The sequence below is a fragment of the Erythrolamprus reginae genome, chromosome 1 (genome assembly GCF_031021105.1).
Source record: "Erythrolamprus reginae isolate rEryReg1 chromosome 1, rEryReg1.hap1, whole genome shotgun sequence".
NCBI lineage: Eukaryota > Metazoa > Chordata > Lepidosauria > Squamata > Dipsadidae > Erythrolamprus > Erythrolamprus reginae.
Window position 1 is genome coordinate 263817461 of NC_091950.1, and position 576716 is coordinate 264394176.

Below are 576716 nucleotides of genomic sequence, written 5' to 3' on the forward strand. Positions count from 1 at the left end.
GATAATCATGCCAAGCATGGAATTTGCTTTTTTATTGCTGCTGCGCAGTGTGTAAACACTGCTGGTCAAAATTGTAATTGTGTGGCCATGTAAATGTTAAACCAGCAACTTCTGGGTCTCAGTTCCATTCTATAAGTTCTTTTTATAGACAGTAGATAAGGGTAGTATTCAGACAAGGGCTCCTGTTGCCACTGCTACTGGTGCATGCGTAGGAAGCCAAATATCACGCAGGTCACACGGAGCTGCGCGCACAGCTCCATTTTCCCTCCTGGAATGCCACCTCCCACCATCCCCCCACAGGAACCAAATACTGGCAGTATTTAGAAAAGGTTAGACTGGATGGTGTTAGCAACACCTGCCATTTGGATTCCTAATAATGTTTCTGTTACTGTCTATGTATTTCACCACTGCAACTCATGGTGTGATTAAATGATCTGAAATAATGTATCATGACTCCAACTTAAAAAACGTGACCTGTTTATTGTAAATGAAAAGCATTCATAACAGTGCAAACAATTCTTTGGTAGATTTATTAAGTACAAATTTTATTTTTGGTAGGAATTTTAACAAAGTAAATAAATATGGAACAATTGCCACCAACAAAATACTGAGAAAAATGATCATTCAGCCATTGGCCACTGTCTCAAAAATGCTACATGAATTTTTAATTGGCAAAAAATGTAAAAAAAAATATCATCTTATAATATTTGATTTACATGATAATTATAGAATTAGGTCTATTTCCTAATCTGGTTTAACACCAAACATTTCCTGCTATTTGTTTAGCTATAAATGCTGGAAGTTACATCATTTTACATACTATTTGAACAATATTGATTATAGTGTTAACAGAAATGGCCTGCAAACCTTTTCTTTAATGACTCACTGGATTTTTTTCATGGAGATCTGATAGTGTACTGATCAAATATTTGTTTTATTGCAATATAGAAAGCCATAGTTCTTTGGTTATGGATTCTTGGAAAAGATACTCTTCAGTAATCATGGTGCAATCCTATATCTCTTTATTTGGGTATAGATACCCGCCACACAGAGACATTTAATATGATTTACTTTCAATAGATTTGCAGAGGGCTGTATTGCAAAATACCTGAGCAGGTTTTTGTTGTTGTTGTTTTGTTATAGTGTAGCTGCAGCACTAAAATTAATGGCCTTGGGTAATTTGTTAAGATTTTAACTTTATACCTACAGAAACATGCTTCAGTTATGATTATCTATCATATTTTTTGTTAATTTGCCCAAATATGAAACAATTCTAGAGGAATCCCCTACAGGAAAAATGTGATCTGGATTGTGAAAATACAGAATTTACTGAGGTACTGTAAGCCCTAAGAGGTAATCCTTAAAATAAAGTACAATTTTTAAAGTATGTCTTCACTTTGTGGGCATCAAAGTCAAATCTTTATCTAAGAATTTGCTTTCAAGTTCCACCTTGCACCTTACATGGTTATAAATCCTAGTATGTTTGGGCTTATTTTTAAGTAAATATGTTTAAGAGAGTACTCTTTAAACAGTTCTGAAAAATTTGTTTGTCAATTACTATGTATTCTCAAAATATTTTTCTAAAGCAGCTACTAACAGATACTGGTAGAGTATTTACTAAACAAATCCCATGGTTAGTTTCTCTGTATGATATTGCTTACACCCCTGAAAACTGATTAATGTCACTTCAGAAGATAGCTAAATTCTACAAATTAATGATCTGCATCATGAATTGAAGAACCAGTTGTGAAGCCAAACACATTGGTCAAATGAGGTATGAGAGCTTTTCTTCTCTGACTGTAATAATACATGCTGGTTATAAAAATAGGCAATATTGAAAACGGAAGTAAACAGTGGTATATTTAATGTAGACATAGTAACAACAGTCCTTAAAACACATATCTGGGCATACAGATTCACAAACAGTAATGTTTAACATGATTTTTACATAAGTACTAAGTAGGGAAAACAGGTGCCATGTAACCAAAAACTTTGAAATGTTCTTTCATACCAAGGGATTTTGTTTCAAAATCATGCAACAATCCATCTAGGATCAATAGAGTGCTGTTCTATGCACACTGCATTAGTACAACTCATTTATTCACGAAGTATTTTAGAGGAGCTTTAGCAGCATTTTTATTAAAGGTTGGTGCCTTTTATCTATGATCCTATATAATGTCATGATGAATGCATGACATTTGTTTTCAGGCTACACAATAATTCAGGTCAGAAGGTGGATGTAATTTTGAGGATGCCTTTTCCTGGAAAACTGTACACTTGACCAGTGTGATGTTTGTATCCCTAGCGAATCATCTTTTCCTGAAACCCTCATCTATTGGGACTTTTATGTTCACATTTTCAAGGTATTTTCTGAGTTAGCAATTATGGGGAAAAGCACATTGCGGAATCATTGTTTAAACCTTTCTGGTATTCAGGTCAAAAATGCTGTTATCTACATCTATAGCTCTATCTGTACCTAAAACTGTAAGAACCAGGTGATACAAACAGCAATTTTGTTGAACCTGACATGTTAACATGTGTGTCACTCATGCCTTGCTGGGGAATTCTGCAGTCCACACATCCTAAATTTGCCAAGTTTGAAAAACTATCTTGGAGCCTTTTCTAAGAGGACATGAGCATATTTAACGCTACCAGATCTGGGATGCTAGAATCTAGATAATCACTAAATGGCAACAAAGAAATGCTAATCTATCAGGAGAAATGGATTCTGGGAGGCCAGAATGCACTCAACAGTGAAAGTATGTTAAATTTCAGAAAGGTGCTAGAAGAGACAATAGATTTTTAAAAATATTGTGATATATGTAAACACAGTATACCCAAAATGGTTCTTAATTCCTGTTCGATTAATTTTTCTATTACTATATATTTTCCAGAAAAGCCAAATGCCTCCAACTCCTTTAGCCATTCATTCTGTGCCTAAGGTTTATCATGATAAATGAGTCTTCAATGTGGTTTATTTCTCAGCAGAAATATGAGTTATTTGGCATTACTAAGATATAAAGTAGGAAAATCAAAGTCCATATATGCTTGTTAGCAAATGAATAATGAATGCCTAAAACATATTTATGGGAGCCAAAATTAATATGGAATAGGAGTCACCAAGAAGCAACCCTCACATCCTTTTTCAAAAGGTCGCTCAGCCTTGGAAGATATGATAATAATGGGCAAGGTCAAATATTATCATTGAATGAATACAGACAATATCCATATCATAAGAATTAGAATTCCCAAACAGATTTGAATTCTGGGATTATTTCACATCTATAAATTAAGTTCTAATGTGGCAGATTTCTTGGATCACTTCAGCAAGTCTGCGGTTCTATATGTAAGAAAGATGAATTTAGGTAGTAAATGGAAGTACAAACAGTCTAAACATCTCAACTAAGACAAGAATCACAATAAGCTGGGAAACATAACACAAGTGAGAAATGTAAAGCAGCTGTGCAATTGCCCTTTAAACCAAGAAGTACATATTTTTTTCAAAAGGCTAAAAGTGCGAGAATTTGATATGATTTTTATTTTCTATCAGTATCTTTTCTCCTCATGCATATATAGACTTGTGAATTATGTTGTTGATGCTTTATGTTACAGCCATTCCCCTAGTAAGGCATGGTGGGGAGTCAGAAGCTTGATGTACCACAAACTTATGAATATTTTATCTGAATTTTCCAAGCCTATCAACTTCCATTGGTCTGGACTTCCTCTCCAAGAATGATATGTAAAGGCCTATCTGGCCAAGGAATTTCAGCTCTGAAATTTGTAAAAACATGGAAGTTTGCAAACTTGGAAAACATTGTATTACACTGGAAGTTAATTGGATAGGGAAAGATTTAATACTACAGGAATGTAAAAACCAGATGCCAAAATTAAGGGTTTTTAAAAAATTCTTGGACTCAGTTAGAATTAATACTGCAAGATAAAGTATGGTTGTGTTACTGTGGTAATGTATCCTGGCATGATAAGCTTTTTAAATCAAATATCTGTATCTTTCAGGTCTGACCTAGTGTTTGTATCATATTAAAACATTTGCTTTGGTTTGTTTAGTTCTGGTCACTGAATTCTGGTCACTGAATCACCAGCCACCCTGGTCTTTGAAAAACTTTGTTTATATTATTCAGTGCCACAAAACGAATCCAAAAATCCAAATATTAGTTTTTCATACATCCTTTGCTGTCATGTAATGGTATTCCAGAGTTCTGCAGCCCAGGCACGGCAGACCTAACGTTATCTGAATTCAGCTATTTGTGGTTTATTCAGTATGACATGGTCAAGTATCAATTGAATGATATATGAATGCAGGCAATATTTGTGTCTGTATATTGCACTAAGTCATGATTTTACCATGATGCATTCACTAAGCTATATACCTAGCACTAAGTAAATACACCTAGCACTAAGCCATGGTTAACAGAACCACATAATACAGTATATAAACCCAGGCATTATGTTACATGGACTTTATTTCTTCCAATGGCACCTGATTTCCCACCAGTGTACACAGAAAGAAAAATCAACCTGGGAGCCTAAAAAAACCTAAACAAATGCTTTAAAAAAAAAAAATAGCACCAGTTTTTAGTCTCTTGAACCTGAGAAGTTTCAACATAAAATTACCTTGACTAACACTGTGTATTCCCTTTCAATACTTTCACCTTGTGGTTTTCCAATAGATAAGAAAGTAAAACAGATTTTCTTTGTTGCCCCATCATCTGAATGCTATTCTTCTTTAACATCTTGGTTCTCTATTGTGGTTTAAAGCCTACTGTTACCTGTATTTGCCATGGGCAGATATCAATATGACTTGACATGTGACAATTGGGACTTAGGGTGCGTTTCCCTTGCTAACAGTTTGTTTTAGGCACACCGGACAGCAAATGCCCTTCAGCTTCACAGGTGTAGCACAATCAAGTGATGGACACGATTCCACATAACAGGTGACCTGACCAACCTGCATTTGAAAAGATAGAGTGACAGTTTAGTTACTTTTTAAAAAAAAGAACAAAAAGAAAATATAAAGATGAACATATACATTCCTGAAGAATGTACATTTGGGATTTCGGCCTGTATTGTTGATATAGTACAGACTATCTAGATATTTTAACATTAATTTGCTTGCTGAATTCTGAAAGAAAGTCAGTGGACAAACAAAGAGTGGAGAAAATTTCATATTGCTTGATAAATTGGGAAACATTTTTGCATGTAGTAATTGTTTGTAACTAGTATTAGTCACTGTTTCCTTGAAATTAATCAATTTTTTAATTAAACAGAATCTCTAAAGACAAAGAGATCTTACTCCATTTATACTGTATATCATGGAGACCTCCAGTTCCTTAGTTGCCATTATCCAGGAAGATACGTTATAAACTGGAGTAACAATGATGATCAAACTGTAACACTAATATATATTATTAAGTAAGCTTGTTCAATGCGTGCTGACCATCTCTTGACAAGACAGGCAGATAATCTTGTAGAGCCTTTTTCCATTGGGTACTTCATGGTTTTACAAAAGTCAGGAATCTGTTAAAAACACATTTTGCACTTTAGTCTGAGGACTTTCATGCTCTTATGCTTGGATTTTTTTTAGTGCCTTTGGTAGGCTGCTGTGAGAGACAAAATATTTAAATCCATGGGCCTCTGCTCTGAACCAGTGAGAACTGGACATGGAACCACTGATTGGTGTCAAAAATGGGAAAGTAGTCCAGCAAGGCTGTATATTGTCAGCCCTGCTATCTGTCTGTCTGTCTGTCTAAGAGAAGTCAAAAATAAATGTTAAAACTATTAAAAAAACAATTAAAAAACCCCCAAGTCAATTCGATCAAACAATATGCATACCAATCAAACACAACTTGGCCGTGATAGATATTGCATTCACTGCCCCCAGGCCCACCCGAAAAGCCAGGTCTTCACAGCCTTTTGGAAGGCCAGTAGAGTGGGAGCAGTATGAACATTAGGGAAAAGTATGTTCCATAGAGCCAGGGCAGCCACAGAGAAGGCCCTCCCCCACAGTCCGGCCAACCTACATTGTTTAGTCAACAGGACCTGGAGAAGCCCGAATCTGTGTGATCTTATTGATCTCTGGAAGGTATGTGGCAGGAGATGGTCCCGTAGATAGTCAGGCCCTAAGGCATGTAGGGCTTTATAGGTGATAACCAACACCTTGAATTGTGACCGGAGACTAATCAGTAGCCAATGCAGCACACAGCGTTGGGGTTGTATTTAATTTATTTATATGCAGAGCACATCAGGAGTAAAGTAAGACTTACCTTTCTTACCGGCTCTCTAATGTATATGCGCCATGCATGCATTCATTATGCTCGCGCAGTCATCTGCACATGGTTCAATCATGCACACACCATTGTCTGCACATGTGCAGAGTCTTTTGCACATGCATAGAGGGTCAAAATGGGGGAGGGTGTGTGACAACATCCTGGTTTGGGGGAGCACAGCTTCAGCCACCAGCACTACTGGCTCTCCAAACTACATGCTGCCGGCCCCACCAGCTCTCGCAAGCTGGTTAGGGCACCTGCATTTCACCTCTGATGGGGCTAAATGAATCAAAAGTTGGAATTAAGAGTGCGTGGAGAAATATCAACAACCTCAGATATGCAGATGATACCACTATAATGGCAGAAAATGAAAAGGAACTAAAGAGACTCTTGATGCTGGTGAAGAAGGAGAGTACAAAAGTTGGCTTGAAACTCAACATTAAGAAAAAGCTAAGATCATGGCATCCATCCCTCTTATTTCCTGGAAAATAGATGGGGAAGAAATGGAGGTAATGACAGATTTTATTTCCCTGAGCTCCAAGATCCCCAAAGATGGGGACTGCAGACAAAAAATTAAAAGACACTTGCTCCTGGGGAGGAAAGTTATGGCAAATCTAGACAGCATACTAAAAAAGCAAAGACATCACTCTGCCAACAAAATTGTGTATAGTCCAGATGATGGTTTTCCCAGTTGCAATGTATGGCTGTGAAAGTTGGGCCATAAGAAAGGCTGAGTGCCAAAGAATTGAGGCCTTTGAACGATGATGCTGGAGAAGATTCCAGCGAGTCCCTTGGACTGCAAGGCGATCAAACCAGTCAGTCCTAAGAGGAGATCAACCCTGACTGCTCTTTAGAAGGCCATATTCTAAAGATGAAACTCAAATACTTTGGCCACTTAATGAGAAGGAAGGACTGACAGGAGAAGAGCCTAATTGTGGGAAAGATTGAGGGCAAAAGAAGAAGGGAACGGCAGAGAATGAGGTGGCTGGCAGTGACTGATGTCACTGAAGAAATAGGTGTCAGATTAGGTTAATAAAGAACAGGAAGGCCTGGTGAAGCATTGTCTATGGGGTTGCAATGACATGATTTTGCAATTAACAACAACAAATTACTCTGAATCAGGAGGGTTTTTCTAAATTTTCAATAATTTGCATGAATGGAAGCACCAAGCACCAAGTGCTGCATGATGAAATTCTGAACATGTACATATTTTGCAGCTCCCCACCAAAACAAAACGAACATTAATCTCCTAAATTGAAATATTTCATCCAGAACCACCTTCTACTGCATGAATCCCAGCGGCCGATAAGGTCCCACAGAGTTGGCCTTCTCCGGGTCCCGTTGACCAAACAATGTTGTTTGGCGGGCCCCAGGGGAAGAGCCTTCTCTGTGGCAGCCCCGGCCCTCTGGAACCAACTCCCCCCATAGATTAGAACAGCCCCCACCCTCCGTGTCTTTCGCAAATTACTTAAGACCCACCTTTGTCACCAGGCATGGGGGAGTTAAGTTATCCTTTTCCCCTTAGGCTATTACAAGTTATGCATGGTATGTTTGTTTGTATGTTTGGTTTTTTATAATAAGGGTTTTTTAGTTGTTTTTACTAATTGGATTGTTCATGTTGTTTTACCACTGTTGTTAGCTGCCCCGAGTCTGCGGAGAGGGGCGGCATACAAATCCAATAAATAATAAATAAATAATAATTTATATTATTATGTCCTAGATATAACACTATGTTATTAAATGTTCTTGATGTCAGGGCTGCATAAAGTTTTCAGGGACTAATTTCTTGCAACAGCACATACGCTACTATGCCTCCAAGGTGTAAGGCATTTTAAAAACTAGAAACAAATTTCACAATGTGTAAATTTTTATGGCTCAAGCTCTCACTAAACACACAGAGAAGGGAGTTTTATATAGGCCACAGCTGGATTGTCTCAAACTTTCAAATACGACTATGCAATAGCAGACAAACAGTGCATTGTTACCGAGATCTTCTTAAAAGTGAGTCATGCCAGGTTTGATGAGACTTACTTCCAAGTCGTTCTGAGCAGGATTGCAATCTTAAGAGATTTCCCCTTCAAATGAACAAACTCAAGTGGGTACAGAAAAGACAGAGGTAGTAAATTGGAATTTATTTGTCTTTGGAGATTGGTTAAATTTAATAGGGTAAAAGTTCTGCAAACTGCCCAACTTCATTCTGATTAACACCATTTATTTTGGGTTTACTCATCACTGAAAGGACAAGAGAAAATTCAAGCACTGAAGTGTGTGGCAACCCCAGGCCAGAAGAGAATATTGTAAACTAAACTACTCTTTGTTGGATGGTGTGTGTATGCGTGAAAGATTAGCTTCATAGCCAAATGGGCTAGAAACCTGCTTTTGTTTTCTAAAAACAAATTTAAAAAGTAGCAGCAGTTGAGATTGTTCAGGAAGCCCAATTTGCCAATTTTACATTCTCTGGCAGCAATCCCTTTGGCAAGGAGACAATATAGTCAGTTGAATAGCAGCAGCTTGTTTCCTTGGCAGTCAAAGCGGCAGAGGCCAAACACTGTGAAACTATGATAACAATAACATTTTCAAACAAGCAAAAAAGAAGCTCCTGAGGAATAATGTAGAAAGTTGCAGCCCTCTACAAATTTATCAGGAAGATTCACTAAACTCCAGAAGACAAATGGACAAGAAGACATGCATACATGTTAAACTCACCTTGCATTCACATGTGGTGCAGGGGTCTTTTTTCCATGTGTCATTACTGGAATAAGATTTGCCATTTTCATCAGTACATTCGGTTCTACTGAGCCGTGACTCAAGTTTCTTTATCTGGATAAGAGACACGTTGTTTATCCATCAGTGCCAAAAGGATTTCTGTTTCCTTTTATGTGCAATGCAATAAAGTCATAGAACACCCTTCAAAATTCTCATGATATGTCAGGTTCATTTAACTGGGAAATTCTGTACTAAGATGGCAACGTATGATACTTTACTTTGCATAATGATAAATAAGATAGGCGAGGCATTCAGCAACTAAAAAGTCACAGGCTCCCTTGGGAATTTATTTGACATTTTGTGCATTAAAATAACCCCCTACATCTGTTCCTTGCCTGAGGAAAAATGGAGTTTCACCACTCCATCCTTTAAAACAAAGAAATAACAGACTCAAACCAGGCTGATTTGGGAAGAATTTTGCTTCTCCGTTAATTAAACAAAGAGTTAGAGGAGAACCAGAAGGATGTGATGGAGACACACAGTGATAACTCAGTCATAAATACGTTTAATCATGTGAGAACTATTGGCCAGATTCAGTTCTGCATGTCACACATGGATCTTGGATTCAAAATGTAAGGAGATTATAGAACAGAAACATACAAGAAAGAAAAGACAAAGATTTCCTTGGATGTTTTTTCTTCTCCTTTTTAGTGCAATTTGTTCCTCAACTTTATCTTTACAGATTTGTTTGGAAGGCAACTGATCTAAGGTCAGTCACAGAGCTTTACAAAACTAATATGAACCTGGATTTTCTTGGTTCAAAACAAATGATCATTTCTGCAACACAGTAATGGGTTTTCAAGATTTATATGACATGTCTCTCTTAGGAATTCAAGCCATCTTATATATAATAGTCCTTCCTCCAATTGTTCCCCACACAACCCTGTAGGCTAGAGTGCATTATGAGAGAGTGAGCTTTCATGAGTGAGGTAAATCTGAACCTGAGAATCCCAAATCCTAATCTAGGATAACATTTGACCTCAATGCATTTCAAAATAATACCTTGCTTGAATGGAAACATTAATCAATTGTCTATTACACAAATATGTTTTCCTAAAGGATAAAAATTATAATCGGAAGTCATTCATGAAGAGATGGTGATTTAACAGACATTTCTACTGATTTTCCACACTTCTACACCTTTAAGGATCCATTATGTCCACAAATTGCCCAAAGCATGTTTTGGTGGCATGCTTTGGGGAAATAACATATTTTTCGGAGTATAAGATGCACCTTTTTACCCCCCAAAAGAGTGTGAAAACTTGGGTGTGTTTTATACACTGAATGTAGCCCCACCCAGCCACCCTCAACAAGTAATTTACCTCCTTGCAGCAATTTAGCCCCTTGAAGCAAGCAGCAGCAGAGCCTGCTTAGCACAAGCCACTGATTATCTGGCAAGCCATGCTAAAATGAAAGTGAAACTAAAACTGTACAGAAACAAATTACAGTGGTACCTGTACTTAAGAACACCTCTACTTAAGAACTTTTCTAGATAAGAACCGGGTGTTAAAGATTTTTTTGCCTCTACTTAAGAACCATTTTCTACTTAAGAACCCAAGCCTGGAAAAATTTCCCAGGAAATTTGAGAGTGGCATGAAGGCCCAGCCAGTTTCCTGCCATTTCCCCTTTAATCCTGGCCATCTCAGGCTGCCAGAGGAGCCTTTCAGTGGCGCTTAAGGAGGCTTTGGCAGTCCAGAGCGAACGAAGCATTTTCCTTTCTCTGGGCGCTTGGATAGGGAATAAACCTCTGCCAGCGCCCAGAGAAAAGAAATGCTCCCTTTGCTCTGGGCAGCCAAGGAGTCACCACAGCGAAGGAAAGGTGCTGGCTACAAAGTGAGCAAGCAAGAAGAGAGGGGAGCCCTTCAGCATGGGAAGGCAGCAGGTAGCAGCAGTCAGTGTATGGGAGGTAGCCTCGTGCCCGTTGTATGGGAGGCGTGTGCTCCTCCTCGTTTCTCAGAATCCCTCTTTTTTTAAAAAAAAAAGCCTTAAAGTTTTGGATATTTTTGATTCACCTCACCTTCTTCCTTCGGCAGCGACTGTCCTCCTCCTCTTCTTCCTCCTCCTCCTCCCACCCAGATTCTGAGCTTTTATTTCTTTCCTAATGGATCTGCATGCATTATTTCCTTTTACATTAATTCCTATGGGAAAAATTGCTTCTACGTAAGAACGTTTCTACTTAAGAACCTGGTCATGGAACAAATTAAGCTCTTATGTAGAGGTATCACTGTATTGCAGGGAGAGAGGCAAAGGCTGAAACTGGCTGTTTGTTTTTTGCTGCAAGAAGGTAAGTGAATAACTATAAATGACTATAGAATGTTCAAATTATTACTTATTTTTTAAAGACTGCTTTATTATTGTTCTAGACAATTTAACAAAATGAAGAAGCTTTTTAAAGTAAATGCTTGATCTGAAGAGGCCAGTTCTATTGCATCTTCTTTTAATAGCAGAGAATACTTCCAGAAAGCCATATCAATTTTAAAGATCTGTAAAAATATAATCTGAAATGTCCTGTTTTAGTATTAAGTATTAGTATTAAAATAAGGCAGCTGAGTTAAATCCTGACTTAGTCATGTTTAAATAATTGGAAGGAGTAAATGTGATTACATTTCAGAAAACTTTCTGGGATTAATATATTGCCATAATGTACATTTCTCCAATTCTTTGCTATTTCTATGGTTCAGATAGATATGCACATAAATACACAGCAAACAGTATATATCATCTGTGCTGTTTGTTGTTTGGCAAATCACTAGGAGGAAGAGGCTTTTTTCCCTTGTTTTCTTCCCCCAAAATTAAGGTGTATCCTATACTCTGAAAAATATGGTAAGTGAAAGTTGCATTCCTCCTACTCTGTCTGGACTAACCCTTCAACACTTAAATTGACTGCAAAAATATTTTAGCATTCAATGTTATTTGAAGAATCTTTCACACTCACCTGTTTTCTGAGGTCTGTAATTGTTTTTTGCATATCACCAACAAATTCTTTGAAATCATTCATTATGGGGGATTTCTTGTGCTCATTAAAGGATGTAGTGTTGTTAAAGAATGTATTCCCTCTTGCAAAACTGGAACAAGAAGAGAAAAAAAAGTGACATGTTGCTCAAAAGATGTATCGTTGATTTAAAAAATCCAGTTGTCTAGCTTGTTATCAAATTGGCTATCTTTAATGCATTATCTAACCCAATTTGCTAGTTGAGAAATTTGTGTACAAGCATAGTTAAAATCATTGCGATAGAGGTTGCAGAAAATTATGACTATTTTCTTAATCAGGATTAATGAAGTACATCAAAGTTCTTTAAATTATTAGAAAGAACTCAAATGTTTTGTCTTAGAATACTTCACTGCTTCTGAGACGCTATCTCCATCTCTATCCTCCATTGTGCAGGATGAATACTTCTGGAGGAGAGACTTTACCAGTCTAAAGATATAGTGGTTTCTATGCAGTTCAAATGGCCTTGTCCCTTTCTTTTATTATAGAAACATAGAAACATAGAAGACTGATGGCAGAAAAAGACCTCATTGTCCATCTAGTCTGCCCTTATAATTATAGGTTTGGCCATCTCAAAATCTTTTCTGGAGAATTCTGATCATTTTTTTTGGAATAAATTTAGAAATGATGAAGAATTCTATGCTTGGTTAGGAAGCTGGGTTGCAAGAAAGCTGTTAATGCCGTGTTGAATTTTACTAATTTAATAACTGCAGTGATTCACGTAACAGTTGCGGCAAGAAAGCTTATAAAATGGGAGCAAAAACCATTTAACAACTATCTTGCCTAGCGATAGAAATTTTGAGCTTTGTGGTCATAAACTGAGGACTACCTGTATACCAACTTTGAAGTGACTTAACTCAGTGATGGCAAAACCTTTTCAGTTCGGGTGCCAAAAAGGTGTGTTCATGAGCAGGCGCATGGCCACACCCATAATGCAATGCCCGGTGCATGCACACAACCCCCCCTGCTGCCCCCCCGTGCATGTGCACAGGCCTCACTGAAATCTGCTGACTTCCAGATGGCCCATTGGGCTGTTTTTTGCACTCCCCAGGGCTCAGGAAAGCCTCCTGAAGCCTGGGGACGGTGAAAAATGGCTCAACAGGCCAATTAGAAGTTCAGAAATGAAAGGAAGTGGAGATGCCCTACTACCTATCTTCAGATAGTTGCAACCAGGACTCACACACTGCAGTCCATTTCTTCTGCAATAGGGAAGGCTTTCCTGAAGGCCTCTGCAGCTGATAACAGAGCTTTGGATTGATCCAGAGCTCTGCTATCGGCTGCAGAGGCCTTCAAGTAAGCCTTGCCGGTTGCAGAAGAAATGGGCCAACATATGCAAGGCCTGGTTGCAACTGTCCAAAGCAGAAGAAGTTCCTGAAGACTTCTGACAGTGAAAAAGGAAGCTGAGAAGGAGCATACAATACAAGGCTGTTGGGGTCTGGATGGGTGTCAACAGGCTCAAACTCAACCCTGACAAGACGGAGTGGTTGTGGGTTTTGCCTCCCAAGGACAATTTGATCTGTCTGTCCATTACCCTGGGGGGGGGGGATTATTAACAACCTCATAGAGGGTTCGCAACTTGGGCATCCTCCTCGATCCATAGCTAACATTAGAGCACCATCTTTCGGGTGTGGCAAGGAGGGCGTTTGCTCAGATTTGCCTGGTGCACCAGTTGTGGCCCTATTTGGACCAGAAGTCACTGCTCACAGTCACTCATGCCCTCATCACCTCGAGGTTTGACTACTGTAATGCTCTCTACTTCAGATCGTGCAGAATGCGGCTGTGAGAACAATCATGGGCCTCCCCAGATATGCCCATGTTTCATCAACACTCCGCAGCCTGCATTGGTTGCCAATCACTTTCCGGTCACAATTTAAAGTGTTGGTTATGACCTATAAAGCCCTACATGGCATCGGACCAGAATACCTTCGGGACTGCCTTCTGCCGCATGAATCCCAGTGACCGGTTAGGTCCCAGAGTTGGCCTTCTCTGGTCCCATCGACTAAGCAATGCCGTCTGGCGGGACCAAGGGAGAGAGCCTTCTCTGTGGCAGCCCCGTCCCTCTAGAATCAACTCCCCCCGGAGATTAGAACTGCCTCCAACCTCCTTGCCTTTCACAAGCTCCTAAAAACCCACCTATGTCGCCAGGCTTGGGGAAGTTGATATGCCCCTTAGCTACTATGCTTTATGTATGGTTTGCTTGGGTTGCGTGATTAATATTTTATTATAAGGGTTTTAATCTGTTTTTTAATATTGGATTTGTACCTTGTGTATTATGTTGTGAGCCGCCCCAAGTCTTCGGAGAGGGGCAGCATACAAATCTAATAAATTATTATTAAATTAATTATTATAATTATTATACAAGTGAACCTTTGGTTGGCTGTTGGGTCGTTTTCGCCGTGGGGAAGGAAAACGGCTGAAAATAAGGCTGAAAATCACCTGGCCAGTGCACATATGGAACAATGTGGGTTCCTTTCCTTCACTCCAATTCCTATCAGAGACATGAAAGGAACCCCCACATGGGCGTCCCCCAGGCTATGGCAATGTCGCCTGCCAATCCTTTCAACCTGGAAGTGCCTCAGTGCCTCTGACACTGATGCAATGCAATCAGTGAAATCATCAAAGTAAACAACCCCATGTGATGCAGCCATAACCAGGTCACAACCCTGAGTGGATAATGATATCCATACCCCCTCCCACATAACAGTGGAGTTACAAGATCACAACTCCTACTGAATCTGATGTATTGAGTTAATTAGGAAAAGTGACATGCAGGGGTGGGCTGCTGCCCGGGGGGACGGGACGAAGTGGGGTAGCAAAAATGGAGCTCCGCCCCAGAATATCCAATTTGCACTGGAAGATATTGGAAGAAAATGCAGGGTGTGCTGTATAAGCCACACCCACAATGTGGTAGTAAAAAATTTGGTAGCCCTTCACTGGTGACGGGTCAACCCTGGACTGCTGAATCCAAATCTAGCCCTAATTCTAAATGGATTCAAATTAATACTAAGGGAATAATTAATAGAACCTGGGGCTGTGCTGCATTCGGGGAGCAAACCCTGTTTGTGCATTGTGAAATAAATAATAGCCAAAACGTGCTTTTTAATTTTGTGGAGTTTTAAAATTAGAGTGATGAATGCCAGAATAGGAGATTCTAAAATGTAGCCACAACCTTTGTTCACCCTTTTTCTAAAAGGGCTGTAGGCAGTTTTTAAAATTACTCCTTGGAATTTCTTATTGGCATCTTGAAAATTCTTTGGGTTCTGTGCTCAAAGCCACTAAATCCTAAGCAGGACAATAAAATTTTAAAAGTAACAAGTCAAGAAATTGGGATATGTACCTTGATGCTCTTGGAATTTTTAGATATTTTGAAGGTTTATCTTCCCGAAAACTGTAATCAAGAGAGCGCCTTCCTCGAAAGTGGTATGAAAATGCATTGAATTGTCCTCTAGTTCTACAGTCTGAAATTAAACAGAAGATCCCAAACTTCGTTAAGACATGAACAAGTGAAACTTCATGCATCTTTGAGCTGAATAGACATCATCAACTAGTCTTGATAACATATATATTGCATTTCTTTTTATAGCTTCGCAAGCCGAAATATTTACTGATCCTGGAAAGGAAGGTTGGAAGAAAATTATGGGTTCAGAGTATGGTAAATACATTATTGAATGAGGAACAGGTATTAGACAGCTTGTAGTAGATGATAGCATAGGATTCTTTACAAAACATTTTCTGGATCCCTTTGATATTAATAATGTCTGAACAAACATCAAGGATGTCTAACTAGGTAAATCTGTGAATAGTTAGACATCCTTGATGTTGAGCGGAAAATACAAGAGTACTTGTCAGTGGTCATAGACAAATTAAGACAAAGCTGAAAATACTAACCAACTATCACACAGTGAAATAGACCATTTTCTGGTTTTATTATTATGGAGAAGAAAAGTTTCTCTGTGTGTGTTGGTCTCTGTGTTGCTATGATTAAGCTGGCACTTGCTTAAATGTTCCAAAGACATTTTTTTTTAAAGCATACTTTAATACTGAACCTGGAAAAATATTTAAGAGTAAAGAAACAGGAAATAATAAAAACAGATATCGTCTACTTTACAAAAACAAGCATAATAACTGAATATCTGTGGAATTTGAATTATACCAAACTAAGAAGTATTAGTATTGTAGTATATTTTCACACATAAATAATCTAGTTGGCAATTTTCACCACAAATTTATTGTTCCAATAAAGATAAAGATATATAGGTATTAGATAGTATGGCTATAGATACACAGAAAAGTGTCCCTGTCAAACTAAGTGCTGGTCATTACACAACTATCTGTACATTTGCTTCATATCATAATGGAGAGTCGTTTTTACTGATCGCTCAAGAACAAACCAAAGCCACCAGAGACAGATGTTGCTAGCAAATTGCACTCTAAAACTTTCCCAGTTCAAGGAACCTGGATGCTTTTTAAACTGAGTTCATACCTCTTCTAATCAAGACTTTGTTCAAAAGGGGGAATATCTTTACCTGTGCTATAATTCTGCTACATTTCCCATAATTTTATCCCACCCAGAGAACATCAAAACATAGCTCCCATAATTATGGGGAAAGCTTGCTAAAGATGAAGTAAGCAAAAACATTGGTCAATTTTTTTCTAGAAAATGATGCTCTTGAGAAATGTTGAGAAGTTGTGGAATCACGTGGGATTTAAAATCTGTTCTACCTCAGAAACCAGAGAGGAAGAAAATAGACAATTTTTGTGCATATTAACTACCATTTTTGAATCAAGAACTTCATTTATCTGTTAATAAAGAGCCATAGTCTACTCCCTGAAGCTTAAAGAGCAAGACGATGAGAACTAACATGTTGCCTCAGATTGAAATGGTGTTGTCATCTGGCGGGACCCAGAGGAAAGCCTTCTCTGTGGCAGCCCCGACCCTCTGGAACCAGCTCCCCCTGGAGATTAGAATTGCCCCCACCCTCCTTGTCTTTCGTAAACTTCTTAAAATCCACATCTGCTGCCAGGCATGGGGGAACTGAGACATCTCCCCCGGGCCTATACAATTTATGCATGGTATGTTGTGTATATGTTTTCTTTTAATAAGGGGTTTTTAGTGACTTTTAATTATTAGATTTGTTATATACTGTGTTATTACTGTTGTGAGCCGCCCCAAGTCAATGGAGAGGGGTGGCATACAAATCTAATAAACTGAATTGAATTGAATTGAATTATGCACAATGCCTAGAAACATCTACATCATACAATGAGTAGTTTACATAGGAATTGTAATACATCATCCAGGAGATCCCCCAGGGACCTTCAAGGGAGATGTTCCTGTCTTAAAGGAGACAGGATGTTCCTTTAAGACAGGAACATTCAATTAGATCTGTGCATGGAGAGTAGAAGCCTGACAGTAAATGGGAAGAACAATTTTATAAGTAACTTTATCAGACTTGTCTACACAGGATGTTTAAGTACAGGTAGTGCTGAACTTACGACCACAATTGAGCCCAAAATTTCTGTTGTTAAGCAAGACATTTGTTAAATAAGTTTTGCCTCATTTTACAACATTTCTGGCCACAGTTGTTTAGTGAATCACTGCAGTTGTTAAGTCAGTAATACGGTTGTTAAGTGAATCTGGCTTTCCCATTGACTTTGCTTGTCAGAAAGTCGCAAAAGGGGATCACCATGACCACCAGGACACTGGAACCCTCATAAATATGGGTCAGTTGCCAAGAATCTGAATTTTGATATGGTTGTGTGAAATGGCTACGAGTCACTTTTTTTGTGTGCCATTGTAACTTGGAACGGTGATTAAATAAACTGTGGTAAGTCGAGGACTTCATGCATTTCATGATTTCATTTTATTTGAAACCTGTGAGCTTCGCTTTTTCAAAGAAGAAAAAAAGAGAAAGCGGTGGCATATATATCGCCATACCTTCGCAGCAGTCTTGCCACATCCTGAGATCCACTTTAGGAACTTCAGCACAGCTTCCATAACCATGTGGGAACTCGGCCACTCTAAAAACATCACGTTGCACTCTGGTTATGTTGTCCCCATTCTCACAGAGAACTCTTGCAAGGGACGACTGCTTGATTTGAGTCAACTGAGCTGGAGTAAACACACCTGGGTTCTCATACCACAACCTGTAGTCTCACATGAAGTAAGAATAAATTCTTAGTCAGTATTCAGGGAAACAGAAAAGGAAGGAATATATTCACATTAACAGAACATTTAAAGTACGGTTATATTTAATGGCAGAATTGCTCATTATACTGACTTTTTCTCTCTATCATTATACTGTTTCTGATAGTTCTTAAGAAAGTGTTCCATTTAAAAAACAACAACACCATACCTGTACCTATATTTCTAGTCCAGGCATGCTTTTTTGCATTATCTGAATAAAACTAAACACATCATAGATAACTCAAATGAGCTGCAAAGCCTTACTATGCCTTCTATCATGCTTTCGTAAATAAAGGTCCACAATGACAGTATAATGCCATATAACAAGGAATCCTTGACAAAAGCAGTTTTGCATGCAAAAACTTTCTTATAATCCTAAATCCTGCACATACAATGTGGTGTCACATAGTTAGAATCAGTGGCGGCTTGCTCATGGTTCGGACCAGTTGTTAGAACCAGTAGTTTGCCCACCAGCCCAGGAAGCTTCTGCACATGTTGCGTGTGCACACAAGTGCACGTGCGAACCAGTGGCAAAATTATTTACAACCCACTACTGGTTAGAATGCAGTATTGCAGGCTAATTCTGCTCATTACTAGGAGTTTGATCCTGACTGGCTCAAGTTTGAGTCAGCCTTCCACCCTTCCAAAGTTAAATGAGGACTCAGGGGAGCAATAGGTTGATTCTGTAAATAACTTAGAGATTGCTGTAAAGCACTTTGAGGCACTCTATGAGTATATACTTCTAAACATTAAGACTTCTCTGCTACCGATTCCTTTGGAATACTTGTGACGAAATGGCCCTTCACAAATTTATTCTTTTATTTATTGGATTTATATGCTGCCCCTTTCCTAGGTAGAATGAGTTGCAAAGGGAAGGATTGCTCACTGTTGCTCCATGTTTGGTTCTAGGTTGTTATCTTCTGACTGGAACTCTTCAAAGTCTAGTATGACTAGTTAAATACCAAACTTACCTGTCTCCATCTCGGAGACGTTTAAACTGTGTGCTCAAGAGACACATCAGTGTAGGTCCCAACCTGCTTCCAGGAACTAGATCTTCTAGTATAAGAGCAGGAAATAAATCTATGTTCAGTGGTGAACCATATAATCTATACAAGAAAAATAAATGGTTGCAGATGACCCAAAGTAGGAATTCAGTGTTATATTGAATTTTAAAATCCACAACTAAAAGATACTATTCTGGATTTGTTATATCTTTTTCCTCAATTTGCCATATTACTATGTGTTAATTTGAAAAAAAGTGTTCACTAGATTTAGTTCTGAATCTACAAAGTTCAAAACAAGCAGTCAGTATTTTCTGCACGTGTTACAGAAAGACTATATTTGAACCTGTATAGAATGCAACTGTCTTCAAAGAAAGAGAATAACTGCATACTGGTAGAAAAAATAGTAGGCTCTCTAGCTTTTAAAAAATGTTTTTAAAAAGGTAAAGAAGCACTAATCTTATACAGTACAGTGATACCTCATCTTACAAACGCCTCGTCATACAAACTTTTCGAGATACAAACCCGGGGTTTAAGATTTTTTTGCCTCTTCTTACAAACTATTTTCACCTTACAAACCCACCTCTGCCGCTGGGATGCCCTGCCTCCGGACTTCCGTTGCCAGTGAAGCACCCGTTTTTGTGCTACTGTGATTCCCCTGCGGCTCCCCTCCATGGGAAACCCCACCTCCAGACATCTGTGTTTTTGTGATGCTGCAGGGGAATCCCACAGCGCAAAAATGGGCGCTTTGCTGGCAACAGAAGTGGGGTTTCCCAGTGAGGGGAGCCTTAGTGAAATCGCAGCATCGCAAAAACACGGAAGTCCGGAGGTGGGGTTTCCTGTGGAGGGGAGTCTCAGGGGAATCACAGCAGCGCAAAAACAGGCGCTTTGGCTGGCAAAAGGGGTGAATTTTGGGCTTGCACACATTAATCGCTTTTCCATTGATTCCTATGGGAAACATTGTTTCGTCTTACAAACTTTTCACCTTAAGAACCTCATCCCGGAACCAATTAAGTTTGTAAGACAAGGTATCACTGTATAAGCTGATTTCCAAAATATGGTTCTGTTACATCTGAACTGCTGATACAGAATAAGATATCCAACATAATAAACTTTGGTTGGTTCAAGAATCTTTCTCTGTAGATAGCTTACTTCGTTCAGGAAAACATCTGGCAAAATCTGTACATTACCATTTTCCATATTTAAAGCTTGTATACTATACAGCCATCCAAATGTGAACACACTAGAAACTGCATACTATTTTCCATTTAGAATGTCAGGAAATTGTTTGATTTTAAAAAAAACTTTAAAAAATGATTTTACAATAACATATGGATGTGAGAAGTCTTCAAGTATCAGACAATAAGTAACAAAAATACTCTACTTTGGCATAAAAACCAAATTCCTTAAACTCCAGGGAATAATTATGAAAACTAGAGAAAAGAGCTACAATGAAGAATGAGTTCATTATCTACATCTCCCATTGACCATGAATTAAGGCCCTTAATTTTAGGGTAAACTTCTGTTATGTGAAATTTAGTTCTTACATGTTTAAAAGTTAACGATTGGATGTCTAGATGTTGTTGTTACCGAAACAAAAAATCAGTTATCTCCAAAAGAGACGAGAGTCTTCTTCAAATATGATTAAAATAAGATAAATGTCACATAATCCTATGCACAGAGTGGAGGAGGAGGAGAAACAGGCACAAGGAATTTGACCATTCCTTATATGAACCACACTTGCACTGGACATGTGGCAGTTATTAGCATTTTTTCATTATGACTTCTTAGCTGTTCAGTAATAAATTCTACTTAACATAACTTCATGGATTTCTGTGTGACTTAAATGTTTGTATTCAGACTTCTGACAGCTTGCAGACAGAGATATTTATATTCACAGCCCTCCAATTGCAAATGTTAATATTTCCTAGATCTCTTAGAAAGGTCAAGGACATGCTGGGATGGTGGGGGAGGAAGCCAGCAACGCAGCCTTTTCTTCAGGAATTGCAAGGTTTACTTATTTATCTGTCCAATTTCTGGACCACCCAACTCCCAAAAAGACTCTGAATAGCTTCATTAAACTCCAAACAGGAAAAACATTATATAAGAAGGAAAATTGTCCAAGGGAACAGTGAAACTAGCAATCCTCCCTCCCCATATCACCCCCAACTTAGAGGATGCACCAGACATGTTACTCAAGACCTGATGAAATGGACATGTTTTTAATGTTAACTTGAAGAAGAACCGCGTGGGGACTAAACTAATCTTTGGATAGTGAAGCTGTTTAGGGGACAGATATTGCAGACCTGCTCCCAGGGTCCCTTCTAGGTCAGGGGTCACCAACCTTTTGTACCTCAGGGACCACTAAATTCATAATTTACAATCATTAGTGACTGACATTTACCATGGTACTGAAAAAAGTAATTTTTCACACTTACAACCATTACGACATCCCAATGGTCACGTGATCAAAATTCGGCCTTTTGGAAACTAGCAGGTATTTATGATGATTGCAGTGTCCCAAGGTCATGTAATCTTTTGTGACAGGGTAGTTTCCGCCTGGTTTGGACCAGATCGCCTGAACCAGTAGCGACTCGCTGATGACGATGGCATCACGGATTTGGTTCGCTCTGTGCCAATCCGTGTCCACTGCAATGTTTTTTGGGGAATTTTTGGTAAATTTTTCTGTGTTTGGATGGCTTCTCCTCTTCTGCTGCTTGAAAAAGGGCCCTCCTGGCCACCCTCGGGCTAATACTGACCATTATTTATTTGCCCGAAGCATAGCTGATCAGCTTCTCAGCTGTGTTTCCTTCTGCTGAGCATACGCAGAAGCCAAATTGCACGAGGGGATGAAAACGCAAGAGCATTTGCGTGAAATATTGCAATGTGAACCAGTGGTGACAGTTAAGTGCAACCCAACCCTGTTATGTGACTTTCTGGCAAGCAAAGTCAGTAGCGAGTCTGCTTCAGGTAAAAACTGTGCTACTAACTTAACAACTGCAGTGATTTGCTTAATAACTGTTGGAAGAAATGTCATAAAAATGGGGCAAAACTCACTGAACAACTGTCTTGCTTAGCAATGGAAATTTTGGGCTCAGAAGTGGTCATAAGGTCAAGGACAATCTGTACATGAGAACAGTACATGTACCCAATGTAATGAAATAACAGTACCCAATATAATAAAACAAATAATAAATATAATAAAAATGGGAAGTTTTACGTATACATCATACAGTTCTGGAATGAGTTGCTTCTCCTTTCTGTGGGAACACCTCAATAACTTACCAATAAAAATATCATTGACATTGGAAGCTTACCGTTTGAGTTTTTCTCTGATTTCAGGGTCCTTTATTTCATTTTTTAGATCTTCAAATGTGTGTGTGGAAGACAGATTGCAGAAAACTCTAAATTCGTGGTATGGTGCGATTCCATGATCTCTCCCTCTCTGAATATTCATCGCAGCCAAATCTAGAGCTACTGCTCGTGCCATGGAGAAAAGTCTCTCCGTCAGTTCAGTGTTCAACAACTGAGAAGTCACACGCATCTTACCAGCGGTGCCAAATAACCCTCGAAGGAGCGGATCGATGCCTCCTTCGTTTACAATCCGGAATGGGGAGAAGAAAGCTTTATGGAGAGAGATGTGGCCCTGGGGAATAGTTTCAAAATTCTCATCCAACCGATAGAGGACAGGGTTGATCAATGTGTGTCCAAATCTAAAAGCTGCTGTTGCAAATTCATTTGTTATGCCGGAATTAACATTGGGATCATAACCTTTATATTCACCGAGCATCTTCAGGCCTACCACTCCCAGGATTTTCGGCAGCCAGTGGCTGTAGGTTATATGCTGCATCTCCGCACCAACAATTTTACGTGTTTCGTGATATATTGTATCGCCATCCCAGTGTGGGTTCAGCTTCAGCAATTCAGTAGCAATCCTGTTGTGTTCCCGAAACCACAGTGTGTGCATACTGGTGAGTCCCAGCTGTTCATTAGCTCGATGGTCTCCAGCTAAGAAGCAGGGAATTGGGCTCTCGTTCTCATCCCTCATACACTCTGTTGGAGGGCCAGTCGCAAATGGAAGGAGAGGTTTTCCGGATCTCTGCACAATACCCTGCCTCAGAAGACCCCTGTGGCTCGCCAAGTCCCTGACCTCTTGAGCTTCGTGCTCTGAACTGCCGTATACATTGGATGCATCAATGTACGAGGTCAACTGATTGATCTGCTCTCGTGGGTAGACGGAGTTCATGAGAAGAGAGGTCATGCCACTTCCACACACGGGACTGGAACGTACAAAAAACATGCACCGTGCTCCATTTCTGACTCGAGGATCATTAGGTGGAATCATGATAGAGAAACATGGAGGGTCATTGGTACAAACTGAACTGCAATGCTGACCATCTGAAAATCTGGCTTCACTTAGGGCAGCCACTGTAGAGTCAAGGTCATGATCCAGGAATTGGCCCCACTGCATTAGCATGTGACTGAACTGGTCATCTGGAGTTATTGTTTCAGTCCCTATTAACGTAGTTGATACCAAACGTGGCATTGGGAGAGTATATCCATTGTAATGTCGATTAGGTCCGATGCCCCTTGGCAAATTAAAACCATTTTCATAGACTGATTTCAGCATTCGTTCAAAGGCTGTTAGAGAAGCTCCCCACATTGGATGCTGAAGATTATTGCATGTGCCATCGTGCGTTCTGTATTTCTGATGGTAGCACATGTCTGAACAGTTATTCACACGCCTATGGGCAGTGCAGCCTGACAGGTTAGCGATCAGATTCAAGTACTGCGGGGATACCAGATCATTATAGTGATAGCCTGAAACAGATAAGAGAGAGAGAGAAATAAGTTACTCACGAAGTAATAAAGTTAGAATAAAAATCAAATCAATCAAGAAATGCTATTTAAAAGTCTCAAATACAGACAGAATGACTGGCTAAAGATCACATTGAATAGGCATTCTGTATTTTAACGACTTTTTGTCCTATAGATTATACAATAACAGGAAATGAGAAGAAAAATTAAAAATATTTGTAACTTAAGTATAGAAGCCAGTATGAAAATGCTGAAGTTTTTTTTAAAAAAAATTATTGGTTTTTAAAATGTTACACACAGAGACTGCACCCACCACCTAACAACATACATACCCCACCACCAATTTGGAGGGTCTGTACAAACATCTTTGACATTCTTCTAAGCCTGGATCTGCATTTTATTTACATATCAAAGAGTGATTCTAATTTATTCTTTATGGCTAGATCACAAATCCTACTTGTCATATAACCTCTCACCATGTCCCATCGATCCATCAGTTTCTTCAATTTATTTTCATTGTACATACTGAAGTTGAATTTCTACTTGCAATGATATCCCGAAAGGCATTATTTAATGTAATCCATTTATTGGTTCAAAGACTATGGCTGATCAATCAAAATTATTTAACTAGCTGACAATCAAAGTAAAAATGGTGTCCTACAAAATTGCTACTCTGCTAAGATATGAAATTGGCCAGAAAGGAGGGATTAAAAATACTTTTGCAGAGAAGATTAATTTATTGATTGTTAAGTAAATTACTAGAAGAATGTGTTAGGAAATGTTGCAAATGCGAAGACTCCTGGACAGAATGCTGCCTCTCCCCACCCCACTTTGTAAAAGTAGACAAGATTTTACTGATTCACAGCTTTATTTATATGTAAAGGATTTCTGCCTGGAGTTAATAACCCTATTGCCAAACAAACTTAGTTATGAGGCTCCTTATACTAGGCTTGGATACACATAATGGGTTTGATGAAGACTAAACAGGAATTTAAAATCTAGCAATTGTGAGGTAATAATTAAACCTGAAATTAGTTTTTAACCAGGATTGCTTGTGTATTATCTTTTAGCACATATTAACATCAATAATGGTTAGTGATTATTTAATAAGAAAATTGCATTAATTTATATATTTTTTTAAAAAACATGATGAATAGCACTGCTACAGATGCATTTATTTTGTTTTAACAAGTCAAATATATTCTAACAATTTGGCTTTGGTATTTGTAAATGCAACCATGTGATAAATAGCTATATAAATGATCTGTTCAGCTGCAGACATCTTTGGGAACCTTATGTTACCCAATCTGGTGATGTTCCAAATTGACAGAGCAGATGCTCACAAATCTTGCACATTTCATAATCTGGAATCTTAAGTTAAGTTTTTAAGTTGTAGAAACAGTCAAAACACAAGAAATGTGCTAAGCAAAAGATACTTCTTTTCACATGTTAAATCTGGTTAATAATACTAGACTGTTTATTAAATCCCTTTCATTTAGCTTCTCTAACATTTTAGTCCAAATCAAATTCTTTGCAACTTATCTCAGAAATATAGATAACAACCAGGTAATGGAAGAATGACCAAATAATTGCTTTTGAATTAGAACTTCTGCTGCTTCTAGAATTAAGCAGAAAAATCCAAATTAGGCTTATCCTAGAGATTCTATCGGACATATAATATAGCAAGGCTTAGTTTTTGAAACACTGGATGGCTGTACATGACACCAAGTCAAAAACAAAAATATTGCTTTTATAGATACCAAAGCATCTGTTTTTATTTGGGATTTCCCAATAAAATGGCATGACAGATTTAAGAAATATCAATTGCTTTTCTTTCATTTGAAATTAATGCCATTATCAATTGTGTGAACATAATCTTGAAGACCACAATCCTTGCTTCCGGTTATTTTCTGTAGTTTCATCTTGTTCTGCCTCCCTTGTGTTTCTGATTGCAATGGTATGTATAATTTAATCCCCCAGTTTTAAGGAAACTGAAAGCAGCTGGCACCTTCTTTTTATACTTTACAGAGTGGTTTCAATCACAGAAAATCTATGATTCACTCAATTTTTTAGAAATCTATTTTGACTTTTAGTTATTTTACAGAACAATTCTGTACTCAAGATCTACTGTCTGACATTAGAGATAAGGTGCAGATGCAATGGAACATGAAACAGAAAATAGTTATTTGGCAGATACAACTGACTGGATATGTTACAAAAAGTTAAACATGACACAGTAAACTCAACAGATACAAAAATGAGAAGAGACAAGAATGGAAAAGGAAAGAGTTGCTTATGTATCCCATTCCCTTGTGACTGTGCATTTGATGGCAGAATTTTATACAAAAACCACTGCTGGATAACCTATTTTACTCACTGTATTTAGTAGGGAGGAGAAAAGAAAAAATTAAATTACACACATAACCCATTGTCCCACAATAGGCCATAGAATACATTGCAATCAGGCTCTGATCACAGGAAATCAAACCTTGTATATACATTCACAACAGAGAAGGAACAATTCAGAAGGAGAAGAAAGGTGGTAAGAGGTTAAAATACTCTGCCCATATAATAATAATAATAATTTATTAGATTTGTATGCCGCCCCTCTCCGAAGACTCGGGGCGGCTCACAACAACGATAAAAACAATATTATACAGGCACAAATCTAATATTTAAAAAAAACAACCAAAAACTAAAAACTCTATCATAATTAAAAACCAAACAGCACATACATACCAAACATAAATTATAATAAGCCTGGGGGAAAGGTGTCTGAGATCCCCCATGCCTGGCGGTATAGGTGGGTCTTAAGTAGTTTACGGAAGACAAGGAGGGTGGGAGCAGTTCTAATCTCCGGGGGGAATTGATTCCAGAGGGCCGGGGCCGCCACAGAGAAGGCTCTTCTCTGTGTCATGCACTCTTACAGTATACAAAAGAAAAACACTCACTTGTTCCATTAAGATCAACCAATAAACCATCTTGTACATGTTCCTGAATTAATTGTAGTGTCCTTTCAAATATTTCTCCAGCTCTTGCTTGTTCAATAGTGTAAGGATCTCTTGGGTATCGAAATAGAGCTAGTAAATCATTTGGAGATCGAGGGCGACTAATAAATGAATAAGAAAAAGACAAAAAATAATGTCCAGAAGCATAAGATTAATTTAACTCTAGTTTTAATCCTAATAGCATTTAGATTTATATACCGTTTCACAATGCTTTACAGCCCTCTCTAAGTAGTTTACAGAGAGTAAGCATATTGCCCCCCAACAATCTGGGTCCTCATTTTACCGACCTTGGAAGGATGGAAGGCTGAGTCAACCTTGAGCCTGGTGAGATTCGATCTGCCAAACTGCTGGCAGCCGGTGATCAGCATAATGCTATTCAAGATTAATAATGATGCTTATATCAAACATCTCTAAACAATTTACAAGTACATACCTCAAGTAATTATCCAGTACTGCCAGCCAGTAAAAAAAAGATTTTAAAAAATTAGCATTTGACAGCTGCTAAGAGAAATCTTTTCTCTTAATATTAATATTAAACTTAATATTAAGTTTCAGTAACTTTCATTTCCAACCTTTAGCAGCCTTCACTTTAAATTGGTCTCCCCTTCAATTGGTATGACCTAATGGCAATACCTAACTGGTGTGTTTGTGAAAGGATAGTAAACTGGGGGTGAAACCAACTAAACTTATTATAAAATTAGGGTATTGCAATGCCAGGTCAATATCAAGTAAAGTAATCAAGTAATGAAAAGACAGACCCTATATTATTGTCATGTAAACAAATGCTTCCAATTATATATACAATACCTATCAAACAAATGTGTGCGTGTGGAGTTTATTGCTCTGTCAACAGTAGCAATAGCTTCAACAATTGAGCTTGCTACAAATGGATCTCCATTTCGACTCACATCAGGAACTAAAAAGAAGGAAAGGGTCCATTAAAGATTTTTTCAGAGTTACACAGATAAGCAAAGTCTAGACATAACATTATTTTGGTATTAAAAATAAAATTCCATTTACAATTTTCTGTAAAAATTACTCATCTGATGGGAATGTTATAAAACTACAAAATTATTCTTTCACAACCAAAAGTACAGTTTTCATTTTTTTTCCCCAGAAAAAAATATTCAGAACAATCAAAGTGAGTGAATAAGCTCTCTAACTACAGGATACACAATGGGGAGAATTGGGGCTGGAATGCCCTGCAGAAGATAATTGATCAGGTGTGCTGAACAGGACTGCTCATTTTAGGTACAAGTATAAACAACAGTCTTTTGTTGCATGGCAATATTATTACCTGATATACTATTAAATATTAAATAACATATAATATATATTATTCAATAGCATAACATCCTTGCTTTCCTCCCTCTTTGTAATTTGCTGCCACTATTAAAAAAGAAAAATAATTGCAGCCATTATCCCCATTATGCCCCTAATTGTTGTGGTTAGCTCTGGCCCTGCTCCTGCCCCAAGGACTGTGGATGTGGGGGAGACATCCACATGCTGCAGGCCTGTTTTTCCCCATGGAATCTGCTGATGAAGGCTCCTCTGACCAAGAAGACATGAGTGACAGGGAGGAGGAGAGTGTGGCAGACAGCTTAGAAGGAGATCAATTATCTAGCTCCTCCTTGGATTCAGAACAAGAGTTAATGATACAGCCACGCATGAGGAGAGCGATGCATAGGCAACAACAATGGAGAGATTATTATCAAAGAAAATGAGGCCACCTGTGGTTGGGTGGGGCTATGGTAATTAGTGAGGCTGCTATAAATAGCAGCCTGTGGGTTTGGCCATTGTGGAGGATTATCTGATCGTTGTGTTTCATGACTGCTTTACTGACTTTGACTTTTTGTGTGCTGATTTCCCCCCGCTTTGAAACTAAACCGGAGCAAAGTGTGTGTCACTTTGTGAAAGAAGAAGGACTGTGAATTACCTCACAGCTGCAAGATAAGTATCACAGAACTGATAAGGGACTTGTACAAATTACCAGTTTGTTAGAAGATGAGTGCTCTTTGCTATACCAAAAGAGGGCTTGGTTTAAGTGAATTTTCATTATAAAGAACATTGTTTTGACTTTTCAAACGTGTGTGTGTCTGAAATTTGTACCTGTGAATTTTTGGGAGGATTCTACCAGGGAGCCCGACAGAACACTACTATGAGAAGTACTTAAAGATTTTATGTCTAGAAAAACTTTTTGCATCATGCCACCTCTGAGCGTCTGATTAAACCCACCAATCCATTCTCATAAACTATATATACAAAAACATAAAATAAAATACATTGACCTATATTGAAACTAATTATTCTTAAATAAAATGATCAAAATATAAAAATTAATAAACATGCAATATAGCAATATATGTGGGGTATTTAAAAAAATATCCTTGACATAAGTAACAATACAAACTAAATTTCAGATAGTGAAGTAGTGAAAATAAAGCTGGGACATTTTTCCCATTCATGTTCATGGATTCCATGAAATAAATGCATGGAGTTTAATAACCCCTTGTTCTAGACCAGGAGTGTCAAAATGGTGGCCCATGGGCTGGATGTGTTACATGCAGGCAAGGCCCACCCAGCTCTGCAAAGGCAAAAAATGTTGCAGTACATCACATGACATCAATGTGATGTGGTGAATTTGATAGCCATGCTCTAGACAAAGAAAGTACAAAAAAAGTGGAAAAGATAAAGGAATACTGTATGATGAAAATGAGACTTTTTCTGCCAACAGATCTCCTCTTTGTATTTTTGTGTCCATTGGTAATAATTTCCCTCAAAGGTTTTGAAATAAAATATTACACTGGACGTTAAATAATTCTCCATTAAACAATTATTTAAGTTTTAGACTATCTATCCTTGATTTAAATTCACAACCAACAAACATGTTACTCAGTGTCACTTTATAAGTTTTATTAAATAAACGTTACTAAAGGAGGGGTGATTATTAAAGTAAAATTTAATAATTTCTCCAAAATACTTATGCATTACATTGATAACTTTTTATAATTCTATTCAATGCACGCAATACTTAATATGCAGTTGTCTATTCTCATGTATAAATCTTACCGTTCACAGTTAGCACCATGCTAACTGAGGAATAGCCAATCGTATTCCTTGCTACACATTCATAACGGCCTTGATCTGCTGGGCCAACATCTCGAATAGTAAGAAATCCTTCAGAGCTAACATGGAATTTCCCACTTTCTGTCACCTGAACACCGTCCTGTAACAATCAAAAGGCAAAGATATTCCATAACTTGGGCAATGTTTTAGAATAACTCAATCCCCTCTGTGCACAGAAATGAAATCCTTAGGGGCCAAGGAAGAATTCCAGCTTCACTCCATCCTTTCTGCTTCTAAGGTCCCTGGCAACAAATCATAAATGTAAGCTAGTTGCCAAGCAACCAAAATGTAACTATGGGGAGGGGGGAATGTATATGTTTTTGGCAGCTGGGAGCACCCTTTCCAAGGCTATCATAACCCAGGACTATCTGTATATAATTTGAAAGGCATATGTGCTTTGTGTAGAAAAACAATGCCTTCCACCACATTCACCATAGAATAAAAACTGTATTTTAATGTTCTATTTATTTGAACAGGGTTCTTTTTAAAATTTATTTTATTTATTATTTATTAATTGGACTTATATGGTGCCCCTCTCCCCCGCCGATTTGGGGTGGCTTACAACATTTTGGTAAAAAGATACAATAAATAAAACATTTCTAGGCCAATTAATAGAATAATTAATTTTAAAATTATCTTAAAAACTAAACATTTAAAATCAAAAAGTCACATACATACTTTTTCACATCTACCTGGGAGTTCACACAGTATTTCTTAATGTTTTACTGAAATTTAACAGAATTGTGTTTATCCTGTGTTTATAGGCAAAACTTGACTTACAACCATTCATTGGTGACTGTCTATAGCAGTGATGGCGAACCTATGGCACGTGTGCCATAGGTCACATGCTGAACCCTATCTGAGGGCATGCAAAGCATTGCTCTATGTCAGCTCCAGCATGCATATATGCACTGGCCAGCCTCCAGACTTCCGGTAGGCCTGTTGGGCTGTTTTTCGCTCTCCCCAAATTTCAGAAAAGCTGCCTGAAGCCTGGGGGCATCAAAAAATGGTCAAACGATCGAACCAGAAGTTTGTTTCATAACTTCCAGTTGGCCTATTGGCTTCAGGGAGCTTCAGGGGGCTTTTCTGAACTTTGGGGAGAGCAAAAAACAGCCCAGAGGGCCTACCAGAAGTCCGTAGGCTTCAGTGAGGCTTCTGCGCATGGGCGGAGGAACAGTGCAGGGTGGTTGTGCACATGTGCAGGGAGCAGTGGAGGATTTGTGCGTATGCACAGGGGAAGGCATTGTATTATGGATGTGGGCATGTGCATGCACTCTTTTGTCACCCAAGCCAAAAAAAGTTCATCATCACTGATCTATAGATACAACAGCTCTTAAAAAATGACTTATGATAGTTTTTCACACAACAGTTGCAGCATCTCCATGGTCATGTGATCAAAATCTGGATGCTTGGTAATTGGCTCATATGTATGACCCCAGGGTCATGTGATCAATCTGTGTGTTAACACCCCAAATAGCGTCTGAGAAATAAATCAGAATCCACTCCACTTCTCACACAAAAGGTTTGATTTGTTAGCAGAGCCATGTTGGTTATGTTTTGTCCATTCTGATACTAATTTCTCTCCAGTACTCCACTCAGGTTAAGGTATATCTCACATCCCCACACCCACAAGTGCAATCACGTGAACCAGTCTAGTGCAGGGATTCACCTACTTCCTCTTTCATACAGTTGACGCAGAACAAAAGATGACCTTGGACTCTGAGAAAGGAATTTGTTGTGGCTAGAACTTCTCTTCTACCCCTCCCAATTTCCTTATGCTGTGTTACTGTGGCAGGCCAAAGCCGTTAACTCCACATATTGGCTTTCGGACTGACACCGACTTTTTGACAAGAAAAGTCAATGGGGAAGTCAGATTCACTTTAAAAACCGTGCTACTAACTTTGGTGCAATGATTCACTTAACAATTATGGCAAGGTAGGTTTTAAATGGGGTAAAACTCACTTAACAATTGTCTAACTTAGCAAGAGAAATTTTGGGCTCAATTGTAGTCATAGTTGAGGATTACCTGGAATTGGAAGGAATTAAGACTACCTGGAATTGGAAGGAATTAAGAATTAAGTTATGAAATATGAAACTGGCATGCAGTACCTTATTCCATGTTATTACTGGCTCTGGCTCTCCTTGAGAACTGCATGGAACCTGTACATTTGTACCCACTTCCACTGTCATGTCACTTGGAACATTAGCAAACACAGGAGTTACTAAAATAAAGATTCCCAGAAGGAAATATCAAGCTGATAATTTTTTTTAAACAAACCATTTTTATTCAAATCATAATCTCCTAGTTTTCAGTCTAGCATCATCCTACTATTAATAAATACTCCAGACTATAATTTATCTAAAATGAAGGATTGAATAAATTCTTTTCAGCTCTATTGACTAACTAAAAATTATATTTTATAATTAATGAACCTGAGCTCATTCCAAAGACTTGATTCAGGATAGGGATGTCTTAATTTAGTTTCTTAGCCATTTTTTAAAAAAAATCTTCATGCTAACATTTTTTTCCTAGTACAGGGACTAATGCATCCTTATGCTTTAACAGCTATGAAGTTCCTATTTTTCCCACATATAATTCTTCTCTGTTCCTCAGCTCTCTATCCACTCAATAATAGCTGCATTTTGGATTTCAGCTAAATTTTATTTAAACATGCAATTAGTAAAAATACCATTACTGTATTCAAAAGGAAGCTTGGGGACTTGGCTCAGATCAGAGTACTAAGAAATTTATGGGATGAGATATTCATCCTCTTATTTCCGCTCCACGATTGTCCTCATCCATTTTAGAGTATCCATTCTTAGAGCATATTTCATTTCAGTAAACAAAATACTGATTTTTGTTTGTAAGTAAACAATGAATAGAATAGAATTCTTTATTGGCCAAGTGTGATATGACACACAAGGAATTTATCTTCAGTGCATAAACTCTCAGTGTATATAAAAGTTATAAGTGATTAATCATGATCATAGTCATCATAAAATACATTCATCATAAATCATAAAATACAACACAGCGGTTGTCATGGGCTATTAAGTCTAATTCTAATTCTATTAAGTCTAATGTATGGTTTTGTTTGGGTTGTGTGATGAACTTTTTTATGATAAGGATTTTTATCTGTTTTTAATATTGGATTTGTATATTGTGTATTGTGTTGTGAGCCGCCCCGAGTCTTCGGAGAGGGACGACATACAAATCTAATATATTATTATTATTATTATTATTATTATTATTATTATTATTATTAATTCAGGGGCGGGTTCTAACTTACTTCGCCACCAGTTCGCTTCTTTCCGCACCACATGGGTATGTGCGCAGTGCTGAATACTAGGCTTCTGCACATGCACAGAAGCAAAAACCAAGATGGTGGCTCCTATGTCGCCCCTAAAGGAGCCAGTTTGGGGCATGGCCAGCTGGCCATTGGTCACAGTTCAGGGAGTGGGAGGAAATTCCCGCTACATTCCTGCTGCAGGTTCTATAGTACCGGCCAACCTGGGAGTAACCCACCTCTGGCCGAGTTGTACACTACAGTCTAGTTGTATAACAAATTTAAGAAAAAGTAATGTGCTATATCTTTGAAGCAACTGTACCACCACACAATTAACATAGTTACAGTATGCCAACTATAAGTACCTAAAGAAAGTAAAGATTAAAAGTACTTTTAAAAACAGAATTACATCACTGCCCTAGCAAAAGAGGAGGAAACATTTAAAAACAATTTAAAATTTAAATATTCAAAAATGTAAAGAAATAATTGCATGCAAATTGGTTTATGCAAGCTTACCTCTTGGCTGAACACTCAGATGGACAGCAACTCTTTGAGATCCTACAATGTTGACAGCTTGACATTCATATTGTCCTTGATCATGTAAAGCCACAGTGGAAATCCTCAGAGTTCCAGAAGACAAAACTAAGTGCCGTCTATCTACAGACAGCTGACTACCTGAAAGAAGAATTTTTAAAATGAAATCATGAACTGCACATTCAACAGACAGACAAATTCGTATTCGTATTCTTTTGTTTACAACAAAGAAAGAGGAAGAAGGAAAACAATGAAGAGATAATGGGGGAAAGTTCTATTAATATTCACAAGACTTTAAGTTTTCTGCAAGGATATTGGAGGAAAACATCATACCTAGTAACATTCAATTACTTTCTGAGAAAGGTGCCAGCGATGATATCACTGGAGAAATCAACCTGGGATCATGTCCTCTTATTCCCATGCCCCATTGAATACTGTTCAATACCAAACCTAATACCATCAATAAAGATCACTTACCAGGCAGAAGGCAACTAATTCCCCTAAAACCTGTTAAATTTTAAGCAGGAAGTTATGGATTTGAGAACAATAAGTTAGCTTCCTAATGGCCTGAAGCAGTGATGGCAAATATTTTTGGGTTCGAATGCCAAAAGGGGCTGTGTGGGTGTGCTAGCATGTGTGCACATGCCCACACCCCTCCCAACCTCCCCACGCATACACACACACACACACACCTGTACTGCCCCTGCACATGCGCACAATCCCCCCATCCCTGCACATGCACACAGGCCTCACCGAAGCCTGAGACAGTGAAAAAACAGGCAAACTGGAAGGTCAGAAAATGCACTTCCAGTTTGCCCGCTGTGCTGTTTTTTGCACTCCGGAGGGTTCAGGGAAGTGTTTCCCGAACTTCCAGTTTGCCCATTGGGCAGTTTTTGGCACTCCGGAGCCTTTAGGGAACCTGTGCTGTAGGTTCGCCATCATGGGCCTAAAGGATTCTCCTTACTTTCAGACAATTTATCTCACTAATGCTGCAGCAAGAGGAAGTTTTCTTGGCCAACTTCTTTATTACTTCTAAATACGTTTTTAAACCTTCATAACTCCTGCTACAAGACAGAGCAGATAGAGAATCCTGCCAAGTGGAGATTCCTGACCTTGTAAATAGCCAAACCTTAATCTCAGTGCTCCAAGGACAGAAGGATTTTCCCCACATTCCATTTGAGATAAGTAAGAAGCTTGTGAAGGTTGGCCTACAAATCCCTCTCTTTATCTCAATTGGAAGAGATGCACACAGAGAGGAACTGCTGTTCATCTCAAGGACTTTCCATGGTTTTATTTGTGACACAATGTCTTTCTCTTTACACTTAAAGGTACTTATGGGTCCTTTGGAATCTAGATTTTCTATTCATATTTTTACCCCAAACCATAATTTGGGATTTTTTTAAAATAGGGCAGGAGATTTTTCCTACCCAGGATTACAGATTTGTGTTCTTCTGAGCTAGACAAGAGTATCATCTGCCTAAGAGACAATGAGTATCCTCTAGTTTCCCAACTTGTGAGCATGAAATTCAGGTTTGTTGAAAATTGATACCATCAAATGAATAACATGGAAATATTGCTAAGAATCCATGCAAAATAAGCAATACATGCAGTACTTAAATAAAATCTATTTCACATTCAGCAAAATGTAGCATGTAAATGTTAGTAAACTGAGACACCATAAAAAGCTGTATGTATTCGTTTTTCTTCCATTAATTTCAAAAATTGTCATGGTTAATGTGAAGATAGGAACAAAATGTGTAATAAAGAGAACATGTGGAATAATCTTGGAGAAAACCAGTTCATCTCATAAAGTAAATGTAGTGGGGCAGTAATATTTTCCTGAGCAAATCATGGGACTCCAAAGATTCTTCAAGACTTCAAAAGAGATGTGAACCTCTGAATCTCCCTTACTAATCAATCTCTCACTTACTCACTGATAGTAATAGTGAATATTTTGGTTAGATTCAGTCACACCAAACTAATAGCAATATCAGAGAAAATAAATATTCACAACTGTGCTCTATCAGAGGAATCACTTCAATGTTTCCATGCTGTGATAAGCTACTCTGTAGTTTTTTTGAACCTTGTGTTTTATTGTAATCTAAATTCTGACCTCCTTTAGTCCATGCAATGACTGGTTGTGGATATCCTTGTGCCTCACAAGGGAAATCGACAGTCTGTCCTTCAATCACACTTCTGTCTTGAGGGGTCACAGTAAAATGAGGTACAGCTGTGTGAAAGGGAGACAAATAAGTCTACGGAGAGGGGCGGCATACAAATCTAATAAATAATAATAATAATAATAATAATAATAATATAATAATAATAATAATAATAATTAAAGCAGTTTCGACTATATATACACACATCACAAACATATTTCATTTTGTATTCTTTGAACTATGGAGTGAAAACCACTTCCATTACAGATCTTTGGTACCTGGCTAAACTCATGCAGACTAGCAACCAGCGTTCCGCGGGAGCGCGCTCCCCATCCCCCTGCCAGCCCACAGGGGGCGGGGCGGGGAAGTGCCGGCAGTAGAAGGAAAGGGAGCCGCAGCCGCCCCTGCCTCTCCACGGTGCCTCCGGCCCCCTCGCGCCCCTGGCCTCTCGGCCCTGCCCCCCACCCGCCCCCGATGCGCCCGCTCTCCTTCTCCGCCGCCTTCTGCCTTGGGGCGCGACATCTCCCGCGGCGGTGGCGGCTGTGGCTTCTCGGGACGAAAGTGCTCCCAGCCAGGAGGCTGCGAGAGAGGGCTTTCTCCGTGCGCTTCGGGAATGCCCGCCCCGCCCCTCTCGCAGCCCCTTCGCTGGGAGCACTTTCGTCCCAGACTTCCAGCAAGGGGGCTGCAGTAGAGGCAGGGCGTTCCCGAAGTGCTCGGAGAAAGCGCTCTCGCAGCCCCCTCGCCGTCGGTGCCTCCGTTCCGGAGCTTCGCCTCACAGCTGATCACCCTGCCGCCGCCCCACGGCTACTGCCCAATGCTGCTGCTGAGAGAAAGAGAGAAAGGGGGGAGAGAGAGATAGCAAGAGAGAGAATCTTTAAGCAATAGAGAGAGAGAAAGAAAACAAGAGAGAAAGAGAGAGAGAGATGAAAGGGGGAGAGAGAGATAGCAAGAGAGAGAAGGGAAAGAAAGAAAGAGAGATAGAAAGAGTGAGAGAGAAAGAAAGCAATAGAGAGAAAGAAAACAAGAGAGAGAGAGAGAGATGAAAGGGGAGAGAGAGAGCAAGAGAGAGAAGAGAAAGAAAGCAAGAGAGATAGAAAGAGTGAGAGAAAAAGAAAGCAATAGAGAGAGAGAAAGAAAATGAGAGAGAGAGCAAGAGAGAGAGAGCAAGAGTGGGAGAGAGAAAGAGAGAGAAATGACTCTTGATTTAAAGCATATGGTAAAAAGCACCCAAATAATAACAGAGGAAAAAACCCCCAGCCGTTTGTGTGTGTGTGTAAACTCTTGAACCATTTCCAATAGCTCACCTGTTATTGGTAATGGTTCAAGAGTTCACACAAACACACACACACACACACACACACACAAGGGGGGAGGAGACAGGGATGGAAAAAAAGAAGATAGTAATAAAATAGATTTTGGTTTTGTTTTATTATTATTTTCTTTAATAAAAAAAGAAGGGAATTTTTTTCTTATTTATTTATTTATTTATTTATTTATTTATTTATTTATTCATTCATTCATTCATTCATTCATTCATTCATTCTTCTATGCCGCCCAGTCCCAAAGGGACTGTCGCTCAGACACTATACTTTTCCGCCCACACCGAAAAAAATTAGAGGGAACATTGCTAGCAACCATCAATGATTATTAGACCACTTGGGACTTTGGATGAAAAACAAATGAAAACAAAAATCCAAAGTAAAGGTGTGACTCAACAGAGTAGAACCCTTTGGATTCATAACACCTCGCTTTCTTTCCTTTTTTAAAAGACAAATTAACTTATGAAGAAAACAACATAATCACAACCAGCTTGACAGCCCACACTGATAATATACAAAATATATTTGAAAGATAATAACAATGATATGTGAAATACTTATCAAACACTCAAAGAAGCATTAGCACATTATCAAAGCTGTCAATATGTAGTTCTGCTTTCTAAATATTAGCTGATTAACATGGGATTACATTGGAAATACGAACTCCATTTTGGGAAAATCCTGTTTGTATCCTTTTAAAATTTTAAATGATCTACAGATTGGAATAAACTTCAAATTCAGACCACATTTTAAAGTATTGCCTACCTTGCACAATAATGAAGGCAGTTGCATGGATGCTATCTAGACTGTTGGTTGCAAAGCAGGTATATTCGCCACCCTCTTCCTGCTCCACGTTCTGGATATAAAGTCCTCCTGATGGAGTGATGGTGATCCGTGGATCATTTGGCAGAGGTGTTCTGTCACCTTTTGTCCATGAGATGCGTGGTTGGGGGTGCCCAGTTGCACTACATTCCAGGGTGACACTTTCTCCAACCAGAACCTCTGTGTTTTGTGGATGAATCACAAAACTCGGGCGAGCTGTTTAAAATGAGAACATATCTATAATATTTTCCATTGATATAGTAATTCTCAAATTTGGGATGGCTGGGGAATTCTGAGAGCTGGAAGTCCACACTTCTTAAAATTTCCAAGGTTAGGAAATTCTGCACAAGTACAATTATTTTTGTCACATTAAACAGAACATCAAAAAAATGTTTTTTAAAATAACGACTGCATGTGTTACAATATTATGGAATGCATATTAAGTTTGCTTATCATGTACAAAGAACTCAGCAGTGTGATATACTTAGGCAGAAGAGATAAGATGATATCTTACTTCTATTACAACTTTCTCTAAAAGTATTCATTTGTAGCTAACTCAAATCCAGTAAAAGTAATACAACAGTAAAAAGAAAATGAGAACTTATCTCACAATTAAAGCAAAGGTATATGTTTCTCCTTGTATCTTATTTAATTGGTTTTAAGTATTATATGGGTTTTATGATTCATAAGAATATTACAATAAAATATATTTTTTGCTGGCATTTTGACAGTTTATCTATAGGCCTATTATACTAGCACATACAATACCAGGATAGTGTAGTATCGAAGGTGCTTTAGATAGAAATTGGGGGTCTGAGTTCCAATCTTCCCTTGGGCATGAAAGCCATCTGGCTGACTCAGGACAATTACTTTCTCCCTGCATAATCCAACCCCACAATTTATTATGTGAGAGGAAATATGTACACTGCCAGAAGTTGACCAAACATTTTTTTTAAAAGAAAAATTTAAATAAATGCAGAAAAATTTAAATAAATGCAGAAGTAGCAAATAGCTCTCTTGAACAGGAAACAAATATTTTATTTTTATTTTTTTAAAAGTTTTGCATTACTAAATATTCCTACCTGGCGAACCAAAGTAACGTAGAGTTACTTCTTGAGTTTTAACTTCTCCAGCTATATTTTTTGCCATGCATTGGTAAATGCCTTGATCTGTCTCTTGCGTATTCTGAATCATCAAAGTCCCATCATCAAGCAAGTTTAATCGAGAATCTGCTTTCATACTGAGTTCATTACTATAGAGAAAGAAGCATAAAAGTAGCATTACCACTTTTCAATAACGAATATGTTCAAAACAGAGGGAAGAAAATGAAAAGAGTTTTGTCCAGAAGGCGCTGTGCAAATACAGTATTAGAATCATTATTTTACACAGGTTTTTAAAAAACAATCTTACTTGTTGCGAAGCCAAATTATTTCTGGTTTGGGATTTCCTTCAGCTCTGCAAGTGAAGTAGACGGTATTCCCTGAGATTACGTCCACATCCTGAGGCTCTGATGTAATTCTTGGCCTCTCTGGATTTGTTAACAAAGCATATGAAAAGAAAGCTCTATAAAATTGGAATTTAAAAACAGTTTAGTTCTTAATTTTAAAGTAGGATATAAAGCACTGTTTCTCATTGGTGTGATAATTAATATAAACAGTGGATTATGCCAGTTTATACAATTCCATAGAAAAGTGCCCAATTTCAGATTTTCTGTAATCTTTGAATATTATCAGAGCTTTTGACCTGAGATGAGTACCGCATTTTTCGGTGCATAAGACACACCTTTTCCCTCCCTAAAAGAGGCTGATAATTGGGGTGTGTCTTATATTCTGAATGTAGCTTTTTTTTCCCAACACTAACTACCTGCTAAAGATCTTACCATCTCTTACCTTGCAGGCTCTTTCATTGTTTCTCTCTGCGAATAATGTTTTCCAAGCCCTAAATCTTTACAGGGCTTTTTCCATTGCTCTAACTTGCTCTGAGTAAGTTTTTTTCCAGCCCTAATCACCCTCTTACCCGCTTGCAAGCTCTTTCATTGTTACTCTCTGCTAAGAATATTTTCTAAACCATGTCTTTGATTTTTTTCATTGCTTTACTTGTTCCAAATGTTTCTTTCCAGCCCTAACCAGGTGCTAACAATGTTCCCAGCTCTTACCGGCTTGCAAGCTCTTTCATTGTTACTCTCTGCAAAGAAGAATGTTTTCCAAGCCCTAAGTCTTTGCAGGGTTTTTTCCCAATGCTCTACTTGCTCAGACTGTTTCTTTCCAGGTGCTAATGATGTTCCCAGCTCTTACTGGCTTGCAAGCTCTTTCACTGCTACTCTCTCAGAAAAAAAAAATTAAGCCCCTAACCAGGGGATAAAATAATGGGCTGAAGCTGATCAGACTAAGGATGCTAGCCAGATGATACCTGGTAAGCAGATTCTTTTCCCTATTTTCCTCCCCTAAAACTAAAGTGTGTCTTATATTCTGGTGCATCTTATACTTTGAAAAATATAGTACTTAGCATTATAGAATAAATTATAATTGGATGATTAAAATAACAAAGGGAATTATAATATAACTGTATATGATAACACTTGCACAATTTCTTTAGGATCCCCCTTTTTTTGACTAGCCTCATCACATCACACATTGTAACATGTTTATTTTCAGTTTTAAGGGTGGGAAATAGAACAACTCAACAATTCTCGATTTTTCATTACAACAACAACAACAACAGCAACAACAATAATATGTTAGATTTATGTGTCGCTCCTCTCCGAAGACATCTTTAATGATATCGTTGTTGAGAAGAAGCTTTTGTACAAGACACAATGGGATATTTTCATAATATAAAAGCACTGTTCAGAAGTTAAAAGAGAAAGAGAAAACATCACTCTTTTATTACCAAATTCCAAAAGCAACCGCTTAATACAAAAGTGACAACCTATCGTGCTTGGAATTTTCTCTACCCTAAGTACTTCGGAATTATTATAACTCCTGCCCTCAAAACAATGCTACAAAGCACTGTACAATAAAACATCTAGACATAAGTAGAGTTTTCTCCTGAACACCATTGCTGTGCTAAACAAATAATTCCCTCACCACTGTTGAACTATTCACTAAGGCTACATTACTATTACCATTAGTCTTCTCATCATTCCTATCACCCATCTCCTCCCACTTATGACTGCATGACTATAACTTGTTGCTTGTATCCTTACAATTTATATTAATTTTTTTTCCTGATTATCTGTACCCTGTGACAATCATTAAGTGTTGCACCTCATGATTCTTGACAAAAGTATCTTTTCTTTTATGTCCACTGAGAGCATATGCACCGAAGACAAATTCCTTGTGTGTCCAATCACACTTGGCCAATAAAATTCTATTCTATTCTATTCTATTCCATTCCATTCCATTTAATGTTAAACGCTGCTATTACAGTTGTAAAATGTAGTGTCGTAAACAGATTAAAACACAACCAGCAAACCTCTTCTAGAAAAATTATTTCCTCTCTAGTATAGCCGTTATAATGGTAGTCCTCACTTACCAACTACTGTGATCATTCAAAGTGTAAAAAAAAACACCAAGCTTTGCACCCACTCCTTGCATATATGGCTGCTACAGTGTCATGTAGACTCAGGATTACAACTGTTTACTTCAAAAGCAGCTTCTGAGAAGCATAGTCAATAGAGAAGTTGGTAGTAAAATTGTGATCATGTGATGTCTCACTTAATGGCTGTGGGATTTGTTTAACAACTGAATAGAAAGTGATGTTGTAAGCCCATCATGGTCCACTTAGCAACAGAGCTGCTGGTCTCAATTGTGGTCACTAAGCAAGGACGTTACCTTGCCCAAAAGACATTCAGTAGTCTTCTCAACTTTTGTATAAAAAAACCTTAATTACTTATTGATTTTTATATTTATTTATTCACACGCATAAATGTTATACTACATTTACTCTACATGTTATGTATGTAGTCTACGGAGAGGGGTGGCATACAAAATAAATAAATAAATGAATGAATGAATGAATGAATGAATGAATGAATGAATGAATGTATAATTTGCATTTTACAGTAAAGACGGGGTCTAAAACAATGGTCTCCAACCATGGCAACTTTAAGACTTGTGGACTTCAGCTCCCAGAATTCCTGGCTTAAATGTCTTAAATGTCATTTAAAGTCTTAAATGTTGTCAAGGTTGCAGATCTCTGCTCAAAAATATATAATCTCTCTCCTAAAATATGGAGAAAGCATATGCATAACTTTAAAGCAATCTCACCACAGTTAAGTTCTTCTGGTGTTATTGTGGCCACAGATCTTCCCTGGATCCTCCTTGGATATTCGCATGTGGCTGCAGCCTGCGCATGGCCAGATTCGGCATATGTTTTTAACAGCTCTGCCAGCCATAATATTTCACAGTCACAGTGAAGTGCGTTGGAATCCAGACGTCTGGATAAAACAAGAAATCATTACTGTTTCTACTTACAAGATTCAGCACTGCACATGTTTGTTCTATGACTCTTGTTTAGAAAACTATGAAATGCGGTCATATTATTAACCACATTACAATACCTCCTAGTCACTGAAGAACAGAAAAACTCAAAAGCCAGGATGTAAAAAATATGTAGTTACTTTACTGTGTTTGTATGCTGCCAAGTCCCAAAAGACTTACGTCAGCTTACAAAACAGATGCATGTGAAAATGGAATCTAATTCTTTCTTTTCTGAATTAGGAATTTGGGATATTAAAAAGCAACGCCTGTGCCATATTAAAATATGTGTGTAGGTGGTAAATGCCACTCCAAGGAAAATTTCGGTCACTTTCTAAACTTCAGTAAAGGAGAGAAAGAACTTAGGAGGTGTGCCATCTCTGTTGTGGCACATGCCTTCTGGAATAAAGATCCCTCTGGAGACCATCTGGCTCTCATCAGGATGATGTTCCAGAAGGCTTTGAAGAGGTTTTTGCAACTTTCTGAAATCCATGGTTTTATATTAGGATGAATGGACATTGTGGTGGATGTACTAGACCCGTGATAGCGAACCTATGGCACGTGTGCACAAGTGGCATGCAGAGGCCTCTCTGCCAGCATGCAAGACATCACCCAGCTGAGCTCCACCGTGCATGCCTGCGCGTGCCCCCCGCTGGTCAGCTGATTTGGAGGTCTCTGCAGCAATGTTGTTAATCAAAATGCAGTTAAAACACTATAGAAGCCATCGAGAATATAACTACATCCAACAGGAAAAGCAAGTGCCTCATAGGAGCAGATAGAGGTAAATCCTAGAAAGGCAGAAAATGCATCACTGAACAATGGAGATGAATGCTAGAGAGGAATGAAGGTACATAGAAGGATGATATAACACCTGTAACAGAATAGATATTTGCAGGAGATAGGGCGGAGGGGTGCTGCTCCCCCTGTGCTCCAAGAGGCTTCTGCGGAAGCCTGCTAGGCCAAAAATGGGGCATGGGGGGAGGTATACACACATGTGCAGGGGGGGGAATGGGACGTGCAGTGTATTGTGGGCGTGGGCAAGTGCACTGTCCTGCACGCACGCATGCAAACTTTTGGCACGCAAGGATACAGCTATCACTGTACTAGGCATATGGCTTGATGCCATGTTTCCAGATCTTCTTTTGTTTATTCGTCTTTTTAATATCTGTTTATTGTGAGCTTCCCAAAGTCTGTCGGGAATCAGGCAATACCTAAATTGAATCGAATCGTACTGAAAATAAATAAATAAATAAAATAATCTCATCCCTACCATTTACATTTTATGATCAATCCTACTGAGGCTGAAACATTCCACCATACTCAAACCTGACCATTTTTATCACTGTTTCATGACCAGTTTTATTGTAAAATCAAAACAAAACAAATTTGGAATAAAACTGAAACGTTCCTTCCATTTTTGGAAGACTTCCAGCAAGTTAAAACACTATACAAGATATACTATATAGAGCCAAGTTATACTATATAGATCCCGGGTGGCGTAGCAGGTAGAGTGCAGTACTGCAGGCCACTGAAGCTGACTGTAGATCTATAGGTCAGCGGTTCAAATCTCATCACTGGCTCAAGGTTGACTCAGCCTTCCATCCTTCCGAGGTGGGTAAAATGAGGCCCTGGATTGTGGGAGCAATAGGCTGGCTCTGTTAAAAAGTGCTATTGCTAACATGCTGTAAGCCTCCCTGAGTCTAAGGAGAAGGGCGGCATAAAAATTGAAAAAATAAATAAATATGTAAGTAAGTAAGTAAGTAAGTAAGTAAGTAAGTAAGTAAGTAAGTAAGTAAATAAGTAAGTTCAAAATAAGGTTTCAAAGTTGAAAATGTCTTCTTTGTTCAAATATTTTTAAACATTATCATCCTAAACAAAAAAAAGGAGAATATGCATCTATGTTATAAACAAATGTTGGAAACATGTTTATAGCTGTGATGTTTCTGTTAAATCCAACTAGTTTAAATATGTGTAATTGTAACCTCCAGAAGAAGCTGCTTGTTTAGAGGCAATAGAATAAACACAACCAATTCCAAAATTATCAGGAAGTTTGACTGAATAATAAATGATAAGGAAAGGAAAATGTGATGTTTCATAAAACAAATGTTTAAGATACCAAGTGTAAAGTTTAAATATTTTTGTTTACTCACAGTCGTTTCATGGATTCCAAATTACTAAATGTCCCAGGAATTAAATGAGAGATTCTGTTGTTATGTAAAAATCTGTTGAAAAAAAAATTAAAGTAAAGATTATAATTAAAGAATACTTACACGACTTACCCTTACAGAATGAAGTAAAAATATTTTAACATTGAACACACTGAAAGATATTTTAGAAGTTAATTTTAATAGTATCTGCCTCTATGGAGAGACTGTGTCTTAAAGATATTATGAAAGAGGAACAAGTTCTGCCTGACAAGATTGAAATGGAATTCAAAGCGAAATTAAAAATGATAGGCTACAAAAATGACATGGAAAACCATGTTATACTAGACATACAAAAGAAACCAGCTGATGTCTTTATAATTAAAAGGGATACACAAACTACAAACCAAGAATATTCTAAATAATTGTTAAAGTTTTGCAGAATTTTGTGAGAAGGGATAAAAAAATAGCAAGTTCTATAACATTATATTGATTATTTATGTAAACTAAAATACAGTACCAGAAATTTACTGGTGAGACTATATTAAAACTACAAATGGTCTTTGATAAAAATTAACAAGGGCTTTGAAAGAAAGCAAATGTTAGAATTCTATGGTATGGAGTTTAATGATCACTGGGTAGAAGAAAAAAAATTGAACAGTGTTTTATTATGGTTAATAGATAGTTTCTTCTGGTGTGAAATTTAATACATATTTTGACTGATTGGGTATGATGGTTTAATCTACAATATCTATTTTATTATTTTTTGCATATAAATAAAAGATTCTAATAATATAACCAGAACTGAGAACTGCTCCCATGCTTTTGGCCTCCTGGAAAGGTATTAAAACGTGGTTTTACTGTGGGATTCTGAGGGGCATTTACCACTGGAAGTGTTTGACCAGCTGAGGAAGCATCATCCTTTTGCTGTCCATCTCTTTCTTTCTTTCTTTCTTTCTTTCTTTCTTTCCTTCCTTCCTTCCTTCCTTCTTTCTTTCTTTTTAATTGGATTTGTATGCCACCCTTCTCCAAAGACTTGGGGAGGCTCACAACATAATAAAAAAATAGTATACAATATCAAAAACCTAAAATCCAATTAATATAACTAACTACTGTAAAAATCCTAGAACATTAAAAATCATTCATTCACATTCAGACAACAAGCATGTATCACATTAGTTAGTCCTGTTTTATTGTTCAGGGTCAAAATTTTGCAGAGTCCTATTTTAATTGCTTTTCTATTTATTTTTTATCATCTGTAAACTGTAAACTGTGCAGAGGATGGCATACATTTTTAATAAATAAGAGATTAAGATTGTTCAAAATAAAAAAAGGACTATACAATTGATGAATTTGGTCAAGGCTAAAATGATAATGCAGGACTAGTTTATACATAAGAAATGGGATATGGGAAGAAGAGATCAATTGCTATATTTTAATAGAAGATGATAAGTTACTAAAATTGGTTACACTTGTGACGAAGGGAGAAATCATTTTTATATATTTCCTTTTTTTAAACTTATTCTTTTTCTTTCTTTTCTTGTTCTCTAGTTTCTTTCTTTTCCATATCTTCAACTTTTTCTTTTTATTAATCTAAGTTTTCAGTTTCTATAAGTTTTTATTTTTCTAACTGTAATCTTTAATAAAATTACTATTAAAAATAGATCTGCATAAATCCTAAAAAGCTTAGATCTAAGCCAAGTTTGAGCAGAAATTTAAATGATGCTTCTAAGTGTTATATGGAAATACTGTACTGTTACTTCATAGGCTTAAAAAAGGTAACATATGAGTGAAAGAAAAACACTTACAATCTTTCAAGTTTGGGAAGATGGGTGAATGATTCTGGCTCCAATGTTTCAATCTGGTTAAAGTGCAGATAACTGTTAAAAGGTTAGAGAGAGAGAGAATAAGAGTATATAGAAAAAGAAATAACATGATGATGATAATAATAATTCAAACTAAAATCTATTTTTAAAATGTTCAAATAAAGCTAGATCCTAACCTCAGCTTTTGCCTGAAAATTAGTGATAACATATAGATTACCTCATATTTATGTAATTCCGCACAAATTTATTATAATTAACAGCTTGAGAATTAAGCTTACACACTAAAAATAATGGTAAAAGTTAACATATACAGTATTATCAATACTTTATATATTATGTATGAATAATTTTAATGGTTGATAAATATATTCTGCCCATTGAGATTTCTTTCTCCAGCTTTTTTTAAAAAAGATAAACAAGTAAGAAATGTAATTGTATGACTGGGATTTCATATCATATTGTCCTTGTTTGCTTAATTATTACTGAATAAACTCCAATTGGTAAGTTAATGCAACAGGCTAAGCCATGAAACCATGATTTTCAAATGATAACTGTCTGTCTTCCCACAAAGTGCTAAGCCAAAACCAACTAGGGTTTAGCATTGTTAACCAGGTGTACATTTCTTCTTTAGTCACAAAGCTTCAGTTTAAATATGATTAGATATTTAAACCCAATTCTTCATTACATAGAACATGAATTATACATAAGAATGGTTTATAAATTCAAAACAAGAAAAAGTAATAAAGTATAGGCAATTAATACAAGCCATGGGGCACAATGATTAGAATGCAGTACTGCAAATTGCCCATGGCCAGGAGTTCAATCCTGACCAGCTCAAAGTTGGTTCAGCCTTCCATCCTTCCGAAGTCAATAAAATGAGGACTGAGGTTGGGGGCAATAGGCTGCCATTGTAAACTGCTCAGAGAGCACATTAAAGTACTATGTGGTGGTATATAAGTCTAAGTGCTCTTGCTATGCTATTGCTATAAAGCAGAATATGGAATATAAGCTGTCAATTGCAGTTCAGCTCTATGGGATGAAGAGCTGTGTTCCTATTATGGTGACTATGATGTCCATTTTAGATATTATACCCAAAAAGGATGGGAAAATATGTGAAAAAAGCATGGAAGGGGATAGACAATCACTTGTCTCACCCCAAAATGTTTTAAGCTCTGTATTTCTTATTCCCAATTTCACTAGGTTGAACACTAATGTCTAAAAGGCAATTGTGCTCACAATTGCCTTTTAGACATTAGTTTCTTAGCTAGTAGGAACGAAAATAGCTAATAATTTCTTAGCTAGTAGGAACTAAAATCCCCTTAGAATTCTTCTTGCATTTAAACAGTCAGAAATAAAATCCTAACTCTTTCTGTTCATGCAAGAAAGTCCAAATATTTAGGAAAAGAAGCTAAAATGAATATATCACATCCATGGAACACCTGAACAGGTAAAAGAGGAGCATTATTTTCCTAGTATTGCCACTTAAGTGATACCGGTTGCAAGTTTGGTAGATATTGGTTTTCTCTTCTCAGAAGAGAATCCAAAGTAGAAAAATATAATGAAAATTTGCTGACAGTAAGGAAAGAAGATATGCAAACGAGTAAACTAGTTATCCACAGCAAGTATCTATTTCCAAATCTGTGAGATTGAAATAACAAGAATTCAGGGATGCTTACAGAAGCAAAGTCTAGAAAGAATGCTTAATTACTTGCATTCAATCTTCATATCAATACTAGCAGTTACCATATTTTTTGGTGTATAAGACACACCTAGATGTTAGAGGAGGAAAACAAGGAAAAAAGCATTCTGAACCAAATGGTGTAATATTATATTGTTTAATAAAATACCAGTGTAGCAGAATACTTTTTTACAACCATGTATACCTTTAAAAACCAAGTATACTTTTAAAAACCATGTACACGTTTTACAAACTTCAAACTTGACAGCTTCAGGACTTGTGGACTTCAGTTCCCAGAATTCTTCCACCAGTCATCCTAGCTCAGAAATGGGAGTTGAAATCCACAAGCCTTAAACTTGCCAGGTTTGAAGACCCTTGCACTCCTAACCTCTAACTCAGGTGTCTTCAAACTTGACAGGTTTAAGACTTGTGGACTTCAACTCCCAGAATTCCTCCACCAGTCATGCTAGCTCAGAAATGGGAGTTAAAGTCCACAAACCTTAAACTTGCCAGGTTTGAAGATCCTTGCATTCCTAACCTCTAACGTGGGGTCTTCCAACTTGCAGCTTTAAGACTTGTGGACTTTAACTCCCAGAATTCCTCCATCAGTCATGCCAGACTCGGCTCTCCTCCTGGTTCTCTCCCCCGCATACCCACCCACTCCATGGTTCAGATTCACACCCCCTTCTGCTCTAGCTGGACTTAAAGCTGGCATTGCTTGCAACTGCATGACAACTCCAGGGTCTGAAGACATAGCAGCCATGAGTGGGAAGCCAAGCCCAGCTGAGGAAAATCTAATGAAGGTTATGGGATTGGCTGTAGTGTGAGTTTGGCTGGGGGTGACTAGCTTTCCACAGTGTAATTCTGTCTTTCTTTCTGTCTTTCTGTCTTTGTATTGCAATTGATGGTAGATACACATTTCTTTCTCTGGAGAAGCTTGTTATTCACCCACCCCCTTCTCTCTCGCTCTCTCTTTAAAAGAAAAGAACCAGGTGGAAAGCTAGCCATTGCCATCTGAACTCACACCCCAGCAGATAGCTTCCTCAGAGCTCCCTTGCATTGCAAGTAGAGCAATGAAAAAAACCCTGCAAAGATTTAGGGCTTGGAAAACATTCTTCTTTGCCGAGAGTAACAGTGAAAGAGCTGAAAGAAACTTACTCAGAGCAAGTTAGAGTAATGAAACAAACCCTGCAAAGACTTAGGGCTTGAAAACATTCTTCACAGAGAGTAACAATGAAAGAGCTTGGGTACATTAATAGCACCTGGTTAGGGCTGGAAAGAAATATCTGGAGCAAGTAAATGAAAAAAAACCCTACAAAGACAGGTTTTGGAATACATTCTTGGCCGAAATGAACAATGAAAGAGCTTGCAAGTGGTAAGACCTGGGAACATCCTTAGCACCTGGTTAGGGCTAGAAAGAAACATTTGTAGCAAATAGAGAATGAAAAAAAATCAAAGGCAGGGTTTGGAATACATTTTTGGCAGAAATTAACAATGAAAGAGCTTGCAAGTGGTAAGAGCTGGGAACATTGTTACCACCTGGTTAGGGCTAGAAAGAAACTTACTCAGAGTAAGTTAGAGTAATGAAACACACCCTACAAAGACTTAGGGCTTGGAAAACATTCTTCACAGAGAGAAACAATATGAGAGGCTGCAAGGTAAAAACTGGGAAGATCCTTAGCAGCTAGTTAGGGCTGGGGGGAAAAGCTACATTCAGTGTATAAGACACACCCTAATTATCAGCTTATTTGGGGGAGGAAAAAGGTATGTCTAATACACCGAAAAATACGGTAATCCTTTCTCTTCAGGGCTTGCTACTGATGGAGAATTTGCAAGCGTCCACAGGGGATATGGAAAAGTTAGCTCGCAGTTCCCCTCTGCCTGTCATATCCTGCCTCAACTATTATAAGAGATATTGTACATCTCAGCCTATGTCTTTGGAAAAACATCAGGCTGCAAGTAAAAGCTCCACAACAGAACCACCTTCTGTTTTAATAAAAATGCATACACAGTGAAGTAGATGTTGTGGGGTGGTATAACCTTAATAAAGTCCTCTATGCAGCACAACTTTTGTCATCTCTATACTAATTCTGCAAACTAGATTTAGATTTACCATGGTTGGTTTTTTTTACTAGTTTCCTTATTCTACCATAGCTACGCCACCATAGCTACACCTTAAGTGTAGAAGATGTAAAGGGAAATTAAGGGTTTATTAAAGAGGCCCTAAAATCAGAAACCACAACCTGAGGTACATGTTAGGATAGAAATATTTGCATGCTTCCGAACTGAAGATGAAATTCAAAATGTCTCATTGAATTCATGTTACCATATAAAGGTGCTGTGACAGAGGGGAAGAAAAGTGGTATATTAATTTCAATTTGGCTTCTTCATTCATATCTTCTTGAAAATTGTAGGAGGGGCAGAAGGATGAAGAGGTCAAAATAAGCAGCAACTTTCTTATGGTAAAGTTTTTGAATTCAGACACTTTGAAAACAAAAGATTCATGAAGAACATTTGCCTTTCCAATCAACCTCATTTATGCATTTACTTCATTTATTCCATATTAAATGAAAGTGAATAAACTCAGGAAGGAAGTTTTGCAATAATTGAGAACAATGAATACCGGCAGTAAATATTCAACATAATAAAATCAGATTCTATTGAACGCTGTTTCTGACTTTTTTATTAAGCACTTACATGCAATATAAAGTACTATCATGCATATCTAATAATAATTGCATTATTATTTTTCAAACCCTGAAAAAAATCCAAATGGGAAAAAAAAGGGATTTGCTTTGAGTAACAAGCATATTTTACAAGTTTGGCAGAAGTCATAAGCTGTTTTTTCTTTTAAACTAAGTATCAAATAGTCCATGCCAGAATTAAGCGTCTGGGATTCTATTACTAAGAAAATAAGGCTGGTGGATCTGAGATCAACTTCATGAGAATGTTTCTGGTGTTAAACCACTCATGCTCAAAAACGTATTCACAGCCAATCTGTTAACTATTAACAATATATTTTTATATCAATGAAGTATATCAAACTTAGGAAGACTTTAATGCTGGAATATTTCTTCAATTTACATAGTGTGATGTCTTTGCATGCGGTTTTACAAAGAATCATTCTTATTTGGCTCTTTTTGCAAACACACACGGAAAAGGAAATTGTTTGCTTCAACGCATGCCAAGCCCTGCTTTGTGGCTCCCCAAAAGCCAGGGTTTGTCAGCAGTGGATAATCCTATGATTCTAGCTTGCAAAGAGAGTTTAAAAGGATGCTAAGATAGGCTAATATATTAAACAATAGACAGTTTATTGATCATGCCACTAGATGCATCCAAGCAAGAAAAAATAGAATGTCTGCACCATAATAGAGTTCATTAAAATGCACATAAGTTCTATGTAAACTATACAATTATTTGAAATACATATACTATTTTGACAATGACAATGATGAAAGCAACAATCCTATTTTGTGCAAATGTAGGCTACACATGTTTTAAGAAATACAGTACCAGTAATGTAAAAAAATATGCCCCCAAAATGGCTTTAAGTTTAATTTCCAAATAAAATATCCTGGTTTAGCAATCAGAAGATGGAAGGTAGAGAGAAAACCTGGGAATGTGCTTGCTTATTTTCAGAGTGATTGGGATGGATCAGAATGAAATGTCGTCAGTTTTATGATATTCAAATTCTGACCATCCATTGCTCTTACTATGTCAGAATAATCAAAATTAGGTCCCGATCAATGTAAATGGAACCATTTTAAAATACAGATAATTTGGTACAATATATTCAACAGGTTGTAAAATGTTTTTTTTTAAAAAAATGGTGTGATGACTTGCTCAAAAGTGTTATGATGTTAATGATGTCACTGTAGCTTTTACTAGACACCTAGAATGATAGTTTGCTTTTTTTAAAAATAAAAGCCAATAAATATATGGTGGTTTGCTTATACCCACTAATATGGAGGTTTCAAAGTCTTCCTTGAAGCCGCAGTTCATTTAAGCAAGTATCATCATATATACCATGTACAGTATTATTAAGTGAAATACTTTTTATTGGGATGGCACTAAATGACAGAAATCAGCAATGTGGAATCAAGTCCTTTTAATGAACTCTAAAGAATGAACTCTCAACTGCCATTTCTATTATCTCTGATTATTTGAGGTAGGAAGGTAATATAGTGGGCCTTTTTAAAAGCTAATTATTTGCAATATTATGATTGAATTTATCATCAAATATAAAAATTACAGGGTATAATTTAAACACTACTCCCTCGATATCCAGAAACAGTTCAACCATTTGAATGACTAATGGAATAAGCTGAATATGTAAGCTGTAGACAGTGGAATATTTGTCTGGATTTTGGTTATTACTCTATGTATCTATTCTCTATTTTTCAAAACTATAAATTGTTTGTAGAAATAGGAGCACTAATTCTTATGCTTATGCTATGTTTGGTGCTAAAATTATGCTTGTCCTTAGAAACTGTCAGATGATTGTCTTGAAATACAAATGATATATAAAATTAAATGCAAACACAGAAATGACATACTTGACAAATATGCTTTCTGCATGCCAGTGATTGCAACCACACTGGACCATAAACCCCTTCCGTGCAATCATGCAAGAAGGCATGCAGACAAGAAATACTGGAAAACGTGCACTTTTTCTCTGAGGCAACCAAACAGATGACAGCACAGTAGAGAAAAGGCACTTACAGTTGTTCTAGAGAGGCAAGTCCTTTAAATGCTTGCCTGTCAATTGACTGGATTTCATTCTTGTACAAATAGCTGAAACAAGAAATAATCAGTAATATTAGTATACACAAACAAGTGTTACATTGATGCGTGAAGGAATTAAGTTGAAATGTGAGGACAGTTTTTCAAATACACAATGGAAAGCACAACAAAACAAGACATGTGTACACAACAGAACACTTTTTATTTGAGAGTGTTGGTCAGAAGCTTTAGCATACAAACAGAAAACTGCTGGACTTCAAGTGTAATCAACAAATAGCTTTCAATTCTATTTGAGAAGACAGCTTCAGAAGAGGCCTGGGAATGTATATTGACATAGATCTAAAATAATGATGACTAAAGTTTCCATCTTGATTACAGAAGTACATACAAAAATTTATAGGACTAAGGTAATTTATGTTAATCTCTTGTAACTATGTTTTTAGTACTGTTCAATATGGAGAATGAGCTTTCCTGAACTAATGGATTATTAGTTGTTTTTCTTCAAAACATTAATAATTTGAAATTTTCAAATAAATACATTATCGGATATATAGCATAACAATTCTATCAAAATAAACTTTTAATCTTAGTTAAAGAAGCCACAGAACAAAAAATGTCATTGAGAAGAATTTAGGAAGTCAACTAACAAATGTAACTGTACAAGAGTTTGATTATTAACAAAGTACAACTTCATTACAGGAATGCATAAAAAGCTCTGACATGATATAAAATATGATAATACAAATGAAAAATAAAATATCACAAGCACAGTGAAATGGTTAATGGTTAATGGTTGGTACAATTGCAATCCTTTTGTATTTATTAACTAAATTGATTGTTTAATCATATCAATAAAATAATTTACAGATAATTTAATGCTAAATAAATATAGCAGCACAGTGCTTTCCAGAAATGAAAGATTTATTTGTTATCAAGTCTAGCTTCTTTAATGTTTTAAAACATGTTGGTAATTATGTTTTGGGTGGATTTTTCCATAGAATTGTAAAAAAAAAAATGTCCTGCTGATAGAATATTAAATTGGGATAGTATTAAAATATTTCCATCTCAACATAGTTAATTACATACTGAGGCTGTTCTACTGTCTGAAAAACTGAATTCCAAGTTTTTATAAATACATTTATCTAAAAGATTCATTACAGTATTTTATGATTTTTGCAGACTATAGAATTTTCTTAAATATTAGTACCATCAGGACAATGATATATAAAAGGGTCTCCTGTTAGATCAGGTGATTGCAAAGTCCCCTCCAACTCTGTACATTATGGCAGTATATTAATGTCAGAAAGTTTCCTTAAATGTAGTCACACTAACTCCTCCAAACATGACTAAGTCAGGGTCTAACTCAGCTGCCTTATCTTAATACTACAACAGGACACTTGTTACATCTCAGACTATACTTGTACAGATACTGTTAAAATTGATCTCTCTTCAGATCAAGCATTTATTTTAAAAAGCTTCTTCATTTTGTTGAGTTGTCTAGAACAATAATAAATCAGTCTTTTAAAAATAAGTCTAATAATTTGACTTACCTCCTTGCAGCAAACAACATACTGCCTGTTTCCGCACAGCCTGATTATTACAAGAAAATAATAATCTGCCTCTACCTCCCAGCAATTTGCTTCCTTGCAGTTTTAGTTTCACTTTCAGTTTTAGCACAAACAGCAAATAGTTTCAGACTGCAGGGATTGCCATACCCTGTTGCCACTTATTTGTAACCTGAATCACTGATGGTTGGGAGGCCGATAATCAGTTCCTTCTGGTAAATAGGCTCTTTGCCTCTTTTTTCCTTATTTTCCTCTCCGAAAACTAAGATGCATCTTATACTCTGTTGCGCCTTATACTCCAAAAAATAAAGGAGTTGAATAAATGTATATGTGGGAAGTAGTTTTTTTCAGAAATGCCTAAATAAAAGACAGATACAGGCTCTGCCTTTCCCCAGTCCCCAGGAGCTCTCTGCAGGCTTCCCAAATTCTTTATCTACCCCATTTTTGTGGAAAAAATGGCCGAAATATGGCCCATTTTTTGCCATCCCCCAGTACCCAGGGACTCTGCAGGCTTCCCAGACCCTCTGTCCAAAAATGGGATGTGGGGAGGGGGCGGCTTTGGCACAGCCAAAATGCATGAAGCTCATTGCCTTGAAGCTCATTCAGAAAACAGTGTAGATGGTACATCTAAAAGTGAAGAGGTATTGCTTTGCAAACTTTCCTCAATATCCCAATATCCCAATATCCCAATGCCACCCTGAGTCTACGGAGAGGGGCGGCATACAAATCTAATAAATAATAATAATAATAATAATAATAATAATAATAATAATAATAATAATAATAATAATAAATCTGTATTCAGTGTATAAGACGCACCGACATTTCCACCCTCTTTTGGGGGGGTACGTCTTATACTCCAATAAATATGGTACATTCAAATGTAAGATTAGTTTTCTTTCATAATTCTGGCCACAAGAGCCTATTTTTAATTCTCATCTTTGCAATTATATCATTGTAGGAGAATAAACTACTCACACTCCCTAACTGAAAAAACATAAATAGGAAACTCAGAAACCCACATAACACAGTTTGGGATTGCTATGATGTCATACTAACATTAATATTAATATGTATGTTTATCTATTAATTTTTACTATGATGTTAATTAAGCTTTTACCGTGCCTTGAAAATACTATGCTACAAACATTATTTTAAGAACCTTAAGAAATACAGTGGTCCCTCGATCATCGCGAGGGTTCCGTTCCAGGACCCCTTGCGATAATCGATTTTTCGCGAAGTAGCGGTGCGGAAGTAAAAACACCATCTGCGCATGCGCAGATGGTGTTTTTACTTCCACCGCCGCCCGCCCTTCGCCCGCCCACCCTGTTGCTCGCGCCTGGGGTTTCCCCGTGCGCGTGCCGCCCGCCCGCCCACGCCGTTGCTGGGGCCGCTTCCCAGCTGGGAAGCAGAGCTGGGATGTCCCCAAGTGCACGTGCGTTGCTGGGGCGGCTTCCCAGCTGGGAAGCGGAGCTGGGGTTTCCCTAAGCGCGCGCGCACCGCCTGCCTGCCCACGCCGCCGCTGGGGTCTTACCGGGGCAAGAGGGGGAAGACCCAGGGAAGCCGCCCAGCAGCTTATCTGCCCGGCGGGAAACTCCACCATCTACGCATGCGTGGCCATAGAAAAAAGGCACGCATGCGCAGATGGTGTTGTTTACTTCCGGGTTGAAAACTCGCGATATAGCGTTTAGCGAAACTCGAGATCGCGAAACTCGAGGGATCACTGTAATACTAAATACTAATCTTTATTAATAGAAAAAATTGCAGAAACGTTAAGAAAAATCTATAGTAATCCCAGCTCTTTTTTGTCATCTAAAGTTATTTAGGGTTTTCAAATTGTGTAATTGAGCTGTGAAAATTCTAAAGTGTGTTTTGTTTTAGTGAAGGTTTGGGCGAACTTCTGCCTTGAAGCTCATTCAGAAAACAATGTAGATGGTACTTCTAAAAGTATGAAGAGGTATTGCTTTGCAAACTTTCCTCAATATCCCAATAAGCTTCAAAAGCCAAGAGACTTTGGATGTACACAGCTCTTACATAGAAGCTTCCTACAGCTAGGGAAAATGTTTATAAGTGCTAAGAAGAAGTTGCCATCTGTAATACTTCTGGCTACAGCAAAGACAAGGGGGAGGCTTAAAAGAAACCAAAGAATCCTTGATTAAGGAAACAATAGTCAACGTGCACAGACCTAGTGCACAACACACACTTTATATCAAAATATGTCTGAGAATATGTTTGCACTTACAGATATTTTAGATTTTCAAGGTCTTCAAATGCTCCAGTTGGTATTCTTTTAATGTGATTATTGTTGAGGAGTCTAGGATATAAAATAAAAAGAAGTATTTTTCCACAGATGAATTATAACAATTAATTACAAAATAACAATAACAGGGTTTTCTCAAAATCACATTGAAAATGAAGTATGGGCCAGATTCTTTATTCCAAAACATTAATCTGAACACCTCTTTTTCAGGAAGATAACTAGAGTAAGTACAACATTCAAAATATGCTTTTACATTCAATGGCAAAATCACTACTATTGCTCTCTGACTATTATTAGCATCTGATGGGAAGAACGTGCTCAGTTATTAGTAACAATTTGGTTGGTTGCCCCCGCTTTGTATTTTGGCCTTTGTGATTTCTATTAATACTGCCTACTGTAGCTGTAATGTATATGGTGGCTTGAACTTCAAATAGCTGCTGCCCCACCAACTCTGGAGGGCAACAGTTAAAGAAAGCTGAAACAAAATCTATCAATACAGTAATCCTTGACTTATGACCAATATTGATCCCAAAAAATTCTGTTGCTAAGTGAGACATTTGTTGAGTGAGTTTTGCACTGCAGTTGTTAAATCAGTTAATACCATTGTTAAGTGAATCTGGTATATCTCATTGACTTTTCTTGTCAGAAATTTACAAAAGATGAACACATGACTCCCAAGACACTGCAACCCACATAAATATGAGTCAGTTGCCAAGTGTCTGAATTTTGATCATATGACCAGGGGAATGCTATAATGATTTTAAGTGTGAAAAATGGTCGGAAAAAAAGGCTTTGCGCATGCGTCCAGAGTAGACGCTCCCACGGAACGCTCTCCAGATGTGATTAGAGAAAACAAATCTTAACCCTCAACAGCCCTCTCAAGCTAAGTGAAAGTGAATTAAGAGATAGAGAACTTGAAAGAGACTTGGAAAACCTGCTTGGATCAGCTAAAAAGAGGAGTTACAGACCAGAACTTCACTGTTAAAAAAAGTGAGTAAAACGACAAAGGGAAATGGCAACCATCCCAGATCTAGGGGGGGGAAATGGATACACTCCTCCAGGCATTTGGTAACGTAGGGCAACAACTTAAAGAAATGCAATCAGCCATGAAAGAAATGACAAATGGCATGAATGAACTGAAAGTTCAATCCAAAGAGCAGGAGATAAGGATCTTGAGACTGGAGGCTGATAGGAAAAAACAAGAGCAGCGTATAAACAATTTAGAGGACTGGCAGAGGAGATCAAACTTACGATTGAGGGGTTTTAAGCAGGATTTTAGTGAAAATAAGAAATTAATCCAATTGATTTACCAATGGTTCCTGGAAAGTAAAATTACAGTGGACTTGGATGAAATTGAAAGAGTCCATTGGGTTTACGGTCCTCGGAATTTACCCAATCAAAAAGATATTGTGATAAGATTTGCCTTGGAGCGGAGAGCAGTGGAAGTTTTTACACAGCTCAAACAGACTCCAAATCTTCATTATAAAGGCTCTCTTGCCCATGTCTTGAAAGATTTGTCTGCTCAGACGCTGCTGGCAAGAAATCAGATGAGACCAGCAACGAATATGCTCCATCAGAATAATCAGCGTAACACATGGAAATTTCCAGCCACGATCCTGATCTTCAAAGATGCCAAGACTTATTTTGCGAGTTCCCTGGAAGAAGGAAAGCAAATGCTTCGACAGCTGGGAATAAATTTGGATATAAATCAGCACGCAATGTCAACAAAAGACACAATTAAAGCTGAAGGGGGAGAAGCAACGGGAGAAGCAATTCCTCTGTTATCTACAGGAGATCCCAGCAGCCAAGAGAAGGAGGAAAGAATCATCGCATTAGAAAAGGAACTAGCTTTACTCTGAGAGAAGGGAAAGAAGGAGGAGGGGCGTGTCACACGCCAAAAGAAGAAATAAGAAATAAGTATTGTATTGTATAACTGGTGTTGTTGTTCCCAGCTGACTAACTTTTTGGGTATTCTTTTCCCTTCAATATTTAAAGGAAGGAATAGGGGAGCGGATTGAGGGTTACTATTTGACTCTTAAAGGAGTATTTTTGTTAGAGCGTACTAGAGGGATAGCAAAGCCATGGGTGCCTCTCGGAGCCAATGGAGATTTTTTCCATTGATTCCCCCCTGGGGGAATGTTGAGGGAGGGGCACTTGGATGGGGGTTTAAGATTATAAATGAAGAATCTTCCAATATGCTTCGCTTTACAGAGGAGAGAAACATAATTAAAAGGAATGGGTGAAAAAGTTTTGATGTCATTAAATGTGAACGGCTTGTCGTCACAGATTAAATGTTATAGAATCATGAAACTGGCTACGGATAAAAAAGTAGACTTTCTATTTTTATCAGAAGCACATAAAGGGAGAAAAAGAGATGATAAATTAACGAACTGTAAGGATTGGGGAGGGATATATGAGTCCAGAAGCAATAATAATAAAAGTAAAGGAGTGGCAATTTTAATAAATAAAAGAGTTCCCTTTGAATTGACCCAGACTAAAAGGGACAAGGAGGGAAGGATGTTACTTGTTAAAGGAAAAATGAATAATAAGGTAATAACATTAGCAGTAATTTATGCCCCAAATGTAAACACAAAGCAATTCATATTAAATACAAAGCGTAAATTGAATAACTTTGCAGAAGGTACAGTGATTTTGGCAGGTGATTTCAATATTGAACTGATAGCAGGGAAACAGGGAAAAAATAATTTGCCATTAAATAAATTAGGTATGATGGATCTTCATGCCGAAGTGACAAATAGAGCCACGTTTTATTCAGCTAGGCATAAGTTTAGCTGCATCGACTATATATTAATGAACAAAACCGGGAATGCATATCTTAAAAGAGCTGAAACTGAAAGCATATGGTTATCAGACCACGCCCCATTATTAGCAGTAATTGTATTTGACTCAAACAATAAACAAAAAATATGGAGATACAATCCTATTGTGTCAGGAAGAGAAGAAAATAAATTGAAACTCCAAAAAGAATTGATTGAATATTTTAAAATAAATGATACGGGAAATATGAAGCAATCAACAATTTGGGATGCACATAAGGCCTTTATGAGAGGGAATTGTATCAGTACCGAAATTTATATTAAAAAAAAAGTGAGACAGAAAGGAAAAAATTAATTAAAGATATTGAGTTAACTCAAGAAAGATTGAAAAGTACAAGAAATAGGGAGTGGAATAATTTACTAAAAATTTAAAAAAAACAACTGAGACTTATGGATCAACAAATATGGAATAATATGAGAATGATTGTAAAGCAGAAAATTTTGGGATGGGGCAATAAATCAATGAAACAAATGGCAAATTATTTTAAAAAAAGAAAAGAAAAATCTTGTATAGTTGCATTAAGGGACAAAAAAGGTGTTATAAAACGTAGTAATGATGAATTGCAAAAAATAATGAAAGAGTTTTATGAAGAGTTATATAAAAAAGATCAGATTATTCTGCAAAAGATAGAGACTAAGGAGAAACTAACTGATGAAGATAAACAAATGTTAAACGGAACAATAACAAATGATGAAATTATTAGAGTTGTTAATGGATTGAAACCTGCCAAAGCACCAGGCCCAGACGGACTTACGGGGGAATATTATAAGACTTTTGGGACACAATTATTACCTCATTTGGTGAAACTATTTAATAACATACTTCAAACCTTTAATATTCCACAGTTATGGAAGACATCCGAGATCATCACTATTCCAAAACCAGATCGTGATTTGTTAAACCCGGGATCCCATCGCCCCATCAGTTTACTAAACCAGGACTATAAAATATTTATGAAAATTATAGCAAATAGGATAGAGAGTATCTTACCAAAAATAATTGGTGAAGACCAATATGGATTTGTTAAAGGAAGAAAGATTCACGAACCAATTAGAAATGTTGTTAATGTGTTACACCATGCTACCACTACCAAAAAGAAATTATGTGTTTTGAAGTTAGATGTGTACAAAGCATTCAACAAAGTTAATCATAATTACCTGTTTCAACTTTGTAAGGAATTAAATATGGGAGGAAATTTCTGTCAAATTATAAAATAAATTTATAAGGATAATATGGCCTATATTAGGGTAAATGGAAATAGAACAGAGAAAATTAATATCCAAAATGGAACTAAGCAGGGGTGTCCACTTTCCCCCATCTTGTTTGCAATGGCAACTGAGGTTCTAGCAAATAAAATTAGAGATGATAAGGATTGGAAGGGTTACCGAATTGGGAAACTTGAATTGAAATTAAATCTCTTTGCAGACGATGCCATAATATTGTCTAAAACCCCCATTGAAATGATGCAAAAATTAATGGTGGTACTTCAGGAATTTAAAGACCAATCAGGTCTTTCAATTAATATTGAGAAATCAGAAATATTCTGTTTGAATACAGGTCCCAAAGAGCAAATTGAGATACGAAAAATCTCAGGATTGAAATTAGGATGTAAAAAAATGAAATATTTAGGAATTTGGTTATTTAAAAACCCAAACAAAATTGCTGAGGCAAATTATAATTTAATATGGGAAAAAATGCAAAAGCAAATTAAAAAGTGGAAAGATAAAAGTTTGAGAAAAATGGCCAAAATAAGAGCTCTTAAAATGATGATTATTCCAAAAATGATGTACTTATTCCAAGTTTTACCAGGTACCTTCCCAGGAGTAAAACTAAGGGAATGGGACACTAAAATGAACTATTGGATTGAAGGAAATAAAAAACCTAAAACAAGGAAACGATGGCTGATTGCCAGAGAAAAAGATGGAGGATGGGGGTACCCAAATTTAGAATTATATAGAGATGCATTTCAAATAGAAAGACTAATGGAATTACAATTATTGACAGAAAAGAAGTGGGTGAAACTTGAAAAGGAGATTAACAATGTCAAAAACAGAGATTTTATTTAAAAAATGGAGTAAAATAGAAATTAATAGATTAGCCGATCCTTTGAAAGCAGCTGTAGATATTTGGTCAAAATGGCAAGGGAAATTAGCAAATAGGAACTCAAAACTATCAACATTGCATGTTTTGAACATAAATAATGACGTTAATCTAGATAGAGTTATAAAGGAATTAAATGATAAAGGCATAATGAGAATAGAACAATTATATGAAACAGATGGAAGAGTTAACAGAACTTGCCTCGAATGGTGGTTGGGCCAACAAAAATGGTTGCAGATTAATGCAATATGCAAATATTTGAATAAAACTGAGATTAAAGAAGCATTTTTGAGAGAAGAAAACTGTCTAGAGAAAATACTGAAAGAAAAGATTAACAATTCAAAAGGACAGGCTAGTAAGATTTATAGTATGTTATTACAAGTGGAAGAGGAAGTGATCAAAGGCCTAACAAGATACTGGCAAAACGAATTACAGATCAATAAAAACGAGATGGAAGAAGTAGTAGAAAATATATATAAGATAAAGAACACAAGAATTAGAGAGATGAGAAGGAAAAATTTACATAAATGGTACTTCACGCCAGTAAAACTAGCACACTTCCAGAGGAAAGGAAAAGGAAACTGTTGGCATGGTTGCCAAATAAAAGGAGTTTTTATGCATATGCTCTGGGAATGTGTTGAAGTTCAAAAATTTTGGAAGGAAGTACAGAATGAAATTAACAATATGCTAAACATTAATTGGATAATCACGAAAGAATTAGCAACACTAGTTAAACATGGGGAATTACGAGAATTTAGAGAAATCAAAACAGCAGCTTTGGAAAGTGCACAAGCAGTAGTGGTATTAGGGTGGAAGGACAGCAATAAATGGACAATCCAGAATTGGTACTGGTACATGGTGGACCACATTCATTTCGAAATTACGGAATTAAGATTAATTAACTGTGATGAAAATAAATTGGAGAAGCTGATGGCACGATGGAATAAGGTGAAAGATTTTATCTTACGTAGAATACATGACGACAATGTGAAAAATAAACTCCAATCACTCTTTGTATGTAAAGAAATGTAAACCGGAGCTAAGGAAGAAATTGAAATTTACTGTAAATAACTGAACCCCCTAAATGGTGGAGGGGTTATTGGTGTTGGGCACTTTTTCTTTAAGTTTTTTTGTTTGTTTTTTGTGATAAAATTTAATTAAAAAACTTATTTAAAAAAAAGTGTGAAAAATGGTCATAAATCACTTTTTTCAGTGTCATTGTAACTTCAAACAGTCACTAAATGAACTTTGGAAGTTGAGGATTACCTGTACTATGAATTACATGAGCAAGTTCTGATAAACCTTTATGGAACTAACAATAGGAATGAGAATATAAACTATTTCTGCCATCTTTAGAAAGGCCTATGTGGAAACATTCCATTAATATTTTCAAAAATTCAAAAATATATTGCAAGTTTTGGTTTACGTAAAAGTGCCAAGAGATGGATAGATTATGGTGTATCCCTACCATATCTGTTGGTGGACCAGTGGCTGTCAATTCTTTAACATGATTTCATATTAGATAAATGTATTTGGAAGTCAACAAAAATTACAGATGGCTAGATTCGTTATGTTCTTTCATGTGGTTTCCACAAAACACTGACTAAATTTAAAATCTTTAAAACTCTAGTCAGAAATCCACACAAGGAATGTACAGTGAAACAAGTGTTACTAGTCTCAATGAGACAAAATACAACGGAGATACAAATAAAAATGGTTAACAGTTTAGAAAAAAAAAGTTGTAATGGGGATAAAACTTACAATGTGTTCAAATTTTTAAGCCTTCTGAATGCACCAAGCTGGATTTCTTTAATTCGATTGAACCGAAGATCTCTGTTAGGGAAGAGAGAGAAAAAAAAATCTTGATTACTGTCATATCTTTTATGGTTAATATTTCAACAAGTTGAAAATAAACATTGGGTAATAACTTCTCAATGGCATTTCTCTCTAATTAAAGCCCCCCTCCAAAAGGGGAGGATGTGGTATCAAAAAAAAAAATTATCTGGAATTCCAGATTATTCTATTTTTTCTTCCATATGCCCTGTTCCGAGGGAAGTCCAATGTTTTTTGTGGTTCTTGGTGCCAACCCATTGAAGGGGTTTCTATCATGCATAGACTATTTAACATATACATTGTTGGGGGGGCAGGGAAATAAATGGAGCCTTAGAGTTTGTTTACCATCTAATGACACCTAATTCTACATCTCTTTTTCATCTATTTTTTTAATACTCCAGTCTAAAGCAATGTAATTGAGAGAAACAGTGCAAAGATCACAAAAGTATTCCTGATTGACAATTGATAGATTAGACAATTGGAATGCAACCCGCCTCGGATGGGATTATACAGCTTTTTGAACACCCAGTTTTCCAGGCTCTGTGTGGTCTTTCATCTATTCCTAAATCCGTATGGCTTGCAAAAATTTGCACAGCTAAGATGTTGGTCTTTTCCATAATTCAATGCCTGGGAAGGGCAAAAAATGCTTCCCCCCCCCAAGGCCCTCTAGAAGCCGGAAACAGCCTGTTTCCCAACTTCTAGTGGGCCCAGTGGGCTCATGTTTCTCCCTCTTCAGGCTCCAAAGGCTTCCCTGGAGCCGGGAGAGAGTAAAAATGCCCTCCCCCATCCCCCTGGAAGTTCTTTGGAAGCCAAAACCTCCCTCCCGGAGCCTCTGTGTGAGCCAAAAATCAACTGGCCAGCACACACATGCACGTTGGAGCTGAGCTCCAACGGCTCACATGTCAGCAGATATGACTCCGCATGCCACCTGTGGCACTCGTGTCGTAGGTTCGCCATCACTGGTATATACCTTGCAAAGAGTTCCATTAATATTTTCCTACCTAAACACATAAATACACTTGAATATAGTGAACCTGGGATTCTAAAATGTGAGTTGTATACATATGCTTCTCAATATGTTTTAAAAGGAGTTATTTCACACATATCTGGCTGAAAGCAATCATCTCTTGGTAGATGGAAAACAATGTGGTTTTTAGGTAAATAGAGCAAAACAAAGATTGGGAGAAACAAAGTTAAGAATTACATGTAATTATTTACAAAATTTATATGCCACTTCCCCCGGTCTTACTATCCAAAGTTACTCTGGACAGCTTACAATGGCATAAAAACATAAACAAATAACAAATAAAAGCATTAAAATTAACCATTAAGATAAAGGTTGAAAAACAAAATCACGGTAAGGGAATGAATTTTTCTCTCTTACTCAACAATACCCCTCTAGAATCATCTGAGCCCCAAAAGGTTTGAAATAACTCTCACCTCTGACTGAAAGATGTTGCAGAGGGCAGGACAAAGCTCTTCTCTTCAACCCCAATAACTCTATTCCTTGACTGGATGGAATGGGCCAAACCCACAGGACAAGACCATTCCTCAAATTACCTGGCCCATTGGCACAAAGGGTTTATAACCAATACCTTGAATAGGTCATGAAAGCAATCTGGGTGAGATCATTCGATGACATGGGGTGAGGTATCATCAGTACGCTGATGATACCCTGTTATACATCTCCACCCCATGCCAATTCAGTGAAGCGATTGATTTGATGTGCCAGTGCCTGGAAGCTGTAAGGGTCTGGATGGGAGCCAACAGACTCAAACTCAACCCACACAAGACCAAGTGGCTTTGGGCATTTCCTCCAAAAGACTATTCCATCTGTCCATTCCATCCATCCTGAGGGGGGGGGGGCACTTTGACTCAGACAAGATCCGCAACTTAGTGTCCTCCTGGATCCACAGCTGAGCCTTGATTACCATTTCTTGGCTTTGACCAGGGGGACCTTTGCCCAGGTTTGCCTGGAATACGGATATGGTTGTCATAGAGCCTGTCTGGGGTAGTGAACCCCATCCAAGACCAAAGGTGATAAACTCCATGGATCCACAGCTACTCCATCTTCCCAGTAGCTTCCACAGCTACTTCATCTGAAGTCTGTTGTCCCCTATCCAATCACAGAGAGAGAGAGAGAGAGAGAGAGAGAGAGAGAGAGAGAGAGAGAGCGCCTTCAGGCACAGCAAAAAGGCAGCCACAGCAACGCTTGAATCACCTGGGATGGAGATGCAGAGTTGAGTATCAACAATATATTGATGACACCTCACTCTGTGTTGTCAGATGATCTCACCTAGTGACTTTATGTAATATATTAAAAAGGAACAAAATGAGAAAGTACTGAGTCCTGTGGTATAAACAGCAGTCATGGGGTGGACGTCTCACTCCCTAACACCACCAATTGGGACCAGCCTTGGAGAAAGGAACCAAACCAGCACAAAACTGGCCACCCAGTCCCAAATCTTATAGTTGGTCCCAACAGATATAATAGTCAATGATATCAAAAACTACCAAGAGGTCAGTAAGGGTTAAGAAGGATGCATTACCCCCATCGCACTCTTCCCAGAGTTTATCTACCAAAGATGTTTTTTTCCCATAACTTGGTTTGAAAGCCAACTGAAAGAGTTCCAAGTAATCTGTTTCATCCTGGGCTCTCTTGTGCTGCATCACAACCATATTTTCCATCACCTTTTTTCATTATACATGAAATTTTTACATATTTCTATCAGTGTAAGAGTAACAATAAATACCAATAAACACGTGTTGCTTTTGGCAATAATAGCTGGAATACACCAACATATTTTCCAGATAATGGTATCTCCAAATCTTGGAAATGAATAAATCAAGGTTCTTATCCCCCCCCTCCCAAATATTCTTTGTTCTTCCAATAAAGAAAATGCCTGGGGGACAAACTTTTCTCCAAGCTTATGCCAAGTTTCAGGCATGATATAGAATCACTTGTTTTAGTTATTCTTCTATTCCTGGCAGGTCAGAACAAAAGCAATTCAGAATAATTTACTAACTTTACTGAGAGTAAATTTTAAGACCAACTCTTATAACATTTATTACTTTAAAGTGGACTGAATCCAGGATACTTTTTTCAAGAGTCACAGTAGCATGAACAAAGCTTCCTTCAAAAGAAAAAAAAAGCAAAATCTCTGTACATAACTGAAATTAAATAAAGGTAATTAAGGCATTTTAAATATAGGCTCTTGATATCTATCCAATCTACTATCACATTAACAAGATTTGTTGAGAAAGGCTAATTTAATCTACACCAGGGCTGTCAAACTCCAGGTCCATGGACCAGATGTATCACGTGCTGGCCATGCCCATGTGAAGTGGGAGGGAAGCCCCAATATGTCACATGATGCCACCATGACGATGTGAGTTTGACCCACCTGATCTACACTATACTGTGGTTACAAACAAAATCTCTTGCCTCTTTAACCTTCTTCATTTCCCATATTAGTTTCATAAAACTATAGTTAGATTCAAACCCTATTTGGAAGAATACGCTCCTTTTTATTGGGTGGAGATGGCATCCAGAAATGGGTTAACATCATCTGCTACCTGAATGGACTGAGCCTGGAAGTTGTGATGACACACCTCCTCAGCTTGCTTCCCCAGCTTTTGATGAAAGCTTAGTGGCAAACTGAAAGGTTGTTCTGGAATCAGTGCCCATTTATAAATCAAGGACCACTGTATACAGGGTGAGCCTGGATGTTATCTCAACCCAACGAGAAGGAGTGTATCAGGAAGACCAACACCCCTTCTCCATAGTGGTAGAGCTAGCATCCAGGAACAGGACATACCAAAGCTGGTTGTCCTTACAATGGGCAGCCACCCAGTCTGAAATTCCTTGCTGCTCTTGTACCTTCTGAAGAACCTGCCTGCTAAATGCGACCTCAGCTGAGGTGAACATGTCCAGTATATAGTGGCAGATGAAAAAGGATGGAGAGGCCCAGGTTGCTGCATGACAGATTTCCTCTATAGAGACTTGTGTTGCCCACGCTGCAGTCATGGCCACACTCCTAGTAGAATGGGTAGTAATTTCTGCAGCAACAGAAGGGCCTGGAACTTGGTAATATACACCCTAATCCACTGTCCCACCATTGGGGACAAAAGAGGGGGCCAATCTCAGAACCACCCTATCTAAATGGAACACACAAAGGCCCTTCCTTACACATAGGGCCTCTAACTACGACACTTGCCGGGCCAATGTAATGGTCATCAGAAAGGCTACCGTCAATGTAAGAAAGCATAGGCTAGTTCCTCTCAATGGTTCAAAGGGGGACCCAGTAAGAGAGTTCAACACCTTGGATAAGTCCCATGTAGGGTACTTGTGCATCACTGGGGAACTCAGGTTGGTCACTCCCCTGATGATCCTGATGACCGTGGGATGTTGGGCAAGAGAGTCCAGTATTCCACACGCCGATACTGAGGGCAGGGCTGCCTCCTGTCCCCTGATGGTATTGGGAGATAGCCCATTATCCAGTCCTTCCTGGAGGAACTCCAGGACCTAGGTAATGGAAACATCCGTAGGAATCAGTTTCACTTTGGCGCATCAACTGAAGTAAGTCTTCCATGTGGCATTGTAAAACTGGTTAGTCAAGGCCTCCTAGAGACCTGGATCATCCTGATCACCCTGGAGGAAAGACTGTCCCCTCTCAGAGTGTTCTGCTCAAGTGCCAGGAGATCAGCCTGTTGTGGTGCGCCAGCAACCCATGCAGCTGGTAGCAGGTCCCATCCGAGAAGAAGCCAATGTGATGGTGCACCAGTGACATGTGCAACTGAGTCAGACAGAGAGGAGGCTGACAAAGACTCGGTGTCAGTGGCAGAGGTTCAGCCAGGGCCTTTGGAACCCCCAGCACCTCACATCAGTGATGAGAAAGAGGCCCCTCCTCTTCTTATTACACAGGCGTGCAGAGCTGCCAAAAGCCAGGAATGGTTCCTCAGAAGGAGGTCTCCTCAGGAGTAAGGCTTGGGGCTAATTGGCCACTCTCCTAGCCTACTTAAGGGATCATGAGAGCAAAAACTCTGCAGGAAATGTTTGTTTATTCCAGTGTCTCTGTGGTCTGAAAACGTCTGCTCAGCTTATCTGTTTTGACTTTTTTTTTCTAGGCATTTTGCCAACCCTTGTAAGCTTCTTGAAATATCCAGGACTAATTGCTTAGACTTAATTTATGAGTTTATGGACTTCTGCTAGCTATTAATGCCATTGGGGTAAAAGTTGCCTCAATGGAGGAAACATTTTGCCTTAAAGGCTGCTCCCAGGCAGTCCCTGCAGAAAGTGGCTCTGGTAGTGAACTGAAATAAAACTCACTGTTGCTGGGCACATTAGAGGCAGAAGTGGATAGCTGTTCTCCAGTGCCATCTGGAGCCTATGCTTGTGTCTGCAGGCTTTCAGAAATTCCAGGCAGTTCCCAGGCTTTCAGGAATCCCAGGCTGCAAGGCAAAAGGGCGGGAACAGGCCAGCTCTACTGCTTGCAGTTTGTTCTCTGCTAGTCAGCCTCTCTTTGAGCATTGGTAACCTCGTGCTCAATGGCTCTCTGGAGCCCCTTAGCCTCTCGTGGAGCTTTGCTGTGGTCCTCTTCCCTGCAAGTCTCGGTCTTGAGGACCTTACAGTGTCACCAATGTCCTGGGAAGAGAGTTGCAGGTTTCCCAAATACAGCTGCCATCTTTGATCTCTCTCCAAGCACACTCATTCGCCTTGGTCCCTGCTGCTTAAAATGTATTAAATGCCTCATGCTAGTGAGCACGCCTATGAACTGGGCAGGGCTTGGAATGCCTCTGGAGATAGTCGGGGCTGAGGGTTTGATGTTAGGGGAATTCGGCCACAGGGAGCCCTTTCTAATGGTCCCTGACTCACCTGACTGCTGTTTGCCCCCTTGGCTCCAACAGAATCAAACAGCACATAAAGCAGCACTCGGGCCAGCTTTTCCCCAAGCCCTAGGTCAGGGATGCAGATCAAGGCTCGTGTGCACTGCCTGTCAGTGTTGCCTCCAGGCAACCTGAATCACCACCATGCGGCCCCCAAAGGGATTGAGCTAAAATCTCTTGTTGGTATCTTGCCAGTGGCTCTACCATCTGAGACCAGGAGCTGGCTGGATTCAAATTGCTAATTCCCTTTGTTTGGTGGAAGAATCCAGAAATGGAGAAACAACTATAAAACCCACCTGTCCTAGCTGAGACTGAGTCTAAAGCTGGGAAAGCAAGCGGGGAGGGGGTGGGTGTCATCACAACTTGCAAACTCAGTCCAATCAGCTAGCAGACAGTTATCCATTCCTGGATGTTATCTCCATCATTATGGAGAATAGTCAATGAATAAATCTCTCAAACTTCATCCTTAAAAAAAAACCAGGTTTATACTGTATTACCAGGGAAAAGAAACAACGCTTTTATCTTTATCCCCAGAGGAACGCCATTTCTACATCAATTTAATCTTGCACATAGAAATTTTACAGAAGGCTGGAATCTTGCAATACAGTACTGTACAGCCTCTTGCTTCTCTTCCTGCTTTAAATCAAAATAAATTGCAGCACGTGGACAAAACCCTCGGAAACTTTCTAAGCTGGGCAGAATGCCCTGCGACAGTGGAGCAGCATACCTGGAGAACATAGCAAGGCAGAAAATTACCACGTGCATACTAAGAACACTAAGAAGGCATAAACCCACACAAAGACAGATTTTCATCCTCACCTACAAAAAGATATTGACAAAATTGAACGGGTCCAAAGACGGGCTACAAGAATGGTGGAAGGTCTTAAGCATAAAACGTATTAGGAAAGACTTAATGAACTCAATCTGTATAGTCTGGAGGACAGAAGGAAAAGGGGGGACATGATCGAAACATTTAAATATGTTAAAGGGTTAAATAGGGTTCAGGAGGGAAGTGTTTTTAATAGGAAAGTGAACACAAGAACAAGGGGACACAATCTGAAGTTAGTTGGGGGAAAGATCAAAAGCAACGTGAGAAAATATTATTTTACTGAAAGAGTAGTAGATCCTTGGAACAAACTTCCAGCAGACGTAGTTGGTAAATCCACAGTAACTGAATTTAAACATGCCTGGGATAAAATTGTAAGATAAAATACAGGAAATAGTATAAGGGCAGACTAGATGGACCATGAGGTCTTTTTCTGCTGTCAGTCTTCTATGTTTCTATGTTTCTATTTGAAAGATATAGTAACTACCTGTAGCAAGGTATGGTTACAGGTAGCAGTTCCTTCAGCCCTGCCTGAAGATGCCAGGGATTCAACTTCAGACCCTCTGTGTCAGAGGTGTATGCTTTACTAATGTGTGACGCCTCTCCAAGATACGTCAGAAATATATTCAGCTCAGCATGTTTGCCTGACTGCAAAATAGCACTGTGGAGTACAGTGATCCCTCTATTATCGCAAGGGTTCCGTTCCAAGACCCCTCGCGATAATCTATTTTTTGCGATGTAGGGTTGCGGAAGTAAAAACACCATCTGCGCAGGCGCGCCCTTTTTTTTCTATGGCCGCGCATGCGTAGATGGTGGAGTTTGCGTTCCCCGCCGCCCACGCAAAGGGGAAACCCCGATTCGGCTCCTCGCTGCTGCTGCACTACCGAGCAGATCAGCTGCTGGGCGGCCGAAGGAACCTTCCCTGGGTCTTCCCCCTCTTGCTGGCTGGCGGGCGAGCGGCGGGCATCAGCGAGGAGCCGGGGTTTCCCCTTTGCATGGGCGGCCGGGAAGACCCAGGTTGGGAGTTCGGGGGGGTGCTGGGAAGCCCCACAGGCCGGTTGCAACCTTTTAAAACAGCCGCGCCGCTTCCCAGCTGAGTCCTGAAGCCAAACGCGGAAGTTCGCCTTTGGCGTTTGGCTTCAGGACTCAGCTGGGAAGCGGCGCGGCTGTTTTAAAAGGTCGCAGCCGGCCTGGGGGGCTTCCCAGCACCCCACCGAACCCAGGTTGGGGGTTCGGGGGGGTGCTGGGAAGCCCCCCAGGCTGGCTGCAACCTTTTAAAACAGCCATGCCGCTTCCCAGTGACTCCTGAAGCCAAACGCGGAAGTGGGGGTTTTTTTAATTAATATTTTTTAAAAAATCGCGATATAGCGTTTCGCGAAGATCGAGGTCGCGAAACTCGAGGGATCACTGTACTTTTAAGTTAAAGGGGAAAAAATGCTTTGGGAAGTATACGGGCAACTCCTTTAACCAATTCGTCCACTTCTCCCACACCTCTGTGCTACAGTCATAGAAGGCACTTGTGTGGTCCCAGAAAAATCAACAGCTGTTTAAAGAAGCTGCTGACAGATATTACTCCAATTGTTTTCCTTTGAATCTGAAGCATATGGAAGCTCTAATGCCTAATTCCATTTCTCTCTGCAGGAAATAGTTGCTATGGCTGAATTAGAGCAGTCCTCCTCAAGCTGGTGCCTTCCTGATGTATGACTTCATCTTCCAGAATTCACCAGATAACATGATCCTTGTTAAGGATATTAAGAGTTGAAATCTGCAAGTTGTCCAAATTAGGTAAGGTTCCATGGAGTTTGTACCCAGTTACGTCTGTTATATGTCACCAGACTGAAAGGTTTCCCCTCCCAGTTGCAAGATACAAAAGAGCTAAGACTAGGTTTGCAATTCCTACTTCTTACTTCAGAATAATTTTTAAAAGCCATCTGTTTTCCCTTCTCTTTTATTCTTAATGCTATACCATCTAAAGCTATTTCTCTTGCTTCCTGTCAAAAATGTGGTATCAGGGCAAGGAGGACTGAGTCAATGAGAAGAGAAACCCAGCAGTAGTTCTTGAACAAAGCTCTAGCATCACATACAGTACTATCATTGCTTCCAGCACAGCATAATGGTGTTTGCTGGTCTGTGGCTGAATAAAGATTCATATGAGGATGAGGATGATAATGATGATGATGGTGATGATGATGGTGATGATGTATTTAATGGTGAAATGAAGGAGATGGAGGTCAATAGGGATTATGCTGTGTTGTGGTTAGCTCTGGCCCAGCTCCTGCCCCAAGGACTGTGGATGTGGGGGAGACATCCATATGCTGCAGGCCTGTTTTGCCCCCAGTGGAATCTGCTGATGAAGGCTCCTCTGACCAAGAAGACATGAGTGACAGAGAGGAGGAGAGTGTGGCAGACAGCTCGGAAGGAGATCAATCATCTAGCTCCTCCTTGGATTCAGAACAAGAGTTAATGATACAGCCACGCATGAGGAGAGCGATGCATAGGCAACAACAACTGAGAGATTATTATCAAAGAAAATGAGGCCACCTGTGGTTGGGTGGGGCTGTGGTAATTAGTGAGGCTGCTATAAAGAGCAGCCTGTGGGTTTGGCCATTGTGGAGGAATATCTGATCGTTGTGTTTCGTGACTGCTTTACTGACTTTGACCTTTTGTGTGCTGATTTTTCCCTGCTTTGAAACTAAACCCGAGCAAAGTGTGTTTCACTTTGTGAAAGAAGAAGGACTGTGAATTGTCTCACAGCTGCAAGCTAAGTATCACAGAACTGATAAGGGACTTGTACAAATTACCAGTTTGGTTGGAGACGAGTGCTCTTTGCTATACCAAAAGAGGGCTTAGTTTAAGTGAATTTTCATTATAAAGAACATTGTTTTGAATTTTCAAACGTGTGTGTGTCTGAAATTTGTACCTGTGAATTTTTGGGAGGATTCTACCAGAGAGCCCGACAGAACATGCTGTAATAAATATTTTGATCATAAGACATAGTACCACATTCTTACATTATAATAAGATATGAGGTGCTAAATCATAAAAGTTGACAAACCCAATTGATACATGTGCTTCTTTTGTCTCTGTCTTTGCAATCCTACTTCACAACAGGCAACCAACCTGTCAGGACTGACTGTCCCTTAATTCTTTCCCATGGTGTACTCTTGAGTTCACAGCTCTGGGGATTCCTGACAGCAAACTCCAAAATTTCGAAATAATATGTAATAGAAGATTAATCAAATCTTGACTTTCCAGCAGGGTTTCATTTACCGGAGGACCAGTTCAGGGGCCTGGCCATCCGACCATCGCTGCCGATTTGGTGAGCAGGGACAAATTTCCGCCACTGGTTGACATGAACTGATCCTAACCAGCTGCAACCCACCACTGCTTTCCACTGCATTTAATTAAGGATACTTCAACGATTATCAGTTATCAGAACAGAACAACAACATTTTACACAGAGACTAGGAACACATATTCCACTCAGAAGTCTGGGAAGTCAAATACAGATTGTCCTTACAACTTACAACACTTCATTTAGTGACCGTTCAAAATTACAATGGCACTGAAAAATGTGAGTTTTCATATTTTCACATTTTCAGTTACAACCTTTGTATCATCTCTATGTTCATGTGATCAAAATTCAGAAGTTTGGCAATTGAGTCATAGTTATGACAGTTGCAGTGTCCCAAGGTCACATGATACAATTCTGCGACCTTCTGAGAAACAAACTCTCTGGGGAAACCAGATTCGCTTAACAACAGGATTACTAACTTATCAACTACAGTGATTCACTTAACAATTGTGGTAAGAAAAGTCGTAAAATAGGGCAAAGCTCATTTAACAAATGTTTCCCTTAACAACAGAAATGTTGGGGTCAACTGTGGTTGTAATTTAACGACCACCTGCATAGAAGTCATTTACTTAGCCAATCTTTTGAGAAAATTGTTTGCTGCTGGAAACTGCTTTGCATAACTGTGAAGCAGGCATGTAAACACTCCTGCTAACCAGGCACTGTGTATAAAGCAGAGGCACTTATTTCAAATATCAAGACTGACGATATCCCTTCAACAAACTTCCTCCCACTATAAATTTAACAAATATTAAATCTGCACATGCACACAAATACGCTTTCCCCAAATGTTTATTTGTTCCAAGGTCCCCAAATTAATTCTTCATAACAAGGCAGAACGAATTAGAACCGCAATTCATTTCAAAAATAGTTATTCAGCTAATATTTTCATTATTCTCTATTTTCATGCTACTGAATTATTCTTTAATACAGTATGCTTTTAACATTTCTAACTACTTTGGTTACTTTGATTTGTTACTCATTAGTTAAAATAGCTTGTGTTCAATGCCTTAAAACTGTGCCAAACAACTGTAAAGCTGATGTCAGGATATTGGTTGCAAATTTCACTGAAAGGGCATTTTTGACATTCCTAGCTTTTCGTACCAAAAAAGAAGACACTATCTTTTAATCAAAATATTCTATTTAAAAATGCCAATCCCCCCTATATTAAAAATGTCAATTTGTCACTCCCTCTCTCTCATATAAACCAACACACAAATAGTTTTATCTGGAAAAATTTGAAACAGTATCCTAAAATAATAACACTGCATGTTTCAAAGGTTAGAACAAGGACAAAAACAGCAGCCTGAAGATGATGAGTGGGACCTTGTCCAAACATTGCCAGAAATCTCTGAAACTTACACGGGAAGAAACTCGAATATGCCAAGACCTTCATACCTGTACCCGTGAAAATCTGCAAAAACAAACAAATATATATGTGTGTGTGTATATGTGTGTTTCACATGTTTTCACTGAATTTTTAAATCCCAGTAAGGGTAGGGCTAGCTGATGAGGCCAGAACAAGGCCGAAATAGTGCTATCCTAGTCTCCCTTAATTTTAAAAATTCAGCAAAAACATGTGATACATACAGAATATAGTTTGTCGGCTATGAATAAATTAACTGCCTTGAAACAGCCCTGGGTTGGGCCTAGAGGCAAAAAGGAACTGTGATGTTCCTTCAATATACCAGGGTGATCTGACAGAAAATATATATACAGTGGTCCCTTGACTTTTGTAGGTCCGACTTTCGCGAAAAGTCTATACCACGGGTTTTCAATAAATAAATAAATTATTATTATTTTTTAAACCCATGGTATTTTTTTAATTTTTAAAATTTAAAATTTATATTTTAAAACCTCCGCTTTTGCCCCAGCCTCCCGATCCCTCCCCTTTAATTTTCGGAGTGTTGGTACACTCCACTTGAAGCCGAGCCATGCGGGCTGACAAGACCACCCTAACTCACCCGATGGGGGAGGAGCTGAGGGCATTGTTGGGTCAGGGGGCCACACTGCCTCTTTTTCTGCCGCCATCGCTTACTGCCGCCCACCGCCGCCACCTCTTCTTCCCCCACCCACCTAAGCCGATCGACCTCCCAGCTGACCGGCCTGGAATCCTGGCTGGATCCCTCTTACCTTGAGCTTCCTCTTCCCCTGCCCCAACCATGAGCACCAGTGCTGCCACCACCACCATGGAAGATGCCAGCAGCAAGCACAGCAAAGCCCCCAGCTTGCCGCCCCATTGCCCCTGCAGGCTCTGGGGGTAAGTAAAATCAGGAATGGAGGAGGGAGGGGGAGGAAGGAAGGAAGGGAGGGAGTGTCTCTACTTCACGGAAATTTGACTTTCGCAGGTGGTCTTGGAAAGTATCCCCCACAAAAGTCAAGGGACCACTCTCTATATATTTTTTCTGTCAAACTATATGTGTGTGTATGTGTGTGTGTGTGTGCGTGTGTGTATACATATACATATATGTAGATTGTTCTGAGTTTGGGTTTTGCCCCGTGTAATATTTTGCATGTCTATGCGACGTTTCGGTGAAATCACATTCACCATCATCAGGCTGAAGTTGTAAGCTTCGTGCTGCTGTAAATGATGGTGAATGTGATTTCACCGAAACGTTGCATAGACATGCAAAATATTACACGGGGAAAACCCAAACTCAGAACAATCTACATACACATACCCGTGAAAATCTACGAAAACAAATATACATACATATATATACTGTATATATATACACATACATACAGATTATTTAATCTTTTTCCCTAGGAAGGCTATACTGTAAGACAAGGTTCGACAAACCCAGGCGCCTGGTCGCCAGTGGCGCCTAGAAAATGTTGTCTGGCGCCTAGAAAATGTTGCCTGCTGTACTGTATGTCAGCGTTTCCCAACCGGTGTGCCGCCTGGGCAGGGCGCTGCGGTGCCTCTGACCTCTCCGCTCCTGCCCGATGCCGCGGTTTCTGGCGCTCTCCTGCTGGGTCCCAAAGAAGGCAGGCAGGAAGGAGAGCTCCATTCTTCGCGCCTTTTTCCCGCCTTCCGTCTTTGGGGCCCAGCAGGAGAGCGCCAGAAACCGCGGCATCGAGCAGGAACCGGGAGGTCGGAAACACCGGCACGGCAGCGCCCGCCCAGCTGAAGGTTCCCTGTCGTCATCGGCAAGTGTCCTTTGGGGCCCGGCGGGAGGGCACTGGCGGTGGGAGCGGGGGGGGCCGCGGCTGCAGCGGCATAGGCAATCGCGGGGAGATGGCGGGGGGAGCGGGGGGCGGCTAAAGCGGCCCCGGGCACCGTTCCCTGTACGCTTTTCCAGGGGCGCGCAGGGAGCCGCGGCCACCCGCCCGCCTACCGGATTTCCCTCCGCGCGGCTGGGGAGGTGGATTCGCCGCCCCCGCCAGCCCGATCTCCCTCCAGTGGCTGGTGACGTAGTTCTACCGCCCTCGCCAGCCTGATCTCCCTCCGTGGGGGGGTGGGGGGTGACAAAACGACGACCGGGGGCTGTCCGTCCGTGTTGGGTGGTGCAGGGCAGGCACAGGCAGCCCCAGGGGAGAACAAGGGAGGGAGAGAAAGGAAAGAGAGAGTAAGGGAGGGAGAGAAAATTGAATGAAGGAGGGAGAGAAAGAAAGAGTAAGAAGCAGAAAGGATAGAGAAAAAGGAAGAGAAAGGGAGGGGGAGAAAGGAAAGAGGGAGGAAGGGCGGGAGAGAAAATTGAATGAAGGAGGGAGAGAAAGAAAGAGTAAGAAGTAGAAAGGATAGAGAAAAAGGAAGAGAAAGGGAGGGAGAGAAAGGAAAGAGAGAGAAAGGGAGAGAAAGGGAGGGAGAGAAAATTGAATGAAGGAGGGAGAGAAAGAAAGAGTAAGAAGTAGAAAGGATAGAGATAAAGGAAGAGAAAGAGGGGGAGAAAGGAAAGAGGGAGGGAGGCGGGAGAGAAAATTGAATGAAGGAGGGAGAGAAAGAAAGAGTAAGAAGTAGAAAGGATAGAGAAAAAGGAAGAGAAAGGGAGGGAGAGAAAGGAAAGAGAGAGAAAGGGAGAGAAAGGGAGGGAGAGAAAATTGAATGAAGGAGGGAGAGAAAGAAAGAGTAAGAAGTAGAAAGGATAGAGAAAAAGGAAGAGAAAGGGAGGGGGAGAAAGAAAAGAGGGAGGAAGGGGGAGAGAAAGAAGATATGAAGGAGGGAGAAAAAGAAAGAGAGATAGAAAGGAAAGAGGGAGAGAAAGGAATGAGAGAGAAAGGGAGGGAGAGAAAGGGAATGAAAGAGGGAGAAGGGGTGAGAGATAGAAAGGATAGACAGAAAGGGAGAGAAAGGAAAGAGAGAAAGGGAGGGAGAGGAAGGAAAGAGATGAGAGAGGAAGGAGGAGACAGAAAGAGAGGAAGGAAGGAAGAGAGAAAGAAAGAGGGATGGAGAGAGAAAGGAAGGAAGAGAGAGAAAGAGGGAGGGAGAGAGAAATAGAGCGAAAGGGAGGAAGAGAGATGTCAGGTGGAGACTCGGCAAAAAACCAAGTTTGCTTAAAAAAAATTCTGGCTCCTAAATTTTTTGGCTGGCTCCTAGATTCTGAACAACTTTGTCGACCCCTGCTGTAAGATACAATATCACTATATATATAGCTAAAAACATTTGATAGATATATAATGGCTATACTGACTATACTGTAAGATACAATATTACTGTCTTTCTATATATATATAGAGAGAGAGAGAGAAAGAGAGTGATATTGTATCTTACAGTATAGCCTTCTTAGGGAGAAAGATTAAATAATCTGCCATTTGTGGGAGTTAACGGAAAGAAAAAAAACAACTAAAAATAATGTCAACATGAAAAGGGTTTTTTTTCCTCCTTCCAATGTACTCACTATCTTTGCTCTGTTTCTGCAGTGAATGATAAAAGATCTCCAGCTCCCAGCAAATCTACTTTGCTTATATATGCTTATTCTTTTATTCAAGGACATTGAGGCAGGAAATGAAAAACAGACATCAGGATAGTAAAAAACAAGACTCAGAACACTACATGTAAAACCAGACAAAGAAAGTTATACAACCGAGTCAGCATAACTACATGATGTCAATAATACAATGCTGGATTTGGCTAACTACTTTGAAAGTATATGTTAAAGTAGTTTTAAATAATGTTAACAAGATTTACAGTTTCTAATACATATATACACACGCATGCACATACACACAAACACATTTTAAATACCAGTAATATAAAACCTTAGAATGTTCTATTTTTGTTAAAAGTCAAGCCAGGTCTTCATTTTAGTCATTGGTCAGCATAAATTGTTCTGTGCCAATATGAATGTATAATGTTGTGTATACATAGATTTTGATAGCTTTGAGGGGTCCTTGTTGCCCTGTGAGCTTGCTTGTTTTCTTGCAGATATTTCATTCCCAAACTAAGTATCATCAGTGTTGGTAATTTCCTTACCAGCACTAATTTGGGTAATGAAACTTCTGCAAGATAACAAAACAAGCTCAGAGAGCACCAAGGACCCCTCAGATCAACCTTGAGCAGTGATGGGTTGCTACTGGTGCGGTAGGTGACTATGCACCATAGCAGCTGCCAGATTCTTCAATTTGCGCATGACTGCTCCGGTGCGCATGACTGCTTTGGGCGCCACCATCTTTTTTCTTTTATTTTTAGTATTTTTGCTTGGTGAACATGAGCAGAAGCAAAATCTCATGATGGGACACTTACACGTGTAAGATTTCAGTGACTATTTGCTTCCGCGCATACGCGGAAACTAAAAAAATCACCAAAATCTCACGCATGCATATGTCCCCTTGCAAGATTTTGGCGTATTTTTGCTTCCTGTGCATGCACGGAAGCATATTCACATTGGGGATCTGTGCATGCACATATATGTAGCATGCACGCATACGCGAGAATCCTCATGCTGTGCATGCAACACACCAGTAGTAGCAGATAAGAGGAATCCACCCCTGACCTTGAGCTACAAATTTTGTCTTTTATTTGATAGCTTTATAGCTTCGTTGCCAACTTTATAGCTTCGTTGCCAACGATAGAACTTGCATTCTGCATTTAAAAAAGATATAATCATTTCTGATGGTCTGAAAAATTATACATTTCAACCAGTATTCTAACAGCTCAGCTCTTTGGTTTTGCCTTTTTCCTAGGCCTAGTACATATATCCAAGTTTTTTGCCCATTAAAGTAACCTGCCCAACCTTGCTAAACTACTTCTTCAGTCCTTGAATTGCACTACTTTTGATTCGTAATGCAAGCAATTTTGATTAGTCAGTATATTCATCAAGAAAGATGAACTTAACCCTAGTTGGGTTCTAACTCCGGTTTCTAAGCCTGTGTTCAGTTTATTTCATATATTCCTTCTAAAAGTTTGTTTTAACATGTTACTGTACTACATTCAAGAAACTACACATAATGTTTGCACAGATTATTCACATATTAAATTTTCCAGCAAATGGAAATATTATTAAATTTATGGACTTGAGTTTTTGTGGCTTCACACAAAACTACAGTAATTCAATAGGGAGGCCTATATAATACGGTAGCACTTAGCCAACCTGGGCTGCTCTCAAATACTAAATAGTCAGAGGTGGTTAATAGTTGGATGGAAGATTGCCTAAATCAGAAGTGGGGAACTATGACCATCATGGCTCAGGAATTCTGGGAGTTGAAGTCCACAAGTCATTAAAGGGTCATTGTTTCCCACCCCTGGGCTAGGTGTTCCAAGGCTATCGAATGGATACCAGTCAAAAATCAATAGCAGACAATGGCAATAATATAACGCTTCTGCAATGCTGCTAGAAAAGTACAGATGCAGTCATTAACAGAAACAGACTTGGACTCAAGAGTGCCTTTACCTTTTATTTGAAACATAATTAATCTAGAACTCTTTTAGCAAATAAATCCTTAAAATATACCTAGAATTTATATAATGTTAATTTAGCTTACACCTGCTTCTATTAGCTTTCCTGTTCTGAATAATTTTCTCCAATTCCAAGCTACATTTACAAAGCATCACAACACAGTAGTTCCACAAGCACTCTGGGAGACACTTAAAAGAAGTATTTAACAAACAAAAGGTTGTGGATGGGATCTAGGAATTCTTCTGAGATGAATTTTTAGGGCTTTAAGAGGTCAGCTGTTCTGACCTGGCATCCTTATGTGCCTTAAATTCCTATTCCTAAGGGTCCTTCCTCTTATTTTGTCTCACTGATTACAGTTACAGTATTTTTCGGAGTATAAAACGCACCTTTTTCCTCCCTAAAAGAGGCTGATAATTTGGGTGCTTCTTATATTCTGAATGTAGCTTTCCCCCCCCCCCCCCAGCCATAACTAGCTGCTAACGATTTTCCCAGCTCTTACCATGCAGGCTCTTTCTTGTTTCTCTCTGCGAAGAATGTTTTCCAAGCCCTAAGTCTTTGCAGGGTTTTTTCATTGCTCTAACTTGCTCCAAATAAGTTTTTTCCAGCCCTAACCAAGTGCTAACAATGTTCCCAGCTCTTACCGGCTTGCAAGCTCTTTCACTGTTACTCTCTGCAAAGAATGTTTTCCAAGCCTTAAGTCTTTCCAGGGTTTTTTCCATTGCTCTAACTTGCTCCAAATGTTTCTTTCTAGGTGCTAATGATGTTCTTACTGGCTTGCATGCTCTTTCACTGTTACTCTCTCCAAATAAAGTTTTTTAAAGCCCTAACCAGGGGATAAAATAATATGCTGAATCTTACCAGACTAAGGACACTAGCCAGATGAATACCTGGTAGGCAGATTCTTTTCCTTACTTTCGTCCCTAAAAACTATGGTGCGTCTAATACTCCGGTGCATCTTATACTCTGAAAAATATGGTATTTTCCCTTTACAATAATAAGGAACAATAACAAGGAACTTCTCCCACATATCCAATATATGCAAGACTTTTTCAGCTGTCGACATTTCCCTACAATAACGTAAATGTAAACTGCTCTTCTAGTACAATAATTCTACATAGAAATATTCCCTCTGTCAGTAGTATTGATGCTTCAATTCATTTTATTCTAATTTAATTTTAAGAAAAGTGAGAAAAAAGCTGTATAGGCTAGGTGATTCATTATTGGATCACACATACATCTCACAAAATAAAGTTAACAAAAATAAAAGATTATTCTGGGCAACAATGCACCAAATGCTCAGGGGAAGGGGAAAGAATGTAATTCTTGTCAACAGTCTCTCTTTTTTAACTGTTATGGAAACAGGACACAGGTGCAGAAAAATAAATATATGCCTATAAAAATTGAGGCAACATAGATTTGGTGCATAAGAGAAACGTGGACAATAGGGTGAACAATCATAATGGTTCTGCAACCCAGCAAGACAGATACAGACTTCAGAGGATAATTAGAACAATTGCTACCAACCTGCCTTCCATTGAGGACCTGTATACCGCACGAGTCAAAAAGAGGACTGTGAATATATTTATAGAAACTTTACATCCTTGGCACAAACTGTTGCAACTCCTATCCTCAACGCGACGCTATAGAGCACTGCACACCAGAACAACTAGACCCAAGAACAGTTTTTTCCCCAAATCTGGGAAAAAACAATCTTGCTAAACAAATAATTCCCTCAACACTGCCAAACTATTTTCTAACTCTGCACTACTATTAATCTTCATCATTCCCATCACCCATCTCCTCCCACAAATGACTGCATGACTGTAACTTTGTTGCTTACATGTTTACAATTTATATTGATTGGTTCCTAATATGATTTGATTGCTTATATGTGCCCGGACTATCATTAAGTGTTGTAACATATGATTCTTGACAAACATATCTTTTCTTTTATGTACACTGAGAGCATATGTACCAACACAACTTCCTTGTGTATCCAATCACACTTGGCCAATAAAATTCTATTCTATTCTACTGTATAAATCACCATATCAGCATATGCCAAAGGAGTTTAGATCTAGTCTACAACTATTTATTTATTTGTTCAATCATTCTTTTCTAAACATTGCACAAAGGTTTGTCAGTACAGTAAATTTGGAAAAGATTTAATTGGCTCCTTTAAAACATTTATACTGTATTCCACATTTTGCCATAAGTGGTCAATACTAAAACATCAATGGGATAATGAACAAAGAACATGACTATAAAATTCAAATTTTTCATATTACTACTAAACACTACTAACATTCTGGGAAAATTAAATAAATTTTAAATTATTAAGCAAGCCAATGATGTAATTTCTAAAGGGTCCATAAATGTAAAAGTGTATTATGGATCAGGGGTCTCCAACCTTGGCAACTTTAAGACTTGTGGACATCAACTCTCAGAATTCCTCAGCCAGCAAAGCTGGCTGGGGAATTCTGGGAGTTGACTACAAGTCTTAAAGTTGCCAAGATTGAAGACCCCAGTTACAGATGGCTGTAGTTAACAACTGCCTATTTAGCAACCATCTGAAGTTACAATGATGCTGAAAAAATACCTTTGCAGCTACTGCTCGCACTTATGATCATGTAATCGAGATTCAGGACTTCCCAACCATTAGGCATTTATAACTTTTCCAGTGGACCATATTCACATGTTTGTCATTTGCATGCTTCACATATGATTTCTGCTAAGGATAGTCAATGAAGACAGTAAAATCACAAGCTGCACTCCCGTGATGATGTCTCAACAATCCACAGTTATTCACTTAATGACCATGGCAGAAATGAGGCTGTTTTGTGTTATCTCACTTAACTGTTGTGTCATGTACTGACAAAGTTGCCAGTCTTAATTGAGGTTGTTAAGTAAGGACTACCTGTACTTGTTCCTAGAAGTCCCTAAAATTATAATGAAAGAGACATTAAAGAAGGACCATGGAAGCACAGAAATATGTTTGTACTCCAGTAGAGATTATTATTTATTATTTATTAATTGGATTTGTATGCCACCCCTCTCCGAGGACTCATCACAGCATCTAGCCTAGCTGTGTTGATATCAAATTAAATAAGCTTAGATCAACTTGGAACATTACCAGGAAATGCTAAATCCCTCGCCTGTAAAGTTGAAAAATATGTCAGAAGAAGTCAATTAGAAACCATTTCCATATTGTTGCCAATAAGATCATATAAATCTCTATGGAGAACAGAAATCAAACTCAGTTTGGAGGACTTTATTTGTTGGGGGCAATATGCCCATTCTGTAAATTGTTTAGAGGGCTGTATATAATCTAAATGCTATTGCTATTGTTGATTCACTGATAGTCCAATATTGCAGAATATAGCCTCATGCTACATAACTAAGATCCATTTCATGCTGAATGAACTAAATTATTAAATAGAAAACTGTCTTTATAGATTTTTTTTACTCCAAAAGCATTTTATTAAAATAAATCTGTCAAAAATCTGTTTTAAATTAAAAAAAAAATCTATTTTAATTTTTTAAAATATGTTTTTTAAAATAAATAAATAAAAAAAATAAAAATCAATTTTTATCCACCCTGGGCAGCTGTGTTATTTTTCCAGGCACAAAACAAGTTTCCCTCATCTGGTTCCCTCCATCACCAACTTATGCCCTTAGCTAATGGAGAAAAGAAAACTCAAGGACCAAAATAAATTTTATCTAACCCAAGTATACATCATCTGGAAATGGATATCCCCAAGAAAAGTTTCCACATCAATGTAATTTCTAGCCCCTGAATATGTGAAATAAAGCTGAGTACCATCCAAGCTTAAATTGTTGTCAAGCATTGCAGTCCCGAAAGAATCAAACAAAGTAGAGTTAATCACATTCCTATGTTCAAATTGGAAACCAAAGGGAGAATACATTAATCAGTGTAACATTTTTTCTCTCTCTCATGCATGAAAACATAACATGTTTCTCTTGCACACATACCATGAACCATGAATAATTATAATCACCAACATCTGTCAGGAACATCTACTCACAACTATTTATTTTTCACTAACCTCAAGACCAAGAATCTTTGTTAGTCTAGCATTGTCTAATCTAGCTAGTAGGTCTTATACTGAGCAAAAGACCACTATTTATCCTTTGAAAAATCACACTCAGAAACATTCTGCCTCTGCGCCTACTGTTAATTTTGCCTGATATCAAAAGCTCCAGATTAATCTGAAAAGTTATCTTGTGGAGTCTGAGAATAATCTTCTTCCATTGTTCCTCCTCTCTGACATTTTGGGTAATCACCGCTGGATTCTGCAGACAGGCAACAAGATTAGCAGAAACCTCCAAGAATCTTGTATCCATACTTTTACTAGATTATGTACCTCAAGTATTCGGAAACCCATTTGAAAATACAACCATTTGAAAATATAATCTTTGTCTTTTTCACTGGACTTTTCCAAGCAAGTGTACCCATATGTTTATTTCTTCAAGAAAATCTATGGGATCGCAAGGAGATGAAAAATACTTTTTGGTACACATCAAACAATAATCAATTAATCAGTCAATCCATCCATTCATTCATCCATCTGCCCACTCATCCATTAAATAATTACTGATAATCAAAAGACTCTTGGTAGGCTACAATTTCATCGAATTATAAAATCAATCAAAGTAAGAAATAAAGTTCTGCCAAAGTACAAGTCATCTCTAAAAGACAAACAGACACCAGTAAGTTAAGAAATATAGTTATTTTAGTTCCAGAATTTAAAGAAACCAGTCAAAATCTTTATAGAGAAGTGTTAATAATTCTCAATTTAATTTTGTATCAATTTAGTAAGTGATAAACATATGTTTAGCCTTAATTCAATACAGTGTCTCCTTTGAATGAACAGTACCAGAGAGTATATTTGCTTTATATCTTCTAGTGAGATGGATAATTTAAAAAAAAATCAAGATAAACCCTTTTTTTATTTCTAGGACAGTATTTTGCTGTGGTATTCAGATAGAATTTAAGGCGAATGCTCAGTTTTTTAAAAAAATTAGAATATTTGTAACTGATTTATATAAAAAGCTTCAAATCATTTTAATGTACTGTATTGTTAACATAAACATGGCTAGTCTATGTAAAGACATTATTAAAGATGGCTGGAGGGTCATTTAATTGGAGCATTTTGACGGAATATAATGTAGATCAAATTTCCCTCATTTTAAATATCCCATTTTTATTAGAACTATAAGTAATGAGCAATTCAGTGCTACACAAAGCCTCTTCTTTATCATTACTTTCTCAATCTGCCCAGAATATTCTCCCCCAGAAAAAGCCAGAGGGAAAATATGACTCCTGCAAATTCCACAGCTGTGTCTGCCATTTCCAAGATTGTTTTCTTAGTCTCATATATGTTTGTTAGCAGCCTGGGCCTATTAATCCACTGTGGCTGAGTGCAAATTAGAACATGCAACTCCACAGTACAACTTGTGTCCTGGCAACAATTAACAAGGTCAAAAACAGATGCAAACATTCAGCATTCTAAAATTGGAACTAAATGCAAATATGCAAGTTGCTAATTTTGTGGAATAGAAGAATACTTGATATATCAGAGTGATGCAGCTGCTTCACCAGACATAAACGGTAGAGTTGATTGAATGGTTGTTACAGAAAAAGGAAAGTGGAAGATAAAACTAAAGCTTCTGGCTATAAAGAAAATAAAATTCAAGTGAGTCCAAGGGCTGGAGGAAATAACTCTCTCTAGATTTTATTGCTTGCAATAATGTAAGGAATACAATGAAAGTGGTATTGTTTATGGAAAGGCTACATCATGTTGTATGTAATGATAGTTTAGAGATGATAATGTATCTTTGGACTCAAACAGTAAAGGAATTGCAAATGTTCACAAACAATATAGCAAATTACAGAATTAACTCACAATGCTCAATATTTATCCATTTCCCCAGATGATAAAAGTTGGTTTAGGTCTAATGCACATCAAAATTGTGAACATAAATATGGCTAATCTTATCTAAACATATTGAGATGTATAATATAAACTACTTCAGCTAACTGCTAGATGTAGTTCAGCAGTTCAAATGTCACCACCAGCTCAGGGTTGACTCAGCCTTCCATCCTTCCTTAGGTGGATAAAACGAGGACCCAGATTGTTGGGGACAATATGCTGATTCTGTAAACTGCTTAAAGAGGGCTATCAAAGCACTATGAAGCTGTATATAAGTCTAAATGCTAAGTGCTATAAAGTAGGTAAATGCTGCTACCTTATAAACATTTTAGGATTTTTAACTTTGCATTAACTTTAAGATCCAAAATCCCTAAAATCTTTCTCCGATGCCAAAAACCTAACTGCTGCAACATGGTAGCAGACAAGCCGGGAGAACATATGATATGTAAAATCTTAAAATTATTTTTGAATTATCAGTCTACCGGTAATTTCATTTGGAAGAGGAACATCTGAAGAGAACCAATGAAGATGAAGTAGATAACTACAGTGTTTCCCCGAAAATAAGACGTACCCGGAAAGTAAGGCATGTCAGAGGTTTTGCAGAATTTGCTAATATAAGGCACCCCCCGAAAATAAGGCATAGTCAAGTCGAGCTTCTTGCCATTCGTGGGGGGGGGGGGCGCTGACCAGGGGCTGCCAAAAGGCAAGCGGCGAGCTTCTTGCCGTCCGGGGGGGCGCCGATGCTAAATGCTTTCCGTCCACGGTGGGGGATGCAGGGCAGGCACAGGCAGCCCCAGGAGAGAAAGAGGGAGGGAGAGAAAGTAAAGAGAGAGAAAGGGAGAGAAAGAGGGAATGAAGGAGGGAGAAAGAAAGAGTGTGAGATAGAAAGGAGAGAAAGAGGGAAGGAGAAAAAGGAAAGAGAGAGAAAGAGAGAATGAAGGAGGGAGAGAAAGAAAGAGTGAGAGATAGAAATGATAGAAAGAAAGAGGGAGAGAATAAATAAATGTGAATTTGTCTTATTTGAGAAATATAAGGCACCCCCCGAAAATAAGACGTAGCACAACTTTTGGAGTAAAAATTAATATAAGACAGTATCTTATTTTCAGGGAAACAGGGTATGTAGAAGATAGTTCTTGAATTACCTGCATTTTGCTCCTTCACTGAAGGTTTTCAAAAACAGACTGGAAACCATTTGACCATGTCTCCTGCCTTGAACAGGGAATGGGCTACAAGACCTCCAAGGTCCCTTCCAGTTGTATGATTCTATATTCTAGTTATGACTGCTTACCCTTGTTCCTACTTCCACTTTAAATACTTCAGTATGGTCAGCACTATGGGTTGTGAATGATCATTAAGTGGCAATAAAGAGTTTTCAGCATTTTTTTGCTATTATCTTGTGGTGATCTGGAAGTCTGCAACCCATACCTAATAGCTCTTCTATTGGATTTCAAAGATCATCACCAGCATGATAAAGATATAGGCATTACTTTTATTATTTGTTTGTTGTTAGATTTCTATCATACCTGTCAAACACAGCATTCCTTCCTCCATTTCCCCCCACAATTCTTGTGAAATTGGTTGTGTTGAGAGGAGGTGAGTTGGCCAAAATCATCTGGGAAACTTCAATAGCTGAGAATGGACTTGAACTCACAGTCTAATCCTTTAAACACTGCAGCACACTGATTCTACATAACTATCGTATTCATAATTCTAAGACAGATATTCACAACTAAAATAATTCAATTAGTCAGGATACAGTAATCAAGAATGAGTAGAAATACCAAATTAACAAAGCCAGAGTCACTAGTGTGGTACCAAGACTAATGACCTGGCTTAGAGGGTAAATCAGTGTTTTTCAACCAGGGTTCTGCGGAACCCAAGAGTTCCTCAACGGTCATCCAGGGGTTCCATGACTTAATGATGAAAAAAATCAACCAGGACCGTATCACCCAGAAGCAGCAACCTTCACCCCCCCCTCCGCCTCAGGTCTGGACTTTCATTGCCCCCGCCGGTTCATTTCTCCACAGTCCCTTCTCCGCCTCTTTTTCCTCCTCCTTTTTTGCCAGGGCTTTCCTCAGCAGGCAACGGTTAATGGAAGCCCCCCGGCAACTGAGTCAGAGGAGAGACTCCTCTCCAGCCAGAACGAAGAAAGAGAGACAGACCCAATGCCCACATTTCCACCACCACCACCACCACCACTCCACTTTTGGGCTTCGCCTCCTCCCAGCACGTTTATTCAGGGACTGTGTTGAAGTTGCAGCCCCGTTCACGCATTATGGATGCCAGTGACTGAACGCCCCCCTCCCCCACACGTGCAGCATCAAAGGGTTCCCCTGAAGAAAAAAGGTTGAAAAATTGTGAAAATGCATCATTATATTTCTACCTTAAATCCATTCAAATACATCATCAATTATTTATAACCAATACCCTGAATGCTATTTTTTTTCTCTCTCTCTCAGGCTCTGACAGGACTTTATTTGCTTATAGACAGACCCCTAATTGAAAAGTTCATTGGCTAGCAACAGGACATATCACAGATACACATATACAGGTACAGAAACTGAATCATTGCACTATATTTACTCTAGCAATCTACTACAGGATCAAAGGGACTCATCTATAACATCAGGTATTCAGTACATTTCAGTTCAAATGGAAGTCAAACATGTCAATCTCTTTGGAAAAAAAAATGGGGTGGAAAGACATCAGATACTGCAATATTAAAAATCAAATGAGCGAACATTTTAACTCACTCCGAGACATTTTACATCTGAATATAAAGATGCCGTTCTTGTACAAAGGAATTTGGAGGGAGTTCATCAAGACTTATAGTTCTACCATTTAAGCCTTAAACTTTGAAAAATGTTTCTTAGCATGCACTGTATTAATTAGTTTAGCAGGGACAGGGTATGTAACAATTATGACCTATAAAGCCCTTCATGGCACCGGACCAGTTTACCTCAGGGACCGCCTTCTGCCGCATGAATCCCAGCGGCCAGTTAGGTCCCACAGAGTGGGTCTTCTCCGGGTCCCGTCAACTAAACAATGCCACTTGGCGGGACCCAGGGGAAGAGCCTTCTCTGTGGCGGCCCCGGCCCTCTGGAACCAACTCCCCCCAGAGATTAGAATTGCCCCCACCCTCCCTGCCTTTCGTAAGCTACTTAAAACCCACCTCTGTCGCCAGGCATGGGGGAATTAAGACTTCTTCTCCCCCTAGGCCGTTACAACTGTATACATGATATGTTTGTATGTATGTTTGGTTTTTATATATTAAGGGGTTTTAATTTGCTTTTAGTATTGGATTTTATTGTATATTGTTCATGATTGTTGTTAGCCGCCCCGAGTTTTCGGAGAGGGGCGGCATATAAATCCAATAAAACTTGAAACTTGAAAACTGAGCTAATATCCTTCACAAACCTGTACACAAACTCCTATTTCTGTTGTTTAATATAGTTTTCCCCCTCCATAGCTACGCAGAGGGTGGTAACAAAAATAGGAAGAGAGGATGTACCCATCTGGAATGATACCCTGTAACTGTGTTCCAATGGTCTTCTGAACATTGTTTTGTCTTGTAAAAGTAAGAAAAAATGTAAAGTCAGGAAACAGGAAGTGATAGCTTCCCCATTTCTTTCAGGCAGCTGGAGAGTTTTTTTAAAAAATGACTAACATAAGACACACCAAACATCCTAAGTTGCATGCTGCTATTATACAAAAACTCAATATCCTGACTGGAAGAAGGGATGGCTGACTTTTCTACGTCGTGCCAACATAGCCTTCATATATTTGATAAAGTGAAGTAGAGTTCTTAAAAGCTAGTGTCATAATAAACATTTTAGTCCTTAAAGTCACCAGCTATTTACAGTATGTTGAAAATGCAGTTTTCTTCTTCAGAGTTACAATATATAGCTGTTGATCTGCGACTGTGCTGCTTGGTTTACTGCCAGTAGTCAAATACTGTGCTGCCCTTCCACATTTATTAAGTTACCCTTCCTACAACTGGGACTCTTCAATGAAAAGAGAAGATAACAAGTAAAACAATCCTTACAGCACACACCAAGCCAAAAATGATAGCAATGTCTCCAGTTTATAAAAAGTTTCTTAATGGATTTCAAACAAAGCAGTCTGGGGTGACCACTCAAAGTTATAACGGCACTGGAGAGAGAGACTTACGACCATTTTTCACAGTTACAACCTTTCACAATTACAACCTTTTCACAGTTACAACCAGCATCCCCATATCATGTGATCATCCTAGGCAACTAATATTTATGATGGTTGCAGTGTCCTGGGGTCACATGATCCCATTTTGCGACCTTTTGACAAAGCAAAGTCAATGGGGAAGCCAGATTCACTTAACAACTGGGGTGATTCGCTTAACAACTGAGGCAAGAAAAGTCATAAAATAGGGCAAAACTCCCTTAACAACATACATTTTGAGCTCAATTGTGACCATAAATTGAGGACTACCTGTCCTCAACTTATAACCTGAGACACTAATAATCTGAGTTGCTAATAGTACATCTTCTTAACTTTTAATTGTACCACCATTACAATTTTGAAATTAACCATGCAGGTTAATTCTAGAATGAAAAAAAGGAATGGATACAAAGTGGCATTTACAAATAATGTAAAGGAGTCCCTAGGTTAGCTTCATAAAAGACCTTCCATTGTTTTCCTTACTCCCCTTTCCCTATGCTGACAACAGAGTCACGGTAAATCTGAAGATTTCATCAACAAAGGGGTGAAAGAATCCATTCTTTGGCAGATGAAGTTCAGTCAGCAGATAGGTACTGTTGATATTACTCACTGTATTTTAGCAATGAAGCTTAACAAATAGATCTGGCAATAGAAGGTTATTAACAGATCTCATCAGTAAGTTAAGGCTATAATCAGAAGTTGTTTAGGCAAGCAGATGGCAAACTGTAGTAGCATTATGTTTTTTTTAATTCTAGATTTAATGGCCATGTGGGGGATTTACCACATTATTGTGGTAAGTGATCTCTGACACATATACTGGAGCCCATGTACTGCTCCTTCTGCAGTATGAAGCTCACCTCTGCTTCTTGCTCCTCTCCTGATAGCATCATTTATTCATATATGAACTGAATAAACAAATTCTCACAGCCAACCCACATTCAGTAAAAGACCTTGAAATACTAATATCAAACGACCTAAGTGCTAAAGCCCACTGCAACAATATTGCCAAAAAGGCTTGCAGAGTTGTTAACCTGATCCTACGTAGCTTCTGCTCCGGCAATCTCACACTACTGACTAGAGCCTACAAAACTTATGCCAGACCCATTATCAAACACAGCTCATCTGTCTGGAACCCACACCACATCTCGGACATCAACACTCTTGAAAACGTCCAAAGATATTTCACCAGAAGAGCCCTTCACTCCTCCACTCGAAACAGAATACCCTATGAAAATAGACTAACTATCCTGGGTCTTGAAAGCTTAGAACTGCGGCGTCTAAAATATGATTTAAGTATTGTCCACAAGATCATATGCTGCAACGTCCTTCCGGTCAACGACTACATCAGTTTCAACCGCAACAACACAAGAGCACGCAACAGATTCAAACTTAATATTAATGGCTCTAAACTTGACTGTAAAAAACATGACTTTAACAATCGAGTTGTCGAAGCGTGGAACTCATTACCGGACTCAATAGTGTCAACTCCCAACCCCCAACATTTCTCCCTTAGACTCTCCACGATTGACCTCTCCAGGTTCCTAAGAGGCCAGTAAGGGGCGTACATAAGTGCACTGGTGTGCCTTTCGTCCCCTGTCCAATTGACTTTCCTTATCTCATATATCATATATTTCTCTCCCTCTCATATAATTCTCTTCTTTTTTACTTACTATCTTTATATATATTACTTAATGTCTATTCTCTTCCATATGTATTGTATATTGGACAAAGAATAAACAAACAAACAAACAAACAAACTAGGTCTGCATACACATAAGTGAGGCTTATGTAATAGGCCTAAGTGACTCTTTCTACAGCACTATTTCTAACATGACAGGTGGCAAATTTCCCCCCAAAACTTTACATTTCAAAGCATGCTATCCTAACATAGGAATTATGCTCAATAACCTAAATAGGTTATTTGCCCTGAAACCTAACAGCAGTCCTTCAATATAAGGTTGATGCACTGCAGCTGGCCCTTTAATACTATTTCCCCCTACCTTTCAACACAATACAATTCACTTCCATTCTAGGCTTTCTAACAGTTATATATGCTAAATGCACTGCTTGATGAAAAATAACTTTCCCTCAAATTAGAAGAATGTTAGTGGAAGATAAATAGGTGCCTGCAACAACTGTACTGTGGCAGCTGTCCAAATGAAAGGAAGTCTGCAAGCTTTCTGCATCTCTCCAGTTGGGTCTTAAGACCTTCATTTTTCTCAGCTCTCTTTTGAAAGGAATCAACAGCTCCCAGCAACAAAAGCCCCAGAACAACAAGAATCCAAAGTTGGTAACCTACAAGGAGCCTTCTTCCCCAACATCTGACACATTCCATTCCTGCTGAGCCAGAATTCATTTAGCTCAGTGGTTCTCAACCTTTCTAATGCCGTGACCCCTTAATATAGTTCCTCATGTTGTGGTGACCCCCAACCATAAGTCTAGTGCCAATTCTCCCAACAGATCTTTAAGCTGATTGGCAGGAAAGTCAAAGGGTCACTTCCATTGTAAACGCCTGATTGGTCAGATTGTAAAAATATGTTCCAAGCAATGTTCCAGATTGTAAAAATATGTTCCAAGCAATGTTCCAGATTGTAAAAATATGTTCCAAGCCTTGGAAAAGGGTGCGCAAGGGGGTTGTCTTTGGGCGCACGGCCGCGCACCTTAGGGGGTACATTGGTTCCAAGGTGCCAGAATAGAAGCTTTAGTTCCTAACACCAGGGGAAATTTGTCTTTTCCCATAGTCTTAAGCAACCCCTGTGAAATGGTAGTTTGACCCCCAAAGGGGTCCCGACCCCCAGGTTCAGAACCACTGATTTAGCTTTTGCTTGAAACCACCTTGAAATTTATGACCATCACGACATTGTTCCCACTTTCTCTTATGTCTAACTGAAACCATGATAACGGAAACCATGATAATGGAGGCCTCTGCTACAGCGATGCATATAGCATCGTATTTGTGCACATTGATTGGCACAGCTTTTTAGTTTGCATCAAGAGATGCCTCACACTCGCCCAGAAATGTTCAATTGACCACATAAGGTGAGGAAACAGTATATGACTATCGTTTGTGAACATACACCTTTGTAAGAGCACAGTGAATAGTGGGAACCCTCAATCCTCCTTTCTCCCCAAATAATCTGGTTTTACACATTTTGGCTCTGCCTTTTTCCCCGTGTACCTGATATTTACTGCTGCCATTACTTATCTTGTCAAGGGATGTCTTTATCTGGTGTCCTTCCACTAACACCAGAATGTCAAACAAATAAGAGTCCCACAACCCATAGCTTTAGGAACAAGTATCCACCCTCCAAAAAAATTGATTAAAATAAAATAAAGTTTATTTCATTTTCATGGGGAAAACAGCCCCCTTTCTTTGGGAAATAGAGCAATCTCACAAGCAATAAATAAAATTACTTCATAAAAAAAAAAAAAGGCAAGAAAATCCCTTCTCATTGTAGTCAAAGGCAAAATATCCGGTAGTAAGGGAAATAAAAATACATGGCTGTTAAAATCACAGCCAGAGTCTCAATGGAATCTTCCACAAAAAACTACCAAGGAGAAGATAACATTCTTGGCAGGCAGAAGATGATAGATCGGCCAATAAAAAAGGCTGATAAAACAGGGTGCCAAAGTGTAAAACAATCACACCATTTACTGAGCATGTGCAGAGACACAAATATAAGGGACAACAGACATCAGAGATCATCAGACCTAGGTTAACACACATTAAAGAATAAAAATAATCGTATGGCATATTGCTAACTAAACGTGTTTTACCAATCTTTCCTGAGGTAAATGTTGCCTGGAAACCGATAATTTCTGAAGCTTCTCCTAGCCTTGGATCCTGACTAGACTTTGCCTTTTTCTCTTTCACTCTGAAGTTTACATTTTAAAACAATAAGCTATACATCTATAGACAGAAACAGATATAGCTAAATAGCAATTGTTAACACTGAATTCAAAGGAAACAAAAACATGAATAAATTCATTATTTATGCAGAAAATCCTTGGGTTATAAGTGCAGTTGGGACATGGATTGTACATGGTCATAAAAAAAACCGACATCACATGACCACATTGCTTAGTAACAGCTAATCGTGCTTGCTGTTGTAAGACATATAAGTCATTAAATGAGAAGAGGTGGTAGTCCCAGATAAAGAATGGGGGGTGGGAAGAGCCACTGAGGAGGCAAGGGAGGGCTTGGGGGTCTGGTTCGACTATGCAAGTCAAAAGGACTGGATGCAGGCTGCAGTTGAGTTGCGGAAGGTCTGGGAGGGCCTGGGAAGATTGTTTGGGGGAAGGGGGATGCTGCAGGAAGGAGCAACTTTGCTTCCAGCTTCCCCACTCCTTGTGATGATATTGAGAGCCAGGTACCCAAATAACAGAGAAAATTATGTGATTCCACATTAGAAAACTCTAACATAAAGCTAAACACATCTTTCGCTTATTATCAAATTCCACCCTGATAAATGTACTCTAACTTTGCAGACTATTGTAGGAATACTTAACTTTAGGTCTGTAATGAGTAGCACCACTCATATATGTGAGACTATGATAAATTCCACTTTCTATTTATCTAAGTGGGGTAGGGGGGAATGAAAAATTATGCCAAAAATGATTTTTTTAAAATTTGCAATAAAAACACAGTGCAGACACAAAATCAAATTTTATTTAAATATAGGTTAGTTAGAAAGTCCTCTGCAGATAATCAAATAGTGTGTGAATTAGTGTGCATACTTTATTAATATATGAGTATGCGCGCGCGCGTGCGCACACACACACACACACACACAGTGTTTTCCCAAAAATAAGACCCTGGCTTATATTTTTTGAAACCTGGAATAAGCGTTTGGCCTTATTTCCACACACTCAGAAGCCCGATTGGGCTTATTATCAGGGAATGTCTTATTTTGTGGGAAACAGAGTATAAATAATCTCAATCTCACGTGTGTGTGTGTATTATTATTATATATGGATATAATCACATATAACGTGGATGTATAGTGGATCCATTACCAATATCTCTCAGACAGGATCTATCTATGTATATACAATAGATATAATGAATAGTGTTCATGTAAACTAGAATTGATTATTTTTTTCTTAACTACTAAATTTATATACCCCACTCTTCATCCAGGAATTTATTTGATCTATACAATGAGCTCCCTGCGAAATCAGAAATACATGTAACATGAAGGATAAGAATCAGGAAAAAATAGCAAAAACCTACTGATAAGATATATAGCCAACTTCTTTTCAGCAGTTATGAATAAGCAGCATCTAGAAAATTGCATTTACAATGCTGAAAAGAAGTTGGGTTATAGCAGTGATGGCGAACCTTTTTTTCCCTTGGGTGCTAAAAGCATGTGTGTACACGCTACCACACATGTGAGTGCCCACACCCATAATTCAATGCCTGGAGAGGGCAAAAATGGCCTCCCCCACCTTTCCGGAGGCCCTCCGGATGCCCTCTGGAGGCCCTCTGGAGGCCAGAAACAGACCATTCACCAACTTCTGGTGGGCCCAGTAGGCCCATTTTTCACCCTCCCAAGGCTCCAGGGACTTTCCTGGAGCTTGGGGAGAACAAAAATCAGCTGGCTTGTACACAATTGCATGCTGGAGATGATCTAGAGCAACAGCTCGCATGCCAACAGATATGGCTCTGCGTGTCACCTTTGGTACATGTGCCATAGGTTCGCCATCACTGGGATATAGCATTAGATCCATCTTCATATTCCTATAATACTAAATAATGTGCCTCCCAATTCAACACCAGGAAAAGCACAGTCATGTTTTTGAAACAGGTAAGACAAAACCCCCCCTTAGATTTGAAGGAGAAACCTACTTATAAATTTAGAATCCTATGTCTATGGTAGGTAGACCTTCTGCATACAGTACATATGGTTTAAATCTTGTTGGCAATAAAGCATCTTGCCCATGCCTATGAATTTCTGTTGTTAGCAAGTTCCAGAATATAGGGAGAAGTGCCTGCACAATAAAGTATTTACTACCATGCCTACGATGAGGTCTGGTATTGATGAACCCTAGACCAATACATAAACAAGAGCACGCTCCTTTTTTTAACTGTATGAGGAAAAAGTTTTGCACAGCACATGACAAGCTCTGTCCCTTAGATCTGTTTGCTCAGCGGTCCGAGGATTTGATTGAATAGAGAAAGAATAGAGAAAGATGCAGAAGCAGCATTGTTAGTTACTGAAAAGATCCAGGGCACAGACTCATAGAATACAAATGTGTGGGAATGCATTTATTTATCAAATGTACAAACCTGGAAGTTGATATGGAAGCCTGGTACAGAAATGTACATACTTGACATAATGTAAACAGGACTCTATATAAATGAAAGCCTCAACATTCCCATTTTCAAAAATTAAACATTGGTCACACTTGTTCTGAATCAGTTACATCAGGATCTTGTGATTCTGTTCCCCTCCAATAATTGTTTCGCCTCTTTTCTTTCCTAACTTTTTTTTGGTGGGGGGGGGGGCTATCTTCAACCTGGGTTTCTCTTAACCTGGGTACAACAACCCATCTAACATCTCCTCACACATACCTATACACAGCGGTGAGCTATGAGCCGAAATGCTAAACTGCGCTCGCCGCTGCAGCTTATACATTTTTGTGGGACCAGCACGATTTTGCTGCTGTACCTGTGGAGGAAGCAAAATCCACAGGTGTGCCTGTGTATCAGTATGCGTGGAAGCAAAATAACCTCACCGAAACACGGGCACACCTGCGGTTCCATGCGCGATTTTGCTTCCTCCACAGGTGCAGCAGCAAAATCGTGCTGGTCCCGCAAGAACCTACGAGCTGCGGTGGCGAGTGCAATTTAGTGTTCCGGCTCGTAGCCCACCGCTGCCTATACAGATAACCTTTTCTGTAAAACAAGGTAGTTCTCTTTATCTGAAAAGGAAAACAGGCCACTCCTTTTGGTTGCTCTATGTTTGCTTGGCCAACTCTTCATTTAGTAAAGGAGTTTTTTGTTTTTTTAAATATCTGCTCTCTATCAACATTTGAACAAATCCCTCTTTGACAGAAGAGCAAGAAAGAAAACTTGGCCAATTTAGCCAAACTACTCTGAGGAGCTTGATTTTTATTCTATTATTTTCATTATTTTAAAATTTCAAATTGCATGCCATGTTTTTATTGAACTTTTATTGAACTTTATTCAATCTCACCCAGGAACTTCATGTAGTTATTAAACAGAAGTGAGGAGAAGGTGGAGTGTGTGGAATCCAGCAAAGATCTTTCCTCCTGCACAGACAGCCTGGAAGCAATCCTGGAGAAAGGAAGACCACAAAAATGTGCCTCCCACTCCCCTAATTTGATCCAGAAGGATAGCACTCTGACTGGTACTGCTTATATTATTATCCTAGCAATTGAAACAACCAAAAAGATGCTTATACTGTATATATACAGATATCAGCAGATGAAAAAATCAAATTTAAGCTAAAGTTTCCAGGATATGATCTTAACCACACAACTATCATTTCAAAGAGAAGATTACAAATCAGCCTGAAGTCCTGAACCTTGCTGATCAGAAACAAGAAGAACTGTGGAATGAACCTAAGGAAGTCATCAAGGACAAATATCAAAAGACTTTGCCAAAGATGAAAAAATAGAAGAAAGTTGTCAGAACAAACTGTGGAAATTGATAAAAGAAAACAATAATTTCTACTGCAAACTAGTCGCTACCATTGATCTGACAATAATAAGCAAAGTGCAAACTTTACTAGAAAGACCAATTTACTTACAGAGAAAATTCAGAGGGACCAAATACATAAAGTTGGGTTTTTTCGTTTTGGGGGGGTTTGTTCTGTCTCAATGAGAATGCTGCAAATTGTAATGAAATTAGAAGCTTTGAAACCAGAACTCAACTTTGGCATTTTTCTTAACGCCTGTTAAGATGTCCACAAATGTTTAGTGATATCTGGGGGTGTAGTAGAAAACCGAAGCAATTCAGAATTTTGAAAACCTCAGCACACCCATCACTCCTTCGTGTTTCTTTGGAAAAATGTGGGACTTGGGGATTTTCAATCACAGAGACTAAAATAATAGAAAGAGGAGGAATCTTTCAGCATAAAATTCACTCAAACTGCAGAAAGTTACAGAAATATTTTACTCCTTTGATTTACAAGATTTACAAGATTGCCAGACCGATGGCACAATTTTATACCAATCTAGTTTTAAAACCAAGAATTTCCTACTTTTATTTTGTAAGACCGTTTCCACACATAACACTTCATTTAACAAGCCATGAATTGCTGTTCCAACATCCTGTAAACCAGTGACATAAAGTACAGTGGTTTTGTTGATAGAATACACTCTGCTGGGATGCTTACAATGCTTAATTCCTATCTCAGTCATAGCAATTTGCCTTCAAACTATGACATCTAATATCATGAACAAGCTTTAGATAGAACAAAAAACAAATAAAATTTATTCTGTTCAATGTAATATGGAAACGAGGAAACCTGATTATTTTACATCTAGTTTACCACATTCATTTATTTTAAATCTGGTGATAATTTAATACTGAAAATAAATGTGTTCATAATATAATTAAAATTTAGACACTTTGAGAAGTTAACATGGAAAATAACGGAATGGTGTTTCAGGTTTATTGGACAGATGTGCATACAAATCCAGCTTATTTATTATTCAACAAATGGTGCCTCTGTATCATGAGTAAGCAATATGATGCCCTCCGAATATTTTGCATTATAACTCCCACAAATCTCAACCAGCATGAACTATAATCTAGGATTATATTGGTTATTGTCCAGAGTATCTATATAATACCACCAGATTGTCAATTTTTGATCTACAGAATATGGCATAAGACTCACATTGAGACTTTAATACAATGATTTACAGCCAAAACTCCGGGGTTAATTGGGGTCACAAGTCAAGGACTATCTGTATGAGTACTTGTATAAATCAACTATTATTCATACATCTATTTAAATCTTCTGACTTGACAGAAATTTTCAACATAAAGCCTCATTCATTTGCAAAAGGGAATGACAGGAAATGTCATAAAGAATGCTTCAAGCAATACAAAAGTTATTTGTAAGTGTAGTTTTTCAATGTAATGCAAGAAACACTAAGCACCCATTTTCCACATTAGTCAGTTATTTAACAACTTTTATAGAATTTGAAGAACACCCAATGAAAAGATCATGTATTAAGCCAAGGCTTAATTAATGGCAAAATAGTACTTTTTATTTTTTGGTTTTATGAAACAAAAGAAAATATTCTTAGAGGAATTTAAACATCTCGAAAGCAATTTTTCATTAGGATTTATAAGATGTTACAATATAGTTAATTATTAAAACGTTCACAGGTAAACAGAGCTCCAAGCATATTTATCTGGAAAAGTCATCCTAAAACAAGGATTTATTTCTGAATAAAGAAAGAAAAAGTAATTGCCTTACAGGAATACTTCTGAAAAGTAAAGTTGAATATTGGAGTCTTGCAGTTTGTTACTGTACAAGAATATGAATATTACAATTTTAAAAATCAACGATTTTGTATATATTGTATATATATTTTTTAAAAGAGAAAGAATTGAAAAATACTTAAAAAAGAAAATGCCAAAAAACAATTACTGTATTCAAAAATCTCAGACACCTGGCTGCCAGAAAATTTAAAATATTTATATAGCAACCTATAAGGAATTGGCTCTCGCAGACTTTATCTCCTGTGAATTTGAAGCAATTCTCCATATGGAGTACACAAATACCTTCTCAATTGTTGTCCAAATATGCTGGGATATACTTGGACAACATAGTTTAAATTCCCAGCCAATATAACTGGGTGCCGGAAATGTTGGGAGTTACAGTCCATCCCATTTGGAACTAGGGAAAGTCAATTCAGGCTATGCCTTTTTGTGAGAGTATTACCACAATATGAAAATATGAAAAATATGAAAAAGCAGATGTCGTTCCCTGTTGTTTTCAGGGAAACAACAAAAGAGACTTAGAGAAGGCAGTGATCAGTCATTTCTATACTGCTGCCAAGTTAACCAAATGAATGGGTTTCCTAAGTGACTAGGATTTAGGTTAGAGCACTTGTAGCAAACGTGGAACTATCTTGTTCATATCTATACAATATATAAGTATAAAGGTAAGTGGAAGGTGGTTTATGCATCTTTTTCTGAAACGGACACAGATGTATCTCAGTATTTTGAGACTACAAGATCACTTCCAGATAATTACATACAAACAAATGTGATCCCAAACAGTGAAATCAAGCACTATAACAGAATTCTACATCATTTTTAACTGTTCGCATAGGCTTGTGTTGTATACAAGATGCTTTTAAACACACACACACACAGAGACAGAGAGAGAGAGAGAAATCTTACTCATGTCAATGGAGTATTCCCCTTAGTTATTTTCCCCTCTCATGAAAAATACCATACTTAAAGCCACTGATAAGATTAATGTTTTAAAACATCTCATAACTGGTTATAACCAGGAGGCAAAATTAAAATTCCTATACAAATATTCATGTCTGGCTGTTTTGTTTACAAAAACTTTGAAGGCACACATGAAACTCCCATCTCCTTGGCTCACTCAAATACAAACCATGTATGCAAAGGTCACATTCCCATTATGAGAATACCTATGCTACAACAGTGCCCAGTTTTAAGATTTTTAGGTTATCCCCAACCTAAACCTTTTACAAATATTCTGAATTCAAGGTAAATGGAAAGCTACTACTGTACAATGAAGACTTTTCAAAGACTTTTGGAAAAGATTCACAAGCATGTATTCGTGATGAAACGCCTAAAAAAGATAAAAGCTCTTTTAAGTTACAGGTCAAACAATTCAGAAAAGAAAGCCTAAACCAAAGGACTTCGAAAATCCCAAATCACATCAGGCTTTTTTTCTGTTAAAGTGGGTTGCCGTGAAAAGCCCACAAGGGATTCAGCTGGAGCCCCTGCCATTATTGAAACACAGTGGGAACAACAATAGAATAGAATAGAATTCTTTAATGGCCAAGTGTGATTGGACACACAAGGAATTTGTCTTTGGTGCAGATGCTCTCAGTGTACATTAAAGAAAATACACATTTGTCAAGAATCATGAGGTTCAACACTTAATGAAAGTCACAGGGGTCAGATAAGCAATGAAGATACAATCAATATTAATGAAAAATCTTAGGATACAAGCAACAAGTTACAATCCAGGCAAGTCACAAACATGGTTAACTTTTCAAAACACTGCATTTGTTATCCGGAAAGTCGCTCCCTCTCGAATCCTTTCCGAGTTTCCCACAGCTTAAAAAAACCCAAACCCCTCCCGTTTAAAGGCCACTTCGCGTCGCCGGGTCGCGGCTCTCTCTCTCCGCCCCCGCCCCCCCCCCCCGCGAGTCTTGGAGCTGGTGGATGGCGGCCAAAGAACCCTCGAACGACTAAAGTTTGCTGCCGGAGCAAACAAAAGAAAGCCCACCGCAGCTGAGCTCCCCTCTCTCCTTGGCCTCTCCCTCCCCAACCCGTAAGAGCCCCCTCGGGCGGCAAACAAAGGGCCGAACCGAGGACGACCCCGGCTTCGGCGGCGCCCTTCTTCCCCCCTCGCCGCACTCCCACTTACAGGATGGTGGTCTGCGGGGCCACGGCCGGGACGCTCTCCAGCATGAGATGCATGCAGCGCACGGTGGTGCGGAAGCAGAGGCAGCGGCTGGGGCACCACACGCTCCCTCGCTGGATCGGCGCCGCCGGAGGCTGCTGCGGGGAAGCCAGCGGGGAAAGGAGCAGCAGCAGCAGCGGCAGCCCGCCGCACAGTCTCGGGAGGCTCCCCGCCATGCCGCCGGAGAGACTGCCAGGAGGGGGCGAGGAGGGGCGCGGCGCCGGCAAACCTCGCGCTGTGTCCGTGTGTCCGACTAACCCCGCTCGCAGCGCTTGGGCTGGGCGAGCCGCGGGGCTGAGAAGCTGGGGCTGCGGATGCGAGCACTTCTCCAGCGCCCGGGCCGAAGAGGGAGGAGGAGGAGGAAGAGATGGTGGGGGGTGTGGGCGGCTGCTGAAGCGACCGCCCCGCCGGCTAGCCTGGCCTTTGGAGTGGATTCCCCTCCGTTCCTCTCCCTCCCTCCCTCTCTCTCTCCCTTCCTTAAGGGGAGCCGGCCTTGCTTGCGGGCCCGTCTCTCTGTCCCTCGGGAAGGCACGGAAGAGCCTGGCCGGCCGCCACCCACCCACCCTTGCTACTCCTTTCCCGCCAGCTGTGAGGAAGAGGGGAGGCGACGCAAAGCGACTCCCCCTTCCCTCACTGCAGCTTGAGGCGAGGACCGCTGAGGCGAAGAACTGATATTCAGAGGGCTTGGAAGGGACATTGGACCTCTTCTACTCCAACCCCCCTCCCTCTCTCTCTCTCTCACACACACACATACACCGCTCAAGGCAGAAAACCTTAGATACTATCCCGGTCAAATGGTTGCCCGGGCTATTTTTCAAAACCTCCAGAAGGGAAGCTGTTCCCTTGAGCTTTCCCTGCCCTGCTCTTGCCTTGAGGATTAAAGAGGAGATGTGTGAAAGTCTCTCAAGTTCACGTTGAATGGAAGAGAGTTTGTGTGCGTGTGGGCTTGTCCTTATGGCAAGCTATTTATGTATATTTAATATAAATAAATACATGTAATTATTTTTATTGATTTATTAGAAAATGTATATTGCCGCCTTGCAAAAGGAAAATTCATTGGGTTACAATCCTCATGTGCCAGTGTCCCAAGAGACTCCTCACATTGTAAAAATGCCTCCAAGCCTCTTGGTGAGATGATTTCAGTCCATGTTTCCAACCTTGGCAACTTTAAGATTTTGTGGATTTCAACTCACAGTCACTCATCACCTCGAGGTTCGACTACTGTAATGCTCTCTACATGGGGCTACCTTTGAAAAGTGTTCGGAAACTTCAGATCGTGCAGAATGCAGCTGCGAGAGCAGTCATGGGCTTACCTAGGTATGCCCATGTTTCACCAACACTCCGCAGTCTGCATTGGTTGCCGATCAATTTCCGGTCACAATTCAAAGTGTTGGTTATGACCTTTAAAGCCCTTCATGGCATTGGACCAGAATATCTCCGAGACCGCCTTCTGCCGCACGAATCCCAGCGACCGATTAGGTCCCACAGAGTGGGCCTTCTCTGGGTCCTGTCAACTAAACTATGTCGGTTGGCGGGCCCCAGGGGAAGAGCCTTCTCTGTGGTGGCCCCGACTCTCTGGAACCAACTCCCCCCAGAGATTAGAACTGCTCCTAGTCTCCTTTCCTTTCGTAAGCTCCTTAAAACCCACCTTTGTCATCAGGCATGGGGGAACTGAGACATCTCCCCCGGGCATATACAATTTATGCATGGTATGTTTGTATGTATGTTTGCTTAGTAAATGATTTTTTTTAATATTTTAAACTATAATTTAGATTTGTCATGAATTGTTTTATTTTGTTGTGAGCCGCCCCGAGTCTGCGGAGAGGGGCGGCATACAAATCTAAATAATAAATAAAATAAATAAATAAATAAACTCCCAGAATTCCTCAGCCAGCAAAGCTGAACAAAAGCAAAGCAAAGCTGGCTGAAGAATTATGGGAGTTGAAGTCCACAAATCTTAAAGTTGCCAAGGTTGGAGGCCCCTGCCCTAAAGAGCCTTCCTTGGGAAACTTTTTATCAGTGCTTAGAACTTTGGAGTTGGAATGAAAATAGATGCAGAAGAGACATCACAGACTTTGGCTCCTACTTACAAAGTAGGCTTAAGGAGGCCTCCTTGCTTGATGCTTCCATTACTAGAAATAAAAGCTGTGGCTGCAGAGAATCAAAGCTCCCTTGACATATGAAACAAGTCTACCTGTCAATGTTATTCTCATTTTTCCAGTTGGTATGCCCAGGATCCTGCAGGAATCAACTCCTGGCTCCTAAGTGGTGGAGAAAGTGAAGGATTGCAAGAGTGGCTGGGAAACTGTCATGGTAGGTTGAAAATAAAGATCACATGACACCAGCAGCAGTCCAACAAAGCAGCCAGTAGCATTGAGGCAGCCACAACATTTCCAAACTTCATTCAATCAGGAAACACGGATTCCAGACTTTAAACACATTCTATAAGTTAGCCCATTTGAAATACCTGATGCACTGATTCACCCTGTTAAAAATCAGGACAATGAGGGTTTAATAGTACAGTGGAACCTCGACATACGAGCAGCTCTACTTACGAGCTACTCGAGATAAGAGCTGGGAGGGGAGCGACATTTTTGTTCGCCTCCCGAGCTCACATTCGGGATACGAGCGCCAAGGAGCTGTCTCCTGAAGCCGAACACTAACTTCCGCTTTCGGCTTCAGGAGACAGCTCCTTGGCGCTCGTATCCCGCGTGTTTTAAAAGGTTGCAGCCGGCCTGGGGGGCTCGGCTTCCCCCCGAGCCCCCCAGGCCGGCTGCAACCTTTTAAAACATGTGCGCCGCTTCGCAGCTCTCTGCTGAATCCGGAACGCTAACTTCCGCGTTCGGATTCAGCAGACAGCTGCGAAGCAGCGCGCGTGTTTTAAAACGTGGCAGCCGGCCTGGGGGGCTCGGGGGGAAGCCCCCGAGCCCCCCAGGCCGGCTGCAACCTTTTAAAACACGCGCGCCGCTTCGCAGCTCTCTGCTGAATCCGGAACGCTAACTTCCGCGTTCGGATTCAGCAGACAGCTGCGAAGCAGCGCGCGTGTTTTAAAACGTGGAAGCCGGCCTGGGGGCTCGGGGGGAAGCCCCCGAGCCCCCCAGGCTGGCTGCGACCTTTTAAAACGCGCGCCGCTTCGCAGCTCTCTGCTGAATCCGGAACGCTAACTTCCGCGTTCGGATTCAGCAGACAGCTGCGAAGCAGCGCGCGTGTTTTAAAACGTGGCAGCCGGCCTGGGGGGCTCGGGGGGAAGCCCCCGAGCCCCCCAGGCCGGCTGTGACGTTTTAAAACACGCGCGCTGCTTCGTAGCTCTCTGCTGAATCCGGAACGCTAACTTCCGCGTTCGGATTCAGCAGACAGCTGCGAAGCAGCGCGCGTGTTTTAAAAGGTTGCAGCCGGCCTGGGGGGCTCGGGGGCTTCCCCCCGAGCCCCCCAGGCCGGCTGCCACGTTTTAAAACACGTGCGCTGCTTCGCAGCTGTCTCTGAACGCTAACTTCCGCGTTCGGCGGCAGCGGTTCTTTTTGTTGTTGCACGGATTAATTGACTTTACATTGTTTCCTATGGGAAACAATGTTTCGTCATACGAGCGTTCCGACTTACGAGCCTCCTTCCGGAACCAATTAGTCTCGTTAGTCGGGGTTCTACTGTATATAGATTGTTCAAAGAGCTGACAGTTTCCCATTTAACAAACAACAAAACTAGGTTTTGTCTACTTGTCAAATGTGTGTGTGTGGGGGGGAACCCAGTTTCTTATTCCGTCTTTAAACAATTGTAAATTTGTTCTTGTCTACAAATGTTTGTTTATTAACAGGAGGATCATAACTAAATACAGGTAGTCCTTGAGTTATGAATGGAATGGAGCTTGCCCATTCCATTTGTAACCTGAGTATTCATGAGAGTGAATCTCATACCTTGAATGGGATCACTCTGTCCTTTCACCCATGCATTTGCTAATCAAATGTGAGGCTTGCTAAGTGCACAAGAGGTATTTCAGGGTGGGGAAGGCCACGGGGTCCTATTGATGGAACAGGCCACCTGTCTAAGACCACCCAAGGCCTCACTGAAATACTTCATGCTTCCCACAATTGCTTCCTCCCCCAATCTGCCATGTCAGGTCACTTACCTTGTGAAGATCTAATGAGCAGTCTCCTCTCCACCTTATCAGTCGCATGTGCCCCTCTGCAGTTCTGTTCAGGTGTCCGCAGGCCTCACCCGGCAGGTTGCCAGCTGAATTGGAGTTTCTGAGCGGCAAATCTGGCCCTCCAAAATTCTGTTTTGCCTTCCCCCAGCCTGTTGTTGGCCAAAATGGAGCCTCTGGGGTAAGGGTGTGTTTCAATTTATTAAAATACCGCTCTGTGGTTGTGGCTTATTTTGTGGCCATAGCTTGATGGTCATGTGACAACGGGCATGGTTTAGTGGTCATGTGACTGGATGGGAGTGGCTTGGCAGTCATGTGACTGGGCATTGTTTGGTGGTCATGTGACTGAGTGGGCATGGCCAACTTGAGGTCACTCATGTCAAGGCCTCTCGTTGCCTAAAAGGCCTGAATGAGATACAATTTCCCTGTCTATTTACTACTATTGGAATATCCAAAATATACTATTTAATCCTATGTATATATGTCATATGTGTACATACATATTACACACAGGCACACCGAAAGATACATTATCTATTATATACAGTGGTACCTCGTGATACAAACCCCTCGTGATACGAACATCTCAAGATATGAACCCAGGGTTCGGAAATTTTTTGCCTCTTATTACGAACTTTTTCCGGCTTACGAACCCACCGCAGATCGCAAAATGGCACTCCGCTGAAACGTGGCCTCCTGGAAGGACGTCTTCGTGACATCAAAGCTCTGCCCATGGAATTCCCTATTGGGATTCCCCACCTCTGTTTCAGCCTCCAGATCGGCCGAAAATGCCGCTGCTGATTGCAAAAAAGGCGCTCCGTCGGGCGGCGGCACCCGGCTGTAACCTTCTGAAACAGCCGGGCGCTTCTCGGTGGCCTCCGGAACCCGAACTCGAACTTTTGCCGAACTTCCGGGTTTGGCATTCGGGAGAACGCCGAGAAGCCCCCCCGGCTGTTTCAGAAGGTGACAGCCGGGTGGCGGCGCTTCTCGGCGGCCTCCCGAACCCGAACCTGAAAAGTTCAGGTTTGGGTTCGGGTTCAGGAGAACGCCGAGAAAATCCCCCCGGCTGTTTTAAAAGGTGACAGCCGGGCGAGCGGCGCCAGCGGAGTGCCATTTTGCGATTTCCCCCCCCCCTTGCACGCATTAATAGCTTTTACATTGTTTCCTATGGGAAACATTGTTTCATCTTACGAACTTTTTGCCTTACGAACCACCTTCCGGCACCAATTAAGTTCATAAGATGAGGTATTACTGTATACTGCATATGTAGAGCGCTCTTCGAAAACTACATATTCAATCTCACCACATTTGGAAAAACACACCCAGAGTCCACTTTCTGCCAGATATTTAACCATAACGTTTGTACATTAGAACATTACACATGCCTTCAGATGTTCTTTCCTAGCTTGCACATCACTGTTAGAGCCAGGAAATGTCATGGATTAAGTAAAATGTGTTGAAACTCACAACAATGCTCTTGCTTAGCAACCAAAATTTTGTGTTTAATTGTGGTCATAAGTCTATGATCACAATCTATCTCTGCCTTCCTCTGCATGGCAGCCTTGTCCTAGTAAACTGATTCTCCTTTCTGGCAATTTTCCCCTCTGTTAGAGGCACCAAAATAATCTAGACAATGTAAGGTTTCCCACTGCAGCAGGGGGTTGGACTAGACGACCTTTGAGATTTCTCCAGTCCTAAATTGCTGTGCTGTTTCAAAGTGTCTTTTGAAGCGACGTCTAATGTCAGGGTTTGTGGTGATTCCTTCCTCCTACCTCCCCCCGCCCCCTTCCTTCCTCTTTTCTTTCTTTCTTTCTTTCTTTTTCTTTCTTTCTTTTTCTTTCTTGTCTCTCTTCCTCCCTTCCTTTTTCTTTCTCCCTCTCTCTCTCTCTTTCTTAATAACCTATATAAGCCCTACATTTTATTCATATGTATCTTCATATGATCTGCTACCTCTCCTATAAGGAGTATGCCATCAAAGGATTTAGAAGTCTTGGATATCTTGACAATTTTGGTTAATATCATGGAGGTAATAAAAATTATGCAAGAGGCACGTTAAATCATTTGTTGTGGTTGTTTGTTAGTTTAGGTCAGGAATTAGCAACCTTAAACACTCATAGAGCCATTTTATTTTCCACAGGAAACAAAACACTGAGAGCCACAAAACCTGGTTGGGCATGGCCAACCCGATGTCAGAACCTCCAATAGCATCTGAGAAATAAATCAGATTCCAGTCCAATTCTCTCATCCAAGGTTCAATTTATTATTATAGCCATGTTGGTCATACTGTTGCCATCCTGATACTAACTTTCTTCCAGTACCCCACCCAGGTTAAGGTTTATCCCCCATCCCCACATCCACAAGTTCATCACGAGGACTAGTCTGAGTGCAGGGATTTCACCGACCATCCACTGGTGCAGAACAAAGGATGACCTTAGACTCTAAGAAAGGAATTTGTTGTGGCTAGTAACTTTCCCTCGCATGCAATTACCCCCCACACCCAGTTCCCATAATACTGTGGCAGGCCAAAATCTCTAACTCCAAATAATGGTTTCAGCCTGACACTCGACATCACAAACTCCCACTCAGTCACATGAACCCTCTTCACATCCTTATTCTTTCTTTTCTTCCCTCCCTCCTGATTTTACCTTCCTTGCCACTCCTTCCTTCCCTCCTCCGCTGATTTTACCTTCCTTCCTCCTTCCCTCACATCCTTATTCCTTCCTCCCTCCCATCCATCCTCCCTCCTGATTTCACCTCCCTCCCTCCTTTCTCTCCTTCTTCCCTCCCCCCTCCTTTTTCTCCCTCCCGCCTTTTTTCTCTCTCTCTCTCTCTCCCTTCCTTCCTTTTTTTTCTCCCTTCCTCTTTTTTTTCTTTCTTTCTTTCTTTCTTTCTCTCTCCCTTCCTCTCTCCCTCCCTCCCTCTCTCTCACACACACACATACACACACTTATCTGGTCTGGGCACAAAATACCTGTTGTTACAGAAGTTTTCATTTCTCTCTATAATACACCTGATACTAACTAATACCCTATCTCTCAACTATGTAAAGCTTATACATATTTACTTGGCAGTAAGGCTACTCTCTTTCAGTGGGATTTACTCCTAATAGATACATGATTGCAGCCAGGCAGTTAGCCCTGTTGTTCAATACGCTCTAAGTAAAATTTCTAGATTAACAAAATTTATACCTAAACAACAGAATATAGGAACAAAAATCATAGGAATATCTCAGTTATCATTCCCCCTCCACTTGCTTCCTTTTGCTTTCAGGGTAGGAGAGTAAGGGGTGTGCCTTGTATCTACCATCCCTGTTCTACCGTCCTAATTTACCTGTACATACCTTGCTAATGTTTATACTGCTGTTTTGTACATGTTTGACAAACAAATAAATAAATAAAATAAATAAATAAATAAATATACAAACAAATAAAACCAAATAAAAATGGGACGGACAGAAAATGGTGCCTGGCTGCAAAATAGGAGAAGGGCATTTTCTCCTATTTAGCAGCCATGGGACTGAAAAGTTGAGGGATACCCAAACAGGGATGGGTTCCAACTTACCTTGCTGCCAGTTTGCTTCCTCAAGATGGCGGCCACATGCACAGTGCCGTAAACTCGGCTTCTGCACATGCTCAGAACAAAAATAAAATTAAAAATAATTAAATTTTTAAAAAGAGCTGAAAACAAGATGGTGACTGCATGCACAGTGCCAGAATTTGGCTTCTGCATATGCTCAGAAGAAGAAGAAAAAATTGAGATTTTTTAAAAAATCATTTAAAAAAAAAAGATGGCCAGTGCCCATGGACTGGCACTGACTGATCAGGTTTGGTGACATCATTGTGACCTCACTAGCAGGTTGCTACTGGTTCCAGCAAACTGATTTGAATTGCTCCAGGGGCTGGGGATCCAGCCCTTGGAAGGTCCATTTTGGCCAGCAGCAGGCTAGGGGAGGCCTCCGGACACTCGAATGGAGCATTCAAGGACTGGATCTGGCCTCCAAAAGCTCCGTTTTGACCTGCAACAGGCTGTGGGAAGCCACAGAGTGCTGAACAGAGCCTTGGAGGGCCGGATCTGGCCCTCGGAAGTTCTGTTGTGGCTGGCAAGAGGCTGGGGGAGGCCTCTGGAAGCTCAAACATAGCTTCTGAGAGGTGGATCTGCTTCGTTCGGCAATATGCAGGATAAATGTTGAAGAGCCTCTGTGGCCATTAATAAGGCAAACAACTGCTGTGGTGGTGCAAGATTTGTAGTTCCGGGCCTTGTTTGCAAATGGTAGGGGCACTTATCACTTTGAATGGTCACTAAGGGAACACTCATAACCCGAGGATTATGTGTAAAAGGATTTCTGTTTCTTAGCTCATATTTGAGGGGCAAGTTGGTAGTGGTAGCTTTTGAGCTATTGAAGAGTTTCCTCAGGATTCCTCAGGAGCAAGATTAGGTAGTCAGGTGCTGTTGGCAGAACTGCACTATTAGATGCTTCCCTTGACTTATGCCAGAAAATGCAAAGCATCAGCTTCTATCATAGGGTTTATTTTCAGAAAGAGAGTTGGATATCTCTACATTGGTATAGAAAACATCCTAGTTTTGAAACAGCCCAGTCTGTGAAGGTAGCTGTAAAGCAGGTATTCTGGAAATAAATAGGCAAAGACTCCCGTGGCAATACTGTCAACCATTGCATGCTTTCCAAATCCCATCTGTGCAAAAGAAAAATGCTTATTCATGCTTTACATTTATGCATTAATAAATTGGATTTGCTGGTTTCCTTACACCAGCGGTCCCCAAACTATGGCCTGGGGGCCCCATGCGGCCCGCTGAGGCCATTTGTCCGGCCCGCGGGTGGCTAACAGGAGCACAGGATGCATCTGTATCCTGTGCTCCTGACCACTGTTCCCTCTAGCCTGTGCAGTCAAACCCCGGCGTCAGAGTCGGGGCGGGGAGCGGCAAGGAAAGTGCATGGAAGTCTTGCACCAGAGAAGGTTTGCACCTGTGCACGCAAGCTCCCCATTCCACTGCCAGCCCGCCATGCGCCTGGGTTGGTGGGGAGGCTGAGCACTCCACCATAAACTTCAAAGAGGCTCAGCACTGGGCCATCCGTGGCGGGTGATGATGGGGGAGACAGCGGCTCCCTCTCCTTCCCCACTGTCTGTGTCTATTGCTGGCACCTCCCACCAAGGTAGGGATTGCGCCCGGAAGAGGCAGTGAGTCTCTGTGCCTGCTCGCTGAAGCAACTCCGCATCCGAAGCTGGAGCAACAGCGACGAGAACATCCCCCTCGATCTCATCTCACTCGAGGTAAAGGAAGGCCTGCTAAAAGCCAGGCTGGGCACAACACACACACATACACGCACACCCCCGCCTCGTCCACCTCTTTGAGTTGCCGGCTCCCATTTTCTGAATGGGGATTGAATGGGAGTCCGGGGTTGGAGGGTGGAGGCTTGTCAGGCGAGTCCTCCGTGGGGAGAGAAAGAAAAAAAGGAAAGAGAAGAGAAAAAGAGGGAGGGAAAAAGAAGTGGATAGGATGGAAAGAGGGAGGGAAGGAAGGAGGAGAAAGAGAGGGAGAGAGAAAGGGAGGGAGGGAGGAAAAGAGATAGCAAGAGAGAGAGAGTGAGAAAGAGAGAGAGAGCAAGAGAGTGAGAAAGAGAGAGAGAGCAAGAGAGAGAAAGAAACCAAGAGAGAAAGAATGCAATAGAGAGAAAGAAAGCAAGAGAGAGAGAGAAAGCAGAGAGAGAGAAAGCAAGAGAGGGAGAGAAAAGTAGAGGAAGGAAGGAGGGAGGGAGGGAAGGAAGGAAGGAGAAATGGAGGGAAAAGGAAGGAAGAAGGAAGGAAGAAGAAATGGAGGGAACAAGGAAGGAAGGAAGGAAGGAAGGAAGGAAGAATGAAATGAATAGAGGGACAGAGGAAGAAAGGAACTTTTTTTGTGGGGGCAGGGATGTAATTTTTTTAAAAAAACTCTCTCAACATACATTCGAACAATACAGTGTACCATCTAATTTTCCATGAATAAAATGCGGTATTTTGTTAGTAACTAATATCAATCATCAAAAAAGTTGCAAAAGTTTTTTTTCTAATGTTGTCATCCAGGTATATACTTTTCTTTTAATTAAATTCCCTCCTTAATGTTCCTTCAAAAAGTACACCACCAATTATATTTCTAACATTAACCATTATGCCAAAGTGCTTCCTTCTTTCTTTATACATTTTTCTATAAACCAAGAAAACCTTGTATAGCCAATCAGATGTTAACAAAAGAAAATTAAAAACAAAACATAAACAGATATGAATTTCAGATTTCTTCCCCCCCTCTAAATAGTACGTTCCCATTTTGTTTTTTACTTTAAAATAAGGTATGTGCAGTGTACATAGGGATTTGTTCATAGTTTTTTTTATAGTCTGGCCCTCCAACAGTCCGAGGGACAATGAACTGGTCCCCTGTGTAAAACGTTTGGGGACCCCTGCCTTACACTATTCACCCAGCTTTTTCTTAAGCCCGGCTCTAGCAATGAGTATTACTGCGGATTGAGAAGGAATACATGTTGCAAGGTACATGACATATTCATTTGCTAAGTTTCTTTCATATATTCAGCTTAGGGGAAATCCAATATGAAATATATGGCAAAATAACCAGAGAAGTGATGTTTCAAGAAAGTGTTGAATTGGAAGTCCTATGTATATGAACAAGATTGAGTTTGTATATTTTTCTCAGCATCTATACTCTGCACAAGTGTTTGCACTGCATTATTTGTTCTGTTAAAAAAAACATCTATAGGTAGTCCTCGACTTACAACAGTTCATTTGGTGACTGTTCAAAATTACAGCAACACTGAAAAAAAGTGTCATAACCATTTTTCACACTTGCAATCATTGCAGCATCCTCGTGGTCACATGATTTGCATTCAGACGCTTAACAACTGATTCATATTTATGACTGTCACAGTGTCCCAGGTTGATGTGATCCCCTTTTGTGAACTTCTGATGAGAAAAGTCAATGGGGAAGCCAGATTCACTTAACAACCATGTGACTGATTTTACAGCTGCAGTGATTCATTTAACAACTGTGACAAATTTCTCACTTAGCAACATAAATTCTGGGCTCATTTGTGGTTGCAAGTATTTTATGAGGTTTGATCAATACATGCAAAGAAACTGAAAGTTCTAATATACAAACAAAAATGATGTTTATTGGAATTTTGGAAATGAATAAAATACTGCACAATGTTTTATTCAGCAATAAAATACTGTGCAGTTATTACTTCGCATTTCACTTTTTAGAGCAATTACCTGAAAAAGGAACACTATACAAGTTTGAAACAGCTAAAGTTTTCTGAAGTAGACTTTTCCTTCACAAAATAACCTGCCAGATAACCTCTGGCAATAGCAAAGCTTCTCTTCCAACTATCCATCTAATTATGGATGTCTACAGTAGAAAACATAAGGAAAGGGATGGCATATTTTATACAATTTACATTTAGTGGCTTAAAATTATCCATAGTATCCCATGAGAAACATGAATTCACTCCCTGAGGTAAGGAAGGAGTGGAGATGGTTTATCATAATTTATTTTATTTATTAAACAAATTTATATAGCACCCACCTCACAGTCGATGACTCCAGGCAGCCTATAATCTTTTTTAAAAATTTGAAGCTATGAATGCAAATCATGTTGACACAGAGAATATATGCACCATATATAGGGCTTCACTGAAGAAGGAAAATGTGGAAACCACTTAAACAATCACCATTTACTTGGCTGCTTTAGAAACCTTCACATGGAATAAAGATCCATCTTTGAGTATTCAATTTGATAAGCAATACTTATCAAGATTCAGAAAACAAGAGAACCTCTGGTCATGAACACTTCTGACCATGACCAAATTGGGTTCCAACCAAAAAATTCACTTTCTCCTCTGCCCACAATTTCCTCTTCCGTGCCATTTATTTTGAGTTCTCGGAGAGGGGTGGCATACAAATCTAATAAATTATTATTAAATTAAATTATTATTATTTGAAAGCACCAAATTTCCAAAATTACATTCAGATTTTGACCAAATTGGGTTGAGACCAAAGTTATAGAATGAATTACGGTCGTGACCAGAGGTTCTACTGTTGTAGGAAGGTTTGTGAGTATTTTCACAGACATTCAGTGATGTATACTAAGACTAGAGCTGCCGTTGCAAGGTAAGGTTGAAAGCTGTGTTTGTACATGTGTATCTGTGGCTGTTTCAGTCCCATTTATCTTCCAAAACAACGTCTTAATCCAGTTTAGATGACATTTCATTCATTCATCAGAAAATACTGTATTATGCACAAAATAGCATAAAGTCTAATACTGTTACTGGGTCAATGTGAACTTTATCTTTTGATGACTGTACAATAAGCAGGGTTGCCAATAGTGCTATTTGTAAGCACACTAAATAAATCTTAGCAGATGTTATAGTTTTACATTTACTTTATATAATCTGCTGGCAGTGGACAAGGGGAAGTTGCCTCCTGTTTTCTGTGGGAGTAAGAAGCAACATGATATATTTTTATGCTGAATAATCTTAAATAATAATACTGGAAAGCGCCAATTTACAACTGGAGTTGTATTTATACTATCTTGAGCCTAAAACAGAATGTCCTGAATTAATAAAATTTATGAGAACATTACAAAATGTTTGAGTTACTGTAAGCACTCTGCCTTTCCACTAATTATTGAGCTATACTAATGAGCAATGAATTAAGGAAAATAACTAAATTTTTTGGGAACAAAATTTAATACTATGTAGAAAAATAGCTGTTTTCCAGACATTGTCCAAGATATTCTAGAAGTTGTTGCAATTGTCTAGAGTTGTATCCAGAAGAAGAAATGGAGCAGACATGTTTTGGGCTAAAAAGATTAATTACTATTACTCAAAGACATTGGTAGAAATCAGCAAAGAGCGTGACAAAAGGATGATTCTTCTGCTTTCAGATAATCTTTTATCATATTATTTTTCATCACTATCACTGCTGTCTTCAAGTTTAGGCAAGTTACAGCCATCGTAGATCAGGCATACAAAGCAGAAATACAACTTTTTTTTTGTCTAAGCAAAAGTCTTGGATCCTATAATTAAGTATAAAAATATCAAAAATGATCAATCAGCAGTGTTAAATACATTCACATGGTGAATTTTTAATGTAACTAGGGTAACAGCTAGTTATATATTTTGCAATGTGAGCATTGGTGGGAAAAAATCTCTAATTATTATGTTATAATCAAATGTATAGAATAAAAAAGATTTTTTTGAAAAATCTGCCCTTGTAAATAGCAATCCTCAAAAGCAGAGTGCTTTGCTTCTTGACCAAAACATGTTCCTTACTTTGTATCACAAAACAGTAGAATCATGTTCATGCTAATTAGTGCTTCCTCTTGGTTTCTTAGTCTGTGGTTTTTAAAATTAAAACAAATAAACTATATGTAAGGCCTCTGAGCAGTAAAAATGCATTTTTGACAAATAAAAACCTATTCTTGCTTTCCTTATACTACCTACAAGTGAAACCTCTTTTTTCTGCTCTTCATCTTGATTTTTGTCAAATACTGCCACTTGCTGGTATTCTTCATTCAATACTTCTGTTTTTATGAAAACATCTAAATGAAAATCAAGGTTATGGAAAGTTTAATTTCATAAGGAATATGACCACCAGATATAAAGCACATGGGTACAAATTTGTTTCAGGTTGATCCTGACAACAAAGTGCATTTCCTCAAGCCATTCCAAAGTTAGGTTAATAAGCATTTTAAATTCTCGTAGTTTTCTGATTTTTCTTATAAATTACAGTATTAGAATATTGTTGTCTTTCCCAATATACATAGTCATTTATTTCCAGAAGTTTACGTTTCCTGAGAGAGAATGCTTCTTGTAAACAAGGTTTAAAATTCTCTTAGTAGCACAAATACAGGTAGTTGTCCATTTAAGATCACAACTGGATTTAGAATTTTCATTGTAAATCAAGGCAGGCATAAAACAAATAATCACGTGTCCAGATCTGATTTTTCAACCATTTTTCCATGATTAAGTGAATCTTTGCAGTTGTTGTTAGCTACATAGTAAGCAAATCCAGCTTTCCCAATGGATTCCCCCCCTCCCCGAAACAGATAAAAAGTCAGAAATTGCAATTATGTGATCACAGGATACTGCATCCAATAGCAAATGCAAGGCAGTTTCTAGGTGCCCAAATTACAAACATGTGACTATCAGTTTTGTATGATAGTCGTGTGTAAAAGTACAGGTCATTAAACACTTTTTCTAAGGCTGTCATAACTTTGAATCATTTTTTAAATAAATAGTTGCAAGTCAAGGTTTACCTATAAATACATGTTTATCCTATAACTTCAAGGGCAAAAAGATGGTGTAGGAATTGTCGGAACCTTCCTAACTTCATTTTAACTCATTGTAGCATGTTGTATGAATGTACCCTAAATGCCCTATTTAACAGTAATACTGTACTTCCTATTTATAATCTCTCTCTGATCGCTAACATGATTATTAGTAGTTGTGGTATTCTGTTAGAGTATTGGGGATATTGTTAACATCCCTGGTCTGAGTTTCTGGATTTACCTTCTGAATTCAGTATTTACCTTTGAACAAATCTGATAACCCCTAAATGGGTTGTACAAAACTTCAAAGAAGTGTTACAATTTCACAAAGTTGATTCAGACTATTTATCAAAAGATGCTTGATCAACATTGCTTCTCTTCACTTCGTACCCAGCGAAATCCTTTTTTGAATGGGGAAGAACAACAACAACAAAAACAACAACTTTGTAATCTATGGCTTCAGCCTGATCCTCCAGACTGAAATAGTAAACGTAGTTGAAATCCAAGCTGGAGCAACCGGAACAGAAGTTTGTTCCAGAGGGCCACCCCAGTCAACCACAGAGCCATCCTCCAGCAAAACATGGCGCTATTGGGAGAAAAAGAGCAGCGAGTGTCTCGTCCACCCATACCAACAGGCTCTTCTCTTCTCCGGATGGCAGCTGTGGCGGGGAGGCAGAAAAGCTTGCTCAGCCTTTGACAGAAGAGGTGAGCCAGACGCTGTGAGAGGGCAGGAGGGTGAGTCAGCACCTTCTCTGCTTTGCAACTTCCCGCCTAGCAGGGGGTTGGACCCCTTCACCCTTATACATACACACACACAGGCTCACGTGCACAGCAGCTTCCCGATTCCTTTGCATGGGGAGAAAACCCAGCATCAGCAGCAAAGGCACCGGGCTACTCCTTTCTACTTGGCAAAAATGGGGAGAAAAAAAGATGCCTTGGCAAGTGAGGGGAGAGGAGGAGAATGGCCAGGAGCATGGCAGCTCTACAGTGATAGAAACGCATCAGTAAAGGAGAGAGAGAGGAAGGAAAAGTGCAATGGCTTCCCCATCCTTTTTTTCCTTTTCTTTTCAATAATTTATTTAGAGTTTCCTTTTCTCCTCCTTCTCCCTCTTTTAATGAGCCTAAACCATCCAGCAGAATCTCAGCTGTCAGCATCCTGCTTATTTTATTCTGAGTGGTGGGGCCAGGATCTGGGTCACTTTCTGATCTGCTGCCCTGATAACCTTAGGGAAAAACGTGCATGTCTGCTCTGCCCCATTCACCATGCAGCTGCTGTCGTGTTGAGATACTGTAAGCGGAGCAGAGCAGAACTTCAGGAGCAGACAGTGACCGGAGAGAAGGGAAGGGATGGGGGGAAGAAATTGGAAGGCCAGGCTTGATTGTTTCACGGTGGCCTACCCCCAGGTTGCCTGAATCTGGAAATTTATTTTTTATTTATTTTTATTTATGTATTTATTTGTTTTGTCCAATACACAATAATACACTATGAGGGTTATAGAGGATATAATCAGGTAGAATGTATTAAAGGGGGAATGGAGGAGAAAATAAAGGAGTGAAATATAACTATGAGAGAATAGCAGAAAAAGATATAGGTATAGAAGATATAGGAGATATAGGAGAGACAATAGGAAAGGGGACGGTAGGCACTCTGGTGCACTTATGTAATCCAAGATGGAAAGCAGGTTTGGCGAAAGTGACAAATTAACGGTGATGAGAAAGTATTTGTGGCCCTTTTCCCAAGTCCGCCTCTCTTTGCTTTCCATGCAGAGCACGGAAAGTTATTTTTGTTTGGGGTGGGTTTTTCCCCCCGGGCATCTGCCGGCTTCTTGAATGGGATGTCAAGATGACCAAAGTTCAGCTAAGGAAAGCAGCTTCAGATGTATTTAAAAAAAAAACTAACAAAAGGAGGACAGGGCAAAAATCAACTGGCCAGCACACGCATGTGTACTAGATCTGAAACCTAGCAAAGTCTAACGTGCCCTCCGATATGGCTCCACATGCCACCTGGGGCACATGTGCCATAGGTTCGCCATCACGGGCTTAGGCTATAAGAAGATTGCCAAGACCCTGAAATTGAGCTGCACCATAACAGGACAGATTCCACTCAGACAGGCCTTGCCATAGTCAACCAAAGAAGTTGAGTGCCCGTGCTCAGTGTCATATCCAGAGGCAAGCTTTTGGAAACAGACATATGAGTGCTGCCAGCATTGCAGGGGTGGGGTTGGGGGCATGGGGGCATCAGTCTGTTAGTGCTCAGACCATACGCAGCACACTGCATCAGATTGGTCTGCAGGGTTGTCAGCCCAGAAGGAAGCCTCTTCTAAAAATGACGCACAAGAAAGCCCACAAATGCAGACAAGCAGACTAAGGACATGGATTTCTGGAACCATGTCCTATGGACCGATGAGACCAAGATAAACGTATTTGGTTCAGATGGTGTCAGCAACCAGGTGAGGAGTACAAAGACACATGTGTCTTGCCTATAGTCAAACATGGTAGTGGGAATGTCATGGTCTGGGGCTGCATGAGTGCTGTCGGCACTGGGCAGCTACAGTTCATTGACAGAACCATGAATGCTAACATGTACTGTGACATACTGGATGACCTCAAACACCCCCCCAAAACAACCACTGCCTTGCTAAAGAAGCTGAGGATAAAGGTGATGGACTAGCAAAGGATGTCTCCAGACCTAAACCCTACTGAGCATCTGTGGGGCATCCTGAAATGGAAGGTGGAGGTGCATAAGGTCTGTTAACATCAACCACCTTTGTGACCACCTTTGTGACGTTGTCATGGAGGAATGGAAGAGGACTCCAGTAGCAACCTGTGAAGCTTTGGTGAACTCTATGCCCAAAAGGGTTAAGGCAGTACTGGAAAACAATGGTAGCTACACAAAATATTGACACTTGGGCCCCATTTTAACATTATCACTTAGGAGTGTACTCACTTTTGTTGCCAGCAGTTTAGACATTAATGGCTGTGTGTTGCGTTATTTTGAGGGGACAACACATTTACACTGTTATACAAGCTGTATATTCACTATTTTACATTGTAGCCAAGTATCATTTCTTCAGTGTTCTTCAATGTTTAAGATATACTTAAATATTTACAAAATGTGAGGGGGCATACTCATTTCTGTGACATACTCACAGATGACCTGCTACCAGACCGGTCAGGTGCTAGGCTCTGGTAGAAATTGTCAGGATGTGCACACAGCTGCACATCCCTGACGTGTACATGTGTGCAAGATTTAGCTGCTGCACATTTGCAACAAGTGAAGTCTTGCATGAAGACTTGTACATGAGTGAGATTTCAGTGATTTTCGCCAGTTTTTTGCTTCTGCACATGCGCGGAAGCAGAAATATCAGCGAAAGTCGCCAAAATCTCTCTCTCGCGTCTTCATGCATGATTTCACTTGCTGCACATGCGCAGAAGCGAAATCTTGCACTGATGGGTGCATGCGTGCCGGACGCGCATGAAACGGCCTGGGAGGGTGCACTGGTAGTGCCGAAGACATCAGTCCTTCGCTGGACATACTGTATATCAATAGGTGAACAAAAGGCTAAAACCTGTCTAAACTGGCTGACTGTGCAAAAAACCATAATATATCAATAATGCACAGAGTTGGAAAATAGTAACAAATACCATTTGAGATACGTGATATAGTGCAAATACTTATTTAGAAGATGTAACTAGTTATGCACAGGACAGCATATCAGCCATTCTTAAATTCTTTTGCACAGTGAAAGCTCTTTTTTCCCCTGTGTTCAGGCACAACTACTTTATAACTCCTAAGTATATGATTTTTAAAGCATTTGAAAAGAGCCATTCTAAACTTCGGAGGGATATCTTATTAGTATTACCTGAACACAGCTTGATAATTGGAAATGGGATTATATATGAATGAGACAAGAGCAAATTCTGGATCAAATTACTGCTAGGTGGGACCCCTGTGACACTCAGGATAATCATTATCTACTTTGAGCCAAATAGACATGCCATATTATCTAGGACCCCAAAATCTGAGGGGCATTTGGGCCTCACCGTATGGAATACATAGAAGTCAAATTTGTATTATTGTTGAAAGGAAATGGAAGAGCTCAATTATAGCCACAGCCAGGCTATATATAAATCATAGCCAGGTCCTGGCAATGGAACTGTTCATGAACTGCTCAAGTGCAACATCCAAAGTAAGCTAATGAAGAAGACAAAAGCAAGCTGGATGTCAGAATACACCACGCAAACTTCCAAGAAAAGAAGAGAAGCCAAAACTGAAAAAGATATATATGTCAGGAAGGAACTTAATGTCAGAGAGCTGTTGGAAAAGAAACAGTATAGCACCACCTGTAAAGACACTGAAGATGAAAGCAGACGTGTAAAAATAAGAGAAGTCTTCTGAAAAATCTCTGAACTTAGAATTGAGTTTGATTAACTCAATTAAATTGATATGTTACAATGAATAAGTGGTTGCCGATTGAAAGATCAAAGATGGAAAGTCTATACTGACTGAAATAGTGCATAATAGATACCAATGTCCACAGTATCTTAGAATATATTTCTAATTTATAACAACCTCTGGTCCTGGAAGATGAAATTAGATCAGTACTTCAGACTGATCTAAGTTGGAAAGCCACAGGAACCAATGAACTACCCACAGGAACACAGCAAACATAATAAGAGTTAGTAAGGATTTGAACCAAGCTCTGCCAGCAAATCTGAAGAATGACCCAGTGGCCAACAGATTGGATAAAGACAGTCTGCATACCAATACCAAGAAATGAGACTTAACAAAGGGGCAAACTATATTATACATTATCATTTTTATTTTACACATTAGCAAAACATCCAACACAGATTAGAACCTTTTAAGGAAAAAGAGATGCCAATGTTCAAGCTAGCTATGGAAAAGTCCCAAAAGGTACATTATTGCTGATGCATACTAGGTAATTGAGACAGCTGAACAATACTGTAATATATCAATATGTACTTTATTGATTATAAAAGTTTTTTTACTGTATAAACCAATTAAACTGTGGAATTATACCTAGGAAAATGAGAATCCTAGTACATCTCATTGCCCTTATGAGAAACATATGAACAGATCAGGAAAGCACAGTAAAAGACAGATCCTAGAAATATAGACCAGCTCTTAGAATCTGCATGACAGTAGAATATGTAACTAGCATATAAATTAATGGAAGTATGGTGCTTCCATGACAGTTACATCAAACTTATTGTATAAGAAAAGAATGTTCACTTATTTCAGTATACTGTACTTGCATCAGCCTTGTTGGATGGAGGTTCCGAATATTGTGAGGGAATGGAAGCTATTGTACTATTGAGGTACTATTGTCTGCATATATTGTAAAAGATAAAGACTTCCTCAACTCAATTTGACTCCTGGTAACTGTGCAGACATGATCATACAACTTTCTTGCAAGCAGTCCAGCGGTAGTTTATCATTGCTTTCTTGAACTTTCGTCTCTTAATTTAGCCTAAAGTTTTGGCATTTCCTGAATGTATCTTGTCTATCTTAGGAAATGTTACATCTTTTAGTTTTTTAAAAAACCAACAGGACCAGAGAATATTATGTATAATTCTTGATCAAAACACAATAAGAAAGGAGAATGTAGAAAACAAATATCTGCTACTGGTTTTTTCCTGCATCAATCAAAAGTATGAATAACTTAATACTTACTATATCCCCCCCTTACATTAATTAGTAGCCTTGATAAGATTTGTAAACAGATGTTCAATTTTAAGACGTTGAATATTAATTTAAATTATTTAAAATATTTATTTGACAATATATTGTAATTATTACTTGGAAAGTCATTTATTAAGAGATCACAGGAAAATGATGAAAATTTTACAAGATGTATCTTGGCATTTGTGTTAATGCCAAGTTAAGGACAATCTGTATATTGGGTTAGGGTTGTGTTATGTTGAGGTATCGTTGCTTTTATCAGCTAATATATATTATACCTATTATACCACTTGACACTGAAACCAATACAGTATATTAAAAAGGATCCTATATATGACCCATGTTAATATTTCTAAAATAGTTTATTCACATGGACAATTATATCATTAAAATGTTTTGTAAACCATTAGAGAAATTAGAGATTGGCATTGTGTAGTAATTGAGAATGATGGCATACATTAATCCTTCCATAGATTAAATTACTTTTTAAAAATTCATTAAAAAAAGAACCTAAAATCTTGCGGAGTTGACATATTTTGACCTTGTTGCCCAAGTCTGACACTATTGGCCAAGAGAGCGCGACTGGTCCAAAGTTACCCAATGGCTTTCCTGGCTAAGGCTGGACTAGAACTCACAGTCTCCTGGTTTTCCAGTCTGGTTTTGAATCTGGTGCTTTAACCATCAGACCAAACCTCAATAAATAAATTGGAATAAACAATAATAAAAAACAAAAATAAACAAATAAATTGGAAAATATACAACAAAATTCAGCACAATAAATATTGATTAGTAATATACAGGCTATAAGTACAATGAAAAAGTACTATTAAATTACATGTATATTAATTGTAGTGTACTGCATATTGTTGCAATGAACAGTGCATCTAGAGACTTATGCACTAAAATGGTCCCTCATTGGGACTGCCCCATCATTTTCAATGGTAGGCACCATATAGGCAAATTAATATGAGTACTATAAGATTAGCCTTAGGAAGATTGAAATGATTTTAAAAACTATGGCAAAAAGTAACTGTACATGTGAACAATTTGACTTAAAGCAACTTAAAATTTGAAAATGTCAGTTTTATTGACTAAAAGGGTGGTTCTTAATGGCCTTAAAAAAGCAGTTATGAAGAATTTGATTAAACAATTTTTTAAAAAATCATTTCAGTCATGAAAATGAAAAAAGGGCCATGGCATATTACAGACATTGCTATTTTATGAAGAATATATGAAAGATAACAATTAACCAGAGAACAGCTGTGCTACAAATGTGGCAACACATTTTATTTATTTATTTAGAGTAAGATGTGTTCACATCCAGCATGACAAAATTTGTACAAATTTCACAATTTAAAAATGAAGTTATCACAGCAACTTGTGATTTCACACATTTATAGCAAAATTAAAATGTCAACAAACCCATGCTGTGTAGTACAAAAATAAATCAAACCTCAGTTCCACAGAGAGCACAATAAGTAGTTTATACAAAATTCTGTCTTAATAAATGATCACTTAAATTAAACTTAGAAATGAAATTGAACAATAAGTTAGAATAAATAAACTCTGATGACTCACAATAATTTCAGATGAAATGTCAGCATTCTAATATGTGACACTTTTGTGATCCCTATATAATAGTCACAGATAACTTTTGATTTGATATTATGTACCAACATTAGATGAGGAGCGCGGATTTGTGCTTAAAATCCCTTTTCCATTGTACATAGGTGATAACAATAAGAATCCAAAACTGATACTATCTATTACTCTACGGAAAGCATTACTATATTGGCAAAGAAGCTGCAGACACAATGCAGTGGAAAAATGCATATGCCATTATGAACAATGAGAGCCCTCCAAGGAGGCCAGGGCCAAAGGACAATAGATATGGCAGGAGGTGAATCTCAAGCACCTTGCTTCAGCTCTCAAAAAGGCAATTCTGAGCGTGGCAGCTACAACTAATAGCACAACAGAAAGGAGGGCACTGTACAGAGAAGATACTGCAGAGCCCCAAAGTAATTACATCATCTTCTCCCAGCTAGTTATTAAAGTCCTCGTGGAAAACTGTAAGCTTTTTGTACAGTGTATAGTATAAAGTGCCGCTGGGATATACATATATTTATACATATATATATACCGAGGTTGAGTATTGTATCAGAATATTTGTTGTGAGATCCCTGTAGTCTCCCCTTAGCAATAATATTGGATTAGCCACACTGGCTTCCATTCTAATTTGTTCAAATTTAGTGTCACAAACCTAATGACACAAGAAATTGCACACCTCCGTATGGATATATAGGGCAAGGTAAGTGCAAATAGTCAACTGGCACATTGTGGGGACAATGACCCTGTAAGTCCTGTTCTGCTAAAAATATTTTATTTTATTATTATTATTTTTTTACAAAACCCATCTTTTTTTCATAACAAAATTTTTTTTTAAAGTACTCTTGTACTTTTCTGCATAACATCAAGACATGGAAGGAAAAGATATGCTATTAAATTGAAATTAATTTAACATCCGACAAACACAACACACCATCTGAATTACTACTATTAAATGATAAACAAAAATGTCTCAAAAAAGTGGTCTTATGCATACATTTAGTGCAGTTATTTTGAAGAAATAACAATCAAATTTAAAAAGTACAATACGTTTTTAGCTTGAAATGATGCAATTTAAAGCAAAAAAGTGCCAAAGTATATTTAGTTATATTAATTTTTTTTGATTGCATTCGTTTTTTGCAATAGGTAACAGTAGAACAAATAGATAGCATATGGAAATGCTACAATTATGAATGATTGTACGCCAACCAAAAAGCAGAACGTAAACAGTAAAAAGGGAAGAAAGTGAAACAATCAGATTTGCTGAATTGCATTCCATTTCCTAGGTAAAGTAGCAATGAATCCTGGTCAGCAATTGCTGTAATGGCAATAATTGGGAATTAGTTCCCAAATGAAAACATTTTCCTTTTTACAGGCAATCTTTCTTTTAAACAATTGTGTTTTGCCTGAAAAAGGAAAGAGTGAAGTTATGAAATGACGAACTACATTGCTTTAACAGATAACGCAGATGGACACTTTTAAGAGTTCTGGAGAGATAAAGGATGTTGACTCCAAAGTGAGTTTGAAAAGTAAAGACGAAATCTTCCCGTAGTCCACCTCTGATCAGAGTTCCTGTCATTGTGGAAGTTATATTCATACCAAGTAATGCTTAGAAGTTAATTAAAAAGTGCTGTTTAAGCTGCTTTGAATCTTCTGTCAAATTTCCATGGCTTGATGTTGTCTTACAATAAATTGCTCCTTTTACATTTCACATCTAATTCATGCCCTTTTTAAAATTTTAAAACCCCCCATTTTTATTGCCCCCACCACATACCATCCTCTGAAAACAAAAGTCACACAATATTTTCAGGCATTGTTAAAAAATAAAGCATTTTTTGCAACCAATTCTTGCTATGAAACAATATGCACACAAAATGTATTTCTTAAATCCCATAAAATATTCCAGCAATGGGATAAATGAGTGTTTAAAAAGTGGCTGGAGACTGCAACATTGTCATTCAAAGCATTTCCCCCCCTTTTTTTCTTTTTGTCCATTTCAGTTCAAAATACTAAAACATTAATCACTAAAGCATTAAAAAGAATTTACACTCTTTATTTTGATCAGCTTACCTCTTCAGAAATATATTTACCCCAAAAATGTGCATACATTAGCAGCTATAAACATTACATGGCATATCACACTATGTCAGCTTATATGAAAACGTACAAAATGTGAATGTATTCAAAAAACTATTCTGCAATTACTATTTTCAAAGCAAGACATAAAATTATTATGAAGTCTTGTGAGCATAACACTGTTTTAAACAGAAAGAAATATATAACACTTTCTGGTAAATTACAGCAGCAAAAAACAAGAGGCATCTGTTTTTTTAAAAAGTACGATTTTTCACCACTATAGCAGCTGTTCACACCTGAATTCCTCTCACAGCCTGCTTTATATTTTCCAGTAGAGCTTTATTTTCTGGACTCTGATAACGATCTTGATTTGTATACATGTCCGTCAAAGTAGTCACGTAAGCATCAAAATTTTGTTCATTGATTGGTTCCTACGAGATATTAAATAGTAGTTCATATACAACTTCTAATTGCTTTTTTTTTGTATATTCATATATGCAAAATAAACTATCACAGCACAATGACATATTTTCTTAATACATTTAAAAAGGCCTAGTTTAAAGCTTACTTAATTTTACAGGAGACATCGGATTTGGCCCACCATTTCTTTTTAAGCAGTTAAATTTATCTTTATGGTTTCAGGGATGATATCGCAAATCTCCATCTGCTTGAGGAGTCATAAACATAAAAACAAAAAGACATCTACTGTATGAGGTGAAGAAGACTGCCTAATTCCTTATTTGAGCCTTCAATCACTTACCATATGTGGTAGCTGGATATTAGCTAGACTATGAATTAAAGATTGGCTCAAATTGGCCAATTCATGAAGGAGAGACTCATTTTGTTGTTCAATTACTTTGTTTTCTTCTTCTATAGTCTTCAGGTTGCTTTCCATTGTGGTAATCTAAAAGAACATATGATTGCACAATGTAAAACATGACAATTTAAAAGCAAATAATTATTTTAGCTCAATAATTTTAGGTTGTATCCAAAGTAATTCTAATGGATTCAGTCATGAAACCAGGAGTAGGTTCCTCTCAGTTCGGACTGGATGGCCGGAACTGATAGTGACCCTATGGTGACCTCACAATGGCATTGCAGATCTGGTTCTGTCAGTGCAGTCCATGGGCGCCACCAATTTTTTTACATTTTCCCCCTGAATATTTTTGTTATTCATGCACAAGGGGGACATGCATGCATGAAATATTGCAATGCGAACAGGTGACAAAGGTAAGTGGAACCCACCCCTGCATGAGACTCAGTCATGCTCCCACTGAAAAAAGAGGGAGAAATGATATTTGGCAAGTAAGTTTAGAAGCATATTCCCAATCTGGAAAGCTTTTCAGGGGGCTACAGGGTAAGATGCAAACAGTTGCATCTTTTCTGCAGGATCATTCCATTTATGCACGTGTCTGGTGTGTGAGGTATGGATGAGTGTCTGTTGTATGTTTGTGTGCACATATCTGTCTGAATTTAAGGCTCAATTTAAGGCTTTATAAAACTGTTACCTGAGTTCGAAGTTTAATCATATCAGCTTCCATCTGGGAGTTGGATTCATTTAGCTCTTTTATTTCTTCATCTAACTGTTTAATTTCTTCGTCATTTTCTATTCCTGTTTAAGTAAAAGGATAAAATCAAAGTGAGAAGTTTATGGAAATAAAACAGATTAAGCCGGTAGGAAACCATGACACCTGGAATGTCACAGAATACTAAGAAAGTAGCAGGACAATTGTACTCTACAAGTGTTGGAGACGGTATGAATTCCTTGTGCCTATGAGTTGTTTAGGGTAAAGTTAAGGATCTTCACAGATGCTATGGTGTCTGTTTTTCACTTAGCCAAGTGAAAAACAGAAGAGACTGCTGGGCTTCCCTCAGATAGCTGCTAGGGAAAGCCCAACAGTAAGGATACAGTAAGGATAGCAGAACCCAAGTTTAAGTAAGAAATTGTTAGATTTACAGTTATTTTTAGTCTGTGTTGTCCCAGGCCATGTTTTGCAAGACATTTCCTCTCAGAGCAATCTGGGGCTGGGACATGCATGTGTAGGCCTTGCCAGGTCTGTGTGATTCACTCCCACCTACTGAACTACCAAAGCATTTCCCACTAAATGGAACTATTTGATGTTCTTAGTGGCTTTTAAAATGACAAGCCTGAAATGAACACCTTGTAATCATTGACAATAAAGTATTTGTGAGTCATTTAGCAGAAATATGTTGAATAAACAACTTCAAGGGACAAATAAAACTCTTGTTGATGCAATGGTGAAGATAGTTGGATTCATTACATTTGTAGAGTTATGTCAAAAACATATTTTTGACAAAATATGACATATTTTTCCTTCTTTTATTTTTCTCTTTCACGGATGCCATATTCTTTGGAACTTGTTTAAACCAAGTTAATGGCCTTTTATGCTTTAAATAAAAATTATGCTTATCTATACTCATGTATGAATAACAATAATTCTATACAAAGAATTGATACTTAAATCAAACTCAAATCATTATATTTAAAGATTATTCTATTTACAATATATTCATGCTACTAGATTCCAATCAATTCTGATTCCTCATGGAGTCTAGGCAGTGCAGGAATATAGAAATATTATTCTAGAACAGTGGTTCTCAACCTGGGGGTCGGGACTCCTTTGTGGATCAAACGCCCGTTTCATAGGGGTGGCCTAAGACATTGGAAAAGACAAATTTTCTATGGTTTTAAATTGTTTTAGATGTCTTTTAAATATTTCAGGATATGAAATATTGAGTGGCCTTTGGAAAAATATAAATAGCAAATTACATAATTTAGTGATGTGCCGATGCCTGGAGGCTGTTGGAGTCTGGATGGGTGCCAACAGACTCAAACTCAACCCGGATAAGACGGAGTGGCTGTGGGTTCTGCCTCCCAAGGACAATCCCATCTGTCCGTCCATAACCCTGGGGGGGGGGGAAATTATTGACCCCCTCAGAGAGAGTCCGCAACTTGGACGTCCTCCTCGATCCACAGCTCACATTAGAGAACCATCTTTCAGCTGTGGCGAGGGGGACGTTTGCCCAGGTTCACCTGGTGCACCAGTTGTGGCCCTATCTGGACCGGGACTCACTGCTCACAGTCACTCATGCCCTCATCACCTCGAGATTCGACTACTCTAATGCTCTCTACATGGGGCTACCTTTGAAAAGTGTTCGGAAACTTCAGATCGTGCAGAATGCAGCTGCGAGAGCAAACATGGGCTTTCCTAAATATGCCCATGTCACACCAACACTCTGCAGACTGCATTGGTTGCTGATCAATTTCCGGTCACAATTCAAAGTGTTGGTTATGACCTATAAAGCCCTTCATGGCATCGGACCAGAGTATCTCCGGGACCGCCTTCTGCCGCGCAAATCCCAGCGACCGATTAGGTCCCACAGAGTTGGCTTTCTCCGGGTCCCGTCAACTAAACAATGTCGTTTGGCAGGTCCCAGGAGAAAAGCCTTCTCTGTGGCGGCCCCGACTCTCTGGAACCAGCTCCCCCCGGAGATTAGAACTGCCTCCACCCTCCTTGCCTTCCATAAACTCCTTAAAACCCACCTTTGTCGCCAAGCATGGGGGAATTGAGATATCTCCCCCGGGCCTATACAATTTATGTATGGTATGTTTGTATGTATGTCTGATTAATAATGGGGGTTTTAAAATGTTTTTAAATTATTAGATTTGTTATGAATTGTTCTATTGCTGTTGTGAGCCGCCCCGAGTCTACGGAGATGGGCGGCATACAAATCTAATAAATAAATAAATAAATAATAAAATTGCTATGGCAATTAAATATACTATCAAACTAAATAGAGATGAAGTTAATGCCTATTATTAGCCTAAAGAATTTAGAATGAAATACATGACTGTTTTTATATAATTTCTTGGACCTAGTAAGAGTTGCTTCTGAAGAAAATGTAGCTAGAACAGCCTTCTGTTGAGAGTTTATTTTACTACTTCAATCCATACCAGAAGAGGAACACGGAATAGTGCGGATGAAATTGTCACAGCAACAGTAGATTCATACACTGTACTCTGATGACTTCTTGAGAAGGATTCAAAAACTGTGTTAAAAGAACTCTACATTATCATAATGAGTAAATTAATCTCATCATCCTGAAATAAGGTTTCAATGTCATTTAATTTCAGAAGCATTTACTATTTACCATTACTAGCCCGCTGCTTTATTGTAAGCATTTGTTCTCCCGACAGCTTTGCTCTCTTCATTGCTGATGTAGCTCTGGGGCATCCTGATAGACTGTAGACAATAAGCAAGGAAAGAACTATTAATTGGCCTTTGATTGTAAATCTGTCAGCTAAAGCTACCATGGAAACAGCATTAGAAGAAAATCTCTCCCAACTACCACTAAGAAGATACTGCTTTTTGAAAAGGAACTATTCTCAGAGAAGTTCAATCTTTTATGTTTAATATTCTATAGTTCATATTTGCATGTACAAACAAGAGATACATTCACGATAATATAAACATTAACTGGGAAAATACATATATTTTGTAATATACATACAAAATGTATATTAGCTAAGAAAAAATATTTAGTTTTGTTCAGAGTCATTAATATGTTGTCTTATAGTATCTGATACACTATTTTTATACTCTTCACTACATGCAAGCTAATTTGCAGGTATTCTAGGATATCAAAAATGAAATATTAAAACTGAAATATTGAAGTTAATGTAATTTTGCCATAAAAATGTATTTGATACTTAGAACAACAGTTATTGTTATGGGGGGGGGATGCCTTATTTTCAAGCAGTGAAATGTTATAACAGCAGCCAGGTTCGTTATCAACATTCTGAGATGAGATAAATCTAGTCTAAATAAAAATGAAAACATGAAGCATCTATGAAATCACTCTCAACTTCTGGGTTTTTTTTTTGCAATGACATGGAAACAGATTACTATTTTTTCTGGGATATACAATTTTTGAAAAACTCTTTGTTCTCCCTGTAGGCTCCCAATCATCAATTGGTTGAATCCTGATTAGCTTTTCTAGGATCAAAGTAACATATAGTTTACCGTGACAATAATTAGAAAAATATTTGCCATAAAAGTAAAACTAATAAATAGTAGGTTTTATATTTCCAAAGCATATGAATTAATAGCTTGATCTTTTCTTAAAGAAGTGATATGTATAATTCATACTTATTTTCCTCAATTGATTATAAATTGATTTTACTTCTTTAATACTGTCAGACCAATTAACTGGTTTAAATGCAGAGACCTAAAGTCTGCCGCTTTCGACACCGGATTGGTTCTGAAAAGAACCGTTGAACCTACTTGAACGGTCTTCTCGATGCACTGCAAGGAGAGTCCAATGTGGGTAATTCTCTAGTCTGATTTGAAGGAACTGAGTTCAATTTAAATATTAGGAAGGTACCGCCCCCTGGCCCTCCACTCAAAAAGAAATGAAGGAGCAATAAACCATGATTTTTTTTTTATTGAACAACTGGAAAGCCAAAGATAACGTTAAACTCATCAACCAGAAAAAGTAGCAGTGGTCCTGGTCCAAAGCCAGGTGGGTTTGGACTCTCCTTGCAGTGCATTGAGAAGACCGTTCAGGTAGGTTCAACGGTTCTTTTCCAATGCACTCGCAAGGAGAGTCCAATGTGGGATATACCCAAGTTTAAGTTTAGGGAGGGAGAAGGCTGGACCAGGGGCGCTGGAGTTGAGCACACACTTTGTAACACTCGCCTCCCAAAGGCCACCTCCGAGGAGGCAAATGAGTCAATATGGTAGTGCTTTACGAAAGTGGACGGAGTCGCCCAAGTGGCTGCCCTGAAAATATCTTTGAGGGGTGCCTGCATAGCCCATGCTGCTGATGTAGCCGAGCTACAAGTTGAATGTCCAGTTATCCCCTGCAGGATCCGATAGCCTCTTGCCTTATATGCTTCCGCAATACAGTCACGCAGCCATCGACTGATGGTTTGAGACGAAACCTTGGAGCCCATGGCCTGAGATGAAAATGACACAAACAAGGTTTCGGTAGTTCTGAACGGTTGCATTCTGCGAACATAGATCTTTAAAGCTCGACACACATCTAATTTGGGCCACCTCAGTTCCAAGGGGTGCGTGCCGTGCGTACAAAAGTCTGGCAAAACCACTTCCTGTGCCCTGTGGAACCAGGACTTTACCTTTGGCAGAAATGCTGGGTCATCGTAATATGACCCTGCCCGGGTGAAATTGACAAAGATCAGGTCGCACCGACAAGGCTGATATCTCTGACACGCACCTGGCTGAGGTCATTGCGACCAAGAATACAGTTTTGATTGATATCAAACGTAAGGAAATTGTTCGGATTGGTTCAAATGGCGGCCCCGTTAAGGCTTGTAATACCAAAGACAGATCTGAAGACGGGTATCTATGTACCGTCATTGGCCGGATATTAGAGGTCCCTCATAAGAAATCCTTAATCCATGGGTGATGAGTCAGGGGATGGTAGTAATCTTGAACTAGTATAGTAGATAAAGCTGCTACATCTCTTCGCAAAGTATTGGGAGTGAGACCTTTATCTAGTCCTGTCTGAAGGAAAGTTAGAACTATCTCAGTTGAAGCCGTCTGAGGATCCACTTCTTGAAGTTTGCAAAAGCCATAAAAGGCCGACCATGTGGCTTGATAAATACATTTAGTGGATGGTCTGTGCGCTGCTTGCATAGTGGCAATGACCATGTCTTGCAGATGGTGACGCCTTAGGCGATCCCCCTCAAGTGCCACACAGTCAGTTGCCACCACTGTGGTTCCGGGTGAAGGATGTCCCCCTGTATGAGAGAGACCAGGTGATCTGGAAACCTCCAGCATGGTGAGAGAGATAGTTCTTTCAGTTCTGCGAACCAAGCCCGGCATGGCCAATATGGGACTATCAGCAGTATTTCGGCCTGTTCCTCTAAGATCTTTCGAATCACCCTCTGGATGATTCGAGTTGGTGGAAAGGCATAAAGTAGGCCTGTTGGCCACAGTTGACGTAGAGCATCCACTCCTTCTGCTCCCGGAGAGGGGAAGCAGGAGAATAATCGAGGAAGTTGCGTGTTCTGGTCCATGGCAAAAAGGTCTATTACCAGGGTACCAAACTGATTGCATATTTCCCGAAACAATCTGGGTTCCAGACGCCATTCTGCTGGATCCACTGTCCTGTGGCTTAGCCAATCTGCCCAGACATTCTCCTGTCCAGAAATGTGTTCTGCCGTGAGCGAGGCTAGGTTGGATTCTGCCCAACGGAATAGAGCCTCCGATTCCCTCATCAATCTTTGGGATCCTGGTGATTGATGTGGGCATGTGTGGTGACATTGTTTGTTCATATTAAAATGTGTTGACCCCGAACTAGTTGAGTAAAGCTGCTAAGAGCTAACGATACTGCTTTGAGTTCTAGAAAGTTGATGTTTACTTCCTGCAGGTCTTGAGGCTCCCAGAGACCCTGGGACATATGGGATGAAATATGGGCCCCCCACCCCATCAGACTGGCGTCGGTTGTTATAGTCAGTGGGACTGGGTTCTGGGAGGACGAGCCTTGCTGTATCATTGGTGATGTCTACCATTGTAAGGACCTCCTGAGCTTTGGGCTGAGAGTTACCTTCCGCTGTGTGTGGCTGGATCTTCTTTGAAAGGGTAGAAGTAGCCATCGTAGTGGACGCAGGTGGTGTCGAGCCCATGGCACAATATCTGTACATGATACCAGAGTGCCCAAAAGCTTTGACAGAAAGGCCAGTGAAGGTCTCCTGAATGTTCGTCTATCTTCCCTGGGACAGAAAGACCATACACACCTTCGTGTCGATGATCGTTCCCAGGTGCGTAGCCGCGTTGTTGGGGTCAGGTGACTCTTGTCCCAATTTATCGTAAATCTGTGTGATTGAAGAGTTCTTATGGTGAATAACACATCTCGACGTGCCTGTGTTGTAGATTTTGACAACACTATTATGTCATCGAGATACGCCATCAGGCGCAACGACTGGTGTCTGAGTTTTGCCGTGAGGATATCTAGTAATTTTGTAAACATCCTTGGCGCCGAGGATAGTCCAAACGGCATTTCTCTGAATTGGAAATGAGATCCATCAAGACAGAATCGTAGGAACTGTCTGTGTCCCGGATGGACAGGCACATGAAGATATGCTTCTTTGAGGTCTATTGATGTAAGTAAGTCCTTGTGTCGCACTGCTGAGAGAATGGAACGAAGTGAATGCATTTTGAACTTTCTGTATAGAACATAGAGGTTCAACTGGCGGAGGTTCAGAATTAGGCGATATCCTTCCGAGGCCTTGGGAACCACGAATACAACTGAGTAAAATCCTTGCCTCATTGTGAATTGTGAACCTGCTCAATCGCCTCTATTTGCAGGAGATGAGTAATTTCCTGGTACAGTAACTTTTTCTTCTGTGTGTCGGTTACTGAAGGACACAGCAGAAAACAGTTTGGGGGAAGCTGAGTGAATTCGATCCGCAAGCCCTGTGTCACCGTTGCGATCGCCCAGGCGTCTGAGGATGTGATCTCCTAGGCACTTGCAAAATTCCGCAACCTGCCCCCAAGAGGGTGGAGGTCTGCTGAGTCACTTGTTATGTTTAAACCCTTTATTATTGTTTCCCCTAAAGGGTCGGCGTCCTTGCTGATATGATCTGTTGCGATCTCCATACGCACTGTCTGAACGGTAATTGCCCTGATTGAAGGAGCCCTGGAAATATGGCCTCGAACCTTGGGTGACAGTTGAGGAGGGTTCAAGCCGAAAGGGCTGTTGCCTATTAAAAGGGGTGAAGTGCCATTCCGGTCTCTCGTTTGTTCTTGGCATCACCTTCTTTTTATCTTTGTCTTCGATGAGTACTCCCTCTAATGCATCCCCAAAACGTTTTTCACCCTGAAAAGGTGAAGTTGCCAAGCACCACTTGGATTTTACATCTGCCTGCCAGCTGCGTAGCCATATCATCTATGTGAGGCCACTGAAGAAGCCATTGCTCTGGAAGCAAATTTTGCTGCATTCACCGTGGCATCTGCTGAAAATTCAGTGGCAGCCAGAAGCTTGTTAAGATCCTGGCGAAGATGTTCATCCCTCAGATCCACTCTAGATTGTATATCTTGGATCCATAAGATAGTGGCTCGATTGAAGAATGAAGGGCCCATGCTGCCATTTGGTGAGCTTTACTGGTGGGGCATATTGTTGTACCCCTGCTGCTACGCCCTGAGAGTAAGCACTGGCTATAAGATCTTATAAGGATGGGGGCATGTTCTGCCATGTCTCTTGAGAACTCCGAAAGCCTGCAGCTGAAGGTGTAAAGGTTGCAGTTGCAGTAGGCATCTACCCATATTGTGGTAATTGGGTCATCTGGATGCTTGGAGAATAGCTAGGCCAAGCTGGGGTCTGCCTTATTGTGTCATATGATTCTACTCTTAAGGCAGGTGCTTGATTTGAGGACCGGTCTGGGGACCAATCCTTATCTGTAGCCAAGCCTACTACCCCTTCATAGTTCATGGGGGAGGCCAGTGGTGATGCAGGCACTGGAATTGTGGCAGCAGCTGGCAGTAGTTGTTTTTGTGTTGCCTCTAATTGTTTCTCCAGTGCTCTTATATTTTTCTCAGCCTCTCTGAGTGAAGACATCTGAGAGGACTTGGACTTTCCCTTATCAGATAAGGCCTTTCCCTTTGGGGCACTGGGTTTATTAGTGGTAGATCCATCTACCACAAGCACTGTAAGATCTGCCATGGTTTTTTAATCTTAGTCACCACTCACGATTGTAGACACCAGGCTCAAAATCTGTCTCACAGCCGATCTCTTTCTCTCAGAGCAGTGAAATGACAGACCGGCTCTTACCTGCACATTGCTAAGGCAAATTGTGACTCATCTGTGTCACAAAATGGCGTCCCATGACAACCCTTGAAACGCCGAAAAAAACACCCGGGTTAAATGGCGGCTTCCGTTGCCTAGGCAACCCTCAGGTGGCTGAGGCACTGCTTGGGGTTCCCGCCTGATCTGAGGCCCAACGAATCCTCTTGGGAGGAAGGCCCCTCCCACCGGCATCAGTATCAGCCTTTGGAAATTCTTCATTTCACTGCCAGATCCTTGCCATAAATTCCGGCGCCGGTATGTTCCTCGGAGGGGGCGGACCCCTCCGAAGTCAACCGTTCTTAAAAGGAATTCTCCGAGCATGACCGCGGAGGTCAGCAACCCGGTTGCTCTCTCCCACTCTCTAGTGTTCTTTTCTCTCCTCAGGAGGATTGAGAGTTTTGTGGGGGAGGAGCGGCAGCCGAGAGGGTGACATCCGCGGAGGGTGTCTGCCGTATGCTATTTTTATTTTGCTTGAAGAACTCTTACCTGTTAATAAAAGGAAGAGAAAATTTATTTGTGATGTTAAAAATTGATGAAATTGTGATTTAAATTTACAAATTTTAGAAGAGAAGAAAACTCAAAGTCCCTTTACTGCGACTGAGTTTTTTTGACTGGAGGGCCAGGGGGCGGTACCTTCCTAATATTTAAATTGAACTCAGTCCCTTCCAATCAGACTAGAGAATTACCCACATTGGACTCTCCTTGCGTGTGCATTGGAGAATGACTAGTTCATTTTTGGACCAATACAACAGAAATTTACATTTTAACTAGTAAACAAAGGCATATTGTTTAGTAAATATGGAACACTATTTGTTGTGTCTATTTGCTTAGAAAAAGATCTGTATACACATGAATATAAATGCTAAAAGATTAAGAGAATTAATCAAGATATAAATGTGATGAGAGGTTTAGAATGTGGAATAGACTATTTACTGGTAATTTTAAGGTGGATATTGGTTAAAACTGAACATGGAAGAAAACTGAAAGAAACAAATCTGAAAGTAGGTTGACTATAGGAAAGGAAACAAGGCATATATTTTATTTATTTATTTTTATTCCAGCTTTATTATTTTTATAAATAACTCACAATAGAAAGCATACTTAATATACTTTCCTCCTCCTATTTTCCCATCAGTGACCCTGTGATGTGGGTTGGGCTGAGAGAGAAAGTAATTAGCCCAAAATTAGATAGCTGGCCTTTACATCCAACATGGAACTAGCTTGATTCCTTAATCACTGAGCCAAAAGTAATAGATTAATCTCCAGACTTAATGACTGGGAAATGGCTGAAGGGAAGAATGGGATGGATATTGGAACAGAGTTTGTATGCCGCCCCGAGTCTTCGGAGAGGGGCGGCATACAAATCTAATAAATTATTATTATTATCCTATAGATTGTCACAGAAAGATGTGGAGTTGCAACTAATAGGACATGTGGGAAAAGATGCTTGGTTGAAAGAGATTATGGATGAGGAAAAAAATTGTATATACAAAAACGCTGCAAAAAATGAAGATAAGGGAAAAATATATTGTGACCTATATACAGTGATGGGCTCCTATGTGTACGGCCAGGTACACAGTACCAGTAGCAAAATTTGGAGCTCCAACCAAGAGCAACCAATTTGCACTGAAAGATGTTGAAACAAAATGCATAAGTCACGCCCACAGTGTGGTAGTAAAACTTTTGGTAGCTCATCACTGCCTATATAGATAGAGCAAATGATAAATACTTAAGAATAAAAGTAGCAGAATAAATGCAGATTACTTTTTGTTATGTCCAGGCAACAACTGAGCATCTTTGTGTGTTCCTTTTCCCCAGTGGGAAATCCCTAAGTTCTCATTGGCTGGCAGAGTCTGGCAGCGGGACATATATATATCGCTGCCAGGTGTAGCCAGCATTGTTCAGGATTAAGTGTAGAAGTTGTTGGTTGCCAAGTTCTTCTCTTGTGTTCAATAAAGCTGTTCCATTCTGTGGTAGCCGGCCTCATCATTACCTGGATTTAACACTGGCAACGAGGCTTCAGCCTGACCCATGCTGTCTGCAGAGTCGCAGTACCATTTTGTTTAATTTCTGTCTGTCTGAGAAATATTTTCTGGCCAGTCTCTGTTGCCGCCGCTCCTGCCTCTCTCCCTTCCAGCTACCGCTCCCCAACCACCCACCCTCTTTCCTCTCGCCACTGCCACAGTTGCAGTTTATTTTTTTCACTATTGCCGCTGCCCTCTGAGGTCGCTGTTTTTCTCTGCTGCCGCCACTGTGTCATTAATTCTGCTGTCAAAAAACTGCTGCCTTCCACGTGACTATCAGGGATTCCCAGGCCGTCACCGATCTTCTCTGCCATCGCCTCCGAGCCGCTCTTTCTGCCGCCGAACAGCTGCTGCCTCCCATGTGACCACCAGGGATCCCCAGGCCATTATCACATGACCTCCAGGGATTCCCCGGCTGTTTCCCCTCTCATTCACAGGGAATTCCCCAGGGTTTCCCCTGCTGTCTGCTGCTTTCACAGTTATCCTGCAGCCTCCACTCCCTGTTCCGGTTTTTTTTTAGTTCTCTGCACAATTTCCAGTACCACCCAGTCAACTCAATCTCCTTGAACTGTCAGTTGGCCTGCGTTTGCCTACCCATTGCTCGGATAGCGAAATTGCCTGTTCACTTTCTTTTTTACTTGCTATGCCTTTGTTCTTTTCTCCCTCTCTTGCCTGCTTGTTTACTTCTTGAGAATGTCTCACCAAGGCATGTTTCCTGCCTATTTTGATCCCTTTGACCACACCTCTGATACGTGGGACAATTTTTGACAACATTTCAAATGCTTCCTCCAAGCAAATGATCTAACGTAACTATTGGGAGCCTGCTGGAAAGCGTGTTTTTTGAATGCTTGTGGAAACTCCATATTCTCCATGGCATGAGCACTTGAGGCTACCCAAGTGGTCTATGAGGTGCCCCGGGATGAGCTGATGGCCAAGCTAAAGAAGCATTATGCTCACACTCTATCTTTTATTTCACGCCGTTTCAACTTTAGACGACATATCCAGGGGCTGAGGATGAGTCAATCAACCAATACATGGCTGCCCTTCGAGATGCCACATGTGACTGCGAGTTCGAGAACCTAGAACACTCCCTGCTGTAACAGTTTGTCTGTGGCGTCCGAGACCTGTATCTTCAGCGCTGCCTCCTGGCCCGTTCCAACTTTACCCTAGCTGTTGCCATCGATGAGGCTTGTGCCGCTGGGTCTTCCTTTAATTCATTCGCTGACATCCAATGCTGCCTCCCAGTGGCCAACCATCTTTTCTACCTAGCGTCCATTCGGAGACCTGCTTACCTGCTGACAGCAGCAGCCCGAGAGAGGGACAGTCAGCCACCTCCACTCTACCACCTCTCGGTTTCATACACTGGTCCATCAGGGTGCTCAATGGAACACGCCCACACAATGACCCACCCTATCTCAGTTGTGGAGACCTGCATCCTCAACCTCCTGCCGTTTTCGCACTGCAACCTGTCATCGCTGTGGAAGATTGGGCCACCGGTCAATAGTCTGACATTATGGGCCCAATCAAGGCGCCAGCCGCCCTGCACCTGTACGCTGTGGTCCTGAACAACTGGTGGAATGCCACACCAACTGTTTCACCACCAACCCTGACCAGGAGCTGTTGGATGGAGAGGAAGAAGTCTTCTTAGCCACTGGGGGTAGGCCCACAAAACTTTCGGTATCTGTAACTTTTGAAGGGGCACTTCTGAAAATGGAAGTGGACATGGGTTCTTCCAGGAGGCTAGTGTCTTGGGATACCTTACACAGCTACTATCTGACCCTTCAAAGGTCAAATTGCACCCTGCCAGTGTAAAACTGAGGGACTATCAGGGAAATAAGATTCCCACCAAGGGGGAAGGGAGATTTTTTGTACAGAAAGGGAAATTCTCTGGTTTCCTTTCCTTAATTGTTGTGTCCAACCCATTGCCATCTCTTCTGGGGTTGAACTGATTCGCTAGTTTGGGATTGTCAGTATCGGGCATTTATTCTGTGGTTCCTGATTTATACTCTTGTTTTTTTGACAAGTTTTCTGATGTGTTTAGTGAAACACTGCGGTGTTATGTGGGAACCCCAATATCTTTAAGCCTAGACCACAAAGTGGCCCCTTTTAAGCTGAAACAAAGGTGGGTCCACTTCGCACTGTGAAAAATAGTTGATGCTGAGCTGGATAAGCTCATTGAACAAGGGGTTCTAAAAGCCACAAACTCTACCAAATGGGAAATGCCTCTAGTGATTCCCGTCAAACCTGATGGGTCTTTTCACCAAGGCAATACTAAACCATGCCCTAAGCTCCAACCCCTCTCCAGTACCCATCGTGCAACATTACTACATTCCTTAGGCCAGGGGTCAATTTTTGCCAAGCTGACATGGCGCAGGCATACCAGCAACGTCCGGTGGAGGATGCCACCGCGGAAGCCCAATGCTTGTTATCCACTTGGGGACATTCTGCTACTGGCGCCTCCAGGTTGGCGTGAGTGTGGCCCCTGGCCTCTTCCAAAACATCTTTGAGCACCCTGGTGTAAACCCCTATTTTGATGATATACTCATATCTGCTGCCTCCAACCAATAACTACTTATGCATGTCTGGGTTTTTTCCCCCCTCTTTCCAACAGGCAGGCCTCAGATTAAAAAGGAGCAAGTGCAGGATAGGGGTTCCCCGCATTGATTTTCTGGGATATACCATTGACTCCACAGGAATCCATCCCACTCAGCCAAAGGTGTCAGCCATTAAAAGGGTACCTGCCCCCTCCAACAAATCCAAGTTACAGGCCTTTTGGGGGTTGCTCAACTTTTACAATGATTTCCTGCCCCATAAGGCTACATTGGCAGAACCCTTGCATCGCCTATTAGACAATGACAGACCCTGGACTTGAGGGGAGGTGGAACAGGCCTCTTTCACAGCAGTCAAGGACTTGCTGTCTTCTGATGCAGTCCTCATCCAATACAATGATCACTGGCCATTGGTGCAGGCTGCAGACACCTCCCTTTATGGCATAGGGGCTGTACTCAGCCACCAACTAACAAACGGCTCCCAGGCCCCTATAGCATATTTCTCTCACACCTTGTCTAACACTGAGAGGAATTATAGTCAGACGGACAAGGAGGCTTTAGCCCTTGTTGCATCAGTCAAGAGGTTCCTTGACTACCTCTATGGCAGACCTTTTGTATTGCAAACTGACCACAAATCCTTATTGGGTATCCTCTCAGGCACCAAACAATCCCCACAGTTCATCTCTCCTAGAATGACTAGGTGGATGGAGTTCCTTTCCACCTATCAGTTGCAATATCATGTGGGGAAGAACATGGCCCAGGTGCACGCCATTAGCCGCTGTCCCCTACCTGTTCCAATAGTGGACCCATCACATACATCCCAGGTTCTACTTGTGGAAGAACTTAGTAACGCTTGTCTACTTCTGACATAACTGTCCACTCATCCTCAGACAGCACCATCTCTCAGGTCATCGATTGGGTTAAAAGGGGGTGGCCTACATGTCCCTTGTCCAGCACCTTCATCCCATACAAAGCTCGCTAGTGCGAGCTCTCGACTCATAGAGGGTACCTATTATGGGGATCAAGAGGAGTCGTCCCGCTCTCCCTCCAGGACACAGTTTTGTGTCTTTTGCACGAATGCCACCTGGGCATCGTACGCATGATGACCTTGGCCCAGAGTTATGTCTGGTGGCCAGGATTAGACCATCGAGACCTGGGTAAACCTCTGCCTGTACTGCCAAAATTCCAGACCCATGCCACCTGAAACATCCCCAAGGACATGGAAGATTCCCAGAGGACCAGGGTCTAGGGTCCACATCGACCTAGCAGGCCACTTTCTTGGCCACCAGTTTATGGTATTAGTAGACGCCTACTCGGGTTGGGTTGGGCTAGATTTCCTCAGGTCCATTGCTTTGGAGTGCATTATCAATATCTTGTCTAGGCACTTTTCGACCCACAGACTCCCCGACACATTAGTGAGCAACAACGGCCCACAATTTACGTCCTCTCAATTCCAATTATTTTTGGCATCCCTAGGCGTCAGACAAATATTAACAGCCCCTTGGCACCCCAGTAGCAACGGACGGGCAGAAAGAGCAGTGAGGTCAGCCAAAGAGGCTCTAGGCTATCTAAAAGGGCTAGATTGGAAAAGTAAAGTCAACCTCTATTTGCTCACCCAACACTCAACTCTCTGCCCAAGTACAAACAAAAGCCCTGGGAAGGCTCTTATGAGCTGATGTCTCTGCACAAGGCTAGACTGCATACACCCCACATACACACCTAGTCTTGAAGCAGAAAACTCCAACCCCATACGATGTTTTGCTGAGGGTGATATGGTCTATGCCCAGAATTACAGAGGGGGGGGGGGGACACTTACGTTGGGAACCGGGCTAGATCTCTGAGATAACGGGACCTTGTTCTTATAGGGTCCAGTAAAACGATGGACGGACCTGGTGCCGGCATGTGGACCGATTCTGCCACCGAACACTTGATTCTTCCATGCCAATGTTACAGACACCATTCATCCCATTGCCCAGAGCCATACTGTTGAGTTACCCACCAGACGCCCCATTGCCAGATACCCTCGACTCAAGACTGGTTCTGCAAATTCCACACCAGGAGCCAGTAACACCAGGAGAGGGGAATTTTTCCACAGGACCAAATTCGGAAGAGCATCATCAACCATCCTCCCATGAAACCCTAACACCGCTCCAAACACCACCAATGCTGCCAGAAACCAAACCACGCCATTCCACAAGGCTGCAAAGATGTGTTAATGAGAATAGATGACTTAAGAGATGTATATGATAAAGAAAAAAGGGATAAAATCAAACATTTGGACACTGCATGTATGAATCTTGAGTACAAAAAAAGAATGGTTAGTACAAAATAAGGATATTAAGGAGGGTTTGGGTCAAGAGGAAAGGGAAGACTGGGAAAGCTAAAACTGAATCAAGAAATGATGATTAGAAAACAAAATGCAATAAAGGGCAGGATGAATCAAGAATGGTTTGCAATGTTAGAAAATATTTAGAAGTATAATGAATAATAGTGGTAAAAACTAGATTTATTTTATGTTTCTCTTGTTTTGTCTACTTTGTCTAAAAAAATTATTTTTTCTGCTTATTACTGCATTATTATTATTATTATTATTATTATTATTATTATTATTATTATTGCAATTTAAATAATGTTGTTTACTGTAAGAACATAGCATAATGGAAACATATACTGTAAACACTGTATTGTTTATTTTATATTGGTAGGCTTTTTTCTATAAAATTTAGAATGCAGAACAAAGTACTAATAATTATGATTTACAATGATCGACAAGCTGCTGCCCATTCACTCCAGATTATCCTAGAAATAACTTATGCTCCTTTAAAAAAAAGAAAAGAAAAATGTTAATAATTTTCCAAGCCTGAGCATCTTCCTAAACATGGGGATTCTTAAATATCCTATTCTTTTGTTCAGCGATTAAATTTGAAAAGATTGGGGCAAAATCACATTCCACAGCAGATTTTCTTGCTTCTGTTATCCAGAAGCAGCTTTACAAAGAAGATAGGTAGGACTTTCAATTCAAAATAGAGAAGAATATAGATATTATTGTTCATAAATCTGGATCTTAGTTGAAGTGAATGGGATCTTAGTACACATTAGAGTTCTCTGTGCTCTACGGATGTATCAGATGAAAAGTTTACAATATGGCATTTTATTGTCAGATTGTTATAAGTAAGCAACACCAAAGGTAGGATATTGTTATATGATCGATTCAGCATCATATTCAGCAGGTTTGAAGTTGTGCAATTTTTATCAACTTATCTGGAAGAACTATGCCTCACAAAATAACAAGTATTAAAACATTATTATAATGCATGCATACTATAGCCAACAGGATTTATGCTTAGTAAAAATTCACTTAGGAACAATAGATGTATGGATGATGGATGGCTAAAAAGACAGACAGACTGATATATAATGCCATTACTCACCTCCTATGTGTAAGAAAGCTACCACTGACATGTCCAGAGCCATCACATCCTGGTGTTGGACACGACATACCTTCCGTCTTCACTGACTTCCAAGAAAACTGGGAACCATTCAGATACCCATCCTTTTGCCTTTTAGTAGCAAGAGGGCACCCTGATGCACTACGATGAGATGCATATTTCCCAGTTATGTGACCCTGACCATCACAACCAGGAACTGGACATCTGGATAGCAGATAGATGAAATTAACTTTACTGTCTTGCCATCATATACCTGGCAGCCTCTACAACAAAGTCAAAATAAATCTCACATAAAAAAAAGAACAATCATGCTTTATGGTTTAAAAACAAAACAAAACAATAAGAACACCAACCAAGAAATGCAACGCAAATGTAAAAGATGTTTATGGAATTAAGAAATAACCTTAATATACTAGCAATGTACATATACTGGAATGTTGCACCACCAATCTGAGAAAGATCTGTTACACTGGAAGCAAATTTGCTCCTTTCTGAATAATAGACAATAAAGGTAGAGCCCTTCTGTGAAGAAAATGGATGGTTTATAAATTTGATTTTTTTAAAAAAAATCATGCTAGTGTAGTTAGTAGTAATATCCAGTTTTTTCACTTACAGCAAATATAGATTTATTTTTATTTTTATTTTTTGGGTATTCAATAGGGAATGTCAAGTCTATAACTGATTTTCTAAATAAGCAGACAACAAATATAATATTTATGAATCAGCACTCCATTAGCATGGATAGCTCCTTGCTTGTACAAGGAGTACTCAGTCCATAATGAGACTGTACCCTTAGCATAGAAAATGACAATCTGAGTTAGCTTGTCCCTATAAATATATGACTTTGGAAAATTACTTGGGAAATATATAGTTTCATGGTTACTATTCATGTATTTCTTTCTTTTCTCTAACTTTGCCTGAGAAAGTGACTGGGTCAAAACACTAGTGGAAGATTGATTCTGGTTAGACTGGTCCACTGGCAAAAATAAACCCTGCTGCTTTTTAGACTCCACCTGCTTCCAGCAGATAGTACATGACTGTGCAAACCTATAAGCTCCAAGTATCCATAAAGAGATGGAATAGATTGACTGATTGTAGAATAAAGAAGAATGAGAGAGATGGCATGCTTCCCCATAATTCCTTTTTGACACATTGCTGGCCAATCCTTTAGATGGCAGGAATCTCCAAAGTCAGATAGCCAATCTTAATCTGAGTAAAACATGAGCTAGCTTTAGCATAACCCCCCCCCCCCAATTTTAATACTTTGCTTGTTTAAAGACCTTCTTCTGTGTTTTTGCAGATTCCATTAGCCATTGCCTGCAAAATCTGAATAACAATTATCCTTGTCCTGTTTATCTCTGTCTTTATTTTTTTTTATCATTCCTCCAGCAGTGTCCAAGCAGTAGGTGATGTCTCAAAAACTCTAGGGAAATTATGAAGGAAGAAACTAAACTGATATTTCATCATAGCACTCGTATTGTGACCATATGCTCAGAAACTATGCAGCATTGTTAATAATGTTTTGGATGTCAAGTTCTTTCCATCTATTCTTTACCAAATGGTTTTTATGGGAGCAGTGCTAAAAATGAAACTACTATACTGTAGAAATGAATGAAATGAATGGAAGCTGAATAAGAGAAGAAAACATTGCTGCAGTAGCTTTCCATTCTGAAAGCATCATTCACCTAAGTGCCCATATGGTTGAAGAGCCATCATCACATTTCAGTTATTCTTCTCCCTTTCATAACTCATGAAGAACATTTTGGCACAGCGTGTTCCTTTTTTTCAGCTTACCCAATTGTACTCTGCTAAGAAATGGAGGGAAAATAGACAGCAGCAATTCCCATGTTCCACTATGATATAACTTTCTAGGTACTTAATGCTGATGTTTATACATTTATTGATTCAGAGTATTTCATTGTTTTGCATTCCCACATTAGAAGTAGGAGAGTCAAAACCTTCAAGCAGTACCCCGTAACAAGCACTGGAAAATGTAGGCAGAAACTGGGCAAAGAAATTCAGTGAAACTTTTAAGACCTCCCCCCCCAATTTTAGTTAAATTAAATAATTAATTATATTATTGTTGCTTGGCCAGGATTACTGTAGCGAAGTCATATAAAGATCCTGGTACATTTTAAATAGAGGAAAGTTAAGCAGCAATGAAATACAACTTCCCTTGAAAAGAATGTATTCTACTGAGGAGGTAGGCTGACACTAAGACACATACGTGTAATACGGCAGCCAAATAGACTGGGCATAGGCAAACCAGACAGGAGGAAGCCGCTATTGAGAAGAACATAACTCTTGATCTTGTCAAAATAACCCATTTAACAGAACAAAAATGGAATTCAAAGGAATACTGGGTGGAAAAAATGAGAAGACACATCAACCCTGGCTCTAGAGTGGTGATTGGCTGATGCTCACTGTGAAAGGTTGGAAAAGTTGGGTAGTAAGAAGTTAACCCTTAGGAAAACCAAGTGAAACACTAGATTTAGAGCAAAAATCCATGACAGAATCATTAATCTTTTGCTGCAAACACTAACTACAACTTCTTCCACTGTTGCCAGAGAAGAAGTATTCTTCCTTCTGTTGAAATCATTATTGGACTAAGGATAATTGGTGACAGGACCATTATTTCTGTTTTTGCAACTTTCTGGATTCTGGATTCCTAGCCAGGACAAATAAACATAGCTTTTCTTTGCAATAAGAGTCAGACATTCCCTTAGGATATTAGCAGGTGTATTATAAATGATGCAGGACAGAAATAAAGTATAAGGCAACTGAAAAAAAAGTAGTGAGGTGACATTCCCTATTAAATATGGCATGGTGGGACAACATTGCTTAGGGACTGAAAAAAGACATGAGAAGAGACATAACTAATAAGGCATTACATTTATTTGTACAATTAAAAGAAGCTTATGTAGCACAATAAATTACTTATTGATAGAGAAGGACTAACTAAACTGAGAAATTATATGTACATATTTAACTTTTTATAGATGCCTATCTCAAATTTAGCATCCATGTTGAAATAAGATAAAAGAAATGAAAGATATAGAACAAACAAATTGACTGAATTAGGTTCAAAGAAACATGGGAAAAGATGAAGAATTCTAAAAAAAGCATATCTGAACTACTAATGAAATTGGATAGCAACGATACGCACATATTTATTTCCCTAGAGTTCAACTGGGTAATCCATCATCTAATGCACTGATTTGAAGGTAGAATAATGAACCCAGTCATCAAGGTCTATTTTACTGTACCTATTTTCCCCGTGTGCGCACATGACATCCTGCTTTTTCCAGGTTGACTTCTTGAACTTCAAATTGGGGTTTATGTGATGTTCTTTAGAATAATTTCGATAATAAGAGGTCTTGTTTCTGGTAAGTGAAAAGATGCTCCAAGAATGTGATGCTGAATGTTATTTGGGATCACATTCAGGATTCATTCTGAATCAAAGCATTGCCCTAATTATTTGGATTACTTTGAAAATTACAGTATCAATGTAATTGTAATTTTCACTATTGTCCCCTGGAGAGACTACTAAAAAACAAAACAAGAAACATCGTCCTATTTTCAATATTTCTCTTTTCCACTCTATTTTTAATGGGTTTTTTGTAATTGCTGCTTTATAAAAAATCCTTCTTAGACAAATAAAAATGTTATATGTGTGTGGTGATGGTGATGTCAACAAATGATATGCAAACGTTTGTACATAAAAAGAAAATGGCTTTGATCCAATATAATTTCTTGCTGTTGCCTTTGACAAGAGAAAGCTTTCTTCATATTCCATCTAATGACCCGGCATGAAAAATATGCGAATACATTGTGTTACTGGATAATATTCCAATATGTTACCCTTCTTTACCAAAACAAGATTCCTCTAGCTTGTACTGGGTAACTCTCTTGTTTATTATTTGATAGAACTATATGATAAGAAATTGAACAAGATAACCCTAATTATATAGATACATAAGCTTAAAAATGACCAAAATTTATACATATGGGAGAGCATTATCATTCAACTATAAGAAGAAAACCGAAAGAGTTGATTAAATCATATATAGTGATCCATACTTACCTAATTGGCTCTTGATCTTCCTTGTCTTCTTTACTTTGTACTATTCTAATCCCACTTTTCTTTGCTCGTGGACAACCAGAAAGGCTGAATAAATAAAATCAATGTAATTATTTATTTCTAAACATAATCAACTAATCTAAAAAAAAATCCACATTGAATAAAAATGACATGCAGGTTAAGTTCTTTCTATCTTTGATTTCAATTTTTTTACTCTTTTGAAATGAAAGAACAATAGCAAGAATTAACCACAAGAGGGAACTCATCCTGCATTAAATGTGAATATAGGTTCAGGTTTAAGAGTAATAAGAAAAGAATAGCTATTTTTAATGAAATCTCAAATGAGAACAATGCTGATTTTCAGAGAACTTTGAATCATGAAAATCAGAAAGTTATATACAGTTTACAGTTAGTATAATTGAATCATACTTTTCTAGGGTTGTGAAGTATTCTTCCTTTGCCAATCACTTCATCTCTAAACCATAAAGTAAAAAAAAAAACCACTGTAAATGTATTACTTTTTCATTAATGCCAACCTTTATTTACTTGTAAGTGAATATTTACTTGTAAGTGAATATTCATCACCACTATAAATTCAAAATTTATTCCTAGTACTTGTTTTTTTTCTTCACATTGAAGTTAAATTGGGCTTCTCTGTATTATCTATATCAAACTCTTCCATATGAAGGAATGCAAGGATTTCATAGCAATCCAAATAAACCCTTTCAACATGCCACTTCACCCAATTTCTGCACATTGACTCTGCCTGAGTAATTCTATTGAGCTTGTGGGTATAATTTAATTCCAAGCAAAATGCAGATTCTCATAGTCCATAAACATACTGTATAAACTTCTTACAGGCATAATCAATAAATTTTGTGGAGATTCTAGTGGAGACAGCAAGTATAATTTAAGTAGCTGTCCACATATGTCTTAAGAAAATATAAAAAGCCTACTGTTTATAAAATGAGTAAATAAATTAAAAAGGTACCACATGTGAAATGAACCAGAAATTAACTGGGAAAAAGAGCATCTGGGTTTAGCTCTTCCATGTCTAGGAATGCAGATCCTTTCTGAGACATTTGCACAATATTAGTTATTCCACTCTAATCAGCAAATGATGCTGAAAAGAGATAAATATATTATCTGATCCAGAAACATTGTTTTTATTCCATGATAGCCTGTGATACATAAAAATATATAGTCTTAGCTAATTAGAGGTCCTTGATTTTAAACATAATAATCAAAATTTATTTTATTTATTTATTTATTTATTATTTGGATTTGTATGCCGCCCCTCTCCGAAAACTCGGGGCGGCTCACAACAAGTGAAAAGACAATCCAATACATAATCCAATTAATTAAAATTCCTAAAGGCTTGCCCCTCACCTAATCACTAATGAATGAGTTTAGCAAATAATATTTAAGAATTGGTATAAATAAGGCAGATCTATACATTCATATTTAGCTTTTTCACAAATGTGGTCAAGAAAAAATATATAGCAAGCCAGATATATTTAATGAAATTGTTGGAATATAAGTCAATTGGTAGAAGCTTTCTTTAATCCTTTTTTAAATACAAAAAAATATAAGAACAGAAATGCCAAATCACTGTTTTCTTTAGTGGCCAGCCTGAAGCTCTGGGGTGCTCATAAACAAAAGATTGATTGATTGATTGATTGATTGATTGGTTGGTTGGTTTGTATGCCGCCCCTCTCTGAGGACTCGGGGCAGCTCACAAGATATATAAAAAACATAATAATACATCTAAAATCCAATTAATACAATTAAAAACCCTAAAAATCCTAATATAATTTAAAACATTCATTATCATTCACTATATATAGCTTTTTTGCTGCCATTGTCCTCCTAGAGAAAAAAATTAACTCCCGAGAATTATAGATATGTTTTCCTTGGAATTATTCAATCTCCCTTTAAAGAGTCCAAGTTAGTGGCTATCAATTTATCTAATGAATTTCAGAGATAAATTATACATTAGATACATGGGGAAAGATTGTTCTTCCCAGTCAACTTCATTAGATGGCTGAATTTCCTCATGTTTTAAGGAAGTATAAAACCTTTTTCTGTTCTCTATCTCTGTGCCCTTAAACATGTCATTCTTTGTTGCTTTTTTTCTAAGCTATGTACTACAGATAGTCATCAATTTACAAGTTAGTTTAGTGACCATTCAAAGTTACAATGGCATTGAAAAATATGACTTATGTCTCCTTTTTCATAGTTATGACTTTTGCAACATCTGCATGATCATGTGATCAAAATTCAGATGCTTGGCAAATGGTTCATATTTATGACCTTTGTTGTGTTTCAGGACCATGTGATCACCTTTTGTGACCTTCTGACAAGCAAAGTCAATGGGGAATGCAGATTCACTTAAAATAAGGTTACGAACTTATCAGCCAAAGTGATTCAGTTAACAACTGTGGCAAGAAAAGTAGTAACATTGGACAAAACTCACTTAACCAATGTCTCAACATACATTAATAGCTGAAAATTTTGGGTCAATTGTGGTCCTAAGCTGAGGACTACCTGTAGACTTTTGTCATAAAGCAAGTGGTTGAGAAATGTAGCAACCAGAATTGATATGGTATTCTATATGCAGATGCAATATATATTTGTATAACACTGTTACAAGGTTTGCAGTTTCATTTCAATCTTAATGACCCCTAGCACTGAATTGGTCTTTTACCACTGCTACACAATGAATGAACATCTTTTTCTGATTTTTCACTATACCCCTAACAATTTTTTCCAGATTCTATCCCTATCCCTATCCTATCTCCTGGGACAGGGTGGGGAGCTTCCAATCTGTATCACTTTGTATATATATAATTGAACAACATTTTTGTTTAGTTGACCATTCATCCAGTATTAAAGTGATTTTTCTAAAGCTCTTCACAATCATGTTTGGTTTCCATTTCCCCAATTAATTTACTATTATCTGCAAATATATCCATCCTTCTCCTTAGATTCAGGCCGGCTTACAACATGTTAGCAATAGCACGTTTAACAGAGCTAGGCTATTGCCCCCACAATCCGGGTCCTCATTTTACCCACCGCGGAAGGATGGAAGGCTGAGTCAACCTTGAGCCGGTGATGAGATTTGAACCGCTGACCTTCAGATCTACAGTCAGCTTCAGTGGCCTGCAGTACAGGACTCTACCTGCTGCGCCACCCCGGCTATCTCTCTCTATATGTATGTATGAATGTACACACACACACACACACACACACACAGACATTCTCTCAATTAATTTTTAATCCATATTCACCTATACATTTCCATATTGGTATTTATATGAAAAATGATTTCTATATTCTATACTTGACATTCTATAAAACAGGCAGAAGATTATTTGTTTATTTGTTTGTTTGTCTTGGATGCCACCTAATCTTGCAGGACTCAGGGCGGATCGCAACAATAAAAAAAAACTATAAATAAAAAGTCAAATTCAAACAATTAATAATGGTAAAAACTACTCAATATAACCCCATTAATAAAGACTAAAATCCTATAACAATTAATAACAATAAAAACCCCTGAATTCAATCAATATTTTTATAGCATCATGCATACCAGTCAGATGATGTTGGCCAGAGAGAGCTGTTAATTTTCACAGCCTCGAGGCCTGTCGGCAGAGCCAGATCTTCAACACTTTTCTGAAGGCTAGTAGGGTAGGGGTAGTGTGGACCTCAGGGGGTAGTTGGTTCCAAAGAGCCAGGGCTGCCACAGAGAAAGCACTCCCTGGCAGGCCCGTCAACCAACATTGTTTAGTCAACAGGATCTAGAGAAGGTCAACCCTGTGGGATCTAATTGGTCTCTGGGAGGTGTGTGGCAGGAGGCAGTCCCATAAATAGTCTGGTCCTATACCATGTAATGGCTTTCTGGTGATAACCAACACCTTGAATTATGACTGGAGACAAACTGATAAGCACTGCAGGCCGTGGAGTGTTGGTGTTTCTAGGTGTAACTAGGTACACCCACAACAGCTTGCGTGGTCGCATTCTGGATTAACTGCAATCTCTGAACACTTTTTAAGGGTAGCCACCATGTAGAGTGCATTGCAATAATCAAGATGTCAGGTGATGAGGGCATGAGTGACCATGAGCAGAGCTTCCTGATCCAGATACAGCCATAACTGGTGGACCAGACAAACCTGGGCAAAGATCCCCTGGCCACAGCCGAGAGATGATAGTCAAGCTTCAGCTGTGGATCCAGGAGGATATCCAGATTACAGACCCTATCTGAGGGGGTTAAGGTCCCCCCCCCCAGGACAATGGATGGTCAGATGTTATGGTCCTTCGGAGGAAATGCCCAGAGTCACTCAGGCTTGTCGGAGTTGAGTTTGAGCCTGTTGGCTCCCATCCAGACCCTTACAACTTCCAGGCACCAGCACATCATATCAACTTCTTCACTGAATTGGCACAGGGTGGAGATGTAGAATTGAGTATCATCAGCATACTGTTGATACCTCACCCCGCGCCAGCAGATGATCTCACCCAGTGGCTTCATGTAAATGTTAAATAGTAGGGAGGAGAGGACTGACTCCCATGGCACCTCATAAAGTAGGGGACTAGGAGTGGACTTCTGCCCCTCCACTAACACCAACTGTGAATAACCAAAGAGGTAGAAAGGGAACCACCATAAAATGGTGCCTCCTACTCCCAACTCCTCAAGCTGTCACAGAAGGATACCATGGTCAATGGTATCAAAGGCTGCTGAGCGGTCAAGACACACCAGATATAGGAATGATCCCTATCCCAGGCCCACCAGAGATCATCCATCAGAATGATCAAAGCACTTTCTGTGCTGTAACCGGGTCTGAAACCAGACTGCAAAGGGTCTAGATAAACAGCTTCATCCAAGGACCACTAGACACGGAATGCCAATACCTTCTCAACAACCTTACCCAAGAAGGGAAGGTTGGAGACTGGCCTAAAGTTCTTCAACTTAGCTGGATCCAGGGATGGTTTCTTGAGGAGGGGTATCCTTCTTCTTTCATCATTTGTAGAAAGGACCCCTTGCTCAAGGAAGCATTAATCAACGTCTGGATCCAGCTGTGTGTCATCTCTTTACTGGCTAAAACCAGACAGGTGGGGCACGGGTCCAGCAAACAGGTGGAGGAACGTACAGCTCCCATGGCCTTGCGCACTTCATCAGAAGTCACTAGGTCAAACTCCTCCCATACAACGGGATTAAGACTGCCTCAGTCACCTTGGTTTGAATTGCCCAATTGGACTTCCATGTTCAGAAGGGAATTAAACAGGGTGCCTGGGCAAGATTCTTCAGATGCAATAAAGGCAGAAAGATGCACACATTTTGCTGCCCATATCGCCACAAGCTCTTACCTATATTTGGTCTGATTCAGAGTTACTGGTTCTCCACCGTTGCTCCAGGCATCTCTTACGATGTTTCATCCACTGGAATTCCTCGGTAAAGCAAGAGCATTCCAGGACCTTTTGTCATGGACAGGCTACAAAGGCGCAATCTGGTCCAGAGCCCCTGATGCAGCCTTATTCCAGGCAGCCACCAGGGACTCAGCTGGGTTGCAGACAAAGAAATTGTGTATTTCCCCAAGTTCCCACTAAAACCCTTCCAGGACCATTGGGTGCCTAGGGCAGAACCACCTAATCGGTTCCACCTCCCTGCAGTGGGAGTTTGGTCCGTCAAAGTCCAGCCCCAGCAGGGAGTGATCTGACCATGACAAGGTTGTGATTTATTTATTTATTTATTATTTGGATTTGTATGCCGCCCCTCTCCGAAGACCCAGTTAATACCAGATCTTTGTTCCACTGCCCTGAGAGAAACACCAAGTTGAGTGTGTGTCTCCCCCTATGAGTTGGACCCTGAATTACTTGGGTCAGGTCCACAGTTGACATGGAAGCCATAAACTCCTGCACTGCATCAGAGGTTTTGCCGAGCTACAGCAAGTTGAAGTCCCCCAAAGATCATGAGCCTAGGGAATTCCACCGCCAGCCCAGCTACTGCCTCGAGTAGTGCAGGCAGGACTGTTGCAACACAGCTGGAAGGCAGGTATGTTAGCATCAAGCCCAACTAAACCCCTGAGTCCAATATCAAAAGGAGAGATTCACTCCTTACAATTTCAGGGGCAGGGATCCTGCGAGGGCTTAGCGTCTTCTGGACGATGACTTCCACTCCCCCACCCCTTCCCTGGTGTTGTGGCTGATGCAAGAACAGAAACCTGTCTGACACATTTTCGAGAGAGGAACTCCTCCCTCGGGTCCCAGCCAGGTTTCAGTCAAGATTATTTATTGATATATAATTATAGTGGAAACGTTTATCTTATCTATTCCAGATTCCAACACTTTAGAATCTATGCTGCATTTCAATTGGTTGTTGCTATTTTCTTTTCTGTATCTGATGTGGGAATATGTAACATTTAAGAACCTATTACAATGGCATGTTAATTTATTTTGCTAGTAATATTTGCTAAGTAAGTAAATTATTTGTGATTTTGTTTTAGTACTATGTTAGACCTTAATTGTTATAATATAATTAATTGTTTGGAACTGAATGCTGAATTGTTTTGGAGATTTAATCATTGTTATGATGACCTTAATTGCTATTTTGTATCTGCTATGAATTTATATTAAATACAGCAACTGTAGGAAAGTAATATTATAACTTGAAATCACTTGCTGATAATTTTTCATGAAAATAGCTGTCACAAAGAATTTCACTTTTGTACATACCTTCGATGTGAAGCATAATTCCCCGTAATGTGTCCAGAGCCATCACAACCAGGAGTTGGACATCTAAAATAAAGAAGTAACAACAACAATATTAATTGAACAATTTTCTCTAGAAAAATAAAAATCTTACATATCAAATATTTGTTATTATTTTAATTTTAATATTGCAAATATATTTGCTCACTTGTTGGAGAAAATTGTTATTAATTAAAATGTAAAAAGTTTCATTTTTAAATCGGTCATCCATTACTGACTATATATTTATATACCCCATTAGGAGCATATTCTCAGTGGGCCTATCTCGCATTTGCCGCATGTTATTTTCCATTGGCTTGCATCTTCTTCTGTGCTAAGCCCTGATGCTACATTATTGTTGACTTCACAGCTCAAACCTCTGAAACTAAAAGAAACAATCCACAAAATGTTATAGAAGCATACAAATGTATTTATAATTAAATATGGTATCTTGTAGATCAAGAGTGTCAAATCTGATTTTGTTATAAGCTGGATCGTGACATATCATTATGTTTTTTGCCTTTGTGCAGCTGGGTGGGTGTGCCCTGCATGTGACATATCTGGCCCATGGGCCACCACTTTGACAGGTCTGTAAATGTAAATGATTACATCAAAATAATGAATGCTAGAAATTAAGTAAGATAATTCATGTTAGCCACAGGAAATATATTAATAAATTGATAGTAATACTCATGAAGTAAAGTGTATCTACAATACAGATACTGCCCTCTTGTGATAAAAGCCAAAGCTTGCATTTAGTCTACAGGATTTAAAAATTAGAGTTTACCTCTCAATCTGTCATATATTTTTATAGTATTGAAAATATCTAGAAATTAACCCATTGTATATAGTATCTCACTCTAGAGTTTTATAATCAAGGATAAAACTAAAATCTAAATACAGTGGTACTTACGAACGCCTCTTCTAACGAACTTTTCAAGATATGAACCCGGTGTTTAAGATTTTTTTGCCTCTTCTTCCGAACTATTTTCACCTTACGAACCCAAGCCGCTGCTGCTAAGATGAAGGGGTTTCTTCCCCCCCCTTTTTTTAAGAAAGAAAAGGGAGGGATGGCTTGGAGTGGGGAAAAGACTCCATTTAATTAACTAGAACGGCGTGTTTGCAAGCACTGAGGAGGGTGTCTTTTTAAGAAAGAAAACGGAGGGGTGGCTTGGAGTGGGGAAAAGACTCCATTTAATTAACTAGGAGAACGGCGTGTTTGCAAGCACTGAGGGGGGGGGTCTTTTTAAGAAAGAAAAGGGAGGGGTGCCCCCCTTGCCTTTCTTCCTTCCCACTCACCCTTTAGCCTAGCCTTGCTTCTTCCACCCTTCCCCTTTAGCTGCTCCTCCTTGCCCTCTGTTCGCCTCCCTTCTAAAGTTTGGGATTTTCCTGAAGGATTTGCACGCATTATTTGCTTTTACATTGATTCCTATGGGAAACATTGTTTCATCTTACGAACTTTTCACTTTACGAACCTCCTCCTGGAACCAATTAAGTTCGTATCATGAGGTACCACTGTATTTTAAGACAGTTCAAATGTACTCATCTCGCACGCTTAGCAAATCATATTTTTATCCTCTTCTTGATAAATCACAAACTTCAGAGTTCAGAGTCTATTTAGCTGGACTTTCAGCAAAACCGATTGATTGATTGATTGATTGGTTAATTGGATTTATATGCCGCTCCTCTCTGGTCTCCCATACATATTCACACATGATAGATCCACAAACTCTGATAGTTATACTGTCTCATGTTTAAAAAATCTTAAATGATCAATACCCCTTTGCCAAGGAATACACAATTCTTTCTGTGGAATGGAGGTGAGAGAAAGTGCCCATGCTATTCATGTAATACCATGACATTACATGATCATGCATTGTCAGTTGGGCTTAGATCAAAATAAATTAGAATATTAAATTTTCTATCCTCGTTTCTCTTTCACTGTAAGTTTCATAGTAGTAGATAATGCAATTTATATAGCATGAATTTTCACACATTCTGATAAGATCCTTCTTACTTTAGAAGAAAACCCTGTAGGCCAGACTATAGATAGGTTGCCATGGTGATACCACTCCTCTGCCTCCCGTTTAACTCTATATTTTCCTCCCTCCAATGCTATATTACTAAGATTTGATTGGTAGGCATTTTCAGCTTTTTTTTTTTTTAAAAAAAAGCTTTGTAAGATTGTAAGGTTTGTAACAGAAATCCTGAAATACTTTGGGGGAGGGGAAATAATTATTTTCATATTTATTGGTTCATTTTTTAAAAATGCACAAAAATAGTGAGTTATAACAGTTCGCCAATAGTGATGGGCGAACCCAGCGGTGTTTGGGTTCGGCAAGTTTGGACGAATTTTATGTAAAATTTGGCTGAACCCGAACCTGAACCCGAATCCGAACGGGGAATCCCTCCCACAAAGAGATTCCAGGGGCGGAGCTTTGACATCACCGGCAGGTTGCTAAGGATGCCAAGGTGATCACTTCCTGGATTCCATGGAATCCAGGAAGTGATCACCTTGGCCTCCTTAGCAACCTGCCGGTGATGTCAAAGCTCCGAACGCCGAACACAACCCCAAACTTTGCCCGAAGTTTGAAAAAATTTTGTGTTCAGCATACCGAACACCGCAAAATTCAGTATGGACCCGAATTGTGCGGGTTCGGTTCACCCATCACTATTCACCAATTAAAATGTTTGAGGAATTATTGAGGAATTATTGAGTCTGTTAACTGCACCTCTATAACTATTTGGTTCAGTTCTGCAACCCAACAAGATAGACACAGACTTCAGAGGATAATCAGAACTGTAAAAAAAAACCCAATTACTGCCAACCTGCCTTCCATTGAGGACCTGCATACTGCATGAGTCAAAAAGAGGGCAGTGAAAATATTTGCAGGCACCTCATGTCCTGGACACAAACTGCGTCAACTCCTACCCTCAAAATGACATTAAACAGTACTGCACACTGGAACAATCAAACTGGACTAATAAAATTCAATTCAATTCAAATCTATGTGTCTGAAAGGAACTGAGGGGGGGTTGGTTGATGCATTGAAATATTAATGGGAAAGTATCACTATTGAAAAATTAGATAAACAATATAGTCATGTAGAAATGTGATACTAAATCTCTGATGTATCATCATCAATAAATACAAATATAGTGCTTAGCCAATGGAAAGAGAAATTGAATATGAAGTAGGAAAATCAAAAGCAATTTCTACCTGTACATTTCATTATCTTTTAATTTATCCCAGATGGAAAAAGAGTTGGCATGATCACAATGTTTGTCTAGTCTGAAACCACAGTTATGGCAGGTAGTGATTGGTCTGTTTTTCTAGCACAATTTATTTATTTACTTATTGTCTAAGAATAAAGTTTTGGGGGTTAGGTGATGATACTCCAGAGTCTGGTAATGAGTTCAATGCATCAACTACTTGGTTATTAAAGTCATATTTCCTGCAGTCGAATTTGGTGCGGTTTATTTTAAGTTTGTATCTTTTGTGTACTTGTGTGTTGTTGTGGTTGAAGCTGAAGTAGTCGTTGACAGGAAGGACATTGTAGCAGATGATTTTATGGGCTGTGCTTAGGTCATGTTTAAGGCGACATAGTTCTAAGCTTTCTAAACCTAGGATTGTAAGTGTAGTTACAGAGGGTATTCTGTTGCGAGTAGAGGAGTGGAGGACTCTTCTAGTAAAGTATCTCTGGACATTTTCTAGAGTGTTTATGTCTGAAATGCGGTTTGGGTTCCAGACAGATGAACTGTATTTAAGGATTGGTCTAGCAAAACTTTGTATGCTCTGGTTAGTAGTGTGAGATTACCGGAGCAGAGGCAGAAGCCTGTGGTAACTTTCTAATTGCTGAAAAAAATCACAATTGGCCTCAGATCTGAATTTGAAATAAGATCATATGGGGAAAAGCCTCAAATGGGAAAGAATCATGGTCCTAACTCTGCAATCTGTGATCCAGATAGGAGAGAAAATGGGACATACAAGGCAAATGAATCTAAAACACAAAGTTCCTACTTTGATGCTAGCAGCTTTCCTTTATTGTCACACATGGAGTTCATATTGAAATAGAATTTGAATATCAACAATTGACCAATTAGTTGTTCCTAAATTCTTTTTCCTTTCTTTCTAATGCTTCCAGAAAATTGTGCACAGAGATATTTATTCTGACAAATGCCCAAGATAAGTTGGATTGGAGGCTTGAAGGAAAAGTAAAACAAAACCCCTACTTATAGTTTGTAAAGGAAGTCTGTTGAAAAAAGTCTTGTGCAACCTTCTGGCAATATACTTAATGTGCAATACATTTTAAGCAAATGTAACTGTTCTCCATCAGCAATACATAGGTACTAACATCATGTTGGTTCATATGAATTGCTTGACTTGTTCAAAACAGCCTCTCTGAACTGATTCTGATTAAGTAAGATTGAAGAGATAAAATATTACTCTATAATTACTCTGGGATGCCTAATGAAAGGAGAAATAGTTTTATAGTTAGGTAGTGCTATGTATAAACATGATTACTATAAAGAAAATGAAGGTACATTTATAAAGATAAAAAAATAAAGATATATTCAAGAATGATTTGCTGGTTACATGGGAATAACATGGAGCCTCATAATACACAGACCACTAAATACTTTTTAAATCCAGTTTTTGTTATATGTGTGTGTATGTGTGTAAGTGTGTGTGTGTGTGTGTGTGTGTGTATGTATGTATGTATGTATGTATATATATGTATATGTCTACGGAGAGGGGCGGCATACAAATCTAATAAATAAATAAATAAATAAAAATATGTACATGTATATACAGTGATCCCCCGCTCTTTGCGAGGGTTCCGTTCCAGGACCCCCCGCAACGAGCGGGTTTTCGCGAAGTAGCGCTGCGGAAGTAAAAACACCATCTGCGCATGTGCAGATGGTGTTTTTACTTCCGCAGCGCTAGCGAGGAGCCGAAGATTGGGGGCGGCGCGGGTGTTTTAAAACGTCCCCGCCGACATGGGGGGCTCGCTAGCACCCCCCTAACCCGGGTTGGGGGTTCGGGGGTGTGCTAGCGAGCCCCCCATGTCGGCGGGGATGTTTTAAAACACCCGCGCGACTTTCCAATGAGTCCCGAAGACAACGCGTTTGTCTTCGGGACTCATTGGAAAGTCGCGCGGGTGTTTTAAAACATCCCCGCCGACATGGGGGGCTCGCTAGCACACCCCCGAACCCCCAACCCAGGTTTGGGGGTGTGCTAGCGAGCCCCCCATGTCGGCGGGGATGTTTTAAAACACCCGCGTGACTTTCCAATGAGTCCCGAAGACAAACGCGTTGTCTTCGGGACTCATTGGAAAGTCGCGCGGGTGTTTTAAAACATCCCCGCCGACATGGGGGGCTCGCTAGCACACCCCCGACCCCCCAACCCGGGTTTGGGGGTGTGCTAGCGAGCCCCCCATGTCGGCGGGGATGTTTTAAAACACCCGCGCGACTTTCCAATGAGTCCCGAAGACAACGCGTTTGTCTTCGGGACTCATTGGAAAGTCGCGTGGGTGTTTTAAAACATCCCCGCCGACATGGGGGGTTCGCTAGCACACCCCCGAACCCCCAACCCGGGTTTGGGGGTGTGCTAGCGAGCCCCCCATGTCGGCGGGGATGTTTTAAAACACCCGCGCGACTTTCCAATGAGTCCCGAAGACAAACGCGTTGTCTTCGGGACTCATTGGAAAGTCGCGCGGGTGTTTTAAAACATCCCCGCCGACATGGGGGGCTCGCTAGCACACCCCCGACCCCCCAACCCAGGTTTGGGGGTGTGCTAGCGAGCCCCCCATGTCGGCGGGGATGTTTTAAAACACCCGCGCGACTTTCCAATGAGTCCCGAAGACAACGCGTTTGTCTTCGGGACTCATTGGAAAGTCGCGTGGGTGTTTTAAAACATCCCCGCCGACATGGGGGGCTCGCTAGCACACCCCCGAACCCCCAACCCGGGTTTGGGGGTGTGCTAGTGAGCCCCCCATGTCGGCGGGGATGTTTTAAAACACCCGCGCGACTTTCCAATGAGTCCCGAAGACAAACGCGTTGTCTTCGGGACTCATTGGAAAGTCGCGCGGGTGTTTTAAAACGTCCCCGCCGGCATGGGGGGCTTCCTAGCAGCCCCCCAAACCCGGGTTGGGGGTCCGGGGGGTGCTGGCAAGCCCCCCCATGCCGGTGGCGACGTTTTAAAACAGCCGCGCCGCCCCCAATCTTCGGCTCCTCGCTAGCGGGCAGGCAGGCGGCTCCTCGCTAGCGGGCAGGCAGGCGAGAGCTAGCGCCAGCGAACGGCTTGTCCGCGCTCGCTCTGGCCGCGAGAATGAACGGTGTGGGCGGGCGAAGGGCGGGCGGCAGCGAGGAGTTTGCGTGGGCGGTGGGGAAACTCCTTGCTGATGCCCGCTGCTCGCCCTCCCGCCAGCAAGAGGGGGAAGACCCAGGGAAGCCGCCCAGCAGCTGATCTGCCGGGCACCATCTACGCATGCGTGCCCATAGAAAAAAGGGCACGCATGGGCAGATGGTGTTTTGACTTCCGGGTTGAAAAATCGCGAATTACCCTGTTCACAATGGTCGGGGACGCAATAACCGGGGGATCACTGTATATCTTCAAATATTCCAGTTTGAAATGTACTAAAAATAGGAAGCAAATTAAGAAAAAAATGATCTTGATAATTGTAAGCATTTCATTCATGTAATATGATTTTTTAAAATTCTTGAAATGGAATAAATTAGATATAACCAAAATGTTATAGAGTGGTAAATTTAAATACAAATGCAGAAAAAAACAACCCAAGAATAGTAGTGCCCTATAGTAATTGCAATAGATATATTTTTTTAAAAAGATAAAGCTCAGTTTCCTTTGGTTGTTTTGATTAAGCTTAATTAAGCTTAAGCAATTTACTAAGGCACAATTTGCAACGCTTTCTCACAAAAGGGCAAAAGGTCTTTTCATAATTTCTTCTGACCACAATGTTTAAAACTTTAAAAAAAATACATTATTGCAAAGTCTAAAAATAGGCACATCACAATTAAGAAATAAACCTCTTCTCACATTACTCACTCCTGAAACTCAGTCCTACTTATATGTGTCACATACTCCCAGTGAAGGGCTACCAAAATTTTTACTACCTCACTGTGGGCGTGGCTTATGCAGGACGCCCTGCATTTTCTTTCAACTTTCAGTGCAAATCGGGTGCTCTGGGGTGGAGCTCCATTTTCGCTACCCCACTGCACCCCCCCCTCCCCCGGTCCGGGCAGGAGCCCATCCCTGTCCCAGCTACTTGGTGCCTTTGTCCTCTGATCTTCATTAAGTGAGTAATAAATATAAATAAGTAAACTAGATTCTCATTATAAAGTTTGAAATATTTTCATTCTAGCAATTACACTATGTTTACTCTTTAATTGAATGCTATTAATCTGTTTTCTGTTGTTGCCTTTTAAATCAGTTCTCTTTCCTTCTAAAATCATAGGAAATAAAAAATAAAATTTAGAATACAGATTTTAAAAAACAAAAAAATTACATGATTTGTTAATGGAAAATTTAAGTTGTGAATTTAAAATAAAACTTTAACTATAGAAAAGTGTCTTCTAAAAAATAGATGATTTATGATTATTAACCTTTATTTTATTATTCCCTTTGTACTAAGCAAAAAGTGGTTAAGGGCAGAGACAATTTCCATATATAACCCAAATATTTTCTATTCTCCTCTCTCCATTGGTTACATTATAGTCTGAGTAACTGAATCTATCTTGTTCTTTCAGTATCTAATACATACATTGTAGTCATACCTAGGTTTAAAATTAGGATAAAGGATCCTTTATGGTATGACTTAAGCTTCCAAAACAGAAAAGAATTAAATGACTTAAGCTTCCAAAACAGAAAAGAAATACAGTAATACCTCATGATACGAACTTAATTGGTGCAAGGAGGAGGTTCGTAAGACGAAAGGTTCGTAAGACGAAACATTGTTTCCCATAGGAAACAATGTAAAGTCAATTAATCCGTGCAACCAACCCCCCCCCCCCCGCAAAAAAACGGCTTTCAGCAACTGCTGGGAAGGCACGCGGCTGTTTTAAAAGGTGACAGCCGGCCTGTGGGGCTTCCCAGCACCCCCCGAACCTGGGTTTGGGGTTCGGGGGGTGCTGGAAGCCCCCCAGGCCGGCTGCGACCTTTTAAAAGAGCCGCGCCGCTTCCCAGCTGTCTCCTGAAGCCGAACGGCAAAGCCGAACTTCCGCGTTCGGCTTCAGGAGACAGCTGGGAAGCGGCGCGGCTCTTTTAAAAGGTCGCAGCCGGCCTGGGGGGCTTCCCAGCACCCCCCAAACCCCAAACCCGGGGTTCAGAAAAATTTTGCCTCTTCTTACGAACTTTGTTCGAGTTACGAACCGGCGTTCGGGAGGATTCTGGGAAGCCCCGCCGCCCGGCTGTCACCTTTTAAAACAGCCGTGCGGCTTCCCAGCAGTCTCTGAACGCCAGTTCGTAACTCGAAAAAAGTTCGTAAGAAGAGGCAAAATTTTTCTGAACCCCGGGTTCGTATCACGAGTTGTTCGTAAGACGAGGGGTTCGTATCTTGAGGTACCACTGTGTTATAAGGCACATGACTAAAATCAGGTTTAGCTCATGTCCCAATGTAACACAATCATTTCAATCAACATTTTGTGCAGAGGTTTACATACACCCACGTACACATGTATCTATTCAGATAAAGGTTGTATGATTCAAGTACAGTATAAGTCACATTCAGTTCATGGTTCTGGATTCACAGTTAAATTCTTGTACAGACTTGGAAGGACAAGATTATTGGTTTTTGTAGCATTCCTTCATTTAAAGAGTCTATATTTTTTTATAGAGTTGACCTTAAAAGACACTATGATAAGATGGTGCAGAAATATTGGCAAGGAAATAGACATAGACACATGGGAGAAAGTTTGGATTAATAACTGGAAAATGACTAAATCAGTCTCATTAAAAGAAAATCAAATTAAAATGTTCTACAGGTGGCATCTCCCACCAAATAGGATAGCAAAAATGTTTCCCAAAACATCCCCACTATGTTGGAAATGCAAGAATGAAAAAGGAACCTACTACCATCAATGGTGGACATGTGGTAAAGCTAAAATATACTGGAAGATGATAGAGAAAATAATAAAAGAAATAGTAAAGCAAGATATAGAAAATACCCCGGAATTTTACCTATTAGGAATTACCAACCAGACTTATAAGAAAGAAATTCTTTATTTAATTATACACATACTAACTGCGGCTAGAATAATATATGCGCAAAATTGGAAGGGGGAAGAAATCCCCAAGGAAGAAGAAGTTATAGCCAAAATATTAGATTGCGCTGAAATGGATATGACGACAAGACGATTAAATGATCAAGAAGATACTAAATTCTATGAAACATGGAACAATGTTTATAAATGGATAGACAAGAAAAAATAAGATATACAAATTTATTTTTAGTTAATCTTTTGTATTTGTTTTTACCTAGGTGATAACAATGTTAATATTAGTTTAAATGTACTTTTTGATGATTATGGTATAGTAGTTTATGTACAAGTAACATATTAAGAATTTTGGTTTATATACGTATAGTAGTTAAAACTAGTTTAAATGTATTGTTTGATGATTATGGTATATTAGTTTATGTATAAGCAACATATAAAGAATTTTGGTTTATACACGTATAGTAGTAAAAATTAGATTAAATGTATTGTTTGATGATTATGGTATATTAGTTTATGTTTAAGCAACATATTAAGAATTTTAGTTTATATATGCATAGTACTTAAGATTTTGAAAATTCTAACCTAAATTTACTAGACTTTTTAATATTCAACATATATTCAATTATGTATTCTTTTTCTGTATTTGAATTCATACTTTCAAGAGAAGCGGGGGAAATGCACCCCCACTCTATGTTTAATGTTTGTATGTGTGTCTGTTTATTTTAAGAAAAATTAATTTTAAAAAATTTAAAAAAAATAAAAATAAAGAGTCTATATTTTTATACATTATCTGTTGGGAAATATAGATACACATAAAGTACTGTTGCACTTTCAATAAAGGTTAGTTGTACTGATTATACATATGGTCTGTATACCCGCATTCACTTGAAATATTATAAAATATTATGTCTGGCTAGTTGTCTATCTCAGTGATTTTCAACCTTTTTTGAGCCGAGGCACATTTTTTACATTTACACAATCCTGGGGCACACCACCAACCAAAATGACACAAAATGACACTTTAAGATACTCTCCTCTCTTTTTCCATCCCTGTCTCCCCCCCCCCTTGTGTGTGTGTGTGTGTGTGTGTGTGTGTACACATTCTTGAACCATTTCCAAAAACAGGTGAGGGCTGGGGGGTTTTTCTCTCTTATTCTTTTCAAAAACAGGTGAGGGCTGGGGTTTTTTCTCTCTTATTCTTTGGGTACTTTTTCTCATATGCTTTAAATCAAGAGTCACTTCTCTCTCTCTCTTTTGTTTCTCTCTCTTTCCTCTCATTCTCTGCCTCAATCATTTTCTCATTTCTCTTTTTTCTCCCCTTTTTTCTCTCATTTTTCTCTCTCCCTTCCTCTCCTTTTCTCTCTCTCTCTCTCTCTTTCTTTCTCTCACTCTTGCTTTCTTTCTCTCTCCCCCTCTCTCTCTTTCTCTCTGTGTCTCGCTCTCTCTTTCTTCCTCTCTTGCTCTCTCTCTCTTGCTCTTTCTCTCTTGCTATCTCTCTCTTTCTTTCTTGCACACCACGCTGGCAACAGCGGCATCAGGCAGTAGCCGTGGGCAATGTTCCCTCTAATTTTTTTCCGATGGGGGCTGAAAAGTATAGTGTCTGAGCGGCAGTCCCCTTGGGACTGGGCGTCATAGAAAAATAAATGAATAAATGAATAAATAAATAAATAAGAATAAATAAATAAATAAATAAGAAAAAAATTCCTTTTTTATTAAAAGAAATTAATATTTTAAAAAAACCAAAATCTATTACTATTAAAATTAAAACAACCAGCAAAACCAAAAACATAACTATTAATAAAAACAGGTGAGGGCTGGGGTTTTTTTTCTCTGTTATTATTTAAGTGCTTTTACCATATGCTTTAAATCAAGAGTCACTTCTCTCTCTGTTTCTCTCTTTCCTGTCATTCTCTGCCTCAATCATTTTCTCATTTCTCTTTTTTTCCTCCCCTTTTTTCTATCATTTCTCTCTCTCTCTTCCTTCCACTCTTCCCTCTCTCTTGCTTCCTCTGTCTCTCTCTCTCTTGCTTTCTTCCTCTCTCTCACTCTCTCTCACTCTCCTCCTTACTCTCTCATCTCTCTCTCTCTCTCTTGCTTTCTCTTGCTTGCTTTCTTTCTCTCTCCCCCCCTTTCTCTCTCTTTTTCTCACTTTCTCTCTCTTGTTTTCTTTCTCTCTCTCTCTTTTGTTTTCTCTCTCTCTCTCTCTCTTGTTCTCTCTCTCTTGCTATCTCTCTTTCTCTCCCTCCCTCTTGCTCACTTTCTCTACATCTTGCTCTGTCTGTTGCTCTCACTCTCTCTTGTTCTCTCTCCGTTCTTCTCACAGCGGAGACCGGCGACGGTAATTTTCAATGTCGGGCGTGCGTGCGGGCTCTCCCCATCCCCCTGCCAGCCCGCCCGGAACATTCATTTGTTATGGATTTGTTATTATGTACTGTTTTATTGTTGTTGTGAGCCGCCCCGAGTTTGCGGAGAGGGGCGGCATATAAATCCAATAAATCTAAAATCTAATCTAATTTTTCTTATTTTGAATGTTCCGGGCAGGCTGGCAGGGGGATGGGGAGCACGCACGCCCACAGGCCCAACATTAAAAATCACCTTCGCCAGCCTCCGCTGTGAGAACGCCTGCCCCGCCTCTCCTGCAGCCCCCTCGCTGACAGCCTGGGACAAAAGCGCTCTCAGAGAAGGGACTGCAAGAGGGGCGTGGCGGGCGTTCCCAAAGCACTCGGAGCAGCTAGCAGCTAGCAGCTGGATGAGGGGGACGAGAAACCGCAGCCACAGCTGCCGCTGCAGGAGGAGCCATGCCCCAAGGCGGGAAGCAGAGGAGAAAGAGAGGCGGATTGGGTGGGGGCAGTGGTGAGAAGCCAGGGGCGCAAGGGGGCTGGAGGCACTGGGGGGGCAGGGGCGGCCGCGGCTCCTTGTGCACCCTTGGAAAAGGGTGGGCGGGAGGTGTTTTGGGGTGCGCACATGCACACGTGCACAGCTTAGAGGGTACAGTGGCCATGGGGTGGCAGCAGGGTAGTCAGCTGTGAGCGGGAGCTCCAGGGCAGAGGAACTGGCGGCAGCTGGACATGTTGCTGGACACTGTACATGCTGGCGCTGCACTGGGCATGGGCACGGGGCTGGCACCTCCATCTCGGCCCAGCCAGCGGGCCAGTGCTAGCCCCGCAGCGCCAGTATGTATGGCATCCAGCAACACGTCCAGCCGCCACCGGTGCCTCCGCCCTGATGTTCCCGCTCACAGCCGATCATCCTGCCGCCGTCTTGTGGCTACTGCCCAATGCCGCTGTTGCCGGCATGGTGTATGCTGTTGCTGACCGCTCGCAGCCACTGCCCCGCGGCTACTGCCTAGTGCCACTGCTGCTGGTGCCCTCCCACTCCTGCTGCTGGTGCCCTCCCACCGGGCCCCAAAGCTCACCAGGGTAGCTCCAGCTGGGCGAGGCACTGCAGCTGCTGAAAAACTTGTAAGGCACAAAGAAGGAAGCTCAGCTTCCGGTCTCGCAACTTTTTGCTCTTTGCATCCTCTGCAAAAAGTTACGAGATTGGAACCTGAGCTTCCTTCTTCACAGCACACCTGACCATGTCTTGTGGCACACTAGTGTGCCACCACACACTGGTTGAAAAACACTGATCTATCTGACTTATTACTTCCTACAACTGCAGGCAGAGCATTCAGGCTTTCCCATACATGTTACTTTATACTTTTCTAATTGGAGTAATTGTGAATGAAACTGGGGACCTTTTACATGCAAATCATCTTCTCTGCTAATGTACTATAGCCCAAATTTTTCCCATTTATGTCATATTATATGGCTACAGTCTTTCTTATTTATTTGTTTGTTTGTTTGTTTGTTTGTTTGTTTGTCTTCTATGCCACCCAATCCCAAAGGACTCGGGCCGGCTTACAAAGCAGTATAAGTACAATAAGAATAAATACAAAACAGTAAAAGAAATCGAACAGTTAACAGAGGTTAAAACATAACAAACTAAAAAAAAACCCTATAAAAGTTATTATAAAAAGAAAATCACACTCATATACATACACACCATTTTTACAGTTGGCCATCAAGCTGTGAATTTACAGTTGGCCATCAAGCCCCCAGGCCTGTCGGCAAAGCCCGGTCTTCGTAGCTTTGCAAAATGCCAGCAGGATGGGAGCAGTTTGGATATCGGGGGGGGGGGGATTTGGTTCCATAGAGCCAGGGCAGTCACAGAGAAGGCTCTCCCCCAAGGTCCCACCAAACTGCATTGCTTAGTCGACAGGACCCAGAGGAGGCCAACTGTTTGAGCTCTTATTGGTCTCTGGGCGGTATGCAGCAGGAGAAGGTCCCATAAATAGTCTGGCCCTGAGTCATGTAGGGCTTTATAGGTAATAACCAACACCTTGAATTGTGCTCAGAGACTAATAGGAAGCCAGTACAGCTCGCGGAGCGCATTGCAATAATCAACACGGGAGGTGATGAAGGCCTGAGTGACTGCGCAGAGAGCCTCTTGGTCCAAGTAGGGCAACAACTGATATACCAGGTGAACCTGGGCAAAGGTCCCCCTGGCCACAGCTGAAATGTGATGGTCAAAACTCAGCCATGGGTCCAGGGTGACACCTAAGTTGTGGACCCTATCTGAGGGGGACAATATCCCCTCCCCCCAGAGCAATAGAAGGAAAGATTGAAAAGTCCTTAGGAAGGAAAGCCCACAGCCACTCGGTCTTGTCTGGGTTGAGTCTGAGCCTGTTGGCCCCCATCGAGATCCTCACAGCTTCCAGGCACTGGCATATCACATCCATCGCTTTGCTTCGCTAAATTATTATTATTATTATTTATTAAATTTGTATGCCGCCCCTCTCCGCAGACTCAGCATGGGGTGAATTGGCATGGGGTGGAGATAAATAACTGGGTATCATCAGCATACTGATGATACCTCACCCCATGTCCTCGGATGATCTCACCCAGCAGCTTCATGTAGATATTAAATAGCAAGGGGGAGAGGACCGACCCCTGAGGCACCCCACAAGGGAGAGACCTAGAGGTCGACCGTTGCCCCCCCACTAACACTGACTGCGACCAACCGGAGAGGTAGGAGGAGAACCACTGAAGAACAGTGCTTCCCACTCGCAACCCCTCCAGCTGGCGCAGAAGGATACCATGGTCGATGGTATTGAAAGCCGCTGAAAGGTTGAGAAGCACCAGGACAGAGGATAAACCCCTGTCCCAGGCCCATCAGAGATCATCCATCAACACGACCAAAGCAGTTTCCGTGCTGTAGCCGGGGCTGAATCCTGACTGCTGAGGGCCTAGATAATTGGCTTCTTCCAAGGACCACTTGAGCTGGAGCGCCACCACCTTCTCAACAACCTTCCCATAAAGGGAAGGTTGGAGACTGGATGATAGTTGTTGAGAATGGCTGGGTCCAGGGAAGGTTTCTTGAGGAGGGGGCACACTAGTGCCTCCTTGTAGGGAGCCGGAAAGGACTCCCTCCCCAAAGAAGCATTGACAATCTCCTGGATCCAGCTCCGTGTCACCTCCCTGCTGGCCGAAACCAGCCAGGAGGGACACGGATCCAATAAGCAGGTGACGGAACTCTCAGCTCCAATGGCCTTGTCCACTTCATCAGGTGTCACCAGATCAAACTCTTCCCAGACAGATGGACAAGTATGGGCTTCAGTCACCTCGACTGACTCATTGTCATTGTCTGTTATCCAATTGGAGTCGAGGTCCGCCCGGATTCGAGTGACTTTATCAGCGAAAAATGTGTTAAAATCCTCGGCTCTATTTTGCAAGGGCTCGCCAACTCCCCTCTGGTTAAGAAGGAAGTGGGTCACCCTAAACAGAGCGGCCGGGCAAGATTCCGCTGATGCAATCAAGGCGGCATGATACGCGCATCTTGCCGCCTTGAGCGCCACTTTGTAAGTCTTAATATGAGCTCTTACAAGTGTTCGATCAGATTCGGACTTACTCTTCCTCCATCGCTTCTCTAGACATTTCTTCTGGCGTTTCAATTCTCGGAGCTCCATGGTAAACCAAGGGGCTCTCCGGGGTCTAGTGCCGCGTAGAGGTCACAACGGTGCAATCCGGTCAAGAGCCTCTGTTGCAGCCTTGTTCCAGGCTACAGCAAGAAATTCCACCGAACTGTGGACGAGTGCATCTGGAATAACCCCAAGCACCCTCTGAAAGCCTTCTGGGTCCATCAGGCATCTGGGGCGGAAACACCGAGTCGGCTCCGCCTCACTGCGGGGAAGGATTGGAGCCAGGAAGTTAAGCCGCAGTAGAAAATGGTCTGACCATGACAAAGGCAACACTTCTAAGCCCTTTAGTCTCAGACCATTGCCCAATTGCTCAGAGAGGAATACCATGCTGGGTGCATGACCCCCCTCATGAGTCAGACCCTGTAATACTTGAGTCAGATCCATGGCTGTCATGGTGGCCATGAACTCCTGCGCTAGCCCAGAGGTTTCACCGAGCGACGGTAGGTTAAAGTCCCCCAAGACAATAAGTCTCGGGAACCCCACCGCCAGCCCGCTATCTACTCGAGCATCATAGGCAAGGCTGTTGACACACAGCTGGGAGACAGGTACGTGAGCAACAACCTTAACCCCTAAATCCAACTTCACCAGGAGGGACTCACAACCCGCAATCTCTGGAGCAACGAGTCTACGCAGGCAAAGGCTCTCCCTGACAATAATAGCCACTCTTCCCTCCCTTCCCTGGGGTCGAGGCTGGTGCTATATCTGAAACCCAGCTGGGCAGATTTCAGAGAGAGGAACTCCTCCCTCTGGGCCCAGCCAGGTTTCAGTCATACATGCCAGGTCGGCCTCCTCATCCAGGATCAAATCCCAGATGAGGAGAGCTTTATTTACCACCGACCTGGCATTAAGTAGCAGCAGCCTGAGCCCAGGGCCAGAATTACACTCATCACCAGTACCCTGGGTTAAGTTCACGGAGCCAGAAGGAGGGATTGATATTAAGCAGAGATCTCTCCTTCCCCTGGAATGGCTAGCTCCGTGGCTCCCACCATATCTACCTTTCCCCAGCAAGACCGTGATATTCTGACCCTCTGCCACCTCAGAGATAGGTGCCCCCTCCCCTCCTGCCTCTCCAACATCAGGTGTGCAAAGTATATCATTCATACCATACCCATTCACCTCATCCACACTATCATTTTGTGCAATGGTCAAGTTTGTCAAGATCCTTTTATATTTTGAGCCTGTCATCTAAGGTGTTAGCTATTCCTGCCAGTTTAGTATCATCTGCAAATTTGGTAATTTCCCCTTCTATTCCCTCATCTAACTCTTTATGAAGATTTTGAAGAGTACTGGGCCTAAAACAGAGCCTTGATGTACTCCATTGCATACCTGTCGTTCTATTTAGCACTACACGTTTTGGATCCATCTGGTGGTGCTGCTGTCTAACACATATTTTTCTATATCAAGTAGGTTATGATCTAGTTTATCAAATGCCTTACTGAAGTCCAACTAAACTACATCGGCAACATTAATGGGGATATCTTAACGAGGGTCATTCCAAATCACATGGAAAATCTTTTTCTACTGGAATAATGCTACAACTTGGTTGTAGTCCTGCTTTTGACAAAAAATATCCAGTGGCTGAAAACCCTCATCTAAGTGTTCAGGATGAGGTCATTTGAATAAGTGACAGTGAATTGGTCTGTTAAGTCCTGATAGATGGGTTCAACAATCACTCTAAGCCAAATCCAAGCCCATCATGGTTTTGCATGGTATGTGAATCAAGAAGTAAGAATCTGACAATTTTCTATGTTTTTGTCTATCAATTTATCGTAATGCTGCATAACGCTGCAAATTATTTCTTAGCACACATATTGTTAGCCACTTGGACTAATACACAATGCTTTGGGCAGAAATTCACTTTAGTCCCTCTCTCTACAGTTGACCTCACTCCATTCCTAAGAGGTCTATACAAGGCTTGCATAAGCCTACCATCCCTGTCTTACTGTCCTATTGTCCTAAATTACCTATATCAACTTTGCTAATATTTTTGTTTACACCAATACCTGCTATCTTCTACATGTTTGATAAACAAATAAAATAAAATAAAATATTACTGTGAACTAATGAAGATGAGAAGATCTTAAATAGTGCAAGGTAAACAAATTGAGTCCATTTCCCTATTAATGACAAGTAATATAAGCCATCCCTGTAGATACAGAAAAAGAGAGCAATGGAAAACTGAGTTCCCAAAATGGATTAGAAAAATAAAAGTTACAATGGTTGCAGTACTTTTATATTGTTATTTATTAAACAAATTTATATAACCACTCAGCTCAGATATATTTGACACCCGGTGATTTTTTTTTAATGCCGCGACACTGAGTCAGGTTATTTGACTGTTAAAACCTTTTTTCTGGAAAATTAACATACTTTGTGATTTATATTCTTAAGATATTTTAAGGGAAATAAACAGTTTTAGCTGCAAGTATACTTCAGCATCTGCAGGACTGCAGAAAGTTAAGAAAGAAGAGTTGTATCCTCTTTAGCTAGTTTGGCTACATTAAAGTGTACTCTTCAGAAAGGAGGAAGCCTACTCAGCTTGATAGTGGCCTTTTTGGACCAAACAATATAACACACCAAAATGTTAAGCAAATGTCATGGATGTAATTGTGATTTCATTCTTTTGAATTGGCTAGTTTGCTGGAAACCAGTAAAAAAAAGTGCTGCAAACCAGCAAGAAACATGGCAAGTAGTATTTATAAAACTATGGGCTGCTGTAACAGGTTGTAAAAGTGAACCGTGGGAAGAGTGGCATAATATTTTACTATTACCAGAAGTGTTTTATGGATTATAGGGCACTCATTCCATGCCTGCCATCATTTCAAATGGTTGTTAGGTGACCAATTGTAGGTCAAGGATAATAGTAAGAAGTTGATAAGTTTAAGAAAATATAAGCAATTATATATGAAAACATTCTACTTTGTCATCAATTATATTTTCTGCATGGATTTTTCCTATAAGTTTTTAAAAAACAGAAGTCATAACTTATGAGAGACCATTAGTCTAAGGAAGTCTTCTAAAAAGACAAACTGTACATATTCTAATAAATACACCAATAATTTGTTACAAATGGCAGAGAAGAGGAACTAAAGAGACCCTTGATGTGGGTGAAGAAGGAGAGTGCAAACATGGGCTTGAAATGCAACAAGATACACGTATCATGCCGCCTTGATTGCATCAGCGGAATCTCGCCCGGTCACTATTTAGGGTGACATGCTCCCTTCCTAACCAGGGGGGAGTTGGGGAGCCCTTGCAGAGCAGTGTTGAGGATTTTAACACATTTTTCGCTGATAAAATCGCTCAGATCCGGGCAGACCTGAACTCCGATTGTATAACAGAGTCGACTGACAATGAGTCAGTCGAGGTGACTGAGGCTCATCCTTGTCCATCTTTCTGGGAAGAGTTTGATCTGGTGACACCTGATGAAGTGGATAAGGCCATTGGAGCTGTGAGTTCCTCCACCTGTTTGCTGGATCCATGTCCCTCCTGGCTGGTTTCGACCAGCAGGGAGGTGACACGGAGTTGGGTCCAGGAGATTGTCAATGTTTCTTTGGGGAGGAGGTCTTTCTGGCTTCCTACAAGGAGGCATTGTGCACCCTCTCCTCAAGAAGCCTTCCCTGGACCCAGCCATTCTCAACAACTATCGTCCAGTCTCCAACCTTCCCTTTATGGGGAAGGTTGTTGAGAAGGTGGTGGCACTCCAGCAGTCCTTGGAAGAAGCTGATCTAGGCCCTCAACAGTTGGGTTTCAAGCCCAGCTACAGCATGAAAACTGCTTTGGTTGTGTTGATGGATGATCTCTGGCGGGCCTGGGACAGGGGTTTATCCTCTATCCTAGTGTTTCTTGACCTCTCAGGGGCTTTCGATACCATCGACCATGTTATCCTTCTGCGCCGGCTGGAGGGGTTGCGAGCGGGAGGCACTGTCCTTCAGTGGTTCTCCTCCCACCTCTCCGGTCGGTCGCAGTCGATGTTAATGGGGGGTCAGAGGTCGACCTCTAGGTCTCTCCCTTGTGGGGTGCCTCAGGGGTCGGTCCTCTACCCCCTGCTATTTAATATCTACATGAAACCGCTGGGCGAGATCATCCAGGGGCATGGGGGTTAGGTATCATCAGTATGCTGATGATACCCAGTTATACATCTCCACCCTGTGTCCAGTCAATAAAGCAGTGGAAGTGATGTGCCGGTGCCAGGAGGCTGTTAGGGTCTGGATGGGTGTCAACAGACTCAAACTCAACCCTGACAAGATCGAGTCACTGTGAGTTTTGCCTCCCAAGGACAATTCCATCTGTCCGTCCATTACCCTGGGGGGGGGACTACTGACCCCCTCAGAGAGGGTCCGCAACTTGGCTGTCGTCATCAATCCATTTTATGTATGGTATGTATGGTTTATTTGGGATGTATGACTGTTTTTATATTAAGGGTTTTAACCGTTTTAATCATTGGATTTGTACTGTGCTTTGCTATTGTGAGCCGCTCCGAGTCTTCAGAGAGGGGCAGCATACAAATCTAATTAATAATAATAATAATAATAATAATAATAATAATAAGAACAACAACAACAACAACAACAACATTACAAAAACTAAGATTATGGCATCAAGCCCTCTCAATTCCTGGCAAATAAGAAAGAAATGGAGGTAGCGACAGATTTTATTTTCCTGGCTCTAAGATCATCACAGATGGGGACTGCAGCCAATAAATTAAAAGATGCTTGCTCCTGGGGAGGAAAGCTATGGCAAATCTAGACAGCATACTAAAAAGCAGAGACATCACCCTGCCAACAAAAGTGCATATAGTCAAGGCTATGGTTTTCCCAGTTGCAATGTATGGCTGTGAAAGGTGGGCCATAAGAAAGGCTGAGTGCCAAAGAATTGAGGCCTTTGAACTGGAAAAGACTCCTGCAAGACTCCTTGGACTGCAAGGCGGTCAAACCAGTCAGTCCTAAGAGGAGATCAATCCTGACTGCTGTTTAAAAGGCCAGATCCTGAAAATGAAACTGAAATACTTTGGCCACCTAATGAGAAGGAAGGACTCACTAGAGATGAGCTGGGAAAGATTGGGACGGCAGAGAATGAGGTGGCTGAATGGAGTCACTGAAGCAGTAGGCGTCAACTTAAATGGACTCTAGAGGCCTAGAAGAACATTGTTCATGGGGTTGCGATGAGTCAGACATGACTTCACAGCTAATAACAAATGTTACAAATATAGTGAACTGTACATAGAATGATTAGAACTGCAAAAAATTCAATTTATTTGTTTGTTTGTTTGTTTTATATGCCACCCCTCTGAGGACTCCGAGGACTAATGTTTAATTTGTGTGAAAACAATGGGTCCAGGCCTTACTATCTTAATTTAGAATTATTACACTTTTCTTTCTGTTAGCAAAAGGTTTATATAATCTCAAAGGATTAGATTTAGCACATGCTTCACAATTTTCGCCTAACAATTAGAACATTGTGAAATCTTACCACCTTGTCTGAAAGACAGTGATTGACATTTCTTCGCCATCCCCTAAAGCTTGGGAAGAGCAAAAACGCCCAAATGGTCCAAATGGAAGTTCAAAAGTGAAGTTCCGATTGGCCTGTTGGGTTGTTTTTCACTATCCCCAGGGTTCAGGAAAGCCTCCTAAATCCCTGGGAATGGTGAAAAATGGGCCAACAGGAAATTTGTTTCTGAACCTCCAGTTGGGCCGTTGGGCCATTTTTCACCATCCTGAGGCTTTAGGAAGCTTTCCTGAAGCCCGGAGAGAGCAAAAACGACCGAAAAGGCCAAAATTCAACTTGCCAGTGCCTCATGCATGTTGGAGCTAACATACGGCAACAGCTTGTGTGTCCTCAGATATGGCTCCATGTGCCATATTAGAGGATTCATAATCACTGCATTATGATATATAATACATTTTCTAGTATCTATAAATTTATTCAGAAATCAAACAAAAATTTTGTTTTACAAAATGTTTTGGCAAGATTGTTATTTTTTTCATCCTAGATCCTTCACACTTTATAATTCAAGGAAGACATAAAGTATATTTTAAAAATTGTATGCATTTGAATCTATATATCTGTTTCAGATACTGAAAATTAACCTTGATGTCAGTAATGTTCTTTTGGAGATAACAAACTTAACCACAAATAACTGAAAAAAAGATTAAAACTATTGAGTTTTAGCAATCAAGCATTATATACTTGGGAAAACATCAAAAATACCTTACAAGTTTTGTATGTAAATGCAAATATGAAAATTACAGTAGGGGTGGGAGAATCTCATTCCAAAGAGCAAGCACCATAACAGACAAGACTTCCTGGATCCTCACAGATTCCTTTTATCTAAAGGTCTTGGAAAGCTATCAGTCTACTGGCAGAAACTATAGGAGTTAGGCAATGCCTCAAATAACTTGTCTTTATTGGGGAAGGGAAGTGCAAAAAGAAAAAAAATCCATATGTTCACTTGGAAATAGAAAAACAATATCCTCCATATTGTTCTTGTGGTAAGTTCTATATTTAAAAAAAAAAAAAAACTCAATTGCTTCCACCCAATTTTTATAAATTAATAGGAATGTATCACATTTGTATATTAAAGGGGGAAAAAGGACAGAAATACTGCTAGGAAGCAAAAATAGTCAGAAATATTGCTATTATAACTAACAGGCAAGGGCCACGTGGGAGACAGGAGAATTTTAGAAAGGATTAAATAATATTCTTGTTTCTGCTTCAACTAGCACCCCCCAAAATGGCTTGCTTTGATTCTCAGATATCTATAAACCTAAAACCTCTCTTAATGTTTCTGGCAAACTGATGGATGTTCCATGTAAAATAACCAATGTTAATCTTTCTATTTTTAAAGCTTTTCTGGAATAACCATCAGTTTTAAAATGAGCTGTCATTCATTTCACTGTGAATTTCCTATAAATAAACAACCCAAATTTATTATGAATAGGAGCCATATCAAAATTATTTTATATTTCTACATTTTCATGCTTTACAGTTTTTTCTAGGCGCGCCCACCTCGAGCTCTGATGTGATAAATTAAATAAAGGGGAAAATTCTCCCTCAAAACATCATAAATCTTTCTTGAAGAAAAGCAGAGGTGTAGAGCATTCACAGAAGTTCAAAGAGAATCTAAGATTTGAGGTTTTAAGGGAAGATGGGCCTTCTTTCACTATCACGAAGTGAGTATAATAAATCTCAATAAAATGGCTGAAGGGGCTGACCCTAGCCTCGGGAAAATTGAAACGAAACTGGATCAACTGCTTCAAATTGTTACTGGCTTTGAACAAAGATTTCTGAGAGTGGAATCTGTATTGGAAAATCTTTCCTTAGATATTAAAACAGTTAAAAAAAGGAGCAGATGTGTCAGCTGAAAAAAATCAGAAATTAGAGCATCAAGTTAAAAGTCAGGATGAGATTTGTAAACAATTGAATTACAGAATTGCCAATTTGGAAGACCGAAAAAGGAGAAGGAATTTAGGTCTGATTGGTTTTAGACCAGATTTTGCTCCAGGCTTGAAATTAACTGATGCAATCCTTGGTTGGATGAAAGCGCAGGGTACCCAGGTTGTTTTTGATTGCATTTTATGTGTCCATTGGGGCTTCCCATGTAGAAATCGGGAGAAGCAAAGAGACATTGTTATGGCCCTGGCCAGTGAGAAAAAAGCTGATATTATCTACAAGTATTTGAAAAGTTGTGCTTGCCTTAAGCAAGATGGAAACGAGATAAGACTTCTTAGAGATATCTTCTGGGAAACTTTGAGAGCGAGAGCTGCTTTACGCCCAATTTCAAGCCGTCTATATCACAGCTTACCTGGGGTTTCCATATGCCATCTTGGTGTTCCAAGAAAATAAGATGTTTAGAGCACGATCATTGGAAGAGGGAAAGGCACTGTTGAATCAACTGGGTATTGAGTTTGGAAAAAGCAAAGCACAAGAAGCAGAAGGAGGGGAGAGCGAAGCAGTTGGAGAGCCAAAAGGAGCAGAAGGAGGAGAAGATTATTTCAGCAGTCACAGTACCCTAGACGAGGAGGAAAGGCAAAGGGAGGAGCAGCTGAAGGAGTTAACGGGGCAGGTGGAGGCCATCAGAAGGGAGCAGAGAAAAACAAGAGCCCAGCATGAGAAGAAAGTGAAAAAGTGAAGAGTTGAAACTGATTCTGTCACTCCACCCCCCTTGGAGATGTTTCTGGAATTTAGTGTTAATTTTGATTCTTGTTGGGGGGAGAAAGGAAAAAGGGAAAAGAAGTAAAAAAGTAAAAGAAGGTATTATTCAAATAGATAAGGGAGGGTGGGAGGGGAATTTTTCTCTCTAATTATATTAAAAAGTGGTTGCAAGTGGAGCTCAGCAGCGTGGGAACACAATCAGGAGAAGTGCCTCATGACTGGACAAGGGTTTTTCTTGTCCTCCCCCTTTTTGGTGGGGGGAGCACGGGGGGAGGCACTTTGGTGGGGGTGACTTGGGTGAGGAAGGGGAAAATAAGTAAACCAAGAGCAAAACAAGAGGGGGGAAAGGATTATTATTGTATATTATGAGTGAGTGTACTATAATGGTTTTAAATGTGAATGGTTTGGGATCAGATTTGAAATGTTACAGGATATTGAGGATGGCTAAGCAAAAGAAGGTGGGTATTATGATTTTGACAGAAACACATAAAAGACAGGGAGGAATGGATAAATTGGATAGATAGAATTTAGTGATAGAAATTGGAAATGGGTATATGAATCTCGAGGAACGCAAAATAGTAGAGGTACGGCGATTCTTATTCATCAGAGGGTTTTATTTGAAGAGGTTGGAGTTCAGAAAGATAGAGAAGGGAGGTGGTCGTTTGTTAAAGGGAAAATTAATCAAAAGAAATTGACACTGGCAGCAATTTATGCCACGAATGCAAAACCAAAACTATTTATAATAAATACAAAGAGGAAGTTGGATAACATTATGGAGGGCACCACGGTTTTGGCAGGAGATTTCAATATGCAATTAATGAATGGGATCGGAAATAGTAGGATGTTACATTTAAATAGACTTAATATGGTGGATCTCCATGCAGATATACCAAATAGAGGCACTTACTATTCAGCAAGATATCATACATTTAGTTGCATTGACTATATATTAATGAACAGGGTGGGCAATATACAAGTTTAAAAAGTAGATATTAAAAGTACTTGGTTGTCAGATCATGCCCCACTACTGGCAGAATTGGAAATAGGTCAGGAATGTATTCAAAGAATTTGGAGATATAATGCAGTTGTAACTTCTAGTGAACAAGATAAAGATAAATTGCAGGCAGAGTTATGTGAATATTTTAGAATTAATTATGTGGGTGATATTAAACAATCAATTGTGTGGGATGCATGTAAGGCTTATATGAGAGGACAATGTATATGTATGGAAATAGATATCAGAAAGAGGTGTGGTAGAGAAAGGGAAATGAAGATAAGGGTAATAGATTTGACACAAGAGCAGCTGTGATTAACTAAGAGTAGGGATTGGAATAGTTTATTGAAATTGAAAAAGAAATAATTGATGGTGTGTGGTGAGATCCAATGGTATAAGATGAGAATGATGATGCGACAAAAAATATTGAGCTGGGGTGTTATGTCCAGAGGAAAGTTAGGTCTTGTACCCGCCCCATATTCTTTGGGCGGGAAAATACTACAAGGGGATTGGTTGGCTCAGCCTGGCAGCCCGACATATATATAGCTGCCAGGCACGGCCATGTTGTCTTTTGTTCTAGTTCTGTAACCGTTACTCCTTGTTAATAAAGAACCATTACTTACCACAAGAGTGCAGTCCTTCATTCCAGCAAGGACTTAACATTTGGCGATGAGGAAATGGGCACCAGAGAGAAGGCAACCAGGGACTTCCCTCAGCCACCGCTGCTGTTCCCCTCAGTCATTTCGTGGCACCACACTGAGCCACGCAGAACTGAAGGAAAACCCCACCGAATTTTCCTTGCTGCAACGTCCTGCCGGATTCCCCTCCACCCCCCACACTGCAGCCGCATCGCCGGTGAGCCCTCAGATGCTCGGCGGCCGAGGGAAACCCCCCTGGGCTTTCCCGACGCCCACACTGTTGCCGCGCCACCACCAAGCTCATCAACTGCTCAGCGGGAGTGCAGTCCTTCATTCCAGCAAGGACTTAACATGGGGGACAAAATCAATGCAACAAATGGCAAGATATTTGAAGAAGAGGAAAGAAAAATCATGTATATTAGCACTGAGAGACCCTAGTGGAGAGGTTAGATATGGTAAAGAGCAGCTAGAGAAGATAATGAGAAAATATTATGAGGATTTGTATAAAGAGGAGCAGGTAAATATAGGAGTCCTTAACGTTGGGAAAATAATAAGTGAAGAAGATAAAACAAATATTGAATGCAGAAATTACACAAGATGAAATTGCTAGAGTAATTAAAGGGTTAAAACAAGCCAAAGCACCAGGCCCAGATGGGTTTACAGGAGAATTTTATAAAACTTATAAAAAATGAACTGCTGCCGCATTTGGGGAAATTGTTTAATAATATATTGTTAACTCATGATATCCCGCAGACATGAAAGCTTTCAGAGATTGTTCCCATCCTGAAGATTGATCGAGATTTAAGAGAGCCTGGGTCCTATCGTCCTATTAGTTTGGCAAATCAAGATTATAAAATATTTATGAAGATATTGGCAAACAGACTCGAAAATATTTTAACAAAAATAATTGAAGAGGATCAATATGGATTTGTGAAGGGTAGAAAGATAAGTGAACCAATTAGAAATGTAATAAATGTGATGCACCATGTTACCATTACTTAAAGAAAATTGGGAAATATTCTCATTTATTATATCATTTTTCCACGAGATTCTCTAAAGACTAGACTATGCTGTTGAAGTAATTAGCTCTAAAATCTTCATTAGAAATTTCTTTCCTACTTATATTGTTACAGGAAATGTAAATAAAGATTTTGGTAGACAGTTGCATTCTATCCTTTCTGTTTAATATTCTTGATTGTAGTGACAAATTTGATTTGAAATATCACAATCCTGCTGAGTCATTTGACCAAGCAACTCCATGATTTATGAGTATGAAAGAACCAGTATTTGCCCTTGTGTTTAGTTTGCACGTATAGGAAATGTAAGCAAATAACAGCAGGAAAGGCAAATAGAGTTCCACTTGGGATTATGGGCTTTGTAGATAGACACTATGGCTATCTATATTTCTTTCTGTGTTGGTTTTCTGAGGTAGGAGAGGCAATATGAGAATTCTAAAAAAAACGTGAATAATTAAAAATGAAATAAGAGAAATGAAGAAAGTGGCTTGGGATGCAGCAAGAATAAATCATTTGGTTCCACACGGGAACAACACATCAATTTGCTGTTGATGTGTGGAATGATTGTATGGAGGTTCAGTGCTATGTAAGCCAAGGCAGATCGCCTTGCTCCAATTTCACATTTATAAATTTGCAATAGAAATAAAACAAAATGCAGTTTTCTAGTATTAAATTAATAGTGCTTCCAACTGCTTTGCTTAAAATCAAGCAAACTTTATTTTATTTTTGTTTGTTAATAAAGAGCAATGTTTGATAGTGAGGAGTTCATTTAAAAAGAATGAATTACCTAAAATGCTGCATTCAATTTCATAAGTAAGCATTGCAACTGAATTTCCCCTCTATGGATCCCTGTGTGCTCCAAAGAATCCCTCAAACTTCAGAGAAGACCTGGAAGTTAAACTGCTGAGTTCAGGAAGCAAAAGGGTTCAGTTTTATTTTTCATTCTTATTTTTTAGAGTGCCTGATAGAGCGCCTGGCAAGATAAATTAGAATGTAAAAACACAACCCTGTGCTGCCTTGATTTCAGACTATTTAGGGCAACTTTTTGAACTATAGCAGCCCTTGCTTCCTTGCACATTTTTATTTGCAAGTCAATTCAGTTTATACCTGCAGTCTGGAGTCTAGATTAAACAAAAGATGTCAAACTCATTAGTGGATTGCCTCAACTGAGATTACATGGCATTCAACAAAGTAGACCACAATCTACTTCTTGGTAAACTAGAAAAAAAGTGAGGTAGATAGCATCACCACAGATGACTTTGTTACTGGCTGACAAACCATACTCAATGAGTAGTCCTTAATTGGTCTACGTCTGCATGGAAGTAAGTAAGCAGTGGGGTACCACAAGGTTCTGTCATAGGCCCAGTACTCTTCAATGTCTTCATAAATTACTTAGATGAGGGAATAAAAGGGGAAATTACCAAATTTGCAGATGATACTAAACTGGCAGGAATAGCCAACAAATGGATCTTGACATCTTGAACATTGGGCTCTATTTAACAAAATGAAATTCAATGCAGAGAAAAGTAAAGTGTTACACTTAGGGAAGAAAAACAAAAGTCCATATATAGACTGGGTGAAACCTAGCTTAATGGCAATAACTGTGAGAGTCTTGGAGCCTTAATGGACAACCAGTTCAATATGAGCCAGCAGTGTGCGACAGCAGCCAAAAGAACCAATGCAATCCTAAATTGCATTATTTATTTGTTTATTTGTTTATTTGTTTATTTGTTTATTTGTTTATTTGTTTATTTGTTTGATTGATTTTTATGCCGCCCTTCTCCTTAGACTCAGGGCGGCTACAACATGTTAGCAATAGCACTTTTTAACAGAGCCAAAATATTGCCCCTACAATCCTGGTTCTCATTTCACCCACCTTGGAAGGATGGAAGGCTGAGTCAACCTTGAGCCAGTGATGAAATTTGAACCGCTGACCTACAGATCTACAGTCAGCTTCAGTGGCCTGCAGTACAGCACTCTACATGCTGCGCCACACCGGCTCATTAACAGAGGGATGCAATCAAGACCAAGTGAGGTACTAATACCACTCTATAAAGCCTTAGTAAGACAACACCTAGACTATTGGATCCAGTTTTGGTCACCACCAAAACTCTAAATGATGTTGAGACTCTAAAAAAAGTGCAGAGAAGAGCAACCAGGATGATTAGGGGACTGGAGACTAAAACATATGAATGGGCATAGCTAGTCTAGTGAATAGAAGGACCAGGAGAGACATGATAGCAGTATTCCAATATTTGAGGGGCTGCCACAGACAGCAAGTAGTCAAGCTATTTTCCAAGGCAGCCAAAGGGAATAATGGATGGAAACTGATCAAGGAGTGATTCAACCTAGAAATAATAATAATAATAATAATAATAATAATAATAATAATAATAATAATAATAATAATAAAAAATAATAATAATTATTATTATTATTATTATTATTATTATTATTATTATTATTATTTATTAGATTTGTATGCCGCCCCTCTCCAAAGACTTGGGGCGGCGCACAACATAATAGCAATACAATATAAATATAAATATAATGTTAAAAAATTTAAAAAAATAATTTAAGATACATTGCTATAAAAACCTATCTGCTACACAATCATAAACCCTCAGTCCGGCTGAACATAAACATAATAAAGGTCAGCGAAAAAAGGAGGGGGGAGATTAATCCCCCCATGCCTGGCGGCAAAGGTCGGTCTTTAGCATTTTGTGGAAGGCGAGGAGGGTAGGGGCATTTCGAATCTCCGGGGGGAGTTGATTCCCCTGGGGCCTGCCAGACAGCATTGTTTTGTTGACGGGACCTGGAGAAGGCCAACTCTGCGGGCCCTAATCGGCCGCTGGGATTCGTGCGGCAGAAGGCAGTCTCGTAGGTCCAATGCCATGTAGGGCTTTATAGGTTATTGCCAATACTTTAAATTGTGACCGGAAATTGATTGGCAGCCAGTGCAAGCCACGGAGTGTTGATGAAACAGGGGCATATCTGGGAAAGCCCTCATAGCTCTCATGGCCGCATTCTGCATGATCTGAAGTTTCTGAACACTTTTCAAAGGTACCCCCATGTAGAGAGCGTTGCAGTAGTCGAACCTCGAGGTGATGAGTGCATGAATGACTGTGAGCAGAGGCTCCCTGTCCAAATAGGGCTGCAACTGGTGCACCGGGCGAACCTGGACAAACGCCCTCCTCACCACAGCTGAAAGATGGTGCTCTAATTTTAGCAGTGGATCAAGGAGGATGCCCAAGTTGCGGACCCTCTCTGAGGGGGTCAATAATCCCCCCCAGGGTAATGGACGGACAGATGGAATTGTCCTTGGAAGGCAAAACCCACAGCCACTCCATCTTGTCAGCCTGTTGACACCCACCCAGACCCCAATAGCCTCTAGGAACCGGCACATCACTTCCACTGCTTCGCTGACTGGACATAGGGTGGAGATGTATAACTGGGTATCATCAGCATACTGATGATACCTCAACCCATGCCCTTGGATGATCTCACCCAGCAGTTTCATGTAGATATTAAACAGCGGGGGGGGGAGGACTGACCCCTGAGGTACCCCACGAGGGAGAGACCTAGAGTTTGACCTCTGACCCCCCCACTAACACTGACTGCGACATGTAGAACAGTGTAGAACAGTGCCTCCCACTCCCAACCCCTCCAGTTGGCACAGAAGGATACCGTGGTCGATGGTATCAAAATCCACTAAGAGGTCAAGAAGCACCAGGACACAGGATAAACCCCTGTCCCGGGCCCACCAGAGATCATCCATCAATAATAAGGATATCCATCAAAATAAGGATATTTGAGGGGCTGTCACAGAGAGGAAGGGGTCAAGCTATTTTCCAAGGCAACTGAAGGCCAGGCAAGGAATAATGGATGGAAGTTGATTAATGAGAGATTCAACCTAGAAATAAGGAGAAATTTCCTGACAGTGAGAACAATCAACCCATGAAACAGCTTGCCTTTGGAAGTTTTGGGAGCTTCGTCATTTGAGGCTTTCAAGAAGAGATTGGACTGCCATTTTTCAGAAATGGTGCAGCGTGGGGAGACTTCTGGTGGTGACGTTGGGTGAAGCAGCTGTAAGGAGGGTTCTCTCCTCCCCAGGCTGTTTGTTTTCTTTTGATCCCAGAGATCTTTCGGGACACAGATCATCTGAAGGGTGACATGGATGAAGAGGGAATAACCAGGCACTAGTTGGTAGAAAGTGTTTGCCATCTGGTGCGAAGGGAACCCTCCCTATTGGGGTCAAAAGTGCCTGCCTTTGCTGCTTGCAGCATGGCGGGACTGAAGCCATAACGAGCCACACAAGAGGGAAGCAAGTGAGATAATACAGATAGCTCCCAAGAGTAAGTTGCAATACATAGACTGAACTTTTCTTAAAAGAAAGACTCTAATAATAAGAGTGTTTGCTAGAAAAAAATTATAAGATCCAAAAAGGAGATAAAGGAGAAGGAACTCACAAATTATAGAAGTGGCAAAGGTGAGATCGAGAGAAAAGGACTAACCCCATCCGAAATTGATACTTGATAGGTCTTTTTGAACTCCTAAGTAGGATCTTCAAAGTATAAGCTCCGATACTGTTATTTAATTCCCGATCGAGCCCGATTTCACTGACTAATTGACAATGAACTGTTTGGTGGTTCAGCATGGAGCGGAGATCGGGGTTCACAGACAGAGCAAGGAGATGGATTCTAAGTGCAAGAGCTGTGAGGGAATTTGGAGGACCCAAAATTCAATATCAAGGACTGAGAAGTTGCTGACTTTATAGTGCTTAAATCTTTGTTTGAAATATCTTCATCGGGATTTCAAGAGACTGGGAGAAAGCCAAGAAAGCTGAGGGGGTTGGAGAGTGGTTTAAATGACACCAGATAATTGGAGCTTTTGAGGATTGAAAATAAAAGAATGTTTGGTGATCTAAAATAATAGAAACAAACAGAGGACTGTGGATCTAGGATATAGAACTGTGAACTGTAGATATTATTTGTTGATCTGGTGAGAAGGTGCCTTTCATGTAGCTTGCATAGAATCGGCATAGAAAACAAACACAGAAGTTGTTGTACATACTCCTGGTCAGTTGAAGGATGATGAAGAACTTGAGGACTCTGATACAGATAGTGTTTATGAATTAGTGGTGGACCCGGGGTTACAGGTAGTAGAACAAGTGGGAGGCCAGCCACAGGATGTTGCTATGAGTCTAGAATCTAGCGAGGAAGAATCAGACGTTCGCTGGGTCGATCCTAAATTCAGAAGGGTCCAAAAACGTAAGGAACAAGTGTTTGGAAGAAGATATTAAGGGGAGGAATGTGTTAAATACTGGAGTGATGTATTTGGTACGTCAGGGGGTCAGTGGGGAAGAAGGTTGGAGTTTCAATGTTGTAACCTATATTTTAGGAATCTAACTATTCTTTTTGAGGAATTTTTCTTTTTTCTTTACCAGTCCCTGGTAGCTATCAATGGTAATTTTATATTTATGCCACAATCTATTTAATTCTTTCTAATATTGTATTAATACTATTTAATCCTGTTTTGTTTAGTGTCTGCAATAATGTCATTTATTATATCCCCATCTTTTCCAAGTCATAGAGCCATATTTGATGTCTGTTCGAGGCAACACAATTCAAGGCACAATCAGAATCAGCAAAGTTTCTATCATTCCAATTCTTCCTACAAATTATACAGGATGCTGAAGTTTATTTTTGAATCATAAAGGGATATTTCTATTCCATTCCAAGTCAACAAAACCCCTCAGATTATTTCACTGCTTGGTTTTTATATCTTTATTTTTTTTTTATTCTAAAATTTGAACTTCATTCAAAGAGTCAGCTTTTTTTGTACTTAGTTTTAGACATTTACAATAGGAACTTCTAATCAAGCTAGCATTATAGCATGATATTATAATTTCAAATGTCATTCTGTAACTATAACACTTAACAACTGAGGGAAAAAATCATGCTATGATTCAAAATGTGTCACAGTTGAGGGTTTCTTTGGTCACCTTTCTTCATTCCGATTGAAAATGCTATAATGGACCAGCTACTGTTTATCTGGTTGATGATTCTTTATAAGCTTAAGAAATTCTCAAATGGTTTGGTTCAACAAAGTGGTAATCATAACCCCTGAATCCTAGTTAGTAGTTTTATCACTTCATTTCAAAGATTGCAAAATACCCAGGAATCTTTATCTATCTTATCTTTACTGTGATTTGCTACTTAATGGTGTCCTTTTGTAAACTAGAATAGTTTGTCTGTAAATACTGTACTAAGATTTTTTTTTTTAAGGAATGGCTGTCATCATATCTTACTTGAGTTCCTGTGAGCTTGTGGCCAGCATACTTCGAATACTTTTATCAGCCAGTGGGCAGCCAGACAGACTGTAAAACAGGTCAGGACAGTCAAGTAAGTTGATATTCGTTTAAGCCAAGTTTTTCCAAACAAACACAACGCTTAAAAATTAAATTAAAAAATTATAATGCAGAAAAGCGATGGGGCGGGCAAGTGCTGCAATATTACATTTTGTAATATAGGTTAACCCTCTGAATATGTTTAACTATAAAATGGGAAGAATTTTTGTTAAAAGGACAAGATAATATCTATAAAAAGTATTAGTGATCCATGGGTTAATTATTTTAAAAAGTTAAGAATTTCAAAATTGCAGTTGTTTTAAAAGAAACAAGACGTTTATACAACACACAAATTAGCATGCTCTTAAGATCAACATTTATTACTCAAAGGGTTAACACATAGTTCAACATTTTTACTTTGACAGCATTGTTGAGGTAAGCTGAAAACAATAAATTGAAAAGACAGAATCCACCATGAAAAAAATGAAGTCACACCTTCTATGTGAGGCGTAATTACCAGTCACATGACCACTCCCATCACACCCTGGTGTTGGACATCTGCCACCAAACAAAAACAAAAAACAGCCAAAATAGTAAGTATGTTTTAAAAAACTTTGAAAAGTTTCATTGTTTCCAGTTTAGCTGCAATGTCTGCAAGGGGGACTTAAGCATCCTATCAGAAAAGCTGCAAAATGAACAAAATTTAATGAAATAGCGTTTCAGTACAATATAGCATCATTAGGGACAAGCAGCTTCATCACTTAAACTTAACTGACTGAAACATTTATATGCTGCAAATGCTGCATGCTCATACTGCAAGGCATATATGTACTTGTTTATTCAGATAAGACAACAAGAGAAAAATAAGGTTAAAAAGGAATAAAAAATAATTTCACCTCACATTATGCTTACGTTATTAAATCCTTTTTATTCTCTTTGCATTGAGGATATTTGGGTTTAGGACTTGGGATGGTGACTTCCCCAGGATATCTTCTTTCTTCTAATGCCTCTTGGAAAGGATCTAAATCTTCTGGCTATAATGAAGGGTAAGGAACAAACCATAAATAAATGAGATGCTATTGTGTTTACCGCTAAAATTTCCAATGAAGGCAAGGACCTTCCTATTTATTCCTCTGGAGAGAAAAAGTCCACAAATAACAACTTTGAAATGTTTGCAGTGCAGATAGCATCCTATATTGTATTGAAACCAGTGGTCTATATGAACCAACACTCTATATAATTCTCATGGCTTTTTATTCAGTACATAAAGCATTAAGTGTTGCTCCAAATTCATACCTCTTGTTAAGAGCATTATGTCATTACCAGGACTCTTATAATACTGTGCACAATATAGAACTGTGAGGGTGAACCTATGGCACACGTGCCGCAAGTGGCATGCAGACATATCTGAGGGCACCTAAGGCGTTGCCCTATGTCAGCTCCAGACAGATGATTTTTGGCCTTCTGGAGGGTGGGGGAAGGCTGTTTTCATCCTCCCCGGGCTTCAAGAAAGCCGCCAGAACCTGTGGATGGTGAAAAATGGAGCCAATGGGCCTACCAGAAGTTTGGAAACAAACTTCTGGTAGGCCTGTTGAGCTGTTTTTCACCCTCCTCAGGCTTTAAGAAAGCCACCAAAGCCTTGGGAGGACAAAAGATAGTCCAATGGGCCTACCAAAAATCCGGAGGCTTCAGTGAGGCATGCATACATGCACAGGAGAGGCAGCAGGGTGGTTGTGTTCGCATTCACGGGGTGCATTATGGGTGCATTGCATTATGGGTGTGAGCACATGCATGCATGCTATTGTGCACATGTGTGCCCTTTTGGCACACAAGGAAAAAAACGGATTGCCATCACTGATATAGAATAATGCTGCTATATTGGAAGCTTTTGTGTTGAGCAAATACAACTGGCACAAGGTCAGCCACCTGGATTTCATGGTTAAGGCGGGCCTAGAACTCACGCTCTCCCATTTTTAGCCTGGTGCCTTAACCTCTAGACGATTTAACCACTAGACCAAACTCAAGTCTGCCTGCAGGCAAGGAAAGTTAAAGTCTCCCTGCCATCAAAGTTGGGAGTTCTCTGCCATCCTCCTGAAGCCCAACTACACAAACTCAGCTAGCTACACCCACAGAATCTCCAGCTTATTTGTGCAATCCAACCAGCCATATAGGCATTCACATCTGACTAGCACAAGAATGGAGTCTTTGTCTCTTGTAATCAGCGCCAACTCTCTTTCCTATCATTGGCATGTTGCTGAAGGACTGCTGAAACCCAACTAGGCAGATTTCTGAGAGGATGACCTTAACGCATTTACTCAGACAAGTTTTAGAACAGGTAATTCTCAACCTACAACCATAACTGAGACCAAAGTTTATGTGGCTTTTTAAGCAAGACAGTTTTAAGCAAGACAGTGCCACTATAACTTTGAATGCTTACTAAATAAATTGTTGTAAGTCAAGAACTACTTGTAAAGTTTTTGTCTGCTCCTTGCCTCATCCAACACCAAATACTAGTGAAGATGGCCTTGTGGCAAACAGATCTGGCATTAAATATCAGCATCTTTGTTCTGCCGGGCTCTATGGTATGAGTCTCCCAAATATTCAAGGGTACAAATTTCAAACATACACACACTTGAAAGTTCAAAAACAATGTTCTTTATCACAAAAATTCAAAAGAAACAAAGCACCCTTTTTGTATTTCAAAGAGCACTCGTTCCAAAACAACCTGGTAGTCTGTACAATCCCATTAATCAGTCCTTAAGTACTTAGCTAGCAGCTGTGAAGGAACGTCACAGCCCTCCTTCTTACACTTTGCTCTGATTTGGTTTCAAAGTCGTGAAAAATCAACAAACAAAGTCTGGAAACAGCAAGGCACGGTCCTGAAGAACAACGATCAGATAATCTTCCACAATGGCCAAGCTCTAATTACTGGAGCCCAACCCAAACACAGGTGGCCTCTCTTATCTCCTGTAATATTTCTTCAATTGGTCTGTTCTGTGCATAATTCTGCGCATGCATGGGTCTAATACTTCCTCATCCGAATCGACCGAAGATAATAGAGATTGACTTCCTGGGCTGTCTGCCAAACTCCCCTCTTCCAATTCACTCCCACCTGCTTCTTCGTCCAAGGAAACTGCACTACCTGACTCTGTCGGCAATAAAACAGGCCTATGACATGTTGATGTTTCCCCTGCATCCACCTCCACATTCCTTGGGGCAGGAGCTGGGCCAGAGCCAACCACAACTAGTTACCTATAATAGTAATAGGAGGAAACATCCATATCTCAATTTTTTTCTTACTGATTACGTAAAGATAAACTCTAACATTTAACAGGGCACTTTTTCTGTCTTTATGATTTTTTAGTTTTGTAGTTATTGCAGCAGCATGAACAAAGAGTTACTGTAATTCTATTTTTTTCCCCTTTGTTCATATAACAGATTTCCCCAATATATGAGAAGAGAAAATATATGTATGAAGTATGGCTTCTATATTTCACTAAATAATTCTTCCATAAACAAGAATCAAATGTCCTTGTATTCAATAGGCTACCAGTGAATTGTGACATTACAAGATAAACGAAAGTGCCAACTCTGAAAAAGTAAAGTATACCCTGACCAACCACATTCCTACTATAAATACATAATGAAATGCTTTAATCAATATATATTTAAAAATAATGTACTGTACTTTAATAATAAGTAATCTTTAACATAATAATCTTTGCTGAAGCTATTGTTACTAATGCATTCCACCTGGTCAGTGTTTAGAAATATAATAGCTTGAAAGCAATGCCAGGGAATTTGATAAAATAGACCTACATTAATTTCCTTGGAATCATCTTCATCTATCGTGTCAGGCTTCATTTTGGTGTAGTCCACAGGTAAATCCCAGCAGTCGCTCTCATTCAGCTGGTAACACCTGTTATTCATCACAGCCTGTTGTTGTGGTGACATTGGTTCCAGCGGCGTCAAAATGGCGCAGCAGCCCTCTCGTGGCCGTTGTTTGTTTAAACTCAAGTCTAATGTCCCATTTTCATCCACCTCCATATCAGGATTCTGGGTAAAACACACACACAGCATATACACCAAAGAAGACAATTCAGCTCATCACTATCAAGATTTCTTCAGTAAAATGAACTATTGTACCCACAAACAGTTTTAGTCCTTGGCAACATTAAAACATTTTAAAAGAAATATTTGAAAAATGATTTCCTGGAACTAATTTCACCATTTTGATTTGCTCAGTTCTTTGTATTACATCTATATCATCCTGGATTGATTTGGAGTGCTTCTTAAAGGCAAGCACTAAGAAAGAGTTGCTGAAATGTATCAATTTTAAAGGTCAAAAGAACAGCAAACCCATCTTAAATTCCAAATTATAGCATGAAGAAAGAAGAAACTTTTCCAAGACTTTGATGCAAATGGCACAAACCGAGCAATAAAAAGCACCGAAATGGAGATGTACACTGCACAAAGTTGTTTAGGGACTTCTTTCAGGGTGTAAGCAGAAATATATATTATTTACCACAGCAAGAAGAAAAGTAGGGATAGTTAAACTGATTGCTTGATTCCAATAAAAGAATATATCTATTTTAGTTTCCATTTGGAAACCGCTTTTAAATTTTGTGGTTGTCATTGATAAAATTAAATTGTGGTTTTAGTTTTCCTGATTAGATAGGTTCGTTGTTGTAAAAATGGCTAGTATATATTATTGTGTAAAAATATAAAGTTGAGGTTGTAATGTTATAAAAAAAGTGTCAGAAGTCAATGCCTCCCCCCTTCTACCACACTTTCTCCTTTTTCCATTTTTAACCCTTAATTTCCCCTTATTTTAATTTTTATTTTATTTTATATTTTGACAAACTAATAAAAATAATTTAAATACGTAAGAAAGATGAAACGTAAATATGATTAAAGTTCACTTTTCAATTTCTTCTACCATCAGTGCCTTCTCCTCTCTCTTTGCCCTTTTTTAGTGGAGTAAAAATATTTCCAACAAAGCTTCTTTCCCAAGGGATATCTCCCCAAATACCCAGAGATGGGTATTAAAGCCAAAGTACTTATAGCAACCAAAAAGAAAGAAAGACCCTATCACAGTAATCTTGTTTCAAGCCTAAAGGGAAAGAATTTCCACCCATTTCCCTCATTACACCAAAGGATGCTCCCACAAAAAACCCCCTCTTCCCAGTCTTATTACTAAATGAGAACCATTTGGTGTAGTTGGGAAAGGGCTTGCCTAGAAACTAAGAGAAGGTGAGTTCTAGTCCTGCCTTTGGGCCAGTTGCTCTCTCTCTCTCAGCCCAATCCACCTCACAAGGCTGTTGTTAGGTGGAAAATAGGAGGGGAAAGGAAGACTAGGTATGTTCACCGCCTTTGAGTTATTTGTTAAAAATAATAAATATGGGATAAAATCTAATAAATAATAAAAATAAATGAACCATAGATCATTTATTCTATCAGAACATCTTTCCTAATCAATTCAATTGGATAATTCCTTCATGAGGATTGAAGGTGTCATTAACTGCCTCCAGAATATCATTTTGATTTTAAAAAGGGACCCCTTTTTCTTTTAAAATAATCTAATCTCATTTTTCATTTCCTAGATAGGTTTAATGCTACTAACGGGGGGGGGGGGACACACGCCACCCAAAAGCCAACCCCACTTTTTAAAGGTTAATAAAATGGCTTGAGGGAAAAACTGAACATTAAAAGATCCTCGATTGGACTCTTATAGATTCTTATATATCCTTCCACAGTTACATAATTCACGTACGTTCACTTTAGGAAGCGGGAGAGATAAAAAATTAAAAATTAAAACCCCTTTCTTTGTTTCTGAAAGAGCAAAGGGTGTTTTTTAGGCCTAGCATTACAGGTCAGGGCCTAGTTTGCCTTCTAACAGCTTGTTTGCGCAGCCCTCTAGTGGCTGCATGAAGGAAGCACAGTTTCACCAGGCTTTTATACCAGCATTACAAGACCTTAAAAATAACTCCTCCCCCATAGTGAATTAAACTTTAAATGTGTTTTCTTTTTCAATCCCAATAAATGATCTTTTTAAAATGTAAACTTTATTTTAAAAATTCCCGTTTCTTCTTTTTTTTCAAAATAATTCCATTCATCTGCCAAGTGATTATTAAGAGACTACTGTAATTTTTAAAGTAGTGTAAGCCAAAATGGCACTATTATAGCAAGGGAAAGCCATAAGCTATGGCTGCAAAGCTTCCAGGGTAGAATCAATACTTTGGTGATAATATCAGTATAAAATTTAAATTTATTCAATCAGAATTGTATCAGTTGTTATTTTCATATGTGAATACAATTGTTCTTTCAGAGGATCAAGTTGGAGCAATTTTTATAATTTGATCTCAGCATATAAACATGACTTGTGAGCCCATCAGCCCTAGCTTATTTTATTTGTGGTAGGAAAAGGCATCCCTTTTCCTACTCCAACTAGTAATAGGGAAGGGCTAGTGAGGCCTCTTCATGATCCTTAGTAAACGACAAGATTATCTGCCACCTTAGGGAAGTACATAAAATGAGAGGGGATCCTTTACAAAGCTAACGAAAAAATATGGAAAATATGTATTCTGTTTTATCATAAGCTCGCCTTTTATTTACAGATATAATAATAATAATAATAATAATAATAATAATAATAATAATAATAATAATAATAATAATAAGCATTTAAAAGGCATCTTTTAAGGTTGCCTATTCTAATTTTCATCTACTAAACACATTAGCAATTTTAAAATGTTTCCAAAACCTTTGGAAATCTTAACCTTTATCTTTGTCTCTACAACGTATTGAAGATGTGTATACATAAAACTTACATAAATCATACAAATAACATACAACATCTGTTATTCCATATGCTAAACTGCACTGATGTTTACTACAGGTGTTTCGGGGGCACATTTATGGATTTTAGTGTGTTTTTAGTGTGGTTATTTGGGAAAAAAATAACAAAAATCAGAAACTCATCCAAGTTTCCTATGCTAATGTACCAAAAGTGAATGATCTTTGGGCAAACACACACACACAGTTTTAAAGGATTTAACATGTTGTATTGTGTCAAGTATTTCAGCAATTAAGAACCCTGTTGGTCCATACAATATTTTAACAAATATTGTTGCTGTAAATATTGTCATCTTATAGTTAATATTTATCTCTTATTTAAAAATGTATCGCCACTGTCAGTCGGCTATCTAAAATTAATATTTCTGCTGCTATCCAATTTTTCCAAATCACCATCTTTTTTTCCTATATTTAAAGTTGGGTTTCTTCATAAAATCAAGGAGAGATTCAAAATATTATTTCATGTGTGTGTTTCTGTTTGTTTGTTGAATTTACATGCCGCTCCTCTCCGAGGACTCTGAGAGTATGTATGTATGCATGTATGTATACATACATACATACATATACACATACACACACACACACACACTGTATATGTCACATATTTTTGCTGAATTTGAAAATTAAGGGAGACTAGGATAGATCTATTTCAGCCTTGTTCTGGCCTCATCAGCTAGCCATACTCTCTCTGGGATTTACTTATATACAAACATACAGTCTTAAAAAAATTCTAAACAATGAATTTATTTTCTAAATTTGTTTTCTGGATATATATGTTTGTATGTATGTATATATGTATGTATGTATGTATGTATGTACGTATGTACATACGGCCCAGGTCTCCGGAGAGGGGCGACATGCAAGTCTAATAAATAATAATAATAATAATAATAATAATAATAATAATAATAATAATAATAATAATAATAATATATGTATGTATATATACTAGAATTCGTCCCACAATCTAAATTAATCTGGGAACAATATTTATTTTGAAAGTGTTCACTTTTCCCCAAAGAGTTTTAATTATTCCTATTCCCTGAAGAAACCTCTCTCTATTTGATTTGTATTAAGAAATCTCTTTCTCTATTTGATTTATATTACATACTACTAAGTTATACATTTTAGTATGCAAATACTTAAATATTTAGTGGATTCAGAATAAATATGTAACTGATATCCTTTAAATGGACAAGTACCCAAATTTCTATCGATTGCTATCAATTCTGATTTGGACCAGTTAATAGAATATACTATTTTGCTACTGATAGCTATCATGTTGGATAATATTGGAATAGTAATATGAGGGTTAGAATAAAACAGAATAGTCTGTGCAAATAAAAATAATTCGTGTTCAACAATTGTGTATCCTGTAAATCTCTGTATTATGTAATAGTGCAAACCAAAGGTTCCACTCATATATGAAAAAGCAAGTGTGAAAGTAGACATTCTTTGAATGGCAATAAAATGGGAGTAAACATGTTATCAATCTTTACTTCAGATGTGGGAGACATATACTTTCAATTTGTTTACAGGAATGCATGATTGGACTCTGCTACATTTGTATAGCAAAAGTCTGTGAAAACACAGCATTTTGTGGGAGATGTAGTAAGAATACACAAAGATGTATACAGATATGCAAATGTATTACCCTAGAACAAAGATCCTGAGGTTTTGTGGAGAGGTTCTGAGGCATTTCTCTGCAGCGAGTGGAAAGATTCAAGATAGCCGTGGCAGCCATGTGTGCTGCTTCCATGTCGTGGGTATAGTCAAAGCTGCTCTTGCTGCAGGTGCTGCTGGCGCTGCTGCCTCCTCCACAGCTCATATTGCTGCTGCTGCTAGGCGCATAGCTGCTGGTTGTGCTGCTGGTTGGGCTCGAATTCTTACAGTAATGTTTAGCTGTGCAAAGGAAAGAAGACAAGAATGACTCCAAAGAAGTCTATGGACAGTCATGAAGAAGTAACACAATCTGTTATACTCTAAAGGAGCTGCATGCTTCCATGAAGGTTTTATAATATCTCTGTGTGTCTTCTTGGGACAGGAAACCCAGATGCAGTGTCAAAAAAGCAAAGTAATAATCAACCAAGTATCCCATTGTGTCATAGAGATGAAATTGGGTGGAGGGGGGGGATGACTTTGAGGACTTGGGTTTCCTTCATTTTTTGCACTTCGGAATGCCCTGCAGTGAAAGGGATAAAAATGCTACAAACAGGCACTCAAATGAATGCATTTTATTCAAAAGCAGAATCCCCCCCCCCATTTGCCCTCCAGGTCATCCTTCTATTGTGTGTACAGTCTAACTTATCCAGAAGTACAAGAAAGAAATCTGTTAGTAAATGTTGACATCATTACACAAACATCTGGTTGGTTAGGAGTAAGGAAAGTACAAACACTTGAATGCGGATTACCTACCAATCCAATTATATGAGCACAAAACAATGTGCCCCCTCCTTCTAATTTTCCCCAGCAACTCTTTCAAAGCTGATTTCCTTTTCTTCTATCTGCTGACTTTTTGCCAGTCATTCTCTATTTGATTCTGATTAATCTCTAAATATGCATTAGAATGACTAAGCCTTTTAATGAATGAGTATATTATGGAATTTGAATATATAACAAGAAGCAATAAATATTTCAGGAAGCTGTTAGCAGTACATATAAATTTATATTTGAGTCAACCTAAACTAAAGTGCACTTTCTTGATCACTTCTTTAGGCATCTACACCAAAGCAAGTCTGCATCAAAATAACAACATGCAATGGTGATGTCATGAACTCATGTAACCACGATTTACAATATTTTTTCCAGAAACCAGTTTCCAGCAAAAAAATGTCCCATAGTGAAAAATGTTCATTTACTGACTGCTGCAAAAAAAGGTAATAAAGTCGAAAATAATCACATGGTGACTCATTTTATGGCCATCATGACTTATGACAAAAGTTACTAGTTCAATTTTACTTGTAGGTGGAGGACTATCGGTACCAGTGTGTGACTGCTAAGAACTGATACACATAATCAATCATACATTGATTAACACATAATCAATCAAATGGACACAGCGCCAGCATGTTTGATTTGGGAATAATCAGCTGTAAGGGATACCCAGATGAAAATAATAGGATGGGGGGGAAGGCATATACAAACAGAATTTGTTCTGCCATTTTATTTTCAATTTTATGTTAACTATGAGAAAATAAATTAAACAGATCACGGACAGCTATCACGGTGGTAAACTCCCAAATATAGGGCTTCAAAGATAGCTCATGAATATTTATGTAGTTTATAAAATCTTCTTCACTAGAAACAAATAAGGGAAAGTATCAATTTGAAGTGCATTGAAATCTGTATACATTCATATTCTTCACATTCTGTGGAGTTATTTATCTTGCACAATAGCATATACCGGGGTAGCAAACTGGTGGCCCATGGGCGGAATGCATCACACACAGACCACAGGCACCCCAGCTCTATGAAGGGGGAAAAAATGTTTTGATACGTCACATGACGGCAACGTGACGCCACAAGTTTGGAGGAAGCAGCAGCAGATAACTTTAGAGTCAATTGATGTAATGTATTTTAGAACTGCTATTATAATTTTAATAAAATAAATTCAGCAATATATGAGCACACCACCACTCAATCAAGGAAGGAAAAAAGGATTCATGTATCTCCTTGTCTACTTCCAAACCTGTAGGAAACTAATATGGCAAATTAAACCAGCTAGCCACAGGTGTTTCATTAAAAATCACAACCATATTTATTTTGTAATGCATTAAAAATATGCATCTCATACCATCATATCCTTTGGGGGATATATCTCTGGATTGTACTTTAGGTGCTATGGCTCTCTTTCCATATGCATGGTTGTCATAACTGTTATATTCAAATGTGGTCTTAGAGTATTTCTCTAGTTCCTTGGCCAAGTTGGAGCGGGGTGTTGTGGTAGGAACATTGTTTCTGTAGCCATACTGAGGAATTTCCAACTGCTTAACAAAACACATGGGCCTAGAAAATGAGAAAGAAAAAAAGGGGGGGGAATCCATGTCTTATTAAAAGCATAAACCACAATTGATAAAAATGATAAAACTTTTTTACTTATTGTATTCAGATGGTATCAGTGTCTTATACTTTTGGACATCGCTCTGTTGAACAAAAATTGGGAGCAAATGAATTGCAACCACAAGACATGTTTAACAATATAGAAATAGGAAAAAAGTCCTCTTTAAATAGCCCAAGTTTAAATACAGTATTTTTAAACTTAGGCAATATATTGCCTAAGTTTAAAAATACTGTATTTGTAATATATCAAGATAATTGCTAATATATATATACATTTTAGCAATTATCTTGATATATTACAAATTCCAGAATGGTATCTCAATCTAGATTAATAGATTCTTGGCATGGGAAATATATGATTTGATAGCAAGTTTATTTACAGACTCCCCAATGCTCAATGATTAAACTGTGCTAATCCTACTTTCTACCGCAGATCTTGAAACTCACCCAGTTCAGTTCAGAACCCAAGTTGCTGGGAGACTTATACATCTCATATCTACTTTTTCTTCCTTTTACAGGAACCATTTAGATTAGAACAATTCTATACTGGAACATGACTATGGATTTTTTGAAGGACATTGTTATTTGATAATTTCAGCTATTTTTGTCCCCTTTTTTTGCAGATATCAATTCAGCTATTTTTGTCCCCCTTTTTTTGCAGATATCAATGATATTACTGCAAATATTTTTTTTATCCTTTGGATAGCTCCATAATTCTTGGTTTTTTTAAACATGCTATAATAAAAGATGAAGAGTGTCAAGCATTTTACTTCCTTGCTTCATAAGTACAGTGGAACCCCGACATAAGAGCTGCTCTACTTAAGAGCAACTCGAGATAAGAGCTGGGAGGGGAGAGATATTTTTGTTCTACTTACAAGCCCAAATTCGAGATACAAGCGCCAAGGAGCTGTCTCCTGAAGCCAAACGCTAACTTCCGCGTTCGGCTTCAGGAGACAGCTGCGAAGCGGCACGCGTGTTTTAAAAGGTTGCAGCCGGCCTGGGGGGCTCGGGGGGGTGCTTGCAGCTTTCTTTCTTGCTCTTTTTCTTTCTCTCTTTTACCTTCCCTTCCTCTATTTCTTCTTTTCTTTCTCCTTCCCACCTTCTTCCCTCCCTCCCTCCCTTCACTCATTCCTCTCTTACTCTTCCCTTTCATAAGTTTCCTTGCTTCCTTCCTCTGTTCCTGTCCCTTCCCCCTTTCTTTCTTTCTTTCTTGCTCTTTTTCTTTCTCTCTTTTACCTTCCCTTCCTCTATTTCTTCTTTTCTTTCTCCTTCCCACCTTCTTCCCTCCCTCCCTCCCTTCACTCATTCCTCTCTTACTCTCCCTTTTCATAAGTTTCCTTGCTTCCTTCCTCTGTTCCTGTCCCTTCCCTCTTTCCTTCCTTCCCACCCTCCGTCCATTCATTCACCCATTCCTCTCTTGATCGCTTAAAGCCGGTCCCTGGTGCAAAAAGGGTTGGGGACCTCTGTCCTACAGGATTGGGTGGCAGAGAAGTTGAACATATGTAAATTTAAAAGTTTAAGAAAGTTTACAAGTTAAGTGAAAGAAACTTCATTATTCATTTATATGTACATGTACATTTCTTCATTAAAAACATGTCTTTCTGCATAATTTAGACTAACTTTGTGAGTTTTTTGAGGGCTGGAACCAATTAAAATTATTTACATTAATTCCTATGGGGAAAAGTCGTTCGAGATAAGAGCTGCTCGACTTAAGAGCCCAGGTCCGGAACGAATTAAACTTGTATCTCGAGGTACCACTGTATATGAGACCGTGGGTTCTAAATGTATAACAACTGAACAATCTCTGACGGTAACCCAACATTAGTTTATACATTCTGATCAATAAATTCAGATTGTGCCCGCAAGGAAATAATAATTGCTCAGTATATAATTTTATTAAATTAAATATTTATGCATAAATGAAGTAAAATAATTACTTCTACCTTTCAATTTTCATGTTTAAAATGAATCAAAATTGTTTGGGCCAGTACATTTATAAGCATGAGATTTGAGACTGGTAAGGTCAGAAATAATAACCCTACGACCAGACACAAGCAGCAAGTGTCATCCAGGTTTATATGTATCCAAGTTTATAGCAAATATCCAAGTTTATAGCAAAACATTGGATGCTATATAACATTTTAGCCACTGAGTGCCTAAACTGCATGTGTGTGCAGGCCCAAACTGAAAGGTGCCCGTGCGAATGTGCACATGCATGGACATGTGTGTGCATGCACAGCAGAGACCCAAAGACCAGTTGGCCGGTGGGAAGTGGGGCATTCCAACACTGGCAGCGCAGCAAGAGGTAAGATCTTTTTCTTTTATGAGCTTCTGTTTCCCTGCAAACGACGAAATGAGCTTCTGTTTCATCATTTGCAGGGAAACAGAAGCTCATGAAAGAAATGCCATGCAGATCTGACCTGGGGCAATGGCATGTGTGCCAGCAGACTGGGCTCTGCGTGCCACCTCTGGCTCGCATGCCATAGGATTGCCATCACAACTATATAAGACTGGCAGAAAAAGATATAGACTGAAACCCTGGTTCCGGCATATACATATAGGCTAGATTCCTGGATTCGGCAGTAGCTGACATTTCTTTTGCACTTGTATTTAAAATAACTACCTAATCTATCTTAGTCTCTTCATGTATGTATTTCTAAAGAGAGATTTATTGCCTGCTAAAGCTCTAGATCAATTAATATGTCAATTAATATGAACAGAAATAAATTAAAGCTACTCTTTGACTGCAACAAATTCTGTTTTTATTCTAGATTGCAATTTCATTTTTTTTTAAAAAAAATGTAGCCTATTGTACTCATAGTGTAAAAAGATATTTTCTCAGAAACCACTATCTGTATTGGAAATGGTAAAAAATCTTGTAGTAGTTACTGATATTAGTCAAGACAATTTTCTTTTAGCAGATAATATAAAAATGAAGCAGTACAATTTCCAAAATAGTTTTAAATTCCCTTTATACCAAAGGTGCAGGTTTTATATGAATTGCTTATGAGTTACTCTGTTTTAAATAAAAAAGAGGGGAAAGAGCAACAAACTATGCTTAGTAAACATAAATAGTACAGGGTAAATGTCAAAATATTCACTTTAAATACCTGTACAAGATAAAAGCTATGAAAAAGTCATATATATGAGGATAACTCAGATTACTTATAATCTGAGAACACGACAATGTTAAAGGCAAAAGTAAAATTGTCAGAATATTGATTTGAGGCATCAGCATTCAGATGCTGCTTTAAGCAAGTTTCCTTTACATGGCATCTGATTCCTCATTAAGGAAAACATTGATTGGTTGATTGATTGGTTGGTTGGTTGGTTGGTTGGTTGGTTGGTTGTCCATGTTACCATAGGGTAACTCTGGGCGGCTTACAGTTACATCTTAATTAAAACATAAAATATTAAAAATCAAACCTTACAACCAAAGACACATGGGGAAGGCGGGGATGGAGTGGGGGGAAGTGGGATCTCTTATTTGTCAATCAACCAACTCCATTGCACTGATCCTCCACTGGGACCCCTGAGCCACATCTTTAGGCCCTTATGAAAAGTTAGGAGGATTGGGGCCAATCTCACATTGGGTTTTAGCACAATATAGTTTTAATAAACCATATTTATTAATAATAAAACTAGACTAGCATTTTTCTCCCAGTAAAAAGGATAGAAAATAATTATGGTTGTTTAAAAAAATGTTTCTGAAAATGGAAAAACTAAATGGAACAAACCTTTCACCTAAAAACTAAAACATCCCCAATGTTCTTGAGCATAATCAAAAGCACATTACCCATTTAAAAAATAATCTTAATTTTTCTCAGGAAAATGGCATGGAGAAAAACCCACACTAAAAATAATAGAATGCATACATCTAACTTTATTTCTGTCTCTATACTACATTACAAAATATGCCATAAAATATTTATGAAATTTGAAAATCCCTCCTTTGTACTAGTCACATAATTTGGTATGTTTCTCATACTCATACTTTATAATTTTTCAATTATAAAAAATGGAGAGACTTGGTTAGTTTCAAGGCAATATTAGTATCAGTAAGTAACATGAATTTAAAATATTAGGTACAAAATATGTCTCAATATTTATTCTAAATGTATTTTTGACAATAAGAATTCTTATTACACATGATATCTGAAGATCCCCCAAACTAACTCTAAATAACATTTTTCCCAGATAGTTTTTAATCCTATGATATTCTACTACATTCCACTTTAGAGGGTGATATACTGCTATTTGGATAGAAAGAACTACTGATTAGCTCATTAAAGGAGTCCATCCCAAAAAGACTGCTGAATTTTCAAATCTGACTCAAAGAACATGTTGCATATGAAGAGTTCTTGAATAGAATATTTTCTTAAGGTTCAATTAACATTAGAACAATCCCTATGATGTATATGAGTAATATCTAAATATATACGGTAGCTTCCAGTTTGGACATACTGTAATTTCTAATTTTTATAATTAATTATTTCCATCAAACATAAATCTTTAGGAAGAAGAGTAAGGGGAAATCAGATAAATTCTGCTCTTTCAGCTTAAACATGTATTATTTTCCATTTAAACTAGTAAATATGATAGCAGAAGCTTTCCACTCTATGTGAGTAATGAATGAATATCTTTTTAACAAGTCTGACTTACAAATCCCTCAGGAATCATAACTTTCTTGCCTGCATTAAGAAAATGAACTCTGTAGCCTACATTCCTTAGGAATGTTTCATGAATTATCGGAACCAATAAAAATATAAGCTAGATCAGTGTTTCCCAACCTTGGCAACTTGAAGATATCTGGACTTCAACTCCCAGAATTTCCCAGCCAGCATTTGCTGGCTGGGGAATTCTGGGAATTGAAGTCCAGATATCTTCAAGTTGCCAAGGTTGGGAAACACTGAGCTAGATAAATAGGTACATCAGACAGTCTTCTTTTTCTTCTTTTTCTTTTTGTTCTTGTTCTTCTTGTTGTTCTTCTTTTTTTTTGGGGGGGGGGGAGGGGGGAGATATCAAGCCAGCCAAAACTTGTTATAAAATTATAAAGCCAGCCAGTCTTCTTATAAAATCTTTTAAACCTAACAAATGATACATTTTTTAAAATGATAATTTTAAACTTGTAAATTAAATGTTGAAAGTAGGGCTTCTGGTTTTCATTTAAACTGATATTTACTAGTAAACGCCTGCTGGAAAAAACAAGACTTACCGGTAAATATTAGTTTATTTCCCAAAGATATCAACTTTTTTCACACTGTTCATAGATTCAGAACTCCAGCAGGCAGCTTTCCCCAAACAATGCCTAAGACAAAAATGAGCTTTTCAGCTTTATTGATATTTGCCAAAAAAAGAGAGAGAGAGAAACATTACCCACCCTCCCCCAGGGTATATTGGTAGGCATTAAAAGGCTGAAAACAGGATCCAGAAGCCCTAGTTCTAAACACTGGTTCGAGGGTGACATATTTTTAGTGCTAAGATTAACTTCTTATTCAATTAATCTTGAATGCACTGTTAAGTGTTAAAGCAACTCTGTATACCTCAAGACACGATCTGATGCCTGGTTTGATTTGGATGCATCACAGCTCTGATGCTTCTCTTGAGCTTTGGCCAGTTTCTCTGCTGCAGCAATAGGACATCCGGAGAGGCTGCAATTACAGAAAGAAAATGTAATTGTCCCATCCAGAATTGCTTCACTGAGCTCTTTTTTTTTGGTGGCAAACATAAAGGAGAAGCTGGCTGAATGGGTAAGGGAAGGAACTGTCTTGATGCCCAACATTCATCCTATAGAATGCAAATTTCTGCTTTTAAAATCACAGGGTTGCCATAAATGATTAACTCCTTTTCCACTATATATGACTATATATAACTCCTGTTCCACTATATATGACTAATTCTACTGATCTTGTGACCTACCAAGCCAGATAAAATCTCCCAACTGTATATTATGACAGTCCAGGTGCTTGATTATCATTGTTTCTGCCTTCCCACTGTTTTTACAAAAACAAAGCTTAATGAGCTGGTGATTAGCCACCAAGAAGCTGGTGAGCTGCATTCAACTCGATAAGCCACAAATTATGCTTTAGTTTAGTGTTGTAAATGTTCAGGAGAACATTGCTGCCAGACAAACTGAATATAGATTTAAATATGCAATACTATTGGCAGAATTTCCTATATGTCTGCCAAACATATTGTCTACTGTTGCTGCTACTGTTGCTATTGTTGCTATTTAAAAAATGGAGAAGAATATGGCTTGCTTATTTGAAAACTGAATTCAGCAAGTTTTATTTTCAGTGAAACTAGTTAGGGCAGAGTTTTAAATAACCTTGTGCTGATTAGAATTTGGGGGAAAAGTGTAACCAAAAAAAGAAGACAAAAATTCACTTGCTGTTGAAATTGATAGACATTCTCTTGGGAGAATCTGGGCATCAATCCATAAGGACATAGCAGATAGAAAATGAAATTAAATATAAAGGAAAAAAACCACATAACTATCAAATATTTTCTGAGACAAATTTAACTAAATCAACTCCTGGTGTCTCTTCAGGATCATAAATCCAAAGAGTTTCAGGGAAACTACTGTACAAAAAGTTGAGAATATTGCCTAAGCATAGCCTAGAAGTCCTAAGAGTGCAATGTATGGATTACATTCAGCCCATCTACATCCTTCTATGCTTCACCGAATCCAACTTTGGTGGGACCAAAGTTGTCCTGTTAGCAAAAACATTGTGTTTATCAGGTATCATTCATTCCTAAAGTAGTTCTTTCTAAGAGCCAGGACAAAAAGCAAATAAACAAAAATAATACCAACCATCATGTCTTAATCTCTTCAAAGACACAAATCACCTGAGATAGAGACTTCTAAGAATCCTGTATTCAGAATTGAATTCAGAATTCAAAACTTCTGAAAAGCACATCATTTTAAATTCTAAAACATTTTTTGGTGTCATGACCCTGTCTGAGGGCTCATCTTCAGATGACATGCAGGACCAATGATAAGGCTCTAAAGAAAACCAGATATGAAATGCCAGACCAAAACCAAAGAAAAGAAAAGAAAGGGGGGGGGGAGCATCAGGCTTCATTAAACCAGATCCAAGCTCAGTTGATTCAGATCCAATCTCACAGTGAAGGAGAAAACTACTAAAAAGCTAGAAAAATGACGAAAACATGTATATGCTAGCTAGTATATCAGAAGTAGACTGATACGAATGAATCAGTCTGATTTGTGGAGTTGAAGGGTGGAATAGGGCTCCATTTCAGCTCATCCAAACATATCTCCTATCTAGCACCTAGCCATGCATCCTTCTTGAAACACTAATTCTTGTCTGACATCATCTCCTCACTACTGGTGAGAATTTCTACTTCCTTGAATGTGCATAATAACACCATCTATGGTGGTCTGATGAATTTACAGCTTGACTTGTTTGCTATGTACCTCTAGCTAAAATATTCTGACAACCCATTATATCATCAGCTCCATAATCATTCAACAGGGCAAAAAATTTTAGAGCCTTATATAGCTTCTCCTTGGCAACCAGTTTTGTATTTGGTAAAAACTGTCAAAAAAGTTAATGTTTTAGGATTTCATATTAACCGAATGGGATTTATTTAAAGTCTACCTCAGTGTTTCTTCATGGAAGTGTAGGATCTATCAGTCTATAAAAAATGTAATGTGTTTTATACTACTTGCTTTATTTATAAGCATTTTTCTTTGGAAATCCATATAAATCCACTAGTGTGTAAATCTTATATACAAATGGTCTTTGCCCATTATGGGTATAATCAATCAGCATAATATAATTTTTATGAAATCATAAATTTAACAAAATTTCACCAATGGGCAAAAAGAGCCAAACAAGATTTCAGAAGCAAAGAGATCAACATTCACAGAAAAGTTGAGTCATGACTTCAATATTTTTAATAAGCTATAAAAAAGATCATTTGTTGCAGCAACATCATTTTGTAAAAAATACCAAAATGCCTGTGAAATATTGAAGCACAATATGGAAGCTTAATCACAGATTAAGATTATAGTGTGCGAAAATGTGGCTGATTCTGCTTTCTAGAGGGTTCTGAAGGAAATTAGAAAGTCCAAGTGCATTCAATCAGTTTTGAAATTTGGCTTAGTCCTGAACTAATTAACAATGTCTCAAAGTTACCATCAAACATCAGACAGCAATTGGTCCTTTCTTTTCAAGATAAGCTCCCAAACATTTTGATGTTCCCCACCCCACAGGGAACAAAAAGTGCTGAAACATTAAATCTGCCTATTTCAGGGAGCTGGATCTTACCTTCGATGAGAATTCCTGTTGCTATTTACGTGGCCCCGGCCTGTGCAGCCTGGTGTAGGACACTTAAGAACGTTTTCATGCATGGCAAGAACTTGACAAGAAGAAGGAGGAAAGGAAACAGTGGAGTGTGGAAACAACAACAAGAAGAAAAAGATTTCAAGTCCAAGTTTATAGGAAGCTATTTTAGTACAAAGCAAGATTCATTAACGATTAGCATTTCTGAAAACAGACATGGGATAGATAGCGCCAATCAAGCCTGGGAAGGGAAAGAGGGCTTGCAGTGTATTTATTAACGCAGGATGATGTTAAAACATTCAGGGTTATGAAGGGAAGGAAACCTAACGGTTAATGCGTCTCTGGTGTGACAGTTAAGCAAAAGACTGCATACACAAGCAGTGAGCGAAAGTACTGAGGAGCACAGTGGCCAGTTGGAGCCCTTTTAAGAAATATATACGGAAGAATGAACTGATTTATGTACACAGAATAGGCATCCAGTATCTGGAGTCAATATAGCATAACATGTAAGCCGGTTCAACTCAGGGCAGCCAGAAGTGGGTAGGAAAGACGTTGGTTCTGAGGTCTACCAAAGGCTTAGTATGCAGAACTATTGCTTCTTAAAAGTTCAGTGGCAGTTGGAATCCCATGGCTATCAGAACGATGATTTTCCGCTACCTATACTTAATGGGGATGGAGCAGGAAAAGGAGGACCACGAGGAACAAAGAAGATGGGCAAGAAAGAGTTTTGAAGAAGTGTGGGCAGGTTGTGCACACCAGAGCCAGGAAGTTTGGCTTATTATGCAAACAGGCTTGTAATTCTCTATGGTCAACCAAATACTGGACAGTGGTTGCATTTGGGTAATGGAGGATCCAATTCTATTGTTCTTTTTCCTGGATCTCAAATTCTCGGGGTTCAAGATTGCAAGATATTTCACAGTTCAAAACATACGTGGACTGACTCATGAAGGAACAGTAAATTTGAGGGGGTGGGGATAGGGGATGCCTCTGAGCCCATCTTGACTGCTTGTAGTTACCTGGACTAGTCTGCAGTATTTTTGGCAATTTATTTTTTGCAGGGGGAGTGGTTTGACCTTGCCTTTTACCTAGAGCTGGGAGAAAGGGCCTGGCCCAGTCACCCCAGTAGCTTAATGCCTCAGGCAAGACTAAAACTCACAAATCTCCCAGTTTTAGCTCAATGCCTTAATCCTACACCGAGCTGGCTCACAAACATATTTTACCCAAAATAAAAGCTTTAAATGCTAAACCAGAAAGTCATCCATTGGGGGGGAGAGGTTTTTTAAAGGGGAGGGAAGGAAGAAAATGTATTGTGACATTGGAACACAAGCTCCACCCTTTTTATACTTGCATGCAACATTGTGTTGCCAGTACAAAAGAGTAGAACTTGCATTGTGAGGTCACAATGCACATTTCAGGAATTTGATACCATTACGGTTCGAAGTGGATGCCTATATAAACCAGCCTTTTTGCAACAAATGTCCTCCAGCTATGCTGAAACCCTAATGACCCTTCATTTTGATCATGCTGGCTTGGAATCCTGCGAGTTACAGTCCCAACATATCTGGAAGGCACTGTGTCAAGGAGGTTGTACTAAATTGTTTTGCGTTTTATTTGTTTTCAGCATATTTGATGAAATCAGTCAGCGACCAGTTTGTGTGCAACATGAAAAAAAAATGCTTTGAATTCATATCACCATTACATGATGACTTATGCAAAATTATACTACATTTCAAAAACAAAAACCAATCTTGAAATCATGTTCAATGCTTACATGAAAGCCAAGGACATCAGAAATAGAACCTGTACATATTGATTTAAAGAATAGTCACAACCACCATAATTCATCACCATCACCACACCACTAGCAGTGTACTAAAGATGTGAAAGCTTCACTCTGGAATTCCTGCTATTCAAAGCTGTTCTTGAAACATGCTTTACAAGCCCAGCACTGCAGGAGTCAGGGAAAAAAAAGAAAGAAAAGAAGAAAAAAAGATGATCTCACCTTTTTCACTTTTATCACTACTGAACATGCAAACTGTTTAAAGCTATATTCTTCTTTGATCGGAAATATTTCCTAAATGTGTTTGTGTTTACCATTTACCAGGGAGGAAAAGATGAAATGCTCTGAGCAACTGTGTAAACATTTGAGTTTGAGAAAATTATTGGTCTTGCTAAACTGGCAACTGAATTTCTTTGATCAGTGAAATTCACACACTAGCTGAGAAATTTTATTTTATTTTTTAAAAAATGTAAGTATTTTCCTGAGCTTTTTCTATATAAAAAATGAAAGCCTTCTATACAAAGAATTATACCCATTTGACTCAAAGCCTTTAAATCGCATAAAGTTTTAGAAGTCTGTGTTAATCATTCTATATATTTATGTTTGTAAATTCATCTATTATTGGAACCATGTTTGTTGAAAACCGTTTTGTTCTGGAGGCAAAACAATTTGATTTGTCATTTAACCCTGCTGTTCTGTTCGAAAAAACTCCCTAATCTTATGTTCCCGAGTCTATTTGACCCAGACTGCAAATTGATCATTTTAGGTACTTATATTTGGTCTTTTTGAAAGCTTTTTTCACCTGGAAACAGGTTTGAACATTTCTGCACACAATGGAATGAAAATTGAACTGAAAAAAATTAATCCTTATTGGTTTATTTTGCACATAAATGTCCCCCCCCCCCCGTTTTTGTGAAAGTTTTTTCAATTTATGGATAGTTTTGCTTGCAAAATCCATTCTATTTTACTAAAGTTGGTGTGGGATTGGTAGCTTGAACATTTCTGCACACAATGATATGAAAATCGAACTGGAAAAATTGATGCATATTGGTTTATTTTGCACATAAATGGGCCCCCATGCTTATACTCAAATAGGCTTATACTCGAGTAGGCTTATACTCGAGTATAAGACAATATGGTTTTATATTCAAAAATAAACCAATAAGAATCATTTTTTTCAGTTCATTTCTATTTTTCTTATGTTCAGGATTGTTTCAAAAGGATATTCCAAATATTTCTAGCCAAATATGTATAAAAAGTGACAATAATGGCACACAGCAAGGCCGAGGGGGGAGTGGCCCTTTTGTGGCAAAAATAAACCAATAAGAACCATTTTTTTCAGTTCATTTATATTTTTCTTATATTCAGAAATGTTCAAGCTACCAATCCCACACCAACTTCAGTAAAATAGAATGCATTTTGCAAGCAAAACTATCCATAAATTGAAAAAACTTTCACAAAAACGGGGGGGGGCATGGATTATTGCAGCAAAATAAACCAATAAGATTTACTTTTTTCATTTCAATTTTCATATCATTGTGTGCAGAAATGTTCAGACTACTTTCCAAGTGAAAAAAGCTTTCAAAAAGACTAAACATAAGCACTGCAAATGAAGAGTTTTCGCTCCGGGTCAGGGTGACCCGGGAACAGAAGAAGTGTAACTTTTTTTGCCCAGCAAAAATTAAGCCCCCCACCCCCCAAAAAAAATTCTCATAGAGAGAACCCCTGAAATGATGAAAAGTCATGAAATTTCAAGTTTCAGATATGCAGGGAAAATTTTTTACAGGGACTCAAACTTGGCTTCGGGTCACATACGACCCGAACAGAACAGCAGGGTTAAAAATGAGAGAATAAATTAATGTATTAATCCATTTTACCACCTTGTACTATCATATCCTGAATAAAAGTCCAGGGGTAGGCAAAGTTGGCTCTTCTATGACTTGTGGACTTCAACTCCCAGAATCCCTGAGCCAATCATGTTAACTCTGGGGTTTGAAGTCCACATATCATAGAAGAGCCAACTTTGCCTACTCATGAGTTAGTCTAAAATACGATACATTATAGAGAAAGGGGAATGAAATTTATATAGCAATCCTATATCACGATATGATTGCCATATACAGTAGCAATATGCCATTTAGCATTCCTATTTTGGATATATTATCAATTTTATTTGTTTAGTTTAATACATTTTGTACTGTTATAGAGATAATAAATACCCAGATTTTAGAAAGCTATCATCTGATACTGAGGATATTTTAATAACAGTTTAAACTAATGTTAAAAGTTTTGCTCATAATCATACAGTAAGTTGGTTTGTTGGTTTGTTTAGATTTCTTAAGAGATGTATGAAGAATTTCTTATAATTTAAGACAGCTGCAATTTTTAAAATCATACTTCTTCCTCCTTTATCCCTTATATACAGCCACAATATGTTTATGCTAACATCACAAGTTGAATTGTTATAAATCAATCAAATTTTTCAAGGTCAAATATTTTATCTAATTACATTTTTTTTAGTATATAAACATTTCAGTGGTTCAGCTGTACATTTTCAAACTGAAAGGTACGTTTACTTCATTCAGTCAACAGAAATCCTTTTCAAGGAGTAGGTACAATTACTCAAAATTAAATTAATATAGTTTGGTCTGAAATATACTTCTGCGTGCAAGAAAGCAATTGCTTAGAGATATCCCAGTACTCTCAAGATCAAAGAATACAGCTTTAAAACATCTTCATTCAAGCATAAGTTAGTAAAGATGTGAAAATGATGAAATAAGAATATATATATATGTAACATAAAACAAATTGCTAAACTGAGACATATACTAGAAAAATGGGAGGAATGAAAGAGCAATCAAAATAAAAAGCTTCTCAAGGCATGCTAGAAAAGTTTGTGTGGAATTTTATCCCCCGTTTCCATGAAACAATGTGGACTTACTTTCTGGAGGGACCCTATCTTTGTGTGGGCATCCTGACAAACTGCGGTGATGGGGGTATAGCCCCGTTACATGGCCTGTTCCATCACACCCAGGGGTTGGACATTTGCTCTCTTTCTTTTCTGTTCTTGAGGGATCTATAATTTACAACAAACGTGTCAAGTGAATGATGTTTTTCAGATTTCCAAATGGATGTAGGTTCAGTTAATGAAATCAGTAACTCTTTGGAAAATGTTCTTAAAGAACATTGGAAGAAAACAAGCCAGGCTCTGTTTTAAACAATGTTATGCCCTGCCTCTTATTTTCAACCAAAAGGCATTACAATTACAAGCATCCCCAGACATGGAGGGTCCTAGGTGGTGACTTATTTCCAGCAAAGCCACCCTTGTCATTTAATATAATTCTATAAAACATTTATGTAGGCTGCTCTTTGCTCTCATTTTTAGCACTCACATATTGATGTTAATAAATTTATGGTGGGAGAAGTATGGAGAGCCCATGAGAGGGGACCCTCCCCCCAAATATTGCAAGTTATTCTTATAGTGGTGTTTTAAAGAGGATTAAAATCGACTTACCAAAACATTGTTAAAGAATATTAGAACTTAAACAAAAGTGTGTTTATTTCCAATGAGTAATTAGTAGAGGTTAAAACAGTTAATATTTTCTTTTAATTTGGCCCAAGAGTCACTTACTTACAATGTTTGAATACTTATGACATTTAAACAAAACGTTTGTTGCTTTAATTAATGATATTCTCAGGAAAAAACAACCCTATTCTAAGAAACAGTTCCTGCCTGGAAATCGACAGGATTAGTGTAGATCTTTTTTTGGATTTAGAAATGCGGTTCCAATGCTCCCAGCCCTCATTTTTACTAAAATATTGCTCATCGATCTTTTTACACAATCAGTTATCCAAAGAGAAAAAAAATCCAAACAGTTAAATTCAGTGTCTGATTTGTATGTATATTCAAGAAAATTGAGCAGAAGAATAAGAACAAATGATATAATTCTCTGAGGATTTTTTATTTGGAGGGGGGGGAGAGAGGGACCGTGATTGTAAGTCTCAATTCCTTGAAATGTCCCATCTCACTCTGCTCCATCCTCCTGTTCTATATCCGCTTCAGTGGAGGCGTAAGATATTTTCAAATGCCTGGAAAATGAACTTTGCTTTGAATTCTTAAATCACAATTTTAAAACAAATGATAGAAAAGAGAAAGAAAGAGGTTCCAAATCTCCTCAAAGAGAAATCCTGAACTCTTCCAATCTTCTTCTCTGATAAGCACTATAGTGTAGAAGAATAAGTGCTAGTGTGCATGGATAAAAGAAATAATCTCCACAACCCAAATTACCCCCAAAATAATATTTCAACTCCTTTTTTTGGTCCTGTGATTATATCCATGCAAATCAGAGGCTGAAGTCAACTGAAAGAGAACTAAGAATCCCAACAAGGTAAATAAATCAAGGTTTTGTTCTTTGATAAAATATTGAGTAGACAACAGGATTATTATTTCAGGTGCATTTCACAAAATTATGGTGCATATGCAATCATCCCATTTCCCTGATGATTTACACATTTGTCAAATTCACACTTTTCATTTTCAAAACCTGTTTTTGCACCAATTTTAGACAATTGTAAGCACTGCTGAAATAATTCATAGAGTCGATAAGAGAAATTATCTCAAGATAACTGCTTAGAAGTAATACATTCTGAATGTTAGTTCTGTACAGAAACTCTAATATTTTGATTAATATGTAGCCAGCTTTTAAACAGATACATGCAATATGGCACATAAGATTCAAATGCACATAGGTTTCAAATATAAATTAAAAAGTCAACTTTGATCATTGAATAAATTTATCCTGCTTACAGCAAATGAAAAAAACCTGTTATCAGCACTCTATATTTTGTCCTGGTGGTGTGATTTTATTTGCCATAGATTAACAGAGTGTTTAAAAGTTATTATTTTTTAAAAAACTTCATTTTCTCATATATCCTAAGTTTCGGTTCAAATTAAAGCTTATTTGCATGACAGCTAAGAATGTTGACAAATTTAAGACATTTGCTTTTTATATTTAAACACAGATTAAATCAATAAATTATATCTCACAATTGGATCATTTCTAATTATTTCTGTGATGCAGGCTAACACAGTATACAAAGCTAATGTATTGTATAGACAGAGCAGAATACTGTATATCATCTTTGCTTTATAGTTGAGTACTATTTTATTGTGAGTTCACAGAAGTGAAATAAGGTCATATTCTAAACTACACTGTTAACTTTTATTATCCATGGTCTCTGTGGCTAACCTTTGATTTTGGACCTAGCTCACATATAAATTCAAACAGCCATCAAGCAGTTTTATATGTTCTCTGTGCTTCCACTCCATGAAAGTTCTCATCTAAAAGTAAACAACCTGATAGTAGATCAGGGCATTTACCAAAATAAGGAACAGATGGAAATTCTGCCTCTTATCAAAGGAGATGAAAGAAATTTGCACACTGGTTGTTATAAACAGAGCTCACATTTGATACCTAGCAGTCACTGGAATATTTTGTAATGACTTCATAGAGAAACCTATTTATCTGAGCCTTTGTTTCTTGGGAAATGTATTCTTGCAATAGTATGCCTAGTCGGCCAAAAGATGCCTGACAAAAACCTTCTAACAAAATATAGTATATTAATTAAATATTCAGTCACATTATTATAAGATTAATAAATCTGCAAAAATAAGAAGATGAGCAAACAACTGGCAGCCCATAATACATGGTAGGAAAGTTGCTTTGATCATAAATTGTGTGGGACAAATTGTTTGGGAAGCTTCAAAAGAAATATTTTAGCAATATTTTTAATATTGTATGCCGCCCCGAGTCTGCGGAGAGGGGCGGCATACAAATCTAAATAAAGATAAAGATAATAAAATAGTAATTTGTATGCCACCCTCAGTCATTTGAAAAGGGTGGCATATAAATCTGATAAATAAATAAATACATAAATAAATACATTCTTACAAATAGACCAAATATGTGTCTTCTCTTTGAACCATGTAATATAAATTATACATCTCAGAATAATTAATAATATTCCCTTAAACTCAGCAAATGAACAAATGTTCTAGTAACTCTTAATAGTAACTAGGACTTTGATAAGCTAAGGCTAATCACTAACCATAAGTCTATAGAAGTTGAGAATAAAATATCACTGTGTGTATCTCCAAGATTACCCCTTGGGAGCTCTCTATGGCATCTGTATACAGAATTTTTATGTAAGTCTTACAAATAGCTTTTTGAGACATATTTGAGACATGTCTAAAAAATAAATTAATAAATCCAGTCAATATTAATTTTATATTGTGGTCATGCTATTTCATGTATTCAGTATTCCAGGGCAACAATGAAGATAATAGTTAACAAGAAACATGTACCATACATAATGTAAATCTTTAGACAATTGGAATTAATACTGGAAATAAATGCATAAACTTCCATTAATACTATTGACATAGTATCAGTTAATGAGCTGAAATTCCTAGAATAAGATTTTTTTATAATTCAGATCATACTCATAGGTTATTTGAACAATAGCAAACACTAATTTAATTAGCCAACCACAAATGCAGAATAAAAATGTTTTTATATGGCCTATATGGAACTTCCAGTGCATTTTTCTGCTCCAAACATTGAATAAGAGAAATACCTTGGTTATTTTGAAAATAATAATAATAATTTAATAATGATTTTTATAATCACTGAACCAGGTGACAGGAAAGTGGGGCTTCCTCCCATATGCTTGTCTAGCCACTACTGTTGTATAAAGAGTTGATATAAATCTGTACGGTTGAAATGAAAGTCAGAAAGATGTGCAGAAGTGTTCTAACACCAAATGAACATATAAACCAAAAAAGGATATTTTTCTCTCATTGATTTTAGAAACCCATCTCAGATGAGTTTGGGAATATAACATAAAATTATTGTGCACTCCTTTTGGTGCTTCAGGTTTTCTAGACTGAAGTGTAAATGTGTGTGCTGATATTCGTATCATCATCTTATCCAAGAGTTTTTGATTTCAGATTTAGGGTTTATATATATTTGATGGTGATTGACATTGGGACATAACTTTTATATATTATTTTTAAATCTAGGAGGGAGAAAAGGGAATGGTAAAGGGTATGTGATGCTTCTGGTTCAAAAGCCAAAGAAGTGCTTGACAGTACCCCTTTGCAGCTTTTTAAAGCAGCTGTGTTTTATCCATCAAATGAGATATTAAATTTGCCTACAATTCCCCTTTCAGACCAAGGTACAGTTTTTGACCTCAATTTCACATGCTGTTGTGCATATTCAACTTTGTACAGAACAAAGTATTCAATGAGAATATTTCATTCATTCAGATCTAGGATGTGTTATTTGAGAGTTCCTTTTATTTTTTTGAGCAGTATGTATATATATAAATAATGAAACTCAATTAGACCCCTTGTTTCATTCAAATAATTAATATTTAAGAAAATGTATTTGAAATACTAATGTAATTTAAGATTTGTTGCATGCGTTCATTGTATTGCTTATTGATGGAAAGATTTCTGGTAACCTTCGGAATTTACAAAGTCAAATCTGTGTATAAATCAAATTAGCAGCAGTTCCTATAACTTAGATAATTTCTCATTAATACTTTTTTAAAATCATGCAAGATGAAGCTGCCTTTATTCAAAGTTTCAGTGTAGTACATTTTGCTTACTCATGCAAGTATGTGTTCAAGATTAATTGCATGTACAGAAAATGTACAATCAGAATTGGTTCAAATATAGTAACTTCAATACTGTGCAATGCAATACTGGTTAGAAATTCATACATCTTAGAGTTTTAAATCCTTGCTTTTGTTTTATAAACTTTACTTAGGGAAATTTTTTTTGCAGAATTTATAAAATGTTTTAATCTCATAACCTATGTCACAATTCTATTATTTTAATATAAAAGCTTCATCATAACAATTTAACATTATGCTTTGAACAATATAATATTATCTAAATCCATCTGTATTGATCACACATTCCCCTAATAATGTTGTTTCTTCCAATTTTATTAAAGCTAATGGAAATCAAAAGTACTCTGCAGCATTGGAGATATTAAACATTTGTAAGAATGTGGATTCAGAAAAAATATTTATATTTATATACTGTATACCAATGAATAAAAATCATTATTCAGTAATTACACTTAGACTTTTTCTTGCATGTTGTGTCATAATTATTTATTAAGGTAGTAATTTAACTATTTCCATGAATGCATGAAACTAGTGAGGTAGAATGCCTATAAAAAATTACTATTGATCTCAGACTAGGACATAGCATGCCTTCTGTTGCAAATGGTTTACATTATCTTACTATTTAAGATAATTAATGTGCAGTCATTGCTTCTATGTTATATTATTAGTTCAATTTCTATCAAGAATTCCCATATTTTATGCAGGAAAGTGTTAATCAATAACTACCACTTCATGATAATTTTATAAATCAGGATGTCCCCCATCGTCAAGTCTGTAAATACTTCTATTTTACAGCTGGCTGATTTGATTGTCCTGCACCCAGCCTCAAAATGTAAGTGAATTAATACAAGGTATTTCTACACCTTTGTTTTCATGGGATAATGATATGATGTAGGAGAAGAGCAGGCAAAACAGGGACAGAGTTAAATGATTTATCAACTTAGAAGTTTTACATTGCCACAAACGATCCAAGTCCAGCCCACTCTTGAATTGCTTTGACCTTTATCTAGTGCCAATTTAGTGCTGACCACTGGTTAACTAAATTCTTGAACAAATCTTTTGTGCTGCAACTTAATATATGGTCCTGATGCTTTGTACCTGATACTAATCTAGTCAACTAATTCAGATTAATGTCAGGGACAAAGAATCAGGACTATATGTTAAGTTGCAGCACAGATTTGTTCAAGCCTGTATGCAAGAATCTAGTTAACTAGTGGTCAGCACTAAAATGGCACTACTTAAAGGTAAAAAGAAATTCAAGGATATCTGGACTTGGATCATTTGTGGCAAGAACTCTAAGCTGATGACTCATTTAACTCCAACTGCCCCAACCGCTGCCCAAAATCTCCCTGCTATTTTCCTATTTCTGGTCTGCATTTCATGATAATCATTGCTTACTTTTTCAGTAATTTTTTTTTCTTGTGAAATTGTATTTTTTTTTACAGAAACAAAAATAATATTAGTTTGGATTTTATAAAGATTTGTTAAAACTTCAAACAACACCATCATACACACAGAGAGAGACACACAAAATTTATCTCTATTTTATCATAAGACAACATGCTTTAGATAGAAATATTACCTTTACCATAATATGACTTTTTCATATGGCCATCACTAGATTTAGATTTCCGCTCATCTCCAGAAAGCTGTCTTGGAGAATGTTCTTCATACGATCTCATATTATCCCTCCGTCCAGCTTCCATTGCCATTTTTTCCCTCATGGCTTTTGCTCTTTCTGTTTCTAAAGCAATTGCTTTCTCAAGTAGTGTTAAGTTTCCTTTTGTCATATCAAACACCTCTTCAGATCTATCTGAGGTAATGGAAGTGGTGTCATCATCTCTTTCATGACATCCATCCTCTTTTGCACAACTAGAAAAAGTTCTAGATCTTGGGCTCAACTGTTCTTCAAGCCTCATTAAATTCATCATATCAGAATAATTCCTATCAGGTGTCCTTCCTTGGAAGTCATCTTCTTGCCGGATATGTTGACGAGAAATCATGTTTTGCTGTTGATTTCTTTCCTGTGGGTTTGTCTCACTGAGTTTGCGGGCCAAATCAAAACATTGGTTTCTCAAACATTCCAAGCTGCTGAGACATACCTCCTCATCACTCTCTTCCACCATTTTTTCAGGAAGCCCATTGTTTGCAGGTTTCCCTAGCATCCCGTAGTTCATATTCCTATTTTCTTGCTGAGACATATCTGCATAATTTCTATCGTTAACATTTTCTGAAAGCACAACACCATGTCCTTGTGCTAACAATTTCAGTGAGTCCACAGTTTCCCTAACAACGTCACTGTCTAAGTCTAAACTCAGCTCATTCTTCCGGCCAACGTTTTCATTTTTGTCACTATCATCTTCCAAGCTATTAGACGTATTGCTATTCATTTCTGATTCTGTCCTGGCTCTGTATGCTGCATCCTCTGCAATTTTGCCAAGATTTAACAATGACTTGGCCACCAGTTCATCATAATTATCATATTCATCATTATTGTTATCGTCTTTTTCTGTATCTTGCATTCGAGCATTGTGACAATTCATTTGATGATCTTCTGCATAGAAGAAAAAGAAAAGATTAAAGAAATGGGGGGAAAAGGAAAGGAAAAAATGGCTGGAATTGGGATATCATGAACAGTCACAAATTGTCTTTTTTTTTTTTTTCATACAGCAGTTATAAGCCCTAAAACAGTATTATTTTGAACTAGAATTAAATAAATTGACTATATTCAAGTCCATGTTTTTTTAAGCTGATATCAGTGTGGTATTAGTATTAGTCATAGGAAGTATATTTCTTACAAATTATTTACCATTATTTGTACTCTAGAATAATTAGCAAACTGTTATATACACTTTCTCTCTCATTTACAGTTTTACTATAAATATATTATTTGCACCATTTTATTTGTAAGGATTATTTAAATAGCCAAATCCAATTTTGTTTAATACAGCAGATGGAAGAGAAATTAACACAATGGATTTTTAAAAAGTCCTATACCATAAACACAATTTTTTTGGATTAGATTCATTTTTTAGACATATTTAGGACAGAGCTATTGAAATTAATTGTTCTACTATCAAATCTAGTCCCAATGTATTCTATGCAAAACAATAACATTTTCCTGGAGGTAATGGATGAAAAATGTAGTCGACAGGTGTTTTAAACAATTAAAAATTGGATATTGCAGTTCACTGCATATATCAATATTTATGTTTACAACACAATTATGTGAAAACATGCCCATATGTTATAAACAATAGTTTAAAGTTTATAACTAAATCAATCAAATATATGTGGAATCATGAAAATAACTAAATAAATTAAGTATACTATATGTGGAATCATGAAAAGAAATACTGCCTTTTCCAATAGCAATGTTTACTTCATTATTGTATGATGTTTTATGTGCGGGGCCCATAACAGAGATTTAGTCTATCATGGTCTTAGGACCATTCAAGTACTTTTCTCAATATTTTTAAGCTTACTAACCAATCCATAATTGTTACTATAGTACAAAAATACTCTTAAATATATTTTACAAATTTTTAGCTATTGTAAATCAAAAGAAGAATAGAACCACACTGATCAGTACCAGTAGGAGAGGTAGTTAGCGATATCAGAACAAATTGTTTTGCAGAAGATTAAATACGAAATATCTTAAAGTTCTTATTGAGCCTGAAAAGGACATAATTAAGAAAAGAAGAATATGGGTGAAGAAGAATATGGGTGGGGTTTGAATGTATTTGTGCTTTGGGAGAGGTATGTCAAGATTATTCAATAAGTACATCAAATGCTCAGCATACAGTATGTATAATTTGTTAACAAAATAGCGCCGGCGGACTTACCCGCCGGTGCCTTTTGCAGCAAGGGCTCGGGCAGACAGGGACACATGGCGTAGCCGCCATGTTGTTTTTGGCCGAAGTCTCGCGAGATCGCGAGACTTCAGCCAATGATCAGGCCAGAATGGCCTGATCAGTGATGTGTTCGGGCAGGGCTTGCCAGCCTATAAAAGGGCGTGCAGGCCCGGGCTCAGCCTTTTCACCCGGACATCGCCATGAGCAGACACTCAGCTGGGTGTCTGCTCTGTCGCCTCCATTTTGAGGCTGCCTCGTGTCGCGGCCGCCATTTTGGGTGCCTCATCGGAGGCTCGTGGAGAGGCATTTTGCTTGAGCGGGTCTGGCGGGAAGGCCGTAGGCAGCAGTTTGTGCAGCTTGGGCCACTTCTGCTGCGGTGTTGCTCCCCCGCGGGATCGGGGGGGATCGCTTTGGGGGGCCGTTGGGGGGCGGAGGCTCGCTGCTTGGCACGGGGGGAGGGGAAGACCGCCTTTTCCTCGGGACCGAGGAGAAGGATCTGGGCAGTGAGTGCCCCTGTGCAGTGGGCGGTTGGGCCCCATTTCAGCCCCTGTCTGGCCCTGGTCAATTGGCGACGTCCCCTTAGCGGTCAGCCTCAGTGGAGGCATTTCTGGTAGAGTAGGGGGGTGGGACTAAGGCCACTGGCACCCCCCATTGTAGGTGCTGGGCCATTGTTAGTTGGCCTTGCTGGAAGTTAAAAAAAAACAAAACAGAAACAAATATATAACAATAATAAATAAAAAACTAAATAAAAAAACTAGAAATAACTTATACATAAGTTAATTACACCTTCTACTGTAGAGCATAGTCTGTCAGGCGTATGGCTCCCAAGAAGAGACAGGCTCGGGCCCCCCCCAGCCCAACCAGTGGTGCGGCCAAGGCGGGCTTTGAGGCCTTCAGCCCGGGCGCGGGCTAATCAGGAGGGGGTCCCTGGCGGGGCCCCGGTGGAGGGAGCTGGGTTTGTGCCTCCAGTGGCTCAGCAGGACTTGTCTCCCTCTCTTTCCTAGGTCAGGGTCCTCGAGCATTTAGACGAGCTCGAACGATGGAGGTCCGGTTCCGGCACGGGAGGAGCCCCCATGTCTGCGCAGGCTGCCCTGGGAAGGGACCCCGAAGAAGCAGCAGCCCAGTATGGGCAGAGGGCCCAGCCAGGGCTGATGGCGGTGTTGCCAGGCCCCGGGAGGCCGGGGCCATCCTGGATGTCTTCAACCCCCTTTGGGGCAGGTGAGGTTACACCACACATGCCATCTACTTCACTCCTCCCTTTGCCCGGTCAGGCCTTTGTCCCGCCGGGTTTTGGGAGTGGGGCTGGTTTCCTGGGGTCACCGGTAGGCACCTGTAGCCAGGTTTGGTCCCCGCCAGCTCCTGCGGCAGTGGCACAGGCCCCTGGGGCAGCTTTTCCTCTGGGGCCCGGGGTGTTGGGGGCGGGGGGTTGGACCCCACCGGCACCGGCCATAATGCCTCCGCCACCTTTGATGACTTACCCGTCGGGGATGGGAGTGCTGGGAATGGGGGCCACCATGGTGTGGGACCCGTTTGCTAGTCTGAAGGCAGGGCCTATACCATGCGGGTTGCCAGCTACTCCCCTGGGGTTCCACCTTCACCCATCGGTGAAGGAGGCTATATGGAGAGGGGAGTATGTGGACCTTTTTTCCCTTTTAAATCGGGAGGTCCCTAAACAGGATAAAGAGGTAGTGCCGGGGGAGAAGCCCCAAAAACCTAAGGTCAGTAAGTGTTTCAGCTCTTGGCTGTACGCTTTTCTGACCTACACCACTGTTGTAATCCAAAGGCAGCCGACCAGGGCCGCGGCCTTGATTAAGTATATAGACCTCATTGCCAGGGCCCACTTTGAATATAAGGGCACCATATGGAGACATTATGATAAGGGGTTCAGGATGCGGGTAGCATTTGACCTCACGCTACCTTGGGACATAGTGGTGCCTGACCTTTGGTTCCAGGTGACCTACATGTCAGGGAAGGAGGGGTGTGATAGGACGGATAGTGGGCACTACATGGAGGAGGAGCCCACAGCTTCCACCCCTGCCAAGGCTGCCACGGGGGTGCGGGGAAGGGTGCCTCCCCGCATGTCATGAATTTGCGGCAAAAGGGGCTTGTTTTCGTCCCTTTTGTAAGTACAGACATGTGTGCGGGAATTGCGGGGGTTCCCATGCCGCTTCTGCGTGCCCCTGCCCCAAGAAGGGGACAGATAAGAAGGGAGGGGGCCCAGCGAAGCAACTCCCACCTGCTGGGGGAAAAGGGGCCCAGCCCAATTGATCTTCAGGCACTCGAGGGTTGGTTGAAGGACTACCCCCCTCGATCGAGAGTGGCTGCTCTCTTAGTAGGTTTTTCCGAGGGATTTAGGATCCCTTATATGGGGGTTAGGAAAGCCTTCATGTCCGACAACCTTAGATTGGTTGTGGGACATGAAGACATCGTTAGGGCTAAGATACGGAAGGAGGTGGCCGAGGGCAGGGTCCTTGGGCCTTTCCCGGAGCTGCCCTTCCCGAATCTTAGGGTGTCCCCATTAGGGGTGGTCCCTAAAAAGGCGAGTGGTGAATTTAGGTTGATTCACCATTTGTCTTTTCTGAAAGGGGAGTCAGTGAATGACTTCATTCCTGACGAACTTTGTTCAGTCCGGTACGCATCCTTTGATGCGGCCGTGGCCGTGGTTAGGAAGTGTGGGGTTGGAGCCCTTATGGGTAAATGCGACATTAAGTCGGCATTCCGGCTCCTCCCTATTCACCCAGACGACTTCGAGCTCTTGGGCTTCCACTTTGAGGGTGGTTTTTATGTAGACAGGGCTTTACCTATAGGTTGCTCTGTCTCATGCTCTCCTTTTGAGAGCTTTAGCACCTTCTTGGAGTGGGCGCTCAGGAGGCGCAGTGGTCTGGGTTCGGTCATTCACTACCTTGATGATTTTTTAATGGCGGGGCCTGCGCGTTCAGAGCAATGTTTTGCTCTGATGCAGGACTTCGAAGCCCTTTGTGCTCAGTTGGGGGTGCCTCTAGCCCCTGAGAAGACCGAGGGCCCTGCCACCAAGATTACCTTTCTTGGTATTGAATTGGACTCAGAGGAGCAATCTTCTAGATTGCCCCTAGACAAATTAGTCAAGATTCGGGGTAAGCTTGATCTGGTTTTGGGCTGCAGGAAGGTCACTCTTAGACAGCTGCAGGGATTAGCGGGGATTCTTAACTTTGCCTGCCGGGTCGTTGTGCCTGGCCGGGCTTTTTCCCGGAGGTTGTACAGTGCGATGAAGGGGCTCCGTTTGCCCCATCATCGTACCCGCCTATGCGCTGGGGTCAGGGCTGACCTCTGTGTATGGCGGGAGTTCTTAGAACGGTTTAATGGGTTGTCATTTTGGAGGCACGAGCTTCTTTTGGAAGCTGAGTTGCAGTTGTGTTCCGATGCTGCGGGGACTTGTGGCTTTGGGGTTGTGTTAGGTGACCAGTGGTGCTGGTCTGCTTGGCCTCTGGAATGGAGGGCCTCCCCCCTGGTTAAGGACTTGACCTTTTTAGAGCTCTTTCCCTTGGTAGTGGCCTTAGAGCTTTGGGGGGAGCAGTTTAGGGACCAGACTGTGCACTTTTGGTGCGACAACCTGGCGGTTGTCCATGTTGTGAATGCCCTGTCCTCTAAGAGTGACAGGGTCATGCGGCTTGTCCGCCATTTTGTGCACAGGTCCTTGTCCCTGAATGCCTTGTTTTTGGCTAGACATGTCCCCGGGTTAGATAACGGGATTGCTGACGCCTTGTCCCATGGTCAGTTGTCCAGGTTTTGGAGCCTGGCCCCGTGGGCCCGAGCATCACCAGAGGTTTTCCCGACCACCTTTGGAGCCTGGGCGGGGTCCCGAGCAGTGGAGAGAAGAGGCCTGCAGGGCTATGGCCCTCTCAGTGGCACCAGGCACCCTGAGGGCTTACCAGCATGCAAGTAAGGAGTTTGGGGATTTCAGGCAGGATAGGGGTTACCCCCATAGTTGGCCTGCTCCAGTGGAACACCTGGCAGAATTTTGTGTCCAGCTTAGGCAGCGTGGCCTTTCAGTTAGGACAATAAGGTCCAAGTTACCCGGCCTCGCCTTTCCGTCCAAGGCGGGGGGGGGGGGGTTAGGGACTTTTCTGGTGACTTCCATATTCGGAAGATGTTGGAGGGCTGGGCGAGGGAGCGACTGGGGACCCCTTCTGATACTTGTCAGGCCCTGACGGTGGAGCAGCTGTCGCTTATTAATCAAGCTTTGGATAGTCTGTGTCCCTCTCTGTACGAGGCCCGTCTTTTTAGGGCAGCGACTTGTGTCATGTTTTTTGGGGCCCTACGGGTCAGTGAGGCTATGGCCTCCTCGCAGGCTGACACGTCGCTCCGTGCCTTCCAGTATTCTGATCTGGCCTTTAGGCAGGGGGGTGTCTCCCTGTTGGTGAGACACTCCAAGACAGATCAGCTGCACAGAGGGGTTAGGTTAGAGCTCAGTGCGGCCACCGACCAGTCTGTGTGCCCGGTGGCTGCTCTCCAGCACTTTTGTAGCTTAAGGGGGTCAGGGCAAGGGTACCTTTTTAAACACCAGGACGGTACGCCTTTGACCCGTTATCAATTCTGGGTTTTAGTGTCCAGAGCTATAGCTAAGGTAGGCATTGATCCCGCCGGCTATGGAACGCATTCGTTCCGGCTATGGAACGCATTCGGCGCCACTAGCGCGGCACTTTCAGGTTTCCCGGCCCAGAGGATTCGGGAGATCGGCCGCTGGCGGTCAGCGGCATATTTGGGTTATGTTAGGCCTGCTGAGGATCTAGGTCAGGGTCTTAGGCTGGGTAACCTCTCTGTGTCCTCTTCCAGGTAGCCATGCCAGTACGAAGCCGACGGCGTTGCTGTGCGGCCATAGTATGGTTTTTTGGGCCGGCCGCTCAGCAGCCAGAAGCCCCGTGGGGACCCAGCTGTCATTGGGCTGGTGGGTCAATATCGTATGGATGGGGAGAAGCGGTATGCGGTGGGAGGGTCTCCTGCCGACGTTGCTGGGAGGGCAGCATCACAGTGCTGCGCCCAGAGGTACTGGGAGGGCGGCTTCTCATGGCTGCGCCCAGGTTGGACTGGGAGGGCGGCATCCCATGGCTGCACCCAGATGGCTGGTCTTGCACCTCGGTGGCAATGACCTGTGCCTGCTTGGAGGTCTGCCCCTGATCTGCCAGGCTCGCGAAGACCTGCGGAGGCTTCGCACTGTGTAGCCTACCACGCAAGTGGTGTGGTCCGAGATCCTCCCGAGGGTCACGTGGAGGGACGCCATTTCCCTTAGGGCCATTCACCGGGTTAGACGGAGAGTCAATAAGGCCCTGGGTAAAATAGTTAGGGAATTAGGTGGGGTTGTAGTGGCCCATCCCCTCATCACTGTAGACCGGCCGTGGCTTTACCGGGCCGACCGTGTTCACCTGTCAGAACAGGGGAACACCATTTTCTTACAGGACCTGCAGCGGTCTCTGCGCGAGCTGGTGCAGTTAGAGGGGGGAGTCGGGGGGCCAAGATAGAGATCTGACCCCCGCTCCGTGGCAGGTTAGGGGCGGAAAATTGGGTGGTGGTTTAGCAACTGCGTGTTCTCCGTTGGGTATCTTTGGGGATGATTGACAGGTTCTATCCAATCTTGTGGTGGTGACAACCTGAGCAGTTGGGGGGAACCTGTCTTTGGGTCCCGGACATTTAAGTCCCCTGTTAGGGGTTAGCCGGTGGGACCTCCCACATGCAAGTGCATGGCAGAGTCTCAGGTGAGGGAGGGGTCCCTCACCTGGACTAGCATGGAGCTACGCCCATTTAGTTGCCCCGAAAGTTTATTCTACGTCATTTTCCGCCCCGGAAGCAATTGTTTGACCCTGCAGGTCCATTGTTGGGTCATAGTTAGTTATGTTAATTATGCTAATTTAAATTAAATAAATTATGCAAATTTATTTTAATAAAAATGACCCAGTTTTAAATCCAGCTCTTGTGTCCGTGTCGTTACTCCGTCTCTTCTGCAAATGAATACACTTATGACTGGTTGCTTAGCAACCACTCAAAGTGATGGCAGACCTCCCCAAACTTACTTATGACTCGATTTCTAACTTATGAAGGCTGTGCAAGTACACTTCCATAGTCATGTGATCACATTTTGGTCACCTGGCAACCAGGTCACCTTTCCAGCTTTTTGTAGCATCCCATGGACACGTAATATTTTACATTTTTGCCAGTTTCTGGGATTTGCTTTCAGTTTCTGGCAATCACTTAATCACTATTATAAAGATGCTTTTAAAATTGGGTCTAGTCATATAATGCCTCAACATATGATCACAATAATTTACGAACATAATTCTAAAGTCACTTATGGTTATAAGGACTATCTTGTATATAAAATTGTATTCATTAGAATAAACATAATGAAAATCAATGGCAATTCAGAACTTCTCCTCTCATTACTATAGGTAGAAATGAGGTAGTCCTCAACTTACAACAGTTCACTTATTGACTGTTCAAAGTTACAATGGCACTACATAAAGTGACTTACGACCCTTTTTCATAGTTACAACCTTTGCCGCATTCCCCTGGTCATGTGATCAAAATTCAGATGCTTGGCAACTGGTCCATATTTATGATGTTTACTGTGTTATGTGATCATTTTTTCCAATTTTCTGACAAGCAAAGTCAGAAAGCCAGATTAACTTAAGAACTGGATTGCTAACTTAATAACTGCAATGATTCATTTAACAACTGTGGCAAAAATGTCATAAAATGGGGCAAAACTCACTTAACAAATGTTTCACTTAATAACAGAAATTTTGGACTCAATCATTTATTTATTATTTAGATTTGTATGCCGCCCCTCTCCGAAGACTCATGGTCCTAAGACAAGGACTACCAGTACACTAGAAGTTGAATAAAGTTACAAAAACTTCAGAAACGATTACAAGGATGTGAGTTAGTATAAAAAGAAACCAAACAATTTATAGAAGTTGATTTGAAGCTGCAGTTTTCATCTAGCTTTAAGATGCACAGCATTATGTTTGAAAATATTTCTTCTTTTTTCCCTCCTTTTCAAAGATGAGTGAACACTATCACTTCTGTATGACACTGATCCACACATTTAGGCTATTGTACTTGTGCAAGTAAAAGCAAGCCTGGTATGAATTAAGCAATGTGGCTCTCCAGATAATTATTGTTGCCACTTGACCAATGGCATTAAAGATGCTGATACTTCATGGATAGTAATACCATAAATACCACCTGAGTGAAAATGTAACTACGTTTATTTTAATAACTACTTGTTAACTAATAATTACTTTTTAAATAAGAGAAGGAAGAGAGAGAACAGGAAACAGAAATAAAAAAATTATCTTTCCCTTCATTCTTATAGCAACTGGTCTATGCTGCAACTGGTCCATTGTAGCAATAGTTCACTATCTAATATTATATATCAATTTAGCTGCATCTTACAAATAGGCATACATATATACTTCATTTTCATTTTTATATATTGAAAATAAAGGAAATCATTCTAGGTTTGATAGTATTGTGGGGACCACTTTGGATGTGATGGTATTCTGAAATAATTATTCCACTTACTTTAAAGTACTTTAGAAACACCTGCTTAAATTGTGTGTGTGTGTGCATTTAAAACATGTCTGTGTAACTGAGCCTGGGACTCTGCATGTATTAAAGACCCAATTTCTTGGCTTTATGGTTAGTACGTTGCTGTATACCATTATTTGTAGATGTTTCTACTGTTTTTAGTTGTCCTGTTTTATAGTTTTAAAATTGTAGGCTGTTCAGAGCCCCTGAGATACCGAGATGGGCAGCTATCAAAACTGAATGAATGAATGAATGAATGAATGAATGAATGAATGAATGAATGAATGAATCAGTGAATGAATGAATGAATGATATTCAAAACAAAGCAGCTGGGCATGTACATGCATGCATAAGACCTTTGAGAATAGCTTGTGAAGAAGTCATGGAGCTGGGGAAAATTGACTGCTTTAAGCATACAGAGAGAAGTCCTTTGTCTGGCAGATTTAGAAATCTACCTTTTTCAAAAGATTTACACTATCTTATTTTGTAGGTGAGGTCTCCAGAACTGAACACAGTATTCCAAATGTGGTCTCACCAGCACTCTATACAGCAGGATTACAATCTCCCTCTTCCCACTTGTTATACCTCTAGCTATGCAGCCAAGCATTCTACTTGCTTTCCCTACTGCCTGACTGCACTATTCACCCATTTTGAGACTGTCAGAAATCACTATCCCTAAATCCTTCTCTTCTGACGTTTTTGCTAACACAGAACTGTCAATACAATATTCAGATTGAGGATTCATTTTGCCCAAGTGAATCATTTTACATTTGGAAACATTAAACTGCAGTTTCCACTGCTTTGACCACTTATCTAGTAAAACTAAATAATTTGCCATATTACAGACACCTCCAGGAATATCAACCCTATTGCACACTTTAGAGTCACCGGCAAATAGGCAAACCTTCCCCTATGTCACTCACAAAGATATTAAAAAGAATAGGGCCCAGAACAGACCCTTGTGGCACACTGCTTGTAACCAGGCTCTGCTCAGAATACTCACCATTAACCCAAACTCTCTGATATCTACACTTCAGCCAGCTGCAAATCCACTGAACTATCCAGGGATTAAGTCCAATCTTCACTAATTTATCTATCAGCTCTTTATATGGAACCGTATCAAAGGTTTTGCTGAAGTCCAGATAGGCAATATCCATGGCACCACCTTCATCCAACATCTTTGTGACGTAGTCAAAGAAATCAATGAGATTAGTCTGACATGATTTGCCCTCAATAAAGCCATGCTGGTTTGGGTCCAATAAGTTATTGGTTTTTAGGTGCTGATTTATCTTTTTTTTAGTAGAGTCTCCATCATTTTAACTATAACATGTCAAGCTAACTGGCCTGTAGTTACTAGATTCTTCTCTACTGCCCTTCTTGTGGATAGGCACAACACTGGCCATTCTCCAATCATCAGGAATATCTGTTAAAAGGGATTGGTTAAACAAATCAGTCAGGGGGTTAGCAATCACATATCTGAGTTCTTTAAGAACTCTGGGGTGGATGCCATCTGGATCCATTGCCTTATTTGTCTTTAATCGTTCACGTTCTTCTAAGACATTGGCCTCTGAGATCACTGGAACTGAATCCCTACAGCTGGAAGCAATGCTATATCCACCCATAGTATTATATTGTAAGCTGCCTTCTGAGCAAGCTGAACAGAAGTAGCTATTCAAATGGCCAGCAACCTCCTTATTCCCATCAATGTATGTATTAACTCAAGTACTAAGCTTTGTGATGCTGCAGTTTTTCTTCTTCCGATCACTAATATATCTCAACAAATGTAACTGAATTGTACATTCATTCACACTTCAGCACAAGTTAAATAATCACATATAAAAATTATTCTTTGCACACGAGGTATGTTATTGGTAAAAAGAATGATGAACATGTATAAATTAGTTTTTCTAGTTTAATAGGAAAATCTCCTATTAAAGACATTGCCCAGATTTGCTTGTGCCCAGGAACATGCATGTATGTTTGTATTTATTTATTTATTTATGAAATTTATAGGTTGCCTATCATAGGCTTGAAGTATTATAGAAGAAATATTGAAGTATTAGAATTTGAAGTAACATAGAAGAAAATTCTGTATGGATCCCTTTATGCTCCTGATTATATCATGGGGTGAGAGGTGAGTGATGAAAGCTAAAATTTGGACTTACCCTTAGAAAAAAGTGAACAAAATAATTTGATTTTCTGCACCAAATTCTAGATACTAAAATAAAAATATTTTTTTAAAAATTCTGAGAGCCTGAAATAGAACTTGGCTGAAGTTTGGACATCCAGTTATTTAAATATAAGTTGTCAATCAATTTAGAATTCCTTAAATAAGTGGCATAAAAGCAACATCTAATAATATTTGTTATTAGACTCATTTTTGCACTATTATCTTAAAAGTATAGATTACAAAGTCATTTTTCATTCATCTTTACTTAGTTAGAATGGTTGAAAAAGAGCCTGAGTAGCAGAAACAACTTAAGGAAATGTCTAAAATTTGAAAGCTAGAATGAAGAAAAATTATTTGCTGACAGCAACATCACAATCATAGCAATAAAGTTTACTATATTTCTAAATCTGTCTTAGTACTTACAAAATTCATGAACTCAGGCACACCATTTTGGTAGTCTTACACTAAAATATTGATAAATGCTTTCGTATCACAGTTGGTTAATTCATTTGATATATGAAATAGTCCTAAAATATCCACATTTCCAAATGTAGGGCAGCTTCCACCAATAAATAATACACAATAGATAATTGCCCTTTACAAAATCAAACTCATAGTATGAGTAATTTTAATGAAATCATTATTTATCAAAAATATCAATATTTTAGAGGTGTCAATGATAGCATAATATCAAAATATTATGGAGGTGGGGATAGATAATACATGCAAACAGCTCACTCTACAAATTTAGTCTCCATGCCAGTGCCAGTCTTGGCCAATAAATAAACAGACCCAGTAAGGTAAAAAGCACATTCCGAGCCATTGACATTCACTGTGCCTTCTGTTCGGAATAATGTTGAAGGAAGTATTTCTTCCCTCAGATGCTGTAATTATAATTGAAACAGAACCCATTTCCCCAAACAAAACTTTGCAATTCTCTTCTGCCTTGATATGATTCAGTACAGTAGTATATCTAGTGTGTTAAATATTTTATTTTTGTAAGCCACCAGGAGTCACCAAAGAGTCAGGTGGCCATGTAATTTTTAAATATAAATAAAACATCCAGAGCTGACTAGGAGGAGGAGGATTCAAACTGGTCCAACCATACCACCGCCAGTCTACCCTGATCTATCTCCATTATTGTCCTGCACCATTTATTGCCAAATAGTCGACTGGCACACCAGCAGCAGTAACTTGACTCCATACACACTTCTGACCCTCCAGATAACCTCCTTATCATCTTAAGCAGGTAACAGGTTCTTAGCAGGTTCCCAAGTTGTTCCCAAGTTGCCAAAGGACCAATAAGTCAGTTTGGCTTTTAAATTCTCTACAGACAATGCATCCCTCTGCCTTCTCTGATACGTCACTGATACATTGTTTGCTAAAGACTAAGCATGATTTTTCATAACAAATTGCTCCTAGTTTATAATAGAAAATATTCTAATTCAGATGTGATCTGAACTACACCCCCTGTTTTGCTACTAAATCCTCATTTCATGTTATATTTTTAATCTGATCAGTGGTGTGAGTTGCATATGCTTATAAAAAGTAGCTTTGGTGTAATTTGTACCCTTTAAATTTATATGCAATCTGGAACACCATGTAGTTAACTCAAAAGTGATGTGCAAAATAGCTTCAGTTGGGAGAAAAACATCTAAAAAAACCATACCATTTTTAAAACAAATTTTTATATACATGAAAACACAATATAATGGACTTGAAGTTGGAAAAGTGAAGAACACTATCAATAGATTTGCTCATCTCAATTAGCACAGGGCAATAAAGCAATCTGTGCAGGCACTGCTGAATAATGTATCTTCTATTTATTCTTTCTGTTGCTTTCTTCTGTGACATTAACAGATAAACACTTCAGCCATTCCCAGCATTCTTATTAAAACTGTTGTGAATGGAGGTCGAAAGGAGTGAGCTACAGCTTTTAAGCGAGGGCTAAAATGTTTTGCATATAAAGGTTTATGCCAGTTTAAAATAATACATTTGTTTGTTTGTTTGTTTGTTAAAATGTATACAAGATAATAGATATGGTATAAACATAAACAAAAGCAAAGTAGGTATAGGTAAATTTGGACAATAGGACAGTAGGACAAGGACAGTAGACACGATGGTGTGCTTATGCTTATCAGCAACAGGTAAGATTTGTGTTTTATATTTCCTGTTATGGAATGGCTTAATGTAGATATATTCAGATTTGAAAATCTAATTTACAGAAATGAAGTTTCATAGGCATCAGGACGTAAAAAAAAAGTGGAGACTGGAAAGCTGTGTCCAAAAATTCCACTCTTATGGTCACAGATTTTATTTTGATGAAGAGACAAATTAGGTAGCCTCTTAAAACGTAGCAAGCCTTTAACCAATCAATTATTATCTGAAAGACCTCCTAAATTTTAAGAGTTACTTTTAGGCTTCTCTCCTAATTATTCATTGCAGGGGTTTTTGATTGTCTTCATTATGCCTTACTATGTTTCAGGCTTTGCCTCTTTCCCACCATGCTAAAAAAGATTGGTGGTAGATAATATCATTCTATTGGTTTTGAATCTGAGACATTCTGCAACGTCAATGAATATGGGAAATGATTCTGTATTGTGGCTAATATGAATAAAATCCCTTTACAGCCAAGACATGCCTACTAAACCTGAAATATGCTAATAACCAAGAACCACAGTCAGTAAGAGACTCCTGACCTTTAGAACACTTCTCACTAATTGCTATTTTTTTATCCCGTCTTGCCTAGCTAATTCTGGTTTTGGAAGATGATGCTTGCAATTATGGCTTGAATTATTAATTTCAAGCAAACTTTTTAAAAAAGAAATCTGTCATAGTAAATGAAAAATCAGAATGGGGAGAATAACAAAGGAAACTGCACAGACATTCCAAAGTATTGATATTATATTATATTATATCATATCCTGTAGCCATTTTTGTTTTCGGCTATTAATATCTATGTATATACAGCTCTCTGCTTCACACAATTTAAAAAGAAACAGGTCTCGTGCAATTTCCCCCCCAGCTGATACCAATATAGATTGCAACACATGAAATTTCCATACTGGGTATGTATACAAATATTCACATTGAATAACAGAGTTAAAGGTATCAGTTTGGAAGGATTGGACTAATGATATTTTCTTAGGTGCAACTAAGATGTAGCTTTCTGATATCTGAACCAGACAAACATATTCACTAAAAGGAGAGTGGAGTATCAAATTGCACATGTTTCTAACTTTGAATAGAGTTCCTATGCCTATTGGTCATAAATAGTTCAGATATACTCCATTTCTTCTATTTGAGTTCTTACTCAGTGATAATTATGATAGTGAATTGCCTTTCAGTTTGTACTGTATCAGGATTACCCTCTACACCTGATACTGAATAAGCCTCAAGCCCACTTGAGCTAAATTAAATAGTTTTCTTGGACTCAACAAAGTTTAATTGTAAATTTCTAAACAATGAATGTAATAATTATGATTTATGTAACCAAATTCTGCCAACTGCTGTTGGCATTTGTGTAAATTCCATTGTGTGTGTCACTCACTGGCATACAGTTTTCAAATATGAGAGTATTTCAGGCAGCCATGAACTACAACTTCATATTCACTATTCGTATTGTGCATCACCTAAAGAGATTACAGCAAGAGGTATATGCTAAGCTAGAGCAATAAGGAGGTTCAGACCCTGACAGTGCCATTAGGAATGAGTCTTAATGTATGTCTCTGACCTTTTCTTCTTCTGCTGCAATAAATAATTTATTACTTAGTTTTTGGGAAGGCAAAAGTATGATTTTGCCAGTGCCTTCCCTCCTGCCTAGTTATAAATGGATAAAAGAGAATCAATAAAGCTATCAGCTTCATCAGGTAGACCCGACCGCAGAGGTGGGTTCCTCCCAGTTTGTCTGAAACAGTAGCAACCCACTGGTGATGTCACAATGATGTCATGGACCAGGTCTGTCGGTGCCTCTCCATGGACACTGCCATCTTTTGGGGGGAATTTTAGGAGGAATTTTATTTTTATTTTTTCTGGGATTTCTTTTCTTCTGCACATGCACAGAAACTGAGTTTCTGGCACTATTATTATTATTATTATTATTATTATTATTATTATTATTATTATTTAAATTTGTATGCCACCCCTCTCTGAAGATTCGGAGCAGCTCATAACAATAAAACAGTACAAATCTAATAGTTAAAAACAATTTAAAACTCTTTAATATAAAAAACAGTCATACATCTCAGACAAACATACATAAAATGGAAATGGCCCAGGGGAATCAATTTCCCCATACCTGACAGCAGAAGTGGGTTTTAAGGAGTTTGCGAAAGTCAAGGAGGGTGGGGGCAATCCTAATCGCCAGGGGGAGTTGATTCCAGAGGGTCAGGGAAGCCACAGAGAAGGCTCTTCCCCTGGGTCCCGCCAGATGACATTGTTTCATATGCATTCATCAACATCTTGTTTGGGGCATTTTTTTGTCTTTTGTTTATTTTTCAGCACTTCACATGCATATGCACATGAAGCATGCATGTGCCCATAAGGCATGCCCACATGGCCCAGGAAGAAGGGAACCATCAGCGAGGTCTGTTAGAACCCACTCCTGCCTGATAGAAACACAAGGTTTTGTGAAAGTCAGAAATTTTGCAGAAAGCCACACCAAATGCTCTTCCGTAAATCTACTTCCCTCTTGTTTGGATGTATCTACTTTTCTTTTTGTACCTAGCCTTTGCCAATTTCAGTTGATCCTTTAATAGACTTTGGACTGCTTGCCTCTTGTGTAGCAAGTTTGAGGCACATGTAATTGTACTTTCTTGCCTGGTTGCTGGTAAAACCCGTAGGTAGAATCTGTAAGTTGCATGGAATAGGGACATACCAATGAGAAGTGTATTGCATTATTGTAAATAAATTCAGTGAGAGGCATGAAATCAGCCCAGTTGTCTTGCTGGTATGAAACATAGCATCAGAAATATTGCTTATAACAGTTAGTTAATCTTCTCTGAGTCTACACTGGTTTCTGGATCATAAGAGAAAGATGAATTAATTTTAATAATAATTGCAAGAAGGATTTCAAAAATTTGAAAGTGAACTGGCTTCTTCTGTCTGAGATCATATGATTGATCTCTATACTTCTATATCATGATTGATTCCACTATATCTCAAGACATGTTTCAAAGAATTGAGCTGTTTGCTAGGCCATTGAGGGACCCTTGCAAAGAATACAATGAGAAATAAATTCATAACTATAAGTATGCTAGTATATCCCTCAATTGGGGCAAGATCAGTAATAAAATATAGTGAAGCAGGCTGTGAAGGGGTTTTTGAAGCTGCAGTAACTAGCCAAATAACCAGGGATGGGGGTTTTTTTCTCTATGACAGATATGACAAGAGGAAACTTTTTTATGTTGACCCAGACAAAAAGTTGATGTTAGGTTTTAAATACCCTCCATGTTCTGCTGTTTTGTTGTCATGGCACAGTACCTTTAGATACTTCAGCTATACCTTCACTATGAAAGGCACAACAGTACCTTTTTGGTCTCCCTAAAAATCATCCACTTGGGTCTTGGCATGTGCATCCTGCTGTTGTTGTGCCATAATCTAATGAAATAGATCACATTGCTCCTTTCAGATTTTCATCTTGGTCTGATTATGGTGCAACTAAAAGTTGCACGTCTAGAGCATTGTTGCTGGATGGGATTTTGTAGAGATTCTGTAGCATAAATTGTCTAAGGTCAGATGTACATTTTTGTGGTTGGACAAAGACCTTACTGTACTGTAATTTTTGCAATACATTTCTGACATGGTTACATGCAAGAAAAAGGATGTTCAGAATAAACTGATATGTCATCTAAGTATAACAATTTCATAATGGTCTAGAATTTCTGAAAATAAGTTGTTAATTAACCAATGTCCATTTAACCAAGCCAAAAGGCATCGCTGTGCATTGCTCTACTTGTGTCCTTTTTTCATTATGATTAGATTGCAAACACTTCTCAAGTCTAATTTTGTAAAGATATGTACCTTTTTTGTAGCCAGCTAATAGACATGAGACTAGTGGGATTGGATAGTCATCTCTAAATGCCATTCTTTTTAGGTCTTTGTAGTCATCAACTTTATGCATTGGGACTCCCTCCTTTCTTTGCAGAGTGACTGCTGCTTCGCCTTGTTTTGGAAGAACATAAAATGTGGTTTTTGAGTTGGAAGAGTGATGATTCCTTTTATGATGTTGATATCCAAACACTCATTGAAACTATCTAATGAATAGACGTAGGTTAGTGTCTCTTTCCTGAGATTTGGATTCTGGGTACCAAAGTAACTCAGCTGCCTCTTCCTCTCCAAACACATCTGCAAAATGTGCATATTTTTCTGGCAGTGCTGATTCTCCTATATTCTGCATTGGAATAGGCGAGGTAAGTTTTCACTGCTTGAAAGAGATGTTGCTGGCATTTAGGAATGGGGAATTAGAGCATCCGTTGCATCCAACTTATTATACTTGGATCATGCAGCTAAAGCCATGTTATTCCCAAGATGATACATACCATGTTATGAATTTGATGTGATCTTGGATTGTCAACTGCAAAGGAGCCAATGTGCTGCAGAACCAACCCTACTCTTAGTAAAGTCAATTATCTTGACTTCATTGGGCTTTCTACAAGTTTGAATGTGCAATTTTAGTTTCTGTACTTTTTTATGTCTATGAAATCAGTGATTGCTCCAAGGTCAGAAAATTCTACCCTCTTGCTGGAAACTAAGGTTAACAATAACAACATAAGTTTGCTTTCCTGCTATCAGCTGACAGATTCTCCTCAAATGGTGGCAAGCCCCCCCTTCAGAGTTTGGAGGGGGGAGTGCAGCAAAGTTTCCCTGGTGTGCTGCTTCAAAGCAAATTGGGCACTTGCTGTCCATGAGCTCTGTTGATTTACAAGGTTTGCATTTCATTTGTGTGTCAGATACCAAGGCACACTGTGGCTATGTGCCCTGCGGCCCCAAGATAAAATCATAGTCTTTTTCTTTACTTTTCTTCTGATGATAGGCAACTCTTAAATGCTCTGATTTGCATATGTTCTCCCACACTGGATTTTGAGCAGGCCATTGTGATGGAGTAAGACAGACCCCATACCATTCCTTTCCTGCCTTAGTTCTCCTAGTCAGCCATTTATTATTATGCAATACTGATATAGCTCTTCCGGAGTATTTGAGGTGTCTTTCTTACCAGCACATCTCTCAGGCCTTTGTTGAACCAGTTAGTCATTCCATCCGATACAGCCAGCAAGCAATTTAAAGCGTGAAATATATGACTTTGCTCCATGTTTGAGCTTCCAGATCCCTTGACTAGCAGTGATATTCTGATGAGATCCTCAAAGTGCCCTTTGAGTTTACACATGAAGTCCTGATAGTTGTCCAACATTGGATTGTTTCCTTCAATTCATGGTTTTGCCCATTTACCCATTGCTTCCTTCAGCAAACTCAGCACAAAAGTCATTTGATGAGATCAGTGGAAACTCTACCAGCTTGAATGGCACATAAACATTTCGCACTGAATGATGAATGTTGAGAAGTGATCCTGGTTCTCTCCAAATTTCTCTGACAAGGTATCTCGGAAATGCAGGAGCATATATTGAGTCATCATCTGTAGTGCTGCTGAGGGTTGGAGCAAAATATGACCCAGCCTATTCAGTGTTCCCTCTAATTTTTTTTTTTTGGGGGGGGGGCGGAAAAGTATAGTGTCTGAGCGGCAGTCCCTTCGGGACTGGGCGGCACAGAAATAATAAATAAATAAATAAACAAACCAACAAAAAACAAACAAACAAATAAATAAAAAACCCACCCTGTTTTGCCTCAGAGAATTTCAAAATAAAATACTGTACTGTGTGTCTATAACAGTGAGCTCATAATAGGGCAACTCTATCAATATCAAAATGCCACTTAAATAGTTGAGCTAGTTTCAAACTAGATTTTAATTTTCTTTCTCTCTTCCTTACTCCCATTCTTTTTCTTTTTCTTTTCTTTCCTCTCTTTTTTCTATCTGTTTCTCTCTCTTCCTCTCTTCCTCGCTCTCTCCTTCCCTCTCACTCTTTCCCTCTCGGCTTCTGGGCAGGTTTGGAAAACTCTGAGTTGATGATGATTTTCAAGTGAGCGATTGCTCACTGCTCAGCTTAGAGGGAACTATGAGCCTATTGTGTCGCTTGTATCATGGATTTCTGCATATTGGTCATCAGGGCATCTACTTCTTACTGGTGTTGCAACAACGCTGCTTCCAATTGCCTGGCAGATCAGGATCGGAGGCCATCCTGAATTTTCTCATTTTGGAAGAGATATAGAGATTGAAGTCAGCCTTATTATGTAGATCCCTACAAGGAGTCACTTGTGCGCCCTCTCCTCAAGAAGCCTTCCCTGGACCCAGCCATTCTTAACAACTATCGGCCAGTCTCCAACCTTCCCTTTATGGGGAAAGTTGTTGAGAAGGTGGTGGCGCTCCAGCGATCCTTGGAAGAAGCTGATTATCTAGGCCCTCAGCAGTCAGGATTCAGGCCCAGCTACAGCACGGAAACTGCTTTGGTCGCGTTGATGGATGATCTCTGGCGGGCCCGGGACAGGGGTTTATCCTCTGTCCTGGTGCTTCTTGACCTCTCAGTGGCTTTCAATACCATCAACCATGGTATTCTTCTGCGCCGGCTGGAGGGGTTGGGAGTAGGAGGTGGTTCTCTTCCCACCTCTCCGGTCAGTTGCAGTCGGTGTTAGTGGGGGGTCAGACGTCAACCTCTAGGTCTCTCCCTTGTGGGGTGCCTCAGGAGTCAGTCCTCTCCCCCCTGCTATTTAATATCTACATGAAACCATTGGGCGAGATCATCCAAGGGCATGGGGTGAGGTATCATCAGTATGCAGATGATACCCAGTTGTACATCTCCACCCCATGTCCAGTCAACGAAGCAGTAGATGTGATGTGCCGGTGCCTGGAGGCTGTTGGGGTCTGGATGGGTGTCAACAGACTCAAACTCAACCCTGATAAGACGGAGTGGCTGTGGGTATTGCCTCCCAGGGACAATTCCATCTGTCTGTCCATCACCCTGGGGGGGAATCATTGACCCCCTCAGAGAGGGTCCACAACTTGGGCATCCTCCTCGATCCACAGCTCACATTAGAGAAACATCTTTCAGCTGTGGTGAGGGGGGCGTTTGCCCAGGTTCGCCTGGTGCACCAGTTGCGGCCCTATTTGGACTGGGAGTCACTGCTCACAGTCACTCATGCCCTCATCACCTCGGGGCTCGACTACTGTAACGCTCTCTACATGGAGCTACCTTTGAAGAGTGTTTGGAAACTTCAGATCGTGCAAAATGCAGCTGCGAGAGCAATTATGGGCTTCCCTAGGTATGCCCATGTCACTCCGCAGTCTGCATTGGTTGCCAATCAGTTTCCGGTCACAATTCAAAGTGTTGGTTATGACCTATAAAACCCTTCATGGCATCGGACCAGAATATCTACGGGACCGCCTTCTGCCGCACGAATCCCAGCGACCAGTTAGGTCCCACAGAGTTGGTCTTCTCCGGGCCCCTTCGACTAAACAATGTCATTTGGCGGGACCCAGGTGAAGAGCCTTCTCTGTGGTGGCCCCGACCCTCTGGAATCAGCTCCCCCCAGAGATCAGAATTGCCCCCACTCTCCTTGCCTTTTGTAAGCTCCTCAAAACCCACCTCTATCATCAGGCATGGGAGAATTGAGATATTCATTCCCCCCAGGCCTATACAATTTATGCATGGTATATTTGTGTGTATGTTTGGTTTTTAATAGGGGTTTTTAGTTATTTTAAATATTAGATTTGTTATATGTTGTTTTATTACTGTTGTTAGCCGTCCCGAGTCTATGGAGAGGGGCGGCATACAAATCAAATCAAATCAAATCAAATAAAAAATAGAGGAGACAGGAAGTACAACCAGGTACTAACTTTTTTAATTGCAAGAGTATTGTCAGGTCGAAGCCAAATGCTTGGAGGCTTTGGCCACATTATACTATGTTATTTTGGAATGTTACTTGCTGCAGGAACTGGGGGGTGGGTGGCTGCATGCCATGACCCATTCCTTTTAGGTTCTCAAGGTCAGCCTTTGTTCAGCATCTGTCCGGAAGCTGCTGCGAGTTGCATGATACACTGGCAGAAGATGTATGGGTCATGTGATGGGCTTGTAGGAGGAGATGCAAGGAAATGAACTCTAACCCAGGTGGAGATACCCTCCTAACTTTAGATTCGGGTTTCCCTAGTTGTGCTAAATGGCCCTTTTAATAAATTGGAACTTTGAAGAAGGTGAAGCCTTGGACTCGGATTTATTTCTCAGATGCGATTTGAAATGCTGACAAGTATATTAATAGAATCTTACTAGTCCGAAACTATACGTCTTCCATCATTTCCTTACAGCCTAGGGAGTTTCTATTGAATTTTTTGCCCTATCCACTATCCAGATGTAGACTGTGCTGTCTCTTATCTGACCGTTTCCTAAGTAGCATCTCTGAGCCCAACCTCCCATTCCCATATACTGTTACAAATGCACTGGACATATTGATGTAGCTTGTCTCTATGCTTCTTTAAATCTATAGGAGTATCTATTTATTGCTTGCTGAGGAGCCAAAGGAAAGCTTGTACAATATGTATTAGTTACCTCTCATTAAGATTCAGAACACATGAAAACATGAAGCTGAGTGGATTTCAGCATTCTGACTGGAAATTCTGGGAGTTGGAAGTCGACATAGTTTCCAGCTGCCAAAGTTGAGAAACACTGCTTTAAGGAATTCATTCATTCATTAAAATGAATGAATATGAACTACATAACTCCTAACAGAGAAGTTCCATTAAAGAGGAAAGGTGTGACTAACTGGCAGAATACAGGAAAACATAAAAAGCTCATGAAACCAAAGTCTTATCAAATGACAAATAAGAAAAGGAACCCAAATTTTGGCAAAAGTATAAGCTGACTGAGAGGGATAGAGAGTCTTTAAGATATTAAAGATAATTATTTTAAAACTAGTAAGGTTTATTTAAATCTATAAGATGAAGGAAAATTGGCAATTGAGCTAGCAATGAGAACTTTCAATGTCAAAGATGTGGAAGGTGTAGAAAAGCATATATTTTTGGCTTCTTTTTGGTCTTCTTTTACATAACAATCACTCATGCTTAAATGATTGTCCACCAGGACACCAGTTACTGCTATTAAGCCAGGTACCAGCTATTCTATACCCATGCATTTGGTCAGCCAGATGTTTAAACTCAGTTTTCTATTTTTGCCCACGTATCAAGTCTTCCTAAGGATCTGGACTATTTTTTATTTTACAATACGAAACATCTGTTAGATCAGTTCTAAGAGAGCTCCTAGAACAGATATGGAAGGGAGGAACTAGAATATTTGGGGAAGACAGAAAGTACCAATGAGCTCTATATGATACCTAAAGTTCCCTCTCCCTGTATTAAAGGCATAAGGGAAATGCCAGTGAGGAAAAAAAATAAAAAAATATTTTTTCAGCTGCTTAACAACACTATAGTATTTCTCAATTCGAGCTCACACACACATATTTATTATTATAAAAGCATTATTTTTGGGGGGGAGTGGCCTTTCTTATAGGTAACACTACCAGTGCATCGAAAGCCTCCCTAGAATGCAATTTAGGTTTTACTATAAAATTGGTAGGTATGGCTTCAATGATCAGCACTTTTGGAAGCTGGTTGTCTACCAGAAGTCTCACTAACTTTTTTTTTTTTTTGGGGGGGGGGGGAGGCAAGCAGATTTCATTCTACTAGCAAGGGAAAAAATGTTGATTGTGCCAGCAATTCAAGCAGATGGTACTCACCATTTCACTGCTCCCTACAACTATCTGAAGCCAAACCAGACTCTGAAAATCAAGGACATCTTCAGCTTTACCTGACAAGATAGATATTTTTGCAGAAAGGCCATGTTATTATAACCATTATTACAGGGTTGCCCTAACTTTCATTGCTTCAAAGAAAGTGTTGCTATCTATCTCTATCTCTATCTCTCTATCCATCTATTCATCTATCTATCTATCTATCTATCTATCTATCTATCTATCTATCTATCTATCTATCCACCTATCTTTCTATCTGTCTGTCTGTCTGTCTGTCTGTCTGTCTGTCTGTCTGTCTGTCTATCTATCTACAGGCTTTAGGATGTATTACAAATCCTCTGGAAAGTTACTGTAACTGACCAAGTTATATTAAACACTTTGCACAGCATTGCTACTCTGTCTAGCTCATGAAAATAAATTCCTTGAACTATACAAGTGCTTGCTACTGAAGGCAGAAAATGCATTGGAGCTTTATCTATGTGTCACAATATTCATTTTAATAAGTCAGCTTTCACTTTCAAGGTGCTTCCTCTAAGGATAAGTGCATTGTTGCATGGTTTATTCCTGCTGTACCATAGTAGGAAAAGAAGAAGGGAGAAAACTGAGCAGTGATTTAGTGGAGGTAGAAGGAAAGCTTAGGGATTATATCTAACCCAAGATTGTCCAAAGCGTCTTATAGTAAAAAGAATTCTTCTTGTTCCTCAAAGCTACCCTATTGATTATGATGTAAGCTTTTGAGGCTTTCACTTTATCTCATTATGAAAGTTGGTTTCATTTTCCCGTATATTCCTAATTTATGTTTTAAGTAGGGACCAGGCTTTCCCATTGTTATGAAATGTCCGTATACTGGGAATGTCATCTCTACAGTGTAAAATATAGATGGTTTGTGAAGAAAATGCGTCTGATTGAGCAATCAGAAAATCTGTCTTTCAGTTTCAAATATACAACAGAAAAATGGGCAATCAAACAAATCAACCCAGAGTTCACACTTGAAGCACAAATGAACAGGCTCAATATATCATACTTCATGCACATTGTGGGAAGACCTAGCTCTCTAGAATAGTCTGCGAAGATGAGAAAGGTAGAAGGAAAGAAAATAAGAGGATGATAAACAGCAAAGTGGATTGACTCAATTATGCTGGCAATGAATGCACCACTGGAAGATCTAAAAATGATCAGATTGGGGATAGATCATCCTGAAGAAAATCTATCACTGTTGTTGCTAAGAGTCAACATACGTAGGCTTGATGGCACATAATGAATCCCTGATTTACTTTTGGGTATCGGCAATTTACAAAGAAAAATGCATTGAGCAATAAAGAGATCTTGTTCTCAGTTTTGAATATATGCATGTCTTAGTTGGAAAGGGCTTGAAAAGTATAATAGTATAAATTAGTATAAGTCATTTTTTAAAAAGAGTAGGAAGGAACTGCTTTGCAGAAGTAATACATGTGGTGTTGTTTTGTTAACAGCTTATTGCAAAACAAAAATAAAGGCTATAACCATTTTAGCACGATTCATATCAAAAGATAAAATTATACCACTAGAAAACATGATATTGTGGTTCATTGACCAGCCTCTATTAAGGTGCCTTTTTAATATGAAGGGATGTCAGAATAAAATATAGCAGCACAACAATTCTCTATCTTTTTGAACATATCAACTTGATATTAAATTTGTGCTGAATTTTAACACTTGTTTATCTTTTCATCATTCAGACAATTGGTGGAAGAACAGTGTTTGAAAAACATTGAGGTCTAAAACATATGAAAAAAATGTTTCCCCCCATCTAAAACCCAGATTTAATAACCATTAACCATTCTGTTAACATAGTTTGATAATAGGATGCTATAGGTGGATCAGGGTTTACATCATGAGTATTCATTACTGAGAGTTCTAATTCTTCCTAATCCTGAGGGATTGTGAAATACCTGGTGCATAAGCCATCTTGAATGTCTTCATATGATAAAGGCTAAACGGTGCCTTAGAACATCTGTTCCTGGAGGTTCTCCACCGGAGATTTCTTTCTATAATAGAAAAGCTTTGTGAAACAGTCTTTGGGAACCGTCTATGTGATGTGAACTCCTCTCAGAAGGAGGAGGGGAAAAAAATCTGTGAGTCTGGCTCTCCAAACCAAATGGGACACATACCTATTAAGCAATAACCACAATAAAGAAAGGCCTTTAACACAATGATCAAAGTTGCTGTGTTGCACAATGTTTATAGGGTAGGGGAGAGGTTACATTATCTCTTTGGGGAGATGCGAAAGAAAGTGAAAAATCAGTTGCCAACACAAAGCAGTTAACAAACTAGCCCTTTGTAGAATAAAAGTCTATACAGTGATCCCTCGATTATCGCGAGGGTTCCGTTCCAAGACCCCTCGCAATAATCGATTTTTCGCGATATAGTGGTGCGGAAGTAAAAACACCATCTGCGCATGCGCACCCTTTTTTTCCATGGCTGCGCATGTGCAGATGGTGTTTTTACTTCCGCACCTAGGAAGACCCAGGGAAGGTTCCTTCGGCCGCCCAGCAGCTGATCTGCTCGGCAGCGCCGCAGCAGCGAGGAGCCAAAGATCGGGGTTTCCCCTTTGCGTGGGCGGCGGGGAAGACCCAGGGAAGGTTCCTTCGGCCGCCCAGCAGCTGATCTGCTCGGCAGCGCCGCAGCAGAGAGGAGCCGAAGATCCGGGTTTCCCCGCCGCCCACGCAAAGGGGAAACCCAGATCTTCGGCTCCTCGCTGCTGCGGCGCTGCCGAGCAGATCAGCTGCTGGACGGCCGAAGGAACCTTCCCTGGGTCTTCCCCGCCACCCACGCGCCGCTCGAGAGCAAGAGGGGGAGAGATAGAGAAAGAGAGAGAAGGAAAGAAAGAGATGAGAGAGGGAGGAAGAGAGTGTGAGAGAGGAAGAAGCAAGATAGAGAAAGAGAGAGAGAAAGAAAGATGAGAAAGGAAGAGAGTGACGTCATCGGGTGGGAAAATATTTTTAATTAATATTTTTTGAAAAATCGCAATATAGCGTTTCGCGAAGATCGAGATCGCGAAAATCGAGGGATCACTGTACATTGAAAATATACCAAGTTGGTCTGGTGCAGGTTGATAGATAGATTTTTATTTTTACTTCCTAGTCTACGGCTGTGTGTGAATGTGTTCCACAAATTCCATCCCTAAAGGTGGTCTAGAACTTAGGTTTTCCTTTCAAATTCAGTACCTTAATCATTATACATATATGAGTCATAGTCTATCTTGAATATATCTTTGATTTATTCTATTAATGTAATATAATGAATACATTCCATCATGTATATTCAATATGTTTAATAGGACAAAAAGGGACTTTTTTAAATGTTGAAAGAAATATGAGGGATACAATATTTATTTCAGTATTGATCTAATATCTGCCTTCAAAAGTATTTGGTTCTCTTTGATTGGTATTTTGAGATTTGTAAGAGTGTTGCTTTAGTATGCTTTGTATAGTTTAATCAAGGATTAGAAGAGGAATTTTCATAAGGGTTTTATTTCCTTTGAAATGCACATCCTATACAATGTCATCAGAATTCTAATAGGTCATATGAAAATTCATATGCCCTGATGGAAAATTCATAAAATTAGATAAGAGTCTTCACTAGAAGATGGCATAAAATGAATTTCCAAATAAATATCTGTGCTATGGGCTACAATCATTCTCTGCAATGTCTGAAGATCTTCATAAAGTTGTACTCTGTATCCCTAAAAGATTGTCACACAAATCTGAAGAGGCCTTTTTACAATAGCCTTAATACAGCAGGAAAAGCTGCAGAGATGTAAACACAAACACACATACACACCCACACACCCACACACATACACAGACACTTTTTGAAGTAATAATGTAGTCCTTATTTGGTCCTAATCTTATCTGATGCTAAACAACCCTGATACTTTATAAGTATATATTTGTTCATTATTCTGCTCCTACAGTGATTTCAGAACAAACTTGTGCAAACTAACAATAACTTTTAAAACATTACTCAAAATATTTATCTTAAGGGGTTTCAAGATATTTATGTTATAAATCTTGATGCCTCAGTTTAATTCAGATCTAATAACGCGGGCCACTGCATTTAGAACAATCTTCCCCAAATTATGAAACTCTGCTCATAGCTTTGTTGGAAATCAATTCCAGTCCAAAAAGTTTTAGTTGAGAGCATATGCACCAAGACAAATTCCTTGTGTGTCCAATCACACTTGGCCAATAAAAATTCTATTCTATTCTATTCTATTCTATTCTTAAGCACTTCTGAGTGACACTAATTTAAGAAAGACTGATTTACAAATGAGAATATTTATTTCCCTCTTTTTCTTACTGTTTTCTCGTACTGTTTATTAATATTACATACATTTAAATAATTAGTTTAGAATCCTGTTTAATTGTGGCTAGGGATAAAGAGCCTGGTCAATGAAAAACTACCGTATATACTCGAGTATAAGCCGAGTTTTTCAGGCCCAAAAATGGGCTGAAAAACCCGACCTCGGCTTATACTCGGGTCACCACAAGAGGGCGCCGGATCACCACAAGAGGGTGCACCGCGGGAGCCTGTCAGACATTGCTGGCTTGGGCGGGTGTGGGAAAGGGCAAAGTGCGGCGGCAAAGGGCGCTCCAACCGAAGCGGCTGTGGCAAGAGTGGGGCAGTTGCCTCCTCCCCAGCTCTAGCAAAGACGCCAGCCCTTTGCCTTTGCTCTTAGAGCTGGAGCTTCAGTCTTCTTGCAGGTGCCTTCCCTTCCCTGGCTCCAGCAAAGGCGCCAGCCAACTGCTCCGATGGCGTGCGAGTGGGGGAAAAGGCGATGGTGAGGTCGGGGGGTGGATTCCTGCTTCACGAGTCCCCCCCCCACCTTGCCGGCTTCCCCTCGCCTTTTCCCCCTCGCACGCCATCGGGGCAGTCGCGGGGAAGAAGAGAGAGAGGGTGCAGCCCCACTCGGAACCGCGGCTGGCGGCGGCGGAGGAAGGCTCTCTTTCGCCCAGCGCTGCTTTGGAAGGCGCAACGGGAAAGCGCTCCGGTGTTGTCCGGGCTTCTCCCGCCACGCGCAGCCCAGCAGCGGCGGAGGAAGGCGAATGCGGTTTGGAAGCTGGGAGGGGAGCGGAAGCTTGCCACCAGGCTCGGCTGGGGGGGGCTTGGCTTCTACGTGGGGGGGGGGGCGGCGGCCGGGTCCGGCTCCCGCCGCTGACGCGCCCCTCTGACGCACCAGACCTCTTGTCTGCCCGGCCCGAGGCACGAAATCGCTGCTTATGCCAGGCGGCATTGCTTGTGTTCCAGGCGAGCCGCCCGGCATAAACAGCGGTTTCGTGCCTCGGGCCGGGCAGACAAGAGGTATGGCGCTCCCACGGGGAAGCCGCCAAACGCCGTCAGAGGGGCGCGTCAGCGGCGGGAGCCGGACCCGGCCGCCGCCCCCCCCCCACGTAGAAGCCAAGCCCCCCCCCAGCCGAGCCTGGTGGCAAGCTCGCCCCCAACTCCCGGAGATCGAGCGCACGAAGAGGCATCTCTCACCTTCTGCCGCGGCGGAGGAAGGCGAATGCGGCTTGGAAGCTCTTCCGTCCCAGCTTCCAAGCCGCATTCGCCTTCCTCCGCCGCGGCAGAAGGCGAGAGATGCCTCTTCGTGCGCTCGATCTCCGGGGGTTGGGGGCGAGCTTGCCACCAGGCTCGGCTGGGGGGGGCTTGGCTTCTACGTGGGGGGGGGGCGGCGGCCGGGTCCCGCTGCTGACGCGCCCCTCTGATGCACCAGACCTCTTGTCTGCCCGGCCCGAGGCACGAAATCGCTGCTTATGCCAGGCGGCATTGCTTGTGTTCCAGGCGAGCCGCCTGGCATAAGCAGCGATTTCGTGCCTCGGGCCGGGCAGACAAGAGGTCTGGTGCTCCCACGGGGAAAAGACGGCGGCTTAAGCCCTTCCCTGTGCTCCGGAAGCCGCTGACGCGCCCCTCTGACGACATTGAAAAGGCGCGATGCCGGAGAAGCGAGCGATAGTTTTGCGCGAAAACGGCAGCAGGGAAAAATCAGCCGGGCTAACGGCCGCGGCTCAAAAAAGGTTGGGAAACACTGAGATAGAGAGAAAGTGAGAAAGAGAGAGTGAGAGAAAGAGTGGGAGAGAAAGAGAAAGAGGGATAGAAAGAGAGAGAGAGTGAGAGATGCTCAGTGAGCCTTTCTTTGAAGTTGCCTTTCTTTCTTTCTTTCTTTCTTGCTCTTTTTCTTTCTCTCTTTTACCTTCCCTTCCTCTATTTCTTCTTTTCTTTCTCCTTCCCACCTTCTTCCCTCCCTCCCTTCACTCATTCCTCTCTTACTCTCCCCTTTCATAGGTTTCCTTGCTTCCTTCCTCTGTTCCTGTCCCTTCCCCCTTTCTTTCTTTCTTTCTTTCTTTCTTTCTCTTTTTCTTTCTCTCTTTTACCTTCCCTTCCTCTATTTCTTCTTTTCTTTCTCCTTCCCACCTTCTTCCCTCCCTCCCTTCACTCATTCCTCTCTTACTCTCCCCTTTCATAGGTTTCCTTGCTTCCTTCCTCTGTTCCTGTCCCTTCCCCCTTTCTTTCTTTCTTTCTTTCTTTCTTTCTCTTTTTCTTTCTCTCTTTTACCTTCCCTTCCTCTATTTCTTCTTTTCTTTCTCCTTCCCACCTTCTTCCCTCCCTCCCTTCACTCATTCCTCTTACTTTCCCCTTTCATAGGTTTCCTTGCTTCCTTCCTCTGTTCCTGTCCCTTCCCCCTTTCTTTCTTTCTTTCTCTTTTTCTTTCTCTCTTTTACCTTCCCTTCCTCTATTTCTTCTTTTCTTTCTCCTTCCCACCTTCTTCCCTCCCTCCCTCCCTTCACTCATTCCTCTCTTACTCTCCCCTTTCATAGGTTTCCTTGCTTCCTTCCTCTGTTCCTGTCCCTTCCCCCTTTCTTTCTTTCTTTCTTTCTCTTTTTCTTTCTCTCTTTTACCTTCCCTTCCTCTATTTCTTCTTTTCTTTCTCCTTCCCACCTTCTTCCCTCCCTTCACTTATTCCTCTCTTACTCTCCCCTTTCATAAGTTTCCTTGCTTCCTTCCTCTGTTCCTGTCCCTTCCCCCTTTCTTTCTTTCTTTCTTTCTTTCTCTTTTTCTTTCTCTCTTTTACCTTCCCTTCCTCTATTTCTTCTTCTCTTTCTCCTTCCCACCTTCTTCCCTCCCTCCCTCCCTTCACTCATTCCTCTCTTACTCTCCCCTTTCATAAGTTTCCTTGCTTCCTTCCTCTGTTCCTGTCCCTTCCCTCTTTCCTTCCTTCCTTCCCACCCTCCGTCCATTCATTCACCCATTCATCTCTTGATCGCTTAAAGCTAGTTTACTGGTTTTCTTTAAAATAAATATTCTAAAACATGTCTCAATTAATGTAATTTTATTGGTTTCTATTTTTATAAGTTACCAGTAGCCACTGCATTTTCTAACCTCGGCTTATACTCGGGTCAATAAGTTTTCACAGTTTTTGTGGCAAAAATTGGTGCCTCGGCTTATACTCGGGTCGGCTTATACTCGAGTATATACGGTATGTCATCTACAATTAGTCAGGCTGTGGTAGAGTGTTAGGCCTACAACCTGCATTCTCATAATTACATATGCTGTCAGATTTTGAGGGAAAATATGAAACAAATTATAACATGCCTAACTGCATTTCTCAGGAGCTTATTTGTATCTTATATAAAATTATTAAAACCTTCCCAAACCTTGAGTTAAAGAAAAGGAAGTTTGTAGTTTAGTCATTTATCCATTTTTGGAATACCATTTTATATAGTGCATTCTGTCTCTATCTGCATAAACTTATTGCATAAAGCACAGTAAGGAAAATCTATTAGTAATTATTACTAAGTGAATCTCTTTTTCTTAAAGAATTTCTCTCAGTATTCAGAGTCCTATTTATTACCAGTTAACATTAATTCAACTTCCTGTTTCTAGTAGAAATCATCTATGCATAAAATATTTTTTTGTTGTTGATTCAGGTCACTTCATTGTGTAGTGGTGAATTAGTAAAAGTAAGTAGTGATGGGCGAACCGAACCCGCACAATTCGGGTTTGTACCGAATTTTGCGGTGTTCGGTATGCCGAACACGAAGCCAGATTTTTTTGAAACTTTGGGCAAAGTTCAGGGTTGCGTTCGGCGTTCAGAGCTTTGACGTCACCGGCAGGTTGCTAAGGAATCCAGGAGTGATCACCTTGGCATCTTTAGCAACCTGCCAGTGACGTCAAGGCTCCGCCCCCAAAATCTCTTTGTGGGAGGGATTCCCCAGCTCCTTCAAAGGGAGGTCTTCACGTAAAAATAAACATTGTTATTTTTACGTGAAAGGACACCGCAGCGGCGCTGCAACCAAAGGGCAGTCCTTTCACGTAAAAATAAACATGGAATCCAGGAAGTGATCACCTTGGCATCCTTAGCAACCTGCCGGTATACGTGACGTCAAAGCTCCGCCCCCAGAATCTCTTGGTGGGATTTCCCGTTCAAGTTCGGGTTCGGCCGAATTTTGCGTAAAGTTCGTCCGAACTTGCCGAACCAGAACACCGTTGGGTTCGCTCATCACTAAAAGTAAGGTATTCCTTTATGTAGAATGAGCAGCAACTTTATTACATAAAATCTCTGCAATTTAAATTTTTGATTCTCATATTGTATTCAATAGCATAGATTTCTTTTCAGTTAAAGCTCCAGGCAGGCATTTATTTGCCCGCAGAAGAAAAACAGATAATATTTCAGCTAATTTACCCCAAATATTCCTAAGTCCTTGATGTTCCACAGGTACATCTGAAAGAGGTTCTGTACATAGGCACAGCTGAGAATGCTTTCTGAAAGTCCTCAAGTGTCTTTAGTGGCATTCAATTGCAGATTTTTTTTAAAAAAACTTTTATATTGAATTCATGAGTATTCAAAAGAGAATCAAGTGTAGAGGGACTTGGGGCCAGAGTTTTGTAGCATGCCTAACATAGTTAAGTTTATCTGTATGCAAATGAATATTAGCACTGCACTTTCTTACCTATGCATGTATGCTCAGAAGTAAACTTCACTCCAATTTTTTAGCATTATATTATAGCTAAGAATGCAAACCCCCAAATTATTGAGACATAACTTTATCATCCTATTTGTATAGTTAACCTTTGATAAATGATTAAAGACATCCCTCCTTTTCATACACACTAAATTAACAGAATATAAAATATCCCTTTCCTGCTGTTTGGCAAAAAGCTTCATTATCTTCTTTTTCTTCAGAATTTGGAGAAGTGAATTAGTTTTGCTTTTATAAAGCATTTCTGTCTCTCTCTTTTTTAGTTCTTGCCTAATAAAATTCTACAAAAACAAAAATCAGACAACTTTCATACCTGGCTCCTAAGAGGAATCCGACTGAGGAGTGCTGAAACTTTTCTTATATTTTTATTGCTTAGAAAGGTGAATCTACCCAATCAAAAACGTGTTCCCTGGAAATGGGAACAAAATATTTTTTAGATAGCTCATTAATTTTTGCATGTATGTTAATTTTCATGGCATTATCTCATGATCTAGTTATTGCAGGGTTTCTTAAGTTAAACAGTCAGAAACTAGTGCTTGCAATGTTTGGAAACACCAGTTATCTTTAGAATCCATAATAACATGAAAACATTTTTTTAAATCCCCTGGCTTAATTGCAGTGGCAATATGTTACCTTAACAATTAATGAATGTCTACTTGTCACTGAGTGCATACATAAAAGTTTTAAAATAGGGGTTCTACGTATATCAATCTCCATCATTTTTAAAGTCAGCTAAAGTACACAACATCCAAGTCTCAAAGAACCAAAGTATGTTTAATTTGCCCCTTCTCTAAACCTAGCTATCTGCTTGAATTTTCCAAAGGGAAGTTTCATATTGCAATGCCAAGTATACCTGCAGACATATGAACATATACTTATCAGAAGCAAATAACTGCTTTATAGAAGACCACTGTAGCAAACAGTTGTCTACAAAAATAGTTAATATAGGTATGTCCATATGTAATCATTTACTTCCACATCTCTTTTGTTATTATTCTGGAATGGATAACTATAGACATCAGCATAGTCCCACATCTCTGCAGGAATGTTTGGCACATCTCATCACTAAGCTATTCACTCTGAAAGCTGATCCAAGAGCTGAGTCAAGAGCTATTTCTAAGGCAGTAGTCTCAGGTTATTATTCAGAGAACACGGTGCTAATGGTTGTCAGCATGGAGCAGGGAGATTAAGCACAAAAATGCTTTCTCTTAGTTGTAATGAAAGATACACTGTTAAATCTCACCGTTCCATCCTGGAAGATTAACACAAAATGCACATGGAATGTTTTTTTATTAATTACACTGTTCATTACCACTTTCTTCTTCCTCATCCTCTTCTTCTTCATCTTCATCTTCCTCCTCCTCAACTTCATCTGCTTCTTCCTCCTCCTCTTCCTCTTCTTCCTCCTCTTCTTCCCTATCTACTTCTTCATCCTCCTCTTCCTCATCACCTTGTTCTTCATTATCATCAGAATAGTCCTCTTCCTCCTCCTCCTCCTCCTCCTCCTCTTCTTCTTTATCATCCATTTCTTCAGTTCCATCTGTTTCATAACATTCATCTACTGAAGAGTTGTCCGTTTTCATCACAAATGGTTTTCTTTTTGGAGCAGGCTCTTGGGGTTGTTTCTCTTGGGTTTTTCTTTTTTTTGCCAAAGGACAGCCATAAACACTGTTCAGAAAGAATTAATACATGTGTTATTATACTCTCTACCAGATCACCAGTCAAAAGGGGGGAAAAGCTTTGAAGCAATTTGCTATATATATTTTCTTCCATAAAAACCGTGGGAGAGATTAAAATGTTTGGCCATATACCTGAAATTAACATTGAACAGCAATTATAGAAATTCTTATTAACCTTTCATTTTATTGCCTTTTTAACTAGAATCAATGCAAAATCTTTTACAGAATAGATATCATTATCCAGGGGGCTTCCTGCTTTTCTCAATCATTAATTAATATTACTATTTCTAATGTGTTCTCTCAAATATACAAATCTGGTATTGAAGAGACCCTGATCGAAGTTGCAAATCACTAAAAGAGAAGCAAACCAGTATGTTCATTATAAAGCTGCAATCATTCAACCAAACTCTTCAAGTTTTTGCATGAAGACTATATGTGGTTCAGTATAACTTTTCAGCAAACCAAGACACCCAGTTTCCATCCAATGTATCCATTCATGCAGAGAGTTCTAAGAAGAATCTCTTATTCAGTCACCTAATTACATATTACTCCTGAGCTATAAATAGTAGCACAATCCTATATAAGAAATTCTGTTAAGTAGCATGCTCAGAAATAAGCTTTGCTGAGATTAATGAGACTTATTTCCATGCCTGCAAGATTGCAGACTTTGTCATCATTCTGCTAGCTGGATGATAAAGAGGTTCTTTAAAAAAAAAAATTAACAACAGGTGTACACAGGCTGTAGAGAACCAATTTCAGCAACAAACTAAAGGTTTAGTGCTTAATAACAATAGATCACTTGATAAAAAGTGTAGGGGTTGTGCAGGGGTTAAAAGAACAGTCATTTATCGCCTCGCAACCTGTGTCGTTCTGTGTGCTGACGGATTTGAGGCCTTTCTGCTGCAACACCAGCTCCATTCCCTAGGGTTGTATTTATAAACATATTTTAGTATATAATTTTACTATTTTAATCATATTTTATAACTCATAAATTAATTTTTTATATTGGGGTGAGGAGTGGATCGGGGGGGGGGGGGGGGTTGGGATGGAGAGAGTTGGTTTAGAGTGGCTGACGGAGCTGGGGGCAAAGAAGAGAGTCCCCTCTGCTGAGTGTGCAAACAGAAGCAGATGGTACACAGATATGACCCCCAGCTTTATGTGAGTTTGCCTGCTGGGGAGGAGGGAGGTCGATGGGGTAGGGTGGAGATCTCCAGGACATTGGAGAGCTGGAGTATCACAGTTATGACTGGGAGAGGTAGGTATGGAAGCCATGTGTGTGTGTGTTGGAAGGCCGCTCTTGGGGAACCAGGATTCGCTGTCTTAGAGCGATTACTTGTTCCAGCCCCTCTGATTCTGGTTCATTGGGTTTGCCTCGTATATCTGGGGACATGGGATATCAGGGCCCTGGCCTCGGGCTGCTATTGTTTAATGTTGTTAACAAGGCACGCCTCATTCGAGAATTACTCCTGGAGGAGGGGGCAGACCTGGCATGCATAACCGACACCTGACTGAGCCATGAGGGGGGTGATCCCCTCTCGGAGATGTACCCTGAGGAGTTTCAGGTATTACATCAGCTGTAACTCCAGGAAAGGGGTGGAGGAGTGGCAATTTTTGTCCAGGTTATTATTGTCTTTGCCCTTGCAGGATCCCTGCCCCAGAGTTTGTTGGGTGCAAATCTCTCCTCCTGGGGTTGGACTCAGGGGTTCAGTTGGGTTTGTTGTTGATGCACCTGCCTCTCAGCTGTGTTGCAACAACCCTGCCTACACTGCTAGAGTGGTAGCCAGGCTGGCAGTGGAGTTCCCTAGGCTTATGATGCTAGGGGACTTCAACTTACCATCACTCGGCTAATCATTGGACACAGCTCAGGAGTTCATGGCTTCCATGACAACCATGGACCTGTCCAAAGTAATTCATGGTCCAACCCATGGGGGGGGATGGGACACCTGACCTAGTGTTCCTCTCAGGGTAGTAGAGACATGATCTGGATTTAAGCAGTATAGATGCTTCTCCCTTGTCATCGTAATATCATTTCCTGCTGAGGTTAGACTTTAAGGCACCATTCCCCCATTGCAAGGAGGCAAAACTGATTAAGTGATTCCACCCCAGACTTCTAATGGACCCTGTAGGGTTCCAGAAGGAGCTTGGGGAAATACCTGGCTCTCATGTCCACAATCTGGCTGAGTCCCTGGTGGTAGCCTGGAACAGAGCATCATCAGGAGCATTGGATCAGATTGTGCCTTTGCAATCCCTCTGTGGCACTGGTCTTCTCCAGGTCCTGTCAGCTAAAGAGTGTCGGCTGGTGCGTCTGCAGAAGGCCTTTTCTGTGACTGCTCCAACTATCTGGAACCAGTTACCTTCTGAGATCCAGACTACCCCCACTCTACTGGCTTTCTGGAAAGCATTAAAGACCTGGCTTTTCTGGCAGGCCTGGGGCCATTGATCTGATGATGGTAACCATCGAGATCCGGCCATAAATAGTATGCACGGATTTCACAGTTTTATTTTAATTGTTTTTAAATTGGTTTATAGGTTTTTAGTACTACAGTATTTGGGTGTTATATTTTTGGTTGTAAGCCGCCCAGAGTCTCTAGGGAGTTGGGTGGCATAAAAATTGAATGAATGAATGAATGAATGAATGAATGAATGAATGAATAATTATTTTTTAAAAATGTTTTATATATATATATAAATCAGATAATAGAAGAAAAAAAGCCTTGGTCTTTTTTGTGGCAACTTTCTTTAAATGCTTGGTACATCTTTTCTGCTAGTAAAATAGAACCTGCACTGTTTATGAATTAGAGTGGAAAGACACTCTTGCATTGCTATATATTTCACACCAATAATAGAGTTATGAGCTCCCTGTTCTTTCGGTTCTTTCAGTAAGACGCTTTGGGGTATGTGCTTACTATGCAAATACCTTCAATGATTTCAGAAGATGGAAGTTAACGGTGAAATTATATTTGTGTTCTTAAAAATAGAAGCTCAAATGAGATTTATTTCAGAGTACAGTATATAGGACCACAGCTTAAAAGGATGACAAGCCGCCCCGAGTCCGCGGAGAGGGGCGGCATACAAATCTGATTAAACTAAACTAAACTAAACTAAACTTTTGTGGTCTCCCCAAGTGAGACTTCAAACCGGTTTTATCTTTCTATTCCATTCAGTTCAATTACTTATAAGGAGGGGAAAAAACAGAAATATCCTGGCACCTGAAGGAAATCCATTCAATTGTGTGACCAGTTTTCTATTTCACCTATTCTTTCTACTAGTAACATTAGAAGGAGGTTCAGACCTACAGTCTTCATGAGCACATCATAATGATCACAAAGAAACCCCACCACCACTAACTTTAGGTTAGGAACATTATGTTAATGTTGGGTGCATTCAGTTTAGTAAGCATTCCTGACAACAGGAAGAAGGTCCTACGTGGAGAAAATTCTTGTACACAGCAGTTCCAATTCAATTTGAAGAGCAACATTATTAAATTGGAGAGGCTGACTCTGCAGCGAGAAAACCCAACTTTCTTGCTCTTATCCCAAGGAATTTCTGTAGGGCAGGTTTCCATGTCCTATTAACTAATTTATGCAGATATACACCTTCACGGCATTGCAACATTGTCATTGATCTGAGACTAGGAGGAAAGGATTTAGTTATGAATGGTTCTAAAAGTAGCCATGCTATTTCTTAGTCCTTCCAAATCTGGTGAGAGCCAGTGCCTTCTTTACACTGTTATGACTGTTTTGACATTGCTGGAATTTAAATACAAGGTAATCAATTAGCTTAAATTTGCCTTTAAAAATGTGTTTTTTAAATGGGATTCACCTGCAAAACACAACTCCTAATGAAAATATTGTCTGGAAAGTTATTCTTATTGGAGAAAAATAAGTGCTCCAAAAATATGGGAACAGCTGGTTGTAGATTGGCTTTGAAAATAAACTGCTTTCCTGCGATTAGTAAGAGAGCACTTCAACCTGTAAAATAATGTGAGAAGAGGCCTTGAGTGTTTCAATATCTATGGACACATTCATTTCCTGACCCATGTAGTGATAGCAAAATAAACACTTGCACCAACTCAGCAATCTATTTATTTATTTATTTATTTATTTATTTATTTATTTATTTATTTATTTATTTATTTATTTATTTATTTATTTATTTATTTATTTATTTATTTATTTATTTATTTATTATTTGGATTTGTATGCCGCCCCTCTCCGAAGATTCGGGGCGGCTCACAACAAGTGAAACAAATCATAAATAATCCAATTAATTAAAATATTTAAAGATTAAAAAAAACCCATATACTAGCAGACACACACACAAGCATACCATGTATGAATTAAATGTGCCCAGGGGGAGATGTTTCAATTCCCCCATGCCTGACGGCAAAGGTGGGTTTTAAGGAGTTTACGGAAGGCAGGAAGAGTAGGGGCAGTTCTAATCTCTGGGGGGAGTTGGTTCCAGAGAGCCGGTGCCGCCACAGAGAAGGCTCTTCCCCTGGGGCCCGCCAATCGACATTGTTTAGTTGACGGGACCCGGAGAAGGCCCACTCTGTGGGACCTAATCGGTCGCTGGGATTCGTGCGGCAGGAGGCGGTCTATGATCTATGATCTCTGTCGCACAGAAACATTCATTCTTTTTAGGTGGAATCTAAAGAGAAGCCATGAAAATAATTTGGGCCCATTGACTTATCACAACTGAAAAATTATAAATCTGATTACCAACAATTGAAAGATTAAAAATCTGGACTGTTCCTTAGATAACTATGATACATACTGTGCTGCTGATTAACTTAATGATCAGAATCAGGCAATGAGGTGAAGCAGAAAATCAAATTAATTCTGGCAACAGATAAAAAAAATTAAACACGACACACAGTAGCAAAAGGAGGAATAGGCTCATTATGAATATTTGGTATATCATAAACATAGCATAATATAACAACTTTTTGATATTAACTATGTTTAATAAAATATTAACCAAATTTCACACGATATTGTGATACACCTGGTGGGCAAATATTTGCTGGCAATTAATATTTTGTGGGAAAATTTTATAGAGGTGGAATGATTACACTAATTATTCTTATTCTATTATTGTTATTTAAATTTATTGGCCACTTATTTCCAGGGAGGTTTGAGCAGAACACAAACTAATCTGTATCAACAGTAGAGACCTTCAAATTTCTAGGTCCCATCATAGCTCAAGACGTAAAATGGTCACCTAACATCAAAAACATCATCAAACAAGCACAACAAAGAATGTTCTTACAACTCAGGAAGCTCAAATTGCCCAAGGAGCTGCTGATACAGTTCTGCAGAGGAATCATTAAGTCTGCAACCCAACAAAACCAACACAGACTTCAGAGGATAATCAGAACTGCAGAAAAAACAATTGCTGCCAACCTGCCTTCTGGTGAGGACCTGTATACTGCACGAGTCAAAAAGAGGGCTGTAAAAATATTTACTGACCCCTCGCATCTTGGACATAAACTGTTTCAACTCCTACCTTCAAAACGCCACTACAGAGCACTGCACACCAAGACAACTAGACACAAGTACAGTTTTCTGCCGAACACTATCACTCTGCTAAACAAATAATTCCCTCAACACTGTCAAAAGATTTACTAAGTCTGCACTACTATTACTACTAGTTTTTTTCTCATCAGTGCTATCACCCATTTCCTCCCACTTAGGACTGTATGACTGTAACTGTTGCCTGTATCCTTAAGATTTTTACTAATATTGATTGTTCCCTCATTGCTTATTTGACCCTATGACAATCATTAAGTGTTGTACAACTCATGATTCTTGACAAATGCATATTTTTATTTTATATACACTGAGAGCATATGCACCAAAGATAAATTCCTTGTGTGTGCAATCACACTTGGACAATAAAGAATTATATTCTATAATATCCATATAATAACCCATTCTGTATTGCAGAAATTCTATTGAGACCAATTTTAGTTGTTTTTATTTATTTTTATAGAATAGAATAGAATAGAATAGAATTCTATTAGTAATTAGTACATTCAGTCTTAATTTGGTGACATAAATTTTTATAATGGCTTTTAAAATCTGAAACATATCCTGTTTTGTTTTTACACCAAAGAAGTCTTTTTTTAAAAAAATTGAAGCTTTCTTATTTTTATGGGTAATTTATTTTTCTTGGTTTTAGTGGAAATTAGAGCTACATATAATTTAATGGTTCTTTGGATTTCACGTAAAAATGTATTGTAATAGTTTTCAGTTGTGATACAGCCAGAGAATATAGCATGCCAATCAAGAGATGAAAGGTATGCATCAATGATATCATAGCTGACCTTTTTAAAGTTGTAATTGGTTGTCACTTTGTTAAGGTGGTTTCTAAAAGGACGTAAGTTAAGACAGAATTCTATTGTGTTATGGTCGCTGTTGGAAAAAGGTTCTTTTGTTTGTAGTCTCTAAATTGAGTGTAAACTGTTGCAGAAGATGAGGTCTAGACAAATGTTGAGTCTTCTATTATCAGTAACAAGTTGATCTAGTCCTAGACTAATAATAGGGTTGAATGTATGGATTCAGCTATACATTCGTTTAGGGCCCAATTTATATGTGGTAGGTTTAGGTCACCAACAAATATAAGAGGATGTGAGTAGGAGGCTGCCCAAGTTAGTAATGAGGTTAGCTTGTTTACATGTGAGATGTCATAATCAGGCACTCTATAACATAAAAGGAAGTGAACTGTGGTGCCTAAGGTCAATTCACAGATGATAGTTTCAGGAAGTTGAAGTTCATGTTTAACTTGTACTATATTTAGGTTCAGAGATTTCTTATAGAAGATAGCAACATTGGGTAACACCTCGTGTGCCTTTTCATATGGTTCTATGTGCCATTTGTGGCACGTGTGCCATAGGTTCACCTTCACTGACATAGCACTTCTATGCACTGATGAACAGTGCATTTGACTAGTCCAGGTTACCTGTGAGATTTGTCTCAACCATGTGTCTCTAAAGCAGAAGTTTGAATCTTCACAAATCTGAACTATTTCACAAGAATCAGAGGTGAGATACAATGGAAATGTGTTCATTCTTCCTTAGGCATTATCTGTAATTACATTGATTACAAATTCTGTCATATATTCCTTTCCTTTAGTTTGTGAGCTTCTTCATCATTTTGCCTGCCTGCATTTTACAAGAAAATGAAATAAAGCTCAGCATGATTTCACATACTTCTCAATTTGCTGTCAGTATTCAAAGACTATTTTCAATCAATCTGTATTGCACTATATTTTCCAGAAAATAATGATACACAGAGAAATATAATCTCTGCATGCTCTTAGATTCTGCTATTAGAATGGTTTATTTCTCCCAAAGTTCACTTGCAAAGCAAGAAGAGCAGATACAAAGTGAGGAATTTACTCTGTTGGGACACACCTGCTATTTACTATTTTTTCCTTAAGAATTCTATAACTATATTAGTGTTAACCATAAATATTTCAAAACAGAAATTGCTAGTTATGACCAAGGCCAATCTGATCACTATATTTCCACTAGCTTTGTAACATCAAATATATGTTCATTTTACTATGTAATTGAAGAACTGAATGCATCCAAATTATATTGCAATTGGGAAATAATTTTGGTTTTAAGTACATGCATGCACGTGTGTCTGTATGTATTTTTAGGATCCAAGAATGCAAATGGCTAAGTGGAGGAATTCACGAATAATCCGGTTTTAAACCCAAAGTAGGACTTCTCCAGAACTACCTATCTCATTTCTCATCAGATAATATGGCAATAGTAAGCCTTGAAGATTTTTGAGTAATTTCCAGCAAGACTTACAAAATTCCAACAGTTTAATTATACTGTAGTTTTATTTTTAAATGCTATAAATTATTACATTGAAATGAAGAAAGTTTTATTGCAGAAATTATTGGAATTCATTCAGCTCCATTAGGCACCAAAGGTGGATCATTTTAATTAATTCATTTATCTTAGAAGTCCTGCAATCAGTCTCAATTTAAAAGAGACTATCGAGTTTTGAATTGTACCTGGAAGCCTATTATGAATCAAAATGGAATGGAATGGAATGGAATTGGACACACAAGGAATTTGTCTTTAGTACATATGCTCTCAGTGTACATAAAAAGACAAGATACATTCACCAAGAATCACAAGGTATAACATTTAATGATAGTAATCAACAATAAGCAATCAAATCATACTAGGAAAGAGTATCAATATAAATAATCAAGATACTACAAGCAACAGGATTACAGTCATGCATAAGTGGGAGGAGATGGGTGATAGGAACGATGAGAAAGCTAATAGTAATAGTAATGCAGCCTTAGTGAATAGTTTGACAGTGTTGAGGGAATTATTGGTTTAGCAGAGTGATGGTGTTCGGGGAAAAGTGATTTTCTGCCTAGTTGCAGCTCATGTAACAGAAATGGGAGCATTGTAGTGTGTTCCAAACTGCATGTTTCATTGATTCTGGATCAGTTATAGCTTCCAAATGCTTTTCAGCCCCAGGTAGAGTACGTAGCAATAGCCCCAAAGGAAAATAACCAAGGTTTGAATGACCATGAACTGAGTCTCCTGATCTAAAAGTAGTGCAACAGGAACATGAGATGGAATTGGATAAAGATCTTCCTGTTGCCACTTGCTTTTCAAACAAAAGCCAGGGGGCCATCAGCATTCCAAAATTATTTATTCCTTTAGATAATTTTTATAGCTGTCTACTCACTCACAATGACTCTGGGGGGGCTTACAAAAGTGAACATTATACAGCAACTATGTCTGGGAAGATGGAGTTAAGAATGTAAGATGGAGGACTTCTGGTTGATGTTACGGCATTTTCAAACACAGAGGAACAGGTGTCCGCATTCCCTGTGCTGCATAATTCTTGTTTGTTGGTTCCAGATGGAGCCAAAGTCACCTTGTAAGGGCAGTGAAGCAAAGAGGGGGACCCTGTGAGGTTGAGTAGAGTCAAAGCTCTCCTGTCTGGCCCAGGGTTCTTTTACCCTTTCAGCCACGGCAAGAAGTGGCAGCTATAGATGACTGCCATGAAGTTGGGACAACTGAAGAATAACAGCTAAGACTGGTGCTGGAGTGAAGTAGGTTAGCTGTACTGGAACTGGGGTAGATGATTTTTTATTTTGCTTTAACCCTGCTGTTCTGTTCGGGTCGTATGTGACCCGAAGCCAAGTTTGAGTCCCTGTAAAAAATTTTCCCTGCATATCTGAAACTTGAAATTTCATGACTTTTCATCATTTCAGGGGTTCTCTCTATGAGAATTTTTTTGGGGGGGTGGGGGGCTTAGTTTTTGCTGAGCAAAAAAAGTTCCTAATGTTATGTTCGGGTCACATACGACCCGGACCGAAAACACTTCATTTGAAGTGCTTATGTTTGGTCAATTTGAAAACTTTTTTCACTTGGAAAGTAGTCTGAACATTTCTGCACACAATGATATGAAAATTGAAATGAAAAAATTAATCCTTATTGGTTTATTTTGCACATAAATGTGCCGCCCCCCCCGTTTTTGTGATTTTTTTTCAATTTATGGATAGTTTTGCTTGCAAAATCCATTCTATTTTACTGGAGTTGGTGTGGGATTGGTAGCTTGAACATTTCTGAATATAAGAAAAATATAAAGGAACTGAAAAAAATGATTCTTACTGGTTTTTTAACATCAGAAATAAGGCCTCCCCCCCCCCTCGGCTGCTTGCAATCATTTTCACTTTTTATTTTTTTATGCTCCAAATCCGAAATATTCTTTAAAATCTTAGGCATTCATTTACTCAATTTAACAATGCTGGTCATCAAAAAATATTTTTGGGGTGGTGGCTAATTGTTTTCTGGGCAAAAAAAAATCATAACTTAAAATCTGTTTCTGTTCGTATATGACAGGACCAAAAATATTTTTTTTAGGTACTTGAATTTAATCTTTTTGAAAACTTTTTCAACTGGAAAACTAGTTTGAACATTTATGAACATAATGATATGAAAATTGAACTGGAAAAATTGAGACTTATATTTTTATTTTCATCAAAAAGCCCCTCCCCCCATCCTTTCTGAATTTCGTGTCAATTTATATTTTTTAAGGCTACAAATCCCTAAGGAATTTTCCCCCAAAAGGTTTGATATACTAAATTGAACATTTCTGAACATGAGAAAAATATAAATGAACTGAAAAAAATGGTTCTTATTGGTTTATTTTTGCCACAAAAGGGCCACCCCCCCCCGGCCTTGCTGTGTGCCATTATTGTCACTGTTTATACATATTTGTCTATAAATATTTGGAATATCCTTTTGAAAATCAACCACATTGTAGCCAGATAACTAATTTTATGAAAGAAATCCATTTTACTAAAAAAAAGTATGTAAGTTTGAAATTAACAGCATAATTTTTATATAAATTGAAATAAATTTATATGCAAAGTAAACCAATATGCATCAATTTTTCCAGTTCAATTTTCATATCATTATGTTCAGAAATGTTCAAGCTACAAATCCCACACCAACTTTAGCAAAATAGAATGCATTCTGCTAGCAAAACTATCCATAAAGTAAAGACTATTTCACAAAAACGGGGGGAGGCACATTTATGTGCAAAATAAACCAATAAGGATTAATTTTTTCAGTTCAATTTTCATATCATTGTGTGCAGTAATGTTCAAGCTACCAATCCCACACCAACTTTAGTAAAATAGAATGCATTTTGCAAGCAAAACTATCCATAAATTGAAAAAAAATCACAAAAACGGGGGGGGCGGCACATTTATGTGCAAAATAAACCAATAAGGATTAATTTTTTCATTTCAATTTTCATATCATTGTGTGCAGAAATGTTCAGACTACTTTCCAAGTGAAAAAAGTTTTCAAATTGACCAAACATAAGCACTTCAAATGAAGTGTTTTCTGTCCGGGTCGTATGTGACCCGAACATATCACTAGGAACTTTTTTCGAACAGCATACAAGGGTTAAATGTAACTCCAAGAAACAACCTAGAACTATCTGCTCAGAACTATGTGTTAAAGCAGCATCTAAGCATTTTGGGGTATTCTGAGGAAATATCTGACCAAAATTGAAGGCTCAGGAGAGTGAAATAATAGATTTTGAAATAAATAGGAAATTTGATTCCTAAATTGGAAAGATGTGGTACAGGAAAGACATTTTAAATGCTGTAATTATTTACTTATAAAACCTATTCTGCTTTTACAACTGTTTTTTAACCAAAATGATGATGGACTAGTGGTCTGAAATTTAAGTGAAGAATGCTACCTGCTGACAAAAGGGAAATACAAGTCTTCTATCTATATGAAGCACAGTGAAAACATTCATTGGATTATGTTTAGCTACCCTATGACATTATATATATAATGACATTATATATATATATGTATAAATCTTATACAGTAGTACCTTTAGATACGAGCTGCTCCACATGCGAGTATTCCAAGTTACGAGCCAAGACGCGAGCAAAATTTCTGTTCGACACCCGAGCTCAAATTCGGGATACGAGCCGAGCTTCCACTAGGTGGCGCAAGAATTCCATGCTTCCAGTTATCTCGGCGCGGAAAAACAAAGTCTAAAGGCATTCGTTCGAGATGCGAGTTGATCGACATACGAGCTCGGGTCTGGAACGAGTTAGACTCGTATGTCGAGGTACCACTGTATATATATATAAGATTTATAGGCCACCCTTCTCCTCACAAACTCAGGGCAGCTCACAAGAATAAAAATAGATACAATGTCAATAAATACTATTAAAAATTCTAAAAATACTAAATTATATTCTTAAAAATACTAAAACCCCAAAATAAAACAGACAATCATTCCTTTTTCATACAAGTGGGCAAAGTGAAGCTGCTCATGGTCCCTAGGCCTGCTGGTATAGATGTGTTTAATGCCTTTCAAAAGGAAAGGAGAGTGGAGGAAGTGCAGATCTCCAGGGGGAGTTGGTTCCAGAGGGCCGGGGCTACAACAGAGAAAGCTCTCCGCCATGGACCCACCAGTCAACATTGTATGTGTGTGTGAGAGAGAGAGAGATTGAATTTGAAAATTAAGGGAGACTAGGATAAATCTATTTCAGCCTTGTTCTGGCCTCATCAGCTAGCCATATCTTCACTGGGGTTTGAACTTGAAGTCTAGGCTTAGTTACCCCTAAACACAGAGTCACTCAGTCTTGGACCCAGAATCTTGCAGCTTCCAGGTACTGGGAAAGATGGCATCATTTGGACAACTAGAAGAAGATATGATCTTGATAATATATAGTAATATTCCATAACGACAAATGGCCTCATGAGCTTAGCAACTTCATGAATATGTTGCAAAGAAGTAGGGAGTAGAGAAAAAAATGAAGCCTTAAACAGAAGCTTAACACTCAGTTTCTTCCACTCCCCCAGCAACTTCAACCAACCACAGAGGAAGGGGGAGAATCAGCAGTGGGCTACGAGCCGGAATGCTAAATTGTGCTTGCTGCTGTGGCTTGTAAGTTCTTGTGGTGCAGCAGCACGATTTTGCTGCTGCACCTGTCGAGTAGCAAAATTGTGCACGGAACTGCAGGTGCGCCCATGTTTTGGCATGCACAGAAGCAAAAAACCCCTCATGGGTGCACCCACAGCTCCGTGCATGATTTTGCTATCTCCACAGGTGCAGCAGCAAAATCGTGCTGGCCCCGCAAGAACTTACGAGCTGCGGCGGTGAGTGCAATTTAGCGTTCCGGCTTGTAGCCCACCGCTGGGGAGACTCCAGTGCAATGCTATGTCCCATCCCAATTCTCAATCTCCTAAGCAGGGTACTATTATAAATAGTATCAAACACCACCAAGAGGGCTGGGATGGATGTACCACCCTGTTCTGAGCTTGTCAAAGGTCATCCAAGGCATGATCAATGACATGGCAATAGTATAATCCAGGATGAAATTCAACTATAATAGGCTAAAATAATCTGTTCCCTTTAAGAATTTTTGAGCTGTAAACCCACCCTTCACAACAACCTTCTGTAAAAGCGAAAGTTGGAGAGTGTATGAAAATTGACCTATTTTGTTACATCCAATGATGTCCTATTGAAAAAAAAGTAAACCGTAACCTCCTTCAAAGTAAGCAGAACCATTGCTTGCCACCATATGGCATTCATCATCACTTGGATCCAACCACAAGTAGGATCTCCTGGAAGGCCTTAACCAACCAGACATGATTCGAAAACATAGGTGGCAGAGCTCAAAGTCCAAGGATCCTACCTAGTTCTTCAGAACTAACAGGCTCAAATTCTACCCAGATAACCAGGAAGATGATGTCTCAGTCAATTCCATAGAGTCTGACCAGCCAGAATCTGAAAAACTTTATCTGGCAGATTCTTAGAATAGCTGTCAAAATAACCCTGCTCTGGTCCTTCTTTATCAGAAGGGGCAGAATCACTTGATAATCCAGATTATTCTATTTTCTTTGATAAACCATGGCTAAACTGAGTTAGTATGACATGTGAAGAAGCAGGCCACCGGATTTCTCTTGTTAAAAGATAGATACATAATTCTTCTGGGGAAAAAATTATTTCTATTTGAAATATAAACTACCTCCCTATTTGTCAAACATGTACAGCGTTAAATGCTTTAGGGAAAAAGTGTGAAACATTTTTGAAGTCAATCACAATAACCTGAATTTGGTGGCTTGAAATAAAGATTAAGAAAATATATTTTGTGGAAAAGAAGAGTTAATATAGTTCAGGATGTATATCCGCATGATCCTATTAGCCACATGCGCTTTATAAAAGTATGATATGAATATAGGCCAAATTTATTATTAGGTTTTGCTAAGCATTCCATCTTGGACTACTACATTAAAGAAGAACTTGAATATATAATTGCTTATGCTACACTAATAGTATTATCTATTAGTTTCTAGATTAATCTCCTTTGGGGAATAGAACTATGATCCCAGGAGTGCAGAAATTCCCATTGTGTACTGCATGAGAATTGTGTAATGGAAATAGCAATTTCTTCTAAAGCCAGAAAATTTCATGGGCCTGAACCTCTGTGAAAAAAGACTGTAGCTTTTTACCATTTTTACTATCAAAAAGAAAGCAAAATAAAAAACCTTGATTAAGAACATTAAAAAAGTATGCTGGAAAGAAGCACTCTTGAATACACAAAACCCCCAAGAGTTGGTGTGCTATAGAGGTTGTGATCCCAGGCTAGAACTCAGAGACCCAGGTGCAAAACCACTCTGAAATATGGAAACCCACAGAGTTAATTGGAGTAAGTTATGAGTTCTGCTCATTCAGTACTACTTCCCAAAATTGTTATGGAGGGGAAATTGCAATAACAATTGTATGGGTGCTGCTTTGAGTTCCTGAAAGAATACTGAATATAATTGAATCAATGGAAGCAGGAGGAGTAAAACAGGGGAAGGGGGGATATCATTTGCATTGCTTCGATCTGTTTAATGATTAATTTTCAATCAGCCAGGAAATAAATAAAATAAATGTTGTTCTGCCTATACGATGCAATATACTTGTGAATTAATTGAAAGGGAAGAGATTCCAACTATACATGCTGTGATGTTTCTCAAATCTAAAGGCCTGTCAAAGATAGGCATATCAGACTATAAAAATATTTTCAGCTCCTGAATTTTCACAACCACTTCTTACTGCAGCAGTCATAGTTTGAATCACCGCTGTGCACAGTGCTGCATACTTATAAATCTGTGCATTTCAAAATACTCATAAGCACCAGACCCATTTAGGACTCAATATTCACTGTTTGAATACAATTAACGGGCATATTTTTGATACACAAATAGAGATTATTTATGTGATAAAATTGTACATATTAATTATATGTATGCAAATGACATCTTATACAACTTGACATTTAAATATTTATTTATTTATTTATTATTTATTACTTAGATTTGTATGCCGCCCCTCTCCGAAGTTTCTGCTTCCTTATCAGGGATGTTGCCCCCAGTTCATCTGTTTTGCTTTAATTTAAGGTCCTGGCATCAAGAACCGGGACAAAAGAATCAACTGCTCCATTGTACAAAACCCAAATCCAGACTGGACTAACAGAAAAAACACAGTATGACCAATCTTGCCCATGTTCAATCACTGTTGAAAGAGAACTGTGCGCTATAATAGCAGTAGAAATGGTACTGCCCAGAATAAATCAGTATTGGTGGGGAAGGGCTTAAGACTGTTATGACCAGGGTTGGTCTCATCAATATAGGTGACAAGGGAAGCCACTAGAACAGAGTTCCCCAACCATTCTGGCTTTGCGGACTGGTGGTGGGGAAGGGATGGTTCTGTGTGAAGGGCAGGCAAGTGCTTGTGGATGCAGTTAAGTGTATGTGCAGCTCCATTTGTGCGAGCGATGGGCACATGCGCCTGCTGCTCATGCAAATGGAGCACGCATGGACATACTTGCCTGCTACATCATTGCTCCAGTTCCAAAAGATTCACGGCCCAGTAGTGGACTGCAGCCCAGGAGTTGGGGACCCCTGCACTAGACTATAAACTGAGAGCAAATCCCTCTCCTTAATAGCAATGATGATGTTGCCAATTTTGGTAATGAAACATCTGAAGAAAACAACCAAGCTCAATGAGCATGAAAGGCCCCTCACTTCAAACCTAAGTTATATATATTCTCTTTTATGGTTCAAGCAATTGCAGTACAGTGGTACCTCTATCTAAAAACGCCTTTACTTACGAACTTTTCTAGATAAGAACCGGGTGTTCAAGATTTTTTTGCCTCTTCTCAAGAATCATTTTCCACTTACAAACCCGAGCCTCCAAAACTGTAACCAGAAAAGGCAGGGCGAAGCCTCTGTGGGGCCTCTCTAGGAATCTCCTGGGAGGAAACAGAGCCATCAAAGGTGGGGAGAAGCCTCCATTGGGCCTCTCTAGGAATCTCCTGGGAGGAAACAGGGCCAGAAAAGGTGGGGAGAAGCCTCCGTGGGGCCTCTCTAGGAATCTCCTGGGAGGAAACAGGGCCGGAAAAGGAGGGGAGAAGCCTCCATGGGGCCTCTCTAGGAATCTCCTAGGAGGAAACAAGGCCGGAAAAGGAGGGAGAAGCCTCCATGGGCCTCTCTAGGAATCTCCTGGGAGGAAACAGGGCCTCCACCCTTCCTGTGGTTTCCCCATTAATTCCTATAGGAAAAAAATGCTTCTTCTTACAAATCTTTCTACTTAAGAACCAGGTCGCAGAATGAATTAAGTTCACAAGTAGAGGTACCACCGTATACTTAACTTGCATTAATATGATATTCTATTCTATTTTGTATCTCACACACACAGCACTCCTTTAAGAGTCAGGGAAATATTTATAACAGATGAATGGTTATGAATGAAAGCTCCAGACTAAATACATGCCTAATAACACAGCTTCAATTTTACAAAGATTTTTCTTTCAATTACAGAATCGCAGCCAACATCTTGATGTCCCTTGGACGCCTCTTTAAAAACTGTGTTTTCAAATGTGTCATAGGCATAAGTCTTCAGTTCCTTTAGTTTACAAAAAGAAACAACCTTTAAAAAGTCTTATCCATAAGTCTTTGAAGTGACCAGCTACACATTATGTTAAGCCACAATGTTGCTTGATTTTGATTATGGTTTGTTCTATGAGCACAATATTGGTAGTTACAAACTCTTTCGGACTGATATCAATGTCGGAATGATGTATTGGGTGCCATAGCCCAACAACTATAATAAGAATGTATTAAATTAAACACAACCACCCACCCATGCTTCCCCCACATTTCATCCCAGGATTTCCATGAGCTTTCAGTATAGTTTAAGAGAGTACATCAGAGTCGTCCGCCTTTTAGCTCACCTGGAAGGCTGCATAGCCAAATCTTTCTTTAAAATTACTATTAAAATATGTATATCCTGCCTTCTGATTTATAATATCATTGACAAATAGTAAAAAATACGGGCAAGTCATAAACTTTATGGATGGAGCGATGGCATGCACAATGATGTCTCATAAATAATAGGGAGGGAGGTGATAGTTATTTATCTGTGTGGACTCCAGAACATACAGAATCGACTGCCTGCGTGCCCAGAATTTTTCATAAATATCCCACCGCGCATTACGTTATACAGCCGCCATACATTAATTAGAACATCCGACAGACACTGCAATGTGTTACACTCACCCAAGTGGAATCTTCATTTTTCACATGCAGGGCCTTACTAATTAAAATCAGCTTTGCAATTAAATGTGGAAAATTGTGTTAAACTTTCAAGCATGGTGTTAAGGAGGTGGGATGGAGAGCGGGTGGAGGGGGGAGGCAAAATCAAGAGGAAGGAAATCATTTTTTAGGGGAGGGGGAAATCACTTCTTTATTTTCATGCAAATGAATCCCTCTTTTCTCTCTCTCCAGATTCCCATCAAATGAAGAACTGGTGAAAAAGAAGGTATGAGGATTTTCCCCTCCCCCGTTGCTTTCTTCCCCACCCCTCTATTATACATGCTTCTTTCTGTTGCAAAGGCAATGTTCCGCTATCTTCCTGCCAGTCCTTGGCCCAGTTCCAATGCTTTTAGTGAGTGCTATGTGTCAAGGCATGAATAATACAGCCTCTAGGCTGTCGGCAGAATCCAAATGAGGCATACATCAGGAAGCAAGCACTCGACTTTAGCTCCAGAACATGCTCCTGTGAAGACAGGCAATTATTCACCCACGGCTGCAGTCATGGCAATCAAACCAGTGGGTGAAAAGGTATAAGAAGCAAAGGGGGAGGGGGAGGGGGAAGAGGAATAGGCACAACAGCAGAGAGAACTCCGCAGTTCTCGAATAAGAAAGGATTTTCTCATCAGAGAGATACATTCAGCTAACACTTAAGAGGATGCTACTGCAAACAGAGCCATTCTATTTCACTCCATTCTTTATTCAGAGAGTTAAACCCAGGGGAGAAAAGCAACTGCTTCGGCCTGATTCAGGCGTACTGGTAGCAGTGGCCGTCAGTGGTTTGGACAACCAGGAGTGGCATCAACACAACGCTGTGCCCACCTACCTGGACGTCACCATTTTCTTGTTTTTAACCCTCCGTGCATGCGCAAAGTATTCTGTGCATGCGCAGAGGGTGAAAAAGGATGCACAAGGGTGGTGCACTTAAACCAGTAGGGAAAGTAAGAAGATTTCACAGCTAGTTAAACTTAAATGGATCAGTATTTACTTTTAAAAATCAGTTTTCATTATTTATTCTTCCACTTTCCTACCCTCTTTTGTAAAAAGCCTAAATAGAAGGAAAGAGAGAGAGAGAGAGAGAAACTGGGTTGGTTAAATGAAACATTTGGTTTTTGACTAGTTAGTAAGGTGATTATGTTGATTAAAAAGTGTGAAATGTGCCACAAAATGAATTTCCAAAGTGGCAAAGAAAAGGAATGGTTGCTTTGCCGCAATGTTCCCCCTCTTTTTCTCATTTTTTAAAAAGTCTAGATGTGAACACCAGGTAGAGAGTAGATGGGTTATTTCTTAAAATAGAGATCCCTCATTTTAACTGTAGTATTGCAATTAATATACTTTAAAAAAACAGAAATAATTGCATAGCCTCTTTTTAAAAAAAAATTAGGAAAAATCTTTTTAAAAGATGATGATTTGGGGCAGCAAAAATTATCCCACAAGCATTATACTTTGGTACGGTAATGGGTTCGAAAACTCTTTACTACCTGTTTGTACGTGCATTCGTGCATGTGATGCTTCTGAAAGGTTCAGCCTCCTATTGCTGGCACTACCAATTCTTAGAATCGGGCTGAACTAAGAGCAACCCACAGCTGCTTTGATGCCCTATGCCAGTAATGTCAAACCTATGGCACAGGTGCCACAGGTAGTATATGGAGCCATTTTTGCTGGCATGTGAGCCAATACCCATGTGAGCTCAGCTCCAACATGCTTGTGTGTGCCAGCCAGTTGGTTTTTGTCTTGCACAGAGGCTCTGGGAGGGCATTTTTGCTTCCAGAGAGCCTCCAGAGGAATGGAGGAGGGTGTTTTTACCTTCCCCTGGCTCTAGAGAAACCTTTGGAGCCTGGAGAGGCCAAAATATGAGCCTACTGGGCCCACCAGAAGTTGGGAAACAGGCTGTTTCCAGCCTCCAGAAGGCCTCCAGGGGGAGCTGTTTTCGCCCTCCCCAGGCATTGAATTATGGGTGTGGGCATGTGCGACAGTGCATGCAACTCTCTTTCGTCTCCTGAGTGAAAAAAGGTTTGCCATCATTGCTCTATGCACATGAATTCTTCAATGTACTGTAGTTCAAATTAATAGTGAAAGTAGATTTACACATGGGAGAAGAGATACATATTTTCACCATCAGCACCACTGGTGGTTTCAGTTTGTTCAGAGAAAACAAGCCTCCCCTAAAATGAAAATATGAGATTGGATAAAATTATTGAAATGAACCTCAAATCTTTTAAGGCCTAAGTTCCATAATAACTTCAATATATATTTTGCCCATTTTGTGCAATCAGCTAAAAGGCCCAGTGTCTGTTCCATCACTAGGAGAAGTTTGGCTAATGGTGGCAAACAGCAGGACCTTCCTAATTTATTGCCCCAGGGAACAGATAATATTTTGGGGAAGTTTATTCTTTCTTTTAGTTATAATCCCAGGACAGATATATCATTAGGCCTGGAAAAAACTGACACCCAGAGATTTATTTTCCCTTCCTCATAAATGTACAGCTTCACTGGAATGGCCTGGCCACCCAAATTTTACTCCATGTAGTGGAGTAAAGCATGACACTGGCCTTTCCTTATCTCCAGGCAAGGATCTATGGAGTCTGATCTTCAGTCTCTAATGAGTAACCACAAAAATCAGGAAGGCAAAATTAGGAAAGACGATATGTCATTCCATCCGGACTGTCACACTTGCAATCTTTAATCTTGTCTTTATTGGTTTTATTTTCATTTGTTGTGATTTGCCCAGTCTCATTGAGACTCAGATGGGGTCCAAGTTTAATAAACAATAATAATTTCACCAGTCACTGTTTTTATCGTTAGGGCAAAACTAGTTTCAACCAAGGGCTGATTCAGTGGAAATGTTCCTTAGTGGCTTTGTTGTAAGCTCCTTGGCAGCGAATGGGTAACAGCAGTAGTAATAGCAGCAATAGTTTTAACTTTTTAATAGGAGCGTTGGCAACTTTCACAAACTTTCTCCATGAGCGCCTTGACTTGAAAAGAAGCTACATTCAGGTAAGGTGGCATAGACCTGCCTATATATCACCTTACTCTTTAGATGTTTTGCTTGAGCACCTCCCAAGATACTACCAAGGAAGCAGTAGGAAATCTCTTATACTAAAATAATATTTAATTTGGCAAGACATGTAATTTGTTTATTTAATTTTATTATTTATAAAATTTTACTTATAAAATGTATAGTCCGCCAATCTTACTTCAAGATAACACTCAATGATTATGGCTTATTGTTATTTGTGACTGGACATTATATTTGATGGTTTAAGGTATCATCTAATGCACTTTGTGAAAATTTACATTTTAATACATTTGTCAGCAATCTCCCTAATTCAGGTTAATCCATCATGGGAATATTATTTCATTGTGAAGTTAAAGAAGACATTCTTCCTTCCATGTGTAAAAAGTTGGAATATCAAGGAAGTAGCAGTTTTGGTTAAAGTTCCTTCCTCATTCTTTTTTGCTTTTACCAACAAGAGAAAAATAAAGAAGACTCAGTTCATCTGAATTGATCAAAGGTTTCCCTGTTCCGCAATACTTCTCTATTTACAGCAGAATAAAAGTAAGAATATCAGAAAACAAAGAGAGGGATTTATTTCATTTATAGATGTACAGGGCCACCCATATTACCTTAGTGAGAAGGGAGAGTGAAGAACATATAGAAGTAGAGTTTTTTTAAAAAACATAGAAATCCCAAGAACAATAGGAGGAAATCCTAATATAGGACATTAAAAATGGAATAGAATAGAATAGAATTCTTTATTTGCCATTAAAAATATTATTTAAAACAAATATTATATTAAAAATTGTAACTGAGAACTACTTTTTGTAATAATATTAATAAGGGGTCTGATCTATACACATAACTGATCATTAGAATTTGTTAACAGCCAGGTCCACCAAATTCCCCCATTGGTCCTTCTCCAAATAGTCTGATGAAATGTCCACAAATTTCATTTAATTGACAATGAATTAACAAATAACTTCATTATTATTTTCCTTGAAATCTGTTCATGCACTGATGTAACAGGATTGTGTCAAAAAAAGGAAATTCACATCTGCAAATGAACATAATCTCTATTACAAAACACTTACATGGAAAATAGTTGTACACTCAAATTGCTTTTCCATCTTCTGCAACCATATGTTATATTTTCAAATCTTTAGAAACCTCACTTTAAATGAAAAAATATCACTTAATTTTAAGAATACTTCAAATTCTTCAAAAATTCACATGGTAATTAATTCAACCTATAGCTTGATTTTAGAGTTTGTCAGCAGTAAGATTTAATTGTAAAAATCAATTATCTTTATAGTGGTTGCGAGCTGACAAAAATATAGTCAGCAAAAACAGAATTAAGTAAATGTATGTCTTAACTTTAATTAATGAATCAGTTTTTGATACTATACTTACCTATAAAATGAAAAACAAATAAATAAACAATTTTCCTTTCAGATTGTGTTTGGAAAAGCAGTCTTCAAGATGGAGTATAATTTTTTTAAAAGATGAATAAATAATAGGGTATGGTTTAAAATTATACATGGTTTTTAAAAACTCCCAGGCTATTGAAAAAAAATGCAGACTGGAATTCTAAATCATTGTACTGTTCACAAATATTATATATTATTTAGGAGATGCATCTTTATTTCAGCATTACCCTTAATAGTTTAGTTTAGTTTAGTTTAATCAGATTTGCATGCCGCCCCTCTCCACAGACTCGGGGCGGCTCACAGCAATAACAATACAATGTAAAACAAATCTAATATTTAAGTTAATTTAAAAAAACACCACAAATTAAAACCAATCATACATACTAGCGTACCATGCATAAATTTTATAAGCCTAGGGGGAGGGAACATGTCAATTCCCCCATGCCTGACGACAGAGGTGGGTTTTAAGGAGCTTACGAAAGGCTAGCAGGGTGGGGGCAACTCTGATATCTGGGGGGAGTTGGTTCCAAAGGGTCGGGGCCGCCACAGAGAAGGCTCTTCCCCTGGGTCCCGCCAAACCACATTGTTTAGTTGACGGAACCCGGAGAAGGCCAACTCTGTGGGACCTAACTGGTCGCTGGGATTCGTGCGATCATCAAATCCCAGAAATGGATATCAAGACTACACTAGCACAGAAACAGAAAAAAAAGAGTTTCAGAAGAAGGACTCTGTGCAAAAAAAGTTGCATCTTCTAAGCCTGGAGCTCTGAGGCAAAACCATTCCATTTTTTCCCCACAAACATATTGACAGTGTCTAAAAAGACATTCCTTTCCATTCCATAATTCTAATTGTATGAAATCATTTATACCATAAAGGATTTATATCACTTGCCCTCAGTGATATCAAATGGGATTGGCCTAGAACTATTGTATCATAGTTAGACTGCATGGTTATCATGTCTGAACAGAACTGAGTTATATGCATAAGAAGCATGGAATCGGAGCACCGCTACTCTTTCCAATTTCCTTGCAAGCACTGACTCTAAATCTCATGCTGAGCAACAATATCTTCAGGTCTTTTTCTTGCATACACTTGAAAATGAATTAAAAACTGTCATGCAACAAAGAAAATAGTTTGCCTGTCTACAGAATTTGTTTGGATTTTGGATTACTGTGTCTTTCTAGGCCATGATTCACAGTATAAAAAATAAATATCAGTTTACTTTATTCAACTTATTCTTGGTGCTCCAAGGGGTAAATTTATTTATCTGCCTATAACTTATAACTATGCTCGCATTGTATGTCTTAACTAGGGTAGTTGTCTTAAAATCTTTGCACTGCCTTTGTAGGACTGGATTATGTGTCATGATAGTTAATTCAGAACAATTTGTGGTTAAAGATGTACAATCGTTAAAGTTTGTATTGCTTTCTTTATTCATTCCATCCTTCCATCCCAATTCCTGAAATTTTGTTGAAGTTAGAGATTTAAACATGAGTTCATTAATGTAGTTTATTACAGGATTGGGGTTTTATTGATTCCTTTAATACAATATGCATATAGATATTAGAAACTGATGAACATTTGCCACTCTGAGTCCTCGGATAGGGGCGGCATACAAATCTAATAAATTATTATTATTCTCAGCGGACATTTGAAAACCATTGGAATCGACAAAATCTCCATCTGTCAATTGCAAAAGGCCACTTTACTGGGATCGGCAAACATAATTCGCCGCTACATCACGCAGCCCTAGGTGCTTGGGAAGCGCCCTACTCGTGATGAAATATGAATTATTATTATTATTATTATTATTATTATTATTATTATTATTATTATTATTATTATTATGGGTACTACATATAAATATTGTGCATGAATTATGAATTATTATTATTATTATTATTATTATTATTATTATTATTATTATTATTGGTACTACATATAAATATTGTGCATGACAAAAATAATTTTGATTTTATCCTCAAATCAGTATACTCTTTTCAGTGCTTTTTTTTTTGCAAAAATATGGAAGCTGAGAGACATTATATACCCAAATTACGTATGCATGACTCCTCTGTTCAGCATTTAGACACAAAAATCAAACCAATGTAAGATGCATAGCAAAATTCCATAGGCATCCTTTCTGGCAACTTTACTCACTTGCAATGACTTGATAATGGAGAAATTATATTCCCTAAATTTATTTTTAATTGCTCTAACTGCAAGACTATGAAATATAGCTTGAAAGAAATGGTACCAAGACCTGATGCACTGAGGAGTTAGTAATATCCGTGAATCGAAGTAAAATGGTTCCTACTACTTTGTTTATGAGCCAACCTGTGTTAGAAGTATTTTTTTACCCATTAATATCCATATATCTAAACTTCATATTCAGTAGAGCTGCCAGTTTTTGTCTTTATAATTTGGTCCTTTGAAAGATTTGAAGGCAGCTTTCAATATTATAGGATTAGGGTTTGGCACTTCTGTGATAAGCAGGTAGCATAAATGAGAATTTGGAATGTGAATTAGGCATACTGTATATCAAAACCATTCTCTTGACATCATCAACACTCCTTCACTTAAAATACAGAAATAAAAACGTTGCTGTGCGAACATACAAATAATATAAACAGCTGTATAAAGCATGGCAAAACTATAACATGAATAACAATCACAAATTTGTAATTCACAATTATATTAGTTGTATATATTTCTTAGTACTAATTCTGATGAAATCTGTGGCATTCCCTAGATATTTTCATTTCAATGTAAACCTACCCCTGAACTGTATGTTCTGAAAAGCCTGTGTTGTTATATATTTTAGGAATCAGATTAAATGACGGTAGTCAGGCTGACTGAGAAAAAAATGGCACTAGCCATATTGTAATTTACTATATAAGTTTGCTAGAACTGCGTACCCTAATGGTAGAGAAGTAGGAATGTCTTCAAATAAAGAATATTTTATGGTGCTGAAATCCAGGAATTGCCAGTATAATTAATATGACTAACCAGAAATACATTTGATCAAAAAGTCTGAATTGCATTTCCTTCTTTGATCATATTGTAAGATCTCAATTTCTGGGAGAGAAAGTAAATGATTAGAGCAATAGAATAAAATGAGACCGCAGTTAAGTTAAAATAGGCAGGGGCAGAATGCAAGTGCAAAACAATTTCTTGACTATACTATCGGTTTCCAGCCACTACGACTAGGTCATTAAGGCAGTCAAGTCAGGTAACTTGCTTATTAGATGCATTCAGTTTAATCCATCACTAGCACACAATCTCACACATACACACGGATATTACCTTCTGTGTCTTGCATATTTGCCACTAACATGACCGCTGCCATCACAGCCAGGAGTAGGGCAGCTATAAAAAAAAATGAATTAATTATAAAGGTTTCCACATGCTGCATAGAAATTGTATTAAATGCAGGCAATAGGTGTTACGGATATGGAGGGCAACAAAGAGAGAGAAAGAGAAATCAAATAACTGAAGGGAAAAAGGAGGAGGGAATGCTTTTTATTAGCAAATCCCAGGGGAATTAATTTCATCAGTGCAGCAGGGCATGAGCAAGCCACCAATGAACTTGAAAGTGCATTATACCCATTAAAAGACATGAATTTTCTAAATTGCTAATGGGGATACATTTTACACTCAGCATACTAACCTGAACAGCTCTTGTATGGCTGGTTCCACGGGAACTGCAGAGAGATGGAAGATATATAAAAATTTATCACCTATTACAAATACTCCCCCCTCCTGCTGAAAATTGCCCAAAAAGGCTTTAAAAAAGCAAGGGTCATCATGCATCATGCAAAGAGATTCTGGAGGATGAAGGTCACCCTGAGCAGGGGCCTTGAGTGATTTACTGAAGCAAGAGACGTACCTCGAACACCTTTGGACCGTGTGCGATGGCGCTTCTCGTCTGCCTCCACCTCCATCTGGGAATAGATTAGCAGGCAGTCAATGCTCTTATCCTGCATGCACAGACTATCAATGCACAGACAGATACAGGCTCTCATACACAATTTATTGACAATATTTTAATTCCATTTTATCCTGCAAGTAAACAGCCTGCACTGAAGGGGATTTTTTTTTCTCCAAAAAAGCTCTCAATATTTGTTTGAGAACAAAAACCCACAGGCTAATTTCTTACAATAACTGTGTGTACTCCCCTTTCACAACTCTTTTATGCATTTTTTAAAAAAAGAACAGTAGATTCCTTCATTCCCACTTTCTTAAATGGCAACCCAACATTGGCAGAAATTAACTGATTTATTTATTTATTTATTGCAATGTGAAACTGAGGTCGTTTCTCTGTCCTACTCTACTGGGAGACTTTCAAACATTTTTTTTAAATTTTTGCCAAAGAAGAAAAGAGAACACACAATGAGATTTAATATAGCATCTGGGTTTTTACTACAGGAAAAAGAATCTATCTGCTATAAATATCTAAATAAATTATTCTTATATATCTACTGTATGCATTATAAGTAATTTTAAAGTAATTTTTTTCCATTTTAAATTTATAGAAAAACTAAGGGTTTCCCTTTCTGTTTAGAAATTCCACTTATCACAAATATCAGTTCACATTCTATTTTTATCAGCATAAACGTACAACTGGGTTGTCTTTAAAGCACATAGCAGATTAAAGATTACTGTATATAGATGATCAACCTTTTGAAAGAAAATACTCATTATAGCTTATGTTTGACCACTTTAAAATTATTTTAAATACCAGACTTAATAATTCAGCATCAGAGAGGCTATTTTGAAGGCATTTACTGTAGCAGTTGGCTGTTATGCTATATTACTTATAATTATGTGTCAATGGTGGTATTCAAATTTCTTTACTACTGGTTCTGTGGGCATGACTTGCTGGACGTAGAATGGCTTGAAGGGCATGGCAAAGGAAGGATACTGTAAAATCTCCATTCCCACCCTACTCCAGTGGAAAGTTACTGCTGACATTGGAACATCATCTTTCGGCTGTGGCGAGGAGGGCGTTTGCCCAGGTTCGCCTGGTCCACCAGTTGTGGCCCTATTTGGACAGGGAGTCATTGCTCATAGTCGCTCATGCCCTCATCACCTCGAGGTTCGATTACTGCAACGCTCTCTACATGGGGCTACCTTTGAAAAGTGTTCAGAAACTTCAGATTGTGCAGAATGCGGCCACGAGAGCCATCGTGGGGCTCCCTAGATTCGCCCACATTTCTGCAACACTCCGCGGCCTGCACTGGCTGCCGAACGGTTTCCGGTCACAATTCAAAGTGTTAGTAATGACCTTTAAAGCCCTACATGGCATTGGGCCAGAATACATCCGGAACCGCCTTCTACCGCATGAATCCCAGCGGCCGATGAGGTCCCACAGAGTTGGCCTTCTCCAGGTCCCGTCAACCAAACAATGTCATTTGGCGGGCCCCAGGGGAAGAGCCTTCTCTATGGTGGCCCCGGCCCTCTGGAATCAACTCCCCCCAGAGATTAGAATGGCCCCCACCCTCCTTGTCTTTCGCAAATTACTCAAGACCCACCTTTGTCGCCAGGCATGGGGGAGTTAGGATATTCCTTCCCCTAGGCCATTACAAGTTATGTATGGTATGTTTGTGTGTATGTTTGGTTTTTATAATAAGGGTTTTTATTAAATTGGATTGTTACATGTTGTTTTTTATCATTGTTGTTAGCCGCCCCGAGTCTGCGGAGAGGGGCGGCATACGAATCCAATAAATAAATAAAATAAATAAATAAAATTCCTATTTCCTTCCTATCAGCTGGGACTCGGGAGTCAGAGAATAGATGAGGGTGGGGTCAGTCACAGGTGGTATTTACCAATTCTCGAACTACTCAAAATTTCTGCTACTGCTTCCCCAGAACTGGTCAAAATCTGTTGAATCCCACTTCTGATTATGTATTACAATTATATTAGTTTTATGCAAAACTTTGAGAGGCTGCTTTGATTTGAAAAGCATTGGTCAAATTCCGCTGGAACAGGTTTCTACGCTAAAATATAGTGCTTTGTACGATTTTGAAACATTTTGGAGATTTGATGGCTTTTCCATTGTTTTAGGAATTGTTACAATGCTTCAGTTAAACTAATACCTATGGTTAATGTAGAATGGTATGGTGGATTTCTTGACATTTATTAAAGCAGCCTGACAATGAGATTTAAATTATGACTTGTTAAACTCTAAACTTATCAACAGATGACAAGGCTAACCTTGATTTGGGTTCTCAGAACTCAGCATATCTTGATTGTAAGAAGCTATAATGGTTGAATTTTGCTTTGCTACTGAAATGTTTTGCTACTGAAATGTTTTGTTTTTGTGATGGTCCTACCAATACAACTAAGAGTTCACCTCACTTTCAGCTGTCTTAATAAAGGCTACAGGATTGAGAGAGATTTAAATCTCTCCTTGGGAAGTTAATGGGCACAAGAGTCATCCTTAAAGGCACTTCCCAAACAAACTTTTACAAGAGGGATAGTTCAGTTACAGGCACTTCCCAAACTTTTACAAGAGGGATATGTCAATCTTTTTGTCTGTTCTTGCCTTTCTTTATGGAATTGCAACCCAGCACTTTGAAAAGCAACAAAAATAAACATGTACAGATAATCCTTTACTTACAACTATTCATTTAGTGTCCACTCAAAGTTACAATAACACTGAAAAAAATAGTGGCATGGCCATTTTCAAACTTATGACTGTTGCAGCGTTCCCATGGTCATGTGATCCAAATTTGAGCACTTGGCAACTATTACATATTTAAGACAGTTGCACTGTCCAAAGGTCATGTGATTGCCATTTCTAACCTTCCCAGCCGGCATCTGAAAAGCAAAGTCAATGGGGAAAGCCAGATTCAATTAACAACCATGTTACTTATTTAACAATTGCAGTGATTCATTTAACAACTGTGGCAAGAAATGTTGTAAAATGAGGTGCAATTCACTTAACAACTGCCTCGCTTAGCAATAGAAATTTTGGGCTCAGTAAATCAAAGATTATCTGTATCTTTCAAGAGTATTAAAAGTGCTTTGTCCCAGGGTTTAATAACTTAGCATTTGTCTGCTATGCTGGTTTAATAGTTAAAACCTGATGTCTTAAACATCCAGCCTTATTTTCTGTATTTCTTTTTTTGTTCTCTCTACCTGATTTTTTACATCTAACCTGGTTATATGCCCTGGACAATTTAAAAACTTTCACAATTTATAAGAGTTTTATAGGTCCTGAAAAATACATAATTTATTATTTTGCATGGATTGATTGCTTATTTGTGCCCAGACTATCATTAAGTGTTCTACCTTATGATTCTTAACAAACCTATCTTTTCTTTTATGCATACTGAGAGCATATGCACCAAAGACAAACTCCTTGTGTGTCCAGTCACACTTGGCCAATAAAGAATTCTATTCTGTTCTGTTCTATTCTATACTATTCACAGTTTTTTCTACAATGATCAAGATTATATTTTCTAAGGAAAATAAGAGCTGAACAATTCTGTAATTCTCAACATCTTACAAACTCCTCTAAAGCTGGAATTAATTGCCAAAGTTGGCACAGTCTTAAGAACACCACCTTCTGCTTTGTAACTCTGAGAACATTATTTACAAACATTGGGAAGGAGAATATCAGATCTAAAATGCAAAAAAAAAAAGGTGTTTCCTTCTGCTGTAAAACCAACAATGTAGGTGTAATTTTTCAGTGGTTTGCTATGCCTTAACTCATTGAGAGCAAGCTTCTTGTAGGATAATATTACTCCATATTCCTACTTTTTGATAGCTTCTCTCAATTTTCATACCTTCAGCGCTGCTTTTGTTAACAGAAGCAAGGGACTCTTCTCGTGACAGTTCCTAATATTTCAAAAATGCTGGCATAGAAAGAGCTCAAGCTGTCCTGATCAGGAACTGGTGATAAATCAGAGACCTTCAGACTGTACATCACAAAACTTTATGGACTAGGACTTAACAGCAGTCTTAGAATCACAACTCAACGAAATACAAATATAAATTGCAAGGAAGAATGGAGCTAAACAAAAGTATTGATTGTCCATTATTATGATGAACCTTTTACAATTGCAGTAATTCAAATGCATAGTTTTGCTTCTTTCCTCTCTTCCCATGAATTCATGGATGATTTTTCTTGCTGCTTGAATATGAAATCTTGTTGAGTTTTTACATAATTAGGACTCTGACCTGAGAACACTCTTGGCTTAGTCCTTGTCTCTACAACTTACTGTTTTCTCCTTGTATATTTGGATATACTCAGTGAGTATTTTTCCTTCTTACATCCTGATTTCAAACTCTTTGTGTAGTTAATTCAGTATTTGGGGCAGAATTTATCTAAACCATGAGCTGCACGGCACATTCCGGGAGTGGGGGGAGATGCAGGACCAGTACCCTAACTTTCAATGTTCCAGGTTTATGGTGGACTAAGGTGGTGTTCATTCTTAGTTTTGAAACTAACAAGCAGATGTCAATGACCCTTTACTAGATAGCTATCACAATTTTATATAAAAGATCAGAGCTGCCTTTGACAATTCCACCAGGAAAGCAATTGATAATCAGGGGAAAACATGAGTATTCAGCAGTATTTTTCAGTTGTATATCAGGGATATGTATTGGATTGATTTTGCCCTGATCGACCAGTTTTAGGAAGGCTTTTCTGATGAACCTGGGGAATGAATTAGTGTGACAAGACTCATCAAAAACCTTGAGAGAGTCATTCAATGTTGCATGATGATTAATGGCAGGCTAGAGAAGTTGAGGGGCAAAGGAAATAACCGAAGATGATTTCACAGTCTTTCTTCTGTCTTCTCCCCACCTCATTGCCTCCTTGCACAACAGTGGCATTCAATCCACAAAAAGGAGACAATGAAAATATCCCTATGTTCAGCAGAGAAACAACAAAGATGGCACTTGAGGATGTGTTTTTATTGTGGTGTACGTGGCCACTTAGCATTGCCTTGCCTTGCTAAACTTCCTTGCTCTGAATCAGCTGGAAAGTTGCATATCTGAACAGATCTAGGACACCTAGTGAGTAAACATCTAAACCACTTCAACATGCTGAGTTTGGGATAGTTCACAGGAGCTCAGCAGCCCCACTCAGTTAATTAAGAAGACTTTGGACTTCCAATAGCAGGCAATATCATTTTATAATCCCTATTAGCCTTTATGCCTCCATAGGCAGAGTTGGGCTGCTGAGGGTTTGCAAGAGTTTGGGAGAATCTCTAGCTATGATTCTGTGCAGTTCAGAGAATCTGCAAATCCCACTGCTGACTGGTCCCACCCTTTTCACCCTGTCCATCCCAGGAGTCCCCACATGGCCTATTTTGGACACAGATAAGTTCAGGTCACATGTGGAGGCTCAGGGAAGGCCACAAACAGGCCTACTGGAAGTTGGGGAATGCCGGAAATGGGCCTTTTTGTGGCCTGCAGAGGGCCCCCAGAGCCTGGGGAGGGTGTTTTCACCCTCCTGGAGGTTGGAGAAAGCCTCTGGAGCCTGGGAGGACAAAAATGCCCCCCCCCCATGATGCAGAGGCTGGCTAGGCCATGCCCACCATGGCCACACCCAGCCAGCAACTGGGCAGAAAACCCCTTGCTAACATTTTTGAAGCCCACCCGTCTTAGGCATGGAAGTCTGATTATTACTTCTTTGGGATGATTACTAATTTCATAGATAGGATTATTGTATAGCAGCTGGGTTTGTACACACAACTGTTAGGCAATTGGAGATAGTCAATGGCAGAACAGAAAGAAGTCATATACAATCATACATCACACATCCCATATTAGGGCTGAGAATAACTATCCAACTATATTTGATTACTCTTTGCAACTATATTTGATTACTCTCCTGCATTCTTCAATTGTTTTGGACAAAGATTAGCTACAAAGACATTATTCTGATACTATATATATTGGAACCAGTGACCCTTTATCTTCCTTGACAAAAGGCCAATAGCAGTTGCAGGTATTTAACAGTTTCATACCCTCGTCTGCACTGCTCTATACTTCCTTCCTTGCCAGGAAAGTGTGTAAAATTTGCCAAGATGAAGCTGTGATTTTTGCCTGCACCTCAAGCATAACTTGACTTTGCTATCAAGTGGTTGCCTGAAGCCCAGCTCTAACCCAAAAGGTGATATCCTAAGTCTGCTCAAAAGTAGCACCTTTAAAAAAAAATAGACAGCTTGAAGAAAATATTTCTTCATCTTCCACATCTGCAGAATAGTTCTTTTTCGAAAACAATGACATCAGTTATCCACCCTGTTGTGTATACTCCTTTGCAGCCTGAGGATTGTTCAGATTCAGAGGAGGAGGGTGATTTAGAGATCGTAAATTTACCTGATTTAGTGACAGATGGCAATGTTAGTGATGACCACAGAGCTAATGACATACACATGAGTTCGGATGAATCAAATGGGGGAGATGATGGACGGATGCCCATTTTAAATGCTATCAGAGACGCTTAGAAGAAAGAGGGAGGAGATATTAGAGAGTGAGGAATTAATTAATCAATTACCTCACATCCAGGTGTGAACGGAAGAAGAAGCTGATTCCGTTCAATCTTGTAATCCCAAAATGGACACATCCAGGACACGCTCCGGAGCGTAAGTTAAAGAATGTGTGATTTTTTACTTGCTTTTACGTCTCCTGGCTAGCACTGATTAGCCCATAAATTTTATCATGATTTGTAGAATGTTTTTATGTTACTACCAAGATAATTTACTTAAGTACTAAAGATATAGATGAGAAAAGAAGGCACTGCGTGCAAAGTTGGTGTATGAATGAGAGAACAAGGAGAAATAAAGAAGATGTTGTGTTTTTACAAAGAGATGCATTGAGCAATCATTGTATTCCAATTATCTAAATTAGCCTAAAACCAGAACACACCCAACCAGACCACCGGACAATTCAATAGTCAGATCAATTCCATCAATTCCAATTCCATATTTAAAAATAGAACAAAAAGTAAAATAAAAATAGAACAAATTGTCAACTACACCTCACAAATAAATGCATTATTAATAAGCTACAGCTTACACCTGACAATGATTTCTTAGACACTGGGTGGCAGGCTCCCATTTACATGCAGACACCACCTAAAGTAGATTTTCACAAGCCACAAAATACAATGTAAGGGTCTTGTTAATGTGGCAATTAAATACTGCAACAAACGCAAATGTCTACTTTGCTCTTACATTTACATCAATAACACCATCACAGCCCCAATAATTTTAGATTAGAAGCCCCTGTTTTTGTAATGTGATATATGCCATTGTCTGCATCAATGCACATCTGCACAATTGATTGAACAAATAGGACAAACTTTGTACAAAAGAATTACTGGACACAAATTTGACATCATGACTTTAAACAAAATAATAATAATATCAAAGCCTTTTACAAATTTCAAATTAGCCCTTTTAAATAAAATAAAATAAACTTCATCAGAGGAATTGTATGAAATGGTTCCAGGCTATCCTAAGAACCTCAACATGCAGAAAGGGTTTTAAATAAGAGGTTTTGTCAGTTATTTAAATTTGTCTCACATATAAACTTCTGTATAATTACTTTGCCTCATCACAATTTTAATTCTATATGATTTAGCTACTCCATGTATCTCTTAAAGTGAGCTGCAATTCGTGATATCTGATGCTTTTTAATAAAATTTGTTAATCTGAAAAGATTAATACATTTAATTTTTGGCTACTGTTGTGGTTGGCTCTGGGCCAGCTCCTGCAACAGGGAATTTGGACGTTGGTTTAGGGGAATCCTCAGGGTCACAGAGACTTGTATTATTGCCAGCAGCTTCTGATAGTGAAGATTCATTGCCAAGGTCAGACGGTGGGGAAGCAGAATCAGCCAGGGAGATGGGTGTGGCCAGCCCATTAGTTAATGACCCCATTAGTGAGTCATCAGACTCAGAGGAGAATCGGTGGATAGATGCCCCAATGCGCAGGCTCCTGGCTAGAAGGGACCAACTGCGCAGGTATTGTCGGAGATAAGGGAGAACACCTGTTGCTGAGGCAATTAGGTTAATGGGGTTGATGATAAATTACGGGCGTTGGGGAGTGCACATGTGGGCATTTATTTGTTTGGAGAAGGATCATTGCCAAGGTTTGGACTATTCCAGGATTTCTGTTGACTCTTTGGACAATTCACAGTTAACTCTTGTGGACTTAAAGAAGGGGGAGTTGTGAGGAATCACAGCTGCCTTAATTTGTTCTCTTTTGTTCCTGCTTTTGACCACATTCCAGGACAGTAATCTGACTCTGCTTAAACGTATGTGCTTTTAACACTGTTTCAGATAAACTACTTTTATTTCTTCTGGCCTGGCCATGTGTGTGTGTTTGACTTTGCAGTCCTCTCTCACTGGGGGCTATTAACGAGAAGCCTGGCATAACAGCTACTGTAAACTGAGATGGTTCTTTTCTAACAATAAAAAAGATCATTTTTATTTATCACTTATTCATAACTAAAAACGTCTCAGTATAGTAACAGTTCAAGATCACTATCCACTGTCTCTTATTTGCATCTGCTAGATTGCCTTCAGAGAGTACGTACTTTCACTAAATTAGTTATGAAAGCAGTTTAAAATATAATTTAGATTAAAATGGATCTCTGACACATGGGAAACTAGCCTTAATACATAGCAACTCCCCCCACCCACCCAATACTTCACCAGAATATATCTTTTTTTGTTGTTGTTCTGAGTAAATATATTCAGCAATTAGTCTCTCTCTCTCACATGTGCATCATAACTCTGGAGAATTAGGGGTCTCCCAACACAGTGGCAGATAGCCCTTGACAAATTGCCTCAGAAGAATGCAACTTCTGACAACTACCCCAGAGGCACTCTCTACCCTCATGCTCTCTAGAGAGGAAACAAATCATCATAGCCAAACTTTTTAACCTTTTCCTAATAACATCAGTGAAACAGATATAAACTAACTTGACTTCAAAATGTCTCTTTTTCCGGAAAAGACTTAGGTTTTAGTTTTCAAAACAGAAACCACTTTAACGGCACAGATTAGGTTTGTTGACCTCTGATCTGCATCTACACATAAAACAAAAATCTTGTAACTCCTTTCTCGTTTATGAAAAGTTGACATATTTACCTCCCCCCACCATCTGCGCATGCACGCCCTTTTTTTCATGGCCGTGCATGCGCAGATGGTGGAGTTTGCGTGGGCGTCGGGGAAGACCCAGGGAAGGTTCCTTTGGCCGCCCAGCAGCTGATTTGCTCAGTAGCGCAGCAGCAGCGAGCAGACGAAGATCGGGGTTTCCCCTTTGCGTGGGCGGCGGGGAAACCCCGATCTTTGTCTGCTCGCTGCTGCTGCGGCTGCCCAGCAGCTGATCTGCTCGGCAGCGCGGTAGCAGCGAGCAGACGAAGATCGGGGTTTCCCCGCCGCCCATGCAAAGGGGAAACCCCGATTCGGCTCCTCGCTGCTACCGCGCTGCCGAGCAGATCAGCTGCTGGGCGGCCGCAGCAGCAGCGAGCAGACGAAGATCGGGGTTTCCCCGCCGCCCACACAAAGGGGAAACCCCGATTCAGCTCCTCGCTGCTACCGTGCTGCCGAGCAGATCAGCTGCTGGGCAGCCGCAGCAGCAGCGACGAAGATCGGGGTTTCCCCGCCGCCCACGCAAAGGGGAAACCCCGATTCGGCTCCTCGCTGCTACCGCGCTGCCGAGCAGATCAGCTGCTGGGCGGCCGAAGGAACTTTCCCTGGGTCTTCCTCGCTGATGCCCCCACTCGCCCGCCCGCCCGCCCGCCGCCCGCCAGCAAGAGGGGGAGAGATAGAGAAAGAGAGAGAAGGAAAGAAAGAGATGAGAGAGGGAGGAAGAGAGTGTGAGAGAGGAAGAAGCAAGAGAGAGAAAGAGAGAGAGAAAGAAAGATGAGAAAGGAAGAGAGTGACGTCATCGGGTGGGAAAAATTGCGATATAGCATTTCGCGAAGAACGAGATTGCGAAAATCGAGGGATCACTGTACTTCTTTAATGTAAAAAATCTGGAAATGCTGCTTTCCCAAGATATTGCATTTAATACTCACTGGTTTACACCAATTAGATTATCATTACTTATGGGCTCACAAAGGAGTCAGATTATTATTAATGTTTATCGTGTGGAAACCCCAGATAATCCCCATTCTCCATCCTTCAATTTTATTCCAATGATGGTTTGAGGTTGGTACTACATTTTTTTCCATATAAATTATCAAAATGTCACAAATGAGAACAAGGAAGGAGTTACTGAAAGTCAGCCCACCTAACTCCAACTGTTCTAGATGGTATAATGCTTGAATAAAGTTCATATGGATCCTAATTTCTATGAGGAGGTCATTATTTAAAAAAATAATAGAAGTCCTGAGATTTTCAGGCTTTTTTGCAGTCATACTAATTGTGTGAGATGCACATATCCTTACTGCCCCATATCTGCTTGACCCAGTATCAGTGATGGGCTTCTATGGGTATGGTCAGATATGCAGAACCGGTAGAAAAAAAATGATTTTTTTTCTTTTTTTCCCCTTCTGGGCCCTGGATATGTTTTTCCTATCACAGTAAATGAGGTTAAATGTATATAATTTTAGAAGAGTTCTCTCTCTCTCTCTCTCTCTCTCTCTCTGTGTACATACACATACAGTTTATATAGTAGATAATGTATATCTTTGTGTGCCTGTGTGTAATATGTATGTACACATATGGCATATATACATAGAATAAATGGCATATTTTGGATGTTCAGTAATAATAAATAGATAGGGAAATTGTATCTCTTTGAGGCGAGAAGAGGCCAGGAACGCTAACCCAAACCCTTGACATGAGTGATGTCAAGTTGGCCACTTTTAGACCAGTCACATGACTTTTAAGCCACCCCCTGATCACATGATCATCAAGCCACTTCCCCCTCGTCACATGGCCAGCAAGCCACACCCACAAAATAAACCATAGTGTGGTAGTAAATTTTTTTGCAGCCCTTCACTGTCCAGTATATACATGCGATTAATAATACAGTGATACCTCGTCTTAGGAACCCCTCGTCATACGAACATTTTGAGATAAGAACCTGGGGTTTAAGATTTCTTTGCCTCATCTTAAAAACCCTTTCCGTCTTACGAACCTGAGCCTGGGTTCGAGGGCTCTCTTACTGCGTGTGCGCTTTTACTGACAGAGGGATTCCCCTGCCTTGTGACTGCCCCTGATGGGATTTTCCATTCATTTCTGTGCCCGCCGGGATTCCCCGCCTCCCAACTGCCAGCCAAAGCACCTAGTCCAGATGCCCCCCTTCCTCATCCATCTGCACGGCGGGAGGTGAAGCACTGTAGGGGAGGCATCAGGCCGGCCCTCCTGCCTCCCCCCCCAGCCAAAACCCCAAATCCTCACCACTGCCGCAGCTGCTGCAGGAGGTGTAAGCCTCCCGCTCCTCCCCGCTCCTTGCCTGTGGCCAGCAGAACTGCCTCCCGAGCACTCTTGCCGGGCAGGAGGCGAAGTGCTGGGGTGGGGGTGTCAGGCCGGCCCTCCTGCCTCCCCCCCAGCCAAAAACCCCAAGCCTCACTGCCACCGCAGCTGCTGCAGGAGGCTTAAGCATCCCGATCCTCCCCGCCCCTCGCCCATGGTCGGCAGAACTGCCTCCTGAGCACTCTTGCCCAGCGGGAGGCAAAGCGCTGGGGTGGGGGGGTGTCAGGCCGGCTAAGGAGACAGTTCTGCCGGCCTACTATGGGGGATCCTTCCAGAGGAGAGCGATGTGTGGGAGGGTCAGGAAGGAGTGGGATGCTCAATCCTCCTTCAGTAGCAAGGTCCCGGCTTCCGGGTTTCTGAGTTTTGGGCTTGCACGCATTATTTGCTTTTACATTGATTCCTATGGGAAACATTGTTTCATCTTACAAACTTTTCACCTTATGAACTTCGTCCTGGAATCAATTAAGTTTGTAAGACAAGGTATTACTGTACTTTATACAGTTTAATGCAGTGCTTCCTCACTATTTATTTCAAAAAATATAGATTAATTGATTGAAGTATCAGTGTTCACAAATCTCAAGACCTGTCATTGTATAACTTTGTATGAAATTTACCTTATTTTATTTATTTATTTATTTATTATTTAGATTTGTATGCCGCCCCTCTCCGTGAACTGGAAATCAGTGACAATGAACACTAAGGGATCCCTCAGCTGTTCTCAAAATACTCAGCCTATGAACTCTTATCCAAAGGTGACTCTGTAATTTTGTTCCCTTGGATGTTGAACTATATATTGGCTTGTTCTCAGTACAGAGTTTGTTTGCCAAGATCCAATTTGGGCAGACCTCAGCAGTATTGGGACAATTCCACAATTAGAATTCAGTGTGTATTCTGTGTATTTTCCAGCATGAAATCTATGTAGAGCAGATATCATCAATTGACCTTTATAGGTCTATCAAGTACAATTCCAGATTGGATGATGAGAAAAATAATGTCACAATAAATTATACTTTCAAACATCTTTTTCAGTGACCAAATAAGTAAAAACAATGATCTTTATAAAATGGTTAACATTTTATTTTTCTGTTCTTCTCAAGAATGCAAGGATATTTTTTCTATTCTTGTCTTTATGTAAATTATCTTATTTTTTAAGAAGATATTTTTATTTCAATAATTTATATTAACTGCAGTTTCACACATTGAACAAGTTTCATATATGGTACATTTTTACTACCTACATTTTTATGATTATCTTAGCAAATGATATAATGGGGGCATTGTGTAATGTATATCATATACATAGATAGGTGAACATTTTAGGTGCAAAAATAAACTTAATAATTGGCTTTGTCTTATCCATGGATAAATGGAAGGATGGATGGATGGATGGATTTGTCTGTCTGTTTGTCCATACGTCCATACGTCCATCTACCTACCTACCTACCTATCTATCTATCAGATTTCTATGCTGCCCTTCTCCTGGGATTCAGGGCGGATCACAACAAAGAATGCAATGCATGAAGAAATCTAATATTTAAATATTTAAAAGTACTAAAAAGTCACTACTATAAACATAAAAATCTAATTTACATTACGGTAATTCTAAAAACCCCTACACATTTAAGAAACAAACATCCACATTCATCTTCATTATTCCTTATCCATTAGTATGTACTGTAATAATTTTAAAAATATTTCTGATATATACTTGCATAAAAGCTCATCAGTGGATAAACCAATTCTTGAATTTTCTTGAATTTTCAACTTGAATAGCGTGAAAAATGAAAATCTTTCTATGCTGGTGGCACATTTTTCAGGGTGTTTTGAGTAAAAATTCAAGGGATGGATTATCTACTTGATAAACTATCTAAATTTTAAAAAACATCAGAGTCAGAATGTTAAGAAAAACAACTAACAATAGTACAGCTGTAAAAATTTCAGAAACTAGATTCCATTCAAATGGTCTTCATTTGGTAACAAGCAACACCTAAAATTTGAAAGAAATCTTTGAGACAATTGAGACAAGATTGAAATAAGTCATTGAGACAAAGAAATCTTTGAAAGAATTAAGTTGAAACTTAAGACTTCCATGAGCCCACTCTCCAAATCAGAAGAAGGGGAAGGGCTGGTGTGTCCCTTCTCTGTCTTGCTTCTCATAATAGAGAAACAACAACTGAAACAACTTTATACAAATGTGATGCAAGCTAGGCATAACTTGATAGATCTCAATCATACCTCATTGTTTTCCCCTCTAAACTAAATATCTAACATGTGTAAATACCTTCATTAAGGCAACCCTTCTACATCTGAATAACTCTTTCATTTTAAAATAACAGTAATATCTCAGAGAAACCAGATCCCCCTCATCTTTCCTTATAAGATCATTCTGAGTTTGTTGGAATAAGATAATAAGCAACACACACATACAAAAAACAAATTTTAATAAAGGGAAGGTCTTCCTTCCCTGCTTCTCACCAAAAGATAGAAAAAATTTCAAAGGGAAATTTTTTAAAAAGAAAATATTAAAGAAAAACAAAAGCAAGACTTCCTTTAATATTTTATGTCAATAAATTTTTAGATTAGATTAATAAGTATAGGAATATGAATATATGACTGGGTGAGTATCAACATTCATAGAAGCGCTGCTTGTAAAATTTAATCAGCTTTAAAATAATTTCTTTCTGGTGTTTTAAAGTTACTTTTTCTTAATAATTATGTTATAAATCTTATGATATTTGAGATTGTCAAATAATTTTTAAAAACAATTTAATGCAGTTTAAACTAGTAGGCTGAAATTTAAAAAAAGAGAATAGATCCTCTCCACACCATTCCCCTTTTGGTTTTCTTATCAGAATGATAAAATCAACATTGCACCACTGCACAGAAAGCTCTGACCCTTTTGGGTATATGTGTAACACATGTGTAACATCATGACACATGTAGAAAAGAAGGAATAGTCTCTATGATCATAATTTCCATGCAAGTAGCTGATTTTACAAACTTTTTTTTTTGCCAGAGTGGATAAATGAATCAGGATGGTTGGGAATTATACAGTAATTAAGCAAATTTGGATGTCTCTACCCGCTCCCCATACCCATTGACCTTCCTTGTTGGAAGCCAGCTGGGAAGATTTCAAATGGCAACCATTTGACCCCAAGATGTTCCAACTGCTTGTAAGCACATGTCAGTTGCCAAATTCCCAAATTCTGATCACATGGCTGAGGGGATACTGCAACAGTTATTAGTGTGAGGAATGGTTGTAAATTATTATTTTTTAACCCTGTTGTAACTTTGAACAATGCAAAATAAACAATTGTAAGTTGAGGACTATCTACATATTCTTGATTGGAGGCATTTGTCTTTGGCTGCTGTGGTTTTTCCTCATTTTGCTTTGATTTAACAGCTAGTAACTGTGAGATATGAGCTATAATAAGTGAATAAAATATATTCAGAGCACATTTTTCATATTTCTAAAAGTATTTTATTATTTTTGAGGGACTAATACATTAAGTGATTACAACACTGTGGGTGCATATTTCTTTGTTACCAATATCTAATTATCAGTCATGATTTTTTTTCCCTATCAGTCATGCCTAATCCTCCATAAAATTTACAGTGCTGGCAATTATGGATGGTAAAACTTTATACAGTAAAATCCAGAAAAAGTAAAGAAAGATGTATTTCCTTAAAAACTCAAAACAGCAGTTAATATAGAGAAGGAATGAATACATATTACAATGTTGTCTTATATGATTATAAAACATACTATTTATTTTACATTTAGGAGAAAAGTTTCTTTGCAAGTTTAAATATTTTGTATGCTCCTTTGCTTCGAGATTCAAGGTAGAATAACTTCAGCCGGATCAGTTGTAACGGAGTCTTTCAAAAAGTATTTGTCCATCTAAATCGACATAATATGTTATTTTTCAGAAACTACCATGAAACTCTTTTTGTGAAAGTCTCACCCAGATTTGTATCATACTTGAAACTATTCACTATGATAGTTAATAAAATATCTCCAGTAATTGTTAACAGGAGATATCTTAGGCAAGACTGAGCACAAAAAAGTACAAGGAGCAAATCGTATCCACAGAGAGCCAAAAATTAGACTAAAAATGCTGAAGTGATCATTAAGGACTAATATAATACTATCCTTTTGAGTACTATATTATAACCTCTTTTTAATCCAATTACAGCCATTATAACTCTTCTCTAAAAGTAGAGGAATTATCTTGAAGAAGGAAGGTACCAGCCATTAGGGAAAAAAAAGAAGTAGTTCTCTTGGAAAGGGGAATATTGCTATCATATCACCTTCCTTTCATTAAGTTAGACATACCCAATTCCCTCAACCATATGTTTTAGATCTCAATCCCTAATCATCCTTGTTGCTCTTCTCTGCACACTTTCTATAGTCTCAATATCTTTTTTATATCATTGTGACCAAAACTGGATACAATGTTCCAAAGTGTGGTCTTACCAAGGCATTATAAATGATCTTACATTGTTTAGTTTAAGAAAAAGGGAGAGCCAGCTATATCATTACATTTTCAAGATTCCTTTGTAGCATTTTATTTTTTTATAACAATAAAACAGAGTAGTTGTGATGGTTCTGTTTTCCTGATCTGGTATAACCCAAAATATTGAAACTAAAGTCACTTTTTATTAATTTAAATTATTAAGAATTTTTTTACCCTGAAATAAAATGTGAGTTTCAAGCTTAAAGAAACCAATGCTATATGCATTTTTCCCCAGGCAGAGCTGAAAAAGAGCACCTAGGATTGCGTGATGTAGCGACGAATTATGTGTGCCGATCCCAGTAAAGCGGCTTTTTGCAATTGACAGATGGAGATTTTGTCAATTGGTGTTGTTGTTGTTATTATTGTTGTTGTTGTTATTATTGTTGTTGTTGTTATTATTATTATTATTTCTAGATACAATGTTATTTCTAGATACAATACTATTATTTCTAGATACAATGCTAACCAAGGCTCATTCAGTTGTATATTTTCCAATGTCATACATGTCATTAGCCCTCCAAAATGCCCTTCTGCTGTTCACATTAGATAAGCTGAACTGTCTATAGTAAGATAATGAACATAAATCATATATTAAAATGGCAACCAAAAGAAACCAGAGGGAAATGTTTTGCTATTGTGGTGGGAATTAGTGATGACTTAAACAGCTTTTGACATAAAAATGTCAATATTCCTGTAATCTCTGTTTTTAATATATTTTCTGTGACCTAGTTTCCCCCTCGGCTTTGGTTATGAAGAGGCTATTTAACATAAATACTATATTAGTAGCAATTTCTAATCCTGAGGATATTATGTAAGCAACTGCTGTTTCAGCATTCGAAAAGGACTATAACACCCTGATTAAGTGAACAGACCAAGTTTAGAACTAATAATCTGATGAAATCTGGTTTTATGAATAATGAATGTACGGCTGATTCATACCTATTTAAAATGCTTTTTATATGCCTCAGTTAAAAAAAATACACTAAAGGCGCATAACACACTTATAAATGAGACAAGTATAATTGTAGAAAACATTATTAAAAATATTTGGAAGATAGGAGAACTGAAATGTTATATGGCATATTATGAACCATTAGCTAACCCTTCCCAAGATCTTGAAGTGTTTCAGAATTCCACACAAACAGTCCTTGGTTTACAACCATTCAGTTATAATGACAGTTCAAAATTATGGAGGCCTTAGAAAAGAATGACTTACAACCTGCCTTCCAAGTTACAGCCATTGTACCATCCCTGCAGTCATGTGATTGAAAGTCATAAAACTGAGTCTATTCATGTGATGACTCAATGACCAAAATGTTGAGCAGCTGAAATTCCAGTATCAGTTGTGATAGGCTGAGAACTACCTGTATTTGATTCACTTTAATGGTATTGTAAAAGTATATGCATCGTGTAATGGCAAGAAGATTTAGATGTCCCACTTAATATTTTCCTGTATTATATGACTTCTCCTCTGCACTCTTGGGTATATTGTGTGCAAGTAAGATCCTTGATTTTTTTTCAAGAGAAAAACTGAAAAATGAATGCACAGGGTATTTTTCTCCTTATGATTGTTATTTTGTAAAGAATCAATATAAAAGTGATAGTATCAAGGTAATATTTGCTATTTGTATGGAAGTTATGTATTTTCTATTTGTTTAAAACCTGTTTTAATTAATTAATTTTATTTATTTATAAAATTTATTTGCCACCCATCTCATATTCAATGATCTGGGCAGCTTACAACAATTAATTTATTCACTTCTCTGCATACAAGTAATAGATAATATTATTAATAATAAATAATAAATAATAAATAATATTATTTCTCTACAGAGAAATAATAGAAAACATTAACTATACAAAACATGCATATAAATATTTCTACTATGAATAAAAGGGAAAAGAAAACACACATACTGTATGTTTCAAATTTGTCTATACACACAAAGCAAAACATGTCCAAATCCTTTTGGATATGAAAGCAAATTCTGTATCCAATTGTTACTTTGTAACAGACCTCCTAAAGTACTCAAGGCATTTGCAAATAAGTATTTCTAAAGTTGCAGCAATATACTGCAAGCGAATTAAGAATGTCAGGGTTGAGATTAGATTCTGAGCTTCAGAAATCAAGCAAAAAAAAAAAAAGTACTCATGTGTAGAACACCCTGATCTGTAGGATGCTAAAGAAATCTATTAAAGTTTTCGTTTCATGACATGTCAGTTGGAATTTACTGCTAACCATCAGTCTGTCCTATACATCTGTAAACATCAGTATATATTTTGGAAACCATTGGATGAAATCTTTGTTTTTTACGAAAATATTACTAAAGAGAGAAGTTAGAGTTATTTGCACTTTAAATGACTATTATACAGTTACCTAGAAAAAGAATGAAAAATAGTGTATTGATATACAGAAAGTCTTACATAGAATACATTATATAAGTACATTTTAACCCTGCTGTTCTGTTCGGGTCGTATGTGACCCGAAAGCCATGTTTGAGTTCCTGTAAAAAAATTTCCCTGCATATCTGAAACTTGAAATTTCATGACTTTTCATCATTTCAGGGGTTCTCTCTATGAGAATTTTTTTTGGGGGGTGGGGGGCTTAGTTTTTGCTGGGCAAAAAAAGTCACACTTCTTCTGTTCCCGGGTCACCCTGACCCGGACCGAAAACTCTTCATTTGCAGTGCTTATGTTTGGTCTTTTTGAAAGCTTTTTTCACTTGGAAAGTAGTCTGAACATTTCTGCACACAATGATATGAAAATTGAAATGAAAAAAGTAAATCTTATTGGTTTATTTTGCTGATATAATGCATGCCCCCCTCGTTTTTGTGAATTCTTTTTCAATTTATGGATAGTTTTGCTTGCAAAATGCATTCTATTTTACTGAAGTTGGTGTGGGATTGGTAGCTTGAACATTTCTGAATATAAGAAAAATATAAAGGAACTGAAAAAAATGATTCTTACTGGTTTTTTAACATCAGAAATAAGGCCTCCCCCCCCCCTCGGCTGCTTGCAATCATTTTCACTTTATATTTACGCAGGCTTCAAATCCAAAATATTTTTAATATCTTATGTATTCATTTACTCATTTTAACATGGCTGATCATCATAAAAATATTTGTGGGGGTGGGGAAAAAACATTTCTGGGCAAAAAAAAAATCACGTTGACTGTTTCGGGTCATATAGACCCGGACCAAAATGATTTTTTTTAGGTACTTGAATTTGGTCTTTTTGAAAACTTTTTCCACTGGAAAACTAGTTTGAACATTTATGAACATAATGATATGAAAAGTGAACTGAAAAAATTGAGGCTTATATTTTTATTTTGATCAAAAAGCCCCTCCCCCCATGCTTTCTGAATTTTTTGTCAATTTATATTTTTTTAGGCTACAAATCTCTAAGGAATATTCCCCCAAAAGTTTTGATATACTAAATTGAACAATCCTAAACATAAGAAAAATAGAAATGAACTGAAAAAAATGGTTCTTATTGGTTTATTTTTGAATATAAGACCATATTGTTTTATACTCGAGTATAAGCCTATTTGAGTATAAGCATGGGGGCCCATTTATGAGAAAAATAAACCAATAAGGATCATTTTTTCTCAGTTCAATTTTCATATCATTATGTTCAGAAAGGTTCAAGCTACCAATCCCACACCAACTTTAGTAAAATAGAATGCATTTTGCAGGCAAAATTATCAATAAACCCAAAAGTTTTGATATACTAAATTGAACAATCCTAAACATAAGACAAATAGAAATGAACTGAAAAAAATGATTCTTATTGGTTTATTTTTGAATATAAGACCATATCGTTTTATACTCGAGTATAAGCCTACTCGAGTATAAGCCTATTTGAGTATAAGCATGGGGGCCCATTTATGAGCAAAATAAACCAATAAGGATCATTTTTTTCAGTTCAATTTTCATATCATTATGTTCAGAAAGGTTCAAGCTACCAATCCCACACCATCTTTAGTAAAATAGAATGCATTTTGCAGGCAAAATTATCAATAAACCTAAAAAAAATTCACAAAAATGGGGGGGTAGGCACATTTATGTGCAAAATAAACCAATAAGGATTAATTTTTTCAGTTCAATTTTCATTCCATTGTGTGCAGAAATTTTCAAACTTGTTTCCAGGTGAAAAAAGCTTTCAAAAAGACCAAATATAAGTACCTAAAATGATCAATTTGCAGTCCGGGTCAAATAGACCTGGGAACATAAGATTAGGGAGTTTTTTTCGAACAGAACAGCAGGGTTAAAAAAATCATTTTGAAAAGATATATGTATACTATATATCTACAATCCATACATCAATAACTGCAAAATTTTCCATTTAAAATTCTCTTTGAAATGTGACAAACTGAATACAGGAGGCAATCGCACAGACCTGATTTAGACTGATTAGAAGATTTCTACAGTGTAGTTTAATAATTTCACCCATTGCTTCTTTTGCTTCCACAAACTTTGTTTTCCTTTCCTCTCTACCTGCCACCTGATAAACAGTCTGACATTTTCATTGCTGGGAAGTTGTGCCTTGAGGATTCAATCTGCTTTGATAGTTTCCCCCCTCCTCCTCCCTCTGGATTTCCCCTTTGTTGCTTAGAAGCTGCAGTATTATGAGTATACCTATGCTCTATTTTGAAGTAGATAGATAACTGCTACTGTCATCAATTTCCCCAGGTAATTCACAATTCACTATGTTATCCGATTATTTTTAAATCCCATGAATGAATTATTTTAGTTCCTTTAAAAAAATATTTGACAAAGAGTACAACAATGCCACTGTTGTAATATTTATTGATCTTGATATGCTAAGATTGGAGAGAGGCAAAGGGGAAGAGACCCCTGTGTACACTAAAATAATTGGAAGATATTAGATTTTGCTCAAATTATGTTTGTTTCATCAGTTATATTTCATGGACCAAAGAGAGGTGATGACCCTTCCTGTTAAAACACAGTTCTCTTACTTCCCACTTTCAACCACAATCACCTGTACATGTTTGAATATATAGTATGTTCAAACATAAGGATCAAGAAATCTATTCTTACAATGTGCACTTAGGCAGTATCTTCAAATGAAATAAAAACCAATTAGATTTTGGAGATGGAGATTCATCTATATAGATGCTGTTGATAAGTTCTCATTTGCATAAATCCCTACTTGATCTTTCAAAGAACTCTTCTAAACTTGGTTTGCCATGCCTTAACCCATTGAGAACAAGCTTCTTGTAGGATATGCTACTTTTTAATAGCTTCTCTCAATTGCCATGCCTTCAGCGCTGCATTTATTAACAGAAGCAAGGAACTCTTCTGGCGACAGTTCCTAATGTTTCAAAAATGATGGCATAGAAAGAGCTCAAGCTGTCCTAATCAGGAACTAGTGATAAATCAGAGATCTTCAGACTGTACTTCACAAAACTTTATGCTTGATGGTGGACTAGGACTTAACTACAGTATTAGAATCACAACTCAACTAAACACAAATATAAATTGCTTCAGAACCTATTACTTTTTAAAGGTTTCCTGGAAACAACAAGCAAACAAAAATCCTTAATGTTTTATGATGTATATTTCCTCTCTTTCTGGAAACAGGAAGATGGGAAAGATTTGCCAGAATCAGGAAAGGCTCTGACAATCTCCAATAAAGTTAATAAAAAACTGTCCTAAATATGTTTGGAATCCTATTTTAGGGGATGAACAGATTTATTTGTTTTACAGACTGAATTGGATAGACAAATTGAGCAATGTTTGCAGTCATCTCCTTATACAGGCCAGGTGACATACATAGAAATTTCACAGATTTCTTCGGAACATGACCCAAAAGCATCATTTCTAGTTAAGGATAAGTCAGCAATTATCTTCAGCCAGTAAGCAACATTGCCAAATACCTCCAAAAGAAAACAATGACCTGTTGTTTTTTAATGAGAAGTTAAACAAGGGGAATGTTTCTGGAATGGGGCAACTATATTTTATTTCCTTTGTAATTCATTGATAGCATCAGTTTCATTCCAGTCTGATTAGCTTTTATTTTAAATTAAAGTAACAGTTGGTGGATTTACCCATTAGTAAATCTAGGGGGGAAAACACTAGTCAACCCCTAAGCAAATTTGAAAAGGAATTGTCTTTATTGTACCATTTCCATAATGTCTTAAATATTATTTGAGATTTGACAGATTTTTTAATTTAAAAAATTGTCACAAAAACTTTGTCAAATTATATCATTTACTTTTTTGTAAATCTGAGCCAATCTAAAACCAGTCAAACTGCAGGTTTTGAGGTGTATTAAGCTGGTTCAATTTTGCCCTATTAATAAGGATTTGGTCTATTTTAATAACTTCTTATACTCATTCAAACATGTTGTTGAATTTAAGCCTCCTAACCATAGAATTGTTGAAGGACCCTGGTTTAACAAAACATCAGTAGAAAAAACAACACAACTCAGAGAACACCAAACACCTACCATTGGAATAACTAGGAAAGCAAAACAATCTTTTCTAAATGAATGGATACTATGTTAATGCTTCCTTTAAAAGCCAAGCATTTTAATTTTCTAAGAAAAATATAATCCAGCAGCCCGAAATCATACTACTGAAAATTATAAGCGAGGAAAACTGGAGACAAAGAAAGAGGTGATGTCCCCTTTTTACATCATCTGCTGACAGCCAGAGACATGATTCCTACTTTGCCTCTTGCCATTTGCTCTTAGATCACTTGAACACTTAATTTATTATTTGCAAATAGCATGTGTGCAGTTGCTGACCATGAGTGTGTAGAATTCCTCCTGGCATCTTAAAGAGGGCTCTGTGTGGATCCTGTGGAGAGATTCAAGTATACTGTATTGTTGCTGCTTCTTCCATGCAATTATAGTATGCCATTTGGTGCTTCCCCACACCCCTTATTTACATATTTATATATTTATAAGTACCAGGGCATGATGGCTCATCAGTTAAAGACACTGGATTTGTGAGCTGGAAAGTTGACAGCCCAGGTTCAAGGTTCAAGTGCTTCACAATGGGTGAGCAATCGAAACTTGACCCAACTGCTGTCCACCTAGCAGCTGGAAAGAATGCAAATGCGAGTAGAGAGTAGCACTTCAGTATGAAGGTAACAGTCAGAGGTGGATTGCTTCCAGCTCAGACTGGTTTTTAGAACTGGTAGTGTTGGCAGTGGGAGGCAGTGCTGGTAGTGGTACCCGGGACATGCTTCTTTCATGCATGAACCAATGACAAAATATTTTACAACCCACCATTGGTAACAGTGTTACATAAGCCTTTGGTGTACAGTAATACCTTGTCTTAAGAACTTAATTGGTTCCCGGAGGAGGTTTGTAAGGCAAAAAGTTCATAAGATGAAACATTGTGTCCCATAGGAAACAATGTAAAACGAATTAATGCGTACAAGAAAAAAAAATGCCGCAGCCCGGCTGTCACCTTTTGAAACAGCTGGCTGCTACTCATACCCCCAGCTGTTTCAAAAGGCAACAGCTGGGCGGCGGGGCTTCTCGGCAGCCTCCCGAACGCTGAACCTGGAAGTTCGGCAAAAGTTCGGCTTTGGGAGGACGCCGAGAAGCCCTCCGGCTGTTTCAAAAAGTGATAGCTGGGCGGTGGGGCTTCTTGGCGGCCACCGGAACCCGAACTTTTGCTGAACTTCCGGGTTCGGTGTTCAGGCGGCGGGTTCGTAAGTTCGGAAGAAGAGGCAAAATATTTCCGGGTTTGTATCTCGGATTGTTCGTATGGCGAGGGGTTCATATCACGAGGTATACTCGTGTATAGTCATGCTGGCCACATGACCATGGAAAATGTCTTCAGGCAATGCTGGCTCCCTCAGTCAAGAAAAAGAGATGAACACTGTGCCCTAGAGTCAGACACAGCTGGACAGGGAAACCTGTGCCTTTACTTTATGTTTATAAGTATATTCTTGTTTTCTATGTGACTTTCAGTTATTCTCATAGATAAGTAAAGAACATTCTCAAAGGACAGATAGAAGATTAGGGCATCTGCAAAATAAAGTGTTTCTTTTATATCATTTTACTAACTGCCTATGCTCATGCCTTAATCTAAGCAGGTCAGAGTATGAGTTTAGCAGAAGCATGCATGCAACATGCTGAGCTTGGATTGAGACAAGAGACAATCCTGATAACGGGAAGAGGCAATGTAACTAGATTCAGATAGCTTATTCTTCTTTTCCCAACATTTTTAGCTGATACAAAAGTTCACCTTCAAACAAAATTCAATAAAAGAAATTATCAGAGTGAGGAAGCAAGACCAACATTCCACTCAAAATGTTTGGCAGCAAGGAGAAGACACGACAAACTACTCCTCCACTCGAAATAGAATACCCTACGAGACTAGACTTTCAATCCTGGGCCTAGAAAGTTTAGAACTAAGACGCCTTAAACAAGATCGAAGTATTGCCCACAAGATCATATGCTGCAACGTCCTGCCTGTCGGCGACTACTTCAGCTTCAACCACAACAACACAAGAGCACACAACAGATTTAAACTTAATATTAACCGCTCCAAACTTGACTGTAAAAAATATGACTTCAGTAACCGAGTTGTCGAAGCGTGGAACTCATTACCGGACTCCATAGTGTCATCCCCAAACCCCCAACACTTTACCCTTAGATTATCTACGGTTGACCTATCCAGATTCCTAAGAGGTCAGTAAGGGGCAAGTACAAGTGCACTAGAGTGCCTTCCGTCCCCTGTCCTATTGCTCTCCTATATCTCCTATACCTTTCCTCTATTCCTATATCTCTTCTTCTATTCTTTCATTGATATGTTCTATTACTTTATCTTCTTTTCTATTATTTCTTAGATATATTTTACTATGAGTATCTCCTCTATAACCTTCATCATGTATTTTACTATGTGTATATAGATATATACCCACTAAAACCCTCATTGTGTATTGGACAAAATAAATAAATAAATTAAAATAAAATAAAATAAATATTCAATGACTTCTTCTCTTACCAGCTTTATGTTATCTCCTGTAATCTCCCATAGGAATGTCAAGAGAGCCAGCTTAGTGTATCTGGTATACTATGAAGGCTTACTGAGAATTGGAAAGAGCACACTGGCCTACAAGAAACATCAAATGAAGAATAGGAAAGAAACATGGCATGGCAAAGTATTACAAGGCCAATACATTAAAAAAGTAGGCAAAGCAGATAACAATAAGACCTAGCAATGGTTAACAGCAGAAAAACTGAAGAAAGAGATAGAAGGGCTAATTCTGACTGCGTAAGACAGAGCCTTAAGAACAAGTGCATACAAAGTGAGGATTCAGAAGACAACAAATGCTGCCTCTATATAGAAGCTGAAGAAACGGGATCACCTAGTTATATGGTGCAAGAAAATTACATAGATTGACAACAAACAACGGTGTGACAAAGTAGCAACAATGGTGCATTAGAAGATCTTTATTAAATATTATATGCCTGTAAGCAGGAATTGGTAGAATCACAAAATAAACTAAGTAATAGAAAATGAAAAGGCTACAGAGCTTTGGGATGTCAAATAGAAAAGCTCTTACCACATAACACTCCAGACTCAATAAGTGTTAACAAGAAAGACAAAAAAGGCAATGCTTCTGTTGTATGTCTAAGGAACACAATCTTATATCTTAGGAACAAGACCATGGGTTTTGGTATTTTTTTGCATGAGACTGGCATTTTCATCCGGTTTCCAGAAAAAAATGCCTATTGGGTTCCTTTAATGACTGTTTAATGACTGTAGTGTTCTCTATGGCATCTTCCTGAGAGGCCAGGATTAGGCCAGTTGGGTTTTCCATAGGACTCTACAGGATCAGCCTTGGAGACTGTTCTGTCAGGCTCTCTGGTAGACTTCTCCCAAAAATTCACAGTCCTTCTTTCACAAAGTGAAACACACTTTGCTCTGGTTTAGTTTCAAAGCGGGGAAAAATCAGCACACAAAAGGTCAAACACAGCAAAGCAGTCACGAAACACAATGATCAGATAATCCTCCTCAATGGCCAAACCCACAGGCTGCTATTTATAGCAGCCTCACTAATTACCACAGCCCCACCCAACCACAGGTGGCCTCATTTTCTTTGATAATAATCTCTCAGTTGTTGTTGCCTATGCATCGCTCTCCGCATGCATGGCTGTATCATTAACTCTTGTTCTGAATCCAAGGAGGAGCTAGGTAATTGATCTCCTTCTGAGCTGTCTGCCACACTCTCCTCCTCCCTGTCACTCATGTCTTCTTGGTCAGAGGAGCCTTCATCAGCAGATTCCACCAGGGGAGCAAAACAGGCCTGCAGCATGTCTCCCCCACATCCACAGTCCTTGGGGCAGGAATTGGGCCAGAGCTAACCACAAAAGAGACCGAGGATGGTATTGTGGCATTGGTGGGCACAGGTGATATTCAGACTTCACAGATTCTGGAATACTTTGGATGTCGCATCAGCTTCGTTTTAGACTGGACCATTGGCAAGGAGGCAGTCCTAAATGTTATAACTCAGTCATAGAGCTGGAGGACTAGAGCTACACATCCTGGCCTCTCCTTCAGATCACCATGAGAAAGGGTGTATTAGGTAAGACCAACACCCCTTCACTTAACAGTTACAATGTTCGTTTAATGAGTTCTGCAAAAAAGGTCACAAAATAGGGCAAGGTGCTGACTTGCTTAACAATCACCATGATCTATAACCAATTTCAAGGTTTAATTATGATTGTAAAGCTATGACTATCTCTGGTTATTTATTATAAAGTGTTTTAAACATCTACAAGGATGTCAATAATAAAAATATTGTTCCTACAGAATTTTATATGGCTAGTAAAGAAATCAGCTGCTCATGTGGCATACTTGAAATTAAAAGTGATAGTTACAAGACATCTGTGAGCCTAAGAATAGAAACACTCATACAGAGATGTGCCATTTGTCAAAATCAGTGCCTCCATGTGGGATTCTTAACGTGATAGTGTTAAGAACCCTATCAGCACATGAGGATCTCCCACATGGAGCTGGTTGTCTCATACACAAGTGTTGTTGGCCTATAACCTAGCAGCAGCCCTACATGCCCATGCTCAAATGGGAATTATGTTATTTCAAAAGTGGGTCTGCAATAGTAGCCTTAATGCTTTCCTCTAATTTATTAAGGAAGTAGTTAGGCTAATGGCTCTGTGATGTGAATCGGTAAGTTTCATTAAGCAATTTAGCCTGATCCATAGCTTAGAATGGTTCCACTGGGAAATACACGCAGCCACCTCTGGCTTAGGTATTTGGGTCATGGAAGATATTAGCCACATGCAGTCATGGAATACATTTTATGCTACCACTGCATGGTGCCTTGGATGTCAGAAAAGAGGTTACATTTGACTTTTCACCAAAAAAAGGGTAAAACATTGCCAAGTATAAAACACCTCAGCATGTATGGCAGAGCTAATAAGGCATATTGCGTGGTCTCTTACTGAAGGTAGATGAAAAATAAGTTCCCAACCACACTGTTCAGCAAGGAGTGAATCTCTGAATCCAATAAGGCAGTTTTAATGTAATAGACTTCTATGGTCTTTCATTACACTTTAAAACCAAAATTGAGCTGAAGCATTTTTTAAAAAAACATGCTGGAAGTAGTCAGACTGTAAGACTCTATTATCAAACAGATTGCTGAGTGTTTTTGAATATTCTACAAAATTAGGAATAGGTAAGGGCAGGGATGGGCTACTGCCCGGATGGGGGGAACGCAGTGGGGTAGTGAAAATGGAGCTCCATCCCAGAGCACCCAATTTGCACTGAAAGATGTTGAAAGAAAATGCAGGGCGTCCTGCATAAGCCACGCCCACAGTGTGGTAGTAAAAGTTTTGGTAGTCCTTCACTGGGTAAGGAGAATACCAAAATTGGCAGCTGCATAGAAATGGAGAGAACAGAATGGTAAACTTAATATGCCTGATTAATCTACACATGGAACTCCAGTTTAAACACAGGGACTCTTTAGAATCCTTATGAATTACTCTCCCTTCCCTGAGTTCATGGAGAAGGGTGGCTTAGAAATCCAAATAAATAAGTAAGTAAGTAAGTAAGTAAGTAAGTAAGTAAGTAAGTAAGTAAGTAAGTAAGTAAGTAAATAATAAGTACTGGTAAGTAAATAAGCAAGCAAGCAAGCCAGTTAGTCAGTCAGTCTCCTTATATTTAATGGAAATGATTCCTCCCCATATCATTTACTCTTAAAACAAGAAAATCAACTTAATTTTGCAGCGAATGTAATACACTTTTTCCAATTTAATAATCCTTTTCGTGGTGAGGGTTATTTGCTTGATCATAAATACAGTGAAAATTTTCCTTAAATACAACTTATGTAGATTTAGACAGGGGGATTCATAACCTATAGTGTGAATTCTAAATGTTCATTTATCTTGCCTTACTATATTTGTTCGTATCTTAACATAGGTTACACTGACTCAATTTCTGGCAAAAAACGACACCCTTCAGACAAAATTTAGTTGAGCTAATTATTATACCTACACAAATCCTGGATTAAATCAATACCTGTTGTTAGAACAAATATTTTGTTATTACTTTTAACCTTTAGAGATGCCCCAGGTGACTCATGTTATTTGTCTTGTCAAAGAAGAAATGCCACCCAGAATCATTGCAAGCCAGTTATGTAAGCCTGTATGTGGGGACCATCATGAAATAGCTATTGTATAAAAGATGGTCCCACACAGTCCAAATACCTATTTAGCTCAGAAATGTGAGCGAAGGCATGTTGACTATCTATCTATCTATCTATCTATCTATCTATCTATCTATCTATCTATCTATCTATCTATCTATCTATCTATCTATCTATTTTTTCCAATACACAATGAGGGTTTTAGTGGGTATATATCTATATACACATAATAAAATACGTGATGAAGGTTATAGAGGAGATACTCATAGTAAAATATATCTAAGAAAGAATAGAAAAGAAGATAAAGTAATAGAACATATCAATGAAAGAATAGAAGAAGAGATATAGGAATAGAAGAAAGATATAGGAGATATAGGAGAGCAATAGGACAGGGGACGGAGGGCACTCTAGTGCACTTGTACTCGCCCCTTACTGACCTCTTAGGAATCTGGATAGATCAACCGTAGATAATCTAAGGGTAAAGTGTTGGGGGTTTGGGGATAATAATAATAATAATAATAATAATAATAATAATAATAATAATAATAACAACCACAAGTTATTATTCTATTAAATGATGGTAGAGTGATGCTTAGTTTTTCACTTCTTTTAGTGGATTGAGCAGTTAAAATCTAAATTGCAGGAAGCTATTTTATTTTGACAATAAAAAAGGGTAAGTGATATAGATTACGGTAATAATTTTTTATATTAAATTATTAATGAATTAATAAACAAATGTTAGCCATTTCTCCATCCTGTTCTTTATTACAGTGGTACTGTCCACTTAAAAGATAGACTGATCTAAAAAAATATAGAGACCTAAAGCTACTTTTATCAGAATGGCTGCAGGAAAAGAATCTTGCAAATCTGAAGATACTTTTCTTCCTCACTCTTTTATCTTCGTAAGAATTTAAGAGGAGGAACTGGTCTGAGGTAGCGTATTTTGGTTAACCACCTAGGCTTAAAATCTTTTTAATCTAATCATTGCCTTTGTAGTAGATCTTCCATCTGTCCTTCAAGGCCATCCTTTTCACTCATTGAAAATGCCAAGATCATACAGCAACATCTGGCTGATTTTGGCTGATTGTAAAGAAAAGAAAAGAAAGCTAACTAAAACACTGCTTCAATATTTAAACTGCAGATTACTAGGAAATTCCAGAGCTGTATTTTGGCCAAAAATTATATGAATTGTTGGAGCGTAATTCATGGAATATTTACTCTTACTCTCTCTTTTTATGTGTTATATTATGTATTTATTGTATCAATGCACCAGAAAGCAGATGGGGTAGCACATTTTGAGCACTGAGAGACAAAGGAATAGATATCTTGCTCTAATGGCACTCAGTGAGCTTAAAAGAACATTAGGTTTTCATACTTTCTTCTCTTCTATTCTTCTATTCCTTTCCCCTCCCCATTGTGTCCTACTGTTTGCTTTTGCATTTTTATATTTTATTTCTAATCTAATAAAATGTTACAAAAATGTGAAAAAAATAAACTCTATGCAGTTTTTTTCACAGCTTGCAGCTCTATCAAATTTTACTTCCTAAAGTTGTTTTGAAAAAAACCAGGGAATCACACAGGGAGTGGATACATGGGTACAATCCATCGCAAGACAATTATTGCTCTCACATCCCAAGGTTGAGGAAGGCTTCCTCAAACTATGCATCACACCTCAGAAGTAACTCAAAGGTGCTTCTGAAATACCACAAGTCCATTATGCACCAGAGCATACTAATCAACTAGGTCCATAGAGCAACAATGGAGGTCTATCCTTTCTTCAGATTGGGGGCAACCTAACAAGAAGCTGCTTCCTCCTCCTCTCATTTGTACAGAGAGAGTAAGCATCTTCTCTTCTGATGCCTCAGTCCATCAAAAGGATTCCACATAATCCCTACAGCTAATGGTTTTCCAACCAAAAACCAAATAGGAACAGATCATTCAAACAGCGAGCATTACTCTCTGAGTCCCATGAACATATGTGGGAAGCAAGATGGCTACTGCCTGGAGTGATGGGCTCCATAATAGGTGCAAAATTCAGGCCAAGCCTCAGGGCAATATCTGCCTGATCCCAGTCTTGCTAATTGTTGGCACTCAGCTGCCCAGGCGCTCCGAAGGATCAAAGCTCAGCACTGCAAGATTACTGGCATTGCCACCATCCACTTCTGAACTTGGGCCTGCTGCCACAGCCTGCAGGCTCAGGAACATTGTCAGTTTCTCCACAGCTCTTGTTGTGTTGCCAATTCTTCCACAGATGATGATCAGCCTCTCTCACACACCACTGAGTTCCTCCAGTGCCACCAAAAAATAACTGTGATGACCACAAATCTGTTGTTAGTTCTTTAGTGCCCTGGTCAGTTGTTTCAATCCTCTCTTACTCTTTGGCTAGGTCTCCATCATTTTCTTACCAAGCAACTCTGGAGGGTCAAAAGAGTGTCATCTCCAGCAATCACTAGGAAGCCCTATTACATCAACCTGCAATTTGAACAGTAGTCCTCTACAGTTTCAAGAAACCCACTGCTATATCACCTACTGTCTTCAATAGAATGAAGTAGGGCAAAGAGGCAGGGAGGCTTACTAAGAGTTCAACACAGAGCTAGAGAATTGATATGTTTGTTTGTTTGTTTGTTTGTTTGTTTGTTTGTTTGTTTGTTTGTTTGTTTATTTATTTATTTATTTATTTATTTATTTATTTATTTATTTATTTATTTATTTATTTATTTATTTATTTATTGGATTTGTATGCCGCCCCTCTCCGCAGACTCAGGACGGCTAACAACAGCAATAAAACAGCATATAATAATAATCCAATACTAAAACAGTTTAAAACCCTTCTCTGTGGCGGCCCCAGCCTTCTGGAACCAACTCCCCCCAGAGATTAGAACGGCCCCCACCCTCCTTGCCTTTCGTAAACAACTTAAAACCCACCTCTGCCACCAGGCATGTGGGAATTGAGATCCTCTTTCCCCCTAGGCCTTTACAATTCTATGCATGGTATGTATGTATGTATGTATGTTTGGTTTTTATATTAATTGATTTTTAATCATCAATACCAAATTACTATTGTACACTGTTTTATTGTCGCTGTTAGCCGCCCCGAGTCTCTGGAGAGGGGCGGCATACAAATCTAATAAATAAATAAATAAATAAATAAATAAATAAATAAATAAATAAATAAATAAATAAATAAATAAATAAATAAATAAATAAATAAATAAATAAATAAATAAATAAATAAATAAATAAATAAATAAATAAATAAATAAATAAATAAATAAATAAATAAATAAATAAATAAATAAATAAATAAATAAATAAATAAATAAATAAATAAAAACATACGTACAGACATATCATGCATAAAATTGTAAAGGCCTAGGGGGAAAGAGTATCTCAATTCCCCCATGCCTGGCTGCAGAGGTGGGTTTTAAGCAGCTTACGAAAGGCAAGGAAGGTGGGGGGAGTTGGTTCCTAATCTTTTGGGGGAGTTGGTTCCAGAGGGCCGGGGCCACCACAGAGAAGGCTCTTCCCCTGGGTCCCGCCAAGTGACATTGTTTAGTTGACGGGACCCGGAGAAGACCCACTCTGTGGGACCTAACTGGTCGCTGGGATTCGTGCAGCAGAAGGCGGTCCCTGAGGTCATCTGGTCCGGTGCCATGAAGGGCTTTATACCAAGTGAGCCTTCCCCCTTTTGTCTTTTAGGACAGAAAGCGAGGTGGGAATTGATCAGCCTGGTGCATCCCACGTTAGATTGCAGGCCACATTTGACGTGAGGTTAGTTTAGTGTCATGCCATCTCATTTTTATGCTACCTGTCTGTGGAAAGACCTTGGGAGGGTAGGGGCAAGAGACACTGCCTAGACTAGAGAACAGTCATATAAGAGACTGCACAGCCAGCAACTGGATAGTAGGTAGGGAAAGAGGCTGAAAAGAAACCTGCCCTAGTTTCTTAGGCTGCAAAGGAGACAGCAGGAAAATGTACTTCCAGACTTTCAAGATTCTGCCACCGTAGCTTTGCAAAAAAAGTAAAAATAGTTAATTTGGTGCAGTTTCCTGACTGATTTATCTATTAAAGCTGACATCATTCTAGACCCTCCCCCCATCTCCTTTACTGCCCAAGTAACTAGAGAGAGTCTTTTCTGAGCTCTTGCCCTGCTCATTATCCAGTTATGGGCTATGCAGTTTCTTATCTGACTATTCCTTAGGCCATGCCTCTTAGTTCTGTCTCCCAAGGTATTTCCCACATATCATTAAACTGTCCTTATTGGGTCAGGAAAGCATGTTTTTCTTTTAAAGTTTATTTATTAAGGAATAAACAACCACGGAGCAAAAGAAAAATGAAGTTAAAATGCAAAATATCCAGCATAGTCACAGCTGAAACCTAACAGGCCTAGACTATATTCAGCTTCAATGACTTCTTTTCGCCATAGCTGAAGCACAGAATCAGAAGTATGGAAATTAACAACAGATGTTCATACAGTGTTCCAGATTGTGGGGTAATTGTAACATTCATCCAAATATTCCTTCAATCTCTCTTTAAATCTTATGTGCAACAAAGAAAGATTGCATCATGAGGCAGCATGTACATTCCCTTTTGAAAGCCTGACTATCTCTTTCCCATTCGAGCAAATGAATGTCTGAAGCTAACTAAATGTGACTGATGATTATATTACCATAATCTACATTAATGACCTATATCAGCGGATTGAAAATTGAAAGGCATAGAAGTCTTACTGGGATTTGGCAGAGACAAAACCTAAAGGTCTTCTCCCCCTTTATCATATTATAAACCCCACATTTTTGTGTGCTAAACAAAAATTAGTCTTCCCTAATTTTCCATGCATTCTATTCAGAATGAAAATAGAGGAGGAAGACAGGAGGGGTAGTGCAGCCGCCCCGAGTCTGCAGAGAGGGGCGGCATACAAATCTAATAAATGATAATAATAATAATAATAATAATAATAATAATAATAATAATAATAATAATGCAACAGATTTGGAAAGATCCAGATTGGAAAAATTACAGTAAAAGAGTTAAAACAATCCTGTTTGATTCTCAAGGATCTTTTTAACTTTTAAAACTTTCTTTTTACTGTTTGACTTTCCTTTTTGTTAAGGTAGAATCCAGAAAAGTTCTGTTCTCTTTCATTAGAGGATTTCTTTAAAAATAGTTACTTTGTCTCACCTCTGATCTCTGCATGCATTTTTAATAATGGCAGCGAGTTACAGTGTAATGACTATAAGAAAGTAAATTTTCCTTATTGTAGTGCAGGGCTACACACTACTCCTAGTGCAGATCACACAACTTGGTTGCTACTTTAGGCAGGCAGTTAAAATAATTGCCTGTTTTGCAATTCTTATGCTAAGTAGAAGGGAATGTTTTTATCTCATCTGCTGACATAGGAACTTTATGCAAGTGGAAGTTAGATTTTTATACACACACACACAATAGACTAGACCAGTGATGCCGAACCTATAGCACAGGTGCCACAAGTGGCACGCAGTGCCATATCTCAGGGCACGCAGCCCTATGTCAGCTCCAGCCTGCATATGCGCTCTGGTCAGGTGATTTTCTGCCTTCTGATCGTCCATTTTCGCTCTACTCAAGCTTCAGGAAACCCTCCTGAACGCTGGGGATGGTGAAAAATGGCCCAACAGGCCTACCAGAAGTCCAGAGGCTTCAGTAAGGCCTGTGTGCATGAATGGGGGAGGGGCAGTGCAGGGGTTGTATGCATGGGCATGGGGAGGACATTGCATTATGGGTGTGGGCACCCATGTGCATGCTATTGTATGCACGCATACATTCTTTTGGCACCCAAGTCAAAAATGGTTCTCCATCACTGGACTATGCTTTATTTTTGTTTATAGGCCACCACAAAGTATAATTATCCTGTTCAAAAACTAGGAATATTTCTTGTCAACTGGTCAACTACTGGTGATTAAGCTCTTAAAAGAGTTAATGAAGCAAAAAAAAAATCATATAGAAGGTAATCAAAATTCTGGTTTTCATTCATGCAGTAATGATAACAACTGGCAACAAAAATGGTAATTCATGGTTATTGTGCCCATCCAAGCACCTAAAATGCAGTCATGTGACCATGGGGGGTGCATGTTGTCACTGGAACTCTGGAACTAAGTTCTAAGCCTGTTTTGGAAGGTCTGTCATAACTGAATGACCACCTGTTAACCAAGAACTATTTGAACTGTGAAAATAATAATGATATCAATGGTAGCAGCATATTTTAGAGTAAACTAATTAAGAATGATCAGAGGGAAAAAAGTTTAATGCTAAAATGAATTTACAACAAAGAAGCATCTTCACTACTTGTCAATTATTAATTTGTGGGTAGCGTGTTTTGGAAGGGGGGAAAATGGCTTTTTCTTTTACTTTGAGGCTATTCCTTATTGGAAATACAATACATCTTTCTAAAAAAATCTTTAGAAATAGAAATAAAATAACAGAGTTGGAAGGGACTTTGGAGATCTTTTAGTCCAGCCCCCTGCTTAGGCAGGAAACTGTACATCACTTGGGACAAATGGTTATCCAATATCATCTTAAAAACGTCCAACGTTGGAGCATTCACAACTTCTGGAGGCAAGCTGTTCCACTGATTAATTGTTCTAACTGTCAAGAAATTTCTCATTAGTTCTAAGTTGTTTCTTTCCTTGATTAGTTTCCACCCATTGCTTCTTGTCCTACCCTTAGGTGCTTTGGAGAATAGCCTAACTCCCTCTTCTTTGTGGTAACACCTGAGATATTGGAACACTGCTATCATGTCTCCCCAGGCCTTTTCATTAAATTAGACATACCAAGCTCCTGCAACCGTTCTTCATATGTTTTAGCCTCCAGTCCCTAATCATCTTTGCTGCTCTTCTCTGCACTCTTTCTAGAATCTCAACATCCTTTTTATATTGTAGTGACCAAAAGCATAACAAACAAACAAAAAAACCAAACAAAAGAATAACTAGAAAACATGTGGCAGATGCAGGTGGCAGAAAAGGCAATAAATTAGAATTACCTTTTGGGCTATACTCTGTCCTGATGCAATGAAATTGAATGTTTGATGGTCTATTTCAGCAATGTTCCAAAACTATACCATTGCACAATATGCATATTGTATACAATTCATTGAAATCACTTCTCCTTTTCCAAGGTGGGCAAAACACAAACAGGTAAGCCAATGTATTTATAAAGGAAACTTCTTGAAAAGGAAATTTGGCAGACCTCAAGGAATCCTGCCAGATTGTCTATGAAAACTATTGAGTAATGCTAGATGTATACCGTTCTACAGAAATGAAAGCCAAGGGATGCCAATATGATTATTGGATAAGTAATACCAAATGTTTGACAATGCTGTTAATATTCATGTAACTTCTACAGGCATGGAGCCACTGCCAAAGATCTAAATGAGATACAATTATGTTTTTATAAATTACATTATACAAATAATGTATGAATTTGCCAGCATACATAGCTTTTCTAAAATAATAGCTGAAATTTAATTCTGACTGAGTTTAGAGAAAGAAGAAAGTTAGTCTGGACAAACAAAGATCCAAAGTACATCAATTCATACCAAATATCTAAGTAATACTTAGATGCAGCAGAAAAACCTACATTTCCACTCTATGAACTAGGGGCATGGTAGCACTGTCTATTTTATGATAGAAGTTGCACTTTGTATACTAAGAACCCCAGATTTCATTTTTGACATATTTAATTATATCTGGGGAGACTGAAAGACTGCTCTGTGAACAGCAGATGAAGAACCAGAGATAAAAGTGGTCAATTCAGTAAAACAAATGCTAATGGCTAAATCTTTCAAGGTAAGTAACCATTTGTCCCAACAAGTATGAGAGAAGGATTGGGCATCTTTTTTTACCAGCCACACCAGAGTATCACATTTACAAGCAGGAATAACAAGGATTCTAAGATGGAGTCACAACTTGGGTTGTGGTTACAATTGAGCAAATAACTACAACGTTTTGGCCAAAGTACGTACCAGATTTTCATGGCAATTTGTCCATATTGTTCCTTGTCTGGCAGTCTTGCCTTTTATGTTTAATTCTTTTTATAGTTGTTTATAGTGATGTCTAATGAGTTGGAGGGCTATATAAAAATTACACACAGACACACACAATGTTAATGACAGCTCATTGTGAACGAGTTGCAGTTTCTGGATTATTAGACCAACTACCTTTCAAACTCCTTTGAATTACCACACTGGCAAATGATTTTTTAAAATGTTATTGGTTTTAGTTTACAGTATACCAAAATGCAGAATAAAACTATTATTATACACTAAAATGAGACAACTATTAGCATATTGGTACCTTATTCCAAGAGAAATATAGAAGAGCTAAAAAAAATGCATGGCCACTAAGTGCTGGATATTCCGATACTTCTTTCAAGGAAGACTAGAGCATGCTAATGTGAACAGAATCATGGGAAAAATATAAAATTCAGAGGTCCCATCATTATATTCTGTAAATGGTGTTTGTTTTGTATATATAACTAAGCACAGATTTGTAGGAGTGTTTTCCCTAGGAATTTTTCCTTATGATATGTCCAAAATATAAATATTCCATTACTCCTTGTGAGTAATTAGTTATAAAGATAATTGCTTAATTAATGATTATAAGGATTAAGCTATCAATACTTCCCAAGGCCAGTAGAGTGACAATCAAACCTCATTCATCTTAATGGCTTAATTGCTTTCCATTTCCAGAAAAATCCATGGTAGCTTTGCATTTCCATTATCAAAATAATATCCTAAAGATGCTTTTTCAAAAGGCTATTGGATTTTCTTTGTTTTTACTTGAAGCACCTAAAGCACCCTTGGGACAACCATGACTTAGATAACTGAGAATCTCCATAGACATTTATCAAAATCATAATGTCTATTTGTATTACTTTTTAAGGTTGTCATAGTTTATCTTTAGTATGTTGGCTGTATAAAATATATTTTAATATACAATAGTAAGCCAAATTGTTGATGTGTAACTATTAATTAATAAAATATTAGATATTCCAGCTTTTCATACAGTACTATAAAACACCCAAAATGGTGGGAAGTTAACCTCAAAATGTAACAAAATGAACAAATTTCTTACCCTCAGACTCTGGGGAAAAGTTTGCATTGTTATATATAACATTATTAATTGGAAGGAAGAACAGCAGCATATCAAATTCAAAGACCAACTCTTTCCCTATTATGGGTGGAGCCAGTATTCCGGATGAAACCTACCAAAGCCTAAAGTCCCCCAGGTGGGCATAATTCTGATTCAGTAAGACTCCTCGTGGAACCTCTGCAGGACCATACGGCCAAAGGCCGTGTCTGCTGATGCGAACATGTCGATCATGTAGTGACAGATGAACTGAGAAGGATAAATCCAAATATCTCCTTTTGGTGGTGGGGGGGATAAATACAAATTGGGAAAATAGCATTATATAATTGATACATAAAAGAATATATTAAAATTAGAATGAGCATATTAAGGTTAGAAGTTGGAAAATAAAAACTATGTGTATGTAACTGTATTATTATTGGTTTAAAATATCAAATGGTACCTCTGTGTAAGTAGGAACAAAATGTAAGATGAGGCAAAACTGGGTTCATTTAAACAAAAAAGCTTAAACTATTACAGCTGTATTTAGGAAATAAATATATTATAAAATCATCTTCTACCATCCCATAAGGATTCATTTAAATGTTCTTATATTACTACTATCTTATCTCTTATTTATAATTTTACTTTAAAATAATCTCATTTAAATATTACTTGTTAACAGTTAATTGCTTTATTTTTTTTATTTACAATTAGTAATTATAGGTAATTTTTTACTCTCTGCAATTGTCAAGTTCCTCTCTTCTGTGTCTTCAATTTTTCACTACAATTTGCCTTCATTATAAGACACTTCTCATTTAACACTACTATTTTATTATAGGAGAAATCAGATGTCTTATTTTCTGGGGCAGAAAAGTTTTATCTTTACAAAGCTATCATCAGATGCAACTGGTTGACAAGTGTTGATGCCAAAAGTCAATCTAAAATCCTTTGCTACCTGTTTGCAAAAGGATGGGTGGGCAGAGTCTCCCACACTGATGTTACCAGTTCACAGAACCAGGCCGAACCAGGTGCAACCCACTGCTGTATAAAGTATGGTCAGTCAGAAATCAGGTCTGGATTATTATGGGCAAGTGATTATACACTGCACAGGATTATTACAAATTTATTCCTCCAATAACTCTGCCAGTACAGACAAATTTGTTCTACTAACCTATATGCCAAGAAAATAATGCTATTGTGATAGAATTCTAAAACTGTCTTTGAATTTGCTGAGGGTTAGTAAATGACTGAGCTAATGCACTATTATTCAACTGCTCGCAATGCAATGGATATTCCATAAATCAATGTTTTTCAATCTTGGCAACTTTAAGATGTGTGGATGGTGGCTGGGGAATTCTGGGAGTTGAAGTCTACATATCTTAAAGTTGCCAAGTTTGAAAAGCATTGCTGTAAACACTCTTTCCCAGCTATACAAGTTCTTGGCACTATTGCTAAGAAATCATATATATGCATGAGATATTTAATTGTAGTCCACTGATGGGTTGCTGCTCCCATTGGGATGTGTGGGGGGGAGGAACACAATGGGGGTAGTAGGTTTATGCACTGTTTATTGAATACTTAATAGTTTTTTTTATTGTCCTTCCTTCTCTAGAACCTTAGTATGATCCTTAATTACTTTTAAAATAGGAAATAATTAAATAGTATGTTTTTACCCATAAATGCTTTAATCATTTTAGTCCTTATTGAGAACTGAACTTTTATAGCAATTAAAGAAATTGAGCTACTTGCCTAATCTGTTATCATACTGAACCTTCTGGGTTCAATTCAAAACCTTAAAATGTTACTGTGCTCCTCAACATATAATGCTATCATTTGTCCTATTTGTGGCTATTCAAATAATGTGACTTAATCAACTGAACAAGAGTCCAAGCACCTATTTGAAAAATTATCTTGTCTGCTAAGCCACTCCCCCCAGTCACATGACCTTTAAACCACCCCCAGTCACATGATTGTCAATCCATTCTCACCCAGTCACATGACCATCAAGCCACACCTACAAAATAAGCTGTGCCCACAGTGTGGTAATAAATTTTTTTTGCAGCCCTTCACTGTTGTCGTCGCTTCTGTTCCAGGGGTAAGTGGAATTTTAAAAGAAAGATAAAAAGATAAGAAGTTAAACCTTAATATTTGAAAATAAAGTTAAAAGAACAGTTTATGGCAGTGATGGCGAACCTATGACATGGGTGCCACAGGTGACATGTGAAGCCATATCTGCTGGCACGCGAGCTGTTGCCCTAGCTCAATTCCAACATCCATGTGTGTGCTGGCCAGCTGATTTTTGGCTTACAGAGGCTCTGGGAGGGCATTTTTGGCTTCCAGAGAGCCTCCAGGGAGATGGGGGAAGGGGCTTTTACCTTCCCCTGGCTCCGGAGAAACCTTTTGTAGCCTGGGGAGGGCAAAACATGAGCCTACTGGGCCTACCAAAGGTTGGTAGATTATTTCCAGCCTGTGGAGGGCCTCCGGGGTGGGTGGGTGGAGGAAGCTGTTTTCACCCTCCCCAGGCATTGAATTAAGGGTGTGGGCACTCACACATACACAATAGCATGCATGCACACTCTTTTGGCACCCGAGGAAAAAAAGGTTTGCCATCACTGGTTTATGGAAAGGAATGCAAGCCACTTCTGCAAATTTTCTGCAAATCTTGCCAAGAAAAGCAAAGAGTTGTGCAGCCCTTTGTGTCACCAAGGATATGCATAGGGGTGCACACAGTGATGGACTCCTATGGGAATGGTCAGGAACGCAGTTCCGGTAGCAAAATTTGGAGCTTGTTCTGTCTGGGTCCCCCCAGACGCCAACACCAACTAAAAAGAGTATCCAGACACACTGGTAAAAAGCAAAGGCAGTTTATATATTTGAAAGCAAACACAGGTAACAAAAACTGTTCTTACAGACAGGAACGTTATGAAGCTTCACAGAGGTTTCACGACGGCCAGGCAATAAAACAGGATTCTTGCTGGCAAAAACAACACTGGAGGTAATAAAACCCACGCCTCCCCCAAGTCTTCAGCCTTCGAAGCCACAAGCCAGGATCAGAGATGCCAAGAATCGAAGCAAGGTCACAGGACTCCCATTTGATAACTCTCCACAATACAGTAAGGGCGGGCCTGCCTTTTCAACCCTGCTGAGGAGAACCACACCCAAACCCAGCTGTTACCAATTCAGGGATGGAAATACCTTGCTAATTGGCCCCTTCTTTGGGCTGTCCGTCTCTGCCTCATATCTATGATAGCCTGGGTGTCTTCATCTAATGAATCCAGGCTACTCGCTGGGGAGAGCCCCCCGGGGGGTCTCAGGCTGCTCTCCCTCCTCCTCTTCCTCTTCTGCTTGGTCCTCTCCCTCCTGTTCATCGTCCTCCCCCTCTGAGCATGGATCCGGCGGAGTTCCAGCCGTTCCCTAAGGAGCCTCAGGCTGAATCACAACAGAGCTCCACTCCAGAGCACCCAATTTGCAATGAAAGATGTTGAAACAAAATGCATAAGCCATGCCCACAGTGTGGTAGTAAAAATTTTGGTAGTCCATCATTGGGTGCACAAAAACATACAAAAGCTATAATAATACACTGCAGTATTTTTTTTTTAAAGAAAAACATAGGAATTGCTACTATTGGCTCTTTTCAAAATAATCTATAGTATAATAACTTTTAAAATAAAATAAGAAATAAAAAAGCCACTCTGATGCTTGTCAGGTGAGAAAATATGGGAGACAAAAAGTGGTGATCATTGTATCTTATAGGATGGGGAAGAGTCATTATTTTTTGTAAGAGTTTATTATTTTCTTTGTAATTTATTGCAAAGATAGATTAAGCAATATGGGCTGAGGAAATTGGTAAGTCAGAAAAATTGAAAAGTGAGATCTTAAAATATTTCTCTGGAAGCTATAAGTTTTGCTTTGAGTGAGAAAGTGATATGAATTCTTCTACTCTGACACAGGTAATTAGGTTAGGTTTTAAACACAAATGAAGATAAAGAATGCCAGACCCAAGAGCTATGCATTGAAAACAGGGATTCAATGGTCTTCTATCTGTGACAGATCTCAAATGGCCAGAGACCTTTGAGTAATCTCTCAGTCAGCCCTGAAAATGACAGCGCTGGACTTACCCGGCAGGCAGGCTTTGCTGGAGGGACCGGGAGACATCGGACCCTCTGGCGGCCGCCATTTTGGATCCCGAGTGAAGTCTCGCGAGGCGATACTTCGCTCGGGATTTCGGGCCTGTTTGGCCCGGCTGCTGATTGGTCCGGGCGGGGCCTGCTTGCCCTATATAAGGGCGAGCAGGCCCGAGGCTCAGCCTTCTCGCCCGAACAGCAGCCTCGAGCAGACACATGGCTGTCTGCTCGTGGAGTCCTTTTGGCAGCCGCGTGGGCGGCCGCTGCTTGTGGAAGCCTCGTCGGAGGCTTGAGGAGGCTGCAGCTCAGCCCTTCCGAGGCCTGCGGTCTTCTCTTCGCAGGCTAGGCTGGAGTCCGGCGTGAGCCCCCCCCCCCGCTTCGTAAAAGGCGGCCGCGTGTTGCGGCCACCATCTTGAGAGCCTCATCGGAGGCTCGTGGAGCGGTACGGGGCTTCGGGTCCGGCGGGGAGGCTGGGCCTGTGCCGTTTTCGGCTGTTGGCCTCTCTATTTCGTCCGGGGGGGATCGTTCCAGTCGCCCCCTCGGGAACGGGGGGATCGGGCGGAGGGCTCGCGTGTGCGCCTCCCCCCCCCCCATTCGTGGCCCCTGTTCAGAGGGCAGTTAGGCCCTTGGCGGCAGCTTCTTGCTGCTGCGCTGCCTGTTTGGGCAGAAGCCATTTGCTGCCCTCTTTTGGGGGCCTGGGCGGCCCCGGTTTCATTATTGTTAAAATAAGAACCATGGTGTGAAACAAAACATACATAATATTAATAATTATGTTTATTAAGGGCTATAGTCAATGAAAAAAAGGCTGCCTATAGGAGGTATAAAGAGTCTGAAGTATAGCTGATAGAGAGGTGTATAAAATGAGACAGAAGGAGGCGAAACAGATAATATATGCTGCTAAAGCCTCAAAAGAGGAAGAAATAGCAAAATCTGTAAAGAAGGGGGATAAAACCTTCTTCAGATATATTAGTGATAGGAAGAAGAAAAACTGCAGCATCACAAAGCTTAGTACCGGGAATAATACATGCATTGATGGGAATAAGGAGATCGCTGACCATTTCTATAGCTACTTCTGTTCAGTTTTCTCAAAAGACACCTTACAAAATAATACTATAGAGGGATATAGCATTGCTTCCAGCTGTACGGATTCAGCTCCAGTGATCTTAGAAGCCGATGTCTTAGAAGAACTTGAAAGATTAAAGATAAATAAGGCAATGGGTCCAGATGGCATCCATCCCAGAGTTCTTAAAGAACTCAGATCTGTCATTGCTACCCCCCTGACTGATTTGTTTAACCAATCCCTGTTAACAGGAGATGTTCCTGAGGATTGGAGAATGGCCAGTGTTGTGCCTATCCACAAGAAGGGCAGTAGAGAAGAAGCTGGAAACTACAGGCCAGTTAGCTTGACATCAGTTGTAGTTAAAATGATGGAGACTCTACTCAAAAAGAGGATAAATCAGCATCTAAAAAACAATAACTTATTGGACCCAAATCAGCATGGCTTTACTGAAGGCAAATCGTGTCAGACTAATCTCATTGAGTTCTTTGACTATGTCACAAAGGTGTTGGATCAAGGTGGTGCCGTGGATATTGCCTATCTGGACTTCAGCAAAGCCTTTGATACGGTTCCACATAAAGAGCCGATAGATAAATTAGTGAAGATTGGACTTAATCCCTGGATAGTTCAGTGGATTTCAAGCTGTCTGAAGCATAGACATCAGAGAGTTATTGTTAATGGCGAGTATTCTGAGCAGAGACAGGTTACAAGCGGTGTGCCACAAGGGTCTGTTCTGGGTCCTATTCTTTTTAATATGTTTGTGAGTGACATAGGGGAAGGTTTGGTAGGGAAGGTTTGCCTATTTGCCGATGACTCTAAAGTGTGCAATAGGGTTGATATTCCTGGAGGGGTCTGTAATATGGTAAATGATTTAGCGTTACTAGATAAATGGTCAAAGCAATGGAAACTGCAGTTTAATGTTTCCAAATGTAAAATAATGCACTTGGGGAAAAGGAATCCTAAATCTGAGTATTGCATTGGCAGTTCTGTGATAGCAAAAACTTCAGAAGAGAAGGATTTAGGGGTAGTGATTTCTGACAGTCTCAAAATGGGTGAGCAGTGTGGTCGGGCGGTAGGAAAGGCAAGTAGGATGCTTGGCTGCATAGCTAGAGGTATAACAAGCAGGAAGAGGGAGATTGTGATCCCCTTATATAGAGCGCTGGTGAGACCACATTTGGAGTACTGTGTTCAGTTCTGGAGACCTCACCTACAAAAAGATATTGACAAAATTGAACGGGTCCAAAGACGGGCTACAAGAATGGTGGAAGGTCTTAAGTATAAAACGTATCAGGAAAGACTTAATGAACTCAATCTGTATAGTCTGGAAGACAGAAGGAAAAGGGGGGACATGATCGAAACATTTAAATATGTTAAAGGGTTAAATAGGGTTCAGGAGGGAAGTGTTTTTAACAGGAAAGTGAAAACAAGAACAAGGGGACACAATCTGAAGTTAGTTGGGGGAAAGATCAAAGGCAACATGAGAAAGTATTATTTTACTGAAAGAGTAGTAGATCCTTGGAACAAACTTCCAGCAGACGTGGTTGGTAAATCCACAGTAACCGAATTTAAACATGCCTGGGATAAACATATATCCATTGTAAGATAAAATACAGGAAATAGTAAAAGGGCAGACTAGATGGACTATGGGGTCTTTTTCTGCCGTCAGTCTTCTATGTTTCTATGTTTCTATAATACTGATATTTATAGTTAATATTATTTATTTAATTATTTATAGAAACACAGAAGTCAGGAAAGACCTATTGGTCCCTCTAGTCTGCCCTTATAATATTTCCTGTATTTTATCTCAGGATGGCTATATGTTTATCCCAAACATGTCTGCTGGAAGTTTGTTCCAAGGATCTACTACTTTTTCAGTAAAGTCGTAGTCAAACTTCAGTACAACAGTTATAGCCAAACATTAATTATTTAAATATTTGGTAGCCTAGGAAGGTGATGAGGCCCTTGGCCAGGGTAGCTAGGAAGGGGCCCCCCGGTGGGTCCTGCTGGGGGGATTACGGTTGGTGGCCACCCGGTCCAGGGTTTCTTGGGGGTTTTCGGGGGGGGCACCTGTAATCGGGTTTGGCCCCCCGCTGGCCCCTACTGCGGGGGCACGGGCCCCTGGGGCAGCTTTTTGCTATGGCCTGGTGTCAGGGGCGGGGGGTTCAGACCCCGCCAACGCAGGCTGTAGTGCCTCCGCCCCTTTTGTCCGCCCCTAAAAGGGGACGGTTGCGAGGGGAGGGGGTCCAGGGAACAAACCCCATCTACTGGGGGAAAATGGGCCCTGCCCAAGTATGTAAGCACGCTCGAGGGTTGGTTGAGGACTACCACCCTCGCTCGAGAGCGGCTGCTCTCTTGCTAGGTTTCTTACAGGGATTCAGGATCCCTTGCATGGGAGGGGTCCCCTTTAGGGGTGGTCCCCTGAAAGGCAAGTGGTGAATTTCAGTTGATTCACCACTTGTCTTTTTCTAAAGGGGAGTCAGTGAATGATTTCATTCCTGACGAACTTTGTTCGGTGCGGTACGCATCCTTTGATGCGGCCATGACCATGGTTAGGAAGTGTGGGGTTGGAGCCCTTATGGGAAAATGCGACATTGAGTCGGCATTCCGGCTCCTCCCCATACACCCAGACGGATTCGGGCTTCTGGGCTTCCATTGCGAAGGTGGTTTTTTTGTGGACAGGGCACTGCCAATGGGCTGCTCTGTCTCATGCTCTCTTTTTGAGAGTTTTAGCACCTTCTTGGAGTGGTCGCTCAGGAGGCACAGCGGTCTGGGATCGGTCGTTCACTACCTTGATGGATTCTTGTTGGCGGGGCCTGCACGTTCAGAGCAATACTTTGCTCTAATGCTGGACTTCGAAGCCCTTTGCGCTCTGTTGGGGGGGCCTTTAGCCTCTGAGGGGACCGAGGGCCCCGCCACCAAGATTACCTTCCTCGGTATTGAATTGGACTCGGAGGTGCAATCTTCCAGATTGCCCCTAGAGAAGTTGCTTAAGAGCAGAAGAAAGCTGATGAGGTGCTGGGCTGCCGGAAGGTTACCCTACGGCAGCTTCAGGAATTGGCAGGCATTCTTAATTTTGCCTGTCGGGTGGCTGTTCCTGGTAGGGTTCTTTCCAGGAGGTTGTATGACGCGATGAAGGGGCTCCGTTTGCCCCATCATCGTACCCGCCTTTGCGCTGGGGTCAGGGCTGACCTCGGCGTGTGGTGGGATTTCTTGGTCAGGTTTAATGGTTTGTCTTTTTGGAGGCACGAGCTTCTTTTGGAAGCCGAGTTGCAGCTCTGTTCTGATGCCGTGGGGACTTGTGGTTTCGGGGTAGTTTTAGGTGACCAGTGGTGCTGGTTGGCATGGCCTCCGGAATGGAGTGCCTCTTAGTTGGTTCAGGACCTTATGTTCTTAGAGCTCTTCCCCTTAGTAGTGGCCTTAGAGCTTTGGGGGGAGCAGTTTAGGGACAAGACCGTGCACTTTTGGTGACAACCTAGCGGTTGTCCATGTGGTGAATGCCCTGTCCTCTAAGAGCGACAGGGTCATGCGGCTTGTCCGCCATTTTGTGCACAGGTCCTTGTCCCTAAACGTGTTGTTTTTGGCTAGGCATGTCCCCGGGGTGGATAACGGGGTCGTTGATGCCTTGTCCCGTGGTCAGTGTCCAGGTTTCGGACCCTGGCCCCGTGGGCCCGGGAGTCGCCAGAGGCGTTCCCCGGCCACCTTTGGAGTCTGGGGGGGCTCCCAGGCATAGGAGAGTAAGGGTCTGCTGGGCTATGGCCCTCTCTGTGGTGCCTGGCACTCTGGGGGATTCGCAGCAGACGGGTGCAGAGTTCGGGGAGTTCAGGCAGGATACGGGTTATACCTATAGCTGGCCTGCCCCAGTTGTGTACCTGGCCATATTTGTGTCCAGTTTAGGCAGTGTGGCCTTTCAGTTAGGACTTTGAGGTCCAGGTGGCCGGCCTCGCCTTTTGTCTAAGGCGGGGTTGGTTTGTGGATTTATGGTGAGTTCCGCATAGTGAAGATGCGGGACGACTGGCCAGGGCCTTATCGCTGGTTGCTAGGTCCTTTTGGCCTTCCATCTCATTGCCTTAGTCGGGCGGGTTTTGGAGTACAGGGTTTGGCTAGGCCAAGCGTGGATCCCGCCGCTTGTGGGAACGCTCGTTCCGCAGTGGCGCCGCCTCTAGTGTGGTGACGGTGTTCTCGATACTGAGGATTCGGGGATGCTGACCGCTGGCGGTCGACGGCCTGTTTTAGGCTACGAACGGCCAGTTGAGGGTCCGGGGTAAGATCTTAGGCCAGGGCTCCCTTTGGTCCCCTTCTATTCAACCCCGCCAGGACGGACCGACGGTGTTGCTTTGGGTCATGAGCGCTCCGAGACCACTCAGCAACACGGTACCATCGGGGGTGGGGACCCTGCCATCGTGGCGGCTGGGTCCTTGTTGTCTGGCGGGGGAGACGGGGTGTGCGGTGGGACGGGTGTTTCTACCGCTATGCTGGGTGGGCGGCATCCCATTGCTGCGCCCAGTCGGTCCTGGGAGGGCGGCATCCCATTGCTGCGCCCAGTTGGTCCTGGGAGGGCGGCATCCCATTGCTGCGCCCAGTTGGTCCTGGGAGGGCGGCATCCCATTGCTGCACCCAGTTGGTCCTGGGAGGGCGGCATCCCATTGCTGCGCCCAGTTGGTCCTGGGAGGGCGGCATCCCATTGTTGCGCCCAGGTGGTGCTGGGAGGGCGGCATCCCATTGCTGCACCCAGGTGGTCCTGGGAGGGCGGCATCCCATTGCTGCACCCAGTTGGTCCTGGGATGGCGGCATCCCATTGCTGCGCCCAGGTGGTGCTGGGAGGGCAGCATCCCATTGCTGCACCCAGTTGGTCCTGGGAGGGCGGCATCCCATTGCTGCGCCCAGTTGGTCCTGGGAGGGCGGCATCCCATTGCTGCGCCCAGTTGGTCCGGGGAGGGCGGCATCCCATTGCTGCGCCCAGTTGGTCCGGGGAGGGCGGCATCCCATTGCTGCGCCCAGTTGGTCCTGGGAGGGCAGCATACCATTGCTGCACCCAGGAGGTGCTGGGAGGGCGGCATCCCGTTGCTGCGCCCAGATTGGTCCTGGGAGGGCGGCATCCCATTGCTGCGCCCAGGTGGTGCTGGGAGGGCGGCATCCCATTGCTGCGCCCAGTAGTGCTGGGAGGGCGGCATCCCATTGCTGCGCCCAGTTGGTGCCGGGGCAGCATTCCATTGCTGCGCCTGGATGTGTGCTGGGAGGGCGGGATCCCATTGCTGCGCCCAGTTGGTGCCAGGGGCGGCATTCTATTGCTGCGCCTGGATGTGTGCTGGGAGGGCGGCATCCCATTGCTGCGCCCAGGTGGTGCTGGGAGGGCGGCATCCTGTTGCTGCACCCAGGTGGTGCTGGGAGGGCGGCATGCCATTGCTGCGCCCCGGCGGTGCTGGGCGGGTCGCATCCCATGGCTACGCCCAGTTGTTCGGGGAGGGCGGCATCCCATTGCTGCGCCCCGGTCGCTGGTCTTGCTCTTGGGGCAAGGACCGGTACAGCTTGGGGGTCGGTTGGGGGACCCACCAGGCTTGCGGAAGCCTGCGGTGGCTTCACGCTGTGTGGCCCGCCACGTATGTGGTGCGGTCTTCGATCCCCTGGGGATCTTTGTGGGTCGCCCTTTCCCTTAGGGCCATTCACCGGGTCAGGTGTAGAGGCAATAAGGTCCTGGGAAGGGTAGTCAGGGAATTTAGGTGGGGTTGTAGTGGCCCATCCCCTCATCACTGTAGATCGGCCGTGGCTTTACCGGGCCGATGGCGTTCACCTGTCAGTACAGGGGAACGCCATTTTCTTACAGGACCTGCAGCGGTCTCTGCGTGAGCTGGCGCAGCTAGAGGGGGGAGTCGGGGGGCCAAGATAGAGATCTGACCCCCGCTCCGTGGCAGGTTAGGGGCGGAAAATTGGGGGGTGGTTTAGCAACCGGGCGTTCTCCCTTGGGCATCTTTGGGGATGATTGACAGGTTCTCTGCAAGCTCATGGAGGGAGCGACTGCCTGAGCGGCTGGGGGGAACCTGTCTTTGGGTCCTGCACCTTTAAATTCCCGGATTCGGGTTAGCCGGTGGGACCCCCCTCATGCAAAGCATGGCAGGGTCGCAGGTGATGGAGTGGTCCCTCACCTGGACTTGCATCGAGATACGCCCATGAGTTGCCCAGGAAGTTTTGCCCTAACGTCATTTCCGCCCCGGAAGTGTTTGTTTGACCCTGCAGGTCCATTTCCGGGTCATAGTTGATTATGCTAATATATGCAAATTTAATGAATAAATTATGCAAATTTATGTTAATAAAAATGACCCAGTTTAAATCCAGCTCTTGTGTCCGTGTCGTTACTCCGTCTCTCCAGCAATGACAGCGCTGGACTTTCCCGGCAGGCAGGCTTTGCTGGAGGGACCGGGAGACATCGGACCCTCTGGCGGCCACCATTTTGGATCCCGAGTGAAGTCTCGCGAGGCGAGACTTCGCTCGGGATTTCGGGCCTGTTTGGCCCGGCTGCTGATTGGTCCGGGCGGGGCCTGCTTGCCCTATATAAGGGCGAGCAGGCCCGAGGCTCAGCCTTCTCGCCCGGACAGCAGCCTCGAGCAGACACCCGCCCGCCCTCCCTATTTTGCAGTGTGCTTAGGGGTCGCCCTTAGGGGGCCGAATAGGAATTTTTTGCAGTTCTGCCTCTTAGCCGGGCTGTTTTTTCGCCCATTCCACACTGAGGAGATGGATGTGCGGTTAGGGGGTGCCTGTATTTTATTAGATTAATTGGCTTACCTTTGGTCATTTGGGTAGGCAGGTTAGGGGCGGAAAATTGGGGGGTGGTTTAGCAACCGCGCGTTCTCCCTTGGGCATCTTTGGGGATGATTGACAGGTTCTCTGCAAGCTCATGGAGGGAGCAACTGCCTGAGCGGCTGGGGGGAACCTGTCTTTGGGTCCTGCACCTTTAAATTCCCGGATTCGGGTTAGCCGGTGGGACCCCCCTCATGCAAAGCATGGCAGGGTCGCAGGTGATGGAGTGGTCCCTCACCTGGACTTGCATCGAGATACGCCCATGAGTTGCCCAGGAAGTTTTGCCCTAACGTCATTTCCGCCCCGGAAGTGTTTGTTTGACCCTGCAGGTCCATTTCCGGGTCATAGTTGATTATGCTAATATATGCAAATTTAATGAATAAATTATGCAAATTTATGTTAATAAAAATGACCCAGTTTAAATCCAGCTCTTCTGTCCGTGTCGTTACTCCGTCTCTCCAGCAATTGTATTTTGGAATGTTCCAATCTTATATGAGATACAAGCAGATTAGAATTTGATGTAATATAATAATAAATACTGTATATCATTAACATAGGGCAACCTGATACATTAAACAAAGGATCTTGATGTAGTTCATGGACCTTTGTGCTTTGAGGAAGGTAAGAGTGATGCCAGAGGTTCAATGGTATTGGACAGGTCTCATAAAACGACCAAAGTACTGTATATCTCCCATGAGCAATATGATAAAACATAATTTACAGAAGTCATACCAGATCCATTGTTGCTCAGGTCAACAAGGACCACACTAGATTATTGGAGTCCCTGGATATCTAATCACAAATAGGTACTAGATATCTGGTCACAAATGAGCTACTTGATTAAAGAGATTATTTGTAGCTCAGAATTGAACTGTTGTGTCTTTGTTGCTCTCTGAGTGTTAGCGAACCAAATAGCTTGAGAAATAAATCAGTTCCATGCCTGTGCTTCTCGCTGGGTAAGATTTATTAACAGCCATGTCTGGATTCGACTGGAATCATTCCGACTCTGAGTCCCTTAGATTACATCCAGGTCAAAACCCCATTTCACATCCCCACACCCACAAGGACCAATGCAGGATTCCTGGTTCCTTCCTGTGTTTGTTACTATGGCATCTGCAGAAAGGAATGTGTGGTGGCATATCTATCTCTCTCACCCCCAAACTGTGTCAGGCCCACCTTGGACTTCGCATAATGATTTTGGGCCTGACACTGAGCTTTGTTGTTTTCCTGTAGAGGTTTCATTAACAAACTAGGTAACATCAATACTGCAATTAGTTTCAAGACTTAGGACTGTTGGCTGTGTAATCAAGTCTAACAGCCACCAAACTACTGGAAGATAAGTTGTGTTTACTCATTGCAAATATACAAAGACTGAAAACAAGGAAATAATTATCTGTTTTTTACAAATCAAGTCCAGGAAGAAGAGGTATCTCAAAAGTATGCACCAGTGCAAGGAAGGAAAAACATCCAGGATCAGAAATAACAGTGCGGAGACTAGGAGACCAATACTGATTTATAATATATACGAAGCAAAGGATGCACCGAAGCATCCTGGAACAACTGTAAAGTTCTACCCAAGCAAAGAAATCAAAGCCTTGCCAGAAATGACTCAACCTGTAGAAGCAAACCAACCCAGCATTGCTATTGAATCATTTACGCTCCTGGTCTAAGCACCCTCTCCTCAATCTTCTCCTCCGAAAGAAAAAAGCCTCTAATTAAAAAACATAGGAATTTAAACAAAGAATAACTAAATATCTAGAATAACATAAAAGTAACAGAATAAGGATGTCTGCATTGAAACTTGTTCCAAAGAAATAAGTAAGTTAGGTCAATGATATATTTTATACTATTTTAGGGTTGTCTTTGTTTTAACTGAATCTTTTCTGTGTATTAGCCAATAAAATTTGTAGTGATCCAGGACATAAAACAAAGACCCATTAGTTTAGGCTGAGATTCATTTTCACATGCTGGTTAAGTTTATAGGTTCCGTATATATTTCTCATGCCATTTATTGGTGCAGACCCACTTATATTTATCATCATCATATCTAGCCAATATGGGCAATTGTAGTAATGTATGAGGGGAAAACTGCGAGCAATATAACCAGTGATGGGCTCCTATGGGAACGGTCAGGAACACAGTTCTGGTAGCAAAATTTGGAGCTCCACCCCAGAGTACCCAATTTGCACTGAAAGATGTTGAAACAAAATGTATAAGCCATGCTCACAGTGTGGTAGTAAAAATTTTGGTAGCCCATCACTGAATATAACCCATCATATAAAACAAACATAATCATAGAAACAACATTATCTGAAACTGCAGTAGATCCCTAGAGAAGGCAACAGTTATACAATATTCCTTTGGACTGATAGACTACAATAAAATACTATTTAAATAATTCATATGTAACATAAGGGTGTTACTGATATTTTCATTTGTTAAAAAAATAGGTTTATTTTGACAAACATTATTGTTTTTCCCAACATCAGTTTTGTCTAACATAGTCACCATGCATTGGTAATTCAAGTAACAAATTTACAAACTAATTGGTTGTGCTGTTGGGAAATTCTGGGAATAATGAACCCAACATATCTGGAGAACACTAAATAAATGGTTAGTTATATAAAGAGGAAAATATTTTCAAGAAGGTAAAGGTCTACACCATTCTTTCTTGCTATGTTGCTTCTAAATAAATTATAAATAGTAGGCTAAAGACCGCAGGATTTTTTTTTTTAATCAGTAGCATTGATGCATAGAGTTTAGAAGACTTATTTACATACACTCTGCATTCCTTGGTTGGCTACTCAAATGCCTGCAGCTGAACTCTGCATAAACATTGTATAGTTAATTGGCTTCTGCATGTTAGTTCATCTCTTGCTGCCATAGCTATGAAGCCAATCTTCAGTTTTGCAGTTTTGCAGCAGTGTCAACACTCTTATATATTTAATAAGGGTTTTTTTGAAGATGTCCTCAAAGCTTAAAGATTTGATCAAATAATTGTTCTGGACATAGTATACTATATATGCTGGTCAAATCTGGCACAGCAGTTGAAATAGAATTTGATGAAGGGGGTTCTTGGTGCTCATTTAGCTTGGTTGTTTTCTTTCAGACATTTCATTACTCAAACTAGGTTACATTATCAGTGCTAGTGGAATTTGCTATCAGTTTATAATATGGTGGCTTGCCCTGATCTGTTGATGGGAGTGGTATTAGATGTTCTTTGATTAGATTGTTTACCATTGGCTTGTTCTTTGATTGGGGTATGGTTTCCTTGATGGTGTGATGTTAATCTTGGATTTAATCTCTGCTCATCCGGGTGCTGATTGCTAGTGGGGAAGGGTTTGGATCTTTTTGCATAGTATGTAGATACTGTTTGTGTCGATGGGCCTATTGATGGCACATTTCTCAGAATGCCAGGCTTTTAGAAATCCTCTAGCATTTTGGGGACTTGGCTCGGTCTAGGACAGTATCAGGTTCCTACCCGGTACGGCAACACTGCACACCGGTAGTAAAATGCGCATGCGCAGCTTTGGGTGTCCAACGTGCACGAACATGCGTCCCAATGAGATTTTGCTTCTGCGCATGCATAGGAGGCAAATCTCTTGATGCCTCCTATGCATCAGAGATTTCAGTGATTTTTTTGCTTTCATGCATGCATGGAAGCAAAAAAAAAAATCGCCAAAATCTCAACATGCGTATGTGTCCTCTCACGAGATTTTGCTTCCTGTGTATGCACAGAAGTAAAATCTCACTGGGACATGCATAGGCACACACTAGATACCTGAAGCTGCATGCGCAGCGTACTGGGAGCGGCGGGAGCAACAACACCCACCTGGTATAGGAGTGTCATAGTTTCCCAACTGAAACTATATTATCAAAATTGTAAAATTAATGCATGACATGAATCTTCAGAATCAATAATAAAGTCAAACTTATTGATCACCTCTTCAACTTGACTACAAATTTGAGCTCTTTGTTATGCCTATAAATGACAGGTTTTACACACACACACACAACACACACACACACACACACAACACGCACACACATTTTACAAAGCAACAAAGAAGATAATTTTTTCAACTAAAAATTCTACCCCATGCTTCTAAATTCTGTCTGAATTTTCAGACAGCTAACAACAGATAAAATATCAGTCAATGTCATATAATAAATAATTTCAAGGTGACATTAAGAGAGCATAAGGAAGGGGCATATCCTTCTCTAACCCATAAGTAGTCTTCAAAGGCAGATTATAGACAATCCATGTTAATTTGAGTGTGCTTAATATTTTTATATTCTTATTTTTATTGTGTTGTAAGTCATCCAGACTAGATTCAATAGTGAGATGGTCAGCATATAAATTTAATAAATAAATCATTTATTACAGACATTCGGAAAATGTATTAGCATGGGTTTAAATAATCTGTTCAAAAATTGCAAGGCTGTAGTGTTCATCATTCCAGCTGGCAGGGTGATTAAAATTTCTGTTTCAGTGTTCTGAGTTCGTCCAGCGTTTGTGCGTGCCTTGAAAACAAATTCATATCCCCATCTACATTGTAAGGTCTCTCCCTGTCTCTCAGGCATTATGGCTCAGCAAGCCTACATGTAAAGTGACAAGGATGCTCCTGGTGCTAAATATAACAGACCTTTTGGCCTATTTACAAAAACTGACAGTCAATTGGAAGATGGGGGTGACAGACTGCTATTAAAGAAACAAGCCCTGCTCTTAGTTTTAAATGTAAACTTCCAGTTTGCAGTTTTAAATTTATTTATTGGATTTGTATGCCGCCCCTCTCTAAATTACATTTAGGACTCTAAATTACATTTAGAATTTAAAATGTTAGAGATACTCAAAGTTATCCAAATAGATTTCTGCTCACACTGTCCGAGACTTGCTTTCATTCTTCATTACCTATATCTCTTCCTCATTTCCCACTACCCAATATTCTCCAGCAGACTCCCCAATCTAAATGTTCCACTAAAAGAGTAATATCAGTTGGTTCAGGGGTCGGTTCTAACTTACCCTGTTGCCAGTTCGCTTCCTCTGGTGCCGCATAGCTCTGTGCAGTGGCAAAAACTTGGCTTCTGCGCATGCGCAGTGGCAAAAAACAAGCAAAAAGAGCACCCCCCCCCTAATAAAAATAAGTTGACTGTGCATGCAAAAAACCAGTTTTCTTTTTTAAAAAATCCCCAAAAGTATGGCGGTGGTGGCCACGGACTGGCACCAATGGAACTGGTTACTGCCAGTTCTATAGAACCAGTGCGAATGGGGACAAACCCACCTCTGCGTTGGTATAATTCCTAGCTGCTACAAAAGTGTGTGTATGCATGTTATTTAATTTATATCCCACCTTTATTTTGTAAGTAGCTCAAGGTGCTAAACATACCTAAAATCCTTCCTCCTCCTGTTTCCCCACAACAGCCCTGTGAGGAGAATTAAGCTGAGAGAGTGCCTGGCTCAGTTTTTCATGGCTAAGGCATGACTGAAATTCACAGATTCCTGATTTCTTGCCTGACATCTTAACCACTAGACCAAATATATTTATTTTTGGTATATTCTTGGAGGAGTGCCATATACTCAGTGAGTAAAGAGACACAAAACCCTGAAATATATGTAAATACCTTACATTAAATATAACCTCTTACATATAGGAATCAGCTTACATGATCCTGTTTGAATTGGTGACTCAATGCCTTATACCAGTGATGGCGCCCAGAGCCATATCTGCTGACACACAAGCCATTGCCTTAACTCAGCTACAGTGCAGACCAGCTGATTTTCGGCTTGCCTGGAGGCTCTAAGAGGGCGTTTCTGACCTCTAGAGGTCTCTAGGGTGCAGGGGGAGCTGTTTTTGCCTTCCCCAGGCTCCAAGAAAACCTCTGGAACCTGGAAAGGGGTTTTCCCAGGTCTACCGGGCCCACCTGAAATCAGAAAATGGGGGAGTGGGGAATCGTGCATGCATATATGTGGCACAGGACAGCACATGGCATCATATGTGCATGCGCGAGGGGCAGTAAATTCTTGGTGTGGGCACTTGCATGTGCACAATAGTGTGCGTGCATATGCTCTTGGCATCTGAGGAAAAAATGGTTCACCGTCACTGCCTTATACCAATTTAGTAGCCAATGGTCATTAGACAAAATTCATACAAAAAACATACATTACACGCAACATCACTCTGAAGATTTTGTTCAGTTCTGTAGTGTGTATACATGGCAGCGAAAGTGTATAAATTTAACTACAGCGGTACCTCTACTTACAAACTTAATTTGTTCTGTGACCAGGTTCTTAAGTAGAAACATTTGTAAGAAGAAGCAATTTTTCCCATAGGAATCAATGTAAAAGCAAATAATGCATGTGATTGGGGAAACCACAGGGAGGGTGGAGGCCCTGTTTCCTCCCAGGAGATTCCTAGAGAGGCCCCATGGAGGCTTCTCCCCACTTTTCCCGCCCTGTTTCCTCCCAGGAGATTCCTAGAGAGGCCCCATGAAGGCTTCTCCCCACCTTTTCTGGCCCTGTTTCCTCTCAGGAAATTCCTAGAGAAGCCCCACAGAGGCTTCTCCCTGCCTTTTCTGGCCCTGTTTCCTCCTAGGAGATTCCTAGAGAGGCCCCACGGAGGCTTCTCCTTGTCTTTTCCGGTTACAGTTTCGGAGACTCGGGTTTGTAAGTGGCAAATGGTTCTTGAGAAGAGGCAAGAAAATCTTGAACACCCATTTCCTATCTAGAAAAGTTCGTAAGTAGAGGCGTTCGTAGGTAGAGGTAAAACTGTATCTCAATTATTCAGTCATCCAACTTGGATCCCTTAGCAATGAAAGAACAATGGGTGCAGAAACCACTAAATCCAGTAAAAGATAACTTTAATATCAAAATAAGACCGCTCAACGTTTTGTCTGGGCAGAACTTCAATTTACTAACTGTATTTTAATCTGCCTCTGTCTCCATGTTGATAACACCTACAAAGACTTTGGACTATTTCCCACAGTCGTTTGTTCTAAATCGAGCATTATTGGCTGGGAAATAGGAACTGCAGTTTGAGCATAACTTCAGAACCCCAGGGTGAGAAAAGCTCCTCTCGATGAAAGGTAGAAACCGGCAGAGCTTCCAATGAAAAAATGTCCAGATTGAGACACATTATTTCCACTTTCTAGGATGTGTCTCACCATATTTCCAATTTCCAGTCCATGTCAATTCAGAAGGATACCGTGAAGATTGATACAGAAAGTGGCTGACATGGTCCTATAGATGAACAGTCAGTATTCATGTTTTTTCCCCAGTTTCAGTCTGAGTGAAACTAAATTTACTAAATATTTTATTATCTACAAACAGCGACACAGCATAGTCAATATATACTTAATGTCCTTTTCAAAGTAAGGCATTGGATGGTACTTAAATAGAGCCAGTGGAAACATCAATATATTTCAGTAGAGGCCTTATTGCTTATTTCTAAAAACTGTCTCAGCTGGAAACAGTTTTTTTAAAAAAAATGGCTGATATTTCCAAAAAGTCCATTAAAGTGTGTAAATAGATGCAAGCATCCATGCAAATACAATCCGCCAACTGATTGCCACATTTTTATATACTTTATAAATATAAAAAATTCTATAAAATATATATATATTTATTTATATATATTTACAGTACAATTTTTGCATAATACATTAAATGTGCTAATCAAATAGGATAATTGTTTGAATGCAAGAAAGTAGAGCAACTCCATGAAAAGGCTCCTTTATTGTCGTTCATCTACTGTATTTTATAAGAATCTTGCCAGACTAATTTTGAAAACAGAATTTAGGAGCTTCACTAGTCTGGCCTTTGTCATTTCCTCCCACAGGGGGACTTCATACTGCAATTCCCCTCTGCTTTGGGTAGTAATTCTTTGGACTTGGGCTTCAGGTCCTTCCTTTGAACCATGCAAAATTCTTTTCAATTAATTTGAATTATAGATTTAAAGCAGCCTTACTCCTAAAATAACGTATACGACATTAACTGGGTGATTTTTAAGGGGGATGGAAAAACAGTTATATTCTTCCCCTCCATCCATTTCCTACCCAACAAATATAATTGGATTATTTTTTTACATTAAAAAAATGAAGATTTTTATTGAATACAAAACATGTAACCAATGCAAATCAAAATCAAGATGAGATTTGGCCACAATAGACCAACAGAAAACAAAAATAATACACAGAATACATCTACACACAGAACTGAATGCTAATCAAGTGTGGAAATTAGAAAGTGCTGGCTTGATTGATAACTGAAAATTCTATAGGAAATTCCAGTATGGCACTTCTCTCTACACTTTATCTAATAGGTACCGTACACTGTTTTGCAATATAGATTACTTGTTTATTTCACACTAAAACACTTTTGGCTGATAAAGTACAATCTGAAGATGACAAACAAAATAGTGCCATTTTGACATTTAAAACAGTAATGGCCTAGACCTGTGATGGTGAACTTAACAATTATTATTATTATTATTATTATTATTATTATTATTATTATTATTATTATTATTTATTCGATTTGTATGCCGCCCCTCTCCGAAGACTCGGGGCGGCTCACAACATGTAACAACAAATCATAAATAATCCAACAATTTTTAAAAAGTTTAAAGATTTAAAAGACCCCATATACTAACAGACATACACACACGCATACCATATATAAATTAAACATGCCCAGGGGGAGATGTTTCAATTCCCCCATGCCTGATGACAAAGGTGGGTTTTAAGGAGTTTACGGAAGGCAGGAAGAGTAGGGGCAATCCTAATCTCCGGGGGGAGTTGGTTCCAGAGGGCCGGTGCCGCCACAGAGAAGGCTCTTCCCCTGGGGCCCGCCAACCGACATTGTTTAGTTGACAGGACCCGGAGAAGGCCCACTCTGTGGGACCTAATCGGTCGCTGGGATTCGTGCGGCAGTAGGCGGTCTCGGAGATATTCTGGTCCAGTGCCATGAAGGGCTTTAAAGGTCATAACCAACACTTTGAATTGTGACCGGAAATTGATCGGCAGCCAATGCAGACTGCGGAGTGATGGAGAAACATGGGCATACCTAGGTAAGCCCATGACTGCTCTCGCAGCTGCATTCTGCACGATCTGAAGTTTCCGAACACTTTTCAAGGGTAGCCCCATGTAGAGAGCATTACAGTAGTCGAACCTCGAGGTGATGAGGGCATGAGTGACTGTGAACAGTGAGTCCCGGTCCAGATAGGGCCGCAACTGGTGCACCAGGCGAACCTGGGCAAACGCTCCCCTCGCCACAGCTGAGAGATGTTTTTCTAATGTGAGCTGTGGATCGAGGAGGACGCCCAAGTAGCGGACCCTCTCTGAGGGGGTCAATAATTCCCCCCCCAGGGTAATGGACGGACAGATGGAATTGTCCTTGGGAGGCAAAACCCACAGCCACTCCGTCTTATCCGGGTTGAGCTTGAGTCTGTTGACACCCATCCAGGCCCCAACAGCCTCCAGGCCCCGGCACATCACTTCCGCCGCTTCGTTGACTGGGCATTAACAATTTAGATCTCATTAACTTCAGTTATGTTCGTTGTTACTTGTACTCAAGAAATTTATGAAGACTGCAGTTCCACAGTGAATAAAGATTCTGATTTTGAAGCTATAACAGTATTATTATTAGCATTATTTTTTAAAAAAGTTTTTCTGAAGGATTTTATTCATTCATTCATTCATTCATTCATTCATTCATTCATTCATTCATTCATTTGATTTTTATGCCGCCCTTCTCCTTAGACTCAGGGCGGCTTACAACATGTTAGCAATAGCACTTTTTAACAGAACCAGCCTATTGCCCGCACAATCTGGGTCCTCATTTTACCCACCTCGGAAGGATGGAAGGCTGAGTCAACCTTGAGCCAGTGATGAGATTTGAACCACTGACCTGCAGATCTATAGTCAGCTTCGGTGGCCTGCAGTACAGCACTCGACCTGCTGCACCACCCCAGCTCCAGAACAACAAATGCATAATAATCCATCTGAAATACTGGAACTATGAGGCATCATGATAAAGATAGTTATACCGCTGTGCCCTGTGTTGTCATTGTTTTATTACATTTTCTTTTCTTCCTATTTACTATGGATGGAAAAGATGATGAAATAAAATGGGTAATAATTATAGAAGGGGAATACAGTAATCCCTCGCGACTTCATGGTTTATCTTTTCTGAATTCACTATTTCATTGATTGCCGCTATATCACGGATAATAAAGGAAAATCCCCGAAAACCATGAAAGTTGAATATCCAAAAAAAAAAAAATTCACCACCATCAGATGCAGTAGTGTAAAGTGCATTGTAACAGAGGCTGTGATTGGTGAGAAAATGACGAATCATAGACTCCCATTTTGTATCTGGCCTGTGATTGTTATTGTTAATTGGTGGTTGTATTTACTGTGCGCAGTGTGTTTTTTGCATTTCTTTGCGATTTTGACCCTCTGCAATGCCTCCCTAGCATGCTTGTTTATCCAAAGCTGGTAATGAGGCTAAATGCAAATGAAAAATGATAGCGATTGCTGAGAAGATTCAACTTTTAGATATGTTGAAGGGAGGGAGAAGCTGCACAGCCATGGGATGCCATTTTGGGGTTAATGAATCCACCGTAGGCTCCATCAAGAAGTGTGAGGCTAACATCACGAAGATAGCTTCTCTCTCCTTTAATAAGATGGCAAAGAGGGTGGTTATGGCTTGTAATAAAACCATCATCCATATGTAAGCTGCTTTGGCTGTATGGATAAATGACTACCAAAAGAAAGGCATCAGCCAAACCAAGGCTAGGAGCCTGTATGAGAGTTTGGTGGGTGGTGAGCCTGAAGAGATCGATGACAACAAAGAGGAAGAAGACGATGTACCGCAACCAGGAACATCCAGCGAGTCTCAATCTAGTCGTAAAAAATCTTTTACAGCTAGCAAAGGGTGGTTTGCAAAGTTTCAGGAACACTATGGCCTGAAAAATGTTTCCTTGTATGGAGAGGCTTCCTCTGCTGACAAGGAAGCTGCTGAAGCATACATGAATGAAAAGTTCAAGAAGATTATATCAGATGGTGATTATAAGTCCGAACAAGTTTTTAATATGGACAAGACTGGCTTATTTTGGAAAAGAATGCCGTCAAGAACTTTCCTGTTTAAAGAAGAAGCAAAAGCATCTGGCTTTAAAGCCTTTAAAGATTGTGTAACCCTCGTGATGTGCGGCAATGCTGCGGGATATTTGTTAAAGCCAGCACTTATTTACAGGTCTAGAAACCCAAGGGCCTTGAAGAATAAAAACAAGAATTTGCTACCTGTACATTGGATGTACAATTCCAAGGCGTGGATAATGAAGATGCTGACCTCAGACTGGTTCCACCAGTGTTTTGTACCACAAGTGAAGGTTTATCTATTAGAGAAGGGTTTGCCTTTCAAAGTTCTTCTCCTTATGGATAATGCTGGTGGCCACGCTACTGATTTACAGTATGATGGTGTACAGATTGAGTTTCTGCTGCCCAACACTACATGGCTTATTCAGCCAATGGATCAGGGGGTTATCAGGGCATTCAAGGCCTTAAATACAAGGAATGCCATGGACAACATTGTTGCCTATGTTGATGCCGCTCAAGAAAATAAGGAAAAGGAAGAGGAAAACTTCAAAGTCAAGACATACTGGTGGCAGTACACAATTGCTATATGCCTTCAAAATATCCAGAAGGCATCAAAAGACATGAAGCTTGCTAACATTAATGCGAGCTGGAAGAAGATGTGGCCAGATATCATTTATGACGACAAGGGCTTTACACCTGCCAAAATCCAACACTCTACCATTCAGAAAGCTGTGCAGTTGGCCACTTATATTGGAGGTGACGGATTTTCAGACATGAAAACACAAGACCTTGATGAGTTGTTGGACTGCCATTTCCAACCACTAACTGATGTAGAACTCAAAGAATTGACAAGTCAGGCAGCGAGGAAGAAGAAGAAGAGCAGCAAGAGACCAAAGTTGTCGAGCAACCCGGCTTGACATTACAGAGACTCTCCAAGATCTTCAGTCACATTCAAAGAGTAAAAGTGGCTAGCTAGGAATGGGAAGATGATATGACTCATTCATTGCAATTTTGTAACAAGCTTGATGAGGTCTTGCAACCTTATAAGATGCTCTTTGAGTACAAAAAGCGACAACAACTTCTGATCACAATGTTTTTCCATCCTTGCAAACAAATTTTTTTTAATGTTATGTGGCTTAGACTAAAGTTTTTTATGGTGCGTAAATGAAAAGTGGTTTTTTTTTTTTGTTACTGTAAATAAAAACAGTTTTTTCTTATGAGGTGTAAATTAAAAGTATTTTTTTTATTTTTTATTATTTGCATGTTTTAGACTAGGCCTGTAGGTGAAAAAATATATCATTTACAAGTATTTCTTATATACAATACATGTTTTAAGGGGTTTTAAAAGTCCAAATACTCATTAAATACATTAAAAACACATTAAAATATATTTCCTGTACTTCATGGAAATTTGTTTTTCGCGGGTGGTCTTGGAACGCATCCCCTGCGAAAAATGATGGATTGCTATAAATAAATCTTCTTAGATTTATTGTTTTGTGAGAGACAAAATGAGACATAATCCCTCTGTCTAGTCTCCCCACCCCATCAGTGAAGGGCTGCAAAAAAAAATATTACTACACTGTAGGCATGGCTTAGTTTGTGAGTGTGGCTTGCTGGCCATGTGACCAGGTGGGAGTGGCTTGATGATCATGTGACTGGTGGGTGGCTTAAAGGTCATGTGACTGGCTTAAAGGTGGTCAACCTGATGTCACTTGACATTTGGGTTAGGGTACTTGGCCTCTCCTTGCCTCAAAGAGATACAATTTCCCTTACTATTACTGAATATCCAAAGTATACTATTTAATTCTATGTATATATGCCATATGTGTACATATGTATTACACACAGGTATACAAAAATATTCATTACCTACTATATAAAGTGTATGTACACACACGCACGCACAACTCTTCTAAAATTATACACATTCAACCTCATTTACCGTGATAGGAAAAGGCCAGAAAGGAAAAAAAGAAAAAAATTCAAAAACTCTCCAATTTAATTTACTTTTGGGATTGTAGTTTTAATATCAACCCTCTTAAACCATTCAGCTTTGCACTCAGTACAGAGTTCTTAAATATTTGAGATTTTAAATAATCTCTTTTTAAAAGATTTTTTAAAAGCATATTTAAAGATACATTTTCCTTTTTTTGAATAAAATAAAACATGTGTCAATTTATATCCATTTTCCATACATTGAGCATATTATCTTAATATTTTTCTTAAAATGTATCAGGAATAATGAATGGAATAATGCCTTTTGGATCTTCTTTTGCAGTTTTATTGTATACATCAAGCATTTTGATGTGAAGGGAAGGAAGACTACTTGTATTTAAATACTCTCACATATATTTATATAATTTTATTTATAATCAGTAGAGAAATCAAAGTTTGTATTTAGGTAAACACAGAGAAAAATACGCAATGCAAGTTGCATGGTCTAACTATTTTAGTTGAAAGTTTAATTAAAAGTTTTAATTTTAAAAATGCATCTAGTAGTCCTTATGAATAGTTTTATTTACAGCATTATTATTTAATTATGCAACTCTAGAAAATGTCATTGCAATTATAAATGTACTTATTGGAATTATTTAAATACATCTGACCATATGCAGATGTAGGAACGTATACACATCAATACTTATTTCACATCTGAGCTTTCTTTGATTAAAAAAAATGAAGAGTATAAACACTGGAACTCCCCAGTTTTTTGGAATATAAACTCCAGAGATAGTACATTATATACAAATATCTATCAGATTTAATTGGGACAATAGAAATAAATATACTAATCCTTAAAAGGAGCAAGTTTTTTTTTTAAAAAAATGTTCAATCAATTGTTGATTTTAATTAAATATTATCTATTTAGAATATAGTTTTTCAAGTATGCAAACAAAAAGACATTCTCTACAGTCACTTGGAAATAGCCAGTTCTTTTGTGGCTCATAAAGCCAGCATTGTATTTCTTTCTCTTTTAACTTCGAATTGCCTGGCTAGTTTTCTTCTGCTTTGGGATTTTAGTAAATACTTTCAAAAACACTATAAAGAGGATTGCATTCCAACAAAGTTCTTTCAGATGTATGATAAACCATATTCATGACAACAAAGGTGGTCTGAGCCCTGACATGGTTGGAACACAGACAGAAACTAATGATGCAAGGCTCATGTTCAGTCTGCCAAGGAGGACAACTGTTGTGGCAGCCATATGACCCAGAAGGGCTAATCAATTTGGCAGTTGTGCAGCTTTGATTATGGCTGACATCGGCTAGAGAAACAAGATGCACAGACCAGTCGTCTGGATTCCAGAAAGATAATGATGAACAGCAAAGGTGAGAAAAGAGTTCTTGCTTACAGAGACCACATTGAAATGGGCACATCGAAGTGCTTTGCTTTAGTCTCTGAGTGGCAGAAAAGCAAACAGGCACAAGTTGCACTCCTCTGTTTGCCAGTCCATATTCTGCCTAAGTAATGATGCCAGGAGAGGGAAGTGTTGTCCTTTCTATTACAATGTGGGATTATTTAAGGAAAGAAAATGGTAAATTTGTCTGGTTCATTTCTCTTCCTGCCAAGGATTACCTGTTGGAGGGGGGGGGATAACTGCTAACCGCTGGAGATGCTCTGGGTCTATGATCCACTAGTCAGGCTATGGGTGAATGTGTATCTAACATTCTTATTTTAAAAATGGCTTGGCCTGTAGAAAGGTAGAGGAAGGATGAAGTGGGAGGAAGCAAATGATCAGGAGTAAACTGTTCTTCTCTATGGCTGCAAGACACCAAGTGACTACAGATAATAAAATGGTATTTGAGTAGGCAACATAGCCCCAGACTATGCAAAGTGGAGTTTTACTGCCAAAGCAGTAATGAAGTCAATGAAAATTATACCCTTATCAGCAGAAGCACTGCAAAACCTATGCTATGTTATTTGGAGGCAGAAACAATAATACACAGCTCTCTTTAAATGAATCTTCTTCTTAAAAACAATAACAGCAAACAGATTTGGAGCTTTATTTACATATTCATCAGCATCATTTTAACATGGTCAATGTTCAGGAACTCTTGGGTGTTTACAGAATTATATCAAGCTGTGAAAGATTCCATTTATAGCCTCCCATCCTTAATAATCCTTGTCATCCTTTTGAAGAAAAAATGCATTTATGGGGCTGATGATTACAAAAGAGACATTCTTGAAAGAAGGAAATTATGATATAATCATAGAGAGAGAGAGGATGAAATATAAATGCATTTATAACTAATGTTAAAAAAAAGATCAGAAGCTGCTTCTTGCAATATTTATTTTACTCTTTCTCTTTTTTTCATGTCTTTTTCTTATTTCCTTTCTAGCTATTCAATATTTTGTTTACTCCTTTCCTATAAATTATATTTTTATCTAGTTAAAATTTATTTAATAACAAAATATTTAAAAAATCACAACTAGATTGAGGTGGCTTGCCAACTATACCATAATAGGCATCCAATTAATGCTGGTTTGAGGTAAGTAGATAAAATGAAGGTCAATTTGTCTGAATCAATGAAAAATAGCTGAACCAGTGATGTAATTATGGACTTCAGATAGAGATTTTCTCAACAGTAGAACAAGGGCCCATGAAGGAATGAGTTGATAAACTTGAAATAACAGGACTGCAAATAATCCTGGTAGGTTTAGGGATTTTAATTCAATAAGAAAGGTTCCATTTAATGATAATAAACAGTACTGAGCTGCTTCCTGACATCAATAATCCCTTACCAAGCATTCATGAAAATAGGATCCAAAGAAAAGGCTGAACTCAGGGCCGTAGAGTAATTGTGATTCTGTAAAAAATATGCATGAGACTGATATGTTCAGTAATGAGAAAGCCAAGGAAGTATCCAATCTTTGCAAGAGAGATGGATCTCAAGAGCAAACAATGATAGTTATAATAGAGGGGAGATAGAAATGAAAGGCACTGGGGAACATCAGTGAGAGGAAGGACCTCCAGCTGGTTACAAAGTTCATGTGTTCTGTCCTCTTATCGCATTGTTGACCCTTAATGCTTGCAATCTATAGTTTATCTCACAAAAACCCCACATTCATATTGAATTACAAACAGGCAGGTTGATTTCTGTGATTCATTCCAAAATATTAGATCAAGTGCCAAAGGAATAGCTGAATATTTGGGAACCGTAGAATTATTCCAAAAATTGGATCACTTGTGAAGGGAAATTTATACACTTCTGGGTGTGCTTCAAGATAAGCCAATGAATAGAAATGCTTCCTCTGAAAAAAGAATTGAAACGAATTATTATGATTGATGTTTGGCTTCACATAAAGGATCAGGAGTAAGTCCCAGATCTTTGGATGCATAAACCTTAGTTCAGCTTCTTATCCGATTTGGCAGAAGACTCATAGTCATGATTCAGCTAAATTAGAATTACTATTGCTCATAAAAATTACGTTTCACATTCAACAGTAGAGGGATGGCAGAGATTCCAATGGTTTCTTAATTAAGGATAATTCCTTCCTTCCATTAATTCTAGTCTTCCCATTAATGAATACGTACTTGGCACCTCTTTTGTTATCTTGGGTGGTTGTGATGTGTTTACATGAGGGTTACCTCTAGCCTGGCAACTTCTACTTCCCATCTCATCAGCCTCACTCCATATGCCTGGTGTGTTTGGAGAACTTATGAAAATTAGGCAAATACCTAATTTACAATACCACGTCTCAAAGGCAGAAATGACACCTGGAATGCCTGTCGGCTGAAGTTCCCCCACACTCAAATTTAAAGCATATCCTGAACTGAATGGTCATAAGCTATCCAAAAATATAACAGGAAGTCTCATCATTAACATTGCTGACCATAAGTTTCCCCCCCCCTTTTGTTTCTAAAAACAAGAACTAAAGCAGTTGACAAGAAAACGGATTAAAAATAAATTCTTCTTTCACCTACACTACAGAACATTGAAAAAGACATGATCATGCTGCTGCTATAGCAATGCAATCAAAAGAAAGGAACTACACATAGGGCCCTGTGCACTACACACACACTTCCCATTAAATTCTCTTCAGTTTTTCAAGGTTCTTAGCGGTGACATTTCAGGGCCACGAAGAAGTGTTGTGCTAATTATCAGCTTCCATTGATAATTGAGAGGCCTTATTTAATACCTGATATCTAGCTGCTCTGTTCTACATTGAACTCTTCTTGTCCTCACTCAATTGTTCCATTTCTTTACAAAACAGGCAATCAACTATTTCTCCATTGCCTATTTCTGGAACTAAAAATTGAACCCAGGGATATTGAGCATTTATTTCCATAGGTGGAAAGGAAGGTGTGTTGTTTTCCTAAGATTGCCTAACAGGAAATACACACCTGCCTTTATATTGACAAGCCAACTATTGTCACCTTGTGCAGACAATTGAGATGGCCTGCAAATCTGGAAGAAAGACTCAACCAAGTAAAATTCTATAGGGGCCTGATACCACTCTATCAAAGGCCAAGGGCAGTGATGGGATTCAATTTTTTTACTAGTAGTTCTGTGAGCATGGCTTGGTGAGCATTAGATAACTATTAGAAATCTACTAATATTACAACCTATGATTAAATTTTACCAAGAAAAACAATAAATATAATCCATCTAAGTCGTCACAACCCAAACGCCTGCTTGCTTGCAGGTACTACCTCTCATCTTGCTATCTCTCTCTTCTTTCTCTCTTCTCTCTTTTCTTTTTCTCCCTTTTCTCCCTTTCTACCCTTTCTTTTCCCACATTACTGTTGGGATTACAGCTATAAGATATTTAAATAAGAACTCTGAATATGAAATATTTACACATGGACAACTACCCGAAATGTATATACAATAATATATATAAGCTGTGATATAACAATATTGTTTACCCCACTCCCCTCTCACTTTTCTTTTCTGTACTCCCATCCCCCTTTCCCCCTGTTTTATTCCTTTTTGTATAAATTAATAAAGTATATTTTTAAAAAATAGATTATTATAGGTTATATTATTGCTACACATTTAATTGCTTCCACATTGAAATTTAAAATGAAAGTGTGAAGATATCATAGCCTATCTTTCCACGATGTCACTCAAATACTGAAATAATTAGATTTGGCACTAGGATTTGCACATGCAAGGATCAAAGCCTACCCGAGAACGCATACTTTCACTGTTGGGTGAGCACTATTGTTCTTTTCCTTCCAGGTAACGTTGGCAATCAAAAACAAAAGGTTGATTTTTAAAGTTAGTTCTTCAGCTGTAGCCACCTTCCTAATTCTGCAGCAGCAATGTTTGTCAATAGGTTTGTCACTGGCGGTCCCTCCTTCACAAGGTCAGAGAAGGTGAGGGGAAGTAATTAGAGCCATGACCTGCCCTTGATTGCCCAAGAAATAGATATCCTTTTCTAGTTCTAGGAGATCCGTTACTGCTGATGGGACATCATGACCTCTGCCACCATGGGATTGGGGACTTCACAGATGTTAAGGCCCTCATCAAGGAGAGATCCTAACAGACTTGAGAAAATGATACCAGCTCTGACTGTAATTGATAAAGCTATCTCGAGCACACAACAGATACAAACTTAAAGTAAACCACTCTAAAGTCGACTGCAGGAAATACGACCTTAGTAACCGAATAGTTGATGCATGGAACTCACTACCAGACTCTGCTAACCCTCAAAACCTTACCCTTAGACTATCCACTGTTGATATCTCCTGATTTCAAAGAGGTCAGTAAGGGATATGGATAAGTGCACCAGAGTGCCTTCAATCCCATCCTAATGTTTCTCTTTTACTGGTATCATATATATACATATTATTATATCTTTGTATACCACAAGTAATGTATGTACTTGACAAAACAAACAATAAATAAACAAATAAATAAATAAAATAAATCTCAGTATTTATATGAAAAAAAATCAATTGCTTAAATTGTTATATGGATTTTATTTCTATCCTACATTTTTAGATCAAGATTTCTTTCTTTAGTGATTTTTCTTAATGTATTCAATTTGTATGCCTCCATACCATCCACACCATCAAAGGATTCCTGTAGATTGACCACGACATGTAACAATAAACATTTCAAAATGTTCATGGTAAGGCATAAAATAATTTAACTCATAACTATGAACAATGAACACAAATAATAATTGCAGATAGCATCCTGCCACTTCATTCCTCAAAAGCCTTCTGGAAATAAGAATCTCTTCCTCCAATTAAAGCAGTATTAAAAAATTAGGAAAGATTCTCCTGACTATAATTTCCATTTGTCCCCCAAGCAGTATATGTAGTCAAGGAAAACCTCAGTCATGGACCTGCTCCCTTGAATAGTGTCTCTTCATCAAGAGACAATACCAGAGTACAGAACAATTCAGGATAAAAAAAATAGCAACTGCAATTTATTTAGATTTTACTTTAGGTTGTTTGGTTAGGGTTAGGGATACAGTCTCTAAACACCAAGGTAAGACTCTGAAAACATCTCTGCCCTAGCAATGTACAGCTGGGTATTTTCAGCAAATATACTCCATTTCAAACTGACAGATATTCTTTCACAGCACTTGACCTAAGTGCCAAAGCCCACTGCAACAACATCGCCAAAAAGACTTCAAGAGTTGTTAACCTAATCCTACATAGCTTCTGCTCTGGTAATCTGACACTACTAACCAGAGCATACAAAACTTTCGCCAGACCAATCCTTGAACACAGATCATCTGTCTGGAATCCACACCACATTTTGGACATAAATACTCTAGAAAATGTCCAGGGATACTTTACTAGAAGAGCCCTCCACTTCTCTACAGAATACCCTATGCAATTAGACTTACAATCCTAGGTTAGAAAGCTTAGAATTACGCCACCTTAAACACGGCCTAAACATAGCCCATAAAATCATCTGCCACAATGTCTTTCCTGTCAATGACTACTTCAGCTTCAACCACAACAACACTTGAACACACAACAGATACAAACTTAAAGTAAACCGCTCTAAACTTAACTGGAGGAAATACGACTTTAGTAACCGAGTAGTTGATGCATGGAACTCACTACCAGACTCTGTAGTATCATCACATAACCCCCAAAATCTTATCCTTAGACTATCCACTGTTGAGCTCTCCCGATTCCTAAGAGGTCAATAAGGGTAGTGTATAACTGCACCAGAGTGCCTTTCGTCCCCTGTCCTAATGTTTCTCTTTTACTAGTATCATGTATAAAAATATTATTTTATCTTTGTATACCACCAATATGTACTTGACAAAACAAATAAATAAATAAATAAATATAGACTGTAAGGAGAAAGGGAAAGAGAACCAAGTCATTTGGTGCCACATGTTATCATGGCTACTTACCTGATCTCCTCTCTCCACAACCCAATAAGGAAAGATTAGTACACTTTTAAAACACTACTTCTAATCCCTAAACTTTGCTCCTAGATGCTTTGGTTGACAGGGTTGGAAATTACCAAGAAGTTTAATAGGAGGAAGGGTGTCCTACTCCATCCAGGTCCTGATAAAAGTCAACCACCTGAGCAACCATTGCCATTTCTACTCCCTTCCATTCCCATCTCTGAATCTTGACATTTGCTTCATTTTGTACAACCAAAAATGAATTACAGTATACATAAAATGACACTGAGCTTTCTTTCTTTCCTTTCTTTCTTTTTCTTCTCTTTCTCTCTCTCTCTTTCTTTCTTCTTCCCCTTCCTCATCTCTCGTCTCTTCCTCCTCCTACCTCCTCCAGGTGTCAAGGAAGATAGATATGACTGAGTAAAATAGTTAATGCAGCTAAAATATTTAAAACTATTATATTTAAGGTCTTAAATGTTATCAATTATGTTAGCTCCCTTATTTCACTAGTTAGGGTATGCCAAGCCTAGGGACAACTAGGGAAAGTGAATCCTTGAAATATTGCCAGACACACCAACCAAATTTGTGTGCAGACCTTAATAGATGCCTTTAAAAAAATTAGGTGTAAAACATAAGGTATTTTATATAATTTTGACATGACAAGGGACTGGGAAAAATGTTTTAATCATTCATTCATTGAGTAAAACTCATGCATACCAAACTTCATAGATATCAATTTGGAAAGCAAGAATATTGTTTCACTGCTTGATAACTAGGTGCAAAGAGCTTTGTTAGAAAAATATGAAGTTCTTTGAATTACATGGTCACGCTCACTAATCTCAGTACATTTTTTTTTACAAATGCTTGTAAACTGAAAATCATTCCGTATAAGTTATTTCTGTGTCTGTAGCAAGAAGCAAGTACAACACATTGTGTTGTGGTTGGCTCTGGCCCAGCTCCTGCCCCAAGGAATGTGGAGGTGGATGCAGGGGAAACATCAATATGTCATAGGCCTGTTTTATTGCCGACAGAGTCAGGTAGTGCAGTTTCCTCGGATGAAGAAGAAGGTGGGGGAGACTCGGAAGAAGGGGGCTTGGCACATAGCCCAGTAAGCCAATCTCCATTATCTTTGGTTGTTTCAGATGAGGAAGTGTTAGACCCACGCTTGTGCAGACTTATGCATAGAGAGACCAATTGAGGAAATATTACAGGAGATAAGAGAGGCCACCTGTGTTTGGGTGGGGCTCTAGTAATTAGAGCTGCTGATATAAATAGCAGCATGCTGGCTTGGGCTGTTGTGGAAGATTATCTGATCGTTGTTCTTCAGGACTGTGCCTTGCTGTTTCCGGACTTTGTTGATTTTTCATGACTTTGAAACCAAAGCAGAGCAAAGTGTGTGTGTCTCACTTTGTGGAAGAAGGAAGGCTGTGACGTTTCTTCACAGCTGCTAGCTAAGTACTTAAGGACTGATTAAGGGGATTGTACACACTACCAGGTTGTTTTGGGACGAGTGCTCTTTGCAATACAAAAAGGGTGCTTTGTTTCTTTTGAATTTTTGTGATAAAGAACATTGTTTTTGAACTTTCAATTTGTACCCTTGAATTTTTTGGAGACTCGTACCATAGAGCCCGACAGAACAACATTATTATTATTATTATTATTATTATTATTATTATTATTATTATTTATTGGATTTGTATGCCGCCCCTCTCCGCAGACTCAGGGCGGCTAACAACAATGGTAAAAACAACATGTAACAATCCAATTTAATAAAACAACTTTGTATGTATGAAAATACATACATTGTATGTATTTTCCAACTAAAGAATCACAGCTGTTTATTTACTTAACAAAAAGCTGGTCTGCCCTCCACAATATTGCAATCTATAACCAATTCCTAAACAGGAAAGAATTCCCCTGTGTGATTAGCAAAAAAAAAAAAAAAAGTGCATGCAAATAAGCAAAGAGACATGTGCTGCATTGTAAACATCTCCAGCAAAGCACAACTGATTCAATCTGCATAAAAGGAGGTTAAAACCAAATTGGTTGTAATGTAATTTAATTTCATTTTCTGCCATTTCTATTTACTTGATACAACAATCATATATGAACTGGGAAGGGCCAGACAAACCACGAACATTCCACAATTGTATTGCAGACAGGAAAATGAATGCGACCAGCCGTTTGCTTGCTACCCACAAGAAAGTTTATGAAGCTTATCAGATATTGCTCATTCATTTGCAAGTCAATATTAATCTTCTTACAGGAAGAGAAGAAAACAAGATAAACCAATGATTCTTAAGCATGACAGGTAGATTTATAGGTGGCCTTGATAGGTGCCATATAAAATTAAATAAATCAATAGGGCCTGAGATAATGTTTGGAAAAGTATTATGTTCTTGTTTTGTAAGGAAAGATTCAGTGCTTCCTATGTAATAACAGACAGATTTTAATTATTTGTTTGGGAGGTGGGGGAAAGATTAATAAGTATTAAGAGAATGTAGATAATAAGTGGCACTCGTTTTCCTTTTAGCAGACAGTAAATGAGATGAGAGGTATATAAAGAAAGTACTAAGTTGGCAGAAACATTTTTCAGCAAGTTTGCATTTGCTATATGGTGATGCTTATCATTATTCATGCTGCTTTTATATTAATAAAATAAAATTGCAATTTGAACATAAGAGAAAGAAAAGTTGATCTAGTTATGCTTTTTGTTCTGCTGGGCTCTATGGTAAGAGTCTCTTGAAAATTCAAGGGTACAAATTTCACACACACACACACACTTGAAAATTCAAAACAATGTTCTTTATCACAAAATTCAAAAGAAACAAAGCATCCTTTTTGTATTGCAAAGGGCATTCGTCCCAAAACAACCTTGCAGGCTGTACAATTCCCTTAATCAATCCTTAAGTACTTAGCTAGCAGCTGTGAAGAAATGTCACAGCCCTCCTTCTTCCAACGAAGTGAGACACACACACTTTGCTCTGCTTTGGTTTCAAAGGCGTGAAAAATCAATAAACAAAGTCCGGAAAACAGCAAGGCGCGGTCCTGAAGAACTGCGATCAGATAATCTTCCACAATGGCCAAACCAACACACTGCTATTTGTATCAGCAGCTCTAATTACTAGAGCCCCACCCAAACACAGGTGGCCTCTCTTATCTCCTGTAATATGTCCTCAATTGGTCTCTTCTACGCATAACTCTGGGCCTGCGTGGGTCCAAGACTTCCACATCCGAATTGACCAAAGATAATGGAGATTGGCTTCCTGGGCTGTGTGCCAAGCCCCCCTCTTCCAATCACTCCCACCTTCTTCTTCGTCCGAGAAAACTGCACTACCTGACTCTGTCGGCAATAAAACATGTTGATGTTTCCCTTGCATCTACCTCCACATTCCTTGGAGCAGGAGCTGGGCCAGAGCCAACCACAACAGCTTTTATTACTTTTATAATTAGGTTTTGATTAAACCTACCTTTATATTTTATTCAAAAAGAGAAGAAAATAGGATAGAAAAAGGAAGAGAGGAGAGAAATAAAACAAAGTAAAAAAAAAAAACTAAACCGGGGAATTAACCTATAAGTATACAGAACTAGGTTAATTTTTTCAATACTCCATTAATTGGTTTTTAGTAAACTTAATACAATGTACCATTTTGGAAACTACAGGTTGCTGTTAAAATCCATACAATAAATAAATATCAATAAATATTATCACTGATAATCCATTTTGCAATTTATAAATTTGTTGGGTTTTTGTTGAATGAATTTCCCTGTCCCCTTCTCTTTATAAAAATAACACGGGGTTGGATGGAACTAATTCTTTTTCAATATGTATCCAAAATGTTTAATATGCTGTTTATTATTATATATAATCTTAAGAACATTTATTTCTGTTCAATCAGGTCATAGATATTTGCATAGACCATCTGGCATACATAGATGTAGCCAAGCTATAAAGGGATACAATCCAATCTATGATTCAGGTGAAACATCTAACTTGATTATTGAGTTTGAAATTTGGAACTCTTCAACCATATCATTCTTTTAACTCCTATAGTATTTTGAATTAAATTCTTGGTTATTTAATTGGACCATATATCATTTGCTATTGCTCTCTGCCAATCATTCAATAACTGGTTTTCAATTTTCTTTGGATTCATTATTAAGAGAAAATTAAACCTTGGTAGATAGAATATTTCTTTTTATATCTGCTGTTCTTCATAAGACATCTTGAAATATTCACCATTATATATTTTTCCAAATCTGTGAACAATTCCTTTGAAATAAATCTTTATTATTTTATGTCAGGTAGATTCCTAGATATTTGACCTTTTTAGCAATGATACCGAACATCATTCTTTAATAAAAAAAATTGGTTTTATCTTTTATGTTTCATTAAATATTTGAATTTTGTCTCTATTAATTTGATAACGTGAAACTGAACTATGCTATTGTTACGTATCCATTATCAATTCTAATAGTCCTTTGGCTAAATAATTATAAGTACAACATCATCAGCATATAATTTCAAATATTCTTGACTTTCTAATTCAATTCCTTAAAAAAAATTGCCAGGGTATTAGTGCCAAGAAAAATAAAAGTAAAAATACAACAGCGTTAGTATCACTCGTCAATTGCTGATAGTGTTCAACTTACAACAGTTCATTGTTGTTCAGTTGAAGTTACAATGGCATTGAAAAAGTGACTTATAATAGTTTTTCGCACTTATGACCATTGCAGCATCCCTATGATCACATGATCAAAATTCAGTGTCTTGGCAACTGACTCATTCTTATGACATTTGCAGTATACTGAAATTGTGTGATCCTCTTTTGTGACCTTCTTAAAAACCAGTGGGAAGCCAGATTCACTTAACAACCATGTTATTTGTTTAACATCTGCAGTGATTCACTTAACAGCTGTGGCAAGAGAAGTCATAAAATGGGGCAAAACTCACTTAACAAGTGTCTCACCTATAAACAGAAATGTTGGGCTCAATTGTGGCCATATGTTGAAGACTACCTCTATAGTGTTGCTTTGCACCACAAAATGAATAGTAGATAAATTTGATAAACAAATAAATAATATCTGCTGTGAACTGATTTTTTTTGTATTGATTTATTGGATTTATATGCCGCCCCTCTCCACAAACTCGGGGCGGCTCACAACAAAGTAAAAACAATACATAATAACAAATCCAATACCCACCAATCCAATTACAATGTTAAGCTAAAAAATTCATAAAAAACAACCCCAGAATATTAAAAAACAAGCACACGATCAATCTAACACCAAAACAACATGGGCAAGGGGGAGATGTTTCAGTTCCCCCATGCCTGACGGCAGAGGTGGGTTTTAAGGAGTTTGCGAAAGGCAAGGAGGGTGGGGGCAATCCTAATCTCAGGGGGGAGTTGGTTCCAGAGGGTCGGAGCCGCCACAGAGAAGGCTCTTCCCCTGGGTCCCGCCAGACGACACTGTTTAGTCGACGGGACCCGGAGAAGGCCAACTCTATGGGACCGAACCGGTCGCTGGGATTCGTGCGGCAGAAGGCGGTCCCAGAGATATTCTGGTTCTTGCCTAATTTAGATAATGCCCTTGCCTAAATAGCCTGATGTCTGTGAATTCAAAGGTGTGAAAATAAAGTTGAAAGCAACTGTATGTATCTAATTTCAAGCCCTACTGCCCTCATCATAATACAGAGCATTAGCTCAAGGATAAAATTAGAGATCACTTCTGCATATGAGTAAAATATAGCATTTCCAAAAAGCTAAGAGAAGCTAGTAGCAGATCAAAGCATTTAAAAAGGAATCCCTTTAACATACACTTGAAATTCAGAAGCACTTTCATTTTTTTTAATGAAAAATGCACTGCTTTAATTAGTGTTTACCGAACAAATTGCTAGCGGTATCAGCAGCAGCAGCTTTCTTTTAAAAATATAATTAATGGCTTATTCACTTTCCTTAAAACCACAAAAGATTCACATCTATAACTTTCTGGGCAACTAGGTGATTCTGTACCTTTCAGGAGAATGGAATTTAATTTGATGTTATAACCTATCGAATGTTCAAAATGATTTAAGTACACGTTTGCTGTGCTTTTTCCAAAAGCATCAGAAGCTTTATGGCTGTACATAGGATGGATTTGTATAGCCACTGCTGATTGGCTAATCAAACGACAGGAGAAATAAAATGCTGTCAGTGGCCGGCTTGGGTACAGGCAAGCCCTTAAAAGCGATTTCCCTGCAGCCAGCTGGCAGTTTTGTATTGCAATCCAGCTAAGAACAATAGAAGTGCTGAACTGTTCCTACGTCTCGGCTCTTCATTCCCGCACAATCTAACACATTTCTTCCTTTAATTTCTGTTGGTCTGTTATGCCAGTGTTTTTCAACCAGTGTGCCGCGAGACATGGTCAGGTGTGCCGCGAAGAAGGAAGCTCAGGTTCCGGTCTCGCAACTTTTTGCTGAGAGAGAGAGAAAGAAAGCGAGAGAGAGAGAAAGAGAAAGAAAGCAAGGGAGAGAGAAAGAGAGAGAAAAAGAGAGTGAGGAGAGAAAGCAAGAGAGAGAAAGAAAAGAGAGAAAGCAAGAGAGAGAGAGAGAAAGCAAGATAGAAAGAAAGCAAGAGAGAGAGAGAAAAGGAGAGGAAGGGAGAGAGAGAAATGAGCAAAAAGGGGAGGAAATAAGAGAAATGAGAAAATGATTGAGACAGAGAATGAGAGGAAAGAGAGAGAAACAAAAGAGAGAGAGAAGTGACTCTTGATTTAAAGCATATGATAAAAAGCACCCAAAGAATAAGAGAGAAAAACCCCCCAGCCCTCACCTGTTTTTGGAAATGGTTCAAGAGTGTGTATACACACACACACACACAAGGGTGGGGAAGAGACAGGGATGGAAAAAGAGAGGAGAGTGTCTTAGGGTGTCATTTTGTGTCATTTTGGTTGGTGGTGTGCCCCAGGATTTTGTAAATGTAAAAAATGTGCCGCGGCTCAAGAAAGGTTGAAAATCACTGTGTTATGCTACCACATTCCGATAGGCCATAAGTACTCTCTTTAGCCTGCTGACATCAGAAGAGGCTTTGTGATTAATCACAATTTACAATCTCCTGAGATTGAAGCAGTCAGAACAGCTAAGAGTACAGAGATGCTATCAGTGAGGGATAGTTTAAACTGTCTGATGCCATATTTTTAAATCACACTTTTCCATGGGGAAAAGTGCGGACTGATTATTTACCAACTAAAATATATACTGGTAATTCATGTAATCGTGAATTTATTATTTTTTAATAAACAACAACCTAATACTATTTATATAAAAATAAGTAATTAAATAATAAGGAAAAGTAAAGATAACAAAAAATAAAAGTACTGTAGTAGGAAAAAGAAGATGATTAAGAAACCAGTGAAGAGTGAGAGAAAGGAAAATAGCAATGCAAGCAATGCATTATATGTATAGACATTAAAACTTTAATTTTGAGAAAACGCTCAATAGGAGAAAAAAGTTTTACTGATTAACATCTTTCACTGACAACTTCACAATATTATCAGTTACTATATATTATATGAAAGCATTTCTCAAACAAAAGAAAATAAGGATAAGAAATATACTGCTCAAAAAAATAAAGGGGGAGCAAAATAGAGTAATTCCACATTAATATGCAATGATATCACAACAATCTAATTTATAGTCTCACAATTGTAGCAGTTATTTATTCCAAAAGTGACTTTGTACCAGTTCTCCAGTAATATATGTTTCAAGTTTTAAAGTTCTTCCAAATTTGTAATCTTGCAGTCTCATTCTCAGCACCATCTCTGCCAGGTTTTTTGCTTAGTCATCCACCGTTGCTGCTTTTCAACTCCCTTCATTTCCGTCCTCTCATTCTAGTATTATAACGTTCACTGAAATATTTCCTCTGGGTTTTCACCTTCCATTAGTTCTGGATTTAAGTCCATATCTGCTACACAAAGTTCTCTCCTTTTGTTCTTCTCTGGCAATCTTTCCCCATATAAATTCCATGATCTTTTTTCGAGTTGAACCACCACCCACTTGTTTCTAGCCAAATTGCTAATTAACCAGCATACATTCTACTTCGTTTTTCCTTCAGACGCATTATTCACCATCTCTCCTCCTGCACACTCACTGTCAATCTCTTGTTCTTTTTACATCCTCCCTTATATTTAGTTTCATTCTTGGCAATTTCTTTAACAATTTTCAGCTCTTTTTTCACAGTCACCGCTAAGTTCCGCCCAGAGCTTCTCTCTTTGCTCTAAATGTTTAGACCACTCACTGTATAATTCTTTCCACAGCAAATATGGGATTCCATACTCTTACATCAGATGTAGTCTGCTTCCTGGTCTCTTGTTGTTAGTTATGGCTTCAGATCCACCATGTTAGGATAACATGACTGGGCACTTTCATGCTGGATTATAGAGAGTGCCCTTCATCCCAGCAGGCAGCTGCTTTCCACCAGGCTGTTGCTCAAGATGGCCCTCTGCTTCACCAAGTCCTCCAAATTTTCTGTGACCTGAAATGTCTCCAAACATGAAGTAAAGCAGATTCAAAGGACAGAAGTCATCCTTCTTCTTCTGCACTGCCCAATGTCACCACCACCAACGTCACCACTGGAAGTCCGTGAATTGTTCATTTTTTCTTATGACATAACTGTTATAAATTATTTTTCTTAATTCTAGTTGGTAAAGTTTTTGATCAATAACTAAGGTATTGTTATTGACTTAAGTATCTTTATGGTCTTAATTGGATAATAGCACTATGAGTGCTTTTATAATTTAAACAATACTTATTATTATCCTTTGATTTGTAACAGATTTTTAGCAAGATATTTGGACCTGAATTAAATATTGAGAAATTTACATTCTTGCAAAATTACAGCTCAAACTAAAGAATACAAATAAAATCAACAGACTGAAAACCTACAACTTCAGGAGCTTGTCATATGATTATGAGGTAATGGTAAAAAAAAAGCTATGGGTAACTATATTTCACAAATATAAAGTTTGAGGACTAAAATTCATGCTGGATTGTAAAAATATGTTCCAAGGCACCAGAATAGAAGCTTTAGTTCCTAACACCATGGGAAATGTGTCTTTTCCGATGATCTTAGGCGACCCCTGTGAAATAGTCGTTTGACCCCCAAAGGGGTCCCGACCCCCAGATTGACAACCACTGGTTTAGACCTTCCTATTGATGTAACCTGCTTTTTTAACCCTGCTGTTTGAGTCCCTGTAAAAATTTTTTCCTGCATATCTGAAACTTGAAATTTCATGACTTTTCATCATTTCAGGGGTTCTCTCTATGAGAATTTTTTTTGGGGGGTGGGGGGCTTAGTTTTTGCTTGGCAAAAAAAGTTACAAATCTTCTGTTCCCGGGTCACCCTGACCCGGACTGAAAACTCTTCATTTGCAGTGCTTATGTTTGGTCTTTTTGAAAGCTTTTTTCACTTGGAAAGTAGTCTGAACATTTCTTCACACAATGATATGAAAATTGAACTGAAGAAATTAATCCTTATTGGTTTATTTTGTACATAAATATGCCTCCCCCCCCGTTTTTGTGAATTTTCTTTAGGTTTATTGATAATTATGCCTGCAAAATGCATTCTATTTTACTAAAGTTGGTGTGGGATTGGTAGCTTGAACATTTCTGAATATAAGAAAAATATAAAGGAACTGAAAAAAAAGATTCTTATTGGTTTTTTAATATCAGAAATAAGGCCTCCCCCTCCCCCTCGGCTGCTTGCAACCATTTTCACTTTTTATTTTTTTATGCTCCAAATCCGAAATATTCTTTAAAATCTTAGGCATTCATTTACTCAATTTAACAATGCTGATCATCAAAAAATTTTTTTGGGGTGGTGGCTAATTGTTTTCTGGGCAAAAAAAAATCATAACTTCGAGTCTGTTTCTGTTCGTATATGACCGGACCAAAAATAATTTTTTTAGGTACTTGAATTTGATCTTTTTGAAAACTTTTTCAACTGGAAAACTAGTTTGAACATTTATGAACATAATGATATGAAAATTGAACTGGAAAAATTGAGACTTATATTTTTATTTTGATCAAAAAGCCCCTCCCCCCATCCTTTTTTAATTTCGTGTCAATTTCTATTTTTTAAGGCTACAAATCCCTAAGGAATTTTCCCCCAAAAGGTTTCATATACTAAATTGAACATTTCTGAATATAAGAAAAATATAAATGAACTGAAAAAAATGGTTCTTATTGGTTTATTTTTGCCACAAAAGGGCCACCCCCACCCCCCAGCCTTGCTATGTGCCATTATTGTCACTGTTTATACATATTTGTCTAGAAATATTTGGAATATCCTTTTGAAAATCAACCACATTGTAGCCAGAGAACTAATTTTATGAAACAAATCCATCTTACTAAAAAAAAGTATGTAAGTTTGAAATTAACAGCATAATTTTTATATAAATTGAAATAATTGAATACGGGGGGAGGCATACATTTATGTGCAAAATAAACCAATATGCATCAATTTTTCCAGTTCAATTTTCATATCATTATGTTCAGAAATGTTCAAGCTACCAATCCCACACCAACTTTAGTAAAATAGAATATATTTTGCTAGCAAAACTATCCATAAAGTGAAGACTATTTAAAAAAACCGGGGGGGCGTGCATTTCATCAACAAAATAAACCAATATGCATCAATTTTTCCAGTTCAGTTTTTCATATCATTATGTTCAGAAATGTTCAAGCTACCAATCCCATACCAACTTTAGTAAAATAGAATGTATTTTGCAGGCATAATTATCAATAAACCTAAAGAAAATTCACAAAAACGGGGGGAGGAGGCATATTTATGTGCAAAATAAACCAATAAGGATTAATTTCTTCAGTTCAATTTTCATATCATTGTGTGCAGAAATGTTCAGACTACTTTCCAAGTGAAAAAAGTATTCAAATTGACCAAACATAAGCACTGCAAATGAAGAGTTTTCGGTCCGGGTCAGGGTGACCCGGGAACAGAAGATTTGTTACTTTTCTTAAACAGAACAGGAGGGTTAAACATAAAATTGAGCAGCAGACTAGATTTGGCACTATTGTGTTTTGCTTTCAATAATAGTTTCGGCCTTACTCTGGCCTCATCAGCTAGCCATACCCTTCCTGGGATTTGATCCTGTAGCTTCTGCCTTGTAAGGCAGAGAATTAACCTATAGGGTTGATATTCCTGGAGGGGTCTGTAATATGGTAAATGATTTAGCTTTACTGGATAAATGGTCAAAGCAATGGAAACTGCAGTTTAATGTTTCCAAATGTAAAATAATGCACTTGGGGAAAAGGAATCCTCAATCTGAGTATTGCATTGACAGTTCTGTGTTAGCAAAAACTTCAGAAGAGAAGGATTTAGGGGTAGTGATTTCTGAAATGGGTGAGCAGTGTGGTCGGGCGGTAGGAAAAGCAAGTAGGATGCTTAGCTGCATAGCTAGAGGTATAACAAGCAGGAAGAGGGAGATTGTGATCCCGCTATATAGAGCGCTGGTGAGACCACATTTGGAGTACTGTGTTCAGTTCTGGAGACCTCACCTACAAAAAGATATTGACAAAATTGAACGGGTCCAAAGACTGGCTACAAGAATGGTGGAAGGTCTTAAGCATAAAATGTATCAGGAAAGACTTAACGAACTCAATCTGTATAGTCTGGAGGACAGAAGGAAAAGGGGCGACATGATCGAAACATTTAAATATGTTAAAGGGTTAAATAAGGTTCAGGAGGGAAGTGTTTTTAATAGGAAAGTGAACACAAGAACAAGGGGACACAATCTGAAGTTAGTTGGGGGAATGATCAAAGGCAACATGAGAAAATTTTATTTTATTGAAAGAGTAGTAGATCCTTGGAAAAAACTTCCAGCAGACGTGGTTGGTAAATCCACAGTAACTGAATTTAAACATGCCTGGGATAAACATATATCCATTGTAAGATAAAATACAGGAAATAGTATAAGGGCAGACTAGATGGACCATGAGGTCTTTTTCTGCCGTCAGTCTTCTATGTTTCTATGTTTCTAACCTCTAGGTCACAGGATCTGATCCTTTTCAGCTTTGTATCAGGGAGGGGCTATATGTTTTTTCTGTCAGATCACCCTGGTATATTGAAGGAGTGTCACAGTTCCTTTTTGCCTGTAGGCCCAACTCAGGGCCATTTCAAAGCATTTAATTTATTCATACCCGACAAACTACAGCAAAAACATGTTATATATATCTATATATATATTTCTTAAATACTGAAAAATGTTTGCATTATGAATGCTTAAAAAACTGAAGGCATTTTAACTTGATCTAATCATTTTAAATTGATAAATTTCAAAATGTATATAGTTAATTCTCTAAACAAGGAGAAATCAATCAGAAAAATCCTGTAAAGAAGGCTGCAGACATTCCCCCGCTCCTAGTGGGTCGCCTCGGGGTTCTCCAAATCAGAAGGCACAGACATGAATTTGTTCAAGGTGAGACGACCCTGACTAAGTTCAGGGGAGCTCCTTTTATTATAAACAGACATCTAGAGGATAGGATACATGTGACAAGCCAGGTCCAATACAAAATGTTTGCACAATACTGCAGCAAAGTTCATCCAATTGGAAAGGTACAACTCAACAGGTGAGTGAGTGAGGAATTTGCTGAACTATGCCTTTTGTGGAATGTGCTTAGGTTAGGAATCGTTTGGACTTTAGCATAGGTTAAACCTGAGTACGGCCCTTCAGCTATACACAGGCATTTCCATCTAAAAGTCAGACAGGGGACAACAGTACGTGTCCAGTAGCCTGGACACTATGTTGCAACATCAGGCTTCCATGAAATTAATAATAATAACAACAACAATAATAAATGTATTGATTTGTTATGGCATTTATATTTTTCTCAAAAAATTAAGGTTACTGAGTAAAGTATGAGGTAACTTGGATCCCTCTCATCCAAGTGAATAGGGGAAACAACTTCAATAAAGTAAGAAACACAAATTCACATATTGTGTTACATTTATTTAAGTGAAAACAACAAAATGATCTTTATAAAACTAACATCCTTATTCCTTGTTGCAAGTATAGATTAGATACTGTTAGTAATGATAGCTTGCAAGAACACATTGCTAGGTTGCATCTGAAGCAATTAGATGCAACCTGTATTCTATCATTAATATTTTCAGGAATATATGAAACAGCTGCCCTGAGTCCACGGAGAGGGGCGGCATACAAATCCAATAAATAAATAAATGAATGAATGAATGAATGAATGAATGAATAAATAAATAAATAAATTGACAATGTATCTTTCTATTCTCTTTTACAAAATCACAAATCAGGTTCTATATGGTCTACCTTCCTGCAAAATGATATAGCAATTCTTTCAGAAACTTCGTCACAAAGTGGCAATATAATTTTTTTTAAAAGATTTAATTGGATTTGTATGCCACCCCTCTCCGAGGACTTGGGACAGCTAACAACATATACAAAAAACAGTAAAAAACAGTAATAACAACCCAATTAATAGTACATTAAAAACAGTCTTAAAAATTCTAATTAAAAGCTATCATTACAATTCATTCAACAATCATACTAAACATTCATTGGTCAGAAGGGAAGATCTAAAAACCCGAGGCCTAGGGGCAAAGATGAGTTTTTAAATTCTTTTGGAAGGCAAGGAGGGTGGGGCCGTGAAAATCTCCGGGGGGAGCTGATTCCAGAAGGCCGGGGCCCCAACAGAGAAGGCTCTTCTCCTGGGTCCCGCCAGCTGGCATTGTTTGGTTGATGGGACCCTAAGAAGACCAACTCTGTGGGACCTCACCGGTTGCTGGTATTTGTGCAACAGAAGGCTGTCTCGTAGATAGTCTGGTCCTATGCTATGTAGGGCTTTATAGGTCATAACCAACACTTTGAATTGTGTCTGGAAACAGATTGGTAGCCAATGCAGACCGTGGAGTGATGAAGAGATATGGGCATATTTTGGAAGGCCCACAACTGCTCACGTGGCTGCATTTTGAACGAGCTGAAGTTTCCGAACACTCTTCCAAGATAGCCCCGTGTAGAGAGCATTGCAGTAGTCAAACCTCAAGGTGATAAGGGCATGAGTGGCCATGAGCAAAGACTCCCTGTCCAGATAAGGTGTACATTATAAAAGCAAATTTCCTAGTACAATTATATACATGTTGATTTCTATTTTTAGATTGTTGAATGTGATAAATTAAACACCAATTAATCTCTGCTTTCTTGAGCTACTAAAAAAGTATGCTCACTACAGAAAGAAATATAACTAATTTTCTCTCTATGTGAACATGTCTATGTGAACACACATCCATATTGTAAAAGAATTCCTGAAATCTGCATAAATATATGCTTGATATTTTATTACAATTCTCATTTTTGTATTTAGAAAATGCTATGGTAAATTAATACTATTTTAGAATCGATGGTCCTTTATGCTGTTTATAAGCATCAATAAAAGTAATATATGCATATGTACATACTGTATTTTGTTTAATATATTAATCCTGATAGTGTAAACTGGCATTTTATGAACGTATGACATCTTAGAAACAATCACATACAGTCAACAGGGGATATCAAAAGTAGCAAAATAAAAGAAGCACAAAGAGATTTTTATCAATAAACTCTCAACAGTATATTGTTCAATTGTACCTGAAATTGTTCAGTGAAATAACTGTTCTTTGGTCCAGTCTCTGTTTTCCAAGCCTCTCACTGCGTTGGATTCACCAGTTCTCCTCCAAATTCATTTTCTGAAGATAAAAAACAAATAATAAATTCATAACTAAATAATATAATAAACATTCATCATTTCTTGCTCTCTTATTGTGAGAGAACATGCAAACAAATGCTGAACTGAGCAGAAGGATCAGAATAGCACACATTTTTATGTCAACGCTTGTAATAGCAAAACTGCTACAAAGATCCACAATATAGCCAGAATCAAGAGATTGTCATTGTTTAAAAAATTGAAACATGGAGCTGAATACATTTTTTAAAAGTTTTATATTCAGTTCATCATAATTTAATTTGTAAATCTACTGCAGTATACACATATTTCTTCCAATATTCAAATGGGTCCATATTTTGACTGGTATTTTTGTAATCTTTTGAAGTTACAAGAATGTACAGAAAGCATAACATTATTATATTGCTCTTATAAATATATATAATTGATGTTTATAGCCAGTAAACGCTCATTAGCTTATATTCAAATTGATAAACAACATAGAAACTATTTAGTGGATCTTGTTTTTTCAAAAACCAAAATCTAAAAATGAAATTTAGGATTTTATATGAGGTTGACAAAAAAGACTGAATTAAAATTTCATGCAGATACTGTATTGTTTTCTGACACGGAAAACTAAATTTGACTGGAGCAAATTTTCATACTTTAGTAATCATTTACTTCACCCCAAAATAGTTACACAGGAAAAAATAATTTCCATATATCACAAGACAAGATTGAAATTAAAGGACCAAATGTTTACCCAGGAAGACTGTATTAAGCTCAGAAACTGATCAAAGGCAGGTGACATGAAACCACATGTTTCAATCTCAGGCATTGTTCTCTCAACATGTTGGCTAAAATTCAGGGCTTTCTAATCTACATCTTCAGTCAGGTCCATTCTCTTAAGAAGCCACTACATTATTACCTTTCTATTGTTAAATTTATGTCTAGCTGTACTCTAATTTAATGTTCCAATCTTGAACATAATGTATGTATATATATATGAATATGCATTGACATGTTATTCTATTCTAGTACTAAAATTCATCAAATATTGGATTTCAAATCACAAATGACTCAAATAAATCCTGCATATAGGTAGTCCTTGACTTGTGACCACAATTGGGATCTTAATTTTGATTGCTAAGCAAGGTGGTTGTTAAGTGAGTCACAGCCAATTTTATGACCCTTTTGTGATATGATTGTTATGCAAATCCTTGCAGTTGTTAAGTGAACATATAATTTTTAAGTGGATCTGGCTTCTACTATTGACTGCTTGTCAAAAAACAGTTGGGTCACATGATCCCAGGACACTGCAACCATTGTAAACATATGTCAATGGCCAAACACCAAAATTTTGATCATGTGACTATGAAGATGCTACGAAGTGGGAGGATTGGTTGTAAATATTTCAATGCCTCTGTAACTTTGAACAGTTGCCAAATGAATGATTGTAAATCAAAGACTACCTGCTGCAAAGCATCTCTTTCAAAGGATTTGTGTACCTTTACTTCTAACATTATTGACCTATTTTCTATTGAACTATAAAAATATATAATCTTCCTGAACATACTTATGGCTCTCGCAATACAGAGTCTACAAATAATTGTCATAGTGAGATCTTCAGTGTAAAGTTTTCTTACAATAGAGCTGTGATGCTAATTTGACGCTGTTACAATCTGTTTGGGATTAATGTGTGGAGCAATTAATTATTTTTTTTAATACAGGACTTACTGTTCAAGGTTACAAAGCACAAAGCAGCATTAAAAATTCCAAACATCTGCGATAGAAGCATTATTAAAATGAGAACAGGTGATTCATTTAAACCTTTTGTTTCTGATACAGAGCTCTTATTCAAATGTACTAATTAGACACTACATATGACAATAGGAGCAGATATATTAATGGGATGCAGTGGAATATGTCAGGAAAATAAAGATATGTTAGAAACTCGACAATCTATTTATGAGCAATGGAATTCTACAAAATAATCATACCATACATCTTCAGAGCAGATATTTTATTAGGTTGCATATACAATTTTTCTTTCAAAAGGTTTGCTTAAAAATGAAAGATCTGGGATTGAAGATATTTCCATGTTCTAACTTGCCCCTAAAAATAGCAAAGTAAAACAAAACTGGTAACAAAATTAACAAATCTTATTTTAATATAGTCTATGAAGATTAAACAGCTGGATATATAAATTGTTTTAGGTACATAACTATAAATGCCCACTAGAATTTTCTACCAGTGCCTGTTCATGAAAGATTTGGTGAAAAAAAGTTTTATACTTTCTTTTTCAAAATCTATTGCAAGACTAAAGAATTACTTTGCATACAATAATGAAGTAAATAATGATACATTTTCCCGATTTGCAAAGTCCCTTCTGCAATGGCTGAACTGTTTAAAATATATACATATCAGCAAACGCAAATATATTACAATATCAATTTATTATTTAATAATAATTAATTACTATTAATATTTAATAATAATTAATTAATATTAATTAACCGTTCAGCCTTTGCAGAAGTAGGGGGTCCGCAAACAGTGTGCTTACCATTATTAAACTGGTTCTGGAATAATTGAAAACATTTAAGATTTTGCTTATTTTTCTGAACTATCCTAAGATTATATACATTTGATTGCATTTTAATTAATTAATTTAATTAATTAAAATGCTGATTTGATTTGAAAAAAGAAAAAAAATATGTAAATGTGTGAAGTAGGGGATCCGCAAACAGTGGTCTTACCATTATTAAACTGGATAATGGTAAGCACACTGTTTGCCGACCCCCTACTTTGCACATTTACATTTTTTTTCTTTTTTCAAGTCAAATCAGAATATGTCTTCTACTAAAATAACACTGCTTAATACATCTCTATGTATATACATCCATTGATAAGATGCACAAATATAGCCACATTGCGTCAGTGAATTGAGAAAAAGTTACTTTTAAATGAGAATTAGATCAAACAACTATCCGAGTTCAAAAATTTTAGAACTGCATTTGTGACACAACTAACAATTACAAAAGAGAAAGAGGATGTCTTACATAAAAAGAAACAATAAATAATTTAAAAAATGCAAGGTATTGAAGAATTCAGCCTTTGCCAGCCAAACATGAGTGAAGGATAGTAATGCTTTAAAGATTATATTGGTCCATTTGTGTTAAATAATAACCGTTACTTGGCATAAAAATAAAAGAAAGAAAAGGTTAAGAGAAGGGGTTGGAAGGGTAAAACCTACAAGAAGTAGAATTTTTGAGAGACTAAAAGAGAATGGATGAAATGGGAAAGGTCAATAGAAAAGAAGAAGGGTTAGATAATTGTATATAATTAAGCTTTAATTAAGTTTTCTTATATAAGATTGATGGTGGAATATTATAACATTTTTTAGAATTATTATTTTACATTTAATCACATGAACACTATTAGTTTTGTATAATTGTGTATAATTAATCAGCACAATTATTTTGTTAAAAGTTTTTTTTATAAATTCATGAACTCAATCTGTATTTCATGAACTCAATCTGTATAGTCTGGAGGACAGAAGGGAAAGGGGGGACATGATTGAAACATTTAAATATGTTAAAAGGTTATAAGGAGGGAAGTGTTTAATAGGAAAGTGAACACAAGAAGAAGGGGTCACAATCTGAGGTTTACTTACAATTTAATTTAATTTAATTACAATCTAGACTTACATTCCTGGGCCTAAAAAACTTAGAACTAAGATGCCTTAAACATGATCTAAGTATTGTCCACAAGATTATATGCTGCAATGTCCTGCCTGTCAATTATTACTTCAGCTTCAACCACAACAACACAAGAGCACAAAAAAGATTCAAGCTCAATATTAACCACTCCAAACTTGACTGTAAAAAATACAACTTTAGTAATAGAATTGTTGAAGCGTGGAACTTATTACTGGTCTCCATAGTATCATCCCCTAACCCCCAACATTTTACCCTTAGACTGTCCATAATAGACCTCTCCAGATTCCTAAAAGGTCAGTATGAGGGGTGTGCATAAGTGCACTCGAGTGCCTTCCGACCCCTGTCCTATTGTCTCTCCTATATCCTATATAACTTCTCTTCTATCCCTATATCTTTCTTCTATTCTCTCATTGATTATTTTATCCTATACTCTCTCTTCTATTCTTTCTCTAATTCTATTTCCTCGAAGGTGTCCTTTATTACCTTCATTGTGTATTAGACAAAATAAATAAGTAAATAAAATAAATAAAACGTGAGAAAATATTATTTTACTGAAAGAGTAATAGATGCTTGGAACAAACTTCCAGCAGATATGGTTGGAAAATCCATAGTAACTGAATTTAAACATGCCTGGGATAAAATTCATCCTAAAATAAAATGCATAAAATAGCATAAGGGCAGACTAGATGGACCATGAGGTCTTTTTCTGCCGTCAATCTTCTATGTTTCTATATTTCTATAAGTTAATAATTCTATATTAGATTGATGATGAACGAGAAAAAAGAATAAAGAAAAGAAGGAAAACAAATTATGCTATAATAGACGAATTGCTGAAAGTTTATACATTTGAATAATTAATACTTTTCTTTATAAGATTTGTTTTTATAAAAGATTTCCCGGATCCCTACAAGGAGGCACTTGTGCGCCCCCTCCTCAAGAAGCCTTCCCTGGACCCAGCCATTCTCAACAACTATCGACCAGTCTCCAACCTTCCCTTTATGGGGAAGGTTGTTGAGAAGGTGGTGACGCTCCAACTCCAGCGGTCCTTGGAAGAAGCCGATTATCTAGGTCCTCAGCAGTCAGGATTCAGGCCCGGCTACAGCACGGAAACTGCTTTGGTCGCGCTGATGGATGATCTCTGGCGGGCCCGGGACAGGGGTTTATCCTCTGTCCTGGTGCTTCTTGACCTCTCAGCGGCTTTCGATACCATCGACCATGGTATCCTTCTGCACCGGCTGGAGGGGTTGGGAGTGGGAGGCACTGTCCTTCAGTGGTTCTCTTCCTACCTCTCTGGTCGGTCGCAGTCGGTGTTAGTGGGGGGTCAGAGGTCGACCTCTAGGTTACTCCCTTGTGGGGTGCCTCAGGGGTCGGTCCTCTCCCCCCTACTATTTAATATCTACATGAAACCGCTGGGTGAGATCATCCAAGGGCATGGGGTGAGGTATCATCAGTATGCAGATGATACCCAGCTATACATCTCCACCCCGTGTCCAGTCGGCGAAGCAGTGGAAGTGATGTGCCGGTGCCTGGAGGCTGTTGGGATCTGGATGGGTGTCAACAGACTCAAACTCAACCCGGATAAGACGGAGTGGCTGTGGGTTTTGCCTCCCAAGGACAATTCCATCTGTCCGTCCATCACCCTGGGGGGGGAGTCACTAACCCCCTCAGAGAGGGTTCGCAACTTGGGCGTCCTCCTCGATCCACAGCTCACATTAGAGAAACATCTTTCAGCTGTGGCGAGGGGGGCGTTTGCCCAGGTTCGCCTGGTGCACCAGTTGCGGCCATATTTGGACCGGGAGTCACTGCTCACAGTCACTCATGCCCTCATCACCTCGAGGCTCGACTACTGTAATGCTCTCTACATGGGGCTACCTTTGAAAAGTGTTCGGAAACTTCAGATCGTGCAGAATGCAGCTGCGAGAGCAATCATGGGCTTTCCTAAATATGCCCATGTCACACCAACACTCCGCAGTCTGCATTGGTTGCCGATCAGTTTCCGGTCACAATTCAAAGTGTTGGTTATGACCTATAAAGCCCTTCATGGCACCGGACCAGAATATCTCCGGGACCGCCTTCTGCCGCACGAATCCCAGCGACCAGTTAGGTCCCACAGAGTTGGCCTTCTCCGGGTCCCGTCAACTAAACAATGTCGTTTGGCAGGACCCAGGGGAAGAGCCTTCTCTGTGGCGGCCCCGACCCTTTGGAATCAACTCCCCCCAGATATCAGAGTTGCCCCCACCCTCCTAGCCTTTCGTAAGCTCCTTAAAACCCACCTCTGTCGTCAGGCATGGGGGAATTGACATGTTCCTTCCCCCCTAGGCTTATAAAATTTATATATGGTATGCTAGTGTGTATGATTGGTTTTAACTTGTGGTGTTTTAAAATTAATTTAAATATTGGATTTGTTTACATTGTATGGCGATTGCTGTGAGCCGCCCCGAGTCTGCGGAGAGGGGCGGCATACAAATCTGATTAATAAATTAATAAATAAATAACATAAATTTGATTTAATGTTGAAAAAAATTAGATAAATACTGAAATTGTTGGAATGTTTTATGATCTGTATAATTATCTTTATATAAGATTATATAATTTATAATTTCTTTTTGTTGTAGAAATTTTAGATAGAGTAACATCAATGCTGGGATTTATTTATTTATTTTATTTATTTATTACTTAGATTTGTATGCCGCCTCTCTCCGAAGACTCGGGGCGGGATGCTTGTTTGTTAACTATAAAATGGAAAATGATTCGATGTATTCAGGGAAGGACAAGAAGGAGGAAGAGGAAGTAGAAAGGAAGGGGCGGGAGGGAGGAAGGAATGAAGAAAGAGGGAGAGAGAAAGAGAGAGAAAGAAGGTGGAGGAAGATAGAGGAAGGAGAGTAGTAGCCACCCAGAATCCCTTGGGAGTTGGTTGGCATACAAATCTGAATAAATAAATACGTAATAGTATGAAATATAGAAGGAAAATTGACGGAAGATAAAAGTATAAAATTCAAATTTAGGATATTTATTTATGGCATTTTGGATGGAAATGTATAATTATGTATATTTTGATATTATGGTATATGTATATTTATGCAAAGTTGGTGAAAAAATAAAACATTCTTTTTAGAAAAGATATGGCTCCGTGTGCCGTCTATGGCATGCATGCCATAGGTTCACTATCGCAGCAGTACTGGTATTCCATTTTCTTTATTATCAACAGAAACTCTTAATTAAGCTCTGACAATTGAAACCTCACTGAAAGCATCTATGTAAATATGGAATTAGAGATAAATGAATGTAATAGAGTAGCAATATAGAAATAGCATCTAGACTTATATACCCCTTCATAGTGCCTTTACAGACCTCTCTAAGTGGTTTACAGAATCAGCATATTGCCCCTAACAGTCTGGATCCTCATTTTACTCACCTTGGAAGGATGGAAGGCTGAGTCAATCTTGAGCCAGTGGTGAGATTTGAACTGCTGAACTACAGTTAGCAGTTAGCCGAAGTTGCCTGCAGTGCTGCACTCTAACCCCTGCACCACCTCTGCTCTAATCTTATGACAATCTACTGTGTACTCTTTACTCATTACAGTCTAATGTTATGACAGTCTACTGTACATTCCCAGCCAACTGGCAGACATAAAGTGGCATTTTCCTGGGACTTATGACAAAACCCCTTTAAAAGAGGAAGCAAAGCAGTAAAGAGTGATCACAATTATAGTGACACCTACTGAAGATCTAGCTCTGCAAACAAAATAACTACTTTTAAGTAGTTCACTGACAATTTTATCCACTCAAAAGTGGAAAAGAGAAACATGGGAATCTATCGCTTGGCTCAGTAATAACAACAACAATAACAAAACAACAACAACAATAATAATAATAATAACAACAGAGTTGGAAGGGACCTTGGAGATCTTCAGAGAGGGGCGGCATACAAATCTAATAAATAGTAATAATAATAATAATAATAATAATAATAATAATAATAATAATAACAACAACAACAACAACAACAACTTCTGCTTAGGCAGGAAACCCTATACTACTTCAGACAAATGGTTATCAATAAATAATAATAATAACAATAATAATAATAATTTATTAGATTTGTATGCCACCCCTCTCCGAGGACTCAGGATGGCTCACAATAAGACAATACACAACTGTATCAAACATCTTAAAAACTTCCAGGGTTGGAGCATTCACAATTTCTGGAGCAAGCCGTTCCACTGATTAATTGTTCTGACTGTCAGGAAATTTCTCCTTAGTTCTAAATTGCTTCTCTCCTTGTTTGTTTGTAATATGACAATGTATGGCAGAATAAATAAAATTAGCGGTGCACTGGGAGAAATTGTTGTCATCTTGAAATCTATAAACATTGAATTTGGTCAGAGGAGTATGCTGAACCTCAGCAAAGGTTTCAAATATCTTAGAAAAATAGGTCAGATTTCATGATTATACGTTCAGAAAGAAAAAAGAAAAATAATTCTCAAGGAAATACAAAATGGACAAGTTTCAACCCATTACATGTAAAAAATAGAGGGGGTGTATGGGTGTCACTAAATGGATGCATGGGAACTATTTGATGACCATCAGCTTTTAAGTCAAGTCCGGTCGGTATAAGTCTATTTTAATCAAGAATCAGCATCAAGAAGAAAGAAGCTGCCAAATCTGCCCATGACATAAGGAATTCAAAAGGACCAGGCTCCCAGCACCCACAGTCAATCGAGAATCACTGCTTTTTATTGGAGGAACGTATTGGCAAAGCAGACAAATGGTTATCAAATGTCTTCAACACTATTGTAGTCTCTGGATACGTGCCTGCTGATTGGGCTACAAGCGTCACCGCTGCCCTTTTCAAGAATAAAGAGGACCTGGCAGATTGCTCCAATTTGCCTTCTATCACACACAATGAAAATATGAATGGTTCATCAACCAGCACCTACCTGACGTTGTGAAAATTAATACCAATAATGTGGCTTTGTTAAAGGTATAGGTATGATGCCACCCTCAGATCACATGCTCACGGAGAGAACCCGAGATAAAAGGAAGACATTACATTTGGCTTTTCTTGATCTTGAAAAAGCCTTTGATCATGTTCTGCATCAGCTAATTATTATTATTATTATTATTATTATTATTATTATTATTATTATTATTATATATTAGATTTGTATGTCGCCCCTCTCCGTAGACTCGGGGCGGCTTACAGCAATGATAAAAACAATATATAATAACAAATCTAATAGTTAGACTCTAAAATAACAATAATACATTTAAAAAGTCTAAAAAACAAGAAACCCCAATATATAAAAACATACATACAGTCATATCATACACAAATAACTACATAGGCAGGGGGAGATGTTTCAGTTCACCCACGCTTGATGGCAGAGGTGGGTTTTAAGGAGTTTATGAAAGGCAAGGAGGGTGGGGGCAGTTCTAATCTCTGGAGGGAGCTGATTCCAGAGGGTCGGAGCAACTCATAATATGGGTCTAGCTGCTTTATACAAATACAAGCAGTCGTGTGAGATAAGCTGCAGGCCTTTCCAAAAGTTTTCAAGTGATAATTGGCGTTCGCCAAGGCTCAGCATTATCCCATTGCTTTCATTTTCATCATGAATACGATCATGCAAGAACTGTGACATGACATCCTTTGCACCTTGCTCTCCGCTGCTGATGTCCTGCTCACAGATGTCACCAGAGAACTGCAGCAATATATGCAGATGTTGAACAACAGCCTTAACTAATTTGGTCTACACATCAACATCAAGAAGGGTAAATGCTTGAGACCAGCCCAAGCACCTTCACTATACAAGCTAGCAATGGAGATCTAGTAAAGACCAACAGATTCCATTCCTTAGGAACCCATCTGCAAGATGACAGTATCATTAACGATGAACTGTATGCAAGAGTGAGCAAAGCATAGCTACAATCTTGTCTTGGTTAACAGGAGAAAAAAGCAGCAGAAAAATTGCACAAGAGGGGTCCTTGGTGCTCTCTAAGCTTGTTTGTTTTCTTGAAAACACTTCATTACCCTAACTAGGTAGTATCAGTGCAGAAAAGAATGCTATTTGCTGTTAGTTTATATTCTGGTGTCTTGCCTATCTATGTCAGTGGGGGCAGTCTTAAGGATTCTTTGTTTGGGCTGTTTATTAATGGCTCTTTGGCAGTTTTTTTATTACTTGATTGGTTCGAAGTTGACCCTGGAGTTAATCTATGCTGATCTGAGTACTGATTATTGGTAGAGAGGATGCACAAGGCACACTTGGGTTAAATGATACAAACAAAATGTTTAAAAAGTTATGATATTTATGTAATTACTTACTAAGCATATCTAAATTATATTAAAGCAACCAAAATATCTCTACAATCCCCAAGGTACTTTTGAGCACACCTAATGTTTGGGAATTGAAAGCTGATTTTTTTTTTCAATTTGGCACACCCTAAATTGAATTAAAGTCTGACTAACTTGAAATGGGCTAGGCCCATAATAGCAAAGTTATGGCATAGGTGCCACAGGTGGCACACAGAGCCATATCTACGGGCACATGAACAGTTGCTCTAACTCAGCTCCAGCATACATGCATGTGGAGGCCAGCTCATTTTTGGCTGGCTCCACCCAATTCTATCCTTTCCTGCAGGAGTCTCCACAAAGCCCATTTTGGATGCCAGGTAAGTACAGGGCTTGCACGGAGGCTCAGGGAGGATGTTTTCAGCCTCCGGAAGGCCTCCGGGAGGGTGAGAGGGGCCATTTTCACCCTGCCCAGGCTCCAAAAAAGCCTCTGTAGCTGGGAAAGGGAGAAAAACGGGCCTACTGGACCCACCAGAAGTTGAGAAATGGGCTGTTTCCAGCCTCCAGAGACTTCAGGGAGGCCTGCTGGGCCCAAAGCAGGGCCTGGGAGGTCATGCGCACCTGCATGAGCAAGCATGGGGGCTGCACACACATGCACAGGGGTGGGGCAGCACAAGAGGTTGTGTGCGCATGCGCATGGGGAGCGCATGGGGCATTGAATTATGGGTGTGGGGATGTGTGTTAGCATGTGCAAACACACTTTTAGCACCTGAGGGAAGAAAGGTTCACCATCACTTGGCTAGACCACAGTTAAAAACAACAACAACAAAACTCTCAGTGGAATTTACGGTGACTAGGAGAGCCTTTGTGCAACTTTGTTTTGTGTACCAGTTGCCAGATGAATCATTGCTGTAGAAATTTCAGGCAATGGTAGCTGCAACACCCTACAACCAAGAGACTTAGCTTCAGCTCCTCTCCAAAAAGGAGGATTCTCACCTACTGCTCTGTTTCGCGGGTTTCCGATAAATTCCAATCTCGGGAAAATCACTTCTATTCTGACTGTAGTGATTTTTTTTTTGCTTGTTCTCTAGTATTTCATAGAAAATTCAAGTAAAATTGTATGCCTAAAATAAAGCCGAATATCAAGAAAGTAAAAACTCCATCAATAGTCACAATTTAAATCATGTATTAACACTGAGAGGAGAATTAATTTAATACATTAAAAGAAACAAGTCCACATTTAAAAAACATCCTTTTCATATGAAATATGTTGCAAGGATCCATAGTGTGTATTATAGATTGTTTTTAAATAGCACAGCTCCCTACTGAGATCCAAAGAATGTAACATTTTTAATTTCATTAGTGACTGATCAATAAACCTCAATCAAGCAGTGATGCAGGATATGTCTAGATAAGAATATACTGAAATATAAGAACTCCAGATCAGGGGTGTCAAACTCGTAATGGCACATTGTCATCACATGACGTATCGAAACTTTTCCCCCTTTGGTAAACTGGTGATGGACGTGGCTAGTACATGATATGTATGACCCGCGGGCCACAAGTTTGACACCCCTGGTGTATATGGTTTGCTAAGAATGTTTCAGAAAATATGTATTTGGTTATGAAAAATATTATAGTCTGGTAGAAAAATGAATATATGTCATGAGATGACATAGGGGAGTGACATAGGGGAAGGTTTGGTAGGGAAGGTTTGCCTATTTGCCGATGACTCTAAAGTGTGCAATAGGGTTGATATTCCTGGAGGGGTCTGTAATATGGTAAATGATTTAGCTTTACTAGATAAATGGTCAAAGCAATGGAAACTGCAGTTTAATGTTTCCAAATGTAAAATAATGCACTTGGGGAAAAGGAATCCTCAATCTGAGTATTGCATTGGCAGTTCTGTTAGCAAAAACTTCAGAAGAAAAGGATTTAGGGGTAGTGATTTCTGTATGGTCGGGCAGTAGGAAAAGCAAGTAGGATGCTTGGCTGCATAGCTAGAGGTATAACAAGCAGGAAGAGGGAGATTGTGATCCCCTTATATAGAGCGCTGGTGAAACCACATTTGGAATACTGTGTTCAGTTCTGGAGACCTCACCTACAAAAAGATATTAACAAAATTGAACGGGTCCAAAGACGGGCTACAAGAATGGTGGACTTAATGAACTCAATCTGTATAGTCTGGAGGACAGAAGGAAAAGGGGGAACATGATCGAAACATTTAAATATGTTAAAGGGTTAAATAAGGTTCAGGAGGGAAGTGTTTTTAATAGGAAAGTGAACACAAGAACAAGGGGACACAATCTGAAGTTAGTTGGGGGAAAGATCAAAAGCAACGTGAGAAAATATTATTTCACTGAAAGAGTAGTAGATCCTTGGAACAAACTTCCAGCAGACATGGTTGGTAAATCCACAGTAACTGAATTTAAACATGCCTGGGATAAACATATATCCATTGTAAGATAAAATACAGGAAATAGTATAAGGGCAGACTAGATGGACCATGAGGTCTTTTTCTGCCGTCAGACTTCTATGTTTCTATGTTTCTATGTTTCTATGAGATACAATATTTCAATCCATGTGAAAAAGCTATTAAGTCCGCCTTTTGCTTTGCTTATGAACCATCCAAAAAAATACTCATACATGTATTTTCTTTTTATTTATATGATTTCTTCCATTAACAATATTGTTAGTTGTTACTAATTAAGAGGTGGAATACAAAGGTTAAGAAAACTAATCTCTCTTAAATTGTGTATCCCTTTCCTGGCAAGAATTATCATAGAAACGAGAGCTCTTTCCTCAGCTACACATCATTTCAGACCTTAAATCACAAAGGGAGCAGATCTCTCTTCCCTTTTACTCTTCACCAGTCAAGAAAAGCCCACTAGAAATATTTAGTCCTAATGAAATCATTAACCCTTTGCAATCCTCATTCTGGCTTTAGAGACTGCCAGCAGATGATAAAGCAAGTTGTGAAAAGTGATCTTTATATAAAAGGCAAATGTCAAAAGAAAAGCTCTGATATTTGGTTGGGCTCCCATTTTTCACACAGGCATTTCCTAAATCCATCTTTGATGAGCTTCCCCAGCTATAAATTCTGCAAATTCCCTCTGGAGCACTACAGTGTGCACTTCGTGAAAATGTCATCTGCCAGTGCTGCAATTACTCACACTCTAGCAATCATGGGCACAATGCAGAATGGGTCGAATTCAGGTGAGAATGAGAACCAGCAATCAAGCTTCCCGAATGAAGAACAAAGCCATTTTCTTTCACTTGCCATCAACACACCCATCAAGGCCTTAATTACAAGGCAAGTATCAAGCCTAGATGCTGAAAGGCTTATTATTATACAGCTCAGCTTCAGATCAGTTATGTATTGATGAACTAATGGGGAAAAAAAAGAGGAAAGCCAGCTTATCCCACAAGCAAGGAAATGGCTTTAAATGATTAGATGATTGGCAGATAAGCAGAAAACAAAACTATTAATATTTTTAGGTGAATATGAAAATTGAGTGAAAAGTTAAAAGGCAAAGTACCAGAAATTTCTACAAATATATTCCCCATTCAATGTTGACTTGTCTAACAATATCTGAATATTTATTTTAATTTTATGGAATATTTAATATTAAATTAAGGTGTACCGTCGTCCCACTTTCTGCGGGACAGTCCTGCTTTTCAACCATTTGTCCCGCGTCCTGTGGAGTTTCCAAAATGTCCTGATTTTGGAACGAAGAAGGGGATGACCAGCAGCAGGGGGAGAGCAGGAGGGGGAAAACCGGGGAAGGAAATCGCTTATTTTTAAAAAGTCACTCACCATTCTCACTGTTACAAAGGGATAGCCAGGACACAACACAAAAAGCCAATGAAAACCATAGCAGCCAGTGCCACAAGGAGCTGAGGAACCCTTAATCTTCTCCTCCCCCCCCCCTTTGGTGGTGGGGAGGAGGTGGCTGTGAAATTCTCTTGCTGTTTTCTGCAGATTTGAGTGCATTAAAATATTTTCGTTGGCTTTTTGTGATGTTTCCTGGCTATCCCTTTATAATGATTCCCAACCTGAGCGGCCCCTACCTCTCCAATGGCTCCCTTGAGAATGATGAGTGGCTTTTAAAAAATATATAAACAGTTTCCTTCCCTGGTTTTTCTGGTATGATCCTGAGTTCCTTTCCCCTCCCTCCATCCCAAAACCCCAAATGGCTCCTGCGTGTTCCACCCGTTCCTTCCCACTTTGGCCAAACATGGCCAGAAACTTTCCAAAACTTTTGTGTATTCCAACAGACTGGGGGAGGGGAGGCGGGTATAAGGGAAGAGAGAGCTCCTTCTGGCTGACTCCTTTGCTGCAAGATGCATGGCTGGCTTAGCTGCTGAGCCGCTTCTCCTTCCCCCCTCCTCTTCTTCCTCTGCCCTCCCCCCGACTTGGCCATGGCATGCATCATGACCTTCAAAAGTTAGAGGAAGGGAAGGAGGGAGAGAGAGAAGAAGAAAGAGAAAGGGAGAAAGGAAGAGAGAGAGAAAAGGAGAAGAAGGAAGAGAGAGAAAGAAAGAGCAAGAGGGAGGGAAGGAGGGAGAGAGAGAGAGAGAAAGAGAAAGAAAGTGGGAGGATAGAAAAAAAGAGAGAGAAAGAAAGAGAAAGAGAGAGTGATGGAGAAAGAGAGAGAAAAAAGAGAGGGAGAGAAAGAAAGAAAGAAAGAAAGAAAGAAAGAGGAAGGGATGGGCGAAAGAGAGAGAAATAGAGAGAAAGGGAGGGAGGAAGAGAGAGAGAAAGAGAAGGAGGGAGAGAGAAAGAAAGAGAGAGAAAGAAAGAGGGATGGAGAGAGAGAGAGAGAGAAGGAGAGGAAGGAAGGAACAGAGAAAGAGGGAGGGAGGGAGAGAAAGAGAGAAATAGAGAGAAAGGGAGGGAGGACGAGAGATAGAGAAAAAAAGAAAGATTTTTTTTTTTTGCTCCATATAGACCAAATTTTTAATTAAGATACACACACACACACACACACACACACCGGTCAGTAATGTCCCTCTTTACCAATGTATAAATCTGATAACTTTATATTAAATACTGTATATTATTTTTTAAATATGTTACTGACAACTGACCTGATTTTAAAAAACAGGACCTGTAGCTTGGAATGTGCCTCTTGAGTTTTTAAGGTTATATCTTAAAAGAAAAAGAGGCCAATAGGATAAGTATAAAATGTTTTACCAATTAAGAATTAAGGATACAAATAACAAAACATTTAAAAGTGGTTACCATGACTTCGGTACAATTGGAAAGAAACATTACAGTGCCTTCTGATACTTTTCTCATCTCGATTTCTTTTGTGCAAGGACTATATGATTGAAAAAGTATGCCCCTATTTTTCTTGGTCTTCTAATATTCAAAAAGTTGTTCCGGCCAGGTAAATGAGGATTAAGGGTCTTTATAATCAATTTTGTTTAGTTACCTGTTGGATACATATATTTTATTCAAAATGATGAGAGAAAAATGTTTGAACCTTGCATTTAAGAAGAATTCAATGGGTGGGTTTTGGTCTTATTTTCTTGCATGCATCTCAGTAGATTTTATAGAATCACAGTCCTCCAGAACTTTGAAAAACAGTGAATCAATGTAATGGAGACTCATGCAAAGAGCACAATAGGAAAAAAAATTAAATCCACCTGTTTAGGTTGCTGCTTTACATTTACAATTTTACAATGTTCCTCACCCTGAGAACATCCTGATTCTAGTGTTCCCATGAAGACCATATTTCACCACTTTCAAATTTAAGAATTTTCTTTGTGCAACTATACTGATTTCTTCTTGGATTTCTTATTTTTCTTAAATATTTTTCATTTTTAGTGGTATTGTATTGGACTGGGCTTTAGGGATAATATCTTTCAGCGTTTCCCATGCTCTTTGAGTTGTTTTAGGATTTTTATCCATGGAATTTTACTTAGGGTCACTCTGAGTTTGTTAAAATCTTCTCTTTTACAATTTAAGACTCTGGTTCGATGATATTCTATTTCTTGTGTTTGCATTATATTGAATTCCAGTATGACGCCCTTGTCACTCTCGTCCAAGGTTCTGGCAACTTCAACTATCACGTCTTCTATATTAGTAAAAATTAGATCCCATAGTGTTTTTCCCCTAGTTCACCCCTCTACCTTTTTGATGACAAAATTGTCTGCTAAGTTGATTAGGAATCTGTTTGATTTCCCACTTATTGCCGAGTTTGTCTCCCACTTGAGATTAGGTAGTTAAAGTCTCTCATTACTGCGGTATGTTTCCTACATACATTTGTTAACTGGTTAGCAAAGAATCCATCTATTTCTTCTGCTTGACAGGGTGGCCTTATATTGACTCATATAGATTTCATCCTTAGTTTTGTGTATTTCTGTAGAGATGTAGTGATCTTTTATATATAATGCAACTCCACATCCTCTTGTGTTAGGTCTGTTAGCCAGGAAAAGGTCTAAATAGAGAAGCCACTTCAAAAACAAGAGTACTTGTCCAGATGTCAGAAACGACATATGTTTATTACCTTCTTATATCTCTCTTTCTGAGGATCTCTTCAAATCCATCCATCAATCCATCCATGGCTTGATGATTTTCCTCTTCTCTTCAATTCACTCCTCCTACATCTATTTGCTCTGAAATTCTTTATATTACCAAACTACAGTATATCAACATAATCTTATGGACACATGCAGTGAAGGGCTACCAAAACGTTTACTACCACACTGCGGGCGTGACTTATGCACGATGCCCTGCATTTTCTTTCACTATCTTTCAGTGCAAGTTGAGTGCCCTGGGGTCGAGCTCCGATTTCGCTACCCCACTGCATCCCCCCCCACCCCTGGACACATCACTCACTTTTGTATTCAATCCACATACATTCATTCTTGCCTTATCTCTTCTAGTTTTATCATACATAATTATACACGAGAAACCAAGACATACAAGAGGTTATTGGAACTGGGCATGGATAGTCTAGTGAAAAGGAGGGCCAGGGGTGACATGATAGCAATATACAGGCACTTGAGAGGAAGGAGTCACATTATTTTCCAGGGCACCAGCGGGCCAGACCAGGAGCAACGGATGGAAACTAAAAGGGGAGATTCAACCTGGAAATAACGAGGAACTTCCTGATGGTGAAGGTAATAACCAATGGAATGGCCTCCCAACGGAGGTTGTGAACACCCCTATACGTAACATATTCAAGAGGAGATTGATTGCCATCTGACTGTGATGGTGTAGGATTGCTGCTTGAGAAGAGGGTTGGACTAGATGACCTACAAGGTCCCATTCAAAATAGATGGATAGATAGATAGATAGATAGATAGATAGATAGATAGATAGATAGATAGATAGATAGAGAGAGAGAGAGAGAGAGATAGATAGACAGACAGACAGAGAAAGAAAGAGCGAGAGAGAGAGAGCAAGAGAGAGAGAGAGAGAGATAATATTCAACTTATTGTATTGTTATGTTTCTCTCAACATATCAAACTCTTACTTCTATAATGTAAAACCCACAATCTTATAAAAACCCATTTTTTGTGTTTTTTGCACTGACTCCATATTTGCACATCTTAAAAGGTTTTCATGTTTTTTTCTTCTTCAATAAATATTTTTCAAGATACACAGATTCATTTCTTTGTTCTACTTTTTGCTTTATATAGGTACATTTAATGTCTCCCTCATATAGTGACTGTACAAAGTTATAGTGGTCCTGGAAAAATAACTTTGTGACTAAGGTGCACATTTATGATCTTTGCAGTATCAATCACATGTTTGTCACTACAGTCATTTATTACATGTCCTTTGCTTGACATGTTTTTTTTCATTTATCCCTCCTTGCAGAAGGTGAAATTAGAGAGAACGAGATTACGAAAGAGTAAGCATTCAATGATGATTATACATCAAAGGAATGCATTGGTGCTGTCTGTTTGCATAGTGTCCATTATGCCCAACTGCATGCTCTTTTTTAATTCCTTCTTTTCCAAATTCTTTGCTCTGCTCTGCGGGCGAGGGAGAACACAATAGTTCAGGTACAGTTGAGATTGCCTAGAGCAATGATAGGGAACCTATGGCCTACATGCCATAGGTGGCACGCGGAGCCATACCGGTCGGCACGTGGGCCATTGCCCTAGCTCATCTCCAGCATGCATGTGAGTGCTGGCCAGCTGATTTCCGGCTTACAGTAGTTGGAGGCTCTGGGAGGGCGTTTTCAGCCTCTGGAGGGCCTTTGAAGGGCAGGAGATGGCATTTTCACACTCCCCAGGCACTAGGGAAGCATCTGGACCCTGGGAAGGGTGAAAAATGGACCTAGCTGGCCCATCCAAAGTCAGAAAATGGGGGATCGGGGGGGAATCATGCATACATACATGGGTGGTGGGGCAGCACTGAATTATGGGTATGGGCACTTGAGTATGTGCAATAGTGTCCCCATTGTAACTTCTTACAAAATTCCTTGTAACTTAGTTCATATCTTGGCTCTGGATAGCATAAAATAATTAGATTAACTTGCATCACTGTTTTTTTATAAAAAGTATTTGGGTGGAGTTTAACATAAACAGTGATCCTCAACAACAATAATATAATATAATCAGTAGTGAAATTCAATTTTTTTTACTAATGGTTCTGAGGTCACGGCTTGGTGGGTGTGGCAGGGGAAGGATGCTGCAAAATCTCCATTTCTATCCCACTTCAGGGGAAGAATAATGCAGAATCCCCATTCCTTCCACACTGCTGGGGCAAGGATATTGCAAAATCTCCATTTCCACTCCACTCTGGGGCCAGCCAGATATGGTATTTGCCGGTTCTCCAAACTACTCAAAATTTCTGCTACCAGTTCTCTGAACTAAAAGAAACTGTCAGAACCTGCTAGATTTCACCCCTGAATACATTGAAATAAAAATACTATAGTATCTTCCCTTGCCAGGATAAAATAATAAAACAATAGCAACAAAGTAGCATTCTTTAGTAATAATGATAGTTGGATACAAATGTAGAAACATAACAAATGAAAATCATAATGCACACAGTATACCATTATTCTTTAAAATATTAATATAATCCATGAGTGTTCACCTAAACCCAGTGCCAGTATGTTTAGAAGTTGAGTCATGGAACTGGACTTTTGTTGATTTGAAAAGTTTCACTGCTTATCCAAGTAGATACTTCAGCCTTGGATAAGCATCAGAACATTTGAAACCAACAGGAAAAGAAGTCCAATTGCCATGACTCAACTTCCAAACAATTGAGAATCTTCATTGACCAGGGCCAGCATATTTCTCCATTCTTAAAACATAATAGTTATTGCTACTTTCTCTGTGATGTTAGAAAACAGGATAGCTATTATTTTTATTTCTAAAATACAATTGTATAATGGTACCTAGAAAAAAAAGAATAAATAAGCCAAAATGAAAAAAAAAATGAGTAGGACAGCAAAAATTAATTTATAGAAATCTTCCTAACCTAATTTCCTCGTATTACTAATTTAACCAGCACTTTCTTGATACTGATAGGGGCAGTTAATACAGATGAAAATTTCAACCTTAGATATTATGCTTCTTCTTAAGAATGAGTATTCTGTACTTTGTGTTCCAAAGTTTTGGGAAGCACCCTTTGGCTCCATATATTCTATCTGCTATCTCTGATGTCCCTTATCTCCTCACTGTTGCTGCCACTGACAATTTATTTGTGTGCTTCAGCTGATATCTGTGTGCTGCTCTTTCTTCTTGCAACTATAATTATTTACTGTACTTAAATGTGAATAACAAATTTTCTAGCAAAAGATCCAAGAGGCTCCAACTATTGTGGGATTTTTTTGCTATTACTGTATAAGGACAATAAATCTACCCCTTCATCATAGCCATGATTGGAATTGTTACTTTTAATATGTAGTTTGACTAGATATTTATAAGTAGGACAACATGTCACACAAAAGCATTATGTGTCAGTATTATAGAACATACACAAACTATATATGTACTAGCTGCTTAGAGTATTTGATGAGGAATAATCAAAGAGGATAAGTGTTCATTATTTTAAAAGGTGTTTTTAACTAACTTTCCTGATCAAGAGCTTTGCAGGAAGACTAACAGACTAACAGATTAGGCTCATTATTTTGTTAAATTAATATTTCTTTTAACTCTGCTAAAACTTTAATCATCATTACGGCAGTTGAAATAAAATCAGAAGAGGAAAGCCTGTCTCCAGTTAAGTCTCTTGTCCATTCTATAATTTTCAATATTTTGTGGATCAACAGGAAAATTAAACAGTTGTGAAGCAGCTTCTTAGGCTAAAAATCAAAGAATTCATTTTTGAGGCTAAAAGGTATTTATTTACAACACACTTATCTATCAGTAAATGAGCATAAGTTAAAAACTCTAAACTTAGTATGTAAACCTTAAGGAGTAGTTAAATACCTACCGGTACTTATTTATGCAATCATTATATTTATGGGTTCATCTCCCTGATAATGTATTCATCTTCCTGATAACGTATTCATTTTTTCCATTTTCAGAATGATCCAGTGAGTCAACATAAGACACCATTGCAATACATTTAGTGATGAAATCTTTAAAAGATGTGCTGCTAAAGGTAATCATTTTGTTTACAGATTATAAAACACTGATTCTTGTTTTCCTTCCTACTACCTTACTTGAACTGATTCAACTGAATAATTCAAAAATCACACTGCGATTTTAAACCATTAAGCAACATATTTAGAAATCTGTTTTTTTTTAAAGGTAAACATAAAGATTCCCTTCTTAATTGCTATTGCTATATACCAAGGGCTATTGTTTTGGGGCAACAGTATGGAACCAATCTGAGATCTTTTGTTTTTCTTCAAATAGAGTTCAGCCCTGGAATTATCTATCAATGCAATTTCAATTCCTCTGCTTCTTAGGTTCTGAACCCCAACCAATAAGCCAACGCTGTCACCAGATTCAGAACAACAGATATTAGCAGAAGGAAAATGAGGAGTACAGTTCATTATTTTTTTAAAAAAATTATATGATATTCCATTGACAGACTTCTGAATAATCAATTAAGTAACATGACTTTCCAATAGTTTTCCCTAAATGCTCTTTTTGATGTTATTAAGGCATCAAGAAAAGTAAAAAAGATCAAATCTACAGTAACTCTAAGAGATAAACTGTATTATGAAAAACAGCTTCTGATGATAAGAAGATACTTGGTTGATATCTAGGCTGCCAGCAACCTGTATCAACCATTAGTACCAGTCAGTGGTATTGTGATACTTTTTTAAATGTTCAATTGACTGAGTTTTATGTTTAATGAATAAAAGAGATGATGATGGTGGTGGTTGTTTTTATCATCACCATCACCATCATCATCATCATCCAGATATATATTTTCTGAGGTAGGGCAAAATATCATTCCTTATAATCAGAAGTGAAAAGAAGTTTCACAATTGATGGAACAATTCATCAGTGGAATGGCTTGCCTCCAGAAGTTGTGAATGCTCCAACACTGGAAGTTTTAAAGAAATATTGGATAACTATTTGTCTGAAGTAGTGTAGGGTCTCCTGCCCAAGCAGGGGGTTGGACTAGAAGACCTCCATCGAATCTTCAAAGAAGTTAATTTGCAGACAAAAGAAGATTGAGACACCCTGTCCAAGATCATTTAGGTCAGCTTATATAGCCAGCTTCTCTTTGGGAGAACAAAATGGGAATGAACCATGTTGTTTAAGAACTCATAAATTACATTTCCTAAAATTTAAAAGCAGTTTTTGAGGTTGTTTATTAAGCAAGAATTTTGAGATAAATTCCAGAAAATAGTGTTGTATAGAGCTATAGTACATATATGTTAGTAATAGAATCTGACTTGTGGCAAGTACACATTTTTCAAGATAGGTAAATACAACTCATTTGATTCTCAAATTATTATTATTATTATTATTATTATTATTATTATTATTATTATTATTATTATTATAACTTACTTACTTATTAGATTTGTATGCCGCACCTCTCCGAAGACTCAGAGCGGCTCACAACAACAAAATGGTACAAATCCAATGATTAAAAGACAATTTAAAACCCTTAATATAAAAAACAGTCATACATCTCAGACAAACCATACATAAAACGGAAAGGGCCCATAATTGGGGAATCAATTTCTCCATGCCTGACGGCAGAGGTGGGTTTTAAGGAGTTTGCAAAAGGCAAGGGGGGTGGGGGCAATTCTAATCTCCGGGTTGGGGCTGCCACAGAGAAGGCTCTTCCCCGGGTCCTGCCAGACAACATTGTTTTGTCGACGGGACCCGGAGAAGGCCAACTCTGTTGTTGTTGTTGTTTATTATTATTATTATTATTATTATTATTATTATTATTATTATTATTATTATTGTTACTATTATTATTATTATTATTATTATTATTATTATTATTATTATTATATTTAGATTTGTGTGCCGCCCTTCTCCAAGGACTCAGGGTGGCTCACAGAATACAAAAAACAATACAACAACAAATCTAATTAATTAAAAATTACTACTAAACCCCATATATACAAAACTCAGTGAAAGAAGTGTTTTGCCTCTTTACACAAACATAATTTATCTGATGTTCATCAAAACAGCCAAATGTCTTTCAGGCTTTCCTGCAGAGTTGGGGGGCAAAAGTATACTGTTTTAACAGAGTCATGGGTTTTTTAAAGCAGTGCTAATTTTTTCAGGTTTGCCTATTGATGGATGATCTTACCCAACAGTTGCATGTAGATGTTAAACAAAAGGGGAAAGAGTCAGGATACTAGGCTCTTCCTCTCCCTTATGTTAACAAGGATGGAAACTGGCCACTAAAGTGCTATGCCTCCCATTCCTTGCAGTCAATCCTGAAGGATACTACAATTGAAAGCATTGAAAGCCTATCATGGGGAACAAACACAGTTGTACCACATTACCTCAGTTCCACTACAGATAATTGAGATCCAGGCAATATCATCTTTGTCGTTTCCAGTCTATAATATAAAAGAATCCAGATAATCTACTATATTCTGCAGGTTTCACTCAGTGTGTTCTGGGGAGTGACTGTGGGGCATATGCTGCAAAAACAGTGGCTTGTAACCACTGACTCACCGTCAAGGAAGAGACCTTGAGACCCAAGGTGCCAGGCTGAAATGAAACGAAAAGTGCCTCCATCTTTCACAGTTCAGCCATACATTTGACATAAGTTTGGAAGGTTCTGCGAACATCTAGCTCATGCCACAACCTCTAAAGGGTACGGACCAGCTTGGTACAGAGGTTAGGCAGCACTAGCTCCTGTACGCAGTGGAACCAGGTATTAATTTTGGGGATGAAGTATGGGCCCAGGCACAGCACCATCCTGTCCAAGTGAAAAATGCAAAGATCAGATCTTACTAACAATGCCCCAGGCTTCAGTGGGGCCTTTGCACATGCTTGGGGATGGGGGAGAGGAACTGTGCACATGCGTGAGAGCAGCGCGGGGGGATGCACATGTGTCAAATGGGAGGGAAGGGGTATGGGCACACGCACTCTTTTGGCAAGTGGACCAAAAAAGATTCACCATCACTGGTATATATAGTAGATAATGTATCTTTTTGTGTGCCTGTGTGCAATATGAATATACACGTATGACATATATGCATAGGATTAAATAGTATATTTTGGATGCTCAGTAGTAGCAAATAGTTAGGGAAATTATATCTCGTTGAGGCCTTTGAGGTGAGGAGAGGCCAGGCACCCTAACCCTACCTTTGATGTCAGTGATGTAAAGTTGGCACCTCCCACCCAGTCATACGACTGCTCAGTTATATGATCACCCAGCAACCCCCACCCAGTCACATGATTGCAAAGCCACTCCCACCCAGTCACATGACTATAAAGCCATCCCCACAAAATAAGCCATGAACACAGTGTGCTAGTAAAAAAATTTGGAACCCATCCCTGGCTTCATGCTAGGATGCAATGGTATCTGGGAATAACCCTCTAGACAGGAGGAAAAGCTACAGTATAGACAACATTCTGATAAATAACATCTGGGAATGAGGAAAGAGAAGTGTCTCAGAAAGGACAATCCCTAGTTTTGCAGAGAGGAAAAGTAAGGAAGGCGAGATTCTGCTACTGTAACCTTACAGTCAAGCTAATATTAATATTCATGATTGGTGTTTCTTGTTTAGACTACCCCAAAGAGCTTGATCAGACCACTTTGACCAAAACCAGTGCCATGGAACTCTGCAATTTGAAAGATTCAATTGGTTCTTCTATCCAGGTATTAGGTGGTTTTATTTGGTATCTAAAGAGGGGTTTCAAGATTTCCCAAGAGCCTTCTGTTGAATGTTTGGTTGATTGCTGAAGTATATAAGAAACAGGTAAAGAGCTTGATGGAATTTTTGCTACCTTAGTTTAGGGCTCTAGGAGATATATTAGAAAACAGATTGATTGATTGTATTTGTATGCCGCCCCTCTGGAACAATGATAGTAAAAAGAACAAACTTCAATGCAAACTCAGGTCTGGGCCTATACTGTCATCATCCACATTGCAGCAAATTGTGACCAAGTAGTGGTAGATTGGGAAGCCAAATCTGGTTTGCAATTTAGAGGTCTTCATGGATTAAGAATTCCTGCAAAAACAAGAGGTGGTGATCATGACCATGTGAGCCTTTGCACCAGTGGTGAAATCTTACCGGTTCAGAAGTGCAGGCTTCTGTCCTACTCTATCAGATACTGTATGATCAGATATATCTTTAGGGAAAAGTAGTCCCGCAAATAGCTTAACACTGTACTATCCAGGGTTTTAAAGATGATAGCTGTACCTCTCACATCCAGAAATTAGAAGATGAAGAATGTTTAAGATGAGCTGGAATTGTCTGCCTATTCTATATCTTATTGTGCTCAAGGCTAATTCATAATAAAGAGTTGAAAGCTAGGTATTATTGTAAATGTTTGCCTCAGTGTCAGGATGGAAGAAACATTGTTTAGAATATTACAGGCATTTATACAAAGAACATTAAATAATGTCCATTAATATGCACCTTGCATAATTCAGTGCTCTATTATAGTTGGTTTGAAGTTTTTGGCTTCTCAGAGGCTTAGCAGTATTCTAAACACATCCAATCTGTAATTTCTGCAACTATCCCGTTATATTTCTTGAATGTATTACGGTCAATTATACACCTCCATTTCTCTCCACAATTTTGTCTTTAGGGTATACAAGCAGTCAGGTTATTTTTTGTTTCGAGCCTTAGAAAAGTTTGGAAACTAACTTCCAGTTGGAGGCTTTCCTGATGCCTGGGGAAGGTGAAAACGACCTCCCTCCCACCCTCCGGAAGGCCAAAAATCAGCTTGCCAGCACACACATGCGTGCTGGAGCTGCCCTAGGGCAAGACTTATGTCCTCTCACATATGGCTCCATGTACCACCTGTAGCATGCATGCCATAGTTTTGCCATGTACAGAAGCAAAAGAAAAATCTCCTCCCATTGGTCAGCAAGGTGTGGATGTTTAGTTACTTGGGGTGATGAAAGGAATGACTTCTTCCTCCTCAAAAGGGCTGTTTCATAGGAAATGGTCTAACTCTAGCCAACCTGTCTTGAGTTCTTTGTCTCTGGCCAAAAACTTCCTGCAATTGGGAAGAACTGGTGGTGATAAGTGGTCCCTGAAAGGAAGGTCAATGGATGGCAGGATAGTGCTTCAAGTGAGTGAAAAATTGCCTGGATGACTTTAATAACATAAATCATTGTAGTCCCAAAGATAGGTAATTTCTTAATGTATAGAAATGTTTAAAAGTCAGAATTTTAAAGGGCTGTTCAGAAAGGAACATTCCAATTTGTCAAAGGAATTTAAAGACAAGAACTATAGCATAATGCATACTATCTGAATAGTCAACTTATCATCTGAACTTTATCTTCTCATCAAGAATCTAGTTAAGCTTAGTATGATTTCTATGAAATGTTCTGCAACAGAAATAAACAGGGTTGGCATCTTATTAATCTCTAGGGTATTGCTTAGAACTGAAGTGCAAAAGGCCAGAACATTCGGGGGGAGGGGCAGACTATATATTTTTATATTATTTTCCATTTTATATTTTGAAATATAGAAATAATCTTTGTGCCAAAAAAAGAGAGAATATTTTCATAGTTGATAATATCCTACTGAGGATATCCAGCATAGATACTAGAAATCATACAGTGCAGTTAAAGAGCTCTCTGTTCCATGAGCATTTGCATTTGTAAAGTGCTTGGTTACTTTCGGGAATAGTGGCTTTTGTTAGGCTAAAGGAAAGAGTAAATTAGCCTCATGAGATGCTTGTGCTCCAAGGCCAATTTCTCATTTACCAATTCTTGTTAGGTTATTACAACAGGAGGCATTCCCTGCAGAAGTATAATGAATCCCAAGAAGATAAAATCTGTGCCGGAAGAGACTAAAGTCCTAACCAGTATATTATTATTTCTACAATGACTAATATGATGGTTATGGGAAGCTCAGAAGAATGTGAATGAAATAGCATGCTCTTATTCCTCAGTAATGGATACTGAAATGTATACTGTTTGTAGAGATACCCGCAGAGAATTCAAGATTTATTTTTGAAGACTATCATTTAACTAAAATTTTGGCAGTTTCTTATTATCAGCTGAGAACAAAAAACTTGATTTGCATGACATTTATATCTCGTCTATGTCTATTTCCCTGTTTAGAAATAGTATCTTTAACTGAAATGTGAATATACAATATAACTCTTATCATAGAAGGAAAATTGTAACTTGTAACTTTTAGGCATACCGACGAGGTATGTTGATAGAAAATATCAAGAGTCTTGGTACCTTTCTCACCTTTAAACTTGGCTTGGACTAGACTGGGGTCAGCAACCCTCAGCTCCAGAGCCAAGTTGGGGTTGCTCTTTGGGCCACCTGCTGTGGCTCCCTGTCCCATCACTGGCTGGCCTCGATCTCCCCTCCCTCACCTGGCCTGAGAAGGTAAGGGTGGTGGTGGGAATGGAGAAGCACCCATGGCTGATTCTCCAGCATTGTTTTAGGAACATAGCCACCCCCAGTGGAAGCTTCCCTTTGGGCGAACCTTCTAACCCTCTCACAACTCTCTGGCTGGCTGTGGAGGGGTGAGGAGGGTGCACATGCCCAGGGAAACCCTCAAGTGGGCGCCAAAGAACAGCAAAGGTGCCTGCGGAGGGCGGGCAGTTACTCATTTAAGGAGGGTCTTTGGATATGTCTTATCTCCTGCCCTAAGGCTCCGACTACCTGTCCTTTCTCCCATGCAGCTCTTTGCCTGAGCAGGGTGGCCGTAAGATCCAGCCCAAAATAACAGGAAGCAAAGGCTGCCTTTGCTTCGGTGATCCTCCTCCCCCTTCTCTCATGTGGGTCGGAGGGGCACAGCAAGGCAATAGCCGGATCCTTAGGACAGGAGAGATGCGGCTTTGTAGCTGCCTTCATGCCACATTTGCCCATAGGCAGAGTTCACTTCCTGCTGCTTTGGGCTGGAGCTCACACCCTTTCCTTTCAGCTAAAGAGCTGCAGGGAGGGAAGACGGGACACAGCAAGACAATGGCTGGATCCTTGGGGCAGGAGAGAAGCCATGTCCAAAGACCCTCCTTTATGCAAGCAACTGCCCACCCTCCATGTGTGCCTTTATTGTGCTTTGTTGCTCACTTGAGGAGGCTGTCTCTGCATGCTCCACAGCCAGCAGGTATCACAAGAGAGGGGGGAGAGTTGCCTGAAAAGAAGCCTCTGCTGGAAGTGGTGATCATTCCTCAGCACACAGAATGACGTCTGCTGACAAGTATTCCTTCTATAAAGAAGGAAACAAACATACCCCTACCCATAAACATGGGTATACATGGGGCTACCTTTGAAAAGTGTTCAGAAACTTCAGATCGTGCAGAATGCAGTTGTGAGAGCAATCATGGGCTTCCCTAGGTATGCCCATGTTACACCAACACTCCGCAGTCTGCATTGGTTGCCGATCAGTTTCCGGTAACAATTCAAAGTGTGGGTTATGACCTATAAAGCCCTTCATAGCATCGGACCAGAATATCTCCGGGACCGCCTTCTGCCACACGAATCCCAGCGACCGATTAGGTCCCACAGAGTTGGCCTTCTCTGGGTCCCATCGACTAAACAATGTCATCTGGCGGGTCCTAGGGGAAGAGCCTTCTCTGTGGCGGCCCTGACTCTCTGGAACCAGCTCCCCCCCAGAGATTACAACTGCCCCTCCTCTCCTTGCCTTCCGTAAACTCCTTAAAACTCACCTCTGTTGTCAGGCATGGGGGAATTGAGGCATCCCCCCCTCCCGGGGCTATACAATTTATGTATGGTATGTTTGTGTGTATGTCTGCTTTAATAATGGGGTTTTAAAATGTTTTTTTTAATTTATTAGATTTGTTATGAATTGTTTTATTGTATGCTGTGAGCCGCCCCGAGTCTACGGAGAGGGGCAGCATACAAATCTAATAAATAAATAAATACATAAATAAATAAACACAGAAGAACTTTGCCTACTCATACCAAACTAATTTGAGCTACTTGCTGCTCAGAGCAATAAGTGATTCAAATTAAAGAAAATCCACAAGATTTTGGTGGGCATTTCCATATGTATATAAACACAAAAAAGATATTCGTTTTAAATTTATAATGCAGCTTAACACTGTTTCGGTTATCTTTTTAAATAGAATTTCATTGTCAACACAATTTTAAGTGTCAATATGGAAAAAATAAACACATGTGATTGTTATATGAGAGCCGCACTTTAGCTGGGAGATTTGGGGACAAATATTATTTCTCTGCCCTACAAAGATAGGCAAGGGCAATATTTAGAAAAACATTGCCAAGAATAGCTGCATAGTCTTAACAAGTAGAACCAGGAGTCAAGACTGAAAGGAAGGCCTATGCTCACGTGCAGAAAAGATTTTTATAAAATTGAAATTATCTTTTCCTATGATGCATGTAAGAACTGCAAGACAATAAAAAAGCATCGAAATCAAATAAATAAATAAATAAATAAATAATAAATAATAAATATATGTAAACATATATATGTAATAATAAATAAGAGGGAAATATATAAATATAATTGGAATAAAGATTGGAACTCCAGCCTGATGATGGTGAATGTGATTTCGCCGAAACGTCGCATAGACATGCAAAACATTACACAGGGCAAAACCCGAACTCAGAACAATCTACATATATATATATATATATATATATATATATATATATATATATTATAAATGAATATGCTGCATGAAACAATTTGCCTGCAATCTAGCAGGTGTAAATATTAAGTTCTGATACCAAAATAACTCATGTATAAAGCACAATGCTTTATTTTGTCTTGAATGTCTATATGTATGTATGTTGTTACTCCCCCCCGTTTTCTCACTTTCCTTCTTTCTTTTCTTTTCTTTTCTATTCTATGGATTATGTAATTTTATGCACCTTGTAAATGTTGTATTGTTGCATTGTCTATACCCATTCTTTTTTAATGTAAATAATCAATAAAGTATTTTTAAAATAAATAAAATAAAATAAAAAAATAAAATAAAAAAATAAAATAAAAATAAATAAATAAATAAAGAATGAATGAATAGCACTATCAGCAGTTTCCCAAATTTGACAATAACTGAAACTGCCATAGAGACTCATATGAGATTATTTTTTTAAAAAAAAGAATTAGAGGTTTAGAGGGAACATTTGGGAATCTAGCTCTGCCCTGTACTAATGGAACTTACAATGCTGAACATACTCACTATGTTCTTAAACAGTCATTTATTGTTGTTGTTGTGAGGAAAATAGCAGGAGGAAGGAGTATTAGGTATGTTTGTCATCTTCAGTTATTTATAAAAAAAGTAAAGGATAAAAAAACAAAAATATTTTTTTTTACATAACCCCCACTTGCTGAATACTTTCTCAGGTTGTGTTGTATTCAATTTTCTTAATCTCTGTAGTTTGAAATATTAAAATACATTTTACATTGTTAGGAAATCTAGAATTACTATTCTCATTTAGGTCGAGCTGACACAGTATTTAATGTGATGTAACTTGGGATGGTGTGGGAGAAGAGGTGAAGAGGTGAACACAATATAATGAGAACCTAGGGATTCATTAGAAGAAAGATCTGATATTTGCACACTTCCTGGACACATAGAGGCTTCCTTCTACTTTACAGGCCATGTCTGCTTTGAACAGGGTTTTGTATATCAAAGCTTAAGCTGTGATTAACATTTCTTTCAATTGATACTAAATGTTAGACCTTTTTATCAATGCATAACTTGAACAATGAGAATGAATTATACGCCTAAAACATCACAAAGCTGATCCTGGACACTTTGATTCACTTATTTGATTCCTATGTGCAAATTCTAAATGGGTTCTATGGGTTCTGTTTCCCAGAACCAACAACCATAACCAACTTACATTACTCATAGCTACCAAGGTGTTATAGAACCCAGGAATAGGTAAATCTCTAACAGGATGGCAACACCATCCTTGCTGAGTGACTGAGTAAAAAGGTTTTCTAGCATAGTAACAAGGGTGTGTCCTAAACAGTTTTGACAGACATACTCAGTCCAATCACAGAGCAGATAGGTTTAACCCATTCCTAGATGCTATATCCATCTTGAGGGAGAAATTACCTATTCAGAATTTAGTTGTAGAGTACTAGAGTACCTGCAAATCCAGTAAAAGCTGTTTGTACGACAGATTTGATGAATACAGAGTACTGATCATTGAATCAATAAAATACAAGTAGTCCTCAATTTATGACCATAAGGGAACCCAAAATCTCTGTTGCTAAGTGAAATGGTTGTTAAGTGACTTTTTCTCCATTTTACAATATGTTTTGCCACAGTTGCAAGTGAATCACTGCAGTTGTAAAGTTAGTAAATCTGGCTTTCCCATTGACTTTGCTTGTCAGAAGTTTGCAAAGGGTAATCACATGACCGTGGGATACTGCAAACATTTTTAAGTATGAACCTGTATTGTCAAGCAGTCAAATTTTGATCACATGACCATGGGGAAGCTGCAAGGGCTGTAAGTGTGAAAAATGGTCAGAAGCCCTCCGTTTTCAGCGCCATTATAATTTGAACGGTCACTAAACAAATGGTTGTAAGTTGATGACTACCTATCAGCTTCGTGTGGCTGCTTCATAAGCTGGTCCTGGCTGTCTGCAGTCTGTGCATGCAAACAGAAGACGGTTGAGAGAAGATTACAAAGGAACCATAAGCAGATGGACTTCTGTATAGATTCAGATAGGCTGGTTCATACTGCACTTATATATGATAGTTTCACTAACTTCAAGATGCAGTTGAAGATATTTTTTATACTTCCATTATGTTACATATCTCAATATATTTATAAGCTTCCACTAAATAAAACAACAACCAGAAAATCCTGCTATCCTGCTGAACTATAAAGTTTCCTTTCTTCCATCAATCAGGCAGCTTTTAAATTTCATAATTAAACTTGGGGGGGGGGGCAAGCCAGAAGGGGGGGGAAATGAAGTTCCCAAGCTTTAGAAAGACCATTACTACCATTTTCCAATAGGGGGACAAAAGAAAATTACAAGGTTGCCTTGATGGACACTTGGAGTCCTTTTTCCATCCACATCCCATAGGAAAGATAAAGGATAAATTGTCTTATAGTTTACAGGGGCTCATTATGTCCAAGATCAGAGAATGGAGACATTTGCAACATAAGTAAACCCTAAAGATTTCAGAATCCTAATTTAAATATGATTTCTGATAACTCAAAAGCAGCAAGTTGAAAACTCTGGAGGTATCTACAACCACCCCATAAACTTTGCCATAATTGGTTTGCTTTGATTACTAATAAATAATATGCAGTATTCAACTACACACACATACACAATATAAACAGGTGTTTTATCAGAGTGAACTCTATAATTTTTCTAAATTTTGGGGAATGCACAGTAGAAAAAAATACCAAAAAAGTATAAATAATAAAAAACAAACTTTATGTTTCTGATGGCGCCAGAATTGTTACTGGACAGTGTTTTATTGCAGTCACTGACCATTAAGTATATCCAAAACAAAATTAAATTGGGAAAAGCTTAATTTGTAGTATTAAGTCTGTCCCATTCAGGAATAATTTCATGGAAACCAAAGTTACATAGTTAAAATTAAATCAAGATTTCTCATCAACCTTCTGAATGTATCCTTTATGACCTTTCAAACTTAGTGTTGAAAGTTATGGCTTGTTTTGATATCAGGGGTTATTGCTAATTACAGCCAAGGAATTATGCTCCTATCTACCAAGTTTAACTAGTATTAAAACAACAGTGATTTTATTTACTTTTATTTTAATAGCTCTGAAAGCCAGCAAGACCTGTTTCTCTTATGATTACCAACCTGCCCTGTTTCTTTTAAGACATTTAAGAAAAATGATACGGTGCGGCTATGATTTTTAAGAGAGGGATTAGGAGCAGGAATGCTACCCACCTAGAGTATATGGATCCCAACAATTTCTCTGAGCTGTTATTCTCAGTGGTTAGCCATATGTGTACTGTACTGTTCTGAGCTATTCATTTTCTTGCCTCAGCAGAGAGATCAGCTTGCTGCCATACCATGTTTACCAGCTTTGTTTCTGCCTTTCTTAATGAGAAACAAGGACTAACAATTGCCCACAATCCTTGACCACTAGAACTTCTGTAGATACTTCAGCCTGTTCTTCTAGTTTTTTAAAAAATGAATCTTTTGTTCTTCGTATAATACCGTAGTGCCAAGATGATGACTATTATTTCAACAGTTCCAAACTATATGAATTATTTGAATTTTCCACACACACATACCACAGGTTTGACTGTTGAAGCCTAAGGGCAAGCCTATCTGAAGGATTATGTTTAATAATTCTCTATAAAATAATTTGCTGGAAGCCCCAGAGCTACCACAGGTCTGTAAATAATAGTATTTATCATACTTTCACTGTAAGAAAAAACTAACATGGTCAAAGATTTCAAAAGTAACTTAGGCGCAGATACAGCCTCTGTCAACCATGTTTTACTGGTCTTTATACATTACATTTTTAAATCCTTTGCAATATATAGAAGTAAACATTCTTCTCTAGATTTGAGATTGAGATGGAAGCGATGTATTTTTAACATTATTTCTTAGCATATGAAATTTTACAAGAAAAAATAAATATTTGCTAATACATCTAGACATAAGGTTATTGAGAACAAACCATAGAGGAACTAAAGAACTCATATCCTAATTTCCACTCTGAACATTACAAAGTATTTATGTATTGTTTCTTATTGTAACTGTAACATGTATATGTATTACAAATGCATTAAGTTGAAAAAACAAAACAAAAATTAGGCAACTCTCTTCTGAGAAACATGACTTCAGTAACATTTTGAATGACAAAGCCATATAATTTATTTTCACTGTATAACATGGGCCAAGAGGGGCTCAACAAACATGAACTATAAGATCAGTTATTGTTTACTATCATTCTTTGAAACAAACTTAAGGTAGCATGCACACGCATGCGCACACACACTACATGCTTTATATGAAACCATCATGCTTTATATAAGATCTTTCAGCTTTGTCTCTCAATGAATGTTAGTTATCCGTTTCTCAGTTTAAATCCAAAAATGCCAGCACAAGAGAAGCTGTAACTCAGGATTGAACTTCGGAGTTCTTGATTTTCTCTGAGTGCATTATTTGCTTGAAAATTCAAACATCCCATTACTCAACAAGATAATATTATCAGTGTGATGGAGTGTGGGATTTGCTGGCTGTTTATATGTAATAGTTAGCCCTGCGAGTTTGGGTGGAGTATTGTTTTCTGCCTGATTGTTTGGTGCTTTCCCCTGTCTATCCAAATGTATTCTAGTCTTTTTATTTCTTTTCAGATTTTTATTGTTTCTTCTAAATTATGTTTAAATGAAATTTATGTGTTCTTTAATGGCTGATTCCAGTATTACTCACTCGCTTTCGTAGAAGTGGGTATACTAACTGAAATAAATATTAAGTAGGCAAAAATAAGCAAAGGAATTCTAAACTGAATCCCTATGCCATTGGTAATCAATTTTTGTAATCTATTTTCAACATAATCCACAAATCAGTGGTGCGCATCAATGATTTAGTGAAAATTTGGATTTAATCTCTGCAAGTGGTTAATATCTTGAATTTAGTTTGCTATGAATAGTGTAGGAAGTCCAGAAAAAAATATTTATGGTACACTGAAAAGAATTATTAGTTTTTACTAATACCAACACAATTCAATTGGTTTATCACTTTGGTTGTCAGTTTTGTCACCATGATCCTTGCCTATTTTCTCTTGATTTAGGTGGTGATCTCAAATAAACTTCAGTAAATCAGTTAACTTCTATATTAATATCTAGAGCAGAAGACAACTAGTTTTTAAAAATATGTTCCCATTCACTCTGTTTCCATTAACAATGGCAGATTGATTCAAGGATGCATTATTTGGGCACCTGGCTCATGTTAGTTAAGAGACTCCTCACACTAATTTGCTAATTCCATTCTCATATTCTTTTTGTGCATGTCTGTGCTTGGTGGAAAGCTCATCTAAGAGTACATAAAGCACATGGAACCTCACTAAAAGATGTCTGAAAGGTTTTTATTTGTATTTCTTTTCAAGACAAGGCCATGAAGTCTTTCTTTAGAATGAGATATATTCATTCATTCATTTATTCAATCATTCTGCCACCAACTTGCATGATTGCAATTCCAAATGACTTAGATCAACAAAATCAAATGAAAAACCAAATTTTAATTAAAACCAGAAAAATTAACAAAAACAATTTTAAAAATTCAATGCACCAATACCATATTAAATAAATTCCACATACCCCAAATGCTTGGATTTATTAGACTGATCCACCTTTCATGGGAAAAAAACAAGCCTTTTAAAGCCTTCTTAAAAGCTAACTAGGTCAAGACCAATCCAAAATCCAGGGGGAAGGGTAGATTGCACTGCTGCTCAGGTTAGTTCTCAAGCAACGAGGCAGAAATATTATGCAAAAGAGTTATTAGAGTTCAGAATGTGATGGGAAGTCAACAATTTACAGATTCATTGGGAGTTGGATGTCATACAAATAATAATAGCAATAATAATATTGGCATGGACAAAATCACATAGTCAATTGCATAAGGTAGCTTTACTTGAAATAGTATATAACCTTTAACACCATTGGCAATACCAGGTCCTTCGGAAGGACTTGATAGGTGGATAAAAATGCAAAATCTAATTTGAACATTTGGCTGACTATGTGATGAACCATATTTATAAACACACATTGTGAACACACATGCAGAGAAATGTGGATGAGCCCTGGGGAAGATATTTTTTAAAAAAAGATATATGCAGGAGCAGTTAAGGGAAAATACAAGACAATTCAATCTTGGGAAAGGGAAAGGACCAGATTACCTCAGGGACCACCTTCTGCTGCACGAATCCCAGCGACCAGTTAGGTCCCACAGAGTGGGTCTTCTCCGGGTCCCTCCAACCAAACAATGTTGCTTGGCGGGACCCAGGGGAAGAGCCTTCTCTGTGGCGGCCCCAGCCCTCTGGAACCAACTCCCCCCAGAGATTAGAATTGCCCCCTCCCTCCTTGCCTTTCGTAAGCTGCTTAAAACCCACCTCTGCCACCAGGCATGGGGGAATTGAGATACACTTTCCCCCTAGGCCTTTAAAATTTTATGCATGGTATGTCTGTATGTATGATTGGTTTTTATATAATTGGTTTTAACTGTTTTTAGTATTGGGTTATACTGTTTTGTTACTGTTGTTAGCCGCCCCGAGTCTGCGGAGAGGGGCGGCTTACAAATCAATCAAACAAACAAACAAACAAACAAATAAATAAAAGAAATTCAAAGTCACTGCTGTGATTCTGCTTCATATATGTGGGGGCAGAAGGAAACTGGTAGGCTTTCAAGTTTGTTGTTATATCATACAACACTAAAGTTATATTACTATAACCTTGAGATGTCTGCTCTTGATCACCTAATTCAAAGGCTTGCATGAAGGAGACAGAGCTTGCTCTGTGATGGCACAATATTGTTTTTGTCATTTTAATGAAAGGTTTGGATCCAATAGATATTCTGTCTTGCAACAGGCTTCAACTCAGAACTCAGTCATGACAGAATGGCTGTGGATACAAGAGACCTCTCTGTATTTGATTGTTTATCATCAACACTGGATAGGGTTGCACTGCCACACACAGATCCGATGCACAGCTTGGAAATCATCCTGGATTCACAATTTCTGCTCAAAGAGCAGGTGACAGTCATGGTTAGGAAGCCTTTCATGTTGTGCAGCATTTGAGCCCTTCACTGGACCCTACAGCCCTGTGCATGGCCATTTATGCCCTAGTCATTTCTTAGCTGAATTACTGTAATGTACTGTACCTAGAGCCAAATCCTTAAAGAGTATTCAGGTGGTACAGAATGCAGCAGCAGGCACAGTCCTGGGAGCTCCTAAGGCTGCCAATGTAACACCCTTATTACACAAGCTGCATGGGTTACCAGTTTGCTTCCAACATCCAATTCAAGATGTTGCCTGTTACGTTTAAAGTTCTACAAGGCATGAGTTCAGGGTACTTGAGAATACCTGCTTCTCCCCAACGGGGCAAGCCCACTCAATTCATGCCAATGGAACCTGTCTGCTAAGGAATTGAAGCAGGCGGAGTCAAAGAGAAGAGCCTTTACTGCTGTGGCCCTCCCCCTGTGCAACATTCTACCTCCGGAAGTGCAAACTACCCCCCCCCCTTTTGGCCTTCCAGAAAGGTATCACAATCTGGCTTTGCCAGCTGGCCTGGAGCCTCAATGGGGGCTGTCAGCAATGGAAGCGGCTGGTAGAAGACCTCAGCTCCATCACATCCAATTCTTAGCTCTCTTTACTTCAGTTTTAATATACTTAATTATAATATTATAACTTCATGTTGTTTTAGTCTTTTAACTATTTTAAAACCTGTACGCTACCTAGTTACCCTGTAGGGAATATGGACAGCATAAATAAAAAAATAGATAAAAATTATATTATTCTAATTTCCAATAACTGAAGTTGTTCTATTTATTCTTTATTTTAAAAAATGCAGCACAAATAAACTCAATATATGTGTTTCATGTGTTTTATGGCTGAATAGTGTTCACTTTTAAAAAATTGTTCCTTGCCTATAATATAATCATAAAGTCACATTAGGCAATAATAAAAGTTCAGTGCTGTCAACAAGGAAGCTGGATATGCACTAGCACCAAGCTTGCTGCAGTTTGTCACAGCTTTTTGACATCTACAGAACTTTATAAACATTTTTATTATGCAGCTATTTTTATGTGAAACAGAATTGTCACAGTTTCTAGACAAGTGTGAGATGAAAATCAGTAAATAAGTTTCATCTAATAAATAGATCCCTAAAGACTTTGTTTTCTATATCTCCACCATATACTGGCACACTGGGAACACATTTACATCTGCATGAACTAAAAAAAAATTGGGGTTTCTTTAGTAAACCATCTAATGCAATCTTTGAAATTCTACCAGGTTTTCTAAATTACTTCTTAAAGGAATAGGGTTTTCACCTTTAGCAAAAACTTCAGGAGAGCACAGCTCTGTAGTTTGAAAGGCCCAGAGACCCTGCAGAGGGGCTTCTTCAGATCCTCTGTCTGCTATCGGGCATAGCTCAGGAACAGGGGGGAATGAGAGAGTGAGAGATTTATGCCATGCAGCACACATTCCTTTACGCAGAATCCAATAGTAAACTGAACACAGGAAGGAATTAGAAATCCCTGCATCGGATTTGTCCTCATGATTGCACTTGTGGGGATGGGAGATGAGCTTTTGACCTGGATGTAATCTTAAGGGACCTTAAGTTGGAAGGAAGCATGCAGAATCCAAATTGGCTTTGTAAATAAATAGGACCCTATGCTAAAAGAAAATAAGACATGAAAGTTGATTTATTCTCTCAGATGCTATTTGGTTCTCTTACAATCAATTCCAACTCTTTCTTCTGAAGAATGCAGCATGGGGAGTATACAAGAATCTGGAGGCGGAAGGGCTTGGAATTTTCTACACACCCGGAATGCAACATCATGGAGGCAAAGGGGGGAGGAACAAACTTGAATTAATGTACCATTGTACTTCCACCCCACCAGTTAATATGTGAAGTCAAAGGCTGGCCTGACACCAGGGGGATGGGTGTTTTTGCCCTTCCTAGGCTCCAGGGAAGCCTCTGGAGCCTGGGGACGGTAAAAAATGGTCCTACTGGCCCACCAGAAGTTGGGAAATGGGCTGTTTCTGGCTTCCAGAGGGCTTCTGCGGGAGGCAATTTTCACCCTCTCCAGGCACTGAATTATGGGTGTGGACACTCACGCAGATGCGAGTCTATGGAGAGGGGTGGCATACAAATCTAAATAATAATAATAATAATAATAATAATAATAATAATAATAATAATAATAATTGCACATGCATGAGTGCCCACACTCATAACGAAATCCCCTCCCACGTGTCCCGCCCCTTGCACATCCATGTGTAACCCACTGCGCATGGACACATGACCCCTCCCTGCTTTGGCTTCACATCTCAAAGCAGCAAAGGGAGAGGGGAAAAGCCTCTTCTCCAAACTGAGCTGGGAGAGGAAGAAAACCTCTTTCTCCAAATGGAACTGGGAAGAGGTGAAAGCATCTTTCCCAAAATGAAACTGGGAGGGGGCAAACCCTCTTTCCCCAAATGGAGCTGGGAGAGGGGGAAAGCCTTGCGTGCTCAAACAGCACTGTAGTGGAATCTCCAGAGACCTGGGAAGGCTCAGGCTGCAGAAAGTGGGGAGAAAGTATGAGCTTGTCTGACCAAAAACTCAGCTGGCTAGCAGGAGGCATTCACACATGTGCAGTGGAGAGGAATGGTCAATGGCTTACATGCCTGCAGAAAGGGCTCCGCATGCCACTTGTGGCATGTATGCCATAGGTTTGCCATCATAGAACTAGTGAGTTTCCTTGTCTCTCCACTTTCTTTTTACCTCTTGGATGCCTCAGTCTTCCTCCCAATTTTAGGACGTGTTTTTTTTAGCTTTTTAAAATGCAGATCTATCCATGATACTAAAATATAGGACAAAAGGAAGAAATTCTGTTTTCATTCCTTCCATTAATGAAAATATCATTAATAAGTGCAGCATTCAGCTACAAAAATGTTACCTGTCCCTATTTTAGGAAGGCATAGTCCTTGTTTCTACATAGTGGCACTTCCACTTCTTTTCCGGAAGAGCTATAACCTAAGGCAAGAGAGAAATATCAGGTATATTCCAGTTGAAGGAAATCCTTCAGTTTTTTCTCCATCTAGATGGAGTAAAATACAGCCTTAAAAATTAGCTCTAGCAACAGTCCCAATATGTACATGACCTCAAGTCCTTTCCCCTAAAAAACAAACAAAACAAAAATTATTCTGCTAGGAACTGGGTGACATGTTTCAGTGCTAGGGCTGATTTGCAGAAAAAGCTAATCTTCCTTTTCACTCATTTAAAAAATAAAATAAAATGTGGGTCGTTTCTAATTAACTTAAAGTGAGCCTGGGAGATCTCACTGATTGGACTTATTTCTTTAAAAATTAATATTAACTCAAAATATGTTTTCTTGCTTTATGCGGATTTTCTTGCCATTCAGTGAGGGACAAATGGGATAATTATTAAAATAACTACTAAAAAAATATTAAAAAATGGTTTGGTTTGGCTGAAGGCCTAGCCCAAGTATTGAAAAACTGTAGGTCTCTGCAAATTTTAAAGGGATGCTATGATTTGGCAAGTGCTAGGTTAGAACCAGTGAAGGGCTACCAAAATTTTTACTACCATTTGTGCCATTTGCTGGAGAACTGGGCTGTGCAAACAGCCCACTCCGGTGGAGAAGGAAGGGAAGGGAACCCAGTCCTGGTTGTCAGCTCTGCTCCCCTAGGAAGCAACCGCCGGGATCCCCCCTCTGGGTCTTTTGGCATGTGCGCCCATTGCTCTTCTGGTTTCCATTGTGTGCATGCGCCTCGGCTAACTTGTCTTCGTGCATACATACACTGTGGGCGTGGCTTATGCAGGATGCCCTGCATTTTCTTTCAACATCTTTCAGTGCAAATTGGGTGCTTTGGGGTGGAGCTCCATTTTCGCTACCCCACTGCGTTCCTCCCCCCCCCAAGTCTGGGCAGTAGCCCACCCCTGGTTGGAACAATACATTAATCCAGGTGGTAAAAGAGTCTTTTCTTCCTGTGTGCATGTACCTAGAAGACCCTCTTTTTAAGATAAAGAAATGATGTGCTTTGATATTTTGAATCTAAATCAGATTATTCTTTTTCAAGTGTCTCAAATCCCACTTTGAATTTGATTATTTTGACAGATCAAATCAAAATAATTCCTCAAATTGTTTTGAGTTGTAATTATTTTAATTCAATAAAAACAAGTGATGTTGGGTTTTTTAACTATATTTGGGATAAATCTCACTCATTATAATGTTGCCTGAATAAGTTATTTTGTTCCCAGTTCAGAAAGATCCTTTTCACGTTCCTTTTGTTTCCCCTACTCTATATAGACTTGAAATTAAATTATTTTTCAATGCTTTATTTTCTGTAAAAACTTAGGCAGATTGTTATCACTGACAGATAACAAGATAATAGCTCCTAGGGATATTTAGTGAAGTGAAAGTTTTTCTAATTATATAGTTTCATTTTTATTTGTTGATTCACCATTCTTCTTAATCAAAGTCTATCACTTTGTATAAAATAATTACCTACTGCCAGGTCAAGAAATTGTATCTCCAGGACCGCCTCCTGCTGCACGAATCCCAGCGACCAGTTAGGTCCCACAGAGTTGGCCTTCTCCGGGTCCCGTTGGCCTTCTCCGGGTCCCCGGGTTCTCCTGGGTCCCGCCAATGTCATTTGGCGGGACCCAGGAGAACAGCCTTCTCTGTGGCGGCCCCAACCCTCTGGAACCAGCTCCCCCCAGATATCAGAGTTGCCCCCACCCTCCTTGCCTTTCACAAGCTCCTTAAAACCCCCCTTGTTTTGTCAGGCATGGGGGAATTGAATTTTTTTTTCTCCCTTCCCCCTAGGCTTATAGAATTTATACATGGTATGTTTGTTGGTATGATTGGTCTCTTAAATTGGGTTTTTTTAGATTTGTTACATTGTTTTTTATTGTTGTTAGCCGCCCTGAGTCTTTGGAGAGGGGCAACATACAAATCTAAATAAACTAAACTAAACTAAACTAAATTATCCAACCTGGTATAGAAACAAATAGAATTAACAGGCATATTGAAGAAGTGATATTGAGCGGGTAAGTCAAATTCAACCAGATACCTGATTAACCATTGAGAACTATAACAGCTAACTTCCGCCGTTGTAATTCAGTCACAATTTTTTTTATATAATAATAATTAATGCTCAGATATAGATATATATTTATGAATTATTCCTTTTGAATACCTAGGATAACTTGGGGATGTGGATACAAAGTAAACTGCATATCCTTAGCAGTTATTAGATAATTTGCAGTTACATTTGTAAAATTCAGCTAATAGAAGTTGATCACTTGTTGAGATGAGCGACTATAGAAATCAATTAATCAATCAAACAAAAAATATAACTGGTTATCTTTGCTGACACAAGGAGCTCAGTGGTTAGAATGCAGTATTGCAGGTTAACTCTGCCAGCAGCCAGGAGTTTAATCCTGACCAGCTCACGGTTGAGTCAACTTTCCATCCTTCTGAGGTCAGTAAAATGAGGAGCCAGATTGTTGGAGTGACATATGCTGACTCTTTAAACTGCTTAGAGAAGGGTGTGAAGCACTGTGGCACTATTGCTATTTGAAGGGTTGGAGTCTGACAACAAATCAAAATCAGAATTATATACAGATTGCTAGATTTGGGTAGACCCATAGTATGCTAGCAATAAGTAGCTATTTACAGTGAAGTAATATTAAAATCACCATGAATTTCATGTAATAAAAAGGAGGGCCTAGGCCACTGATGGCTAATCTTTGTGGCACTGAGTGCCAAAACAGGAGCACATGTGCATGCAGCCCATATACTGGGAATTGGAAGAGCATGTGTACCCCACCCACCTGGTCTTCTGGTTTCTGGCATGCATGCATGTGCAAAGACCAGCTGCCCTGTACGCATACATGTGCCAGAAACTGGAAGAGTGTCAATGAAAGTAAGAGCACTAGCCACAGGAGGAAGGGCAGGAGTGACCGGCCAGGCACTGTGCAGTCTCCTCTCCCACCACTTCTGCCAAGGAAGTGCAACCGCTTTATTTATTTATTTATTAGACTTGTATGCTGCCCCTCTCTGAAGACTTCCCAGCCAGGGCACATCTTACTTCCCAGCCAGTGCCTCTTACTACTTCCCAGCAGGCATGCTGTCCCCGCATTCCTCCTGCGCGGTTCAGATCCTGTGCAGCCCCGCCACTCCAAAATAGTAGCAGTGACAGCAGCAGGGGAAAGGGCAGCCCCGCCACTCCCACACCATCAAGCTGGGCCCTTAGCAGCATCTCCATGCATGAGGACCTGAGTTCTCCTCTGGACCTCCAGGGGAAGCTTGCCTCCCCAACAACAGCTTCTCCTCCAGAATTGGTGGTGGTTCTCGCACTGCCCCTTCCAGCTGGAATGCTGGAGGAGCAGCCAGCGGGGAGGCCAGTTGCCCCAGGAGGGCCAGAGGAGAATGCAGCTCCTTACACATGGAGATGCCACTGAGGACCTAGCTCACCGGTAGGGGAGCAGTAGTGGTGGATGGCTGGTCACTCCTCTCCTTCCTCCTACAGCTGCACTGGGGCACCCAAGCTGGCCAGGTGCTCTGGCCAGGGATACGCATTTGTGCCATGTGCTGGAGAACCAGAAACTGGAAGGTGGGGAGGGAAGGGAACCCTGTCCTGGTTGACAGCTCTGCTCCTCTAGGAAGCAACCTCCAGGATCCTCTGGCATGTGCACCCATTGCTCTTCTGCTTTCCAGTGTGTGCATGCTCATCGGCCAACTTGTCTTCGTGCATGCATACATGCCAGAAAGTAGAATACCGGATGGCCAGTATGCATGTGTGCGCCCAAAACAGGAAGATCAACTTCCTGGTGCTTGCACACGTATCAGGCAGCTGCCCTTCTGGTTTCTGGTACTCCCGCGCACGTGAAAACCAGCTGGCTGGCGCACTGGAACCCAGAAGAGCAATGGGCAATGACTCCACATTTCAAAAGAGATGACTCTGAGTGTCACTTCCAGCACACATGCTATAGGTTCGCCATCACAAGCCTAAGGTCTTCCCCTTCCTTCCACTTCCTCCTTCTCTTATTCTTCTTGATAGGTATATATGTACTTGCTCTAGTTTAGTTAAGTTTCACACTAACAGAGTTAGAAATCTGAAATTTTAGAACAGTTTGTGCCTGGAAAATGAAGAGTTAATTCATGACAAATTAAAGGGCATGTAATTTTACGTAGCCTGGGCAGTCTTTCGTAATAGTCTTTTGTGACACAACCTAATGCAGAAATTATGTTTAAGTACTAGATGCGAGGAGCACAAACCACTGCAGAGAATATAAATCTTTATGTTCACCCACAGACATAATTCCATGTGGGTGGATGCAGCACAAACAGTCTTACGCAACTACCTGTCTGGATGACATATTCAGTGCAATCTTCCAAAGCAAAAGCAGTCATTTCAATTCCCTTCATAGATCCTAAAATTGCTCTTGATTAATATTTGCAGCTTGCATCAATACAGTAAAGCATCCTGTTGCTTTATCACCTCAATCTACTCACAATCCAAGCAGTACTTCCCCCACATTTTAATTGCTCTAAGACTGTGCCAACCTGATGTCTATCTACATTTTAAAATACAGAGATGAGAAAATTTTATAAGGTCTGTTCATCAGAGAGTATGAAGTATGAGTGGAATAATTACTCCAGATACATTTCTTCCAAAAAAATACCACCATATTCCAAAAGGAATTATTTATGTTGTTTAAGGCACAGGAGGAATTTATTAAAATAAAATGTATTAAGGAACAAAGAAATCAGAGGGAAGGTTATACTTTCACATCATGCCAGTATATTTTGCTATTTTTAAAAGCATTTGAGTGCTTATTTTTCATTTGACTATTTTTACATGGTTTTTTTTAATTATTATTATTATTATTATTATTATTATTATTATTATTTAGATTTGTATGCCGCCCCTCTCCGTAGGCTCCATAATTATACCATAAACTGCATAAGGTATTCTCTATTTTATATTTCATCCATATTTACATGGACTGCTATTGGACTAGCGTGATATAGTGCAGTGTTTTTCAACCTTTTTTCTTCAGGGGAACCCTTTGGTGTTGTCAGATTTCTGGTGCAACCCTGGTTGAAAAACACTGCATTAAGCTGTACATCCTGAAGCTGAAATAGAATTCTTTTATTGGCCAAGTGTGATTGGACACACAAGGAATTTGTCTTTGGTGCATATGCTCTCAGTGTACATTAAAAAAAAAGATACATTTGTCAAGAATCATGAGGTACAACACTTAATGATTGTCACAGGAGTCAAATAAGCAATCAAGAAACAATTAATATAAATCATAAGGATACAAGCAACAAATTACAGTCATAGTCATAAGTGGGAGATCGGTGATAGGAATGATGAGAAGACTAATAGTAATAGTAATGCAGCCTTAGAGGTTGGAGGCAGAATCAGCAAGTGCTGCTACTGTGTGGGGGTCTGTGGCTGTAGAGTAACAGAGAGACGGAGAGAGGGAGAGAGAGAGAGAGAGGCTGTGCCACGTACCCTCGCTGGGAGTGCCGGGCCTGAGCGGGGCAATAAGCGGAGGCCATTCACTCCATTCCACCCACTTTCCCTCCCCAGTTTTTGGCAGCAGTGGGGGCCGGTGGGAGGGTCGGAGTGAAGGCAAAGCTGGAGCGGATGCCTTCTGCTCCGCCTTCCACTGCTCCTGCCCTCTCAAGCCCTGAGTGTCAGGGGAATAGTAGGACGCACTCTCTTACAGTGCCCTGTGCAGGGAAAAGGCATATAATGATTTGGCTGCTTGGCCAAGTGCGGCAACATCTACGCAGACGTGGGAGGAGGAGTGGGAAAGAACCTTGAGCCGCCTGGCGCGCCTTGGCTCTGGACTTGGAAGCTCTGCGTCAGAAGAGCTGGAGAGGCAACTGCTCCTGCCTCCTCCACTTCTTCCTCTTGTCTCTGCAGCCTGCGCTTTGGCCCCACTGCTGCAGCAAGGGGCTAGAGGGACACTGCTGCTGCTGTCGGCACCAACGCCGCCACTGCTGCCACTTCTCCTCCTGCTTGGAGGCTGCTGCAGTCACGGAACCCCTGGCTGGCCCTTGCGGAACCCTTGGGTCCTTGGAATCCTGGTTGGACTAGATGACCTGCAAGGTCCCTTCCAACTTGAATTAATTAATTAATTAATTTTAATTTTTCTACTATTGCAATTGTTTTCACTTCATTTCAATTTGTTTGTTGTCCAAAGTCACTTGTTAAGATGTGTTGCATACAAATTGAATAAATAAATAATATAACACTTTTTTAAGAACCCACATATGGCAGCCTGCACTAAAACCAACCATAACAATAAGAATACAACAGTGACCTCACACATTAATCCCAGGCCTGGCAACAGAGTCCAGTTTTAAGGACCCCAACAGAATAGAACTGAGTTTAAGAAATTGGGGTTGAGATTAATTTAAAAATATGATTTTTTTTTAAAACGGATTCAGAATGAGATAAAGGTGGAGTTAGCAGTATATTTAAGCTATAGTAAATTGCAATCACTTGGAGGAAGAACGCAGAAAGAAATTAGAAGCACCTGGACATCATGATAGGGAAAGAAGCAGATAAAAGATCACAATGGTACTAATATATATATAGAAAATATAGAAGTCCTTAGTAGAGAGAAAAATTAGATTAGATTGAGAGATAAATTTTAAAAAATCATTAAAGATGGAACAAAAGATGATGTAATTCCATTTCCTGGAACAGCAATAGTCTAGCCATGTAAGTACAGAAATCAAGGCAGCGCATCTTAAACATACTGCAATTAAACCTTTGTCAATTATGATAGGCCAAATGCCTGGAATTATTTCCTATTTATATCTAAGAAAGCATTTGCTACTTTGCCTCTCAATTACTGTGTCCATATGCCATGCTTATTGATGAATAACTGAACCATGTTCACCCAAGCTCTCTAGGTTCACATGACATACTAGTTAAAATGTAGACAGTCTATGATTCAGTATGTTATATGAATATAGCCTCAGAACATGAGCCCATATTAGATAATAATAATAATAATAATAATAATAATAATAATAATAATAATAATAATAATAATACAGTAGTCCCTCGCTATATCGCGCTTCACCCACCACGGCTTCACTTCATCGCAGGTTTTGAAGTCAGTGTTGGCACAGATACGGCGCTTAGAAGTTTGGAAGGGCAGGACAAGCCAACCAGCCCGCGGCTGGGCAAATGATGAGCGGGGCAGGGACTGAGCTCCGGCGGAGGCCCGTCCCCTCATTCAACCCGCCTCGCCAATGCCGAGAAGGCAGTCTTTGGAGGCGCGCTTAGTGGTTGGTGGCGGCGGCGGTGTGCTTGGGGTTGTAGAAAGAGCTGGGAAGGAGGAGAAATTCCCCATCGCGGATTTCACCTATCGCGGCCGGGTCTGGAACGTAACACCAGCGATAGGTGAGGGACTACTGTAATAATAATAATAGAGCTGCAACGACTCTGGCATAAGCCAGTGAAAGTGGTCCCAGTGGTACTTGGCACGCTGGGCGCAGTACCAAAGGATCTCAGCGGACATTTGAAAACCATTGGAATTGACAAAATCTACATCTGTCAATTGCAAAAGGCCGCTTTACTGGGATCGGCAAACATAATTCACCGCTACATTATGCAGTCCTAGGAGCTTGGGAAGTGCCCGACTGGTGATGAAATATGAAATCCAGCATAGTGATCTCGTTTGCTGTGTTGTACTGACATAATAATAATAATAATAATAATAATAATAATAATAATAATAATAATAATATTGCTATAATCCTGCTGTCACTCATCCTACAGAAAACAAACCTAGGCTACTAAACTGCTAGGAATTCACTGAAAATTTCATACCTGCTGTATATGGATGACCTGATGTTGTACGAAAAATCAGAAACTGAGATACAGTCACTAACCAACACTGTGAATCTTCAGCAATGACATGGAGTTTGGCCTGGATAAATGTGCCACAATGGCAATGAAAAAGGGGGGAAATCACTGAAAGTGAGGGCATTGAAATGCCAAATGGTCAAACCATCAAATGCCACCACCTAGAAGCCTACAGATACTTGGGCATCTTGCAACTGGATAATATTAAGCATGGTCATGTGAAAACTGTGATCAGCAAAGATTACATCCAGAGGACCAGAAAAATTTTGAAGAGCAAACTGAATGGTGGCAACATTATCAAGGCTATAAATACTTGGGCCATACCTGTCATTAGATACACAGCTGGCATAGTGAACTCAAGCAGAGCTGTACCACCTGGACAGGAAAGCCAGAAAATTAATGACGATCCATCATGCACTACACCCCCGCAGTGACGTTGACAGGCTATATTTACTAAGAAAAATAGGCGGCAGAGGACTTTTGCAAGTGAAGCAGACAGTGGAAGAAGAGAAGCATGCATTAGCTGACTATGTGGAGAGCAAAGAGTCAGCGTTGATGGAGGTCAACAATAGGAAGCTTTTCAAGGTGAAGCAAACTAAGGACCAGTACAGAAATACTGTAACTCAATGTTGTATGGACAGTTGGCGGAACAAATCATTGCATGGCCAGTTCTTGGAGAAGATTAAAGGCAAAATGGATAAAGAAAAGACCTGGTCACGGCTTACAAGTGGAACACTCAAAAAGGAGACAGGACTAATATTGGCTGCACAAGAACAGGCCATTAGAATGAATGCTGTCAAAGCCAGAATTGAAAAATCAACAGATGACCCTAAGTGCAGATTCTTTAAAGAAACAGATGAAACAATTGATCACATACTCAGCTGCTGCAAAAAGATCCCACAGACTGACTACAAGCATAGACACAGATGATCCACTGGAACCTGTGCCAGAATTACCATCTACCAGTGGCAAAGAACTGGTGGGATCATAAGCCCGAAAAAGTGGTCGAAAATGAGCAAGCAAAACTACTGTGGGACTTCCAACTTCAGACTGACCGAATTTTGAAACATAACACACCAGACATTTTGATCGTGGGGAAAAAGAAAGTATAGATCATCGACATCACAATCCCTGGAGACAGCAGTGTTGAGGAGAAGCAGCTAGAGAAATTAGTGAAACATGAAGATCTAAAAATTGAGCTGCAACGACTCTGGCATAAGCCAGTGAAAGTGGTCCCAGTGGTACTTGGTACGCTAAGTGCAGTGCCAAAGGATCTCAGCGGACATTTGAAAGCCATCGGAATTGACAAAATCTCCATCTGTCAATTTCAAAAGGCCGCTTTACTGGGATTGGCACACATAATTTGCTGCTATATTACACAGTCCTAGGTGCTTGGGAAGTGCCCGACTGGTGATGAAATACGAAATCCAGCATAGTGATCTCATTTGCTGTGTTGTATTGACAATAATAATAATAATAATAATAATAATAATAATAATAATAATAATAATACCAGAATTGGAAGGGACCTTGGACGCCTTCTAGTCCAACCCCCTGCTTAGGCAGGAAACCCTACACTACTTGAGACAGATGGTTATCTAACATCTTCTTAAAAACCTCCGGTGTTGGAGCATTTACAACTTCTGGAGACAAGCTGTTCCACTGATTAATTATTCTGTCAGAAAATTTCTCCTTAGTCTAAGTTACTTCCCTCCTTGTTTAGTTTCCACCCATTACTTCTTGTTCTACCATCAGGTGCTTTGGAGAATAGTTTGACTGCCTCCTCTTTGTGGCAACCCCTGAGATACTGGAAGACTGCTAACATGCCTCCCCTGGTCCTTCTTTTCATTAAACTAGCCATGCCCAATTCCTGCAACCATTCTTCATATGTTTTGGTCTCTAGTCTCCTAATCATCTTTGTTACTCTTCTCTGCATTCTTTCTAGAGTCTCAACATCCTTTTTGCATCGTGGTGACCAAAACTGAATGCAGTATTCCAGGTGTGGCCTTACCAAGGCCTTATAAAGTGGTATTAACACTTCACGTAATCTTGATTCTATCCCTCTGTTAATGCAGCCTAGAACTGTGTTGGCTTTTCTGAAAGCTGCTGCACACTGCTGGTTCATATTTAAACAGCAGTCCACTAGGACTCCAAGATCCCTTTCACAGTTACTATTGTTGAGCAATGTACCACATATGTTATAGCTGTGCATTTTGTTTTTCTTGCCTAAATGTAGAACCATACTTTTTTCAGCATTCAATTTCATTTCATTTTCAGTTTATCATCAAAAATGCTGTTTCTATTATTTCAGATGTGTGCAGTCGTATCAATTACAGGTAGTCCTCATTTGGCAACCACTATTGAGGCCAGCAACGGAGTCATTAAGCAAAACTATCACTAAGTGAAAAGTCACAAGACGATCATTGGGTTCAGGATTTTGCTTCAGTTTTCCTTTGCTTTACAGCATCAGAAGAATATAACCTCGAGCAGCCAGGTGAGCCAAAACAGGAGGAGGTTTTCCTGAACTTGACTCACAAAAAGGCAAGTAAAATAATAAATCATTTGGGATATTCATCTGGCCCTGGATAATTTGCAAGAAAAAAAATGTTATTTGTACTTATATTCACAATGAATGTAAAGCAAATATATAATTTGTGTCCCAGGATAATGTTGCAGAATCCAGTCTGAATTTTTCACAGAGACCAAGATTTATTCTTCCAAGCTTTCGGACTCAACAGTAAAGCCCATCCTCAGGGTACAGCTCTCTCTGCAGAATATATTTACATTCATTGGAGAGAAAGGGATTACAAGAGAGTAAGCAGGCACACAATAGGGAATGTGCTCAAAAAGAATGTGCTAGCACCAGATGTTTGCCTAGCATGCTAGGGATTGAGAGGCAGGAATTGCATAGGAGGCAAACAAAAGTCTTTAGTATCAAACTGCTTAGGATCTTATCAATTTCAGATAGCAACTAATTAAAGTCTGAGCTTGTTAACTTGCAGTTAGCACTTTTTAGGGACAAATTGCACTGCAGAGAAAAGCAGTTCAGGGAAAAAATAGCTTGTTTAGGCAATCTCTCCACTCTCCAAGAGAAGGAAAAACAAAATTTTAAAAATGGGTCAGACAGAGGACAATGCATACTGACTGTAATGGCAAAAGTGTCTGAGAGAGAGATATGCTGCAAAGCTACAATTACTTTTTCATTACCATCATAACTACAAATGATCACTATTCAAGGCAATAGCTAAACGAGAACTACCTGTATTAACTAAGACATAACCAATTCTGACACCAGCAAACAATTGGTTCTGCCCTGGCTTCTCCTTCTCCAGGTGAGGTTGGGCTGACCTAATGAATCTCATGGATCTTGTTTAGTGGGAAATCAAACTAGTTTTGTTCCTGTGCCACAGCAACTAATAGACTCATAGGAGCCATGGTTGTAAAGGAGACAAGTGGAAGGGATACCATCTGCAAGAGAATGCTGCTGGATATTGTACATTTTACCATTCAACCATAGTTTCTGAGCCTCTGTGTTATCTTCCGAGGAACAAGAACTATTGAACACCAGTTCTCAAGCAACAGATCATAATGGCTGGACAACTTTCTAACCACTACTTAATTTTTGCAGACCACAAACTCATCAAACATTCTGAACAATCTCAAAGTCGTTGCCCAAACAAACAAAAAGAAACTCAGAAAGGGGAAAACTAGGAATAAATGTGTTTTTTCAAGAACATTTACTGGCTTTTCAGCTTGTGGTACGGGAACAGCAACAGGAGAATACCAGATTTTCACATAATTTATTCCCAATTTTAATAATTTTCACCTAACAGATATTATAATCAAATAATGCAATAGGTTTATAAACAGAAAATAACAAAATAGGAGAAACAGGGAAGTAAATAATAATGGAATACATTGCAAATATTGATACTGGGAAATGGATATGAATAGATAGCTTGAAACATCGATAGGAAATTGTACCCGTATTAGTGAAATATGGCTCTAAAGATACATGTACAGTCAGATTTAAACAAAGGGTAATAATCATCATACCTCAGTTTAACTTTTTGATTTTTCAATAAGAAAATATTTCCTAGTTATATACAGGATGAAAATTATTATATGGTATTTATACATATGGTTCATTCATTCCAGATTTGATTTTAACCCAAATCAACTGCTTGGTGTGTTTTTTTCTGAAACCAATCCACTCAGCTTTATAACTTGTGACCTTATCTGTGGCCTGCTTATTATAGCCTACAACAAAACTTTAGGATATGTAACTCTAAATCTCAATTGGTTTAAGTCATGGATGCAGTGGTGAAATCCAAAAATTTTCCTACCATTTATGTGGGTGTGGCTTGGTAGGCATGGCTCGAGGGAGTGTCATATGACTGGGTGGATGTGGCCAACATTTTTTTAACTTTTTAAAGCATTTTTTAACTACCAGTTCTATCTTATATTTTTTTTAAAAGTTCCGACAATCAGCTGTGGCAATCAGCTGTGCCCATGATCATTGATAGCTTTTAAAAAAAACTTTAAAAAAAACATTTCAAAGCATTTTTTACTCGTTATTCGCCAGAACCAATAGTAAAAAAATGCTTTCAAAAAGTTTTTTAAAAGGGTCCCAATGACTACGCAGCACAGCTGATTGTCACAGCTGATTGTCGGAACCTTATCTTTTTTTAACTTTTTAAAAACATTTTTTTATACTTTTGGTTCAGGTGAACTGGCCCAAACTGGTAGTATTTCACCCCTATATGGATGTACTTACATTGAATACCTATACAGTGTTCCCTCACTTTTCACGGAGGAATGCGTTCCGAGACCGCCCGCGATAGTTGAATTTCCACAAAGTAGAGATGCGGAAGTAAATACACTATTTTTGGCTAGGAACAGTATCACAAGCCTTCCCTTAACACATTAAACCCCTAAATTGCAATTTTCCATTCCCTTAGCAACCATTCAGATTATTACTCACCATATTTATTTATTAAAGTTTATTTAAAAAAACATTTATTAAAGGCAGACGAAAGTCTGACGTCATCGGGTGGGAAAAACCATGGTATAGGGAAAAAACCCCGCAAAGTATTTTTTAATTAATATTTTTGAAAAACCGTGGTATAAACTTTCCGCGAAGTTCGAATCCGCAGAAATCGAGGGACTGTATAACTGGACTGTATCTACTAAAACAATATGAACTTTTGGGGGGAAATTATAAGATAACTCAACAATATATATTAGAATTAAGGATTTGCTATACATTAATACTGCTTTCCTAAACAGAGTGCAACAGTCAGTCTGGTTTTCTACATTACTTCATTCTAAAGTTTTGACTGTTAAAATAAATAGCCTTTCAATAAGAATGAAACAGCAATGAATATCTAAGCATTGCAATCCATTAAGGTTTATGAACATAATCCATAAAGTACAAAGGTTTGAATATTAATCTTCAAGGATATCTTGGCTTTTAAAATAGCTATTGGCAAATGAGATATTTTTCTATATTGAATTATTAGAGTTAAACTTCTTTCTTCTTACCATTGTTAGAATTCTTCAAGAACAAACCAAGAACAAAATTAATGAAAACAATGAAATACTTCAGAGAGGATTACTTTTTAATAATATTCCTTGACACTCTATGTATCTTAGAGCTTTATGGTACACTATAGTGTTTGCAACAAACAGGAATTAAGGAGCTATTGTGTGACTAAGATAGTTGTCATATGTGGTAGTATAAGATAGTAGACTCAGCACTTCAGATATGAACCCTAAGTCACAATGTTTTAAATTTAGAATTCGCTAATGTTTAAAAGCTCCAGCATTGCCATTTTGTTTGCAGTAGAGAAAATCAATGCAATTCTACAATGGAACCCTTGTTATAATTCTTACACGAAATTTTGAGTTTATGGCATTTATGAGTATTACATTAAAAGCACTTTATTTTTATATGCTTTATCATATGTTTCAGGCAAACCATCTTTTAATATTATTTATAATGCTTCAAATAGTCTAATTTAAAGTTATATCAAATGACAGAACAGCATTTTAAAAGGGGAATTAGAGGAGAACAAATTTCTTAGTTTTATTACAATATTACCAATACTATGGCAAGTGACTCAAGAGATTATTTCAGGCATCCAAACAATTTATTTGGTTATTGAATTTATGTCTGCATTTCCCCCCAACAGTTGAACTCAACTAAGTTAACATTTTAATACAGGAAAATATATATATAAAATATTTTTTTAAACAATCATTAAAACAGTTTTCATCTAATCAATTAAAATCTGATGTAGCCATCAACCTGGATATCCCACCCCCGCAAAAAATCTGATTAATGAAAACTTATAATGGATTTAAAGCAAATATCAAATTTATAAGCAGACCGGAAAAATGAGAGTGTACCAGTTTTGTAAGTAGTGCCCAACTACTTACAAAACTGGCACGCTCTCCTTTTTTCAACAGGTTTTTAACTAATTACTGAATTACTGGCAGGGTATAATTTAAGATATAATTTTAATAGCAGATCTTAGTATTGAAATACAGGAAATGAATCTGTGAGTATTTATTTCACAACCAAGTATCATACTTTGGATGAGCTTTGATTTTCTGACAGACATTAGATGACTTTTTTTAAAATAAAGGAATCAATGTGGTAGTTATATTACCTAATCTTAAGAAATTAATAGTAATGTACATACTACACATCCAACTATTAGTTTCTGTAGCTTATAATCAAGTTTTTACAATTTCTCCTCCCCTAGAGCCAAGGATGGACAGTCGATACAGTCTTTAGGAGGTAGTACCTACAGCCACTCAGTCTTGTCTGCGTTAAGTCTGAGCTTGTTGACACCCATCTAGACCCTCACAGCTTCTAAGTACTGTCACATCACATCCACTGTGTCACTGAACTGATGTGGGGTGGAGATATACAACTTGGTATCATCAGCATATTGCTGATACTTCACTCCAAAATGGCAGATGACCTCACCCAGTGGTGATATTAAATAGGAGGGGAGAGAGAACTGAGCCCTGAGGCACTCCGCAAACAAGGAGTCTAGGGGTCGATCTCTGTCCTCCTGCCCACATCGACTGTGAACGGCCAAAGAGATAGGAGGAAAACCACCACAGTGTGGTGCCTCCCTACCCCAACTCCCTTAGTCGTCCCCGAAGGATACCATGGTCAATGGTATCGAAAGCCACTGAGAGGTTAAGCATTTGCAAGAACTTTAAAATATCCTATACAACTAATCCTTGACTTATGATCACAATTGAGTCCAAAATTTCTGTTGCTAAGTGAGAATTGTTACATGAATTTTGTCCCGTTTTATGACTTTACTTGCCACAGTTGTTAAGTGAATTACGGTAATTGTTAGTAACATGTGTGTCTAGTGAATCTGATTTTTCCACTGACTGTCTTTGTCAGAAGATCAAAAACTGTGATTACATGACCCAGGAACATTGCAACTATCATAAATAAGAGCCAATTGCCAAGCGTCTGAATTTTGATCACAAAATCAGAAGCATTCTGAAATTGTGTGAAAAAAAGTGATAGCTCACTTTTTCTGGTACAGTTGTAACTTTGAACAGTCACTAAATTGTTGTAAGTCGAGGAGTATCTCTTTTAACAAATTAGTGGCTGAAGGTCTTAAATATATTGTATGTTCCTTGTGAAAATTAACCAAATGTATTATTTTACTGGATATTTTTAGAAGATGGACTTTCAATTTCACTTGTTGGAAAAGGAAAAATAGATGAGAAAAAACTTACTTGTACTGTATAATGTAGCCTTGTTCCACTACTACTCTAATTTAGTTTTATATGGTGTTCTAAAGATCAATATGGTTTAAAGAATGTGAATATACTGTACTTACCAAAAAATGAAAATTCTCTGTTAGGAATTATAGATTTAGAACAAAAGTAATTAGCCTTCAAAGTTAGGAAGCATATGAATTAAGATTTACACTCCTGGGTTATCACTGTGTGTGTTTATTAAACAAAATATAATGGAAGACTGATAAATCTTACTGCATATGGTCAGAGGTTGTCAGCCTTTCTAAGTCGGGAAACAGACACCACTATGACCACGAAAAAAAATGTAATTCATTGTTTTAGAGTATAACAACAATTTTTTGAAAACCAGGTAGGTTTTCCCTCTTCCCTTCTTACTCTAAAGACAATCAAGGAGAATTTTTTCTCCTCATCCCCTCTTCCTTCCAAATGCTAAGTGGATGTTTACCTAAACATTTTTTTGCATCCCTTCCTCAAGGTTAGCTCCAAATTTGTCTATCTACAGGGATTAATATTGTGTTGAAAACCAGAATTATCTATTTCTTTGTTTTTGATTTTTTAATTCTTATTTGCCCTATTTGGCTTAAAACAATTTTAAAAATTAAAGAATTGACCTCCCCTCCCATTATTTCTTCTGTCTCTCTTTCATAAACATTCATAACCTCATGGAAGTTTCCTTCAATCACTCGCATAAACAAATACAGTTGTCCAACTCAGCAGAGAAAGAGGGATACATATTCACTTCTGATACGTTAATCAAAAGGAATATAGAAAAATTCTTTTCTGCCACAGCTGATTGCCATGAGGGATATGATCTACATTTCAAACAATTGATTTCAAGACCAGTGATTTGCCATGAGGACCTTGTATCAAGACTGTCTTCCGTTTTATTTTTCCCATAATTCATTCAAGATCCCCTTCATATTGTATATTAATTGCTGCTTTGAGTTGATTTTATTTAGACCTAAAACCAGGAGATGTATGTTGCTATTTCTTCATCTCAATATATATCCTCAAATATTTTCCATTTTAACCATATATGCAGGAGTCAGCAATTTTATGCCCACAACACCACTAGATGGCACCCATGACATCAAAAGAGAGATTGAGATTTTGATAGGTGTACAGTATACAGTATGTATTCCAACACAGATATTTTGAGATTGGCTTTCACGTAGGAATAAGATCTCATTCATTAAAAAAAAAAACAGGTAAGGGAAATACTTGTAGTTAGCGTTGTTAAATCATTTTATTTTGTTTAAAGAGGTTATAATAAATTCAATAAAATGTAGAATAAAAATAGTATGTTCAAAATTGTTATACCATCCATTATAATTATAATTAGATCAAGAACAATTAGAGCTGTTGATACAATATATACAATATAAGAACGGCCTCAACAAATAAATATTTATTTATTACTAAAGAACTTCACAGTGGCTACTCAGAGAATTAATGTCCAATGGAAGGAAAAAAATTGTGGCATGGGCATAACTGAACTGAATATCAACATGCTTTGAACATCTGGTCAATATTTTCCGAACATAAAGTTCAATAAACCTATATTCAAATAAGATTCTTCCTACAGTAATTTTTTGATTAGCATTTAAAAACACAACTTCTTGAAAATGGTTGCAAGCTGATTAGTTGCCAGAGAACAGCTCTAAAATTAAGCATGATATGTCTGTAATCAGTAGTTTTATAAACAATTTCAAGAATGATCTATTATTCAGTCTTATTTATTTTTTTCATTCCAATGATTTTGTTGGCAGAGCAAAAAGGATTTTCAGGACACATTAGACTTCCAGGCCTAATAAAACCTATCCTTTTCAGCAAAAGTTAGGGCCCTGAAAATATGGTCATGCTTCATTGAAGAAAGAAGTTTTTTCTACTCTCCCTACTGTTCTACTTCCTAACATTTCTACTGGAGGACAAATCAAATCTGGACATGGGTAATCAGTATAAAGTCAAAGAAAAGGATTTTTGATAAAAGATTCCAGAGTGAGAGCTTGCTTCTCAGATACAGGTCGTTTGAGATGATCCTGCTTATATCCATTTCACTCAGGCTCTTGGCTATGACTACTGATGAAATATAGAGGAATCTATGCAACAGTGCATTGTAATTAGTACAAATGCAGTTCTCAGTGGCATCAATGTAATCAATTATTACATTATTTTGAGTCACCTGGCTAGACTGATACTAAATGAATTTCTGTTGGAAGCAGCAAAAGCGACAGTAAGGTGTGATTATGGTGCGCATTGCATGAAAAATGTTATGGCTGCCTATTTTAAATAAATAACCCTGGATGGCTAAAAACCTATATACAACAGAAAAGCAGTGTATAATAAAGCTTCCAGAAGGAAAACAAAAATCCCATATAAAATAATTGTAATATAGGAAGCAAAGCATCATACAAGTTGACAAACAAATAAATATGGAATGGAATGGAATAGAATGAATAGAATAGAATTCTTTATTGTCCAAGGGTGATTGGACACAGAAGGAATTTGTCTTGGTGCATAAGCTTTCAGTGTACATAAAATAAAAGATACATTTATCAAGATTCATGATTGCCATAGGGGTCAAATAAGCAATGAGGAAACAATCAATACTAATAAAAATCTTAAGGATACAAGCAACAAGTTACAGTCATACAGAACACCATACAGAATATGGTGCCTTAGGATGAAGATGTTAGTAAAGTCCAACATATATTTATAATAATTAATGCTTATTTATTATATTTATATGTCATCCAGCAACTCTAGGTGGTCTACAAATTGTTGAACCCATTTGTTAAGAAGGAACAATAAAAAACAACACTAAGAATATTTATTTATTTTAATGGCTACTCATCTTGCTAAGCACTTTATTGGATGTCTAACAAATATATAAAAATACAATAAAAATGGAACAAACAAAAACAAAATAACATAAAACAGCCACTGAGGCAATGGTGGGCTGCTACAGGTACGGTCAGGTACGCAGTACCAGTAGCAAATTTTGGGGTTTTTTTCTTTTTTCCCCTTCTGGGCTCTGGGTATGTTTTTCCTATTGCAGTAAATGAGGTTGAATGTGTATAATTTTAGAAGAGCTGTGTGTGTGTGTCTGTACATACACTTTATATAGTAGATAATCAGGGGTGGGCTACTGCCTAGATGGGGAGGAACGCAGTGGGGTAGCGAAAATGGAGCTGCACCCAATTTGCACTGAAAGATGTTGAAACAAAATGCATAAACCACACCCACAGTGTGGTAGTGAAAACTTTGGTAGCGCATCACTGCACTGTGGACACCATACAACAAATAAATATGGGTTCATCTACTCCCCTAACCCATGTGCCTGGGAAAACAAGTAGATTCGAAGATCCCCCAACAGAATCGTGACCTAATAGAGAACTAAAGGAAACTTCCACCAAACCTTCATGTATTTTATCAAATATCACTTTTTTTTCAATTTACCAATTTAGTATTGTCTATGCAGGTTGAGCTTGGTGAAGTAAATAAATCTGATTTAATCATGTTTTGTTAAAAAGTTACATTAATTGGAATCATACGCGTACCTTTTTTGGCTCAGGTGCCAAAAGGGTGCGTGTGTATGCGATAGTGAGTGTGTGCGTGCCCACATCCATAATGCAATGCCCTCCCTGCACATACAGTGATCCCCCGCTCGTTGCGAGGGTTCCGTTCCAGCACCCCCCGCAACGAGCGGGTTTTCGCGAAGTAGCGCTGCGGAAGTAAAAACACCATCTGCGCATGTGCAGATGGTGTTTTTACTCCCACAGCGCTAGCGAGGAGCCGAAGATTGGGGGCGGCGCGGCTGTTTTAAAACGTCGCCGCCGGCATGGGGGGCTTCCTAGCAGCCCCCCAAACCCGGGTTGGGGGTCCGGGGGGTGCTGGCAAGCCCCCCCATGCCGGCGGCGACATTTTAAAACAGCCGCGCCGCCCCCAATCTTCGGCTCCTTGCTAGCGGGCAGGCAGGCGGCGGACAAGCCGTTCGCTGGTGCTCGGTCTCGCCGCTTTCGAGCTGAGTCCTGCAGCGAATTCGCTTCAGGACTCAGCTCGAAAGCGGCGAGACCGAGCGCCAGCGAACGGCTTGTCCGCGCTCGGTCTCGCCGCTTTCGAGTTGAGTCCTGCAGCGAATTCGCTTCAGGACTCAGCTCGAAAGCGGCGAGACTGAGCGCCAGCGAACGGCTTGTCCGCGCTCGGTCTCGCCGCTTTCGAGCTGAGTCCTGCAGCGAATTCGCTTCAGGACTCAGCTCGAAAGCGGCGAGACCGAGCGCCAGCGAACGGCTTGTCCGCGCTCGGTTTCGCCGCTTTCGAGCTGAGTCCTGCAGCGAATTTGCTTCAGGACTCAGCTCGAAAGCGGCGAGACCGAGCGCCAGCGAACGGCTTGTCCGCGCTCGGTCTCGCCGCTTTCGAGCTGAGTCCTGCAGCGAATTCGCTTCAGGACTCAGCTCGAAAGCGGCGAGACCGAGCGCCAGCGAACGGCTTGTCCGCGCTCGGTTTCGCCGCTTTCGAGCTGAGTCCTGCAGCGAATTTGCTTCAGGACTCAGCTCGAAAGCGGCGAGACCGAGCGCCAGCGAACGGCTTGTCCGCGCTCGGTCTCGCTGCTTTCGAGCTGAGTCCTGAAGCGAATTCGCTTCAGGACTCAGCTCGAAAGCGGCGAGAATGAACGGCGTGGGCGGGCGAAGGGCGGGCGGCAGCGAGGAGTTTGCGTGGGCGGTGGGGAAACTCCTTGCTGATGCCCGCTGCTCGCCCTCCCGCCAGCAAGAGGGGGAAGACCCAGGGAAGCCGCCCAGCAGCTGATCTGCCGGGCGCCATCTACGCATGCGTGCCCATAGAAAAAAGGGCACGCATGCGCAGATGGTGTTTTGACTTCCGGGTTGAAAAATCGCAAATTACCCTGTTCGCAATGGTCGGGGACGCAATAACCGGGGGATCACTGTATATACACAACTCCTGCACTGCATGCCCTTTGCATGCGCACAAGCCCCCGCATGGTCCCCACACACATACACACAGGCCTCACTGAAGCCTCAGTTGGGTTGTTTTTCACCATCCCCATGATAGCTTTCCTGAAGCCTGGAGAGAGCGAAAACGGCCGAAAAGAAGCCCAAAAATTAACTGCGGCCAGGATAATTTATGCGCAAAATTGAAAAGGGGAAAATATACCCAAAAAAGAGGAAGTTATTAAGAAAATATTAGACTGCGCTGAAATGGATATGATGACAAGACGGTTAAAAGATCAAGAAGAAACAGAATTTTATGAGATATGGAACAAAGTGTATATATAAATAAATAAGAAGAAATATTAAAAATAAAAAAATAAGACAATTGTATTAGTAGAGATATGATTTAAGAGTTATGTTAGAATTAGTTTAAATATGAAGATTTACTATATAAGGTAAAACAAATTCCTTCTTTTCATTTAAATAAGTTGATTTTAAATACTTTTGAATGTATTCTTTTTTCTGTATTGAAATTTTACTTCTAGAATAAGCGGGGAAGATACAACCCCACTTCTATGTTAAATGTATGTTTGTCAGTTTTATCTATTTTAAGAAAATTAATAAAATATATTGGGGGGGGAAAAAGAAGCCCAAAAATCAGCTGACTAGTGCTCACATGCACACTGGAGCAACATAGGGCAAAGCCTCATGTGCCCTCAGATATGGCTTTGTGTGCCACCTGTGGCACCTATGCCATAGGTTTGCCATCACTGCACTATAATATACCTAAAATAGCGTTTCTAAAGTACAGTGCTTCATATTTATAATGCATTAGGCCAAAATCAAGTAGACATTATATCCATGACATAATATAATGCATGAATTCAATTAATATTTAATTGATATTTTTAGCTGGCAGTCATGTTCAATTTTACTATAGGAAAGCTAGGAATAAAATTAGGGAGTTCCATGTGTAAAATTCCTCTTTTCCCATGGGTTGCTATTGGTGGGGTAGACGACTGCACATCGGTAGTGCCTGCCAGATTGCACAATTTGCACGTGACAGCTACGGTGCCAGTCCTTCGGGCACCACCGTCTTGTTTCTTTAATTTTTCATATTTTTTGCTTTGCGTGTATGCGCAGAAGCAAAATCTTACGAGAGTACACTTATGCGTGTGAGATTCAGTGACTTTTTGCTTCTGTGCATGTGCAGAAGAAAAATATCACTCAAATCTTGTGCATGCATGTGTCCCATCATGAGATTTTTGCACATTTTTGCTTTGAGCACATGCGTAGAAGCAAAATCATGCTGGGGACACGCACACGAAACAATCCAAAACTGTGTGTGCAGCGCACCAGTAGCGGCTGGTAATAACAATCCACTCCTACACAGAGCTACAATCATAGAAACAGAAACAGAGAAAGACCTCATGGTCCATCCAGTCTGCCCTTATACTATTTCCTGTATTTTATCTTAGGATGGATATATGTTTATCCCAGGCATGTTTAAATTCAGTTACTGTGGATTTACCAACCACGTCTGCTGGAAGTTTGTTCCAAGCATCCACTACTCTTTCAGTAAAATAATATTTTCTCATGTTGCTTCTGATCTTTCCCCCAACTAATCTCAGATTGTGCCCCCTTGTTCTTGTGTTCACTTTCCTATTAAAAATACTTCCCTCCTGAACCTTATTTAACCCTTTAACATATTTAAAGGGTTTAAATCCTTTTATTTATCTAGAAAAGTACTGTGAGTTTCTTCAATTGATTTAAAAGTAATATCTTTAGTAGAGGATTGGGAGAAATGAATATATTTCACTAGGATGTATTTACATTTATCCATGAAATATGCCAACAGCCTAGATAACTAAATAAAAATGCTAAAAGTTGCCGGATTGTTCAAACGTACACCTACAAATATACACATAGAGGTTGTGGTATAACTCAAAGACTATCACGTACTGCCGAATGGTTTTTTTTGCAAATGTGTATAAATACTATGGATTTCATTGATTGTAATAGGCAGGATTTTTAAAAATAAAAATATTGTTTGGAATATTAAAATAGTTTTTGTTCCTTTTATTTATTTTTAAAAGAAAAATGAATGCCTAAATCATTTTCTATAAAAAGCAAGTCAAACGAACAGAGAGAATAGTCAGCACTAACAATGTTACCTACTTGGGTAATTAAATGTCTGGAAAAAACCCACCAATCTCAGAGAGCATCAAGAACCCCAGTGTTCAACCCTGAGCTATAAATATTTTCTTTTATCAATATTGAGAGACTATGTTGACTTTTAGAAGGACTGGAAACTTATGCTTTTTCTTAATCTTAAGAGGATATGAAAAGTATAGCTCAAGAGGATGTCCCCAGATTTTGCTGCCTCTCAATATTTTATTGGGGATCTGGAACTTTCTAATAGAACATTTCATCTCTGGCACAGAGATGCTTTATAGCCTTTGGTCCTTGGAAATGCTATGTAATTTCACTGGGTGATATACCTTTTAATATTGATAGTTGAAGTCACTGAAAAAAAGTCATCTAAAGCTTTGAACCTGATGATGGTTTGTATGCTGATGATATATACCCACTCTTTGTTCTCCATCTATTAATCTCATAACAAAGAGACTGCATCTGAAAAAAAATGTTTGAAGGTATTTCTATAATACAGATGAAAGCAAACAAAACAATCCAGACAATGTGTGAAGGTCGCCCAGAAAGTAATGCACCACATTTTTTTTTTCTCAGCCTACAGTAATGGTACACATGCAAAACTTTCGATATACATTATTTGAATTGTCAGGAGTGCATGTGTAAATTTTGCATTTCTTCAAACAGATAGCGTAGCTGCAGCAGTGTTTTGAAATGGCGTCTGTAAGTGATGTACATTAAAAACAGCGTGTCGTCATTGAATTTCTCACTGTGAAGAAAGAAACTGTTGGGAACATTCACAAACATTTGTGTAATGCTTATGGAGAGTCGCTGGGAACAGAGGGTGAGGCCATTAGAAGAACAGAACAGAAGAACAGAGGGTGAGGCCATTAGAACAAAGAGTGGTACCGACAGGGCATACATGCCCTTGTGTCTCGCTGGAGGAAGGCCACAGAACAGGATGGAGATTATGTGGAAAAAAGAGGGAGTGTAGAAGAAACACCATTCTTTCTTGCGTGTAAGTTTCAATGTGTTCAATAAATAATTGTTGAAGAAAAAAATGTGGCCCATTACTTTTTGGGTGACCCTCATAGATGTTGCATGTATGAGATCAGTTGTCTATATCAGGGGTCCCCAAACCTTTTACACAGGGGGCCAGTTCACTGTCCCATGGACTGTTAAAGGGCCGGACTATTAAAAAAAACCATGAACAAATCCCTATGCACACTGCACATACCTTATTTTAAAGTAAAAAACAAAATGGGAACGTACTATTTAGAGGGGGGGGAGTCTGAAATCCATATATGTTTATGTTTTGTTTTTAATTTTCTTTTGTTAACATCTGATTGGCTATACAAGGCTTTCTTGGTTTATAGAAAAATGTATAAAGAAAGAAGGAAGTACTTTGGCATAATGGTTAATAAGTTAGAAATATAATTGGTGTTGTACTTCTTGAAGGAACATTAAGGAGGGAATTTAATTAAAAGAAAAATATGTACCTGGATGACATAAGAAAAAAAACTTTAGCAACTTTTTTGAGGATTGATATTAGTTACTAACAAAATACCGCATTTTATTCATGGAAAATTAGATGGTACACTGTATTGTTTGAATGTAAGTTGAGAGAAAAAATTTAAAACATTTACACCCCCCCCCAAAAAAAGTCCTTCTTTCCTCCATCTCTCCATTCATTTCATTCTTCCTTCCTTCCTTGTTCCCTCCATTTCTTCTTCTTTCCTTCCCTCCCTCCTTCCTTCCTCTCCTTTTCTCTCTCTCTTGCTTTCTTTCTCTCTCACTCACTCACTCTCTTTCTTTCTCTCTCTTGCTTTCTCTCTCTCTCTTGCTCTCTCTCTTGCTCCCTTCCTCCTGTTCTCTCACTCTCTTTCTCTCTCTTCATTCCTTCCCTCCCTCCTTCCTTCCTCTCCACTTCTCTTTCCCTCCCTCTTTCCCCCCTTCTCTTTCCCTTTTCTTTTTTTCTCTCCACTTCTCTCCCTTTTCCCTCTTTCACTATCCCTCTTCTCACGCAAGTGTGTATGTGTTGTGCCCAAATCGGCTTTCAGCAGGCCTTCCTTTACCTTGGGTGAGATGAGATCGAGTGGGACGTTCTTGCCACTGTTGCTCCGGCTTCGGATGCGGAGGTGCCTCAGCAAGCAGGCACAGAGACTCACCGCTTCTTCCTGGCACAATTCCCGTCTTGGCGGGAGGTGCCAGCAATAGACACAGGTGGTGGGAAAGGAGAGGGAGACGCTGCTGCCCCCGCATTACCCACCGTGGATGGGCCGGTGCCAAGCCTCTTTGAAGTTCACGGTGGAGTGCTCAGCCTCCCCACCCCCCAGGCGCATGGCGGGCTGGCAGTGGAATGGGGAGCTCGCGTGTGCCAAGACTTCCCCGCACTTTCCTTGCCACTCCCCGCCCAGCTCCCCAGTGCGGCCTTGGAAAAGACTGCAGGGGTGTGTGTGTTTTTGTGTCACTCACCCATGGGCTGGATAAATGGCTGCGAACCGTAGTTTGGGGACCGCTGGTCTATATATTGGACGATGTGGGTTATTTCAGGTATACCCTATCAAGATGTTCCTACCTGTTACAAATGTCTTTTATCAACTTCAACTTTTTTGCCAGCTGTAAACCCATTCAGATACTCGTGTTATGGGAATATTCAGACTATATTGCTATAATGCACTGATGGTGAACCTTTTTTGGCCTGGGTGCCAAAAGGGTGCGCGTGTGCATCCACACCCATAATGCAATGCCCTCACCCTGAACATGTGCACAATCTCTATGTTGCCCCCCCACCCCATGAATGTGCACAGCCCTCACGGAAGCCTCTGGACTTCTGGTAGGCCTGTTGGGCCATTTTTTGCTGTCCCCAGAGTTCAGAAAAGCCTCCTGAAGCCTGGGGATGGCAAAAGCAGACCAACGGGAACTTCTGGTTGGCCTGTTTATCGCCATCCCCATGGTTCAGAAGGTTTTCCTGAAGCTTGGGGAGAGCGAAACAGCCAAAAAGAAGCCCAAAAATCAGCTGGCTGGAACTGACATAGGACAACATCTCATGTGCCCTCATGTGCCACCTGTGGCATGCCTGCCATAGATTCACCATCACTGCTATAATGCAATCTACCTACTAGAAGCTTTGGAAGCTTCTTATCTTGGAATGTAATAATGACCTGGAGGAGATAGGGGAAAAGATATTTCCTAGGAGACATTCAGACAAGAGAGGGAGGAGCATCCAGTGGATTAATGGTCAGAGAAATATTTTTAGGAAGGATCCACCCTGATGGATCAAACAGTTGAAACTGGCAGTGGAAAGTTTGGGCCTTCAGCCATGTCAGATTCTATTATTATAGCCTTATAATAAAGTAGAAATAGTTCATCTCACTGTGCTTCCTGTCTAGTTTACCTGGGAGGACTGACACTTCTACAGGTAGAAAATGTAGCTCCATTGGTTGTTGTTGACAACTTCAGAGGAAGATACACAAACTCAAAATGCTGGCCTGGATTTAAGACCAGAGAATTTGATAGACTGCTTGCATTTACTCAATCCTGAATTTGCAGAGGCTATAATCTGGCATGAAAATATTTTTCATTATTTGTCTATTTATAGAATTTGTCTATTTATAGAATTCTTTCTTTATAAAAAAAAAATTCTACTACTCTTTGCTTTGTAAAAAATGTTCCAATATACATTTGGTTTGGTAACTTATTACTTTTATTTTAATATTAGAGATACAAACCTTTTCACTAGTAATATTTTTGCGGTCTGCTTTTTTAAATGATTGGGCCTGAGGATAATTTGAATTCATTATAGTTTATGGTATTTCTGCATAGTAGATTCTAGTTTTTTGTATATTCCCGTGAATTAATTGTTCTGAAAAATACCAGAGTTATATTTAAAATAACTATATATGAAGAAATGAGTCACATGAAATCAAAACCTGTAAATGATATTGAACAACTTTAAACAATCTCCAGTTTTATGCATTAAAACAAAATTTGATTAGCCAAAATTCAAGGAATAACTAGGACCATCCAAACTGCTAGGCCTTAAACCATGGTTTACAAACCTTAACAGTAATAGTATAACTTGGAAGGGACTTAGGAGGTCTTCTGATCCAACCTCCTGCTCAAGGAGAAGACAGTATATCAATGATGGTTAACATTTTTGGCACAGAGTGCCAAAACAGAGTGCCGCACATGCACCCGCGTGATGGAAACTGGAAGAGCATGTATGTGCCAGCTACCTAGTCTCCCGGTTTATGGTGTACATAGGCATGCAAAGACCAGCTGGCCTGTAAGCATCCATGTGCCAGAAACCAGAATAGTGTCAATGAATTGCCCCCCAGCCCGCCACTTACAAGCCAGCACAGCCTCCACTACTGCTACTTATGCCAAGGGACTACGACTGCTTTCCAGCCGGCATGCCTCTTACCCTGGCATGGACAGACGTTCCTCCCATGCAGACTTAACTCCTGTGCAGCCTCACCATCTCAGAGGAGCAGCAGCGGCAGCCACAGGGCAGCCCTCAGTGGCTTCTCCATGTGTGAGGAGCTGCTCTCTTCTCCAGACCTCCTAGGGCAGCTCGCTTCGCTGTCATCTTTCCCTCCAGCATTGGTGATGGTTCTCACACTGCCGATTTCGGCCGGTGCACTGTCCCGGTGTTCTACCCATATGGCTAAGCTTCTGTGTAGCCCCGCTGCCCCAGAAGAATAACAGCAGCCTCAGAGGTAAGGTCAGGAGCGACCAGCCACTCACCCTGCAGCTTCCACTTCTGTGAAGGAAGCATGAATGCTTCCCAGCTGGCATGTCTCCCAGCCAGTGTGCCTCTTACAGATTCCCAGCCAGCATGCTGTCCCCAGCATTCTTCTTGCACAGTTCAGCTCCTGAGGAGTAGAGGCATCAGCAGAGGGAAGGGCAGCCGCTCCCAAGCTGTCAAGCCAGGCCCTTGGCGGTGTTTTCATGCATGTAAACGCCTGAGCTGCACTCTTTTCTGGCCCTCCTGGGGCAGCTTGCCTCCCTGGCGGCAGCTTCTCCTCCTCCAGAACCAGAGGTGGTTCTCACACTGCCACTTCCAGCCAGGATGCTGGAGAACCCACCAGTGGGGAGGCAAGCTGCCCAGGAGGGCCAGAGGAAAGTGCAGCTTCTAATGCATGGAAACACCCCCCCCCCCCGAAGGGCCCAGTTCATCAGCATGGGAGGATTGTGGTTGCTCCTGCCCTTCCCCCTGTGGCTGCCGTTGTTCTTCTCTAAGAGGTGGGCTGGCCAGGAAGTGGCCATAGTTCTTTGGCAAAAGTGGTTGGAGAGGGGGCTGTACAGGGGTATCCTAGCCGGCCAGATGTTTCAGACCATGGATTTGTTTTGGTGCTGTGTGCTGGAGGGCTGGGTCTACACAAGAAGCCCATTCAGGCAGGAAGGGAAGGAAATCCCAGCCCACCCATCCTGGCCAACAGCTCTGCTCCCCTAGGAAGTGTTCTGGTTTCTGGTAGAACTTTAGCTATTAAAAATAACTTTTACTAAATGCAGTATTTCATAAACAAAGAAACTCCATCTTTATTTCTCTTCCCTTCCATATTCAAAATACAGTTCATACTAGCACATTCCTCTTCCTCCCGTTATCTTTCTTAATTGCATTCCTCATACATTCCTCCCAGCCTTCTCCATTTAACAAGATTTATTTACTCACAGCATGATTCAAAAACAGCAGAAATGACTGTAAAATAACACAGAATGCATTTGCTTGCTTGGGAGCTGAACGAAAATACCTTTAATTTTAGCCCTACCACATTGAAACTCCACCCTTCTCCCCCACTGACATACCAAATACATCACTCCAGTATTTAACCCATCCCTCCCTTTAATATCTTCTTCCAAAAACCTGTTCCTTACGTTTTTGGACCCTTCTGAATTTAGGATTGACCCAGCGAATGTCTGATTCTTCTGGACTCATAGCCATATCCTGTGGCTGGCCTCCCACTTGTTCTACTACCTGTAACCCCGGGCCCACCACTAATTCATTAACACTATCTGTATCAGAGTCCTCAATTTCTTCATCGTCCTCCAACTGACCAGGATCCTCTCTCCATGTCTTTTGGCATGTGCACCCATTGCTCTTCTGGTTTCTGGCATGGGTCTCAGCCAGCTGGCCTTTGCACATGCATGCATGCCAGAAACCAGATTACCAGGTGGCCTGTGCATGTCCAAAACAGGAAGATCACCTTCCCGGTGCTTGCATGCGCCCCAGGTGGCTGCACTTCCAGTTTCTGTTGCTCCTGCACACGTGAAAATCAGCTGTTTAGGGTACTGAGATCCGGAAGAGCAACAGGCGATGCCTCTGCGTGCCCATGCACCTCCAGCAGGCATGCCATAAGTTCACCATCACAGCCCTATACCATTCCAGAGAAATAGCTGTCCAATCTCTTTTTAAAAACTCAAGTGTAGGTGCACCCACAACCTCTAAGGCAACCCATTCCATCAATTTCTTTGCTGTCAGGAAATTTATTCTTAGCTGTAGGTTGGATTTATCTTTGCTAAGTTTCCAGTCATTACTTCTTATTTTCACCTCTGATGCTTTGGAGAATTGGTTGACTCCCTTCTCTCCTTAAGCTTCTAAAATATTGGAAGACTGCTATCAAAACCCAGTGGTGGGCTCCTGCGGGTACGCTAATTGTGCGCAGCTCTGTGACTTTGGTGCACAAGTGCAGGATTGAGTGCAATTTTGCTTCCTGAACCTGTGCAGGTAGCAAAATCTCGTATGGAGACACGTATGTGTGCGTTTCGGCAAGGTTTTTCTGGAGTTTCCTGGATTCAATTTTTTTAAAAAATGAGAACCAGATCAACTCTTTTCTTTTGGTTGTTCTCTAGTACTTCAAAGTCTTTAAAGGCTATTATTCAGTGGTTTTGAGAACACATTTGGCAGTTCCTATAGAACTCTGGGATGTAATCCATCTGGCCCATGTGATTCAATTCTTTGAGAGGAGATAGCTGTTGTCTTACCATTTTCTTCCCTATTTTGACTTGAATTCCTATGATGTTGCTTTTGATAGGTTGTACTATTTTTCCATTTTGTATAAAGGGAGACCAAGCAAATTAACCAATTCCACTTTCTCTGTACCGCCCATCACCTGGCCTCAACTGGCTTGATATAATTCATTCACAAATGAATGGGATGGCTTAGTATGATGAGTAAACTCAATCGTGAATACTCTGAGAGGCAGATATTTTTAAAGAAAAAATGGTAGTATGGTAATTAATATTAAAGCACTCGTAGTCCTCAACTTACAACAGTTCATTTAGTGACCGTTCAAAGTTACAATGATGCTGAATTTGGGACCATTTTTCAGTTACGACTTTTGCAGCAGCCCCCTGATTGTGTGATCAAAATTCAGGTGATTGGCAACTGGTTCATATTTATGACTGTTGCTCTATCACATAGTCAGGTGATCCCTTTTTGCAACCTTCTCACAAGCAAAGTCAACAGGGAAGCCAGATTCATTTAACAATCTGGTTACTAACTTACCAACTGCAGGGGTTCAGTTAACATCTATAATGAGAAAGGTTGTAAAATGGGGCAAAGCTCACTTAACAAATGTCTTGTTTAACAAAAGAAATTTGGGGCTCAATTATGGTCGCAAGTCGAGGACTACCTGTGTTACATTGCACAGAAATTTACAAATACTGTAGCCATAATGCATAATTTCCTTGCCTGTAACTTTTTAGACTCATTCAATGATTTCAATAGGAAAGTTATGGGAGAATATGTTCTCAGTAGAATTTCCTTTATCCCAAATTTCCCTGTTCAGCTCTGCAAATTTTAAAGCTGGTATAGGAAGTTTCTGGTCCTTGAAATAATGCTGAAATCTATTTTCCAATAGTCCATCCAGTATTGTGAAAAATGATAGTAAAATCAGCATGAACAGTTTTTAGTTCATATGATCTGGTTGTAGGCTGGACTGCAGAATTTTGTTTTAACAAACAAAATCATTTTACTAAAACCAGGACTGGTGTTAATCCTCCATAATCTATTTTGAACATTTGGGGATAGATCGACAGATAAAACATCTTAAAACAGTTCATTTTAAAACACAGCTTTGAAATATAGTAATTCCAATCTGCATAATCAGTTAATGTGCTGTCCACAGTTCAGAGGCAGAAGATGATTATGACAAAAAAACCATTGACAAATATGCTAGGGAAAAAAAAATCCAGATAACTAATGAAGAGCAGTTTAGATACAGAGCACTATCAAAGGTTCTTTTTAAAAATCACCATATATAAAAAAAACCTATTTCTATCTAAACCTATTTTATTTGCTAGGATTAAAAGGTTAACATTATTGACAGTCTTTTCAGTCTACAACTGTTTTGATCATTAGTGATTCTTTCTAATTTGTAAACAGGCAAAATAACTTTCCCCTGGAGGGGAAAAATGAGAACATTTCTTGGTCTGCTGTAAGTGTGTAGGTATCCTATGGGAAAATGCTGTTTTGAAACTTGTCAGAAGCATAGATGGTTAACCAAATATTTCCAAATGGCAATAATTTTTTGGGGGGGGGATTCATTTTATTCACAAGCAAGTTTAAAGGATGTTTAAAAGCTACATATATAGTAGAGAAATACTGTATTTGTGATCAAAATAATTCTTGTTCTAATTAAGAAAAAAATAAACTGAGAGTAAAGTGAAGATTCTCAGTTTATCAATAGATTTTTGATCTCTTATTGTCTAACATTACCCACAGTTAGAAGCTTTAAAAAAAAAAAATCACTTAGGACATCAGAAGTTTTTTTTCCCTGAAGCACTAGTGAACTTATTCTCATTTATTCTAGTGTCACTATTTTCTGTACCAACCATGTATTCAGAAGTATAATGCATTGTTCCTTCATTCTCAGTTGTCTACTTGACATATTTCTTTGTATTTAGCTCTGACTTCTTGATCTCTTGGACTTAGTAAACACTAAATAGTTCCTGCAGTGCTGAAGTCTCCCACCTCTGCATTATATTATATTTTCTGCTCAAAGAATTAAACCTTTTTTCTAGTTAAATATAAATGTTAATAAATCCTAATTAAAATAGATCAACAAAAACAGAATTAGGGATTGGAGGCTAAAACATATGAAGAATGGTTAGGAATTGTGCATATTTCGTCTAGTGAAAAGAAGGATTATGTATGACAACAGAGCTCCAATATTTGAGTGACTGCCAAAGAAAAGAGGGGGTCAACCTACAACCAACATCAAAAGGCAAAACAAGAAACAATGGATGGAAACTAATTAAGGAGAGAAGCAATCTAGAACTAAGGAGAAATTTTCTAACAGTAACTAATTGAATGGCTTGCCTTCAGAAGTTGTGGGAGCTCCATCACTGGAGGTTTTTTAAGAAGAGACTGGACAGCTGCTTGTCTGGAATGGTATAGGATCTCCTGCTTGAGCAGGGGGTTAGACTAGAAGACCTCCAAGGTTCCTTCCAACTCTGTTATTCTGTTATTTCAGAATGAATAATTTCAAAAATTTGTAACACCAATTTCAAAAAAGACTTCTATCCGCAGAAATAAAAAAGATAAAGCCTGAATCCATTTCCCAAGTATTTATGTTTGGGTATGGATTTTAAATAAATATTTCCTAGCCCTCAGAGTTACGAATTCTTTAAAATTATAATCAAAGCAATAACTCCGGTAGTCAAAGGCTTCAATTCAGACCCAGCAAACTATACCTATCTTATATGTATGGATCGTATCGACTTTTACTGAAATGCTATGGAATAACCTAAATGTATAATATTGAAATATTCTCAAATGAGATCTGCTGACATCTCAGAAGTCGTATTGTTGAAATCTAAAAGTAGGAAATCTTATAAGATGTAAATAATTACTTTTAATACAATCACACCACTGAGCATAATTACTTGATATTTGTGTCCTAAAAAATAGCTGTCTTTAGGTGAAAATAAATCAACAAATGAATAACTTTGTTTATAAAGTGATTTTTCTTTTGTTGTTTTGAATCATTGGACCCATTCATTGTTTTCACGTGGGCTTAACTTTTGCAGATCAGTGTTTGCTCCCACTATCATTTAAGAACTCTATTTTATGAAGATTAATTTTTAAAAAATCATGTAAGACTTGGCCCATAAAACTTTTAAAATATGACCAGAGATATGAAAGAATGAGCACTGATTTTATTTACTTTTGATGGTGTATGTCAGGTGTTTGTATCATTTAAGTAGTTACCACAGTAAGAAACAAACCATGGTATAATTGCTTGTGAAACCATTTTCATATGATAAAAGCATACAACAGGCTGTCATATATACTTGTAAATGCTCACCCATCTTTTCAATTGCCTATAATATAAAAGATTTTACTGACCCACTTATTTATCTGCATAGCACCAATGTTATTTATGTCAGAGACAAAAAGCACATGAGTCAGGATAAACCAGGTTTCCCTTCCTGTTTACCTATATTTTAAGTGTGGTTTTTCACAGCTGTATATTATGAAAGCAATTTTAGAACCTCAGTTCATAATGCCACAGCCATTGTTTGGGCAGTATTGACATCCAAATTTCTTTCCCGAATCTGCATCTCTTTGGTTTATATTTTCTCCTTTTTATATTGGATGAGCTATTCCTCCCAAGCACAGCCCATGTAAGAATCTTCAGCTGTGACCCATCACACATGGCAGAATAATTTTGAATAATCTATCAGGATTTTTTAAAAAATCAGATAAACAAAATATGAAGAACCCCAACCACAGTTAGAGTTGAGCTGGATTTAAAGAAAATATAGTCCTACATAATTTTCTCAAACAATAGTTTTTATATCTACTATTATGTTGTATTGGGTTCACTTTAATTGAAAGAAAATGTTTGAGAACTGGCAAGAATGGACTGTAACAAGATACTTATTTGCAGCATGTTAGGGGAAAGAAGAGATAGTATTTTATTCCTTCATAATATGTTTTAGTTGTAACCAAAGATGATAGAGAACAAAATTTCTCTTGGGAGCAAAAGTTGACACTTAGTCTCTATATTCCAGTTGTCTCTTTTGCAACTATGCTCAAAATATACCAGTTAACATACCATGTAAGATACCTTTCATATACTTTGTGTCAGGTATCTCAGACTTAATCTAACCTTCCAACAACCTGCTTATTTGATGCCTCTTGAATTTCTATACTGAAAATAGTAATAAAGCTTGAAAGAAAGTGTTATGCATTTGAAAGCATAGGTAACAAACTTCAGAAAAATATTAAAGCTATTGTCATATCTTTGAATCAGCTTAATAATATTTTAGTTTTGTAACAACAGCTAGATAGACATTGAGAACAAAGAAGGTTTTATGTAATTATGCTGTTTTCAGAATAAAATAGCTCTCTAGCTCAAAACCTATCACATTAATAATTTGAAAAATAGCACTTCATTTGGCTTGCATGGCCCTCTCATGCCAAAAGCAACAAGCAACACTACTCTAAACTCCAAAAGAGTTGGATTATTGCCAAATAAATATACAAGACTGGTATACACCATGCCCCTTTCTAATCAACTTCCCAATTCAAGAGACCCTTGCTGGCATGAGGTATGTCCTGCTGACACAAAGTATGAAGGAGCCAAGCTTTCAAATGCTGAATAGCTTTAAAATCTACAATCTTACAGCTACTTTATGAGCTTGTTTGGTACTGAGCTATAATCAGTTTGCTTATTCCTAACCCTCAAGATGTATTAAATTTATTCCTGAACAAAATGGGTGTCTGAAACAATTCCCCACACTCATTGCCAATGGCCCAGACTCGTGGGAGTTTTAGGAACCAAAGGGCCTACTGTTAGATGCAACATTGATTTCTGTATGTTCACAATTTACCAGACTGTTCCATAGTAGACTTGATTTGATGGCTCTCCATGGGGTGCCCTGCAGCCTTGATTATTTCACAGCCAAACTGGCTACCATGGTTTGTGGCAAATGTATGTTTGCAACATTTCCAAAGAATAATATTAAACTTTGGTATATACACCATAGCCAGCAAAATTAAAAATGAAGATATTACTTTAATGGCATATTATCTGATATTTCCTATGATATTCGATACTTCTCTGTTGTTATATATATTATAATTCTCTAAGCTTCTACTTCTGATGGGTATTGGATCAATACTTTAGATTTGTATTGGACTGAAACATGAATGGATAGAAATTACATTTATCAATATGTAATAATTGCTTGAGATTTCTTGGACAATAGCGAACTTAAAGGAGAATTTGCAAAATGTAGACTCTACCCCAATTAATAGGTGATTAACATAGCTGCTCTTTTGTTTGTAGGTATTTCATACCACTTCTAGGCCTTTTCTGTGCTTCAAAGAAGGGATGGGCAAGTAACATTAAAATGTTAAGTTCTGTTAAAGTATAATCACAAGAGTCACTTGACAACACTGAAAGTTATTTTTCCTTATTTATATGCTATTTTGGAAATTGGGATCAGTTATTAAATATGATTTAAAAAATATAAGATCCCTGATAAAGTAGCTATATTTTGCACTATAATTGGGTCAAGAAATGTAATAAGCATGTGGCTGTTTAAATAATTTCAAAAATATAAAATTGATCATTAATAACATTTAGTAAATTACCATGCGGTGAAAGTGTAGGGTTTTTAATATACATGGCTCATTTTTATATTCATTTATATAATAATCAGGAAAAGAAAAAATAATATCTATTAAACAGAACAAAATAGATTTTTAATTACATGTTGTTTTAGGTAAAAATTAAAAAATGGTAAATTTCATAAAAGGAATGAAAATATTACCATATAACTATGAAGTTACTGTAAATAAGTTCAGTGGACAATCTGGTCCTTTCTGTAATACAGGGAGTATACTTGAGCAGTAAATTCAAACACAAAGGAAGTGCTGTAGCTGGCAAGAAGCAAACTGCCTTGCATTCTGTTTCAGCTTAATGCTAACACTGAATAAACATCTCCTTTCACTACTCAAACTACAAAATTAAGATGAGCATGAAGTACTGTTTTTGCAGGGTAGGAAAATTAATTCTGTTTTAATTTCAAATTACTTATTCTTTTTCTTTGTGTCAGCTTGATAATACTACTCACTTTTTCCCCCAGTGGAAACAAATGGCTTGTCACAATTGTACTTTTTCTTTGTTTTTCCTCAGTCATCTTTGTTTTCCATTATAAACACAGTAAATTCATTATAAATATATAAAAAGATATAGCCATAAGTATAAGATAATTTAACTATATCACAACAACCAAGTTCAGGTCCAGCATTCAAACTTACAAATGAGCAAAAGTAAGCTATGATAATAATCAGGGTTAACTGCTTCCTTCAAAAATTCTTTACCTAGGCTATGTATTTTATTTGTGTGCATGTTTAGTTCTTATGTTTGTAAAGGTATTCTGCTACATAAATTTAAAAAGTCAAAAATTGTGGCACCTTGATGAACATATCTACCTTGAAAAATAGGTAAGAAATAATTTTATTAAATATCAAGGCAAAATATCTCAATACAAAACTTGCAATGTACAAGGAATTAAGAAAATACAATTAAATTATAATCTATGCTTAAATTTCAACCTCACAATATGTTTTTTGTTTAAAAAAAACCCAAATTAGTCGTATTAAAGAGTTCTATTTTAAGATTAGAAGCATTATTTCTAGATTACAGTATAAAGGTAAAAAAGACACATTCTGATAAAAATTAAAACATCACTATAGAATTATATAATAAATAAGTAAGTCAATTACTTACTAGAAGGCTTTACTATATTCAGTTTGCTAGAGAAAGACTTTGGAGGGACTGAAATAATAGATTTTGGTGCCTAGAAAACAGTATTTTGCACTGCTGTTCTTTTTCTATAGAGAATATCTTTCAGCAATATAAAAACAATACTTCGCTCTTCACAGGCACTTATATCAGAGACTTGTCACTATTAAAAGTACAATTTCATTTGTATAGTAAATATGTACGTACATGAAGTATGCCCCCCAAATTCTACCTTCGAAGCTTTCTCAGTAAAATAACATTAGATTTTAGGGAAAATGTTAACCAAATGTTCTGTAATTGCTAGTATATATATATATATACATATCAGAAAAAGAGTATACTGAACTCTTTGTTTGACCTAGGAAAAGAATCTTACTCTCTCAACATTTCAGACTGCATGTACCTGAAGAAAGCCAAGTAAAATGTCTTCAAAAAAAGTAAAAATGTGTAGATTATTTTGTCTCTTGTTAAACAATTCAAGTTTCTTACACTTTCTAAACAGAAAATTCATGTCAAGAACGGTGAAGAAAAAATGGCATATGCTTACCTGAATAGACTATCAGTTGGAAAGCTGAAGAATTGCAAAACAAAGTAGTCCAAATGATTTGTGTATGCACACAGTCCAATTCTGTACTTTCAAGTAGGCCAGGCAATCAAACAATCATTTCAGAATCAGCCAGCCTGCTTTCCATCTTAAGGGATTCACCAGAAAAGTGAGAAATCTGCTTCACAATAAACAGCAAAAATCCTCGCAATGTTTCCAAATGCCCACCATTTGTTCACCATTCAAGCAGTCAACTTTTTCAAATGCACCTCTTCTCTTAGTGCATTTCCAAGGTATGAGATGGGAATTGCTTCTTATCACTGTACTAATTATTTTGCCACAAAGACAAAGGTCAAAATGTTTTCAGACAGGAACAATGGACCTAAAGTTGAAAGCAAGAAATAAAAGCAAGTTGATACTACCAAATGATGGGGAAAGAGGTGCGTGAGTGCAGCATTCTGCTTGCTACATCAGCAGTAGCCTCCATTTGAAAGCACCACCAGCAGCAAGGCAGGCAGTGGGCTACAGAACAGTCTAGCTGAGTAGTATATGCATACAGCACAGGTTCCCTTAGCGACTACATTACTGCAGCAGAATAACATCAGTAGCATAGTCCTGATTTTCCCGGTCTCATTCAAGATTCCTTCATAGTGTATTCATTTCTTTCTTAAATTGTAGACAAACCCCTTAACTACCTTTGACTTAGATTCGTTCCTCCCCTCTCCCCCTTTATAGATTATAACAATGATTTTGAGATTTTCTGTTTACCAGCCTTGCAGTAGTCAGGCAAGATTGAAGATACACACTATATGCTGTCTACATTGTACCCAAAGGCCCCTAAATCTCTGGAGGGGAAGAATGTGTATCATGTGCAATACTGTATTTAATGTAATAGATGGGAACCATAAAATACCACTCAGGCTATCACCAGCAATCCAGTAGGTGATGTTTTCTTTTAAACTGAAGTCTCTTTTATGACTGGTAACATGGAAAAGCCAGTTCTTACTTAAAAAAAAAAATGCCAGGAAATATAGCAAATGCACTACCATTTTGACCTATTTATTTTGGTAAAAAAAATTTAAACAATCTGAAAGAAACAAATTTAAAGTTACCTCCATGAACGGCTAACTCATTTGGGTCAATATCTCATTATATGCTCCTTTAAAAAGAGAGAAAAATAAATTTTGGGCTAAGAAAAAATGTTTGCATATCTGAAGAGAGACAGCTGTAATAATCTGGATCCAGAATACTTCATTAATTGAACTTTTTAGCAAACTGAAACAAACAAGATGCCAGTTCAACTGATATACAAAAGTGTTTTAGAAAACTTGTTAGAAGCTTTTCCCAATGTTTGGCACATATACATCTATGGTATATAAAACTTCTGCTACACTTTCTTTATGAATCGAGGGACGAACTGTTTTGAATAGTTTTCTGACACGTGCCTCTAAATTAAACCACTTCAAACATACCACCTATGTCTTGCAAATCACTTCTGAATTACACTATTAGCAAATAATTTTGCTTAAAGCATAAACAGCTTTTTGCTGCAGTACTGTACAATGAGTTGTGAGAATGTGACCCTCTGCTAAAAAGGTCAACATCTGCCAGTCCTTTCTCTGGGGGGAGAGGATACACATCTAAGACAATTTTTCTACATTTGAATTCAAAATATCTTCCATGTTTCCATCCAAAAATGAGAAATTAAAGCAAACTATGGATTGGAAGTAATTTCAGGAATTTTAACCCAAAGCACTGAAAAACTAAGAAGGCTAAGAATGCACCCTCACATGAATGTCAAAGCTTTGATGAACTTTTCCCCCAGTATTATTTTTTTGATAATGCTTATATAAATATTGGCAATCACCTCCCACCCACTAACAACCCCCCCCCCAAAAAAAAATTTGGCTAGAGCTACCAAAATGTTTTTTTTAATTATTGGGCAATCTTAATTTTCCTTTGGAGTGGTTTGCGAAAGTTACCTTAATTTTCACCTCAGCCTTTTCCTAAACATTGCCGTCTCTCTCTCTCTCTCTCACGTAAAGAGCACCCAAAGCAACTCACCCCTCGTGTTCTTCCCCTCACACACAGTCACAGCACCCTCAACCAGTTTGGCTTTTCAGGCAATAAACAGAAGTCCCCACTCACTCACCCGCCTTCCCGACTCCCCATCTTTCCTCGCAGCCTTCCCTCACGTACAAGCCCGCCTCCCACCCTACCACACACTCACAAAACGTTTCCCCTCAGAGGCAGCCTTCTCCTCGCAGCACACCCAGCCCAGCCTCTCCTCAGACAACCACAACTCTTCCGCCGCCTCTCTCTCTGATACCATTCCCTTCCCTCCCCCCCACTTCTCTCTCCCCCGCACAATTCTGTCTCCCGCGGCAGCTTGAAACACGCACCACAGCTGCCCCCCCCTTTTTTTGCACGCGGACGGAGCTTTGGAACTCTCAACGCCCCAAGCCGGAGCTCGCGAACACCTCTATCGCCTCACCTATAGAAGACCCATACCGCCTCCCCCTCCCCACTCCCTCGGCATACCGGAATTTCTCCTCCGGTTCGACCCCCCCCCCCAACCAGTTTCTCTCCCTCGCACGCGCGCCCTCCCCCCTTTCTGCTCCCCCTCGCCACACACGCGCGCGCGATACCGACGCTGTCGAACTGCAGCCTTTGCAAAAAAAAAGGGGGGGGGATACTGACCGGTCTATGGCGACGGCGGAGGTGACTTAAGATGACCCCCCCGCGCGGGAAGCCACCCGGCGCACCCCTCCTCCTTCCAGCCTGCCCGAGTAATTCACACACGCACACCCCCCACACACCCCGGATGCTTGGCGCGCTGTGGGAGAAGCCCGTAGCGGCCGCTGCGGCCGAGGTGACCGAGAGTTGCTGGCAATTCCCTTCCCAGCTCGCACTGCAGTCTGAGGGGAAGGAGAAGCCTTGCTGGAGCCCAGCCCGCCCTTCGCTTTCCTCTTGGGCTCTCCCGACAGCTCCGCAGACAGCTGAAGGCAAACTTTACTAACAAACCCTGCCAACCCTCGGTCTCTTTCGGTGTGTTTGTGTGTGTGTGTGTGTGTGTGTGTGTGTGTGTGTGTGCGTGCCTTTTGCTTGCAGCTCAAAAACGCGGCAACAGAAGCACCCCCCCTCTCCCTCCCTCCCTCTCTCTGGACTTGAACAGGTTAAAGGCAGGACAACGAAGTGTTTCCCCAAGAAGCAAAAAGGATTTCAGCCCTCCCTTCCCCTCGGCTGCCCCCCCCCACCTCTCACATACGCACACACAAATACACACACCTGCATTTCTTTCACCTCCCCCACTTCTGACAACATCCTCGGATCCTCTCGGGGCTTCCTTTATTACGCCAAAAAGCTAAAGTAGTCTGGCTGGAGAGACAGCCCTTATTTAGGAGAAGGGTTGGAGGAAGAGGAGGGTTGTTTTTAACGATCTAAAGACCGTAGTTCTTTAGTGCTCAGGCATGCTTCCTCAAAAACTGAGGTCTTTTGATAATGCGTATCGGCTATATTTGGAGGCAATCAGGATCCTCAGATTCAATGGCTTTTTAAAAAAAATAAGTGCACTTTAGAATCATATATTCTGGATTACAAAGATATGTTAAGTATAATATGAAACATTGTTAACTGTTCATATAAAATCTCACTCATCTAATAGGGGAAGAGCAATTTCCTGTGTTTACTAAAATTAGGAATCTTGGGATTTGCACTTCTGGCTGGAAATCACACTTCCTGTGACCTAGAATCTAATCCCAGATTGCAGGTGATTTAAGGTACAGAAAGAAAGGCATTCTGCACTAGCAATGGCAGGGATGCTAAGCACCACTACTTAAGGCTAGTTCAAAGGTCAAATTCCTGATCATCTCTGATTCTAAAAGCAATTCACAGGTGAAATCTACAAAATGAGACTGAAGTACTTACCTAGAAGCAAGACCTATTGGATTCTGAAAGGTTTTGTATGGAGCAGTAGACCAATATAAATTGAATTTATATTGAAGTTTGCAGATAGCTTGCAACTTAGTCTTTGTGAGATAAATTATGTGATCTCTTGTCCAAATCTACCATTTAAACAATGGGAAGATGGGAAGTATCAATAGTAGTTTAAAGACATCTGATTTGGAAGTTAGCGATGAGTCCTACTTTTTTTTCTGAAATGTTGATAATTTAAAATAGCATAAATAGAAACACCAATAGCATTTAGACTTATATACTGCTTCACAGTGCTTTACAGCCCCCTCTAAGCGGTTTACAGAGAGTAAGCATATTGCCTCCAACAATCTGGGTGGGAGATTTTTAAGGACCTTGGAAGGATGAAAGGCTGAATCAACCTTGAGCCTACTGAGATTCGATCTGCCAAACTGCTGGCAGTTGGTGATCAGCAGAAGTAGCTTGCAGTACTGCACTCTAACCACTGCACCACCAAGACGCTAATAAAGGTATTAAAATCCTGTTCTGTATACATGTTCTTATACTACCAGTATTTTATTTTTATAAAATATGATTAGGAGCTTGGTGCCAAAATTATAACTTTTCCACTTCTTCAGAACTGATAAATTCAACCCTGAAACCATGAAAACCTTTACTTCTCTCTTAATGATCCACACTAGATCAGAATTCAGAAGCATTTTGAAAATAACATTTTCCTACATAATTGTAGCAGATATGCAGATAAAGCCCCCTTCACTAGACATACATTGCAATGGGCAGAGTAATCTTGTGGCCTTTGTTATTTGGGCTGCAGTATGATAGGTATAGAGAAACAGGTAAGTAATTGTGAGCATTTTTTCTTTGGTTTAATATAAAATTATTTTTACTTGTAAGTAAACTTTACTTGGAAAGGAAACTAGTTCTCCTCTTGAGTAAATGGTTTTGAAATTAGCTTGTGGCATTCAGAAATATGGGAGGTGGGGTTGGCTACAATTGAGACAGGATAGTGATCCCTAAATACCACTACAGAATTGTGGGTTGGTAACCAGCCACAAATAAACCCATTAAGAAAAAAACCCTGCATATGCAGTATTCCTAGATATACCTTAGACATCTTTTACCTTTCAGATATTTTTTTTCATTGGTCTCTGGTTTCCAATATGCCAGAGAAAACATGTGGTGTGCAGAAAGGGGGTGAGGAGGGGCACAAGTTTAAATTATGCGGCTATCATGAGATAGCAACATATACAATAGTCTGATAGACATGCAATATGGTTAATATAGGTTATTATATTCAAGCCTATGATTGAAAACTATTTCCTTTATGCATGAAAAGGCCTGAATGAGAGGTATCCCAAATTTTCAATTCAGAGAACAGATGGGATGCAAAGGCTGTTTGGGAATGCCCAACTGTGAACGGTTTCCATTAAATACCAAATATTACATATCAATATCTAAATAAATATCTAAGAGCCTCGGTGGTGCAGTGGTTAGAGTGCAATACTGCAAACTAATGCTGATCACCTTCTGCCAGCAATTTGGCATATCAAAACTCACCAGGCTCAAGGTTGACTCAGCCTTCCATCCTTCCAAGGTCGGTAAAATGAGGAACCCAGATTGGTGGGGGCAATATGCTCACACTCTGTAAACTGCTTAGAAAGGTCTGTAAAGCACTGGTAAGTGGTATATAAGTCTAAATGCTAAATGCTAAAAATATATTTTATATGCTTTTCAATTCTTTCTTGATATACTATACTCAATGTTGCATGTGCACACAACTAGTCACAACCCCCAAAACATAATATATTTAATACCAAACTTATACATAAAACTACTTTTCATTCTGGAGAAAATATATAATTTGAACTTTTAATTGCCTCCATAATTCTGTTAAATTCAGAGAAAACTCTAAATACAATGGAGTTTAACCATAGATTGAAATTTTCAGTATAGTGGCACATTTCTTGAAGAACAGAAAGGATATTCAAAATAGGTTAGAAAAGTTACTGCACATGCGCAGTCACAGCATCTCATGATAAAATAAAGCAGCAGACAGTTTGGTTGATCATGCAGGGATGTTCTCAAAGCATCGTATTTCAAACAGTGTTTCTGGAGATTTAGCTGGGGATACGAATGGAGCGTTAGGTCTGCACAATGAAAACCTAGATCCATTTCTGGAAACAAACATATCTGCTAATATTTTGCTGAACTGTTGAAATGTTAATGTAAACAGAATCTCTCAGGTTCAATCAATATGGATGTGAATGTGGATTTATGACAGAGAGATCCTAGCAATGGGAGGAGGGAATGACATGTAAATGTGGTGAGAAGCCATCTATAAGAGCCCTGGCTGATACAGAAAGAAGGAGTTTTGAAGAGCTGAGATGTGCCAGCAAGGCTATTCATATATGAAAGAGAAAAAGGAGTGCCGCTTGTTCAAAATGGGCTCTTCTGAAAAAATGAAAAGCTATTGAAGGAAACCCAGAGGTAAATGATCTTGTCTTAAATTAAAAGGGTGAAAAGAATAGGCAAATTCTACAATATTATCACTCCAACATTTTATAGGCTACATAAAAACAAAAGCAACCAGGGGTGGGGGGAGAATCAAGTATAAAAGTAAACATGTTTTATTTTTCCCCCTTCAAGTGTATGCATAGTGTTTGTGATTACGTATTTTCCCATGGCTAACCTGCTCTTTGTAGCAAATCGTTAAGGAAGGTGATGAAAAGTGAGCTACTTTCTTATTTTTCAGGAAGCTAATAGGAAGTCAGGACTCAAAGTAATTACTATCAGCAGCGGACAGCTCCTGGTGCTGAAAGGAGAAGAAGGCAGCTCAAACATCCTTTCAAGGAGGAGGAGGGGGGAAATCACAGCAAAACTGAACGAGGTAACAAGCACTCCGAAAAACACTATCTGCAGAACAATGGCAGCCAACTCCAAATCCCTCCATAATCACATTAATGAGATTAATCAGTGAATTAGCAGCAGTCAAATGTCATGGTGGCAAGGAGGAATCCAACCAAGCTTGGTAATTAACTTTTATGGGGGCAGGGAAAGAAAACCAAGTATTTTCTTTTAAAATATTGTATATTTTCCCCCATCCTTCTTTGCAAGGCATTTGAACTCACTCACAGCTCACACAAAGTGAAAGTACTATACACCTCCAATAGTTAAAAAGCAAGCTTTCAGACTTTCACAAAACTGTTAATTTTTTTCAAGCTACTGCAGCTGTTACCAATTGAGAAGAGTATGATTTTTCATGCTTCCCCTCTCAATCTGTTCAGCCTTTATTATAAGACATACAATCCTATCCCACTTACCTGGGAATAAGCCTATAATTAATGGGTCTTACTTTTGAGTTTACATGTAGGATATCCATCTTAATATATTAATAAAATTGTTTAATATTATTAATATAGGTTATTCCAAATATAGCTATTTTGAAATTGACTGATGGTGGCAATGGCAATGTGTTCCATGCACCCAAGGTGCCTATTACTATTGGTACTATTTTTTTTTTTTGCTGCAGTGATTCTACTATCTATAAGTCTCTCTCTCTCTCTCTCTCTCTCTCTCTCTCTCTCTCTCTCTCTCTCTCTCTCTCTCTCTCTCTCTGTGTGTGTGTGTGTGTGTGTGTGTGTGTGTGCATATTCTCAAATTCCTTCTGTTATATTTTATGGTTCCATCAGTTTTTGCTTGCAGGAAATGATTTTTCTTGCAGATCTTCCAATCCACCATTTTGCTATTTTGTCATGCCATTGTTTTAGTCAGTCTGTGCAAACTTTTTCAGCAACTAACTAGGCAATCCACTGTTCAGCTTCAGATGCCTTCAGTTTCTTTTTTTGAAATGTTTCAATTATAAGGCATTGATACAGGGGTGGACAAAAAAATGGAAACACTTGACTTTTTGGCATCATGTTTGAACATGTTCAAATCAATCAAAACTTGACATACTTTAATGTGTTTTTTTAAATTCTGTTATTTTATATGTTTTTAAACTATCTTTTTTTTTAACAGAAGTTTAAGGAAATTGGTTATAACCTTCTAGAAATGGCAGACCTCTCAGACTTTCAAAGTGGCCAAATTGTTGGTGCTCGAATGGCAGGTGCTAGTGTGACAGAAAGTGCCCGAATGTTTGGAGTTTCAAGAGGTAATGTCTCAAAAGTAATGACTGCTTTTGAAAGAGAAGGGAAAATGTCCTCAGCCAAGCACAGGTCTGGTTGAAAGTTGAAGTTGTCTGAGAGACCGTTGGACTCTAAAGCAAATTGTTAGAGCAGATCGCAAGACCACAGCTCCTAAAATCACTGCAGAGCTCAATAGACATGAACAGAACCCAGTTTCCACAAAAACTATTAGAAGGGAGCTTCACAAATCTGGATTCCATGGAAGAGCTGCAAGGTGTTTCCATTTTTATGCCCACCCCCTGTAGTTTTTCATTATTCTTTTAATTTAATTTATTCAATTTTATTATTATTGACTTCCAATTACTCTGGGTGGGTACAAATTGCATCTAAAAACAAGGAAAAATGTGACCATCCACAAAACTGAATAATAAAGATGGCAAAGATGACAAAAAATGGATGGGAATAAAAAGAAACAATCCCACAGAATCCAAAGGGAAGACACTCAGTCTCACCAGGGAACTTCATGAACTTTTTGTAAAACAGTAAAAAGGGACACTGCATATATTATGAAAGAATGTTTACAAAATTGATATAGAAATATTTTATTTTATAATGATAATTATGTTGGGTTACATTCTGACAATCATAGCCATTAATTTGTCTGGTTGATTATAATGAGTCTACAATTAATTGTCCCCCTATTTTATGTACAGGAGTAACAAATTTGTTCCAGGACCATTTCATGGAAACAAAACTTAAATTACGATTTTTTTATAGCAAGTTCAGCAAGAACATCAATTTAGTATTAATGCATCACTCTATAAATGCATAATTCTGCTGTACGAATACATCTAAATAAAAATTTCAAATATTTATCACATATTGTAAAATCCCAACTATTTTTTTAGTATTAAGACTGCCAAAATCAAGAATTTAAGAAAAATATGATGACTGAGTTACATTATTTTTCACTACAAACTGAAATACATGCATCTACTCTGTTTTGACTTGTTCACAAATATGTAGGCCACCAAACTTTATCAGAGCAGTTTTAAAAACCTGTGTGTTGGTTTAAAAGGCATAATATGCTTTTGGCAACTATAAATGCTGTGGACTTAGTGCTCTATGGCAATTAAAGTTCTTATTTTAAGGACATGTAATTTTCAAGCGTTCTAGGAATATATGTGCAGTTTTGCTCATTATGTTTTGTTATTAAGCAGTTAATCTGTAGCATGCATAATTTGAAATAACAAGAAACTTCATTCATGCAAGATAATACTTTGATAAAATTATATTTTGCCATCAAATTCCTTTAGGCTTTTTCTGTGTCCTCTGGACAGCCCAGCAAATAACCTGTTCAAAATGAAAGTGATGAAGTAAACAAGACAAGTATAAACATCCTAAGAAGTAAACCAAATCTAGAGTTCTGAATTACTTCAGGGAATCATCCCTCATTTGAACATGGTGCACAACCTTAATTTACCATCATAAACAAAGTATAGGAAATGTCAAAATGGTAAAGGAAAGCGGGGAGGAAGGAAATAAAAATAAAAAGTGAAAGGAACAATAACAATTCGAAACACAGCATGAAGAACCACCAGAAAACTTTCTCTCCCCCCCTTCATGGACTACTATACTTTAGAATTTTTTAAAGAAAAAAAACCTGAATGCTTCCCTCAACTAAAAAATGGAGGGGAGTGCTTGAAAGATGAAGAGAAAAGCAGCCTTTTCTGATACAATTTAGTGTGCAAATATGAAGGGTAGGGGGGCAGAAGAGAAGCATCTCCCTGGCAGGGATGACAAATTCAGAACGAAAGATGAGTAGGCCTAAAGGGATCTGTTTTGCCTCTACATACATCCCCTAATGCACATAATCTCCCTCCTTCTCTCCATGTTCTCTCCCTCCCCCTCTACTTTTTTTTCACCAGCTCTAAATCCCCGCCATATGACCTTCTGTTAAATAGATAAAAAAAATTGCTTATCAGTCATGCAAATGAGGCTGAATTCATTTTCCACAACAGATGGCCTCATAGATAATGATGATGGAAGAGAGAAAATTGAATGTCTCTCACAAGGTGGTCATGGCAACCGAGAAGGGAATAATATCAATAATAAGCCTGGCTGCATAATAAGGTTGTCAATCCCACAAATCAAAGTCTCTGGCTGAATCAGGTAGCCCACCCCACCCCCACCCCCCCCATACTTATCAGGTAGAAAGGAAGCGAGGAAGGGCTGCAAATGAACAAAAAAACCCACGTCAGCGGATGGGAGGTACACAGGGCAATTCCGCACAGTTCAGAGACAAGGTCTTCCCAGATCTCTCTCCGTTTTTTAAAAAATTGTGCGATATTTCATTATTGGGGAAGCGGCGGGTCTTTTCCTTAAAGGATCTCCTCCCCTCCCTCCTTCCTTTTGGCTCCCCCTCCCCTCCCAAAAAAGGCAACCCAGAAATGCTAGGGCTTTGAACTGGGTCTGCCAGCTTCCCCGCCTGGGTCTCTAAGGTCGAGAGGTTCCTGAGGCTGCAGAAGCAGCTCGCCCCAGGACCATCCCGACGAAGAGGATTAAAATGCGAGTGGCAACGGCTCCGGTATCTGGAGGGCTCGGAAGCTTGCCGCCGATCCGATGCCGTACCCTTGGCAAAGCAGCCCGCTCAATGTAGCACCTCCCATCATGGCTTCCCGTTCGTCTTTTTCGCCTCCCCCCCCCCCAAAAAAAAAGATGAAAAGGGCTCAGCAGCACCAACCCGCTCCTCTGCCCCCTCCTCCGCATAATGGTTGTGATTTCCCCTTCCTTCCTTCCCTCCCTGTGTCTCTCCCCCCACCCTCCTTAATTGTATATTGTTCACAGCTACAGTCTTGTCAGGCTGACAAGCAGTTATTGTGAAAAGCTTTCTTTCCGGAGTTTTCTCCCTCCCTCCCCCCCCCCCCCAAAAAAAAAAAATCCGCTGGAAGACGCTTCTATTAACATGCTGGAAGGAATTATTGTCAGCTATTAGATGGAATACACCATTAGATGGAATACACATTTCGAGGAAAGGGATGGGAGGAACGAGCCGGAACAATCTCAATGCAACTTTAAGGGGAAAGGGATTGCAGAAAACGCGCGTGAGCGTGGGTGGGTGGGCGAGAGAGTGGTGGAGCGAGAGAGACTCGCTATGTAATGTCGCCGATTAGACACCACGAAGCATCGCCGCCGCTAATTGAAAAAGCAACTTGTGTCTGCAACACCCCTTGCTGTGTGGCCACCGTGCACATTCAGGATGCATAAAGCTCCAGGGATGTCATAAAACTCAGCCAGCTCATTGGAGGCGGGGGCTGTCGAGCATGAGTCAAAGACAAACCTTCCGCATTAGGCAGAGACGGGAAAAGGCGCCATTAGATGGTTTCTATCGAACCGTTTTATTTGAACGAGATTTAATCCCTTTTGGGGGGACGGGACGTACTTCCTACATCCAAGCGGTTTGCCATAAAAATGATATTCATGCGTGCCAGATATTTTGACGGTGGATGAAGTGTGGGTGGTTTTTTTTTCTTTCCCAGCTGTTACGAGCCATTTTTAAAAAAAATTGTAGGCGCATCTTGGTTAAAAACAAATTGCGCGTGCGCCTCTCCCATCAGTGCATACAGCTATAAGTGTGCTGTGCATACAAACCGTTTCTATTTATGTTTAGGCAGAAATTAATCCAAAGGGGACGCATACAGCTCATTTGTGCATGCACCCGCACTGCTTTCCTTTTAAGCACGGATCCTTGCCTTCAACCTTATGTGAGTAGCCCCCACGAAGACTTAGGGATACTTTCTATCTGCGAAGACTCGTTTTCGGTCTACTAGCCCTGTTCCTCAACCCAACTCCCTTTCGGCTTTCACATCTCCCCCGCCTTTTCCCCTGCCTGTCCTCCGGGTTGCTGCTACTGCACGAAACAGAACCCAATAGCAGCGCCCTAAAACGCAAGGTCCGAACAAGAAAAACCCAGCCGTGCTCTGCAAGCGCTTAAAACCCGGGTGCGCGCACGCGCAGAACTTCCATGACGTCTAACCAGCATTTCGTCCGATTGGGCGCCGCATCGGATGTTCTGCGGAGCAAAAGAATGGGAATCATTTATAGTCTTACTTCCATTTTTTTAAAAAAAATTAATAAAAAAGGTCGTTCGTGTTTTCCTGTCTCCAGGAGACCGAGGGCTGATTTTTTTTTGCCATCGCCATCAGGTTACAGTCAAGCGAGCAAGGAAAGGTAGCAAGGTAGCGATCGCGTGTCGTCACGAGTAGGAATTAAGATTCTCCTCCCGCCACCGCCTCCCAGAAGACTGACTTCGTTATAAATGGCCATGACATCCGGAGCTCCGTTTCGCATTGAACAGGGCGGGCGATTCCGAAGCCTGCATAACAAAGGGAAGCGGATAGGCTATTTTAAAAATAGGCTTAAAAGAAGTACTTCTCTGCCTCCCGGCCTTTCGCCCCCTAAAGCGGTGTGGTTCAGATACAGGCTTGTTTTCCTATTTCCCCCCCTTCCTTGCATGGGGTCGTCTGCACAAGGACAGAAACCCCCACCATCCCACCCAAGACGCCCATCTGCTAACCCTGGTGTGTGTGTGTGTGTTAGTTACTGATGTAATTCCAGCGACCATTTCACTAAGGCTCGAGTTTTGCAAATACAAAGCCAAGCTTTCCACTCCCCATCCTCGCTGTCGGTTCCCCACGCGCTAGATCGGGCTCAGCCAAAAAGAAATCTAGCGCTTCCAAACCCCCAATCTTATCTTTATTCTGTACCCTTCCTGGGTACCAGTAGCAGCACGCCTCCTACCTGCCCCGTCCTCCCTCCCGCCTCTTTCCCGGTCTCCTCCCTCCCCCCCCTCCCCCCCCCTCCCCAGCCTGTAAATGTATTTCAACCTCGGGGATATTGACAGCAAACCGCCCTCGGCTCAGTCTGGCTCCAGCGAAGCATTTATATTCTTCCTTCCAACCCTCTCTCCTTCTCCACCACCACTTCCACACACAGAGACACACACACACAGTTCTCCACCCCGCGCATCTTATTGCAGAGATGAGGAGCGAACCCGCCAGCCCCAGATCAATTCTGAACAGCCGGGGGTAGAAGGAGGGGGGAAATCTGGAGCAATGAATGAATCATGAGGCCATATTGTAAAGACACACGAGTCGTGTCCCTGGCTGCTTGTGGCGCCCCATTTCTTTTTTTGGCAAGCCGATTTCCCCTCGCTCCTGCAAAGCGGGCCGGGAGGGAAGGAAGAGGAGGCGGCGGCAGAAGGGAAGCTAACCCAACGCATGCCCGGGACAGCCTGGTTGAAGTCCAGGAAGCGTTTCGCCTTCCCCTTGTTAGCACTTGTCAGCCGTGGGGCTTCTTTCCTTCCTTATCCTCTTTCCGTTCCCGCCGGTCAGCGCGTTTGTTCTGTTCCCCCCCCCCCCTATTATTTATAGCCGCTTTCCCGGCTGCGCTTCGCTTTCCTGCCTCTCTCCCCACCCGCAAAAGAAACTGCCCTGGCTAAGTCTCCTCGCCCCTCCGTTTTGGTTAGCTTTCCACCCCCCACCGCTTTGTGTATGCCAAGGAGGCGAGACGCGCAGGGCGCCGAGCAGCAGCCATTTTGAGCACGCCGCCATGCCTATTGAAAACGACCGAAGGAGAAGAGACCGGCGCACCTTAGGCAACCTTTTCCCCTGAGGGAAAGTGACTTAGAATCCTCAGCCCAGTGTAATAAAGGCGGGATAGATCTGGTATCTAGTTGGTCCTTGACCTAAATAAACTCGCCTTGTCCAATTGGGAGGTAGCCCTTTAAAACAGGCAGGCATACCTCAAGGTAAGGGTAGGGTAGGCGATGACACATCCTCTCACGTCAACCGGGGGAAAATGCGGGTTGTGTTTCTCCCCCCCCCCCTTTCTTTCTCCAGCCAGCTATTTTGGTAGCTGAGGAGCACGTTGGTCGTTAACCAGCCCTCGTGTCAGTTTTCCCCTGGGCTAGAAAGGGCAGCGCCAGCCCGAGGCTCTGGCCGTTTATTTTAAATTCTAGGCGAAGAAAAGAAAAAACACTTTTTTTTCTGCGGTGGGTCGGATCACACCAAGGGTGGACGTTGCAGTAGAGCCGCGTTATTGCCAAAGTCAGAAAGCTCCCTCAGCGCTCTTTTTTTCACAGATTTTGTGTCTCTGATGCGTCCGGCTAGCAACCCACGAGTGCTTTTTAATAAAATTTGCAAATGGATAAAAAGGACCGTTTTGTTGTTATTTTTTTATTATTAATTATTATTTGTAATAATAAGACTGCTCATAATAGGGTGTACTTGTGAATTCTGCGCGGTGGGAGAAGGGGAGGAGGACTATTCACACACCTTGCCGGAACAGCTCGCTGGCAGGGCTTATTTTAGCTAGCATAACGGTATGTGCAGGAGCGGAAACACTAAAGCAGGAGTCCCGGAGCGATCCCGAAGCGCTGCGGCAATGGAGGGAGGGTCGGGGTCGCACAACTCCCTCTGTTCCTAGCTGCAACCTCGGGATTTGTATCTCCCCCCCCCCACACACACGTAAAAGCGGCCAGCGGAAAGGCCGGGAAAGCCGCTAGGGTTCCCTAGGGCTCGGCTTTCGCTAGTCCACTCTGGCCCCTCCTCGCCCTACTTTCATCTGGAACTGCGGCGAAGCTCCTCCTTCCCTGCCTGCCTGCGTATCTTGTCCGTCCGCCCTTTACTCGCGCGCCCCTCCTCTGCTGCGGCTTTAGGGGGACTCCTTGCTGCACGCGAAGGTTTGGTGGACGGGGGTGGACGGGGGGGTAGGTGGGAATTTGCTGGGCCCCTGTGATCACGAGCCCCAAGGCGGGTCCGTCTCCCCATCCTGTATTTTTATTCCTCCTCCCCTCCCCCAGGTTATACCGGACAAAGGATTCAGATACCCAAGGGAACGGGCTACGCTGTAGTCTCAAAGCGTCTTAACTTCCCTAGGGTGTACCAGCACTAAATGCGGCATAAGAAAATACCTTTTTTTAAAAGAAGGATCTCTAGCAAAATGTGATTCTTTTCACCAGGTGCTCTATCGTTTAAACGTCTTGCGCAAAATTAATACTCTGCTGATGGCATGCCATATTACATAGCATTTTATTTATTTGTATCCCGCCTTTGTTATTTTTACATTCAGTTCAAGGCAGCAAATAATGTCTAATGCTCATTTCCTTCTATTTTCCCCATAACAACAGTCCTGTGAAGTGGGTTAGGCTACAAATAATTCCCTCACCCGTGTCCCTTAGACTGCATTACTATCACTATTAGTCTTCTCATCATTCATGTCACCCATCTCCTTCCACTTTCCACTGTATGATTGTAACTTGTTGCTTGTATCCTTATGATTTACAGTGTTCCCTCAATTTTTGCGGGAGATGCGTTCCAAGACTCCCTGCGAAAGTTGAATTTTCGCAAAGTAGAGATGCGGAAGTAAATACACTATTTTTGGCTATGAACAGTATCACTTTAAACCCCTAAATTACAATTTCCCATTCCCTTAGCAACCATTTAGATTATTACTCACCGTGTTTATTTATTAAAGTTTATTTAAAAAATATTTATTAAAGGCAGACGAAAGTTTGGCAATGACATATGACATATTAATATTTTTGAAAAACCGTGGTATAGACTTTTCGCGAAGTTCAAACCCGCAAAAATTGAGGGAACACTGTATATTAATATCGTTTCCTGGTCGTTTATTTGTACCCTATGACAATCATAAAATGTTGTACCACATGATTCTTGACAAATGTATTTTTTCTTTTATGTATGTTGGGAGCATTTGCACCAAAGACAAATTCCTTGTGTGTCCAGTCACACTTAGCCAGTAAAGAATTCTATTCTACTCTACTCTACATGAGAGGGACTGATCTTCATCTTTTTAACCTGGTGCCTTAAACCAATGGACCAAGCTGATTGTTTTCTTATGCTGGCTGGCATAGGCTTCTGGTCAAGGGTGTTTTCAATTAATTTGCTTTGTGGCTTTTCTGTGTTTTTAGCTGCCTTTGTTGGAAAGGCAGATTACAGTACATCAATCCAGGATTTAAGACATTCATGGCAGGTGAGAGACTTACCTTGGTTTGAGCTAGTGGACATATGGATATTTTATCTGGTAGTTTGCCAGCCCAGCTTTGAAGCATAACTGAAATATAAAGCAACAAGATTTAAAATCTAATGTAACAGCAGTACAACAATGCACCATAACACTTTTAGACATATTTGTATATAAATACATTTTAAAGTCTGGTTGCAGAAGAAGAGATAGTGTGAAGAGTGTCTTCTTCTAATAAGAATGGTCTTCCTGCTCACTGTCATCTGACAGCACCTTTCTTCCTAGTTACAAAATATTGCAGTGTTCAGAAATCCATTTCTTTTTGGTGTACTCTTCCCTAAATAGTTTTACTCAATCTGGTGATTATAACAACTATGTCATAGTATAAATTGATGCTTCAGTTTACTTTTTCTCTTCTGTCATTCTCATCCTTTTTTCTTTTTGTAATATTTTTTTAAGATACTGCAAGCAGCAAATGTTTTGATGGTAATTCATGTACAACAGTGTTTCCCAACCTTGGCCACTTGAAGATATCTGGACTTCAACTCCCAGAATTCCCCAGCCAGCATTCGCTGGCTGGGGAATTCTGGGAGTTGAAGTCCAAATATCTTCAAGTGGCCAAGGTTGGGAAACACTGTTGTACAAGATGGTTTATAAACAAAACTAGATTTAGCACTCTAGTCCTGGCAGCATTACCTAGTTGCATAATGAAATGTCTGCAAGAAAACAAGCTCAGAGACCACCAAGGATTCTATAAAGTTGATTTCAGGTCTGCTTAATCCGCAGTTTTCCCGGATGAAAAAAGTAGATCTTGATTTAAAAGATTTAGATCTTGGAGATCAACCATCTCATTGGTAGGAGGGCTCAAGTGGGGAATTAGCATGGGCTTGGTATGATGAGCAATGTACCCTCTAATTTTTTTTCGGTGTGGGTGGAAAAGTATAGTGTCTGAGCGGCATTTCCCTTGGGACTGGGCAGCATAGAAAAATAGATAGATAGATAGATAGATAGATAGATAGATAGATAGATAGATAGATAGATAGATAGATAGATAGATAAAAATCCCTTCTTTTTAATTAAAATAAAATAATTTAAAAAACCCAAAATCCATTACTATTAAAACTAAAACAACCAGCAAAACCAAAAACATAACTATTAATAAAAACAGGTGAAGGCTGGGTATTTTTTTCTCTGTTATTATTTAAGTGCTTTTACCGTATGCTTTAAATCAAGAGTCACTTCTCTCTGTGTTTCTCTCTCTTTCCTGTCATTCTCTGCCTCAATCATTTTCTCTTTTTTTCTCCCCTTTTTTCTATCATTTCTCTCCCTCTCTCTCTCTTCCTTCCACTCTTCTCTCTCTCTTGCTTTCTCTCTCTCTGTCTCTTGCTTTCTTACTCTCTCACTCTCTTCCTTCCTCTCTCATCTCTCTCTCTTGCTCTCTCTCAGTCCCTTCCTCTCTTTTCTCTTTCTTTCTTTCTCTCTTTCTTTCTCTCTCTTTCTCTCCCTCCCCCTCTTGCTCTCTCTCTCTTTCTCACTTTCTCTCTTGTTTTCTTTCTCTCTTTTTCTCACTTTCTGTCTGTTGCTCTCTCTCTCGTTCTCTCTCCGTTCTTCTAACAGCGGAGGCCGGCGAACGTTTTTCTTATTTTGAATGTTCCAGGCGGGCTGGCAGGGGGGTGGGGAGCACGTGCGATCACACACCCGACATTGAAAATCATTTTCGCAGGTCTCCGCTATGAGAACGTCTGCCCCGCTTCTCCTTCAGCCCCCTCGCTGACAGCCCGGGACGAAAGTGCTCTTGGCGAAGGGAGTACGAGAGGGGCGGGCGTTCCCAAAGCGCTCGGAGCGGCTAGCGGCCGGATGAGGAGGACGAGAAGCTGCAGCCGCCACCGCCGCTGTGGGAGGAGCCGCGCCCCAAGGCGGAAAGCGGAGGAGGAGAAAGAGGCAGATCGGGCAGGCGGAAGGGGGGCAGCGTCGAGAAGCCAGGGGTGCGAGGGGGCCAGAGGCGCTGGGGTGGGCGGGGGGCGGCCGCGGCTCCTTGCGTGCCCTTGGAAAAGGGTGTGCGGGGGGGGTTGGGGTACGCACGCATGCGAGCAGCTTAGTAGGTACAGTGCTTATGAGCCCTTCCCCACAATACCTTTAAACCTTATCTAGTTTTTCCCAGGCAAAAACTATCAGTGTGTTTAGATTCCTGTTGAATTGGCATGGAACAATAAAGTAAGGTAGCTAGTTTGAGTTCTACATGTGTGGGTTTGATTGTTTCCCTCTGACATGTCTGTAATTAACAACATATGGTAATCTTATCCATATCTTTAGTTATATTTAGTCCTGTAGCACTCAGCCCTTAGTGGGTTGTAGTAAGTCGTCCAGCCGATCTCATATAATAAATAGACCAAAGTAGAATTAGTTTTTCCTATAATGATAACGATGGATAATGAAGTAATATTCTAGCCAATAGAGAAAGCTGGGAGATAAACATTTATAAGCATTGAAAAATGAAAGGTTGCACATCCCCCATCCCAGTTTATTTGATGACATTAAGGCATTTATTTACCGGTAAATATATCACTGAAATGTGTTAAACCACCAATGTCTTTATTTTCTGATTAATTAAAAAGAGATGATAATAAATAAAATGCACAATTGTTCTGAAAGTAAGCACATTAGAATCTCATTTATTTGATTGCTAAGTCTGCACAAAGTTGTTTTAAAGAGCACAATGGTACTAGTCAAATATTTTTCTTTAAAGCATCTGCATCCATAGAAATGTTCAACATGGCCTTATATAAATTGCCTGATTATAAATCCAAATAATGAAATAATTTTTAATTCCCCCGCCCCGCCCCCAAACAGGTAACTGATAGAAGAAAGGCACTGGTCATTTTGGGTTGTTATGTTGGAATACTGCCCTGTGGCCCAGTCTCCAAAGGGAGGGGCTCATGCTCTGCTTCAATACGTCACAGTACATGTTGGTATTCATGGTTCCCTCAATGAACTGTAATTCACCAGTCCCAGCAGCCTTCATGCAGCCCCTCATAAATGCCTCACAAATTCCTCTCAAACTCCCCCCCCCCCCACTGCAGGTGAGTGGAGATGTGCGTCTCCCATTCTGTCTGCCGTGCTACTAATAGGTCCTCCTCGCCATTCCGTTCTCTAGCAAGCTCAGTTCTCTGGCAAGCCTCTAGATAGATAGATGGATAGAGGGATATATTTATTTATTTATTAGATTTGTATGCCGCCCCTCTCCATGGACTCGATATGATAGATAGATATATGATAGATATCTATCTATCAATTATCTGTCTATCTATCATCTATCCATCTATCAATCATCTACCAATCATCTATCCACCCATCCATCCATCCATCCATCCATCCATATCTATCTATCATCTATCTATCTATCTATCTATCTATCTATCTATCTATCTATCTATCTATCTATCTATCTATCTATCAGCTTGCTCAGTTTCAGGGTCTTGGCAATCTTATAGCCTAGGCCCGTCATGGTGAACCTATGGCATGTGTGCCACAAATGGCATGTGGGGTCATATCTGAGGGCATGCGAGGTGTTGCCCTATGTGAGCTCCAGCATGCATGCGCAGGCTAGTCAGCTGATTTTCAGCCTTCTTTTCAGCCGTTTTCACTCTCTCCATGGCAAAAATGGCCCAACCGGAAGTTCATTTGTGTTTTCACCCTCAGCTTTCTTTTCACTGTCAGAGGTCTTCTGGAAGCTATTCGGCTTTGGACAGTTGAAGCCAGGCCTTTCACACCTCAACCCATTTCTTTTGCAGCCGGAAGGCTTTCCTAAAGGTCTGTGTAGTCAATATAATGCTCCACTTCCTTTCTTTTCTGAATTTCCAATTGGCCCATTGGGCCATTTTTCACCATCCCCAGGCTTCAGGAGGTGTTCCTGAACCCTGGGGAAGTGAAAAATAGCCCAATGGGCCTACTGGAAGTCAAAAGGCTTCATGCATTATGGGTGTGAGCTCACTATCCCATGCACGAACACCCTTTTGGCACCCGAGCTGAAAAAGGTTCACCATCACTGGCCTAAGCCATTTTGATGTAGAGTGACAATTCCTTTTTTCAGATCCTCAGAGTTCATTGCTATGAGTTGCTGTGTTGAACTTCCATGTACCAGTATGAGAGAGAGAGTGATAACACCAAATTTAACACATCTGTTCCCCCATCACACCTGTGACCTTGTACCACTAACGAGTCACATGACACCAGGGAGAGAAAATGGTTACTTGGGTCCCATTTGGACATTATCACCTAGGAGTATACTCATATTTGTGTCCAGCAGTTTAGACATTAACGATTGTGTGTTGCGTTATTTTGAGGGGACAGCACATTTACACTGTTATACAAGCTGTAGGCTCACTACTTTACATTGTAGCCAAGTGTCATTTCTTCAGTGTTGTAAGATATACTTAAATATTCACAAAATGTGACAGGTGTACTCACTTCAAATTACTTGCTTTGCTTTCATGCTCCCCCCGCCCCCCAAAAAATTGCATGTCACCTTATGAAGATGGATCCAGTAGTGAAATTCAATTTTTTTTTACTACCAGTTCTGTGGGCGTGTCTTGGTGGGTGTGGCAGGGAAGGATACTGCAAAATCCCCATTCCCTCCCCACTCCTGGGAGAAGGATATTGCAAAATCTCAATCCCCATCCCACTCTTGGGCCAGCCAGAGGTGGTATTTGCCGGTTCTCTGAACTAAAATTTCCACACTGGTTCTCCAGAACCTGCTTGATTTCACCCCTGGATAAAATCATTCACCTCTGAATTGAGTTCGTTTTCTTGCTCAAGTGGCTTTGAGAAAGAACTTCAGAATAAGGATGACATTACCTCACTTGCCCAGTACAAAATGAAACTTCTTATTCACAGCCTGTACCAGCTGTGGCTAATCCACAAAATTGGACACACACTGACTTTAGTCATAAACTGAAGAGTTCCTTTAGGCATGGTGTAAAGGCACACCCACGCAACAAAGCGAGAATTTTTCTCTTTGAACTGATATTGCAAACCAGGTTGGAAAATTTTGCTGAGTGGCTGTGCAACTTTTGAATAGGGCATTTTAACAAAATTAAATATCAGTTACACATTGGTAGACTTAATCACTTTCAGGTACAGTATTCATTAATTCACTGGAGAACAAATTCTAAGTTCCAATTCAATGTGGTTTTTAAAAAAATAATAATAATAAAGTTATTGCAAAGTTTGGACACATTTATTTCCCTATCAGAAAATTAAATTCAGAGCAATTTAACAAAATTTTTTTTAAAAAAAAAGGTTGTTGCTTTTCTATAGGAAACAGATTGAAAGATGGAGGCTTCTGTTAAAAATTGAGGAGCATTTTATATCTAAGCAAAGAACAATAATCCTCAAAGAACCATTTATGAAGTAGGCCCATACTTCTAAATCCTAAATATTGGACACAAGTTTTAGAAATACAGGATCTTCATGCTTTGCTTCTGAATATTCAGAGAGATTCACCATTATAGCATTCAAGGATAATTGGATTGCTCACTGCCCATTATAGTTACTTCTGTGTTTTCAGCATATTCATTTACATATCAGCAAAATGTATTTATACAGACATATATACAGTATGCATACATATGTATTTCCTCTGGTAACAGCATTTAGAATATGTCTATTTACAATAACATAAAGACATTTTAAAAAGTTTTAACTACAGTAAGATACTTAAACACAACAAGAATTTATCAGACAAGTGTAAAAAAAGGGATTTATCTTAAATGGGTTTTTTTTTCACAAATCAATGAAATATGTCTAGTCAAGATAGTTTGAATAACTTGAGCATGTTGCTCTGTAATATTGGCATAGTTCCAAATAAGACAATACTGCTGTTACACCTATTGCTATCCTTTGCTGTGTTTATCCAACTTCACATCTTTCCTTTCAAATGTAACATCAATCTTTTATTTTTCTTAAAAAAACAGATTTTGTTTTCATTTAGATTTTCTTTTCATTATTATTATTATTATTATTATTATTATTATTATTATTATTATTATTATTTAGATTTAGATTTGTATGCCACCCTTCTCCGACTTACCTCCTAGAAATCATTATTTTTAGTGGCTTTCTTGTATCACTGAATAAAATTGTAAATAACACATGGTGGTTCTTGCATGTAAATAATAAAGCTTTTCTTTTGTTCTTGTATACAGTTTTATTGTCCCAATCCATATTTATGTTTCCTTCCCTCCCTTCCACACCATTTTTCTGTTACCCATTTCAACAGATTCTGGCTACTTTACTACAATGATAGATACATAAAATCTAACAATATCAACACAGATTTACACTACATGTCACCCAGCAGCTGAAAACATAACCCTCAAGCGCAATAACATCCAATATTCTTTCAACTCGTCCTCCAAAGCCTTGTCCAAGGTGGGTGATTTTCATATGCTACCAGAATGTCATGAAAGAGTGGGCCATTCTCACCTCTGGGAGGAGGAAATACCAAAGGTTGGCATCGTTATTGAGAAAAACCTGCTTCCCAGCTGCCATCCCCCAGACCATCTGGGGAGTGGGATCACCAACTGCTTTCCCCAGAAAAGCATATGCAGAATAGAAAGATTCTACTTAGAGAAGGCAGTCTCAGAAGACGTCAGAGCAGTACATGAATGCATTGGTCACAATCATCACTTTGAATTGTACTTGGAGACCCAGTCCAATTCTTGCAAGATGTCTTTGGGTTGCAGCCACTCGTTCAGTAACCATTCCAAATTATGAGAGTGCCAAACAAAGGCGATTCCAAAATAGTCTGCAAATCTGGGGCTGTCGTGTCCCCATGGTCAAATGATCATTGTTTGCAACCTTCCCTGCCAGTTTCCCACAAAAGAAATTTCCAGAGATCTTATATGCTGTAGCACTCCGCTGCCCTCCCCAACCTAACACTCACCTGTGGCTCTTGCCATCTGCCTGCTCTTCCCAGAGCCTACTTGCTGCTCTTGCCAGCCAATCTAGGCTTCTCTGGATTCAATGGACAACCAACCCCTGCACTCTTTAGCTGGGACTCCTGCCTCTTCATGATTAGCAACCCTTGCAGTCATGGGGTTATGACAGCAACAAGGACTGCTGGGATTGCTTTGGCTAAGCAATGCAGTCACACAATGACATGCTTCGCAGACCCATCAGTTAATGGTGGCGATCCCAGTCCCAATTGTTGTAACCCAAGGACTACCTGTAATGCTGTTGAACTGGGACTGATCCATCAGAAATCAAACAGCCACATTTTGAACCCCTTCAACTTCAGAATAGCTTTCAAAGTATTTAAATAATCCATTACTATATCAGCAGTATGATATTGTATTAGGATGTGAGTGACAGTTGCCAGAGGCTCATGTTTCAAGAATGGTTGCATCATCCCATCTGAGTTAAAAGGATTTTCTAACCATGGTCTCCACCTGCTGTTTGAGCAGAGCTTGAATCCTAGAGAATGTCCAGATCTTCACCCAGTTCCTTCCAGAGAAATGTGATTGTGAATCAATAGTTCAGTGGTTCTCAACCTGGTGGTCGGGACCCCTTTGGGGGTTGAATGACTGTTTCACAGGGGTCACCTAAGACCATGGAAAAGTCTAGTTTCCCATGGTGTTAGGAACTAAAGCTTCTATTCAGGCACCTTGGAACATGTTGTTACAATCCGACCAATCAGGCGTTTACAGTGGGGGGTGTCCCTCTGACCTTCCTGCCAATCAGCTTAAAGCTCTCTTGGGAGAATTTGATTGATTGATTGATTGATTGATTGATTGGATTTATATGCCGTAGACTCCGGCTGGCTAACAACAGTAGGGGGCTAGACTTTTGGTTGGGGGTCATGAGGAACTGTATTAAGGGGGTGCGGCATGAGAAAGGTTGAGAACCACTGCAATAGTTTATGCTGCGTCCATTTATATGTGCACTTTAAGTAAACCCACTTTTCTGGGCAAGCTGGATGGATATTGGTCAGTTTCTGGATTAAGTTCAAGGCTCCACTTTTCATGAATAAAGCCCTACATATGTGAACATTATTTTATGATACCACACCATAGGGACAGGTTACTTTAGTCAGTGTTTCCCAACCTTGGCAACTTGAAGATATTTGGGCTTCAACTCACAGAATTGCTGGCTGAGTAATTCTGGGAGTTGAAGTCCAGATATTTTCAAGTTGCCAAGGTTGGGAAACACTGACTTAAGGGACAGCCTTTCTCCCATTCTATAGAACCGGCAGAGTGGGCATGCTCTAGGTCCCACCAATTAAAGAGTGCCATCTTGTGGGGTCCCAGAGCTGTGCTTTACAGTGGCCATCTCCACTCTGGAATATTTTTCCCTTTTCAAACAGCTCAGTTGCCAGGGTGAGTTGTCATCGCAATAAGCAAAGGAAGAGTGATTGGCATTTAGATGCACCAAGTTTACTGATGTATTATTGCTCTGTGGTTTCTGTATATTTTCTGTATGCCACCTGGAGCCTTTGAATTTATCAGCCTCTAATTAAATAATAAACCACGGGAGCAGCCATTTTACTCTCCCTTTTTACAAACCCACCAAAAAGCTACTGTGTCAGGTCTTTTATTTTTTGCAGAAGGAGAAGGAGAAGATGATTCACTATGGTAGTAAAGCTAACCACTACTCAATGCCCAGTTGCAAAACTCAATACCGGCAGTTAAAGGTCTTCAGCTGCAAAGCTCTCAGCATCAAAAAAGATGTAAGAGATATAGAGCAGGGGTATCAAACTCAGTATTAAATTGTCATCATATGACGTATCACAACTTGTTTCCCTTTTGCTAAACCAGCAGTGGGTCTGGCCAGTATGTAATGCATCTGGCCTGCAGGCTGCACATTTGACACCCTTGATCTAGAATATTAAATCATAATTGTAAACATAAGCCCCAGCAAACCTACAAAGTCAATCCAGTAATTGTGGCATTTTCATCCCACCTTAAAATTCAGTATCTGCAAGGCACAAAAGTTACACATAATTACCAAAGTAGCAGAAATCAACAAGGAGCCCTTTGCTTTTATAGTAGCCCTCGAAAGCTCAAAGCAGAAGAATCGAAAACACCCTGAAAGCTCAAAATAGAAGAATCAAAAACATGAGTAAAGACAGGGTGTTTGCGCTCATGACATGTACCTAAATGAATATGGATTCAAATGTTGGAAGTTCTAGAATAAATAGAATAACACTGCTCAAAATGCCCCTATTTTAGCCTGACAGTAGGGAAGTCTCAGTGTGTTTTGTTTTGATTCCAGAAACTTGATCAAGCGTTTGTTTCAAGCTTGGAACATATTCAACTTAGGTCTTTTAAAATGAGTGACAAGCAGCTAAATCCCCTCCCTCTGGACTAGCACTGAGGAGGTAAATTGGATGGTCCATGCCCAGCCCTAATTATAATCCAGATAATTACTGAATTCAGGGAACTTAAAGCAGTTGATTAATTCTGAATTCTGTTTCATTAGTACAGCCTGATGGAAGAAACTGCCTTACACACTCAATCAAATCTAGTATGGTACTATTTATATAACTTGACAGCTGCTATTCAAAGTTTCAGGGGTAACCTTTTCCAGGTCAGTCTGGAAATGCTAGAGGTTAATTCCAAAAACTTCTTGTAAAATACATGTTTTACTATTGACTAATAGCTCTTCCCAAATTTAGTTAACAGGCAACCAAAATGCTATTCTTCTCCATCTTAGTCTTCTTCAACAAGTCAGTTTCGTTGGTAGTATTAACACCATATATGTGTCGTACACTTCTCAGAAATTTGGGGTGTTTGGCATTTCAAGAATTAATTAGTTTATGGCACACATTTTCATGGATTATAATTCATTTAATAGAAAATAGCTTGGAAATAGAGAGCAAGAAAGAGAGCATTTAGAAGAAAGGTAGAGAAGGGATTAATCTATAGAAGGGAGAATGATGAGAAAAGAGGACAGATAATTGTTTTGGGATGGGATAAATTACTTAAATCATGTCCAGAAATATTTTTTAAGCAAACAAAAATTGTGCTTTTGAAGAGCAGACAATCTACTGCACTGGACATGATAATGCTTCTCAAAATCTAATAAATATATTAAATATATACAGTGGTACCTCGAGATACGAGTTTAATTCGTTCCGGACCTGGGCTCTTAAGTCGAGCAGCTCTTATCTCGAACGACTTTTCCCCATAGGAATTAATGTAAATAATTTTAATTGGTTCCAGCCCTCAAAAAACTCACAAAGTTAGTCTAAATTATGCAGAAAGACATGTTTTTAATGAAGAAATGTACATGTACATATAAATGAATAATGAAGTTTCTTTCACTTAACTTGTAAACTTTCTTAAACTTTTAAATGTACATATGTTCAACTTCTCTGCCACCCAATCCTGTAGGACAGAGGTCCCCAACCCTTTTTGCACCAGGGACCGGCTTTAAGCGATCAAGAGAGGAATGGGTGAATGAATGGACGGAGGGTGGGAAGGAAGGAAGGAAAGAAAGAGGGAAGGGACAGGAACAGAGGAAGGAAGCAAGGAAACTTATGAAAGGGGAGAGTAAGAGAGGAATGAGTGAAGGGAGGGAGGGAGGGAAGAAGGTGGGAAGGAGAAAGAAAAGAAGAAATAGAGGAAGGGAAGGTAAAAGAGAGAAAGAAAAAGAGCAAGAAAGAAAGAAAGAAAGAAAGGGGGAAGGGACAGGAACAGAGGAAGGAAGCAAGGAAACTTATGAAAGGGGAGAGTAAGAGAGGAATGAGTGAAGGGAGGGAGGGAGGGAAGAAGGTGGGAAGGAGAAAGAAAAGAAGAAATAGAGGAAGGGAAGGTAAAAGAGAGAAAGAAAAAGAGCAAGAAAGAAAGCTGCAAGCACCCCCCCGAGCCCCCCAGGCCGGCTGCAACCTTTTAAAACACGTGCGCCGCTTCGCAGCTGTCTCCTGAAGCCGAACGCGGAAGTTAGCGTTTGGCTTCAGGAGACAGCTCCTTGGCGCTTGTATCTCGAATTTGGGCTTGTAAGTAGAACAAAAATATCTCTCCCCTCCCAGCTCTTATCTCGAGTTGCTCTTAAGTAGAGCAGCTCTTATGTCGGGGTTCCACTGTACAGTTATTCTTTGAGAAAGAAGAACATATCATACATTATATGTCATGTAAGAAAAAAGAACCAGGGAAAATGGTGAAGGTAAGGAACATGACTGCCTAAAAAGCCAGTTGGACATGTCACAGAATAACTACCGGTAGTTAACACAAGCAATTTGATAAGGTGTGTAGCTGAAGCCTTGGATTCTGTTTGATCTATGGAAAATCGTGTGGAATTTTGAAACGAATTTCAGCTAAGCTGTTTTGCAACTTAATCAGGCTCCGTAATTGTTTTTCTCAAGTATTGCCACCTTGAGGTCTAAAATGGAACATCCAGGGTGCTGATGTGTTTCCCTAATTATTTCTGAATACTTATTCTGTTCAGAAATGGGAAGTTTTGATAAGACTTTTGCTACTCTGTTAGTTCAGTTGATAAATCTGTGGGGGGGTTTTTTTTTTTTGCAACCCTGTAATCTCTTTATTCTGGGTAGAGTCGGGGCAACTAAATGGAGATGAATGTTTACTGGCCGGATGCCCTTCCTGATGTCTATGCAGTGTTCGCAGCAGATATTTTCTCTTTGCGCCTGATAGAGAAACATCTGTTGCTGCCTAGGATTGAACCCTCAACCCTCCCAGTGGAAGACAAGCATCTTCCTCTCTAGGCCTCCACACCACTTGATAAATCTGTTAAATATAATCTGTTCAAAATCCATTTTGAAATGTTATTCTAACCCAGTCATTAAAATAATGATATTCTGTTATACCGTGTGTGCCCAGAGTTCTGGCATGAACCCAAAGATGTTTACCAAAAGTGACGTAAATGTGGATAAGTACTAAGTGGCGAAGTTGGTGGCTTTCCATGCTTTAGTACTGTTATGACCAAGATCTTTTAAGGGATGGAGGAGGAAAATTGGTTCAAGGCTTTTGTACAACCTATCACCTTTTAAGAATAGATCTAAATAATGAACAGTTTTCCTTCTCTCCATCCAGCGCCTTCTGGGATGTGCAAAAAAGTCTCAGCCATATGCACGTGAGCAGTTCTTCTGTATTTACTGTATTTTTCAGACTATAAGACGCACCAGAGTATAAGATGCACCAAGATTTCAAAGAGGTAAATAAGAAAACAAAGTTTTTGCCCTCCCAGCCCCCAGGATCAGTCTGCAAGCCTTCCAAACCCTCTGCACATTTTTTCCCCAAGAAATGGGCCTGGCATTTTTGCCTTCCCCCAGCCCCCAGGAACATTCTGCAGGCCTTCCAAGCCTTCTAAGCACCATGTGTTTTGCAAAACAGACCCATTTTTGAAAATTGGGACACCCAGAAGATTTGGAAAGCCTGAAGAGTGTTCCTGGGAGGTTGGGGGAAGGCAAAACCACCCCCATTTTTTGCAAAAAATGACCCATTTTTCACCTGTTTTTGCAAAAATGGGTTTGGGAAGCCTGTAGAGTACTGGGGAAAGGCAAAACCACCTCTGTTTTTGCAAAATAAAGCCCATTTTTCACCCATTTTTTTGAGTGGGGCTTCGGGAAGTCAAAAATGGCTGTATTCTGTATATAATAAGCACCAACATTTTTGCCCGCTTTGGTGGAAGGGGAAATAGTGCATCTTATACTCCAAAAATACTGTACTTGGCATCTGACAATAATATGAAATAATCATTGAGGTTACACAGACCTCAGGCTGACACCTAATTACGATACACTATTTTACTTTTACAAGAGTTGTTTGTGTTGAGTCTATGTAAATAACTGACTGAGGAGAAAAGCTGTCTCCGGGCAAAAAATGTAAATAATACAAGGTCGCGTCTGATTGGATCAGACGCATGACAGTTCTTTTTGGCGCGAGCCACAAACAGTATAAATAGAGCTGTATTTTCCACTGACAGCCAGACGCGTTCCATGCTGAAAGTCACTTATAAAAAGAGCTAATAAAGGAACCGTCTACCGAGTACTTGTCTGGTCTCCCTTCATTTCACTGGCGACGAGAACCAAAGAAACCACGCGTGCAGAATGAGCAATCTTCAGATTGGCCGGGCTCCTGACTACTTCGACGCCTACATGGCAAAATTCGAGATTTTCCTCGAAGCGGCAGGAATGGGAGACGCCGAAGCCGACAGGAAACGGGCTATTTTCCTCAACTATTGCGGTCCAGAAATCTTCAACCTCGTTCAAACTCTAACCGACCCGCTCCCGGCGAAATCCATTCCATGGGACGACCTACAAGCAAGACTCGCAAATCACTCCAAGCCCACGAAGCCAGCCGTGGTGTTCAGACACCAATTTTTTAGAATGGCACAACGGGACTCCGAGTCGATCAATCAATTCGCTACGCGACTTCGAACGGTGCTGTCAAAGTGCAAGTTTGACAGCCCGGAAGCTCGCCTCACCGACGCTCTTATTTTCGGGATGAAAAACGCCACAGTCCGTAATAAGCTCCTCACTGAGGACGAGCCTACAGTCCAAGCTGTGATTAAGTTGGCTCAAACCGCCGAGGTCGCCGACGCTGCCGCCAAAGAGCTAAAAGAGTACGACAAGAAAGAAACCATCTCCAAAATCGCCTCTTCTGATTTCCAAGCCGACCTCAGCCCACCAGCCAGCGCCGACAACAACTGTCTCCTGCTGCCAACTGACCCATCCAGACAACCCAGATACCCTCGCCCCTCCGCCCCCTGCTCCGGCTGCCGAGGAAACCACCCATGACAATGCTGCCCTTTCCGGGACGCCATCTGCCGCCGCTGCAACCGGCGCGGCCACATCGGCGAGGCTTGCAGAGCCCCCCTACCCGAGGAGTCCTTCTCCACTCCTCGGCCACAGAGATACACCAACCAGGCACAGCAACTGCGGGACAACAGATTTCCCAGAGGCTCCAACCGTAGAAACTACTCAACCGCTAACCGCGACTACTCAAGAGGTAACGCACAACTTTACGTTAATTGCGCAAATACAAAGCATGGGAGCAAAATTGTAATCTCGCTGCTCCTCAATGGCAAACCATGCAATCTGGAACTGGACACAGGGTCAAAATATTCTATTATGCCTTGGGAAAAATTTAAAATGTACATGCCTAATCTTCTTAAATCTGACTTAACGCAAACTGCATTAGTAATTAGAGATTTTCAGGGGAACATCGTACCTGTTTTAGGAGAAGTGAATGTACCTGTCCAATTTAAAAATGTTAAATGTTCACTTCCAATAGTTGTGGTTGCGGGGGCTAAACACTCTCTCCTTGGTTTAACTTGGATGTGCCCTTTGGGCATTGAAATTTCGGGAATTTGTACAGTTAACTCTGATAATGATATTCCAAACTTTGTGCAAGAATTTCCAGAGGTATTTAGCCCCACATTGGGTACTTATAAAGGGCCCCCTATCTCTTTTTCTATAGACCCTAAGGTTCCCCCGGTCAGACTCAAACCTCGTAGGGTGCCTTTACCGCTTCTACCCAAACTAGACCAACAACTAGATAAGCTCATAGCTCAGGGCATACTAGTCCCTGTTGAACAAGGGCCATGGGAAACACCCATAGTCATGCCACTAAAACCAGATGGCTCCTTAAGGGTCTGTGCAGACTATAAATCAACACTAAACAAAGCCCTCCAACATCACCCATATCCAATTCCAGTGGTCCAGCAACTCCTTCATTCCCTAGGGGAGGGGAGGGTTTTTGCAAAAATCGACCTCGCACAAGCATACCAACAACTTCCGGTCGATGAGCCAACATCTCTGGCGCAAACCATTGTGACCCACAGGGGTGCCTTTAAATGCACCAGATTACAATTTGGTGTAAGCATAGCCCCCGGCATTTTTCAGAGCTTGATGGAGCGTTTATTGGCAAGCATTGAGGGAACCATCCCCTACTTTGATGATATACTTATTTCAGGACAAACCCAGTCACAATTGAATCATAGAATCCGGGAAGTATTGCATAGGCTACAATCTAAGGGATTAAGGGTCAAATCAGATAAATGCGTATGGGGAACTGAAAGTGTGGAATTCCTAGGTTATAGGATAGATGGTAACGGCATCCACCCCACTACAGAAAAATTAAAAGCTATAACAGAAGCACCCAAACCAAGCAATAAGATGGAATTACAAGCATTTTTAGGCCTTCTTAATTTTTACTCTATCTTTTTGAAACAGAAGGCAACGGCAGCAGAACCCCTACACCGGCTGCTTCAGAAGGGAATTCCCTGGACCTGGGGCATACCTGAGCGTGAAGCCTTTTGTCAAATTAAAAAATTGTTGACCTCCAAAAGCGTGTTGGTTCAATATAGTTCAGTATTGCCCATAAGGCTTACGTGCGAGGCTTCAGCTTATGGGGTGGGTGGGGTATTGGCTCATGTAATGCCTAACAATACAGAAGCCCCAATCGCTTTTTTCTCTAGGACGATGACCACTTCTGAAAGGAACTATAGCCAACTGGACAAAGAGGCTTTAGCCTTAGTAGCTAGTGTAAAAAAATTCCATAACTATCTTTTTGGGAGGAGGTTCGAATTAATCACTGATCACAAGCCTCTATTAGGTCTTCTGGCTTCTAACAAGCCAACCCCTCCTTTCATGTCCCCCAGACTAATTAGGTGGGCATTATTCCTCTCGGGTTATCAATATGAACTAATCCACAAGGGGGGAAAGTCAATAAACCATGCAGACGGCCTACGTAGGTGCCCCATGGCAGAATTAGTTGAAGACCCAACCCCATCAGAAGATGTATTGATTTTAGATTTTGAAGAAAACCCTCTGACTACAGCCAAAGAGGTGGCTGAGCACACCAAAAAAGACCCAATTCTGCAAAGGGTCATTAATTGTATACAGAAGGGATGGCATGGAGACCCTGAGGAAGCAAGGTTAACAGATTTTAAGGCCAAGAGGTTAGAGTTGTCATACATGAATGGGTGTGTATTATGGGGTGATAGGGTGGTCATCCCTGATAGTCTGAAACAAAAGGTGCTCCTTATGTTGCATGTGGGCCATCCTGGTATTGTCAGGATGAAAGGTTTGGCCAGGGGACACTTGTGGTGGCCAGGCCTAGATACCGACATTGAACAGTGGGTAGCCAAATGTCACCCATGCCAGGAGTCACGACCCAATCCCCCTAAAACTACTCCAGTAGAATGGGAGAAACCCACTGGGCCATGGTCAAGAATACACATCGACTTCACAGGCCCAATTGGGTCTCAGCACTTCCTAATTGTGGTAGACGCTTTCTCTAGATGGGTTGAAATAATAGCAATGCAAAATATAACCACATGTGCCACTATAAAAGCCTTGTACCATTTGTTTGCAACTCATGGGTGTCCGGATATATTGGTCTCTGATAATGGGCCACAATTGACAGCCAGACAAATTGAAATGTTTCTGAGCAATTTGGGGGTCAGACACGCACTCATATCCCCTTACTCACCATGGGCTAATGGTCTGGCAGAACGATATGTTCGGGTAGCAAAGGAAGCATTGCGCAGGGCAGGCCCAGGGGAAATACAACAAAATTTGGACCAATTTTTATTAATGCAACACATCACACCCAATTCCATTACACATAAGAGTCCTGCAGAAATTTTAATGGGTAGGAAACTAACGTCCCCCCTGGACAGGTTGCACCCTCGGTATTGTACTACTAACTGTTATGATTTTATATCTGTACCACCAGAAAGGAATTTGTACCTTGGTCAAAATGTATTTGCTAAAAATTTTGATGGGGGTTTGAATTGGATCAAGGGAAAAATAATACAACAAACCGCTCCTAAAACGTATTTTGTACAACTTGAGGATGGCCGTATATGGAAACAGCACATTGATCATTTGCGAGGGCGCATTGAATCACACCATGAGCAAACCGCTAACGTAAACTCTTCCCCCCAAGCAGACTTTTGTATACAGCCTGATTTGTTGGATTTACAAATGGACTCACCAAGACAGGAAAGGTCCTCCGGCGACGCCGAGCCGTCTTCATCTTCAGAGGCCGGTATGGTGCCTGCATACTCGACTCAGCAGGCCGGAGCCCAAACTCGGGCCCAGCCACACTCAGGAGGTAACAGTGAACCGACCTCCACCGTGGAAATCCCGGACTCGAATGATCTGCGCAGGTCAGAGCGAGCCTCGCGCAGACCAAGCAGATTGGAGGATTACATCACATGGCTCACTGATTGACATTGCTACAAACTAAGGAGGGAGGGGTGTTGAGTCTATGTAAATAACTGACTGAGGAGAAAAGCTGTCTCCGGGCAAAAAATGTAAATAATACAAGGTCGCGTCTGATTGGATCAGACGCATGACAGTTCTTTTTGGCGCGAGCCACAAACAGTATAAATAGAGCTGTATTTTCCACTGACAGCCAGACGCGTTCCATGCTGAAAGTCACTTACAAAAAGAGCTAATAAAGGAACCGTCTACCGAGTACTTGTCTGGTCTCCCTTCATTTCAGTTTGTATATGGAATGCATGTATGTGTGTGTGCTATGCATTAATACTTATCTACCAAAATTTACCCCTTCATTCCTCCATCTATTTTTATGTCACCAAACTGAGCAAAACAGAGGACATGAATGAAATGTAGAAACTGCATATGGGCTCTCCTGTGTTGGTCAGGTCCCAAGATGACTGTTCTTGGGAAGGAAAGAGATTCTACTAGTTGTCTTTCTTAAGTGGTATAATTCCAAATAATCAAGTCCATCAGTTGTTTCCTATATAACTTCTACCTTGGAATGGTGTCAGAATATTCCACACAAGGAGATCATGCTGCATTTGGGCAGGGTCTCTGATTCCCTTTGTTCCAACTAAAATCCTTAGAACAGCATGTCCTACTGTTGATGTAGAAGGATCCTCATCCCAAGAACATTGTCTTCTGTATATAAGAATCCATGATCCCATGATGGTGTTCTTTGTTCAAAGAATCTCACACACACACACCCTTCACAGATATCCTTGCCCATTCCAGATGGACCACTCTCTGAAAATAGCCTGGGATAATATCTGGTTATTTTCATTCAATTGAATCCCATTCCCATCTACACAGCTATATTTTCCCCAGGATAGGGGATATGATCTTTTTGTTTCATGTGCAGACTTGAGTTTGCTTTTGTTATTCACAGCTGCTGTTCAGAGACTTTCTGAAAAGATGCACTCAGCCTCACTTCAGTGAATTTCTACTCATTCCTTCATCCATAGAGTAGAATAAGTATGTCCTAGTACATAACATCTAACATACTTGTGAGCTTGTGCCTACTAATTCGTCCATCTGCTGTCTCCTGACTAAATAAAAGTCTGCTCCTAATTGTCCTACTCTGCCTTTGGTCTGGATATCAGGAAAATCTGAGGCCCACTTGAATACAAACTGATATTAGATGAAATTAGGAGAAACAAATAGAATCTATTACTCTTTAATTATGCAAAGAAGATAGTATCTGGTCCTTTCTTCATTAGAAAGAATCCCAGTACTGGAGGCTAGAAGTTTCTAATATCAATTTCTGCATAAATTGCATTTGACTGACTCAAAGCCTGCTTGCTTTTTTATTAGCAATCAGCTGCACTAGTGGGTTTCAATTACCTTCACTACTGGTTTGCTATTGGAAGCTTGCAGGCACGGGCAGTGCTTCTGCGCATGCACAGAGATGTCCAGGCGGGTGGGAGGAGCCTCCCGCCACCACTACCGGTTCTCCTGATTCAGGGCAAAACCACCACTGATCAGCTGCCTTGTGCAGTCCTGAATAATCACAATTAATCCATGCTTCTCTGTTGCAATTTAGAATATAGAACAGAACAGAATAGAATAGAATTCTTTATTGGCCAAGTATGATTAGACACACAAGGAATTTGTTATTGGTGCAATTTGGAAATAAATAAACCTCTTACCTACAGCAGAAAAATCACTGCTTTTCTGGTGGACTTATAGATAGGATTTCACTCTATTGTAAACAAAACACAAGAAATTATGCTCTCCAAAAACCATCCCCACTGAACCCGCAAAAAGTGTTAGAATTGGTTGATCCTGGAATGGCATGGGAGGGCAAAAAATCATTCTTCAGGAAGCATTTATCCAAAAGTATTCTGGAAGACCTTGGTTTAAACAAAGAGTTGAGATTATGTTACATGAGACCAGTCAGTCTCCATAAGTAATAAGCACATTGAGATAAGAATGTGTTGGTCTATCACTACTGTGCGTGGCAAAAGGAAAGCAGATTTAATGTAGATTGATTGCAAATGCACAGAGATGGAGTCTAACAGCTTGTTCAGAATGACAAAAGAAAAATTGCAACATCATGATGCAAGCTTTAACCCAGTGATGGCGAACCTTTTTTTCCCTCCGGTGCGCACCGGATAGTGCGCACCCACTATCACGCCTGCACGAGTGCCCATACCCATAATTCAATATGTGGGAAGGGTGAAAATTGTCTCCCCTGTCCTCTGAAGGCCCTTTGGGGGCCAGAAACAGCCCATTTCCCAACTTCTGATGGGCCCGGTACGCCCGTTTTTCACCCTCCCTAGGCTCCAGAGGCTTCCCTGGAGCCTTAGTGTTGTGGTTCAGCCTGAGGCAGATCAAAGACCAGCTGCGTCTCTGCTGGCTCCATGCCCGGAGGAGGCTGACAGCGAAGAGGAGGGGTCTGGGCAGTCGGACGGGGGAGAGGACAGTCAGGAATGTGACGAGGAAGAACAGCATGGGAGCCCCGGGGAGGGGCTATCCCCAGCCAGTAGCTTGGAGTCTTTGGAGTCATTAGGTGACGAAGCACAAGCTGTCATTAACATGCGACAGAGACATCTAGATCAAAGGAAGGATCAATTGAAGAAATATTATCAGCATTGAATAAGGAACACCAGGGCTTGGGTGTGGTCCTCATTATCAGGGAAGGGTTTATAAGGCAGGCAAACTCTTGAAGCCGTGTGGAGTGTTATCAGTTTGGAGTTGCTGTAACCTGCATTGTTTTCTCGGCATTTCTGTTCCTGGCTCGTGGCCCAGCAGTCTTGAAGAACCGTGGGAGGTGTATGTCTGTTATCTACAACCTCGTCTTGGCAGCAAGAATCCTATATTGATGCATGGACAATTGCCTTCGTGTATATATTTGGAGTTCCAGTGTTTTCCTGCTTTCTAAGGACATTTTCTGTTAGCTTCTTTTCTCTTTAACATTATAAAACTGTATTTGAATTCTACCGGTGTGTCTGGCTTATCTTTTTGGGTTGGTCATAGCTTCCGGAGTGACCCAGACAGAACACTTAGGAGGGCAAAAATGCCTTCCCCACCCATCTGGGACCCATCCAGAAGCCAAAAATGCCCTCCCAGAGCCTCCAGGTGAGCTAAAAATCAGCTGGCCGGTGCGCACACGTGTGCTGGAACTGAGCTAAGGCAACACCTTGCGTGCCAGCAGATATGTCTCCGCGTGCCACCTATGGCACCCGTGCCACCGGTTCGCCTTCACTGCTCTACCCCATACCTACATGCATTTGATAACCTATAATCCTCATAACCCACATACTAAAGAGGTAGAGTCTGAACCTCAATTTTCATCTTATCCCATGTATCTCTACTCTCCCACAGAGATCTTTGCCGCCATATGACACAAGTCCATACAATTATGGCCCTGTTGTGATGAGCTTTTTAATTCTTTTCTGAATTAAAATTTGAATTTTCTTGGTAAGTTTCTGAAAGTCAATTCCCTTGTCCCGAGCCTTCCCTTGACTTGTTATTTTATTACTTTTGTTCCTAGACTCTCTCGCATCTTCCCTTTTTCAGAATCCTATTGGAAAAGTAAATGCTATAATTTGAATAAGGCACTCACAGAAACCTGAAGCAGTAACTTGATCAGTGCACGGATGGAAAATTATAGTGCACGAAAGAACAAATAGGAATAATTACAGTAAAAGAGATTGGGATTCTGTTCTGATAAAGCAGAGAAAATGGCTGAAATATAAAGTACCATTTGTAATAATAAAAAGAGTGAACTGATTGAGGAACAGATTGTGATATTTCATTAGAAATTAATCAGATTTCATTAATTCTAGCAGAGAGATGGTATAACAAATAAGTATACAGTATCTAAGCTTGAGCTAAAATTTTATGCTATGAAACTTTTTTGCTTTATTTGGGGATTCCAAATTCTATACAGGCTTAGTGACGCAGGATGAAAGTGGAGTTGGGAAGAACTTCGACAGAAAGGAGGGAGGAAGGAGCTGCTTCAGGGACCAAAACGGCACAGATCATTTCTGATTGGTAAAAGCACCTTGATGACAGTGAAAATTTCATTTTTTTTAAATTTTGACAGGAAGAATTTTGAATGGTTGGGCAAAACAATTTATAGTAGTATTTCTACCTAAGAACGGCTCGACTTATGAACTTTTCTAGATAAAACCAGGTGTTCAAGATTTTTTTGCCTCTTCTCAAGAAGCATTTTCTACTTACAAACCCGAGCCTCCGAAACTGTAACCGGAAAAGGCAGGGAGAAGCCTCTGTGGGGCCTCTCTAGGAATCTCCTGGGAGGAAACAGGGCTGGAGAAGGTGGGGCAAAGCCTCTGTGGGGCCTCTATAGGAATATCCTGGGAAGAAACAGGGCCTCCACCCTCCCTGTGGTTTCCCCAATCGTGCACATTATTGGCTTTTACATTGATTCCTATGGGAAAAATTGCTTCTTCTTATAAACTTTTCTACTTAAGAACCTGGTCACAGAACAAATTAAGTTTGTAAGTAGAGGTACCACTGTATTTATTCCTGAATCATATTGGCACATTCCTGAGCCCATTTTCAGGGTGCCACTGGGTTTTTCTCCTAGCCAAGACTAGAAGTAGAAGCTTTGCAGGCTTTGATTCAAAGCTTCCTAAAAATACAGCTTTCTAATAAGTGTCTCCAGTCCAAGAACTAAGAAAATTGGTTAGAAGAAATCCAGCAACAGTTAAGTATGAAATGCAAGCTCTATTTATAATAGAAAAAAGATTTAGTTTTTACAAACTCACTTGGAATGGTGGGTTCAAAAATAATTGGGTTATTTGCCGGTCTGTTTTTCTCCTATTGTTTATACCCATCCTATCTCATCCAGCAGGAAAACCAGTATCGGGTCGCTACCAGTACGGATGAGGACGGCGCACTGGTAGTGAAAGTTGTGCTGCGTGCGCAGTTTCTATTCTACATGCACATGTCCCAGTGTGGTTTCACTTCTGCGCATGCATAGGAAGCAATATCTTGTGAGGGGACACGCATGTGAGATTTTGGATATATATTTTTTGCTTCTGTGCATGCGCGGAAGCAAAAAAAATCACCAAAATCTCTCTTGCACATGCATCCAATTGTGATATTTTGCTTCCTGCCCATGTGCAGAAGCAAAAAAATCCACTGGGATGCACTCCCGCACATGCAGGAGAACAGAAGCTATCTGTGTAGTGCACCAGTAGCAGCAGTAATGGGAATCTGCCCCTGAAGAAGACCATGCTTTGGGTACCATTGGCTATAGAGTGCTGGTTGGCAAGGCCTAGAAGGGACAATCTTTTCTCTCATGGCACCATTTGTAACAAATGGGGAACTATGGCCCTTTTTATAATCTGTGGACTTCAACTCCCAGAATTCCCAAGCCAGCCATGCTTTGTTTTATGCTAACGCCTGGGGCCTTGGACAAGGGATACAGCCCCTCTGCTGGTTCTGCAGATGATTGATTGATTAAGTTATGACTGTGTGCTTAATGCTTTATTTTTTAATAGTATATTGTATATTTTATGTATTTTATAGATTTTATTATAAACTGTCGACAGTTACGTAAAAGTGAAATGCACAGCTATATAAATAAAAATAAAGTAATATAGTAAAAAAAATGGGCAGAAGAAATGGTTGCTGCTGGTGATCAGTTTAGTCTCAAACATTTTGCATTTGACCTTGTTAGGTCTAGTAGTCCTTATTCTACCTTGAATGTATCAAATTTCTGCATGAATAGAGAAGCAATTATGAGATTAGGAAGTAAAGATTTTTTTCTATGGAAGCAGTCACCTTTGGAATGTCTTTCCTCAAGAAATGTAGCTGGCTAACATTGCAATACTTTGGCACCAGATCAAGACATTCTTACTTATTCAGGGATTTTAATTTATTGATTGATTTATATTGTCTGTGCAGTTTTATGCTTTTTGCTCTGATTTATGTTTAATGAAGACTGAAGAAGATAGTTGCACAGTTCCATACATGTGTATACCGTATATGGAAGAATTGTCAATTATGAACTTGAGGTTCCTAATTCTGAACTCTAAAGGCCTAGTAATAAGGGATATTAGATATTACCCCAAATATTTCTTTGGTCCCATATTAAAAGTTAAAAACAAAACAAAACCCCAAAAGGCTATATAAATGAAATATAGTGAGAACGAACATAGTCAGCACAATTTATTTAATTTAATTTAATAAAAGAACAAGTTTATAGTAACAAGTTAAGAGTATTATAAGGGAAACTAATGGAAGTTAGAACAAAAAGTTGGTGAAACTGAAGGAGCTGAAAAGTCATAAGTAGAACAAAGGGCATTGTAATTTCTCTGGATTTACTTACTGAAGAAGATATGAATAATTTACAGAGGAGTATTTGGTCATAAGCCAAAAAACCAATTCACGAAAAACAGCTCATTCTGCATTTGACACTAAAGTCTTACGAAAGGTGAAAGGGACAAGGTGAGTTTTACCTCTTTGGGGATCCAAAGCTGAAACAAACACACTCCAGTGATAGAAAGAACTTATACCAACCTGACAGTCCTTCAAGATAGATCAGAGTAGGAAATCAATGTTTTATTTATTTATTTATTTAGTCCAATACATAATACACATTGAAGAGAATAGATATTTAGTAATATAACTAAAGAAACGAATAGAAGAAAAGATATAAAAGTATAGGTGAACAAATTTGAAAGGAAGAAAAGATAAATGAGATAAGGAAAGACAATTGGACAGGGGACGGAAGGCACACTGGTGCACTTATGCACGCCCCTTACTGACCTCTAAGGAACCTGGAGAGGTCAATCGTGGATAGTCTAAGGGAAAAATGTTGGGGGTTAGGGGTTGACACTACTGAGTCAGGTAATGAGTTCCATGCTTCGACAACTTGGTTTTTTACAGTCAAGTTTGGAGCGGTTAATATTAAGTTTGAATCTGTTGTGTGCTCTTGTGTTGTTGCGATTGAAGCTGAAGTAGTCATTCACAGGTAGAACGTTGCAGCGTATGATCTTGTGGGCAATACTTAGATCGTGTTTTAGGCATCGTAGTTCTAAGCTTTCAAGGCCAAGGATTGATAGCCTGCTTTCGTAGGGTATTCTATTTCGAGTGGAGGAGTGAAGGGCTCTTCTGGTGAAGTATCTTTGGACATTTTCAAGGATGTTGATGTCCGAGATGTGGTATGGGTTCCAGACAGATGAACTGTATTCGAGGATGGGTCTGGCAAAAGTTTTGTAGATCAGTAATGTCATGTAGATCAGTATTAATTTTATTGTAAAGCTATAGAAACAGAATCTTGCAAATCTGAATGTGTGTCCTACTTCATTCTCTCTCTCTTTGTTTGTACTAGGGAGGGGTTTGTCTGAGGAGCTTACTCATGTTACTTTTTTGCCTGGGCTCAGCTCCCTCTTATCTGATCATTGCCTTGGCAATAGCTCTTCCTACCATCCTTCAAAGCATTTATTTACTTACTTACTTACTTACTTACTTACTTACTTACTTACTTACTTACTTATTAGATTTGCATGCCGCCCCTCTCCGTAGACTCAGGCTGGCTAACAACAGTAATAAAACAACATATAACAAATCTAATATTTAAAATAACTAAAACTCATATTAAAAACCAAATATACACACAAATATACCATGCATAAATTGTATAGGCCTGGGGGGAATGAGTATCTCAATTCCCCCATGCCTGACGACAGAGGTGGGTTTTGAGGAGCTTACAAAATGCAAGGAGGGTGGGGGCGATTCTGATCTCTGGGGGGAGCTGATTCCAGAGGGTTGGGGCCGCCACAGAGAAGGCTCTTCCCCTGGGTCCTGCCAAACAACATTGTTTAGTCGATGGGACCCGGAGAAGGCCAACTCTGTGGGACGTAACTGGTTGCTGGGATTCGTGTGGCAGAAGGCGGTCCCGGAGATATTCGGGTCCGATGCCATGAAGGGCTTTATAGGTCATAACCAATACTTTGAATTGTGACCGGAAACTGATCGGCAACCAATGCAGACTGCGGAGTGTTGGTGTGACATGGGTATACCTATGGAAGCCCATGATTGCTCTCGCAGCTGTATTCTGCACGATCTGAAGTTTCTGAACAGTCTTCAAAGGTAGCCCCATGTAGAGAGTGTTACAGTAGTCGAGCCTCGAGGTGATGAGGGCATGAGTGACTGTGAGCAGTGACTCCCGGTCCAAATAGGGCTACAACTGGTGCACCAGGTGAACCTGGGCAAATGCCACCCTCGCCACAGCTGAAAGATGTTTCTCTAATGTGAGCTGCGGATCGAGGAAGACGCCCAAGTTGCGGACCCTCTCTGAGGGGTCAATAATCCCCCCCCAGGGTGATGGACGGACAGATGGAATTGTCCTTGGGAGGCAAAACCCACAGCCACTCCATCTTATCAGGGTTGAGTTTGAGTCTGTGGACTCCCATCCAGACCCCAACAGCCTCCAGGCACCGGCACATCACATCCACTGCTTCGTTGACTGGACCTGATACTAGTGATAAGAAGAAAATAAGAAGAAACATTAGATATAATAATATGCATATGCATTGTACCAGTAAAAAATAAAAGAAACAATGGGACAGAGGACGGAAGGCACACTGGTGTACTTATGCAGGCCCTCTTAGGAATTGGTAGAGGTCAACAGTGGATAATATAAGGGTAAAGTTTTGGGGGTTAGGAGATGATACTACAGAGTCAGGTAGTGAGTTCCATGCATCAACTACTCAGTTACTAAAATCGTATTTCCTCCAGTCAAGTTTGGAGCAGTTTACATTAAGTTTGTATCTGTTATGTGCTCTACCAGTGGTCCCCAACCTTTTTTCCACCAGGGACCAGTTTCAGCAAGACAATTTTTCTATGGCCCGGTGGGGGCGGAAAGGGGGTTTAGCTTATCGTTCCATTCTCTCTCCCTCCCCCCTTTTTAATTTTGCGGGGGAGTTGAGGTGACAGAGGGAGGTAGGAGGGGGCGGTTTCCTGTCTCTTTCCCCTCCTGTTCACTCGGGACCGCCATTTGCCTTTCAGCAGTTCCAGAGGAACCCCCCCCCCCATTCCGGCTGGGATTGCAGCAAGGAATCCCAGAGCAGGGGGAGGTGCCTCCACGGACACAGTCACCTTCCTTTGCGATCGCTGCCTGCTTGGAGCGCCCACCAGTGCCAGGTCTGCTAATTTTCTTGCAGCAAGGAATCCTTCCAAAAGAAAATTACCAGAGCTGGTGGTGGGGGTTTCATGGTCACACACACACCCCTGGCTTCGCTCCCACCCAGGACCCAAGGAATAGGGTGGGGGAGCCTAGCAAAAAAAGAGCCGCACAATGCCAAAGCCTTTTCGTCTGAGCTGCAGGCAGAGCGAGGGCTTTGCAAGGGCTTCGCAAGGAGGAAATAGACCACTTTTGACGAGAGAAGAAAGACAGGAAAGGAAGAAAGCAAGCAAGCAAAGGTTTTCTCAGCCCGAGGCAAATGGCGGTCCCAAGTGAACGTGAGGGGAGACAGGAAACAGCTTGGCACTCGCCGGCTCCACAGCAGCTGCTGACTCCGCGGACCGGTGCAACATGCCTTGCGGCCCGGTACTGCTCCGCGGACCGGTGGTTGGGGACCCCTGCTCTACACTACGGGTTTTCAAACTGGCAACTTTTAAGACTTGTGGACTTCAGCTCCCAGAATTCCCACACTGGCTGAGTAATTCTGGGACTTGAAGTCCACAAGTCTTAAAAATTGTCAAGTTTGGAGGCCCCTGCTCTACACAAGCTTCAAGTGTAGAATGGATAGATGTTTGTCTGTTTGTTTGTCTTAATGCTTTCCATCAGCCTTCATTTAACTTGCACCACACTTTGCTTCCTACTTTGCTACAGAGCCCCAGACTACAACATCACACACACAAACAAACAAATTAGCCTTGCTGCTAACATAATAATAATAATAATAATAATAATAATAATAATAATAATTATTATTATTATTATTATTATTATTATTTATTGGATTTGTATGCTGCCCCTCTCCGCAGACTCGGGGCGGCTAACAACAATAATAACACAGCATTTACAATCCAATAACTAAAACCCCCTATTATGAAATCAAACATACACACAAACATACCATGCATAACTTGTAATAGCCTTGGGGGAAGAGCTATCTCAACTCCCCCACGCCTGGTGGTATAAATGAGTCCTAAGTAGTTTACGAAAGACAGGGAGGGTGGGGGCAATTCTAATCTCCGGAGGGAGTTGGTTCCAGAGGGCCGGGGACGCCACAGAGAAGGCTCTTCCCCTGGGGCCCGCCAAATGACATTGTTTAGTGGACGGGACCCGGAGAAGGCCAACTCTGTGGGACCTTATAGGTCGCTGGGATTCGTGCGGTAGCAGGCGGTTCCGGAGGTAATCTGGTCCAATGGGCAGCCTCCTACCCATACCCCCTTATCTTTCTTGGAGACCTCAATCTACCTCTCATTAACTGGACCCTAAACGAATGCATGACTGAACCCATCCAAACAACTCTATACAACACCGTTAGCAATCTGGGACTCAACCAGCTAGTAACGAACAATATTAGACACTTAATCAGTTCCCATCTTATGTATATAAACAATGTTAAATCTATGTATATTACAAATATATACTTGACAAAATAAATAAATAAAATAAAAAATATAAAAAGACATGGAAGTGTCATTTTGAATATTTTGTTTTATGAAAGGTTTTTTTTTTTGCTAAATCAAATATTTTTTTTCATTTAAAGTACTTCTGCTAATACTTCAGTTGACAATGGAGACACATAAGTTGAATAAAGTTTAAATTGCCTTAGAGTCAATCAAAGTTGCATTTTAGCCCCTCTCCTGTTCAGCATTTATATTAGCAATTTAGTTGATTATTTGCACAAGCCAGATTATCATTCTCCCAAGCTGCCTGAAGAGCACATTTCTATCCTTTTTGAAACTGTGATCCGCTCTAGGAACTCAGTTGGCCTCACCTGAACATTGCAAACCCCTGCTCAGTATTGCAAAGAGCACCAATTGCAAATCAGTTATTCTAAAAGCAAATTCTGATCTTTGCCCAAAAGCCTAAAATATTGTTTCTACGTTAATAAGGTTCACCCTGTGCAAGTCTTATGCTAAAATACATAGGGCTGGGATTTCATGCCTTAGGTAGCTCTTAAATCATTCGAAACTATGTTTTGGCCTCACCTATTACCACACTATAGACCAGTCTTCAAATAGTGGGGTGCGCCCCCTGGGGGATTACAGAATGATGCTGGAAGAGTGCTTACTTATTATGTGTGTGTGTGTGTGTGTGTGTGTGTGTGTGTGTGTGAGACATATTTTTGCTGATAATGAAAAGGAAGGGACACTACTATAGATCTATTTCAGGCTTATTTGCCTTCCTCAGGTAGCCACACCCTTTACTGGGATTTGAACCTGGGCCCTCTGCCTTGTAATATACTGTATATATGCACACACACACACACAGAGTGATCCCTCGCCACTTCGTGGTTTCGTCTCTCTCTCTCTTGGGGAATCCTCACCAGGGGCTCCTGGAGGCTCTACTCTGCACCCAGCAGCAAAGCGTCACTTTGGCAGGGATGAGGCAGGTGCGCCTCTAAGTTAGCCGGTTTTGGTGGCAGCGGCAACTGCTGAGGTGGCTCCGGCGGCTTCCCTTCGAGGACAGTTGCAGGGCGGGGGCCTGGGGCATGGATGTGACTTCCTGGTGTTGCTGCTCCTTGAAGGGAAGCCGCCAGAGCCCCTCAGCAGTTGCCGCCACCGCCGGGACTGGCTAACTCAGCGGCGTGTCTGCCTCATCCCTGCCAAAGCGACATTTTGCTGCTGGGTGCGGAGCAGAGCCTCCGGGAGTCCCTGGCGAGGATTCCCCAAGAGAGAGAGAGACGAAGGCAGAGAGATGAAAGGTAAAGTGGGGGGGAGTGAGGGACAATGTGTGTTGCTAAACAAGACAGGTCAGTTTTGCCCCATTTTATGACCTTTCTTGCCACAGTGAATTGGAGTTTCCTGGAGCACGTCACCCTTACTACCAAAGGTTCTGTATGTTATTGACTTCTTGATTATAAGGAATGTTGAAAAATGTCTAATTTCAGTCTTTTTCCAGTAATCAACATGTTTATAATGGCAATTTAAATGTCATGCTTCTAATTAGTTTCAAAACACTTCTTATGGACGAGATATGTAAAATGCTCTTTTGCATTACACAATCAAAATCTAGGAAGTTAAGACTTCCTTACAGTCATAGTTAACGCTCCAGTGCAAAGCTAGGATGCTGATTTTGAGGTGCAGTAATGGCAACAAGGACAACAGACAGTGACGCTGAGTAAACCTTGAGTGACACTGAGTAAACCCATTAAAAAGGCCAACCATCATGGTGATAAGAGAACCAAGCTCAACCTTCCATTCTTAATCATGTTTGCTGACAGCTGGTATCCTTGCTTAGAGCAGTGCTCCTCAATCATTTTCTGTTATGCCCACCCCCCCGCTCCTAGGAAGAAGTAAACATGCCCCCCCAACTCTCCGATCTGGGCCCCAATGTAATTTTAGTGTTAATATTTATTATTTTACTTATTATAAGCTGTAAGCAAAGTATTGGCTGGGGAAGACTGTTCTACCCACTTACTTGGGAGTGAGTCACACTGAACTCAGTGGTTACTGTTTTTGGTTAGGCAGGCAGAGGCTACCATGGTTAGGGCCCTCTTTTGACATGGGGCCAGGCCAGCTTAATCAAGCCGATGTTTTGGGATCACCTGTCTAGCCCATAACCACCACCTCTGCCAGACACTCTCAGTGAATGGTGTGGAAGGAGGCTTTAGGATGCTGTTTGAAGCTTTCGCCCAGCTCCAGAGGATGCTCCTCCTTGTCCAGCAGCAGATTCACAACAACATGGCTTCATGGCTACCGCAATGTCCACCGATAACAAGAATTCATGCTGCTGCCCCGCCCCACCTGTCTTCTCTTCTGGGCTCAGAGCAGTGTGCAACTAGGAAAACAGTTTGATTTGGGGAGAATCAATCAAGAGGGACCATGCATGTTACCTGAGGTCCCCCCCGGCATTGCTCTGTCCCCTCCCCCCAGGGGTCCCCACTTCACTATTTGGGAAGCACTGGCTTAGAGTAACACAATCCCTTCTCAGGAAAGTAAAAATTTGCAGTTTTGCTGTAAGGAACACACTATATGTTTGTCAGCTAAAGTTACCCAGGTTTTCACTAAACTGTGCTCTGACCTTAAGGCAGATCCTTTGGAACTGATGGAGTCATGATCCTGCTTCCCCCACCCCCCACCCCCAATTTGATCCTGTTGCATTTGAGGAAGTGAACAGGATTCTTAGAGCTATAAACTCAGCAATCTGTGTATTAGATTAATGCAGGGGTGAAATCCAGCAGGTTCTGACAGGTTCTGGAGATTCTGGGTTTCCCTGGGTCTCCCTCAAGCCAGCCCAAAACTTTCATTCAATCAGTTTACATAATGTTTATGGGCAATTTCATAGATATTTGAATCTCAGTGCTGTTTTTGTAGCACTGCACAATTGTAAAATTAGGAAGTTTTACTTTTCTACTGTGGTCTGCTATGGCTGGCTTGTTTTTAAACTTATTTTTAGATGTTTTTATCCCACCTTTATTAGCTTTATACAGGTGAAACTTGAAAAATTAGAATATTTGTGCAAACGTTCATGTATTTCAGTAATGCAATTTAAAAGGTGAAACATAATCTATGATAGAGATTCATTACATGCAAAATAGTTCAAGCCATGATTTGTCATAATTGTGATGATTATGGGGTACACTTCATGAAAACCCCAAATCCCCCATCTCAGAAAATTAGAATATTACATGCGATCAATATTGAAGCATTCTGTTCTTCCATAATACCTCAGCAATGCCACAGACTGATAGCTTCCATGCCATGCCGCATTGAGGCAGTAATTGCTGCAAAAGGAGGCACTTGTGCGCCCCCTCCTCAAGAAGTCTTCTCTGGACCCAGCCATTCTTAACAACTATCGGCCAGTCTCCAACCTTCCCTTTATGGGGAAGGTTGTTGAGAAGGTGGTGGCGCTCCAACTCCAGCGGTCCTTGGAAGAAGCTGATTATCTAGGCCCTCAACAGTCAGGATTCAGGCACAGCTACAGCACAGAAACTGCTTTGGTTGCATTGATGGATGATCTCTAGCGGGCCCGGGACAGGGGTTTATCCTCTGTCCTGGTGCTTCTTGACCTCTCAGCGGCTTTTGATACCATCAACCATGGTATCCTTCTGTGCCGGCTGGAGCGGTTGGGAGTGGGAGGCACTGTTCTTCAGTGGTTCTCCTCCTACATCTCTGGTCGGTCACAGTCAGTGTTAGTGGGGGTTCAGAGGTCAACATCAAGGTTACTCCCTTGTGGGGTGCCTCGGGTCGATCCTCTCCCCCCTGCTATTCAATATCTACATGAAACCGCTGGGTGAGATCATCCAGGGGCCATGGGGTGAGGTATCATCAGTATGCTGATGATACCCAGTTGTACATCTCCACCTTATGTCCAGTCAACGAAGCAGTGGAAGTGATGTGACAGTGCCTGGAGGCTGTTAGGGTCTGGATGGGTGTCAACAGACTCAAACTCAACCCGGATAAGATGGAGTGGCTGTGGGTTCTGCCTCCCAGGGACAATTCCATCTGTCTGTCCATAACTCTGGGGGGGATTATTGACCCCCTCAGAGAGGGTCCGTAACTTGGGCGTCCTTCGATCCACACATGTGTGTATCTTTGCTTTTAATAATGGGGTTTTTACTGTTTTTTAAATTATTAGATTTGTTGTACGTTGTTTTATTGTTGCTGTGAGCCGCCCCGAGTCTACGGAGAGGGGCGGCATGCAAATCTAATAAATAAATAAAAATAAATAAATAAAAGGAGCCAAAACCAAGTACATATGCATGCTTATGCATCTCAGAGGTCTGATATTGTTCTATGTACAATCCTTATTTTATTGATTGTAATATTCTAATTTTCTGAGATGTTGGATTTGGGGTTTTCATGAGCTGTACCCCATAATCATCACAATTATGACAAATCACAGCTTGAACTATCTTGCCTTGCATGTAATGAGTCTCTCTCATATATTACATTTCACCTTTTAAGTTGCATTACTTAAATAAATGAAGTTTTGCATGATATTCTAATTTTTCGAATTTCACCTGTAAGTGGCAATCATACATTATAGTCCTCCCTCCTCCTATTTTGTCCACAACAGCAACTCTGTCAGATGAGCTGACAGAAAATGACTAGCTGTCAAAGTTACCCAGGCAGCTTTCTATGCAGGCCTAAGGTAGGACTAACGCTTACAACTTGCTTGTTTCTTTGTTTGTTTGTTTGATGTTTATTGAAATCCTGCCTTCTATTATTTTCACAAACAACTCAAGATAGCAAATATATCCAAAAAACTTTCTTTCTCCTTTTTTCCTCACAACAGCCCTTTCAGGTAGGTAACTGCTCCCTTCCTCCTTCCTTCCTTCCTTCCTTCCTTCCTTCCTTCCTTCCTTCCTTCCTTCTTTCCTTCCTTCCTTCCTCCCTCCCTCCCTTCCTTTTTTTCTTCCTTCCTTCGGAATGAATAAGAATGGAGTGATCCTGGGGGATGAAGGGTGGGAGAAGAATATACCAATACCTTTCTTCAAAGAGATTTGGATGCGAGAAGAATGTGAAAACATGAACATCTAACATAGTTTTGCAAAGCCTGTAGTTTCAATATTTATTGATTGCAGTACAGGCTTTTTTTTTTTTTTTTTGGTGAATACAGAAAGTGATCAGTATTCTTCCTCATCCTGCAATTCCTAGCCAAGGCCAAGATTACCTTTTGCAAAATTCTCTTCAATAAATGAGACCTATTCTAACTTGCCCTGTCAAAGTCTGTGAATGCTACTGGGATTATACACACGCATACCTACACGTGTGCAAACCCACCACATTCTTCCATTTTAGGGTAAGCAAGATTACAGCGCAGAAAAAGAGGAAAAAGTAAGCCAAAGAAATCAAAAGCATTAAGATAAGAAAACCAAAAGGAAACAGAGCTCAAATTAGTTTGAACTAATCATTCAGCATCATTCAATGTATATTTCATAGCTTTTTATCTTTACCTCTCTGCATAATTTCCCTCTAGTCTAAAGTTCCCCATTTCTCTCTTTCTCAGGTTCTCAGCTCCATCAATCCAAACTCCCTTTCCTTTTGACCTATTTACTTTTCCTACATGTATTTGTTGTATAATTGGATCCTCCTTCATTCCTTCTATGTGACCAACCACTTCAATACATGTATTTTGTACTAGACATTATTGTATTCAAGGCACATTCATGCAGTATCCATACCTTTTTGATGTTCTCCCTTTTCATTTTATGATTCATAATTAAGTTACCTTTTCCCATTGCAATTTACTTTCATGTTTCTTCTTTCATATCCAGTGGTCACCTCTAGGTAACTGAAAGGGTAGAGGTGTCCTCTTCAACACAGCCACCTTCACCTCCAGCTAACTAAGGGGCAAGATATCTGCTCTTATACGCAGACATTTCCCCCACAATTATCACTATTCAAAAACCACGAAGTACCCACTATATTTCTCCCCGCATTTGCATAGCACATGTTGACATTTCTCCATGCTGTTGTGAAAGTATTTTCCTTGTCAGGTGGCAAGAGACATTCCTAGTAGTTATTATCTCAAGCAAATTGCAGACCTACAATGGTTGTCTTAGTAAGGGAGAGCTGCTGCTCATTGTATATAGACAGAGAGATTCCTCCATCTTTTTCTCTCCTAGGAATTTTGGATTGTGTATTTTGGGGTTGTATTGGATTTGATTGTAAGAACCCATATTTTGGAGAAAATCAAGATTTTGTCTATTATAAAGGCTAATACTATGGATTTATATATATTTATGATTCGACACAAAAATATGTAACCCTTCCCTGGTGCAGAGCTGAAGGGATTGGATACTGTAGCCTAGAGGATAATTCTCTGCCTTACTAGGCAAAGGTTGCAGGTTCAAGTCCCAGTGGGTATGGCTAGTTGATGAGGCCAAAATAGATCTATCCTAGTCTCCCTTAATTTTCAAATTCAGCAAAAAAAAACATGTGACACATACAGATAGAATTGTCGGCTATCAATAAAATTAACTGCCTTGGAAATGGCCCTGGGTTGGGCTGAGAGGCAAATAAGGAGCTGTGATGTTCCTTCAATACACCAGGGTGATTCGACACTTAAATATGTAACCCTTCCCTGGTGCAGAGCTGAAGGGATTGGATACTGTAGCCTAGAGGATAATTCTCTGCCTTACAAGGCAAAGGTTGCAGGTTCAAGTCCCAGTGGGTATGGCTAGCTGATGAGGCCAAAATAAGGCCGAAATTGATCTATCCTAGTCTCCCTTAATTTTCAAATTCAACAAAAAAACATGTGATGTATGTATGTATGTATGTATGTATGTATGTATGTATGTATGTATATGTATGTAGATTGTTCTGAGTTCTTTTAGATTTATATACCACTTCATAGTGCTTTTACAGCCCTCTCTAAGTGGTTTGCAGGATCAGCCACCTCGGAAGGATGGAAGGCTGAGTCAACCTTGAGCCGGTGGTGAGATTTGAACTGCTGAACTACGGCTATCAGTTAGCTGAAGTAGCCTGCAGTGCTGCACTCTAGCCACTGCACCACCCCAGGCTCTATATGTGTGTGTATGTACATATACACACTGTCTATATGTGTGTATGTACACACATACACACACATTTGAATGGGGAATTCTAGGAGTAAAATTCACAAGTCTTAAAGTTGCCAACTTTGGAAATCCCTGCTATATACCAGTGCAAAGTGAGATTGGACTGGACAGCTTTCCAAATGATACCTAAACGGATACAGCAAAGATCATATTGGCCCTATTTTGCATAACGTCTATATGAATTCACTAGTATTGTTCAGATGCTTGTAGGAATTTGATTTATAAATTCCAACACCAGTAGAAAACTACCTGCCAATCTGGCTGCATGTAGATGATGCCACCATTATTACTACTGATTCAAATTGGCCTAAGGAGAGCTTTTAAAAGCTCCTGGGGTTAAACTGCAAAGGAAGAACAGCTGGCTATCATGGATCAAAGAACCAAGTTATGGTGTATGGAGAATTAACAAACTGTATGTTAGATGCTTCAAATATCTGGAGTAGCCTTGCAGTCCTCCCGAAGGACAACCACTCAACTGCATTATTTTCTCCTGAGCCCTAAGAGCATGACAGCTAGTTTAAGATTCCATTGAAACAGGGAGGGAGTAACAATCCTGCTGCCATTAAGGAGTTTGCTTCAAAACAGTGTCACAATTCCTTTATATGGTAGAATTAGCCCCTTCTCCAACTATGCTCCCTATAGGACAGAAAAAGAGACGGGTTCTTTTAGTAGCCTCTTTCAGACATGTTCACAATGAAAAATTAAAGATTAAAAACATACCTCCCAAAATAGAAGTCAATGTTTGATAAATGTTTACTTATCTGACTAAAACTCAATCTGGTGACCAGAGAAAAGTCAAAGTAAAGCTGTCCCTGGGGGTTTTATTCTGCTAATTATTGCCGACTATAGGGGGCCACGCTCCTCTCCATTGCAAAGACCATTGAGCAGATTTTTCATGGTCATGTGGCCAGCGTGATGTCATGGAACACACTGACCACAGAGCTACTGCCATTATTAGTATTGGAAAATATAGATCCATGTGTGTATGTGTGTCAGATTAGACTTTATTATTAAATATATATATTTAATATTTAATCTTCAAGACTCAGTCTGGGGATTGATAAAAACTTAACAGTTAAAGTCATAACCAGATTTAAAAAGACAGAATTTCAGAGCTGTTAAGGTAAGGTGTGTGTGTGTATGTATATATATATATATGTGTGTGTGTGTGTGTGTATATATATATATATATATATATATATATGACGGTCTTGGTATATTCGGGTTTCTTCCCGTGTAGGATTTGGAAATTTCTGGCGACGTTTCGATGAGGTCTCACTCATCATCTTCAGGCTGGTGTTTCTGTCCTTTTTCTCAGGCGAAGACTGTCTTCGCCTGAGAAAAAGGACAGAAACACCAGCCTGAAGATGATGAGTGAGACCTCATCGAAACGTCGCCAGAAATTTCCAAATCCTACACGGGAAGAAACCCGAATATACCAAGACCGTCATACCTGTACCCGTGAAAATCTACGAAAACATATATATATATATATATATATATAATAATAATAATAAAATATAAATATAAAATTATTGTTATTATTATTGATAATAATAATAATTTTAAAAAAAATTATAGACCAGTTGCGGCCCTATTTGGACAGGGGGTCATTGCTCACAGTCACTCATGCACTTATCACCTCGAGGTTCGATTACTGCAACACTCTCTACATGGGGCTACCTTTGAAAAGTGTTCGGAAACTTCAGATCGTGCAGAATGCGGCCGCGAGAGCTATCATGGGGCTTCCTAGATTCGCCCACGTTTCTACAACACTCGTGGCCTGCACTGGCTGCCGATCAGTTTCCGGTCACAATAAGTGTTGGTAATGACCTTTAAAGCCCTACATGGCATTGGACCGGAATACCTCCGGAACCGCCTTCTACCGCACGAGTCCCAGCGGCCGATAAGGTCCCACAGAGTTTGCCTTCTCCGGGTCCCGTCGACCAAACAATGTCGTTTGGCGGGCCCCAGGGGAAGAGCCTTCTCTGTGGCAGCCCCGGCCCTCTGGAATCAACTTCCCCCGGAGATTAGAACGCCCCCCCCTCCTTGTCTTTCGCAAGTTACTTAAGACCTACCTATATCACCAGGCATGGGGGAACTAAGACATCTCCCCCAGGCTTATTATATTTCATGTTTGATGTGTATGTGCTGTATGGTTTTTAATTGTTGAGGTTTTTATATATTTTATTATTAGATTTGTTCCATTGTTATACTGTTTTTATTACTGTTGTGAGCCGCCCCGAGTCTTCGGAGAGGGACGGCATACAAATATAATAAATTAAATTGAATTGAATTGAATTATGGAGGCTGTTTATTTAGCCTTTTCTCTCACTTCGAATACATTATCTCCCCCCACCCTCAAAAGAGGGTAGAAATGTTGTTGCATCTTATATACCAAATACAGCAATTTTTGGCCTCCCGAAGCCCTGCCTTCGTGTCCCATTTTTATGAAAAATGGGTCCATTTTTCACAAAAATGGGATACACAGGGTTTGGGAAGTCTGCAGAGTGCTTCGGGAGGCTGGTAAAAAGCAAAACGGCTGCCCACAGCCCCACCAAAGCACTCTGCAGGCTTCCCAAATCCTCTGTGTGTCAAAAATGGATGCAAAATGAGTCCATTGTTGCAAAAAATAATGGGATGCACAGAGGGTTTGAGAGGCCTGCAGAGTGTTCCTGAGAGCAAATATTGGACTGCGCTGAAATGGATATGATGACAAGACGGTTAAAAGACCAAGAGGAAACAGAATTTTATGAGATTTGGAACAAAGTGTATACATGGATAAATAAGAAGAAAAAGTAAAAGTAAAAAGAATAGGAGAATTGTAGAAGTATGGATATGATTTAAACTTTATGTTGGAATTAGTTTATATATGAAGACTTACTATATAAGGTTAAATAAATTTCTTCTTTTCATTTAAAATAATGAGTAGATTTAAAGTGTTTTTAACGTATTCTTTTTTCTGTATTGAAATTTTACTTCTAGAATAAGCGGGGAAGATGCAACCCCATTTTTATGTTAAATGTATGTTTGTCAGTTTTGTCTATTTTATGAAAATTAATAACATTTATTGGGGGGGTGGAAGAGTGTTCCTGAGAGCTGGGGAAGACAAAAACTTTTTTAAAAAACTTACTTCCTTAAAATCTTGGTGTGTCTTATACACCGATGCACCTTATAGTCCAAAAAATACAATATTTGTTTCTGTGGACATTATATAAAACACCCTTCTCTCATTCTCATTTATTAAAGTTGTCATTTTTTTATATGCATCCTTCTCTTATCCAGAGTGTTTCACTTTAATCTGCCTTGTGTCCTCTTGAGCTTTCTCATAAGTGAAAAATCCATTATATTTATATACATTTTCGCCATGCATTCATATAGGGCCTTATAGCTAAACCACCTATTCAAATCAGACCTTTTTCCAAAAGCAGATATTCATCAGGCAATCACCTTTCCTATTCATTCTTGAATCTCTGGAGGACCCAATCATGTATTGTCTTCTCTGATTCCTCCCCTCCCCTTCGTGGCACCTAGTAGAATAACTTTCCCTCACTTTGTCACACTCATTCATTTATCCCAAATGTGTGTCTGGGTCTTTCATTTTCACCATTCACTGGAACAATGAATATAATCAGCCTATGCATTCCTACTTTCTTATACACTCATAATAATTTTTAAAACACCAGTTCATACTCTCTGGCATACATTTTAACTCTTTCATTCCTACACTGTCACTTTAATGCATATATTGATTCACAATATCAGATCACTATCCTACAGATCTACAATGTTCTCTTAATTCTCCTTTCTCAAAGTTTCCTTTTTTCCTTTCATTTATTTTCCCATTTCCCCTTTGTCTTATTTTTACAGAGACAATAGGGTATTTAATTTTCTTTCATTTCGCTCATTTGATATACATTACTCTTTACCATTTGCTCCTCTTACATTCCTGGGTGCAATCTACCATATCCCATGAATCTATACACCCACACAAATATTAACCTGCACAGCCCATAATGTTCTTTAGTAAGGGCCACTAAGGTGCTTACTCTGTTATCAGTTTTAATACTATTTGTGCCAAATAGAGCAATTCCTGCTAATGATATGGATAGTACTGGTTAGTTTGGGTATATTTAAGTGGGTATGCCACAAGCAACCGGTTTTACTCCAACCATGATTGTGCTATTCTTTTTAAAACTGGGATCTAATTTATAGTAGGAGTTAAGAACATAACCAGTGTTATAGGAGCTGTTTTGACTCTCTTCTTCCCACTCAAACTATCTAAACTCCCCTGTCTTTTGGTCCTCTGGAATGTACTCCCTTCCTCCTGGAAATCTGGACTGCATTCCACCACAGGAAGTCACATTACTCATCCGCCCAGTTTCAGACCAATTACAGAAGCTAAGATTGCCTTTAGATCTGAAAAGATAAGGGCTTTATAGGTCATAACCAACACTTTGAATTGTGACCGAAAACTGATCGGCAGCCAATGCAGACTGCGGAGTGTTGGTGTAACATGGGCATAACTAGGGAAGCCCATGATTGCTCTCGCAGCTGCATTTTGCACGATCTGAAGTTTCCGAACACTTTTCAAAGGTAACCCCATTACAGTAGTCTAACCTCAAGGTGATAAGAGCATGAGTGACTGTGAGCAGTGACTCCTGGTCCAAATAGGGCCGCAATTGGTGTATCAGGCAAACCTGGGCAAACGCCCCCCTCGCCATAGCTGAAGGATGGTTCTCTAAAGTAAGCTGTGGATTGAGGAGGACGCCCAAGTTGCAGACCCTCTCTGAGGGGGTCAATAATTCCCCCCCCCAGGGTAATGGGCGGACAAATGGAATTGTCCTTGGGAGGCAAAACCCACAGCCACTCCGTCTTATCAGGGTTGAGTTTGAGTCTGTTGCCTATGAGATAGGACTTTTTCAACTTTTTCAGGCTGTAGAAACTGTTCAAAATTTCCCAGAACCCCTGCTGCCTGCTTTTCAACCACACAGGGAGGAATTCATCATTATGAGTACAAATACCCCAGCAGGTGGGAGTGGCAAGGGCTTCTGAATGTCGGCCAACAAGTCCCACCCTTTATTCTGTACCTTAACAAAAAATGCTACAGTCTCTGCAGGACTCCGAATTTGAGTGATTTTTTTCTTCCCTTTAATCTCTCACAAAGCCTGTCACGTTCTTGTGGAAGCTTAGGGTTTGAGAAATAGTCTGCAAGATTGAACCTCCAAAGAGCAGGAAAGGGAAGGATTGTGAGATCAAGGAGCAGGAACCAGAAGTGAGGACAACCGTGCTATTCTCCCATTCTGTGTGGCATTCAGGGCATGCTAGGTGTAACAAAGAGGGGAAACCCTGATACTAACTTTGACTACTTCTAGCTCCCCTCAGTAGTTAATAGGTTGAGAAGGCATAATGAGGCAATTCATATATAAGTAAGTCTTCCGACTGCTTATGTATCCAGCTATTTTTTGGCTAATAGGTAGGTGAACAAGTCTACTACCATTTTTGTCTGCTAGGTAGAATTTCAACTGAAAAACATCTGACCTATGTAGTCCTTGACCTACAATAGACCACTTAACAATTATTCAAAGTTATGACATTTTTTTTAAAAAAAGTTATGACCCAAGTTTGAAGTTATGACTGCCGCATCCCTGCGGTCACTTGGTGCTCGGCAGAAGATTCATATTTACACTCATTTGTAGCATCCCGTAGTCCTATCATCGTGCTTTGTGATTTATTTATTTATTTATATTTTTATTTATATTTTAATTTATATTTTAATTTATATTTTAATTTTTATTTTAATTTTTATTTTTATTTTTATTTTTATTTTTATTTTTATTTTTATTTTTATTTTTATTTTTATTTTTATTTATTTATTTATTTATTTATTTATTTATTTATTTATTTATTTATTTATTTATTTATTTATTTATTTATTTATTTATTTATTTATTTATTTATTTATTTATTTATTTATTTATTTATTTATTTATTTATTTATTTATTTATTTATTTATTTATTTAAATAGATCCAGCCACTGGATAAAATAGATTCATGCTTACAACCATATGGTTTGTTCAACGGCTATGGTTGCTCACTTAAAAACCATCATAAAAATGATTGCAAAATCAAGTCTGGTCAAATGGTGCATTGACTTATAAGAAATTCCTTCCCCAATTATAGTTCTACGCTGAGGATTCCCTGTACCTCTTATAAAGATTGGGTGTTTATGATTAGGATCCATCCACGCTGCTGCCCATGAAAAAGAAAAATTCTCAGTAGTCTCAGAATTACTATTGAAAACCTGTGATGTGCATTTCAATAGGTCTGGCTTGTCTTCATGAATGGAAACTGAATGAAAAACAATGAAAACTACAGCACTGTCACCATTTGTCCAAGGCCAACACACTTGATTTGATCTGACATTTTCTAAGCCGGAAAAAGAGTAGGGTGGGTGGGAACAACTCAGGGTTCCTGCTGTCACAATCTGATCATCATCTGGTTAAGGTCAAATTATTGGCTACACTTCACTGTAGAGGAAGTGGACGCACTAATGTGGATCCAACAGAGAGTAAGGAAAATGACCTTGAGGGAGAGAGGCGAGACAAGGGATAAAACCTGTTTTAAGTCCAGGATGTCCAGATAATGTTTAGAAGCTTCCTAATTCATTGAACTATATGAAGGAAGAAGAGATGTAGCAAAATGAGATTTGCAAGATTCTGTTATTATAGCCCATTTCAAAGTACTGTAGTTTCAATCTTTCACGTGAAGTTGATTTCTTAGCTAGGTTTATCTAGTGGAACTGACAATTTCCCTGAAAAGACTCCTTCTAAAGGATCCCAGGATTTAGAAGAGGGATCCTCATCCCTGTCCTCATCCTACCAGGCCTCAACCTGCTTGGAACCAGGCTATATGAAAGGCGGGAGATCAGTGATGGGCTCCTACAGGAACGGTCAGGAACGCAGTTCCGGTAGCAAAATGTGGAGCTCCACCCCAGAGCACCCAATTTGCACTGAAAGATGTTGAAACCAAATGCATAAGCCAAGGGCACAGTGTGGTAGTAAAAATTTTGGTAGCCCATCACTGCAGGAGATCATGTGCGCGCACGTGAAGCTCCCCTCACATATGCAGCAGCTGCTTATGTAAGCAGCAACTGCTTGTACTCCACCTGTGAAGTTCCCCTCAGGTGAGTGGCAGCTGTTTGCACTCACATGTAAAGCTTCCTTCATACAAGCAGCAGCTGCTCGCACCTACACACAAAGTTCCCCTTGTATAAGGGGCAGCCGCATGTAAAACTCTCTTTGTGCAAGCAGCCATTGCTTGCACTCATGCACAAAACACACAGAGATGCACACACCCAACACTTGTATAAATAGAGATACACACTCTTCCGCATTCCCATCTACCACTCACAAGGAATTATCCCTTCTTTCCCCCACCACACCTCCATTGGGTCATCAAGCCAAAAAGGTTAGGGATCTCTGTTTTAGAAGAATTAAGGCAGTTTCTGCCGCTAATTCTCTTAGTACCCTGGCTGATACCTGGAATAGGGAAATTGCTAAGGCACTCAACACAATTGTTCCTAAGTGTTCTTTCCAACCTACTTCAAACCGATCCCCATGATACATAATAAACTCTGGAGATTAAGTGGCAAAATCTATAGTTGGAGCATAGTTGGAAGAAATATCCACCTTGAATCTAGTAAGGTGCAGTATGGAAGCCAATTCTGTGGCACTATATACAGCAAAGGAGTTTTCCTTGTACATTTTGCATTTATTTATTCATTTATTTTGACTTCTATGCTGCCCAATCCCGAAGGACTCAGGGCGCCTTACAGCAGTATAAAAATTACAATTAACAACAATAAACAATAAACCTAATTTCTGAAAATCATCATTAAAACTAAGACAATTTAATAGCATTTCTGAGTTAATGACTTACTGAGTTGTTATGGACTTTTATAAGGCTTAATTTTCCAGAATTCTCGTATAGAACCTTTGCTGGGTTGGTGTGATGCTTTCAGAGAGGTTTTAAAAAAAAATAATTTAAATCACCCATAGTTCACTATATCGGTCATAGAGTGGTGCAATAGTTAAAGTGGAATATTTCAGGCAAACTCTGCCCACAGCCTGGAATTCAATCAAGGATTTAAGGTGGACTTAGTCTTTTGTCCTTCTCAGGTCAGTAAAATGAGGATTCACATTACTGGGGGCAATAACAGTGGTGGAAATTTTTTTTTACTACCGGTTCTTTGGGCATGATTTGATGGGCATGGCAAGGGAAGGATACTATAAAATCCCCATTTCCTCCTGATCAGCTGGGACTCATGAGGCAGAGAATAGATGGGGGCGGGACCAGTCATAGGTGATATTTACCAGGAATTCTAAACCAGTGTTTCCCAAGCTTAGCAACTTGAAGATATTTGGACTTCAACTCCCAGAATTCCCCAGCCAGCATCCGCTGGCTGGGGAATTCTGGGAGTTGAAGTCCAAATATCTTCAAGTTGCCATGGTTGGGAAACACTGCTCTAAACTATTCACAATTTCCACTGCTAGTTCTCCAGAATCCCATCTGCTGAATCCACCTCTGCGCAATATGCAAATAATGCTTTGATATTTTAAACTATAAAGGACTATGGGGCAGTATATATAAGCCTAAATGCTATTTCTATTTGGCACAATATGGATGCCATCTTTAGTGTAGAGACACATACAGGACAGGGGCAGATTGCTCTTACTGCTGCTACCGGTGCAATGTGTGTGTAGCTTCAGGTGTCTTTCATGTGTGTGTGCATGTCCCCGCATGGTTTTGCTTTTGCGCATGTGCTGGAAGCAAAATCCTGCAAGGGGATGCACACACACACGAGATTTTGATTATTTTTTTGCTTCCACACATGCGCAGAAGCAAAAAAATCACCAAAATCTCTCACACATGCATTCCCTCCCAAGAGTTTGCTTCCTGTGCATGTACAGAAGCAAAAACATTTTGGGACATGTGTGCGTGCATGCAAGACACCCAAAGCTGCATGCACAGGTCAACTTTTACTACCAGCGTCCGTATCTGTTCCGATAGGAACCCACAATTGGTACAGGGGCATTGCTATAAGTGTTAGAGTAGATCAGGGTTAGGTCAAGATGGCTCTTCTATGACATGTGGACTTCAACTCCCAGAATTCCTGAGCTAGCATGATTGGCTCAGGAACTCTGGGAGTTGAAGTCCACAAATCATAGAAGAGCCAACTTTGCCTACCCATGGACTAGATCATTTGTGTTACCCAAGGACATGAACAAGTAGATTAGAGCAATATGGTCCAACACTTGTCCTCTGGATATCTGCCCAGCTTCTAGTCAGGAGGTTATTTCAAATGTTACAGTTAACACAATAAATGCCTCTTAGAGGGATGAAAGAATGCACACTAGTTTAAAGAGGCAGTTACTAGATCTCTCCTTTAAAAACGTCTCCAGAATCCTTCAGAGATGACAATGAATAGACCAGGCTCTAACTCCTAAGGCAGCTGACTCAGCCTTCTATCCTTCCAAGACTGGTAAAATGAGGACCCAGAGACAATATAAAAATAATGCTTTGACATTGTAAATTGTAGATTGTGCTGGCTTCTTAAGTGTGGATGTTCCTGGAAAAAGCAACCCCTTGTGATTCATTTCAATCTAGCTTCAGAGCAGGCTTGGTATTAATGCTGCTTTGGCCAGCCTGATGGATGATCTTTGTATGGAGACCGACAAAGAGACTGTGATTCGCAGTTATTTTTTTAAAAGAAAAACTTATCAATTGCCTTCAATATCATTGATCATTTTATCCTTTTGGATCAAGCTCAGACATATTTTCTCTCATAAAAGGAGATTCGAGACACAGTTCTAGGCTGCATTAACAGAGGGATAAAATGAAGATCACATAAAGTGTTAATAGCACTTTATAAAGCCTTGGTAAGGCCACACTTGTAATACTGCATTCAGTTTTGGTCACCACGGTGCAAAAAGGATGTTGAGACTAGGAAGATAATTAAGGGACTGGAGGCTAAAATATAAGAAGAACGGTTGCAGGAACTGGGTAAGTCTAGTTTAATGAAAAGAAGGACCAGGGGAGACATGATAGCATTGTTCCAATATCTCAGGGGTTGTCACAAAGAAGAGGGAGTCAACCTATTCTCCAAAGCACCTAAGGGTAGGACAAGAAGCAATGAGTGGAAACTAAACAAAGAGAGAAGCGATTTAGAACTAAGGAGAAATTTCCTGAAAGTTAGAACAATTAATCAGTGGAATAGCTTGCCTTCAGAAATTATGAATGCTCCAACACTGGAAGTTTTAAAGAAGGTGTTGGATAACCATTTCTCTGAAGTGGTGTAAGATTTCCTGACCAAGCAGTGGGTTGGACTAGAAGATCTCCAAGGTCCCTTCCAACTCTGTTATTATTGTTGTTGTTGTTTTGCTGTTGTTTAGCTGCTGTTGTTGTTATTATTGTTGTTGTTATTATTGTTTGTTTGTTTGTTTGTTTATTTATTTATTTATTTATTATTTATTTATTTATTTATTTATTAGATTTGTATGCCGCCCCTTTCCGTAGACTCGGGGCGGCTCACAACACAATAAAACAATTCATGACAAATCTAATAATTTACAATTTTAAATTTAAAATAGTTAAGAAACCCCATTTTTAAGCAGACATACCTACAAACATACCAAACATAAATTATATAGGCCCGGGGGAGATATCTCAATTCCCCCATGCCTGATGACAAAGGTGGGTTTTGAGGAGTTTACAAAAGGCAAGGAGGGTAGGGGCAGTTCTAATCTCTGGGCGGAGCTGGTTCCAGAGAGTCGGGGCCGCCACAGAGAAGGCTCTTCCCCTGGGGCCCGGCAAACAACATTGTTTAGTTGACGGGACCCGGAGAAGGCCGACTCTGTGGGACCTAATCGGTCGCTGGGATTCGTGCAGCAGAAGGCGGTCTCGGAGATATTCTGGTCCGATGCCATGAAGGGCTTTATAGGTCATAACCAACACTTTGAATTGTGACCAGAAACTGATCAGCAACCAATGCAGACTGCGGAGTGTTGGTGTAACATGGGCATTTTGGGGGAAGCCCATGACTGCTCTCGCAGCTGCATTCTGCACGATCTGAAGTTTCCGAACACTTTTCAAAGGTAGCCCCATGTAGAGAGCCCCATGTATTATCCCAATTGTATCATAGCAACCAGTTGTTTTATCGGATTTGGGATTGATTACTAGTCATGCCCCACCCAGGCGCCTAGGGCGTCATAATGTATTTTCAAAGTATATGTGCAGAACCAAGCAGTGCGGCTTTCTGCATTTGACTGATGGTGAATTTGTTGACTTTGAGCTAGTTTAAATGTAATTCCAGTGCTTTTGGGACAGCACCTATGTTCCAATCACCACTGGAATTATCACTGCTGGTCTGTGCCATAATTGTTGAATTTCGATTTTTAAGTCCTGGTATATTTTGCAATTTTTTTGTGTTCCTTTTCATCGACCTTGCTATCGTCTGGTATTGCGATGTCGATGACAGTCACCTTGTTTTTCTCAACCAGCATGATGTCTGATGTGTTGTGTGCCAGTACCTTGTCTGTTTGTATACGAAAACCCCACGAGATCTTGACCATCTGATTTTCAGTGTTTTTTTCAGGCTTGTGCTCCCACCAGTTAGTAGCAGTGTGGATGTTATTGTTTTTGCATAAATTCCAGTGGATCATTTGTGCAACAGAGTTGCACTATAATTTGTAATCAGACTGCGTAATTTTCTTGCAGCAACTGAAACACATTTAGTTTCATCAGCTTCCTTGCACAATCTGCATTTAGCATCATTTGAGGATTTATCAATTTTGGCTTTTATGGCATTTGTATGAATTGCCTGCTCTTGTGCAGCCAGATCAGTAATTCTTTCTCTTTCTTTAAAGTACCAGTTGTTAACTATAACCAAGTTTTTTCACTGTTTACTTTGTCTTTTATTTTTTCCAGAAATTGGCCTTGTAATGCTTTATTTTAGTCTCTGCTCACAGTCGCTCATTCCCTCATCACCTCGAAGTTCGACTACTGCAACGCTCTCTACATGGGACTATCTCTGAAAAATGTTCAGAAACTTCAGATCGTGCAGAATGCGGCCGCAAGGGCTATCATGGACTTTCCCAGATATGCCCATGTCTCATCAACACTCCATGGCTTGCATTGGCTGCCGATCAGTTTCCAGTCACAATTCAAAGTGTTGGTAATGACCTATAAAGCCTTACATGGCATTGGACCAGACTACCTACGAGACCGCCTTCTGCTGCACGAATCCCAGCAGTCAATTAGGTCCCACAGAGTCGGCCTTCTCCGGGTCCCGTTGACCAAACAATGCCATCTGGCGGGACCCAGGGGAAGAGTCTTCTCTGTGGCGGCCCCGGCCCTCTGGAATCAACTCCCCCCGGAGATTCAAACTGCCCCCCTTCCTCGCCTTCCGCAAAATGTTGAAGACTCACCTCTGCCGCCAGGCATGGGGGGGATTAATCTCCCTCCTCCTCTTTTTCTCTCGACTTCTATTATGTTTATGTTTAGTTGGACGGAATGTGTATGATTGTGTAGCAGATAAGTTTTTATAACAATGTATTTTAAATTAGTTTTTTTAATTTTTAATATTAGATTTGTATTTATATTGTATTGCTGTTATGTTGTGAGCCACCCCGAGTCTTCGGAGAGGGGCGGCATACAAATCTAATATTTTTTTATTTTTTATTTTTTTATTTATATTATTTATATTATTTATATTATTTATATTATTTATATTATTTATATTATTTATATTATTTATATTATTTATATTATTTATATTATTTATATTATTTATATTATTTATATTATTTATATTATTTATATTATTTATATTATTTATATTATTTATATTATTTATATTATTTATTTTTATTTGTTTATTTGTTTATTTGTTTGTTTGTTTGTTTATTTATCCAACTCTCCATTCTTTATTTTATCACATTTTTTCCCTGTATTCTTGTTTTGTCTGCTGGGTCTTCAGTAAATTTTTGTTCTTTACTTCAATTAATAAATGTTCTTGACATTGTTTCAAATAATCTGCCAGTGCGTGCTTTTCTTCTTCAACTGTTTGCTTTACTTGTAATAGCCCTCTGCCACCTGATTTTCGGGGCAGGTATTGTCATTAGTTTTCTAGTTTTTTGGTCCAGAATGTCCAAATCAGCTCGTGTCCAGTTAATTATACCAGCCGTGTATCTTATGATTGGTATTGCCCAGGTATTCATGTCCTTGAGAGTATTTGTTTCCACCATTTATTTCACCATTTAGTGTTTCCACCATTTAATTCAGGTTTCAAAATTTTCCTGACTCTGTTGGTGTACGCTCTTCTGACGATAGTTTTCACTTCTGTTATCCATCTGCAGGGTGCCCAGGTATTTGTAGGCTTCATTTCAGTTACATTTAATTAATTGGCCATTGAGCATTTCAATTCCATGACATGTAGTGATTTTGTCCCTTTTCATAGATTACAGTGGAATATTTTTCCATGCCAAACTGCATCAAGATATCTGTATTGAATATTCAGACTGTGTTGGTCAGTGATTGGATTTCTATTTCTGACTTTCCATATAGTTTCAAGTCATCCATATATAGTAAATGTGAATTTTTTTCAGCGTCTTTGGCTGTTTGATAGCCAAGTTTCATTAAAAAAAAAATATTGATAGCAGGATCATTGCAATGATAAAGAGGATTGTTGTTATGGTTGTATGGTGTCACTCAGAGTTCCATTGTTTGTTTGTTTGTTTGTTTGTTTGTTTGTTTGTTTGTTTGTTTGTTTGTTTGTTTGATTGATTGATTTCTATGCCGCCCTTCTCAAAGTGACTCAGAGTAGCGTACAACATAGTAAATACAAACAATATATCACATTCACCATCATTGACATTCATCTAATTCAATCATTCACAACATCGGCCATAGAACAATCTCGTTGCTCACAGCCCTGAAGTCTGTAACACTGTTGAATATGTGCACAAACTGTCTGGAGAGATCACAGGAGACTTGGAGCTGGGTGCCATCAGTATTCTGAGGATGCTCAGATCTATTTCTGACATTTTCAGGAAATAGCGTGACTCTCCTGCCTGCAGTTAGCAATGGGCTGGACAAAGGATCATAACACCAAACAGATTCCAGATAAAACAAAGAGGCCATAATTCTACTTGTTCTGAAAGGGATTAGATTCTGCCAGAAGGAGTAAATATCCAGCTAAAGAAAAATTCCTGACTTCAATTTCTCCCTGATTTCCCAGACTGAGGAAATGGCTAGAATTGCTTTTTATCACTGTCAGGTCATTCATAGCGCTTTCTGGAGGATAATGATTTAAAACCACAGTGCATGTGCTGTTAACTTTCAGATTTGACTATAGTAATGGACTCTATGGGGGTTGTCTTTGTGTTTAATTGAAGAATTGGTACGAAGCTCAGCAGCTAGACTGACTTTGAGAAGAACCATTGGTGGCACTGTGCTTGGATTGCAGCATTGTAGTAGCTAACTCACTGCTGACTGCCAAGGGTTCGATTCTGACTAGCTCAAGGTTGACTCAGCCTTCCATCCTTCTGAGGTCAGTAAAATGATCCTGATTGTTAAGAGCAATATGATGATTCAGTAAACCGCTTAGAGAGACTGTAGATAACTGTGAAGTGGTATATAAGTCTACGTGCTATTGCCATTGCTACGAAAGACAACATATTGTACACGTGCTTAATGTATTGCAGTAGTGACCAATTTTTCTGGGGAAAATGCTAAGTGACAGTCATCACTTCTAAAACCCTACATGTCTTTGGTCCAGATTGTCAAGATGAATCCTTTTTTCTATATGAAACATGGTATGGTTTATGCATGGTATGGTTGTGTGTATGTCTGCTTTTAATAATGGGTTTTTTAGTGTTTTTAAATTATTAGATTTGTTGTGTACATTGTTTTATTGTTGCTGTGAGCCGTCCTGAGTCTACGGAGAGGGGCAGCATACAAATCGAATCAAATCAAACAAACAAACAAACAAACCAGGGGTGAAATGCTCCCAGTTCACTAGTGCCTGTCTGCTGTTAGGGAGCCAGTCCGAAAGGGAATGCAAGGCTCCACCCACTTATCGGACGCCGCAGTTTGGGTTCTTTTACCCTCTGTGCACGCACAAAGCATTCTGTGCATGCGCAGAGAGTAAAAGAACCCAAATGTCGGCATCCAGGCAGGTGGACCGAGCCTCGTGCTCCCTTCGAGACCGGCTCTTCGAGGACTGACAGGCATGAGTGAACTAGGAGCATTTCATCGCTGGGATAAACACTACAATTGCTGCAAGGTGGCAACCCAAATAATCACCATCCCAGACTTTAGAGTGAATAGGTATAAACTCTCGTGCTGCGTTAGCTTTTTAAAACATGGGCGGGGGGGTTTCCTACCAACTTGTAATTATTGATTTTAACTTTTATCATTTTAACTTTCATATTTATCTTGGTTTAATTTACTCAATATCTTAGGATGGCAAGCATAGTTCCCTCTAAGCCGAGCAGTGAGCAATCGCTCACTTAAAAATCATCATCAACTCAGAGTTTTCCAAACCTGCCCAGAAGCCGAGAGGGAAAGAGTGAGAGGGAAGGAGAGAGAGAGGAAGAGAGGAAGAGAGGAAGAGAGAGAAACAGATAGAAAAAAGAGGGGAAGGAAAAGAGAAAGAAAAAGAATGGGAGTAAGGAAGAGAGAAAGAAAATCAAAATCTAGTTTGAAACTAGCTCAACTATTTAAGTGGCATTTTGATATTGATAGAGTTGCCCTATTATGAGCTCACTGTTATAGACACACAGTACAGTATTTTATTTTGTGGGGTTTTTTGTTTGTTTGTTTGTTTGTTTGTTTGTTTGTTTATTTATTTATTTATTTATTTATTATTTCTGTGCCGCCCAGTCCCGAAGGGACTGCCGCTCAGACACTATACTTTTCCGCCCACCCCAAAAAAAAATTAGAGGGAACACTGATGGCAAGATCTTGATTTTAAATTTATTTCACTGCAAATTTTGGTTCACCAAAGTAAATAAATTATAACAATATAGAAAAGCATGAACGTGCTTTATACATGCTGCAATTTGTTTTTGACAGGGTACCTTGAATGTGGCTTTTGTTACCTTTGTGCCTTGTGCGGTTAGACTAGGTTCATTGACTGCAAAATCCAATATCTTGAGTAGCTAAGTAAGCTCTTGACATGCTGGAGCTGCTATTTCAGTAACGGAGTGGTTGTCTCTTCTTCACTAGATAATTCCTTGTCTATAATACAAACTTTCAGTTGGTAAACTTTTCATCTTTTCCGTTTCCAGCCCAGTTTGCATCTATATAGCCTAATGGAAGAGAGGATATTCAGACATTGATTTCTTCTCAGAAAAAGCTCAAGATGGGACTTCTTGGAAGAAAGAAATGGCAGACCGAAGACAGCTCTGCTAAAAGTTAAAGCAATGATCATGGCAAAGAATGAAGATCCAATGAGTAGACTGCTTTTTGTAATTTCTCTCTGGACAAGGAGAGGGCTTAAAATTGTCTGCACAGTTCTGAGAGACAATGGAGTATCCATCTTCCACCCACAGTGATTCTGTCTTTCAAAGCAAACTAAGTTTGCATACTCCCTTTTCTAATTGCTTTAGGAAATTGTTGTTAAGTGTTTTTAATTATTTCAGGAAATATTACAGCGCAGGATGAGTTTCATTCAATGCTTAGCAAAAGACGTTTTAACTTCTAGTTCAAAAACTTTAAAAAAGGTATTTCTTTTTGAATAACAGCAAAAGGATAATTAAAACTTTGATTTTAGAAAGTATAAAATAGAGTAAGGGTCCAGATAATTTGAAATAAGAGTGAAGAATTAATAATAAAGGATTTTTCCCAGGGAAAATGCTTGTTTTGAATTTCTTTTTTAAAAAAATAACATTTCAATAATGTTGGGTAAACCCGACGAAGTTCGGGTTCGGCGGGTTCGGACGAACTTGCCGTTGGAGTTTGGGTAGGTTCGCTGAACCCAAACCCCAACCCCAACACCACTGGCCCGGCGGGAGGTGAAGCGCGGGGGGGAAGGCAGTGGTGGGCTACAAGCCGGAATATTAAATTGCGCTCGCCACCACAGCTCGTAAGTTCTTGCGGCAGAACCTGCCTCCCAAACCCTCTTGCCCAGTGGCAGGTGAAGAGCTGGAGGGGTGTGTGTGTCAGGCTCCATCAAACGGGCGATGGCCAGGAGCCACTGAAAATCCCTGCCCCTAGTTCTCTCTCGTTTCAGCGGCTCTTGGCCATTGCCTGCTTAATGGAGCCTGATACCTCAGAGCCCTCCCCGCCTCCCACTCCCGCCCACCATGGTGTTCGAGCGAACGCCGAACCTGAACACAGACTTCTGAAAAAGTCTGGGTTCGGGTTCGGTATGCCGAACCTCGCAAAGTTCGGCACGGACCCGAACTATGCAAGTTCGGTTTCCCCAACTCTACATTTCAACCATTGGACAAGAGGAAAGTAAAGGGAAGTACAGATTACAATTAAAGGAGAAGAATAATTAAACTTAAACACAAACTCAACTTACAAAATGGAGCAAAATATTTTATCATTGGACATTTTGAAGGATATTTTTGAACAATGTGTCAGACTTTAATTATAATAGCATCTACGTCTACAGATAGACAGTTACTAAAAATGTTATGGATGAGGAACATGTTTTACCTGGCAGGATTTCTGAATAAAAAGTGGATTTAGAAATGACTAAGAATAATATAGAAAAAGAAGTTACAGTGGATATACAAAAGAAACCAGTGGGTGTTTTAATAATTAAAAGCAATATATAAACAACAATTTAAGAGAGTAACCTGGGTAATTTCCTGCATGGGATTACAAAAGTGGCTTGTTAAAGTTGAGAAGAGGCTAAATGTAAGAGACTTGTTTAAAATGTTGTTAGAAAGTACAAATTTAATAAATGGAAAGATGGAAATTTCCATGGCATTATTTGGAGGGACTACAGATTAAAGATTGTTAGAAGTTAATATAGGAATGTAATGATTTATTTGATCAATGTTAAAATGGAAACGTTGTTATCTCTTGTACCCCTTAATGGACTTTTGGGCCTTTAGGACTGAAATGAAGTGTTCTGCTCTTTAATTGTCATGATACTGGTCTGTTTATAGATAAGTGTGATATAGAAAGAAGATGTCATTTATTGATTTTTAAGAAAAGGTGATAAATTAGCAAAATTGTTTATACTTGCGATGAAGTTCAGAAGTCCTGTCTGTCTGTCTGTCTGTCTGTCTGTCTGTCTGTCTGTCTGCCTGCCTGCCTGCCTGCCTGCCTGCCTGCCTGCCTGCCTGCCTACCTATGTCTCTCTCATCTATCATCTTTTTAGTATATTCTTATTTTTTCTTTCCTTTTTTTCATTTCCACTCCACCTATCCTTTCTATTCTTTTTAAATTTTTACTATTATAATTATAATTTTAAAATTACTATAAAATACTCCACCCTAGAATTCATATTGCTGCAATGTTTGGCCTGGTTACAGAAGCTTTCCAATTGCTATTCTACACGGACTGCTGCTTTACAGAGGCTTACAGGTATCATGGTCTTTAAGGAATTTCATTTCTGTTGCAGTGTCCACGTCATTAGCCTCTGTCAATCCAAGGTATCTATCAAGTCCAATGCCTCCTGGTTCTGGTTAAGGAAGAAACCTTCACCTTCTCCTGTAATCTGTATTCCAAGGTGATACAAAATCTCCAGTTGCTTCATCTCGTGGTATTTTTTTTGTTTTGTTTTTTTAAGCAGGCAATAATTTCTTGACTATGTCTCTCTGGTGCTCAAAATGGGATCAACTATTCATCACTTACCTCGATATCTCAAGGATAAGCCAGGATCATCTTCACCTTCTTTAAAACACTCTCGAAAAAAGCATTTGGTTTAGCTTTTCACTCCATGCACTAACAGCTTGCCTCAAGCCATAAATGCTCCCTTATTGCTAGCACATGAATCCTGCTTTCCCAGGTTATTTGAACCTTGCTGTTTGTTGCATACAAATGCCTTTCTTAATGTCTCCATACAGGAGGGCTGCCTTCACATCCAGATGTTGCACATACATTTTTTGCTTGCTTCAGTGCCACTGAGAAGGGCTTTGACGGAAGGATGTTTCACCATAGGTGTGAAGGTTTCATTGTAATCTTTTCCTTATTAATGGGGCTGCTCCCTAGTAAACAGCCTGACTCTCCATATCTGGGTATCCTCTTCTGCAGCTTGTTTGATAGTAAGGATATTTTACAACCAATGATCTTACTACTCTTTGATATCTCTATAGCAGTTTATAATTTTTTTTTTACAGAGATTGAACCTTCTCGCTCTTGATTTGTGGCCCTTTTTGTGTGTTAGCATCCATCATTGTCTCAGCAAGCAGTGTATTCTTGGCTCGGTTTCTGTATCTCCTTTTAGAGCTGTTCTGTTTCTTTCAGAAAGCATAGCATGTTCTTATCAGAGCAGCTGCACCATCATTGTACAAATCATCTGAAGTGGTTTGCTCACCCAAAATCACTCCCCCCCCTCTTTGAAATCCCATCCTTGAAGCTGTAAAGCAACCACAGATACTTTCAATGTTGCTTTGAAGCTCTCAGAATGTCTCCTGATTAGATGTGTTCCAGGCAGCAAATACCAACAAGAAGAGCTGGGGAAGCAGATGCAGTGTTCTAAAATCCATTTACACTTTTAAAAATGCATTTTAAATATTGAAACTGCCAAAATGTTGGTAGAAACTGCCCATTGTGTTGACCTTGTGATTTGCAAAATTCCCAGTGTTCAATGACAACATCCCTAAATTATACAGGTTGGAAGTAGTATGCCAAATCTGGAGAATACACTGAGGAAGGCTCCTGGGATCAAGAACTCGCTATATTTTCTTAAATAGCTGGCAAAGCAATTGTTTATTTAATATATTTGTGTCTGCTTTTGACTTCTAGCTACTACCTGGACTAGTCCCTAGGTTTTTCAGAAATTCTATAGTTTGCCCCAGGGGTAAGCTTCAGATCTTTTAGCAAAGGGATCACTGCTCTGTTGCGGGGTGGGCATGCTCATGGTAGGCGTGGCCTAATCAGCTGCCTGCGTCATGGAGGGGTGTTTTTCCTTCCCCATGATCCGAAGGCTTTCCTCAAGCTTCCCCTGGGCTCCAGAGGCTGGAAACAGGCCCATTTTTGGCAATTCCACAAGACCTGTTTTTTGACCTCCCCACGCTTTCCTCGAGCCTCTGGGGCGGCAAAAACAATTTCCCCCAGGCTCCAGAGGCACTCTGGAGGTCAAAAACAGACCCATTTCCAGACTTTGGGAACCTCTGGTAGGTCCATTTTGTCCCCTCCCAGACCCTCCACACAGCCCCTGCAATTACCTGGAATGATGAACGGGTTATGTAGATACTCCTGGGAGGGGTGGGGTGATGGGTTTGCTGAATCCTGCCAATCCTTGGCTGGAAGATTGGCCAAACCCCCAGCCCCCCCCCTGGTTTGCTCTTGCCTGCTTCGTAATAATAATAATAATAATAATAATAATAATAATAATAATAATAATTTATTAGATTTGTCTGCCACCCCTCTCCAAGGACTCGGAGCAACTCACAACAGCAAAACACAATGTACAAATCTAATGTTAAAATCAATTAAAATCTCTTCTTATAAAAAACAATCACACAACCTAACAAACCATACATAAAAAACCATAGTGTTGGTTATGACCTTTAAAGCCCTTCATGGCACTGGACCAGAATATCTCCGAGACCGCCTCCTGCCGCACGAATCCCAGCGACCAATTAGGTCCCACAGAGTGGGCCTTCTCCGGGTCCCATCAACTAAGCAATGTCGGTTGGCGGGCCCCAGGGGAAGAGCCTTCTCTGTGGCGGCACCGGCCCTCTGGAACCAACTCCCCCCGGAGATTAGAACTGCCCCTACTCTTCCTGCCTTCCGTAAACTTCTTAAAATCCACCTTTGCCGTCAGGCATGGGGGAATTGAAACATCCCCCCCCCTGGGCACGTTGAATTTATATATGGTATGCTTGTGTGTGAGTCTGTTAGTTTGTGGGGTTTTTTAAATCTTTAAAATTTTAAATTGTTGATTACTTATGATTTGTCTTTTTACATGTTGTGAGCCGCCCCGAGTCTTCGGAGAGGGGCGGCATACAAATCCAAGTAATAAATAAATAAATAAATAAATAAATAAATAAATAAATAAATAAATAAATAAATAAATAAATAAATAAATAAATAAATAAATAAATAAATAAATAAATAAATAAATAAATAAATAAATAAATAAATAGTAGCTAATGGATGTATCAGTTTCCCCATTCCTGGCGACATAGGTGGATTTTCAGGAGCTTTCGAAAGGCAAGGAGCGTGGGGGCAGTCCTAATCTCTGGGGGGAGTTGATTCCAGACAGCCGGGGCCGCCACAGAGAAGGCTCTTCCCCTCTTATCCATTTTTTATATTGGTATTTCCAACATTTGGAGTTCATGTGATACATTTTGGCTAATCTCGCTGGAGTAGGAGCCATCTATAGCACATTTTATAGAGATTTTCCTTGCACGAGGCTGCCTTAGTAGATTATAATTTTTACTCCAGATTTTTTCCCATTGATCAAAATTTATGCTATATCCAAAAATTTTGGCCCAACTAATCATGTTACTTTCCATATTATAGTTTAGTAAATATTTATAAATTTTCACTATCATTTTTCCCCAGGATCCAATAGAATCTTATCCAATTCTGATTTCTTTTTTGCTATTCCAAATGTCCTTTTATCTTCTTTTATAGTAGTTCCTTAAGTTTACTTCAAAGAGTGACACATAACAAACTGTACTTCTGATGCTGAGAAAGAAAGAGAGAAACCTCAGCATCAGAAGTCCAGTACTTAACTTTTATTTGTGTGTGTGTGTTTGTGTGTGTGTAAAACATATATTTGCTGATAATGAAAAGAAAGGTATTAATATATAAACATACATAAACATACACTTGCTTCTGCCAAATTGCAGCTGATCTAAAAGAGCTCTTCTGAATTCATGGAATTTACATCTTGGTTTGGGTTTGAAATTTTTGTTTTGACACAGACTTAGTTAAATAAGTATTATTTACATATAAACATATAAACATAATATAAACAATCCAGAATAAGCATGAAGCTTATACAGGATATAAGCGAATAGAGGATAATAAGCACTGAGCAATTACAAGATAGAAGCACAAAGCAAAATACAATATAGATAATAAGCTTGAAGCTTATACAAGTACGAAGCTTAAACGCAACTCCCCCTTCTCAGGCAAAAGTAAAGGAAGTGACTGAGCGGAATAATGAGCTTTTATAGCTTCAATGAGGAAGTGACGAAACAGCCTTGTACTCTTCAAGTACAAGTTAACTCTTTGAGTGCACATTAACTCTTTAAATACAAGTTTGGTACAAGTGTACAATATGCAGTTTACAATGGCAATCCCTAACAACCATGTACCCTGTACTAGCAGTCTGATACTTATAGTGATCAGGTGTTTTCTTTGCTGCAATAAATAAGTAAAATAAAAGTGATATTGGCCCTCTTTCCACATCAATTTAAGTGGGCTAATGTGAATTGTTTGTGTTGTGAAAACACCAAAAAAGGAGTAGATTAACCAAGTCAACTAACCCTGGAATTGAGTTTAATTGAAAACAGATCCAGTTGTGCTTAAGGATAAACTAATTCTATCACTTCAGATCTACCATTTTAGAATGCCCAAATCCAATTTGTAGAATTAGCCTAGACAAACCATGAGAAAAAGTGGCTAAATGAGCTTTGGTCACATTAAAAACTGTAATGACCTCCTAGCAACCACTGAGCATGCCTGAAATAGGAGCATTAGAAAGGTTTAGGAGAGCATAAAAGCTTGTGGAAGACTGTATCAAGTTACAGAGCACTCTAATATGGGAAACTAGGTGCTCATTAAATCTAGTTTATAGCCCAGATCGTTATTCGATAAATGTTGGGTGTTGTTGCCCAGAACCTGGTAACATTGGATGTTTGTTGTTAATTTTGAAAAGCAACCTGACTTTGAGGTTGCCTCACATGATAAAGAGGGCATAACCTATATCAGACAGTTCTAATTAAGTAAAATGGAAATGTGCTTTGATGAGTTTGATTCTAAATTGTTACAGCTGACAGGTGGGACTAATAGGAATTGAATAAAAAAAGGCTCTGATCATTGTAAATATACAGTGTTTGTGTAGCTAGAATAGAATGCAGCCTAGGGATTTTGGCATGTTCATTTCCGCAGCTGGGCAGATGGGCTGAATTTTCCTGCCTCTTCCTTTAATAGAGCCCCTGTATTACCATGAGAACTTCGAGGGACAGGTTTCTCAAGAGCGTTTTCCAGCAATCATTGGACAATTGTCTAAATAGTTCCATATTGCCACAAGATCAAAAACTTCTACTCTTTGTTGCTTTGTTTCAACCCATCAGCTAATGTAAACTTTTTGTCAAGTGCCCAGGAAATCAGGCAGTTCAAATGAGTGTACAGATTTATTGCAAGCTTAAGCTCTCTTCAAGAATCTGGCCAAGTGACAGTTTGTTGGTTTATTTATTTATTATTTATTATTATCTTTTTTAAAAAATTGTCCAATACCCAATAATACACAATGAAGGTAATAGAGGACACCTTCGAGGAAATAGAATTAGAGAAAGAATAGAAGAGAGAGTATAGGATAAAATAATCAAGGAGAGAATAGAAGAAAGATATAGGGATAGAAGAGAAGATATATGGGATATAGGAGAGACAATAGGACTAAATAAAAAATTAACCTCAATAAAACATTTTAAAAACCCTTTCCAACCTGACTCATCAAAAATTCAAACCATACATTCAATCTCCCCTCATACCAGGGCTGGAGTAGTGTGTCCAAGCTCAACAGCCCCAGGCCTGCCAGCAAAAGTGTGTTTTAAGCATGTTCCAGAAGACCGGGAGAATGGGAGCAGTGCGAATCTCGGGGGGGGGGGAGTTCGTGCCACAGGGCCATACTCCCCACAGAGAAAGCTCTTCCCTTAGGGCCCGCCAGCCAGCATTATTTGGCTGATGGGACCTGGAGAAAGCCAACTTTGTGAGTCCTAAGAGGTCGCTGGGATACATGAGGGAAGGGAAATGTGCAAGAGTTAAGAACAGAAAGGAATTACATCTCTAGATTTACATCTGTTGCAAGTGCGAAGGGATTCATGCAGCGGTGGGCTACTAGCCAGAACACTAAATTGAGCTCGCCACGGCGGCTCATAAGTGCTTGCAGGGCTGGCACAATTTTGCTTCTGCACCTGTGGAGATAGCAAAATTGCGCACAGAGCCACAGGTGCATCCATGTTTCAGCATGTGCGGAAACAAAAAAACTCAACGAAACACAAATGCACCTGCGGCTCCTTGTGCGATTTTGCTACTTCCACAGGTGCAGGTGCGCTGACCCCGCAAGCACTTACAAGGTGCGGTGGTGAGCCCAATTTACCATTCCAGCTGGATTCATGACTTATGACATGTTTGACCCCTTCCTCAGGCTCAGCCTGGTTGTCTCCTATACTTTCCTCTTCTTGAATTCTTTATTGAAAATAAGGAGCAAGACACCAGCAGATGTTGCCCACCAATGCAAGTTATTAAAGTACAGGCAGCCCTCAAATGCAACCATTCATTTAGTGATCATTCAAAGTTTCAACAGAACTGGAAAAAGGGACATATGACCAGTTTTCACACTTAAAACTATTGAAGCATCCCGCATGTTGATGTCATCCAAATTCAGACACTTGGCAAATGGCATATATTTATAACAGTTGCAGTGTCCCACAGTCATGTAATCACCTTTTGCAACCTTCTAACAAAGTCAGGTTCACTTAACTTAACAATTCCAGTGATTCTGTTAGTACTCTGTCAAAATGGTTGGGTTGATAATATATAAACAAGTCAACAATGTATGGTTGTATGGATTGATGTAATATAACTTTAAAATGTATGTTCTGATTGACTGTAGTATTACAGGTTGCCATAAGAGGGAGCTAAAGATCATGGCTTATTCTCTCTGTTTTTCATTCTGATTGACTCTGACTTAATAGTGATCTCTGTGTTATGCTCTGTTGTTATGCTCTGATATTCTGATGTGTTTGTAAGCTGTAATATCTTTGTTGAATGTATGTGACAAAGACATATACATTGGTATATATCTTCTGGTAAGAAGATTATTGTACTTCTAGAGATTGACTGATTTGGACATGTATGACTTGGACTATTTATTTGGACAGTTCTATTTCTTAAAGTAAACACTATATGCACTTTAACGTATCTGTGTGTGTGACTGGATATCTACTGCATATTGACTGCAACACCCCGTCTCTATGTGCATGTCCTTGATAACTCAAGGGTTGCTCTGCACACACCTTAACAGATTCGCTTAACAACTGTTGCCAGGAAGATCTTAAAATGGAGCAACATCTTGCTTAGCAATGGAAATTTTGATCTCAATTGTGATCATCAGTCAAGGACTACCTGCAGCTTTTCTTCTCCAACAGAAAAATGTCACAACAAACGGTAGAGTAAGTTGATCCAATTGTAATCAGAATTATTTGCATGGTTACTTGTGCCATGGTTACTTGTGGTTACATGTTTATGGCAACACTGTGGGTTAAGCAGGTACATGAGCTATTAACTTGTAGGACAGGTTGCAGGTAGGGAAAAGCACTTAATAGCTTGTCTCGTCAGCTGTCTATGTGGCCTTTCAAGTACCTAAGCACTTGAGCATCCTCTCCTGTTCTGACTGACATGCCTGGAATTGCTTCTGCTTTCTTTCAATCCAGTGCCTTTCAAGTCTTTCAAGAGGTTGTCTGTGACAGACACCCAGCTACAATGGGATCTCTGTGGTCAGAACTTTGATTCACAGTGTTCTGCAGAAGGTTTGCCATGCATTGGGCAAACTCTCTTCTGGTTCTTTCCTTATTTATTGTGTGTCAGGAATGATTTGCGTACAAACAAGCATAGGTTTGACCCCTGTGAATACTTTCCATCTTTTCTGGTATTGTTCATTCTAGTTCTTGTTTTATACATAATCTTTATGGAATGATCCACCAGGAACACAGGAAGCCAACTATGCTGATCATTGTAAATGATCAAGAGAGAACACAATGAAAGAGAGAACACAATGAAAGCATTCTTGTTACTCCATTTACACATGGTGTTAGCTTTGCTTCAATATCCAGCAGATAAAATGTGTTTTTTGTCAGCTTGCATTAGACTAGTAGGATGCATAATAGGGAAATGAAATGATGAACTCCACGAAGCATGGAAATGGTCTTTCCATCTTGTTTTTGTTACTGATATTTTGATAAAAATCAAAACATTTATGCTCACTGTTTTCTAATTTGAGGATTGTAGTTTTAGTTATGAAAAAACCCATTACTTTAAAATAGAATGATTAATACATTGATAAGTAATAAGGAAATTTTCAAACAGAACTAGAGTTTTAGACAGTTACTTATTTTTGATAGACCCATAAACTGAATAACTTTAGGTTTCCAATAGAAACAAAACAAATCAATTATATTTCCCTAACATATACTACAATTAGTTGTTGTTGTGTATTTTGAGCCCACGTAGCATGCTTATGTTATGGGGACTTGTTTTATTTCTAAGATGTTTTCGTTGTTCTACTAAAGGTTTTCAAGGTTCCACACAATGGAAATGTAAATCAAATTCAATAAAACAATTTAGGTGATTTAAAAGCTACCAGTTAAAAATAACCAACTAAAACATGTAAAAATTAATGAAAATGATTTAAAGTTATGGCAGTCTTTTTAGAAAGCTACTTTGGTGTATTAATTAAGGCATGTCTTTAGAAATTGTGAGATTGTAAGTTCTAGTCCCATTTTAGAACAGCTAGTGTAATACTTTTATATAGCTGGTTAAAGATGCTTTACAGTTATCTATCTATCTATCTATCTATCTATCTATCTATCTATCTATCTATCTATCTATCTATCTATCTATCACTAAGTCCAAAAATATTTTTATTTAGTTATCCTTAGGTTCATTTATATAGTACTCATTATTCCTGTTGCAGTTTTTAGTCTTTGGACTTTTGTTCTAATTTACTTGCAGCATTATCTTGAAAAATAATTGTCAAGAAAATGTAATTACAGATTTTTTAATAAGCAAATAAACAAACAATTAGAAGTGGATCCACAAGTTGCTGCATTTGAAGGCACATGGATACATTCTAATCTTTGACAGCTGGGAATAGGAAAAGATAGAGGAACAATTTGAAAACAGAAACTAATAACATTATAGTAAACCAAAGGGAGTTTAGACTTAGATGACCTCTTTCATAGTTACAATTATCTGAAAGTAAATGTATTTATTTATTATTAGAGTTGAAAGGGACCTTACAGGTCATTGAGTCCAACCCCCTGCTTAAGCAGGAAATCCTACAGCACCCCAGCCAAATGGCAGTCCAATCTCCTCTTGAAAATGTCCAAAGTTGGGGAGTTGACAACCTCCGCTGGCAGGCCGTTCCACTGGTTGATCGCTCTCACCATCAGGAAGTTCTTCCTTATCTCCAGGTTGAATCTTTCCTTGGTCAGCTTCCAACCGTTGTTCCTTGTCCGGCCCTCTGGTGCCCTGGAAAATAGTGTGACCCCCTCCTCTCTGTGGCAACCCCTTAAGTACCTGTATACAGCTATCATGTCCCCCTTAGCTCTTCTTTTTACTAGACTATCCATGTCCAGTTCCAGCAAACTTTCCTTGTATGGCCTAGTCTCTAGTAATAGGAATATCTTTGGTACAAGGATAATACTAATCAAAATGGTGGTCATGATTGTTTACATTTGAAACTTTACCCTTTTGTGGACATGTTAACATACATTAAATCTACAATATGCCTTATGATTTAACAGTTAAACTGTATACAGTATAGGCTGTACATGAACTATGATTGTTTAATAGTCTAAACCACCCTACTCACATTTTTCCACCCTACTCACTCATTCAAACTGGGAATTATGGAAGTTTTAATTTAACACAACTGGAGGGCACTTAGTTTACCCGTATACATATTAGGAAAAAAATGAGGGCACAACAATCAAGATAGGCCTGCATGCCTATCTATCTATCTATCTATCTATCTATCTATCTATCTATCTATCTATCTATCTATCTATCTATCTATCTATCTATCCATCCATCCATCCATCTATCTATCTATCTATTGTCTGTATATCCCTTTGTCTCTCTAACTGTCTGTCCAACTATTCCTCTTGATATCAAGCTTTCCCCATCACATTTTAATCCAGACAGGAATCAACATATGCAGGGGGCAAGGTTTTAGTATGTAGGTTTGTTTGTACACACCCTACCCCCATCATGAATGATATTTGTCAATGATACCATTTTTCCTTGTAAATTTGGTGTTTTGGAGGGACTTTTCCCCCCAGATAATTCTAAGAGAGGAAAAGCAGAGGCATCCTATCATGCCTATGGATGTGCTGTGAATATTGGTCAGGTGCTGCTTCTATCCCTCCCACCCCAGTCCCAATAACAAGCTGCACCTGCCAGGATGCTCTCTTCCAAGCAGCCATTACAGTCACAGGAGCCTTTTCCCTCATTTGCACCTGCTCAGCCTCATCCCACCAGGGAAAGCGTGCGAATCCTGCTCGATTACAATTCAAAATTCAAAAGGAAAGCAATCTAAATAATTAACTACATTAAGATAAAAGAAAGAAAGAAAATTATCCCACTCGTAAATCTGATCTATAACATATTCTTTTCAGTTCTGACATATTTTTCCTCCCACAGGATTATTCCCAACAGGCTTCTCCCTCCGGAGGAAAATATGACATTGAATAAATGGGACATCTGTGAATCTATTTATTTCCTGGTCAGAATTCTTCCTCTGGTTTGAGGGTATTTTGTTGTGCATCATTCCTCCCATCTTTCTGTCAGCTACCTGTGAGATAGTTATGACTCAAATGGAGCCGTTCCTAATCTTTCCACTATTCAAATCTGATGTTGATAAATGGGATTGGACAGCATATAGATCTAATGAATGAATGAATGAATGAATGAATGAATGAATGAATGAATACATACATACATACATACATACATACATACATACATACATGTATACATACATTCATACATACATGTCCCTCTCCATAGTCTTCTAAGTTCTAGATAAGAAGACTAAATTCTCAAGTGAAAATGACACATCTATGGCAGACTCAAAAGGTTTGAGCTATTTTTGTTAAAATGTTGTTTTGACATTTATCCCAGGGATTCCCAGAACATGATTGGTTTGGAGACCTACAAGGAATGGCAACAATGGCACTATAAATGACACTAAGGCAACAGGGGAGAAGAGGTTTGGTTTGGGCTTAGTAGAATGAGCAATACCAGTCTTTGTGGCTTACTTAACCAATCATGATCTGCTAGTCTGTCTTAAAACAAGGCATGAATGCAGCTGTTAGCAATAGCAATAACAATTAGACTTATATACTACTTCATAGTGCTTTTATAGCCCTCTAAGTGGTTTACAGAATCAGCATATTGCTGATATGGGTCCTAATTTTACCCACCTCAGAAGGATGGAAAGCTGAGTCAACCTTGAGCTGATGGTGAGATTTGAACTGCTGAACTACAGCTAGCAGTTAGCTGAAGTAGCCTGCAGTGCTGCACTCTAACCACTGTACCAGCCCGGCTCTTTATCCTCCTAGATAAATAAAATTATAAAGCCTATGTTGATACAGCCCAAGTTAAAGCAATAGACATACAAACAAAACAAACTAAAAAAGTATCAAAGGAAATATGCAGAGGGATTTTAAATTTTGTTCATATAATGAAGGGAATCTTATTTGTCTTTTCTTTTAAAAATGGACAGAAAATAATAGATTTCACTATTCAGTCTGTCCTTCTCACACACAATGCACTAGTCAAAGGTATCTTCTAAGGAAGAGGATTACAGAGTGAATACTTTGGCTGCTACACAGAGAGAGAGAGAAAGAGAGAGAGAGAGAGAGAGAGAGAGACTTAGGCTGGTTACTGTTCTGTCTGGGTGCCCCCAGACTTCAGCACCAACTGGAAAAAACATCCAGACACGCTGGTAGAAACAAAAGCACTTTATAATTTGAAAATAAACACAGAGGAAAACCTGTTCTTCCCCACAGGCAGGCTATGAGCCTTCACAGCAGACCTCTTGCTGGCACACCCACCTTTTCCCCTCAAGGTTTCAGTATTCAAAGTCACAAGCCAGAACTCCAAGATGCCAAAGATCACAGCCAGGTCTCACGACTCCTAAAGATAATTCTCCACAAACCAGGAAGGGTGGGTCTGCCTTTTTAGCCTTTCCGGAGAGCACCACACCCAAACCCAGCTGTTGCCCATTCAGTGCTTGAAGTACCTGGCTAATTGTCCCCTTCGTTGGGTTGCCCTTCTCTGCCGGAAATCTATTATTCCTTGTGCCTGGTCATCTAAAGAATCCAGGCTGCTTGCTGGGGAGAGCTCCCCCTCGGGCTGAGATTCCTCGTCTCCCTCCTGTTCCTCATCCTCCCCCCCCCCTGAGCAGAGAGCCGGCAGAGGGTCAGCTGTTCCCTGAGGGGCCTCAGACGGAATCACAACAGTTACTAATTAATCACATGGTTCGGTAAGAAATGATGAGCCCAGCTTCCATAGGTGCCTGAACAGGTACAGCCAATTTTAATATGTTGAAGTGAATGTTCAACTCCATTGCAACATCCACACCCTGCAAACCTATCATAGGGTTAAAACAATGCAGCTGGTCTATAAAGGCAAGCCATTAATTTATGAAAATAGAAACTAGCTGAAGGGTGCCACAGCAATGGGAGAGGCTAATATTAGTTGAGGAATTCTGTGAATTGAAGTCCACAAGTTTAAAGTTGCCAAGGTTGGACACTCCTATGCTAATGTCAGGGACATTTCTGGCAGCTTCATGGGATTAAGCTATATGGAATATTTTTTAAAAAAAAAACAATTAAATAGAAGTTAAATAAATTAACTTATACAGAATGAAATGGAAAAACTCAGCAGCAGTAATTCAAGCCTGGAGGTGGGGTTGCTTCTTACTTCTGCTTAATGCCATTTAATTAAACTATTATAGCCTAGTATGTATATTTTTTTGGGGGAAAGTCTCACATATTTCAGAGCAGTTTTCCTACAAAGGTAACCAAAACATTAACATCTCAAAAACCGTAAACTTACGTTATGCTGAGATTTGCATAAGAATAGCTCACTTTCTTCAATTCTCTCTTCCAATCCCTTCCTATCTGTGATGTGGAAATAGTATTGCAATTTCCTCCTGGCCTAAATTAATATGATTTTTTTTTCATAATTGGAAATTCACAATTTGCATCATGTCTGAATAACTTAAATGTTGGGATCCAACATGAATAGGGTTGAAAAACATGTACCAACCGAAGTGATACCTATTTATCTATTTATTTATTTATTTATTGTGTTTACATACTGTATCTAGATAAAATCCAGGAACGGGACATAGGATCTCCCCTGGTATACATTCAATTGTTATAAACGATGAAACATTAACGTCCATTGATGTGTATGTACACCATGTTAAACCATTTTGTATAGTCAGGTAATCTTGTACTGCATGCTCTCTGAAAACCTTTCACCCTGCTTGGTTGTTACCAGAATAGGCACCTAACCATTACTGGAAGGAAGGAACAGACAATGCCACTCTCTGTAAATTCCCTACCCTCCATCAAAGCAATCTGGGTGTGTTGTTTTTCTGCTGCACTTTCAAAAGACACTTTCCCCTGCTATGCCAGCCTAAGTGCTTGGATAGTATGCTGCAGTGAATGGGCTGCTTTGAAGTTTCCTGTTTTCCTATGTAAAGATGCCTTTTTTTACCGCAAGCACTAGGAGTGTGGCAGCTCATGCGGTTTAGAACGCTGGGCTGACAATCAGCAAGCCTGTGTTTGAGACCCAAGTGCTGCTGTGGGACGGGCCAAGCAGTTTTATCATTCACTCCAGCTCTTGCCCACCTAGCGATTCAAAAGCAGGCAAATACACGTAGCTAAATAGGTACCATTTGAAGGAGCACATTAACAGGGACATGAAATGAATCCCCAACCAGGCACCCCCTGAGCAACAGGGATGTCACCAACTAATCCTTTCAGCTTGGATTAGGGTCTGGGTGCTTCCAACACAATAGAAGCAACCACTAGAAATTTTCATGCCTAAGGAAGGACTAGAACTCAGTGTCTCCTGGTTTCTAGCCAGTAATGGGTTGCTACCCAGTACATGCCACACTGCGTACCGGTAGCTCCAGGTGACTGGCAGGTGGGCGCATCCGAGCGAGATTTGGCTTGTGCGCATGCACAGAAAGTGAAATCTCACAAGAGGACATGCATGTGAGATTTCTGTGATTTTGGGTGATTTGCTAAAAAATCACCGAAATCTCACACGGCCATGCATCCTCTCACGAGATTTCTCTTCCTGCGCATGCGCAGAAGCTAAATCTCACTCAGATGCATGCACGTGCCTGCCAGATGTGCACATCCACCAGTCACCTGGAGCACACTGATAGTGGTGGTAAATAGGAATGCCTGCCTGTTTCTAGCCTAGTGCTAGAAACTACACCACTACACCAACAAGTTTCTCAAAGTATTTCAATCTGTCTGGACAGGGCTTTTATAAACCAGCTTATTGCAGGTATTGAATTTATCTATCTATCTATCTATCTATCTATCTATCTATCTATCTATCTATCTATCTATCTATCTAAGAAAATTTATAATCTAGGATGTTTTGTATTCCTAATAAGCTATAACTGTTCCCTGTGGAGATGAAGCAAAGAAAGCAGATAAAACACACACTGGCTGTTTAATTTCCAATAAACTGAAAAGTGTCTAGGGAATATAATTTAAACCAGTCTAATAAGGTATCTTGGAAAGTATATATATATTGCCTCAAGTTATGAAGCCTGGATATTTTACAGGCCGCTTAATCATCAATTAAATGTCTAATTCCAATTACATGTCATTAGGGCAGGAATGAGGTACAGAATATTCTACCCTGCTAGATTATATTCATGAACAGAATCAGGAATATATGAAAGTTAAGGAAATCACAGTTAATTACATTCCAGGTAAAAAGGATTTTTCTTAGCAATCAAGTCTGCTTTCTACTTTTCCAGAAGACCAGAATCTAGAAGGCTTTAGAAGTCCTACTGTTTAAAAAGTCATCATTTTGAATTATTAACTAACTTCCCATTAGTTTACACTTTGAATCTTCTTATTCATTTCCACGTCTATGTTAATTCAAGAAACTTTCAGAATGTTCTCCTTTTTGATAGATAGTGGGGGTTAAGGTTATAAACCTCAAACATTTTTAGCTGGTGATTTTGTGGAGATGGCATAGCCAAACAGATTGTACAGCACACACAAAAGCCGAAGTAAACCAACTTGTGGCTTGATCGTGTTATACAAATGGTAGCTAATTCTATATCGCATGGTTAAATGTAGCTTCTAGTTTTTATGATGGATCTGATCAATGTCACTGTAATTCACTCTCTTCTAAAATTCCTGGAGCTCAACTATACCAGGATTGGGTACCTCCCGGTTCAGAGCAGTTCGCTGGTGATGTCACCATGACATCACCTAACTGGTCCATGAGCACCACCTTTTTAAAAATGATTTTTAATTTTTTTAAAAAAATATTATTTTTTCCTTTTGAACAAGCCAGAAGCCGAGTTCCAGCAATGTGCATGTAGTCACCATCTTTTTTCAACTTTTTTTATAATTATTTTTTTGAGATTTTTTGTTACTGCGCATGCACGTGCTCACAAAGTGCGCCCACATGGCAGGGGAGGGAGAAAACCAGAGGCAAGGTAAGTTGGAACACACCCCTGAACTATACCATTCATTGGGCACAAAAAAATGTACCTTTTACATGTGGTCCTCAGTTAAGGACATATTCATTCAGCAACCATTTAAGCTTACAATGCTACTGAATGAGTGGTGTTTTCCACTGGCCTGCAATGTCCCAGCTATCCCAGGAACCCCATGGCCATGTGATGGGCCACGGGCTCATGTGACACTTGCAGCATCCCACAGCCAAGTGATTGCAATTTGCAACCTTTCCTACCAGCTTCCCAGAAGCAAAATCAATAGGGAAGCCAGCAGGGCAGGTTGCTTAAGTAGGTTTTCCCCAATTGTGCATCTCCGTGTTTGTATTGCCATTTCCCAGCCATTTGTGCACCCTCATATATTCCCTACTGTGCAGCAGCCAACTCAAGTCATGCCCCAATAAAATGCTAAAAAGTTATGATATTTATGTAGTTGCTTACCAAGCTCATCTAAATTATTAAATTACAGTAACCCAAATACCCCCACAATCCCCCTAGCACTTTTGAGTACTTCTAATCATTAGGGTCCCGTCGACCAAACAATGTCGGCTGGCGGGACCTAGGGGAAGAGCCTTCTCTGTGGGGGTCCTGGCCCTCTGGAATCAACTCCCCCTGGAGATTCGTACTGCCCCCACCCTCCTTGCCTTCCGAAAGAGTTTAAAAACTCACTTTTGCTACCAGGCCTGGGGTTCCGTAGATCAGTGATTCCCAACCTTGGAAACTTGAAGATATTTGGACTTCAACTCCCAGAATTCCCCAGCCAACAAATGCTGGCTGGGGAATACTGGGAGTTGAAGTCCAAATATCTTCAAGTTGCCAAGGTTGGGAAACACTGCCATAGATCTTCCCCCCTGACCAATGAATGTTTTAGTTTGGTTGTTGAATGAATGGCATTGATACTTTTTAAAATTAGAATGTTAAAGATTGTTTTTAATGTACTATTAATTGGATTGTTGTTACTGTTTCCTGTTTTTTTTTCTGTACATGCTGTGAGTCCTCGGAGAGAGGCTGCATACAAATCCAATTAAATCTTAAATCTTAAAATCTTAATGTTTGGAAGTTTAAAGTTGAAAAATTTGACATGCACTAAATTTGCCATCATGTCTTGCCTTCCTGGCATGCTTGCTCCCTCTCCAACTGGCAGTAGCAACTTATCTGCCTACCCCTCTCTCAGTTGAGGCTTCCTGATGGCTTCCCCATTGACTTTGGTTCTGTCGTGGTTTGTTGAATTGATTAAAGCCTGTTAGGACTTTAACCCTGCAGAGTCGATGGATAAAAGCCTTTAGTCATTTGTTCAAACAAGATATCTTTATTTTAAAAACAGAAACAAACAAATAAAACATGTCTCAAGGGACAACATAAAATATACGTCTTTACATAATGGAGGATAGGAGAGAAGAGAGATGAGAAGTGAAGAAGAAGGAAGTGAGCTGGCAGGATATTACATCATAATAGGAGGATCTAATAAGGCACACATAGTTAACTCTTTCATTACTAAATGTCTCTGAGGGCTGTCAATATACAGCCTGACAGGTTCAGAGTTGGGTCCCAACTTACCTCGCTTGTGGTTCACTTCCTCATGCGCCACATGGCCATGCCTCATAGGTGCATGCACGCTTCGGGTGCAAGTACATGCATATGTGCAGTGCAACCCACCCAAACCCCCTGCCCAAAACAAAACGGCAACTGCATGCACATTGCTGCAAACTCGGCTAATGTGCATGTGCAGATGAAAAAATAAATTTTAAAAAATAAAAAAAATGAAAAATTGATTTAAAATAAAGAGATGACGGCGCCCATAGACCAGCACTGATAGATCTGGTTCGGTGACATCATGATGACATTACAAGCAGGTCGCTACCGGTTTGAGTGAACCAGTCCGAACCGGGAGGAATGCACCCATGTTTTGGTTGTTGGAAGCCAGTAAGAAGTTGCAGGGAGGTACACACTTCACAACCTCTGATCCTCACTTAATGAGAACAATGGGATTGCGATAAATAATATGGTCACATGACATCACCCTCTAACTTTTAGTTATTTAGTTTTGTTTCTAAACAAGGCCATTGAAATAATGTCTGAACAAATTTTTGCTGCTGATACAATATTTCTTTCATACATTCCTCTGACTTAGAAGGCTCATTGCATCCATCACCAGCCCCATCCATTTCTTCTTCGTTTTCCCTCCTGAATCTTTCTTTTTTCTTTCTTTCTTTCTTTCTTTCTTTCTTTCTTTCTTTCTTTCTTTCTTTCTTTCTTTCTTATTTATTTATTTATTTATCCATCCATCCATTCATTCATCCATTCATTTATTCATTTGTTTGTTTGTTTGTTTGTTTGTTCGTTCATTCATTCATTTATTTATCCATTCATTCATTCATTCATTCATTCGTTTATTCGTTTATTCGTTTATTCGTTTATTCGTTTATTTGTTTGTTTGTTTATTTGTTTGTTTATTTGTTTGTTTGTTCATTCGTTCATTCGTTCATTCATTTATTTATATTTTGTCAAACAATAATAGGATGGTAATTTGTACAAATAAACATTAGGTAGGTAATGATTAAAAAAAGTAATAATAGAAGATTTGATTTGATACAAAATGTGTGGCTCATCAGCTTGGTATATCGATGTTTGACTACGGATGGGCAGGAAGACAGAAACAAGAGACTTCCATGCACTGTGCGATATACAATATAGAGGTTGCATGCTGAGGCTGAAGGCCAACTGTTTGGGGATGCTGGAGCTTTGTGACAGTGTCACAAGTGGTTAGGAAGTATCTGATGGTTCTGCTTTTGACAGGTCAATAAGTGAGTGTGTGAAAGAGACACACAGCAGGCAACTGGGTCGATGGTGTGAATGTAACCCTTTGATCATGTTCCTAAATTTTATACCTCAGAAAGAATAGAAGAATGAAGCCGGAGGCAAAGAGAACTAGAGCAGGGATCAGTCTTTTTCTCTTACTAATTTATACATGGAATGATAAATAATAAATGTTTAACATCTTCCTGAGATAACCTTTTGTACCTGGTATTACCTTTCCTACATACATACAGACAGACGGACGGACGGACGGATGGATATGGATGTAGATGTAGATGTATATAGAGGTATAGATAGAGATATAGATAGAGATAGATCCTGCCTTTATTATTTTTATAAATAACTCAAGGCAGTGAACAGACCTAATACGATATTCACAGGATGACTTGCAACTATTAATTTGCAGATGTTAGTTCAATACTCCATCTTTCCCTAGAAAAGGGGGATGGGCATCTTGGGATTTCTCCCATTAAGGTGGGAATCTGAAGATGAGAGATTCCCAGAGAATAAGAACTTAAAAGTAAGAGGAGAGGGACTCAAATTAAGGTAACCTCAAGCCTTCTGTAATTTAGGTAGAGCTGAAATAGAAATGGACACTTTGCAAGTGGTGATTGTGTGAAGGAGTTTATTTTAATAAAGATTAGGAAGCTGTTAACAATCAGTAAAGGAGAATATTGGCATCTCAGGGTTGAAATGGTGCTTTCTGAATTGGGTTGTTCTGAATTGGGTCATTACTCAAACTAGATTACATCATCAGTGCTAGTAAGGAGTGGAGTTTGCTCTCAGTTTTTGTTTGTTTGTTTGTTTGTTTGTTTCTTGCTTGTTTGTTTGAGTTGGAAGGGACCTTGTAGGTCATATAGTCCAACCCCCTGATCAAGCAGGGGTCCCTATAACATTTCAGAGAAATGGCAGTCCAATCTCCCCTTGAAAGTCTCAAGTGTTGGAGGATTCACAACCCCCGCAGGAAAATTGTTTTACTGATTGATTGTTCTCACCATTAGAAAGTTCCTTCTTATTTCCAGGTTGAATCTCTCTTTGGTCAGTTTTCATCCATTATTCCTTGTTGGCCATCTGGTGCTTTGGAAAACAGCCTGATCCCCCTCCTAGCCATGCCCAGTTCTTGCAACCTCTCTTCATATGTTTAAATTTCCAGTCCCCTTATCATCCTGGTTGCTCTCTTCTGCACTTTCTCTAGACTTTCAATGTCTTTTTTGTAGTGTGATTACCAAAACTGAATGCAGTACTCTAGATGTGGTCTAACTAAGGCTTTATAGAGTGGTATTAGTACTTCCCTGGTCCTAGATTGTATTCCTCTGTTAATACAATTTAGGATTGTATTGGCCTTTTTGGCTGCCACTGCACATTGCTGGCTCATATTTAGTTGGTTGTCCACCAAGACTCTAAGATCCCTCTCGCAGTCGCTGCTATTGAATGTGGTTTCACCCAGTTTATATGTATGTCTTTCTTACCTAGGTGTAGTACTTTACTTTTCTCTGCATTGAATTTCATTTTATTTGTTTGGGCCCAGTGTACAAGTTTGTCAAGATCCATCTGGATTTTGAGCCTGTCCTCTGGAATATTGGCTATTCCTGCTAGCTTGGTGTCATCTGCAAATTTGGTTGGTTCCCCTTCTATTCCCTCATCTAGCTCATTAATGAAGGTTAAAGAGTCCTGGGCCTAGGACAGAACCTTGTGGTACGCCACTGCTTATTTCTCTCCATGCAGACTTGCACCCATTGAAGACTACTCATATGGTACAGTTGGTCAGCCAGTTGTTAATCCACCTGTTGTATAGCTGTCTATCCCACTTTGTCTTTTAGCTTGCAGAGAAGTAAGTTGTAGTTCACTTGGTCAAATGCTTTACTAAAGTCCAGCAGCTTGCCCTATCGGTGTTGGTGGGGGTGGTCTTGGAGATTCTTTGGTTAGGCTGTTTGCTGTTGGCTTCTTTGACAATCCCTTGATTGGGATACAGGAAGTAGTCCTCAACTTTATTGCCTCCAAAAGACTATATTGACTGTTCATCCTTGGTTTAGGGGAGGAGAAATTACCCCCCTCAGAATGGGTTCGCAATTTGGCTGTCCTGCTAGACTCACAGCTAAGATTAGACCAACATCTGACAGCTATAGCCAGGGGGACCTTTGCACAGGTTCACCTAGTACACCAATTGCGACCTGATTTGGATCAGGAGGCTCTTCTTACAGTCACTCATGCCCTTGTCACATCACGGCTAGATTATTGAAATGCACTCTACATGTGGCTACTCCTGAACAGTGTTCAGAGACTACAGTTGGTCCATAATGCAGCTGTGCGAACTCTTGTGCATACACCTAGGTACACTCACATTACACCAATCCTCTACGGACTGAACTGGCTCTTGATTGGTCTCCAGTTGCAATTCAAGGTGTTGGTCATTACCTTTAAAGCCTTACATGGCTTAGGGCCAGACTACCTTTGAGACTGCCTTCTACCACATAGCTCCCAGCAACCACAGGGGAGGGCCTTCTCTGTGGCTGCTCTGACCCTGTGGAACCACTGTGGAACCACCCTGTGGAACCTTCTAAGATCCTGACTATTCCCACCCTACTGGCCTTCCAGAAAGCGGTAAAGACCTGGTTTTTCTGGCAGGCCTGGGGCCATTGATCTGATGGTGGTAACCATCGAGATCCAGCCATAAATAGTATGCATGAGTTTAATTATTGTATTTAAATTGTTTTTAAACTCCTTTTAGAGGTTTTAGTATTACTTGGATGTTTTATATTTTTGTTTGTGGGCCACCTAGAGTCCCTAGGGAGTTGGGTGGCATAAAATTGAATAAATAAATATGTACATATTTTGATTTCCATAACTTCAGAGTGATCACTGTTCATTTCAGTAGCAGAGAAAATTTCACATATACATTGTCCTTGCCATTAAACTTTTTCTCAAAGCTGTTCTGTAAGAATTTCTCACCAACCTTCTTCCCAGCCAATGAATTTCTACATACAGAATTTCTGTAGGTGTAAAATAATATACTAATTTAATTCAATTTTATATATAAACAATGGCATATTCACAAAACTTTGAATTCTTATCGAAATTAATGGAAGCCTTACTAGATGGTAGAGTTCTGTGTGCACCTCCGAACACGTCCATCTATAAGTAATTACTGGACCAGGCTGAATTGTCATCTAATGAGCTACATCAGATAGCTTTCACTGATAATACTAAAGTTGAGTTTGATGATAGATTGAAAAGTCAGAGATTCAAATTAAGTCTCTTTTCAGGGAACTATGGTGCTGGCAAAATAACCTTCTTATTTTACAGAACCTTGGATTGGTCTATTCTTACAATTGTGCTATAATTGTACCTGGCTGAAATATGGGAATAATAATATTCAAATCAAGTAAGGCTAAAGTTTGTCACCAAAATTTACGGCATTATTTTCCTGGGCAAATCAAGTTCAGATGGTACTGTTTAGCAAGCATTGCAGTGACAGTCTATTTTATAATTTAGATAACTTCATCTAAACCCAAGTAGAAAAAATAAGGTATTCCTTTAAATACTTAATGATGAGCTGTAAATTGTAGGCTAGGAAGGCAGCTATTCAGCTCAACTGTCTTTTAAAAGTCAGAGTATATATGCCTGCAATGATTGTTAATCTGCTGTCATGTATCTCACCCATTGAGATAGGTGAAGTCAGGGCTGATTTCATTATCTGTCCTTACCGGCCATCCTTAATTTTAATTTAAAAATAATTGAAAGCAGGTCCAATGATTTCCATTAATCGACTAGCTCCTATAGCTGTGAGTGACATTGGAAGCAAATTAAGGAGGCAAAAAGATTGCAAATTTTAAGTTGGGAATTTCAGCAAGTCATAGTATCTTCCTCTCAAAAGCTTTTTGGTTGGTGGAGAGATAAGTTAAAGCAGAGGTCTTCAAACTTGGCAACTTTAAGACTTGTGGACTTCAACTCCCAGAATTCTCCAGTCAGCATAGGTGGCTGGAGAATTCTGGGAGTTGAAGTCCACAAGTCTTAAAGTTGCCAAGTTTGGGGACCCCTGAGTTAAAGTATAAAACTGATTTCAGCTACAGCATTACAGTTGTGCTCTTCACACAAGTTGGCAATAACAGATAGCATTAAATATAAATAGGTCTATTTGAAGAAGAGATATTTTGCTTAATATCTCTTAAATATTGTGAATGGTCACATTCATAGCACGTTCCAATTTAGGTCGGTCACCGAGACCAGAGGTTTTGTCTTCTGAGCTTTCAGACTTATGCTGAAGCCCAACCTCAGGGAATGCCTCTGTGTACTTTGGGCTGTTCTGTGTGTGGGATTTATATGGTGCTTGTTGTGTGTAGTTTTTTTAGGTGTAGATTGAGATGTTGTTATGGATGGTTATTAAGTCTTTTGATCATTGTTTCCTTGTGTTGCCTCTTTAGCACTAGATAAGCTGGGAGTAAATCAACACTCCTGTTGATTGACGAGGGGCCTATTTCCCAGGCATCAATTGCTTCCCTGGCTGTTTTTGTACCTGCTTGTCAAACAATCTTAGTAGCTGCAAAATTCAATGTATGTTCTTCTTTATTGCAATGTGAGGTTACCAACGAGTTTGGGTCTCTTCATCTGACCACTCACTTGTGTTCCTGCAATCTGATGGTTAGCTTCCTCCCCATCTGTCCTACATAGTTATAGGGGCAATCTATGCATTAATAGAAAATAGTACAAGTAAAATATGTGAGCACTAATTTCAATTATCTTTGCTCGGGTCCTAATCTCTACTTTCCCTCAGTTCGATATTGCTAATCATTTCATCCTGATCGTTCATAGATTACTGTGATTCTACAATCAAATTAATAACCCTTGCAACAGGATCTTTTCATATGTATGTATACATATGTATGTGCGTGTGTGTATCAGTGTTCCCTCTAATTTTTTTTTGGGGTGGGCAGAAAAGTATAGTGTTTGAGCGGCACTCCCTTCGGGACTGGGCGGCACAGAAATAATAAATAAAGGAAGGAAGAAAGAAAGAAACAAACAAACAAACAAACAAAAAACCCACCCTGTTTTGCCTCAGAGAATTTCAAAATAAAATACTGTACTGTGTGTCTATAACAGTGAGCTCATAACAGGGCAACTCTATCAATATCAAAATGCCACTTAAATAGTTGAGCTAGTTTCAAACTAGATTTTGATTTTCTTTCTCTCTTCCTTACTCCCATTCTTTTTCTTTTTCTTTTCCTTCCTCTCTTTTTCTATCTGTTTCTCTCTCTTCCTCTCTTCCTCTCTCTCTCCTTCCCTCTCACTCTTTCCCTCTCGGCTTCTGGGCAGGTTTGGAAAACTCTGAGTTGATGATGATTTTTAAGTGAGCGATTGCTCACTGCTCAGCTTAGAGGGAACTATGGTGTGTATATGTAGGTCTTGACGTTTTGGGGTCTTTTCCTGTGTAAGATTGATAGAACCTTGGTGATGTTTCAATGAGGTTCTATCAATCTTATACAGGAAAAGACCCCAAAACGCCAAGACCTACATACCTATACCCATGAAAATCTATGAGAACACACACACACACACACACACACACACACAGTTAGCCAACTTACTTTTTAAAAAAATCAGATTTCTATGTTAGTTTGCAATTTTTTTTTATTAAAAAGCCTACATAAAAATGTATATGTATTTTCTTGTGCTTTTCCCCTAATTTATATGTACACATATTTTCCCACCTCTATGCATATATACAATCATCCCGTTAAGCTTTATTTATGTTATTTGTGCCAATCTACACATTTTTATGCCATTTCTCCTAATAATTTTTTCCATTCGTTTTTTTTTAATGAGAGAACTATATCACAAAGTTCAGAGGAATGCAAATACCAGAGGATAATTGCAATTTGTTTTGTATATTGGTTCAAGAAATATGAATTACGGTAGGTAGGTTTGCATTTAAATGAAAACCAAATACATTCCTCCCTTTCAGGATGTCAAGTTGTTGTTTCTGCTGCTTCTGGGGATTTGGATCAATTTTTTGATTTGATATGCTGTTGTTGCTGTATTAACTGCTCAGGGGGTTGATTTTAAATGAGCCAGTATTCTTAAACACGTTCATTTAAAATTTGGGGAAGGTTATTTCATTTTTTAAAGGGTCCATTTTAACAATGCCTGATAAGAGCTGAAGTCGAATGTCTGAATTCCAGAAATTATTGGAATTTTGTACAGCTTCTCTCTGTGGACAGAAGTCAGTATCGAATGAAGGTGAATATACAGTACGTGTTCCAGGATAATGTCAATTATCCAATTTGGAATGACCTTTGAATGGGTTTGGGACCTTTGGCTACTCCAGTGTATGTGTATGCATACACACACACACACACACACACACACTGAGTATAAAATGCACCGGAGTATATAAGACACATCTTAGTTTTTTGGGGGGAAACTTCAGAATCCTGATCCAAACCGGCTGCACTGTCATTGCTGCTGTCTCACTGTTTTGCTTGCTGCATTTCAATAATACAAAATGGGGTTTGCAGGTGGAAGAAAGCCATTGCTTTGCCCCCTTTGGCATGAAGAAAAACTACAGGACTCGATCCAGGATCAAGACTTAATGAACTCAATCTGTATAGTCTGGAGGACAGAAGGAAAAGGGGGGACATGATCGAAACATTTAAATATGTCAAAGGGTTAAATAAGGGTTAAATAAGGTTCAGGAGGGAAGTGTTTTTAATAGGAAAGTGAACACAAGAACACGGGGACACAATCTGAAGTTAGTTGGGGGAAAGATCAAAAGCAACATGAGAAAATATTATTTTACTGAAAGAGTAGTAGATGCTTGGAACAAACTTCCAGCAGACGTGGTTGGTAAATCCACAGTAACTGAATTTAAACATGCCTGGGATAAACATATATCCATCCTAAGATAAAATACAGGAAATAGTATAAGGGCAGACTAGATGAACCTTGAGGTCTTTTTCTGCCGTCAGTCTTCTATGTTTCTATGTTTCTAAGATAGGGACACTGGAACTCAGCATGATTTTACTACAATTACTAGTCCCACAAAAAAAATTGCAGTGGTATGATGAAATGAGACTGCTGAGAAGTCTTTGTTAGAGATCCTTATCTTCTAGAAGGAAAAAAAGGAGGAATTTGACTTACAATATCATGGCCAGTTACTACCTCTTGTCTGGCCTGATATCTCAGTGTGATATCATTTCGTTTTCATGCCACCTTCTGCCTGGTCAAACAGAATGTGCTAGAGTCCGAACCCAACCCCCTCAGTACACAATACATGTGCTCCAATATTGATTTGCACACCTCACGCTTAGCAAGAGAATTACTGTACTCCAGGCTCAATCTGTGACAGAGATATGACTGCAAATTCTTTCAAGTTATAATTGGCATGTATATCCAAGGCTTCACTGTAACAAGGATTGTCAGAACTAACAATTATCTTATTTATCACTGATTCTGTTCATATTAGTACCAGGTCTCATCCCAAACTATGTCTCACAGTATTGGAAACTGTAGTCTTTGGGAAAGTCTAATGTGTTAGAAATAATTATGGATTCGCTCCAAATAATAATGAGCTTTTGACTTAATAACTTGGCATTACATGTTATGCTAGCCTGGAATGCCTGGAGATCAGAAACCAGCATATATATGTGTGTGTGTGTTTGTGTATGCGTATTCATATGTATGTACGTTATTTATTTGTTTGTTTGTTTGTTTATTAGTTCGTTCATTCATTCATTCATTCATTCATTCATTTATTTATTTATTTATTTATTTATTTATTTATTTATTTATTAAAATATCTTTTCATGTGAAAAGAATGACCCTTGCCTATAATGTAGTCAGTATACAACTTGTATAACAGTGTGAATGTGCTGTTCCATCAAAATAACACAACACAGCTATTAATTTCGAAATTGCTGGCAACAAAAGTGAGTACACCCCCAAGTGACAATATGTGTTGCATTGTTTTGAGGGGCCAGCACATTTACATTTTTATACAAGCTGTATACTCACTACTTTACATTGTAGCAAAGCTTCATTTCTTCAGTGTTGTGGCATGAAAAGAGATACTTAAATATTTACAAAATGTGAGAGGGCGTACTCCTGTGACATACTGTAGATGTGCTCCATTGGACAATGCATTCTTAAACCAGTGGTTTTTGTTACTATAGGCAGCATATCTCCTTGTTGCTTGTTTGAAGATGCATAGATTTCAATTCCCAGAATTCCTCAGCCAACCTCTTCTCCCAGCATTCTGGCTGGGGAATTCTGGGAGTTGAAACCCACATATCTTCAAGTGGCCAAGTCTAAGAAACATTGCTTATATTATATGGACTTTAGACATCTGAAGCTGTTTTTGTCATTTCAGAGTAAAACCTGTAAGAGTCTAAATTTATGTAAAGACAGGAAGAAGTTGCATTAAAAAACCCAAAATGATTGGTGGAAGGATAGGTGCTCAGAAATGTAAGAACTTAACAAAGTAGAAGATGCTACAAAGTAGAACTTGATATTCTAGAAAACTAGCCATTTTGCAAAATAACTGACATTACTTTTCATATCTAAAGTAGTCACCTTAAATCAGCATATAATAACCAAATAGGCCAGCATTTCGGAAATATTAATTAGCAAGTTGGCAGAATGCTTTTCCTAATACGTACTCCAGTGCACATGCAGAGCAAAACAAGCAGGCTCTCTCATTTACAGGTCACACAAACAGGCGTAAATGAGAGCTGATGGCTTCACTGAACCAAAAGCAGAATTTGGATTCTTTAAAGCAGAGAAGCTGAGTTAATATACCATAGTTTCCGGTCACTTAAGCTACATATTTACCTGTCATTGGAAATATAAATTCTTGTATATTAAATATTTTTGGATGAATGGCCAATATTTTCATTACAAAATTTAGCTTTCACTTTTAATAAACCTAGAAGGTTTGCATCCTTCAAAGTGAAGCATCACAATGCACTATCACCCTAACTTAAAAATGCTTCCAGGGACCATTGAGTTACAGCTAGTCCTTGACTTACAACCACAATTGTGCCCAAAAATTATATTGTCGAATGAGACAGTTGTTAGGTGAGTTTTGCCCCATTCTACGACCTTTCTTGCCATAGTCATTAAGCAAATCACTGCAGTTGCCACTCTGAGTCTTCGGAGAAGGGCAGCATACAAGTCTAATAAATTATTATTAAATTATTATTATTATTATTGTTAAGTCAGTAACTCATTTTTAAGGGTGTATCTGGTTTCCCCATGAACTTTGCTGGTCAGAGATCGCAAGAGGTGATCATATTTATTTATTTATTTATTTAATTTAATTTATTTATTTATTGGATTTGTACGCCGCCCATCTCCGCAGACTCGGGGTGGCTAACAACAATGATAAAAACAGCATGTAGAAATCCAATTAATAAAACAACTAAAAACCCTTATAATAAAACCAAACATACACACAAACATACTATGCCTAACTTGTAATGGCCTAGGGGGAAGGAATATCTCAACTCCCCCATGCCTGGCGGCATAAATGAGTCTTGAATAGTTTACGAAAGACAGGGAGGGTGGGGGCAGTTCTAATCTCCGGGGGGAGTTGGTTCCAGAGGGCCGGGGCCACCAAAGAGAAGGCTCTTCCCCTGGGGCCCGCCAAACGACATCGTTTAGTTGACGGGACCCGGAGAAGGCCAACTCTGTGGGACCTTATCGGTCGCTGGGATTTGTGCGGTAGCAGGCGGTTCCAGAGGTAATCTGGTCCCATGCCATGTAGGGCTTTAAAGGTCATGACCAACACTTTGAATTGTGACCAGAAACTGATCGGCAACCAATGCAAGCCACGGAGTGTTGAAGAAACGTGGGTGAATCTTGGAAGCCCCACGATGGCTCTCACGGCTGCGTTCTGCACGATCTGAAGTTTCCGAACACTTTTCAAAGGTATGAAACTGGGACACACACTACAATTGTCCTAAAACTATGAACAGTTGTTCAGGATCTGAATTTTGATCATGTGACCATGGGGATACAGCAACTGTCATAAGTGGGAGGACCAGTTATAAATCAGTTTTGTCAGTAACACTGTCACTAAATGAATGGTTGTGAGTCAAATACTATCTGTATAATTCACCATATTTTTTTAATGACACTGAAACCTTCCATAAACAGAAAGAAAATGTAAATTGGGTGGGTAGGGAGTTCCTGGAAGATGATAGATAATCCAGATAGTGAAAGGGTCTCTTTTTTTTAATGTCATGTGTGTATCCATGTCGTCTCTCTTTGTTTTTCTTTAAGGAACTCTTTCTATTATCAGATATACTAATCTTGTTCTCTCCAGGATTCCCCCCCCCCCATTTTTCTTTGTTGCACTGTACTTATTAGCAGCTCTATTTAGGTGTAGCCTGTACCTTTTAGAGAACTTTAGCTGTCTCTTCCTTATGCATTGGACTCAGATCTGTTTGAAATGCAGGCTAAGATGGCTTGGGGCAGGAACTGAACTCTTTTTAAACATGGGGAGCTATTGTGCAAACATAATTTAGTCCAACACTAGAACCGTTATCTTTTGGGACACCCAGTTGTTAGAGAGCAAAAGCAGAATCAGGCTCCTCCCTCCCCCCTCTCTCTCTCATACACACACACACACACACACACACACACACACAGAGGGAGAGAGACAGAGAGAGAGAGAGAGCGATCACACATCATGATCCAGGGAGGAAGTCCTAGAATTGTAAGCTGCACTTTTTAACAGAGCCAGCATATTGTTCCCCACAATCTGGGTCCTCATTTTACCCACCTCGGAAGGATGGAAGTCTGAATCAACCTTGAGCCAGTGATGAAATCTGAACCGCTGACCTACAAATCTACAGTCAGCTTCAGTGGCTTGCAGTACAGCACTGTACCTGCTGCACCACCCCAGCTCTTATCTCTTATCTCACATTCCAGCAACTCTGCTTGCTCCAACAAGACTCTTTTAATAGCAATAGCACTTAGATTTATATATCGCTTCACAGTGCTTTACAGCCCTCCCTCTCTAAGAGTCAGCATATTGCCCCCAACAGTCTGAGTCCTCATTTTAATGACCTTGGAAGGAGGGAAGGCTGAGTCAACCTTGAGCCTGGTGAGATTGGAACTGTCAAGCTTTTAGGCAGCTGGCAGTCAATAGAAGTAGCCTGTAGTACTGCATTCTAACCACTGTGTTAAACCATGTTACTGGAAAGGCACAAACTCTCTTATGTTTAGCTGCCGAGGCTATTTGAAATACTTTCTGGGCAGAAAGGCGGGGTATAAAATCCCAGTCATAATAGTATGAATTGAGGTTCTAATGAAACCAGGAATGTTTGGGGTTGCCTGCCAGATGTTAGACTTTGTAGCACTGGGCATAAGGGTGATTGCCACCCCATGAGGAAGACAAAAAACATGTCATCCTCAAAGTCCAAAGATTCTGGTCCTTCTTAAATAGGTCACATTTGGGGTGAATTGTCCTCAGGTCTCAATCTGGAATGACTGAAGCTGAGCTCAATTCTTAACAGATGCAGAATGGCTTTTTTTGGAACAAGGGAAGACAAACAAGGTGGTTGGTGAGCATGTGTGGAGACCATATTCTCTCTGTACTGTCACATAAGATTCCCTACTTGCAAAACAACCACCACAGTGTCATTATGGCTATTTACCGTAAGGATGTACAGTATGATGATGTTGCATCCAACATCCCATAGTCCAGGGGATACTGGTAATGATGATAATGATTAGATATTTTTTTTAAAGTCTTCTTTCTTTTTAAAATATAGAACTCAATACAGCAAACATACTTAATGTTCCTGACTCCTATTGTTCCCCACAACAACTCTGTGATATGGAGAGAGAGATTTGCCAAAATCAGCCAGCCAACTTACATGTGTAAGGTGGGACTAGAACTCAACCTCCTGGTTTCTAAGCCAGCAAATCAAATTGGCCCTCTACTAGTTACCATTGTCTTTTTTTCATGGGCAATCAGAGAAATGATAGAAGGGAAATAATAAAGGCAAAAACAACATCCCATCCTCCACGATTAAAGCAGGATATGTGGAGGGTTCATAAACATGTTTCTAAAGAAAGGTGTGGCCAGGATTGGATGATTTGGGATGGGCAGTATGATCTAGGGGTGGCATCCTTGGACAACAAGATTGCACTTATTTACTTACTTACTTACTTACTTACTTACTTACTTACTTATTGTATTTATATGCCACTCACTCCAAAGTGGACTCAGAGTGACTAACAACAATCATAAATACAACAGCAGTAAAAAGCAATAAAAATATAACAATAAAATCATTTAAAAAAAACCATATATACTTGCAGTCAATCCTAATTCCAGGCCTGCCAGAAAAGCCAGGTCTTAACGGCTTTCCAGAAGACCAGTAGGATGGAGATAGTGCGGATCTCTGGGGGCAGTTGATTCCACAGGGTTGGAGCCTCCACAGAGAAGGCTCTTCCCCGAGGTCCCGCCAACTGAGATTGTTTGGCAGACCGGACTGGAGAAGGCCGACTCTGTGGGCCCTTACTGGCTGCAGCGAGATATGAGGGAGGAGGCGGTCCCGTAAATAGTCTGGCTCTGAGCCATTTAGAGCTTTAAAGGTAATAACCAACACCTTGAATTGCTTTTGGAGACCGACTTAGAAAAATAGACTATTGGTAAGTAGATCTCTGAATCCTTGGGAGGCCCTTCAGACTCCCTAATAGCATTTTATCCATTAAAATAAACCAATTCAACAGCATTCTCAGCAGGAGAGCAACCCAAGAGACACCGACATGGGAGAATATTTCTTGGATATCTCAATCACTACCATTTGAACTTTCCACCACAAAGCACCCATGGTTTTGAATCGAGGGACCACAAATTGTCTTGCTCACCAATAATTCCTAGGCAATGTAGGTGTGGAGGCAAAGCCTCGTCTTTGCTTAATGTGTTGCAAATGCTCCTGAACATGTGGGAACACTTAAACCTGTATCCTGAAATATCTGTGCCTCTTGCCTAAATTTTACTTTGGAAAATTAACACTCTTAATGAAAGTAAACTCTAGTACACTTTTATTTACAATTTGGTAAGCATTCATATGATTGCAGTACAACTTACTGAAATTGAAGAGAATGTCCCTTAGAGAGTAATTTAATTTAATTTAATTTAATTTAATTTAATTTAATTTAATTTAATTTAATTTAATTTAATTTAATTTAATTTAATTTAATTTAATTTAATTTAATTTAATTTAATTTAATTTAATTTAATTTAATTTAATTTAATTTAATTTAATTTAATTTAATTTAATTTAATTTAATTTAATTTAATTTAATTTAATTTAATTTAATTTAATTTAATTTAATTTAATTTAATTTAATTTAATTTAATTTAATTTAATTTAATTTAATTTAATTTAATTTAATTTAATTTAATTTAATAAATGTATAGGCCACCCAACTCCTTGAGGACTCTGGATAGTGTACAACAAATGATTTAACAAAGAAGAAATATATTTAATTATTCACATAGTGACTGCCACGAGAATTGTATTTGCACGAGAATTGTATTTGCATAATATTGAAAGTTGAATAGAATACCAACAGAAAGAGAAGCATTAAGGAAGATAATGGACTGTGTGGAAATAAATAGACTTATGATGAAAACTAAAGATAAAGAAGACTCAGAGTTTTATAAAATTTTGGGGAAATTTTATGACTGCGTTGAAACAGAAAATAGATAGAAATATTAAATATAAATTTAATATAAATGAGATAAAGAAATGAGAAATATGATTGAATTACCCAGATGACAAAAAGAGAAAAGGTGGCAGTTTTAGATAAATACGGTACGTAACATATCCTGAAAATTAAACAAGGATAGAATGGAAATAATAATAATAATAATTTATTAGATTTGTATGCCGCCCCTCTCCGAAGACTTAATAGAAATTAAGATTTAAGAACATGACTATTAAAATTGAAAAGTGAGGAAAAATTGCATAGTCTGATGTTTATTTAGTTTATTTAGGAGGAACATCCGAGACGCTCAGCGTGGGGGCGGGTGAGAGCCGCTGCGACCTGGGCGTCTCCTGAGGAGCCCAGCCCAGCTGAGGACCGGAGGGGGCTGCTGGCGGCTACTTAAGATCCCCCAAGACGCCAGAAAAGCGGAGGAACATCCGAGACGCTCAGCGTGGGGGCGGGTGAGAGCCGCTGCGACCTGGGCGTCTCCTGAGGAGCCCAGCCCAGCTGAGGACCGGAGGGGGCTGCTGGCGGCTACTTAAGATCCCCCAAGACGCCAGAAAAGCGGAGGAACATCCGAGACGCTCAGCGTGGGGGCGGGTGAGAGCCGCTGCGACCTGGGCGTCTCCTGAGGAGCCCAGCCCAGCTGAGGACCGGAGGGGGCTGCTGGCGGCTACTTAAGATCCCCCAAGACGCCAGAAAAGCGGAGGAACATCCGAGACGCTCAGCGTGGGGGCGGGTGAGAGCCGCTGCGACCTGGGCGTCTCCTGAGGAGCCCAGCCCAGCTGAGGACCGGAGGGGGGTGCTGGCGGCTACTTAAGATCCCCCAAGACGCCAGAAAAGTGGAGGAACATCCGAGACGCTCAGCGTGGGGGCGGGTGAGAGCCGCTGCGACCTGGGCGTCTCCTGAGGAGCCCAGCCCAGCGGAGGACCGGAGGGGGCTGCTGGTGGCTACTTAAGATCCCCCAAGACGCCAGAAAAGTGGAGGAACATCCGAGACGCTCAGCGTGGGGGCGGGTGAGAGCCGCTGCGACCTGGGCGTCTCCTGAGGAGCCCAGCCCAGCGGAGGACCGGAGGGGGCTGCTGGTGGCTACTTAAGATCCCCCAAGACGCCAGAAAAGTGGAGGAACATCCGAGACGCTCAGCGTGGGGGCGGGTGAGAGCCGCTGCGACCTGGGCGTCTCCTGAGGAGCCCAGCCCAGCGGAGGACCGGAGGGGGCTGCTGGCGGTTTTTCTTTTCCGGTTCCGGCGGAGCAGCGGGAAGGAAGGAGGGATGCCGCTGCTCCGCCGGACTACGGTGATAACAACAATAATATAGGTAATTTTGAATTAGTTTGAACGCCAGTGTGCATGTTGGTGAGTTGAAAGTTCCTAGTCTCGGTGTCCGGTTCCTGTGTGTGCGTCCTCTCCTTGGTTTTGCCGTGGGAGAGTTAAGAGCTGGGAGCCTCGATCAGCTAGGGCTCGGAAGATGGCGGCCCCTGTGGAGCGAGTGAACTTGACAGCCAGGCAGACCAAGACGCCGAGCAGCTGTGCGGTGGGTGCGCTCGGCGCTGGAGGAGACCTGGCGGACGGAGGACCGACCATTGCGATAGGAGAGAGGAGATTGAAAGGAGACCAAGGGAGGAGGACTGGTAGATCAAGGTCTGATGGTGGGAGAGTTTTACAGACATGGATGCCCCCCTCCCTAGTCTGGGGGAGAGGGAGAGAGATGCTGAATGATCCTTGACTTTTGAATAACCTCTGCCCCTGAGAACTTGGCACTTTGAGAAAATTGGCACTTTTGAGGAACTTGGCACTTTGAAAAACTTGGCACTTTGAAAAACTTGACATTTTGGGAAACTTGGCACTTTGAGAACTTAGCACTTTTATTAGTTGCTGCTGACCGTATTTCCTAATCGAATTGAATTATTCATTATTACCTATGTTTGTATTTTTATTGTTACTTTTAGTTAGTTTTAATAGTGTTTTTAATATTAATATCGTTCTTAATTGCTATTTTTATACTGCTATCAATTTAATTGCTTTTTTAACATAATTGGGGTTTTATATAATGGGTGACTGGGGTACATATACGTGTGGGTATGAATGGAATGATTGGTATGATTGGGGGGGTCGGGGGGGGTGGGGATATGGTATGGATGAGTTGATTGACAGTAGTGCGAATGACAGATTTGGCCCACCTGACGCCCGGGAGACAGGGGAGGGAGGGACACCGATCTCTGGGGTGGCAGAGGGTCGGAATATTTCAGTGTTGCTGGGGAGAGGCAGATATGGCGGGGGCCACGGAGTTAGCCGTTCCAGGGGAACGAGGGACCGTTGCTTAATAACGGTCCCTTGTTCCAACTCTGTGAGCCCAATCCTGGGTACTGGTGATGAGTGTAACTCTGGCCCTGGACTCAGGTTGCTGCTGCTTAATGCCAGGTCGGTGGTAAATAAAGCTCTCCTCATCCGGGATTTGATCCTGGATGAGGAGGCCGACCTGGCATGTATCACTGAAACCTGGCTGGGCCCAGAGGGAGGTGTTCCTCTCTCTGAAATTTGCCCAGCTGGGTTTCAGATATGGCATCAACCTCGACCCCAGGGAAGGGGGGGAGGAGTGGCTATTATAGCCAGGGAGAGCCTTTGCCTACGTGGACTCATTGCTCCGGAAATTGCGGGTTGCGAGTCACTCTTTATGAGGTTGGACTTAGGGGTTCAGGTGGGCTTATTTCTCACGTACCTGCCTCCCAGCTGCGTGTCAAAAGCCCTGCCTGTGCTACTCGAGGAGGTAGCCGGGTTGGCGGTGGAGTTCCCCAGACTTATTGTCTTGGGGGACTTCAACCTGCCGTCACTCGGCGAAACCTTGGGGTTGGCACAGGAGTTCATGGCCACCATGACAGCCATGGACCTGACTCAAGTAGTACGGGGTCCGACTCATGAGGGGGGGCACGCACCTGACATGGTATTCCTTTCCGAGCAATTGAGCAATGGTCTGAGACTAAGGGGCTTAGAAGCAGTGCCTTTGTCATGGTCAGACCATTTTCTACTAAGGCTTGACTTCCTGGCTCCAATCCTTCCCCGCAGGGAGGCGGAACCAATGAAGATGTTCCGCCCCAGACGCCTAATGGATCCAGAGGGTTTCCAGACGGCGCTTGGGGTTATTCCAGAGGCACTCATCCACAGTTCGGTGGAGTCTCTTGCGGAGGCCTGGAATACGGCTGCTGCGGAGGCTCTCGACCGGATTGCGCCTTTGCGACCTCTCCGTGGCGCTAGACCCCGTAGAGCCCCATGGTTCAACGAGGAGCTCCGGGAGTTGAAACGCCAAAAGAGACGTCTAGAGAAGCGATGGAGGAAGAGTAGGTCTGAATCTGATCGAACACTTGTAAGAGCTTTTATTAAGACTTACAAAGTGGCGCTCAAGGCGGCAAGATGCGCGTACCATGCCGCCTTGATTGCATCAGCGGAATCCCGCCCGGCCGCTCTGTTTAGGGTGACCCGCTCCCTTCTTAACCAGGGGGGAGTTGGGGAGCCCTTGCAGAGTAGTGCCGAGGAGTTTAACACGTTCTTCGCTGATAAAGTCGCTCAGATCCGGGCCGACCTCGACTCCAATTGTAAAACAGAGTCGACTGACAACGAGTCAGTCGAGGTGACTGGGGCACGTACTTGTCCACCTGTCTGGGAAGAGTTTGATCTGGTGACACCTGATGAAGTGGACAAGGCCATTGGAGCTGTGAGTTCCGCCACCTGTTTACTGGATCCATGTCCCTCCTGGTTGGTCTCGGCCAGCAGGGAGGTGACACGGAGCTGGGCCCAGGAGATTACCAACGCTTCCTTGGGGAGGGGAGTTTTTCCATCACTCTATAAAGAAGCGCTTGTGCGCCCCCTCCTCAAGAAGCCTTCCCTGGACCCAGCAGTACTCAACAACTATCGTCCAGTCTCCAACCTTCCCTTCATGGGGAAGGTTGTCGAGAAGGTGGTGGCACTCCAGCTCCAGCGGTCCTTGGAAGAAGCCGATTATCTAGGTCCCCAGCAGTCGGGCTTCAGGCCCGGTTACAGCACAGAAACCGCTTTGGTCGCGTTGATGGATGATCTCTGGCGGGCCCGGGACAGGGGTTTATCCTCTGTCCTGGTGCTCCTCGATCTCTCAGCGGCTTTCGATACCATCGACCATGGTATCCTTCTGCACCGGTTGGAGGGGTTGGGGGTGGGAGGCACTGTGCTTCAGTGGTTCTCCTCCTACCTCTCTGGCCGGTCGCAGTCGGTGTTAGTGGGGGGTCAGAGGTCGACTCCGAGGTCTCTCCCTTGTGGGGTGCCTCAGGGGTCGGTCCTCTCCCCCTTGCTATTTAACATCTACATGAAACCGCTGGGTGAGATCATCCAAGGACATGGGGTGAGGTATCATCAATATGCCGATGATACCCAGCTTTACATCTCCACCCCATGCCCAGTCAACGAAGCGGTGGAAGTGATGTGCCGGTGCCTGGAGGCTGTTGGGGCCTGGATGGGTGTCAACAGACTCAAGCTCAACCCGGATAAGACGGAGTGGCTGTGGGTTTTGCCTCCCAAGGACAATCCCATCTGTCCGTCCATTACCCTGGGGGGGGAATCATTGACCCCCTCAGAGAGGGTCCGCAACTTGGGCGTCCTCCTCGATCCACAGCTCACATTAGAGAACCACCTTTCAGCTGTGGCGAGGGGGGCGTTTGCCCAGGTTCGCCTGGTGCACCAGTTGCGGCCCTATCTGGACCGGGACTCATTACTCACAGTCACTCATGCCCTCATCACCTCGAGGTTCGACTACTGTAATGCTCTCTACATGGGGCTACCTTTGAAAAGTGTTCGGAAACTTCAGATCGTGCAGAATGCAGCTGCGAGAGCAGTCATGGGCTTACCCAGGTATGCCCATGTTTCTCCATCACTCCGCAGTCTGCATTGGCTGCCGATCAGTTTCCGGTCACAATTCAAAGTGTTGGTTATGACCTTTAAAGCCCTTCATGGCACTGGACCAGAATATCTCCGAGACCGCCTTCTGCCGCACGAATCCCAGCGACCGATTCGGTCCCACAGAGTGGGCCTCCTCCGGGTCCCGTCAACTAAACAATGCCGGTTGGCGGGCCCCAGGGGGAGAGCCTTCTCTGTGGCGGCACCGGCCCTCTGGAACCAACTCCCCCCGGAGATCAGAACTGCCCCTACTCTTCCTGCCTTCCGTAAACTCCTCAAAACCCACCTTTGCCGTCAGGCATGGGGAAACTAAACATCTCCCCTGGGCACGTTGAAGTTATATATGGTATGCCTGTATGTGTGTATGTTAATATAGGGGATTTTCTTAAACTCATAATATTTTAATTAATTGGATTGTATTGGATTGTTTTTCACTTGTTGTGAGCCGCCCCGAGTCTTCGGAGAGGGGCGGCATACAAATCCAAATAATAAATAAATAATAAATAAATAAATTAAAATTAGTTATATTAGACAGACTGATTAATTGGAAATTTGAAGTATGAGTTAGGATATTTTATTATTTCTATGTAAGAGATTTTTTTAAAAAAATATGGATGTTTATTGAAGGTACACGCGTTGTTGTGTAAGTATGTGTTTTTTAAAGTGGAGAAAAATAAAAACTTTTAAAAAGAGAGTACTAAATGGAGAGTCCCTTCCAAAAATGGAAGGGAAATCATTTCTAAAAATCATTTTTAAAAGTATTTTCATTATTATTGGTCACACAATCAACCTAATGTGCAGACTGGAATGGCATTTTTATTCACCTCTTGAGTTCTTCCCAAGGATCTGAAATACACGTTGCTAGTGTTAAATGTATTGTTGCAGTATGTAAGTTGTTCCAGGTAAGACTGCCATTTGAAATTGACCGATGGTATCAATGCAGATTGTGTTCAATTGATGCTCCAGATGAGATCTGGGTTTTGGGATTGCACCCAAGGTGCCTCTTACTACTGATAATATTTTTGCTTTCTTTCACCACAATTGTTCTACTCTTCTACTATTTGCAGGTCTTTGCATTTCATTGTTTTTTCCAGTTTTTTGTCTTCTCTTCTGTTGACTCCAGATACTGCCAAGTTCTCTCTCCAGACATTTTTGGACATTCATATTATTATTATTATTATTATTATTATTATTATTATTATTATTATTATCATCATCATCATCATCATCATCATCATCATCTTGATCCTCACCTGCCACCTTAATTTGTACAATTCAAGGTACATAATGTTCCTCCATTCTATTTTCCCCATAACCATCACCTGTGAATTAGGGTGATGTCATGATTCAGAGAGAATGACTAACCCAAAGCCCATTTTCATGCCTGGGGGGGACTAGAACTTGCAGTCTCCTGAACTTTTATTTGGGTTCTCCCAAATCTGCAGCATATGACTAGAAATATTTTCTATACTGAAATGCGCTTTCCCCTCTTTCAACCAGAAAATATTACCCTAAGAATGAAACAAACATCATTCTCTGTCATAAATAGATTGAGAAAATTGTTATCCTGTAGGGTGGAAGAATGTAATCTATGTATATAAAAGCCAAATACCACTCATTCCTCATCATGAAAACTCCAGAACTGTAAAGCCTTGAAACTTGGCTTTCTAGGTGCTCGCTAAGAAAGGATTTTTTTTAAAGACCATCAGATCATTAGTATTTCTTCTATATACACTCTGATGCTAAGGAGTTAGACGTTCTAATATTACACGTGGGCGTGGCCAGTGCGTGACTCATCTGACTTGCAGACTGGGAGTTTAGACATTCTACTCCCCCTCCACACTTTAAAAGAACTCTGTTCCAACTGCCAGTTGCCTTATATTAACATGGTCTGATACTACCCCTTCACTAAACCAGGCATGGTCACGGCCAGCGCGGGACTCATCCGGCCTATGGGCTAAGAGTTTAGACCCTTGGTTCCCAACATGGGTCTCATGCCCCACAGGGGAGCAATTTCATTTTTAATTGAGGCAATTGGGACCTTGTTTAAACCTAATTAATGGCCTTTTAGGCTTCCTCCATGTGAGTTGTTCACTTTTTGAATAATAATAATTATATGTCATGGGGAGCAGGCCTCATGATTTTAGAGATGCTTAGGTGGGGCATGGCCAAAAAAAGGTTGGGGACCAGTGGTTTAGACATTCTACATAGTTTCATAACAAAGCAGGGATATCCAGCGACTAGTGAAATATAAAAGAAATACAAACAAGTTGTCATTCAACAGTGAGAGCTGAAATGAAAATAATGTAGTCAGGTTCATTTCACATTGTATTTGTAGTGTCCATTGCGCAGCTTTTAAGCCTTCGTTCCATAGGTCTATTTGAAAGGTGTCGATAAAATTTCATTTCGCAGCATGCAGCTTGGAGCAGGAGCACAAGAACTGCTTGATAAATGAGACTTGCTATTTATAGGTATTTATATTCTAAACACTTCAATATTTTATCGAGGCCATTACCATTTTGCGGGAGATTCCACATGGTAGAGGGATACATTGCAAGAAGCAGTTATTAAAAGAGACAACATTTTGAAAAATCTGCTTTCCCTTCTTTAAGGAACAGAAGGAAAATGACAAATACGAAAACAATTGCTTTTTTTTCCCCTGCAGAGGAAGAAATGCAAATGTCAGTATCCCTTCAATTGCATAAGAGACAATGTCATAAATCTTTAAGCTAATTAAAAGATTGGCATCCTATATTCATTGTGAGCACCAGGAATAAAAAAATGTTTTTACATGTCACAATTGATCAGTGAAGGACTACCAAAATTTTTACTACCACACTGTGGGCATGTCTTATGCAGGATGCACTGCATTTTCTTTCAACATCTTTCAGTGCAAATTGGGTGCTCTGGGGTGGAGCTCCATTTTCGCTACCCCACTGCATTCACCCCCACGGTCCGGGCAGTTTCCCACCCCTGCAATAGATGTAAGATTTCAGGTCTTCACACACACGCAATTCTGAATGCTTTATTTCGGACTGGATCTTACTTGGAAAAAAAAAGTGGTCATGCCATTTGTTTTTTGTTTCTTTTTTGCCATGCAGTGTGGGAGGAAGCAAACTGGCAGTGAGGTGAGTTAGAACCAGGGGTGGGCTGCTGCCTGGATGGGGTGGAACGCAGTAGGGTAGTGAAAATGGAGTTCCATCCCAGATCACCCAATTTGTACTGAAAGATGAAAGAAAATGCAGGGCATCCTGCATAAGCCACGCTCACAGTGTGGTAGTAAAAGTTTTGGAAGCCCTTCACTGGTTAGAACCCATCCCTTTTGGCTCACAGGAGCCTGTAGGGAGCTTGCTAGGGCCAAAACAGGGTGTGGGGGGAGAGCAGCACTCCTTCATGCCTCTTTTGGTTCCCAGTGAGTTGTAGGGAGGCTTGCTAGGCCCAAAATGGGCCACGGGATGTGTGTGAGGACACACAATCTCTTCCCTGACCCTTTTCTTTCCTGCTCCTGAGCTCAATAGCAGCCTCTCTGCCTTTGGCTGAGCTATTGAAACATTGTGTAGTTTTATGGTTGCTGATTATCTGATGCCGTAGCTGTGGCATACTACCATCGTTTTCAGGTAGGCCTGGTCAGGATCACCTCAAGGATTACACGGCTGCCCCAAAGGTGCTTTTTTTCCAGGAGGCAACTGGACTTCCTTGTTTTTTTTCTTTTGAAGATGTTTGGCTTCTCATCTAAAAAGCTTCTTCAGCTTTGACAGGATGGTGGGGAATGGAAGGATTATCCCACTATCCTGTTAAGAGGAAATATAATATTCTGCCTTTTTAATATTTCCTAAAATATTTCATTATTCTAGGAGAGGGGTGGGTGCTAACCTTCTGTACTGATAAATAAAAACTGCTGCAAAATATTTGCTTGCCCATATAATGGAAAATAATTTATAATCTGCGTGAAAGAAATGAAATGAGAAACAGCAACAAAAACCACACACAAACTGTAAAAGTTAAATCAGGTGTGTTTAAAACTCAGTGACATTTAGCAAGTTGTTAGGTCAGATAGGAACAGCCATTGCCCCAAACAGCCACAGGCTGACAAGGTAGCTGAAAAATGTACCATATGTAAATTTTCTAATCACATGACACAATATTTTATTTCTTATGGGACTTTGGAGGTTTGGTTGGTGGAAAAATCAAGGCTTTATTTTGTATCGGTCAGCCAGTATACACATCACATTCTTCCTTTGGAAAGAAATCAATAGAAAAGGACAGACCTTTGGGATTTCACAACCACACTCAAAACTTCTTCAGGTTTTGTTGCCTGCATGTTCTTCATGCTTTTTGTCTTGTTTAGTGTGTTGCCTGTGGGTATTTCCCTAGGGAACACAGCAAAGCTAAAGATGAATCAAGGATGGTTTTTGGTGCATTCCTCATCCTCTGTTCCTCTACCCTAAAGCCAATAACAGGCTTCAAAAATATATATTTTGGTGGTAGAACAGGTGACAAGTTTAGGTTTTGAGAAGGCAGCATTAGATAAATAGCAGATGCCCAAAATGAAGAATTGTATGTATAGAATTGATTTAAAATAACAAATTTAGAAGAGACACCGATAGTTTTAAAATATGGGAATAAGTTATCAGTCTATTAAATATGAGATGAACCAGGATAAGTATCACTCAGAGAAAGGTAAAGAAAGAGAAAGAGGAAGTAGAAAGGTGACAGGGGAAGAGAAAGAGTAGAGGGAAGTAGGAAGGAGGAGAGAAGGAGTAAGAAAGTAGAGGGAAGAGATGGCGAAAGAGGGAGAGGAGTGTAAAGAAATGAAGAATAACAGACTGATGAACAGTAAAATAAAATAGGTGCAAAATAGGATATTGATTTAAGAATGGTTGAAAAAATGTATAATTGTGTATATTATTGATATATTCTAAGGTATAAGCATTGAGATATACATATATATATATATATCAAGAATAGTCCTAAAAATGCGAGTTCCAGGTACATACGTGAATGATGAGGCAGCAGCCATCTCGATCACCGGAACATAGAAACTTTAATAAAACCACTTAGCTTTCGTTAGCGTGCTGCTAACTTCGTCAGAGTATTAAAATGCCGTGGGAGACAAACATCTTTATAAAGCATTACTCAGTCTGCTCATTGCCCGCGTCACGGGGCCACACCCTTCCCTCCCCCCTGCGGTAAGCCTAATTGTGGGCTTAATCCTGCTGTCTGAAGGGAGATCTACCGCTTTTGCTCGTGTTTGTTGCCTTTTTCCCTCCCCAAGGGAGGGGGTGGAATTGTGAGGCTTAATCCTGCTGGCTGTAGGGAGATCTACCGCTTTTACTCGTGTCTGTTGCCTTTTTCCCTTCCCAAGGGAGGGGGTGGAGTTGTGAGGCAATGCTTCGGAGGTGTTTGGTATTCCTTTCTTCCCCCCATTGTCGTTGTTACTTTCTATAGTGGTACATGTCTGCTCTTGCAATTTTTTTTACCCATGTCCTCGTCCTAGGTCTACACTGTTCTAATCCCCCCTTGTCCTCTATGTTAGACTTAAATTGTGCTCCTCCACCTCTACCTCCGTATTGCTCCAGTATGTTCCCTTGTTTCCCTTGGGGAGGGAAAAAGGCAACAGACACGAGTAAAAGCAGTAGATCTCCCTACAGCCAGCAGGATTAAGCCTCACAATTCCACCCCCTCCCTTGGGGAGGGAAAAAGGCAACAAACATGAGCAAAAGCGGTAGATCTCCCTTCAGCCAGCAGGATTAAGCCCACAATTAGGCTTACCGCAGGGGGGAGGGAAGGGTGTGGCCCCGTGACACGGGCAATGAGCAGACTGAGTAATGCTTTATAAAGATGTTTGTCTCCCACGGCATTTTAATACTCTGACGAAGTTAGCAGCACGCTAACGAAAGCTAAGTGGTTTTATTAAAGTTTCTATGTTCCGGTTATCGAGATGGCTGCTGAATTTTAAAATTAAGGGAGACTAGGATAGATCCATTTCGGCCATATATATATGAATGATGAGGCAGCAGCCATATACACATACATACACACACATACATATACATATATACATTATACATACATATATACATATATGTATATATATGATGATACCTTTGTAATTTGGCCACATGGTAAAGAAAAACTAGACAATTTCCTCACTCATCTCAACAGCCTACACCCCAAAATACAGTTTACTATGGAAACAGAAATCAATGATCAACTTCCCTTTCTAGATGTACTGGTCTATAAAAAACCCAATGGCAGCCTAGGACATACTATCTACCAAAAGAAAACCCATACCAACCGTTATCTAAATGCACACTCACACCACCACCCCGCACAAATCACCTCAGTGGCCAAAACTCTCATCACCAGAACCAAACGCTTAGCTGACCATGAGCACTTAAAAACTGAATTGAACAAACTCAAAGATGTACTAATTTCTAATGGATTCAAAGAGAAAACAATAACAAACCTAATCAATAAAGAGACACCCCCCAAAAAACAAGATCAAGAACAGGACAATGGCACCACCATCCTTCCTTACATCAAAGGCACCACGGATAAAATTAGTAAAATTCTACAAAAACATAACATCAAAACCTCATTTTGCACTAACCAAAAAATATCTAATATCCTAAGGAGCCCCAAAGATAAAATCCAATTAGAATACCAAGGTATCTATGAAATCCCTTGCAAAACATGTGCAGCCACATACATTGGACAAACTAACCGAAGAGTGAGCCAGCGCATGGCAGAACATATGAATGCAGTCAAGAAACAGGAGAAGACCTCCTCCCTTGTCCAGCACATTAAAAGAACAGGGCACGAAATTGACTTTGAAAAAACTAAATTACTCCACAAAACAGAGAATTTATATAAAAGAATCTCTCTAGAAGCTATTGAAATTGAAAAAAGATCTTTTTGTTTAAATAAACGGGATGATACCTCACGTCTGCCAGAGATTTGGAAACCAGCCTTAAACAAAATAAAAACTTCATTATAATCAATATGTCAATCCTTTAATTATTATGATTTTAGAATTTTATATTTGGAAATCAGACTTAAACAAAACACTTCATAATCTTCATACCATTCCTTCTATAACCATGATTACACCAACCAATCAGATCACGGAAGCATAGTCACCCAATCTATTTGCTACATTCAAAGCAAATCTCCACCCCCACACTACATGCTAAGAAGGAATGTCAGTTGCTAATATTCATTTGCAAAAACACAGAGATTGGAACTCCAGCCTGATGATGGTAAATGTGATTTTACCGAAACGTCGCATAGACATGCAAAACATTACACAGGGCAAAACCCGAACTCAGAACAATCTACATATATACATATATATACATATACATATATATACACACATACATACATACATACATACATACATACATACATACATACATATATACATATGGAAATTGTGGAGTGTATGTAGGTTTAAGCATATTCAGGCCTTTTCCAGTGTAAGGTTGATAGACTCCTGCTGACATTTCGACGAGGTCTCACTCGTCATCTTCAGGCTGTTGTCTTCGGCTTTGTGCTCGGGTGAACAAAGCGTGGTCTGAGCTGCCTTCCCTCTATAAATACTTCTGGGTGGGTCTGGAGTGTTGGCTCAGCTGCTGACCCATGTTCTGCATGAGTCAAAAAGAGGGCCCTGAAAATATTTACGGATCCCTCACATCCTGGACATAAATTGTTTTCTCTCCTACCTTCAAAACGATACTGCAGAGCACTGCACACCAAGACAACTGGACACAAGAACCATTTTTTCCTGAATGCCATCATTCTGCTAAATAAATAATTCTCTCACCACTGTCAAACTATTCACTAAGTCTGCATTACTATTACTATTAGTCTTCTCATCACTCCTATCACCCATCTTCTCCCACTTATGACTGTATGACTGTAACTTGTTGCTTGTATCTTTATGATTTATATTAATATTGATTGTTTCTCGATTGCTTATTTGTATCCTATGGCCAGTGATGGGCTACGAGCTGGAATGTTAAATTGCGTTCGCCGCGGTGGCTTTTGAGTGCTTGCAGGGCCAACGTGATTTTGCTGCTGAATCTGTGGAGGTAGCAAAATAGCACATGGAGCCGCAGAAGCGCCTGTGTTTCAGCATGCACAGAAGTAAAACAACCTTGCCAAAACACGGGCACACCTGCGGCTCCGTGCATGATTTTGCTATCTCCACAGATGCAGCAGCAAAATCGCACTGGCCCCACAAGAACTTATGAGCCACGGTGGCGAGCGCAATTTAGCATTCCGGCTCGTAGCCCACCGCTGTCTATGGCAATCATTAAGTGTTGTACCTTATAAGTCTCATAATAGATCTTTAGGTCTAATGTACAGTATCTTTTCTTTTATGTACACATATACATAAAACATATATACCAAAGACAAATTACTTGTGTGTCCAACACATGTCCAATAAAGAATTCTATTCTGTTCTATTCTATTCAGACCTAGAATTCCCACAGCCTGAGACTAATTAAAATCAGCTAAGTGCTGCTGTTACCTTTTGAGAATGACTCACCTGACTCTGCGGACAACACAAGAGGAGAGGTCAACATTGATAGTTCTCCATTTTCCAACCTCTTTTCTGCTACAAGACTATAAGCAACAGGTCTTAGGAGGCTCTGTTATTTTGTTAAAATTTGATCTAGCTTCACTAAGTCAGATCTGCTTTTGGCTAGTCAGTTCTCTATTTATTTAATTTTTTATTTATTAAATGCCTATGTACAGTAGTACAGTGACTCTAAGACTCCACCTGAGTCATGCTATTTTTTCAGCTTCTCAGAAGGCTTCAGATTGATTTTCAGCTTTGACTTGTTGGCTATTGGCTTTGATTCTCTCTCTCTCTCTCTCTCTCTCCTATCTCTTTTCTCTCCCCCTCCCTCTTTCTCAACTCTTGACCCATCCAACAAATGCCTAAAAATTATTGCCAAATCACCAGATACCAGAAGCCAACACCACCAAAGAAAAAGACAGTGGAATACCTGTAAAAGAAAGAAGTATAAGAAACAACCTTTCTTTGAGGTTCATATGGATGCATTCTTAGGAGAGCCAGAATTATTTAACAACCTCATGATTTGTATAACTGAGGAATAGTACTTTCTACTCTATTATACAGCAAACATTTTAATTCCCCTTTTAAAGCTGAATCAATAAAACTTGCTACGCACACATTTGGAACTGCAGTTGTACCTAGGCCTTATGTCTACTGAACCACATGGACAGTAGAAGAAGAGAGGATCAAATAAATAGAAAAGCGAGTACAGTGATACCTTGTATTACAAACTTAATTGGTTCCAGGATGAGGTTCTTAAGGTGAAAAGTTTGTAAGATGAAACAATATTTCCCATAGGAATCAATGGAAAAACAATTAATGTGTGCAAGCCCAAAATTCACCCCTTTTGCCAGCCAAAGTCCCCATTTTTGCGCTGCTGGGATTCTCCTGAGATTCACCTCCATAGGAAATCCCACCTACGGACTTCTGTGTTTTTGCGATGCTGCAGGGGAATCCCAGCATCGCAAAAACGAGCACTTCGCTGGCAACGGAAGTCCGGAGGTGGGATTTCCCAGCGGGTGATCTGCTAGCAATGGAAGGTGGCGTTTCCCAACGAGGGGAGCCTCAGCGAAATTGCAGCATCGCAAAAACACTGAAGTCCTCAAAACCCCACCTCCAGACCTCTGTGTTTTTGCGATGCTGCGATTTCACTGAGGCTCCCCTCGCTGGGAAACCCCACCTCCGGACTTCCGTTGCCAGCGAAGCACCCATTTTTGCGCTGCTGGGATTCTCCTGCAGCATCGCAAAAACAGAGAAGTCCAGAGGTGGGGTTTCCCATGGAGGGGAGCCTCAAGGGAATCCCAGAAACACAAAAACGGGTGCTTCGCTGGCAATGGAAGTCCGGAGGCAGGGCATCCCAGCGGCGGCGGTGGGTTTGTAAGGTGAAAATAGTTTGTAAGAAGAGGCAAAAAAATCTTAAACCCCGGGTTTTTATCTCGAAAAGTTTGTATGACGAGGCATTTGTAAGATGAGGTATCACTGTACTAGTGTGTTTTCCAGCTTATTACAGTCAGCCTAGCTGAGCACCCTGAACCATGGACAAAGAAGGTACAAGAATATCATAAACACCTCATTGAAATCTAAAGACAATTAATGCATTCTGCGGAGCATATGTTTTCTAAGGAAAATTGCAGAGCTGGAAAAAATGCAGAAATGGGCAATCCAAGAGGCCAAGGGTCTGAAAGAGCTCTCCTACTAAGAAAGCTGGCCAAAGATAGCTTTAGGGTGTGTGTTAATATATAAATGTACTTGTAACTGCTGTTAAGAAGGCCAGAAGCCTCCCCTTTCCTTCCCCCCCCCTTCTCCCCCTTCAGGCCTTGCTTTGCCTCCAATTCTTCCCTTCTTTTCCCTTCCCCCCTTCCCTTCCCTCCCTTCTGCCTTCCTTTCTCCTCCCCTGCATTCCCCTCTCTTTCCTTCCTTTTTTTCTCTTTGCACTTTTTCCACCCATCCTTACTTTACTTTAGTGTGGAAAAATGTGAATTTCCAAGACCTTTTCAGGCAAAGTAGTGCTGAAAACTCTCTATAAAAAAGAAATCAATAAATATATAAAGAAAGTTTACATTGCATAAATAAAAGATTCTCTGAAGATTTTCTGGGGTCAGGAAAACAAATCATTGTTGACCCTTTAGTAACCACAGTATAAAACCTAGTAGCAGATAGTAGTAGAAAATTCCTGTTTCTAACCTTAAATAATAGATGCCCCAATAGCTGGAAAATAGAAGAGAGATAAGCAAAGCCGTCTTTATATTCACAGATAAACAGAGTTGTTGCACAATAGATTTCTTACAATGTATTCAACAAAGTGGAACTGTTCCTTAATGTTTAACTGTTCTTGTGTAATCTCTTGCATAGGAGAAGAGTTGAGGCTGATCAGGGTGAACCAAGAGCAGATCAATATCTTCAAAAAAAATTGTGTGTTTCTGTGTCCAAAGACACTTTATTTTTATTTATTTATTATTTTTATTTAGTTTTGCCTTATATTGGCGGATCAGCTCTTACCTTATTTTGCCAGTCGCTCGCGACCAGCAGCTTTTATCTCCATTTTCGGGAGGGTTTTTGTCCTGGAAATAGTGTGCGCATGCATCTTTGCATGAGATTTGGCTTCTGCGCATGACCAGAAGCCAAATCATGTGCTAGGCACAGGCACAGAGGTACACTCCTTGCGCATTCCGGTAGGGCTGGGATTGGTGGCCCGCCCCTGGACGATAGGCACGCTGGTGCACTTATGCACACCCATTAAAAACCTCTTAGGAATGGGGTGAGGTCAACGGTAGACAATTTAAGGTTAAAGTTTTGGAGGGTTGGGGAAGATTACATTACAGAGTCATGTAAAGTATTCTAGGCATTGACCACTCTATTGCTGAATTCGTACTTTTTGCAATCAAGTTTGGAGTGGTTTACGTTAAGTTTGTATCTATTGTGTGCTTGTGTATTGTTGCAGTTGAAACTGTAATAGTCATTGAAAGGTAGGACATTGTAGCAGGTAATTTTGTGTGTTACACTTAGGTCAGATCGAAGGCGGCATAGTTCTAAATTTTCTCCTTTTTTAGAGATAGGGATGATCATGGCTAGTAACAGGCAAGGAGCTGGTCCTGAAAGATTTTTCAAAAATTATGCTCAGAGATTCTGCTAGGCCAATGGATCAGTGAGAGTCTGATCCCTCCAGCAATTTGCCTCAGTGCAGCTTTAGTTTCATTTTCATTTTTGCATCAATCAATCAGCTAAGCTGATTGATTTTGCATCAATCAATCAGCTAAGTGTCGGGAGGCAGATAATCAGTGGCTTGCACTAAAGAGGCTCTGCTGCTGTTTGCTGCGAGGAGGTAAATTGCTGGCAGGCAGAGACTAAAGGATAGGGGTAGATGAGTGGGGCTACATTTGGTGTATAAGACGCACCCATATTTTTACCTTCTTTTTGTGGGGTAAAAAGGTGCTTCTTATACTCTGAAAAATACTGTACTTACTTTTTTTTTACAATGTGGTAGGCAAGGTAAAGTATTGAAATAGGATAAGGAAAACTTAGCTTCAAACCTAGGGATATATTCACTCTCTTCAAATCCAATGTATCTCACAGGTTGTTCTTGGGAGATAAATATTTTAATGAACTATATTTTAATGAACTGAAAACAGCAACATATCCGTTGCATTCTATCTCAACTCTTCATTGTCATTTTACATATCCGGATTCCGAATACAGTGCTGCAAAATGCTAATTTTTACAAATTGATGATGGTGGTAGTACAGGCAGTCCTCGACTTAGGACCACAACTGAGCCCAGCATTTATATTGCTAAATTTGGGCTAATTTGTTAAGTGAGCTTTGCTCCATTTTATGATTTTTCTTGCCACCATTGTTAAATGAATCACTTTAGCTATTAAGTTAGTAACATGGTTCTTAAGTGTTAAGCTTCCCCATTGACTTTGCTAGTCAGAAGGTCACAAAGGATGATCATATACTTAAAATTGTTTTTAAGTATTGGGTTTGTACACTGTTTATTATTGTTGTGAGCTGCTCCGAGTCTCCAGAGAGGGGTGGCATATAAATCTAATTAATAATAATAATTATTATTATTATTATTATTAGTAGTAGTAGTATAATATAATAATAATAATAATAATTATTATTATTATTATTATTATTATTATACTTCAGGACACTGCAACCATCATAAATATGAGTCAGTTGCCAAGCATATGAATTTCGAACAAATGACCATCAGGAAGTTACAACTGTCGTAAGTATGAAAAAAGTCATAAGTCACTTTTTTCAGTGCCATTGTAACTTTGAAGGTCATTAAATGAATTGTTGTAAGTCGAGGACTACCTTTAGTCATATCTTTTCAACAGAGGGAAAAAAAAACCCCTAGAAGTGAGTTTCCCACAAGTAAATGATACAATCTCCTTCCTGACTGCAACTTGGGAGTACTTTCAAATGAACCCTTGAACCAGAGGTGAAATGTTCCCGATTTGGTCATGGCTGTCAGTCATCGGAGAGCCGGTTGTGAAAGGAGCACGAGGTTCCACCCAACCGCCCAGATGCTGCTATTTGGGTTCTTTTACCCTCTGGGCATGCACAGAAAGCTTTGTGCATGCACAGAGTGCAAAAGAGCCCAAGTGGCGGCATCCGGGCAAGTGGGCGGAGTCTCACGCTTCCTTTACAACCAGCTCTCTGATGACTGACAGCCACGAGCAAACCGAGAGCATTTCACCCCTGCCTTGAACATTTTTTTTCAATTGATGTGGAAAGAGAGGCAGAAGCATTTTTTAAAGTTTTACTCCTCCCCATTTTTCCTCATCCTTTGCTGTGCTCAAAGAAGCCATTAATCAGGGTTTCTCACATGCCAACGCAAAGGAATGCTTCTGTAATTTACCCAGTACTTTTCTGAAGGTGGGGGAAGAGAGCAAATTATGCACTTTTGTGATTTATAATGTTTAAATGGGTCATTTAAGATGAGCAATAAATGAAATAATTATTCATAATGCCAATAATTCTCTTGAATGTGATGTTAATGCAATCAACCATTTATTGAAGTGGTAACAGGCTAAGCTGCCAACTAATAAACAGGTAATTAAGTGCCTAACTACGTGGTCAAAGCTTTGTGTGAGAGAGATGGAAAGCTCAAGCTAAATATGTTGTCATAAACATTATTTCTCTTCCTCCCTCCTCACTTCCCAGGAATCCTCTGGACATAAAAAGTTTAGTACAAGCATCTCAAATCTAGAATGGCTGAATTGTACCAGGAAGGAAGTCATGAGGAGAATTAACTTGAAAGAACAGCTGAAAAGCAAGAGACTTACCGCATCTCTAATAGGGACAGGGTAGAATTTCAATTCATGGTCAAACAAAGAATATACAAATAGGAAAACATGCAATATGGTTATTATTCTGCCTAGGAGAGGTCACCTAACAAGAATTATCACAAGAGTAAAGCATACAATACTCAGCAAGCTCTCAAAGGATTGAGATTGCGGCCAACGATCTATTGGTAATTCTGGCCTTATAATTGTAATGATAGTTATTCATTTATTTATTTATTTATTGTTTATATAGGGAATACAATTTGATGTAGTGATTAAGGCATAAGGTAAGGCTTCTCAAATGTTTGTTTGTTTGTTTGTTTGTTTGTTTGTTTGTTTGTTGGATTTGTATGCCATCCCTCTCTGAGGACTTGGGGTGGCTCACAACACAATAAAAAAATGTTGTCTAAAAGTCTAAAATCCAATTAATATAATTAACTGCTCTAAAAACCCTGGAACATTAAAAATCATTCATTCACATTCAACAACAAGTATACATTGCACTTGTCAGCCAGAAACGAGGGTCTAGTGACCCCAAGCCTGGTGGCATAGATGAGTTTTCAAGTACTTACGGAAGGCAAGGAGGGTGGGGGCAGTACGAATCTCTGGGGGCATAGATGAGTTTTCAAGTACTTACGGAAGGCAAGGAGGGTGGGGGCAGTACGAATCTCTGGGGGCATGGATGAGTTTTCAAGTACTTACGGAAGGCAAGGAGGGCCGGGCCCCCCACAGAGAAGGCTCTTCCCCTAGGCCCTGCCAAGTGACATTGTCCAGTTGACGGGAGCTGGAGAAGGCCGACTCTGTGGGCCCTGACTGGTCGCTGGGACTCATGTGGCGGAAGGCAGTCAAGCAAGTAATCTGGTCTGATGCCATGTAGGGCTTTATAGGTCATAACCAACACAAATAGTGGGGCATGCTCCCCAGGGAGGGTGCGGAGCAATGTCAGGGTACGTGTGTGACCCCGGGGAACATGTGTGGCCCCTCTCAATTCCCCCAGATGGGGAATGTTTTCCCAGTTACACGCTGTTCTGAGCCTGGAAGAGAAGGCGGCCAGGCAGTGTGAGGTGGCTGAGTGGGTTCTTATTGTTCTTGACGAGTGCTGCAGCAGCCATGATTGGCATGGCAAACCTGTTGCTAGACAAAGCGGAGCATCCTCTGCTGCTGGGTGAAAGCTTCAAACAGCAGCCTAAAGCCTCCTTCCACACCATTCGGTGTGAGTGCCTGGCAGAAGCATCACTTAAGGGCCAGGCTGGTGATCCCAAAACACCAGCTTGATTATGCTGGCCTGGCTCCATGTTAAAAGAGGACCCTAACCACCATAGCCTAACTGAAAACAGGCTCCACTGAGTTCAGTGTGACTTACTCCCAGGTAAGTGGATAGAGCAGCCTTCCCCAGTCAATAGTTTGCTTGCAGCTTACAATAAATAAAGTAATTGTTGGCTTGTCTCGGTTAGCTATGCTATGAAACCTTCGACAATACCGAGCAGAGAATTTTAATAGAGCGTGGATGTGTGATAAAGCAGACTTAGTTAAATAAGTATTATTTACATATAAACAAAATATAAACAATCCAAAATATGCATGTAGCAAATACAGAGCAAAACAAAATATAGATAACAAGCACAAAGCTACAATATAATATAGATAAAGCATGGAGCTTATACGATACAGATAAAGCACAAAGTTTATACAAGCACAGAGCTTGGACACAACTCTCCCGTCTCAGGCAAAAGTAAAGTAACAAGGAAGTGACTGGGCAGAATCATGAGCTTTTATAGCTTCAATGACGACATAGCCTTGAATATTAACTCTTCAAGTAAATGTTAACTCTTTGAGTGCACATTAACCCATTAAGTACAAGTTTGGTACAGTTTACAATATGCAGTTTATAATGGCAATCCCTAACACACATGTACCCTGTACTAACAGTAATAAAGATTAACACTAAAATTCCATTGGGGTTCAGATCGGAGTGTCCCCCCTGAAATGTTTACTTCTTCCTGGGGAGGGGGGCATAACAAAAAATAACTGAGAAGCACTGGCATAAGGTAAAAAACCAGAAGATGTAAATTCTAGACCTGTCTTAATCACAAAGCCAGCTGGGTAGACTTAAACAAGTCACTTTCTCTCAGTTATAGGATGGAGGCAATGGCAAACCATTTCTGAAAAATCCTAGCCAAGAAAACTGCAGGATTTGTCCAAAAATCAGACTCTGCGGAACGGAAGAGCAGAAATGTTTATATAGCTAATTTTCCTGAATGAATTCAGAGTGTTGCACTACAAAACTCAGCATGCTTAACCAATGAAGATGGTAGTTGGGGCAGTTGGCAGTTTTCATTTATGCTTCTGAATGACACTGACTGTGGGAATGAGGCAACTGGCTAACAGAGAAAAAGCCTCAATGCATCCAAATTTGAAATGTATTCTTCCACGAGGAAAGAGACTCTGGCGTCTTCCACTAAAGCAAGTTGGAAGCAAAAAAACGCCAAAAATCGCTGAAATCTTGTGTGTGCGTCCTGTCACAAGATTTTGCTTCCTGTGCATGCACAGAAGCTAAATCTCATTCCAACACTCACAGCCACCCACCAGTCTCTCGGTCATTCTGCTATGGGAGCGGCATCGTCCCCCCCCCCCCTTCCAGTAGGAACCAGATACTGCCTGAGATACTGGAGCGTGAGGACCTTGGCTTTCAGAATAGCTACTTAGTTAGAACTTATACTTTCCGGCAATTCTGTCAGCTGTATTTTCAGTAAATTAGTACTGATTTGATTATGGATCATCAAACCCATAAATCATCTCTTTTTTTTCACTTTCAGCCAAAGATCCATAAAGAATTTCCAGTCACTAATATATGTACTTGCTGTCGACGGAAGAGAATATTTATAGCTCCTGATTTTGCTGTGGGGTCCTTGGCGCTCTCTGAGCTTGGTAGTTTTCTTGCAGACATTTTATTACCAACCTAAGTGACATCACCAGTGCACTGATGATGTCCTAGTTTGGTAATGAAACATCTGCAAGAAAATCGCCAAGCTCAGAGAGTGCCCAAGATCCCATGCTTGCTGTCTTTTTCCTAACCAAACAAATCAATGTTGTCACTTTATTCTGTCATCTTCTCCACCCATTCCTCCATTGTAGGTATTATTGAATCTTTCCATTTTTGTGCATAGGATAATCATGCTGCAGTCACCATATATAAAACCAACCTTCCATGAGCCTTCCATTAGATTAGGAATATATTTATTCCCTTCACGTTTTCATGGTGGCTGTTGCACGGCACAGATACAAAGTTGTGAGAGAAAAGAAAGAGGATGTTTCTATCTCTGCTCATAACTGTGAGCACAGCAACTTATTGGCAACTTGAGACTAGAGGCTATTTATTTTGATTTTTTTTTTTAGCTAACTTGACTGTTTTTAAATTGTTTTTAATTTCATTTCCATACTTGTAGGGCAGATTGTTTTGATTTCAAAAGCTAGAGGCAGGTAATGCTACCTGGAAATCAGGGCCACAAGCATTGACATGTTTAATATGGTAAACCATTAAAAAACAAATTAATTAGTCAGGAGGGACTACATTTAATTTATGAGGGTAAATTTTAATCACTGGAGCGGCAAGCTGGAGTATTAAACCTACTGCAAAAAGCTTTTGTTAACTAACAATCAACTATAGTTATTTTTAAGCTATTTGGACACTCTATTTCCTTCAATATCTTTAAAATACATATATTGAAACTTTTCTCCTATATTTGGTTGTTAAATTGAATCAGTATTATTAACTTAAATACTGAATTGTCTGACTTAATTAAAACCAACATAAAATAAAATCAATTTATGCATATACATAAAAACCTCACGCTCATCCACATGCACCCCCAAACACAACACACACACATTGTGTGGCTAAATAAAAATTAGATGTACTACTATGTGTGTGAAATTATTGTTCATGTAATTTTTGACCAAGCCATTTATTTTGATTGACTCAAATTGTGATTTTTTTATTGTTTAGAAACATGTGACATTAGAAATATTACATGAAATAAAGCATGAAAGTTCGTTCTAAGATATAAAATATGAAGAGTCAATCTATCCTATATGCTACACATGTAAAAAAGCTATAAAATTCTCATCCGAATATGTATAATGATACAAAAAAATTAAATATTAACTAACATACAGATGATTTTTCCCCCCTGTTGGGACTTATGGACAATCAATTAGAAAAGACTCATAAAAAATGTTTTTATATATGATAATTGCAGCAAATTTATTATAAGCACAACTATGATTAAAGGTTAAAAAGGTTAAAGATTAAAAAATACCTACAATAGAGGAATGGTGGGTGAAGATGACAGAATTTGCAGAACTGGCAAAATTTGTTTAATTAGAAAAAAGGCAAATTTATTTATTAGTAAATGGAGACAATGGGTTGTTGTCTGTAATGAAACAAACTTGTAACTTATTAATTTGATGATTAGAAAGGATAAAATAGGGAAAGGAAATCATAATCTAACAAAAAGGAAGGCAGATAATACATTTAGTAACTGCTGTAAAGACTGGAAGCTGCTTCATACTCTTTTATTTCCTTAAATTTGTATCATTTTTACTATTATATAAAATTCTTCAAAAATATATTTTTAGAAAAGAAAGAAATATGAGAAATATGAATTGCAACTAATGCTAGAGGTCCATGGACGATGTCAAATGCAGACCATGTCAGTAACCTGGAGTCTGGAGAATCTCTCCAAGGATGCAAACTTTTTAGATATCTGCAGTGCATCAAGTATTAAACATAGATAAATTAAGTGGTAGGGAAAGATCTAAATTACCCAAACTCCTTGGGATGTGTTCTGTCTGGGTCACTCCGGAAGCTATGACCAACCCAAAAAGATAAGCCAGACACACCGGTAAAATTCAAATACAGTTTTATAATGTTCAAGAGAAACGAAGCTAACAGAAAATGTCCTTACAAAGCAGGAAAACACTGGAACTCCAAATATATACACGAAGGCAATTGTCCATGCATCAATATAGGATTCTTGCTGCCAAGACGAGGCTGTAGATAACAGACATACACCTCCCACGGTTCTTCAAGACTGCTGGGCCACGAGCCAGGAACAGAAATGCCGAGAAAACAATGCAGGTTACAGCAACTCCAAACTGATAACACTCCACATGGCTTCAAGAGCTTGCCTGCCTTATAAACCCTTCCCTGCTAATGAGGACCACACCCAAGTCCTGGTGTTCCTTATTCAATGCTGATAATATTTCTTCAATTGATCCTTCCTTTGATCTAAACGTCTCTGTCGCATGTTAATGACGGCTTGTGCTTCGTCACCTAATGACTCCAAAGACTCCAAGCTACTAGCTGGGGAGAGCCCCTCCCCAGGGCTCCCCTGCTGTTCTTCCTCGTCACATTCCTGACTGTCCTCTCCCCCATCCGACTGCCCAGCCCCCTCCTCTTCGCTTGTCAGCCTCCTCCGGGCATGGAGCCAGCAGAGACGCAGCTGGTCTTTGATCTGCCTCAGGCTGAACCACAACAGGATGTTACAGGAAAAGGTTAAGACCTTGTCTAAAAGAGTCCTGGGAAAGTAGAAAGCATGGAAAAACTCAAAACATCTCTTCCTTGATTGCTTTAGGTAAATTTTGAAGTAGAAAAGGGCTTTGATAGATTTTCAATATGTTTTTCCAAGACTCTTAGCAACTCCTGTTTTCTCACCTTGATTATCTGAAAGAGCTCTCAGCTGATCAGAATCCACCAGGGAATAGGATGGGGAGATCTAAATATTATAAATTAATATAAAAAAATAAAACTGAATACATCAAATCTTTAAAACTATATATAGGACATAGGAAACAATATGGAGGCACGTTCCAAAACACTATAAATTATGATGGGTCCTTGCTAGTCTCTGGGCTTGGTTGCTTTTTTTTTTTGTGCAGATGTTTTATTACCCAAACTTAACATCATCAGTACTAGAAAGGAACGGGCAAATCCTACACCTTAGTAGGATTGATGATGTCATCTAGTTTGGGTAATCTGCAAGAAAAAAACCAAGTTCTGAAAACACCAAGATCTGTCATTTTAACCCTGAGCTACAAACATTTGCCTTTATTGCTATTATAAATTATAGAAAATATGTACAGTAATGTGTGACAATATTATTACATTATGCAAGAGCATCAATATATCTGATTAAATGAGAACAAGAAAAATAAATGGATGGAAAAATATCAGTTGTCCCCTCTGATATTCCAGTGTTTTCAGACCTCAAGGTTCACAGGTTACCAACCCCCTTAAAATTCAGAAGACTTAACTGCCATCAGAGAAGACCAGAACCTGGTTTTCTCTTCTTGCAAAAATGGACCTTCCCTGCATCAAAATGGCAAGCATGGAAAATCTGTGTAAAGCACAGAGCCTCTTGGAGACCTACACTACTTTAAGACAGTTTTCTATAATATTTCCATTTCTCTGTAAGCGAGAATGGAGGAAGCCTGTGCCATAGCAGTCTTGTCAATTACAGGGCAGTTCCTTTAAAAGCAGCAGCTATTAGACATGAGGGGAAGAAAGTAAAAAGCCTACGAAATCAAGGGCAGCCTATCAAATTCACAGCAGTGTTCTTTCCAGCAAGCCTGGAGAGAGCTTCTAGTCCAAAAGAATATTACTCTGCAGCTGAGAAGCCTGCATTTCTGTATCTAGGGCTCCCTCATCATTCTAACCATGCAAGCTAGCACAACGAAAATGCCAGGATTAGCCATGTTTTTCCCCCCCTCTCTTTTCCCCCTAATTTTCTCTCCTGACAAAGAGCTCTTGAAACTTGAAAAACCTGCAGCCATTTTGTAAACTTTCAGCTTGTCCGATTATGGAGGTTGAAACAAGGTGGTTCAGACAACCTGCCAATCATTTTAGCCTGAACATTTCAGGAATGGATTAACAGCTTGGCCTTGATCTCTGCTATCCTTAGCTCTATTACTTGTGGGAGGAAAGATGGACACACCTAACCTATAAGAAACTAAAGGTGCAGTTCTGTTCCCTGGGAAGACAGGTTTGTATTGCATTGTTCTGTATCATGTTTCACCAAGTCAGAGAGAATGCCAGTACATAGTGGTGTTATTAGAAATAGAAGTATCCCCAGCTTTCACACTGGAGAAAGAATCTGTCTGTCTGTCTGTCTGTCTGTCTTCTGTCTGTCTGTCTGTCTTGTCTGTCTTGTCTGTCTTGTCTGTCTTGTCTGTCTTGTCTGTCTGTCAAAAATAACAAGTATGAATATGAACATGGACATGAACTAAGGAAATGAATACAAATAAATGGGGACAGTAGGACAGAGACGGTAGGCATGCTGGTGCCCTTACGCATGCCCTCCTCTTTATGGACCTCTTAGGAATGGGGTGAGGTCCACGATTGACAGTTTAAGGTTGAAGATGTGAGGGTTTGCAGATGTAACAATGGAGTCAGGTAGAGCAATCCAGGTGTTGACCACTCTGTTGCTGAAGTCATATTTTTGCAATTGAGTTTGGAGCGGTTTACCTTGAGTTTGTATTAATTGTTTGCCTGTGTATTATTGAGGTGGAAGCTGAAGATGTCATTGACAGGTAAGATGTAGCAGACAAATTTTGTGTACTATGCTTAAATCAGACTGCAGGCACCACAGTTCCAGATTGTCCAAGCCCAAAAATTTGAGTCTCGTACCATAAGTGATTCTATTGTGAGTAGAGGTGTGGAGTACTCTCCTCTTGAAATACTTCTGGGCCCGCTCAATTATATTAATGTTCAATATACAGTGTGGATTCCAGGCAAACAAGCTTTATTTGAGAACCGATCTGGCAATGGTTTTGTATGCCCTAGTTAGCAATACAATGTTACCACAGAAGAATTTTTGCAACATTAGGTTAACAATTCATAATACCTTTTTGGCAATGCTGTTATAGTGAACTCTGGGGCTTGGATCGTTTGTGATGAGTACTAGGTCCTTGACAGAGTGAGGGTCATCTACAAGGTAATTTCCATCCAACTTGTATTTGGTGATTTTGGTTCTGATTTTTATTGCCAACGTGTAGAGCAGAGCATTTATTAGTTGAGATTTGGAGTTGCCAAATGAGCAACCATTCTGACACACAGTCCAAGTTGCTTTGTCGGACAGCAGCATTATCAGTGGTGTTAAATAATTTTACATCATCAGCAAAGACGACGCAGCTGCTTTTAATATGATCAAATAGGTTGTTGATGTAAAGCAGCGGTCCCCAAACTACGGCCCGCGGGCCGGATGCGGCCCGCTGAGGGCATTTACCCGGCCAACAGCAGCGTACGAGATTTTACCATCTATATACTAAGTTCCCGAATCTCCCTCCACTCTGTTGCTGAGCGTCTGGCGGCGGCAAGGAAGAGGAGGAAAGCCAGGGGGCGGGGAGGAAAGCACCCTATGGCAGAGCAGCAACAGTCTCTTCCTAAACGCAAGAAAGAAATTGGCCAATTACTTTCCTCCCCGCCCCCTGGCTTTCCGCCTCCTCCTCCTCCTCCAGACACTCAGCTGCAGACCGTCTTGGTCCCTCCAGTGCCGCTTTTTTTTTTTTTTGCACCGTTGAGGTTTGCGCGCGTTTGGGCACTTTTGGCGTTGGGGGGGGTCTGCTGCCGAGAGGGAGAGAGAGAGAGAGAAAGAGGGAGAGATAGAAAGGGAGTGAGTGAGAGAGAGAAATAACGCAAGAAAGAGAGGGAGAGAGAGAGAGCGGGAGAGTGCTGCTTTTTTGCTTCTTCGCTACCCACGGGGAGCCTGGAAGCCCTGCAGCAGCGTCTGGAGGGGGCAGTAACCAAGCCATTAGGACCCCATGCGCACTAACTTGTTAATGGCCATGCCGTCCCGGATCGCGGGGAGGGGGAGCTTTTCCCCGGCCAGGCGACAGCAAGGCCCTCCCGATGGTTGCCCGCTGCCCAGGCCCCGTGCTTGGAGCCGGGGGCGACGGGCCTAGCCTCCGCTTACTTGGCCCCGGCACGGCTGAAGCGCAGGGCAGAGTAGGCGGCGGCGGCGGCTGCTTCAGGCCCACCCCCGAGCTGAGCTTCCTTTGGCTTCCTTCGAGGCAAAACTGCAAAGCTCACTTGCTGCCTCGAAGGAAGCCAAAGGAAGCTCAGCTCAACGAGGACCGGCTGTTGGTCCTTTGAAGCTGCCGCCGCCGCCGCCCACTGTGGAGATCCCTTTGCCCGAACGGAGGCGGTGGGTTCAAGGGACCAAGAGCCGGTCTTTCTCGGCGCTGAATTGTTGCAGCCTCTGAGGCTGCCTCCACCTCTGGGCGAAGGGATCTCCTCGGTGGAGAAAGGAAGGCCGCCCACTGAGGAGATCCCTTCGCCCGGAGGTGGAGGCAGCCTCAGAGGCTGCAACAATTCAGCGCCGAGAAAGACCGGCTTTTGGTCCCTTGAACCCGCCGCCTCCGTTCGGGCAAAGGGATCTCTGCAGTGGGCGGCGGCGGCGGCAGCTTCAAGGGACCAACAGCCGGTCCTCGTTGAGCTGAGCTTCCTTTGGCTTCCTTCGAGGCGGCAAATGAGCTTTGCAGTTTTGCCTCGAAGGAAGCCAAAGGAAGCTCAGCTCGGGGGCGGGCCTGAAGCAGCCGCCTCCTACTCCGCCCTGCGCTTCGGTCGCACTGGGCAGCTCTGGCGGGTGCGGGGCAGCAGGGCAAGCCGCGAAGGTGATGCAGCCAAAGTGAGTCGAGCGGGAGGGCACTGAGCAGTAGCCGTGGGGCAGCGGTGGGGCAGTTGGCTGCAAGGCACCGGCGGCGGCGGCAGCTTAATGTGTAGCAGGACGCCGTACATTGCTGGCGCTGCGCTGGGCATGGGGCTGGCACCTCCGTTCCGGCCCAACCAGCGGGCCAGTGCCAGCCCCATGCCCAGCGCAGCGCCAGCAATGTACTGCGACCCAACGTCGGTGCCACCGTCTTGGAGCTTCTGCTTGCAGCCGACTGCCCCGCGGCGTGTTGCATGGAACAAAAAAAAAGAAGAGAGGAAGGAAGAGAGAAGAAAAGGAGAGAGAGAGAGAGAAAGCAAGAGAGAGGGAGAGAAAACAGAAGTGAGAGGGGGAGGGAATGTGAGAGAGAAAAAGAGAAAAATGAGAAAATGATGGAGAGAAAGAACGAGGGAGAGGGAAACAAAACAAATGAGAAAGAAGGAAAAAGGGGAGAGGGAAGAGAGAAGTGGAAAGGAGGGAGGGAGGGAGGGAAAGAAGGAGAAATTGAGGGAAAAGGAAGGAAGGAAAGGAAGAAGAAATGGAGGGAACAAGGAAGGAAGGAAGAATGAAATGAATGGAGGGGCGGAGGAAGGAAGGACTTTTGGGGGGGGGGGATTTTTTAAAATTTTTCTCTCAACATACATTCAAACAATACAATATACCATCTAATTTTCCCTGAATAAAATGCGATATTTTGTCAGTAACTAATATCAATCATCAAAAAAGTTGCAAAAGGGTTTTTTTCTAATGTTGTCATCCAGGTACATACTTTTCTTTTAATTAAATTCCCTCCTTAATGTTCCTTCAAAAAGTACAACACCGATTATATTTCTAACTTATTAACCATTATGCCAAAGTGCTTCCTTTTTTCTTTATATATTTTTCTATAAACATTTTGATACATTTTTCTATAAACCAAGAGAACCTTGTATAGCCAATCAGATGTTAACAAAAGAAAATTTAAAACAAAGCATAAACATATAAATTTCAGACTTGTTCCCCCTCTCTAAATAGTACATTCCCATTTTGTTTTTTACGTTAAAATAAGGTATGTGCAGTGTGCATAGGGATTTGTTCATAGTTTTTTTTTATAGTCCGGCCCTCCAACAGTCCGAGGGACAGTGAACTGGCCCCCTGTGTAAAAAGTTTGGGGACCCCTGATGTAAAGCATAAAGAGTGTGGGTCCTAGAATTCTGCCTTGGGGGCAACACTGTTAACTCGTGCCAAATTTGATAGGGCCCTTCCTATTTTGACTGCTTGTTGCCTGTTTAACAGGAACGTGGCTATCCATTTGTGCAGGGATCCAGAAATACCATAAGAACTTAATTTAACAGTAGTTTATTGTGCACCACTGAATCAAGGCTTTGCAGAAGTCTATGTAAATTGCATCTACTGCTTTACTCTGGTCAAGATGCGTGGTCCAAATGTTTCTGCAGTGTAGGAGTTGCAGATTACAGGACCAATTTTTCCTGAAACAAAACTGCTTGTTAGAAAGCAGGTTGTTTTTCTCTAGACAGAGGGTGATGGATTGGTTTACAATTGATTCCATTAATTTACAGGTGACACAACACAATGAGATTGGTCTGTAATTTTCTACTAGGCCTCTCTTGCTGCAAGTAAAACCTTTTTCTCTTCCTGAAGCAGAGTTTTCTTTTTCTTTTGTTCCATATTCACCCTGGCAATTACCTATTCATAGGTAACAGTCTCCAATGTTGACGTTTCTGACCTATGGATAAAAATTACCTGCAATTAAATCGCATATAAAACCCAACACAAGTGTACTTGGAAAATCTTCTGCAGTATGTAATAAAACAGAAATGAATTGGCTTTTGGTCCTTGCTACACTGTGTCTGTGTTGGGATATAACTCTGCTTTATCAATGACGTATAATTTCTTCACAAAATGTCTTCTTAGCTCTGACTATAATACGATTATATACACATGGTGTCAATTATTCTTTAGCACAAAATAATCCTGCTGTATACATGTATACAAATGAATGGGGTACCAAATGTACTTCCTGCATTTATTTAAAATTCTGGGCCTCATTACTTACTGAGTCTTAAAATTCCTTGGTACAGTATATTAATTTTTTTCATTTTGCTCATGCAAGTGCAATTTGCCCACTGCTTGTGCAAGTGCCATTGTGTGTGTGAAGGCCAGTGAAGGCTGCAAAAAAAAAATTACTACTATACTGTGGATGTGGCTTATTTTGTGGGTGTGGCTTGCCGGCCATGTGACTAGGTGGAAGTGGCTTGACGATTATGTGACTAGAGGTGGCTTAAAGGTCATGTGACTGGCTTAAAAGTGGCCAACTTGACGTCACTCACATCAAGGGTTAGGGCTAGGGTGCCTGGCCTCTCCTCGCCTCAAAGAGATACAATTTCCCTATCTATTTACTATTACTAAACATCCAAAATATACTATTTATTTCTATGTATATAGAATTACATACATATTACACACAGGCACACAAAAATATATTTGTTTGTTTGTTTGTTTGTTTTATTTTACTTCTATGCCACCCAGTCCTGAAGGACCCAGGGCAGCTTACAACAATGCAAAAACAATAAAAATAAGTCAAAAAAATACAATCTAAACTCTAAAACCCTAATTAAAACCCATAATAGACTGACTCATCAGCATGCATACATACCAATCATACACTTGGCCATGCTAGCTGTTGATTCAAGTCCCCCAGGCCTGCCGGCAAAGCCAGGTCTTTGTGACCTTATGCAAAGCTAGTAAGGTATGAGCAATACAGACATCGGGAGGAGAGTTGATTTCGTAGAACTGGGGTGGCAACAGAGAAGACCCTCCCCCATGGCCCCATCAACCTGCATTGCTTAGTCGACGGGACCTGGAGAGGCCAACTCTGTGTGCTCTAATTGGTCTCTGGGAGGTATGCGGTAAAAGATGGTCCCATAGATAGTCTGGCCCTCAGCCACATAGGGTTTTATAGGTAATAACAATCAATTTTTCTACCAGTTCTGCGTACCTGACCGTACCCATAGCAGCCCATCACTGGTGCAGGCACACACTTGCCTGCCATTTCCATGGCCCAGTTTCAAATGGCAGGAGTTGGGTACCCCTGCACCAAACTATCTCCATTAACCATTCAGAGACTTCTAAAAAGGCCCCACCACTTGCCAGCCTGTTCCATTGCTCACAGCTCTTAAAGTCCAGAACTTTCTCCTGATGTCTAACATGAATCTCCTTCCTTATATAGTAGTTTTGACCCATTATTTCTGGTCCTGCCTTCTGGGAAATACAGAATCAGTCAGTTTCCTTTCTTGTGTGATAATCCTTTGGATATTTGAAGACTGTTGTCACATCTCCTTTTACAGGTCTTCTTTATTGCTTAAACATACTTAGAACAATTAATTGCTCTTTGTAGGACCTGATTTCCAAACTCAACATCTCTTGGTTTCCTCTAAACTCACTCTAATGAGTCAGTCCTTTTAAAAAAAAAATAGTTGCTCCTGGGGACATTAGTTCAAGTGGGGTCTGACCAAAGGAGAACAATGTGGAACAAATATTTCCTGTGATCTGAACTCTGTGTTCCTGTTAATGCACCTCTAGAAAGTACCGTATTTTTAGGAGTATAAGATGCACCTCCCCCCCCCCAGAAAAAAGAGGGTGGAAATATTAATGCACCTTATACACTGAATACAGCCATTTTTTAGCCTCCTGAAGCCCTGCCCCTCATCACATTTTTGCAAATAATGGGCCCGCTTTTGGCAAAAATTGAGTGCAAGAGGATTTGGGAGGCTTGCAGAGTGCTCCTGGGGACTGGGGAGAACAAAAACTTTTTTTCTTACTTGCCTCTTTGAAATCTAGGTGTGTCTTATACACTGGTGCATTTTATAGTCTAAAAAATATGGTATTTGTCTTCTTAGCTGCTGCTTGCTTGCTTGATTTATACAGCTGCCCATCATTCTGTAATGATCAGATAGCTAAAAACTCCTTAAAAACACAGTGCAAAATAAACATCATGCTTACCTTGTTTTCAATAGGGATGCCCAGACATTTCTTTGCCTTTTATTTGTCCTACCCAGCTAAAGTACTTTATTATTCTTTCTATTAAATTCCATTCCATTTTTTTCCCTGTCTATTGTGGAAGCCTATCTAAACCCTCTTGAATCTTTATTTGAATTATTAGCCACCTTCCCAGTTGTGTGTCACCTGCAAAAGTTAATCGTGTCTCATCCGCAGCTGTAACGCAATCTGATAAACCTGCTGAACAAACTAGGAGGAAAAGCAGAACATTTTCACTCTGGTCCCTGACTGTGGAGCTCCCTGCTGTGAGAAATTTGTCAGCTCCCTCTTTACTGGATGGGTTTTAAAGAAGTGATTAACTTAACTCGCCCTTTTAATATGGAATATTCTTTTATACTGTCATTGCTTTGAAGAACTTATTTAACATCATTTACTGGTTTGTTTTGAGATGATTCGACTGTCAACTGTGAAAAGAGTGCAAATTGTTTACTGTGTTGTGAGAGGTGCGTACAGACCAGTGCCAGAAACACTGGGGCATTAACCAGCTACCAGAGTCTTCTAAAAATTCCTATCGAGCTCTCCGGTCAATAAAATGGAAAGGGAAAAGTGATCAAATAAATGGCGAATAGTCAGAATAACATAATTATTCTATTGGAGGTCTTGGAGGTCCTCTAATCCAACCCAGGAGTGAAATCCAGAAGGTTCTAACAGGTTCTGGAGAACCAGTAACAGAAATTTTGAGTAGTTTGGAGAACCAGTAAATACCACCTCTGGCTGGTCCCAGAGTGGGGTGGGAATGGAGATTTTGCAATATCCTTCCCCCAGGAGTGGGAAGGGAATGGGGATTTTGCAATATCTCTCCCTGCCACACCCACAGTTAGATAGGATGAATGGATAAGGCAGACAGAAGTGGCTTCAAAACAACAACTCTTTATTTGGCAACTGTCCTGCTATTGGAGGAGTGGGGTACTCTAGTCCAAATAAGATCATGTTGGGATATTTTTGTTTCCATTCAGTCACACATAGTGTTGTGTTTAGGCCTGGGCCAGCCGTCGCTCCCACAGATGGGAGAGACGCGGCACACACTGAATGCGAAAGCCTGGCTGACAGCCAGGAAGATGTGGCAGACAGCCAGGAAGATGTGGCAGACAGCCAGGAGGACGAGGCCACTGGTACGTAGGAGTCAGCAGACAGCCCAGGGGATTTGACATACAGTCCCTCAGACAGTCTTTCGTCTCTGGATTCTTCTGCAGATCAATATATTGATCTGCGTAGCCGAAGAGCTATGCAAAGAAGGGATCGCTTTAAGGAGTATTACAAGTCATTATAGGAGCACCTGGGCTGGGTGTGGTTCTTATACTGAGGGCTGGGTGTGGTTCCCTTAATGAGGGTTAAAGGTATAAAAGGGAACAACGGCCCAAGGCAAACTGTGGCTGTTTATCTGTGTTATTTTGTGGTTCCTGCTCTGAAGTTTCTGTTCCGTGCCGTTGGAGTTTTCAACCCAGCTTTTTCAGACAAGTGGGAGGTGAAAACTCTAGGACTTGCTGTTTGCTTCAAAGATTCAAAAGGACTCCTGAAATGTCTTTGCTCATTCCAGGTTGTCTTTGTTTGTTTTTTCCTGTGTTTTTGTATGCGGCTGAAGTAAGCCTTGCACTATCATTGTTTTTGGACACTAAGAACTGTTTTGAGTAACCCTTTTTTGTTTATTTAATACAAGTTTGCTGATTAGCAGAGCACGTGTGTGTTTGACTTCTTTTCCTTGGACTATTACCCATTGCCTGAGCCAGTCAGGCAGAACACATAGGGAGCACTTCATGGTACTCTCTTCCTCCTCAAATGCTTCTGTACATATGGAGCACATGCAGGGGTTGTATGGGTCATCGGTAGTGATTTCCTTTTTGGGTGGGGGTTTGGCAGTAGGATGTTTGCCTTACATGGTACTTTTGCACGATGTTTCTTGCTGCTTTAAGAGGTGCACTGCAGAGATGCGCCTCTTGTTTGTTGGATTCCACTGGGCAGCTGGATGGTCGAGTTCCCTTCTCCCCAGATCATCCCGTGTGCACATGTGCATGTACAGCCTGTGGGAGCTTCACCTTCCACTAGTACATTTTATTGGCCTTTGGAAGATTGATCTCCCTTTATTGTGGCTAGCCCGGTGTCAGGGTTCTAAATAGCATCTAAAATTAAATCAGAGTCCAAGGCAAAATATTCCTCAAAGTTCCAATTTATTAATAGAGCCATGTTGGCACATCTGGGTGAAACCCGAATCTGAATTCTCCCGGGTTTCACCACCCAGTTGAAAGTTCAAGTCCTTGCCCCTCACACCCACAAGTCCATCACGTTGTCCAATCTTCTATTGCCATGTTGGCAGAATCTACCCATTTCCTTCAATACAGGTGCAGAGGATGAACTTGACTTTCTGGAAAGAATTTGTTATGGCTACATATTAACAACTTCATGCAATCCCTGCCTCCCATTTTCCCACAATAGAAAATGCATAGTAGAATAATATAAAGTGTGGCAGGACCAAGATCCCAAACAAAACGGCTTTGGTCTGACACTTAGCTTGTTTATATTGTCACCTCTAGGTCACTACGGCTCTCATAGCTATTACACAAACTTTCATTAACATGCCTTGAAAAGAAGACAAAATCCTGATGGGTAGTTATCACTGCAAAAGAGCCATGCCATAATACTAGCAGGATGAAGCACCTTTTGTTCTGTGCTTTGCCTTCCCTAGCCCACCTCAAACCCAGATCTGGAGCTTTCCTGCCTCTTCCCCATGAGAAGAAAGATAATTTAACTTGCCTCATGAGAGAGCAAATCTTTAGGAAACTATTTCTGAATATATAAAACAGAAGAAATTCCAAAACGGCCTCATGTACCAACATTTCAATTTTTTAGAATGCTATTTGCAATTCATAAAAAAGGGGCACAACACTGTATTTTCTTGTAAATAAATGTGAGCATTAAGAGAAATGCTCATAAAGAATTGTATTTTAGGTGTGCACTGGGGAAAAAAACCCTGAACCTCTAACCATCAGAAATGTTTCTGCCAAATATTTGAGTAGCAAAGTACAGTAATAAGATAGGACATCTGACCAAAATAGATAAAATTTATCAGGCCAATTCCTGAAGCGATAAAGTATAAATACATTTTAGTCAATAAATACATGATAGCAATGTTCCAGTATCTAAGGGGCTGCCACAAAGAGGGGTCAACCTATTCTCCAAAGCACCTGAAGGCAGGATAAGAAACGATGAATGGAAAGTAATCAAGAGAAGCAACCTAGAACTAAGGAGAAATTTCTTGACTGATAGAACAATTAATGAATGGAACAACTTGCCTCCAGAAATTGAATGCTCCAACACTAGAGGTTTTTAAGAAGAGATTGGACAACCATTTGTATGAAATAGTATAGGGTTTCTTGCCTGAGCAGGGGATTGGACTAGAAGACCTCCAAGGGCCCTTCCAACTCTGTAATTCTGTTAAATCTGACTTGCTTTATCAATTTGAGATTTCCATGGGAGACTTGGCCCAACCATCAAATATTCATTTACCAGACTAACTTATGGATTAAATCACCTGCTGTTTTGGTTGATTTTAAAAAAAATTCTACAAAGAGACTAGTGAATCCAAAGATCA

The 576716-nt window shown here is 39.7% G+C and overlaps 3 protein-coding genes across 4 annotated transcripts; 1 reads left to right on the forward strand and 2 right to left on the reverse strand.

Annotated features, from left to right (window-relative positions):
* Positions 1-460: 460 nt before the first annotated feature.
* Positions 461-102824, reverse strand: PXDN (peroxidasin). 2 transcript variants are annotated; one of them, XM_070732932.1, is made up of 23 exons: positions 102444-102824; positions 63697-63768; positions 56980-57051; positions 53152-53223; positions 46734-46805; positions 44932-45003; positions 42572-42741; positions 39714-39831; positions 39386-39555; positions 38247-38519; positions 36114-36230; positions 33983-34141; positions 32289-32401; positions 30123-30279; positions 27861-27969; positions 26997-27154; positions 22545-24048; positions 19198-19332; positions 17978-18186; positions 15377-15497; positions 11986-12115; positions 8991-9104; positions 461-4966 (listed from the first exon to the last, which is right to left on the reverse strand). In XM_070732932.1, exons 1-23 carry the CDS (start codon positions 102653-102655, stop codon positions 4841-4843), a joined length of 4455 nt encoding a protein of 1484 aa, XP_070589033.1. In that variant the 5' UTR covers positions 102656-102824; the 3' UTR covers positions 461-4840. The 2 variants fall into 2 exon arrangements, with proteins under 2 accessions (XP_070589033.1, XP_070589034.1); XM_070732933.1 differs by lacking the exon at positions 53152-53223 and having other exon boundaries at positions 102444-102737.
* A 24258-nt stretch (positions 102825-127082) lies between these two features.
* Positions 127083-439371, reverse strand: MYT1L (myelin transcription factor 1 like). The gene is made up of 23 exons (XM_070732934.1): positions 439047-439371; positions 362628-362725; positions 277741-277795; positions 277522-277555; positions 277158-277220; positions 251887-252242; positions 243486-243581; positions 217703-218674; positions 211364-211498; positions 206628-206718; positions 203877-203984; positions 198068-198279; positions 195929-196176; positions 191239-191475; positions 188332-188453; positions 187915-187977; positions 187381-187449; positions 155001-155063; positions 148272-148355; positions 144170-144391; positions 130508-130599; positions 127843-127946; positions 127083-127238 (listed from the first exon to the last, which is right to left on the reverse strand). The coding sequence occupies exons 3-23, from the start codon at positions 277793-277795 to the stop codon at positions 127083-127085; spliced, it is 3582 nt and encodes a 1193-aa protein (XP_070589035.1). The 5' UTR covers positions 362628-362725; positions 439047-439371.
* On the forward strand, positions 338069-339559 carry LOC139172926 (tigger transposable element-derived protein 1-like). Its single transcript, XM_070762300.1, has 2 exons — positions 338069-338186; positions 338283-339559. The coding sequence occupies exons 1-2, from the start codon at positions 338069-338071 to the stop codon at positions 339557-339559; spliced, it is 1395 nt and encodes a 464-aa protein (XP_070618401.1).
* Positions 439372-576716: the final 137345 nt, after the last annotated feature.

Excerpts from the sequence above, each read along its gene's own strand:
- PXDN (XM_070732932.1), bottom strand. The coding sequence starts at position 102,655 with ATGGCGGGGAGCCTCCCGAGACTGTGCGGCGGGCTGCCGCTGCTGCTG. Across the intron at positions 18,187-19,197 it reads CGTCTCCGAGATGGAGACAG|GTTGTGGTATGAGAACCCAG; the intron begins GTAAGTTTGGTA and ends GTGAGACTACAG. Across the intron at positions 9,105-11,985 it reads TTACAGACCTCAGAAAACAG|ATAAAGAAACTTGAGTCACG; the intron begins GTGAGTGTGAAA and ends TCTCTTATCCAG.
- MYT1L (XM_070732934.1), bottom strand. The coding sequence starts at position 277,795 with ATGGAGGTGGAGGCAGACGAGAAGCGCCATCGCACACGGTCCAAAGGT. Across the intron at positions 191,476-195,928 it reads CTCAGGATCTTTGTTCTAGG|AATCCTGATATGGAGGTGGA; the intron begins GTAATACATTTG and ends TGTTTTACCCAG. Across the intron at positions 187,978-188,331 it reads AATAAAAAGGATTTAATAAC|ATGTCCAACACCAGGGTGTG; the intron begins GTAAGCATAATG and ends GTTTGGTGGCAG.
- LOC139172926 (XM_070762300.1), top strand. The coding sequence starts at position 338,069 with ATGATAGCGATTGCTGAGAAGATTCAACTTTTAGATATGTTGAAGGGA. Across the intron at positions 338,187-338,282 it reads CGTAGGCTCCATCAAGAAGT|CTGCTTTGGCTGTATGGATA; the intron begins GTGAGGCTAACA and ends TCCATATGTAAG.